The sequence below is a fragment of the Mustela nivalis genome, assembly GCF_964662115.1.
Source record: "Mustela nivalis genome assembly, chromosome: 9".
Classification (NCBI taxonomy): Eukaryota; Metazoa; Chordata; class Mammalia; order Carnivora; family Mustelidae; genus Mustela; species Mustela nivalis.
In genome coordinates, this window is record NC_139028.1 from 66,004,619 (window position 1) to 66,548,250 (window position 543,632).

Sequence of the window (543,632 nt, forward strand, 5' to 3'; positions counted from 1 at the left end):
TCAAGCACGGAGCCCAATATGGAGTTGGATCTCACAGCCCTGAGATCACGTCCTAAGCTGAAACCAAGAGTTGAATGCTTCCCTGACTGAGCCACCCAGGTGCCCCAAGAGAGCTGATCTTAAGTGTTCTTATCACACTACAAAAATTATGGACTATGGAATGTGATGATATATTAATTAGCAAGATTATATAATCATTTCACAATTCATATATCAGAATATTATATTGTACACCTTTAATATATACAAGCTTTATTTATCAAGTATACCTCAATAAATATGAAAATACTGGAAGGTAGGAGAACAGTTAGAAGAGACACAGTAGTTCAAGTGAGAGATAATATTAATTAGACTTAAAGTAGTACCAATAGAAATAGAGGCATGTAGCTTTATGGTTTTCCTGAGGTTTTGTGTACATAGACACCCAAAATACAAACCACCCATAACACTCACGTACATATTCTATTTTATTTTGTTTTGCATAAGTACCCTTGGATCTTCCACATGTAACACCCAAGGTTCATGTATATCCCTCATTGCAGAATGAGGCACTGGTTGTGGAAGGCATAACCTGTTAAGAGTTAAATGTCAGTTGTGCTAGATTAAGCCCAACTTCAAATGGGAATTGACTTCACATAAACCTTGTAGTAGAGGTTTTTTGTTTTTTTAAGGTTTTATTTATTTATATGAGAGGGAGAATGAGAGGGCATAAGCAGGGGAACTGTAGAGGGAGAGGGAGAAGCAGCCTACCTGCCAACCAGGGAGCCCAATGTAGGGGTCAATCCCAGGGCCCTGGGATCACGACCCCAGCCAAAACAGATGCCAAACCATCAAGTTACCCAGGCACCCCTGTAGGAGATGTTTTATCTAGTGGCCCTTTGCCACTCCTTTTCTTGATCCTGCACTGTGCAGGAACATGACATCCTCAATATTCCCTCTAGATGTCTAAAACCCTACTTAGCAGCATTTTATCCAGACTTGCTTTCCTCACAAATACCTCCAAGACAAACTTACAAACACTGTATTGACATATATTACTGAAAAGGTAATTTAAAAAAAATTTATTTTAATTCCAGTATAGTTAACATACAGTGTAATATTCGTTTCAGGTCTACAATATATTGATTCACCAATTCTATACATTATTCCATGCATGTCGTAATAAGTGTACTTTGTAGTCTCCATCACCTCCTTAACCCATCACCCCACCTATCTCCCCTCTGTTAACCATGCATTTCTTCTCTATTAAGAGTCTGTTTCTTGCTTTGTCTCCCTTCTTTTTTTCCTTTGTATTGTTTCTTAAATTCTGCATATGAGTGAAATCATATGGAATTTGTCTTTCTTTGTCTTATTTCACTCAGCTTTTATTTCCCTTAGCTTATTTCACTTAGCATTATACTCTTTAGCTCCATTCATGTTGTTGTAAATGGCAAGATTTCATTCTTTTTTAATGACTGAATAATGTTCCATTATATATATATATATATATATATATATATATATACATATAAGATGTGAAAGATAGATATATCTTTGATGTGAAAGATAGATATATATATCTTTCACATATTTTTTTATCCATTCATCTATTGATGGACACTTGGGTTATTTCTATACATTGTATCAGTGTTTTGATTTTGAGGGTAAATACCCTGTGGTGCAATTACTGGATTATAGAATAGTTTTATTTTTAACTTTTTGAGAAACCTCCATACTGTTTTCCACAGTGGCTGCACCAGTTTGCATTCCCACCAACAGTGTAAGAGTGTTCCTATTTCTTCACATCCTTGCCAACACTTGCTGTTTCTTGTATTTTTTATTTTAACCATTCTGACAAGTGTGAGATGATATCTCATTGTAGTTTTGATTTGAATTTCCCTGATGATGAGTGATGTTGAGCATCTTTCGTGTGTCTGCTGGTCATCCGTATGTTTTCATGCCTTCTGCCTATTTTTAATTGCATGATTTGGTTTTGGGTGTTGATTTTTATAAGTTCTTTATATAATTTGGATACTGACCCCTTATCAGCTATGTCATTTGCAAATATCTTTTCCCATTCAGTAGGTTGCCTTTTAATTTTATTGATTGTTTCCTTCACTATGCAGAAATTTTTTTAAATTTGTTTTCTTTTAAGGTAGTCCGAATAGTTTATTTTTGTTTTTATTTCCCTTGGCTCAGGTGACATATTTAGAAAAATGTTGCTGTGGCTGGTGTCAGAGAAATTACTGTCTAGGCTCTCTTCTAGGATTTTTATGGTTTTAGGTCTCACATTTATGTCTTGAAAAAAATATATATATATATTTTCACTTGGGCAAAGTGGTAGCAAAATTGTAGTGGACAGATAAGAGGGTATAAGAAAGTATCTCTTTTTGATTCACAGGTGTATGATTTTTCTGGTATGGTCAGTGCCTCAACCTTTTTCTACTTATCACCTCTCCTTCCTTCACTCCCCTGTTCTCTGCTTTTCCCTGACATGCTACGGAACAATGACAATAAAAACAACTTCAAATATTTCTTTAGATACATTATTCTCTCTCTCACTTCTGCCTCAGTTTTGTACATTCTATTCCTTCAAATAAGACCATAATTTTCCTGTTTGATTGCCAAGCTCCAGTATGTTTCTTACACTGAGCCAACTCAAGGAAATCTTTCCTGACATTGTTTCTCCCAATTGAAAGAAGATATTTCTCTTTTTGCTCCTATATCCACTTCTTTTTATTTTGAGCAACCCGATTAACATATAACTATATAATAAAGCATCCCCAAATTTAGTGTCTTGAAAAACAAACAAGCAAACAAACATTTATTGAGCTTGCAAATCTGCAGCTCGGGCTAAATTCAGAGTAGGGTTGATCATTTTATCTGGTACCACCTGGAAAGGTGGGGAAAATGGGGTTTGCAATAATATGAAGATTTATTTACTCACTAGTAGATGGTAATGATCCAACTAAGGCTGAGACCTTAGTTTGGTCTGTTGGCTGGGACATCTACATGTGGCTTCTCCCTGTGGTCTCAGCTTCTTCTTGGTATGGTATTCGCAGGCTTTGTTCAAAAAACAAGCATTGAGTGAGATAGAGATTAGATGGAAATAGAAATGAAGATAGAAAAGGAGGGAGAGAGAAAGTGTAGGGGAGGCATATACCCATCTAAAACATATCACCTTTTGTGACCTAGCCTCAGTAGTCCTACAAGATCAGTTCCTAAACATTCAATTCATTGAGGCAATTACCAAGTCCTACACAGTTACAAGGAGAGAAGAAATGGACTCCATCTCTTGATGGGGGAGCAACAAGTTTCTGGAGGAAAATGTAGGATTAGAATTACCTCATTGGCCATTTTTGGAAAAATACAATCTGCCATGTCATACTGCATTTTGCTTCCCGCCAATCAGGGCAAAGATAATTCTGCAAGAGCTGTGACTTCTGATCATTCCTTCATGTATTTGTTAAGTAAATAAATAATTGGATATTATAAAAGATGAAGGAGTAAGGCTACACTTAAGGAATTAGTGCTTCTAAGACTAGACCCAACTAATAACAAAAGGCATGGGTTATGCGATCTCGGATCTGTTTGGTCTTCACACTGTAGACAATAGGGTTCATCAGGGGAGGGAACAGGAGGTACACAAAGCCCATGATCACCTGGACCAGATGAGGTGCCTGCTTCCCAAAGCGGTGGATGACAGACAAGCCAATCATGGGAGTGTAGAAGAGGAGTACAGCACATATGTGGGAAACACAGGTGTTAAGAGCTTTGAATCTCTCAGCTTTGGATGCAATAGACAGCACAGTACGCAGGATCAGGGCATAGGAGAAGAGAATGAGCAGTGAGTCTATACCTACTGTCGAAACAATGACAAACATGCCATAGATGTTATTGGCTTTGATGTCTGCACAGGCCAATTTCATCACTTCCTGGTGGAGGCAATAGGAATGTGAGAGAACCGGGGACCCACAATAAGGGAATCTTTTGAGCATAAAAGGCAATGGGAAAATGAGGGCTACACTGCGGCCCAGGGAAACCAGGCCAATCCTGCCAATGACCGTGTTGGTGAGAATGGAAGCATAGTGCAAGGGGAGACAAATGGCCACAAAGCGGTCAAAGGCCATGGAGAGTAGCACAGAAGACTCCAGGAAGGACAAGCAGTGAATGAAAAAGAGCTGAGCAAAACAGGCATCATGACCAATATCTCGTGCCCCAATCCAAAAGATGCCTAGTACTGTAGGGAGGGTGCAAAGAGACAGACCCAGGTCAGTGAGAGCCAGCATGGACAAGAAAAGGTACATAGGTTCATGGAGTGAGGGCTCTGTTTTAATGATAAAAAGGATTGTACAGTTCCCCAGGATGGAAACCAGGTATATAAGGCACAGTGGGATGGAGATCCAGATGTGCATGTGCTCCAACCCAGGAATGCCACTCAGCAGAAAGGTGGAGGAAATGTTGCGGTTGCTTTCCAGGGATCCCACAGTCATTGTGTGTGGAGGGAAGAGGAAAATTGGATTCCCTCCAAATTCTTGAAATGAATTCAGAAAAAGCTAGGGATTGTTCCTGGAAGAAATTTGAAAACAAACCAAACAAAACATTAGAATCAACTAGGACTAGAACTATACAGCTCTTCCAGAGCTCATTTCTTTCTGGCCCCTTATTCCCTTTAAACATTGTTTTAGAATTTTTTTTCTTTTTTTCTCCTTCAAGCTAAGATATCTGACACTCTTCATTATTCTTGTTGGTTATACCTAACTTTGCCTATCCCTTTTGAGAAGATCTTTAAACACTTCTCACCTTCCTCTTTTCCATTAGAACTCTCAATAATGTTCCAAAATTTCTTTCAACTTCTCTTCACTTCCCTTCTCTTTACTTCCTTTGCTATTCTTTTATCTCTTTGCTTCCTTATTCCCTCCCTCCCCCTCTATGCCTTCTCTTCTCTTCCTTTCTTTCCTTCCTCCTTTCTATCCTTCTTCCTCTTCTCTCTTTCTTTCTTTTCTACTTCTGCTTGACTTCATCAGATACATACAATTGCTAAGTGTAAACACAGATGAGTCCTTCACTCATCTTCTCATCTCATCTCATATGGAATCCTAGCTTGATCTAGACGGCTCAAATGCGCTACTCAGCTCACATAATTGCAGTTAGGACTGGAGAGTGAATGAATGGCTGTCTGTAAAGGGATTCTTGACTGCTGAAGTACCATATCAAAGCTCTGATTCTCCTATCAGTCAGTAACCTACATTCCCTAGAGATCTAGAATTCAACTGCTATGAACCTAGGTGGGGGAAAACCATCAACCATGACTACACCCCCAATTGCAAGACAGAGTCCATGAGAGTCCACAGAATAGAGGGCAGTAATGCTGGTAAGACATACTCTCTAGGTTAGGAAATGAAGTTTCATGAGAGTATAGTTACTGGGAAGAGGTCTTATGCCAGTTTAAGCCTCCTGAGTTTCAGAGCAGTCATCTGCCCACTTCCAATTCCTAACACCACTAGAATGTGAGATTAAAAAGGGCAGGGCTTTGTTTTGTTTATTTTTGTAAAGACAGTGCTTAGGCACTCGGGATTTTTTTAAATGCATGAATGAAAGTTAAATTATTTAGTTAGCTGTTACTAACTTGGTGTTTATTTTATTGCTTTAAAAAATCCTGTGAATAAAGTTCTATTAATAATACCATATTATAGAAGAAGAAACAGAACTAGAGAAAATTAATATTTCTAAGATCAAAGATATAATAAATGGCCCAAATGAGATTTGAACTGATTTTTCTCTAGATTCCTGGATCTCAACAACCATTACACTTTCTTCCTGCGTTAGAGGACAATTCACTGTCAACTAGAAGCAGCGAGCATAAGGTCAGGGGCTTAATAGACCTCCAAAAATGTTCTGGCTATTTAGCTAAGTTAATAATAAACTTACTAGAGACATACATGCAAATATATATGTAGAAATTTTCCTTCTCACTCCAAATAAGAGTTAAATTAGTTGCCAGAGTCATTAACTCACTGTCCACCTGAAGGTCAGATTGGCTCTTGTGTGTTGTTCCTCAGCTTCTGCTTCTGCCATGGTCAGTGATCACACCACCTCGTTCATCAAAATGAATTCAGAAGAGCTGTGATAAACTTACCTGTCATATTACAGGCAAGCTACATGGTGGTTAACAATATAAGTCATAAAACTTAAGGCAGGAAATCTTTTGACATGAAAATGAAACAGGTAATAAAGAAAGAATATACATTGTTTAATAATATAAAAGTTTATTTATAATACTTGATGCGCATCTACTCTTTGCCAGACGCTGTGTTAGAAGCATTGCAAAAGAAATAACATTGCAAGAAAAACCTTGCAAGTTAATATTATTACCTTGATTTGCAAATGAGGAGAGGCTTATAGAATTTGATGATGTATATTAAGTCATACCATCAATCACTGACAGAGCTGGAATTCAACCTTAAATCTCTGGAGTTCCAAGGAGCATTCTGGGCAGCTTTTAAGCTGAGACAGCCTAAAATGGGTGAAGATTGAATGACAAATAATAGAAATAGTCTTTGTGCCCCACCTTCTTTTAGCTCAAGATGGACTCTTTTTGGAATCAGAGTTTGTGAGTCACATTTTATTTATTTTTTTTTAATTTTTTTTTTAAAGATTTATTTATTTGACAGAGAGAAATCACAAGTAGACAGAGAGGCAGCCAGAGAGAGAGAGAGAGAGGGAAGCAGGCTCCCTGCTGAGCAGAGAGCCGGACACGGGACTCGATCCCAGGACCCCGAGATCATGACCTGAGCCGAAGGCAGCGGCTTAATCCACTGAGCCACCCAGGCGCCCGTGAGTCACATTTTAAAAGACATAGGACAGAATAGGGATCAGAGAGAGAGTATTGAAGGAAGTTGAAGGAAGAGACCTGGACATAAAAGAAAATCAGGAGTAGTGAAGCAGGAGGTATCTGCCTGGGAAAGATCACCTTTAGCTTGTTGTCTGGGGAGATCTTAGTGAGGTAACTGTTCTAAGGGCTTCTTACTTAAAGGTCTTCAGAGTTTCAATTATCAGATTTGGTGAGGATTTCATTGTTCCTGACCAGTTGAAAAAGCAGCTGTCTGGAGTAGAAGGGAGTTGGAAATTTAGCAAATGGCCGGCTCTCAGTTCTTCTTGGAGAATACTTCCTAGGGGTTTTGGGCAAGTTCAATGGCTGCTTCCAATTCTATCACTCGGACTCCATAGTCACCCAAGAAAGTGTCCTTTCATGTCACAGACAAGCTTTTCTTTCAGATGATCACACTGCTTCTGGGCAGGAAACAAAGGAAGTGAATGAGTGCGAGAAAGCTATTGTATCTTTGCTAAGTTAGTGCTAAAACCAGACCAGGGTTTGGTGAGCGAGATCTGAATTCAGTAGTCACCACCTTCCACAGGCACCCTCTATAGCCTTTCTTGTGCCTCAAAGGTCCTTCTCTCCCTTCCTTCTCCAGAGCTCAGGCTGAGCTTTCTGGGACCTCCTCTTGGCTCTACAAATTTGTCTACATACCAAAGCTAGGTCTAGAGCCTCTGGGTCTTGCAACGGGGGAGAAGAAATGCTATTACTAGAGGCTCTTGGGCATATGGAGAGACTGGAGGGTGGGCTTTGAATTCTCTGATTTTTATGAAATTGTCTGAGGTCCCCACTAAGATTCTTTCAGGAATCTTTAATGAATTCCCTATTAGGACTGGCTCCCTGGACCTCATTATCTTATACTCTGGGAATAAGGGAAAGAGATGAGAAGAGTCCTAGGAGATATCTACATGAAAAGCCCAGAAGATGTCACACAGTGTAGCTACTTTTTAGAGATCTCATGAGATTTTGAACAACTCCGTAACTTTGGGGAAGCAGAATGGGTGTTAGTGTTAGTGTTTTATATATGATATATCATAACTCTATAGTTAATGCACATCAGCTGTGACAATGTGTATTGCGGATATCCATAACCTTATGTAACCTTAAAAGGGCCTTTTTAATTCAGTGCTTCCTCCATCACTAAAGGAGAAGAAAAGAGTCAGACCAAGTTCCTAGATATATTGTTACAGCTTTGAGTTTTGGTGCCCAAATAACCCTATGTGTGTGTGTGCGTGTGTATGAATATAAATATATATTCCTGACTCTTGCCTACATTGAGAGACTCCATTTTCTCTTCCTGTCTCTGATCTACACAGACACAGAACTCAGCTCTAAGGTTTCTAGACATACAGGAGCTAATTGGAGAAACAAATTCATTCTTCTAGCCTTCTAGGCAACATGATCCCCTGCAAAGGATAGCTAAACCAGGGAGTTTTATATGTCAATACAGGGATATGAGGAATTAATCATCCATTTTTTAGACTCTGAAAGCTGACAGGCAAGACATTTTATAGGGAGGTGTGGAGGCTGTTTCAGTGTTTTCATTACTCACCTAATTAGTGTCCAGCTACTTGAATCTAATTTGGGAATATAAAGTATAAATATTAAGAAATGTCCAGATCCCCTCACTAACCATAAGAGGTTATTCCAATTAATTGGCTTGATTGGTCCCCTTAGAATGTTCTGGGATTTCTCTTGTGGCCACATTCCATTAATTTTTGGTCAGGCAAATTGTAGACACACTTGAGTGTTGTGAAGCAATATTTCTCAAATCAGAGTCCCCAGATAACCAGGATCAGAATCACCTGTAATGCCTGTTAAAATGCAGATATCTGGGCCTTATCCCTATAATGCAGAATCAAAAACTAACATTAGTGACAACCACAAAAGTCCAAGATTTTTCACATATCCTTGTCCTTATGATTTGTTTTCAACTCTGATTCCAGAGTTTTTTATTACCTCTATAATTAAAAATACATCTTCACCTTTTACCTGGAATTCATTTCAAAACACAGTTACCTCTTGTTAGTTTGCTAGGACCACCATAACATAACAAAATACCACAGACTAGTTGGCTTAACAACAGAAATTTATTTTCTCATGGTTCTTGAGGCCAATAAAGTCCAGTATCAAGGTGTTGAGGGTTTGGTTTCTTCCAAGACCCCTCTCCCTGGAGTGCAAATGGCCATCTTCTCTCTGTGTTCTCACATGGCCTTTCTTCTGTGTATGAATATCTTTCATGTCTCTTGCTCTTCTTATAAAGGACATGAGTCATACTGGCTTAGGACCAACTCTGAAAGCCTGAGTTTGACTTAATGGCTTCCCAAAGACCTTACCTCCAAATAGAGTTACATTCTGAGGTATTGAGGGCTGGGATTTCAACATATGAATGGGGGGCACAATTCATCCCATAATATGTATATGTATACATAACATGTATCTTATCATCCAGTCTTTTTCTTCACCCATTTAACAAATATTTGATAACAGAAATAAATCCCCTCTCCATAAAAACACAGAAGCAGTATTTATTTGAGTACAAGTACTGAAAAAAAAAAGTTGTGTTCAATATGTTTTGGAAGAAAATAGGTTTGAGTCTCAGATGTTATGGGAGGGGGAGACTGATTTAGTCCTTGAACAGCTTTGATTAGAAGAAGCATAGAATTTGATCGTATTACAGGGAAGATATCCTGCCTTCTTTAAATCTTAGCTACTCAGCATCTTTGAGGGAAAAATGGGATATGATATGGGAAGAGACTCCCCCCTCAAAAGGGTCCATATATCCAAGCCCGAAAGAACAGGGAAAAGAAACAAGATAGAGGCAGAATATAAGGGAATACCTTGTACATAAAGATGCTGCCTGGAGGAGATACCAGCTGCGAGACACTAAAGGGACCTAAAGAGAATATTATTGGATGGAACTAAGACAAACTGATGCAAAAATTCATCTTGTTTTTTGTTTGTTTGTTTTTAATTTCAGCATGGTTTTTAAATTCTTGTTATTACAACTTTTCCATGTATTTAGTTGGCAGATGTTTATGAAGAAGACAGATGATTTAGAAAAAAAAATAAGCAGGATGCCTGGGTGGCTTAGTGGAGTAAAGCCCCTACCTTCAGCTCAGGTCATGATCCCAGGGTCCTGGGATCAAGCCCCGCTTCGGGCTCTCTGCTCAGTGGGGAGCCTGCTTCCCTCTCTCTCTCTGCCTGCCTCTCTGCCTACTTGTGATCTCTGTCTGTCAAATAAACAAATAAAATCTTAAAAAAAGAAAGAAAGAAAGAAAATAAGCAATATTTCTCCTCCTGTGCATCCTAGTTGTAGGAGTAAAGTTGTTTCCCATCTGTATTTACAGAATGCCTACTATGTATAGTTCCCAGGAACATGCCATGCTATTTCACATCCTTTTTTCCCCTTTGTCTCTACTGAGGCAAATAGATGTCCATTCATCTGAAATGTTAGCATATGTGGGAAAACTAGAGTCCGTAAACTTTCAACAACATAATGCCAAAAGTTTAGGTTTTGAGATCTGACAGACCTGAATGTGGTTTTTGAGTTTTCCATTTATTATATATGTTATTGGCTATAGTAACTGACCTCATTGAACCTCCAATCTAAAGGTATTATATGAGAATTAAAAGGAAATTGTCTATCTTAAATGTTAAGATAGCACTGAATAAAAATAGTTTGAAAAATTAGAATTTTAACAAAATGTTACTGTTGTAGTAAGTAGGTAAATGCCATGACCATTTAAAATGTGTCTTATAGGCATGCTTTTCCACTAACATTCTTTAAGTTTTTATAAGGCATACCTTTTTAACTCCTACTGAGGTCTTTTCTACCCTACTTAAGTGTCTGGGAGGACATTCTTCAGAAATAAACATGCCAATTCTTCAAAACACATACCCTATCTGGATCATAGGTTATAGTTCTACATAGCAGAAAATTCATAATTTTGATGTCTCAATAAGTAAATAATCAGGATATAGCAGTCACTTAGCTGCTACCTGGAAAAATACCTTCCTGTAGTAGTTTTTTTAACTGAAAAATCTTATTTTAAAATTTTGACTCTGTCATCTTAATTTTCAAAGGACAGTCAAATTGGGTATTGCATGCAAGCACTTCGAGACATTCTATAGTATATAATAGATGCTCAATAATTGTTAGATACTATTACTACAATTGTAATTATTATTTTTTATTGTTATTTCCCAGCTAATCAGTAAGAAAGATGGAGGTGGAGGAGGAAATACAGGCTATTCTACTTATTTTGAAGGTTAAAATGTATACATATTAAAGAATGTTCCCAAATCCTCTGAAAAAATTTTGAATGCACATCCAGGCATCAACATAAGGTGTTATTATTATTACTTTTTTTAAATCAACTTTGGTTTTAATTGATCTCTTCCTGCCTTCTGAAACTTAGTTTTGTAAGAATTCTTCAATAGATATGAGTCTAAGGGTGGTACAAAGACTCTGGAAGATTCTAGAAGAAATCTTCAACTTCAGTTGGCTGAGGCATAGAGGAGATGAATCAGAGATCAGATAGTTTGAGTTTCACACAGAAATGCGATTCATCTGGCAAGTCACAGTTCCTAGATGCTAACTGGTTCCTTTAAGATACTAGGATCAAAATGGGGAGTAGAGCTGATAAAACAAAGAACTTACTTTGAGTGGTGTGTTAGTTAGGGTCCAACCAGAAGAAAGAAACCACACAGGAATTTAACAGAAAAGTTTAATTTATTTATTAACAAGAGATTACAGTAACAGGGAATCAACTAAGAGTGGGAAGAAAGAATCATGAAGGGTACTCTAGGGCTGAAGGAGAGTCTCCAAGGAAGAAACAAGTTTTCAGGGGAAGAACCAGCCCCATGGCTAGCATTTGGTTGTTGATGGAGAGAATGTGAGTGAAGTTCATTGAATGACAGAGAGTTCCCTAGGTTTCTGAGCCAAAGCTGGTTCACAATTAGGCTAAAGCTGGTCGGTGGAGAACCACTTGTTGGAAGACTGATGAAATTTTCCAGGAAGACTGATGAAATTTTCCAGGGAGTTACTGTTGACTTTCTGAAAAGCAGCTGAGGAACAAGCTGGAATCATCAGGAAGTTTCTAGAAGCTGCTTGAGGAGGTAATCTGCTATTTATTCACTGGAAACTAAAAATATCAATAGACTTGAGGCCCTGAACTCCCTCCCTTCATCTTAACCCATCTTATTGACAACCCCTAAAAGCTTTTACAAATTCAAACTTCTTAGCAATGCGGATGCGGATTTGCTTGGTCTTGATACTATGAACAATGGGGTTCATGAGAGGTGGTACCAGTAGATACACATAAGACATGAGGAGGTGCACAATATGGGGCAGATGTTCACCAAAGCGGTGCACAAGAGACAAACCAATCATGGGAATGTAAAAGAGCCTCACAGCACAGATGTGGGAGACACAAGTGTTGAGGGCTCGAAGTCACTCCTGGCAGGAGGCAATGCTTAGCACAGTGCGGAGGATGAGGGCATAGGAGAGGAAGATGAACAGTGAATCCACGCCAACACTGCAGGCCACAGCAAAGATACAATATATGTGATTGACAATGATGCTAGAGCAGGCCAATGATGCTAGAGCAGACAATAGGCATGGGCCAGCACATGGGAGCGGCAGTACTGGAAGCGTTTAAGGAGGAATGGCAGGGGCAGGATGAGCAGGGCACTTCTAAGCTTTGAGCTCAGCCCCATCTTGACAATACATGTGGGTTTCAAGGCTGTGGAGTAGCGTAGTGGGTTGCAGATGGCCACATAGCGGTCAATGGACATGGACAGTAGAACTGAAGACTCTACCAGAGACAAGGTATGGATGAAGAAGAGCTGAGTGAAGCAGGCGGGGATGCCAATCTCTCTGGCATCAAACCAGAAGATGCCCAACACGGTGGGCAGTGTAGATAGACAAAGGCCCAAGTCTGTCAGGGCCAGCATGGTCAAGAAATAGCACATAGGTTCATGGAGGGTGACATCAGTACGGATGACGTGGAGGATGGTAAGGTTTCCTACAATAACTGTCAAGTAGATAAAGCAGAAGGGAATAGAGATCCAGCCATGGAGATCTTCCAGTCCTTGAAAGCCCGTGAGGAAGAAAGTGGCTTTTTGGAGGCTGCTATTATAAGAGATTGTCATGGCTTTAAAATCTTGGATTCACCAACCTCCAGTCAAGAATGGGCTTTCTGGAGAGTAATAGAACTGAATTCTCACTCACCAAAGTGTCCTGGGACCAGTGAGAGAGAAAGCGTCTGCAGATGAAATGAGAAAGAACTGGGGGACTTGATCTATTAGCATTTTCTGGAGGGTCTCGGATGGGGACTTCTGTAGTGTATGGATGCCCTAGGATTTAGCCTTATGGTGGTTTGTCTGCCCATGTTGGACTCTCAGGGGTTTCATGAGGTCACCTCAGATGGCACCTTTTTCATATGCTCCTCCCTGAGAAAAATCCAGTTTAATCAACTAAAGAATTCAGAATCTGTATCATATATACGGGGAATTAGTACTATACATGATTTTGCATAATTGTGTACTAGGATCAAGTGCCTATCATATGTCTTTAAATGTATTTTTAATTTGGCTGGGGATTGTGCTTTATTCCACAATGTTTAGTCTGCAGGGGAATGCAGAGGAAGCACTAAGTAAATGGTCACTTAACTCTTTGAGCTTATAACTTGTGGCCACAGTGATGCCTTTCCTGAATCTGCATAAAATCCTTCAGTGACTAAGGATGAAAAATGTGTTGCACAAATCTGAAGTCTGTACTGAGAAATGTCTGAGAAGAAACAGATCTTAAGGAAACAAATAATTCTAGGAAAGGGTACACTGGAGCTTTGTTTTGGGAGATATCACAAGAGTTGTGAGTTTCCAACATCAGGGCTGTTAAGCTGGTGTTAGATGTAGAAATGAGGGTGCAGAAGAGGTATGCATCAGATCTGAAACAGAAATAATAAAAAGAAACCTAAAATGGTCAGGAAAGCCTCTAATTTTAGCTTTTAACGAGGAAACTAAATCTTAAGGCTCTCAGAGTAAGCTGTGCATTTGGGAGTTGGATCAATATGGCACACAGGTATAGGTCTGTCTTTATAATACCTGAATTGGGCTCTATTTAAATTCTGCCTTCAGAACTTTTATTCAATTACATTTATTGCAAGCCATACTATAATGGGGTGTATGCATATTAATACAGTGTGACTAGTATAATGTTTATCATATGCATAAAAAAGCTTAAAACAGCTTAAAGAGACAAAGAATGGACAATCAGGGAAACAAAATGAAAATAATAGTGTATTTTATCACCAAAGTCATGTCACCACTGTGCCTATTAAAAAAAGATAGAGAAGGATGAAAATTTCTAAAAAAGCATTGCACTTAGAATGGTGAGGTTATCATTAATTGTTAGAGACTATGTTGATAGATTGGAGAAAGATTATAAGGGCTGAAATTATCAATGAGTGGGGAGGAGTAAGTAAAAACTGTATATTGTTAGTAGTTTTCTTCTAAGAGAAAATCTTAGAGGATAAGTGAAGATACCAGGAAATTTTAAGGAGGAGAAATGGGGAGTTCAGGGTACTCTTTCAAAAGACTTCTTTTGTAAAGGGACATGGAAGAGTGAGGAAAAAGAAGAAATGTCTGTAGCCAGCTTTTGCCATTCATGTATTAATCAAAATAAGTAAGAATAAAATAATAATGCAATAATTAATAGAATAATAAAACCCCTCTTATGTTGTGATTCCAGAGTTAGAAAAGGGAAAGAGAATGAAGGAGAGAGGTGGAGGCGGGAGGGAGAGGAGCTGTGAAGGAAAAGGGACGATCACAGCATTTGCAGAACAGGCTTGGACAGCACAGGCAACAATGCAGTCTTGATCTGAAATCAAGACAGGAAATGGCCAACAGAACTTTTAAAAATGAATGATAAGAAAGAAGGAGAAAAGGGGAGATGCAAACAAGAGTTTAAAGTTATGTGTAGCTTTTCAGCCACCAGACTCACAGTGAAGCTTGTTTCCATCCATCTTACAGGGAGCCATTTCAAAGTTTGTGAAAGAGAAGCAACATTTAGAGGTGATCTGTTTCACTCCTCTACCTCCAGATGGGGAAGGATCATTCTGCTGCTTAGTGAGAAGTTGCATCCATCATCTCTCTCACTCTGCTATTACCTTGCCTTCCAAATATATTATGTGCATATTATTTTTGGGGGGGAGGGTATGAGGCAAGTTTGCAAGATTTGGGAGGGGGGAAAAGAAAGATCAAAATAAGCCATACCTACCACCAAAGAGATGGAATTGTTATAAGACTGACTAGAGACTTGCAACCCTAATACAGATTTGGGATCTAATAAAGCGTACTGAATAAATACATAAGTGAATGGTTAGAAAAAAGAGATGAGATGCAGTAGGGATTAAACCATAATTTTTAGTGCAGTGACTACATTTTCTTCTCCAAGGCACTCACCTCCAGATTAACAGATCAGAGAAGTATTGGCTTGTTACTCCAGGAGACTCTATCATACATCCTTGAGCATCCCTTCAACTCCAGTTTATTGGGGTTACAGGAATGTCATTCTAATGTCTATGGCAGGAAAGAGGAGATATGGGTTGAGCAGCGATTTCAAGGACAGTCTGACTTCCTCCTCAAATAACTTCACACAAAGGTATTCAAGATTATCAGCATCTGTGTCGGTGACCATCTTCAGATTCTTCCTGCAATATACACAGGCACTACCAACAACTGAAGAGAACAATCAGAACACAGGATGAGTGCTCACACAGCTACAAGAATATTCTCTGCTTAAAATACAGGGTCTTTTTGAAGAGCTCAAGCAGCTTCTCCCTTGTGGACCTCTGCTGAGGCTGAGAATTCCCTGATGAATTCTCAGGATGCTTAGCTGAGGATGGAGGCTGTGGGAGACTAAGAAACTTCAACCCTGCATGTGGGCAAGGGATAACTTCAAGGCGTTAGGATGCTTCTAGTTCTAGATTTCATTTTCTGAAACCAGGTAAGAAAGACCTAGCTAAACTTGGTGTGCAGTATTGCAAGAGCAAGAGTGTTTTAATTCAGATTCAGATAAAAGATAAAGCTGGTTCCAACCAAATCTCTGCTACTTACTACACTTTCTAACCATGTGACCATGCAACCTAGGAAAAATTAACCTCCCAGAAAAATGATTTCCTTATATTTTAAGATGGGAATCTCTTCCCTCTTCTTTTTATTCAGGTCCATCAGGCATGTTTTAGAGCCATCTGCTAATGTAATTTGGTTTGAGTTTGGGGAGAAGAAAGGCCCACCATGGCCTTTAGTCATGAACTATTAGTTTCTTAATTACTATTGGCCATTCCCTGTATTTCTGCTCCATACATGTGTGGCTTGGGTCCTAATTCAGAAACTTGTACTACAAATGCCAGTTTAATACTTTAAAATAGTTCATCAACCCATTTTTAACTACCAACATGTATATCAAGAGTTCTTACAAAATTGATTTTAACCCCTGGGCAGAATAGCTAAACTTAATTGATTCTCAGTAAACACAATTATTAAAATAATTAGTAGAGTGAGTGAGATTCTAATTTGCCAACAGTAGGCCTAATTTACACTTATTGTTTTTGTTTCCCAACTGCAACGGTCCTACAGAACAATGTATTACTTAAAATATAACCCATGGGAAATTTTACTAGTTACCAAGCACGTTTAGATACAGCCTTAAGAAAAACACATACTGGCAACAGGCCTCTGCGGGAGAGGACGGTATATATGGCCTTGAAGCTGAGCAGCGGGGGATGCCAGGCCCACTCAGGGCAGATCGCTGCCTAGTCACCTGCTTCATTTTGCTGTTATCTCCCCACCCCCCTACCCGAGAGTGCTTGTGGCTAGTTAGAGAAGTCCTTTGAATGTGCTTGTTCAACTATAAACTTTATACTGCTTGTTCAGACATATTTTGCCTTCCTTCTTGTTTATCTACAAGGCATATGACTAATGTTTGCCTTCTTCGACTCTTCTGTTGATCACCGTTTCTATCTAATAAAAGTCTCTTCTACTGTCGTCCCCTGCTTTCTTTCTCTTGTAGCTTTCACTTGTTTGTGCTTCATTCTTCTCCCATGCACTGAAGGAAGCAGCACCCAACCAGTTTGGAATCTGCCCAATATTTTTCATTTTATCACAAAGCGTTATATGTAATTCAATTTTTTTTTCCTCTGCAGGTACAGAATCTAATTCCATTTACACAAAATAACTTATTATTTCCCGCCATTAGTTCTTTTCACCGTAACTGTATTCATTGTTTTTTGCACCATACTCAGTGCTCCATGCAATCCATGCTCTCCCTAATACCCAACACCTGGTTCCCCAAACCTCCCACCCCAGCCCCTTCAATACCCTCAGATTGTTTTTCAGAGTCCATAGTCTCTCATGGTTCACCTCCCCTTCCAATTTCCCTCAACTCCCATCTCCTCTCCATCTCCCCTTGTCCTCCATGCTATTTATTATGCTCCACAAATAAGTGAAACCATATGATAATTGAATCTCTCAGCTTGGCTTATTTCACTCAGCATAATCTCTTCCAGTCCCATCCACGTTGCTACAAAAGTTGGGTATTCGTCCTTTCTGATGGAGGCATAGTATTCCATAGTGTATATGGACCACATTTTCCTTATCCATCTGTCCATTGAAGGGCATCTTGGTTCTTTCCACAGTTTGGTGACCGCGGCCATTGCTGCTATAAACATTGGGGTGCAGATGGCCCTTCTTTTCACTACATCTGTGTCTTTGGGGTAAATACCCAGTAGTGAAATTGCAGGGTCACAAGGAAGTTCTATTTTTAATTTTTTGAGGAATCTCCACACTGTTTTCCAAAGTGGCTGTACCAACTTGCATTCCCACCAACAGTGGAAGAGGGTTCCCCTTTCTCCACATCTTCTCCAACACATGTTGTTTCCTCTCTTGCTAACTTTGGCTATTCTAACTGGTGTAAGGTGATATCTCAATGTGGTTTTAATTTGAATCTCCCTGATGGCTAGTGATGATGAACACTTTTTCATGTGTCTGATAGCCATTTGTATGTCTTCATTGGAGAAGTGTCTGTTCATATCTTCTGCCCATTTTTTTTTATGGTTAACAGTATTTTTTTAATTTATTTTTTATTTTCAGCATAACAGTATTCATTATTTTTGCACCACACCCAGTGCTCCATGCAATCCGTGCCCTCGATAATACCCATCACCTGCTACCCTGACCTCCCACACCCCGCCCCTTCAAAACCCTCAGACTGTTTTTCAGAGTCCATAGTCTCTCATGGTTCACTGCCCCTTCCAATTTCCCCTAGCTCCCTTCTCCTCTCAATCTCCCCATGTCCTCCATGCTATTTGTTATGCTCCACAAATAAGTGAAACCATATGATAATTGACTCTCTCTGCTTGACTTATTTCACTCAGTATAATCTCTTCCAGTACCATCCATGTTGCTACAAAAGTTGGGTATTCATCCTTTCTGATGGAGGCATAATACTCCATAGTGTATATGGACCACATCTTTCTTATCCATTCATCCATTGAAGGGCATCTTGGTTCTTACCACAGTTTGGTGACCGTGGCCATTGCTGCTATAAACATTTCCTGCCCATTTTTTAATATGATTGTCTCTTTTGTGTGTGTTGAGTTTGAGGAGTTCTTTATAGATCCTGGATATCAACCTTTGTCTGTACTGTCATTTGCAAATATCTTCTCCCATTCCATGGGTTGTCTCTTTGTTTTGTTGACTATTTCCTTTGCTGTGCAGAAGCTTTTGATCTTGATGAAGTCCCAAAAGTTTATTTTTGCTTTTGTTTCCTTTGCCTTTGGAGACATATCTTGAAAGAAGTTGCTGTGGCTGATATCGAAGAGGTTACTGCCTGTGTTCTCCTCTAGGATTCTGATGGATTCCTGTCTCACGTTGAGGTCTTTTATCCATTTTGAGTTTATCTTTGTGTTCAGTGTAAGATTTCATGCTCTTGGATTGGAAGAATAAACATTGTTAAAATGTTTATACTGCCTAGAGCAATCTATACTTTTAATGCCATTCTGATCAAAATTTCACGGGTATTTTTCAAAGAGCTGGAGCAAATAATCCAAAAATTTGTATGGAATAAAAGAGACCCCGAATCGCTAAGTAAAGGTTGAAAAACAAAAATAAAACTGGGGGCATCACGTTACCTGATTACAAGCTTTACTACAAAGCTGTGATCACCAAGACAGCATGGTACTGGCATAAAAACAGACACATAGACCAGTGGAACAGAGTAGAGAGCCCAGATATGGACCCTCAACTCTATGGTCAAATAATTTTCGACAAAACAGGAAAAAAATATACAATGGAAAAAAGACAGTCTCTTCAATAAATGGTGCTGGGAAAACTGGACAGCTATATGTAGAAGAATGAAACTCGACTATTCTCTTGCACCATACACAAAGATAAACTCCCCCATTAGTTCTAAATTGATGTCTGTCTTCTCCTACTCTGGAATATAAGGGTAGGGACTCATGTGTACACTGTTCATGGCTGCATTTCCAGAGCCTAGCATTTTTACTAGTGAAGCATAGTTGCAACTTCATAATTATTTATTTAATTGAATGTAATTCCCCAAAGTTGAAGACAGTAATGCTTTCTTCATTAGCTGTGTCTTTTTAGACTAAACTTCATATATTTTGTGAAACAATATATATCTGAATTTTGATCTTTTGTTTTCCTTTAGATTCCTCGTTTGGTGTTCCTTACTAAGAAATATTTGTGCTTGTTAACATATGGAAACACAATTCCTTGGCTGTTTGTCCAAAGGAGTATCTGTCTTTTCCAAAGTCATTAACTTTATTGAGTTTTGCCCCCCATTTTCTTAATGATCAGTCATTATTGACTGTCCATGGAATCATCCACACAATCTCCCTCATTTTTTAAATTCAAAAACATTCATTAATTTATTAACTCATGCTATAATTTTTGTATAGTTTTTTGAGTATTATTTTTTTAAATATGTTCAGTTAGCCACTGCATAGTATATAATTAGTTTTTGGTGTAGTGTTCAATGATTCATTAGTTAAGTACAATCTCCCTCATTTTTAATTACCTGTCAGAGTTGACTCTCAGAGTTTTCCAAGAATGTTGAGAATATGAGAGAAACTTGGCTTTTACTAAAGTATAATCTCATTGTGTTTCAGTATCATACTAGCTGCATTTTTCTGGATTTTCCTCTTCTTCTCAACCTCCAAATGGGTGAACACCCACAGTATTATCCAAGGATTGTTTTCCTTTGGGACACTTATCTTATTAAGAATGAGTGTTTAGGACACAAGAGAAAGACCACAGTTGCAAATAAATAAATGATATTCACCATTTTAGGAGTTTGCCCACCTTTTGAAACTCCTTATCTGAGCCATAGAACTTACTTGCTTTTCTGACTCTTAGATTTGACCAAAATTATGATGATAGACTTACAGACTGACCATTTGTATTCTGGCCTTGGTTTCATCATTGTCTTGAAGACTATTTTTATAGAACTAGGTATTATTGAGATTTAATTTAAATGTATTTGGCAAGCATCCATAAATGTAATTATTTTATCACATATTTATTATTTAAATCTTTTATGTAGTAATATAACACCCTGCTACATGGTTTAGGTAGTTTTTTCTCATTTGTGTTGTTATGCTATAATTTTATCCATTTTACAGATAAAAACCAAATCTTAGAGAGGTAAAATAATCTGTCCAGAGTCCTGTATCTATCTGCCACTGGGACATAAAGAAAAAGAATCATGCGATATTTGAGCTATAGACCCTTCTCACACATCTCATTCAGACTGGGTATTTCTGAAATTTGCCAGGACACACTCCCATCAGCATGTAAATTCTATCTGTCTTTGGTAATTTTGAAAGAGTCTCAATTTCCATGAGCAAATCTTTTGATTTGCCCTTTTTTAAAGTATGTATGTATGTATGTATGTACTTATTCAAGGGAGAAAGAAAAAGCAGGGGTAGGAGCAGAGTGGGAGGGAGAGTTATTCCAAGCTCTCGACTGTGTGTGGATCTCACAACTCTGAGATCATGACCTAAGATGAAACCAAGAGTCAGAGACTTAACTGACTGAGCTACCCTAGCGCTCCCTGTTTTGCTTTTGTTTTAACATCTAGCCCTGCTTTTCAGGATCCAAAGAGATAGAGAGTAGAATGAAATGATGTCAAATATTCTGAAAGAGTAGATTTATATCTTACCTCCTTCTGACCTTTTTTAAAAACAATGTAACACTCCACCCCAAAGTCAATGGGAAGGAAGAGATCAGAATCAGGAAAGAATTTATAGACTCCTTTTTGTGCTTTGTAGACAATATCTTATGAAGCCAAGAGAGTCCTTGGGGATGGCTATAAGCAAGATCTGTTTGGAGAATAACACCACACACCTCATGGAAAATCTTCTAAGGGGTTGGTTGACTCAGGGGACATGGATCTAGGCCTGAGCTCATAATGCAGACACAGATAGAGAAAATAGAATATGATAAGAGCTTGGAGGTCATAATGAGATTCAATAGCTATTTACCAACATTTTTCTTGGCTCATTTGCCAGCACATGGCACAGGACTGGGGTTCTGCTCTTGTTGGGACTCAGGGTTTTATGTGTTCACTCTTTATATGTGATTATAAAACATAAAAGCCAGAATGTACATTGAAGGTATAGAAAAAATAAATGGCCCAAGTGATCACTTATGGAAATCAATCAAGATCTCTAAAACAAAGGAGCCTTGTGGGTAGATGTGAGGGCTGGGGTGGAGTGGAGAGCCTGGCATTTATCTAGTTCAGTGGATGTCAATACATTTATCTTCGAAGTGGATTGTCCCTTTGAAGTGGTTGCCTTAGCAACCAAACTTAAGGGAGTCACATTTCAAAAAAGAAAACCAACAGTGTTTATACTAGAAATAAATTCACGAGGTTGATTATAATTAATGAATTACAATGTGTTATAGAATATTTTCTCATTCCATTAATCATCTTTGCATAATCATGTAGTAAAGTGCAACAAAGTAGGTATTTAACAAATGGTTTTTGAATTAAATAATGGCACATAATTAAGTGTGTGTCTTCACTAAGCACTCTAATATGCAGTTATAATGAGAATCTTGGACTGTTTCTTTGATCAACAACTTATCAAACAGCTTGAAATGGCAAAAGCAAAATCTAGAACATCTTCAACTGAAACTGAAGAATCTCAGGGGGAAAAAAAGTGGTTGATGAATGGTCATGCAGAAATAGAAACAGAATGCCTGTGAGATGTTAGGGTCTGTGATAAAAGGAACGAGGCTGATACAAAGCGAAGGTCAAGCAAAACTTTATTTCGCGCCAAGCATCAAGAATCAAACTGACCGGTCAGGGCTATCTCTTACGAAAAGGCGATGACGATGATCCCGACAAGGTCGCTCCGGAGGAGGCTGCTCTAGATGAGGCTGCTCCGCAGATGAGGCCCCTCCATGATCAGAGCTGCTCCCAAGAAGAGGCCATTCTGGACAAGACCGCTTCCCGGACAAGGCCGCTCCCGACGAAGAAGAGGCAATGATGACAGCGACGATGACAAAGAGGACAACCCGGATGACACAGACTCTGCTCCCCACGATGCCACTCTGACAAGGCTGCCACCCAGAGGAGGCCACCACTGCGGACAAGGTCGCTCATGGCTCAGGGTGGCGAGGCATTTTGCAGCGAGGCATTTTGCAGCGAGGTTGCTGGAGGCTAGAGGCCATTGGCATCTCAGGGCCACTGGCGTCTTGGACCGCTGGCATCCAGGGGCTGCAGGTATCAGGACCGCTGACCACTGGACTGCTGGTGTTTTGGGACCACTGGCATCCAAGGGCTGCAGGCATTGGGACCGCTGACCACTCGACCGCTGGTGTCTCGGACCGCTGGTGGCGAGGGTCCGCTGGTGGCTCAACTGCTGGAGGCTGCAGCTCAGGGCTGCTGAAGGCAGGCGGCTGGAGGCTGCAGGCAGTGGCTGGAGCCGCCAGAGGCGGGAAGGCAGGCCACTCAAAACTGCAGGGTACTGGAGGCAGCAGGCGGCTTGGGGCCGCTGGATGCGGGACCTCCGAAGGAGGGACCGCAGGCAGCTCAGGGCCGCTGGAGGCGGGGCCACAGGCGGCTGGAGGCGGCTGGGGGCTACCGGGGGCGGGACCGCAGGTGGCTGGAAGCTGCAGGTGGCTGGAGGCTGCAGGTGGCGACTCGGGGCCACCAGAGGCTGCAGGGGGCTGGAGACTGCCAGCAGAGGGACCTCCAGCAATGGTTATAGCTCTTACAAGAGCTGTTACAGCTCTTCCGCTCCTCAGATTCTTCCTTCTGCTCCCACCACAGCTCTCCTGCTTGCTTGACAGCCTAGCACACCAACCTTTATGGGGTTGGTTGAGCCCCACCCCTACACAGTTGGCCAATCAGATCTTAATTCATCCTAGTGGATATACTCGCGCCCCACCGATTGAATGTCTACACCCAGTCTGCCCTGACCCTACATCCAGAGTCCACAAGCAAGTTCCTCTGGGAGGGGCAGACCCTTACATGAGAGAGGGGAAAAGATAGACAAAGAGAACACTGCACAGCAATTATTTTCTAAACATGTATAAGAAATGGAGGCATTTATGCCGAGTGTTTTTACCATTGATGAATCTAAGATTTGTAGAACCTGCCTGATTTTGAAAATATTCTTAGATAAAATGACCAGGAACAACTTTTATATAGAAATAACACTATATTTTATGTATTCTAAGATGCACATTCTTCACATTTTAAGAACTCCGAAATTGGAATGCTGTTTACAATCAGTGTGTCTTTGATTTTATGCAACTGGGCACTCACTTTTGCACATCAGAACTGAGGTCTAGAAAGTGTAGATTCCCAACTTACTTGAGGTTTTAATTTACAAGGTTATCTATGAGGAAAATATGCTAAAGGGCCCTAATAACACTAAGATGTTTAAGCTACACAAGCAAATACTCACCTATTTTGAAAATTACACTAGGGGTGCCTGCATGGCTCAGTGGGTTAAGCCTCTGCCTTCAGCTCAGGTCATAATCTCAGGGTCCAGGGATCGAGCCCCTCATCGGGCTCTCTGCTCAGCAGGGTGCCTGCTTCCCTCCTCCCCCAACCACCTGCTTCTCTACCTACTTGTGATTTCTCTCTCTTTCTCTGTGTCAAATACATTTAAAAAATAGTAAAAGAATAAGAGAAAATTACACTAATTTGCTCACATAACTCCAGTATCACAAAGAAATATTCTTTTTGCCTGATTCTCAGACCTAATACATCTAGGAAATAATGGCTCTTTTTTGTCCTTTTAATTTTATATGTGTATCATCCCTTGCAATGTTTTCGCCAAATCTCTCCTAATTGGCTAATATCCAATAGAAAAACAAAACCACAAAATATCATAATTTTAAAAATCTTTAAACTATTATCCCCTGGTCAAGTTTATATGCATTCCATATGTCTTTGCTGTTTCTTCTTATAAAGGAAGAGTGTTTTAGCATCTTGAAAGTGGATTCTTTTGCTTTTCCAGAAGTTTTCTCCATCTTCCATTGAGTGCCTTTCTGAGGGACTGCCCTGACAGCAGATTATGCTGAAGTTCTGTGTAGTCTAGCTCAAGGCAATCTGTGTAACCATGAGGTTAACCATTTCTTGTTTGACAGTTACATTTAGAACACCACTCCTAATCTCTGACACTGATATCTGGACTGGATAGTTATTTTGGGGAGGATTATAGAGTGTGCTGTACTGTGCATTGTAGAGTGCATCCTGTAAAATGGGTTGGCATCCTCCCTAATCTTTGCCCAGTAAATGATAACAGACCTCCCAGGTTGCAAAAACCAAAAATGTTTCTGGATATTGCTAAATGTCTTCTGGTGGCCAAATTTTTCCCAGTTGAGAACCATTGTTTTAGGAGGCCCAGAGTTAGGCTTTCATTCTTCCAGGAACATGTGGGAATAATCAGGGTGACCATAAAGTCCTCCCATTCTTACTGACATTTTTGTAGCTTCATCTTGCTTTTGTCTTATTTTATCAAGAAGGTCAGAAACAACCTGAAATATAAATTGTACTGAGTGTGACATGCCTGTACAATAAACCATGAGAATTAAATCCATTTTATTATCCCTCCTCCTATTAACATACATTCAAAGCATTCACTTTGTACTGCCTATCTTCACACTGGGAAAATATGAGCTTCCATTTCTAACAATTAATAAAGAATGTCAACATGTGCTGGTGAGTTATATCCCTCAGTGCCCATGGTTACATCTGTGATGTTATTCAGGCACAGAGGCACTTAGCTCCCTGATCTGAGATAGAATTGTGGAAACAGATGCAATGCTGAATGTGAAAGCTAAAATGTAGCCAAATAGTACTATCCTGGGGTATAAAAGATAAGATGACTACCAGTTTTGATTTCCTGTATGTGTGGGAATTGAGTAAAGTAATCTCTGAGAGCCTCAATCTCTTCAATGTAAAAAATAGGAAGAATTATTTATTTAATTAGTTATTGTGAGAATCAAAATAGAAAGTGTGCCTGAAATTGCCTAGAAGTATATTTTGTATATATTAGCATTTCAAATGCAATGCTTATATCTGAAAGTTTTTTATTAATTGTGAGATGCTATCCCCTTACAGGCTGGTTATTATTCTTAAGCATTTGTTATTGATGGAAGTTGTTGCTTTATTTACCTGAGGATGTAAGTGTAGGAGATTACAACTGGTGTGGTTGGTAGAGAAAACTTTGGTCGATGAGTGGGGATAAGAAAATGTAAGAAATATTTTCTGTGATTCACAAGGTTTTTAAGTCACATTAGGAGGAGAATGTGGACTATAAGTCACCCATCAATCCCAAAACAAAAAATTCCTCCTTAATCCCATATTTTTCCTACTTTCAAAATCTGTGAGCATCTGTGCTATGCCTACTTTTGAAATAAACTAGTTAATAAAGTTATATCCCATATGAATGGAGTATTTCTGAACTCTTCAACAAACAACTCCCTTTATTAAACCTGGCCTCATTTCCACATCCATTTGTTAACAGTTATTTGTTGGAGGCATTATTCTGTGCCGGAATTATCCTACATATTAAGCACAGAGACATAAAGAAAACAGATATGTCTTTTGCCCCACTAATAGCACACTCTATTTAGAAAGTAGAAATAAAAAACCTATAAGATACATCTATAATTGCAAATCATAGTAATAAGTAAAATGAAGAATAAAGAATAAATAAGCAATAAAAGGTTCTTTAAAAGGAGGGTCATACTTTGAACTGTGAGAGCCGAGGTAATCTACTATAAAATTATGATGAAATTTTAAAAATGAATAATAAAGAGTTAAAAGAAATTGAGGACAAGATCATCTAAGAATAAGGGTCAGATGTGAAAACCTAAAAGAAACAGAAATATTTGTAAATTCACCAAATTTTCAGAATGCCACTGTAGCTGTAGTTTATCTGATAATATTGGAGAGAGAGAGAGAGAGGGCCAAGGACATGTGTAGATTTTTAGTATGTACTTAGAGTTTTAATTCAAATTCCAAAGAAGTTAGAGTACATAATTAAAAGACATAGTGTTTCATTCAAATTTTCTTTTAAAAAGAGAACTTTCATCTTACATAGAAAACCATTTAGAAAGCAGCAAAAGTAACCATTTAGAGACCATGGAGGTTATTGCAATGATTTGCTACAGACATGCTGGTGACACATTAGGGGACTTAAAAAGGAGATAGTGAGGAGATGAATTATGATATAATTTGGGTCTAGAATCAAAAGAATTTAGTATAGATAGATTGAATAGAATTAAAAATACATATCTGGTAGAAAGATGAGGTACCATATCCCATCTTGATTGGAATTTATAGAGAGATGACATTTGATATTTTCATTTTTTTTAACTGGGATAGAGAGCTCAGAAAACATACTTCCCATTTTTTTTTTGTTTTGTTTTATGTCCTTGTTTAGTATCCAGTTTGAATTAGATAAATCTGATCATAATAACAAGAAAAATACGTTGACAATTATTTGTGGCAAATACTAGGTTTCCTCAACTCACCCTTAAACTCCAAGACATTCCCAAGATATGTTTTCTATAATATATGACTATTATATCTGCTTCTGTCATAATTTTGCTAGAACTATTTACTCTAATTTGCCTGGTTTTCACATAGTACACAATAAGATTCATCACTGGAGGAACAAGTAAAAAAAACATAAGCATTGAAGAGAGGTGAGTTGGCAGGGGATAGAACTAAAGGTAGTTTGTGAAATCATACTTCTGTGCAAGTTCCAAGAGGTAGGACAAAATTGAGTTGTGAGATTCCTTTGCCTTCACAGTGTCATTCTAGAAATCATATATTCTACCCCACATCTTATCTAGGATGAAAAAGAAAGGATTAATTTTAAAAATTGCACACTAATTGATTACATTTTACTCATATTTCACAGAAAAAATGAAATTAGATTAATATCTGAATCCAAAATATATTTCTAGTTTCTCTCTAGGAAAAACATGGTTGAAAGGAATTTTCTTCATCTATTATATAGATAGATATTAGTCTAAATTGACATCCACTTCTTACTATGTTAGTCCTATAAATATTGTATTCTACTGAAAAAGAACTAAAAAGAGGCTAAATTTCAACAACTGCATTATTTGGTCCTTGAACTTGAAATATTTTAAAGATTATTCAAATCATAGTATCAACAATGGGACAAGATCAAATGCTCCAGAATATAATTTGGCAGCACTAAATTTAGACAGGAAAAAAAACCTCAAATGGGCCCACATTTCCCCTGCTAGGTCAAAATTCTTGGTAAACAGAGGCAAGAGTACCTACTTTTTAGCAAAGACACGGAGCACTCGCTCTCGAATCTGTTTGGTCCTTACACCATAAATGATGGGGTTGAGTGAAGGTGGGATAACCAAATAGAGGTTGGCAACAAGAATGTGAATGTAGCGTGGTATGTTGTGTCCAAATCGGTGAGTGAGGAAGGAGAACACTGAAGGGATATAGAAAACACAGATGACACCAACGTGAGAGCCACACGTGCTGAGCGCTTTTAGCCGAGCATCCTGTGATGGGAGGCGGAAGACAGCTCGCAGAATGTAGATGTAAGAGATGCCAATAAGGACCACGTTCAGCAGAAAGAGAGAGACCATGAAAAGCCCATAGATGGCATTGATACGGATGTTTCCACAGGACAGTTTTGCAACGCCCATGTGTTCACAGTAGGAATGAGGTATTACACGAGCTTGACAGAAGGGCAGGCGGTAGATGAGATAGATTATGGGAAGTGTAAACAGAACTGGACGAAACACAATGAACACACTGATACCCACCAACACCTGGGATGTCAAGATGGTCGTATAGTGAAGTGGAGCACAGATGGCCACATAGCGGTCAAAGGCCATGGCCAGCAAGACCTCAGCCTCCATTCCAGTGAGGGCATGGATCAAAAACATCTGGGCCACACAAGTCCCAAAGTTAATCTCATGAGCATCAAACCAGAAGATACCCAACATGCGGGGCACAGAGGTTGTGGAAAGGGCCAAATCGATAGTTGAAAGAAGGGCCAGGAAGTAGAACATGGGCTCCCTCTGAAGGCTCTGCTCCATCTTGATGACCAGCAGAATTGTGGCATTGCCCAGTAAGGCCACAAGGTAAACTGAGCAGAAAGGCAGGGAGATCCAGGCATGGGCCCCTTCCAGACCCGGGATTCCAATGAGGAAGAATGTGGTTGGGTGAAAAATACTCCTGTTCTGGTATGTCATGCTGTCACTGGCCAAAGGAGGTGAAACTCTCCTCTTCTAGGGGAAAAATGAGAGAGATCAAGTCAAGGTCTGAAGGGGATGTCATGTCACTTGCTGGCTCAGTGTTTCAGGATAGAGTTGATGTCAAGCTTAATACATAGTAAGAGTGCCAATGAAGGACATATAAGAGATACCTCACAGCCATTTGATAAGGCAGGTTGAGGTCATATTCAGAGTTTCCACCCTGCCTCAGGATTGAGTTGTAATCCCAAATATGGAGGCTTGCAGCAAGCTCAGTGAAGATTTCTAATAATTAGAGCTTATCATTCACTTTGAAGGAGAATGGATGTGATTCCACTCTGGGAAATATCACTCTGATGAGTGACATTGGCAACACCAAGACTACAGATGAGGTCAAGTTAATATACTACAGAGGCAGTCAAAAATGTCTTTAAGCAAAAAAAAAAGACAGAGTTAAGAAAGAAAGAAAAAGAAAGAAAGAAAGAAAGAAAGAAAGAGATAGATAATACCTTTAAAAATTCATAATGAAAATAAATTCTAGATCCAGGAGTCTAACTACTTACACAATTAAAATCTGAATCCTTGGGTGCCTGGGTGGCTCAGTGGGTTAAAGCCTCTGCCTTCGGCTCAGGTCATGATCCCAGGGTCCTGGGATGGAGCCCCGCATCAGGCTCTCTGCTCAGCAGGGAGCCTGCTTCCTCCTCTCTCTCTCTGCCTGCCTCTCTGCCTACTTGTAATCTCTGCCTGTCAAATAAATAAATAAATAAATAAATATTTTAAAAAAAATCTGAATTCTTCTGAATGATCTGTAAAAACTCTGACCCTGGCCTAGCAGCCTCTTATATACACCAGATCAGGTAATAAGGGCGACCCCTTGGGATGCCTGGCCAGGTATAGAAACGGGAACTCTTATGATTCACAGGTAGCACCAATTATCAGGTGGGAAAGGGGAAAGGAGGGTTGTCTAATGCCATATCACACCTGTTCACCCTCACAGCATATCCAGTACTCTCAGAGCACCTGTTATCTTATCGGTGTTCATTTTACCACTGCTAGGGAGCCAACACTCAGATACTTCCTTTACCAGTCCAAGACCCTGGGAAGAGAGGTGAGTTGGGTAAAAAGCCTCAAATGATTTTGGTACTAGAAAAGATATTTTTTGCACCTTTCTGGGACAATCATGTTTTAATAGAGAAGAATCTAGTTCTGCAACGATCTGAAGGGTATGGAGAAAGACACTTAAGTAATGCCTTCAAAATACTATAGAATGCATCAAACCACTCAGAATGAGGTAAAGGAACTTGCTCTGGAATGTATGGTTCAGCAGTTGTAATAAAAAATAAATCAGAGATAGGAGCACCTGGGTGGCTCTGTTAAGCATCCGACTCTTGATTTCAGCTCAGTTCATGACTTCAGCATCAAGAGAATTAGTCTTGCAGCGGGCTCCATGCTCAGCATGGAGTCTGCTTGAGGTCTCTCTCTCCTTCTGCCTCTGCCCCTCTCCTGTTCACACATGCCCTCTCACGCTCAATAAATAAAGAAAATTTTTTAAAAGCAGAGATATTTATTTTTGTCTTTGTCATACTTTCACTTTATTGTTTTTATCTTTTTCAATATAGAAAACATATCAAAGTTAAAAAAAATAAACTATCACTTGTAAGTTCAGTCCAATGAAGAAAGAACAGTTCTTCAAAGTGCACAAACTCTTCTTTCTCTGTAAAAACATAAACACCTGGTCAAGAAAGAAACTATTGCCTAGAAGGGTGATGCCCAAGGTTAAGCCGGAGAGTCCCTGTTGTTTAATACAGAACAACACTAGGAGCCCACTCACAACAGCAGCTCTCCACTGGCCTCATCCCTTCCTACTGACATGGAAATTAATTTCATCTAATGCAACTGACAGGATGATATTAAGGGCATTGCATCTTCCAGAGACTTTTAAACATAATATAAACCCATTTAAAGATAATCTCATCCCCATGAGATTATCCCCATGTTAAAGATACAATTTTGTTTTTTTTCCTGCCAGGTGCAGTTGGCCACTTGGTCCGGCTCTCAGGCTGCTCTGCCCATGGATGGATCTCTGCATTTCCGGCCACACCTGTTCACCAGACACCAGCCGCTGATTCACATTTTCCTTCCACAGGAATCGAGACTTTCACACAGCATCGAGCAGGGCGGCCCTTATACCTCTCTCTGAGGACTTCATGTGGAGTGCCTTTATGTTAGGCGCCTAGCACCTAAGGGATATTCCTAAGAAAACATCCCATTTAATCCCAGCTTTATGTGAAGCTCTGGGATTGAGTCCTTGGAGACTGCGCACAGACCTCCAGATTCTATTCCCCAGACCAAAAGTCCCAAGGAACATAAAAGCAAACTGAAGGATATGGAAGCAAAAGTTGAAAAGTAGGGATAAAGCACATGGTTTTTGTCATCTATACTTGACACATGTGAAAACAGACTGTCTCTCCATGTGAATGTGGCTCTGTGGTCCAATTCGAGGGCTTACTGACCTACATAGAGAAGAAACTGGCTTATTTATTTGTCCATTTTTTTATTTATTTATTTAATAGAACTAGGTAATCTAAATTCAAATATTTGAACTAGTATAGAAGCCTTTTTTTTTTCATTTTACTATTTCTTTTTACTAAGTTTTTTCCAACCTCCTCTCATAAAGCTGTTTTGAGTTTCCCCAAGTAGCACCCAGGGCAGAGATCCATGATCTTTTTTCCACATTGTTTTCTGTACATGAATTCCCTATCATAACCATGATTTAAAATTATTGATTAGTGCCAAAATTTCAATACTGGTATCAGAGTGCTGATTCAAGTTCTGGCTCTGCCACATTAGCTGCTTGACTTTGGATGACTTATGTATTATTTCTGTGCCTGTTTCCTTTTCTATAAAAGGGGGATCAAAATAATGTCTTTCTCACTGGGTACATTTGATACAAATTAGATCTCTCTTTGTGGAGGCCAAGAAAATTAAGGCCATTCCACCTCAAGTTTAGCTGATGTGGGAAACAGAGGCAGAAGAAAATCATTAAAATTCCTTACCTACTGAAAAGCACTTGAAACAGACAGAGTGGCTCTCCCTCTGGGGACTCAACTGCCCTCACCTTGAGGTTTTGCCAAGGACAATCCTAGCCTGACTGACCACTTCTCCAACAGATCCAACCATGATCCTGTAAGTCTACTTTAACAATTCCTTTAGGAAACTTTATCTCTAAACCTCCAAGATAGTGTCGAGAATCATTCCCAAGCATATGGTCCACTGATAAACATCTAAAGAGTCTCACGAGAAGATTTTTATTACTGGTAATAAATAACCTTTCTCCCAAGAATAGTTAGCCCCTCAAGGTCTTGGAGACCTTGCTTCCAAAATTCCTTAGAGACTTACACCATCCTAATCCCCTTTGTCCTCACCCACCCCCGAGTCCACCCCTCCCCTGCCTTTAAAAACTCTGACTATAATCTGGTTCGGGGTCCAAGTCCCTACTTTGCTGTGTCAGGTATACTTGGGCCCAAGCTTAAGCTTGTCAAATAAACCATCGTGTGATTGCATCGGTGCTTGGCTCCTTGGTGGTCTCTCAGGCATGAAAACTCAGGCATAACATCTGAAGCATTTAGGTCAGTGTCATATACAAAGTACATGGTCAGTCATAATTTGTTTCTTCTTCATCTTCTAAATTTCAGCTCACAAGAACAGATGCATAGATATTGTTCATGCAGAGAAAGTTTAGGAATCACCAATCACTGCCAACTCTGTAGCCATTTTTCTTCTGAAATCTCTAATAACATTAAATATTTTCTTTTCAGGGGCACCTGGGTGGCTCAGTCAGTTATGCACTGCCTAAGACTGAGGTCCTGATCCTAGGGTCCTGAGATCAAGCAATCAGTTTCCCTGCTGAGCCTGCTTCTCCTTCCCTCTCTGCCCCTCCCCACAACGGGCTCAGGCTTTCTTTCTCTTTCTCAAATAAATAAATAAAATCTTAAAAAAAAAATTTTTTTTCAGGGTGCTTGGGTGGCTCAGTGGGTTAAAGCCCCTGCCTTTAGCTCAGGTCATGATCTCAGGGTCCTGGGTTGGAGCCCCACATTGGGCTCTCTGCTCAGAGAGAGCCTGCTTCCCCCCTCTCTCTGCCTGCCTCTCTGCCTGCTTGCGACATCTGTCTGTGAAATAAATAAATAAAATCTATAAAAAAATTTTCTTTTCAAATATTAGAATCAATCTTGCAGGGGCACCTGGATGGCTCAGTGGGTTAAGCCACTGCCTTTGACTCAGGTCTTGATCTCAGGATCCTTGGATAGAGCTCCGCATTGGGCTCTCTGCTCAGCGGGGAGTCTGCTTTCCCCTCTCTCTCTGCCTGCCTCTCTGCCTACTTGTGATCTCTCTCTCTGTGTCAAATAAATTAATAAATAAAATCTTTAAAAAAAATCTTGCAAAAATCAAGTGGATTTTATTAGAATGTGATCTTTTTGGGTTGAAGAAATTATATCCCTTTATCACGCAGCTGAAGTTTCTGGGAACCTTCCTAAAATGGCATTTAGGCTTATGAAATAAAACACTGACTACAACGTATGAGAAGGAATATCTTTCTCTCATTTGACCATTACCAATCTTCTCCATCATTCTCTACAAACATTCAAGCTACTTCCTGCAAACTTATAGTTTTTTTCATCTGTACATATACAGTGAAATATTCTCTTGGATCCAATTAGGTCTTTGTACAAAATCGAAATCAATTTTAAGACATTTGCTTAATGGTACATTTCTTCCTTCTTGAGTATGAGGTAGGACACATCGAATCTTGAAAGATGCTGAGAGATATCTTGGATCCATGAAGGCAGCTAATTTTGGGAGCAAAGTGAGACACAGAATCTCAACAGCAAATATTAAAACAAACTTAGTTCCCACTGATGCAGTTTATTTATTCAAATAACTGTTATATTAAACAAGACCAACATCTGTTTGTTGTAAAAACCAATAAATTCTTTTTAATGACTAAGACAGTTTGGATTATCTTTTCAGAAACTTAAAATGTGAAATATCTCAACAAATACATATTTAATTCTCCTCCTCCTCCTCTTCTGCCACTGCCTTTTTCTTCTTCCTTTTTTCTTCCCTGAAAGACCTCCTTCTGAGTGGCCTCAGCTCTGTAGCTCTAGTCTGAACTGTTTGCTTTTCATGTGCCTAGCTGGGAATTCCCTATTCTACTCTACTGTTTGGAATCCCCTTTTTTCTTAACTCATGTCTTCCCATTTCACAGACAGCTCCTTACTTTTTGTGGAATACATCCTTATATTAAGTTCCAAAAACAGAATGAATGAGAGGTAGAATTTCAACATCTCTGTATGCGTGAAATATTATTTTGCCCTCAACTCTGATTGATATTTTGGGTTTACTCATTACTGGTTAAACTGTGTCCCCTTCTGCCATAAATTTATATGTTGACATACTAATACCCAGTACCTTAGAATATGACCTTATTCAGGAATAGGGTCATTACACATGTAATAATTTAAGTCAAAATTAGATCATACTAGAGTAGGGTGGACCCCTGATTTAACCTGACTGGTATTCTTATTAAAACAAAAAAGCTCTGTAAGAAAACACAAGTACATCAGGAAGGCGCCATGTAATCTAGGCCTGAGGCCTGGAATAGACACTTTTTCTGAGTTCTGAGGAAGAAACAGCACTGCAGATCCCTCCCTCTCAGACTTACAGCCTCAGGAATTGGGAAACAAGAAATGTCTGTTGTTTAAGCCACCCAGCCTGTGGCACTTTGTTGCCACAACCCTAGTGAACTAATACAGTTATATTGGTTGAAGATGATTTTATAAGCATGATTACATTTATCATCTATCCTCCATGTGGAATTCAAGGGTTCTGATACCACTGTAATTCGTTTTCTTGCAGGTAAGCTCTTTTGATTTTTCTTTCCTATTTGAAATATATAGTATCATCTTCTTAAATTTCTGAAAATTCATCCTTATTTACTAAGTGAATTGGACCTTTCTAAGGTACGGATCTATGACAGTAAAAGTTGGAAATTAGTTTTAATTTAGTATGTCCCTTTTTTTTTTCCCTTTCTCTTTATAACTCTTCTTTGTTGACAAATGGTTTTCTGGATTGATTGTATATGTCTATGTATATTTTTCATTATTTCATATTTTAGTCATGATTTCCCTCCTTCCTAATATTATGAGATATTTTGTTAAACATTTTTTCCTATGCTTGTACTGATTTTTATAAAAATATGTGTGGCTATTTAAGAAGCACTCCAAGATTTAAAAACTTTTTGTCCTATCTGAGCCCTGAGTTCTGAATCAAATGGAGGGATTTTTTTTTTTAATGTCAAACAAATGAATACAAAGAGCTTCAACTTTATCATTGGCAAGCTGTCAGTTGAGAATCTTGTTTAAATGTGTTCTACAGTGAAATTCCTGACACAGATCCATTGAATTAGGTGGGCCTACTGGTCCCATCATGGTCTGAGAACAGGCCTTTATAGGACTAGAACATGCCATCTATTCTTATAAAATATATTAGGAGGCATAATGTATGCTTCTTCCAGGTTGTTGGTTTCCAAAAGAAAAGACACAAAATAAATTGTGCTCACTGTTTTGTACTTCTCTAAATATATATTTTACCTTTATTCCTGTGTGTCATAAAGTTAAAAGGAAATGGCTTTAACCCCTTCAAGACTTTTCTTTCAGGCTTTGTTAGGAAAGACCAAATATAGCTTTTGGTCCACAGGAACTGGTATGGTAATTGGGTGAGATAATGGGGTCATTACTAAAGGTAACACCCTTCCATGTACATAGCCAAATATTCTGTTCATTACAAGGTTTCTCCACACTGCCTGTAAGCATAGGAACTCCTCTCAGTCATATATGAGACCTGAGATATGACTGGTCTCAGGTCTTATCTCTGCTCCCTCTGCTCCTTTCTGGTGGTTCTTTCCTTGCCATGGTAGTTTCTTCACAGACATACACTGACCAGTGCACAACTGAAGGCTTCTGAGGAATGTCCTGAGGTCATGTGTTTGTCTACACACAGCTCTCTCTCCTCTCTGGTATTCTACATTGTCATTCAGGGAGACCATCAGACTCAGTTTGGGTTCTCTGCCCCTATCTGTGACTTGATAAATTTCCAGTAAGTAAGTAAGATCAGGTCAGTGTTTGGGCTCATGTTATTTTCCCCTTCTTTTAGAGATCATTTCCTTTGTTTCCTTTTTATCCAGTTTTGAGAACTATTATTTTATAAACTTTCTGGCTGTTACTTAGTTGTTGAAGGTGAGGGAATAAATCTGATCCCTGCTACTCCATCATAACAATAAACAGAAATGAAATGTCTGTCTTGTATTTAATGTTTGATTGCTTAATTGTTTTTGCCCAAGTTATAACCTGATTGTGTGGGTAAACGTTCTCCGAAACCATCTACATTCCAGATTTAGTGATATCCTCTTGATCTCAGTGTGGTGAGTGCACTCCTGCTTAATTTTCCCACTGAGTATATGTTAACTTTGGGTGAGCAATCATGACCTAGGTGCTTATCTCAACACCAGCAGGTGATTATGATTTCTAATAGCTGTACAAGGGCTAAATGAAGAGGATACACAGGTAAGTATAAAAGGATAAGGTTAAGAAGTCAGTTATAGGGATGATATTTGACAGAGAGAAGACTGGGTTTGGTAGGGTCTTCAAAATTTCAGGACCACTACAGGACAAGCCTTCTTTCTTTCTTTCTTTCTTCCTTTCTTTCTTTTCTTTTCTTTCTTTCTTTCTTTCTTTCTTTCTTTCTTTCTTTCTTTCTCTCTCTCTCTCTTTCTTTTTTAAAAGATTTTATTTATTTATTTGACAGACAGAGATTACAAGTAGGCAGAGAGGCAAGCAGAGAGAGAGAGAGAGAAGGAAGCAGGCTCCCTGCTAAGCAGAAAGCCTGATATGGGGGTTGAGCCCAGGAGCCTGGGATCATGATCCTAGCCAAAGACAGAGGCTTTAACCTACTGAGCCACCCAGATTCCCCCAAGACAAGACTACTTTCTTGAAATAAATTTTTCCACAACAGTTGGGCACTGGGGTCTTGTGTGTGGATCACAGACTACCAAAGATAACCTTATCTGGGTCTTTGAATTATTAAGAGATCTAAGTTGTATTATTATTTTTGAAAACAATACAGTATGTCATTAAAAAGATTATTTTGTTATATTAAAATTCTCATAATGTATGAGGACACAAAGATGTTCACATAATGCAGAGACATCATCAGAACAATGACAAAATTTCAAATTTACAAACAAGAAACTTAGAACTGAAAGAGATTCAAGGAATTCTCCAAAAAATCACCTATCTAGAAAGCTGCACCTTTAAGAATCTGATGGAGAAAATTTTCCTCCAGACCAATGCCATATGCTTTCTAAAGACTCGGACTTTGCCTAAATATGTGGAAAATTCCAAGACGAATCTGCTTGGTCCTGACACCAAGCAGATGTCAGATGTCAGATATAGATGTTGGGATTGAGTACTGGTGGAAGAAGCAGGTAAACGTCTGACATGAGAATGTGGACTATGGGAGGCAGGTGTTTCCCAAAGTGATAGTCCATGCACACCCCTATTAGAGGTACAAAGAAGATAAGCACCACACATACATGGGAAAAATAAGTGTTGAGTGCCTTTAGTCGCTCTTCACGAGATGCAATGCCTAGTACAGCATGGAGAATTAGGACATAGGAGAGGAGGATGAGGACTGAGTCTGTTCCCAGTGTGATAATGACCACACACAACCCATAGATGTTGTTGACACTGGCATCAGAGCAGGATAATTTCAGAATATCCTGATGCAGGCAAAAGGGGTGGCTGAGGACATTAGTGTGGCAATAATGATAACACCTTAGTAATATGGGGGTGGGCATCACGACTCCTGCACTTCGTAGCAAGCAACCCAAACCAGTCTTACCAATCATATCATTGGTGAGGATGCTTGAGTAGTGCAGTGGATGACATATAGCCATGAATCGGTAAAAGGCCATGGCCAGCAGCACTGAAGATTCCAGGAATGTGAAGGTGTGGATGAAGAAGAGCTGAGTAAAACAGGCTCCTACTTTGATTTTCTGGGCTTCCCACCATAACATGGCCAATATCGTGGGGAGTGTAGACATGGACATGCCCAGGTCAGTTATTGCCAGGATGGACAGCAGATAATACATGGGCTGGTGGAGTGAAGACTCATTCCAGATAACAGAGAGGATGGTGATGTTGCCTAGAAAGGCCTCCAGGTATGCAAGACAAAATGGAATTGAGAGCCAAGCATGAACAGACTTCAGCCCATGGAAGCCCTCTAAGAGAAAGGTGGGTTCCATAGTACCACTGTTATTCCAGACCACCATGGTGGTGCTTCAGAAGCGCTTTGGGTGTGACAGATGCTGAGAAAGTCACAGACTATTCAGACTGGTTAGCAAATTCTACTATATTCATGTAAAATCAATTGTTAGTGTTCTTCAAATGACTTACACAAATAAAAGTAGGAAGAAAGACATCTGAGGCAGCTGAATCATCAGGTCAGGAACAGCTTGTAAAATACTCAGTATGGTCGCAACTGTATACAGGGACCTGTGATCTTTGCTAGGATGCTCTCAGGTATACGTCACAGCCTTGAAAAATTAAATTACATGCAAAATAGAGAAACGTAAACCTTTAGATAAGTTGTGTACATTAACACAACAAAATTTAAGTGAAAATAATAAAGCTGCATTGATCTCCTTCAAATTAGCCTGTAGATCAATTCTCATTCTTATTTACCTTTTTGAGAGTACACTTATAGCCGTAATCTCATCGTTTTAACACATTTTTCTGTTTTTCTAAAAATTAACATGCATGTTCTGTGAAAATGCAAAATGATGAGAAAGGAAAGGTCCTGATGTATAATTTTAATATGTTTTTTAATTTATTTTTATTTTCAGCATAACAGTATTCATTATAATACCCACCACCTGGTACTGACCTCCCACCCCCCACCCCTTCAAAACGCTCAGATTGTTTTTCAGAGTCCATAGTCTCTCATGGTTCACCTACCCTTCCAATTTCCCTCAAATCCCTTCTCCTCTCTAACTCCCCATGGCCTCCTTGGTATTTGTTATGCCCCACAAATAAGTGAAACCATATGATAATTGACTCTCTCTGCTTGACTGATTTCACTCAGCACAATCTCTTCCAGTCCCGTCCTTGTTGTTACAAAAGTTGGGTATTCGTCCTTTCTGATGGAGGCATAGTACTCCATAGTGTATATGGACCACATCTTCCTTATCCATTCATCTGTTGAAGGGCATCTTGGTTCTTTCCACAGTTTGGCAACCGTGGCCATTGCTGCTATAAACATTGGGGTACAGATGGCCCTTCTTTTCACTCCATCTGTATCTTTGGATGAATACCCAATAGTGCAATTGCAGGGTCATAGGGAAGTTCTATTTTTAATTTCTTGAGGAATCTCCACATTGTTCTTCAAAGAGGCTGCACCAACTTGCATTCCCACCAACAGTGGAAGAGGGTTCCCCTTTCTCCACATCCTCTCCAACACATGTTGCTTCCTGTGCTAATTTTGGCCATTCTAACTCGTACAAGGTGGTATCTCAATGTGGTTTTAATTTGAATCTCCCTGATGGCTAGTGATGATGAACATTTTTTTTTAAAATATTTTATTTATTTGTCAGAGAGAGGGTGAGGGAAAGCAAGTAAGCACAGGCAGACAGAATGGCAGGCAGAGGCAGAGGGAGAAGCAGGCTCCCTGCCGAGCAAGGAGCCCGATGTGGGACTCGATCCCAGGACGCTGGGATCATGACCTGAGCCGAAGGCAGCTGCTTAACCAACTGAGCCACCCAGGCGTCCCAATGATGAACATTTTTTCATGTGTCTGATAGCCATTTGTATGTCTTCATTGGAGAAGTCTCTGTTCATATCTTCTGCCCATTTTTTGATATGTTTGTATGTACTGTCATTTGCAAATATCTTCTCCCATCCCGTGGGTTGCCTCTTTGTTTTCTTGACTGTTTCCTTTGCTGTGCAGAAGCTTTTGATTTTGATGAAGTCCCAAAAGTTTATTTTCGCTTTTGTTTCCTTTGCCTTTGGAGACATATCTTGAAAGAAGTTGCTGTGGCTGATATCGAAGAGGTTATTGCCTATGTTCTCCTCTAGGATTCTGATGGATTCCTGTCTCACGTTGAGGTCTTTTATCCATGTTGAGTTTATCTTTGTGTACTGTGTAAGAGAATGGTCATGTTTCATTCTTCTACATATAGCTGCCCAGTTTTCCCAGCACCATTTATTGAAGAGACTGTCTTTTTTCCACTGTATATTTTTTCCTGTTTTGTCGAAAATTATTTGACCATAGAGTTGAAGGTCCATATCTGGGCTCTCTACTCTGGTTTCCACTGGTCTATGCCAGCACCATGCTGTCTTGGTGATCACAGCTTTGTAGTAAAGCTTGAAATCAGGTAACGTGATTTTTGTTCTATTTTTGTTTTTCAACATTTTTCAACATTTCCTTAGCGATTCAGGGTCTCTTCTGATTCCATACAAATTTTTGGATTATTTGCTCCAGCTCTTTGAAGAATACCAGTGGAATTTTGAGTGGAATGGAATTAAAAGTATAGATTGCTCTAGGAAGTATAGATATTTTAACAATGTTTATTCTTCCGATCCAAGAGCATGGAATGGTCTTCCATCTTTTTGTGTCTTCTTCAATGTCTTTCATGAGTGTTCTGTAGTTCCTCAAGTACAGTTCCTTTACATCTTTGGTTAGGTTTATTCCCAGGTATCTTATGGTTCTTGGTGCTATAGTAAATGGAATCAATTCTCCAATTTCCCTTTCTGTATTTTCATTATTAGTGTATAAGAAAGCAACTGATTTCTGTACATTGACTTTGTATCCTGCCACATTGCTGAATTGTTGTATGAGTTCTAGTAGTTTATGGGTGTAGTCTTTTGGGTTTTCCATATAAAGAATCATGTCATCTGCAAAGAGGGAGAGTTGGACTTCTTCATTGCCAATTTGGATACCTTTTATTTCTCTTTGTTGTCTGATTGCTGTTGCTAGGACTTCTAATACCATGTTGAACAAGAGTGGTGAGAGTGGGCATCCTTGTCGTGTTCCTGATCTCAGCAGGAAGGCTGCAAGCTTTTTCCCATTGAGGATGATACTTGCTGTGGGTCTTTCACAGATAGATTTGATGAAGTTCAGGAATGTTCCCTCTATCCCTATACTTTGAAGCGCTTTAATCAGGAACAGATGCTGGATTTTGTAAATGCTTTTTCTGCATCGATTGAGAGGACCATGTGGTTCTTCTCTCTTTTCATATTAATCTCTTCTCATATTAATCAGGGTGAGAGAAAAAAAAAAGTGAACAAACATAAAAGCCACCAGAGAACAAAAGCCTGAAAAAAAAAAAACAAAAAACAGTTTCCTCAGAGCCCACCTCCTTGAGGGGGCGGGGGGAATTATCTCAGGGAGCATCATTGACTGAAAACCCACGTGGCAGGTCCCTCCCCCAGAAAACCAACCAAGGAAGGGAAAAAAAAAAAAGACTACAAGAGAACAACCACCACTACTTCATAGGACAACTTTTACTTTTAACTCGTTCCCACTATTCTGGTTCATTTTTTTTTTAATATAGATAATTTTTTAACCTATTTACCAACACAGTGAGATGTCCGGTACAGCAAGTTCCATAATAACCTTCTAACCTGAACTTTTTGATACATACACCTGTGTTTTTCTTTTGGATTTCTATTTTTTGAATTTTTTAAAAAAATTTAGTTTAGTTTAGTCTAGTTTATTCCTTTTTATTTTTATTTTCTAATAGTCATATAGAGTTAAACTTTCCCCAATCAATGCTACCCCTATAGGTAAACCAATTTTTAATCCCCCTTTATCTTAGGAAAGTTGTCATTTAACAAAGGTATCAAGATACATCCAGGAAGAATGAAAACAACCTTCCTCGCCCACACTGAGAATTTATAACCACTCTCCCATCTTTTTCTCCCACCATTGTTTCTGTGTTTTTGTGTTTGTCCTGATAGTATATAAATCTTACACTTGGGGTTCTTTTTGATGAGGTTCTTCCTTTATTTGCATATATATATATACATATATATATATATGTATATATATATATGTATTTTTTTTCTCTTGTCATATACTTTTATTAGTCTTTGTGTTTCTCTGGTTTTGTTTGTAGACTTCATAAATCTTACCTTGGGGCCCGTTTGGGCTGAACCTTCTCTTTCATCTTTCCTTTCTTTCCTGTTTCTCTCTCTTTCTCTTTTTTTTCTCCTCTTTTTTTTTTCTTTTCTTTTGTCTCTTGTATGTGTGGGGAATCCTGATTACTCAGAAGTGTTCCAGGGGGCACCTTGACTGCACCATGGTCGATACATCCAGCTACATCTGTTCAGTCATCTCTCACCAAAATGACTAGGAGGAGCAATGCCCAACAGAAGAAAAATCCAGAGGATGGACCTTCTGCAACAGAGCTAAAGGCCATCAACAAAGACAATATGCCAGAAAGAGAATTCAGGCTAACAATTATCCAGGGAATAGCTAGGTTGGTGAAAGCCATGGATGACCAAACGGAATTGATTAGGGCCGAGCAGAAAGCGACCAGAGATGATGTTCACAATGTTAGGGTGGAGTTAAAAGCTACCAGGGCTGAGGTTCATAATGCTCTCAATGAGTTCCAATCTAATCTAAATTCTCTCAAAGCTAGGGTAACTGAGGCAGCAGATAGAATTAGTGATCTGGAGGACAAACAGGTAGAGAGAAAGGATCAGGAGGAAGCCTGGAACAAACAGCTTAGAAACCATGAAAACTGGGTTTCATGAAACCCATGTTTCATGTTTCATGAAAACCGAATCAGGGAAATAAATGATGCCATGAAACATTCTAACGTCAGAATTATTGGAATCCCTGAAGGGGAGGAGAAAGAAAGAAGTCTAGAATATATAGTGGAACAAGTTCTTCATGAAAATTTTCCTAATCTCGCAAATGGAACCAGCGTTCATGTACTAGAGGCCGAAAGGTCTCCACCCAAGATTATACATTCCAAAAAAAATCAAGGCACCTGATAGTCAAATTGAGGAATTATAATTGTAGGTATAATCTCTTGAAAGCCTCTAGGACAAATAGGCTCCTTACTTACAGAGGAAATCCCATCAGAATAATGTAAGACCTGTCCACAGAGACCTGGCAAGCCAGAAAGGGCTGGCAAGATATATTCAGGGCATTAAATGAGAAGAGCATGCAGCCAAGAATACTTTATCCAGCAAGACTGACATTCAAAATGGATGGAGAGATAAAGAGTTTCCAAGACTGGCAAGGCTTAAAAGACTATGCAACCACCAAGCCGACACTACAGGAAATATTAAGGGTGTTTCTATAAAAGAGGAAAAATCCTAAGAATAGCATTGAACAGAAATATAGAGACAATCTACAGAAAGAAAGACTTCAAAGGTAACACGATGTCAATAAAAATGTATCTATCAAAAATCACTCTCAATGTTAATGGCCTAAATGCGCCCATAAAACGGCACAGGGTTGTAGATTGGATAAAACGACAGGACCCATCCATATGTTGTCTACAAGAGACCCATTTGAACCTAAAGATACACCCAAACTGAAAGTGAAGGGATGGAGAAACATCTTTCATGCCAATGGGCCTCAAAAGAAGGCTGGGGTAGCGATTCTCCTATCAGATAAATTAGATTTTAAACTAAAGACTGTAGTCAGAGATACTGAAGGGCACTACATCATTCTTAAAGGGGCTATCCACCAAGATGATCTAACAATTGTAAATATCTATGCCCCCAATATGGGAGCAGCCAATTACATAAGAAAACTGTTAATCAAGATAAAGAGTCATATTGATATGAATACATTAATAGTAGGAGATCTTAACATGCCTCTCTCAGAAATAGACAGACCATTGAGGCAGAAAATCAATAAAGGAACAAGAGCATTGAATGACACATTGGACCAGATGGACCTCATAGATATATACAGATCATTCCACCCTAAAACAACAGAATACTCATTCTTCTCAAGTGCACATGGAACCTTCTCAAGAATAGACCACATACTGGGTCATAAATCAGGACTCAACAGATACCAAAATACTGAGATTATTCCCTGCATATTCTCAGATCACAATGCTTTGAAAGTGGAGCTCAATCACAAGGAAAAGTTCCGACGGAACTCAAACACGTGGAAGCTAAAGACCACCTTGCTTAAGAATGCTTGGATCGACCAGGAGATCAAAGAAGAACTGAAACAATTCATGGAAACCAATGACAATGAAGACACTTCATTCCAAAACCTATGGAATACAGCAAAGGCGGTGCTAAGGGGGAAATACATAGCCATCCAAGCCTCTCTCAAAGAAATTGAAAAATCCAGAACACAGCAGCTGTCTCTATACCTTAAAGAACTGGAGAATCAACAACAAATCAAACCAACTCCACACATAAGAAGGGAAATAATCAAGATTAGAGCTGAGATCAATGAAGTAGAAACTAGAGATACAGTAGAAAGTATCAATGAAACTAGAAGCTGGCTTTTTGAAAGAATCAATAAGATAGATAAACCATTGGCCACACTAATCCAAAAGAAAAGAGAGAAAGCCCAAATTCATAAAATTATGAGTGAAAAGGGAGAGATCACTACTAACACCAAGGAAGTAGAAACAATCTTCAGAAGTTATTATCAACAGTTATATGCCAATAAGCTTAGCAACCTAGATGAAATGGATGCATTCCTGGAAAACTATAAACTCCCACAATGGAACCAGGAAGAAATAGACAACCTGAATAGACCAATATCTAGTAACGAGATTGAAGCAGTGATCAAAAACTTCCCAAAAAACAAGAGCTCAGGACCTGACGGATTCCCTGGGGAATTCTACCAAACTTTCAAAGAAGAAATAACACCTATTTTCCTGAAGCTGTTTCAAAAAATTGAAGCAGAAGGAAAACTTCCAGACCCTTCCTATGAAGCCAGCATTACCCTGATCCCCAAACCAGGCAAAGACCCTACCAAAAAGGAGAATTTCAGACCAGTATCACTGATGAGTATGGATGCTAAGATTCTCAACAAGATCCTAGCCAACAGGATCCAACAGCACATTAAAAAGATTATCCATCATGACCAGGTGGGATTCATCTCTGGGCTACAAGGATGGTTCAACATTTGCAAATCAATCAATGTGATAGAACAAATTAATTTTAATATTTTTGATGCCTTTTAGTTTTTCAAAATTCTGCAAAACATGGAATCTCCAATTACAGCAGAAGTTGTGACTGAATGATTTGTTAAATTTAAGAGGAAAGCTCATTCGGGGAACTGATCATAAATGAAACTCTGAAGTCTCTTTAAATATATGTTTGCATATTAAAACTTAACAGTAAAGGAAAAAATGTTAGTGGCCTATTTATCTACTAATAAGAATAATGACATATAACATTTTTATTTATTTACCATTCTTTACTTCCTAATGTTTTCCTGTTTAAAAAAAGTTGTTCATATATATGAACACATGTCTCAATTAAATAAAATGATTTAATTGATTATTTCTTTCATCTACATATCAAATGATTTCCATTTCTAATTCTTTTACTTATTTTTCTAAGAATCTGCATATGTGGTTCCAAAACACACAACAATAGACCTTTTTATGCACTTGTCTTTTATTTAATATTAATAATTGTAGAATTAAATTTTAAGTCAGAACGTTTGTCTCTCAATTTATTTATCTTTCTTAATACTTGGTAATGATAATTTGTTACACTTTTCTGTTTATTATCAAACTTACTTAGACCAGTCCCCAAATGAATTTTTTTAATTACTCTCAGATAAATTTGAATTGGTGTATACAAAATATAAATTATTTGACATTCCAAGACTTTACCTAGTTGAAATAGATAGAGAGGATATGCTGCTTTATGTTCTTTATTTTGACTTCTATATTATTTACCAATGTATATTTATTTGTCTATGTAGTTGTTGACCTCACTGTATAAATTATATATTTTTTTATTTCATATAATTTGATATCTCTATACTATTTACTAATGTTCTAGGCCCCTATTTTTGTACCTAACATTATATGAATATCTTCATGTAAATCAATATTTTATCATATCTTAAGGTTTTCTTCAGCATGGATTTTAAGAAAGGGGTTCACTGAATCAAATAATATAACATTTAATATATATTAAAATATATTGCCCAATACAAATTTAAAAATAATATTTAAAGTTATAAATCTTTTCCTAAATAATATGGCACTGGTCCCTCTGTTAAGTATATATACCTTATCTTATTTAGTTATTGTAGTAACCATATAAAAATAGTAACTAAAATGCTGGGGTATCTAGTTATTTGTCTAAGGTTATGCAACCATTAAGTAGAATAGCCAGAAATTCATGAGTCTCTCTACCATCAGCTCATGTCTAAATGATATAAAAAATTCTCTATGGCTATTAATAAATGTTATTTCTAAGCCCCTTTTCCCTCAAAAAAAAAAAAAAAAAACTATTCTCTTTCATTCTTTCATTTCCTGGTAGGTCATTCTTTCACATAAATGATTATTTATTTTCATTTTTCTATGAATTGTCTTCTTAGGCTTTTTAATATGTCAATTATATTTGTTTACTGAATTATGCAAAATTAATGATTAATCAAGAACAATTAACCCATTTTTTAAATAGTTTCTTATAATTTTCTTATTCCGTGGTCATTGTGCTGTAGTATTCAATTTTAGGCAGTAAATTAAACCAAACTTTTCTTTTGCTTAACTGTTCCTTGAAAACATGGGAAAGCATTCTGTTTTACAGCATTTGGTAAGTATTGAATAGTATCTTCTTTGATTTTTTTTTTTTTTTTGGTTTGGTCTATAAAGTTTTTCCTTTTATCTGTCAAGATGCTGTATGTGTATGTGTGTGCAAGGAAGATAATTGTATAAAGAACAATATCATTAGATGTTTATAATTACTAAATTCTAACCTTCCTTATCATTTCTCAAATTATCTCTTCTTCAAAAATCTGCAGAAAATACCAAGATCTTACCCTTCTCCTCAACAATGCCTATATCTACAAACTCTTAAAAATCCCTGGTATTTGTCCAGACCAGGGTGAGAACTTCCCAGCAAAGATTTTGAGTTTTCTTTTAAGTTTCAGCTGTTTGCACTTTTGTGTGTGGATTTCTTTCCTGGAAGAGGAAACTGAATTTTTAATGCAGGGTTTGGAGCACGAGGGTTCAAGTTTTATATCCTTCTGATATAAAGTGTGCCTTGTCCCACATAACAATTGAAAGGCTCAGAAGTAACAGGGAACCAGAGCCTCCAGGAAAAATGTCTAGTTCCCAAGTCCAACAATTCCTGATCCATATGTTCTCATCCTGTTCCTTAAGGGACTGATATGTTGACTCTTCTGGATATTCTACTCACTAGTCTAATCTGAAATCTCTTCCTAAGACCCATATCAAGAGAGAGCTGCTCATTAACCTCCCATGGTCTATCCTAACCAAACACAAACACCCACGACCCTCACCCAAAGAATTTTCTGCCATAATTGCCAAACGGCAATTCTTTACGTCTTATGGTCTGATGATATCAACTTTCAACATTGTTTTCTCCTTCTTCACCAGTAAAACCTTGTCCTGTCTACCTTGCCGTACTGCTTAATCTATGCACCTCTCTCATGCATCCCAGAAAATCTAAGTTTTCTCTGTGTCTACAGAGAAAGAACAGTTATTTCTACTCACTACAAGGAGTTTCTTTATGACTTTTTGAACTCATGTTTCACTCACTCCTGGTGGAGATGGAGAATGAAAGATGCACTTAAGTTCCATTAAGTAGTCTGTTTTCTCCCATGCTGGATTCTAGGAATACCTACCACTAGGAATACCTACTACCTGCCTCAGGTAGGAATACCTACCAGAAGTCCCTACCTCTAGCACCATCCCTTCTCAGTACTCGTGGGCCATGTCCTTCAGTCCCCATCATGTTCTCTTTTTCAAGCTCTCTGTCCTTGTCTCTCTGTCTCTATTTCTGTGATTCTTCTAACTGACCATTTGAGTCTCTGTCCCTCTACATCTCCTTGTCTCTGTAGTGTGTCTCTCAATTGATTTCTGATTCCATCTCTCACTGATACTCACTTACTCAATCCTGGGTTTTCTGTGCAATGTAATAAGCAATGATATATCACCCATGACCTGAAAAAGAACCTTATGAGTTCAGGCAGGGGGAGAAATGAGCATTTGCCATGTAGCCTGCCATAAAAAGGTTATTGTTTTCCTGCCTTGGTGCCTAGCCTTCCCAGTGCCCCCTGTTACAGACCTTAAAGGACTGGACTTTATTAAGATGGGTGTGACAATTAGACCATGTTGTCACATTATGACTACTGTGGGCTATTCTTCCACTATGTGATACATCCATAGATAGAGAGTTACCTCGTGGCACAGAAATGATTATATTAATATTACATATTAAATCATTTTTCACTTTCTTCAGGCTCAAAGGTTTTTTTCTTCTGATTTTAGAAGTAATGAAACCATTTCCGGGCCCCTAAAAGTACTGTGCTAATGATGCCTAGTGAATAATTCACTGCAGTGATTCCCTCCCCCACTCTTAGCCTTCTGGAAGGGCATAGGATGAACACTCAGGGTTGGCATCTCTGAGTCTGGCAGGTGGTTAGCAATCAGGAGAAATCATTTAAATGAACTTAATAAATATGTCCTTCCTGTGGATGGAGAAACCTCTCAAATTGTCCACTCCACACTTTCAAATTCCTCAAGAAACTGTGAATTTGTTCCAGACTTTTTAGGCATCCAAAATAACTGAAACTGGTGTTAATTGTGTACTTTGTAAATACTCAGGGGCTGGGTAAAATTTCCTGCTCATACCTAGCCCAGAAAAATATGCTATATCATATGCCTCTGAATGCCCAGCCAACTCCACAATAAAATAAAGGCATAAGTATGTAATTTTATATAAATTGTAAAAATGAATCATGAGTTTCTATCAAGTACTATCATAAGAACTGTGGTGTAGGCCTAGTTATGATAGGATAAGTACTGCCCTTAAAGTACTAGAGTTCAAACATAGATACAGATATAGCCCAACTATAATATAAGGTGCACTTCCCCCCCCACACACACACACCCAGGAGCTGAAATTCAGTATCAGATGGTAAGAAATTTAATGGAGACAGGGAGTAGCTCATAAATAAGCTCTAAAAAATTATTTTAATGGAATAGAATGAATAAATGCAAATAAACTGGGTATGCAGAAATGACCAAATTTTATGTCATGGGAGTCATAGATTCTGTCCTGACTGAGAACACCTCAATCCTCAATCAGTCAGAAAGACAAGACACCAACTTCTCTGGGCAAGTGCCACCTAATACCTTATGGCCTTTGTTCTTGGGCCTCTCCATCCTGACACTGGATGCCTTATTTTGGGAGAATATTTAACAGGCTATCCAGGTCAGTTTTATTTTATTGTCTCCTTGTGACAGGAAAATGAGAGATAATTTTCATCCTTCAACTGAGAACAGGAGTTTTAGGAAGGTCAGATACCCAAAGCCCCATCCTTCCCAGAACCTCAAATGAGGCTCTGCCCCAGGTTGCTGGTAGTTCATGTCTGCCCTTATTCTCTCTTATTACTTATCCCTTCCTTGTCTTTCACTCAGGACTATTTCCATCAGATTTTCCAGACCAAGAAAGAGTCACCACTCTTCACCCAGACGGAAAAGATACAGTGCCTGCCACCATTTCATCTGAATGAGACAGACCTACAGAATGAGCAGATGTTGACTGTGCCACACGAGTGCCACTGTGGAGTAACTGATAGGGCTAATGACTCTGCTTTCTCAGGAAGTTCTAAAGAGAAGAAGAGAAGACACACACTCTGACCTACATATGTTTGTTGTTAAGGCCGGTAGTGATAGGTGCCTCCAGGAGGCACTTCTACTGATTTGTACTTAGTTAAATCTTTTTTTTTTTTTTTAATGTGTTGTGGTGTTGTTGTTGGTGGTGGGGTGTCTATAGCAGAGGATTTTGATGTATTTTTGCTCCCTGGATAGACTACTCTCTCTGTGGGGGCATCCAAAGCATATTAGAGACATCTGAAGCCAAGCAATACTAACCTATATAGAAAGCTGCACATTTTTCAACTGAGTCCACATTGTTTATATTCCATAATTATTTTGTAGGGCTATGGTTTCCAGACTTTAGTTTACATAAGAAGGTGGGGAATTTGATAAAATTCTCAGAAATCTAACAAATGTCTAAATTCTTAGGAATTTATATTTTGCAGGTTTAATTCTTTGGAAACTTAATTTACAGATGAGCAAAATGAGGCCTCCGAATATTAAGTGATTTGCCTCAAAGTAGACTTGCTCTTTTTTACACATAAGATAATTCCCATACCTCTGAGCTATTCCACCTAAATATTTCTTCTTTCAGGATTATCAATTATCCAAGAGATATAAGCCAATCCACGGTGAAAGATATTAAGCAAGATGTATTTTCCATCTGGAGCAATGCGATCCCCTTTCTTTTCCAAGTGAAAAATCAAGATGCAGACATCAAGGTTTCTTTCTGGGACTTAGGTAAGAAACTGACATGGGAGGGAGGGCAAGTTGTCCCATGTAAAGGGCAAATGGTTTCAATCCATAAACAAAAACCCAGTCCACCAGTCCAGCTTTTGAAAAACAAAATCAGACAAAGCTAGTGGAAATTGATAAATCTATAACACAGAGAAGACATCTTCAGTCTAATGTAGCAGGAGATTAGGGGAGAAGATGCACTGTGTAGTGAACAGAGTGCAGGATGGTGACTATATATTTGCCTGTCAAAAGGAAGTTGTGTAGCCCTTAAATCTGTTGAGATGCTATTCAAAATTAATCTAACCTGTCACGGCTGGTGTGACAAATCGACCAGGAAAACGTGAGGGTAAGAGGATGGTGAAAAGAAATTAAGAGACAAAGAGATGGGGACAGGAGGGACACTGAGGAGTATGTCCAACAGTGCTGATTTTATTACACATCTTACAATCATTTATAAGGCACAATAGAAGGAGTATCAGTACCTAGTCAGATGACCACAAGTTTCTATAACAAGTTTACATTAACTACAAGCAAACCTCGTGATGCCAGGTAGTCTCAACTAAAGCCATTAGCAAGACAATCAACCAGGGAGTGGGTTATGGGAGGTACAGGAACAACAAGGACCAACTAAAAACTCATGACCCTGACCACATTGTTCCCTTCTGTAGGGAGAGTGTGTGGGAAGTCACCTAGGCGAGCGCACGACACATAGCACAGACCCTTTTCTCAATGTTACTCAACTTTCCCATCCTTAACCTTGTCAAGGTGTCCAGACTTTGAAGGAGACACCAGTCAGGGCCTGGTTTGATCCCCGACTCCAACCGTGCCGTGGCCTCCAACACTAACCCATTTATAAAACACTGCAGTGTTGGAGCACCTGGGTGGCTCAGTGGGTTAAAGCCTCTGCCTTCGGCTCAGGTCATGATCCCGGGGACCTGGAATAAAGCCCCACATCAGACTCTCTGCTCACCAGGGTGTCTGCTTCCCTTCCTCTCTCTCTGCCTGCCTCTTTGCCTGCTTGTTACCTCTTTCTGTCAAATAAATAAATAAAATCTTTAAAAAAAACCCCAATAAACAAAAAACAACACTGCAGTGTCTAAGTTTCCTTCCCCATTTTCCTTCCGTTTTGGGAAGTTTTTGTGTCTAACGTATAATCTTCACTCAATCTCTGCCATCTTTTCTTCTTTTACCACAGAAGATAAGACATGGCTAGATTTTTGGTGCCACCCCATTCTTCTGCATAGATGGTGCCTTAACCCTCTCACACCTCTCGTGTTATCCAGTTGCATGGTACTCCAAGGCACTGAGGCTGAAGAGGCTCATTCCTGCCCTTTCCCTGATCCTCCATTGTGACAATAACTTCTGTCATTGTCCACAGCCCATGGAGATTGCTGGCCCTTTGATGGACCAGCTGGTGTTTTAGGTCATGCTTTTTTACCAAATTCTGGAGCTTCAGGAGTTATCCACTTTGACAGAAGAGAACATTGGTCAACTTCAGACAGAAGTAAAGACCTACCTGGTAGGAATGCTAGAACTCTCTGGCAGCACAGGTGTTGGTAATGATGATCTTCAACTGGGCTTAGAATGCAGTGAAGAGAGTAAAGTGAAGGACTTAGTGTCAGGGTGAGGTGGGAAGGTTTGGTTGAGGAACTGGGTCTCCTACTTGAGTGGGGGAAGTTGGGATCATTTCTGAACAAAGATGCTCCTATCATGAACACATTGTCACATTTTCTTTTCTCTGTTATGACTTTGTTTCCATTTATTGTTGCCTCAATTTTCTCCATGCTTCTCGTTCACTTCCAGTTTATCTGTCCATCTATTCTGCCATTCTGTTTCCCACTAGATTCCGTCTCTCTCTGCTTGCCTTTATCTTGCTCTCTAATATTTGTTATTTCTTCCTTTTCTGTTCTTTTTTCCTCCCTTCTTTTTCTGCCTTCTTTATGCATAGTTAATATGTACACATTTGTCGGTACCTTTTCAGGATTTAGTTTGTTCCTTGTTGCTATTCATGAGCTTGGCCATTCTCAGGGCCTGCTGCACTTCAAGTCTGAACTCCATAATGTATCCCAGATATGTGAATCGGGACTCTACAACCTTCCATCTTGATGGTGATGATATCAAAATAATCCAGCAACCCTATGGTCTGTGCCTGCTGGAAGGGAGGATATCTGGACAGGAAATTCCACTTGGAGTTTACTGTCTTCTTCTGTCCTCATAAGGAGAAAGATGGTCATCTGAAATACCCCAGTGTTAACACAGAAGAATCATTCAACCTGGGTTTTAGTAGCTTCACTGGGAGATCAAAGAATTCAAGGCCTTAACATAGCATTGGGGACTGCTTGAACTAATCCCTAACAAATGGATTCCATTTAAGACAGCTGAGTCAAAGCTCAAAATACTTCTGGGTCCCCATAAAGATCGTTTTCAAGGGTAAAAATTTGTTCTTACAATTTTGTATATCTCAGCATTTCATATATTCTGTCACTGTGATCAAGGCAAGAGAGAAGAGTATATTAGAATGGAAAACTAACAGATATGGCCATAGAAGTCTCAAATTAGCTGAAAAGGTAAGAAAAAAAATAAGAATAGGAATAAGTCTTTCATATGTAATTACATGGGTAGCATTTGAGGAATGTTCTTTATGCTGTATTGAAGATTACAGCTATAGAGACCAAGTGTTAGGATGGTGGCCTATCCACTTATTAGCTCTGAAAGTTTCAGTAAATATATTTAACCTCCTTATAACTCAATTTTTAAAATTTCTTCAAATGTCTTTAATTTCTCTAAATTTATTTAAATAGACTTTAAATTTCTTGTTCTAAGAATGAAACTGACATGAGAGAGACTAAAGGAGAAAGAAAACAGATTAATTACATGCACATGGAAATGCAATGATAAAGTTGAGACTCAAAGAAATGACCAAAGTAGGTAGCTTTCATGCTTTCTAGACAAAGTATCTACACTTTACATCCCCAATTCTCTTAATATTTACTTTTGAGAACCAAAACTCAGACAATTGACTTTTTGAAAGATCCCTGAAATTAACTGTGGTATGATTGGCAAGTGTAAAAGAGACAATGCATATAAAACCAACATCAGTAATGAAAAAAGGCAATATTTTGACACTCCTGAAGACATTGAAAAATCATAACGATGTGTAATGAGTAATTTCTAGTTAATAAATATCAAAATACATACCTAAAATATACATTTTTAAACATAGCTTATAAAAACAGGCAAAGGGATAACTAGAAAATCCAAGTAGCCCTAGAAATGCTTAAAAATATAATCTATAATTATATTTCTTCACAAATATTTTCAAAAATGAAAAGAAGAAAATCTGAACAGTCTTTTAATTATTATCTATCAAACCTATACATAAAAACTACCCCAGGATAGCCATTTAATAAAGACATCATGCCAACCATATGCAAAATATTCCAGTAGGAAAAAAATTTTCTAAGGTTATTTTCATGAAAACACGAAAGGTTATTTTCTGTAAAACATGACAAAAACATTATAAATAAGGAAAATTTCAGGGTACTCTCACTGATGAACATAGATGTGAAGATCCTGAACAAAATATTAACAAATTAAACCTGCTAATAAATAAGGGAAGGTCAAGTAACATGTCTAAGTTGGGTTTGTTCCAGAAATTTAAGGGTGATATTTGAAAATCAATCAATATAATTAATCACCTTAATAGGATAATGAAGGAAAATCATATGAATCATAAAAATCACAAGTCTCAATGGACATAAAATAACTATGAAATTCAACATCTATTCTGGGTAAAATATTTAATCAAATAAACAAGAGAAAGTAACATGTTCTCTGATAAAAGTGTTACCAAAAAAAAATCCTAGCAAACATACATTAATAAGGAAATGGTGAGCACGTTACCTTTGAGAGCAACAGAGGGAAAATAACATAACTTTCATCACTTCTGCTCAACACTTTACCAGGGATCTTAACCAGTGCACTGAATCAATTGTAGTGTAAACCCTGACAGTTGGTTTCTCTTTTTTGTGATACAAGTACCTGACTTAAGCTTTGATTAAGCCTCCACTTTAAGAGGCATTCATTTCAAAGATCACTATTTCAGGTAAATACTTTGCCAGCCACACCACTAGATAGAGAACAAGGTCAACTAAACCAATGCCATCCCTCCCCACTCCCTCTGAGGCTCCTTAGTTGACTGACCATTTGTGCCACGTGCTTTTTGTCTTCTCTCTCTTTAAATTCCAGCTCTTAAGTTTTAAATTCACCAATAAATTATCATGTGATTTCACTCATATGTGAAATTAAAGAAACAAAACAGATGAACATAGGGGAAGGGAGGGAAAAAATAAGATGAAATCAGAGAGTGAGACAAACTATAAGAGATGCTTAACTCTATGAAATAAACTGAGGGTTGCTGGAGGGGAGGTGGGTGGGGGATGGGGTAACTGGGTGATGGGCATTAAGGAAGGCACTCGATATAATGAGCACCAGGTGTTATATGCAACTGATGAATCACTAAATTCTACCCCTGAAAATAATACTACACAATATGTTAATTAATTGAAATTAAATTTTAAGAAATCACCAATAAAGAGTGAGCCCAAGAAACTCTAGTCCAATAGGAGAAGTACTCCGGGCCCCTGTGCAGAAGTGGGCTCTCTCTCCTCCCCCAACCTCTACCCCACACCTTGCTATGTTGCCCCAGGTGTGCCATGTAATTTCCTGGTCCTATACCTTTTATTTTTTCCCTCAAAGATAGGTAATAGTTCTTGCCGAAGGCATCTTGCAGTCATTGTATATATATATATATATACATATATATATATATACACACACACACATATAGAGAGAGAGAGACACACACACACACGTATATATGTCAGAACCAAAGATTTAGAAAAAGATAATTTATAAGTGCTATTCATATTAGCATAAATTAGTATCAAATAGCTAGGAATAAATATAATGTAAGATATATAATAGTTCTTATTTGTGAAGCATAAAACAATACTGAGAAAAAATAAAGACCTCAATTAATTGAGGTCTGTGTTCTCAGATTGGAAGACCTGGTAACCTAAAACTTTCAATTCTCCCAAAATAGAGCTATGGATTTGATATATTCACAATGAACGTCCCTATACAGATCTTAGTGGATGGAAATTGATAAGCTGTCTATAAAATTCATAAGGAAGTGCAAAGAGGTGGATTGTCAGGTATAAGCTTAAAAAAAAGAATGTATTAAGAAGTCATGTTCAGTACTAAGCACAGTGGAAGTAGTGATGAACTAGATAATCGTTTTGCCTCTACAGAAGTTAGTGTGGTGACTTGAATCCTGTTGTTGCTTAATAAATGATTATTAAGTATGAACATCCTGTTCAGTGAGAACTTGTAAGCACCTTGCAACAGAAGGGCTCTCTGCACTTAATTACCACAGTTCTATATGAATGTCCCTAATGAAGCTGAAGTTTCAATATCCCTCTGGGATGGAGTAGTTATTCTTCGATTCTCAAATGCTCATTCAAGGAGAGAAAACTGTTACATTTGAAAGTAAGGACCGGGAGTGGTGGAGAGAGAAGGAGGGAGCCATTTATACAATTTCCAGTATCATAATCATATGCTCTTGCAACAGCTGTGCTTAAAGGTTGTTTATATTAATTTCATCTCTGAGGAGCCATCAGACTCTGAAACCAGCCTTACTTTTCTATCCTGGGAGAAACCAGGAGTATTTATAGAGAAGTAAAAGTATTCAAGCCTCACTGTTCATGGAATCAAAGGTTTTCAGGACCTGAGGTTCATGGATAATCATAATAGTAGCATCTGTAACCAGTACAGAAGTGACTTACAGATAGAGAAGGGAGTTCTTCTCAAGTGAGGGCTAAACTGAAACAGAACTAAAAGCAAAGAAACGAGAAGACAGGGGCAATAAAAGGACTGGAAAAAGATAGTTACACTTGTTTTTTCCTAAATTTGTGAAAGGACACAGATTTAGGTGAAATAAAATACAAGAAAATGGCAGCAGGGGGCAGATTAAGAAGGATAAAGATGTTTAGAAACTAACATGGCAGAGAGAGAGAAAGCCCCAGAGATAGAAACAGAAAGAGAATATGATTTTACCTCCAATGGAGGAAAGTTTAGACAGAGAAAGACACAAGGAAACTGGATCCTTTGGGAAAATGGCTCCTGGTTATGTGATTAAGCATTCATACTGATGTGATAATCTTATAAAGTCAGGTAAGTATAGTTTTTAAATTAAAAATAAACATCAGGTAGATTTTGGCACAATTTGTGTTATTATACAAAGACCAAAGAGAGTAAAATCATTCAGACAATGCACAATTTATGCAGGAGGGGAAAGTGAGTGTCATTTTCTTTAGAACAGGTTTAAAAACAATATGAAGTGTATGACATATTATAATGTCTTTTTCCAACAATTTTAATATAGGCTAGTCAGTGGGAAGAAGGGATTTTTTGAGAACCACAGCAAGATCCCAGAGAGGCTGTGGTAAAATGGTGTCCTCACCCTCAGCGGCTCTCCCTTAATTGGAATAGGTGAGTGTGCGATGTGAGTCTTTTCATGCTCTGCCCTTGAAATGCCTTGAAATGAGTCTCAGCCTCTTTTGACTATTTCTTTCTTACTTTACCATTACTAAGTTGTGTTAAAATAAGTCAAGAACCACAAAGAATCATTGTGAATGACATAGACACAGAGTCATAAAAAAAATAAACAGAGAAAGGACAATCATAAAGGGACTGAGAAAGAATGAAAGATATGACAGCTACTTGGTGAGAGAGAAAGACAAGAAAGAGCACAAATGTCTGAGCTTTAAATCTATGCACAGGTCTGCAACTGAAGTTTTCTAAACCTTGCAATCTGAATTTAGAGGGCTCAGACCAGGGAGAAAACCATTTCTAAACACCAGTGATCCACTTTATTTTTTGCAACTTCTCTGAGAATTAAAGAAAATGTGATTTATATCAAAGTTGAAAGAGAAAGCATAGAATGATTTCCTGGCATGGAGTAAACTACTTACCTTTTGTGGCCACAATACATTCTCTTTGTGTGGGTGTGTGGGTGTGTAGGTGTGTGTGTGTGTGTGTGTGTGCACACACATGCCCATGTATGCTGTATACTTCAATGTTAAAGTCTAGAGTGTTTTCATGGGTTGAGCTTTAGAACAGAAATTAGAAGAAATATTTCTGAGTGAGGAGGAAGAAAAAAGAAAGGCAGCTGGGGACTTTAGTAGATTTTGAAGACCAGAGAGAAAAATGTTACTTGGAGGTAAAGAAAAATAAATGCATGGAACTGATATTCTGCCTGGTAGATGCAGAATTGCTTAGCTGACTGCTTTCTCCAAGACAAGGGCCCCAGTGAATGTTCAGTTTGGGACCCTTAGGACTGGAGAAAAGGACCAGGGAGGTGTCTCACTCCTAGTGATGGGATGCCTGGGCTTGGGGGAAAAAGGAGAAAATGGCAAGTCTGTCTTACTACATGGAAAAGATGGCTTGGTATTTCCTTCTGTTCTTCAGATTGTAGATTCTAAGGTGAAGAGTTTTTGGAATTACAGATTATTCAGCCTGGAGAACTTTCAGTGTTAACACTATAAAAAAAATGCAGATAAGAATCCACCAAGGGGGTAATTAAAAAAAAAAAGTTTTATAAAATAAAATAGAGACAATAAAATGTCAGTACTGGACAAATGAAACCAATGAACAATCTGGGCTACATTTGGAAAGATCTTCACTTCAGGCCAGAGCTGAAATCTTTTAAGAGTTCAGACACTAAGTGTCTACAAGGTAGGATAAGGGAGATGCTGAGATGTTGCAGAAGAGATGTCTGACCTTAAGGGTTGGAGGAAGTAAGGGCACCTGGGTGGCTCAGTTGGTGAAGCTTGCTCTCTCTCTTTCTTTCTATAATGAGAGAGAGAAAATAAAAAAGAGAAAAGATGGGGTAAGTGAAGAATTTTCTCAAGGACAGTCAACGGCATTAGACAGGGCTAAAATAAGGAAGCAGAGAACTGAAGGGACAGAGAATTCCACAGGGCTTAGCTGCTGTGACCAGTGTTATCAGCCTGGGGAATAGCAAGACCAGCATCAGCAGAGGTGATCACAGTGAAGACTGATGGGAGGAAGTAAGGCCAGACATTAGAATTCTATTTTGAAAAAGGAAAAAAAAAATTGATTGTTTCTAAGAAGTATTGATGGTGGATGCTAAAGGTGACATCTCTGGGATTGCTCTGGGTTCATGGAGGTACATGAACTGGGTCATAAAATTGGAAAAAACATTTAATATTTAAGTTGAACGTTTACAAAATATGATTATAGGCATCATTTTGAAAGAAAAATGCAGGAGAAGATCAATAGAAATGAAGCAGATATTATCCACTATTACTAACAGATGTTTAATTTAAATATATTGTTTTAATTTTATTTTGTGGGAAGTGATATAGGAAGAGTTTTAATAGTTACATTGTAATCTTATGATATATTGATCATAATAAATACTTTTCCTGCAACTGAGAGGAGTTTAGATGAAGGAAGAATTGCTATATTAAACAGCAAAAAATATGCAAGTGTGCTAGGATTATGAACTTTACTCTTTTTCATGTCTCCATTTTATATAATGTGACATTTATTTTTTATTATTAAAATATTAAATATTCTCAATCTTTAAAATATTATAAAGTATTAAATAAAACTAAATATGAAGGGAAATTATTTTACTCCTTGGGAACAGTTCAGTTGTTATGAATTAAGAGACTGTGTAGAAGCAACAAAAGATAACTCAAGAACATCATTGACAGGAAACTTAATGCAAATTCATAAACATTTACTCTGTCTTTTCTATAGTTTTATTATTATAATGTTTGATAAAAATGTCTTTATATACTCTTCTACTGCTTTACTTTTTAGTGTCCTCAGTGCAAATTCATCAGATTTATTGTCAGAGATGACCAGATTGTATGGTACACACTTTTTGCTCTGGAATTTGGTGCTCTACTGGGAACTGATTCTCATGTAAGAACCTTTAGAAGTACATCCTTCCTATCTCTGTGAGGTTAGAGGAAAGATACACTGTATCCTGATTGCACTGCTCATGTTCACACGGGATAATTTTGAAGGAAAAAAGAGAAAACATTCTTTACTGTTTGCCAAAGGTCACCATGGTGGTCTGGAGTAACAATAACACTATAGAGCCCATATTTATTCTGAGGGGATTTCCTGGATTGGAGTATGTCCATTCTTGGTTCTCAATCCCATTCTGTTTTGTGTACTTGGTAGCATTCATTGGTAATGTCACCATCCTCTCTGTCATTTGGATAGAGTCCTCACTCCACCAACCCATGTATTACTTCCTTTCCATCTTAGCACTGACTGACCTAGGTATGTCCATGTCCACACTTCCCACCATGTTTGCTGTGTTATGGCTGGATGCTCGGGAGATCCAGGCAAGTGCTTGCTATGCTCAGCTCTTCTTCATCCACACATTCACATTCCTGGAGTCCTCAGTGCTATTGGCCATGGCCTTCGACCGTTTTGTTGCTATCTGTCGTCCACTGCACTACACCACAATCCTTAACAACAGTGTAATAGGCAAGATTGGTTTGGCCTGCTTGCTAAGAAGCATGGGTGTTGTACTTCCTACACCTTTGCTCCTGAGACGTTATCACTACTGCCATGTCAATGTCCTTTCACATGCCTTTTGTTTGCACCAAGATGTTCTGAAATTATCCTGTTCAGATGCCAGAATCAGCAGTGTCTATGGACTATGCGTAGTTATCACCACACTGGGCGTGGATTCAGTCTTCATACTTCTTTCTTATGTTCTGATTCTGAATGCTGTTTTGGGCATCGCATCTCATGAAGAGCGGCATAAGGCCCTCAACACATGTGTGTCCCATATCTGCGTGGTGCTCATTTTCTTTGTGCCAGTTATTGGGGTGTCAATGGTCCATCGCTTTGGGAAACATCTGTCTTCCATAGTTCACCTTATCATGGCTGATATTTACCTGCTTTTCCCCCCAGTACTTAACCCTATTGTCTACAGTGTCAGGACAAAGCAGATTCGTCTAAGAATTCTTCGCAAGTTTGGACTAGGGAGGAGGTTTTAAATAACCTATATTCTCAAGATTTCCCACTGAAAAAATCTTGGGGCAGCTGTCTGAGTAGATGAGAAGTAAAATACTTGGGTCTTGGTCAACAGGTTAAATATATAATTCTTTCACTCCCTTGATATGTGATCTCAGTTAATCATCAACCCTTATGAGATTCAGATTTTTCATAACCAAATTGTGCTAAGTATGTTCTTTTCTATGCCCCAAATAATTGAGACTTACAAGGGACAATGTGTGTAAAAAAGATTACTTTTGAAAACTACAAAATTGTTGATATCATTAAATTATTACTATGAATGACAATAATAGAATTTTATTCATAAAATGTAGCTGTTTATATAATTTCTCATGTTTATGATGCAGAAATAAATCTCTCTCATTTGCCCATATTGTGTCTCTCAATGTCATATTTTTTAATGAAAAGATTTCTGACTTCTTGGGGCAAGTTTGGAAATTGAGTTTTTTGACAAGACTTTGAATTTCTACTGTGGCTGTTGGCTCTAAACTAAGTTTTCACCTCATCATCACACAGTGATAGGTCTTTTCTCCCCTGGCCACTGCAGGTCTATCAGCTTCTTCAGTTTATCAGCAAATACTGAAGAAGACACATGGGAGTTGCTCCAGAAAGCCTGAGAGGCATATGTGTAGATTCTTTGTTCAACAGCACAGAATTTCATGTCTTCCTCAGTGAGTAGGTTTGGAGTTGTGCAGAATAGCCATCATTATCTTTTAATAAAAATGTTCTCCTCTTGTTCTACATTTCTATGTAGATCTTTAGTATTATTGTCTTTCTCAGTTTCTTTGTTGTCAATAACCTGTGACTTCTCTTTTTTCACTAATATGCTTTACACATATGCTTTCATTAGTGATATTTTACTATTTATCATGACTGCTACACTAACACATCACTCTCGGGCTGGCCTCCCCCAACCATCATAAGTGTACTCATAAGTGTAAATGATATTGCCTATTTGTTCATCCAAGTAAAACATACTGAGAAAAATGAAATATATTTTGCAGCACTCGCTGCTTGCAATACTGTGGATATGTAAAATATAGAATGCATGGTCTTAATGTTAAAGAATTAATGTTTAATAGCAGAGACACATTTATAAAAGGATTATTAAAGTTAACAGATGCTATCATTGAAATAAGTAAATAGTACAATATTGTTATTAAAGATTGAAGCAATTGACACTTTGGCTGCTGGAAGGGCCGTCAGTAAAGAGCCTTTGCCTTTCAGCCTCTTCAAGAATTTCCTCAGTTGCAGATATGAGCCTCACCCAAGGTCAGGACCTATCCAACTACTGAGATATAAGGTATAAATCCCTGACCTTTTTGGCCAGTGCAAAACAATTCACTTGGACAATTTTACCCCTAGAACCTTCTGTGGTATGGACAATAGATAGCATCAGATATGACTCACAGCTCAATTTCTCCTTCTGACAATTCTACTTCTATCCCTCTTCATCTTAGGGTGTTTATCCCAAGGACTCTCTATCTGAAACATATTGCAGACTAAATTTTATTTCAAAGTTTGCTTTCTTAGAAACCCTGGGGTGAGAGGTTCCCAGAAAAACTGTGATAAATATGAAAGATGAAATTTAATTCTCACAAAGACATCCTTGTGCAGGAAGGTGGAACAAAGTAAGAGCAAAGAGCCATGATTTTTTATTCTAAGCCTTAAGAAAAGGCTAAATTCAGTGTATGAGCCTGGGAGAAGGTACATAATTCTTATTCCTCTACTCCTAAGCATTGTGTGTAAGTATAGACAGAAAAGGGTTGTGGAGGCTCTCATTTGGCTAGGTTGAGAAAAGGAAATTTCAACTGTTCTTGCATGCTTTCTACCTTATCCATTAGAGTTGTTAGCATGTTAATTAATAATAAGGTTTTTAAATTCCTGGTCTGATAATTCAACTATCCTTGTCATACTTAGTTCTGATGCTTGCTCTGTTTCTTCAAATTATATTTTCAGCCTTTTAGGAAGCTTCTTCCCTCCCCTAATAGCTGTACATGATGTACCAAGTAAAAAGAACTACTTTAAATAGGGTTTTATTAATATACATGAAGATATGTGGGGGTAGGCAGAAGTATCCTATAGTCTTATGATTAAGTTTCAGTCTTTCAGTGAGACTATCTATATGCCTGAAATTTGAACTTCACAGCTGTTTCTTAGTTTGTTTTATTTTGTTTTGTTTTAATTCTCCTGCCTTAGATGAAATAGAATAGCTAGCATGGACTGGAGTTGGGTATTTCCATCTCCCACATGGACAAGCTAGAGAGGGCTGGAGTTGGGTATTTTGCTTTCCTAAGGTCAGTTAGATGCTAATACTCTAGCAGGTTAGGCCCTGATTAACTAATTTCTCCTAAGGCCTTATGAAAATGAACAGAGAGCAATGGCATATTTCAAAATGGTCCCTTTCCCTTCTCCATGCTTGGAGCATGAGAAAAATTTTCTCCAGTGTTTCTGGAGGCAAATATCACGTTATTTTACTCTCCACCCTCTGCCATTATTGGGTCCCCCTGCGGATTTTAACTGTCAGACTTATCCACGCTGAGGTTCCAGTAACCTATTAATTTGGTTCAGATTTTCCTACACTAGTGGTGTCTCCTGAAGCCATCTTTCTTGTGAGCCTCTACTCTGTAAGCTGTGACTCCCTATATTCCCTGACTCTCCATTCTTGGTGGTGCTGTTTTGCCCTGTGTCCTTTCTCTCATGGATCCAAGAAGAGATGGTTGATTTTCAGTCTGTTCAGTTTTTTCCTCATTGTTAGGACATGAGGAACCAGAAGAAACTGGACATCAAGTTTATTTTTGTTTTTAAAATCAGATCAAGACTTTTTTTAGTTTAATATGTTTTAATAAGGATTATCAGTATTAGTCAAATATTTTTTCTTTATCAATCTACATTACCAAGTGATTTATCCCTTTTAGTCAGTATATTTTATATCTATTTTACTCACTATATTTTCTATATATGCCTTATTCACTATATTACATATAGTTAATTATACTGTGTGATTTTTGCATGTAAAACAACTTTGATGCTTGACTTAAACAAGCAAAAAGGAGAAAATCATTTGTTACTCCAGACTGATGAAGAAAAAATATTTGACTAAATTTAATACTGATTATGTATTATCATAAAAATCCAACAGGATCAGAGAGTGTGTGTGTGTGTGTGTGTGTGTGTGTCTGTGCATGCGCACACATGTGCATGTAGTCATTGAATTACAGTTATTAATATTTGGTTTCGAATTTCATAATCAATTTTACAGAGTATTTTGCTCTTTGATATTTGTTTTCTGTGATGACATTTTCTGGTAATGGCATACAGTTATACTTGCCTCATAAAAATCATGAAGAAGTGATCCCTCTTTTTATATTCTCTAGAAATACATATGTAGGATTTCTATTCTTCTTCTTCTTTCTGTTTTAAGTTACTCATTAAAAATGCTATCCGGGAGGGACCCGGGTGGCTCAGTGGGTTAAGCCTCTGCCTTCAGCTCAGGTCATGATCTTGGGGTCCTGGGATTGAGCCCCACATCAGGCTCTCTGCTCGGCAGGGAGCCTGCTTCCCCCTCTCTCTCTGCCTGCCTCTCTGCCTACTTGTGATCTCCACCTCAAATAAATAAATAAAATCTTCAAACAAAAAGGCTATCTGGGCCTGGGATTTTCTTTCTATAAAAATTTCAAATAAGGTTTCAAGAAAGACATAAATTCCTGATAATCTGCAGAACACTAGTTTCAGATGGAAATTTCTGGGCCATTATTCCTCAGATATTGGTTCTGTGTTGTTCTCTTCTCTCGTGTATCTTTAGAGCCTTTGAATGTCTCACATGTTAATTATTCTTTGGTCTATTTGTCTGTTTTTTATTTTCATCTTTTTTTTTTTTTCCTTTTGGTGCCACATTAGAAGAAGGTTATTTCAGAGAAGGCTTGATCAAGGCACCAAATAAAGTGCAATGAGGAAAGAAGCTATGATTTATATTTCTAGTGTACTGAAGCCTGTGCCACAACTGACCTTCTGATGATACTTTAGAAGGAGGATCATCTGCTTCCAGACCACAATTGATCTTGGGTAACTGAAACCACATAAAGTGACACCACTTTAAAGTAAGGAGGAACTATTGTAATTTTCCCAACATTCAACTGCTAGTAAATAACTGCTGCCTTTGTCTTTTATTCAGAGCACAGACTTTTTCTAGTACACTATTCTGACTAAATTTACTGTTTTACTCCATCAGAGGATCCCAAGGACACTGCTCAGTTGCTAGCAAATCTGGAGTCCCAGTTTGGGAATTTGGCATAATCATCTCCTTTGTCTGAGCAGGAATAAAATCTCCAGTGGCATTTATCCTCTCTGAAGTTTACATTAAGAAAAAAAAAAGAATGTTCCTGAGGGGATAGCTAGTCAAGAGGGGCAATGCAGTTTAACGTAGTTAAAGCCAAGAAGTGTAATATGGCTAAAGCACCTAGCTGGGTAGAGTCAGAGATGCTGAAAGCAAACATGTTATCTTGGCTCTGGAGGTGCTGAAGGAGAAACGGATGCCTCATTCAGGACCTCTATACTTTCCTTGGAGATCTACCTGCCATTGTGCTTTTTAGTCTTCTTTTATGTCCATATTCAGTGGATTTCTCTACCTGCAACAATTCCCTTGGCCTGGCAGAATGGAGTCCAGCAAATCTGTAGCAGGGTGGATGGCTGTCCACACTTGAGGACTCAGGTATGCCTAAAGGAAGGGTTCAAAAGTGAGCAAAATGGGCAAGAAATTATAAGTACTTAATACTTTGAAGAATCCAAGAAGTAGAAGGATAAGTCAAGAGGTAAGACCAGTCTTTGCTCATGCAAATTCACAGCTTTAGGATAAGTCAGAGGTATTGAGTATCATTTCCCCCAAAGTGAGCCAGAGTATCATCTTCAAAGGCTGATCAAAAGAGCCCTAGGATGGGATACCATTGTAAACTCATCTCCAGATATAGGTAGTACACATGATAGGAACGACGTACTGAAATCTCTGTTCTTTGAAACATTGGTATCTGATATTAACTAAAAATTATACCATTAAAAATGATGATGATAGTGTTCATGGTGACTTGAGTACCTCCTCTATCTCATTCTCCCCTGTATCATACACTCTTGGCAGTATTATGGGCCAAAAAGAAATTTGACAAAATAGTTCTCAAGAGAAGCCCTGAAGTGTAGTGTCTTTATAAGTGATAACTTAGATACTCCAGGTCACACCTGCCTTTGGATTCCTGTTACACTTAAATTTGGTACACTTAAAATTGTGGGTACTTTGGTATCTCCATTAACATTTTGCTTCACTTAAGCCCAAATGTCTCAGACTCTGTGCAAGAACTTTAGCTACATTTTCTTACATAATCTCTTAAGTAAGGTAATATGGTTCCCAGATTTTATGCTCAAAGAAGTTTACTAATCTGTCCAAAGTGATAGAGATAGTGAATGACAGTTGTCATTAGACGTCCTCTGACTCTAGAAGAGTAACACTGAAAGCACCTGTCTACATCCAATAGACCCATTTTTAGAAGATGGATTATGAATATCCTACGTCAGAGGAGTCTTTAAATTGAAGTAATAGGAGAAAGTGATCTCAGAGGGAAGACTTGGCATATGTGGTCAGGATGAAGTCTCAAGATTTTGAAAGATTTGAGGCAAGGTGTCAAGGAAGAAGAAAATAAGTGTGCTCAACTGTCAACATGATGACAGTTATTGTTCAAGTGATGTTGAAGCAGACCAGAAGTTTGTGACTATAAAAAGCTAGGATAATTAGAGAGGTGTATAAAGACCAGCATTGCCCAATATGTTATGAATAGTATAGTGTATACATCACAGGATGAGGATATGTAAAGCAGTTCTTCTCTTCATTGTTCTCTCTCCAAAAATGCAAGGAAGATGGTAGCAAAGTGGAAAATCTCCTGCGGTCATTGTAGGGGGTGAGGGAATTACTTATTTTTATTATGTCTGTCAGAGAAAACTATGGAATGTAATTGTATTGGTGGAGCAAGATACATTGGGGGTCACATGAATTTTGGAGAAACTGTGACATCAAATATGCTAAGTAGAAAAAGAATTTATGTTTAGTGTCCAAAGTAATGGGAATTGGGTGGCCATAATGTCTAAGTAATTAGTCTTTAGGGATCTTTTCTATAATGCCTCATCTTCCCCAGTCCCTGGTCACTTCTGCCTCTTATGTTCCCTACAGTGCATTCCATCTATTGGGACCTGAGCCCTGAGCACTAAAACTCTAACACTCTTAATATAAAATGTCAGGTGTTCTTTTTGTTATTGTTGTTTTCATTTTTTTAAGAATGCATTTCTGTGTATCCTTGCCCTATTAGGCATCATTCCAAATTTCCTTGAGTAGGAGTAATTTCCCTTTCCACAACTCCCTATGGAACCCAATATACCATTGCTCCCTTGACATGCATGCCTCAAATTTATCCTAATAAAATTAAATTAATCTTACCTGCTAGTTTCACAAGTTCTTCATGAGGTCCTCTTGAATTTTTGCTTGTTTGTTTCAATAGATGACACCACAGTCTACCAAATAATTGAAATTGCCTTGTTTTTTTTTTCTTTTTCACATTCCTACCATATGACCATCAACCAGTATCTTTTCTCCCTATGCAACATTTATATCTATTTATCCTTTATCATCCCACATTTTACTTTCATCCACTTTTAAATATTACTATGATAACCTTCTAAAGGATTTCCCTGCCTTCTATTGCCAAACTTTAGTCTATTCTTATCAATGATTCTAGTTTGATGGCAATATAATATAAATGTGGTCATACTGTTTACTTTTTATTAAAATGACTATATTGTGTCTTCTAAGATTAAGTCTAAGTTCTTTATATTTATACACAAATTCCTTCAAAATTCTGGTCCATTTCTATTCAATCTTCACTCTGATAACTATCTGAAAATCACCCTATCCTACTGTTTTGCTCAGTGGCATTCATTTACATGTATAATGCTAACATCTTTCTGCATTTACCTGGTTTTCAATCAGCATAGAATAGCCAACAAAGCTTTTTGTTCCCTCTATTTTAAATTTGTCATTGAAGGCCTAATTCAAGACTGGGTTCAGATCTTGAATCAGGTCATAAATAAATAAATCTGCCTTCATTAAATCTTCCCTGACATCTCTGGGTCAAGTTAACTTCCTCTTTCTATGTTTTGTAGGCGTTTGTATTAAACTACTACGTTGATTTTAGATCTCTCCATTTACTAGGCTATAAGTATTTGAATTCTGTTTTTATATATTTCTCTACATTTCAGCATTTTTAGCAGTTTTCCTTTTATAAAATATATTCTCAATAAATGTACAGTGATGAAATAGATTAATTGGGAAGATAATAAATGTGGGTGGTAATTATATATAATGAACAAAGGAATGACTAGAAAGACTATGCAGAGCAGCATGCATCAGAGCATTGGTTCTTCTTGCAATATTGACTGTGCATGAATTGTTGCAGGTTCTTGTCTTCCCACTTAGATTGAGGGCGCCTCCATCACCATGATGTCTGTCTTCAATAGCTCTGTCTTGTACCCTCGCTTCCTCCTGACAGGCTTCTCAGGCCTTGAAAGCAGATATAGCTTGATTTCCATCCCCATCTTTTTGGTTTATGCCACCTCAATATCGGGAAACATTACCATTCTGTTTATCATCAGAACTGAGCCTTCCCTCCACCAACCAATGTACTACTTTCTATCAATGCTGGCTCTTACTGACCTGGGCCTATCCACAACTACCTTACCTACAATGTTCAGCATCTTCTGGTTCCATGCCCGGGAGATCTCCTTTAATGCTTGCCTGATCCAGATGTACTTCATTCATGTTTTCTCAATTATTGAGTCAGCTGTGCTGTTGGCCATGGCCTTTGACCGCTTGGTAGCAATCCGAGAGCCCCTGCGCTATGTGGCCATTCTAACCAATGGTGTAATCATTGGAATTGGGTTGGCAATTGCTGGAAGGGCCTTGGCTCTGGTCTTTCCAGCTTCCTTCCTCCTAAAGAGGCTTCAATATCATCCTGTCAATATTCTATCCTACCCATTCTGCCTACACCAGGACCTCATAAAAACAACTGTATCCAGCCGTCAAGTGAGTAGCATCTATGGCCTCATGGTGGTCATTTGCTCCATGGGACTTGATTCACTGCTTCTTCTCCTCTCCTATATCCTCATCCTTGGCACAGTATTGAGTATAGCCTCCAAGACAGAGAGGATGAAAGCCCTCAACACCTGCATCTCCCACATCTGTGCCGTACTCACTTTCTATATACCAATGATTGGGCTCTCTATGATCCGTCGCTATGGGCAGAATGCTTCCCCAATTGTCCATGTGCTCATGGCCAATGTTTACTTGCTGGTCCCACCCCTAATGAACCCCATTGTCTACAGTGTCAAGACCAAGCAAATTCGTGATAGAATCCTCCGGAAATTCAAGAAATAGAAAGTTTAAGTGAGAGAGAACCTAAAAGACATATTTCTTCCCCTTCTCCTTTATATTTATGAGAGTATTTCATATTAATGTTGAATTTTGAATTAAATTTTGCTAATAATATTTTAATTTCAAGTTGATAGATATAAACCTCAATAGCAGTAAAATCTGTATTTTCAGTATAGAGAATAAAGACATGGTTTTGTTTTGTCTTTATGTTGACAACTAGGGAATATGGTCACTAAACCTAAGTTAGGTCCTTCTTACCAAAATTATGATTTTTCTTTTAATAATTAGCAGTAAATGTTTGGGAAACTAAGAGTCATGAAGTCAACAGTCTAATGAAGTTGTTCATTAACTTTCAGAGGTTCCTCAATTTCTGAAGAATAGATTTTAAGATGGCTTTTGATCTATCAGTTACTGAAAGAGTGCTGTTAGAGCTTCCAAATATGAGTGGATTTTTCTATTTTTCTTCATCATTCTATCAGTTTTTACCTCAGGTATTTTGATTCTCTTTTGTTGGGTGCATAGATATTAAGATTTGTTATGTCTCTTGGAAATCACTTTATTAAATATAATGCCCTTTATCCTTGATAGCTTTTCTCACTTTAAAGATTGTCTTTTCTGAAATTAATATAGCTTCTCTAGTGTTTTTTGTTTGTTTTTACTAATGTTAGCATGTTATATCTATCTCCATCCCTTTACTTCAATATATATTTTAGGTGACTAGGTTGCTAAATACTGTATTTTTTTTAAATGTTAACAGCTTTCTGAGATATAATTCACCTACATATAATCCATTCAATTAAAGTATGTAATTTGGGGTGCCTGGGTGTTGCAGTGTTAGGTGTCTGACTCTTGGTTTCTTCTCAGGTCATGGTCTCAGGGTTGTGAAGATTGAGCCTGACCTTGGGTTCTGGGCTCAGCAAGAAGTCTGCTTGAGATTTTTTATTCCTCTGCTCTTCCTCCCAACTCATGGGCATGTGTGTGCTTTCTCTCCCTGTCTCAAATAAATAAATAAATACATACATAAAGTCTTATTAAAAAATAAAGTATAAGATTCAGTGTTTTAAGATACATTTATACGGAAACTTTCCAAGATGGCAGAGAAGTAGGAGACTTTAGTTTTGTCTGGTCTCAGGAATTCAGCTAGATAGCTATCAAAACATTCTGAACACCTGTGAACTCAACCAGACACCTAAGAAAAGAATTCCTGCAAGTCTGCAAATAGAAAAGTGATGATTACTTTCTGGAAGAATGACAAGATGGAAAAACTCACCTCAAAAAAGAGAACAAGGGGCAGTAATGACTGCCAGGGACCAAATCAGTACAGATATAAGTAAGATATCAGAACTGGAATTTAGAATGATTATAAAGCCATTAGCTGAGCTTGAAAAAGCATAGAAGACACTAGAGAATCCCTTTCCAGAGAAATAGAAGAACTGAAATCTAAGCAACTTGAAACCAAAAGGCTATTCATGAGATGCAATTAAAAATGGAGGCTTTAACTCTGGAAAACAGCATGGAGGTTCCTCAAAAAGTTGACAGTAGAGCTACCCTATGACCCATCAATCATATTACTGGGTATTTACCCTAAAGATACGAATGTACTGATCCGAAGGGGAATGTGCACTGGAATGTTTATAGCAGTAATGTCCACAATAGCCAAACTATGGAAAGAACCTAGATGTCCATCAATGGATGAATGGATAAAGAAGATGTGGTATATATACAATGGAATACTATGCAGCCATAAAAAGAAATGAAATCTTGCCGTTTGCAATGAGGTGGATGGAACTAGAGGGTATTATGCTGAGTGAAATAAGTCAATCAGAGAAAGACAATTATCATATGATCTCTCTCATATGAGGATTTTGAGATGCAGGACAGGGGGTTGTCAGGGGTAAGAAAGGAAAACTGAAAAAAGATGGGATCAGGAGGGATACACACCATAAGACTCTTTTTTTTAAAAAATGTTTTTAATTTTTATTTCAGCATAACAGTATTCATTATTTTTGCACCACACCTAGTGCTCCATGCAATCCGTGCCCTCTATAATACCCACCACCTAGTACCCCAACCTCCCACCCCCCACCACTTCAAACCCCCCAGATTGTTTTTCAGAGTCCATAGTCTCTCATGGTTTACCCCCCCTTCCAATTTCCTCCAATGCCCTTCTCCTCTCTAACTCCCCATGTCCTCCATGCTATTTGTTATGCTCCACAAATAAGTGAAACCATATGATAATTAACTCTCTCTGCTTGACTGATTTCACTCAGCATAATCTCTTCCAGTCCCATCCATGTTGCTACAAAAGTTGGGTATTCATCCTTTCTGATGGAGGCTTAATACTCCATAGTGTATAAGGACCACATCTTTCTTATCCATTTGTCTGTTAAAAGACATCTTGGTTCTTTCCACAGTTTGGTGACCGTGGCAATTGCTGCTATAAACATTGGGTACAGATGGGCCTTCTTTTCACTACATCTGTATCTTTGGGGTAAATACCCAGGAGTGTAACTGCAGGGTCATAGGGAAGCTCTAGTTTTAATTTCTTGAGGAATCTCCACACTGTTTTCAAAAGTGGCTGGACCAACTTGCATTCCCACCAACAGTGGAAGAGGGTTCCCCTTTCTCCACATCCCCTCCAACATATGTTGTTTCCTGTCTTGTTAATATTGACCATTCTAACTGGTGTAAGGTGATATCTCAATGTGGTTTTAATTTGAATCTCCCTGATGGCTAGTGATGATGAACATTTTTTCATGTGTCTGATAGCCATTTGTATGTCTTCATTGGAGAATTGTCTGTCCATATCTTCTGCCCATTTTTTAAAAAAGATTTTATTTACTTGACAGATAGAGATCACAACTAGGCAGAGAGGCAGGCGGAGAGAGAGGAGGAAGCAGGTTTCTTGCAGAGCAGAGAGCCTGATGCGGAGCTCAATCCCAGGACCCTGAGATCATGACCTGAGCTAAAGGCAGAGGTCTTAACCCATTGAGCCACCCAGGGGCCCCCTTCTGCCCATTCTTTGATATGATTGTCTGTTTTGTGTGTGTTGAGTTTGAGGAGTTCTTTATAGATCCTGGATATCAACCTTTTGTCTGTACTGTCATTTGCAAATATCTTCTGCCATTTCGTGGGTTGCCTCTTTGTTTTTTTGACTGTTTCCTTTGTTGTGCAGAAGCTTTTGATTTTGATGAAGTCCCAAAGTTAATTTTCGTTTTTCTTTCCTTTGCCTTTGGAGACATATCTTGAAAGAAGTTGCTGTGGCTGATATCGAAGAGATTACTGCCTATGTTCTCCTCTAGGATTCTGATGGATTCCTGTCTCACGTTGAGGTCTTTTCTCCATTTTGAGTTTATCTTTGTGTACGGTGTAAGAGAATGGTCAAGTTTCATTCTTTTACATATAGCTGCCCAGTTTTCCCAGCACCATTTATTGAAAAGACTGTCTTTTTTCCACTGTATATTTTTTTCCTCTTTTGTCGAAGATTATTTGCCCAAAGAGTTGAGGGTCCATATCTGGGCTCTCCTGTTCAACATCGTATTAGAAGTCCTAGCAACAGCAATCAGACAACAAAGAGAAATAAAAGGTATCCAACTTGGCAATGAAGAAGTTGAAAGACCCCTCTCCCCTTGCTGAAGGCTTGATTAAGTAACCTATTGTCCCCATAGCTGGATGGCCACCCATACCAGGATGTCTATGGTCAACTGGCCTCTCAAAAGGGAAGACAAATGAGGAGCAGAGTGACCTGGGACTTTTCAGAGTGCTGAGCCAAGGCCCACCAGAATAAACCGTTGTGTCCTTGCCTTAAACCCAGTGCCTGACAATTCTTGATTTATCAATCAGATTCCTATAACCATGCATCTGCTTCTGTAGGCTCGCTTCCCGCCACCCCAACCCTGCCCTATATAATCTGCTCCCCAACTTAGCCCGGTGCGCTCAGCCCACAAAGGCTGATGCATCCGCAGGCGCCTGTGTAACCAATAAACCTCTTGAAATTTGCATCCAGTGGAGGCATGCTGTTTGATTCTTGGGTGTGGCTCCAGGGTCTTTCAAAGTCAAACTCTGTCTCTTCACAGATGACATGATTCTTTATAAGGAAAACCCAAAAGACTCCACCCCCAAACTACTAGAACTCATACAGCAATTCAGTCATGGGGTAGGATACAAAGTCAATGTACAGAAGTCAGTGGCTTTCTTATACTCTAACAATGAAAATACAGAAAGGGAAGTTAGAGAATCAATTCCATTTACTATAGCACCAAGAACCATAAGATACCTGGGAATAAACCTAATCAAAGAGGTAAAGGATCTGTACTCAAGGAACTACAGAAGACTCATGAAAGAAATTGAAGAAGATACAAAAAGATGGAAGACCATTCCATGCTCTTGGATCGGAAGAATAAACATTGTTAAAATGTCTATACTGCCTAGAGCAATCTATGCTTTTAATGTCATTCTGATCAAAATTCCACCTGTATTGTTCAAAGAGCTGGAGCAAATAATCCAAAAATTTGTATGGAATCAGAAGAGACCCTGAATTGCTAAGGAAATGTTAAAAAACAAAAATGAAACTGGTGGCATCACATTACCTGATTTCAAGCTTTATTACAAAGCTGTGATCACCAAGACAGCATGGTACTGGCATAAAAACAGACACATAGACCAGTGGAACAGAGTAGAGAGCCCAGATATGGACCTTCAACTCTATGGGCAAATAATCTTCGACAAAACAGGAAAAAATATACAGTGGAAAAGAGACAGTCTCTTCAATAAATGGTGCTGGGAAAGCTGGACAGCTATATGTAGAAGAATGAAATGCAACCATTCTCTTACACCGTGGAGAAACATAAACCATAAGACTCTTAATCTCAGAAAACAAACTGAGGTTTGCTGGGGGCTGGGAGGGAGGGATAGGGTAGCTGGGATATGGACACTGAGGAGGGTATGTGCTATGGTGAGTGCTGTAAAATGTGTAAGTCTGATGATTCACAGACATGTACCCCTGAGGCAAATAATACATTATATGTTAATAAAAAAATGGAGGCTCTAACTTCTAGGATAAATGAGAAAGAAGAGAGAATTAGTGATAGAGAAGACCAAATGATGAAGAATAAAGAAGCTGAGAAAAAGAGAGATAAACAACTATAGGATCACTAGGGGAGAATTTGAGAGATAAGTGATACCATAAAGTAAAAAATACTATTAGAATAATTGGGATCCCAAAGAAGAAAGAAAGAGAGGGACAGGAAAGTATCCTGGAACAAATTATAGCAGAGAACTTCCCAAATCTGGGGGAAGTAACAGGGATCCATGTCCAGGTAGTACAGAGAACCCCCCTGAAAATCAATAAAAATAAGCCAATACCCTGACATATAATAGTGAAACTGGACTATCTCAAAGACACACAGAAAATCCTGAAAGCAGCTCAGGACAAGAGGTCTATGGGTAGAAACACTAGATGGGCAGCAGACCTATCCACAGAGACCTGGCAGGCCAGAAGAGACTGGCATGATTTATTCAGGATGCTAAATGAGAAAAATATGCAGCCATGCATACTCTGTCCAGCTGGGGTGTCATTTAAAATAGATGGAGTGACAAAAATGTTTCCAGAACAAATAAAAACTAAAATAATTTGTGATCACCAAATCAGACCTACAAGACATATGAAAAGGGATTCTCTAAGCAAAGAGAGAGTCCAAAAGTAACATAGACCAGAAAGTAACAGAGACAATATACAGGAATAATCACTTTACAGGTAATACAATGACACTAAATTAAGTGGGATAAATGCACCAATCAAAAGACAAAGGGTATCAGATTGAATAAAAAAAGCAAGACACATCAATATGCTGTCTGCAAGAGACTTATTTAAATCCAAAGACACCTCCAGATTGAAAGTGAGGGGGGTGGAAAGCCATTTATCATGCTAAAGGCCATCAAAAGAAAGCTGGAGTGGCAATTCTTATATCAGGCAAATTTTATTTTAAGCCAAAAACTGTAATAATATATGAGGCAGGACACCCACTATATCATAATTAAAGAGTCTATCCAACAAGAAGATCGAACATTGTAAATATGTATGCCATTAACATGGGGCCAGTCAATTGTATAAGCTAATTAATAACAAAATTAAAGAGACATATTGAAACTAATATGTAATAATGAGGGAATTTAACACCCTACTCACTGCAATAGACAGATAATCTAAGCAGAAGATCAACAAAGAAACAAGATAGACTTCACAGATATATTCAGAATATTACACCCTAATGCAACAGAATGCACATTCTGAGTTCTCCAGTTCACATGGAACATTCTCCAGAATAGACCACATAATGGTCACAAATCAAGTCTCAACTGGTACCAAAAGATTGGGGTCACACCCTGCATATTTTCAGACCACAATGCTTTGAAACTGGAAGTCACAAGAGGGAATTTGGTAAGAACTCAAATACATAGAGGCTAAAGAGCATCCTACTAATGAATGAAAGGTTCAACCAGGAAATAAAGAAGAATTAAATAAAATTAATGGAAACAAATGAAAATGAAAACATAACTGTTCAAAATCTTTGCGATGAAACAAAGGCAGTCCTAAGAGAGAAGTATATAGCAATACAAGCCCTTCTCAAGAAACAAGAAAGTTCTCAAACACACAATCTAACCTTACACCTAAAAGATCTGGAGAATGAACACCAAATAAAGCCTAAACCTGGCAGAGAAGAGAAGCAATAAAAATTGGAGCAGACTTCTTGCTAGACATATCTCCAAAGGCAAGGGAAAGAAAGGCAAAAATGAACTATTGGGACTTCATTAAGATAAAAGCTTTTCCACAGCAAAGGAAGCAGTCAACAAAATCAAAAAACAACCTACAAAATGAAAGATGATATTTGCAAATGGTATAATGAGATAAAGGGCTAGTGTCCAAAATCTATAGAGAGCTTATCAAACCAAACACCCAAGGAACAAATAATCGAATCAAGAAATGGGCAGAGGGCCCCTGGGTGGCTCAGTGGGTTAAGCCACTGCCTTCGGCTCAGGTCATGATCTCAGGGTCCTGGGATCGAGGCCCACATCGGGCTCTCTGCTCAGCAGGGACCCTGCTTCCCTCTCTCTCTCTCTGCCTGCTTCTGTCTTCTTGTGATCTCTCTCTGTCAAATAAATAAATAAAATCTTTAAAAATAAAATGTCTGTTTAAAAAAAAAGAAATGGACAGAAGTGTCTGTTCATCTCTTCTGCCCATTTTTTGATTGGATTATTTGTTTTTTCGGTGTCGTGTTTGAGAAGTTCTTTATAGATCTTGGATATCATCCCTTTATCTGTAGTGTCATTTGCAAATATCTTCTCCCATTCCATGGGTTGAGTTCATATGATCTCACTGGTATGGAATATAAAAAACAAAACAGAGGATCATAAGGGAAAAGAAGAAAAATAAAACAAGATGAAACCTGAGGAGACTCTTAATCATAGGAGACAAACTGAGTTACTGGAGGGGAGGGATGGTGGGGGGATGGTATAACTGGCTGAAGGACATTAAGGAGGTCATGTGATATAATGAGCACTTGGTATTATATAAAATTACTGAATCACAGACCTGTACCTCTGAAACAAATAATACGTTATATGTTATTAAACAAATATGAAGCAAAGAATCATTGGTGAAAGAAAGAAAGGAGGAAAGAGAGGGGAAAGAAGGAAGGAAGGAAAGAAGGAAGGGAGGGAGGAAGGAAAGAAAGAAAGGAGAAAGGAAGAAAGAAAAAAAGAAAGAAAGAAAGAAGAAAATATCCTGATTCTGAATACTGTTGCCCAAGCTTCGGATGACTTGGATAAATTGGCTGATGTCTAGGCAGGAATAGCTATGAGGAGGGCTTACCTCACACTCTTTCTCTTCAAGATCCCTCTATTCTAGATTCCTTTTCATGGGCCCTATGTACAAGGCCAGGTCACAGAAGATCAGGATGATTTTATGTATGGCATTGGCAAGTCATTCTGGCTCTTTTTTTCATTACCATGTTGTTTACCTTGCTGTTATCAGGTCAATTTCTCTAAAATTTACCTCTCCCTCTCAACTCCATACTAAACACAATTCAACATTAAATACTATCAGGAAAAAAATGAAGCCCAGCTAATAGCTATCATTTCATGGAGTAGAGTACTTGTTAGAACTTTGATGGGAGAGATAATATAATAAAACAAAGACCAGTTATTTTGGACACAAATCCTTTCTGCTTCCTGGCTCTTATTAATAGTAAAATAAGAGAGGGGTTAATTTATGTTATAAAGGGATCTAAGGAAATAAATGTGAGATACTGAAAATTGGTTAAGTGAATGAACTATGAGACAAACATGTGGGTTCAAATCCTGTCTTCCCTACTTAATGGACATATCAATTTGGGAAAGAAATTGTGTCTCCATTTCCTCCTCTACAACAAGCAGGGTAATATCTAGTGGAAAATATTGTTGTGAAGATTTAAAAAGCTAATACCTGGGGCGCCTGGGTGGCTCAGTGGGTTAAGCCGCTGCCTTCGGCTCAGGTCATGATCTCAGAGTCCTGGGATCGAGTCCCGCATCGGGCTCTCTGCTCAGCGGAGAGCCTGCTTCCCTCTCTCTCTCTCTGCCTGCCTCTCCATCTACTTGTGATTTCTCTCTGTCTCTCTGTCAAATAAATAAATAAAAATCTTTAAAAAAAAAAAAAAAGCTAATACCTGTATAACACTTAAAATATTTCCTGATGTATAGTAAAAAATTTATTATGATTTGTTGATAATAATCTAAACCACTTAACTAACAGTATTCCCAGGCAAGGGTATTTTGTGGAAGTTCATACTGATAGGTGTTGCCATGGAGATGTCTCCTAGATTCATTTTTGGAGCTACAGGGGAGTTGATAAATGTGACATCATTTCCCTTCCTATATTTATTGCCAAAAAAGAATAAAACATATGAGTACAAAAAATGGCTTTTAGAATATCAGCATTATTACTGAATAAAATCTGTGTAGTATTTCTTGGTTTAGTTGTGCATCCAAATTGGAAAATTGGGCTTTCTAACAATCTTTGCCCTCTCAAGACCCCCAGATTTAACTTACCTCAGAAGCTAAGGATTTTTGTTGGAGGGGCAGAGCCTTGTGAGGAAACTTATGGAACTCCTGAATTTTGGAGATAAAAGTAATTTTGGAGGATCTAACATTTTTAAGTATCTATGCCCCCAACACGGAAGCAGCCAACTACATAAGCCAACTGTTAACCAAAATAAAGAGACATCTTGATAATAATATGTTAATAATAGGAGACCTCAACACTTCACTCTCAGGGATAGACAGATCATCTAAGCAGAAACGAGGGTATGCAATGTCAACACTATCATGTGACAATAAAGTATGTGTTTCTACGTTCTCTGTTCAGTGTATTCACCTTTTTTGTTAATTCTTTTATCAGAATTCTCTTATCATAATTCCAACAATATATTAAATATTAATATAATATTATAATGTAATAATATTAGAATATTCATATTATAATTAATATATAAAATTACAATTAATGCATAATTAATTTAATTTAATAAGGTATAATTAATTTATTACAATGTAATTTAATATTTAAAATATATTAAATATAACAATATACTAAAATTGCTGATATTTCATAGGCTATCCTGTTTCTCTCTCCTAGGTCTATAGTAATTTCTAGCCAATTGACTTTCCATATGCTTTTTTAAAAGTTTTTAACACTGTAGATTATAGAAAATGTATATATAGTACAGAAAGCTTTCATATAAATGTATACATAATTTCCCCTATCAGTAATACTTTTTACTAGTATGGTCATTTATTATAATTAATAAAACAATATTAACTAAAGTTCATATTTTATTAAAGTTCATGTTATTCAGAATCCTTTAGTTGAATCTAATGTTCTTCTTTAGTGGAAATCCCATCCAGGATACCACATTACACTGACTAGTTTTATCTAGTTTTGTCTCTTAGTTCTCTTGACTATGACAATTACTGAGGTTTTTCTTAGTTTTGATGACTTCACAGTGTTTAGAAATACTAGTCAGGTTTTAGGGGTACCTGGGTGGCTTAGCTGGTTGAGCATCTGACTCTTGTTTCCAGTTCAGATTTATGATCTCATGGGTGCTGGAATTGAGCCCCACAGTGTGCTCTCATTTTGGTGGGGAAACCTGCTTGAAGAGTGTATCCCTCTTCCCTTTCTCCTCCCTGTCTCTGTGCACACACCCTTTCTCTCAAATAAATCTTTTTGTTGTTGTTGTTGTTGTTAAAGTAATACTTGTCAGGTTTCTGTAAAATATCCCTCAATTGAAATTAGTCTGATTATTTCCCCCATGACTAGACCAGAGTTATGTGATTGGGGAAGATCAATGAGGTAAAATTCTATTTATTTCAAAATATATCAAAAGTACATACTATCTACATGGTTTATCACTGTTGATTTTGAGCTTTATCATCTGCTGCTATCATGTCAGGGTCTCTTTCTCCTCCATTTCCAAGTTTCCTCTTTGCAAATAATTTGCAGTATATAGCCCACAAATTAAACAGTGAGTAGTTATGCTCCTCCTCCTTGGAACAAACCTCGTTGGTTTGTTTTTTGGTTTTTCTTTTCTTTGGTATTTGTTTTTGCATGAGAGATAATCTATTCTCCCATTTGTTTATGATTCAATTTTACCCAGATGGACTCAAATATTTATTTCATACTTTAAGTTGTAAGCCAATACTCCTTTATTTTGTCATATTGACCAGTTTTGGCTATTGGGAGTTCTTTCAGTTATCTCTTGTGTCCTTTTACTTACCCCCATAATTGTGTGTCATTTTTTTTGGTGGGAAAGGTCACATCCTTACTTTCTGGGACCCCAAGTTGCTACAGGTGTATCCCATATATCAGGTGCCTCAATCTTAAATGTGATATTTCTCTGAAAATTACTGATACCTTTAATTGGATAGTGGTATTATAAACAAATTTTAGGGTGCTGGATGTACTTTGCTACTAGGGTGTGATTCATTTAAGACCCTCTCAGCTGGAAAAGCAAGGAAATGCCAACCTCTGTATGTATACATATCTATAAATATCTATCATCTATTTATTTATCATCTGTCTATCATTTATCATCTATATAAACATAGTGAAGTCTCTAATCTGTTACCACATGAATTGAGGGAGTTCTTCTTGAATCCTTGTTTGCTGTGTGTTTTTATAAATATGTGTTGTCATTTTTTTGTGTGTTGTCACTTTTTTTAAGAAAGTATATTTTTTTAACCATTGATATGATCAATATGACTTTTCTTCTTTAGGCTGATGTTCTAGGTTACATTGTTTGTTTTTGAACATTGAATCAATCTTGTATATTAAGAATAAACATGATTGCTCCATGTATACTTATTTATTCTTGTAAATTGCTAGCTTAATTTAATAATATTTCATTGAGGATTTTTGCAATTATTCATGAGATAATTTTGATACATAGTCTCTAAATATAGATAGATAGATAGCTAGATAAGGTCTCTATGTATATTTTTTGGGCATCTTTAAATGACTTTGGTATTAAGGTATGTCCAGCTTCATAATCTAAGTATTTTTTAGCTTCTATAGTCTCAAATGTTTTAAAACAATTGATGTAATTTTTTTTCTTTAGTGTTTGATAGAATTCATCAGTGAAACCCTCAGAACCTGATTGTTTTGGAAGGTTATTATTTAGTTGTGCAACTTATTTAATAAATATGGAGATATTTAGGTATTTGGAACTGCAAATTGTCTTTTGTTGGCCTTATATCATTTGTATATATCCAGCTGGCCATTGAGTAATATGAGTTTGAACTATGTGGATCCACTTAAATACAGTACAACTCTATACATGTGTTTTCTCTTCCTTAAGATTTTCTTAACAGCATTCTATTTTCTCTACCTTACTTTATTATAAGAATACATAATAAAACATATAACTTACAAAAATAAGTGTTAATCGACTGTTTATATTAGAGCTCAAGTCAACAGTAGACTATTAGTGTTAAGTTTTGGGGGTGTCGGAAGTTATAAGTGGATTTTTGACTGCATGGGGGTGGGGGAACAGTGCTCCATTTTCTGTGTTGTTTGGGATCAAGACCCACCAACATAGGGTTTGGGGTGCTGACCCTATAAGTAGGACTTAAAGATAATTTCAATGCTGTTGTTGCAAAACCCTGCATGGATTTTTAATTGTATGGAATTTATGGAATGGAACCTTGGGAGATGGTTGGAGACAATGAACATTAGGACTATAAAAGACATGGTTAGAACATGAATATATAGTTGCTATTAACATTTTAATAGAAAAAATCATTACTTACAGATTGGCATATCTGAATCTTATCATTCAGATAACTGGAAATATGTACGAACTTTCCCTCAAAAGGTAGGACACTGAATTTAGTTTCTTTGAGGAATCCTGTTGGTAACCCTGTGTGGCTTTCAAGATAGGGGACCTCATAATGGATAGAGATTTAAAATCGATTTATAAAAATAATTTATAAATGGAAAGATATCAATCTTTATTTTATGTATTTTATTCTTAAATATTACTAAATTTGAGTTGTACTTAAAATGAAACATGACATCAAAATTAAGGAAAACACTGGGAAGAACACTGTTGCTGTTCTTTTGAAAAACGAGGCCACCGATAACTTAGAATATACATCTTTTTTTCTCTAAGAGAAAAGAGCTTTTAATGGGCTCAAGATGCTCCCAGGAAGTAAGTTCTTCAGACAATTGTATTTAGATATACCTGTGTCACCTTCCATTAATTCCTTTCAGAAAGCCTTCATCAATATCTCTAGTCCATGCTCCTTGCTGAAAGATAACCTTCCATACTTCCAAACGCTTCAGGTACATATTCTGGCTCAGTCATGTTGCAGAGTTGTACAGTCATTTTTGTACCATCAGATAGCAAACATGACATCAGGAAACTCATTCTTAGCCTCCTGAACTGTTGCTTTTATGTTCTGTCTCATGATTTTTTATGTACACATCAGTTTCTGCTCACAACAAATTCAGGAAGAATAATAGATCTTTGATGCCCAGGAATCATGGAGGAGATATGTCCCTATTGGATTACAGAAAATACTTGTAAGGATATCTAACAAATTATTGTAAAAGTAGGAGATTTTGAACATTTATTTTCTACCTGAACTTGTCTGAGTTTCATCTACTTTTGCAAAGCCTGAAGTCACAAAGGATGCATGCACGTTGCAGTCCATGAAGAAGGAGGGCTTTGGAGAGCCAGAAAAGTGCTTTAGACAGAAGTTTGTCTAAATACATTTAACACGTGCACACACACACACAAACACAACATATACAAGGAAACAATCTAATGAAACATAACTGAAAATCACTGTTAGAATTCTATACATTCAAGCTTCTCTTAGAAACAAGGATTTTCATTCCTTAACACAAGTATTGTTTTCAGGTACATTCATTTCATGCTTCTTCAGAAAGGTTGGTAGTGGCACAGTGAGGGCACATAGTATTATGAAAAATAAGGGAAAAAATGCTAAAATGAAAGGTAAAAGCTGGAGTCATTTTTTTAAACTACACTAAATATCCCAGGATTGTCCCCAGTGAAATAAGATACATTTAAGTTTTTAACAGAAATCTATGAGGATCTTACTTGTTTTACAGTCAGATTTATTTATTTTTTTCAGGAAAGTATGGCGCTAGGCCTTAAACTAACTGTGCCAGCTGGAATACTATCCTATTTTAAACACAGAGAGATGGAGGTTCACTAAATCTCCATACTTTAAAGGTAAAAGGCTCTCAGTTGGTTGTCAAACCCTATATTCAAAGGAATAAGTACTCAACACCAACCAGGAGAGAAAACATTGAGATCTAAGAACAGAAAGCATTCTCCGAAGTTTGTTCCTTTAGGAGCTAGAGGATCTCTTGACAGGAGGAGCATTTAAAAAGATAATTAACCTAGAATTGGGTCAAAATAAACTTCTTTCAGTTCTGTGCATGTCCTCAAGAACTAAGGAAACAAGGGATTCTATTTTGAGGTGAAAACACGGATCACACACTCACGAATCTGCTTTGTCCTCACACCATAGATGATAGGATTGAGGGCAGGTGGAACAACCACATAGAGATTGGCAACCAGGATGTGGACATAACGGGGAACTTTTTTGCCAAATCGGTGGGTGAGGAAGGAGAAGAGAGAAGGAGTATAGAAAACACACATGACCCCAACATGTGACCCACACGTACTCAGAGCTTTGTGACGAGCTTCTTGAGATGGGAGGCGGAAAACTGCACGAAGGATGTAGGCATAAGAGACTCCAACCAATGCCACATGCAAAATAAGAAAAGAAGCCACAAAAAGCCCATAAATGGCATTAACTCGAATGCTGGCACAGGCCAACTTGGCAATGCCCATGTGTTCACAGTAGGAGTGAGCAATAATTCGAGTCTCACAAAAGGGCAGTCGATGGGTTAGGTAGAGAATGGGCAATGTAAGCAGGACAGGGTGCATTATAATACCCACACCAATGCCTCCTAGCACTCGGGGCGTCAGGGTGGTTTTGTAGTGGAGTGGCACACAGATAGCCACATAGCGGTCAAAAGCCATAGCAAGCAGAACAGTGGACTCCATTCCTGTAAGAGTGTGTATCAGAAACATCTGAGCCACACAGGCTCCAAAACCAATTTCATGTGCATCAAACCAGAAGATACCCAGCATTCTGGGCACTGAGGTTGTGGAGAGGGCCAGATCTATGGCTGATAAGATGGCTAGGAAGAAGAACATAGGATCCCGCAGAGTATGCTCAGACCAGATGATCAGCAAAATCGTAGCATTGCCCAACAGAGCCATTAAGTAAATGGAGCAAAAAGGCAGGGAGATCCAGCCATGGGAACTCTCAAGTCCTGGGATGCCTGTAAGAAAGAAGGTGTCTGGGTGGAAAGTGGAAGTGTTTGTGTGGAACATCTTGCCACGGATGAGATGAGAAGTAGTTGACTATTCTAGAAGGAAAAACAAGAGCATATCTCAAAACTTTCCAGTAGGCTTAATTTTTATCTGTAGTTTTCTTATTATAAAAGCTAATGCTGGGGGGCCTGAGTGGTTCAGTCAGTTAAATGTCCAACTCCTGATTTTGGCTCAGGTCATGATCTCGCGGTCATGACATTGAGCCCACATAGTGCTCAAGGCTGGGTATGGAGCCTGCTTAAGTCTCTCTCTCCTTCTCCCTCTGCCCTTCCTCTTCCCTCAATCTCTCTCTCTCTAAAACAAAACAAAACAGAACAGAAAACTAATGCTATAGCTTGAGTTCAAAGTAATATGCAGGAACTGACTTAGCACTCTTCAAATGGAAGGAACATATCCTTATGAAAGGTCTCCCTCCCTCTCACATTTTGGACAATAATATCTTATATTCCTTTGCTGAAACCCCAAATAAAAATTGGATCGAATTTTAAAAACATAAATAGAGTTTATTTATACTGAAATATCAATCTTCTTTGAAGACAAAGTTCACTTTACCTAAACAGATCAACACAAAATCACTAAGCAACAGTACAGACAACTGCACACAGAATATGACAATATAAAAGGAATATAAGTGTACCTAGAGCTATAGAATGATAGCAAATACAAGATTTCATTAACCACTTGTTCAGTGTTCAGTATACATTGATACATATTTAGAAAACCAGATCCAAAATGAAGAACTGTGCTTCCTTACTGCATCCCTCCATACTTACTCATAGGTCTCCCACAGACGTGCTGTGCTGAATCTCAGATATAATAAGATATATTAAGATATAATATAGTAAGAGTTGCACAAAAATGGGTGGACACACTGTATACTGTACTGTGCCTCAGATTTTAAAAGAGACACGCAAAGATAGTAAAATACTGCAGCTGGAAATGACCTCCAGGAGGAAAATGCATCTCTTTGTTATAGCATTGTGATGGGAATTAACTTAATAAGGAACTCCAAGGTTTCTGTTGGTTGCCAAATCAAGAATGTCCCCGGATAGCCAACCATTCTACCCATCCTTGTGTGTGTTTGGGGGAAGGGTTTGGGGAAAGAATACTGAAAAGGTGTTTTGAAAGGAGAAACTTTGAGGGGTAAAGATGTGTTTCCAATGACAGTGATGGTGGTCAACATCAGGGTTAAGATATCCATGTTCCTTACTTACCACACTGTAGTTAATATCTGTCTTTTCCTTTGTTCCTTATTTCGTCTTTCCACCCTGCCTCCCTCCTTCCTTTCTCTCTCTCTCTCTATCTCTTTCTTTCTTTCTTCCTATAGAAAAAAAAAAAAAAACCCAGCAGCTATAAGCTAGTACTATAGAAAAAAAAATAAACAATGAGTATAGGAAGAGAAGGGAGGAAAAGTGAAAAGAAAGAAGAAAGGACAAACAGAAGGAAACATAGAGGAATTTAAAGGGAGATAGGAAGGAACATATCTCAACTCTAATTGCCTCCTGAGAAAAGTGAAAGAAAAGTGCAAATTTGGATAAATATTTTATTAATAACATTAAAAAACCAGAGATTCCCCAGCTGGTTAAGTCCTGCAAGACTGTACATAATATTCATCTGCAGACTGCTTCTTTCTCTGTTTTCCTCTTTGTAATCAAGTTTATGGAATACTGAATAGTTTAAAAATGTGTGATGTGAACCACACAAGGATAAAAGGTAAAATTCAATTATGAGGGCTTAACTTCTTATGATTTATCAATGTCAGTGAAATGCTAATGACAGATTCTTTTATTAAAACATTTTTTGTATTCCTCAGTAACATTTCTGTAGATCAGAAATGTATGCAATAGTCTTAGCAAGCTATAAAAACAATGCTTTCCTTATTTCATCATACTCATACCCAGTAGATTCTCAGTAAAAAAGAAAATTACTGTAGCTCATAGTATAGAGTTCATTATTGATTATTGATTATTCATTATTGAGGGAAATTAGTGTGTTTCTCAACTCAGATAACTATAACCTACTATGAGGCCTCAGTAGCTAAGTAGAGAGGCAGTGATATGAAGAGCCTAGTAGAAATAGTCAGAAGACATAGACAGCAATGAAATTCTGTAGTTGTCTGGCTTATATCATTACCAGTCAATGAACTCACTAGATCAAACTCTGAATAAGGCTGTATGGTGATGGATATTAACCAGACTTATGGTGGTGATCATTTACCAATTATACATGATGTTGTACAACTGAAATGAATATAATGTTCTATGTCAATTATTTCTAAGATTTAAAAAAAATTGAGAGAAGAAAAAAGTCTGAAAACCACCCTCCTTCTCTTTCACACATTAAAAAAACCAAACCAAACCAAACAAAAAGCTGATTCTACTTTTCCAATATCTTTAAAATCTGTACATTTATCTCCATCCTAATGGGATCATTTGGGAGGTTTATATAACACAGTACTTTACAGTGCTTAAGAGCAAGAGTTCTACAGTCTGACCAACTGTGTTGAAACCCAGATTCATGACTTAATTCACTCTGTAATCCAAAGAAAGTAAATAACAAGCACCTTTTATCATGTATTTTTATCACAAAATAGAGATAATAAAGATAAAAACCTTAAGTATGTTATTAGTTTTAAAGTGATAACTTTTTTTAAAGATTTTATTTATTTATTTGACAGAGAGAGAAAGAGGGAGATCACAAGTAGGCAGAGAGGCAGGCAGAGAGGGGGGGAAGATGCCTCCCTGGTGAGCAGAGAGCCTGATGGGGGGCTCAATCTCAGGATCTCAGGGTCCTGAGATCTCAAGACCGCAGGACCTCTCAATCCCAGGATCTCAGGGTCCTGAGCTGAGGGGAGAGGCTCAACCCGCTAAGCCACCCAGGTGCCCCTAACTGATAATTTTTTAAAGCACTTTGAAGCATGTTCCAAAGAGACTGGTTGTCCATCATTCCCTAGATATCTTCAAGCAGACTGATTTTTAAAATGCACATTGACTGGATTCAGGCTAAAATCCAAATGCTTTCACTAGGATTGGATGGTTTTTCCTATCATGATCCTACTCCTTCTCTAAGCACCAGTCTTAGTCTTTGCCTCACACTTTTCCCGTGTCTCCTCTCTTCCTCCCCTATCCGCAGTCTTTCCTTTCACCCTTCACTGTAAAGTAAGGATGCACCGTGAGCTGGGAGATGGGGAAGACTCACCAGACTGAGCACCAGCATGGAATCCTGTCTCTGTTTTATCTCACCTGCTCAGTCTTTATGAGGGTGCTGCTCTTTGCCTGGGAGGAGATTGCAACAGGAAATTCCCTGGAGCCAGTTTGGTAAAAAACACAAAGTCTCTGAGGATTCTAGTGTCGAATTCTGATTCAAAAAGAGAGAACCATTAGGGGTCCCTGGCTTGGAAAGAAATGAAGGCAGAGGAGTGAGACTTAGGTCAGTGAGATGACAGGAGGACCCAGTACTCCACCCAGTACAAAAACACAGATTTAACAAGCACTGATGGATGGAAAGGCCTTTATGAGAGTTCCAGAATTTAGATGAGAGATTACAGGACTCTAGTGGTACATAAAACAAAAGACAAATTGGAAAGGATAAGAAGAAAAGTTTCATTTATCCACATCCCCTCTACCCTAGCCTGGTACTTTTCTGCCCCAGGAGAGCTTCCCTCAGCCCCTGAGTTCTCTCATGGGGGAAAGAAAGGGCAAGCCTACCCCCAGATCTGTGTGTGTGTGTGTGTGTGTGTGTGTGTGTGTGTGCGCGCGTGTGTGTGTGCATGTGTGTGTGCGTGCGTGCGTGTGTATACACATGTATGTATTCAAACAAGCATTGTCAGTTCTCACTATCCTCCAGTAGCTGTGTTCTATAAAGTCACCTTGAACACTGAATTAGGAAATTTGGTGCCTTTGCTTTTAGGGGAAATGCACAACATTTTTGTCAATCAATGAATACATACATTTTTTAATGTGTGTTTTTCTGTGAGAGACACTTTCTGTACTACATAGTTCTTACAGGTTGGTCATGGCTCTTATGATTAATCATGCAGCCTTTAAATGATTGAAAGCCAGGAGCTTTGGAGGCCACTTGTGTTTCATTCACCAACATCTGTGTACAACAGAGAGTCTCACTGGTGTTGAAAACCCGATTTCTACATAATCCTTTTCCTGTACACTTAATAGGCACTTTAAATCTCTTCTGCAGCCTCCTAATTAGCAAAATCTGCCTTGACTCTAAGTTTATTATTGTATATCCCTCATTGCTTTTTGAAATGTACTAGCAAACCCAGTGCTATCCAACAAGAGCTTGATTTTATTTTTTTCTCTGACCCCAAGTGATGTAACTGGAACCATCTTTGACCTCACCACAATGCTGTCTATTGCACTTTTTTTTTAAATTAGTTGTCATCTCTTGACTCCACAAATTTATCCTCTTTTTCATCTTTTCCATGTTTATATCACATGCTACAAATGTTACTTTAGTACTCTCCAGAGTTTCATCTTCCTTTGTCTGGGTGTATCTTATTTTTGATTCATTAACTTTGAATCATAATCAACACTGCTATAACTCACACTTGAATGAAGTTTATCCAAAATGGTTATTTTTTCCATAAAGTACAGTACAACCATCTTGCACTTAGGAACACTAGAAAAGTATTATTTAGCTGCAATACTTTCCATGAATAAATAATAAGATAGTTATTTACTGTGTTGCACTTCAACACTATCTTGGAGGGCTATGTTAAACAGTGGAATCAACAAAGAGCAGAAAAATAAGAAAAACCTGGCCTTAAATCAAATGTAAAAACACTCATTTATAGCTGAAATGGGAAGTAAGAATCTCACCTTGTTCAGCCTCAGCTGCGAATGTGATCATCTGGCAACTCAAATTTTTCACATCTCTTTGCACATTGGCAAATGAGAGCTGAAGTGCCATAAGAATTTATTTGGGGTTACAAATAAATTTTAAGGAGTAGGCAAACTAGTAAATATGGAATTCACATATGATAGAGCCCCACTGTGTATATATAATTTATAAGATTCATACTCAAAACATAAATAAAGCATATAAATAAATGTAAAAATAATATGATAGAATTCCAACTTCTACAATTTAATTATTGGTGAGATTGACAGAAAATTATTTAAAAACTATTCAAAGCTCTCAAAGGAGGCTGGAATGCATGTAAGAGCATGATAAATCTAGATGGCTGAAAGGATTGCATGTTTAAAGCTGTCACATTTTCCACAGCAATGTTTAGATGCAACTCAACTTTCATCAAAATCCCCTTTTGATTAATTTCATATAATTAAATTTTCAGTGAAATTTATTCTGATGAATTATGAAAAAATACGGTACATGTCACAACATGAAATTTAGACTATGAGATAAAATGTTAAAGTCTGGGTCCCTGGGTGACTTAGTGGGTTAAATCATCTGCCTTTGGCTCAGGTCATGATCTCAGGGTCTTGGGATTGAGCCCCACATCAGGATCTCTGCTCAGGGTGGAGCCTGCTTCCTCCTCTCTCTCTGGCTGCCTCTCTGCCTACTTGGGATCTCTGTCTGTCAAATAAATAAATAAATCTTTAAAAAAAAAAGTTAAAGTATAATATAACTTGAATATTCTAAATTATATGAATATGAAAATCATAAAATAAAATCAACCAAATATCAAAGTGACATTATGGTTGTTTGTTTTTTATTTTTTATTTTAATTTAATTTAATTTAATTTTTTTTTAAGATTTTATTTATCTATTTGACAGACAGAGATCACAAGTAGGCAGAGAGGCAGGCAGAGAGAAAGGGGTAAGCAGGCTCCTCTCCTGAGCAGAGAGCCCGATGTGGGGCTTGATCCCAGGACCTGATATCTTGACCTGAGCTGAAGACAGAGGCTTTAACCCACTGAGCTTCCCAGGTGCCCCTGTTTTTTTATATTTTCCTTTATTACAAATAAAGGAGAGGGGTGCCTGGGTGGTTCAGTCAGTTAAGTATCTTCCTTCAGCTCAGGTCATGATCCCAGAATCCTTGGATCAAGCCCCACATCAGGATCTCTCTTGAGTGGGGAACCTGGTTCTCCCTCTCCTTCTGCCTGCCGCTCCCCTGCTTGTGTTCTCTCTCTATCCCTCTCTCTGTGAAAGAATAAATAAAATCCTTTAAAAAAGTAAAAATCAAGATAAAAAGGCATTGTTTAAAGTGAAGGAACTAGACACTTTTCTATCCTAACTTCATACATACACTTGATGTAATTAAGAACAATCCATTCCCAGACTCCAGCAACCCCGCCAAGAGGAAGGCTCCAGAGACAGTTCAGAAAAAAACTCTCTTGCCTTCCCCTCACCCTTCTGGGATTCTCCTGTTACTAAAAGGTTAGCTCTAAAGACTTAGAACTTGAGTTCTGAACTCAAATTTAACCCCCAGTGGTTTCTTGACAGGAGGGGAGACTGTCCCCACTCTATGCCCATGAGAGCCTTAGAAATCAGCAGACATGTCTATAACTGAGCACATCTAGAAACCTTAAAGGTGTTGAGAGAAGGAAAATCTTCCACAGACCATCCTCATCATCCTCCTCACAGAACACCTGGTAATGTCTGCAGTGTAAATACTATATGTACCTAATATATTATAATTCATGTTGATCTATTGGATCAGGGTTTTCTTTTTTTATTTTATTCCTCCCCCAAAGAAGGTGTGAGGTTTTTTTTCCCTTCCAATCCCTCCTGTTTTCCATGCTGTGTAGTCAGACAAGGAATCAAATGTTGAGAGAATTTGATTTTGCTGGAAGCCAATCCCTGGGTATGTCTTAACGATTTTATATTAGAATCAGGAGAACTATTAATGCACTGTAGTGTTTGGAGATAGTGTGGACTATAATAAATTTATAGTGATTCCACTGGTTGTCTTAAATTTATGCTGAAATTATTTACCAGAAAAATAAGAACACTCCCTTGTCTTCTTTCCTATTTTTATTCATTCATTGGAACAAATGGATATATGACAATACATGGCTTCTGCCAAGTAAGAATTTGCAATATAATAAAGGAGAAAAACATGCAGATATATGAAATACAATATGAGAAGATATAGAAGATAGGTAAGTACACATGTCAGTGGAACACTTGAGAATGGATATCCATGATGGTCCAAAGTTCCTAGAAAAATTTTCTCACAGAGGCTGATATGTGAGCAGGATCTTCAAGGTTAACTAGGTTACCTAGGGTTTGCATGTGTGAAGAAATGCCATGACAAACAAAGAGACAGGTCTTTTTGTTTTGAATCGAGTAGGTGACCAGTTCTCTATATGCAGAGAGATATAGAGAATATATTTGAAGAGGTTAGAAAATTTGCTAATATTTTATAAGACATGGAAGGCCACATTTTCTTTGTAATTTCTTGGTTTGTATTATTTTCTGGCAAATAACATTTGTAACTGCATTATTTATTTACTTGCCTTAAACTAAACATGTAATACATTAATATATAAAATATATTGGCACTGTTTAAAAATGCCAAGCTATAAAGATACAGCTAAATTATACTCTCTATGCCTCTTTCCATCTGCTCCACATTATAGATCTCTCCTCCATTGTCTATGTATCCTTTTTACATAGTTCTTATGTTTATAAAATTTGCATTATAAATGTACACATATGCACATACAGTATGCTCTTAATTTTTTCATAATTTGTCAATGTTAATGGAAAAATCAAACTTTTGCTCCTTTTTTATTTGAATGTCAGTTTACATAAATATACTTTGCTTATTCTAAGCACCTCTATAATATAAAGATTACACAGATTTGTAAGGTCATTATTACTTTACTAATGGACATTTTGAATGATTCACTATTAATTCTATCACAGGCACTTTTACAATGAGAATTACTGTATATACTTCCATATGTATTTCTGAACATTATTCCCTAAATGGCAAGTAGTGAAATTGCTCTGCCCAGAACTTTGTTTTTAATAAGAATAATACTATGCAATTTTCCTCTAAGAGTAATTCTCTCTAATCAATTGGGCATAAGAATCACACGTTAACCCAAACCTCATTAATACTTATCATCATCAATGTTGAAATTCTGTTGGTTAAAAATATAATACTGTATGAATTGTATCATATTCAAGTAATTTTTAATTTCCTGATTTCCACTAAGAATAAGCCTATGTGATTGAACATTTGCATTTACTTCAGGGTGAATGTTTGCTCTACATAATCTGTCCATATATTTTCTTTTTTTATTTTTAAATATTTATTTGTTTGTTTTAAGAAAGAAAGTGAGACAGGAGGTGAAGGAACAAACGGAGAGGGAGAGAATCTCCAGCACACTGCCCACTGAGCATGGAGCCTGACCTGGGGCTTCATCTCAGGGCCCTGAGGTCATGACCTGAGCCAAAATCAAGAGTTAAATGTTCAACTAACTGAGCCACCCAGGCACACCAGTCCACATGTTTTCTGTCAGTAAAATATATTTAAATTGTGTAATGGCATAGAGCAAGTAGCAGAAATGAAGGAAAACTGCATGAGAAAGATGAGAATGTTGATGAAATTACAAATATAGGTAAAAGGACATGAAATTTCATTTCAGGTTAAAGGAAGGAGAGTATGTGAAAATGTACTAGCTCAATGTGTTACATGTACGTAAACATAAAGGTAAGAGGGTAAGGCTGACAAACCTGTCTGGTGGCAAATGTTAATTTTGTCTCTGAGGTTGAGAGGTTAATTTTCCCTCTGAGAGGTCATCTGTTGAAAGTGCAGGAGGGTTAATTAAGAAGAGAAAGGCTTGGATTTGGACCAGTTCCTTTATGGAATATAATAGTTGGGGACTTCTGAACAGTATTCATAATCAAATTAATGGTGATGGTTTTCTTTATTGTTAGGTACAGAACAAGTCCTCCTCTTCTTCTTATATGCACCATTTCAAATAGACTGTCACGTGCTTAGGGCAGTTTTTATCACCACAGTTAAGAATAAGGGCTTTAGGGGCACCCAGTAGGCTCAGTTGGTTAAGAGTCTGCCTTTGACTCAGGTCATGATCCCAGGATCCTGGGATCGAGTCCCACATTAGGGTCCCTACCTAGCAGGAAGCCTGCTTCTCCCTCTGCTTGTGATCTCTCCTCTGCTTGTGATCTCTCTCTCTCTCTCTCTCAGATAAACAAATAAAATCTTAAACAAACAAACAAAAAAAGAATGTGGTCTTTAGAATCAGTGTGTATAGCTAGAAACAGGTCTATTATTTACTAGCTATGTAAAATTCTAGAAGTTACTTAAATTATTCTCATTTTAAAATGGAGATAAATTTTATTTTTTTAAATTATTGACATATTATATATTATTTGTTTCAGGGGTATAGGTCTGTGATTCATCAGTTTTCACTACAACATGTACCTTCCCCAAAGTCCATCACCCAGGCACCCCATCCTTCCCACTCCCCCTCCACTCTAACAAACACAATAATATTTATTATTATAAATATGTATTTTAAATAATATGTGGAATGTTTTCAGGAAAAGAACTGACTCACATCAAGCATTTAAAAATGTTTAACTGTTACACTATTATATAACTCCCCAATGGATTGGTTGCCCTGGATTTATCTTCTATCCCAACTCATAGCATGCCTCAGACGGAAATGTCATTACATAAATGTCCCATAGTTCCTTGACCCACCTATCCTGCTGTATTTGCATTCAAAAGAGAATATCCACCTCTAGGGATCTGGAAGGCCAAATAACCCCAGCAAGCAGAAACTGTGGGTATGAAACGTGTCATCACTCTCACTACAGATTGATGCTCAGTGTGCTATACATATTCCAATCCCAATTTCAGTGGACACTGGCTTAAGGATTATTTTTCCAAATCACAATGCCCTTTAATCTTCAACTGTCTATAATAGTGGTAAAAAAGGACTGTCTGTGGAACAGTGTCAATTGTGCTTCTAAGAAGAAGAGAGGAAAAAGATCTGTTTATTACGGGATGGGCTTTCGGAAAGTTCTACTAGTCTTAAGAAATGGAAGAAGTATCATCAGCAAATCACAACATGGGGTTGGGAAGGGGTCAGCCAATGCAAGAGAAGTGTGCAGAACAAAGGAAAGGTCATGAGGGGAAGTTTGGATGAATTTGCCTGGAGAGGGAGCCAGTGGAGAGCCAGTCAGAGTAATTTGACTAACTAGATGCGTGTAAGGAAGTGAAGGAAATTCATGTTAGTGGATATAATCACATTTGTTGTAATTCTTGCCTGTGCAGTCAAAAGTAGACACAAAGGTGTCACCATCGGAGAGTCACAAACAATGCAATGAGCTGTTCACTTCCTGACACAGTGTTATCAACCCCACTCTTGTCATCATGTTGATTGAGTTCCAGGTTGGTGTGAATAACCTCCTTCTGGTCATTCCAAAGCAAGCAACACATCTCCGAAATTTGGCATTCCATTCTCAATGCTACACCCTATAAACTGGCATCTTTGCATGTCCCAGACTAGGATGACTTAAATATTTTTCTAAAGGTACATTTTCTATTCAAAGCTTCCTGTCATTCCTTCTTTCTGTGTAATCTATGTCTTACTACTGTTTCTATGTCCACCAAACCCATGACTCTTACACATTTTTTATATGATTCTACATATATGTTTACAAATTCATGTATCTTAATGAAAGAAGTTAGTTGAAGGAGATATTCATTACATACAGTGAAGTTTCGATGATTAAGCATACAGCTATTCCACTGTGCATCTACACTTGTGTTTATCTTATTTTTTAGGTTTTATTTAAATTCTAATTAGTTAAAATACAATGTACTATAAGTGTTGTATATAAATACTGAATCACTAAATTATACACCTGAGAGTCTTACACATATTTTAGATTTCAGTTGGCATTACTTTCTTCTCAGTGGATAGAAGACTTTGGATTTTCATACATTTAGCTCTGATTTTTGGTACCTGCATATTTTCCCTCATTTGGCATCTACAGATCAGCCATATTACAAATTACAATAATGAAATAAGATCTCACCGTCAGATATAATGGTGAAATAATTTATAAATATTCATAGATATTGTAATGACTCCCTGACATACAATTCCCTGCATTTTGGCTGACTTAACTCATCAAAGGTTTGAAAATTTGTAAGCTATTACTTTTACTTGGTGTAGAGAAAAATTCATGAAGAGAAAGCTAAAATTCTGACACCTGTTATGTCAGCATACAATAAGACCAATGTCCATCCATCAGCCTTCATTCTCATTGGCATTCCTGGGCTGGAGGCTGCCCACATCTGGATCTCCATCCCCTTTTGTGTGGTCTACATTTTTTCCCTCCTGGGAAACTGTTCTCTTCTGTTTATCATCAAAACAGACACCAGCCTCCATGAGCCAATGTACCTCTTCCTCTGCATGTTGGCTCTGGCTGATCTTATTGTGTGCACCACAGCTGTACTTAAACTGCTTAGTCTTTTCTGGTTCCATGATGGAGAGATTCGTTTTGAAGTCTGCCCCACTCAAGTTTTCTGATTCACTGTTGTTCCACCATGGAATCTGGCTTCTTCCTGGCCATAGCTTTTGACCATTATGTAGCCATTTGTAACCCATTAAGACATTCAGCTATTCTGACACATGCTGTGATTGGGGCAATGGGCCTAGTATAGTACTCCGGGGCATAGCACTTCTTAGTCCTCACCCCTTTCTGTTACGTTGGCTTCCCTACTGCAGAACCCACACACCTACTGTTCCCACACCTACTGTGAGTTCATGGCCCTCATCAAGATTGCCTGTGCTGAGACAAGAATCCATAAAGCCACAGCCTCATTGTTGCCTTCCTTACTGGTGGGGTAGACTTCATACTAATCATTTGTTCTTATGTTCTCATACTTCACACTGTCTTCCACCTCCCATCCAAGGAGGCCCAATTCAAGACCTTGGGCACCTGTGGTTCCCATATCTGTGTCATCTTAGTGTCTTATACTCCAGCCTTCTTCTCTTTTCTCACCCACAGGTTTGGGCACCATGTGGCTCCCCATTTCCATTTCTAGCTTCTGGCCAACATCTATCTTCTGGTCCCACCCATGATGAATCCTATTATCTATGGGGTAAGGACCAAGAAGATAAGGGACAGATTCCTTAAGTTTTTCAGTTTTTCAAAGCCTTCAGTTATGTTTTCTGGGTTGATGAGTAATATATGAACAAATATCATCTATCTTTGAATGACTTCTTCATGAGGCTCCTCTTTTAATAATCAGAGGGCATGAGTTTTTCTGTGGGAAGTAACTCATTCATAAACATATATTTTATGTTGTAGCAATAATTATGTGTTATTGAGTATGAATCTACTACAATATTAGAATGTTATTTCCTAAAATACAAAAAACAAGCAAACAAAATTTAGAATTATCTGTGGTGAAAAATAAGAGATATTTAAAATTAACATGATATATAATCACATATTTTTCCTTTACTGGTAATTGGTAAACAGTTACTGTTAACTGGTAAACCTGATTTACCAGTTAAGACTTTCTACCAGATTTACATATTTTATCTCTCTCTCTTTTGTATTTTTGCCCCAGTCATCTCTTCTTGACTAAATGTCCCTCTTTCTCAAGAACATACCTCACCACTTAATGAGAGTTTTTTGATGCTAACGTCTGTGTTCTGTGTTTAATGATTTCTTTGTCTTCATGATGATACCTTTTAGCTACACAGTTCTACTCTCCAGTTATAACATTTCCTTAGTTTTTTAGACATTATTCTACAGTCTTCTAGAAACTATCATTACTTTGAAGAAAACTGTTGTTGACCAAATTGTCAATAATTTGTAGGTAATTATCTTTTCTGTCTGACTGTCGTTAGATCCTATTGAGTTCTTGGGTGTTCTATAGTTTCACAAAGGTAAATTTCACAGATATTATTCAAGTGAGAAAAATTACATATACTGTGATTCTGTTTAAATGAAACTCTAAGGAAGGATAAGTAGTGTGGAGGTAGTGTTCAGGCATCCATGTTTTAAGGGCCTGTAGGTGATTCTTAAATGCAGCTAAAACTGAGCTGTGGCTATGTACATTGGGGAACAGAGACATTAGTTGACCACAGAGGTAGTATTTCAGTCAAGCACTTCATCTTTCAAGCTAAATTGTGAAAAGAATCAACATTTGCTAAGCATTTACTAGATTCTAATATCTTTATTATTTTAATACATAAACTTCACAATATATTGTAGAATAAATTATCATAAATCCTCCCATGATAAGTGACTCAACAAACTCATATTCAATGGCTAGTTTAGAGGTGCTAGGATTAGAAGTCTGTCTAGCACTAATGCCATAATTTTCTTATACTCTCACAATGGTTCCATATACACCCAAATCACTCAATGGGACTCCTAGGAACACAGCTTCTCACAGGTGAGCTGTCATAATTGTTGCTACTGGTCATTGTTCTTCATAACCACACTCAGTTTAGATCCATTTAGCTAGTGTTTACTTGTGGAACAGAATTCACTGGGGATATAGGAATGACTGAGGCAAAGTTTGTAAACAGTTTGAGAGTCTCAGAGGTGCACAGAATCAATGTATCCATTCTTTCCATCTGATTCCTAAAAAGATCGAGATTGAAGAAAGACATGGAAGATGTGAGTTGAAAATATCCTCTTTCTTACTAACGAAGTCTATTCTAGAGGACCAAGTGTGGTATAAGAGTCAGTGAACACTTTAACTAAACCCCAGAGTTAGGCATATAGTCCTAATCAAATCATGAAGACTTACTACATGGAGGAGCACCAGAGAACACAGGACTGCCTTAGAAAGTCTCACTACCAAGAAGTGTGTATGTTGGGGTGGGAGAGACACAGGGAGAAGGGTCTTAATTACACTCACTCAGTGCATTCCTACTGAATTTTCCAATGGGAAGCTTCTCCCTAGTACATAGTGAATAAGGATAGAAAAAGGATGGAGTTTATAATACATGAACATAAAGAATTGGCTAGAAATACTTTGTTGCTATAGTCTGATATAGTTTATTCAGATGTAATAAACATTTACTTTAAGTATAGTAATGTGTAACACTTTTAAAATGTGTGCATTCTCATAGTCAGCCTGAGTTCTTTATATCAACCCATTAAATTCTCATGCAAACTAAAAATGATGTTTAGGATTAATATCTACATTTTACAAATAGAGAAATCAGTGGACTTTCTCATAGTCATAGAGATGGTTAAAAATGGAGATAGAGGGGCACCTGGGTGGCTCAGTGGGTTAAAGCCTCTGCTTTCGGCTCAGGTCATGATCTCAGGGTCCTGGGATTGAGCCCCGCATCGGACTCTTTGCTCAGCAGTGAGCCTGCTTCCCCCTCTCCCTCTCTCTGCCTGCCTCTGCCAGCTTGTGATCTATGTCTGTCGAATAAATAAATAAAATCTTTAAAAAAATGGAGATAGAGTTTGAACATAGGAAGTTTGACACCAGGTTTATATTCTCAACCACTACTCTATACTTAGTTACATATTAACATTTTCACCCTGATATATCAATTTGACAAGAGCTAAGATAAAATTAGAAAGGAGATATAGAATCAGTCTAGGCTAGGGATTATAGAAAGTCAAGAATAGTTTCAGAGGATAGGACATCAGGAACATCAGGTAGGCAATGAAGCAAATTTCCTGTGGATTAGGCCAGCTTAAGTAGGTAGTATGTGGAGTGTGGGGTATATGTGGAGTATGTGTGTGTGTGTGTGTGTGTGTGTGTGTGTTTGTGTGTGTTGGACATTAGAGTGGTATCCATTTTTGCGTGGTATCCAATTCTGCATTCATTTCATTTTCTAAGGTTTATCCCATTTTCTCCATCTAACAATTGCCCAATTTGATTATTAACCAAGTTTCAACTTTCTAGAATGATAGTTTTCAAAATTTAGGCTTGAACCATCTTAAAAGTACATATTCCTTAGGCCTTTTTTAAAACTATTAGACTCAAAATGACTGTGGTGTATCCCATAAAAAAAAATCTCATTTACTTTTCATCAATCATTCTATATATTTATAATTCAGTGATCCAATGTCCATGCCACAGTTGTAGCATGCTGAGAATAAACACAGAGATACCCTACTCAGAGAATATGGCATGAGTTAAAATTCCTACAGAGTTTTATAGTTCTTACTTCAAATACAAAAGGTTGGAAAGAATGTCACTTAAAACATTATGACAAAAACTAAGTGGTGAATAATAATAATAATAAAACTCACTATTTTCTTGGACCTGTCAGAAAGTTAAAGTCACAATGAGAATAACTAATCCAAAATTTAAGGAAAGATAGGTAACTCTGAAAAGAGATGGAACATGATCCTGTGCATACTAGGGGCATGTGTCAGATACTGTACAAGCCACAATAAAGAATTTGTTAAAATTTAAACCAAATTATTCACAGCTGAGTATAAACCTATATGAAATACAGAATATCTGGGAGTAATATATATATATATATGACACAAAGGGGAATTCACACTTACTCATGTTTTTCTCCCTAGTCTAGACCAGGTACTCATAAGAAAGTCTGAGTGTAGGACTAGACTTTCATCATGAACCAGGACTGGTGGAGGGGAATAGCTGTCACTATAAGATGGGAAAGACTCCTCATTCAGGTTCTTTCCCCTAAGGAACAAAAGCCATCACTTGGAGGAAGAGCACAAGTGGAGACCCACTGCTGCTGAGCCAAAGGAGCAAAAACAAACTCTATAACCCAGGGTGGGACAAGTTCCTTAGACATGTCCTACGGTGCTAGGCAAGGGGCAGAATCACTGAGGACATTTCATTTTCAAGACTTGGGAACATACTACCTGCCCAAGACAGGCTAAATCAGCACAAATGGTATTTAATGTCCTCTGGCTCTTACCACCAGATTAGCAGGGTTTGAGGAACAAGTAAAAGTGCTCTACACGTGAGGGAGTGTGCAGAACATGGAGGCTGGCCTTATTGCAGCACAGGAACAAAGAGAAGATCTAACATGGACAGTGGGGTAGACATCAAAAAAACCTAACTTATCAGCCACACCCTGAATACAAGGTAAAGTTAGAGGAATGTGATACATTCACTGAGGACATTCAAAGCAAAAGCATGAAGAATTGGATGACCTGAATAGTCCTTTACCTATGAAATAAGTTGAATCTGTACTTAGCAACCTTCTAACACAGACTTCAGGCCCAGGTGACTACATTGGTGGATTTAGCTATTTAAAGGCTAAGAACCAATTTTCCAAAAACTAGCCAAAACACATATAAACAGATTGAACTCTAACCAAATCATTTAAGATATAATTGAGACCACATCATTAAAATCCACTTCATAAGTAGAATAAATATATAGATAGTGATTGAGTTCAGGGTCACAACAAGGTTCCAGGAACAGTCACTGGTACTTATAAATTATACAGCATAACTGACAGCTTCAAATTCAGGATGTGATGTCAATTAATATAAACTCCCTTGAAGAATTTATGACAGCAACTCTTCTATTATAATAAATATAAGTAGGATTTTTTTTTCTAAATTTCATGCTATGGAACATTAGTGTCATATTTTGGTCAAAGGAGCAATCCGAAGCCAGTATTATCTTAAAGTTTCAAATGAATATTTGTTAGTTGAAAGATCTGAGAAATTCTGCAGTGGAAGTATAGCTAAAAATTTAATTTTATTGGTCAAAATTTACAAATATATTTCTCCTGACATCTTTCTACAGGTAATGTCAATAATACCACCTAGAACTAGAGAACACTGAATAATGTCATATGGCACAAGAGTACACAGATACACACTTGGCTAATACTGGACATGGAACATTGCTAAAATTTCCTGCTTTCCATGAGAGAGAAACTCCTCTGTGAAATGTCACAAGACACAGAAACAGAACTGTTTGAAAAATAATAGTTTGTTTGAAAAAACAGATCTATAAATTAGGCTCTATAAATACTCATCCATCTAAAAGGAACACAACACAGGTTTAAAAAAAAACAGACTATGAATTTTAAAAGATTACCAAGTTTTTACAATTCTGTTCATGATAGAAAATCTCTACTTTTCTCACATGATTATCATAGTCACAGGATCAATTTCATGTCTAAGAACATTAATATGGTAGAGTCAGAAAAGCATTCTTTATGAGAGGGAAGCCAGACATGTGGGAAATGTTTTATCATCTATTATTTTGGGAACCAGCATAATAAGGGCAATGTACTATCTTTGTTTAAATTAGGATATAAGGCAATTTATGGGCTTTATAATTATAATTTAATAATTATTAAAAATTATAATTTATAATTATTCGTGTGGTGTCTTCTTTTTGGAGGGTTGGTTTTGCTTCAAAATGATGTTAACTGAAGAATGTGATGTGTTCAGTCCTAATGAAAGTAGAACAAAGTGTTTGTTCTCTTCCACATGGGGAAACTGAATTATTTTTATACAATTGAAAATCACAAGAAACTTTTATTCATGCATTTGACATGGGTCTTGCCTTCCATTTTCTGGGTTTGGGAAGGAGGCTCACAGGTCTTCCCTGAGAGAGATCTGCATAACTATCAAATGTCCTTTTTCCATTCTGAACAAAGACAATCAGTGCTGCTCCTTTCCTTAATTTGATTCTTTACAAGAGTTATGTTGTTTTCTTGGAAAAGAGTTTCAGCACCTGTTCTCTAATCTGCTTAGTTCTGACCCCATAGATTACAGGGTTCAGAGCAGGTGGAATGACTACATAGAAATTAGCCAAAAGGATGTGGATATAGCGTGGAATATTCCGGCCAAACCTGTGAGTCATAAATGAAAAAAATGCAGGAGTGTAGAAAGCCAACATGACACACACGTGAGAGCCACAGGTGCTCAGTGCTTTGAGCCGGGCATCATGGGAAGGCAGTCGAAAGACAGCACGAAGGATCTGGACATAGGAAATGACAATAGCTATGATGTCCAACACCAGGATAGAGATGGCACATAAACCATAGATGATGTTGACCCTGATGCTGGCACAGGACAGGCGGGCAATGCCCATGTGCTCACAGTAAGTGTGAGGAATAATTTGGTGTCCACAAAATGGTAACCGTAGGATGAGTAGAACAAAGGGTATAGCGAAAGACAAAGGTCTCAGTAGGATTATCATTGCAATGATGACTACCACCTTGTTTGTCAACACCAGTGTATACTGAAGAGGGTTACAGATGGCCACATAGCGATCATAGGCCATGGCCACGAGCACTGCTGACTCCATGCCAGTGCAGAGGTGGATAAAGAACATCTGAATGAGACATCCCTCAAAGGAGATTTCTCTCAGGTTGAACCAGAATATGCCAAGCATCTTGGGGATGGTGGATGTGGACAGGCCCAGGTCGATAGATGACAGAATGGCCAGGAAGTAGAACATGGGCTGGTGGAGGCTGCTCTCAGTCTCAATCACAGAAATGATGCTGATATTCCCAAGAACAGCTGTCAGGTACACAGCAAAGAAAGGGAAACCAATCCACATATGTATATGTTCCAGACCAGGGATCCCCAGAAGGAAAAAAGAGTAAGGATGAAATAGGGTGGTATTAAGTGAGACCATCTTCCTGGGATATTTTTATAGTAAAAGATATTATAGATCAAATACCTCCCATTCACCGAATAAGCCTCCTCCTTGCTTAGCACACAGAGAAAATGAAAGACTCAGTGAAACCTTTATTGTACCTACCCATAATTGAGACCTGAAAGTGTACAAAATTGAATGGTAAAATGAAGTCACATGATTTCAGTATACATTATCATATCTATTACATTAAATTAAATAGTGTTATTCAACCAAAATTTTCTGAGTACCTAATATAGATGTGCCAAGTTCTGTGCTAAGGCTGATAGCAAAAGATGAGTTAGAGATGGTTCCTTTTATGATGGAACTTAAAGCTTTAGTGGTTGAAACAGTTATGCAAATGAACCATTTTAATTAAGAAAATAAGTGCCAAGATAAAGTTTTTCGCTTGCTTCTTAAATGCACAAAATATTTCCTGAATGTTATTTAGTATTTTATAGAAATATTATTGGATTTATAACTATAAACATTATGTACAAGGTAGAAACATAAACATAAATGCAATAACAACCATTATGATTCTGCATGTATCACATTTCTGAGCTGATATATATAATGTGTCTTCAAGGAAACATCAAGTGCACCAAACCAGAAATTTCTAAGACAGTTTTGGATCTAGGTAGGCTTCTCACTGTTGAAGTCCCCAAGAAAGTTTTTCATGCTGTAGTCATCTTCTTATCTCTACTTTCTTCCTGGTACCAATATCAGAGATTAAATCTGCCTTGAGGTTTTATCAAGAAGCCATACCAAACTTTATTTCAAAATAATCCTTTTAATCTGGGTCTGCTTAGAAAAATATTCACATATTCCTCTTCATTTCTGTTCTGATGGTAGGTAAATAGAGCCTTGCCCTTTAAGTGTCTTCCTGCTGATGTCTGTCCAGAAAGAAACACAGATCTACACATGGGCACAGAAACATTAACGTACAGTTTTATAAAATGTCACAAAATTCACAAATATAGTACATTAATTTATGCACACCACTCCTGGAAACTAAATTCTTCATTTATCTGACTAAATAATTCATTACAATATATATGCTTTAATAACTCTAAGCACATTCTGATTAAAACCTCTTGCTTTCTCTTTCTTATACATCCATATGGATAGATGATAGATAAATAAATGATGGATGATAGATAGACAGATAGACAGGCAGATAGATAGAGACATGTCTGCACACAGAGAGAGAAGGTCTGGAACTCAGTAGATGTAAGAATTACAATTTTAAGAAGTTACCACTAGCAGGAAAGTAGATCTAATCCATACCACTAGAAGGCTATCTCCTTACTGACATGACAATTTTGGAAGAATCTGGAGGGCTGAGGTAAATGTATTATTGTTATAGATCACCTTTGATGTACTCTACTCCCTATAGATAGGATTAGACCTTTCCCTTGTTCCTCTGCTCAGTATTCTGTGAGACTGCTAAGCCCCGTGCAAATGAAAAACAAGCTACAAATGACATTAGCCAGAGTAACTGTATTAGAAAGTGTGTCTGGGGATGAAAGCGTGTGTGTGTGTGTGTGTGCGCGCGCGCGCACGTGTGTGTGTTTGTGAGTTGGAAGGGTGCATTGCAACTTGGGTCTTGGGCAAATTGCTTAAGAAATGATAGAAAGAAGAGTTTGATCACAGTTACAGGGAGGAAGCAGTTAAGATAATCAGTAAGCAAATTATTACACCAAGAAAAGAGAAGAGGTATTTCAAGAAAGCAATATGAACTATATAGAAAACCATCCCCAATTTGAACAGAGATGACTATATGCAGGAAAAGGCATTTAAACACAGGGGATTGGGGAAGGGGATGAAGTAGAATCCTATAATCAGATTTATTTTTCTGTGATTGTGGTTCAGCTAAGTTAGAGTTTAGTAGATAAGATATGGCATAATGTTTAGAAGCAGACACTAGGAATTGAACCCAGAGTATTCCTGCCATATGAATTTGGTTAAATTATTTCCTCCCTTTGATTCTATGATTCCTCACCTATGCATGAAGTGAGGCTAAAATGCCTATGTAAGCTGAATTCTTGCAAGGTTTGCATGAGTCAAGATGCGATATCAAAAAAGTATAGTTACAATTACTGGTAAACACCTATAGATTAGAACACAATAAAGTAGACAGCTATAGTGGAAGTTGTTTGACTTACCTCAGGCCTTCAGATAATCCGTACATCAGGAGTCAGCAGACTAATACCTATCCTCACTTTACCTCCCTATAAATATTTTGGTAGGGGTCCTAACATTTACAATAGAGTTTATCTGATTAAACCCATCCTTAAACATTTTCAGACATTAGCATTACACACTAGAAGACCAAACCATTCCAAAATGATTAGCACTACCTTTAGTTGGAAAAAAGTAGCAAGTGGTTCAGTGTGTTTCACTAGGTTGTAATTGGTGAGAGACAATTTCTGAATAGGTTAAGGTAAGTTCAATTATTATTCTCCCTCTATGGCAAAAATGAACTCAGGATGGGGACATTTATCCAACCTTTAAATTAGATTAGAAGGGATTGAAGGAGAGATTACAGTGAGCAAGAATCAGAACACAGGAAAAAAAGAACCTTGATAGATCAGTGATTAGATAGGCTCCAGGTCAGTGAAGAGCTTTCTGCACAGAAAGAACGGCAGACGGAAGACGTATCAAAAGGTGTCAGAGCTGCATGCAGAGATAGTATAAGGGTGTATTAGAAATAAAAGCAGCAGTTGCTCATTTGCACATAGAAATTATGCCAACACATTTCTACAATCAGTTCGCTTATCCCCTGCCTTCAGTCAGCAAGTTTTTCTACTCCCCCCATCCTATCATCTACCTCTCTTTCTTGTGCTCAGCTGGCTACAGATAAGGATGCATACCTCCAAAGCAAGGACTCCTGGAGAAGTTAGCAAATCTCCCCTAGCAACCTTCTGAACTCCTTTTGCTTTGCTGGAAGGATTTTTAATACTGTGGCCAAGCTCTAAAGGGGAACTTTGTCTGTGTTGGGATTCCCTAGGGAGAGTGGGGGCAAGAAAGCTCTGAGATCTGGTTTAACTCCTTTTCTAGTGGAATAGAATATACCAGACTCCAATAGGCAATGTCCGGATTCTGGACCTTGGCTCCCAAATCTAATATTAGCATATTTCCAGTGGGATTATTATTATTACTTAATATTATTATTATTTTGGTGTTGTAAATTTTTTAAAACATTTTTTCCAATAGGGTTCCTGGAATCAGTTTTAGGCTATTACTTTTGAACCTCTTGAAGGGAGGTTCAAAACATATATCCAGGCTCCAAATATATATAAGCTAAGGATTATATTAAGTCTGGGTAGATCATCTTAGTATCATGCAACTACCACATTAAGTCAATATTTATTATAATTGAAGTGCTGGTAAGTAGAGAAGTACACTAAAATTATATCATAATGACTCTGTATTTAGTATAATTGAAGTATCCTGAAATGAGGAAATGCATACAGTTTTGAATCACACAGAAACATATCATGTTATCCCAGTGGAGGTTTCCCATCAGTAATGGAAAGCAGAAATAAAAATCTGGAAGACAGAGGCTAGTAATTTTATCACTCTCATCCTGATTACTTATCTACAGTCATGTAGGAATTGCCTTTTCCTCTCTATCTCAATCTTGAAAACTGTAAAATGAGAACATTTGTCAAACTAGTTTTAGTCCTAACATCACATATCATCCCATTTTACTAACAAAGAGACAGAAATAGAGAAGAAAGAGAAGATCACATGGGGAGGTAGAGCTGAGCGTTCAAACTTCCATTCCAGAGGGCTTTCCATGAGTAACAAGAATTGATCTGGGACACTCCCATGAATCCATCAGTTTCATTATTCATTCACTGATGAATTCAAACTATGCACTGACCATCTACTACATGTCAGGCACCATTTAAGCACTGCCAATATAGTAATAAACAGGACAGACAGTAAAAGAAGACAAGAAACAGAATAAAGAATTACATAAATGAGATAGACTACTTGCAAGAGACACATTTTGGACCCAAAGACACCGCCAGAGATAAAGTGAGACAGTATAAAAATATTTATCATGCTAATAGACATCAACAAAAGCTTGGGTAACAATTCTCTTTCAGCCAAATTAGATTTTAAACCAAAGACTATAATAAGAGATAAGGAAGGACACTATATTGGAATTAAAGGATTGATTTAACAAGAAAAATCTAACAATTATAAATATTTATGCACTTAACATGGGAGCAGCTAATTACATAAGCCAAATAATAACAAAATTAAAGAAACATATTGGTAATAATACAATAATAGTAATGGACTGTAACATCCCACTCACTGCAATGGACAGATCATCTAAACAGAAGATCAATAAGGAAACAAGAGCTTTGCATGACACACTGGACCAGATGGACTTCAGAAATATATTCAGAACATTCCATCCTAAGTCAAGAGAATACACATCCTTCTTCTTCTTCTTTTTTTTTTAAAGATTTTATTTATTTATTTGACAGACAGAGATCACAAGTAGGCAGAGAGGCAGGCAGAGAGAGAGGAGGAAGCAGGCTCCCTACTGAGCAGAGAGCCTGACGTGGGACTCAATCGCAGGACCCTGGGATCATGACCTGAGCTGAAGGCAGAGGCTTTAACCCACTGAGCCACCCAGGCGCCCAAGAGAATACACATTCTTCTTAAGAGCATATGGATTATTCTCCAGAATAGATCATATCCAAATCAGGCCTCAACCAGTACCAAAAGATTGGGATCATACCCTGCACATTTTTGGACCACAATACTTTGAAACTGGAAGTCAATCACAAGAGGGAATTTGGAAAGAACTCAGATACATACGTTCTAAAGAGCATCCTACTAAAGAATGAATGGGTCAACCAAGAAATTAAAGAATTTTAAAAATTCATGGGAAAAATGAAAATGAAAACACAACTGTTCAAAATCTTTGGAATGCAGTAAAGATGGTTGTTAGAAGGGAGAAAATTGTAATATAAGCCTTTCTCAAGAAAGAAGAAATGTCTCTTCTTTACACAACCTCACCTTACACCTAAAGGAGCTGGAGAAAGAACAACAAATAAAGTCTAAACCCAGCAGGAGAAGAGAAATAATGAAGATTAAAGCAGAAATCAATGAAATAGAAACCAGAAGAACAGCAGAATAGATCAATGAAACTAAGGGCTTGTTCTCTGAAAGAATTAATAAGATTAATAAGCTGCTGGCCAGACTTACCAAAAAGAAAAGAGAAAGGACCCAAATAAATAAAATCATGAATGAATGAGGAGAAATCACAGCCTCCCCCAAAGAAGTATAAACAATTATAAAGAACATATTATTGGCAACTATGTGCCAATAAATTAGGCAATGGATGCATTCCTAGAGATATATAAACTACCAAAACAGGAGGAAATAGAAAACCTGAAGAGACCCATAAGTAAGGGAATTGAAGCAGTGATCAAAAATCTCCTAACAAACAAGAGCCCAGGACCAGATGGCTTGCCAGGGAAATTCTACCAAATATTAAAAGGAATTAATACCATATGATAATTGACTCTCTCTGCTTGACTTATTTCACTTAGCATAATATCTTCCAGTCCCGCCCATGTTGCTACAAAAGTTGGGTATTCATCCTTTCTGATGGAGGCATAATACTCTATAGTGTACATGGACCACATCTTCCTTATCCATTTGTCCATTGAAAGGCATCTTGGTTCTTTCCACAGTTTGGCGACCCTGGCTGTTGCTGCTATAAACATTGGGTACAGATGGGCCTTCTTTTCACTACATCTGTATCTTTGGGGTAAATAACCAGGAGTGCAATGGCAGGATCATAGGAAGTTCTATTTTTAATTTCTTGAGGAATCTCCACACTGTTCTCCAAAGAGGCTGCACCAACTTGCATTCCCACCAAAAGTGTAAGAGGGTTGCCCTTCCTCCACATCCCCTCCAACATATGTTGTTTCCTGTCTTGCTAAATTTGGCCATTCTAACTGGTGTAAGGTGATATCTCAATGTGGTTTTAATTTGAATCTCCCTGATGGCTAGTGATGATGAACATTTTTTCATGTGTCTGATAGCCATTTGTATGTCTTCATTGGAGAAGTGTCTGTTCATATCTTCTGCCCATTTTTTGGTATGATTGTCTGTTTTGTGTGTGTTGAGTTTGAGGAGTTCTTTATAGATCCTGGATATCAACCTTTTGTCTGTATTGTCATTTGCAAATACCTTATCCCATACCTTTGTTTGTTTGACTGTTTCCTTTGCTGTGCAGAAGCTTTTGATTTTGATGAAGTCCCAAAAGTTTATTTTTGCTTTTGTTTCTTTTGCCTTTGGAGACATATCTTGAAAGAAGTTGCTGTGGCTGATATCAAAGAGATTATTGCCTATGTTCTCCTCTAGGATTCTGATGGATTCCTGTCTCACGTTGAGGTCTTTTCTCCATTTTGAGTTTATCTTTGTGTATGGTGTAAGAGAATGGTCGAGTTTCATTCTTCTACATATAGCTGTCCAGTTTTCCCAGCACCATTTATTGAAGAGACTGTCTTTTTTCCACTGTATATTTTTTTCCTGTTTTGTCGAAGATTATTTGACCATAGAGTTGAGGGTCCATATCTGGGCTCTCTACTCTGTTCCACTGGTCTATGTGTCTGTTTTTATGCCAGTACCATGCTGTCTTGGTGATCACAGCTTTGTAGTAAAACTTGAAATCAGTTATCATATGGTTTCACTTATTTGTGGAGCATAGCAATAGCATAGAGGACATGGGGAGATAGAGAGGAGAAGGGAATTTGGGGAAATTGGAAAGAGAGGTGAACCATGAGAGATTATAGACTCTGAAAAACAATCTGAGGGTTTTGAAGGGGCGGGGGTGTTGGATGTTGTGGTACCAGGTTGTGGGTATTATAGAGGGCACGGATTGCTTAGAGCACTGGGTGTGGTGCAAAAATAATGAATACTGTTATGCTGAAAATAAATAAATAAATTAAAAAAAAGAATTAATACCTATTCTTCTGACGCTGTATCAAAGAATAGAAATGGAAGGAAAATTTCCAAATTCTTTCTATGAGGCCAGAATTATGATGGTCTCAAAATCAAAGTCCTTATAACAAAGAAGAATTAGAGACCAATATCCCTGATAAAGCTGGATGCAAAAATTGTCATCAAAATAGTAGCCAGTAAGATCCAACAGTACATTAAAATTATTATTCACCACAATCAAGTGGGATTTATTCCTGGGCTGCATGGGTGATTCCACTGTGTCACAGCCAGCACGACAAATCAACCAGGAAAAGTGAGGGTTAAGAGGATGGTGAAAAGAAATTAAGAGACAAAGAGATGGGGGCAGGAGGGACACTGAGGAGGATGTCCAACAGTGCCTATTTTATTCCACATCTTACAGTCATTTATAAGGCAGACCACAATAGGAGGAGTAATACATCAGTACCTAGTCAGATGACCACAAGTTTCTATAACAAGTTTACATTAACTACAAGCAAACCTCGTGATGCCAGGTAGTCTCGGCTAAAGCCCTTAGCGAGACAATCAACCAGCGAGTGGGATATGGGAGGTACAGGAACAACAAGGACCAACTAAGAACTCATGACCCTGACCACATTATTCCCTTCTATAGGGAGAGCATGTGGGAAGTCATGTAGGTGAGCACACGACACATAGCACAGACCCTTTCTCAGTGTTACTCAACTTTCCTGTCCTTGACCCCTTATCAAGGTGTCTGGACTTTGAAGGAGGCACAAGTCAGGGGCTGGTTTGATCCTGACTCCAACCATGCCATAGCCTCCAACACCACTGCAAATCAATCAATGCGATACACTACATAAATGAAACAAAGGACAAGAACCATATGATCCTCTCAATAAATGCATAAAAAGCACTTGACAAATACAAAATCCTTTCTTGATTAAAACTCTTAAAAGTGTAGGGATAGAGGAAATATACCTCTATGTCATAGAAGCCATCTTTGAAAAGCCCACAACAAATATCATTGTCAATGGGAAAAAAACTGAGAGTTTTACAGTAATACAACAAGATTGTCCACTCTCACCACTTTTGTTTACCATAGTAGTAGAAGTCCTAGTGTCAGCAATGAGACAACAATAAGAACTAAAATGCATCTGCATTGGAAAAGAAGTCAAACTCTCACTCTTTGCAGGTGACATGATACTCTATGTGGAAAACCCAAAAAAGTCCACCCCCAAATTGCCAGAAGTAACTCAGAAATTCAGCAAATTGGCATGGTATAAAATCAATGCAGAGAAATCAGTTGTATTTTTAAAAATATATATATTTTTTATTTATTTGAGAGAGAGAGCGCACAAACAGGGGAAATGGCAGAAGGAGAAGGAAAAGCAGGCTCCCCACCTTTCACTCTAAGCAGGGAGATAGATGTGGGGTTCAATCCCAGCACCCTGGGATCATGACCTGAGATGAGGCCATATGCTTAAGTACTGAGCTACCAGGCACCCCTCAGTTACAGTTCTATACCTTAACAATTAGAAGAAAGAAAAATTGAAGAGTCAATCCAATTTACCAAAAAACCATAAGATACATAGGAATAAGCCTAATCAAAGAGGCAGAGAAAACTCTAGAACACCCATGAAAGAAATTAAGGAAGATAGAAAAAAATGGAAAAACATTCCATGTGGATGGATTGGAAGAACAAATATTGTTAAAATATCTATGTTTCCCAGTGCAATCTACACATTCAATAAAATCCCTATGAAAATACAATCAACTTTTTTTTTTTTTTTTTACAGAGCTGGAATAAATAATCCTAAAATTTGTATGGAACAAGAAAAGACCTGAAATAGCCAAAAAAATGTTGAAAAAGAATTCCAAAGCTGGGGCCATCATAATGCCTGGCTTCAAACTCTATTACAAAGCTATAATCATTAAGACAGTGTGGTACTGGCACAAAAACAGACACATAAATCAATGGAACAGAATAAGGCCAAAAATGGACTCTCAAGTCTATGTTCAACTAATCTTTGACAAAGGAAGAAGGAGCATCAAATGGAAAAAAGAGTCTTTTCAACAAATGGTGTTGGGAAAATTGGACAACCTCATGTAGAAGAATGAAACTGAAGAATGAAACCATTTTCTTACACCATACACAAAATAAAAATAAAATAAAAATAAATTACAAATGGGTGAAAAACCCTAAGTGTGAGACAGAAATCCTTCAAAATCCTAAAAAAGAACACAGGAAGCAACATTTTTGACTTTGGCTGTATCAACTTCTGGCTAGATACATCTCTAATGGCAAGGGGAAAAAAAGGCAAAATGAACTATTGGGATTTCATCAAGATAAAAAGCTTTTGGGATGCTTGGGTGGCTCAGTTGGCTAAGCATCTGCCTTTGATTCAGATCATGATCCCAAGGTCCTGGGATGGGGTCCTGCATTGGGCTCCTTGCTCAGCAGGGAGCCTGCTTCTCCCTCTGCCTCTTGCTCCCCCTGCTTGTGTGCTCTCTGACAAATAAATAAATAAAATCTTAAAAAAAAAAAGATAAAAAGCTTTTGCATGCAAAGAAGATAGTTGACAATATTGATAGGCAACCAACAGAATGGGAGAAGATGGTTGCAAATGTCTTATAAGATAAAAGGCTAGCATATAAAATCTATAAAGAACTTATCAAACTCAACACCCACAGAAGAAATAATCCAATCAAGAAATGGGTAGAAGACACGAACAGACATTTCTCCAAAGGAAACATACAAATGGTCAACAGACACATGAAAAAATGCTCAACATTACTTGGCATCAGGAAAATACAAATCAAAACCACAACGAGATACCACCTCATACTAGTTGGAATAGCTAAAATTAAGAACTCAGGAAATGACAGATGTTGGCGAGGATGTGGAGAAAGGGAAACCCTCTTACAATGTTGGTAAGAATGCAAACTGGTGTAACCACTCTGGAAAAGAGAATGGAGTCTCCTCAAAAAACTGAAAATAGAGTTATCCTTCAATCCCCCGATTGCACTATGGATATTTACCCCAAAGATACAAATGTATTCATCTGAAGGGACACCTGCACCCCAATTTTTATAGTAACAATGTTTGCAATAGCCAAAGTTTGCAAAGATCCCAGATATCCATTGACAGGTAAATGGATTAAGAAAATGTGGTGTATATATACAGGCATAAATATATATATATATATATATATATATATATATATATATGAATCTCTCTCTCTCTCTCTCTCTCTCACACACACACACACACACACACACACACACACACACAGGATACTATGCAGCCATCAAGAATGAAACCTTGCCGGGGTGCCTGGGTGGCTCAGTGGGTTAAGCCGCTGCCTTCGGTTCAGGTCATGATCTCAGGGTCCTGGGATCAGGCCCCACATTGGGCTTTCTGCTCAGCCGGTAGCCTGCTTCCCTTCCTCTCTCTCTGCCCACCTCTCTGCCTACTTGTGATCTCTCACTGTCAAATAAATAAATAAAATATTAAAAAAAAAAAGAATGAAACCTTGCCATTTGCAATGACACGGATGGATGGAACTAGAGGGTATTATGCTAAGTGAAATAAGTTAATCAGAGAAAGGCAATGATATGATCTCACTCATGTGGAATTTAAGAAACAAAATGGAGGATCATAAGGGAAGGGAGGAAAAAATAAAACAAAATGAAATCAGAGAGGGAGACAAACCAGAAGAGACTCTAAATCATAGGAAAGAAACAGGGTTGCTGGAGCGGAAGGAGGTGGGGGTGGGGTAACAGGGTGATGGGCATTAAGGAGGGAATGTGATGTAATCAGCACTAGGAGTTACATATAACTGATGAATCACAGAACTCTCCCTGTGAAGTTAATAATACACTATATGTTAATTAATTTTATTTAAATAAAAACAGATATATATTTACAGATATGTGCAACCATCAAAGCAGTCAATTTTTATCACTTCAAAAATAATTTCATTCTCTCTGGCTATCATTTTCATCCCATATCCTCCACTTAAGCATTGAGAAATCCCTGATCTACTTTCTGGTTCAGTAGATTTCCCTATTCTGCACTTTTTTAATAAATGTAATAATACAATATTTGTTATTTTGTGGCTGATTTCTTTCACTTAGCATACTTATGTAGCATATACCAGTACTTTAGTCCTTTTTATGGCTGAATGACACTTTGTTTTGTGGTGTTATATAAATGGGTTCAGGAGAGCCCCTAATGTATTGACCTGTATATTGTTTATTTCTTCACTGCAGGTAGGACTTTGAGCTCAAGCCCACTAGTGCCAGATTGTATTACTACACATTCAGATACTTCAAGTAAATCCCAAACAAATATAATTATAACCATGTACAGACTCCCCAATGTGCATATTTCACAAAACTGTATTCAACTTCTGCTAGCTATAGATAAGACGAACTCTAGTGCTATAAAAAAGACTCCAAACCACTGGTGCCCTTCAGGGCTTTCTGACTCAGACACTATCTTCCAGGTTGCTGAAAGACATTGTCAGGAAACATGCCCTTTCTCCAATCACACTATATCTCTGGAGGTCCTTTGCCCGTTTCCCCTTGGGGTGGTGGCACTGACCACTTCCCCTGGCAGGTTTCCTGCTGTGTGGGACCTCCCCTGCTTCCCCTACTTCACTGTGCTACTGCCATCTCATGGCCAAGCCTTTTCCTTAGTCACGCCCCAGATCCTCAAACTCCCTAGAACGCATATCATACAATTTGTTTCTCATTCAGAGGATTGATGAACATCTGGTTTGTTGCCACCTCCCATCTATTATGAACAATGCCAGTATACATATTCTTTTTGTGTCATCAGAGAACACCGTTTATGTTATTTCTACTATTTTAAATATATATATTTATATATGATATAAATCTATATCTGTATTTATGATCTAGCATATAGTCTATCTTGGAAAATGTTGCATGAGCACTTGAGAAAATGTGTATCCTATTACTGAGTAGAGTGGTTTATAGTACTACTTAAGTTTTCCATCTCCTTATTGATCTGTTCAATTGTTCTATCCACTATTGATAGTGAGAAAGTGGGATATTAAAATCTTTAGCTTTTATTTTTGAACTGTTTATTCATCTTTTCATTTCTGTAGTTTTTGCTTCATATATTTTGTTGCTCTGTAATTATGTGAGCTTATGCCTATCATTGGTATACTTTCCTGATAGATTGAGACCTCTTACCATTAAAAAATTGGCATCTTTGTGTATAAGTATCCTTTTTGTTTTTTGTTTCAAAGTCTATTTGTTTCTAAGGTAGCATAGCCAGATTTTTTATAGTTGCTTTTTGTGTGATATTTTGTTTTCCATTATTTTATGTTTGTATATGTTGCCTACAGAAAGCACATAGTTGTGTCATGTTTTATTATTTAGTCTGAAAACTTTGCTTTTTTGATTGGATTGCTCTGTCCATTACCTTCAATAATAATATTGATAATGGTAAGTTGGACTTACATCTGCCATTTAATTTTTTGTTTTTTCACAACTCATTTTTAAAAAATTTCTCCATTCCTTCTCTGGTACTTTCTTTTGCTTTAAATTAATATTGCCCTATGTAGCATTCTAATTTCTTTAATCACTTTTTCACTAGATATTTTTGAAGGTTTTCCTAAGTGATTATAATAGGGTTTATCACAATCATATTACCAAAATAAGCTTCTGATGTAGCTCAATTTCAGTGATATATGGGAACATTCAGATTGTTACTCCTATATAACTTAATTCCATTTTCCCTTTATTTGTGGTATTATTACATGTATAATACATCTATTGATGTCACAATCCTAAAATAAATTGTTTTAATTATTAGTTTACCATCTGTAGACATTTCTGAGAATACAGCATTGTATCTGCCTACCTCCTCTGGGCTGTACTGTCAAATATGTTATAGATACATTATATTTCTATATGTTATAGGCCCAGCATGATATTGCATACATATCACTTATTTAAAACTGCTTTTTAAGGCAGTTAAGAGGAAAAAATAGATAAAATATACATTTAAGCTGTATCTTATAATTATAAAATTACCTTTACTGGTGTTTGCTCTGTTTGTGTGTGTGTGTGTGTGTGTATTCAAAGTAAAGTCTTAGAGCATTTACTTTTAGGCTGCATTTGACTATAATCTGAAAGCATCGTCTAAGAAGAAGAAATTGTTGTTAGACTTAATGAAATTAAAATACTCTGTGCATCAAACATAGTGCTTGAAAATAGACAAGCCAGGGACACCTGGGTGGTGCAGTTGTTTCAGTGATGGACTCTTGATTTCAGCTCAGGGCATGATCTCAGGGTCGTGGGATCAAACCCTGGATCAAACCCTGAGTGGGATCAAACTCCATGTTCAGCGTGGAATTTGCTTGGGATTCTCCTATTTTCCCTCTCCCCTTCCCTCTTGTGCTCTCTCTCTTTCTCAAATAAATAAATAAATAAATAAGTCTTGACAAAAGTAGATAAGCCAAATGCTGGAAGAAAATAAGTGTAAAACACATGACAAGTGTTATGTGTAGAATGTATTGTGTGTTGTGTAGAATGAACTTCTCCTACAACTTAATAATTAAAAGACAAACCTCCTAGTATAAAATGGAGAGAACTGAAGAATCATTTCACCAAAGAAGATATATGAACAGCCGATGAGCATATAAAAATGTGTTCTGGAATTAGAGGAATGCAAATTAAAATCACAAAAAAATCCATATGGCTACTCAGGCAGGCTAGAATTAAAGAGGCTGATGCAATAAACAAGGGTGTGGATGAGATTTTATGAAGTTTCCTATGTAGCTGAGTGCATAAAATAGTACAACACTTAGAAAACAGATCTGGCAATATGCGTTCTCTGTAAATAGACCCTGAGATGGTGTTTGGGGCATAATGTATTTATGAAAGCTTTAATGCTAGTGAAAGGAAAGGAAAGGCAGTAGCGTTCAACAGAGAGAAATAGAATTGTAATATAGCCCTGAAAAAACTGTGTCCAACGCTGAAGAGATCTTGCTGTCAGTATTTTCTATTAATAGTGATCTTTGGATGGACCTCAATGAACTGGCTTTTTTTATGTGTTTAAGTACAGCCTTAGCTTTTCTTGAGGATTAAGGTTAATTATATGTGTTGATATGGTATGCCTTCTTCTTGCCTCTTGGTTCTTGTGCCCAAAAGCCCTAAGTCCCCAGATGATAGCCAGAATTTATAATTAAGTGTAAATCTTGCTGGAAAAAGTACATTCCCTTTATATCACCAGGACCTATAAGCACACAGTCATTGTTAGGTCAGAAAGCACAATATCTCCCATGACCCATGTAGTCTTCCCACTGTGGTCCTAGCACATATGAAGGTCATTGATTTGGTGTGTACACTGATGTTAACAGGATGCCATTCCATAGACTACTCCTTGAGCTGATACTGCAGATGTGCCTTTTGCAAGCTGTGTGAATGCTCTGTTAGGCCTATAACTTGTAGTATTAGGATATATAACTAACAGATTGAATAGTCATGAGCCCACTCTCTCATGTCTTTGGTTATAACCGCTGTCCCCTGGTCTGACATAGTGTTTAGTCAAATCCTGAGCAGTGGATGAAACACTCCATAAGCTTTCAGAGAATGGTGCTGCTGAGGATCTGAGGACAGAAAGACAATCCCACACCCAGAATGCATGTCTAATTCTGTGAAATCAAGCTGCCCTCTGTGGCAGGATTGAAAGAACAAATGTAGTCAACATGTCATGAAGTGGGTAGTTGGTAACCATGAGAAATGGTTACAATTCAAATTCTCAAAATTAGTCTCTGTTGCTAGAAGGTCTAACATTTAGCGATGGCAACAGCTAGATCAGACTTAATCATGTGGGGTTCCATAGTGTTCGACCCTCGGGCAGCTGTATAGCACTCTATGGCCTCCTTGCTCATGCACCATTGTGTAAACATTGTGGTGACTGATAGCTGATTAGGCTCTTTGGTCAGTCTGGCTGCATCTTCCATGGTGCCCATCTCTGGTGGGCAGTAATGTGTGGTACAAAGATATTCGCAACATATGCTTATGTCATTCTGCCACCCAGACCTCCTGGACTCTGGTTTTTCAGTCTTTTCCTGTCAGTCTCCTGACCAGCCCTAATTCACCACTGCCAATGATTCTGTATATGTGCCAGCCTCAGGATACTTCCTCTTTCACCCAAAGTGATCACAAGGTACACCACTTAAGTCTCCATGTAGGGGATCAACACTTAAAATAAAAGGAAAATTTGTTTGTGGAATATATATTATGCAACCGAAGGGAATAATGTGGATGCATATGTAATCATGTACTTTTTATATATGATTTATTGAAGGAGGCAGCTGAATAACAGTGCTGTAGAATTATTTCAATTCTAAAAAAGTAATTGAAACAAAATGTGTGCATGTAGTGTATATGTGTGTGTGTATATTGAGAGAGAGATCTATGGAATCAATCATTTCAAATGGTCAATGGAGATTATCCTTGGTTATGATTGTGGGGCAGAGAGAGAGCTCAACATTCACTTTTGTATTAAACATGCCAGTATTATTTATTTTCAATATTGGGCAGTATTTTAAAAGTAAATATTATTCCCTTATCTCTTAAAAGTAATAATTTGCTCCTGTAAGAATTAAAAAACCCCTGGGTGGCTCAGTTAGTTGATTGTCTGTCTTCAGCTCAGGTCATGATCCTGGAGTCTCAGGGTCTACCCCACTTGGGACTCCCTGCTCATTGGAGAGAATGCTTCTCCTTCTCCCTCTGCCATTTCCCACCACTTGTGCTCTCTCTTAAAAAAATAAAATAAAATAAAATAAAATAAAATAAAATAAAATAAAAAACAAAAATGAAAAAACCAATAAACCAACTATAGTATCACTCACATAATGACAGAATAATGTAATGTGACAACTGCTGGGAAAAAGCCAAGAACAGAATGCTCTGAAACTGCAGGCAAGGGAGCAATTAATGCAGCATAATGGGACCCGGACACTCTCATACTTTCTTTTTTTTCCCTAAAAAAATGGCTAAATCATTTGCATTATGGCAATTCACCTGACTCTTCTTGCATCCAGTTAAGGATTCATTAAAGTATACAGCTGGGCTTTTTATTCCCTCTGGAGGTAGCATTATCATCCCAAAAGGCCAGTAACAAAGCATTATGAAGGAAGGACTAGTATCAGAAGTCATGATAATTCTGTGTACCCGAGACTGGGATTGGAGTGGCTTCATTCTTGGTTCATATATCTGAACCTGAAGTGTAGACTTAATGGCCCACTCCTCGGTAAGTACCTGAAGACCCTAATGTTCCAGTTAGATGTTATTGATCAAGAACATTCAGATGGATAAATTGTGTCCTTAATGAACTGTTAGTATTTTACATTTAATACTGGCTTAAATCTCAGGATATACTTAAGACCTTGGCAATACCACTGTCTTGATTAGAGTTTTTCAGAGAAACAGAAGCAATAGGATATGTCTTGGATGCTGAGGATTATATGTGGAGGTTGAGAAGTTCCATAATCTGCCACTTAGAAGCTGGAAGTTCTAGCAAGGTAGTGGTATAATTCAGTCTGATGTCCTAGCTCAAGCAATCAGGCAGGAAGGACTGAATTCTTCTTCCCTCCCCCTATTTGCTCTATTCAGGCTCTAAACTGATTAGATCATGCCATCCCATAGAGGGAAAGGCAAACTGCTTGATCTGAGTTTACAGATTTTACTAAATCACATATGGCTAGGTTTTGCACAAATTCCGCTTAATCACTTGATTTTAGAGTCCTCCAAGTTGAAGATAGGATTTTTCATTCATTCATTGGATGTCATGGGAAATGATATATGATTACATGGGACACAATAAGCTAGAGGAAGGAGGAAAAACAGTAATATTATTAGCTAGAGCACACTATGCTCTGAGTTACCATTTCTTTCATTACTGAGTTAGCCCTTGACCTAAAGTTTGGGTTAATTTGTATTCACAAGGTAGGCAGGGTTAAAACAAACAAACAAACCGCAACAAAGCCACAACTGGCATTCCAACCAGAAAGAAACAACTGTTGCTCAAGTTTTGTATTGTTGAAAATGCCAAGTTCTGCCCTAAGTTCATCTTTGTAAAATAAAAATGTTATACTGTTATATAAAAATATATATCCTTTAAAGAAATGCCTATATCACTGCATTCTTTCTCATCAGCTCCCCTTCTGCAGCACTAGCAGGGAGGACAAAAGCAATATCCTATGTTGTGTTTGGGGCTAAACAGCCCACAGGCATCAGTAGAGGACAGGGGTGGGGCTGTAGGGCAGTCCAAAAGGGTGGGAGTTTTATTGTAATTCAAAGTACATCATCAAGAAAGTCAACAGATACCTCCTTAATATGGGAGAAGGCAGGGCCTTGAACTTCAGGGAAGGGATTTGACTTGGGGAAGTGGAGGTTATTCTGATTTTCTTAAGAGAAAGAGAATGACTGACGTTACAGAAAGGCAAATCTGGCAGCTGGCACAAAAGGCATTTTGTAACACCCATGCACACACAGGGCCTCTGCGATACTGGTGGCGAGTACCTTTCAATCCGGAATGTACTGGCCAATGGATTGCTTATAAGGCTTTTATTTTCTTTTTGTGTGCTAATTGCATTTAGAACTTACTCTGTATTCTCCACTATTTAGCATAAAATTCTATATGCATTTACTTCCAAACTATATTTTTCTGCGGATGTATTTACCACTAAATCACTAATAGGTGACATAGAGACAGAAGTTAAATTAAGCAAGGAATTTAATCTACAAAGATGGAATTAACCCCCCCCCCCCCACAAAAAAAAAAAAAACAATCAAAAAACCTCAAAAGCTCAACAGAAATGATCACAGATATAGCTGTTTAGAAATGCAGCAGGCATGGGCAAGCAGCTTATGGACTGTGAAGGAGAGATAAGAAAAGGGTACAGGAAATAGGTGTGGGGACACACACACACACACACACACACACACACACACACACACACAATATTATGTGCAAAAGAAGTGGAATGCATGGATGCCTGGGCAGCTCTATTGTTGAGCATCTGACTCTTGGTTTGGTTCAGCTCAGATCATGATTACAGGGTCCTGGAACTGAACCCTATGTGGGGCTCTGTGCTGTTTAAGATTCTTCCTCCCCTCCCCTCTGCTCCTACCCCCACTCACAGTCTGTCTCTCAAGTAAAGAAATAAATAAGATCTTGAAAAAAAAAGAGGAATGGATAAAAGATAAAAGCAAGAATGAAGGAACAAAGGTATAGAAATGAGACAACATTACAAACTAGTTGATACTGATTATATACAAAAGAAATCTACAAGACTTTGGCAACATATGTGAGGACAAGAGAGGAAGAGAAAAGAACAAGACAGCATAATAAACAATTGACCTATGTATCACTTTATGGGAGAGCATCAGTTCTCTAGTGATCAGGAATTGGTATAAAAGTAAATCTTATGTGTTAAATTTATGTTTATTTACAATGTACCTTTTAACACTTTGGAGTATTTACAGCTTCTTTAAATAATGTCAACAAGTTATCTTCAATAATACTGCTTTCATGCCAGCACAAAGTGGTAGCCAGGCACCAGTTATATTAAAATGTATCTCTTTTACTTAAATGTTTTCTTTTAGTCCTCATGTTTTTCCATTTGTAACTAACATTGACTTTCCAAGATTCCCACAGAAATACAGGCTGGATGGCAAGCCAAGGTCGGAGTATGGGGTGGGTGTCGGCATGAGGCAGGCACCCATGAATAGCAGTTATCCTTACATATTCCACTTCAGTCCTTCATTCCTTTAGCCTCTAGTTTAAAATGATGCTGTGTATTTATCCAACAAATATTTATTGATAATCAAATGGGTGAAAGCTTCAAGGAACATCAAGATAAACATGAAATATACCCTGACCACAAACAGATCAGTGAAGTCGGAGGAACAGATGTGAAATAAATGTCAAATAAATACTCCTAAACTCGTAAAAGTTCATAAAGAAAAGCATATTCTATTTTGTTTTTTTTTTTTATTAAATTAAATTGTTTTCAGTGTTCCAAAATTCATTGTTTATGCACCATACACAGTGCTCCATGCAATATGTGCCCTCCGTAATACCCACCACCAGGCTCACTCAACACCCCCTCCCCTCTCCCCTCCCAAACCTTCAGTTTGTTTCACAGTATTTTGGAAGTAAGGTGAAGAAATGTTCCAGGAAAATATTCTAAAGGACATGATATCTAATTAAGGATTTGGACAAAGGCAGGAAAGGAAAAGAAGAGTGTCTTTTTATGATACATAAAAGCAAAATACTTGAAATAGAAGTATTCTGGAAATTAAAAGAAGTTGACTGGGACATGAAGAGGAGAGTTAGCCATAGAAAGTCAGGAGACTGGTAATTAATAGCCTCCTCTAGCCTGTGATCACTATTAAAAATGTTTTGTCCAGCATTTTCTCTTTTTTGTTCACTACATAGAGAAAAATAAATTACTTTCTTAGCAACATTTCTCTTAATCTAAAATTCTTACACCCTTATCATATCATAGGGTGAATTTTACAATCAGTGTGGATTTTAAACTTCCAGTTTGTGGTCTCATTATGGAAAGCATTATGTTCAGCTCCTAGATGATAAAAATAACCAACAAATCTAAAATATTAACTGTGGTTCTACCGTAACTTTCCAATCCCTTTTTCAAAGTTGGCATACCATTTTACAATTCCATCAGCAATGTACAAAGGTAAAACTTCTCCAAACCCTTGCCAAAACATATTATTATTATTATTGTTAAATTTTAGCCAGCCTAAAGGTGTGGGATGCTATCTTGTTGTGGTTTTGTTGTGCATTTTCCCAATGACGAATGATGTGGAAGATCACTTACATCTGCATTTTTGATTTATAAGGATTCTTTCTAAATTCTAGATACACATTCTTTCTAAACTCTAGATATAGGATTTGCTAATATATTCTCTTATTCTGTGGGTTGTCTGTTGAGTTTCTCAATGGTGTACTTTGAATCACAAACTTAAGAAAAACTATGATCAAGTCCAATTCATGTATTTTTTTGTTTATACTTTTTGTGCCATACAAAAACGTTTCCTAACTGAAATTCACAAATATTTACTCATTTGTTTTCTTCAAAAGGGTTTACTATTATAGCTCTTGTATTTAAGTCTCATATTTTGAAATAATTTGTATATAGTGTGAGGTAGTGTCTAAATTCATTCTTTTGCTTGTGAATATGCAATTGCCTACCACTATTTTAAAAACAATACAGCTTCTTAAAAGTTAAATATCAAATAACTGCACACGCATCTATCTATAGTGTGATGTTCTTGATCTGAACCTATGTTAATGCATATCATTTCCAAATTCATTGAGAGTCATTATCCTAACAAAATATGCTGTAGGAAATAGAGTCTGACAAATTTTGTTTCCTTCTTATGTGCTGAGTCTAGGGGAAACATTTTGAATATTTATATCCATCTACTGATGAATATATGAGGGATAGGTATATATTCATGTTCCTGTATCTTACTTACATGTTACTTACATTACTTACACATTATGATATTATTCCTGTCCATACTTTACAAAATGTTTTATTTTCATCCTAAGAATTATTGAAGAATAGGTGGAATTACAAGATTTCCATTGACCCAAGTGGTTATGCAAATATGCATTTAAGCAAACGACTTTTTGCCATAGCAAGAAGACTCTTCTGAGACCCACAACCTCATCTCACTTTCCTGCAATGTCAGTCTTTAACACCTCTGAAGGGGAAATCTCTACCTTCTTCCTCACTGGGATCCCAGGGGTGGAGCATGCTCACATTTGGGTCTCCGTCCCCATTTGCTTCATGTATCTCCTTGCCATCCTGGGGAACTGCACCATCCTCTTTTTCATAAAAACAGAGACCTCTCTGCACGAGCCTATGTATTATTTCCTCTCCGTGCTGGCCTTTTCTGACCTGGGGTTGTCCATCTCCTCCCTTCCAACCATGTTGAGAATCTTCTTGTTCAATGCCACTGGAATTTCTCCTGATGACTGCTTTGCCCAGGAGTTCTTCATTCATGGATTCTCAGCTATGGAGTCATCAGTACTTTTTGTCATGTCCATCGATCGCTTGATAGCCATCTACAGTTCTCTCAGATACACCTCCATCCTGACCAGTGCCAGAGTCTTTAAAATTGTTCTTGAATTTGCCATAAAAAGTCTCTTACTGGTTTTCCCCTTCCCTTTTATTCTAAAGAGGCTGAAATTCTGTAGGAAAAACCTTCTATCCCACTCCTATTGCCTCCACCAGGATGTCATGAAGCTCGCCTGTTCGGACAACAGGGTAAATGTCATCTATGGACTGCTTGTAGCTCTAACAGCTATGTTAGACTTGGTATGCATTTCTGTGTCTTACCTGTTCATCTTGAAAATTGTTCTGGGCATCGCCTCACACAAGGGCTGCGTCAAGGTCCTCAACACTTGCATTTCCCATATTTCTGCTGTGCTGATCTTCTATGTGCCAATCATCACCTTGGCTATTATTCACCGCTTTGCCAAAAATATTTCTCCAGTTGTTAGGGTCATCATAGCTGACACTTTCCTTCTGGTTCCCCCTCTAATGAATCCTATTGTGTACTCTCTGAAGAGTCAGCAGATTAGAAATCTGATTCTCATGAAATTATGTGAGAGACAAGGTAGATGAGAAACTTGAGCTGCAATGAATGCTCAGCTCACTTGGCAATGTTTGAGCAAATGTAGGGGTACAGTAATGACAGTGAAGTAATAGAGATTGACAAAAATACATATTTCATATACTCAGCAGGCTCATCAAGTTTCAAAGTATTGATTTCATTTAGCAGCAACAATATCCAACATGTCTTGGGTTGTAAAATGTTGACCACTACATTTTCTGCCTCCTTTATTCCTTTACCTCTCTTCACAGCTAGCTATATGACTATGTCAACAATAGCTACAGAAGTACCTTCTTAATTTGAGTATATAAATTTTTCAATTTAGTATTCTAAAAAAAAAAAAAAAAGGAAATTAGTATGTCCATTTGGGAAAAAAGCAAACATAACTCTAACTCGGGCATGATCAGCTCTAACTGAAATGAATTGAAAGATTAATCACACACAACACACACACACACACACACACACACACACACAGCATCAGCATCCCCTAAACATCCCCTAGTTTGTGTGCATTTGTATGTGCATTGTGTGTTTTTGTGTATGTATGTATGTTTGTGTGTTGGGGACTGATATATGTATGTTTATGTGTATGTTTCTACAGAAATTCAAATAAATCATAAAAATGCTCCTGTCTCAAGTACTGTGAAACATGTACTAAATGTAAATACAGTAGCAGATGAGCAATATGTCATTAATTTATATTTTAAGTTCTCTGCAATATATTTAATAAATCTCCCCCTTTAGTATACATATTGGGTGAGCTGCTCCTTGAAAGTTTGTATAGTATTCTTTTTTTCCCCAGTTACATACCTAAGCAGTAGTATTATTTCTTAATTGTCTAGATCCTCCATCCCTGCGTATGTGATTGAAGTAGAATGTTTAACTTTCCATCTTTGTGTTCAGTGTCTAGCAAAGTACCTGGAACATATGAATTGTTTATCATATGTTTGTTGAAAGCATAGCAATCCTAGCACATTGTGAAGACACAAATATAATGCATGATAAGAACACCAAAGAACCCATTAAAGTATGTCTGCAAATCTCCATTAATATGAAGTTCACTTCTACAAACTAATTACTTGGATAGAAATTAAACTAAAAGTGGGGCACCTGGGTGGCTCAGTGGGTTAAGCCTCTGCCTTCAGCTCAGGTCATGATCTCAGGGTCCTGGGAGCGAGTCCTGCATTGGGCTCTCTGCTCAGTGGGGAGCCTGCTTCCTCCTCTCTCTGCCTGCCTCTCTGACTACTTGTGATCTCTCTCTGTCAAATGAGTAAATAAAAAGTCTTAAAGAAAAAAGAAAAAATTAAACTAAAAGCAAGCACAAATAAAGCATAAATATAGTCAGCAATCCCAAAATAAGTGGAGTAATCTCATGTATGTAGATAAGATCTAGGTGGGCCCTCACTAAAAATTAACTGAATTTAGTCTCACTTCTGATAAGCACGACTATTTAATCCACACTAAACCCTGGAAATTAGAACCCTGTGTTAGTAAGATTAGCAAGTGTTAGTAAGATTAAACACTCCATGCTAGAGATGGTGCTACATTACAGTATCCTAAGCAACACAACATTCTTAGGTGAGACATTGCAATGACTCACAGATAGGAAATAAAAGTCACAGGAACCTGGGGAGCTTCATCATTCTTAAATTCTGGAAGTCACTTTTAGCATCACCAACTCTTGTTCTCTTCACCTTTCTACTTTGCTTCAATCACTATTCCGAGTGAAACCCCCTACATGTTGAATAAATGGTCAGAGGTTGGAGTGATAGGTAGTGGGGACACTTCTTACATCTCTATTAACAAAAGAGAGTGGACTTTCAACATGAACTTCGCTTAGAGACTTAAGGAAAAGGCTAAAAAATACGAATTACTTGACATTCTTAAACCAGAACTGGTCATAATACCTTTGGATATGAACTCATTGTGATTGGCAAAACTGGGTCATGGCACTACTAGATTACAGTGACTGGAATACACAAAGGAAGATATTTCTTTTCCTAGGGAGGTTGGAGAAATGTTATTTGGAAAAAATAGAACAAAACAAGTTAAATAAAGGAAAACAAAATAAAACCAGTAGCTGTCTACTAGACCTGCCAAAGAGCACAATAACATTATTGAGGAAAAATATAAAAAACATGATTCAATAAAAAAATTATTAAAGGATATATAAGAAATGAACTCAAATAGAGGCCTTTAAGAGTTTGATTGGGAATTCTTAGAAAATACATCCATTATACTTTTATACAAGAATTAGGAATTAGTGTACTTAGAGAATGCAATTCATCATGGAAATGGTAAGTCATCTTTGGAATGCTACCTTTAAGAAGACAGACAAGTATGCTGATATATATCATCTTAACTGACAGCACCTATGTAAGAGCCAACAAAAGTCTTCCTTTCAATCTTTACAAGGCATTAGAATCACTTGGGAGTTTTTTAAAGTCTGGATATTATGTAATATCACAGACCAATTAAATCAGAATACAAAATTGTATTTAACCTATTATCTTATTGATGGATATTGGAGTTGTTTCCAAATTTTAACTGTTATAAATAAAATTCCTATAGATAATCTTAGAGATGTGTTTTCTTGTTGCAGCTGTAGTATTTATTTTATGGTATTGCATTATGATATTAATTTTTATTTTCCTAAGTGCAAATTAAAATGTGAGAATTCAAGTACACTTTTTTTTTTTTTTTACATTACTTACTAATTTCTAGGAGTCCTTTATACATACTTTGTCAGGTATGTGTGATCTTTATTTATTGTCAGATAGGTGTAATCTTTATTTATTCCTCATGAGTGGTCTGTCTTTTGGTCTTCTTAAAAGTGTTGTTCAGTGCCAGAAGTTCTGAACTTCTAAGTGATTATTATTACTTCCGGGCTAATCTTTTTAGAACCTCAATTATTCCAAAGTCATGAATTTTTTTAATAATTTTTCTTCTACATTTTTCCTTTTATGTTTAATGCTTAGGTCTATGACCTAGCTGAAATTAATTTATGATAAATCTCACTATTCATTCATTTATTTTTGTATATGAATTGCTTCATTTATTGAAAAGATTTTTCCCTTTTGAATTTTTTCACTGTCATTCTGTTCCTTCTTGTGTGTTGGTTTGCAACCTCAGGAATTTCTCAGGTAAAATCTGAAAAGGACCCCCATACAGGGAGGGCAAGCAGAGACCAAAGAAAGAGGCAGAGCCCTCCACATTTGTAGGTGGCAGGTTTAGTAAGCATGGAAACATGTATGAGATTTGTCTTGGGAAGTCGTAAAATGAGTAAATGTCCACACCTGCCTCCAGAATCTTAAAAAGTTTATATAGAGGCTTTAGTGGGGGTCAGTCATGTACACCATCCAGATGGTCTCAATAACACTGTGCTTTCTCGAGGCTATGTCCTTGAACATTTCAGGGCTCCCACTGTGGGAATGGTGCACAGAATGTACATTCTGAAGATTGGGAGGGGGGTGAGGACCTCCAATTATCCAGGCCCAGCTAATGGATCAGTTGACAGTCAGAGCCTCCTGATGAATTCCTCCAACATTGTGTCAATACCACACCCCTATATAAATGCAGCTTTAGAGTTAGTGAGATCCAACAACGTTTTTCTAATCTTGCATAGTGTAGATCTTTTGCATTTCCACACAAAGTTTACAATCGCCTTGTCAGTTTCTATAATAAAAGCTATTAGGGCTTGATTAGGATTTTGCTGAGCCAACGTTACTTTGTGAAGAATTGTTAGCGACACCGTTTTCTAACTAATGAGTCTGATCTCTCTACTTACAAAGATCTTCTTGAAATTTTGTGCAAGGTTTTGAATTTATCGGTGTAGCTATCTTAAAATAGTTATTGTATTGGGGTGGCTGAGTGGCTCAGTGGGTTAAAGCCTCTGCCTTTGGCTCAGGTCATGATCCCAGGATACTGGGATCCAGCCCTACCTCCGGCTCTCTGCTTGGCAGGGAGCCTGCTTCCTCCTCTCTCTCTGCCTGCTTGTGATCTCTGTCTGTCAAATAAATAAATAAATAAATAAATAAATAAATAAAGTTATTGTATTTATTTTTACATATTTGATTTTACTGATTAAACACCCTGACTGACATAAATGGTATTTTGTATTAATACAAATTATTTTTTCAAGTGTGTAGGATCTCAGTTTTGTATATTGTTGGCTGGCTTTTTAAAACCAACTTATTCTTGGGCACCTGAGTGGTTCAGTCAGTTAATTGCACAAGTGACACCTTTGGCTCAGATCATGACCCAGGGTCCTGGGATTGAGAATCCCATATCAGGCTCCCTACTCAGCCTGGTAACTGCTTCTTCCTCTGCCCCTCCCCACCACTTGTGTTCTCTCTCAAAAATAAATAACATCTTTAAAAAAAAAGTGGTATCTTCAAAAAGATAAAACTAACTTACTCTTGTTCATTGATGAGTGAATAAGGAAGCTGTGTATATTCATACAATCAAATATTACTCAGCCATAAAAATGAATGAAATCTTGTCATTTGCAATGACATGAGTGGATCTAGAGAGTATGATGCTAAGCAAAATAAGTCAAAGGAAGACAAATACCATTTTGTTTCACTTATATGTGGAAATTAAGAAATAAAACAAATAAGTGGGGGAAAAAAAGGACAAAGGTGGGAAAGAAGAGATTAAAGGGCTCAGATTTTTGGTTTGTGAAAATTGAGCATCAAAGTGTATTTTTATGATGAGTCCCTAAGAAGAGGCAGATTTAGGAAAGGAGAAAATGATGTCTAATTTGGATATATTGGTTTACAGGGATATTTAATTAGTGATCCAGGACTATCTGGAAGGATGAATCCAACTTGAGTGAAGTCTAGGCTAAAATACACATCATAGGGTGTTTGTCTTGCATCACTTTTTTAAAGACACAAACTCAACTCCCAGCATCTCTGCTTTGACTCTGATGGGCAGAGGAATATCTGAGCCAAATATCAAACAGAAGTCTCAGAGATTTTGCTCAGCATTTACCACTACCATGTCTCTTCCATACCTGGTTACTAAGGTCCTCTTTCTAATGAAAACAGTTCCTAATTCATGGTCTAGGTGCTTATTACATGTCCTTGGTATTAACTTTCTCTGGATTTCCTGCATCTGCATGTGTTTATATGCTTATTTTCAGAACAGATGCAGCCTGGTTGCAATCGCCAGAGAGTTCAATGCCCCTAGAGCTGGTGACTGGGGAAATAAGAAAGGGGAAGCCCTCTTATATGAGGAGGAGACTTTCTGGCAGTCAAATTCAATGACTTCTGCGATTTTATACTGAAAGCCTTCAGTTACTCTCAAAGATGCTCTCCAAAATATCCACTCTCTGGTGAGTACCCAGATATCCTTCTTTTTAGTTTTAACTTATATTTTAATTTTTTAAAATTCGTATTTTATTTTTAATTTTTTGGTAATCAACAGCACAGAACTTCGTATAGAGCAGGGAGAAGCCTCCAAAAGTCATACCTCTAGCAAGAATTTTCCTTTCAGAGACTAGTTAAAAAGACTGTTTACTTTTTGGAGGATCAGCCTTCAATAGTATTTAAATCCTCCTAAATTGCAATATTGACCGCACCAGGTTATTATTCTTCTGGCAACTCTACACAAGTGTTCCACAAATTCCAGGCTGAAAGAAATGAGGTATAATCTGTCAGTAATCTCTACAAGGACTTCCCTGACAAATATATACATGATTTGAAATAGTAATGATTTTTAAAGAAGGTTTAAATAACCAATTTTCAGATGGCAAGAAACAGAATTAAGGAGAGTTTAATTTTGAGAAGGCTATATACATTTGTGGGAAGGGTTAGGAAGAAAAGGAGTATGAAATCCCTTTGCCTTTAATAAGTGTCACTTTGGGAATCATATATTCTACCCAATAGTAGATCTAGGACATGAAAACAAAACAATAGACAACTCAAGGGAACTGGTTGTGATGAGTGTCAGGTGTTGTATGTAAGCAATGAATCACTCAATTTTGCTATCGAACCTCATATTACACTATATGTTAACTAACTAGAATTTAAACAAAAACTTGTCAAGTTTTTGTTTAAAGAACTAAAAAAGGGATGGGATTGACGACTGGTTAGTAAAACACTACAAAAAAAATGAATTCAGACCTGTATCTGAATGCAAAATAAAGGGGTGCCTGGGTGGTTCAGTGGGTTAAAGCCTCTACCTTCGGTTCAGGTCATGATCCCAGGGTCCTGGGATCAAGACACGCATTGGGCTCTTTGCTCAGCGGGGAGCCTGCTTCCTCCTCTCTCTCTCTGCCTGCCTCTCTGCCTACTTGTGATCTCTGTCAAATAAATAAATAAAATCTTGAATGCAAAATAAAGATCAAGTTTCTTTATAAGGAAAATATGGCCAGCAGTAATTTTTCTAAGCTAGGATATCTGAAAAGTCTAGTTCAAAGTGGCATGTATTTTTCACTGTATGGCAGCCACATAAATGCTTTGTTCTGTCAAAAGAGCTGAAAGAAGCTCTTCAAAAACTGCTTTTTTTCTGTGATATTTTCAGATCCTCATATTTTACTAACTCAGCATCTATCTCTCTCATTGTAGAGCCCTCTAAATGTATCATGTCCATTATCAACATAGCATACGTTGAAATCACCACCTTCTTCCTTGTTGGGATGCCAGGGCAGGAATATGCACACATCTGGATCTTTATCCCCATCTGAAGCATGTATCTTTTTGCTATTTTGGGAAACTGCGCCATCCTTCTTGTTATCATGACAAAGCCCTCCTTGCATGAGCCCATGTACTACTTCCTTTCCATGTTGGCCTTGTCTGACCTGGGCTTGTCCTTCTCTTCTCTACCCACCATGGGAAGGATCTTCTTATTCGATGCTCCTGAAATTTCTTTCAATGCCTGCATTGCTCAGGAATTCTTCACCCATGGATTCATAGTAGTTGAGTCCTCAGTGCTCCTGATCATGTCGTTTAACCACTTTCTAGCCACCCACAGCACTCTGATATACAGTTCCATCCTGACTCCTGTCAGAGTTGCAAAAATAGGAATGGCATTAGTTTTCAGGCATTTCCTCGTGGTTCTTCCCTTACCCTTCTCTCTGAGAAGTTTGTAGAAAAAGCCAATTATCCCATTCCTACTGTCTCCACCAGGATGTCATGTAGTTGGCCTTCTCTGACAACCAAATTGATGTCTTCTATTTTTTTTTTTTTTTTTTTTTTTTTTTGGTGTACTCTGCCTTATGGTAGACTTTATGCTCATTACTGTGTCTGACATTCTGATCCTCAAGACTGTGCTGGTAATTGCATCCCAAAAGGAGCAACTCAAGGCCCTCAATACTTGTGTTTCACACACCTGTACAGTGCCCATCGTCAGCTTGGCCATTATCCATTGCTTTGTCAGACATGTCTCACCTCTCTTCAATGTAATTAAGTCATTACAAGAAACGAGTTTCTTTTTTATTTAATTATTTTTTAAATTTTTTATTTTTTATAAACATATATTTTTATCCCCAGGGGTACAGGTCTGTGAATCGCCAGGTTTACACACTTCACAGCACTCACCAAAGTACATACCCTCCCCAATGTCCATAACCCCACCCCCCTTCTCCCAACCCCCCCACCCCCAGCAACCCTCAGTTTGTTTTGTAAGATTAAGAGTCACTTATGGTTTGTCTCCCTCCCAATCCCATCTTGTTTCATTTATCTTCCCCTACCCACTTAAGCCCCCATGTTGCATCACAACTTCCTCATATCAGGAAGATCATATGATAGTTGTCTTTCTCCGCTTGACATATTTCGCTAAGCATGATATGCTCTAGTTCCATCCATGTTGTCGCAAATGGCAAGATTTCATTTCTTTTGATGGCTGCATAGTATTCCATTGGGTATATATACCACCTCTTCTTTATCCATTCACCTGTTGAGGGACATCTAGGTTCTTTCCATAGTTTGGCTATTGTGGACATTGCTGCTATAAACATTCAGTGCATGTGCCCCTTCGGATCACTACGTTTGTATCTTTAGGGTAAATACCCAGTAGTGCAATTGCTGGGTCATAGGGCAGTTCATTTTCAACATTTTGAGGAACCTTCATGCTGTTTTCCAGAGTGGTTGCACCAGCTTGCATTCCCACCAACAGTGTAGGAGGGTTCCCATTCTCTGCATACTCGCCAGCATCTGTCATTTCCTGACTTGTTGATTTTAGCCATTCTGACTGATGTGAGATGATATCCCATTGTGGTTTTGATTTGTATTTCCCTGATGCCAAGTGATATGGAGCACTTTTTCATGTGTCTGTTGGCCATCTGGATGTCTTCTTTGCAGAAATGTCTGTTCATGTCCTCTGCCCATTTCTTGATTGGATTATTTGTTCTTTGGCTGTTGAGTTTGCTGAGATCTTTATAGATTTTGGACACTAGTCCTTTATCTGATATGTCGTTTGCAAATATCTTCTCCCATTCTGTCAGTTGTCTTTTGGTTTTGTTCACTGTTTCCTTTGCTGTGCAAAAGCTTTTGATCTTGATGAAATACCAATAGTTCATTTTGCGCTTGCTTCACTTGCCTTTGGTGATCTCCTAGGAAGAAGTTGCTGTGGCTGAGGTCAAAGAGGTTGCTGCCTGTGTTCTCCTCAAGGATTTTGATGGATTCCTTTCGCACATTGAGGTCCTTCATCCATTTTGAGTCTATTTTTGTGAGTGGTGTAAGGAAATGGTCCAATTTCATTTTTCTGCATGTGGCTGTCCAATTTTCCCAGCACCATTTATTGAAGAGGCTGTCTTTTTTCCATTGGACATTCTTCCCTGCTTTGTCGAAGATTAGTTGACCATAGAGTTGAGGGTCTATTTCTGGGCTCTCTATTCTGTCCCATTGATCTATGTGTCTGTTTTTGTGCCAGTACCATGCTGTCTTGATGATGACAGCTTTGTAATAGAGCTTGAAGTCCAGAATTGTGATGCCACCAACTTTGGCTTTCTTTTTCAATATCCGTTTGGCTATTCGAGGTCTTTTCTGGTTCCATATAAATTTTAGAATTATTTGTTCCATTTCTTTGAAAAAAATTGATGGCATTTTGATAGGGATTGCATTAAATGTGTTGATTGCTCTACGTAGCATAGACTTTTTCACAATATTTATTCTTCCAATCCAGGAGCATGGCACATATTTCCATTGCTTTATGTCTTCCTCAATTTCTTTCATCAGTACTACATACTTTTCTGAGTATAGATTCTTAGCCTCTTTGGTTAGGTTTATTTCTAGGTATCTTATGGTTTGGGGTGCAATTGTAAATGGGATTGACTCCTTAATTTCTCTTTCTTCTGTGTTGTTTTTGGTGTAGAGAAATGCAACTGATTTCTGTGCATTGATTTTATATCCTGACACTTTACTGAATTCCTGTACAAGTTCTAGCAGTTTTGGAGTGGAGTCTTTTGGGTTTTCCACATATAGTATCATATAGTATCATGTCATCTTCGAAGAGTGATAATTTGACTTCTTCTTTGCCAATTTGGATGCCTTTAATTTCCTTTTGTTGTCTGATTGCTGAGGCTAGGACCTCTAGTACTATGTTGAATAGCAGTGGTGATAAATGACATCCCTGCCATGTTCCTGAACTTAGCAGAAAAGCTTTCAGTTTTTCTCCATTGAGAATGATATTTGCGGTGGGTTTTTCATAGACGGCTTTGATAATATTGAGGTATGTGCCCTCTATCCCTACACTTTGAAGAGTTTTGATCAGGAAGGGATGCTGTACTTTGTCAAATGCTTTTTCAGCATCTATTGAGAGTATCATATGGTTCTTGTTCTTTCTTTTATTGATGTGTTGTATCACATTGACTGATTTGTGGATGTTGAACCAACCTTGCAGCCCTGGAATAAATCCCACTTGGTCGTGGTGAATAATCCTTTTAATGTACTGTTGAATGCTATTGGCTAGTATTTTGGTGAGAATTTTCGCATCTGTATTCATCAAGGATATTGGTATATACCTCTCTTTTTGGATGGGATCCTTGTCTGGTTTTGGGATCAAGGTGATGCTGGCCTCATAACATGAGTTTGGACATTTTCCTTCCATTTCTGTTTTTTGGAACAGTTTCAGGAGAATAGGAATTAGTTCTTTAAATGTTTGGTGCAATACCCCCGGGAAGCTGTCTGGCCCTGGGCTTTTGTTTGTTTGAAGATTTTTCATGACTGTTTCAATCTCCTTACTGGTTATGGGTCTGTTCAGGCTTTCTATTTCTTCCTGGTTCAGTTGTGGTAGTTTATATGTTTCTAGGAATGCATCCATTTCTTCCAGATTGTCAAATTTGTTGGCGTAGAGTTGCTCATAGTATGTTCTTATAATAGTTTGTATTTCTTTGGTGTTAGTTGTGATCTCTCCTCTTTCATTCATGATTTTATTTATTTGGGTCCTTTCTCTTTTCTTTTTGATAAGTCAGGCCAGGGGTTTATCAATTTTATTAATTCTTTCAAAGAACCAGCTCCTAGTTTTGTTGATTTGTTCTATTGTTTTTTTTTTTTCTTTTTTTGGTCTCTATTTCATTGATTTCTGCTCTGATCTTTATGATTTCTCTTCTCCTGCTTGGCTTAGGGTTTCTTTCTTGTTTTTTCTCCAGCTCCTTTAGGTGTAGGGTTAGGTTGTGCAGCTGAGACCTTTCTTTTTTCTTGAGAAAGGCTTGTACCGCTATATATTTTCCTCTCAGGACTGCCTTTGTTGTGTCCCACAGATTTTGAACCATTGTATTTTCATTATCATTTGTTTCCATGATTTTTTTCAATTCTTCTTTAATTTCCCTGTTGACCCATTCATTCTTTAGAAGGATGCTGTTTATTCTCCATGTATTTGGGTTCTTTCCAAACTTCCTCTTGTGGTTGAGTTCTAGCTTCAGAGCATTGTGGTCTGAAAATATGCAGGGAATGATCCCAATCTTTTGATACCTGTTGAGTCCTGATTTACTACCGAGGATGTGATCTATTCTGAAGAATGTTCCATGTGCACTAGAGAAGAATGTGTATTCTGTTGCTTTGGGATGAAATGTTCTGAATATATCTGTGATGCCCATCTGGTCCAGTGTGTCTTTTAAGGCCTTTATTTCCTTGTTGATCTTTTTCTTGTATGATCTGTCCATTTCAGTGAGGGGAGTGTGAAACTCCCCTACTATTATTGTATTATTGTTGATTTGCTTCTTTGATTTTGTTATTAATTGGTTTATATAGTTGGCTGCTCCCACGTTGGGGGCATAGATATTTAAAATTGTTAGATCTTCTTGTTGGACAAACCCTTTGCGTTTGATATAGTGTCCTTCCTCATCTCTTATTATAGTCTTTGGCTTAAAATCTAATTGATCTGATATAAGGATTGCCACTCCTGCTTCCTTCTAATGTCCATTAGAATGGTAAATTCTTTTCCACCCCCTCACTTTAAATCTGGTGGTGTCTTTGGGCATAAAATGAGTTTCTTGTAGGCAACATATAGATGGGTTTTGTTTTTTTATCCATTCTGATACCCTGTGTCTTTTTTTTTTTTAAAGATTTTATTTGTTTATTTGACAGAGAGAGATCACAAGTAGGCAGAGAGGCAGGCAGAGAGAGAGGAAGGGAATCAGGCTCCCCACTGAGAAGAGAGCCCGATGCGGGACTCGATCCCAGGACCCTGAGATCATGACCTGCTCTGAAGGCAGCGGCTTAACCCACTGAGCCACCCAGGTGCCCACCCTATGTTTTTTGATTGGGGCATTTAGCCCATTAACATTCAGGGTAACTATTGAGAGATATGAATTTAGTGCCATTGTATTGCCTGTAAGGTGACTGTTACTGTATATTGTCTCTGTTCCTTTCTGATCTACCACTTGTAGGCTCTCTCTTTGCTTAGAGGACCCCTTTCAATATTTCCTGTAGAGCTGGTTTGGTGTTTGAAAATTCTTTCAGTTTTTGTTTTTTCTGGAAGCTTTTAACCTCTCCTTCTATTTTCAATGATAGCCTAGCTGGATATAGTATTCTTGGCTTCATGTTTTTCTCGTTTAGTGCTCTGAAAATATCATGCCAGCTCTCTCTGGCCTGCCAGGTCTCTGTGGATAAGTCAGCTGCCAATCTAATATTTTTACCATTGTATGTTACAGACTTCTTTTCCCGGGCTGCTTTCAGGATTTTCTCTTTGTCACTAAGACTTGTAAATTTTACTATTAGGTGACGGGGTGTGGGCCTATTCTAATTGATTTTGAGGGGCGTTCTCTGAACCTCCTGAATTTTGATGCTTGTTCCCTTTGCCATATTGGGGAAATTCTCCCCAATATTCTCTCCAGTATACCTTCTGTCCCCTCTCTCTTTCTTCTTCAAGAAATGAGTTTCTTGATAATCATCTCTAAAATAATGATAAAGCAGATATTCAAGGACAGTAGATATTACATTTTTGTATAAAAATTGATAAATAGAATTTTTTCTGAGGAAAGTACCTCGACTCACAGTAGTCACGAGAAACAATATATACAATGTATCAAGCAAATATCAAACATACACCAAGAACATCAAGTAAAGAGATTCAGTGAGTCCTGAATAGGACCTAGACATCTGCATTTTTATAAAACACCACAGTGAACTCTATCTGTATCTCCATTTAAAACCCTTTGATCTTGAAGATGCTCAATGACAATTAACATTTCAGAATGTTCTCAACTTGTAGAAGAAAAACCCTGTATCTTTCTGGAAGTAAATCTAGTGGAGGAGGCTGACACAGAAAGGCTTAGTTACATAATCTGAAACTGCTCTATTATTCACTTGGCACTCTGGAATCATGGGTGGGGTGACCATAATCATACCAGATGGAGCAGAGGAGGCTTCAGAGTGTTCTCCACAAATGACTAATTCTGACACTCTCATGGTCTCTGGTCCCTTCTAAAGGTTCACCTGTGGGGAATTTTCTTTTTCTTCTGAGTACATCCTGTTAAGCTGGACTCTCAAGAGGTTTCTGGGCCCCTGGGGAAACATCGAGGATGGCTAGATTGTGTGAGTCAGCATATATCAGTGTGTTTATACATCAGCACAACTCTAGTAACTGTGTGCCACCTCTAGTTCCTCTTTATTGTGATGTGTGGTACAATGATGTGCCTACCCACTTGCTGGTAAGTTTCCTGATAGTCACAGGTGTCAGTCCCTTTTGATTAACTCAAGCAAGCCAGGTCTGTATTATGAGTCAGTGTGCTTCCCCAGTATCGCCCTTGCCCCACAAGGACGACTAGAACCCTGGTTCGGATGCATCTTCTCTCTCTTTATTTCTGCAAATCTACACACTTATATACGCTTACATGACCAATCAGTGAGCAGGGTACAGGAGGGAGTGAATCAGGCTGTGCACCTAAACGAACAACTTTGCTAGCAACCAGTGCTGTTTACTTCCTCTTTGGGCGTTTCGCTTAGTCTCACGAGGCAATCCTAACCTGGCAACTAGCCAGGCGCCATCTTTTAATGGCGGAGGCTGCCCTGGCCAGGGGCCTGCCTCCGACATCTCCCCCTTTTTTCTTTTATGGCAGGGATGGTGCCTGTCTTAGGTTGTCAGTGGCGGGGAATATCCTTACCCGTCATCAGATGGCAGATATCAATGATCTGCGTCCTGTCTTAGGTTGGTATATTTCCCCCACCAATCTTACCCGTCGTTGACTACCGATCCAGGATACTTAGCCACACTTGGGGGGATGTTCCAGCCTTGATAGCTAACAAGGCCTGCACCATGGCTTGTTGTTGCCTATGTTGCTGTAGCCTCCAAATATGTAGTTTCCTTACTAGCAGAATCAAGCCCACTACGAGGATTGTCATCAGACCAATTACGCTAGCCCATTGTTTCGTAAAGGTTAACACATCTTGCAATGTTTTGATTATCTCTGGGAGGGTTGCAAGCTCACCTCTGGTGTTATTTATCCTTGTTATGCCTAGTAGCAGGTGCTGAGTATAGCTTTGGAATTCTGCAGACTAATTCCCCCGCAAGTATTGGGAGAGCTGTCGGGAGACATTCTGTAAGTCACTCATATTAGTATAGGCTATGGGAGTTACACAAATTGTCGGGAAGGGTACTATACATCCCAGTCCCAATAGGACCCCCCATATGTCCACTTGTTCTTGAACCAAATCTACTCTCTGGTTGACTAGCAGGATTCCTGCTTGCAGATGTGCATTGATATGAGTCTATGTTTGAAGGGCAGCCACCGTTCCTTCTGCAAGGGTGTTCACAGCTTCCGCAGTGGGTATAGTTGCAGCAAGCAAGACTGCTGCTGCCGTGGCAGCTGCTGTAGACATAGCCAATGCTGTCACAATGGCAGCTGTGATACCAAAATCTTTCTTCTTTCTGGATAGCACCACCGGTAACTTGTCCTCTGGAATGGAAACTGGGATAGGAACATGGGTAGGGATACGCATAATCACAGCCAGCTTGAAGGCCGTGACATTCAAGATAGCAAATTCTTAGTGCAATTCAACATATTATTCAAAGAGTTAAAGCATCCTGTTTCTTCAAATCCTCCCCTAAGTGGTCCCATTGAGGTATGTTTAGCAAGCCTTCATCTAGGAACCATGGAGCCGCCTTTTCTACTGTATTCAAAAAGGGCTGAGCAGTTTTTGCCTTTAGTGGAGTTCCATTGGCTTTCAGCAGGTCTTCTAAAGACCCTTCCAACCGCACTTTAGATACTTCAGATCCCATTATGAACACACAGACAACAGATACGGACGTTAAAGACTCACCGGTAAATTTCGGCTCTAAGGCCGCCCCGCTTCTTATTGCAGACTTGAAAATCCCGGCTCTAAGGCCGCCCCACTTCTTATTGCGGACTCGCTAAATCCCGGCTCTAAGGCCGCCCTGCTTCTTATTGCGGACTTGTACAAGTTAATCCTGGCTCTAAGGCCGCCCCACTTCTTATTGCGGACTTGTACAAGTTTCCCACCACCTTTGTCGTGGTTTTACCCCGCTTAGCTGCGGACTTCTCCCTTGCAAGGTTTTTCTATTTTTACTCCCCACTTTAACACGGAATTCCCACTTTTGAACGTGGCCTTTACTCCCTGCTTTACCGCGGAATTCCCACTTTTGAACGTGGCTAATGTCCCCGCTTACCTGCGGACCTTTACTCCCCGCTTTCCTGCGGATTACCTTGCAAGATTCCTTTATTTAGTTCCCGGGTGCCGGCGCCATTTTTTGCCCTCGCCCCACAAGGATGACTAACTAAAACTCTGGTTCGGATGCATCTTCTCTCTCTTTATTTCCGCAAGTCTACGCACTTATATACGCTTACATGACCAATCAGCGAGCAGGGTACAGGAGGGAGCGAATCAGGCTGTGCACCTAAACGAACAACTTCACTAGCAACCAGTGCTGTTTACTTCCTCTTTGGGTGTTCCGCTTAGTCTCACGAGGCAATCCTAACCTGGCAACTAGCCAGGTGCCATCTTTTAATGGCGGAGGCCGCCCTGGCCAGGGGCCTGCCTCTGACACCCCAGTGCTTAGCATGAATGCCAGAAGTCCAATTTTCTAACAAGTGCAATACATGTGAATGCATAGGTGGAAATTCACGATTCTGCCAACCATGAGAATCAACTTGTTGATAGGTGCAGGTCACAGCAAGAAACTCCAAGAAAAGAACATTGACCTAGATATTGAGTGATGTGGTTTGCTGTTGTCATAGTTGTCCCCTTATGTGATAATATAAGTTGCTTCTGGGTGTGGGTATACATGTCTACTGAGCTTGAGGTAGGCATCAGAGAAAAAATGGTGGCCTCCATCAGTCTTTCTCCATAGCCTATACTAACCCTGCATGCTTCTGGTTAGATTGAAATCCTTGCTTTACATTTCCCTCCTGATAAACAAGAAAGCAACCTTATGATTCTAACAAAAATGGTATCTATGAGCTCATAGTTTTAAAATCATCTTTTAAGGGTTTTTTTTTTTTTGCATAAATTTTATTTAATTTGAAGACACAGCCCTGCAAGATGAGGTTATAAATTTTTCATTCATTCAGTGTTTGTCAGTACATATTGAATATCGCTGACATGGGATCTATGCAGCCAGAGAGAGGAGGCCAAACAGTACTGTCATCACTGGGACCCCACTGTGACCTGAGTTACTGTTAATCCCTGACCGAAAATTTGAGGATTAATTTGGGTACACTAGATAGGAAGGATTAAAAGAAAACAAAACAACAAAACATCATTTCCAAGCTGTAGGAATTATAGGTATTGCTCAAATTTTACAACATTAAAATTATCATATTCTATCTTAAGCTCACCTAACACAAAGAAAAGAATCTACACTATCATTTGGAAATATGTATCCTTTAAACAAGTGACTGCTGCCCGTTGATCAAGCAATCTTGCATTTCAAATCATCTTATAAAGAAAGAGTATGCAGCATGAAGCTCTAAAAACATGAAATATTTAGAGGCTAATAAACTCAGCTGGTAGAACAAGGACTTAAGTGGAGGAGTGAGGTGGGAAAGAGGCTGGAAATGTGTGTAGCCAAACTAGGGAGAGGGCAAGGTCAGACAAGGAATTGGACATTGGAGTGCACTTCTGAGTTTTCTTAGGGGAAGATGGACTGATCAAATTAATGATAGAGGAAGGCAACTCTGAAACCTGGCACAAAGGCAATTGTAACAATTGTGTACCTATACTGCCCCCCCCCACTTTTGACAGTTTTTATTTTAAATCTAGTTAGTGAGCATACAGTGTAATATTAGTTTCAGGTGTACAATTTAGTGATCTGGCAATTCTATATACCCCCGGAGCTCATCACAGCAAGTACCCCCCTTAGCTCACATAATCTGTTTCAACCACCACCCCCACTCACCTCCCCTCTGGTGACCATAAATTTGTTCTCTAGTGTTAAGAGTCTGTTTTCTGGTTTGCCTCTCTCTTTCTTTTTTCCCCCTAAGCTTCTTTGTTTTCTTAAATTTCACATGTGAGTGAAATCATTAGGTATTTGCCTTTCTCTGACTAACTTATTTAACTTAGCATAATATTCTCTAGCTCCATATACATTGCTGCAATTTTCAAGATTTCATTCTCTCTTATAGCTGATATATATATATGAGAAAAGCTATATATATATATATATATATATATATATGGGAAAAAAGATGTGAGATATATATATATATATATATAATATATATATTCTCATATATATATATATGAGAAAAAAGATGTGAGATATATAAATCCCACTTCTCACTTTTTTCATTCATCAGTTTGACATTAGTGGTGAGTGTCTTCCAAGTTTCATGTAATAACTATTTAATCAACTTCTTATAGGTTTTTAAACATTTTCCTTATTATTAGCTGCATCCAGAAATTATCCTGCATCCTCTGCTAAGTGTCCTGTTATTCCCTGTTTTATTTCAAAGATTTCTTGCTGTGGATTCAGTTATCATTAAACTACTGTAGGCAATCGAAAGGGACAAACCAAACTGAGCAATAACTTCAGCCCAGGAGAAGCAATTCAGGAGCTCCAGAAATGTGATCACAGAAGTAGCAGCTCAGAAACATACCATGATTACATTGCAGTTTATCAGTCTACAACTAAGAGAAAAATATACAAGAGAGGGAATGATACATACAGAAAGTTAGGGCAAGGAAGAGAAACATGGAGAAAGGAATTGTGAGAGTATATGTTTAGGAAAGAATGGCAACAATAGAAAACCTCGGCACCTATTATATACAGAAAGCATCTATCTGTAAGCCTCTTGCAATAGGGATGAGGGAAAGTGAAGGCAAGAAAAAAGAACAAAGTAGTGTAAGGTGACATTGCTAGATGCCTCTTGGTAGAAGAATATAAATTCTCTAATGACTGTGTATTGTTGTGAATGCAAAACAGTTTAATTTTATATTTATCCTTTAACAATTTGGAATATAGATGGTTTGTTTATTGAGTGAATACTTTTCTTCAATATAATTGCCTTTTTGTTGTCAGAAGAAAACAATAGTCAAACACTAGTTATGGTAACAAATACATCTCTAAATATGTTCCTCATGCTTTCTAGTTGTAAACTAACATTGACTGCCTTGAGATTGATTATTTCTTCAAGAATACAAGCCTAAGGGCATCTGGGTGGCACAGTGGGTTAAAGCCTCTTCCTTCGGCTTAGGTCATGATCCCAGGGTCCTGGGATTGAGCCCCACATCAGGCTCTCTGCTCAGCAGGGAACCTGCTTTTCTCCACCCCCTCTCTGCCTACTTGTGATCTCTCTCTCACTGTCAAATAAATAAATAAAATATTAAAAAAAAAAGAAGAATACAAGCCTAGTAGCAAGCCAATGTTTGGAGCACAGAATTTGTGTCCGTGATTATTCTTACTTGTTTTGTTCCTGTCCTACATTTCTTTAGCCTCTTTGTGACAAAGATAGATTGTCCAACAAATATTGAACAAGAACTAAATGTATTACAGGATCGAGTGACCAGGAGATAAATATAAAATATCTTCTGCTCTCAAAGAATGCAGTGAGGTTGGGGAAAGAGATGCCAAACAAATGAACCATAATTAGTAGGATAACCTTGCAAGATTCCTGAAGAGGTTATAGACCAAACCATCCGTCATTTTGCAGTGGAAGGCAGGGGAGACTTCTAGAGCTTTTTTTTTAATGCTGACTCTCTTAGGATATAAGCAAAGACAGACATTTAAAAAAATATATACTATAGAGCACTGGTAGCATTTGCAAAGGCAAGAGATATAAAACAACATTATATTCTGAAAATTAAAAATACAATGGCCAGAACATAAAGAGTTTGGCTAGCCATGAAGAGAGAGAAGGTTGGCAATTAACTTCCCTCTCTGGTCAGGAATACATTAAGAACACATTAAGATTACTATCATAGGTGATTAACCCCCTATTTTCTCTCTTGTTTGTTCAGAACATGAAAAAAAAAATGGACATTACTTTCCTAAAAGAATTCAGTGATTTGTTTTGTAGAAAGCAAACTTCCTCTTAATCTAATACTATTATGCCCTTACCATATCAAAAAAAGGTATCAGAAAAGGTATTCCACAATTCTATGACATTAAAATTCCCAATTGTGGCCTCATTTTTTTTTATTTCTCAAATTCCACATATGAGTGGAATCATATGGTATCTGTGTTTCTCTGACTTATTTCACTTAGCATAATACTCTTTACTTCTACCCATGTCACTGAGAATGGCAAGACTTCATTCTTTTTTATATCTGATATATATATATATATATATATATATATATATATATGATATGCATATATATCTCAGATATATATCTGAGATATATATGTGATATATATGTATGTATATGCATATATATTTGATATATATATATATATATATATATATATACTTCTTTACCCATTCACCTATTGATGGAAAGTTGGGCAGTTTCCATAATTTGGCTATTGTAAATTATGCTACTATAAACACTGGGGTGCATATACCCCTTGGAATTACTACTTTTGTATCATTTGAATAAATGCCTAGTAGTACAATTGCTGGATTATAGGGTAGTTCCATTTTTAAATTTTGAGGAACCTCCATATTGTTTTCCCAAGTGGCTGCACCAGTTTGCAGTTCCATCAACATGAAGATTCTCCTTTCTATGCATCCTTACCAACATCTGTTGTTTCCTGTATTGTCGATTTTAGCCATCCTGACTGGTGTGAGGTAACATCTCATTGTGGTTTTGATTTGTATTTCCCTGATGATGGGTGATGTTGAGCAAGAAAACTCAGAGGTAGCATCTTTCGTGAGTACAGAAACCCTCAAGGGAGGTAGAGAAATATATAGAAGCAGAACAACAATGAGAAAGACACTAAAACAGAAGAAAGAAAAAGTCATGATTAAGGGACAAAGCAATGAGAGAACATCATGGGAAAACAATGGATATACCCAAAACACTGAAATCTGGGAGAAAGAGGAAAAGACTTCAAAGAGATGGAAGCAGACAGAAGTAAAAGGAAATGGGTAAAAAAGTGAAAATATAGTGAAGGCCCGGCAGGAGAGAAAAAAGGACAAAGACTGTGAAATATGTGTCAGGGAATCAGAGGAGTAAATACATAGACATATACAAAGGAGTTTTATTCATAGGAGATATGGGTACAGAAAAAGAGGATGAAAATAAGCAGAAAGGGAGATAGAAAAGGTCAGAAAGACCTCTCCCTAGGAGAGAACTCGCTTTTGTAAAATCTTATACTTAACAGAACACTGACCTTAACTCTTCCTTTATTCTTGTCTGCTAGCAAGGCATACCTGACTCCCCTTGTCTATCCAGACTGGAGAGACAGCATACCATAGTGATGAAGAGCACAGAGTCTGGAGCCCTATTAGCAAGTCCTGAAATGCTACTTCACTATATCCTTTCTATGACTTCGGGCAAAATGATTTATTGCTGCATGCCTCAATTTCCTTATATGTTACATGAGAATAATAATTTCCTCGTATGGTTGACAAATAAATATTTGTAAGGTGACAAAGCAGTACCTAGAATACAACAAGTTCTTTGTAAGCTTCAGAAGACCAAAAAAAAAAAAAAAAAAAAAAAAAAAAGGAAGGAAGGGGTGTTTTTGATCATGAGGAGGGAATCTGGAGCACATTTTACTTTGCAACAATATTAAAAACATTAGCTCAGCTCTGCTTACTCCTCCAACGTCTTGAGAATCACCAGACTGGAAATACAGATGGAGAGACGAATTTAAAGGGGATCCTTCAATATTCTTACTAAAAAATATGGTAATGTTCTGTTTCAGGTCATGGCTGATAGATCATTGCTTACTACATTGCACAGAAACCCCAGGATTGAGAAAGTGAGTATCAGTGAGAGATGGAACCAGAAATCAGTTGAGAGACACACTACAGAGACAAGGAGATATAAAGAGACTCAGTCACTTAGAAGAGTCACAGAAACAGAGTCAGAGAGTCAAGGACAGGGAGCTTGAGAAAGAGAACATGATGGGGACTGATGGACATGGCCCAAGAGTAGTGAGAAAGCATGCTTCTAGAAGTAGGGACTTCTGGTAGGTATTCCTACCTGAGGTAGGTAGTAGCTATTCCTAGAACATTGGTAGGTATTCCTAGAATCTACATGGGAGAAGACAGACTAACTAATTAATGGAACTTATGTCCATCTTTCATTCTCCATCTCCACCAGGAGTGAGTGAAACATGAGTTCAAAAAGTAGCCCAAAATGTCATAAAGAGACTCCTCATAGTGAGTAGAAATAACTGTTCTTTCTCTGTAGACACAGGTTAAACTCATAACCTGGGATGTATGAGAGAGGTGCATAGATTAAGTAGTAGGGCAAGGTAGACAGGACAAGATTTTACTGGTGAAGAAGGAGAAAAGAATGTTGAAAGTTGATATCATCAGACCCTAAGAAGTAAAGAATTGTTTGGCAATTATGACAGAAAACTCTCTGGATGAGGGGGGGGGGGTGATTGTATTTGGTTAGGATAGACCATGGGAAGTTAATGAGAAGCAGTCTTTGTGATACAAGGTCCCAGGAGGAGATTTCAGGTTAGACTTGTGAGAACATCCAGAGGAGTCAACAACATGTCAGTCCCCTAGGGGGCAGGATGAGAACCTATGGATCAGGAACTGCTGGGCTTGGGAACTTGAGAAATGTATTTATACTTTTTCCTGGAGGCCCTGGTTCCATGTTCCTTCTGAACCTTTCAGCTGTTATGTGGAACAAGGCACACCTTAGAAAATAAGGAAGTTAAATTTGAACCCTCAGGTTCCAAACTCTGCATTAAATATTCAGTTTTCTCTACTAGGAAAGAAATCCACATAAATCAGTGCAGGCAGCTGAAACTTAAAAGAAAGCTCAAACTCTCTGCAGGAAGTTCTCACCCTGGTCTGGACAAATACCAGGGACAGATTTTTAAGAGTTTGGAGATTTAGGCATTGTTGAGAAGGGGAAGGGTAAGATCCTGGTATTTTCTGCAGGTTTTTGAAGAAGAGATAATTTGAGAAATGATAACGAAGGATAGAATTTAGTAATCATGAACATCTAATAATACTGTTCTTTATACTATATTCTTCCTTGCACACATACACACACATACAGCATCTTGACAGATGAAAAGAAAAAGTTTATAGATCACCCCCCCAAAAAAAATCAAAGAAGATGCTACTGAATACTTGTTAATTGCTAGAAAACAGAATGCTTTTCCATGTTTGCAAGAACAGATAAGCAAAAGAAAAGAGTAGTTTAATTTACTGCCTAAAATTGATTTCTGAAGAATAATGGCCAGAGTAAGAAAATTATAAAAAACTTAAAATGGGTTAACTGTTTTGATTAAACCATTAATTTTGTGTTATTTAGTTAACAAATATAATTGATGTATAAAAAGTTTAAGAAGACAATTCACAGAAGAATGAAAATAAATAGTCATTTATGTGAAAGAATGATCTAACTGGTAAACAAATGAGAATAGCTTTTTTTTTTTTTTTTGAGGGAAAAGGGGCTTAGAAATAATATTTATTAATAGCCAGAGAGAATTTCTTACATCATTTGGACATGAACTGATGGTAGAAATACTCATGAATTTCTGGCTATTCTGCTTACTGGTTGTATAACCTTGGACAAATTATGAGACACCCCTGTTGTTTTAGCTACTCTGTTTTTATATGTTCGCTACAATAAGTAAATAAGATGAGATATGTATATATACTTAACAGAAGGACCAGTGTCATATTATTGAAGAAATGAATATTTAACTTTAAGTATTATTGTTAAATTTGTGTTGGGCAATGTATATCAGTATATATTATATCTCAGTATATATTGTTTTATTTTTTGATTCAGTATACCCCTTTTGAAAATCCATGCTGAGGAAAACCTTAAGATATAAAAAATTGATTTACATGGAGGCACCTGGGTGGCTCAGTGGGTTAAGTCTCTGCCTTTGACTCAGTTCATGATATCAGGTTCCTGGGATGGAGCCCTGCACTAGGCTCTCTGCTTAGCAGGGAACCATCTTCCCCCACTGCCTGCCTGCCTGCTCTTTGCCTACTTGTGATCTCTGTCAAATAAGTAAATAAAATCTTTTGAAAAAATGATTTACATGAAGATATTCATATAATGGTAGCTGTGAAAACAGTGGCCTCGAAAATTAGTAAAAATATAGAGATACCACATTATATATAATGAAAAAAAGAATATAATAATATTTATACAGTGAGATCAACAACTACATAGACAAATAAACATACATTGGTGAATAATACAGAAGTCAAAATAATGAACATAAAGCAGCATTTCCTTTCTGATTATCTATTTCAACTGGGTAAAGTCTTGTAATATCAAGTAATTTATATTTTGTATATACCAATTCAAATTTATCTGAGAGTAATAAAAAAATCCATTTGGGGATTGGTATATATTTGTCTAAGTCAGTTGGATAATAAACAGAAAAGGGTAACAAAATATCATTACCAAATATTAAGAAAGTTAAAGTTGAGAGACAAAAGTTCTGACTTAAAACTTAATCATACAATTATTAATATTAAATAAAAGACAAGTGCATAAGAAGGTCTATTGTTGTGTGATTTGGAACCACGTATGCAGGACTACTCAGATTCCTGGAAAAATAAATAAAAGAATTAGAAATTAGAATTCATTTGATATGTAAATAAAAGAACTAATCAATTAAATCATTTTATTTAACTGAGACATGTGTTCATATGCATGAACAACTATTTTTAAACTGAAAAACAGAATGAAGTGAAGAATGGTAAATAAATAAAATGTTATATATCGTTAACAATGAGATTAAGGATTAAGGCTACCCCTGAAGAATGAAAATAAGATTAAGAATTGATCCACAGGCTAATTTGAAGGAGATCAATGAGTGTCCTTATTTTCACTTAAATTTTGTTGTATTAATGCAAATAATTTAGCTAGAGGATTTATTTCTCTATTTTGCATGTACATTAAATTTTTCAAGGCTGTGATGTACACCTGAAGCATCCTACAAAGATCACAGGTTCCTGTATACAGTTGCGACCAGACTGCATATTTTATAAGCTGTTCCTGACCTGATGATTCAGCTACCTGGGATGTCTTTCTTCCTACTTGTATTTTTGTAAATCATTTGAACACTAATGGTTGATTTTACATGAATATGGTAGAATTTGCTCACCATTCTGAATAGCCTATAACTTTCTCAGCATCTCTCACACCCAAAGGGCTTCTGAAGTGCCACCATGGTGGTCTGGAATAACAGTGGTACTATGGAACCCACCTTTCTCTTAGAGGGTTTCCATGGACTGAAGTCTGTTCATGCTTGGTTCCCAATTCCATTTTGTCTTGCATACCTGGGGGCCTTCCTAGGCAACATCACTATCCTCTCTGTTATCTGGAATGAGTCTTCACTCCACCAGCCCATTTTTATCTGCTGTCCATCCTGGCAATATCTGACCAGAGCATGTCCATGTCTACACTCCCCACGATATTGACCATGTGGGAATGGTGGGAAGCCCAGGAAATCAAAGTAGGAGCCTAATTCACTCAGCTCTTCTTCATCCACACCTTCACATTCCTGGAATCTTCAGTGCTGCTGGCCATGGCCTTTGACCAATTCATGGCTATATGTCATCCACTGCACTACTCAGGCATCCTCACCAATGATGTGATTGGTAAGACTGGTTGGACCACTTGTTACAAAGTTCAGGAGTCATGATGCCCACTCTCATATTATTAAGGCGTTATCATTATTGCCACACTAATGTCCTCAGCCACCCCTTTCTCCTGCATCAGGATATTCTGAAATTATCCTGCTTGATGCCAGTGTTAACAACATCTATGGGTTGTATGTGGTCATTATCACACTGGACACCCACTCAGTCCTCATCCTCCTCTCCTATGTCCTAATTCTCCATGCTGTGCTGAGCATTGCATCTCGTGAAGAGCGACTAAAGGCACTCAACACTTGTTTTTCCCATGTATGTGTGGTGCTTATCTTCTTTGTACCTGTAATAGGGGTATGCATGGTCCATCACGTTAGGAAACATCTGCCTCCCATAGTCCACACTCTCGTGGTGGTCATTTACCTGCTTCTTCCACCAGTACTTAATCCCATCATCTATAGTGTCAGGGCCAAGTAGGTTCATCTTCAAATTTTCTACATGTTTAGGCAAAGCCTGAGTCTTTAGAAATCCCATGGCATTGGTCTGGAGGAAAATTTTCTCCATCAGATTCTTAATGGTGCAACTTTCTAGATAGGTGGTTTTAGAGAATTCTCTAAATCTCTTTCATTTCTAAGTTTCTTGTTTGTAAATTTGAAATTTTATCTTTGCTCTGATGATGGCTCTGCATTATGTGAACATCATGTGAATAATTCGTTATGAGGATTTTAATATAACAAAGTAATCTTTTTAATGACATATTGTATTGTTTTGAAAAACAATAATACAATTGAAATCTCTTAATAATTCAAAGACCCAAATAAGGTTATCTTTAGCAGTCTGTGATCCACACACAAGAGCCCAGTGCCAGAATGTTGTGGAAAAATTTTTTCAAGAAAGTAGGCTTGTCCTGTAGTGGTCCTGAAATTTTGACGACCTTGCCAAACCCTGTCTTCTCTCTGTCAAATATCATCCCTATAACTGACTTCTTAAACTTATCCTTACTTATCTGCACGTAAACTTATTATACTTATCTGCACGTCCTCTTCATTCACTCCTTTGTACATCTATTAGAAATCATAATCACTTGTCGGTGTTGAGACAAACACCGAGGTCATGATTGCTCAACCACAGTCAACATATAGTAAGTGGGACAACAGAACCAGGAGTGTATTCATCACATTGAGATCAAGAAGATGATTCCAAATCTGGAATGTAGATGGTTGTGGAGAACGTTCACCCATACAATCAGGTTATGACTTGGCCAAAAACAATTAAGCAATCAAACATTAAATACAAGACAATTGATTTCTGTTTATTGCCATGATGGAGTAACAAGGATCAGATTTATTCCTTCACCTTCTACAACTGAATAACAGTCAGAAAGTTTATAAAATAATAGTTCTCAAAACTGGATAAAAAGGAAACAAAGGAAGTGATTTCTAAGAGAAGGAAAAAATAACATGAGCCCAAAGACTGACCTGACCTTACTTATTTACTGGCAATTTATCAAGTCACAGAGAGGGGCAGAGAACCCAAACAGAGTGTGATGTTCTCCCTGAATGACAAGGTCGAACACCAGGCAAGGAGAGGAGTGCAGAGACAGACAAATGACCTCAGGACATTCCTCAGAAGCCTTCAGTTGTGTACTGGACATACACTGACCATGTCAAGGAAAGAACCACCAGAAAGGAGCAGAGGGAGCAGAGATAAGACCTGAGACCAGTCATATCTGAGGTCTTATGTTAATGAGAGGAGTTCCTATGCTTACAGACAGTGTGGAGAATGTTAGGGTCCATGATCAAAGGAACGAGACCAACACAAAGTGAAAGTCAAGCAAAGCTTTATTTTGTGCCAAGCATCGAAAATCAAACTGACTGGTCGGGGCCGTCTCTTACAAAGAGGTGACCACGACCAGGACACTGACCCCGACAACGCCGCTCCTGACTCCACTTTCCCACGGTGCTGCTCCTGATGACTACCTTTCCTGACGACTCCCCTACCCAGTGACGACCCTTCCTGACGACCATGATAACCATGGCGCTCCCCACGACCACGACGCTCCCGACGACTACACTTTCGAGCCTCACAGACTAACTTTTATAGAGGTAGGGTTGAGCCCAGCCCACACACAGGTGTCCAATGAGATTGCAATACACAGGGAAAACTGCACAGTCATGCTAGGTCGGCAATATGGGTGACCAATTGAATTTCAATTTACTATAGTAAATATATGTGTGCCCCACTGATTGGATATCTCCATCTGTCCTGGCCCGCCCCTATATCCGGGGTTTGCAAGTAAGTTCCTCTGGGAGGGGCAGGGTCAATCCAAGTTTACAAAGAAATGGCTCCCTCTGGCTAACCAGGCCCTTACATTCCCTCCTTTTCTTTGGAAATTAGTCAAATCCTTGACTTTTCAGCCAGTTTTATGTTCTCTTGTTGTAATGGGTTATATTGAGCATGTAAGAATAACATTTTATAGCTCTAATTTTCTCTTGTACAAATGACATTAGGGCGTTTATAATGCAGGGACCAAAAAGTAACAGTAGTGCACAGTTGGCTGATGAGTTAGCCATTCACCGCTTTCTATAACCTTTTCCATTTTTCCTAATTCCATTCATCTAATTTCCCACCTATATTTTCTGATTTATGAGGTGACTCAGAAGCTCCCACACAAACAGATAACAATAGGAACAACAATGACTCTTTTGAGTCTTAGCTTTAGTCCTCGGTCAGCGGGGTCCATTGGCTGCGGCTTCCATCTCTGGGGGGGTCCTTGTCCTCAGCTCGTTTGACATGACCTATGTGAATCCAGGCCCTGATGTCTTCTACTTTTATTGTAATGGGGGTGGTCAGGATGACAGTAAATGGTCCCTTCCAGCGAGGCTCCAAGTTTCCCACTTGATGGCAATGTATCCAAACCAAGTCCCCAGGTTGGTAAGGATGTGGTTCCATCTTTGTCTCCGTCTCCGTCTCATGTTTGGTGGAAAAAGTCTCTATGCAGCCTGAAAAAGTATCTACAAAAACTAACATATACTTGTGCCCATATTTTCTGGGTTTCATTTCTGTAAAATCTATTTCCCAATAAATTCCTTGTTTCTTACCTCTTTCTTTTTTCCCTCTTCCCATTCGAGTTCTTCCCACATTAACTGCCTGGCATTGAGCACATATATCAACTGCATCCTGAACCATACGCCCTAATTTAGAAACCTGGAACTGCTTGCTTATAAGCTCCTTGAGTTTGTGTGTCCCCAAATGAGTAGCCTGATGTATCTGGTCTACTAACTTTTTACCTAGTCTTCGAGAAAAAATTATTTTTCCTGCTTTAGTCTTAGCCCAGTCCCCTTCATAGTCTAACTTAGCCCATTTTTATAAACACTTTAAATCTTCCTCTGAATAGTCCGGTTTTTCTGGGAGTGTAGCCAGGAGTGTAACCAGCTCTGCTTTTTGCGCCAAGGTTCTCTGTGGCAGGTCTGCCATCCAGAGTTCCTGCTCAGGGGAAACCACCACAGCCCACACATACCTCTTTCCATTGACCATGTAGCTACTCCCGTCTGTGAACTGAGTCATCTCTGCAACCAGAAGGGGAATGTCTCTGAGATCTGGCCTTACTCCTGTTGCTTGGGTTAGGACCTCCCCGCAGTCATGTAGGTGGTCAGCTAGCTCCTCTGGCAGCAATGTGGCTGGATTTAGCACCGCTGGGGCTGAAGGTCACTCTTGGTTCATTGAGGAGGAGGGCCTGATACCCCGTCACTCGAGTGTTCATCATCCATCAGTCTGGTGGAGTCTGGAGAAGGCCCTCAATAGCGTGCATGGTGTTCAAGATGAGATTTTGACTCAAAGTCAATTTACTTGCATCCTTGACCAGGAGGGCCGTGGCAGCAATTATGCTGAGGCAAGCAGGGAACCGAGGTGCTATTGGATCTAATTTTTTGCTAAGATAGGCTACTGGCCTTTGCCAAGGCCCCAGAGTCTGAGTCAAAACTCCTTTGGCCACCCTTGCTTTTTTATCCACATAGAAGTGGAAGGGCTTCTGGGATCACCAATGCTGGGGCACTCAGGAAGGCTGTTTATAATTCCCGAAATGCTCCTTTGGCATCAGCTGTCCATTCTATCATAGTAAACCCCCCTTTTGCCAGTTTGTAGAGAGGTCGGGCAATCTCCACACAACTGTTTCCTGGACTCAGACCATGAATGCACTCCCTCATGGAGATCAAAGCCTAGATAAGTGGTTTGGCTCTGACAGAGTTGTGTTTCTTTGCTGACACCCGATACCCTTTTTCCTGCAGAGTCTGTAAGAGCTCTCGTCCCCCACAAACATGACTCATAGTCCTCAGTGGCTATTAGCAAGTCATCAACATACTGTCTGTGACAGTATGTACTGTCATACTGTACAGGTTCTGTACTCATGCAAATTCTTGTGGAGGGCTTGGAGGTTCTGTACTCATGCAAATTCTTGTGTAGGGCCTCGTCGAAGATAGTGGGTGAATTCTTGAACCTTTGGGGAAGTCTTGTCCAGGTGAGCTGGCCTTGGAATACTTCCTGTGGGTTGGACCACTCAAAAGCAAAGAGGGGCTGAGACCCTCCTGCTAAAGATATGCAGAAAAATGCATCTTTATGTGCCATTTGCCCCTTGTACCCAGAGTTCCTCTCTAGATAGTTTTCCCATAGGTTTAAATAATGATGAAAATTGGGCTCCTGTGTCCACCAAAATATCAATTGATTTCCCCTCCACTTCAATTTTTACCCGAGGTTTGGGGAGGAGCTCTGAACCATGGCCCCTTTAGTTTCTGGTGGCCAGCATTGCCGTCTTCCTTTTGGGGCACTCCCTGGCCCAATATCCTTTTTCCTTACAGTAAGCAAACTGATCTGGATCTAAGTCTTCCCACCTGCCTTCTCTGTGCTTAGGCTTTTCCTTCCATTTACCATCCCCTACCTGTCTCCTGTAATGCCAAAACCTTCCTCCTATGCATTCCTGTTGTTAAACAACTTTTCTGCTATTCCCACTAACTCAGTCAGATTCTTCCCTTCAAATCCTTCAATTTTCTGGAGTTTACTTCTTATATCTGGGGCTGACTAACTGGCAAAAGCAATATTCATTGCCCTCTGATTTTCAGGTGCCTCAGGGTCGATCAGGCTATACACTTTAAAGGCTCCAATAAGCCTTTCTAGGAAAGGTTACTGAGGAGACTCATTCTTACCTTGAGTCACTGTACTAATTCTGGTTTAGTCCGAGTGCACTTTTACTTCTGGAAATTTTTACCCATTTCAGTTCTAGGATTTTAACATATCAAAGACCTGTATTTGTTCTGAAAGTCACCCATATGAATTTCCTTTAAGATGGAATTCATCTTACAAGAGAATTAAAACAATTACAAATGACAAAAACTCATAATAGACATGGTTAAATATCAAGTGATGGGCCTTATCAAAACACCAAAACCTTAGGAAATGTATAGAACTTCTGGAGTAGTTACAGCATTTACCCAAATGTGACCCAAGGTTTATCACTGATTTAGCAGTACTTCTGAGTAACTTAGCATATCAAGGAAAATCCTAATGAGTCAAAGAGATCTCATTTACAATTCTGTGCAGGCAAAGAGAAAACCATTTACATTTTAACCAATTGTGAACTGTTACAACAGAATTCAGTTAAGCACAAAACATCTTTACCAGCAGATTTCAAAAGCACAAACCTAATTCCAGCAACCAGTGCTCAAGCATTTTATCCCATTTGTCATCCAAGCAAAACTTCAAAGTTTCAGGTTACCAAAGACTCTGAAAGCTACTTTAACAATTACCCATTAAAACCCTGAGACATACAATTAACCATCAGCCCAGCCATCCCTCCACCAACAAACCTCATGTTCCACCTGGGCCCATTCCACTTCAGACACCATGCTTTCCTGCCAGCAGGGGGGAGGGGCTAGGCAATCCATGTCGGGCCAGAGAAGGCAAAGAATTCCCCCAAACAAAGGGAGTTTTGGCAGCTGCTTGGGAATATTCCTTAAAGTCTCTGTCTTGAGTTAGACTAACCCCAGTCGGTTCCAGTTATAGCCCTTAACACATGAAATGAGTGAAGGGGAAGCCACACATCTATTATGAGGAACAAAGAGATAAAAGCCAGAGTAGAGTCCCCTCACTCTCTGCCTGACCCATTACTTTAAACACAACAAAAAACACAGCAGACAACAAAAGGACAAGACAAAGACAACTGCAGGCCCACAGTCCTGCCACTGGTGGGGATTTTCTAGGGGGACTCAAATCCCCTGACTGCCTAGGGGGACTCGAACCCCCGGTGACCACTTAGGGGGACTCAAACCCTCTGACTGCCTAGGGGGACTTGTATAGCCCCCTGACTGCCCAGGGGGACTTGAACCCCCTATCAATCTATCAGCAGAGGGATGGGGCATCCTCGCATCCACTCCGGCCCTGGGGAGCATGGCTGTGTCCAGCTTCTCCCTGGTGGGCCATACCCTAGAACTCCACAAACAGACACACAGACAAGATCCCAATATTTTACCTCTGGAGGCCTTTCCCAGAAATTCCGATGCTATCTCAGTTCTCCTCGTTTGGCCCTGGATGAGCCCCCAGTGTTAGGGTCCATCATCAAAGGAGCAAGACCAACACAAAGTGAAAGTCAAGCAAAGCTTTATTTCATGCCAAGCATCAAAAATCAAACCGACCGGGCGGGGCCCTCTCTTACAAAGAGGCAACGATGACCAGGACACTGACCCTGACGACACCGGTCCCAACTCCACCGCTCCCAACTCCACTTTCCCATGGTGCTGCTCCTGACGACTACCCTACCCAATGACTCTGCTACTGACGACAACCCTTCCCGACGACCATGACACTCCTGACGACCACGACGCTCCCAAAGACTACGCTTCCCAGCCCCACAGACTAACTTTTATAGAAGTGGGGTTAAGCCCAGCCCACACACAGGTGGTCATTGAGATTGCAATACACAGGGAAAACTGCACAGTCATGCTAGGTCGGCAATATGGGTGACCAATTGAATTTCAATTTACCATAGTAAATATATGTGCGCCCCACTGATTGGATATCTCCATCTGGCCTGGCCCACCCCTATATCCGGGGTTTGCAAGTAAGTTCCTCTGGGAGGGGCAGGGTCAATCCAAGTTTACAAAGAAATGGCTCCCTCTGGCTAACCAGGCCCTTACAGAGAAACCTTGTAATAAACAGAATATTTGGCTGTGTACTTGAAAGAGTGTTAGTTACCCTCAGTAATTTCCCCATTATTTCACCCAGTTATCATACCAGTTACCAAAGACCAAAAGCCATATTTGGTCTTTCCTAACAAAGCCTGAAGAAAAGTCTTGTAGGGGTTAAAGCCTTTTCCATGTAACTTTATGAAACACAGGAATAGAGATAAAATATGTATTTAGATAATTACAAAACAATGAGTGCAATTTATTTTGTTTCTTTTCTTTTGGAAACCAACATCCTGTAAGGAGCATACATTATGTCTCCTGCTATATTTTATAGGGTAGACTGCATGTTCTAGTCCCATAAAGACCTGTTCTCAGACCACAATGGGGCCAGTAGGCCTACCTAATTCAATGGATCTGTGTCAGGAATCGTCAAGAATTTCACTGTAGAACACATCTAAACAAGATTGTCAACTGACAGCTTGTCAATGATAAAGTTTAACCTCTTTGTCTTCATTTGTTTGACATTTAAAAAAAAAATCCTTCCATTTGATTCAGAATCAGAGCTCAGATAGGATGAAGGGTTTTTAAATCCTGGGGTGCTTCTTAAATGGCCACACATATTTTTATAAAAATCAGTAGAAGTATAGGAAAAAAAAAAACTTAACAAAATATCTCATAATATTAAGAAAGAAGGAAACCATGACTAAAATATATATAAAGAAAATACATAGAAGATCAATGTAGAAAATCATTTGTCCACAGAGTTATATAGAGAAAGAAAAAAAAAAAAGGATATTTTAAGTTAAAAATAATTTCCAACTTTTTAAAAATTTTTATTTTTAAAAATATATCTTATTTATTTATTTGAAAGAGAGAGACACAGCAAGAGAAGGAACACTGTAGTGTGGGTGGGAGAGGGAGAAGAAGGCTGCCTGCAGAGCAGGAAGCCTGGTGTGGGGCTAGATCCCAGAATCCTGGGATCATGATCTAAGCCGATGGCCGATGCTTAAGGACTGAGCCACTTAGGCACCCCTAATTTCCAACTTTTATTGTCACAGATCCATACATTAAAAAGGTCCAATTCACTTTATAAATGAGGATGAATTTTTAGAAACTTAAGAAAATGATAGGGAGTCAAGATGGCGGAGAAGTAGCAGGCTGAGACGTTCAGCTAGCAGGAGATCAGCTAGATAGCTTATCTAAAGATTGCAAACACCTACAAATCCAATGGCATATCGAAGAGAAGAAGAATAGCAATTCTAGAAACAGAAAATCAACCACTTTCTGAAAGGTAGGACTGGCAAAGAAATGAATCCAAAGCGACAGGAAGATAGACCGCTGTGGGAAGGGTCAGCTCCCAGCAAGTGGCAGAACAACAGAGCACAAAATCAGGACTTTTAAAAGTCTGTTCCATTGAGGGACATTGCTCCAGAGGCTAAACCGGGGTAAAGCCCACTCAGGGTCAGTGTGGCCTCAGGTCCTGCAGGATCACAGAAGGATAGGGGGTGTCTGAGTGTCGCAGTGGTTACAGGTATTAGAACAGGGAAGCCGGCTACAGAGACAGAGCTGAGAGTGAGCTCACAGCTCGGGGTTACCTTGAACCAGTCGCAGGCTCGGTGAGCTCGGAGCGCAGCCGGAGGTCAGGCAGATGGGAGTTATTGGGCGCGGTTCTCTGAGGGCACACTGAAGAGAGGGGCCCCAGGCTCTTGGCTCCTATGGGCCAGAGACCAGGAGGCCACCATTTTCATTCCCGTCCTCTGGAACTCTAGGGAAAGTGCTCAGGGAACAAAAACTTCTGAAAGCAAACCCGAGCAGATTACTCAGCCCAGCCCCTGGTAAGGGCGGTGCAATTTGGCCTGGGGCAAAGACACCTGAGAATCACTACAACAGGCCCCTCCCCCAGAAGATCAACAAGAAATCCAGCCAAGACCAAGTTCACCTACTAAGAGTATAGTTTCAATATCAAGCAGAGTAGCAGAATTCCAGAGGAAGAGAAAGCAAAGCACGGAACTCATGGCTTTCGCCCCATGATTCTTTAGTCTTGCAGTTAATTTTTTTTGTCTTCTTCAATTTTTTTTTCCTCTTCTTCTGCTAATTTTTTTTAACTTTTACCCTTTTCTTTTTAAACTTTTTTTTTAAGATTTTATTTACTTATTTGACAGACAAGTACACAGAGAGGCAGGCAGAGACAGAGAGAGAAGGAAGCAGGCTCCCTGCTGAGCAGAGACCCAATGTGCAGCTCGATCCTGGGACCCTGGGATCATGACCTGAGCTGAAGGCAGAGGCTTTAACCCACTGAACCACCCAGGCGCCCCATTTTTTAACGTTTTTTAACTAGTTTATCTAATATATATATATATATATATATATATATATATATAATACGTTTTCTTTATTTAATTGTTTCTTTACTTTCTTTCTTTTTTTTCTTTCTGAACCTCTTTTTATCCCCTTTCTCTCCCCTCACAATTTGAGATCTCTTCTTATTTGGTTAAAGCATATTTCCCTGGGGTTGTTGCCACTCTTTTAGTATTTTACTTGCTCCTTCATGTACTCTTATCTGGAAAAAATGACAAGGCAGAAAAAATTCATCACAAAAAAAAGAACAAGAGGCAGTACTGAAGGGTAAGGACCTAATCCATACAGAAATTGATAATATGTCAGATCTAGAGTTCAGAATGACGATTCTCAAGGTTCTAGCCGGGCTCGAAAAGGCATGGAAGATATTAGAGAAAACCTCATGGGAGATATAAAAGCCCTTTCTGGAGAAATAAAAGAACTTAAATCTAACCAAGTTGAAATAAAAAAAGCTATTAATGAGGTGCAATAAAAATGGAGGCTCTCACGGCTAGGATAAATGAGGCAGAAGAAAGAATTACCCATATAGAAGACCAAATGACAGAGAATAAAGAAGCTGAGCAAAAGAGGGACAAACAGCTACTAGACCACAAGGGGAGAATTTGAGAGATAAATGAAACCATAAGACTAAACAACATTAGAATAATTGGGATTCCAGAAGAAGAAGAAAGAGAGAGGGGAGCAGAGGGTATACTGGAGAGAATTATAGGAGAGAATTTCCCCAATATGACAAAGCGAACAAGCATCAAAATCCAGGAGATGCAGAGAACCCCCCTCAAAATCAATAAGAATAGGTCCACACCCCGTCACCTAATAGTAAAATTTACAAGTCTTAGTGACAAAGAGAAAATCCTGAAAGCAGCCCGGGAAAAGAAGACTGTAACATACAATGGTAAAAATATTATATTGGCAGCAGACTTATCCACAAAGACCAGGCAGGCCAGAAAGAGCTGGCATGATATATTCAGAGCACTAAACAATAAAAACATGCAGCCAAGAATACTATATCCAGCTAGGCTATCATTGAAAATAGAAGGAGAGATTAAAAGCTTCCAGGACAAACAACAACTGAAAGAATTTGCAAACACCAAACCAGCTCTACAGGAAATATTGAAAGGGGTCCTTTAAGCAAAGAGAGGGTCTAAAAGTGGTAGATCAGAGGAACAGAGACAATATACAGTAACAGTCACCTTACAGGCAATACAATAGCACTAAATTCATATCTCTCAATAGTTACCTTGAATGTTAATGGGCTAAATGCCCCAAACAAAAGACACAGGGTATCAGAATGGATAAAAAAAAACAAAACACATCTATATGTTGCCTACAAGAAACTCATTTTAAACCCGAAGACACCTCCAGATTTAAAGTGAGGGGGTGGAAAAGAATTTACCATGCTAATGGACATCAGAAGAAAGCAGGAGTGGCAATCCTTTTATCAGGTCAATTAGATTTAAAGCCAAAGACTATAATAAGAGATGAGGAAGGACACTATATCATACTCAAAGGGTCTATCCAACAAGAAGATCTAACAATTTTGAATATCAATGTCCCCAATGTGGGAGCAGCCAACTATATAAACCAATTAATAACAAAATCAAAGAAACACATTAACAATGATACAATAATAGTAGGGGAGTTTCACACTCTCCTCACTAAAATGGACAGATCATCCAAGCAAAAGATCAGCAAGGAAATAAAGGCCTTAAACGACACACTGGACCAGATTGACATCACAGATATATTCAGAACATTTCATCCCAAAGCAACAGAATACACATTCTTCTCTAGTGCACATGGAACATTCTCCAGAATAGATCATATTCTCGGTCCTAAATCAGGACTCAACAGGTATCAAAAGATTGGGATCATTCCCTGCATATTTTCAGACCACAATGATCTAAAGCTAGAACTCAACCACAAAAGGAAGTTTGGAAAGAACCCAAATACATGGAGACTAAACAGCATCCTTCTAAAGAATGAATGGGTCAACAGGGAAATTAAAGAAGAATTGAAAAAAATCATGGAAACAAATGATAATGAAAATACAATGGTTCAAAATCTGTGGGACACAACAAAGGCAGTCCTGAGAGGAAAATATATAGCGGTACAAGCCTTTCTCAAGAAAAAAGAAAGGTCTCAGCTGCACAACCTAACCCTACACCTAAAGGAGCTGGAGAAAAAACAAGAAAGAAACCCTAAGCCCAGCAGGAGAAGAGAAATCATAAAGATCAGAGCAGAAATCAATGAAATAGAGACCAAAAAGACAATAGAACAAATCAAAGAAATTAGGAGCTGGTTCTTTGAAAGAATTAATAAAATTGATAAACCCCTGGCCAGACTTATCAAAAAGAAAAGAGAAAGGACCCAAATAAATAAAATCATGAATGAAAGAGGAGAGATCACAACTAACACCAAAGAAATACAAACTATTATAAGAACATACTATGTGCAACTCTACGCCAACAAATTTGACAATCTGGAAGAAATGGATGCATTCCTAGAAACATATAAACTACCACAACTGAACCAGGAAGAAATAGAAAGCCTGAACAGACCCATAACCAGTAAGGAGATTGAAACAGTCCTTAAAAATCTCCAAACAAACAAAAGCCCAGGGCCAGACAGCTTCCCGGGGGAATTGTAACAAACATTTAAAGAAGAACTAATTCTTATTCCCCTGAAACTGTTCCAAAAAATAGAAATGGAAGGAAAACTTCCACACTCATGTTATGAGGCCAGCATCACCTTCATTCCAAAACCAGACAAGAATCCCATTAAAAAAGAGAGCTATAGACCAATATCCTTGATGAACACAAATGCGAAAATTCTCACCAAAACACTAGCCAATAGGCTTAAATAGTACATTAAAAGGATTATTCACCACGACCAAGTGGGATTTATTCCAGGGCTTCAAAGTTGGTTCAACATCCACAAATCAATCATTGTGATACAACATATTATTAAAAGAAAGAACAAGAACCATATGATACTCTCAATAGATGCTGAAAAAGCATTTGACAAAGTACCACACCCCTTCCTGATCAAAACTCTTCAAAGTGTAGCGATAGAGGGCACATACCTCAATATTATCAAAGCCATTATGAAAAACCCACTGCAAATATCATTCTCAATGGAGAAAAACTGAAAGCTTTTCCGCTAAGGTCAGGAACATGGCAGGGATGTCCATTATCACCACTGCTATTCAACATAGTACTAGAACTCCTAGCCTCAGCAATCAAAAAACAAAAGGAAATTAAAGGCATCCTAATCGGCAAAGAAGAAGTCAAATTATCACTCTTCGCAGATGATATGATACTACATGTGGAAAACCCCAAAGACTCCACTACAAAACTGCTAGAACTTGTACAGGAATTCAGTAAAGTGTCAGGATATAAAATAAATGCAAAGAAACCATTTGCATTTCTCTACACCAACAACAAGGCAGAAGAAAGAGAAATTAAGGGGTCAATCCCATTTACAATTCTACCCAAAACCACAAGATACCTAGGAATAAACCTAACCCAAGAGGCAAAGAATCTATACTCAGAAAACTATTAAAGTACTCATGAAAGAAATTGAGGAAAACACAAATAAATGGAAAAATGCTCCATGCTCCTGGATTGGAAGAATAATTATTGTGATAATGTCTATGCTATCTAAAGGAATCTACACATTTAATGCAATTCCTATCAAAGTATCATCCATCTTTTTTAAAGAAATGGAACAAAGAATCCTAAAATTTATATGGAACCAGAAAAGACCTCGAATAGCCAAAGGAATATGGAAAAAGAAAGCCAAAGTTGGTGCCATCACAATTCCAGACTTCAAGCTCTATTACAAAGCTGTCATCATCAAGACAGCATGGTATTGGCACAAAAACAGACACATAGGTCAATGGAACAGAATAGAAAGCCTAGAAATAGACCCTCAACTCTATGGTCAACTCATCTTCGACAAAGCAGGGAAGAATGTCCAATGGAAAAAAGACAGCCTCTTCAATAAATGGTGTTGGGAAAATTGGACAGCCACATGCAGAAAAATGAAGTTGGACCATTTCCTTACACCACACAGAAAAATAGAATTAAAATGGATGAAGGACCTCAATGTGAGAAAGGAATCCATCAAAATCCTTGAGGAGAACACAGGCAGCAACCTCTTTGACCTCAGCCACAGCAACTTCTTCCTAGGAACATCACCAAAGGCAAGTGAAGCAAGCGCAAAAATGAACTATTGGTATTTCATCAAGATCAAAATCTTTTGCACAGCAAAGGAAACAGTGAACAAAATCAAAAGACAACTGACAGAATGGGAGAAGATATTTGCAAACGACATATCAGATAAAGGACTAGTGTCCAGAATCTATAAAGAACTTAGCAAACTCAACACCCAAAGAACAAATAATCCAATCAAGAAATGGGCAGAGGACATGAACAGACATTTCTGCAAAGAAGACATCCAGATGGCCAACAGACACATGAAAAAGTGCTCCACATCACTCAGCATCAGGGAAATACAAATCAAAACCACAATGAGATATCTCCTCACTCCAGTCAGAATGGCTAAAATTAACAAATCAGGAAATGACAGATGCTGGTGAGGATGCAGAGAAAGGGGAACCCTCCTACACTGTTGGTGGGAATGCAAGCTTGTGCAACCACTCTGGAAAACAACATGGAGTTTCCTTAAAGTGTTGAAAATAAAACTGCCTTATGACCTAGCAATTGCACTATTGGGTATTTATCCTAAAGATATAAAAGTAGTGATCCGAAGGGGCATGTGCACCTAAATGTTTATAGCAGTAATGTCCACAATAGCCAAACTGTGGAAAGAACCTAGATGTCCATCAACCGATGAATGGAAAAAGAAGATATGGTATATATACACATAATGGAATACTATGCAGCCATCAAAAGAAATGAAATCTTGCCATTTGTGACAACGTGGATGGAACTAGAGGGTATCATGCTTAGTGAAATAAGTCAAGCGGAGAAAGACAACTATCATATGATCTCCGTGATATGAGGAAGTTGTGATGCAACATGGGGGCTTAAGTGGGTAGGGGAAGATAAATGAAACAAGATGGGATTGGGAGGGAGACAAACCATAAGTGACCCTTAATCTCACAAAACAAACTGAGGGTTGCTGGGGGGGGAGGGGGGCTTGGAGCAGGGGGTGGGATTATGGACATTGGGGAGGGTATGTGCTTTGGTGAGTGCTGATTCACAGACCTGTACCCCTGGGGATAAAAATATATGTTTATAAAAAATAAAAAAATTAAAAAAAAAGATGATACTAAATATTTCAAAGAGCAAAGAAAAGTCAAAAGAGGTTACCTGTAAGAAATAAGAATTACAGTGGTATCAGAATCCTTGATTTCCATATGAGGATAGAGGATAAATGCAATCATGCATATAATGTCATCTTCAACTAATATAACTGTATTATTTCACTAGGGTTGTGGCAAGAAAATGCCACAGGCTGGGTGGCTTAAGAACAGACATGTCTTGTCTCCCAGTCCCAGAGTCTGGAAGTCCGAGAGGAAGGGGTCTGCAGTGCTGCTTCCTCCTCATAACTGCGAGAAAGTGTCTTTCCAGACTTCAGGCCTAGATTACTTGGTACCTTCCTGATGTACAGGTGTTTTCTCACAGAACGTTTTTGTCTTTTTTTTTTTTTAAAGACTTTTATTTATTTACTTAACAGAGAGATACAAGAGAAGAAACAGAAGCAGGGGGAGTGAGAGAGGGAGATGTAAGCTTCCCGCTGAGCAGGGAGTCTGATATGAGGCTCTATCCCAGAACCCTGGGATCATGACCTGAGCTGAAGACAGACACTTAAGGACTGAGCCACCCAGGTGCCCAAGCTTTTTTGTCTTAATAAGAGTATCAGTCAGATTGAATTAGGGGCCTGCCCTACTCTAGTATGACCTAATTTTGGCTTAAATTATTGGATAATGACCCTATTCCCAAATAAGGTCACATTCTAAGGTACTGGGTATTAGCACTTCAACACATAAATTTATGGCAGGGAGGGACACAGTTTAACCAGTAATGACTAAACCAACAATATCAATCATAGTTGAGAGCAAAGAAATATTTCAGGCATATAGAGATGTTAAAATTCTACCTCCTCTTCATTATGACTTTGAAATTTAATATAAAAATGTGTTCCAGAAAAAGGGGATATGAAAATGAAAAAAAAAGGGGGATTCCAAACAGGAGAATAGGATAAGCATTTATATGGAAGCTCTGGGCACATGAAAAAGAACCAATTCAGACTGGAGCAACGGAATTGAGGCCACTGTGAAGGAGGTCTTTCGAGAAAAAAAAAAAAATTCTGTATCTGTTGAGATAGTTTACATTTTAAGTTTCTGAAAAGATAATCCCAACTGTCTTTGTCATTAAAAAGAATTTATTGTTTTTTACAACAGTAAAGATTCTGGTCTGATTTTATATAACAGTTATTTGAAGAAATAAACTGTGTCAGTGGGGACCAAGTTTGTTTTAAAATTTGCTGTTGAGAATCTGTGTCTCATCTTGATCCTAAAATTAGCTGCCTTTATGGATCCTCGATATCTCTCAGCATCTCTCAAGATTCGATGTGTCCTTCCTCACATTCAAAGAAGGAAGAAATGTACCATAAAGCAAATGTCTTAAAATTGATTTTGATTATGTGTAAAGACCTTATTGGATCCAAAAGAATATTTCATTGTATATGTACAGGCAAACAAAAGCTATAAATTTTCAGGAAATAGCTTGAATGTTTGTAGAGAATGATGGAGAAGATTGGCATGGTCAAATGAAAGAAAGATATTACTTCTCATGCTTTGTAGTCAGTGTTTTATTTCATAAGCCTAAGTGCTATTTTAGGAAGTTCCCAGAAACTTCAGTTGAGTGATAAAGGAATATGATTTTTTTAATCCAAAAAGATCTAATTCTAATAAAATCTACATGATATATGCAAGATTGATTCTAACATTTGAAAAGAAAAATTTTTTAAAGATTTTATTTATTTATTTGAGAAAGAGAAAAAAAGCCTGAGCCAGTTGGGGGGAGGGGCAGAGAGGGAGGGAGAAGAAGACTTCAGGCTCAGCAGGCACTAATCTAAATGCCTCAGAGAGATTAAATTTGTATTAAATGTACCCAGTGAGAAAGACATTATTTTGATCCCCATTTTATAGTTAAGGAACTGAGGCACAGAAATGATACATAAGTCATCTAAAGTCACGCAGCTAATGTGGCAGAGCCAGAGCTTGAACCAGCACTCTGGTCCCAGGATTGAAATTTTGACACTAATCAATAGGACTTCTGAAATTTGTGCAGGTGAAATCGTGGTTGTGATAGGGAATTCATGCCTAGAAAATAGTGTGGAAAAATGATCATGGATCTCTGTCCTTAATGCTACTTGGGGAAACTCAAAGCAGCTTTATGAGAGGAGGTTGGAAAAAACTTAGTGAAAAGAAATAGTAAAATGAAAAAAAAAAAAAAAGACTTCTATACTAGTTCCAATATTTGAATTTAAATTACCTAGTTCTAAAAAAAAAAACCTAGTTCTATTAAAAAATAAACTAAAAAATGGACAAATAAATAAATAAGCCATTTTCTTCTCTATGTAGGTCAGTAAGCCCTTGAATTGGACCACAGAGACACATTCACACAGAGAGACAGTCTGTTTTCACATGTGTCAAGTATAGATGACAAAAACCATGTGCTTTATCCCTACTTTTCAACTTTTGCTTCCATATTCTTCAGTTTGCTTTTATGTTCCTTGAGACTTTTGGTCTGGGGAATAGAATCTGGAGGTCTGTGCGCAGTCTCCAAGGACTCAATCCCAGAGCGTCACATAAAGCTGGGATTAAAATGGGATGTTTTCTTAGAAATATCCCTTAGGTGCTAGGAGCCTAACTTAAAGACACTCCACATGAAGTCCTCAGAGAGAGATATAAGGGCCTCCCTGCTCGATGCTGTGGGGAAGTCTCGATTCCTGGAAGGAAAATGTGAATCAGCGGCTGGTGTCTGGTGAACAGGTGTGGTGGGAAATGCAGAGATCTGTGGGCAGAGCAGCCTGAGAGCTGGACCAAGCAGCCAACTGAATCAGGCAGGAAAAAAACCAAAATTGTATCTTTAAATGGGGATGAGATTATCTTTAAATGGGGATTATATTATGTTTAAAAGTCTCTGGAAGATGCAATGCCCTTAATATCATCCTGTCAGTTGCATTGAGTGAAATCAATTTCCATGTCAGTAGGAAGGAATGAGGCTAGTGGAGAGCTGCTGTCGTGAGTGGGCTCCTCGTGTTGTTCCATATTAAACAACAGGGACTCTCCAACTTGGCTTTGGCCATCACCCTTCTAGGCACTGGTTTTTTACTTGGCCAGGGTGTTGAAGTTTTTACAGACAAAGACAAGTCTGTGCACTTTGAAGCACTGTTCTTTCTTCATTGGACTGAACTCAGAAATAATTGTTTGTTTGTTTGTTTGTTTGTTTTTACCTTGATATGTTTTCTACATTGAATAAATATAAAAATGATAAAGTGAAGCTATTACAAGGACAAAAATGAATATCTGTTTTTTAAAAAAAATATTTATTTATTAAGAGTGAGAGAGCATGTGTCTGCGGGGGAGGGGCACTGGCAGAGGGAGAGAGAGAACTTCAAGCAGACTCCATGCTGAGCTTGGAGCCCAATGAGGGATTCAATCTCTTGATGCTGAGGTCATGGCCTGAGCTGAAATCAAGAGTCGGACACTTAACCGAACCACGCAGGTGCTTCTATCTCAGCTTTATTTTTTATTACAACTGCTGAACCATACATTCCAGGATAAGTTCCTTTACCACATTCTGAGCAGTTTGATGCATTCTGTAGTATTTTGAAGGCATTACTTAAGTGTCTTTCTCTGTACTGTGGGCAGAACAGCCTGAGATCTGTACCAAGTGGCCAACTGCACCAGGCAGGAAAAAACCAAAATTGTATCTTTAAATGGGGATGAGATTATCTTTAAATGGGGATGAAACTATCTTTAAATGGGGATTATATTATGTTTAAAAGTCTCTGGAAGATACAATGCCCTTAATATCATCTTGTCAGTTGTATTAGATGAAATCAATTTCCATGTCAGTAGGAAGGAATAAGGCCAGTGGAGAGCTGCTGTTGTGAGTGGGCTCCTAGTTTTGCTCCATATTAAACAACAGGGACTCTCCAGCTTGACCTTGGGCATCACCCTTCTAGGCAATAGTTTCTTACTTGACCAGGTGTTTATGTTTTTACAGAGAAAGAAGAGTTTGTGCACTTTGAAGCACTGTTCTTTCTTCATTGGACTGAACTCACAAGTGAAGGTTTATTTTTTTTTACCTTGATATGTTTTCTATATTGAAAAAATAAAAACAATAAAGTAAATGTATAACAAAGACAAAAATGAATATCTCTGATTTTTAATAATTTTATTTATTTATTGAGTGTGAGAGGGCATGTGTGAACAGGAGAGGGGCAGAAGCAGAAGGAGAGAGAGAGAGACCTCAAGCAGACTCCATGCTGAACGTGGAGCCCGCTGCACGACTCTTTCTCTTGATGCTGAGGTCATGACATGAGCTGAAATCAGCTTCACCAAGCCACCCAGGTGCTCCTATCTCTGCTTTATTTTTTATTACAACTGCTGAACCATACATTCCAGGGCAAGTTCCTTTACCTCACTCTGAGCAATTTGATGCATTCTGTAATATTTTGAAGGCATTACTTAAGTGTCTTTCTCCATACCCTTTAGATCATTGCAGAACTATATTCTTCTCTATTAAGACATGATTGTCCCAGAAAACTGCAGAAAATATCTTTTTTAGTACAAAAATCATTTGAGGCTTTTTACCCAACTCACCTCTCTTCCCGGGGTCTTGGACTGGTAAGGGAAGTGTTGGCTCCGAGTGTTGGCTCCGTAGCAGTGGTAAAATGAACACCGATAAGATAACAGGTGCTCTGAGAGTACTGGTTATGTTGTGAGAGTGAACAGGTGTGATATGGCATTAGAAAACCCTCCTTTTCCTTTTCCCACCTGATACTTGATGCTGCCTGTAAATCATAATAGTTCCTTTTTCTACTCCAGGCCAGGCATCCCAAGGGGTCGCCCTTATTTTCTGATTTGGTTTGTATGAGAGGTTGCTGGGCCAAGGTCAGAGTTTTTACAGATCAGTCAGAAGAATTCAGATTTTAATTGTGTGAATACCTAGACTCCTGGATCTAGAGTTTGTTTTCTTTACGAATTTTTAAAGGTATTTTCTTTCTTTCTTTCTTTCTTTCTTTCTTTCTTTCTTTCTTTCTTTCTTTCTTTCTTTCTTTCTCTCTCTCTCTCTCTCTCTCTCTCTTTCTTTCTCTCTCTCTCTCTTTCTTTCTTTCTTTCATGTCTGTGTCTTTTTCTGCTTAAAGGCATTTTTGACTGCCTCTGTAGTATAATAACTTGACCTCATCTGTAGTCTTGGTGTTGCCAATGTCACCCATCAGAGTGATATTTCCCAGAGTGGAATCACATCCTATCTCCTTCAAAGTGAATGATAAGCTCTAATTATTAGAAATCTTCACTGTGCTTGCTGCAAGCCTCCATATTTGGGATTAGAACTCAATCCGCAGGCAGGGTGGAAACGCTGAATATGACCTCAACCTGCCTTATCAAATGGCTGTAAGGTATCTCATATATGTCCTTCATTGGCACACTTACTGTGCATTAAGCTTGACATCAACTCTATCCTGAAACACTGAGCCAGCAAGTGACATGACATCCCCTTCAGACTTTGATCTCTCTTCTGATCTCTTCAACTTAATCTCTCTCATTTTTACCCTAGATGAGGAGAGTTTCACCTCCTTTGACCAGTGACAGCATGACATACCAGAACAGGAGTATTTTTCACCCAACCACATTCTTCCTCATTGGAATCCCAGGTCTGGAAGGGGCCCATGCCTGGATCTCCCTGCCTTTCTGCTCAGTTTACCTTGTGGCTTTACTGGGCAATGCCACAATTTTGCTGGTCATCAAGACAGAGCAGAGCCTTCAGAGGGAGCCCATGTTCTACTTCCTGGCCCTCCTTTCAACTATCGATTTGGCCCTTTCCACAACCTCTGTGCCCCGCATGCTGGGTATCTTCTGGTTTGATGCTCATGAGATTAACTTTGGGGCTTGTGTGGCCCAGATGTTTTTGATCCATACTTTTACTGGCATAGAAGCTGAGATTTTGCTGGCCATGGCCTTTGACCGCTATGTGGCCATCTGTGCTCCACTCCACTATACGACCATCTTGACATCCCGGGTGCTTGTGGGCATCAGCATGTGTATTGTGGTTCGTCCAGTTGTGCTTACTCTTCCCATGGTGTATCTCATTTACCGCCTGCCCTACTGTCAAGCTCGTGTAATAGCTCATTCCTACTGTGAGCACATGGGCATCGCAAAACTGTCCTGTGGAAACATCCGTATCAATGCCATCTATGGGCTCTTCGTGGTTTCCTTCTTTGTCTTGAACCTGGTCCTTATTTGCATCTCCTATGTCTACATTCTGCGAGCTGTCTTCCGCCTCCCATCACAGGATGCTCGGCTAAAAGCGCTCAGCACGTGTGGCTCTCACGTTGGGGTCATCTGTGTTTTCTATATCCCCTCAGTGTTCTCCTTCCTCACTCACCGATTTGGACACAACATACCACGCTACATTCACATTCTTGTTGCCAACCTCTATTTGGTTATCCCACCTTCACTCAACCCCATCATTTATGGTGTAAGGACCAAACAGATTCGAGAGCGAGTACTCCATGTCTTTATCAAAAAATAAGACTCATGACATGTTCTTTCACTAAGGATTTTGATGCATCTAGAAAAACATGTGTGTTCTTGCTTTAACAAACATCTCCTAGTTCTAATATGTTGCTTCCAGGTTGAGATACACTTTGATTTATTCCTAGCTACTGACTAATGGGTTCTAAGACTTGTGGAAATGTCACTGGAGCTCAAGTTCAATGGCTAATGGAGTGTCTTGGATGGAGCTGTGTGGCCTCTGTCCACATGTCTTCATGCCAAGTCCTTCATAGGAGAAAGATTCTCTTTTTCTGGGTAAAGAACATATTATACTGTTATTTATTTATTTATTTGCATTCTGTAATTAGAGAAATGTGGCACTGGAAATTTGACCCTGTATCCTACTTCATGTGTTGTTTGGTTTGTCCATTCATTCATTCATTCACTTTATTATTCCTTTCATTTACATTCATTTTGTGTTTGTTGTATGTCTTGGATAATTCTAATTGCTAGGGATATATCCATGAACCAAACTAACACAAAATGTCTGGCTTGTGGAGTTTGAATTGTGTTATGTTCTTTAAAAAGAGCAAACTTCATAGGTTCAAAAAAAAATTTTCCAATCTGTGGCTTGAAGTGGAATGATCTGCCAAACATGTAAGATTCAGAAGAATGATAGCCAAAATAAACATGCAATTTTGAAAGTATTTCTTTTTTGTTAGTTTTTAGGTTTATTTAGTTATTTGAGAGAGAGAGAGTGGGGAGGAAGGGCAGAGGGAGAGAGAGAGAATCACAGATTTCCCACACTGTGCACAGAGCCCGATACAGGACTCAACCTCAGGAGCCCAAGATCATGACCTCTGATGAAATCAAGCATTGACATTTAACCAACTGAGCCAACTAAGTGCCCCTCGAAACTATTTCTTACATATCAACAGTACCACATCACTGACTGTCTCCCTCTAGTTAGGCCCATAAATACAAGTGTAGTTTTATAATTCAATCATGTATTGTATTTTCTCTATTTATGTGATGCATGCTGGCCTTTGCCTATCATTTTATTCACTTTTTTCCTCTCAATCTGCATTTGACCATGAAATACTCCCTTCCAAAATGCAAGGGCTCTCACTCTAGGTCCATGATCTATCTCTCATTCCCCCACTGACTTTGATGTATAAGTTTTCAAACCAATCTATGAATAGTCACCTTTCTTTGATCCTACTGATGGCTTTCAGTTAATTCAATAGTAATATTTCCCAAAGACCAAGCAATGACCTGTTGCATCATCAAACTTGGCATATTGCTTTACATTAATTTTTTTTCTTTTTCAGATTATTTATGAAAAAAAACTAAAGTAAATGTATAATGCAGACCTTTGTTCCTACAACCTATGAATTAACGACCTTCAAACATTGAACTCATCTCAAATGTGTTGCTCAATAAAAATATACACAGAATAAAGGTGGAAATTACTTTCAACACTGCTCCAATACAAATTTTGTCCTATTTTTCCAGAGGCAAAATGTATCATTTGTTTATCTGACACACAGTACAGAAATTTTAAATTTTATAACCATTGCAGTTTTTTTTTTTTAGAGATTTTTATTTATTTATTTGACAGACAGAGAGATCACAAGTAGGCAGAGAGGCAGGCAGAGAAAGAGAGAGACTGCAGGAAGCAGGCTGCCTGCTGAACAGAGAGCCTGATATGGGGCTTGATCCCAGGACCCTGAGATCAGGACCTGAGCCAAAGGCAGAAGTTTAACCCAGTCACCCCAGTCACAATGTTTTAATTAGGTCATTTGTTATTTATTTATATGGCTTAAAATATTTCATGTTTTATTTTTTAACATTTGGTTTTATTTATGCAGTCATCTCTTAATTAATAGATATTCACATTATTATTATTTTTTAATTAGAAAGTATCCTGCATTTCCTTGCATTTATTTCTTGGTGAATTTTAAGAAGTTTATGCATGTTTTTATAATTTGCAGTAAAATTATTGAGTAGCAGAATTGCCAATAAGAATATATTTCTGATTTCTTCATCATTGTTTTTGATCACTTCTTAAAAATTTCACATGTATTGCATGGAGCACTGGGTGAGGTGCATAAACAAGAAATTTTGAAACACACAAAAAAATAAAATTTTTTAAAAAATTCATATTTTTCAATACTTTCCTTTTTTCTAACTTTCTTGCTTCCTTAATTTAACTTTGTTCCCTAGTATTAGTCAAATATTAGTTTTCTAATTATAGTAATTTGTAGCTACCCTACTCTGAACAAAACAAAAATTCTAGCCCTCTTGCTTTGTCCTGTTCTTGTACATCTGTATCTCTCATTTTGGAATTACCTGGAACTGTGATTCTAGGCTTAAAAAACCTTCTTAAATGGCCATTTTATTTGATCATATATATTTTTAATTATTCCTTTCTGCAATAAATCTTTACGAATATTTTCTTCCTCTGGGATTCACAGTGTTTGTGAAGAATATCTATTTTTTCCCATTTCCACAACCCCACCTCGTTGGTGTTATTTAATTGCATTTTCATGGCTAAATATGCTTTCATCTGCTCTCATATTTGAAAAATAAATTAAAAATTAACAGAATTTTGGAACCAAGTTCTATTCCACAACCTTTCTGAATCCATTGTTCAAGTTTTTGTTTTCTTGCCACTAAAGTTGTCAGTGGAAAATAAGCCGGTTATTTTTCTACTCTTTTGAAAGATTTTTTCTTTTTCTTTTTTTTTTTTTTTTTTTGGGTATCATCTTTACTTCAGTGTTCTGAAATTTTATTATGAGACTAGATTTAAAATTTTTTTTTAAAAAGGCATGTTCAGTATTCAATCAGCCCTTCTTTTCTTACATGATATATACCAGATATCTATTACTTCCAGATATTTCTCTATTACTTTTCAAACTTTATTTCTTTAACTAGTTCCTTCCCCACTTACCACCATATTCTTTTGTAAATATGTAAAAATAAGGTTGGGACACCTTATCTTTATTCCATGTATTTTAACTTTTCTTTCCTTCCATTATTTATTTCTTTTACTATAATCCTAAAAATATATCTGTCTATTCTTAAAACCCCCAATTTTTTTTAAAGATTTTATTTATTTATTGGACAGACAAGAGATCACAAGTAGGCAGAGAGGCAGGCAGAGAGACAGAGAAGCAGGCTCCCTGCCGAGCAGAGAGCCCGATGTGGGGCTCTATCCCAGGACCCTGGGATCATGACCTGAGCCGAAGGCAGAGGCTTTAACCCACTGAGCCACCCAGGTGCCCCAAACCCCCAATTTTTATTTTCAGCAGTTTCCACCCTATTCTTTAGTCCCCTAATGTAATTATTTCAACATTTAAATTTTCTATGTTTGATCCTTTTCTTAAAATTCAAATTCAATTATCCAACGCATAGCACATCATTAGTTTCAGGCGTAGTGTTCAACCATTCATCAGATGCATATAACACCCAAGCTCATCACATCCTGGCCCTCCTTAGTGCCCATCTCCCAGTTACCTCATCCCCCCATCCACCTCCCCTTCAGCAACCTTTAATTTGTTTCCCATAGTTCAGAGTCTCTCGTGGCTTGTCTCCCTCTCTGAAGACTTCCCATTCAGTTTTCTCTCCCTACCCTTACAGTCCTGTACACTGTTTGTTATACTCCACATATGAGATCCTTTTAATAAAAAAAATCCCTTTCTTCGTGATGGCAATTCTCTCTCTCCTGTCTTTAAGGCTGCTAACTACATGTATTTTAAAACTCTGAAGGGTTTACTTTTAGTTCGATTTTATACAGTTTCTTATTATATTGTTAGTTCTTTTTTTATTTTGTTAATAATCTTTGGACATTTGGTGACTATTTACTGTGAGTTTTTCTTTGCCATTGTGATTTCTTGGTAGGCTCTTCAAACACCCCTGCTAAGCAATGTTTTCAGGTCGGGTTTCTTAGAAAGCACATTCTGAGATGGAGATTTGCCTGGAGGCAGAATAATGTCCCTTTAAAGAGGTCCTCATCTTAATCTTCAGAATTTGTGAATATGTTCAGTTTCATGGCAAAGAAGAACTAAATTTGCACAGAGGATTAAGGTTGATCACGATAGGGAGAGTGTCTTGGACTATTGAAGCAGAGCCAATATAGTCATGAGTCCTTGGAAGTGGAAGATAATAGAAACAGAAAACAGAGCCAGAGAAAGATGTGATGACTCAATTGTGTAATTATTTACACATTCATTTTTTTACAAGTTTTTATGTAAATTCCAGTGGACACACAGTGTGATATCAGCTTTAGGAGTGGGAATCAGTGATTCAACACTTCCATACATCACCCGTGTTCATCACAAGTGCCCTCCCTAACCCCAATCACCCATTTAATTCATCCCTCCCCAACTCTGCTCCAGCAGCCCTCAGTTTGTTTTCTATAGTTAATAGTCTGCTTTATGGTTCACCTATTTCTTTTTTTCCCCTGCTATGTTCATCTGTTATGTTGTTTAAATTCCACAAATGAGTGAAATCATATGATGTTTTTCTTTTTCAGACTGACATATTTTGCTTAGCATTCTACACTCTAGCTTCATCCAGGTCATTGTGAATGGCAAAAAAAATCTCATTCTTTTTGATGGCTGAGTAATATTCCATTGCATACATATACCACTATTCCTTTATCCATTTATCAGCTGATGGGCATTTGGGTTCTTTCCATGACTTGGCTATGGTTGATAAAATTGCTATGAACATTGGGGTGCCTTTACATGTTTGAAGCAAAGTCAGAGCGATATCATATGTGTAGGACTTAAAACTTCATTCCTGGCTCTGAAAATGGAGAAGAGAGCCATGAGTTAAGGAATGTAGGTATCCTATAGAAGCTGGAAAAAGGTAAAACAAACAAACAAACAAACAAACAAATAAAAAATGTTCTCCTCTAGTGTCTCCAGAAACAGATGCAGACCTTCTGAAAACTCGATTTTAGCTCAGTGAGATATGCATCAGCTTTCTAACAAACTGAACTGCAAGATAATAAATTTACATTGATTTAAGGCACTATATTCCTGGTAATTTATCACAGTGGCATTAGAAAACTAATAATGGGAGGAGTCAAGATGGCGGAGAAGTAGCAAGCTGAGACTGCTTCAGCTAGCCGGAGATCAGCTAGATAGCTTATCTAAAGACTGCAAACACCTGAAAATCCATCGGCAGACCGAAGAGAAGAACAGCAATTCTGGAAACAGAAAAACAACCACTTTCTGAAAGGTAGGACCGGCGGAGAAGTGAATCCAAAGCGACGGGAAGATAGACCCCGGGGGGAGGGGCCGGCTCCCGGCAAGCGGCGGAGCAACCGCGCACAAAATCAGGACTTTTAAAAGTCTGTTCCGCTGAGGGACATCAGTCCAGAGGCTAAACCGGGGCGAAGCCCACGCGGGGTCAGCGTGGCCTCAGGTCCCGCAGGGTCACAGAAGGATCGGGGGTGTCTGAGTGTCGCAGAGCTTGCAGGTATTGGAACGGGAAAGCCGGCTACAGAAACAGAGCCGACAGTAAGCTCACAGCTCGGTGTTACCTTGAACTGATCGCAGGCTCGGTGAGCTCGGAGCGCGGCCAGAGGTCAGGCAGACGGGAGTAACTGGGCGCTGTTCTCTGAGGGCACACTGAGGAGTGGGGCCCTGGGCTCTCGGCTCCTCCGGGCCGGAGACCAGGAGGCCGCCATTTGTGTTCCCGTCCTCCGGAACTCTACGGAAAGCGCTCAGGGAACAAAAGCTCCTGAAAGCAAACCCGAGCGGATTACTCACCCCGGCTCCGGGTAAGGGCGGTGTAATTCCGCCTGGGGCAAACACACTTGAGAATCACTACAACAGGCCCCTCCCCCAGAAGATCAACAAGAAATCCAGCCGAGACCAAGTTCACCTACCAAGGAGTGCGGTTTCAATACCAAGGAGAGCAGCAGAATTCCAGAGGAGGAGAAAGCCAAGCACGGAACTCATGGCTTTTTTCCTGTGATTTTTTTTTTTAGTCTTGCAGTTAATTTAATTTTTTCTTTTTCATTTTTTTTTTTTCTTTTTTTCTTTTTCTTCTCGCCTTCGGGTAAAATTTTTTTTTTTAACTGTTACCTTTTTCTTTTTTAACGATTTTTTACTAGTTTATCTAATATATATATTTTTTCTTTTTTACATTTTTCTCAGGTGTTTTCTTTTTTAAAAAAATTTTTTTTTTCTTTTCTTTTTTTTTCTTTCTTCCTTTTTGAACCACTTTTTATCCCCTTTCTCCCCACTCACGATTTTGGATCTCTTCTAATTTAGTTAAAGCATATTTTCCTGGGGTTGTTGCCACCCTTTTAGTATTTTACTTGCCCCTTCATTTACTCTTATCTGGCCAAAATGACAAGACGTAAAAATTCAACGCAAAAAAAAGAACAAGAGGCAGTACCAAAGGCTAGGGACCTAATCAATACAGACATCGGTAATATGTCAGATCTAGAGTTCAGAATGACAATTCTCAAGGTTCTAGCCGGGCTCGAAAAAGGCATGGAAGATATTAGAGAAACCCTCTCGAGAGATATAAAAGCCCTTTCTGGAGAAATAAAAGAACTAAAATCTAACCAAGTTGAAATCAAAAAAGCTATTAATGAGGTGCAATCAAAAATGGAGGCTCTCACTGCTAGGATAAATGAGGCAGAAGAAAGAATTAGTGATATAGAAGACCAAATAACAGAGAATAAAGAAGCTGAGCAAAAGAGGGACAAACAGCTACTGGACCACGAGGGGAGAATTCGAGAATTAAGTGACACCATAAGACGAAACAACATTAGAATAATTGGGATTCCAGAAGAAGAAGAAAGAGAGAGGGGAGCAGAAGGTATACTGGAGAGAATTATTGGGGAGAATTTCCCCAATATGGCAAAGGGAACGAGCATCAAAATTCAGGAGGTTCAGAGAACGCCCCTCAAAATCAATAAGAATAGGCCCACACCCCGTCACCTAATAGTAAAATTTACAAGTCTCAGTGACAAAGAGAAAATCCTGAAAGCAGCCCGGGAAAAGAAGTCTGTAACATACAATGGTAAAAATATTAGATTGGCAGCTGACTTATCCACAGAGACCTGGCAGGCCAGAAAGAGCTGGCATGATATTTTTAGAGCACTAAACGAGAAAAACATGCAGCCCAGAATACTATATCCAGCTAGGCTATCATTGAAAATAGAAGGAGAGATTAAAAGCTTCCAGGACAAACAACAACTGAAAGAATTTGCAAATACCAAACCAGCTCTACAGGAAATCTTGAAAGGGGTCCTCTAAGCAAAGAGAGAGCCTACAAGTGGTAGATCAGAAAGGAACAGAGACCATATACAGTAACCGTCACCTTACAGGCAATACAATGGCACTAAATTCATATCTCTCAATAGTTACCCTGAATGTGAATGGGCTAAATGCCCCTGTCAAAAGACACAGGGTATCAGAATGGATAAAAAAACAAAACCCATCTATATGTTGCCTCCAAGAAACTCATTTGAAGCCCGAAGACACCTCCAGATTTAAAGTGAGGGGGTGGAAAAGAATTTACCATGCTAATGGACATCAGAAGAAAGCAGGAGTGGCAATCCTTATATCAGATCAATTAGATTTTAAGCCAAAGACTATAATAAGAGATGAGGAAGGACACTATATCATACTCAAAGGGTCTGTCCAACAAGAAGATTTAACAATTTTAAATATCTATGCCCCCAACGTGGGAGCAGCCAACTATATAAACCAATTAATAACAAAATCAAAGAAACACATCAACAACAATACAATAATAGTAGGGGACTTTAACACTCCCCTCACTGAAATGGACAGGTCATCCAAGCAAAAGATCAGCAAGGAAATAAAGGCCTTAAACGACACACTGGACCAGATGGACATCACAGATATATTCAGAATATTTCATCCCAAAGCAACAGAATACACATTCTTCTCTAGTGCACATGGAACATTCTCCAGAATAGATCACATCCTTGGTCCTAAATCAGGACTCAACCGGTATCAAAAGATTGGGATCATTCCCTGCATATTTTCAGACCACAATGCTCTAAAGCTAGAACTCAACCACAAAAGGAAGTTTGGAAAGAACCCAAATACATGGAGACTAAACAGTATCCTTCTAAAGAATGAATGGGTCAACCGGGAAATTAAAGAAGAATTGAAAAAAATCATGGAAACAAATGATAATGAAAATACAACAGTTCAAAATCTGTGGGACACAATAAAGGCAGTCCTGAGAGGAAAATATATAGCGGTACAAGCCTTTCTCAAGAAACAAGAAAGGTCTCAGGTACACAACCTAACCCTACACCTAAAGGAGCTGGAGAAAGAACAAGAAAGAAACCCTAAGCCCAGCAGGAGAAGAGAAATCATAAAGATCAGAGCAGAAATCAATGAAATAGAAACCAAAAAAACAATAGAAAAAATCAACGAAAGTAGGAGCTGGTTCTTTGAAAGAATTAATAAAATTGATAAACCCCTGGCCCGACTTATCAAAAAGAAAAGAGAAAGGACCCAAATAAATAAAATCATGAATGAAAGAGGAGAGATCACAACTAACACCAAAGAAATACAAACTATTATAAGAACATACTATGAGCAACTCTACGGCAATAAATTTGACAATCTGGAAGAAATGGATGCATTCCTAGAAACATATAAACTACCACAACTGAACCAGGAAGAAATAGAAAGCCTGAACAGACCCATAACCAGTAAGGAGATTGAAACAGTCATTAAAAATCTCCAAACAAACAAAAGCCCAGGGCCAGATGGCTTCCCGGGGGAATTCTACCAAACATTTAAAGAAGAACTAATTCCTATTCTCCTGAAACTGTTCCAAAAAATAGAAACGGAAGGAAAACTTCCAAACTCATTTTATGAGGCCAGCATCACCTTGATCCCAAAACCAGACAAGGATCCCATCAAAAAAGAGAGCTATAGACCGATATCCTTGATGAACACAGATGCGAAAATACTCAACAAAATATTAGCCAATAGGATTCAACAGTACATTAAAAAGATTATTCACCACGACCAAGTGGGATTTATTCCAGGGCTGCAAGGTTGGTTCAACATCCGCAAATCAGTCAATGTGATACAACACATCAATAAAAGAAAGAACAAGAACCATATGATACTTTCAATAGATGCTGAAAAAGCATTTGACAAAGTACAGCATCCCTTCCTGATCAAAACTCTTCAAAGTGTAGGGATAGAGGGCACATACCTCAATATCATCAAAACCATCTATGAAAAACCCACCGCAAATATCATTCTCAATGGAGAAAAACTGAAAGCTTTTCCACTAAGGTCAGGAACACGGCAGGGATGTCCATTATCACCACTGCTATTCAACATAGTACTAGAGGTCCTAGCCTCAGCAATCAGACAACAAAAGGAAATTAAAGGTATCCAAATTGGCAAAGAAGAAGTCAAATTATCACTCTTCGCAGATGATATGATACTATATGTGGAAAACCCAAAAGACTCCACTCCAAAACTGCTAGAACTTATACAGGAATTCAGTAAAGTGTCAGGATATAAAATCAATGCACAGAAATCAGTTGCATTTCTCTACACCAACAGCAAGACAGAAGAAAGAGATATTAAGGAGTCAATCCCATTTACAATTGCATCCAAAACCATAAGATACCTAGGAATAAACCTAACCAAAGAGACACAGAATCTATACTCAGAAAACTATAAAGTACTCATGAAAGAAATTGAGGAAGACACAAAGAAATGGAAAAATGTTCCATGCTCCTGGATTGGAAGAATAAATATTGTGAAAATGTCTATGCTACCTAAAGCAATCTACACATTTAATGCAATTCCTATCAAAGTACCATCCATCTTTTTCAAAGAAATGGAACAAATAATGCTAAAATTTATATGGAACCAGAATAGCCAAAGGGATATTGAAAAAGAAAGCCAACGTTGGTGGCATCACAATTCCGGACTTCAAGCTCTATTACAAAGCTGTCATCATCAAGACAGCATGGTACTGGCACAAAAACAGACACATAGATCAATGGAACAGAATAGAGAGCCCAGTAATAGACCCTCAAATCTATGGTCAACTCATCTTCGACAAAGCAGGAAAGAATGTCCAATGGAAAAAAGACAGCCTCTTCAATAAATGGTGCTGGGAAAATTGGACAGCCACATGCAGAAAAATGAAATTGGACCATTTCCTTACACCACACACAAAAATAGACTCAAAATGGATGAAGGACCTCAATGTGCGAAAGGAATCCATCAAAATCCTTGAGGAGAACACAGGCAGCAACCTCTTCGACCTCTGCCGCAGCAGCATCTTCCTAGGAACAACGCAAAAGGCAAGGGAAGCAAGGGAAAAAATGAACTATTGGGATTTCATCAAGATCAAAAGCTTTTGCACAGCAAAGGAAACAGTTAACAAAATCAAAAGACAACTGACAGAATGGGAGAAGATATTTGCAAACGACATATCAGATAAAGGACTAGTGTCCAGAATCTATAAAGAACTTAGCAAACTCAACACCCAAAGAACAAATAATCCAATCAAGAAATGGGCAGAGGACATGAACAGACATTTCTGCAAAGAAGACATCCAGATGGCCAACAGACACATGAAAAAGTGCTCCATATCACTTGGCATCAGGGAAATACAAATCAAAACCACAATGAGATATCACCTCACACCAGTCAGAATGGCTAAAATCAACAAGTCAGGAAATGACAGATGCTGGCGAGGATGTGGAGAAAGGGGAACCCTCCTACACTGTTGGTGGGAATGCAAGCTGGTGCAGCCACTCTGGAAAACAGCATGGAGGTTCCTCAGAATGTTGAAAATAGAACTGCCCTATGACCCAGCAATTGCACTATTGGGTATTTACCCTAAAGATACAAATGTAGTGATCCAAAGGGGCACATGCACCCGAATGTTTATAGCAGCAATGTCCACAATAGCCAAACTATGGAAAGAACCTAGATGTCCATCCACAGATGAATGGATCAAGAAGATGTGGTATATATACACAATGGAATACTATGCAGCCATCAAAAGAAATGAAATCTTGCCATTTGCGACAACATGGATGGAACTAGAGCGTATCATGCTTAGCGAAATAAGTCAAGCAGAGAAAGACAACTATCATATGATCTCCCTGATATGAGGAAGTGGTGATGCAAGATGGAGGCTTAAGTGGGTAGGAGAAGTATAAATGAAACAAGATGGGATTGGGAGGGAGACAAACCATAAGTGACTCTTAATCTCACAAAACAAACTGAGGGTTGCTGGGGGGAGGGGGTTTGGGAGAAGGGGGTGGGATTATGGACATTGGGGAGGGTATGTGCTTTGGTGAGTGCTGTGAAGTGTGTAAACCTGGTGATTCACAGACCTGTACCCCTGGGGATAAAAATATATGTTTATAAAAAAAAAAAAAAAAAAAAAAAAAAAAAAAAGAAAGGACCAATACCCAACTTTTGTAGCAACATGGACCGGACTGGAAGAGATTATTATGCTGAGTCAAATAAGTCAAGCAGAGAGTCAATTATCATATGGTTTCACTTATTTGTGGAGCATAACAAATAGCATGGAGGACATGGGGAGTTAGAGAGGAGAAGGGAGTTGGGGGAAATTGGAAGGGGAGGTGAACCATGAGAGACTATGGACTCTGAAAAACAATCTGAGGGTTTTGAAGGGGTGGGGGGTGGGAGGTTGGGGTACTAGGTGGTGGGTATTATAAAGGGCACGAATTGCATGGAGCACTGGGTGTGGTGAAAAATAATGAATACTGTTATGCTGAAAATAAAAAATAAATTAAAAAAAAAAAAAAAAAAAGAAAACTAATAATGACTTTGCTCCCAAGATCAGCACTGGGGAGAGGTGAATGAAGAAAGAGGGAGAAAATGATTTGTAATGAAATATGAACAAAAGTGTCAGCCAGAAGTTTACACAGGAGTGCTGGAGCTGGAGTGTCCCTTCATTGTTGTCCTCATTGTGGTGAATCCAGTAAGCTCTATGCTCCTTCATCAACCAGGCATTATGGGGGTTCTCTGGGAGGGGGATTTGACCTCAGCTGAGGAAGGTCCATTAGACAATAGAAACAAAGAGGGCCATATTCTCAGTAGTTAGATGATTGAGAAATTCAGATCTGAAAGATATGTAGATGACACATTGTAGCATACAGGGTAGGAGTTTTGTGTGGCAGAGACACTACTAAGAAACTCCACCTAATTCTTTAGGAATTTGCCTTTTGGTGCTTTTTGCCTCTGGCTTTTCTGAAAACCTCAAGACAGAAACCTTCACATCCCTTCCCTGTCTTTGAAATCTAACTACCCTATCTTGTATTTGCAAGTATATGCTAGACTGCTCACTCTTGTCCTTTAATGACTGATTCTATTAATTTTGAAGATATATATCTTTAATTAATTATAGTAACATTAATTTAATTAATGTTAATATACATATATATCACTTCGTTTTAACTTATGTATCACTTAGTTTTAACATCAGTTTTAATATATCTGAAGTTTTCTGGGGGAATAAGAATAGTTACATAGACTGCCATCTTGACAGCAGAAACTAACATTTTTTAAAAGCTTGGGAAACCAACTTTTTTTAAGATATTGCATTTGATAATAGGTCTGATCTGAGTGGAGTAATTTTTTCAGTTAATATTCATTTATGATAGTTTTTGTTGTCAGATTGTTGTATGGTCTCATTACTTAAACACTTCAAACTCCATAAATTAGAATGAGAAGCAATAATATTGTCTGTATTCCAATAACCCCCCACACACATTATGACATTGTTTTGCTGTTTCAAAATATGTTGTTTTGTATTTTTGACTTGTTCATTGAAATTATATCATATTATTTTATATAGTTCATGTATAGCTATAAATGAAAGTGTATACATTATGTGTAGATGCCTAATATACTTTGATCTTAGTGAAAGTGTAATATCTTTGAGTGAATAAAATCTTCTGTGCATTTAAGTGCTTATTTTTTTGCAATAATTCAGAGTAGTATAATAACAATTTTTGTGCACAAAGCTCATTTGATATTTGAAGTAGATAACATGATTATTCAACATTTCCAATGATCCTCCTTTCTTCATTAAAAAGGTTTGGACATTTAAAAGCTTTGGACATTTAAAAGCTTTGGACATTTTCCATCAGCTGGTAGTAATCCTTTAGCATTTCTTATTGTGCCAATTGGCTGGCAAAGGAGTCCGTTAGTTTTTATTTATCTCAAAATGTCTTTATAGGTAACTGAAGATGAAAAATAGAATTTGAGTAGACATTTGTAGTTGAATTTAGTGATCAAATATTTCCTATAATGAAAATCTTAGGCCCACGTATGTTCCCTGGTGAACTCTATCCTTTGTGTAAAGAGTTATTAATATCTCATAACAGTACAAACTCTTTCAAATCGTATGAGTGGGAAATCCAGTATCTGAACTGAATCAGACCAAGTCTAGGATAGGATATATTCACCACTTCTCTCTGTGGCTTCTGTGACATAGATATGATAAACTATCCAGGAGGAAGATTGAGAAGATCAATCATGGACAAAGGATAATGGGACTAAAAGCTCACAGATGTCATTCCATAGTCAAACATTAAATCAACCTAGGTCACGTGGTCAGGACAGTGCAGGGAGATAGCGAGTATTCATGTTGAAAATGGGATCTCCTATACCAGGCTATTATTTTTGAAATTAGAACATGGATTAAGTACACTTTGATCTAAGAAACAACAACCCATAGAATTACGCTGCAAAATATTACTTAGAGGGAGAGAGGATGTATCTATCTTTATATCATATAGTAATGATAATATTTGTGTGATTTTGCCCCACATTTGTAGTTTTCTCTCTATAAATTCCTATTCATGCCACTTTTTCGTAGGCTTCTATTTATCTAAATCATAGTCTAGGAGTTTTGCCCACCATCTCAGAGGATTCAATCCCAGGGCACAATTTATACTAGAAAACTGAGTTCTACTTTTATAAGCAGCTAAAGCCTCAGTATAAAATGACTCTCCTTGGACTGTATTTTTTTTAAGCACACAGAGCTGTGCTACTTGAGATTTTCCTTGTTGTCTCTATTCCTGGGGAGGAATGGATCATCAAAATAAAAAATGAAATTTATTTTGATTTCAGTATGTACTGCAGTCAAATGAAAGAGAGATAGTCACAGGTAGCTGAGAAGAGCTACTGGCTTGTTGTGATATGATATTCTATGCATCATGTGGTCCAATTTTTGAATCTAATTGGGGAAGAAACTTTATATATATTTTTTTTTCTGAAAACTTTTTTTCATAGTAGTTTTTGTTTTGTTTTGTTTTGTTTTTTTACTGTTTTAAGTTTAACCTTGTAACTTTTATTTTTTTGTAACTTTTCAAATTTTGAATGGAGATTGGGTGTTTTTGAAAATATCTAGAAGATCGAAGGCATTATGATTATATAATATATAATAAAGTATCATTTCTGCTTCTCCTATGGGTTATAAGGAATGAATGAGATGGACTTCCAAAACACAGTGGAAACCTGAGGTGAGCAGTGCCATGTTATTGAGAGTTTATTTTCAGAGAGAAACCGAAGGCAGACATCTGGGTCTTAGAAGGCCTGTTCCTGGGTAGCATCACACTACTGGACAGCGCCTGTTACATGGAGTTTCAGTTCTTGGGGAAAAAAACAAAACAAAACAAAAAAACATAAATAAGGGAGGCATTGCAAAATACAGCTCTTCTCTCCCCTCCACAAACACACACAGTCTAATCTTAGAATGCATATAACATTATTTTTACCTTGTTATGTTTCCCAGAGAAATATGAAGCTGTATAACACATAAAAACTGGAGCCTGTGCTACTATTTCTGACCTCAAACCACTCTGTCTCGAGGTGGAGACCTAGAGAATGTCCATTTATTTCATTATTTGAGCTAATCAGTGACTAGGTGCTTCATCATTTTGAAGGCATTGCAAAAGCCACCTTCTCTGTGCCCTTTAAACAACTACAGAGAGCAGTTCTGTACAGATCGTTTTCTAGACAGTTTTGTGCTGCTCAAAATGCCTTCTTCAGGTCCCTGCACCTTGAAGTCTTCTAGGCGGTCTTTTACCCACATTCCTAGTTCATTAGGCAGAAGGAGTGAACGCAGTACATGCTCATTCTGTAACAGTTGCAAACTTGGCAGGTTTTCCCAGACTAACTGATATGGCATGGAGAATAAATAAAGAAGCTTTCAAATACTGCTAGAAATCACCATTCCCTTAACACTCTGTAATACAATAACTATGCAATGGGTTGGTCTTGGGAACATAGAGACATGAACAAAAACAGACATAGTTTATCACTATCTCTCTTTCTGGGATGTTTCAAGTATAGAGGTGTATGACCTAGTATGTGCTTTTGATGGTGGCAATGTACTTCTAATATTCTGCTTATCTTTGATAGAATGTTTGGCCAGATTGTGGCATTTTGTCTATGTCAATAAGTGATGAATGAATCATTAGATAATTTCTGCATTTCCTAATTAAGGAAGTGTCTTGTACATCTGTGCCTGTCATGTTGCTTCTAGCTGATCTGTCGCCTCTTGGATTATGTCTGCATTTCCATGTGGACATCCTTCATTTTTTGCATATCTCTTTTCAGACAGGAGCTTTACAAAAGGTACAGAGCATACAAGATTATTCCATATTTGATAGCTCGTTTTGTGCCTTAAAATTTTGCCATTGGCTTGCTGATAAGCCTTGTAGGTTAAAAGAAAGAGGATTGAATTCTTTGAGAGTGGCTCATTCAAAATGAGTATTCCTTGGCTTATAAAAACAAAATACATTAACAAAACCTTTCAAATAGCAACCTTTTTCATTTTCACTATATATCGGATCATTAAGCTAGTCATTTTCATGACCACCTTCAAACTTTTCCCCCTCTTTCTAGGAATGACATCTCCTTCTCTGTCATTTGGAAGGATGTTTTATCCCAACAGGAGCACTTTTCATCCAACCACATTCTTCCTCACTGGAATCCCGGGTCTGGAAGGGGCTCATGCTTGGATCTCCCTGCCTTTCTGCTCAGTTTACCTTTTGGCTTTACTGGGCAATGCCACAATTCTGCTGGTCATCAAGATGGAGCAGAGCCTTCAGAGGGAGCCCATGTTTTACTTCCTGGCCCTCCTTTCAACTATCGATTTGGTCCTTTCTACAACCTCTGTGCCCCGCATTCTGGGTATCTTCAGGTTTGATGCTCATGAGATTAGCTTTGGGGCTTGTGTGACCCAGATGTTTTTGATCCATGCCTTCACTGGCATGGAGGCTGAGGTCCTGGTGGCCATGGCCTTTGACCGCTATGTGGCCATCTGTGCTCCACTCCACTATAGAACCATCTTAACAACCCGGGTGTTAGTGGGTATCAGTGTATGCATTGTGTTTCGTCCAATTCTATTTACACTTCCCATGGTGTATCTCATTTACCGCCTGCCATTTTGTCAGACTCATGTAATAGCTCATTCCTACTGTGAGCACATGGGCATCGCAAAACTGTCCTGTGGAAATATTCGTATAAATATAATTTATGGGCTCTTTGTGGTCTCTCTCTTTCTACTGAACCTGGTCCTTATCTGCATCTCCTATGTCTACATTCTGCGAGCTGTCTTCCGCCTCCCATCACAGGATGCTCGGCTAAAAGCGCTCAGCACATGTGGCTCTCACGTTGGGGTCATCTGTGTTTTCTATATCCCCTCAGTGTTCTCCTTCCTCACTCACCGATTTGGACACAACATACCACGCTACATTCACATTCTTGTTGTCAACCTCTATTTGGTTATCCCACCTTCACTCAACCCCATCATTTATGGTGTAAGGACCAAACAGATTCGAGAGCGAGTGCTCTGTTTCTTTACTAAAAATTAGGTACTCTTACATTTTTTTTCCAAGAGTTTCAATACAGCAATGAAAATGTGGTTCTTTTCAGAGATTTTTCTCCGCCTTAATTTATTGCTGCCATATTATATTTCAGAGCATTTGATCTTGGCCATTGTTGATTCTATGATTTGAATAATCTTCAAAATATTTCAAGTTCAAGGACTAATTCCTTGGAAGGAAGAACTGTTTGTATTACTTCACTCTGTGAGAGTGAACAGTCCAAGAATTGACCCTTCCCATCATTAATTTGCACTGCTTTTTTTTCTCCCCCCATTTTTAAATCTTACTTTTGTCTCCATTCAACAGAATAAGACAAGGAAACATACAACAAATACCTTTATTATCACAACATGGAATTAAAAATTATTATTACTGTGGCTTATTAATCTTGAACGTTAATCAAATATATGAGACATTTAATTTGAAATGACTTGTGATTCTTATCCCACCCAGTTCCAGTTTTGTCTTATCCTCAGAGATGGGAATTACCACTGCATCCTTTTCATCTTTCTTAGAATCTAAATTGATATTTTTAAATTCAATAATTTCTATGGGGTTTGGGATTAAATTTTTTCATTTCATGTAGATGGTATTGCAGTGTGAACCATTTCACAGAGAGTTGTTTCACTATTAAATTTAGAGATCAATGTTGATACATAGGGGATATAATTTTCCTTTTTAAATATACTAGAGTCTTTAATATGTGTTTTTATCTTTTCATATTTGAATATATATATTTTAGGTATTTTTAATTCAGAATCAATATCATGACATCTTTAAGAATCATTTTTGTTTATATTTGAAAAAATTTAAGGTTCTATACTTAGAAGAATTAGGATCATCAGATAGTAGGTTTCTGATTGAATAGGTCATGCTCTTCTTTATTTTTATGGTGTTTATTTACTGATTTCCTTGCCTCCTCTTCAAGTTTCTGCCTAGCTTCTTAAAAGTCTCATAGCATGATTTTTTTATTACACTTGACAGAGTAAGACTTTCTTATAAGCCCCTTATCTTTAGTACCTTATTTTCATATCGTAGATTAAATTTTTAAATGAAATAAATACTAATTATATTACCTGTAACACATGAATTTATCACTTTAAAACTTAGGACTTCTGCATAGATTTAATATATATATCAATATCCCAACACCTGTTGTGAATGGGGTGTGTGTATGTTAAGTTTTACTTTTAATTCCAATCTAACTACAATTTATTTTGAGGCAAGATTTAAGAAAATGAAATGACTTTCTGTTTCTATTTCTAACCTGTTTATTAACATAAATGACTTAATAACTCATTACTTCAAAACTGATTTTTACTTATTTTTTCTTCATATTAAATTTCAATTTGTAAAAGGGTCTGCTCTTCATTTGTATAGTTGGTTTATCTGTTCTTGAACCGGTATCACAAGGTTTTTCATCACTACAAAATTTTAATATATTTTAATAACTTTTAAAGATGATTATCCTCCTACACTTTTCCCACTCTCCCTTTGTTCTTTAAACTAATTTGTAGAAAAATAAAATAACAGGCTGAGATTTTTTTTTAAAGATTTTATTTATTTATTTGACAGACAGAGATCAGAAGTAGGCAGAGAGAGAGAGAGGAGGAAGCAGGCTCTCCGCGGAGTGGACAGCCTGATGCGGGGCTCGATCCCAGGACCCTGGGATCATGACCTGAGGCGAAGGCAGAGGCTTTAACCCCCTGAGCCACCCAGGCGCCCCCAGGCTGAGATTTTTTGTACATAAAAATACCCTGATGGAATTTTGAGTTCATTTACTATTTGGTTCATTTACTATCAATTAATTAAACAATGTGTCTTTAATTCCTTAAAGTATTAACTGTGAATTAATTGTGCTCCTCACTTGGTCAAGCATAGATGATAAAGTGTGCCTTGGTGAGTGACTGCACTGTGACCTAGCTAGCACTCTGTTTCCTGCAATTCTCTTCTTTATAAGTTTCCAGTTTAGAGTTGGTCACATCAGAAATGCATATCCTCTGGGAGCCAATGGGAAACAGCAACCACTGTTTACTGTAGTTCAATATTTGCCGTCAGAGACAGAGAGACACAGTGATACTAGAGAATTATCATTTCTCCTCATGTCCTTCAGCAACACCAGCTTGCCACAGCTACTGACCTGTTTATTAACAGTGATAACAAATGCACCACCAGATATTTTACTGCAAACACAGAAGCAGTAACCAGGAATAACAAACCATCTTCTTAAATTTCTACACTCACTTCCTTTATGATCCCATCTCAGAAGCTGAGAGTACCTGGTTTTCCTCCAACACCAACTCATTCATGCAGGTCTGATCTGGCTAGAAATTTGTTTTTGGGTCTTTCTTTTTCCCTACATCGTCCCACAATTGTATCTAATTTCTTATAATAAATTCTCTATTCCTTAATACTCATAGTAGTTCTGAACCCTAATTGACGAAAGTATAGATACCAGAAGAGCTTCCCGGGTAACAAATTCTTAAGAAAGAAAATTGGCATTAGCTCCTCACCTAATTAGCCTTAGGAAAATAGGGCCTATGCTGCTGTTGGCAAAGGAGACATTGGTGGTATGTAGAATATGATGACAAACATATATTTTTACGTCCTATAAGCAAGTGCTTAAAGAAGGCAAGGATTTGAGTGTCCAAGTATTTCTGCCAAATATTTTAGTAAGAATGAGAAAAATATAGATTTGCTCTTTCTGGGATAAACAAGCTGGAAAAGGAGGATAAAGGAAATAATGAGTCAATGACCTCAGGTCTTGAAATATCTAGCCTAAGGCCCAGACAAGGATACAAAGTATGTTAGACTATATTAAACAAACAAACAAACAAAACGAAACAAAACAAAACAAAAAAACCCTCCTAATGTTCTGCTAGGTCATTTTTTTTAGAAAGAAATAGAACTCTAAAATTAGAATGGCATTATGTGAGTAGACTTCAGTGAAGCAAATCCTAAGTTCTGCCAACCCCACTTCTGGTTGAAGTAGCAGCTCTTCTTCTCTTGTATGAGGTACATAGTCTCCCCCTATTCAGAGAAAATATAATATCTTCCTCTGAGGTAAGTGGCTTAAAGTGGACTGATGATCTATGCCCTAAAAATTCCCACCACTCTTATGGTTTCTGAGAATAGTGGTGTCTAATAGGAATAAAATGTGGGTCACTTATATTATTAAAATTTTCTCTTGACAATGTTATGAAAACTAAAAATAAGTAATAGAATACTTAATCTAAGTTAATATTATCTAAGTGTATTTAAATATAAAATCAATCATATATCACAATTAAATGTTTGATATCATTTAAATGATAAAAGTAGGTCTTCTTAATCCAGTATTTAACACAAAACACAGCTTATTTTGTACACTAAATTTTCAATAGCTAAAATAAAATGAAAAACAAAACATTATGTTGAACTGAAAAAATATTTTATATGGCTTCAGACTTTAAACTTTAATTAAAATGAATAAAGATTAAAAATTCATTCCTTCAGTTGAATTTGCCACATTTCAGATGTTCAATAATCAGATATGGCTAATGTCTGGCATGTGGGTAAGTACAATTCTAGATCTATGATTGGACACAAATGCTAGAAGGATCCAGAGATAAAATATATTAACCAAAGAACTGTAAAGTTTTGTCAGTTTATACAGATAAAACCTGAGGAACATGTGGGATACAAAATTACTGGATCTGAGTAAAAGAAATATGGCATAACATGAAGCTGAATTGTATCTAATATGAGGACCTTAAGAGAGATTCTGGACCCACTGTATTTGAGAATGTTTAGATAGTTGACTGATACCTGTACTCAAAGATGGTCTTCAGTAAATGAACTGAAATGGCAGAATCTTCCTGAGGAAAACCAGAAAGGAAAGTTTCCAAAGACTCAGGGAACATCGAATGTTAGAGTGGATTTAGCATACCTAATCCACTAGCCCTTAACCCTGTCCTAGAGTCCTCAAAAAACATTGTCCACATCATGAGTGTGAGGAATATATTTCTAAGGAGAACCTAGGAAACCAGGAGAAGTTCAGTTTGGGCTACTTTCAACAGGTCAGGAATGATGTCAGGAATTTTTGCTGTTAGGCTGTGTTTCCTGAATTCAATCTTGAGACCACTCTGAAACCTGGAACCCATTGAACTGGAGGCTGTCTTCCACTGAAGAAGGATCCTACAGAACAGCCAAATATACACTGGTCTTCTTGAAAGGGACATGCGATCATTGATCTTCAAGACAATGCATTGAAAAAGAAAAGCAAAGCTGGAGGCATCATAATTCTGAACTTCAAGCTCTATTACAAAGCTGTAGTCACCAAGACAGTATGGTACTGGCACAGAAACAGACACATAGATCAATGGAACAGAGTCGAGAACCCAGAAATGGACCCATAACTGTATGGTCAACTAATCTTCAACAAAGCAGGAAAAAATATCCAGTGGAAAAAAAGACAGTCTCTTCAAAAATGGTTTTGGGAAAATTGGATAATGACATGATAACAATGGCACTTTCTGGTCCCTACACATTATTGAATTCAAAATAGATGAAAGAACTAAAAGTGAGATAGGAAACCATTAAATCTTAGAGGAGAACACAGGCAGCAATGTCTTTGACCTCAGCTGTAGCAGTTTCTTACTAGTCAAGTCTCTGTAGGGGCAGGAAACCAAAGCAAAAATGAGCTATTGGGATTTCATCAAGGTAAAAATCTTTTGCACAACTAAAGAAACATTGAACAAATTTAAAGGCAACTTTGGAATGGGAGAAGATATTTGCAAATAACATGAATAAAAAAGGCTTTGTATCCAAAATGTATAAAGAACCTGTCAAACTCAAAACCCTAAACACAAATAATACAGTTAAGAAATGGGCAGAAGACATGAACAGATATTTTTTCAAAGAAGACATTCAGAGGACTAACAGACACATGAAAAGACGCTCACCATCGCTTATCATCAGAGAAATACAAATCAAAACTATGATGAGATACCACCTCACAATGACCAGAATGGCTAAAATGGGCAATCTAGGAAGTAACAGATGTTAGTGAGGATGCAGAAAAAGGAGAACTACCCTACATCGCAGCAATTACATTACTTGGTATTTACACAAAGGATACAAAAATACTGATTCTGAAGGAGTACATGCCTCCTGATGTTTATAGAAGCACTATCAACAATAGCCAAATTAAGGAAAGAGTACAAATGTCCCTTGACTGATGAATGAAGAAGAGGTGATACACACACACACACACACACACACACACACAGGAATATTATTTAGCCATCAAAAATTTTGAAATCTTGAAATGAAATCTTGTCATTTGTAGATGGAGCTAGAGTGTATTATGCTAAGCTAAATAAGCCAGTCAGAAAAAGACCAATATCACATGTTCCACTTATATGTGGAATTTAAGAAACAAAACAGAGGAACATATGGGAAGGGGAAAAAAATGAGAGGGAAACAAACCATAAGAGACTCTCAATGATTGGGGAGCAAACTGAGGGTTAAAAATATGGATGACAACTTTCTAATTATGAAAATAAATAAAAATATTTACATCAGAAGTTTGAAATAGTTACCAGCCTATAATATAAAATTATGTCACACCAGATGCATTAAAATTTCAATTGATCAAAGACAAAGGGAAAATAACAGGAGATATAAATATGAAAATTCATCAGCGAAAAAAGGAAAGACAACCTGGTCAGATACAATATTCTTAAAGACAACATAAATGGCATTCAAGAATTAAATACTTTTTAACTTTACTATTTTTTTTCCATTTTTACTATTCTGAAAAGAAAAAAACAGACTTGATCTCTTTAATAGAATAGCTTGGTACAGAGATGATAGAGAAAAGTATGAAGTTTCTTCAAAAAAAGAAAAAATAACACTACTATATGATCATGCAGCTCCACTTCTTGGTAAATACCTTAAGGAGTAACATCAGTAGCTCAAAGAAATATGTGCACTCCTGAGTTCACTAGATTATTGGTCATGGTAACCAGATAAGGAGTATCCATTGACAAATGTATCCATTGACAAATGAATAGATAAAGAAACCGTTGTACATGTAAACAATGGAATACTACTTAGTCTTAAAAAGAAAGAAAACTTTCCAAGAGGGTTTATGCTAAGTGAAATAAGCCAGACACAAGAACAAATACTACATGGTCTAATTTTTATATAGAATCTAAAAAAGTCAATCTCATAGAACCAGACAGTAGAAGGGTGGCTAGGGAGGAGAAATATTCATAACGGGTACAATCTTTCAATTATAAGATGAATAGATGCTGGGAATCTAATGTCCAACATGGCAACTGTAGTTAAGAATACTGTATTGTATTCTTAAAATTTGCTAGAGTAAATCTTAAGTTTTCTCACTACAGAAACAAAAGATAACTATGTGAGGTGTTGGATGAGCTAACAAAATTTATTGTGCAATCATTTCATAACATATATATATAAAATAATAACCTGTACACGTTTAAAAATCACATTGTACAAGCTAAATATAGATCGCTTTTATCAGTCATATTTCTTTTCTTTTTTTTTAAAGATTTCATTTATTAATTTGACAGAGAGAAATCACAAGTAGATGGCAGAGAGGCAGCCAGAGAGAGAGAGGGAAGCAGGCTCCCTGCTGAGCAGAGAGCCCGATGTGGAGCTCGATCCCAGGACCCTGGGATCATGACCTGAGCCGAAGGCAGCGGCTTAACCCACTGAGCCACCCAGGCGCCCCCTATCAGTCATATTTCTATAAATCTGGGATATCCCTGTTGATTTATAATACCATATCCTCTAAATAACCTTAAAATGAAGATGAAACAAATGCTTTTTTTTAAGCAAAGAAAGCTCACTACCAAAAAAAGTGTATCAGGTAATATTTAAGTTTATTTCTTCAGACATGAGTAAAATCATTACAGATGAAATTTTAAAGATGCAAAATGAATGGATAACAACAGACATAGTAAGTATTTGAAAACATTTAAATGAATGTTGACTTTCCAAAACAATAACCTTATGCGTGTAAGTTTCAAAGTTTATGAGAAGTAAATTAAGCCAACAGTAGTATATAAGTCAGAACGTAGAAAAATGAACTATTTTTTTTAATCCTTTATGAATAGAAAACACTAAGGCTGCTAGTTTATACTAAAATTTGATGAGTTTCAGGGGCATCTGTAGGACAATGGGAAAAGTAAATGTAAAATTATGTATAAAATCAAAGCAAAGCAAGTGAGACTTACCAATCATGATTAAAAAAATTCTACCTCCATCAGAAAGGATGAATACCCAACTTTTGTATCAACATGGATGGGACTGGAAGAGATTATGCTGAGTGAAATAAGTCAAGCAGAGAGAGTCAATTATCATATGATTTCACTTATTTGTGGAGCATAACAAATAGCATGGAGGACATCGGGAGCTAGAGAGGAGAAGGGAGTTGGGTAAATTGGAAGGGGAGGTGAATCATGAGAGACTATGGACTCTGAAAAACAATCTGAGGGTTTTGGAATGGCAGGGGGTGGGAGGTTGGGTGAGCCTGGTGGTGGGTATTAAGGAGGGCACATATTGCATGGAACACTGGGTATGGTACATAATGAATTCTGGTACACTGAAAATAAATTAAAAAAATAAATAAAAATTTAAAAAAATTCTAAAGAAGAAAATCTTTGCTGTGAAATATCTGTATCTCAGGTTGAAGTAAAAGATAGTAAATATGAGATTTAATTAAGAAAAAGAATAATTTTGTTAAATGTGCATGACATTTGTAGTGTATTTAAAATATGAGAGTTGTCAGACTGGTATAAATATAAATTCTTTTATTGAAGAGTGTCTTTTTTCCATTGGATGTTCTTTCCTGCTTTGTTGAAGATTAGTTGACCATAGAATAGAGGGTCCATTGCTGAGATTTCTACTCTGTTCCGGTGATCTGTGTTTCTGTTTTTCTTCCAAAACCATGTTGTCTTGATGATCGCAGCTTTGAAGTCAGGCATTGTGATGCCACTGGCTTTGGTTTTCTTTTTCAACATTCACCCAGTGATTCATGATCTTTTATGTTCCATACTAATTTTAGGATCATTTGTTGCAGCTCTGTGAAAAACATCAATGGTATTTTGAAAGGGTTTGCACTGAAAGTGTAGGTTGTTCTGGGCAGCAAAGACATTTTGATAACGCTTATTCTTTCAGTCCATGGACATGGGATGTTTTTCCATCTCTTTGTGTCTTCTTCCATTTCTATCATAAGTGTTCTGTAATTTCTAGAGTATGGATCCTGCACATCTTTGGTTAGGTTTATTCCTAGGTATCTTATGGGTTTTGGTGCTACTGTAAATGAAATTGATTCTTAATTTCTTTCTTCAGTTACATTGTGAGTGATTTCTGTGCCTTTCACCACTACTTCCTTACCTGCCACCACTAACAGGAAGGGTGTTAACAGCACCTTTAAGGGCTAATATGGGGGTCATCTTTAGGAAGAAGCAATCTGCCTCAAAAAAGTAAGACTAGGGGCACCTAGGTGTCTCTGTTGGTTAAGCATCTGCCTTCATTTGATTAATCCTGAGATCGAGCGAGCCCTGCATTGGGTTTCTTAATCAGCAGGGAGCCTGCTTCTCCCTCTGCCGGTTGTGCCCCCATCTTGAGCTTTCTTGCTTTCTGTCATATAAACAAATAAAATCTTTTTAAAAAGGGCAAAAAAAATAGTCTTTGATACTTGTAAATGGAGACAAGTTTACTTATCAAAATATGAAAAGGCTGGAAAAAAAAGGATAGAAGTTTATAAGTTGAGTTTGCTGAATAATTTTAAACTATATAAATTCCATATAGTCAGGGAAAGTGGAATCATCATCATGTTATCCCCAGCAGCTTGCAGTTATGAAATACACACTCAGAAAGTGATTATATTCAGAGAAAAAAGAAGCTGCATGAAATATCAACTAATTTAGTGGCAATGGATGCATTTAAAACTGTTGGTATGTAAATATCAATCAGAAATTTAGATGAAGAGAGCAAAATGACATGACCTATTACATAGAAATTTTAAGGGGCAAAGAGGATGCGACAATGCATGTGGTAAATGGTCTGAAAAGCACATGGAAATTAAACACATTTGAATACTTACAGAATAGAACCAATATAGATACATATTTTAACATACTTTCTTGGAGAAGGCATCTTTCTGATTTAATTTCATGAAATTTCAGATTGAACTGAACACATATTAGGTGTCATTCTGTTTCCTTTCCTTGTTTCTGTAATAATATTTTCTTCACACGGTCATAGATCTGCTTGGTCCTGACTCCGTATATGATAGGGTTGAGCATTGGTGGCACAACAACATAAAGATTGGCCAAGAGTATGTGGATATAGCGGGGGACATTTCGGCCAAAGCGATGTGTCATGAAGGAAAAGAGGGCCGGTGTATAGAAGGCAAGGATGACACAAACATGAGAACCACACGTGCTGAGGGACTTGAGTCGGGCTTCACGCGAAGGAAGATGGAAAACAGCACGGAGTATCTGAACATACGACAGGGCAATGGCTATGATGTCAAAGACTAGGTTACAAATTGCACATAAGCCATAGATGATGTTGATCTTGATGCTGGCACAAGAGAGGCGAGCAAGACCCATGTGTTCACAGTAGGTATGGGGAATGACATGATTCCCACAGAAGGGCAACCGTAAGATAAGAAATACAAATGGGATCACAAAAATAAATGCTCTCATTAACACACCCACACCAATCACAGAAACAACCTGGTTGGTGAGAGTGGTGCTATATCGGAGTGGATTGCAGATGGCCACATAGCGGTCATAAGCCATTGCCAACAGAACCGCTGACTCCATAAGTGTGAAGCTGTGAATGAAAAACATCTGCACAAGGCAGGCTTCAAAGATGATCTCTCTGAGGTTGAACCAGAAGATCCCGAGCATCTTGGGGATGGTAGCTGTGGACAGACCCAAATCAATAGCAGCCAGCATGGCCAGGAAGTAGAACATAGGCTGGTGTAGGCTGCTCTCAGCCTGGATCACAAACAGAATCGTGAAGTTCCCGATGAGTGCAATCACATACACAGCACAAAAGGGAAAGCCAATCCAGATGTGCAGTGTTTCCATTCCTGGGATCCCCAGCAACAAGAAGGAGAAGAGGTGGAATTGGGTGTCATTGGGAAGGAGCATTCTATTTTGTAAGGCATAAGTCTTCAGAAATGTATGTTGACCTAAAGTACAGGTTACCAGAGAGTCTCTGTCCTATAGGAGACCTAAAGATAATAGAGGACACTTAATTAGCTACCTTTTCTCATTATCAAAATCATCACCAACAGAACCTCCCCCTTCAGTTCTGACCAACTTAGGATTCTCCTAGCTTCTAAATATAACAATGGAAATTAATTCCAGTTGATTGACAACACTCTGGGATTAGCACACGGGACGAATAATAACATAAAATAAAATAAAAGCAGCAGTTGCTCACGTTAACATAGAGATTATGCCGCACATTTTTACAGTCACTTTATCCCTGGCCTTCAGTCAGCAAGTTTTCCCACTCCCTCCTATTCTATTATCTACCACTCTTTTTCTTGTGCTCAGTTGGCCACAGATAAGACCCATACTTCCAAAGCATTGCTTACCAACAAGGACTCCTGGAGTAGTTAGAAAATCTCCCCTAGCAACCTTCTGATCTCCTTTTGCTTTGGTGGGAAGATTTTTTTATACTGTGGCCAAGCCTCTAGAGTGGGAATTTGGTCTGTGTTGGGATTCCCTAGGGAGAGTGGGGGTAAGAAAGCTCTGAGATCTGGATTAACTCCTTTTCTAGTGGAATAGAATATACCAGACTCCAATAGACCATGTTCTGATTCTGGACCTTGGCTTCCAAATCTACAATTAGCATATTTCCAGGAAGATGATGATGATGATTACATATTATTATTGTTTTGGTCTTGTAAATTTTTTAAAACATTTTTTTCCAATAGGGTCCCTGGAATCAATTTTAGGCTATTACTTTTGAATCTCTGCAAGGGAGGAGTGGCTTGTCCAAAGCTCCAAATATATATAAGCTAAAGGTTATATTAAGTCTGGGTATATCTTCTTAGTATCATGCAACTACCACCTTGAGTCAATATTTATTAAAAGTGAAGTGCTAGTCTCCCTCCCAATCCCATCTTGTTTCATTTATTCTTCTTCTACCCACTTAAGTCTCCATGTTGCATCACCACTTCCTCGGAGGGTATGTGCTTTGGTGAGTGCTGTGAAGTGTGTAAACCTGGTGATTCACAGACCTGTACCCCTGGGGATAAAAATATATGTTTATAAAAAAATAAAAAGTTAATATAAAAAAAAAAAAAGTGAAGTGCTAAAAAGTAAAGAAGTACACTAACATAGCATCATAATGACTCAATATTTAGCATAATTGCACTATCCTGAAGTGAGGAAATGCATACAGTTTTGAATCATACAGAAACCTATCATGTCATCCCAGTGGAGGTTTCCCATCAGTAGTGGAAAGCAGGAATAAAAATGCAGAAGGCAGAGGCTAATCATTTTAATCACTCTTTTTCCTGACTAGTTATTTAAAGCCATGTATGAATTACCTTATCCTTTTAATCTCCGTTTTGAAACCTGAAAAAGGGGGACATTTGTCAAACCAGTTTCAGTGTCCTATAGTCCTAATATCATCATATGAGGATATCAACTCTTTTTACCGATGAAGAGACAGAAATAGAAAAGGAAGAGTAGTTCATATGGAGAGGTAGAGTTGAGTGTTTAAGCTTCCATTCTAGAGGGTTTTCCATGAGTAACAGGAGCTGACCTTGGACATTCAGATGGATACATCAATTTTATCATTCACTCACTGATGAATTGAAACAACTATGCACCAACCATCTACTATGTGTCAGGTGCCATTTTAGGCACTGCCTGTAGAGTAGTAAACAGCATGGACAGTGAAGGACAAGAAACAGAATAAAAAAATACATAGATGACAAAAATGAACTGTGTTGAAATATAAGGCTGGGAAGTTGGAGAGGATGCTGATGGTGAGAGTTAGTCACTCTAAGTAACATTGTCAGGAATGTGACTTTAAGGTAAGGGTAAGGGAAGGTGGAGCAAGTCATGTGGAATCTGGAATGGGGTTATGGCTGCGGGAAAGCTTTCCAGGCAGAGGGAACAGCAAATGCAAAGACACTGAAGCTGAAGCATGTTGGATGTCATCAAGGAAAATGCAACTTTCACAGAATCCGAGTCTCAGATGTGGACAACATCAAGCCCCCTCAGACTTCCACACTCTTACAAGTCAGAAGGTCATCATTCAACAGAATAAATACCAAAGAAGATTCTCTCATACTGTGGCTGATAGTTAGGATAGTTCATGGCTACTCTTTCAGTCAAGAAGCTAAATTTAAATCAACTCAATTACTTGTTTGTTTTGTTTGTTTTATATAGCAAAACATGGCAACAGAAAAATAGAAAAAAAAATAACATGTTACCAGAGTATCAATAGTGAACTTTTCTTTTAATTGTCTGATAATACATAAATATATTTGCATGCCTTCTCATTTTTTATTTCTTCTACCAAATTACAGTAATCACTATGGGATATTTAAAGATCTCAAATACACAAAGAAACAGATATTACCAACCTTGGTAATAGGCAGAAAATGGCCCATCTCCCCAAAAGGTATTCACATTTGGGTCCTAGGAGACTGTGGGTAGGTTACCTTGAAGAATAAAGGTAAATTTAGATTGCTATTAATCAGGCCTTAAATTTGAGACTTTATTCTAAGTTATCTCAATAGGGTCAAGGTAATCACAAAAGTCCTCAAAGGTGGAAATGAGAGGGAGCAGAAATCTAACATCTAAAGGTAAGATGTGAGAAACCCTTGGTGTGCCTGGGTGGCTTAGTTGGTTAAGCATCTGTCATCGCCTCACTTCATGATCTCAGAGTTCTGGGATCGCAGTCTGCCTCTCTCCTTCCTTCTGCCCCTCCCCTGCTGCCTGTGTTTTATCTTTCTTGTGATCTCTCAAATAAATGAAATTAAACAAAAATAAAGATGAGAGAAACTCTTGACTAGCTCTTATAGATGATGTGTCTTCCTCCAAATTCATATTCTGAAATCTAATCCCCAATGTGATGGTATTTGTAGGCATGACCTCTCAGAGGGGATAAGGTCATGAAGATGGAGCTTAATTATGGAATGGAGGGGAGTTAATATCCTTTGGAAGATACCCCAAAGGGCTCTCTCCTCCCTTCTCTCATGTGAGGACATAGCAACCATCTGGGAACCAGGAAGCTTCTACCACAGACTGAATCTGCCTGCACCTTGATCTTGGACTTTAAGTTTCTGTTGTATATAGGCCACCGAATCTATAGTATTCTGTTACAACAACCCAAATGGGCTGACATCAGCAATTGCCAGTCTTGAAGACTGAAGGAGGCACGTGGTCAAGGAATGTGGGCATCCTCTGGAAGCTGGAAAAGTCAAGACAAAGTATTTACCTCTAAAGCTTCCAGAAAAGAAAGCTATCCTGCTGACTTCCTGATTTTAGTGATATGTTTTTAATTTCTAACCTACAGAAATTTATAACTTTAAGGTAATAAGTCTGTGTTGTTTTAAGCCACTAAACTTGTGATAATTTATTATGGCAGCAGGAGGAAACAAATCCAACCAACTTCAGATCTGAAAGGAGAATGTGGATGACACACTATAGCATCCAGAGTAGGAGTTTTGTTTGGCAGAGACACTGCTATGAAACTCCACCTAATTCTTTAGGAATTTGCCTTTTGGTGCTTTTTGCCTCTGGCTTTTCTGAAAACCTCAAGACAGAAACCTTCACATCCCTTCCCTGTCTTTGAAATCTAACTACCCCTTGTGTTTGCAAGTATATGCAAGACTGCTCACTTTTGCCCTTTAATGGCTCTTTCAACTGATTTTGAAGATTGATCGATCGACCTATCTATCACTTAGTTTTAACTTAGTTGTTACTTAGTTTTAACATCAATTTTAATATATCTGAAGCTTTCTGGGGAATGACAGTAGTTATATAGACTACCATCTTGACAGCAGAAACTGTAACATTTTTTAAAATCTGGGGAAACCAATTTTTTTAAAGATATCCTTTTTGACAATAGGTCTGATCTGAGTGGAGTAATTTTTTCAGTTAATATTCATTTATGATAGCTTTCATTGTTAAATTGTGTATGGTCATTACTTAAAAATTTTAAACTCCATAAATTAGAATGAGAGACAATAATATTGTCTGTATTGCGGTGACACGCAAACATTTTGACATTGTTTTGCTGTTTCAATATATGTTGTTTTGTATTTTTGACTTGCTCATTGAAATTATATCATATATTATTTTATATAGTTCATGTACACTTATAAATGAAAGTGTATACATTACGTGTAGATTCCTTATGTAGTTTAATTTTAATGGAAGTATAATATCTTTGAGTGAATACAGTCTTCTGTCCATTTAAGTACTTTTTTTTTTGCAATAATTCAAAAATTTGGGGGCACAAGGCTCAGTTGATAGTAGTTAACATGATTATTCAGCATTTCCAATGATTCTCATTTCTTCATTTACGGCCATTTAAAAAGCTTTGTGTGTGTTGAGTTTGAGGAGTTCATTATAGATCCTGGATATCAACATTTTGTCTGTACTGTCATTTGCAAATATCTTCTCCCATTCCATGGGTTGCCTCTTTGTTTTTGATTTTGATGAAGTCCCAAAAGTTCATCTTCACTTTTGTTTCCTTTGCCTTTGGAGACATATCTTGAAAGAAGTTGCTGTGGCTGATATCAAAGAGATTACTGCCTATGTTCTCCTCTAGGATTCTGATGGATTCCTGTCTCACATTGAGGTCTTTTATCCATTTTGAAGTTATCTTTGTGTACGGTGTAAGAGAATGGTCGTGTTTCATTCTTCTACATATAGCTGTCCAGTTTTCCCAGCACCATTTATTGAAGAGACTGTCTTTTTTCCACTGTATATTTTTTCCTGTTTTGTCGAAGATTATTTGACCATAGCGTTGAGGGTCCATATCTGGGCTCTCTACTCTGTTCCACTGGTCTATGTGTCTGTTTTTATGCCAGTACCATGCTGTCTTGGTGATCACAGCTTTGTAGTAAAGCTTGAAATCAGGTAACGTGATGCCCCCAGTTCTATTTTTGTTTTTCAACATTTCCTTAGCGATTCAGGGTCTCTTCTGATTCCATACAAATTTTTGGATTATTTGCTCCAGCTCGTTGAAGAATACCGGTGGAATTTTGATCGGAATAGCATTAAAAGTATAGATTGCTCTAGGTAGTATAGACATTTTAACAATGTTTATTCTTCCAATCCAAGAGCATGGAATGGTCTTCCATATTTTTGTGTCTTCTTCAATTTCTTTCATGAGTGTTCTGTAGTTCCTTGAGTACAGATCCTTTACCTCTTTAGTTAGGTTTATTCCCAGGTATCTTATGGTTCTTGGTGCTATAATAAATGAACTCCTCAAACTCAACACACACAAAACAGACAATCATATCAAAAAATGGGCAGAAGATATGGACAGACACTTCTCCAATAAAGACATACAAATTGCTAGCAGACACATGAAAAAGTGTTCATCATCACTAGCCCTCAGGGAGATTCAAATTAAAACTACATTGAGATATCACCTTACACCAGTTAGAATGGCCAAAATTAGCAAGACAGGAAACAACATGTGTTGGAGAGGATGTGGAGAAAGGAGAACCCTCTTACACTGTTGGTGGGAATGCAAGTTGGTGCAGCCTCTTTGGAGAACAGTGTGGAGATTCCTCAAGAAATTAAAAATAGAACTTCCCTATGACCCTGCCATTGCACTCCTGAGTATTTACCCCTAAGATACAGATTAGTGAAAAGAAGGGCCATCTGTAGCCCAATGTTTATAGCAGCAGTGGCCACGGTGGCCAAACTGTGGAAAGAACCAAGATGCCCTTCAACGGATGAATGGATAAGGAACATATGGTACGTATATACTATGGAGTATTATGCCTCCATCAGAAAGGACAAATACCCAACTTTTGTAGCAACATGGACGGACCTGGAAAAGATTATGCTGAGTGAAATAAGTCAAGCAGAGAGAGTCAATTGTCATATGGTTTCACTTATTTGTGGAGCATAACAAAATGCATGGAGGACATGGGGAGTTAGAGAGGAGAAGGGGGTTGGGGATAATTGGAAGGGGAGGTGAACCATGAGAGACTATGGACTATGAAAAACAATCTGAGGGGTTTGAAGTGGCAGGGGGGTGGGAGGTCGGGGTACCAGGTGGTGGGTATTAGAGAGGGCACGGATTGCATGGAGCACTGGGTGTGGTGAAAAAATAATGATACTGTTATGCTGAAAATAAATTTAAAAAAATAAATAAATAAAAAGCTTTGGACATTTTCTATCATTTCTTATTGTATAAGCGTTTCTTATTGTGTCAGTTGGCTGGCAAAGAGGTCTGTTAGTTTTTGTTTATCTCAAAATGACTTTATAAGTAACTGAAGATGAAAAATAAAATTTGAGTATACATTTGTAGTTGAATTAGTAATCAAATACTTCTTATAATGAAATCCTAGGCTCATGTATGTTCCCTGGTGAACTCTATTCTATGTGTAAAGAGTAATTTATATCTCATAACAGTACAAACTATTCCAAATCATATGAGTGGGAAATCCAGTATCTGAACTGGATCAGACCAACTCTAGGATAGGATATATTCACCACTTCTCTCTGTGGCTTCTGTGACATAGATATTATAAACTGTCAAGGAGGAAGATTGAGAAGATCAATTATGGACAAAGGACAGTAGGACCAAAAACTCACAGATGGCAATCCCCATAGTCAAGCATTCAATGAACCTAGAGCACATGGTCAGGTCCATGCAGGGAGATAGTGAGAAAATGGGTCTCCCAGGGCACTGGGGTAGCTCAGTGGGTTAAGTCTCTGTCTTCGGCTCAGGTCATGATCTCAGTGTCTTGGGATCAAGCCCTGTATTGGGCTCTCTGCTCAGCAGGGACCCTGCTTCCCCCCCCCCCCCCGCCTACCTCTCTGCCTATTTGTGATCTCTCTGTCTGTAAAATAAATAAATAAAATCTTAAAAAGGAAAGAAAATGGGTCTTCTAGGCCAGGTTATTATTATCATCATTATTATTAAAGATGTTATTTATTTATTTGACAGAGAGAGATCAGAAGTAGGCAGAGAGGCAGGCAGAGGGGCAGGCAGAGAGAGAGAGGGAAGCAGGCTCCCTGCCAAGAAGATGTGGGACTCGATCCCAGGACCCTGAGATCAGGACCTGAGCTGAAGGCAGAGGCTTAACCCACTGAGCCACCCAGGCGCCCCAGGTTATTATTTTTTAATGTAGAATATGGATTAAGCATCTTTTTTTTAAATATAAGAAACAACAATCCATAGAATTAGGCTGCAAAATATTACTTAAGGGAGATAGGAGGTATCTATCTTTATATTATACAGTAATGATAATATTTGAGTGTTTTTGCCCCACATTACTCTTTCTCTCTATATATTCCTATTCATGTCACTTTTTCTTAGGCTTCTCTTTCTCTAAGTCATAGTCAAGACTTTTGCTGGTAATCTCAGAGGATTTGGTCCCAGGGCACAATTTATTCTAGAAAACTGAGCTCTAATTTTATAAGCAATTAAAACCTCAGTATAAAATGATTCTCCTTGAGCTGTTTTATAAAAGGAAAAAAAAAAGCACATAGAGCTGTGCTACTTGAGATATTCCTTGTGTCTTTCTTCCTGTGGATGAATTCATCATCAAAGATGGATCTTATAATAGAAAACTGAGTTCTAATTTTATAAGCAACTAAGACCTCAGTATAAAATGATTCTCCTTGAAATTTTTTTGTTGTTGTTAATGTTGTTTTGTTTTGTTTTTAAGAAAAGCACACAAAGCTATGCTACTTGAGATTTTCCTTGTGTCTCTCTTCCTGTGGAGGAATGCATCATCAAAGATGAATGTGGTTTTGATTTCAGTATGTACTGTAGTCAAATGAAAGGGAGATGGTTAAAGGTGGCTGAGAAGAGCTACTGGCTTGTTATGATATGATATGATATGCATCATGTAGTTTCTGAATCTAATGGGGGAAGAAACTTGCAACATATTTTTTTTTCCTGAAAATTTTTTTTTCATTGTAGTTCTTTTTTTGTATTTTGTATTTTTTTTTTTTTTACTGTTTTCAGTTTAACCTTGCAACTTTTAAATGGAGATTGGGTATCCTTAAAACCAGGTGGTGGGTATTATAGAGGGCACAGATTGCATGGAGCACTGGGTGTGGTGCAAAAATAATGAATACTGTTATGCTGAAAATAAAAAATAAATAAATAAAAATCTAGGAGATTCAAGGCATTTAAAAATGCATCTGAAGAATGATTATATAGTTGGTAAATAAAGCATCATTTCTGTTTCTGCTGTGGTTATAGGGAATGAATGAGATGGACCTCCGAAGCACAGTGAAAACCTGAGGTGAGCAGTGCCATGTTATTGAGAGTTTATTTTCAGAGAGAAACCCAAGGCAGGTGTTTGGGGGTTAGAAGGCTTATTTCTGGCTAGCATCCCACTACTGGACAGTGGCTGTTACCTGGAGTTTCAGTTCTTAAAAAAGCACAAATAAGGGAGGCATTGCAAAATACAGCTCTTCTATCTCCCCTCCACAAACACACACACATCTAATCTTAGAATGTATATAACATTTTTTTTTTACCTTGTTACTCTTCCCAGAGAAATATGAAGCTGTATAACACATTAAAAACTGGAGCCTGTGCTACTATTTCTGATCTCGAACCACTCTGTCTGAAGGTGGAGACCTAGAGAATGTCCATTTATTTCATTATTTGAGCTAATCAGTGACTAGGTGCTTCATCATTTTGAAGGCATTGAAAAAGCCACCTTCTCTGTGCCCTTTAAACATCTACAGAGAGAAGTTCTGTACAGACTGTTTTCCAGACAGTTTTGTGCTGCTCAAAATGCCTTCTTCAGGTCCCTGCACCCTGAAGCCTTCTAGGTAGTCTTTTTCCCACATTCCTAGTTCATCAGGCAGAAGTGAATGCAGTACATGCTCATTCTGTAGCAGTTGTAAACTTGGCAGGTTTTCCCAGACGAACTGATATGGCATGGAGAATAAATGAAGAAGCTTTCAAATACTGCTAGAAATCACCATTCCCTTAACACTCTGTAATACAATAACTATGCAATGGGTTGGTCTTTGGGACATAGAGACATGAACAAAAATAGACATATGGTTTATCATTATCTTTCTTTCTGGGATGTTTCAAGTATAGAGGTGTATGACCTAGTATGTGCTTTTGATGGTGGCAATGTACTTCTAATATTCTGCTTATCTTTGATAGAATGTTTGGCCAGATTGTGGCATTTTGTCTATGTCAATAAGTGATGAATGAATCATTAGATAATTTCTGCATTTCCTAATTAAGGAAGTGTCTTGTACATCTGTGCCTGAAATGTTGCTTCTAGCTGATCTGTCGCCTCTTGGATTATATCTGCATTTCCATGTGTGATACTTGATTTTTTGCATATCTTTTCAGATAGGAGCTTTACAAAAGGTATAGAGCACACGAAATTATTCCATATTTGATAGAACTTTTTGTGTCTTATAATTTTGCCATTGGCTTGCTGATAAGCCTTGTAGGTTAAAAGAAAGAGGATTGAATTATTTGAGAGTGGCCTATTTAAATGAGTATGGCTTGGCTTATAATAACAAAATATATTAACAAGCCCTTTCAAATAGCAACCCTTTTCATTTTCACTATATATTGAAGGACAAAGCTAGTCATTTTCATGATCACCTTCAAACTTTTTTCCCCTCTTTGTAGGAATGACATCTCCTTCTCTGTCATTTGGAAGGATGTTTTATCCCAACAAGAGTATTTTTCACCCAAACACATTCTTCCTTGTTGGAATCCCCGGTCTGGAAGGGGCTCATGCCTGGATCTCCCTGCCTTTCTGCTCAGTTTATCTTTTGGCTTTACTGGGCAATGCCACAATTCTGCTGGTCATCAAGATGGAGCAGAGCCTGCGGAAGGAGCCCATGTTTTACTTCCTGGCCCTCCTTTCAACTATCGACTTGGCCCTTTCCACAACCTCTGTGCCCCGCATGCTGGGTATCTTCTGGCTTGATGCTCATGAGATTAGCTTTGGGGCTTGCGTGACCCAGATGTTTTTGATCCATGCCTTCACTGGCATGGAAGCCGAGGTCCTGGTGGCCATGGCCTTTGACCGCTATGTGGCCATCTGTGCTCCACTCCACTATACGACCATTTTGACGTCCCGGGTACTGGTGGGCATCAGCGTGTGCATCGTGTTTCGTCCAGTTTTGTTTACACTTCCCATAGTCTATCTCATCTACCGTCTGCCCTTCTGTCAGGCTCGTGTAATAGCTCATTCCTACTGTGAGCACATGGGCATCGCAAAACTGTCCTGTGGAAACATCCGTATCAATGCCATCTATGGGCTATTCGTGGTCTCTCTCTTTCTACTGAATCTGGTCCTTATCTGCATCTCCTATGTCTACATTCTGCGAGCTGTCTTCCGCCTCCCATCACAGGATGCTCGGCTAAAAGCGCTCAGCACGTGTGGCTCTCATGTTGGGGTCATCTGTGTTTTCTATATCCCCTCAGTGTTCTCCTTCCTCACTCACCGATTTGGACACAACATACCACGCTACATTCACATTCTTGTTGCCAACCTCTATTTGGTTATCCCACCTTCACTCAACCCCATCATTTATGGTGTAAGGACCAAACAGATTCGAGAGCGAGTGCTCCGTGTCTTTGCTAAAAAGTAGGTACTCTTGCCTCTGTTTACCAAGAATTTTGACTTAGCAGGGAAAATGTGGGTTCCTTTGTGAGATTTTTTTCTCTGTCTAAATTTAGTGCTGCCATATTATATTCCAGAGCATTTGATCTTGGCCCATTGTTGATTCTGTGATTTGAATAAAATTTAAAATATTTCAAGTTCAAGGACCTATTCCTTGGAAGGAAGAAGTGTTTGTATTATTTCACTCAGTGTGAGAGTGATTAGTCCAAACAATGACCCTTGTCATCATTACATTTGCAGTGCTTTTTTTCTCCCCCCATTTTTACGTCCTACTTTTCCCTCCCTTCAACAAAAATAAGACAGAAACATCCAACAAATGTCTACACAGCATGGAATTAAAAACCATTATTACTGAGACTTATTTATCTTGATTGTTATTCTTCATCAAATACATGAGACATTTAATTTGAAATGACCTGTGAATCTTACCCCATCCAGTTCCAGTTTTGTCTTATCCTCAGAGACGGGAATGACCACTACATGTTTTTCATCTCTCTTAGAGTCCAAAGTGATCTTTTCAAACTCAATAATTTCTAAGGGGTTTGGAGTATAAATTTTTTTATTTCATGTAAATGGTACTGCATTGTGTATCATTTCACAGACAATTGTTCCACTTACTATTAAATTTAGAGATATGTGTATACTAATACTTACGGGATATGGTATTCCTTTTTAAATGTATGAGAATCTTTCCTTTGCATTTGATCTTTTCATAACTTGAAGATACATAATATTTTAGTTATTTTAAATTCAGAATCAATTTTGTGACATTTCTATGAATCAATTTTGTACATATTTGAAAAATTTCTAAAGGTTATATGCTCAGAAAAAGTAGAATCATCAGATAGTACGTTACTGATTGAATAGGTCATGTCTTTATTTTTATGGTATTTACTGATTTCCTTGCCTCCTCTTCAAGTTTCTGCCTAGCTTCTTAAAAGTCTCAGAGCATGAGTTTTTGTTTACACTTGACACATTAACACTTTCCTATAAGCCCTTTATATTTAATACCTTATTTTCATATGGAAGATTAAATTTTAAATGAAATCAATACCGATTATATTACCTATGACACATGACTTTATCACTTCCCAACTTAAGGTTACAGCCTAGCTTTATTATATATCAACATCCCAACATCTATATTGTTACTAGGGTGTGTGTTTGTTAAGTTTTACTTTTAATTCCAGTCTAACTACAATTTATTATAAGGTGAGAGATAAGAAAATGAAATATCTTTATATTTCTATTTCTAACTTATTTAATAACATAAATGACTTAATAACTCATTACTTCAGAACTGATTTTCATATATTCTTTCTTCATATTAAATTTCAATTTGTACAAGAGTCTCGTTTTACATTTTCATTTTTACAGTTGGTTTGTCTGTTCTTGAACCAGTATCATAGGTTTTTCATCACTACAAAATTATAATATGTTTTAATAACTTTTAGACCTGATTATCATTCTGTACATTTTTTTACTCTCCCTTTGTTCTTTAAACTAATTTGTAGAAAAATAAAATAACAGGTTGTCATTTTGTTTTACTTAAAAAATAAAATACCCTGATGGAATTTTGAGTTCATTTATTATTTGGTTCATTTACTATCAATTAATTAAACAATGTGTCTTTAATTCCTTAAAGTATTAACTGAGAATTAATTGTGTTTCTCATTTGGACAAGCACAGATGATAAAATGTGTCTTGAGATACTGAACTGTGACCTTGCTAGCACTCTGTTTCCCACAATTCTCTTCCTTATAAGTTTCTAGTTTAGAGTTGGTCACATCAGAAATGCATATGCTCTGGGAGCAAATGTGAAACAGCAACCACTGTTTTCTGTGGTTCGATATTGTTTGCAGGCAGAGACAGAAACACAGTGATACTAGAGAATTCTCATTTCTCCCCATGTGCTTCAGTAACACACAGCTCCCCACAGCTACTGATCTGTTTATTAACAGTGATCACAAATGCACCACCAGATATTTTACTGCAAACCACAGAACAGTAGCCAGGAATAACAAACCATCTTCTTAAATTTCTACACTCACTTCCTTTATGATCCCGTCTCAGAAGCTGAGAGTACCTGGTTTTCCTCCAACACCAACTCATTTATGCAGGTCTGATCTGGCTAGAAATTTGTTTTTGGGTCTTTCTTTTTCCCTACGACCTCCCACAATTGTAAACCTATAATAAATTCTTTATTCCTTAATACTCATAGTAGTTCTGAACCCTAATTGATGAAAATATAGATTCCAGAAGAGCTTCCCGGGTAACAAATTCTTAAGAAAGAAAATTGGCATTAGCTCCTCACCTAATTAGCCTTAGGAAAATAGGGCATATGCTGCTGTTGGCAAAGGAGACATTGGTGGTATGTAGAATATGGTAACAAATATATTTTTACTTTCTATAAGCAAGTGCTTAAAGAAAGCAAGGATTTGAGTGTCCAAGTATTTCTGCCAAATATTTTAGTAAGAATGAGAAAAGTATAAATTTGCTCTTTCTGGGATAAACAAGCTGGAAAAGGAGGATAAAGGAAATAATGAGTCAATGACCTCAGGGCTTTAAATATCTAGCCTAAGGCCCAGACAAGGATACAAAGTATGTTAGACTATATTAAACAAACAAACCAACCGACAAACTAAAAGAAACAAAACAAAACAAAAACCCTCTTAATGTTCTGCTAGGTCATTTTTTTTTAGAAAGAAATAGAACTCTAAAATTGGAATGGAATTATATGAGTAGACTTCAGTGAAGCAAATCCTAAATTCTGCCAACCCCACTTTACTATTTAAAGCAGCTTTTCTTCTCTTGTATGAGGTACATAGTCTCCTCCTATTCAGAGAAAATATAATATCTTCCCCTGAGGTAAGTGGTTTAAAATGGACTGGTGATCTATGCCCTAAAAATTCCCACCACTCTTATGGTTTCTGAGAATAGTGGTGTCTAATAGGAATAAAATGTGGGTCACTTATATTATTAAAATTTTCTCTTGACCATGTTATGAAAGCTAAAAATAAGTAAAATTAATTCAATAGAATACTTAATCTAAGTTAATATTATCCAAGTGTATTTAAACATAAAATCAATCATATACCTAACAAATGTTTGATATCATTTAAATGATGAAAGTAGGTCTTCTTAATTCGGTATTTAACACAAAACACAGCTTATTTTGTACACTAAATTTTCAATAGTAAAATAAAATGGAAAACAAAACTTTATGTTGAACTGAAAAATATTTTATATGGCTTCAGACTTAAACTTTAATTAAAATGAATAAAGATTAAAAATTGGGATTGGGAGGGAGACAAACCATAAGTGACTCTTAATCTCACAAAACAAACTGAGGGTTGCTGGGGGGAGGGGGTTTGGGAGAAGGGGGTGGGATTATGGACATTGGGGAGGGTATGTGCTTTGGTGAGTGCTGTGAAGTGTGTGAACCTGGTGATTCACAGACCTGTACCCCTGGGGATAAAAATATATGTTTATAAAAAATAAAAAATTTAAAAAAATTTATTCCTTCAGTTGAATTTGCCACATTTCAGACGTTCAATAATCAGATATGACTAGTGTCTAGATGTGGGGAAGTACGATTCTAGATCTATGATTGGACACAAATGCTAGAAGGATCCAGAGATAAAATATATTAACCAAAGAACTCTAAGTTTTTGTCAGTTTATACAGATAAAACCTGAGGAACATGTGGGATATAAAATTCTGAGTACTGGATCTGAGTAAAAGAAATATGACATAACATGAGGCTGAATTATATCTAATATGAGGACCTTAAAGAGAGATTCTGGACCCACTGTATTTGAGAATGTTTAGATAGTTGACTGATACCTGTACTCAAAGATGGTGTTCAGTAAATGAACTGAAATGGCAGAATCTTTCTCAGGAAAACCAGAAAAGAAAGTTTCCAAAGACTCGGGAACAGAGAATATTAGAGTGGATTTATCATGCCTAATCAACCAGCTCTTAAAACTGCCCTAGAATCCCTAAAAAACATTGTCCACATCATGAGTGTGAGAAATATATTCCTGAGGAGAACCTAGGAAACCAGGAGAAGTTCAGTTTGGGCTACTTTCAGCAGGTCAGGAATGATATCAGGAATTTTTGCTATCAGGCTGTGTTTCCTAAATTCAGTCTTGAGACCACTCTGAAACCTCGAATCCATTGAACTGGAGGCTGTCTTCCACTGAAGAAGGATCCTACGGAACAGCCAAATATACACTGGTCTTCTTGAAAGGGACATGCGATCTTGATCTTCAAGACAATGCATTGAAAAAGAAAAGCAAAGCTGGAGGCATCATAATTCTGAACTTCAAGCTCTATTACAAAGCTGTAGTCACCAAGACAGTATGGTACTGGCACAGAAACAGACACATAGATCAATGGAACAGAGTAGAGAACCCAGAAATGGACTCATAACTGTATGGTCAACTAATCTTCAACAAAGCAGGAAAAAATATCCAGTGGAAAAAAAGACAGTCTCTTCAAAAAGAATTTTTAGAAAATTGGATAATGACATGATAAGAATGGCACTTTCTTGCTCCATACACACAAATCAATTCAAAATAGATGAAAGAACTAAAAGTGAGACAGGAAACCATTAAATCTTAGAGGAGAACACAGGCAGCAATATCTTTGACCTCAGCTGCAGCAGCTTCTTACTAGTCAAGTCTCTGGAGGCAAAGGAAACCAAAGCAAAAATGAGCTATTGGGATTTCATCAAGGTAAAAATCTTTTGCACAACTAAAGAAACATTGAACAAATTTAAAGGCAACTTTGGAATGGGAGAAGATATTTCCAAAAACATGAATAAAAAAGGGTTAGTATTCCAAATCTATAAAGAACCTATCAAACTCAACACCCAAACACAAATAATCTTGTTAAGAAATGGGAAGAAGTCATGAACACACATTTTTTTCAAAGAAGACATTCAGATGACTAACAGATACATGAAAAGATGCTCAACACTTATCATCAGAGAAATACAAATCAAAACCATGATGAGATACCACCTCACAATGACCAGAATGGCTAAAATTAACAACCCAGGAAATAACAGATGTTGGTGAGGATGCAGAAAACGGAGAACAACCCTACAACTCAGCAATTACATTACTTGGTATTTACACAAAGGATACAAAAATTCTGATTCTGAAGGAGTGCATGCCTCTCAATGTTTATAGAAGCATTATCAATAATAGCCAAATTATGGAAAGAGTACAAGTGTCCCTTGATTGATGAATTAATAAAGAAGAGGTGGTACACATACACACACACACACACACACACACACACACACACACACACTGGAATATTATTTATCCATCAAAGATCTTGAAATCTTGAAATCTTGAAATGAAATCTTGAAATCTTGAAATGAAATCTTGTCATTTGCAGATGGAACTGGACTGTATTATGCTAAGCTAAATAAGTCAGTCAGAGAAAGACCAAAACCATATGTTCTACTCATATGTGGTGTGGAATTTAAGAAACAAAACAGAGGAAAACATGGTGGGGGGAAAGCGAGGGAAACAAACCATAAGAGACTCCTAATGATACGGAAAAAATTGAGGGTTAAATACATGGATGACAGCTTTCTAATTACAAAAATAAGTATAAATACTTACATCAGAAGTTTGAAGTAGTTATCAGCCTATAATATAATATTACATCACACCAGCTGCATTTAAATTTCAGTTGATCAAAGATAAAGGGAAAATAAAAGGAGATATAAATAAGAAAATTCGTAAACAAAGAAAGGAAAGAAAACCTGGTCAGATACAAAGTTCTTAAAGACAACACAAGTGTCAGTTAAGAATTAAATACTATTTTTAATATTCTGAAAAAATAGACTTAATATGTTTACTAGAATAGCTTTGGTACAGACATTATAGAGAAAAGTATGAATTTTCTTCAAAAAAAGAAAAAAATAGAACTACTATATGATCCTGCAACTCCACTTCCTGGTAAATACCTTAAGGAATAAGATCAGTGGCTCAAAAATATGTGTACTCCTGAGTTCCTTGTATCTTTAGTCATGGTAGCCAGATAAGGAGACAGCCTAAGTATCCAATGACAAATGAATAAAGAAACCATTGTACATGTAAACAATATAATACTATGTAATACTACCTGGTCTTAAAAAAAAAGAAAACTTTCCAAGATGGTTTATGCTAAGTGAAATAAGCCAGACACAAAGACAAATACTACATGGTCTAATTTTTATATAGAATCTAAAAAAGTCAATCTCATAGAACCAGACAGTAGAAGGGTGACTAGGGAGGAGAAATATTCATAACGGGTGCAATCTTTCAATTATAAGATGAATAGGTGCTGAGGATCTAATGTCCAACATGGCAACTATAGTTAACAATACTGTATTGTATTCTTAAAATTTGCTAGAGTAAATCTTAAGGTTTCTCACTACAAAAAACAAAAGGTAACTATGTGAGGTGATAGATGAGCTAATGAAATTGATTATGTAATCATTTCATAACATATACATAAAATCATAATGTGTACACCTTTAAAATTCACATTGGACAAGCTAAATAATGACTACTTTTATCAGTCATATTTCTGTAAATCTGGGGGAACCCCTGTTAAATTATAATACCATATCCTCTAAGTAGCCTTAAAATGAAGATGTAACAAAGGGTTCCTTTTTCTTTTTCTTTTTTTTTTTTTTTTTTTTTTAAGATTTTATTTATTTATTTGACAGAGAGAGATCACAAGTAGGCAGAGAGGCAGGCAGAGAGAAGAAAGGAAGCAGGCTCCCTGCTGGGCAGAGAGCCTGACGCGGGGCTCCATCCCAGGACCCTGGTATCATGACCCCAGCCGAAGGCAGAGGCTTTAACCCACTGAGCCACCCAGGCTCCCTGCAAAGTGTTATTTTTTAAGCAAAGAAAACTCACTACCAGAAAAAGTGCATCAAGTAATATTTACGTTTATTTCTTCAGACATGAGTAAAATCATTACAGATGAAATTTTAAAGATGCAAAGGAATGAATAACAACAGACATAGTAAGTATTTGGAAACATTTAAATGAATGTTGACTTTCCAAAACAATAACCCTATGTGTGTAAGTTTCAAAGTTTATGAGAAGTAAATTAAATCAAGAGTAATATATAAGTCAGAAAGTAGAAAAAGGGACTAATTTTTTTTATCCTTTATGAATAGAAAAGAGTAAGACAGCTAGTTTATACTAAAATTTGATAAGTTGCAGGGGCATCTGTAGGACAATGGGAAAAGTAACTGTAAAATTATGTATAAAATCAAAGCAAAGCAAATAAGACTTACTAATCATGATTAAAAAATTCTAAAGAAGAAAATCTTTGTTGTGAAATATCTATATCTCAGGTTGAAGTAAAAGATGGTAAATATGAGATTTAATTAAGAAAAAGAGTAATTATGTTAAATGTGCATGACATTTGTAGTGTATTTAAAATATGAGAGTTGTCAGACTGTTTTAAATATATATTCTTTTATTGAAGAGTGTATTTTTTCCATTGGATGTTCTTTCCTACTTTGTTGAAGATTAGTTGACCACAGAGTTGAGAGTCCATTGCTGGGATTTCTATTCTGTTCCATTGATTTGTGTGTCTGTTTTTGTGCCAAACCATGCTGTCTTGATGATCATAGCTTTGAAGTCAGGCATTGTGATGCCACCGGCTTTGGTTTTCTTTTTCAACATTCACCCAGTGATTCAGCACTTTTTCTGGTTTCCATACAGATTTTAGGACTATTTGTTGTAGCTCTGTGAAAAACATCAATGGTATTTTGATAGGGATCGTATTGAAAGAGTAGGTTGCTCTGGGCAGCAAAGACATTTGATAACGTTTATTCTTTCAGTCCACGGACATAGGATGTTTTTCCATCTCTTTGTGTCTTCCTCCATTTCTATCATAAGTGTTCTGTAATTTCTAGAGTATTGACCATTCACTCCTTTGGTTAGGTTTATTCCTAGGTATCTTATGGTTTTGATGCTACTGAAAATGGAATTGGTTCCTTAATTTCTTTCTTCAGTTACATTGTTAGTCTATAAGAAATAAACTGATTTCTGTAACTTCTACAATCTTCCTTACCTGCCACCACTAACAGGAAGGGTGTCAACAGCACCTTTAAAGGCTAATATGGGGGTCATCTTTAGGAAGAAGCAATCTGCCTCAAAAAAGCAAGACTAGGGGCACCTAGGTCTCTCTGTTGGTTAAGCCTCTGCCTTCATTTGCTCAATCCTGAGATTGAGCAAGCCCTCCATTGGGTTCCTTACTCAGTAGGGAGCCTGCTTCTCCCTCTGCCTGTTGCTCCCTCTCCTTGAGCTTTCTTGCTTTCTGTCATATAAACAAATAAAATCTTTGAAAAAAAGGCAAAAAAAAATAATCTTTGATACTTGTAAATGGAGACAAGTTTACTTATCAAAATATGAAAAGGCTGAAAAAAAAGGATGTTTATAAGTTTATAAGTTGAGGTTGCTAATTTTAAACTCTGTAAATTCTACAAAGTTAGGGAAAGTGGAATCATCATCTTTTTTCCCCAGAAGCTAGCAGTTATGAAATACACACTTAGGTGATTGTATTCAGAGAAAAAAGAAGCTGCATGAAATATCAACTAATTTAGTGTCAATGGATGCATTTAAAACTGTTGGTACGTAAATATGAATCAGATATTTAGATGAATAGAGCAAAATGACATGACCTATTACATCAAAATTTAAGAGGCAAAGAGGATGTGACATTGCATGTGGGAAATAGTCTGAAAAGCACATGGAAATTAAATACATTTGAATACTTACAGAATAGAACCAATATAGATACATATTTTAACATACTTTCTTGGAGAAGGCATCTTTCTGATTTGAGTTTCATAAAATTTCAGATTGAACTGAACACATATTAGGTGCCATTCTTTTTCCTTTCCTTGTTTCTGTAATAATATTTTCTGCACATGGTCATAGATATGCTTGGCCCTGACTCCATATATGGCAGGGTTGAGCATTGGTGGTTCGACAACATAACGATTGGCCAAGAGTATGTGGACATAACAGGGGACATTTCAGCAAAGTGATGTGTCATGAAGGAAAAGAGGTCCGGTGTATAGTAGGCAAGGATGACACAAACATGAGAACCACACGTGCTGAGGGACTTGGGTCGGGCTTCACGTGAAGGGAGACGGAAAACAGCACGGAGTATCTGAACATACGACAGGGCAATGGCTATGATGTCAAAGACTAGGTTACAAATTGCACATAAGCCATAGATGATGTTGATCTTGATGCTGGCACAAGAGAGGCGAGCAAGACCCATGTGTTCACAGTAGGTATGGGGAATGACATGATTCCCACAGAAGGGCAACCGTAAGATAAGAAATACAAATGGGATCACAAAAATAAATGCTCTCACTAACACACCCACACCAATCACAGAAACAACCTGGTTGGTGAGGGTGGTGCTATATCGCAGTGGATTGCAGATGGCCACATAGCAGTCATAAGCCTTTGTCAACAGGACTGCTGACTCCATAAGTGTGAAGCTGTGAATGAAAAACATCTGCACAAGGCAGGCTTCAAAGATGATCTCTCTGAGGTTGAACCAGAAGATCCCGAGCATCTTGGGGATGGTAGCTGTGGACAGACCCAAATCAATAGCAGCCAGCATGGCCAGGAAGTAGAACATAGGCTGGTGTAGGCTGCTCTCAGCCTGGATCACAAACAGAATCGTGAAGTTCACGATGAGTGCAATCACATACACAGCACAAAAGGGAAAGCCAATCCAGATGTGCAGTGTTTCCATTCCTGGGATCCCCAGCAACAAGAAGGAGGAGAGGTGGAATTGGGTGTCATTGGGAAGGAGCATTCTATTCTGTAAGGCATAAGTCTTCAGAAATGTATGTTGACCTAAAGTACAGGTTACCAGAGAGTCTCTGTCCTATAGGAGACCTAAAGATAATAGAGGACACTTAATTAGCTACTTTTTCTCATTATCACAATTATCACCAACTGAACCTCCCCGTTCAGTTCTGACCAACTTAGGATTCTCCTAGCTTCTAAATATAATGATGAAAATTAATTCCAGCAGATTGACAACTCTCTGGGATTAGTACATGGGATGAAAAATAACTATACAATAAACACACATTCATCAAAATTTATGCCACAATATTTTTTCCCCTATTTAATATGGCATTTTTTAAATTGTTTTATTAATTTTTTATTTTTTATAGACATATATTTTTAGTCCCCAGGGGTACAGGTCTGTGAATCACCAGGTTTACACACTTCACAGCACTCACGAAAGCACATATCCTCCCCAATGTCCATAATCCCAACCCCTTCTCCCAAACCCCCTCCCCCCAGCAACCCTCAGTTTGTTTTGTGAGATTAAGAGTCACTTATGGTTTGTCTCCCTCCCATTCCCAACGTGTTTCATTTATTCTTCTCCTACCCACTAAGCCCCCATGTTGCATCACCACTTCCTCATATCAGGAGATCATATGATAGTTGTCTTTCTCTGCTTGACTTATTTCGCTAAGCATGATACGCTCTAGTTCCATCCATGTTGTCGCAAATGGCGAGATTTCATTTCTTTTGATGGCTGCATAGTATTCCATTGTGTATTTATACCACATCTTCTTGATCCATTCATCTGTTGATGGACATCTAGGTTCTTTCCATAATTTGGCTATTGTGGACATTGCTGCTATAAACATTCGGGTGCATGTGCCCCTTTGGATCACTATGTTTGTATCTTTAGGGTAAATACCCAATAGTGCAATTGCTGGGTCATAGGGCAGTTCTATTTTCAACATTTTGAGGAACCTCTATGCTGTTTTCCAGAGTGGCTGCACCAGCTTGCATTCCCACCAACAGTGTAGGAGTGTTCCCCTTTCTCCGCATCCTCGCCAGCATCGGTCATTTCCTGACTTGTTGATTTTAGCCATTCTGACTGGTGTGAGGTGATATCTCATTGTGGTTTTGATTTGTATTTCCCTGTTGCCAAGTGATATGGAGCACTTTTTCATGTGTCTGTTTGCCATCTGGATGTCTTCTTTGCAGAAATGTCTGTTCACGTCCTCTGCCCATTTCTTGATTGGATTATTTGTTCTTTGGGTGTTGAGTTTGCTAAGTTCTTTATAGATTCTGGACACTAGTTTTTTATCTGATATGTCGTTTGCAAATATCTTCTCCCATTCTGTCAGTTGTCTTTTGATTGTGTTAACTGTTTCCTTTGCTGTGCAAAAGCTTTTGATCTTGATGAAATCCCAAAGGTTCATTTTTGCCCTTCCTTCCCTTGCCTTTGGCGTTGTTCCTAGGAAGATGTTGCTGCGGCTGAGGTCGAAGAGGTTGCTGCCTGTGTTCACCTCAAGGATTTTGATGGATTCCTTTCACACACTGAGGTCCTTCATCCATTTTGAGTCTATTTTTTTGTGTGGTGTAAGCAAATGGTCCAATTTCATTTTTCTGCATGTGGCTGTCCAGTTTTCACAGCACAATTTATTGAAGAGGCTGTCTTTTTTCCATTGGACATTCTTTCCTGCTTTGTCGAAGATTAGTTGACCATAGATTTGAGGGTCTATTTCTGGGCTCTCTATTCTGTTCCATTGATCTATGTGTCTGTTTTTGTGCCAGTACCATGCTGTCTTGATGATGACAGCTTTATAATAGAGCTTGAAGTCCGGAATTGTGATGCCACCAACTTTGGCTTTCTTTTTCAATATCCCTTTGGCTATTCGAGGTCTTTTCTGGTTCCATATAAATTTTAGCATTATTTGTTCCATTTCTTTGAAAAAGATGGATGGTACTTTGATAGGAATTGCATTAAATGTGTAGATTGCTTTAAGTAGCATAGACATTTTCACAATATTTATTCTTCCAATCCAGGAGCATGGAACATTTTTCCATTTCTTTGTGTCTTCCTCAATTTCTTTCATGAGTACTTTATAGTTTTCTGAGTATAGAGTCTGTGCCTTTTTGGTTAGGTTTATTCCTAGGTATCTTATGGTTTGGGGTGCAATTGTAAATGGGATTGACTCCTTAATTTCTCTTTTTTCTGTATTGTTGTTGGTGTAGAGAAATGCAACTGATTTCTGTGTATTGATTTTATATCCTGACACTTTTCTGAATTCCTGTACAAGTTCTAGCAGTTTTGGAGTCTTTTGGGTTTTCCACATATAGTATCATATCATCTGGGAAGAGTGATAATTTGACTTCTTCTTTGCCGATTTGTATGCCTTTAATTTCCTTTTGTTGTCTGATTGCTGAGGCCTGGACCTCTAGTAGTATGTTGGACATCCCTGCCCTGTTCCTGACCTTAGCGGAAAAGCTTTCAGTTTTTCTCCATTGAGAATGATATTTGCGGTGGGTTTTTCATAGATGGCTTTGATGATATTGAGGTATGTGCCCTCCATCCCTACACTTTTAAGAGTTTTGATCAGGAAGGGATGTTGTACTTTGTCAAATGCTTTTTCAGCATCTATTGAGAGTATCATATGGTTCTTGTTCTTTCTTTTATTAATGTGTTGTATCACATTGACTGATTTGCGGATGTTGAACCAACCTTGCAGCCCTGGAATAAATCCCACTTGGTCGTGGTGAATAATCCTTTTAATGTACTATTTAAGCCTATTGGCTAGTGTTTTGGTGAGAATTTTCGCATCTGTGTTCATCAAGGATATTGGTCTATAGCTCTCTTTTTTGATGAGATCCTTGTCTGGTTTTGGAATCAAGGCGATGCTGGCCTCATAAAATGAGTTTGGTAGTTTCCTTCCGTTTCTATTATTTGGAACAGTTTCAGGAGAACAGGAATTAGTTCTTCTTTAAATGTTTGGTACAATTCCCCCGGGAATCCATCTGGCCCTGGGTTTTGTTTGTTTGGAGATTTTTCATGACTGTTTCAATCTCCTTACTGGTTATGGGTCTGTTCAGGCTTTCTATTTCTTCCTGGTTCAGTTGTGGTAGTTTATATGTTTCTAGGAATGCATCCATTTCTTCCAGATTGTCAAATTTATTGGCGTAGAGTTGCTCATAGTATGTTCTTATAATAGTTTGTATCTTTGGTGTTTGTTGTGATCTCACCTCTTTCATTCATGATTTTATTTATTTGGGTCCTTTCTCTTTTCTTTTTGATAAGTCGGGCCAGGGGTTTATCACTTTTATTAATTCTTTCAGAGAACCAGCTCCTAGTTTCGTTGATTTTTTCTATTGTTTTTTTGGTCTCTATTTCATTGATGTCTGCTCTGATCTTTATGATTTCTCTTCTCCTGCTGGGCTTAGGGTTTCTTTCTTGTCCTTTCTCCAGCTCCTTTAGGTGTAGGGTTATGTTGTGTACCTGAGACCTTTCTTGTTTTTTGAGAAAGGCTTGTACCGCTATATATTTTCCTCTCAGGACTGCCTTTGTTGTGTCCCACAGATTTTGAACTGTTGTATTTTCATTATTATTTGTTTCCATAATTTTTTTCAAATCTTCTTTAATTTCCCGGTTGTCCCATTCATTCTTTAGAAGGATGCTGTTTAGTCTCCATGTATTTTGGTTCTTTTCAAACTTCCTTTTGTGGTTGAGTTCTAGCTTTAGAGCATTGTGGTCTGAAAATATGCATGGAATGATCCCAATCTTTTGATACCAGTTGAGTCCTGATTTAGGACCAAGGATGTGATCTATTCTGGAAAATGTTCCATGTGCACTAGAAAAGAATGTGTATTCTGTTGCTTTGGGATAAAATGTTCTGAATATATCTGTGATGTCCATCTGGTCCAGTGTTCATTTAAGGCCTTTATTTCCTTGCTGATCTTTTGCTTGGATGATCTGTCCATTTCAGTGAGGGGATTGTTAAAGTCCCCTACTATTATTGTATTATTGTTGATGTGTTTCTTTGATTTTGTTATTAATTGGTTTATATAGTTGGCTACTCCCACGTTGGGGGTATAGATATTTAAAATTGTTAAATATTCTTGTTGGACAGACCCTTTGAGTATGATATAGTGCCTTCCTCATCTCTTAGTAGTCTTTGGCCTAAAATCTAATTGATCCGATATAAGGATTGCCACTCCTGCTTTCTTCTGATGTCCATTAGCATGGTAAATTCTCTTCCACCCCCTCACTTTAAATCTGGACGTGTCTTCGGGCTTCAAATGAGTTTTTTGTAGGCAACATATAGATGGGTTTTGTATTTTTATCCATTCTGATACCCTGTGTGTCTTTTGACAGGGGCATTTAGCCCATTAACATTCAGGGTAACTATTGAGAGATATGAATTTAGGGCCATTGTATTGCCTGTAAGGTGACTGTTACTGTATATGGTCTCTGTTCCTTTCTGATCTACCACTTGTAGGCTCTCTCTTTGCTTAGAGGACCCCTTTCAAGATTTCCTGTAGAGCTGGTTTGGTGTTTGCAAATTATTTCATTTTTTGTTTGTCCTGGAAGCTTTTAATCTCTCCTTCTATTTTCAATGATAGCCTAGCTGGATATAGTATTCTTGGCTGCATGTTTTTATTGCTTAGTGCTCTGAAAATATCATGCCATCTCTTTCTGGCCTGCCTGGTCTTTGTGGATAAGTCAGCTGCCAATCTTATATTTTTACTATTGTATGTTACAGACTTCTTTTCCCGGGCTGCTTTCAGGATTTTCTCTTTGTCACTGAGACTTGTAAATTTTACTATTAGGTGATGGGGTGTGGGCCTATTCTTATTGATTTTGAGGGGTGTTCTCTGATGCTCGTTCCCTTTGCCATAATGGGGAAATTCTCCCCAATAATTCTCTCCAGTATACCTTCTGCTCTCCTCTCTCTTCTTCTTCTGGAATCCCAATTATTCTAATGTTGTTTCATCTTATGGTTTCACTTATCTCTTGAATTCTTCCCTCGTGGTCCAGTATCTGTTTGTCCCTCTTTTGCTCAGCTTCTTTATTCTCTGTCATTTGATCTTCTACATCACTAATTCTGTCTTCTGCCTCATTTATCCTAGCAGTGAGAGCCTCCATTTTTTATTGCACCTCATTAATAGCTCTTTTGATTTCAACTTGGTTAGATTTTAGTTCTTTTATTTCTCCAGAAAGGGCTTTTATATCTCTCGAGAGGGTTTCTCTAATATCTTCCATGCCTTTTTCGAGCCCAGCTAGAACCTTGAGAATTGTCATTCTTAATTCTAGATCTGACATATTACCAATGTCTGTATGGATTAGGTCCCTAGCCTTCGGTACTGCCTCTTGTTCTTTTTTTTTTTGTGTTGAATTTTTCCGTCTTGTCATTTTGTCCAGATAAGAGTATATGAAGGAGCAAGTAAAATACTAAAAGGGTGGCAACAACCCCAGGAAAATATGCTTTAACCAAATTAGAAGAGATCCCAAATCGTGAGGGGGGAGAAAGGGGATAAAAAGAGGTTCAAAAAGGAAGAAAGAAAAAAAGATAAAAGAAAAAAAGTAAGATAAGAAAAGAATTAAAACAAAGAAAACAAATAAAGAAAAATATGAAAAAGAAAAAAAATATATATTAAACTAGTTGAAAAAACATTAAAAAAGAAAAAGGTAAAACTTAAAAAAATAATTTACCAGAGGGCGAGAAAAAAAACAAAAAATGAAAAAAAAATTAAATTATCTGCAAGACTAAAAAAAATCACAGGGAAAAAGCCATGAGTTCCGTGCTTTGCTTTCTCCTCCTCTGGTATTCTGCTGCTCTCCTTGGTATTGAAACTGCACTCCTTGGTAGGTGAACTTGGTCTCGGCTGCATTTCTTGTTGATCATCTGGGGGAGGGGCCTGTTTTAGTGATTCTCAAGTGTCTTTGCCCCAGGCGGAATTGCGGGGACCTTACCAGGGGCAGGGTGAGTAATCTGCTGGGGTTTGCTTCTAGGAGCTTTTGTTCCCTGAGCGCTTTCCGTAGAGTTCTGGAGGACGGGAATACAAATGGCGGCCTCCTGGTCTCCGGCCTGGAGGAGCCGAGAGCCCAGGGCCCCACTCCTCAGTGCGCCCTCAGAGAACAGCACCCAGTTACTCCCGTCTGCCTGACCTCTGGCCACGCTCCGAGCTCACCGAGCCTGCGACCGCTTCAAGGTAACACCGAGCTGTGAGCTTACTGTCGGCTCTGTCTCTGTAGCCGGCTTTCCCGTTCCAATACCCGCAAGCTCTGGGACACTCAGACACCCCCGATCCTTCTGTGACCCTGCGGGACCTGAGGCCACACTGACCCCGCGTGGGGTTTTCCCCGGTTTAGCCTCTGGAGTGATGTCCCTCAGCAGAACAGACTTTTAAAAGTCCTGATTTTGTGCTCCGTTGCTCCGCCGCTTGCCAGGAGCCGGCCCTTCCCCCCAGGGTCTATCTTCCCATCGCTTTGGATTCACTTCTCTGCCGGTCCTACCTTTCAGAAAGTGGTTGTTTTTCTGTTTCCAGAATTGCTGTTCTTTTTCTCTTCGATCTGCCGATGGATTTTCAGGTGTTTGCAATCTTTAGATAAGCTATCTAGCTGATCTCCGGCTAGCTGAAGTAGTCTCAGCCTGCTACTTCTCCGCCGTCTTGACTCCTCCCTCTAATTTAGCATTTATTGTTCACAATTTGCTTCATGTATATTAATCATACCTGCCCAGGTGGACTATAAGCTGTTTAATTACTGTAGACTTATTCATTATTCCTTCAAGGTCTTGAGCATTAATGTGTTCTATAGACACTCGGATGAGTGAATGAATGCTTATGCCACAATATTAAAAATTATTTTAAATTGTTAAATTAGTCCATCTGTTTTTATTTAGTAATTTTTAAAAAAGATTTTATTTATTTATTTGACAGAGATCACAAGTAGGCAGAGAAGCAGGCAGAGAGAGAGAGAGAGAGTGAGGAGGAAGCAGGCTCCCTGCTGAGCAGAGAGCCTGATGCGGGGCTCGATCCTAGGACCCTGGGTTCATGACCTGAGCTGAAGGCAGAGGCTTTAACCCACTGAGCCTCCCAAGCGCCCCTGTATTTAGTAATTATTATTACAAAATATGATTGGGAATAATAGTGAAAACCACAACATCAAATACCAATTATTGAGGGGCTGCATATTATTTATAAGACTTTTTGTCAGACTCTGGACAAAAACCATCTCCAATATTTAAATAATAATAAAAAAAAACCCTTCAGGAAGAACAGTAATTTTGCTTATTTTACATATAACTTATCTCATGATCAAGAGCTTAAGTAGCTCACCAGAAGTTTAGCTATCTTTTTTTTTTTAAAAGATTTTATTTGACAAAGATTTCTCTTTGACAAAGAGAGAGAGAGAACACAAGCAGGAGGAATGGAAGGCAGAGGGAGAGGGAGTAGGAGGATCCCTGCTTTTTAAGTAGGAGCTCCATGCAGTTCTCAATACCAGGATGCTTGGATCATGACCTGAGCTGAAAGCAGATGCTTAATTCATTGAGCCACCCAGGTTTACCTTTATATAGTTTACCTTTAATAGTTACCTTTATAATGAAGAATCCTGAATCAAAGTCTCAAAGCCTCCAAATTGTATCAAATTCAGATTCTTAAACCAAATTCTTATTGCAATTGCTTTTAACTTTTCTTTTGCCAAAACATTACCAAAAAAAAAAAAAAAAATTCTAAAATTGAATCCTCAACCCTGCCTCTACCAAACTCCAGCTTTAACTTAATCTCACTTTCGCTATTGTCTAATCTCAGTAAATGTCATTATCATGTAACCAGGGGGCCCATTCAGAAAGAGGAGCATCAGCCTTTTCTCTTCTCTACCTTTTAAAAACATACTTTTGATTCTATTTCTAAAAATATCATGAAAATGAGTACAATTATCTCCATCCTCATTGGGATAGTTCCAATGATAATTTCCTGAGCTAATTAAGGCACTTTGCTTTCTAGTGCTCAAGAGCATGAGCTCTGCATTCAGACTAATTGTGCTAAAACCCAGCTGCATGATTTGTTCACTCTAGAGTTGAAGGAAAGTAAGTATTATATGTTAGCTGTGTGAGCTTATAGAACTGTCACATCGCTATACCTCAGTTCCCTTGTCTAGAATACAGAAACAATAAATGCAATAAACCTTTAAAAATGAAATCCTTAATTATTTATGTACTTATTTATATGTTTTTTAAGTAGGCTCCACACTGGGCATGAAGCCCAAAGTGGGGCCCGAACTCACAACCCTAAGATGAAGACTTGAGCTGAGATCAAGAGTTGGATGCTTAACTCCTGGGTATTTACCCCAAAGATACAGATGTAGTGAAAAGAAGGGCCATCTGTACCCCAATGTTTATAGCAACAATGGCCACGGCTGCCAAACTGTGGAAAGAACCAAGATGCCCTTCAACAGACAAATGGATATAGAAGATGTGGTCCATATACACTATGGAGTATTATGCCTCCATCAGAAAGGACAAATACCCAACTTTTGTAGCAACATGGATGGTACTGGAAGAGATTATGCTGAGTGAAATAAGTCAAGCAGAGAGAGTCAATTATCATATGGTTTCACTTATTTGTGGAGCATAACAAATACCATGGAGGACATGGGGAGATAGGAGAAGGGAGCTAGGGGAAATTGGAAGGGGAGGTGAACCATGAGAGACTATGGACTCTGAAAAACAATCTGAGGGTTTTGAAGGGGTGTGAGGTGTGAAGTTGGGTTACCAGGTGGTGGGTATTATAGAGGGCACAGATTGCATGGAGCACTGGGTGTGGTGCAAAAATAATGAATACTGTTATGCTGAAAAAAAAAAAAAAAGAGTTGGATGCTTAACTGACTGTGCCATCCAGGTGCCCCAAACCCTTAATTTTAGGATAAGATAATTCTTTTAAAACACCTTGAACCATGTTCCAATGATACCAGTTGTCTCTCAATCTATAGATATAGAGCAGACTGTTCTTTCTAAAATCCACTTTGAATAGATTCATCCTAAAGACTATGTTGTTTTACAGAAATTATTTGGCCCTTTCTGACCTTGATCCTACTATTCTCTAAGTTCCAACCTTAGTCTTCTTCCTGCCACACTTCTCCCATGTCTCTTCTTTTCCTATCCCTCCTTCTTCTTTCAGCCATCACTGTGAAGTAAGGATGACCTGTGAGCTGGGAGACCCACCAGCCAGCACCAGGATGGAATCCTGTCTCTGTTCTGTCTCAACCTGCTCAGTCTTTATTGAGAGTGCTGCTCTTTGCCTGGTTGGAGCTCAACATAAAATCCCTTAGAGCCAGTTTTGTAAAAACAAACAAACAAACAAACAAATTAAAAACCAAAACAAACAAAAAGAACAAGGTCTCTGAGGAGTCTAGTTTCTAATCTGGTCCCAAGTCATGACTACAAGTCCATGACTTGTAAGGAAATGAAGGCAGGGGAAAGTAAGGTTTCTTGGTCACTTTGCTGGTTTCCATTAACCTTTTAGTTCCTTGCTGTGTTAGGAATCCACGTGATGACTGACACAGCTCATTCTTTCACCATTCCAGATCATCACTTTGGGGGGACAGTATAATTTGGTGTTCAAGAGCCAGGCTCTCAAGTCAGATCATTGCTGTTCTACTCGTAGTTTTATCAATTTTCTTAGATAAGTGACATGGGTCAGATAATTTAACCTCAGAATCTTGTTTCCCATTTATTTTTCAGTTTCTCCCACTGTTTATTGCACCAACCTACTTCTCTACACATAGATAATCTCAAATGTAATCATGTACTCTCTGAGTTCTTTTTATTGATAACATTGCGATTAAATTTTGAGTTACATCCAAAAGGCAAAATTAATATAAAATTTTGTAATGTAACCCTTGTAAGCCTGTAATTCAGTAACCTTAAGCAGATGCTAACATTGTGTCTTAGGTGTTTCACGTCAATGTACTTACTCTATGAAAAATAAAAAGTTGACTGGTGCAAGTATGGTCTCTACAAGTCCTTTTGATTGCTTTCTTTCCCAGTAATGAACCAATATATCTCAAAAGATAGGCCTGTAGAGGCTTAGTTAATGCCATTAATCTCTTCATGGGTGTGTGACCACTGCAGTACTCAGGACCCTGTCTTCAAAAAGGGACCCTACAGTTGGGGTTTAATCTCTGTTGTACTTGGAGTTTAATGTTGTCTTGAATTTTTAAACAATTTTATCTTTGCATTTATGCCCTGTAATTAAAATCTTTTATGAAAATGGGGCAGGTGTTGAAGCTTGGAGTCTGACTCGTACATTCTCATCTGCGGTACCCTCTGCATATATTTCCAGGATGATTGCTGGGTTACTGGCTACCCTACCCTTGCTCAGAGATTGCTTCTGCCTTTTGCCATCAGCATGCTCCTGACCCTGATCCTAGCCACACCTGTAACCAGTAATCCAATTCTCAGGATAGGAATCCTATGCTCCTGTGTATGTTTGAGCTTACCTATAGGATATTCCCATGCTCCAAAGAGAGCAAGATAAAAGAGAAAATGGAAAACACCATTATTGGTTAAAAGAAAGACCATGGAAGAAAAAGAAAAGCCATGTTCTTCCCTGTATTTGTAATAAAGGGTCAAGCACCTTCACTTGCACTGGGTTTTTCAAGTTAGGCAGCTTTCGCTAGTTAATGCACTGGCTCAGACACACCTGCACCTTCAGGGTGCTGTTATGGACGGAATGCTTTTGCCCTCCCCCTGCCCCTCCAAATTCATACAAGTTGAAGCTGTAACCTCCAGTGTCATAGTACTTGAAGATGGGTCTTTGGAGGCAATTAGGGTTAGATTAAGTTCTGAGGGTGGGGCCTTCATAATGGGAATAATGCCTTTATAAAAAGAAGAGAGACCAAGGGCACCTGGGTGGCTCAGTTGACTAAGTGACTGCCTTCGGCTCAGGTCATGATTCTGGAGTTGCAGGATCGAGTCCCGAATCGGGCTACCTGCTTGGCAGGGAGTCTGCTTCTCCCTCTGACCCTCCCCCTTCTTATGCTCTTTCTCTTTCATTCTCTCTCAAATAAATAAATAAAATATTAAAAAAAGAAGAAGAAGAAGAAGAAGAGAGGCCAAAAGAGATATCTGCAAGCTAGGAAGAGAGCTCTCACCAGGAACCAAATGGGCTGACACCTTGATCTTGCACTTCCCAGGTTTAGAAATGTCACTGAGAAAATGAAAGAATGGCTATGGTTAGAATCCAACCCCTGCTTCTAAACCACTTCCACTGAAATATTTTAACTCTGTGTTCATAAACTGGCCACACTTCTGCACTGTGGGGACCTTCATCACATGCTAGAAATGGAGTGGTGGATACACTTCATCAGTTCCTCCACGTTTTACCTGAACATGTGGTATCTTTTCACTCTTCATGGGCATTTTTCCAAAATAATAGGTTTAGAAGAAAACTGAGGGGGCAGATTTCAAAAGGAAAAGCTTTTGCTGGGCACAGAGAGAAGTGAATGAGGAGAGCTGGGAGACTCTCAGTGGCCAGATTGCTACCTTAGGCAGCTCTTGGAGCACAGTTATTAGGGGAGAAAAGGGAGCTAATCAGATCATCAGGTACATTTTGGCAATTTGACACAGAGGGACATTATTCTAACTTTATGGCAGCTAACCAATTGCACTGGCAGACTGAGACATTCCTGCCAAGAGAACTTGAGCACCAGATAAAGTGGAAGTTAATAGCAGACGTGTCCATGGTCAGACACTGAGCCCAGGATCCTACAACAAAGTGAGACAAAAATGAAAATTCTGACAGTGAGAGTTGAAATTCTAGAACTTAGATATAGGAATGTGTACATGTTTCTGGAGCAATAGCCTCTTGACTTGAGGCTTTTAGTGCCCATAGTTATCTGCCAGAAGTAAATATGAAATCTCTAGACTGAAATAACTTTAATGTAGCATTATCCTGGGCTTCAGATTATTTCTACATTATTTTTACACAAAATGTTTGGCATTAACATATCAAAGTTCAGAAAGAAGCAAAAGGATGTGACATAAAACAAAAACATTAGTAATAAAACAAGAAGAAATATTGGAGAGTCAATAATACAGTTTCCAGACAGATTTTATGAAACAACCTTGGTAATAGGCACAGAAATGGCCCATCTCCCCCAAAGGTATTCGCATCCTCATTTTAGGAAACTGTGGATAGGTTACCTTGCAGAATAAATGTAAATTTAGATTGCTATTAATCAGACCTTAAATCTGAGACTTTATTCTAGGTTATCTAGATAGGGTCAAGGTAGTCACAATGGTCCTTAAAGGTGGAAATTAGAGGCAGCAGAAATCTAACATCTAAAGGTAAGATGCGAGAAACCCTTGGGGCGCCTGGGTGGCTCAGTTGGTTAAGCATCTGTCTTTGCCACAGTTCATGATCTCAGGGTTCTGGGATCAAGCAACACATCAGGCTCCCTGCTCAGTGGGGAGTCTGCTTCTCTCCTTCCCTCTGCCCCTCCCCTGCGACTTGTGTTCTATCTTTCTTGTGATCTCTCAAATAAATGATATTAAACAAAAAAATAAAGAGATGAGAAACCCTTGACTAGCAGATATAGACAATGTGTCTCCCTCCAAATTCATATTCTAAAATCTAATCCCCAGTGTGATGGTATTTGGAGGCAGGACCTCTCGGGGGATAAGGTCATGAAGATGGAGCTTAATTATGGAACGGAGGAGAATTAATATCCTTTTGGAAGATATCCCAAAGGGCTCCCTCCTCCCTTCTGTCATGTGAGGACATAGCAACCATCTGGGAACCAGGAAGCTTCTCACCACAGACTGAATCTGCCTGCACCTTGATCTTGGACTTCAAGTTTCTGCTGTATATAAGGCCACCCAATCTATGGTATTCTGTTACAACAACCCAAATGGGCTGACATCAGCCTTTGCCAGCCTTGAAGACTGAAGGAGGCACATGGTCAAGGAATGTGGGCATCCTCTGGAAGCTGGAAAAGTCAAGACAAAGGATTCACCTCTAAAGCTTCCAGAAAAGAAAGCTACCCTGCTGACATCCTGATTTTAGCTGACATCCTGATTTTAGTGATATGTTTTGAATTTTTAACCTACAAAATTGTAAAGTAATAAATCTGTGTTGTTTTAAGCCACTAAACTTGTGACAATTTATTATGGCAGCAGGAGGAAACAAATCCAACCTCCAGAGGATTAAAATCCATATATATATGAGGAGTGGAGATGCAACGGGGGTGGGGGTTAAGGGGGTAGGAGAAGAATGAATGAAACAAGGTGGGATTGGGAGGGAGACAAACCATAAGTGACTCTTAATCTCACATAACAAACTGAGGGTTTCTGGGGGGAGGGGGTTTGGGAGAGGGGGGTAGGGTTATGGACATTGGGGAGGGTATGTGCTATGGTGAGTGCTGTGAAGTGTGTAAACCTGGCGATTCACAGACCCGTACTCCTGGGGATGAAAATACATTATATGTTTATAAAAAATTTTAAAAAATCCTATATAGGCTATTTGGAGAAAAAAAAAAGGCTTTTTAATATAGTAGATCTAACCAATATGCATGAACCTGCACATAAGATTACTGAATATCACTTATGACACACACACCCACACACATATAAAAACTGAACATAAGAGGTCATAAACCAATGATGAAATTATCACTAATAAATGTAAGAAAATGAAAAAAATGTCTATTTTGGAAGATTAATGTAGAATTGCCAAAAACATACATAATGAATTTTAGAAGCAGGGAAATAACAAATGAAGAGGTGAAATATTTGAAAAAATGATGATAATTTCAAAATTTAAGAAACATAAAACTTCATATTTATGGGACATCTGGTATGTTGAATAGATTTTTAAAATTATAATCTTACAGAAATAATTAATCACTATCAAATTACTATCAAAGTCAAGGTACACATTCCAAAAATTTGAAAGAGTAAAAATATATCACTTACATAGTGATAATAATCATATTGGAATTAGCATGGCCACAAAGGCACTGGATCCAGGGGAACACTAAAGCAATATTTGCAAATTTGTGCAGGTAACTCTCACTCCCTACAAACTGCTAGATTTTCTTAATGTATACAAATAGTGAGTTGACATTAAAAGATCCCTACCTCCATTTTTTTGTGTGCCTGTTTTGCTATTCTTTTTTTCATCTAATCTGACTGATGACTGATTGAAGGAATAAAACACTCATTTTCTGTTTTCTTTGTGTATTTGAGATCTTTAAATATCCTGTAGTGATTACTGTAATTTAGTAGAAGAAATGATGAGAAGGCATGCAAATATATTTATGTATTATCAGTCAATTAAAAGAAAAGTTCACTATTGATACTCTGGTAACATGTTATTTTTTTTCTATTTTTCTGTTGCCATGTTTTGCTATATAAAACCAAACAAAGCAAACAAATAATTGGGTTTATTTTAATTTGGCTTCTTGACTGAAAGAGTAGCCATGAACTATCCTAACTATTAGCCACTGTATGAGAGAATCTTCTTTGGTATTTATTCTGTTGAATGATGACCTTCTGACTTGTAAGAGTGTGGAAGTCTGAGGAGGCTTGATGTTGTCCACATCTGAGACTTGGATTCTGTGAAAGTTGCATTTTCCTTGATGACATCCAACATGCTTCAGCTTCAGTGTCTTTGCATTTGCTGTTCCCTCTGCCTGGAAAGCTTTCCCGCGCCATCACTCCATTCCAGATTCCACATGACTTGCTCCACCTCCCCTTACCCTTACCTTAAAGTCACATTCCTGACAATGTTACTTAGAGTGACTAACTCTCACCATCAGCATCCTCTCCAACTTCAGAGCCTTATATTTCAACACAGTTCATTTTTGTCATCTATGTAATTTTTTATTCTGTTTCTTGTCTTTCACTGTCCGTGCTGTTTACTACTCTACAGGCAGTGCCTAAAATGGTGCCTGACACATAGTAGATGGTTGGTGCATAGTTTTTTCAATTCATCAGTGAGTGAATGACAAAACTGACGTATCCATCTGAATGTCCAAGGTCAGCTCCTGTTACTCATGGAAAACCTCCTAGAATGGAAGCTTAAACACTCAACTCTACCTCTCCATATGAACTACTCTTCCTTTTCTGTTTCTGTCTCTTCATTGGTAAAAAGGTTTGATATCCTCATATGATGTTAGGACTGTAGGAAACTGAAACTGGTTTGACAAATGTCCCCCTTTTTCAGGTTTCAAAATGGAGATTGAAAGGATAAGGCAATTCATACATGACTTTAAATAACTAGTCAGGAAAAAGAGTGATTAAAATGATTAGTCTCTGCATTCTGCATTTTTTATTCCTGCTTTCCACTACTGATAGGAAACCTCCACTGGGATGACATGATAGGTTTCTGTATGATTCATAACTGTATGCGTTTCCTCACTTCAGGATAGTGCAATTATGCTAAATATTGAGTCATTATGATGCAATGTTAGTGTACTTCTTTACTTTTTAGCACTTCACTTTTAATAAATATTGACTCAAGGTGGTAGTTGCATGATACTAAGAAGATATACCCAGACTTAATATAACCTTTAGCTTATATATATTTGGAGCTTTGGACAAGCCACTCCTCCCTTGCAGAGATTCAAAAGTAATAGCCTAAAACTGATTCTAGGAACCGTATTGGAAAAAATGTTTATGAAAATATACAAGACCAAAACAATAATAATATTTAATAATAATAATAATAATACCACTGAAAATATGCTAATTGTAGATTTGGGAGCCAAGGTCCAGAATCAGGACATGGTCTATTGGAGACTGGTATATTCTATTCCACTAGAAAAGGAGTTAATCCAGAGCTCAGAACTTTCTTGCCCCTTCTCCTCCTAGGGAATCCCAATGCAGACAAAGTTCCTCTCTAGAGGCTTGGCCACAGTATAAAAAATCCTCCCACCAAAGCAAAAGGAGTTCAGAAGGTTGCTAGGGGAGACTGGCTAACTTCTCCAGGAGTCCTTGCTGGTAAGCAATGCTTTGGAGCTATGGTTCCTTATCTGTAACCAGCTGAGCACAAGAAAAAGTGGTAGATAATAGGATGGGGGGAGTAGAAAAACTTGCTGACTGAAGGCAGAGGATAAGGGAACTGACTGTAGGAATGTGTTGGCATAATCTCTATGTGCACGTGAGCAACTGCTTCTTTTGTTTCTAATACTCCCTTATACTGTCTCTGCATGCAGCTCCAACATCTTTTGACACCTCTGCCATTTCTTTTGTGCAGAGAGCTCTTCCTTGACCTGGAGCCTATCTAATTACTGATCTATCAAGGCTCTTTCTTTCCCTGTGTTCTGATTCTTGCTTGCTGTTACCTCTCCTTCAGTCCCTTCTAATCTAATTTAAAGGTTGGGTAAATGTCCCCAACCTGAGTGCGTTTTTGACATAGAGGGAGAATAATAATTGAACTTACCTTAACCTATTCAGAAATTATCTCTTACCAATTACAACATAGTAAAACACATTAAACCACTTGCTACTTTCTTCCAACTAAAGGTAGTGCTAATCATTTTGGAATGGTTTGGTCTTCTAGTGTGTAATGCTAATGTCCTAAAATGTTGAATTATAGGTTTAATTAGATACACTCTATTATAAATGTTAGGACCCCTACCAAAATATATATAAGAAGGTAAAGGGAGGATCAGTATTTAGTCTGCTGTCCCCTGATGTACAGATTATTTGAAGGTCTGAGATAAGGCAAACCACTTCCACTATAGCTCTCTATTTTATTGTATTCTTATCAATAGGCTTTTGCCAGTATTTGTAACTCTACATTTTTGATGACCTATCTTGACTCACACAAACCTTGCAAGAATTCAGCTTACATAGGCATTTTAGCCTCATTTCATGCATAGGTGAGGAATTATAGACTCAAAGAGGGGAAATAATTTAACCAAATTCACACGGCAGGAAGACTCTGACTTTAATTCCTAATGTCTGCTACTATACATTATGCCATTTCTCATCTACTAAACTCTAAATTAGCTGAATCACAATCACAGAAAAATGAAATCTGATTATAAGATTCTACTTAATCCCCAAATACCCAAATACCCTGGGTTTAAATGCTTTTCCTTGCATATGTCTTCCCAGTTCAAATTAGGGATAGTTTCCTATATAGTTCATATTGCTTTCTTGAAATACCTCTTCTATTTTTTTGGAATTAGTTAATTTGCTTGACTAATTATCTTAACTGTTTCCTCCCTGTACCTGTGATCAAACTCTTCTCTCTAGGATTTCTTAAGCAATTTGCCCAAGACCCAAGTTGCAATGGACCCTTCCAACTCACAGACACACACACACACACTCACACACACACACACACACACACACACACACACACACTTCCATCCCCAGACACAATGTCTAATATAGTTACTCTGGCTAATGTCGTTTGTAGCTTGTTTCTCATTGCATGGGACTTAGCAGTCTCACAGAATGCTGAGCAGAGGAACAAGGGAAAGGCCTAATCCTATCTATAGGGAGTGGGGCACATCAAAAGTGATCTATAACAATAATACATTTACCTCAGCCCTCCAGGTTCTTCCAAAATTGTCATGTCAGTAAGGAGATAGTCTTCTAGTGGTATGGATTAGATCTACTTTCCTGCTAGTGGTAACTTCTTAAAATTGTAATTCTTACTTCTTCTGAGTTCCAGAACTTCTCTCTCTGTGTGCAGACATTTGTCTGTCCATCTATCTGCCTATCTGTCTATCTACCTATCATTATTTATCTTTCATCTATCTATATGGAAGTATATGAAAGGGAATGCAAGAGGTTTTAATCACAATGTACTTAGAGTTTTTAAGGCATATATATTGTAATAAATTATATAGTCAGATAAATGATGGATTGTTTCCAGGAGTGGTTTATATAAATTAATTCACTATATTTATGAATTTTGTGAAATTTTATAAAACTGTACATTAATGTTTCTGTGCCCATGTGTAGATCTGTGTTCCTTTCTGGACAGACATCAGCAGGAAGGCACTTAAAGAGCAAATCTCTATTTACCTACCATCAGAACAGAAATGAAGAGGAATATATGAATTTTTTTCTGAGCAGACCCAGATTAAGAGGATTATCTTGAAATGAAGTTTTGTATGGCTTCTTGATAAAACCTCAAGGCAGATTTATTCTCTATTACTGGTATCAGCAAGAAAGGAGAGATCAGAAGATGATTATGGCATGAAAAATTTTTTTGGGAACTTGAACAGTGAGAAGCCTACATAGATCCAAAATTGTCTTGAAATTTCTGGTTTGGTATACTTGCAGTTTCCTTAAAGACATATTATATATTTTTAGCTCAGAAGTGTGATCCACGCAGAATCATAATGGCTGTCATTGTGTTTATGATTAGGTTCCTATCTTGTACATAATATATATAGTCATAAATCAAATAATATTTCTATAAAATACTAAATAATTTTCAGGAAATATTTTGTGCACATAAGAAGGAAGGGCAAAATTTTATCTTGGCACTTATTTTCTTAATTTAAATTAAATTTAACTGTTTCAACCACTAAAACTGTTTCAACCACTAAAACTTTAAGTTCCATCATGAAAGGAATCTTCTCTAACTCATCTTTTAACAATTTATTTTTTTTAAGATTTTTTTATTTATTGACTTGACAGAAAGAGATCACAAGTAGGCAGAGAGGCAGGCAGAGAGAGAGAGGAGGAAGCAGGCTCCCCGCCGAGCAGAAAGCCCGATGTGGGACTCGATCCCAGGACCCTGAGATTATGACCTGAGCCGAAGGCAGTGGCTTAACCCACTGAGCCACCCAGGCGCCCTCTAACTCATCTTTGGCACAGAACTTGGTGTATCTATGTTAGGTACTCAGTAAATTTTGATGAATAACAATATTCAATTTAATTGAATGTATATTATGATGTATACTGAAATCATATGACTTCATTTTACTATTCAATTTTGTACACTTTCAGGTCTCAATTATGGGTAGGTACAATAAATGTTTCACTAATTCCTTCATTTTCTCTGTGTGCTAAGCAAGGAGGAGGCTTATTCGGTGAATGGGAGGTATTTGATCTATAATATCTTTCACTATAAAAATACCCCAGGAAAATGGTCTCACTTAATACTACCGTATTTCGTCCCTACTCTTTCTTCCTTCTGGGGATCCCTGGTCTGGAACATATACATATATGGATTGGTTTCCCTTTCTTTGCTGTGTACCTGACAGCTGTTCTTGGGAATATCAGCATCATTTCTGTGATTGAGACTGAGAGCAGCCTCCACCAGCCCATGTTCTACTTCCTAGCCATTCTGTCATCTATCGACCTGGGCCTGTCCACATCCACCATCCCCAAGATGCTTGGCATTTTCTGGTTCAACCTGAGAGAAATATCCTTTGAGGGATGTCTCATCCAAATGTTCTTTATCCACCTCTGCACTGGCATGGAGTCGGCAGTGCTCGTGGCCATGGCCTATGATCGCTATGTGGCCATCTGTAACCCTCTTCGGTATACACTGGTGTTGACAAACAAGGTGGTAGTCATCATTGCAGTGATAATCTTACTGAGAACTTTGTCTTTTGCCATACCCTTCGTTCTACTCATCCTACGGTTACCATTTTGTGGACACCAAATTATTCCTCACACTTACTGTGAGCACATGGGCATTGCCCGCCTGTCCTGTGCCAGCATCAGGGTCAACATCATCTATGGTTTATGTGCCATCTCTATCCTGGTGTTGGACATCATAGCTATTGTCATTTCCTATGTCCAGATCCTTCGTGCTGTCTTTCGACTGCCTTCCCATCATGCCCGGCTCAAAGCACTGAGCACCTGTGGCTCTCACGTGTGTGTCATGTTGGCTTTCTACACTCCTGCATTTTTTTCATTTATGACTCACAGGTTTGGCCGGAATATTCCACGCTATATCCACATCCTTTTGGCTAATTTCTACGTAGTCATTCCACCTGCTCTGAACCCTGTAATCTATGGGGTCAGAACTAAGCAGATTAGAGAACAGGTGCTGAAACTCTTTTCCAAGAAAACAACATAACTCTTGTAAAGAATCAAATTAAGGAAAGGAGCAGCACTGATTGTCTTTGTTCAGAATGGGAAAAGAACTTTTGGAAGTTACACAGACCCCTCTCAGGGAAGACCTGTGAGCCTCCTTCCCAAACCCAGAAAATGGAAGGCGAGAACCATGTCAAATGCATGAATAAAAGTGTCTTATAATTTTTCATTATATGGAGATAATTCAGATTTCGCATGTGGAAGAGAACAAACACTTTGTTCTGCTTTCGTTAGAACTGAACACATCACATTCTGCAGTCAGCATCATTTTGAAGCAAAACCAACACTCCAAAAAGAAAACCCCACACGAATAATTATAATAAAACCCATAAATGCCCTTATATCCTAATTTAAACAAAGATAGTACATTGCTCTTAATATGTTGGTTCCCAAAATACTAGATGATGAAACACTTCCCATATTCTTGACCTCCCTCTCAGAAAGAATGCTATTCTTGACTCTACCATGTTAATGTTGTTAGACATGAAATTGATCCTGTGACTATGATAATCATGTGAGAAAAGTAGAGATTTTCTACCATGAACCGAATTGTAAAAAATTGTAATCTTTTAAAATTCATAGTCTTTTTTGTTTTAAGGCAGCATTGTGTTGCTTTTTGATGGATGAATATTTATAGAGTCTAGTTTATTGATCTGTCTTTTCAAATAAACAATTATGTTTCTGGGTTTTGCGACACTTCACAAAGGAGTTTCTCTCTCATGGAAAGCAGGAAATTTTAGTGATGTTCCAAGTCTATTGTTAGCCAAGTGTGCACATGTACACTCTTGTGCCATATGACATCACTCAGTTTTTTCTAATTCTAAGTGGTATTATTGACTTCATTTGTAGAAAGAAGTCAAGAAATATATGTTTATAAATTTTGACCAATAAACTAAATTTTTAGCTATCCTTTTACTGCAGGATTTCTCTGATCTTTCAACTAACAGATATTCATTTGAAAGTTAAGATGATATTGGCTTCGGATTGCTCCTTTGACCAAAATACAGCACTAATATTCCATAGCATGAACTTTAGAAAAAAATCCTACTTATATTTATTATAATAGAAGAGATGCTGTCATATATTCTTAGAAGAAGTTTGTATTAATTAACATCACATCCTTAATTTGAAGCCATCAGTTTTGCTGTATAATTTATAAGCACAAGTGGCTGTTCCTGGAACCCTGTTGCGACCCTGAACTCATCCCCTATCTATTTATTCTACTTATGAAGTGAATTTTAATGATGTGTCCTCAATTGTATCTTCAATGATTTGGTTAGAGTTCAGTCTGTTTATATGTGTTTAGGCTAGTTTTTGGAAAATTGTTACTTAGTCTTTAAACAGCTAAATTCACCAATGTAGTCACCTGGGCCTGAAGTCTGTGTTAGAAGGTTGCTAAGTACAGATTCAACTTATTTCTAGGTAAAGGACTATTCAGGTCATCCAATTCTTCATGCTTTTGTTTTGAATGTCTTCAGTGAATGTATCACATTCCTCTAACTATACCCTGTGTTCAGGATGTGGCTGATGAGTTAGGTTTTCTTGATGTCCACCCCCACTGTCAATGTTAGATCTTCTCTTTGTTTCTGTGCTGCAATAAGGCCACCCTCCATGTTCTGCACACTCCCTCACATGTAGAGCACTTTTACTTGTTCCTCAAACCCTGATAATCTGGTGGTAAGAGCCAGAGGACATTAAATACCATCTGGGCTGATTTAGCCTGTCTTGGGCAGGTAGTATGTTCCCGAGTCTTGAAAATGAAATGTCCTCAGTGATTCTGCCCCTTGCCTAGCACCGTAGGACATGTCTAAGGAACTTGTCTCACCCTGGGTTCTAGAGTTTGTTTTTGCTCCTTTGGCTCAGCAGCAGTGGGTCTCCTCTTGTGCTCTTTCTCCAAGTGAAGGCTTTTATTCCTTAGGGAAGAGAACATTGTTGAAGGGTCCTTCCCATCTTACAGTGATTTCTATTCCCCTCCACCAGGCCTGGTCCATGATGAAGGTCTAGTCCTGCACTCAGACTTTCTTATGAGTACCAGTCTAGGTATAGGGATGAAAACCTAGTAAGTACGAATTCCTCTTTGTGTCATATATACATCAGTCCCAGATATTCTGTATTTTCATATAGATTTATACTCAGATGTGAATAATTTGGTTTAAATTTTAACAAATTCTTCCTTATTCATTCATCCATTGAAGGACATCTTGGTTCTTTCCACAGTTTGGCCACCGTGGCCATTGCTGCTATAAACATTGGGGTATAGATGGCCCTTCTTTTCACTACATATGTATCTTTGGGGTAAATACCCAGGAGTGCAATTGCAGGGTCATAGGGAAGCTCTATTTAATTTCTTGAGGAATCTCCACACTGTTCTCCAAATTGGCTGCACCAACTTGCACTCCCACCAACAGTGTAAGAGGGTTCCCCTTTCTCCACATCCTCTCCAACACATGTTGTTTCCTGTCTTATTAATTTTGGCCATTCTAACTGGTGTAAGGTGGTATCTCCGTGTGGTTCTAATTTGCATCTCCTTGATGGCTAGTGATGATAAACATTTTTTTCATGTGTCTGATAGCCATTTGTATGTATGGAAGATGTGGTCCATATACACTGTGGAGTATTATGCCTCCCCCAGAAAGGATGAATACCCAACTTTTTTTTATCAACCTGGATGGGACTGGAAGAGATTATGCTGAGTGAAATAAATCAAGCAAGAGAGTCAATTATCATATGGTTTCATTTATTTGTGGAGCATAAGAAGTAACATGGAGGACATGGGGAGATGGAGAGGAGAAAGGAGTTGAGGGAAATTGGAGGGGGAGATAAACCATGAGAGACTATGGTCTCTGAAAAACAATCTGAGGGTTTGAAGGGGTGGGAGGTGGGAGGTTGGGGGAACCAGGTGGTGGGTATTAAGGAGGGCACATATTGCATGGAGTACTGGGTGTGGTGCATAAACAATGAATTCTGTTACACTGAAAAAAAATATTTTTTTAAAAAATTAACAAATTCTTTATCTTGGCTTATACAGTATCTGATACATGCCCCTAGTAAGCACAGGATCATGTTCCATCTCTTTTTGGAGTTACCTATCTTTTTTAAAATTTTGGATTATTCACACTGTGATTTGAACTTTCTGACAGGTCCAAGAAAATTGTGAGGTTTTTCTTATTATTCTCCACATATTTTTTTTTGTCATAACATTTTAAGTGACATTCTTTCCAACCTTTTGTATTTGAAGTAAGAACTATAAAACTGTGTTGGAATTTTAACTCATGCCACATTCTCTGAGTAGGATATCTGTGTGTTTATTCCTAACATCCTACAATTGTGGCAGACATTGGATCACTGAATTAAAAATATACAGAACGAATGATGAAAAGTAAATGAGATTTTTTTATGGGATACACCACAGACATTTTGAGTCTAATAGTTTTAGAAAGGGCCTAAGCAATATGTATTTTTAAGATGGTTCAAGCCTAAATTTTGAAAACTATCATTCTAGAAAGTTGAAACTTTCAAATAAAGTTAATAAATCAAATTGGGTGATTGTTCAAATAAAGTTAATAATCAAATTGGGTGATTGTTAGATGGAGAAAATGGGATAAACCTTAGAAAGTGAAATGAATGCAGAATTGGCTAATGTAAAACTGGATACCACTCTAATGTCCAACACACACACACACACACACACACACACACACACACACACCCCACATACTCCGCACACAACACACACTCCACACACTGCCTACTTAAGGTGACCCAATCCACAGGAAGTTTGCTTAGTTGCTTACCTGATGTTCTTGATGTCCTATCTTCTGGAACTCTTCTTGACTTTCTTATAATCCCTAACCTAGGCTGATTATATATCTCCTTTATAATTCTATTTTAGCAGTTGTCACATCGATATATCAGCGTGTAAATATTAATATGTAACTAAGTATAGAGTAGTTGTTGAGAATATAAACCTGGTGTCAAACTTCCTAGGTTCAAATTCTGTCTCCATTTTTAACCATCTCTATGACTATGAGAAAGTCAACTGATTTCTCTGTTTCCTTATTTGTAAAATGTAGATATTAATCCTAAAAATCATTTTTATTTTGCATGAGAATCAACCCATTAATGGGTTGCTGTATATAAGAACTCAGGGCCAACTATGAGAATGCACACATTATAAAAGTGTTACACATTATTATACTGAAAGTAAATGTTTATTATATCTGAATAAACTATATCAGACTATAGGAACAAAATATTTCTAGCCAATTCTTTATGTTCATGTATTATAAAGCCCATCTTTTTTTTAACCCTTATTCACTGTGTGCTAGGAAAAAGCTGTGCATTTGAAAATTCAGTAGGAATGCATTGAGTGAGTGTAATTAAGACCCTTTTCCCTGTGTCTCCCCCACCCCAACATACACACTTCTTGGTAGTGAGACTTTCTAAGGCAGTTCTGTGTTCTCTGGTGCTCCTCCATGTAGTAAGTCTTCATGATCTTATTAGAACTATATGCCTAACTCTGGGGTTTAGGGCGCTGACTCTTGTACCACACTTGGTCCTCTAGAATAGACTTCGTTACTAAGAAAGAGGATATTTTCAACTCACATCTTCCATGTCTTTCTTCAATCTCGATCTTTTTAGGAATCAGATGGAAAGAATGGATACATTGATTCTGTGCACCTCTGAGACTCTGAAACTGTTTACAAATTTTGCCTTAGTCATTCCTATATCCCCAGTGAATTCGGTTCCACATGTAAACACTAGCTAAATGGATCTAAACTGAGTGTGGTTATGAAGAATGCAATGACCAGTAGCAACAATTATGGCAACTCACCTGTGAGAAGCTGTGTTCCTAGGAGTCCCATTGAGTGATTTGGGTGTATATGAAACCATTGTGAGAGTATAAGAAAATTATGGCATCAGTGCTAGACAGACTTCTAATCCTAGCACCTCTAAACTGGCCATTGAATATGAGTTTGTTGAGTTACTTATTGTGGGAGTATTTATGATAATATATTCTAAAATATATTGTGACGGTTATGTATTAAAATCCACAATAAAGAGATTAGAATCTAGAAAATGCTTAATAAATGTTGATTCTCTTCACAATTTAGCTTGAAAGATGAAGTACTTGACTAAAATACTACCCCTGTGGTCAACTAATGTCTCTGTTCCCCAACTTACACAACCACAGCTCAGTTTTAGCTGCACTTAAGAATCACCTACAGGACCTTAAAACATGGATGCCTGAACATTACCTCCACACTACTTTTCCTTACCTAGAGTTTCATTTAAACTGAATCACGGCATATGTAATCTTTTCTCACTTGCATAATACCTTTGAAATTTACCCATGTGAAACTACAGAACACCCAAGAAATCAACAGGATCTAATGACAGTCAGACAGAAAAGATAATTACCTACAAATTAATGACAATTTGGTCAACAACAGTTTTCTTCAAAGTAATGATCGATTCTAGAAGACTGTAGGATAATGTCTTCAAAAGACTAAGGAAATGTTATAACTGGAGAACGGAACTGTGTAGCTGAAAGGTATTATCATGAAGACATAAAGAAATCATTAAACACAGAACACAGAAGTTAGCATCAAAAACCTCTCATTAAGAAAGTGGTGAAGGGGGTGCGTGGGTGCTCAGTTGGTTAAGCAACTGCCTTCAGCTCAGGTCATGATCCTGGAGTCCCAGGATTGAGTCCCGCATTGGTCCCCCAGCTCCACAGGGAGTCTGCTTCTCCCTCTGACCTTCTTACTCAAGCTCTCTCTCACTGTCTCTCTCTCGAATAAATAAATAAAATATTAAAAAAAAAAGAAAGTGGTGAGGTATGTACTTGAGAAAGAAGGACATTTAGTCAAGAAGTATGACTGGGACAAAAAAAAAAAAGAAAATTTGTAAATCTGGTAGTAAGTCTTAACTGGCAAAACCAAAGATAGAGGATTATATATCATGTTAATTTTAAAATCTCTTGTTTTTAGCCACAGATGATTCTAAATTTTGTTTGCTTGTTTTTTGTATTTTAGGAAATAACATTCTAGTATTGTAGTAAAGAGTCATACTCAATAATACATAATTATTGTTACAACATAAAATATATTTTTATGGGTGAGTTACTTCCTACAGAAAAACCCATGCCCTCTGACCATTAAAAGAGGAGCTTCATGAAGAAGTTATTTATTCTAAGATAGATGATATTTGTTCACATATTATTCATCAACCCAAAAGACATAACTCAAGGCTTTGAAAAACTGAAAAATTTAAGGAATCTGTCCCTTATCTTCTTGGTCCTTACCCCATAGATAATAGGGTTCACCATGGGTGGGACCAGAAGGTAGATGTTGGCCACAAATATATGGACATGGGGAGCCACATTGTGCCCAAACCTGTGGGTGAGAAAAGAGAAGAAGGCTGGAGTATAAGACACTAAGATGACACAGATATGGGAACCACAGGTGCCCAAGGTCTTGAGTCGGGCCTCCTTGGATGGGAGGTGGAAGACAGTGTGAAGTATGAGAACATAAGAACAAATGATTAATATGAAGTCTAGCCCACCAGTAAGGAAGGCAACAATGAGGCTGTAGGCTTTACGGATTCTTGTCTCGGCACAGGCAATCTTGATGAGGGCCATGAACTCACAGTAGGTATGGGAAATGATATTTGTTCTGCAGTAGGGAAGCCAACGTAACAGAAAGGGGTGAGGACTGAGAAGTACTATGCCCCGGAGTACTATACCTAGGCCCATCCCCCCAATCACAGCATGTGTCAGAATAGCGGAATGTCTTAATGGGTTACAAATGGCTACATAACGGTCAAAAGCCATGGCCAGGAAGAAGCCAGATTCCATGGTGGAACAAGAGTGAATCAGGAAAACTTGAGTGAGGCAGGCTTCAAAACGAATCTCTCCATCATGGAACCAGAAAAGACTAAGAAGTTTTGGTACAGCTGTGGTACACACAATAAGATCAGCCAGAGCCAACATGCAGAGGAAGAGGTACATTGGCTCATGGAGGCTAGTGTCTGTCTTGATGATAAACAGAAGAGAACAGTTTCCCAGGAGGGCCAAAATGTAGACCAAACAAAAGGGGATGGAGATCCAGATGTGGGCAGCCTCCAGCCCAGGAATGCCAATGAGAATGAAGGCTGATGGATGGACATTGGTCTTATTGTATGCTGACATAACAGGTGTCAGAATTTTAGTTTTCTCTTCATGAAATTTTCTCTACACCAAGTAAAAGTAATACCTTACAAATTTTCAAACCTTTGATGAGTTAAGTCAGCCAAAATGCAGGAAATTGTAGGTCAGGGAGTCATTACAATATCTATGAACATTTATAAATTATTTCACCATCATATCAGACTGTCAGATCTTATTTCACTGTTGTAATTTGTAATATGGCTGATCTGTAGATGCCAAATGAGGGAAAATATGCAGGTACCAAAAATCAGAGCTAAATGTATGAAAATCCAAAGTCTTCTATCCACTGAGAAGTAATGCCAACTGAAATCTAAAAAATGTGTAAGACTCTCAGGTATAATTCAGTGATTCAGTATTTACATACAACACCTATATTACATTGTATGTTAACTAACTGGAATTTAAATAAAACCTAATAAATAGGATAAACACAAGTGTAGATGCACAGTGGAATAGCTGTATGCGTAATTGTTGAAACTTCACTGTATGTAATGAATATCTCCTTCAACTAACTTCTTTCATTAAGATACATGTATTTGTAAACATATATGTAGCATCATTTGGGAAAATGTGTAAGAGTCATGGGCTTGGGGGACATAGAAACAGTTGTAAGACAAAGATTACACAGAAAGAAGGAATGACAGGAAGCTTTGAATAGAAAATGTACCTTTAGAAAAATATTTTAGTCATCCTAGTCTGGGACATGCAAAGATGCCAGGTTATAGGGTGTGGCATTGACAATGGAATGCCAAATTTCGGAGGATGTGTTGCTTGCTTTCAAATGACCAGAAGGAGGTTATTCACACTAACCTGGAACTCAATCAACATGATGACAAGAGTGGCGTTGATAACACTGTGTCAGGAAGTGAACAGCTCATTGCATTGTTTGTGACTCTCCGATGGTGACACCTTTGTGTTTACTTTTGACTTCACAGGCAAGAATTACAACAAATGTGATTATATCCACTAACATGAATTTCCTTCAATTCCTTACACGCATCTAGTTAGTCAAATTACTCTATGACTGGTTCTCCACTGTCTCCCTCTCCAGGCAAATTCATCTAAACTTCCCCTCATGACCTTTCCTTTGCTCTGCACACTTCTCTTGCATTGGCTGACCCCTTCCCCACCCCATGTTGTGATTTGCAGATGACACTTCTTCAATTTCTTAAGCCTAGTAGAACTTTTTGAAAGCCATACTCATCCCATAATAAACAGATCTTTTTCCTCTCTTCTTCTTAGAAGCACAATTGACACTGTTCCACAGACAGTCCTTTTTTACCACTATTATAGACAGCTGAAGATTAAAGGGTGTTGTGATCAAGAAAAATAATCCTTAAGCCAATGTCCACTGAAACTGGGATTGGAATATGTATAGCACACTGGGCATCGATATGGAGTGACAGTGATGACACATGTTTTGCTCTTACTCTGTTGAAGTTTCATACCCAGAGTTTCTGCTTGCTGGGGTTATTTGGCCTTCCAGATCCCTAGAGGTGGATATTCTCTTTGGAATGCAAATACATCAGGTTAGGTGGGTCAAGGAACCATGGGACATTTATGTAATGACATTTCTGACTGAGGCATGCTATAAGTTGGGACAGAAGATAAATCCAGGACAACCAATACATTGGGGAGTTATATAATAATGTAATAGTTAAACATTTTTAAATGATTGATGTGAGTCAGTTCTTTTCCTGAAAACATTCCAAGTATTAACTCATAAATATTATTGTGTTTGTTAGAGTGGAGGGGGAGTGGGAAGGATGGGGTGCTTGGGTGATGGACATTGGGGAGGGTACATTTTGTAGTGAGTGCTATGTATTGCATAAGACTGATGAATCACAGACCTGTACCCCTGAAACAAATAATATGTTATATGTCAATAATTAAAAAAAATAAATTTAATCTCCATTTTAAAATGAGAATAATTTAAGTAACTTCTATAATTTTAAATAGCTGGTAAATGATAAACCCTTTTCTAGCCAACACACTGATTCTAAAGACCTTATTCTTTTTTTTTGTTTGTTTGTTTGTTTAAGATTTTATTTGTTTATCTGAGAGAGAGAGAGATAACAAGCAGAGAAGGGGCAGAGGAAGAAGCAGGCTTCCTGCTAGGTAGGGACCCTGATGTGGGACTCGATCCCAGGATCCTGGGATCATGACCTGAGTCAAAGGCAGACTCTTAACCAACTGAGCCTCCTGGGTGCCCCTAAAGCCCTTATTCTTAACTGTGGTGATAAAAACTGCCCTAAGCACGTGACAGTCTATTTGAAATTGTGCATATAAGAAGAAGAGGAGGACTTGTTCTGTACCTAACAATAAAGAAAACCATCACCATTAATTTGATTATGAATACTGTTCAGAAGTCCCCAACTATTATATTCCATAAAGGAACTGGTCCAAATCCAAGCCTTTCTCTTCTTAATTAACTCTCCTGCACTTTCAACAGATGACCTCTCAGAGGGAAAATTAACCTCTCAACCTCAGAGACAAAATTAACATTTGCCACCAGACAAGTTTGTCAGCCTTACCCTCTTACCTTTATGTTTACGTACATGTAACACATTGAGCTAGTACATTTTCACATACTCTCCTTCCTTTAACCTGAAACGAAATTTCGTGTCCTTTTACCTATATTTGTAATTTCATCAACATTTTCATCTTTCTCATGCAGTTTTCCTTCATTTCTTCTACTTGCTCTGTGCCATTACACAATTTAAATATATTTTACTGACAGAAAACATGTGGACTGGTGTGCCTGGGTGGCTCAGTTAGTTGAACATTTAACTCTTGATTTCGGCTCAAGTCATGACCTCAGGGTCCTGAGATGAAGCCCCAGGTCAGGCTCCATGCTCAGTGGAGAGTGTGCTGGAGATTCTCTCCCTCTCCGTTTGTTCCTTCACCTCCTGTCTCACTTTCTTTCTTTAAACAAACAAATAAATATTTAAAAATAAAAAAAGAAAATATATGGACAGATTATGTAGAGCAAACATTCACACTGAAGTAAATGCAAATGTTCAATCACATAGGCTTATTCTTAGTGGACATCAGGAAATTAAAAATTAAATGAATATGATACAATTCATACAGTATTATATTTTTAACCAACAGAATTTCAAGATTGATGATGATAAGCATTAATGAGGTTTAGGTTAATGTGTGATTCTTATGCCCAATTGATTAGAAAGAATTACTCTTAGAAGAAAATTGCATAGTATTATTCTTATTAAAAAAAAGTTCTGGGCAGAGCAATTTCACTACTTGCCATTTAGGGAATAATGTTCAGAAATACATATGGAAGTATATACAGTAATTCTCATTGTAAAAGTGCCTGTGATAGAATTAATAGTGAATCATTCAAAATGTCCATCAGTAAAGTAATACTGAGCTTAAAAATCTGTTATCTTTATATTATAGAAATGCTTAGGATAAGTAAAGTATATTTATATAAACTGACATTCAAATAAAAAAAGAAGCAAAAGTTTGATTTTTCCATTAACATTGACAAATTATGCAAAAATTAAGAGCATACTGTATTTGCATACATGCACATTTATAATGCAAATTTTATAAATATAAGAACTACGTAAAAAGGATACGTAGCCAATGGAGGAGAGAACTAAAATGTGGAGTGGATAGAAAGAGGTATAGACAGTAAAATTGAGCTGCATCTTGATAGCTTGACATTTTTAAACAGTGTCAATATATTTTATATATTCATGTATTACATGTATAGTTTAAGGCAAGTAAATAAATAATGCAGTTACAAATGTTATTTGCCAGAAAATAATACAAACCAAGAAATTACAAAGAAAATGTGGCCTTCCATGTCTTATAAAATATTAGCAAATTTCTAACCTCTTTAAATATGTTGTCTATATCTCTCTGCGTATAGAGAACTGGTCATCTGCTCGATTCATGGAGGTAGTGACCTGTGTCTTTGTTTGTCATGGCATTTCTTCACACATGGAAACCCTAGGTAACCTAGTTAGCATTGAAGATCCTGCTCACATATCAGCCTCTGTGAGAAAATTTTTCTAGGAACTGTGGACCATCATGGATATCCATCCTCAAGTGTTCCACTGACATGTGTACTTACCTATCTTCTATATCTTCTCATATTGTATTTTATATATCTGAATGTTTTTCTCCTTTATTATATTGTTTGTTCTTACTTGGCAGAAGCCATGTATTGCCGTATATCCGTTTGTTCCAATGAATGAATAAAAAGAGGAAAGAAGACATGGGAGTGTTCTTATTTTTCTGGTAAATAATTTCAGCATAAATTTAAGACAACCAGTGGAATCACTATAAATTTATTATAGTCTACACTATCTCCAAACACTACAGTGCATTAATAGTTCTCCTGATTCTAATATAAAATCTTTAAGACATACCCAGTGATTAGCTTCCAGCAAAATCAAATTCTCTCAACATTTGATTCCTTGTCTGACTACACAGCATGGAAAAAAGGAGGGATTGGAAGGAAAAAAAAAACCTCACATCAGCTTTTGGGGAGGAATAAAATAGAAAAAAATATCCTGTAATGTTTTTGGGCTAAATTCTGTACCCCTATTCATCCCTTTGCAAAAATACAATAGATCAACATGAACTGGCATATATTAGGTACATATAGTATATGCAGACATTACCAAGTGTTCTGTGAGGATGAGGATGAGCACCTTTGTTTGAGGAATACTTTCCTTCTCTCAAGACTTTTAAGGCTTCTAGATGAGCTGAGTTATAGATTTGTCTACCGATTTCTAAGGCTCTCATGGGCATAGAGACCACCCCCAGTGGTTTCTTGACAGGTGGGGAGGGGACGGTCTCCCCACCTGTCAAGAAACCACTGGGGGTTAAATTTGAGTTTATAACTCAGGTTCTAAGTCTTTAGAGCTAACCTTTTAGTAACAGGAGAATCCCAGAAGGGTGAGGGGAAGGCAGGAGAGTTTTTTCTGAACTGTCTCTGGAGCCTTCCTCTTGGCAGGATTGCTTGAGTCTCAGAATTGATTGTTCTTAAATATATCAGGTGCATGTATGAAGTAAGGGTAGATAAGTGTCTAGTTCCTTCACTTTAAACAATGACTTTTTATCTTTATTTTTATTTTTTTTAAGATTTTATTTATTTATTTGACAGAGAGAAGGAGAGAGAGCGCGCAAGCAGGGGAGCGACAGGCAGAGGGAGAGAGAGAACCTGGTTCTCCACTCAACAGAGAGCCTGATGCGGGGCTTGATCCCAGGATTCTGGGATCATGACAGGAGCTGAAAGAAGATACTTAACTGACTGAACCACCCAGGCACCCCTCTCCCTTATTTGTAATATAGGAAAATATAAATTAAAAAAACAAACTACCATAACGTCACTTTGATATTTGGTTTATTTTATTCCATGATTTTCATATTCATATAGTTTAGAATATTCAAATCATATTAGACTTTAACATTTTTAAATTTTATTTATTATTATTATTTTTTAATATTTTATTTATTTGGCAGAGATAGAGAGAGATCACAGGTAGGCAGAGAGAGAGGAGGAAGCAGGCTCCGTGCTGAGCTGAGAGCCCAGTGTGGGGCTCAATCCCAGGACCCTGAGATCACGACCTGAGCCGAAGGCAGCGACTTAACCAACTGAGTCACCCAGGCACGCCTAATATTTTTTTAAAAGATTTATTTATTTATTTGATAGACAGAGATCCCAAGTAGGCAGAGAGGCAGGCAGAGAGAGAGGAGGAAGCAGGCTCCCCCCTGAGCAGAGAGCCTGATGTGGGGCTCGATCCCAGGACGCTGAGATCATGACCTGAGCTGAAGGCAGAGGCTTTAACCCACTGAGCCACCCAGGCACCCCAGACTTTAACATTTTATCTCATAGTCTAAATTTCATGTTGGACATGTACCGTATTTTTTTCATAATTCATCAGAATAAATTTCACAGAAAATTTAATTATATGAAATTAATCAAAATTGGATTTTGATGAAAGTTGAGTTGCATCTAAACATTACTGGGAAAATGTGACAGCTTTAAACATGCAATCCTTTCAGCCATCTAGATTTATTGTGCTCTTACATGCATTCCAGCCTCCTTTGAGAGCTTCAAACAGTTTTTATGTCATTTTCTGTCAATCTCACCAATAATTAAATTGTAGAAGTTGGAATTATATTATTTTTACATTTATTTATATGCTTTGTGTATGATTTGAGTATGAATCTTATAAACTATATATACATAGTGGGGCTCTATCATATGTGAATTCCATATTTACTAGTTTGCCTACTCCTTAAGATTTATTTGTAATCCTAAATAAATTCTCATGGCACTTTAGCACTCACTTGCCAGAGTGCAAAGAGATGTGAAAAATTTGAATTGCCAGACAATTGCATTCTCAGCTGAGGCTGAACAAAATGAGATTCTGACTTCCCATTTCAGCTATAAACAAGCATTTTTACATTCAATTTAAGGCCAGGTTTTTCTTATTTTTTCCTGCTTTTTGTTGATTCCACTGTTTAACATGGCCCTCCAAGATAGTGTTGAAGTGCAACCCAGTAAATACCTATCTTGTTATTTATTCATGGAGTGTATTGCAGTTAAATAATACTTTTCTAGTGTTCCTAAGTGCAAGAAGGTTGTGCTTTACTTTATGGAAAAAATAAAATATGTTGGATAAACTTCATTCAGGTGTGAGTTATAACAGTGTTGCTTGTGATTCAAAGTTAATGAATCAAAAATAAGATACACCCAGACAAAAGAAGAGGAAGTTCATCTCTATATGAAGCCACTCTGGAGATTACTAAAGTAACATTTGAGGCATGTGATATAAATATGAAAAAGATGAAGAAGAGGATAAATTTGTGGAGTCATGAGACGACAACTAATAAAAAAAAGGACAATAGACAACACTGTGGTGAGGTCAAAGATGGTTACAGTTACATCACCTGGGATCAGAGAAAAAAAAAATCAAGCTCTTGTTGGATAGCACTGGGTTTGCTAGTACATTTCGAAAAAGCAAGGAGGGATATACAATATTAAACTTAGAGTCAAGGCAGATTCTGCTAATAAGGAGGCTGCAGAAGAGATTTTAAAGTGCCTATTAAGTGTACAGGAAAAGGATTATGTAGAAATCAGGTTTTCAACACTAATGAGACTCTCTTGTACACAGATGTTGGTGAATGAAACACAAGTGGCCTCCAAAGCTCCTGGCTTTCAATCATTTAAAGGCTGCACGATTAATCATAAGAGCCATGACCAACCTATAAGAACTATGTATTATAGGAAGTGTCTCTCACAGAAAAACACACATTAAAAAATTTATGTATTCATTGATTGACAAAAATGTTGTGCATTTCCCCTAAGAGCAAAGGCACCAAATTTCCTAATTCAGCATTCAAGGTGACTTTATAGAACACAGCTACTGAAGGTAGTGAGAAATTCAGGGACAGAGGGAAGCTCTTCTGCCGCAGAACTCTGCCAGGCTCGGGTAGAGGGGATGTGGGTAAAATCAAACTTTTCTTCGAATCCTTTTCAATTTGTCTTTTCTTATATGTACCACCAGGGTTCTGTAATCTCTCATCCAAATTCTGGAACTCTCATAAAGGCCTTTCCATCCATCAGTGCTTGTTAAATTTGTGTTTTTGTACTGGGAGGTGTACTGGGTCCTCCTGTCATCTCGCTGACCTAAGTCTCACTCCTCTGCCTTCATTTCTTTCCAAGCCAGGGACCCCTAATGGTTCTCTCTTTTTGAATCAGAATTCGACACTAGAATCCTCAGAGACTTTGTGTTTTTTACCAAACTGGCTCCAGGGAATTTCCTGTTGCAATCTCCTCCCAGGCAAAGAGCAGCACCCTCATAAAGACTGAGCAGGTGAGATAAAACAGAGACAGGATTCCATGCTGGTGCTCAGTCTGGTGAGTCTTCCCCATCTCCCAGCTCACGGTGCATCCTTACTTTACAGTGAAGGGTGAAAGGAAAGACTGCGGATAGGGGAGGAAGAGAGGAGACACAGGAAAAGTGTGGGGCAAAGACTAAGACTGGTGCTTAGAGAAGGAGTAGGATCATGATAGGAAAAACCATCCAATCCTAGTGAAAGCATTTGGATTTTAGCCTGAATCCAGTCAATGTACATTTTAAAAATTAGTCTGCTTGAAGATATCTGATGAATGATGGACATCCAGTCTCTTTGGAACATGCTTCAAATTGCTTTAAATCATTACCAGCTTAAATCTAACAACATACTTAAGATTTTTATCATATTACCTCTATTTTATGATGAAAATATGTTATGATGAAAAGTACCTGTTACTTACTTTCCTTTGATTATAGAGTGAGTAAGTTATGAAGCTGGGTTTCAACAAAGTTAGTCAGACTGTAGAGAGCTCTTGCTTTAAAGCAATGTAAAGTACTGTGTTGTAATCAACCTCCCAAATGATCCCATTAGGATGGAGATAAATGTAAAGATTTTAAAGATATTGAAAAAGTATAATTAGCTTTTTTGTTTGTTTGTTTTGTTTTTTATGTGTGAAAGAGGAGGAGGGTGGTTTTCAGACTCTTTTTTAATTTTTTAAAAAATTTTAGAAATAATTGACATAGAACATTATATTAGTTTCAGTTACACAACATCATGTATAATTGGTAAATGATTACCACAGTATGTCTGGTTAATATCCATCACCATACAGCATTAATCAGATTTTTGATCTAGTGAGTTCACCGAGTGGTAATGATATAAGCCAGACAACTACAGAATTTCATTGCTGTCTATGTCTTCTGACTATTTCTACTAGGCTAATTATATCACAGCCCTTCTACTAAGCTATTGAGGCCTCATGGTAGAATGCAATTATCTGAGTTGAGAAAAACACTAATTTGTTTGTCTCACTATTTTATTTATTTATTTATTTATTTATTTATTTGACAGAGATCACAAGTAGGCAGAGAGGCAGACAGAGAGAGAGGGGGAAACAAGCTCCCTGCTGAGCAAAGAGCCCGATGTGGGGCTCCATCCCAGAACACTGGGATCATGACCTGGGCCCAAGGCAGAGGCTTTAACCCCCTGAGCCACCCAGGTGCCCCATCCCACTACTTTATTCTTAAACAAAGAACATAATACCATCTGTCTCTCTATCAGTTTGAGTATGAACTCTATACTATGAGCTAAAGTAATTTTCTTTACGGAGAATCTATTATGTATGATGAAAAAAGGAAAGCATTGTTTTTATCACTTTCCACAATTACTGTGTACATTCCTAATCTTCAGAGATGTTATTGAGGAGTACAAAAAATTTTTTAACAAAATAATCTGCCATTGACACTTCACCAATATTGATAAATCACAGAAAATTAAGCCACCATAATTGAATTCTACTTTTTATCCGTGGGCAGGTCACATCACACCTTTTCAGACTATTCAATATTCCACTACCAGGCCAGAACATTATAGAAGAAAGACTTTATTTTTATGGACATTTTGCAGTGTCTCCTACCAAAAATATCTATTGTTTTCAACTTCCTTTCTTTTCTAATGTCTGCCATTTCTTCCTAGGACTTCCAGCTTTTCCCATCCATATTTTATTACTCCTTCTAGTACTTGTTTATCATGGACATGACCCTGTTCTTCCTGGCTTCTTTCCCATATTACAGTGTCTGGGAAAGAGCCTAGTTGTCTTACTGAAAGTGTTATCATCATTAGTAGTGATCCTCTGGAATCCTCCAATGAAACAAAATGAAGAAAAGATGCTTTCACTACGAAATAATTACATGTAATGAATGAGCAAGTGATTTGAAAATACTCTAACAAATGAAGTAAATAAGGTACATAAAAATATATTACAGTTTGGGTAACTTTGAAAATGATAGGTTCAGCTCACTCAGAATATGCCACCTAGTCTTTTCTTCAATATATTTATCAGGTATCTTCAAGTCTTAAAATTATGACTCCCTCAGATTCGTAATGAAAACACTGATATCTTTTATTCTGATGGATGTGAGTTTAAAAGAAATTATGTTTGTGTGATTGTGTGTGGACAAAGGGAAGCTGGGTGTGTCTGTCACGACTGAGGCATGAATTAGCTTTGCCTTACTATCCACTCTTTCCATTTCAACTTTATGATTTCTTCTCTACTTTCTTTCTGTCCTTCTGTAACTATAAGCACTTGAAGCATTTGGTGAGTGTGTTAAACTATTTTCAGTTCAGACCCGTATGTGAAAACATGGTAACTGTTTCTCTCCATGTGTTTATAAAAATCTGAGCTGAAACTTGCACAGGTCTAACAACATGGAAAGAGTCAGGACCTTAATGAATGACAGTCATTGCTTTTTTGATCAAATTTCTTCTTCTGTGATAAGAATAATGAATGACTGCTAACTAATGGATTGATTTTAATCCCGTAGACTTATTTTTAATAGTGTAGACTAATTTTAATGAGTTTGTGTTCACTAACACTTGCTACCTATATTGTGTTTTAACACATATATGTTACCATCTAACCTAATAAAACCAATAGAAATAACTTTTAGAGGGGCTGTCATATCCCTTCTATGCCAGAATGGAAAATAAATTGTGTGGGTGATGATAGAAGTTAATTAATGAAGTAAGTATTAAGGCAAAACCTTAGCATGATTCTAGTGGTAATACACTTGCAAATTAAAAGAGAGGGGTTGACAAAGATGAATATATTAAGTAAAATATTTATTGCAATCTACTATTTACTTCTTCCAAAAGCTTCTTTCTGAGAATTCACTTCATATTTTTCTATGTGGATTTCTATTTGTACATTTCTAGCTGTATGGGTTAACTGAGGAAGAAAATGTACACAATTGTATATTTTTGTTTTTCTTAGGTTTAAAACATTGCAGAGTTTTATCGGGGTCCCACAGATTAGTGAACACACATCTATAAGAACATGGACTTACGCATTACCTAGCAGGATGTCCCTTCCCAATGACACCCAGTTTCATCCTTCCTCCTTCTTATTGCTGGGGATCCCAGGACTTGAAAGAGTTCACATGTGGATTGGTTTTCCCTTTTGTGTTGTGTATGTGATTGCACTCTTAGGAAACCTCACAATTCTGTTTGTGATCCAGGCTGAAAACAGCCTACACCAACCTATGTTTTACTTCCTGTCTATGTTGGCTACTATTGATTTGGGGCTGTCCACAGCTACCATCCCCAAGATGCTTGGAATCTTCTGGTTTAGTCTTAGGGAGATACTCTTTGATGCTTGTCTCACTCAGATGTTTTTTATCCACAACTTCACTGGTATGGAGTCAGCAGTCCTGTTGGCAATGGCTTATGACCGCTATGTGGCCATCTGCAACCCACTCAGATATAGCACCATCCTCACCAACAAGGCTGTTTCTCTGATTGGTGTGGGTGTGTTAGTGAGATCATTCATTTCTGTGATGCCATTTGTATTTCTTATTTTGCGATTGCCCTTCTGTGGGAATTATGCCATTCCCCATACCTACTGTGAACACATGGGTCTTGCTCGCCTCTCTTGTGCCAGCATCAAGATCAACATCATCTATGGGTTGGGTGCTATTTCAATCCTAGTCTTTGACATCATCGCCATTGCCCTATCATATGTTCAGATACTCCGTGCTGTTTTCCGTCTTCCTTCACGTGAAGCCCGACTCAAGTCCCTCAGCACATGTGGTTCTCATGTTTGTGTCATCCTTGCCTTCTATACACCGGCCCTCTTTTCCTTCATGACACATCGCTTTGGCCGAAATGTCCCCCGCTATATCCACATACTCCTGGCCAATCTCTACGTCATAGTGCCACCAATGCTCAACCCTGTCATATACGGAGTCAGGACCAAGCAGATCTATGACCGTGTGAAGAAAATATTCTCTCAAACATAAAGAATTAAAAAGGAATAGCACCTAATGTATGTGAGATGGAACTTCTGAGCGGAGAAACACCTTGTTATATTAAGTAAATGTGCTTGGCAATAATGTTCATGGGAGGGAGGGTCTATAAATAGTTTGATGAATTCAGAAAGTGAAAGCTTAAGCTTGGCTATCCAATTCGTATGGTAGGTGATGGCCCATTCATCTTTATATGGGATTTTGAATCTCTGGGGTCAGTAGAGGTAAAGTAGAATTTACAGGGTGTGCTGCCTTTTTTGTGTGCTAATGACCCTACCTCACTCACAGGCTTTTTGGATAATTCTTCTTCTCCTCCTCCTCCTCTTCCCCCTCCCCCTCCTCCTCCTCCTTCTTCATCTCTAGGCATCCTTGTCTCTTTCTTTCTTCTTATTTTGCATCCCCTTCTTATCTCTCTTTCATTTTATTTTTCCCTTTCTTCAGAAATTAGTCATTTTCATTCTATTATAAGAACTATATTTTGATATCCTGTGATTTCACCATAAATAGTGTAAACATCCAACATTTTGTAGATTAAGTCCTTATTTTGTACAGAGAGATGGAGAAAGGACATAAATGGGGCTACAAAATACTTCACCTTAAATTTTTATGTAAAGTTTGTTACAAATATATTTCAGTTTTCATCGACCCAACTCTGATGTACACATAAAGGAAGAAGCTGCCTGCAGCTGGAGACTCTTCTTACTGTCACCTTGGTTCTATTGGTTTCCTAACTTACTTTTAGACTCATTTTGTAGATGTTTCCCTTGTCCTGTCTTTGCATATATGATTTTCACAGTAAACAGAACTTTAGTATATTCCTGGTTCTAACATTAATACATATATTTCAATGATTCTCAATTCCTTTACTATCTAAATACAGTCATAGTTTTATTTCAAAGGACTAAGCATGTAGACTTAAATTATATGATGTTTAAGTCATCAGCATAGTGCCCTGCATGTTGGTTACAGTAAACACAAAATAATTGTTAGTTGGTTAGCATTACCATCATTATTTGTATTACTGTTCTTCATTTATTATTCTCACCCTTGATAACAGTGCTTCTATTAAAGCTGTTTATGGGTTTTATTTTAATAGCACCCTTGCAGAAAATACGCTGAAGCTGAAGTGACATAAAGTACAATAAATATCAAATATAATATATACATTATATATGTACATTATACACACACACACTCAAAAGTACCCCTGGGGATAAAAATATATGTTTATAAAAAATAAAAATTTAAAGAAAAAAAAGATACTAATGCACAGCTAATTAGCTGACGTTTTATAAAAACTTGGTTTTCTTAAAATTATTTAGGGGAAATTTTAAAAATGCTCATTTCCCCTAAGTCCATAACAAATGACATTTACATTTTTCATGTATATATTTAGCAAATACCTCTCAGTCTTTAAAGCAGAAATCTTTAATTTGGAAATAATTATTCACATCTTTTATTCTTCTCTTCCTCTGTGTATAACACAAGGGCACTAATTTCCACAATCTTGTGTCATATCAGCTCATATTTATTAATCTAACTTATGTTCCTTTTCCTATCTGTATCCTGATCTCTTGCACCAACCACATGATAACTCTTCTCTCTGAAGTACCTCTATTGCCAGCCAGCTCCAGTCTTCCATACTAGCAAATTTTATTTTATAAATATCTTTCAGATATTTTATTTTCTGTTTCCAATAGTACCATCTTTATTTAGCATTTCTGGTGACCAGCATGTGATCTTAGGAATTTTGCTATATTCCCCATGCCAGACATCCTCCTAACTTTAGGTTCCTTCTCACAAGCAACATCCTTGGTTTTTGTTTTGTAGAGCTATGGCTATTGCTTGATAAACTCCTCTCTGATGCAAATATACCTACTTCCTATCACTAAGTGCCTTTCTCTTCCTCATTCACTGAACAGTAATGGCACATCAATTTTCTGGTATTTGAACTTGAATTTTTAAAATCTACTATTCAAATAAAACCTTATTTCAAGGAAAGGTAAACATTGGTTCACACAGGAGTGAATTTTTATATGTCTGCAAATTTTAAGGAAACTTCTCTCACACTGTTGAAGTAATACTTACTTTTCTTGGTTTACTTAGTTTTCTTGGCACGTATGATTTGTTCTCTTACAACTTGATATTATATGACTTGTAGTGAGTGCATTTCATTATCTCTCCTCCTGGGCCATAAAGAAATTGATCTTACCTTATGTATCCACTCAGTTATTCACAGGGTGAATCACTCATCTACTCAATAAATGAATGCTGAATGAATCAATCTAATAAATAATAAAATAACTTATGTGCTTGCTATAAATCATAATATAAGAAAGCTGCCATTAGATGAATGTGGTGGTGTAAGCTACCATTGTTATTTAAAAAGAAAATGATATAACTGATATAATCAGTGGGAATATCATCTCCCAGTCAGTGGTTTTCCTAGTGCGTTACCATCCTAATAGAAACTATGGTAAGTAGTGTTCTTATATTGTTCTATGATTAAGTAATGTAATTTCACTTCTATTTTTTATTCATGATGTTGAAGAATAAATTTTGACTTGTTATTTCATAATATTAGAGTAAAATCTTTCCTTTCTTTGACGTCCATGTATTTCATCTTTTCAAGTACATTTTATGTTATTTTATTTTTATGTTAAATTAATTTTTATTGACTTTTACTATCCAGCAAGGCTGTCATTCAAAATAAAAAGAGAGATATAGAACTTCCAGGACATACAGAAACTGAAAGAATATGTGACCACCAAGCCAGCCCTGAAAGAAATATTAAGGGGGATCCTTTAAGTGAAGAGAGACCCCCAAGAGTAACATAGACTAAAATGAAACAGAGACAATCTACAGAAACAGGGACTTTACAGCTAATGCAATGGTACTAGATTAATATCTTTCGACAGTTACTCTGAATTTAAGTGGGCTCAGTGCTCCAAACAAAAGACACAGGGTATCACATTGGATAGAAAAGCAAGGCCCATCCATATGCTGTCAAAAAACTCATTTTAGACCTCAAGCCACTTCCAGACTGAAAGTGAGTGGATGGAGAACAATTTACCATGCTAATGGACTTCAAAAGAAAGCTGGGATAGCAATCCTCATATGAGATAAAATAACTTCAATCCAAAGACTAATAAGAGATGAAGCAGGACATTATATCATACTTAAGGGGTATATTCAGCAAGAATATCAAACAATTACAAATATTTGTGTCCCAACATGGGAAGTCAATTATACAAACCAATTAATAACCATAGTAAAGACACACATTGATAATAATACATGAATAGCTTCATGAATACATGAATGACTTCAACATTGCAATGGACAAATTAAACTGAAGATCAACCAAGAAATGAGGGCTTTTGAATGACACACTGGACCAGATGGACTTCAAAGATCTATACAGAACATTCCATTCTAAAACAGAAGAATACTCATTCTTTTTGAGTGCACACGGAACTTTCTCTAGAATAGACCACATACTGGGTCAAAAATCAGGTTTCAAGTGATACAAAAGATTGAGATTATTCTTTCCATATTTTCTTTTTTTAAATTTTTTATTTTTTATAAACATATATTTTTATCCCCAGGGGTACAGGTCTGTGAATCACCAGGTTTACACACTTCACAGCACTCACCAAAGCACATACCCTCCCCAATGTCCATAATCCCACCCCCTTCTCCCAAAACCCCTCCCCCCAGCAACCCTCAGTTTGTTTTGTGAGATTAAGAGTCACTTATGGTTTGTCTCCCTCCCAATCCCACCTTGTTTCATTTATTCTTCTCCTACCAACTTAAGCCCCCATGTTGCATCACCACTTCCTCATATCAGGGAGATCATATGATAGTTGTCTTTCTCTGCTTGACTTATTTCCCTAAGCATGATACGCTCTAGTTCCATCCATGTTGTCGCAAATGGCAAGATTTCATTTCTTTGGATGGCTGCATAGTATTCCATTGTGTATATATACCACATCTGCTTGATCCATTCATCTGTTGATGGACATCTAGGTTTTTTCCATAGTTTGGCTATTGTGGACATTGCTGCTATAAACATTCAGGTGCACGTGCCCCTTTGGATCACTACGTTTGTATCTTTAGGGTAAATACCCAATAGTGCAATTGCTGGGTCATAGGGCAGTTCTAATTTCAACATTTTGAGGAACCTCCATGCTGTTTTCCAGAGTGGCTGCACCAGCTTGCATTCCCACCAACAGTGTAGGAGGGTTCCCCTTTCTCCGCATCCTCGCCAGCATCTGTCATTTCCTGACTTGTTGATTTTAGCCATTCTGACTGGTGTGAGGTGATATCTCATTGTGGTTTTGATTTGTATTTCCCTGATGCCGAGTGATATGGAGCACTTTTTCATGTGTCTGTTGGCCATCTGGATGTCTTCTTTGCAGAAATGTCTGTTCATGTCCTCTGCCCATTTCTTGATTGCATTATTTGTTCTTTGGGTGTTGAGTTTGCTAAGTTCTTTATAGATTCTGGACTAGTCCTTTATCTGATATGTCGTTTGCAAATATCTTCTCCCATTCTGTCAGTTCTTTCCATATTTTCAGACCACAATGCTTTGAAACTAGAACTCAACCAAAAGGAAAAATTTGGAAGGAATGCAAATACTTGGAGGTTAAAAAGCAACCTGCTAAAGAATGAATGTGTTTTTGATTACTGCTTACATTTCCCTGCTGGTTATTTGTCTATTTAGATTTTCTATTTCTTCTTGTTTCAGTTTTGGTAGTTAATAAGTTTTCAGGAATGCAATAATTTCTTCCAGATTATCTAATTTATTAGCATATAGATGATCCTAATATCGTCTTAAAATTGTCTTGATGTTGATCATGATCTTTCCCCTTCCATTCATGATTTTATTAATTTGGGTCCTTTCTTTAGTGTTGGTCATGACCTCTACCCTTTCATTCATGATTTTATTAATTTGGGTCTTTTCTCTTTTCCTTTAGATAAGTCTGGCCAGAAGGTTATTGATCTTATTAAGTCTTCCAAAGAATCTCTTCTAAATTCATTCATCTATTCTACTTCTTCTGGTTTGTATTTCACTGATTTCTGCTCTAATCTTCATTATCTCTGTTCTCCTGCTTGGTTTAAGCTTTTTTTTTTTTTTAACTGTTTTTTTTTTCTCCATCTCTGTTAGGTGTAGGGTTACCTTGTGTATTTGGAAAATTTTTAAAATTTTTTGAGAGAGGCTTGCATTATTATGTACTTCCTTCTTAGGACAGCCTTTGCTGTATCCCAGAGGTTTTGAACTGATTTGTTTTCGTTATCATTAGTTTCCATGAATTTTTTATTTATTTATTTATTTATTTTTTGATTTTTTATTTTTTTTAATTTTTTTTATAAACATATATTTTTATCCCCAGGGGTACAGGTCTGTGAATCACCAGGTTTACACACTTCACAGCACTCACCAAAGCACATACCCTCCCCAATGTCCATAATCCCACCCCCTTCTCCCAAACACCCTCCCCCAGCAACCCTCAGTTTGTTTTGTGAGATTAAGAGTCACTTATGGTTTGTCTCCCTCCCAATTCCATCTTGTTTCATTTATTCTTCTCCTACCCACTTAAGCCTCCATGTTGCATCACCACTTCCTCATATCAGGGAGATCATATGATAGTTGTCTTTCTCTGCTTGACTTATTTCCCTAAGCATGATACGCTCTAGTTCCATCCATGTTGTCGCAAATGGCAAGATTTCATTTCTTTGGATGGCTGCATAGTATTCCATTGTGTATATATACCACATCTGCTTGATCCATTCATCTGTTGATGGACATCTAGGTTCTTTCCATAGTTTGGCTATTGTGGACATTGCTGCTATAAACATTCGGGTGCATGTGCCCCTTTGGATCACTACATTTGTATCTTTAGGGTAAATACCCAATAGTGCAATTGCTGGGTCATAGGGCAGTTCTAATTTCAACATTTTGAGGAACCTCCATGCTGTTTTCCAGAGTGGCTGCACCAGCTTGCATTCCCACCAACAGTGTAGGAGGGTTCCCCTTTCTCCGCATCCTCGCCAGCATCTGTCATTTCCTGACTTGTTGATTTTAGCCATTCTGACTGGTGTGAGGTGATATCTCATTGTGGTTTTGATTTGTATTTCCCTGATGCCGAGTGATATGGAGCACTTTTTCATGTGTCTGTTGGCCATCTGGATGTCTTCTTTGCAGAAATGTCTGTTCATGTCCTCTGCCCATTTCTTGATTGGATTATTTGTTTTTTGGGTGTTGAGTTTGCTAAGTTCTTTATAGATTCTGGACACTAGTCATAATAATAAAGTTTCCATGAATTTTTAAAATTCTTTTTAGGAATAAACTTAACCAAAAGGTAAAGGGTCTATATGCGAGAAACTACAGAACACGTATGAAAGATGTTGAGGAAGACACAAAGTGATGGAAAGAATAAGCATGGATTGGAAGAATAAGCATTGTTAAAATGTCTATGCTGGCCAAGTGATCTACACATTCAGTGCAATCCCCATCAAAATATCACTGGCTTTTTTACAGAACTGAACAAACAATCCTAAAATTTGTATGGAATCAAAAAGTATTCCAAATCACCAAGGGAATGTTGAAAAAGAAAACCAAAGCTGGGGGTATGATGCCTGACTTCAAGATATATTGCAAGACTGTGATTATCAAGACAGCATGGTACTGGCACAAAAACAGACAGATCAATGGAACAGAATAGAGAACCCAGATATGGAACCTCAACTCTGTGGTCAGCAAATCTTCGACAAAGCAGTAAAGAATATCCAATAGAAAAAAGACAGTCTCTTCAATAAATGATGCTGGGAAAATTGGACAGCCCCATGCAGAAGAATGAAACCACCATTCTCTTACACCATACACAAAGATCAACTCAAAATAGATGAAAGACCTGAATGTGAGACAGGAATCCATCAAAATCCTAGATGAGAACACAGGCAGTAACCTCTTTGATCTTGGCCACAGTAACTTCTTACAAGACACGTCTCTAAAGGCAAGAGAAGCAAAAGCAGAAATGAACTTTTGGGACTTCATTAGGATAAAAAGCTTTTGCGCAGCAAAGCAAAAGGGTTGCAGAAAGGGAGGTGGTGAGGGAATTGGTAACAGGTGATGGACATTAATGAGGGTATGTGATGTGAGGAGCACTGAGTGTTACACAGAACTAATGATTTATTGAACACTACATCAAAAACTAATGATGTACTATATGTTATTTAATTAAATTTAAATAAAGAACAAAGCCAGTAAGACTAGCAGTACATAGAAAAGAAAGAAGAAATTTTGTCTTATTTGTTAGCTATGACATATTAATAAATTATTGAGATTCCTAAGAATCTCAATGGGGAGGGGAGATACATGTATTGGTCATTAATGTTCTAAATCTGCACTGTTATAATATCTAATAAAATCAAGATGCAAAATTTACACAGTAAGAGATTCTGTTCACTTCATATTTCATATGAATATATTTGGTAGCATTCGTTTTGCCCCTCTGATTCTTACTGACAAGATGTAGGTGGGGAAGGTGGGTGTATGTCTGCAATCTATCAGTCTCTTTATCTCAGATGCAGAGAAAGGGATCTTTCTCAGGAGACTCTTGGGTATTAGTTCTGGTTCATGCAGGGATTTGAGTTGGCTTTGTTTTCAGAGAGTCCCCCAAGGACCCTAAATATGGGTAGTATAAAACCTTATTCCCTCTAGTAGATATACTGGAGCTCTCTAGCCCTATTCCTGCTGGAGGTGAGTTTCCTATTAAATGTGTGATGGAGATGAATAGTGACCAGAGACTCTTGTCTAAAAGTTAAGGAACAGACTACAGCTACATTTATTAACCTAATATATTTTATCTCACTACTGTATAAAGATCTTCTGACTGAAAGAAGTCTTACTATATTACACTGAGATAATTTAAATTTTTAAATTTATAAAGTTCCTATAGAAGGAACTTAAAGTTGTGGTACAAATGATCTCAATTCTCAGTGATAATTGTGTATCAGGGCATGGTCTTCCCAAATACTGATTTAAAAATAGGCTCTTCAAGGGCCCAGAGTAAGTGCAGATTTATAAAATTGATTACAAAGAGGAAAGCAGAGACATAAGCAGCCTGAAGATGAACGTTATGTACAGGCTTGCAGGACTTACCTTGTTGGGGAATCTCTGTTTTTTAAATGTTATTAATAAAATATTTCTCCAAATTTGGATGTTTCTCTGTCACTTTTCTCAGGAGTAAATGAGAGCTGAGATGACCTTCTTTCGTACATTCGTTCCTATCTTCTTTCCCTTATGATTCCTTATGTTTTTCTTTCTTGTCTTCCTTTTTTTCACTTTTCCTCCCCTCTTTTCCTATACGTTCCTTTTTTTTCCTATAGTGATAAGGAGAAAGAAAGAAAGATAGAAAGAAGGAGGAAGGATGAATGGGAAGATGGAGAAAAGGAGAAACAGAGAGAGATCACAACTACAGTGTGGTAAATCAGGAGTGTGTATTTCTTAAGCCTGATGTTGACCACCATGATTATAATTGGAAACAAATATTTACTTCTCTCAAAGCTTCTTCTTTCAATATAGATTTTCACTATTCTTCCCCCAAATCTCCCTCCTCCCCCCACACACTACAAAGATGGGTAGAATTGCTAGATATATGGAAAGAATTTGGCAACCAACAGAAATCTTTAGATTCTTTATTAATTCCAATCAGAATGTTATAACAAATAGATGTGTTTCTCTCCTGGAGGTAATTTCTAGCTGCAGAATTTTACTATCTTTGTGTGTCTTTTTTTCATATCTGATGCACAGTACAGTGTATGGTGTGTTTATCCATCTTTGTGCAACCCTTATTATATCTGAGATTCAGCACAGCACATCTGTGGGGGAATCTGAGTAAATATGGAGAGATGCAGTCATCAAAATGACCAGATCATTTTGGATCTGGTTTTCTAAATATGTATCAATGTATACTGAATACTGAACAAAACAGTTAATGAAATCTTGTTGTATTTACTATCATTCTATAGTTCTAGGTACACTTATATTCCCTTTATATTGTCATATTTTGTGTGCAGTTGTCTGTACTGTTGCTTGGTGATTTTGTGTTGATGTGTTTAGGTAAAGTGAACTTTGTCTCCAAAGAAGATTGATATTTCAGTATAAATATAAGCCATTTTTGTTTTTAAAATTCCCTCCAGTTTTCATTGGGGCTTCAGTAAGGAATATATGATATTATTGTCCAAAACTTGAAAGGGAGGGAGACTTTTTATGAAGTTAATGTTCCTTCCATTTGAAGAGTGCTAAGTGTGCTCCCGCATATTACTTTATAACTCATTTTAGCATTAGTTTTTCTTTTCTTTTTTTTTCCTTTTCCTTATCCATCTATCTATCTTTCTTTCTTTCTTTCTTTCTTTCTTTCTTTCTTTCTTTCTTTCTTTCTTTTTCTTTCATAATATAGAGAGAAAGAAGAGAAAGGCAGAGAGAGAAGGAGAGAGATGCTTAAGCAGGTTCCATGCCCAATCAGAGCCCAATGTGGGCTCAGTCTCACAACTGTGAGATCATGACCTAAACTAAAATCAAGAGTTGGACAGTTAAATGTTTGAGCCACCCAGGCCCCCCAGCATTAGCTTTTTTTTTTTTTTTTAATTTATTTTTTATTTTCAGCATAACAGTATTCATTATTTTTCACCACACCCAGTGGCTCCATGCAATTCGTGCCCTTTATAATACCTACCACCTAGTACCCCAACCTCCCACCCCCCACCCCTTCAAAACCCTCAGATTGTTTTTCAGAGTCCATAGTCTCTCATGGTTCACCTCCCCTTCCAATTTCCCCCAACTCACTTCTCCTCTCTAACTCCCCATGTCCTCCATGCTATTTGTTATGCTCCACAAATAAGTGAAACCATATGATAATTGACTCTCTCTGCTTGACTTATTTCACTCAGCATAATAATCTTATAATAAGAAAACTACAGATAAAAATTAAGCCTACTGGAAAGTTTTGAGATATGCTCTTGTTTTTCCTTCTAGAATAGTCAACTACTTATCATCTCATCCGTGGCAAGATGTTCCACACAAACACTTCCACTTTGCACCCAGACACCTTCTTTCTTACAGGCATCCCAGGACTTGAGAGTTCCCATGGCTGGATCTCCCTGCCTTTTTGCTCCATTTACTTAATGGCTCTGTTGGGCAATGCTACGATTTTGCTGATCATCTGGTCTGAGCATACTCTGCGGGATCCTATGTTCTTCTTCCTAGCCATCTTATCAGCCATAGATCTGGCCCTCTCCACAACCTCAGTGCCCAGAATGCTGGGTATCTTCTGGTTTGATGCACATGAAATTGGTTTTGGAGCCTGTGTGGCTCAGATGTTTCTGATACACACCTTTACAGGAATGGAGTCCGCTGTTCTGCTGGCTAAGGCTTTTGACCGCTATGTGGCTATCTGCGTGCCACTCCATTACACAGCCACCCTGACACCCCGAGTGCTAGCAGGCATTGGTGTGGGTATTATAATGCGCCCTGTCTTGCTTATGTTGCCCATTCTCTACCTAATCCATCGTCTGCCCTTCTGTGAGACTCGAATTATTGCTCACTCCTACTGTGAACACATGGGCATCGCCAAGTTGGCCTGTGCCAGCATTCAAGTTAATGCCATTTATGGGCTTTTTGTGGCTTCTTTTCTTATTTTAGATGTGGCATTAATTGGAATCTCTTATGCCTACATCCTTCGTGCAGTTTTCCGCCTCCCATCTCGAGATGCTCGTCACAAAGCTCTGAGTACGTGTGGGTCACATGTTGGGGTCATGTGTGTTTTCTATACTCCTTCTCTCTTTTCCTTCCTCACCCACCGATTTGGCAAAAAAATTCCCCGTTATGTCCACATCCTGGTTGCCAATCTCTATGTGGTTGTTCCACCTGCCCTCAATCCTATCATCTATGGTGTGAGGACAAAGCAGATTCGTGAGTGTGTGATCCGTGTTTTCACCTCAACATAAAATCCCTTGTTTCCTTAGCTCTTGAAGGTGTGGTCAGAACTGAAAGAAGTTGATTTTGACCCAACTCTAGGTTAATTATCTTTTTAAATGCTCCTCATACCAAGAGATCCTGTAACTCCTAAAGGAACAAACTTTAGAGAAAGCTTTCTGTTCTCTCTCTCTCTTTTTTTAAGATTTTATTTATTTATTTGACAGATAGAGACCAGAAGTGGGCAGAGAGGCAGGGGGGCGGTGGGGGGAAGCAGGCTCCTGCGAGCAGAGAGCCCGATGCGGGGCTTGATCCCCAGGACCCTGAGATCATGACCTGAGCTGAAGGCAGAGGCTTTAACCCACTGAGCCACCCAGGTGCCCCGAGAATGCTTTCTGTTCTTAAATCTCAATGTTTCTTCTCCCTGTTGGTGTGGAGTGCTTGTTTTTCTGAATATTGGGTTCCCTTACAGTAGGGGGAAAATCCCAAGAGTGCCTTTTCCTTTTAAGTATAGAGATTTAGTGAACCTCCATTTCTCTATGTTTGAAAATAGGATAGTATTCCAGCTGGCACACTTAGTTTATGTCAATTGCCTTGTTTTCTCTGAATCAAAGAACTAATTTTGAATGTAAAATAAAAAAGATGTTCATAGATTTCTGTGGAAAACTTAGATATATCTGATTTCACTGGGGACAATCCTGGGGTATTTAGTGCAGTTTTTGTTTTTTTAAATGTCTCCAGTTTTTGCCTTTCATTTTAGCATCTTTTTACTTATTCTTCATAAAACCATGTAGGCACTATATGCTCTCACTGTGCCACCACCACCCTTTCTGGAGAAGCAGGAGGCGAACGTACCTGAAAACAAGTACATGAAAACTTGTGTTAAAGAATGAAAATCTTGTTTTTAAGAAAAGCTTGAATGTATGGAATTCTAATAGTGAATATGAGTTATATTTAGTCATTTTTTTTTTCCTTACAAGGGGGTGTGGTGTTGTGTGTGTGTGTGTGTTTGTTAAGTGTATTTAGACAAACTTCTATCTATAGTACTATTTCTACCTCTCCAAAGCACTCTTTCCTTGTGAACTACAACATACATACATCCTTTTTGATTCCATGCTTTGCAAAAGTAGATGAATCTCAGACAAGTTCAGGTTGAAAATAAATTTTCAAAGTTCCCCTACTTTCACAAGAATTTGTTGGATATTCTTACAAGTACTTTTGTGTAATCTTTTAGGAACGTATCTCTTCCATGACTTCTGGGGATCAAGGATCTCTTTATTAATCTTCCTGAATTTGTTGTGAGCAGAAACAGATGTGTACATAAAAAATCATGAGACAGAACATAAAAGCACCTGCTCAGGAGGCTAGGAACAAGTTTTCCTATGGCATGTTTGCCATCTGATGGTACAAAAATGACTGTACAACTCTGCAACATGACTGATCCAGAACATGTACCTTCAGGGTTTAGAAGTATGGAAGGTTATCTGTCAGCAAGAAGCATGGACTAGAGACATCGGTAAACACTTTCTGAAAGGAATTCAAGGATATCTATATATAATTATCTGAAGAATTTACTTCCTGGAGCATCTTGAGCAAATTAAGTGCTCTTTTCTCTTAGAGACAGAAAGATGTACATTCTAAGCTCTTGATGGCCTCTTTTTTGCAAAAGTATAGCAACAGTGTTCTTCCCAGTGTTTTCCTTAATTGGATGCTGTGTTTCATTTTAAGCACAACTCAAATTTAGTAATATTTAAGAATAAAATACATAAAATAAAGATTGATATCTTTCCATTTATAAATTATTATTATAAGTTGGCTTTAAATCTCCATCCATTATGAGGCCCCTTATCTTGAAAGTCACACAAGATTACCAACAGGATTCCTCAAAGAAACTAAATTCAGTGTCCTACCTTTTGAGGGAAAGTTTGTACATATTTCCAGTTATCTCAATGATAAGATTCAGATATGCCAATCTGTAAGTAATAATGTTTTCTACTAAAATAGCTACTATATATTCATGTCCTAACCACGTTTTTTATAGTCTTAATGTTCATTGCCTCCAACCATCTCCCAAGGTTCCTTTCCATACATTCCATATGATTAAAAAGCCAAGCAGAGTTTAGCAACAACAGCAATGAAATTATCTTTTAGATCTATATATAGGGTCAGCACTCCCAAATACTATGTTGGTGGGTCTTGATCCCAAACAACACAGAAAATGGAGCACTGTTCCCCCACCCTCATGCAGCCAAAATTTCACTTATAACTTTTGACACCCCCAAAACGTAACTACTAATAGCCTGCTGTTGACTTGAAGCTTTACTGATAATATAAACAGTCAATTAACACCTATTATTGTAAGTTATATATTTTATATACATATTCTTATAATAAATAAGGTAGTGGAAATAGAATGTTGTTAAGAAAATATAAAGGGAGAGAGAACACATGTATAGTGTTGTACCGTATTTAAGTGGATCCACATAGTTCAAACTCATATTGCTCAATGGCCAGCTAGATATATGCAAATGATATAAGGCCAACGGGAGAAAATTTGCAGTTCCAAATACCTAAATATCTCCATATTTATTAAATAAGTTGCATAACTAATTAATAACCTTCCAAAACAATCAGGTTCTGAAAGTTTCAGAATGAAACCTGATTGATGAATTCTACCAATCACAAAAGAAAGAAATTACATCAATTCTTTAAAACCACTTACAGACTATAGAAGCTAAAAAATACTTATATTACGAAGCTGGACATACCCTAATAACAAATCATTTAAATATGTCCAAAAACATACATAGAGATTCTATCTAGCTACCTAGCTATCTATATAGACCATGTCTCAAAATTATCTCTCATGAATAGATGTAAAAATCCCCAATAAAATATTATTAAATTAAAACTAACAATTTATCAGAATAAGTAAGTATGCATTGACAAATGATGTTTATTCTTGATATACAAGATTGATTCAATGTTCAAAAACAAACAATGTAACCTAGAACATCAGCCTAACGAAAAAAAATTATATTGACCATATCAATGGTTAAAAATATATATTTTCTGGGGCTCCTGGGTGGCTCAGTGGGTTAAGCCTCTGTCTTCAGCTCGGGTCATGATCTCAGGGTCCTGGGATCGAGCCCCGCATCAGGCTCTCTGCTTGGCGGGGAGCTTGTTTCACCCTCTCTCTCTGCCTGCTGCTCTGCCTGCTTGTGATCTCTCTCTCTCTGTCAAATAAATAAAATCTTAAAGAAAAAAAATATATATTTTCTTAAAACAACAACAACAACACATACTTAAAATAACACACAGCAAACAAAGAATAGAGGAGATCTCCCTCAGTTTGACTAAAAAATCAAAACCTTCAATTAAAACATATGTAACTTTAAAAAGTAATAATAAACCAATTAAAACTTGTGCAAAAGATTTGTCCAGTCATACCACATAGAAAATATACAGATTGAAAAAAGCACATGAAAAGATGTTCAGTATATTTTTCCACTAAGGAATTACTAATTAAAAGATGCAAAAAGTTTCCACCTCGCACCTCTAAAAATGGCTAAAACTAAAAATAAATCAGTAAGGAAATTTCATAGGTAGGTGAGCATGCAAAGGAAGTAATAGAACTTTTCATTCATTTTTAGTGGAGATGCAAAATGGCACAATCATTTAAAAAAAAGTTTAGAGGTTTTTTTACAGAGGTAAATATAGTCTTACCATATGATCCAACAATTACGTTCTAAAGAATTTGTCCAATGGTTTTGAAAACTATGTCCACATATAAATCTACATGTGGATACTCAGAACAACTTTATTCATAAAGAACTGGAGGCAGCAAAAATGCCCTTCAATAGGAGAATGAATATCCAAACTATGGTATATCCAGTGTACATAACACATGGATATATTCAGCATTAATAAGAAATAAGATGCTAAATCATTAAGTGACACAGATGAATCTTAAGTGACACAGATGAATCTTAAATGCATTTTCTGAAGTAATGGAAACCAATCTGAAAGGATTTCACCTTGGGTGACTCTAGTGAAAATATATTCTGGAAAAAGCAAAACAAGAAATCACAAAAAATATCCATAGTTGCCAGGAGGAGGAGGACTGGGGTGATATTGAATATGTGATGCACATGGAAGGTTTTAGGTTGGTGAAACTATTCTATATGATACTGTAAAGGCGGATGTATGATATACATTTGGAAAAACCCTTAGAATTTTGAAACACAAAAGATGATCTTAATGTCTGCAAGTTAAAAAAAAAAATCATGGAGGAGTTCAGGGGATTCCATGATGAAATGCATAGTATGAGAAATATTGTATATTCAAAATGTAGGGAAGAAAAAAACCTCACTAGGGTGGATGAAAAAAAAAATTTTAACCCAAGTAGTTCTGGAAAAGAATGGAGTCTGTGACACCAAAGGCAAAAAGAGCTATAATAAAGCACTGTTCTCTCTTGGGCAATTTTTCCCTCATAGAGTTATAGGTTAACAATTCCAAAGCACCTACATATGCATAGTGTTATTGAGCAATTATGTAAATATACGACATATAGTGAGGACTAGGTTTCTTATTTTTTTGGAGTGTGAGTTCACAGAGAACCATGAGAGGATATTAGAACAATTCATGTGGTAACAGATTAGAGTTAGAGACATTACCATGTTTAGTTTTAGGTAGATGGAAGATGACAGAAAGATGATAGATAAATAGATGATAAATATTTATAAATATGAGTATATACACAGGTTAGCATATACTCCTATATTTCCTTGATATACCAGGTGAGATGGTTTAAACCAATGACACCCCCGTAGCAAAGTACGTCCAACACCCAAACCTTTGTTTCTAATACCATTATCCAATAAAAGGTATCAGTAATCCTTGGAGAAATATCACATTCTAAGATTTGGGCAGGTGATATATGAGATATGCCTGTAAATCTCATGGTCCCAGAAAGTAAAGAAGTGACCCTGCCCCCCCCAAAAAGAACACACAGTTATGAGGGTGAGACAAAGGGACACAGGAGCCAACTGTAAGAGCTCCCAATAGTCAAAGCTGGGCAATGTGAAACAAAAGTAATATTGGATTACAGCCTAAAGTATAAAATAAATATTTGAGTCCGTATGGATAAAAATAAATGATTGAATACATAAACAAATGGGGGAATAGATTCTCTCCAGGCAAAAGCAAACAAACAAATGAAAAAACCCTCCAAACAATATATGAGGATGTTTCATGTCCAAGGATGAGGAACGTAACTACTCACTGTTTAATTTGTGGGCTACACATTGTAAATTACTTGCAAAGAGAAAACTTGGAAATGGAGGAGAAAGAGAACCCTAACAAACATGACCTCAGCAGGTGATGAAGCTCAATAACAACAGTGATAAACCGTGTTGATAGTGTGAATCCTTGATCTGTTTTGACATAATTAGTATTTTACCTCCTTGGTCTTCTTCCCCAGTCATAATTCTGGTCTAGTCATGGAGGAAATAATCAGACTAACCTCAATTAAGGGATATTTTACAAAAACTCGACCAGTACTTCTTTAAAAAAATATATATATATTTGAGAGAAATAGAGGGTGTGCATGGGGCAAAGGTTGGGGGAGGAGAAGGAAGGTCAGAGGATTAGCATATTTAAGCAAGTTCCAGGCAAGGCAGGGAGCCCAAAGCGGGGCTGGTTTCGAGGATCCATGATATCATGATCTGAACCAAAATCAAAAGTTGAATGCTCAATCCACTGAGCCACCCAGGTGCCCCTAAAATCTGACCAGCACTTTTAAACACTGTGAAGTCATCAAAACTAAGAAAAACCTGAGTAACTGTAATAGTCAAGAGAACCTAAGAGCCCTAAGTAGATATAACTTGTATGTGTAATTTGGTATTCTGGGTGGGATCCCACTAGAGAAGAACATTAGGTACAAATAAGGGAATCTGAATAACATGAATTTTAATATAACATAAACTTTAGTTAATACTGTTTTATTAATTATAACAAATGACCATGATAATGTAAAATGTTACTGATGGGGGAAATACGTATACATTTATATCAAAGCTCTCGGTACTCCATTTGCATTTTTCTATAGTCTACAGTGTTATAAATAATCTTTTAAAAAATGCATATAGAAAATCAATTAGGCAGAAATTACCTTACAGGCCTAGGAGAGAGAAACAGGATATGTTCTACAAAATATCAAAATTTTAATACACTGTTGAAATTATGAAAGAATATAACTGACAAAGGAATAAACAAAAATGGTAAATGCACTGTATAGAGAATCTAGAAACACACAGACTTAGTTGTCACGTGACAGTTGACATTGCAGATCCCAGTATCACTCTCCAAAATCCAGGAGTTCCATAAGTTTCTTGACAAGGCTCTGCCCTTCAAACAAAAACCTGACTTTTGAGGTAAGTTAAACTGGGGGGGTTTAAGAGGGCAAAGATTGTTAAAAAGCCCAATTTACCAGTTTAGATGCACAGCTTAACCAAGAAATACACAGCTTTTACTCAGTAATAATGCTGAGTTCTTCTTTTACCTGTATGTTTTGTTCTTTATAGACAATAAATCTAGGAAGGAAAATGATGTCCCATTTATCAACTCCCTTAAGACTCCAAAAGTGAATCTAGGAGACTTCTTCATGGCAACTCCTGTCAGTATCAATTTTCAGAAAATATCCTCGCCTGGAAGTACTAAGTGCTAGTTAAGTGGTTTAGTTTACTATCAATAAACCATTACAAATTTCTTACTATATATCAGGAAATGTTTTAAGTGTTATACAAATATTACCATTTTTAATCTCCTCAGCAATGCTTTGCACTAGGTATTATCCTATTCATTTATAAGAGGAGAAAATGGAGATAAAGAGTTTAAATTTCTTTCTCAAACTCTTATGTGCATTAAGTAGGAAAGGTGGGATTCAAACTCACATAGTCTGTCTCAAAGTCCATCTATTTAACTAATTTTCGGTATCTCACACTTCTTTCCCTAGACCTCTTTTCACCAGTAAATTAAACCCTGTCTCATTTTACTATCAACACAAACCAGGAGGTGGGAGTACCTGGGTGGCTCAGTCAGTTAGGCAGCTACCTTCGGCTCAGGTCATGATCCCTAGGTTCTGGGATTGAGCCCCGCATGGGGCTCCCTGCTCAGTGGAGAGAGAGCTTCTCCCTCTCCCTCTGCTGGCCACTCTGCCTACTTGTCCTCTCTCTCTCTCTCTCTCTCTCTCTGTCAAGTAAATAAATAATATCTTAAAAAAGAAGAAGAAGAAGAAGAAGAAGAAGAAGAAGAAGAAGAAGAAGAAGGAGAAGAAGGAGAAGAAGGAGAAGAAGGAGAAGAAGGAGAAGAAGGAGAAGAAGGAGAAGAAGGAGAAGAAGGAGAAGAAGGAGAAGAAGGAGGAGAAGGAGGAGAAGGAGGAGAAGAAGGAGAAGAAGGAGAAGAAGGAGAAGAAGAACCAGGAAGCAGAGAGGATTTGTGTTCAAAATAACTAGTCTTTTTTTTTTTTTTTTAAATTATATTACCTCTTGTAAGGTTTTACAGGCGAGATAGGTGCAAGGCAAAGTTTATTAAAGGCACCCTTAGGCAAGGTTCGTGACTCAGGAGAGGAGAGTCGGGGAAGTCACTCCCAGGAGGGGGTCAAGTGGGTCTTTTATTTGGGTTAAGACAGCGTATAGTTCATAGCCATATAAGATAAAGTATTTGGTGACTGGAGAGTAGGGGGTGTCCTGATGTTCCTGTTTCCTGCGTAGATATAGGGTTACTAATGGTGACATGTCCTCCGGCGGGAGAGTCATGGGTAAAGAAGAGGGTGGCCTGGGCGTTAATGGTCCGTTGGCCGTTTTTATTGTTCCTCCTGCATTCCTGGAGCTGCGGACCCAATATCTCTCACATCCTAGTTCTAATGAATACTCTATGAAGTGATAGATACTAGGTGGGCTTCAATTTTTTTCCTGATAGTACTGAAGATTGAATTGTGTTTATCATGGGGATGGGAGGGAGAGGTAGGTAAATTTTGGAGAAATTGACCAGATACCTAGCAAGATAAATAAAATGGTAATGGAAACAAAAACAAAAACAAAAACAAACAAAAAAATAGAATGACTTGCCAATCCCTTACATAAAATCACCCCAGATTTTCTGTGACCTGGCCTTTTATGTGGGGCTCATGAGAGGGAATGTAGAACTAGAGGGATCTTGAAGAGAAAGAATGGGTGGTAAGCCCTCATAGCTGTTCCTGCCTAGAGATAAGTCAGTTTATCACAAGTCATTTTAAACTTGGGAAAGCGCATTCAGAATCTGGACTTTTTCTTTTCTTCTTTCTTCTTCTTCTTCTTCTTCTTCTTCTTCTTCTTCTTCTTCTTCTTCTTCTTCTTCTTCTTCTTCTTCTTCTTCTTCTTCTTCTTCTCCCTCTCCCTCCCCCCCCTTCCTCCTCCTCCTCCTCTTCCTCCTCCTCCTCCTCCTTCTTCTTCTTCTTCTTCTTCTTGTTCTTCTTCTTCTTCTTGTTCTAATTCTCCTTTTTTTTTTTTTTTTTTAATCACCAATGATGTTATGCTTCATATTTATGGAGCATGTAGCTCAGTGCCTCCAGACAATTCTGTTTTCTCCAGAGAGCACCAGTGTTTGGAGACACTCCATTTTAAGGTCAGTGGTTACAGTGTAAGTCTTCTATTTCAGTCAGAGCAGATGAAAATGAAAACATTCTGGGGCAGATGGGTGAACTAGCTTATCAAGAAAGCCAGAAGCTATGCTGGTAAATCTGGCCTTGGGTTCAAGAAGGATCCACTAAGACAGTAACTCTTTTTTATTTTCAAACTAAGAAACAAAGAGACAGAAACCATTTCATTGTGGTCATTTCACTGAGATGTAGGTTGAAGAGATAAAATAGACAAGAGGAATGGAGGAAAAAGGAAAGCTGATTGAATATGGAAGGAGCCCAGAGTGTAACAAGATAATTTACACAGACTCAGGTGTATACTATGACAAAGGGTTTATAAATCTCATTCTTAATCTTATTCTTATCTGGATAAGTGGAGTATGCATGTGTGTGTGTGTGCTTATGCAAACACCTTTTTAACTTGCTTTCTGTGTCTTTCTTTTTTTTTTTTTTTTTTTTTTTTTTTTTTTTATTTAATTTATTTTTTATTTTCAGCATAACAGTATTCATTATTTTTCACCACACCCAGTGCTCCATGCAATTCGTGCCCTTTATAATACCCACCACCTAGTACCCCAACCTCCCAACCCCCACCCCTTCAAAACCCTCAGATTGTTTTTCAGAGTCCATAGTCTCTCATGGTTCACCTCCCCTTCCAATTTCCCCCAACTCCCTTCTCCTCTCTAACTCCCCATGTCCTCCATGCTATTTGTTATGCTCCACAAATAAGTGAAACCATATGATAATTGACTCTCTCTGCTTGACTTATTTCACTCAGCATAATAATCTCTTCCAGTCCCGTCCATGTTGCTACAAAAGTTGGGTATTGGTCCTTTCTTCTTTTTTTTTTTTAATAAACATATATTTTTATCCCCAGGGGTACAGGTCTGTGAATCACCAGGTTTACACACTTCACAGCACTCACCAAAGCACATACCCTGTGTCTTTCTTGAAGTCTTTGTCATTCAACTCACTTTTTTCTTTGCTTCCTGTGATTGTACCTTAACCTTCAGTCTTGTCTGTCTTTCTCTCTCATAGCAGTCACCATTCTATATCGATTATGCAGAACTTTAACTAACTTTGTGTACCCCTCTGTCCTCCATTCAGCTCTCAAGAGAAATATTTCACAATTCACGCCTTCATATAACTGACAGATAAAAATACCAGATCAAGAATCCTTATATTTCCAAAGCTATTACCAAAATAGTGTGTTTTTTTAAGCATTGACTCATCATTTACAAAACAAATTCCAAAGTTTTCCAAACATTTCTAGATCCATATGAGGATGATTAAGCAATATAGTCTGTCTAAATTTCATTTCTATAAATGGCTTTAAATGTTTCCCTAATTGAAAGGTAACACAAATATGACAATAGATGCCAAGAACAAAAATTCAAATAATTTTGCAATTATATGATTAAAATTTCTTAATTTATGCTGGTCTCCTAATATGTTATCATATTTATTTATAATTCATGAATTAAGCTTGCAAGATATGTATGATTTCATTATTATATGAATATGTTTTATAAAGAAATAAGTTTATGGAATATTGCTAAGCAGCTTGAAAGAAACAGAACTAGTATCTAAACAAAATTTTTTTATCTTCAAATCCTGAATTCTTTCCATTATCACATATCATGGAGTCAGTTTTGCCTATTTGGGCCCACTTGCAGTTACATACGCTCTCTCTGTATTTCTGCCTCCAATTATCATCCTGAGTATGTAACCCCACTACCAATCACTCTCTCTTCTATACAAATTTGTTATATTTTCTCCTTGTCACCAAGACAGTCATAATCTAGCCAACTGAAAAACATCTGACCATGTAACTTACTATTCTTCCTATAAATAGGGCCAGCAAAATAAAATATTCTTTTCTATTGCAGCTGGTAGTTTTGCACAATAATTGTGAAATTCATGGAAGTCTTCTGAATAAGAGTTGATGAATAGGTAGGATTCTAAGAAATTGTGAACTTTCAGAGCCTCAAAAAGACAGAAAATGTCCTGTCCATGTCAATTCTATTTACGTTTTTCCTCTCCTTTCCCCTCTAGTAGGGGAACGTTAACACAGGAAAGTCCTGAGGAAAGCTTTGCTAGCTGACTATTATTACTATAATAATAATAATAATAATAGTTATTATTATTATTGCCACAACTAGTCATTCTACCTAGGTATATTTCTTTGGGAGCTCCTAATATGTGCTTTTAAAAAAAGTGCTTGGACATTACCACCTCAGTAAAGCAGAAGTTCTCTCACAAGTATCTCCAGTCAAGGAAGGGACAGAGCACTACAAAACCTGAGAGTATCGTAGTACAGAATGGAATCAGTGCCTATGTTTGGTTTTGAGGATTTAAAGAAAAGTCTATACAAAGTCAAGGTTATCAGATATTGTTATACACTGTTTTAAAAATTCACTGTTATGTATTTTTTTAAAAAAATATTTATTAGAAAGATAATAAACAAGAGAGAAAACAGAAGCAGAGGGAAGGGGAGAGGGAGAACAAGAAGACTCCCTGCTGAGCATGGAGCCCCAGAGGGGACTGGATCCCAGGACCCCAGGATCATGACTGAGCCAAAGGCAGAAGCTTAACTGATAGAGCCACACAGATGCCCCCAACATTATATATAAACACATTCTAATTCATATTATAATTGATTATCCATCTTACTTATTTTTCAGCAGTTCCCAAAAATCAAATAAATTAAATTAGATTAACTTGAGGAGCTTTATCAAAGCCATAAAGAGCTATCCCATCCATATCTAATGATTCAGAATTTTCAGGATCAGAACTTAGAATTTGTATTTGTATCCAGTACTCCACAGTCTATTATGAAAAGCCAGGATTAGAAATCACTGCTGTGTAAACCCTCTTTCAGTGTGTACTTGATGGAACCCGTGGAGAGTTTTGGTTACTTCTTGCCTGCAGTAACTTGTGATAGCTTTGGAGAGCAGGTCAATTGTCTAAAAAAAGCTGCCTGGCAAGATGAAGCCAAATATAAAGTGTTCTTTAATCCGGGAAGTCACGTCTTTCAAATTCTCAGGACACTGAAAAGTAAATACTCACTAGAAAATATGAGAAAAATGATAATGTTATATATTAATGGAATGTAACAGATATTTTTGAAAGGTGGTTAGACTGTACACAGAGAAAGGAGGTAGAGTGTGAGCATAAAAATGGAAGAAACAAGGATGAAAAAAAATAGTGAATGCGTCACCATATTGTCACATGGTCCAGAAAATCCAGTTACTGTGCCCATCTCAGCTATATGATTTTAATATCTAGACCTTCCCTCTCCTGTGTGAAAAATTTTATCAGACTGACTCTTTCCAACTTAAATTTATATACATTATTCTGATGGCATTTTCATTATTATTTTTTAAATATCTCTTTGACTAAATTTGTGAATACTTAGGAAGCAGCATGATGTATCATTCTAATATTTTTTTGGTGGGTTACTAAGGGGGTAAGTGATTCATCTGAGCCTTTCTCTCTTCATTTTAACTCTGTCAGTAATTACAATATTTCTGGATTTTTTTTTGTTTTTAGTGATTTTATTTATTTATTTGACAGACAGAGATCACAAGTAGGCAGAGAGGCAGGCAGAGAGAGAGGAAAGGAAACAAGATCCATGCTGAACAGAGAGCCTGATGTGGAACTCAATCCCAGGACCCTGGGATCATGACCTGAGCTGAAGGCAGAGGCTTTAATCCACTGAGCCACCCAGGTGTCCCAATCTTTCTGGATTCTTAAATAATGGATACAAACTGGCACATAGCTGTGTTTTAATACATGCTGGTGAAGATCTAGAAAATGAATATATTATAAAAATTCATTAGATACTGTGTTGAAAACAAGGACTAGAGTGTCCTTTTACTCCTTCTCTTTCCTAGAAAATTATCTATTTGATATATATTCATCTAGAACAGAGGCAAAACAATTGATACTCAGGTCAAGACAGCACAGAAAATTTTTTAAAATTTGACATACCATAGGTTCACTTCTGTAACTTAAGAGCCTGAAATATTATCATTCATTGGTTTTATAGGTATTCTATTTAGAGATTTTGCTGGTCAAACACATTTGTGAAATCACCAGTTAAATAAAGTTGCTTTAGGAGAGAATCTCATAGTTCTGATGTACATTGTAAATACCTAAGAGGAAAAATAAAAACCTACAGAAATTTCCAATTTGATGTGGCTATTAGAAAAAATATTTTGTAGCAAAGCAGGAACATGAGACACATTGACTTCACATAAATACATGGTGTTCTATGGGATTTATTTTGCAACATTCTTTAGGGCTCTTTTAACATAGAGCAAAGAGAGGTGATAGCAACAGCAATACCTGAAAATGTAAACCAGAAAGAAAGAATGGTGATCCAAATAAATGTTAGGAAAGTAAACAGATTGATTTGATGTTTATTAAAAAAGTAATTTCATACACTCAAAAATTGTTGGAATGATACAAGTCTGTTAAATCACTAAGACTGGTGGGATATTGGGAAGAAAAATGACCAATAATAGTGTATTTCCTGTAGGATATAAATAGCATAAGTTCAAATTATTCAAGAATTTTTGGAAATAGGGACACAATTTGGTACTATTTATGAAAGAAACTCCATTTATAAGTAGAAGTCAGTTTACATTCTTTATAGCCCATTGAGAAGTGAATGAAATAGGAGTAAATAGAAATAACATATACTATTTCAAAATTCTTGCTATTTTTTTTATTTTTTATTTTTTATTTTTTTTTGAAGGTTTCCTTCTGCTTCAATTTTTTTTTTATTTTTATTTTTTTAACTTTTTATTTTTTATAAACATATATTTTTATCCCCAGGGGTACAGGTCTGTGAATCACCAGGTTTACACACTTCACAGCACTCACCAAAGCACATACCCTCCCCAATGTCCATAATCCCACCCCCTTCTCCCAAACCCCCTCCCCCCAGCAACCCTCAGTTTGTTTTGTGAGATTAAGAGTCACTTATGGTTTGTCTCCCTCCCAATCCCATCTTGTTTCATTGATTCTTCTCCTACCCACTTAAGCCTCCATGTTGCATCACCACTTCCTCATATCAGGGAGATCATATGATAGTTGTCTTTCTCTGCTTGACTTATTTCGCTAAGCATGATTCGCTCTAGTTCCATCCATGTTCTATTTTTTTTAAATTAGATTAAACATGGGTCAAAAATTGGGGGGGGGACACTGAACAGGTGGAGAATGTGCAAACACAAGAGAGATAGAGATGGGAAAAAACAAAGAGGGTTAAGAGTGGTATATGCAGACTTGAAAGATGAGATCAAAGCAGAGGTGTTTCTATTAGCAGCAGGCTGGAGTATAACACTTGTACAACTGGGGAAGGGAAGAGTAAGGGGATGCAAATATCACTTGCATGGTCATCTTAATTTTCTAGAGAGACAAGAGAAAGTGCTGCAAGTTAAAGAATAAATGTATCAGTACCTTGCGGTGTGAGAATAGTGCATGTATGGTATATTCTCTGAGGCAACTAAAAAAGGAACCATCTAAAGGACACGGGAAAAATTTTCATGTCCTGGATGGCCTGTCTGCAGATACTGCAACTGGCATAATTCTGTAGCTTTTCTCCATTAACTCTCAGCAACCAGAGCTCTTGGATGGGAAGTGGTTGCAGAGGTCACGGCTGAATCTGGGGAAGATGGATTGACAGCTGAATGAAGAGATAGCAGAGTCAAGGAAAGAAACATGCAGAGAGATGGGAAGGATCTGGTTTGGAGAGTTGAAGAAGTGAAGCTGTCAGGAAATAAATAACTGTGAAGAAAAAGACTGAACTAGGGGCTACAGAACTTGATGTGACATTGGAACAGAGGTGACAAGAAAAATCCTTAAGAGGGTAGGAAAAATGTGAGGTGTGGTCAAACTGTGACTTGGAGTTCAATAACTGAAAGGTAGGGCATTTATATATGCAAACAGATTGAGGATATAACTGTGGGGAAAATAGCAGAAGATGAGTGGCCATGAACAGCCACTTAGGTCAACCAAAAATTCAAAGTCAGACCTTTTTATCATATGATGTGAAATAGAAGCAATGCTAATGATTCATAGATATTAGATTTGCTTTATTTTAATGCAACCTGGCACTATTTTGTTACTAGTGTTTTGGATCTTTCTACACAAATATTAAAAATATCTCCCACCATAGCTTTACAAGGAAAAGTTCACATTACATAAAATATTCAAATTTAAGTTCTTTACATATAACTCAAGTCAACCTTTGATTACTAGTGCTGCTTTGAACGAAATTGCTCTTGCAGTGTCATTCTTATCTCTTCTGCTGTTTTAAACAATTAACTGTAAAATCTAATGGTGAAGCCATCTCAACTGCATCAATTATAACCACCATGAGTCTTGATTTCCTGCATTTCATACAATCTTCCCTAACTGCAATGATGTTTCTGATTGAGGTCCGGGAGTTCACCTACTGGTTTTTTCCATTAGGTTTCATACATTTAAAAGGGTTTAATGCAAATTTTACCTCCAGAGGCTATAGCAATTGACTATGAGATAGAAAGAAAAACATACTTGTCATAATCCCAGAGAAACCATACATTGTATTATTATTTTAATTCCTAAGCTAGAACATCCTTGAAGATGGTTAACTATGTACGATCTGACCACCAAATACCTAGCCATTTGTATGATATTCTATTGGTCCTTGATGAAAGTTTAATTATGTTATTAAAATGGATGGAAACAAATGTAATGAATCAGATCAGTTGAGATCAAACGATAACAATATGTACTTCAGTTTTCAAAAAAAAAAATCCACAGTTATGTAATGATGGGTGGGGTGTTTAGAAAAGTTCAAACATATTTTTGTATCATTCTGTAGGAAATCAGTAACATTGGACAAGAAGAGATGGCATCTCTCAGTGAATGAGACATCTGGTCTATGTTACATGCAGCAGTACAAGTGCAACGGAAACATGGTCCCATCTAATGACACATAATTCCATCCCAAATTCTTTCTCCTGCTGGGAATTTCAGGGCTAGAAGAAATGCATGTGTGGATTGCTTTTCCATTTTGCGTTGTGTATTTGACAGCATTATTGGGAAACATTACAATTCTTTCTGTGATTCAGACTGATCGTAGTCTCCATCATCCTATGTTCTACTTCCTGGCCATTCTGTCATCTATTGACATGGTCCTGTCCACATCCACCATCCCCAAGATGCTTGTAATCTTCTGATTCAACCTGAGAGAAATCACTTTTGAGGGCTGTCTCATTCGAATGTTCTTCATCCACTTATGTACTGACATGGAGTCAGCTGTGCTCGTGGCCATGGCCTATGATCGCTATGTAGCCATCTGTATCCCTCTTCGGTACACACTGATGCTGACAAACAAAGTGGTATCTGTTATAGCATTGATCATCCTCCTGAGACCCTTAGCCATTGCAATCCCCTTCATTCTGTTCATTTTAAGGTTACTTTTCTGTGGGCATCAAATCATCTCCCACACATACTGTGAGCACATGGGCATTGCCCACCTGTCTTGCACCAGCATAAAGGTGAACATCATATATGGCTTATGTGCCATCTCTATTTTGGTGTTTGACATCATAGCCATTATCATCTCCTATGTCTATATCTTCCATGCTGTCTTCTGCCTCCCTTCCAGGGATGCCCGAATGAAGGCACTCAGCACTTGTGGCTCCCATGTGTGTGTAATGTTGGCCTTTTACACTCCAGCATTTTTTTCCTTCATGACCCACTGGTTTGGCCAAAATGTTCTTCAATACATCCACATTCTTCTTGCCAACTTTTATGTTGTCATCCCACTTTCTCTCAACCCTGTAATTTATGGGGTCAGAACTAAGCAGATAAAAGAAAGGGTAACTAGAACTTTCAGGTATAAATTATGAAATTTGGTCTTCAGATATTAAGGAAGTTTGAGTATGAGAAAATGAAGCTTATTCTCTACTCTAAAAATTGTCACATTACAATGTCTAGGTGGTATCCTATGTGCAGATTTATGAAGTTTTTCATTCATCTTAGAAAATGTCAGCCAAAAGTAACAATAATAAATATTTAATATAAGCATAGTCCCAACCACATATGGCAAATGACAGCAACTATGTGATAAATAAAATAGCATTTACATGAAAAAATTCCATGAAGTTGACAAAAATTGATTAGCATAATAATAATAATAATAATACCAAAAATTAGACATATATTATGAGCTAGGCACTGTTTTCATGACAAGTATGTAATTTCATGACAATACAAGTAAGTATTATTCTTTATATAATACTTTATATAATACTTGACAATACAAGTATGTGTTATTCTTTAAATTCTTACAACTACAATAAGTAGTTTCTAGTTTTTTCCCTTTCTAAAGCTGAGGGAACTGAAGCAATAATAATATTGCATATTAACATTAACATTATATTAGAGAAAGTAGCATTTTCAAAGTTGAACAGAAACACTCTCATTTCTCAGATGAGTAACCTAAACACACAACGTGAGTATATTAAAGAAAAACTATGAACAAAAGTACATAAATTTTACATGTAAATGGGTACAAGGTACTATTAGTAGGAAAAACTGACTCCTTATATAGGACACTGATGGGAAGAGGCACTCCACAATTCCTTGTGATGTAAGAATCGTATAAATGCTATGAAACAAGAGGCATTATGGCTACCAATGGTGACATCTAATATTTCTTGACCCCTTATAATGTTCTAGAAACTACATTTGGCTCTTTAGATAATCCACATTTTATAATGAGTAGGTGGAGATTCAGAAGTTAGGTAATTTACACATAGTCATTTAACTATTATGAAACAGGATTTTAAATGAGTTTAGTTCCAGGGAAGTTTCCTTAACCTCTCTGGCATAATTTAATATAGAAACAGACTGTGAAACAGGTAATCAAAGTTTAAGAAAACACATGATTTTTAGGTGGCAACATGTTATATTACAGCTTAAAATGGAATTATATAATGCTTTGAGCATTACTATTAATTCAGAAATGTGGATAAAAGATGATAGTATATATATATCTTATAATATGTATATATATTCTTCAAATATGAAGAGACTATGATTAAAGTATTAGAGAAAATTAATAGATAGAAAAGATGGACGGGGAAATAAGCTACATTAAAAAAAATTAGCACGCCCAAGAGACAAATATGAAATGAAATCCCAGTTCCCTGGAAGCAGGTTTGAACCAAGATGCTTCATAAAACTTGGCTCAATCTCCCAGACATCTGGTCCCTGCAGGGACTGACCAAGGATGGCCTTCTCAGGGGAGCTACATCCTCTGCATAAATTCATCCTTTTGAGGGGTCCTGGGCAGAAAGGCCAGCCTGACATTGCAGGAGGAAGCAGAACATTGCCTTGGGAAGGTAGTCCAGGTTGCATTTTTATATGGTGGGAGGTCTTCCGTGAAAAGGCTGACACAGGCAGGGCAGCTCAGCATAGTGGACACTGAAGAGCATTTTGGAAAATTACATCAGGTAATACACTTAAAGAAATATCAAGGATGTAAGTGCCCTTTTTCTCAGCTACCCCTCAGAGAAGGAGCACCCAGGCACAGTAAGGTATGCTTTCATAGCAGATGTTAGCCTGAGTGAGTGACCAGAATCCAGAACTACAGAAATCAAAGTGGTGTCAGTAGAGTGACCTCTTTGAAATGGTTGCTCTATTTTGGTAGCTGTAAAGCCTTGGGGACGATGATCATCAGTGAGCTTGTTGCAAATAATCATAAAGAATATACCATGGTGAGCATTTGACTTAAAAGCTGATGAGTGTGAATAAAAAGGAAAATATCAGGAATAAAAGCTAGGTGCTATTCGTAACAAAAATTATTAGAGAATACTAAAACTTAACATAGGTTCTTAATTTTATTTTATGCTTCTTGAGTAGGATTGTAAAACATTTTAGATTTTAGGATTTTTATCTCTATATTGATTGAGATAATCTTGTGTTTAAAATAAGCTCCCAAAGTGATACTGTATTTTATAAAAAAATATTAAAGATGACACTTATTTTGACTAGATTTATATATTACACCATTTCATTATGGAGCATTTCAAACATCTACAAACTAAGCAGAGATGTGTAATGCTCTCAGGATCCAATGTCAACAACTGTAAATATTCTGTTCTCTCCAGACCTGGATTTGATTTTTTTAAGTAAAATTTGAATTCTGCTTAAATGTAAAATCTTACCTGTACAGTCTTGGAAAATGCATATACTTTTCCTACACCCCTATAAAATATAGATATCCTATACCCCAATACAAATATAAAATTTTTCTGTTACCTCAAAAAATTCTTTTGTGTCCCTTCCCAGTCTGTCCATAACCCCTTTCAATTCCTGGACAACCACTGAATAGATATTTTCAGTACCCATTTTTTTGTTCCTGTTAAAGCTTTTAATATTAAGTAATCTCTCACCACTCTAAGATCCAGAGTCACGTGCTCTGCTGACTGAGCCAGCCAGGTGTCCCTGGTAACCGTTTTCTCTAGATCTTCATATAAGTGAAATCATATACTTAGTACTCTCCAGTAACTAGTGGCAGTTGACAGTTCAGTATAATGACATAGATTCATCTACGTTGTCACACATAGAAGTAGTCAATCCATTTTTATTGCTGAGTAGAATTTCGCTGGGTAAATATTTCGAAACTGATTTGTCTGTTTACTCTTGATCACAGTATTTATGTTGTTTCCATTTGGAGCAGTTGTGAATAAAGCTGCTACCAACATTCTTGTACAAGTCTTTGTGTGGACAGATATACTTTCACTTGTTTTGAGTAAACTGCTAGGAATTCAGTTGTTGGAGGTAATTAGGAGAATTTGTTCCACATCCTTGTTGAAATTTGGTATCATCATGCCTTTTTTTTGGGGGGGGCATTCTAATAGATGTGTAATAATATGTCATTTTTAATTTTAATGTACATTTCCTGATGTCTAAAGATTTTGAGAAGTTTAATGTCATTTGTATATTTTCCTCTGCTAAGCAACAGTGTAGGCTCTTCTTTTTTTCTTTTTCCATTGCTTGTTTTCTTATTTGCTATTTTAAGCACTGTCATATGCTTTTAACACAAATTCTTTAGCAGAAATTGTAAAAGAAATTGTAAGGGATTGTGAATATTTTCTCTCAGTCTTTGCCCTCTAAATTCACGTTCTTAAGAATAAATTATAAAATTTAATAGCACGTAAGAGGCTATTTTTTTAATTGTTATTGCTTTTTGTGTTCTAAAAAAACCATTACTTTCCACTGGGTTGCAAAGATACTTCCCTTTCTTTTACTTCATACATGTTAGAAATTGAGTTGCTTTTTAAAAAATATCTAGGTATAATTTAGAAATGTAATTAATATTTGATTTTGTTGTGAAGTTCGAAGCAAGGTTCTTTTTTTTTAATATATGTATATTTAGTTGCACCAGTATCATTGGTAGAAACAACTCTCCTATCTTCACTGAATTACTTTATTTGTCACTTTATAAAATTTAACTGAGGACATAAAATAAGTCTATTCTGTTCTTTCTCTGCTTATCTATTTGTCCATCATTTTTTCATCTATCACATGGCCTTGATTACTATACATTTTAAAGTCTGAAGTCCTTTATTATAAGTTCCTCTGTTCTGTTACTCTTCTTCCAAACAATTTAGGGTATTCCTATAATTATTTTAGAATAAGCTTTAATTTCTTGGTATTGATTGAAACCGTTTTAAACCTATTGATCTTTTTAGGAAGAACTGACATCATAACATATTTCAGTCTTCCAAACCATGAACATGTTATACTTTAAAACTTTTTTATGTCCTTTTAATTTCTGTCATGTTTTATGATTTTAAGTGCTTATTGCTAAGTACGCCATGCTTTTGATGTCATTTTAAGTGGTAGTGAGAATTTTCACAAAATTTTAACTGAAAATTTTAGTTTCTAATTGTTGTTAACAGTATATGGAAAAGTATTGATTCTTTTACCTGCTTAATTGATAAGCTAAATAATTTGTTTTATATTCTTTAATTTTTATGTAAGTTGTCTTGTCACTTATGAATAGGAAAGTTTATTTCTTTCATTCCAATCTTAATGTCTTCTTATTTATTTATTTTTGATACATTGACATTTTTGGGACCTCTAGTAAAATATTAAATGTAATTGATACTGGTTGCTATGCTTGCCTTATTCCCAACCCTAGAAACAAACCATTCTGTGTTTTACCATTCAGTATATTAACTGTGCATTTTTCCATAGATTCCTTTCATTAAATTGGACAAGTTTTATGTTTTGCCTAGTTTGCTAAAAGTTTCTTTAATAACACATATGGATGCTGAACTTAATAACTTTTTAAACCTGTATTAAAACTATTTTTTGCATTATTTATGTGGTGAATTTTTTGACAATAAAGTAGAAAAATACTAATAATAAATTTATCAATCACAGTGATAAAAGCACATTTTATTAAAAGATAGCTATAAACACACTCTTATTAAAGCAAGTAAGGGGAAAAATAATAATTATCAAAGAGGGGACTATGACAGTCAAATAAGCCTTATAAGTAGATATCTTCTTGATCACCATATCCAAAGTTTCTCACCATTCCAATTCTACATTTTTTTTTTTTTTTTTACATTTTGGTAAAGTTTTCTCTTACATATCCACTCAACTAAGTAACTAATGCAATTTAAAGATATAATACAAATTTTGGTTACTGGAAGGGTTTTCAGTTGATACTAATAAATATGGATGAGAATTTCACCAAAGAATGAGCTAAAAATGATCATGGATCACTACCACAGCAGGAAAGACTATTTCTAACTTCTGCAATCTTCTTGGAATATTAAATGGAATAGTCAATAATTTGAATTTAATAGTCAGTTGTCCTCAAATTCCTATTATGTTCTTAAGTGTCTAGTTGGTATGCTATTTTACACACCCAACCACCATATATCACTTTATGTCTCCCCAGAAATACTGAAGAAGATCATAGAGTATTTTCCAAGAGTTCTCTTCAGGATGTCTTCTGTCAATGACAGTGACTCTTATCCCTCTGCCTTCCTTCTGTTGGGTATCCCTGGATTAGAAGCTTTCCATATCTGGATTGCTTTCCCTTTCTTTGTTGTTTATCTGATAGCACTCTTGGGGAATGTCACAATCCTGTTTGTGATCAAGACTGAGCAGAGTCTTCATCAACCCATGTTCTATTTTCTGGCTCTCCTGTCCTTTATTGATCTAGGCCTTTCCACTTCTACCATTCCCAAGATGCTAGCTATCTTCTGGTTCAACTCTAGGGAGATAAGATTTGAAGGCTGTCTCATCCAAATGTTCTTTATCCACACCTACACTGGCATGGAATCTGTTGTACTGCTGGCCATGGCAATTGACCGCTTTGTCGCCATCTGTTATCCTCTGAGATATACCACTATTCTCACCAATAGAGTGGTAGCCATCATGGCATCCATTGTAGTGGGGAGGCCAGTTCTCCTTGTCATCCCCTTCTGCCCACTTCTCAAACGATTGCCCTTTTGTGGACACTACATTATTCCTCACACCTACTGTGAACACATGGGAATAGCCCGTCTTGCCTGTGCTAACATAAGGGTCAATATCATCTATGGCTTATTTACCATTGCTGCTCTGATTTTTGACTTGATTCTTATTGCCCTCTCCTATGTTCAGATCCTACGAGCTGTTTTCCGCCTTCCTTCAAGAGATGCCAGACTCAAAGCACTTAGCACATGTGGTTCACATGTCTGTGTCATCTTAGCCTTTTACACACCAGCATTTTTCTCTTTTATGACTCACCGATTTGGTAGAAATATTCCTCGCTACATTCACATCCTCCTGGCCAATCTGTATGTGGTTGTTCCTCCTTGTTTAAATCCAGTCATTTATGGGGTTAGGACAAAGCAAATTCGGGATCGAGTTGTGAAAATATTTGTAAAGAAAGAGTAACCTAAATGTATTTAAAAATTAATAAATTCTTTTAGGCTAACCTTCAACCTGTACATCTCTCAGTGTGCCCCAAACTGAGATTAGTAAAAGCCAGGTAGGTGTTATTTCAGCCTCTTTTAGAATCTCCTAAACTCACGCTCCATCATGCCTTTATGTAATCTCCACTTTTTCAATAGATCATATATTGCTTTTTCTCATTGAAGGTGAGAGAAGATTGTGGGACCTAGTCAAAGACATAATGAAATTCTTGAGTATGTACAGACGTGCCAGCAGTAAAATTTATGTACAGATTTGATTAAAAAAATTCCAGTGGCATAAAATTCTTCAGGGTTTGGAAATATTCATGGATTAATATTTTGGAATGTGTTCTTCAACTACCTTTTTGTCTGCCAATATTACTTTCATCTAGGTGATATTTCTTAATTTCACTCAGAGAGTTACTGCAATCTGCATGCTATTTATCACTCAGTTCAGTCTCTGAAAGAGTCAAACTCATTCTCTGTTGCCAGTCCTACAATGATACTAAAATCAGAGGAAAGCATTCATGAAATAAAATTTGTTATCAAATTCCTTCATAAACTCAGTTACAAAAGTATTAACAAGAATTATGCAAAATTGAGTTTAATAATATATGACATGATACTATATCACAATCAAGTAGCACTTACCTTACAAATGTAGGGGAAATTTTCATTTAAAAAAATCTATTACTGTTTTTCACCATATTTTCAAACAAAAATAATTGCATATAATGTTAATAGATGCAGAAAAAACATTTGACAAAATCCATCATGAATTTCTGATAAAAATTTCAGAAAACTAGGAAAAGAAGGGAACTCACCAGTAGGGTAAAGAAAACCTATGAAAAGTGGTAGGTTACATCACAATGAAGAAAGACTATTTCTTCTCTATCATCCAAAAAAAAAAAAAAAGCAAGATTATTCTTACAGTGTCTGCTTGCTTTGTACTGGGGCTTGTAGCCAATGCATTAAGGTAAGTAAGAGGAAATAAAAATCACTGATATTAAAAAGAAATTTACTTTTTATAAAATGGTTTTTCTATGTAGAAAAATCTTACATAACCTACTAAAAGCTACTAGAACTAATATGTGAGTTTAGCAAGTTTAGAAGATGCATGGTTTCTACACAAACACTTAAATTTCTTAGTCTAATAGCATTCTGTTAGAAAATTAGGTAAAAATATCATTTGCAAAAGCCTAGAAATAGAATATTTAGGGACACATTTGATTAAAAAAAAAAGTAAGACTTGTAGAGAGAAAAACTAAAAATCATTGCTGAGAACATATATAAAAGGAGAGATAGACGATTGTCATGTATCCAAGTCTCAATATCATGAATATTTCTATTCTCTCCACGTTGATATATAGATTTACTCATGTTCCAATCTAATTTTCCACAGGTTTTTTTCTTGTAGAAATTGAAAAGCATATTCTAAAATCTCTTTGGAAATGGAAAGTAACTAAAATAACCAAACAACTTTGAAAAAATATGTTAACGAAGTTGGGGTACTTAATTAGTAAGACAGTATGCATAAAGTAGTGACATAAAGATATATAAGATAATCAAAAAACTAGTCTAGGGAGCCCAAATATAGACCCATACATATAATCTTAATTGATTTTCAACAAAATGCCAAGGTAATTCAACATAGAATGGAAAGATGTGGAACAACTGGTTAGTTATATGCAAAAATATGCACCTCAATCTATACATCCTTTACAAAAATAAAGTAAAAGTGGATCATAAATGTAAATGTAAAACCTAAAATAAAAAATAAAAAAACTCTAGGGAAACATTACATTGAAAATCAATAATCACATATATTTTCAAATTATTGAACTGAATTTCATAAAATTTAAGAAACTATGCTCTTCCAAAGTACAATTAACAGAATAAAACATAAGTTGCAGAGTTCAAGAAAATCTAGCAAATTAAATATGTGATAGTGGACTTGCATTTAGTATACATAAGGCAGTTTTAAATGTAGATAAAGAGCAAACTAGCTATTCAATAGATGTGGACAAAATATTAAAATGAACTTTTCACCAAAAGGTATATACAGATTGAAAAACATTCTCTGTGCCATTAATAATTAGGAAATGTAATTAAAATCTCAGTGACATACAACACACTATTATGATATCCAAAAATCTTAAAAACCTGACTACAATACTTATTGAGTATATTTTGGGGGACCTATTTCTGGGCTCTCTATTTTGTCTCATCGATCTATTTGTTTATTCTTGTGTCAATACCACACTGTCATAATTACTGTATATTTATGTTAAGTCTTGAGGTCAAGTCGTATATCTTCTCCAACTTTGTTCTTTTCCTTCAATATTGCATTGGCTATTCTGGGCATCCTTTCCCTCATTATATAAACTGTAAAATCAGTTTTTCAATATTCATAAGTAACTTTCTGGAATTTTGGTTTGGATTGTAATAAATCTATGCATCAAGTTGGAAAGATCTAACCTCTTGACAATATTGTCATCCTACCCATGAACATGTATTACTCCTCTGTTTATTTATTTGATCTTTTTATTTGCAGAATTTTATAGTTTTTTTCACATAGATTATACATGTGTTTTAAGAGTTGTACCTAAGCATTTTTTAATTGCTAATTTAAGTTGTATGGTGTTTTAAATTTCAAATTCCACTTTTTCATTGTTAAATAGAAAAGTAATTGGCATTTTTTAGAGTTTTAATTTTAATTCCAGTATAGTTAACATATAATATTATATTAGGTGTAAAATTTAGTGATTCAACAATTCTATACATTACTCAGTGCTCACTTCTCACGGTAAATGCATTCCTTAATTCCCTTCACCTATTTCACCCATCTCCCACCATCCAACTTCCCCTCTGGTAACCATATGTTTGTTCTCTACTGTTATGAGTCTGTTTCTTGGTTTGTCTCTTTCTCCCCTGCCCCAGCTCCCACCTTTGTTTGCTTGTTTCATTTACTTAATTCCACATATGGGTGAAATTTGTCTTTATCTGACTTTTTTTGCTTGTTTCTTTTCTTAAATCCATACATGACTGGTATTTGTCTTTCTCTGACTGACTTATTTTGCTTAACATTATATCCTCTATCTCCATCCATGTGTAGCAAATGGCAAGATTTCATTCTTTTTTATGGCCGAATAATATATGATTATGTATATACCACATCTTCTTTATCCATTCATCTATAGATAGATGGTTTGGCTGCTTCCATAGTTTGGCTATTGTAAATAATACTGCAAAGAACATAAAGAAGGATATATTCTTTCAAATTACTGTTTTTGTATTCTTTGTGTAAATACCCATTAATTTAATTACTGGGTATTTTTAGTACTATTTTTAACTTTTTGAGGAAGCTCCATACTGTTTTCCACAGTGGCTGCAACAGTTTGCATTTTCACCAGTAGTGTACCAGACATTCTTGCCAACAACTGTTGTTTCTCACGTTGTTGATTGTAGCTGTTCTGAGATGTGTGAGGTGATATTTCATTGTGGTTTTGATTTGCATTTCCCTGATAAGTCATGATGAGCATCTTTTCACATGTCTCTTGACCATCTGGATGTCTTCTTTGGAAAAATGTCTATTCATATCTTCTGCCCATTTTTTAAATTGTATTATTTGTTTTTTTGAGTATTGAGTTGTATAAGTTCTTTATATACTTTTGATATGAATCCTTTGTAAGATATGTCATTTGCAAATATTTTTCCCATTCAGTAGGTTGTCTTTCAGTTTTGTTGATTGTTTCCTTCACTGTGCAGAGCTTCTGATATTGATTTAGTCCCAATGGTTTATTTTTGCTTTTACTTCCTTGGCTCAGGAGACATATCTAGAAGAGAGTTGCTACAGCTGATGTCTGAGAAATACCACCTGTGTTCTTTTCTAGGATTTTTAGAGTTTCAGGTCTCACATTTATGTTTTTAACCCATTTTGAGTTAATTTTTGTGTATGGCTTAGAAAGTGGCCCAATTTCATTCCTTTGTATGTACCTTTCCAGTTTTCCCAACACCATTTATTGAAGAGACTGTCTTTCTCCCATGATATGTTCTTTCCTCTCATGTTGAAATTAATTGACCATATAATCATTGGTTTGTTCCTGGGTTTTCTATCCATTGATCTTTGTGTCAATTTTTGTGCTAGTGCCATACTGTTTTGATTATGACAGCTTTGTAGTATAATTTGAAACCTAGAATTGTGCTACCTCCAGTTGTGTTTTTCTTTTTCAAGATTTTCTTGACTATTCAGAGTCTTGTGGTTCCATACAAATTTTAGACTTATTCATTCTAGTTCTGTGAAAAATGCTGGTGTTTTGTTAAGGATTGCATTAAATCTGTAGATTTCTTAGGGTAGTATGGACATTTTAATAATATTTGTTCTTTAATCCATTGGTGTATAATGTTCTATTTGTGTCATCTTCAATTTCTTTCATCAATGTTTTATAGTTTTCAGAATATAGGACTTTCACCTCCTTGATTAAGTTTATTCCTAGGTATTTCATTATTTTTGGTGTAATTGTAAATGGGATTGCTTTCTTAATTTCTCTATTTGCTCATTCTTAGTGTGTAGAAATGCAACAGATTTCTGTAACCTGCAACTTTACTAAATTCATTTATCAGTTCTAGCAGTTTTTTTGGTAGAGTCTTTAGGGTTTTCTATATAAAGTATCATGTCATCTGCAAATAGTGGAAGTTTTAGTTCTTCCTTACCAGTTTGGATGCCTTTTACTCCTTTATGTTACTTTATGTTATCTGAGTGTTATGACTAGAACTTCCAGTACTGTGTTGAATGAAAGTGGTGATAATGGGCATCATTTTCTAGTCCTTGATCTTAGGTGGAAATCTCTCAGTATTTCATCACTGAGTATGATATGAGCTGTAGATTTTTAATATAAAATTATGAATGAAAAGGGAGAGATCACAACTAACACCAAACAATCATCAGAAGTTATTATCAACAGTTATATGCCAATAAACTTAGCAACCTAGACAAAATGGATGCATTCCTGGAAAAATATAAACTACCAAAATTGAACCAGCAAGAAATTGACAACCTGAATAGACCGATATCTAATAACGAGATTGAAGCAGTGATCAAAAACCTCCCAAAAAACAAGAGCACAGGACCTGACGGATTCCCTGGGGAATTCTAACAAACCTTCAAAGAAGAAATAACACCTATTCTCCTGAAGCTGTTTCAAAAAATTGAAGCAGAAGAAAAACTTCCAGACACTTTCTATGAAGCCAACATTATCCTGATCCCCAAACCATGCAAAGACCCTACCAAAAAGGAGAATTTTAGACCAATATCACTGATGAATATGGATGCTAAGATTCCCAACAAGATCCTAGCCAACAGGATCCAACAGCACATTAAAATGATTATCCACCATGACCAGGTGGGATTCATCCCTGGGCTACAAGGATGGTTCAACATTCACAAATCAATCAATGTGATACAACAAATTAATATGAGAAGAGAGAAGAACCACATGGTCCTCTCAATTGATGCAGAAAAAGCATTTGACAAAACCCAGTATCCGTTCCTGATTAAAACGCTTCAAAGTATAGGGATAGAGGGAACATTCCTGAACCTCATCAAATCTATCTATGAAAGACCCACAGTAAATATCATCCTCAATGGGAAAAAGCTTGCAGCCTTCCTGTTGAGATCAGGAACAAGACAAGGATGCCCACTTTCACCACTCTTGTTCAACATAGTATTAGAAGTCCTAGCAACAGCAATCAGACAACAAAGATAAATAAAAGGTATCCAAATTGGTAATGAAGAAGTCAAACTCTCTCTCTTCGCAGATGACATGATTCTTTATATGGAAAACCCAAAAGACTCCACCCACAAACTACTAGAACTCATACAGCAATTCAGCAATGTGGCAGGATACAAAGTCAAAGTGCAGAAATCAGTTGCTTTCTTATACACTAACAATGAAAATACAGAAAGGGAAATTAGAGAATTGATTCCATTTACTATAGCACCAAGAACCATAAGATACCTGGGAATAAACCTAAACAAAGAGGTAAAGGATCTGTACTCGAGGAACTACAGAATACTCATGAAAGAAATTGAAGAAGACACAAAAAGATGGAAGACCATTCCATGCTCTTGGATCAGAAGAATAAACATTGTTAAAATGTCTATACTGCCTAGAGCAATCTATACTTTTAATGCCATTCCGATCAAAATTCCACCGGTATTCTTCAATATAAGGCCTTTATTATGTTGAGGTAAGTTCCTTCTAAACTTATGTTGTTGAGGGTTTTTATCATGAATGGATGCTTAATTCATTTAAATGCTTTTCTGGCATCTACTGAAATGATATTATGGTTTTTGTCCTTTCTCTTATTGATGTAACATATCACATTGATTGATTTGTGATTATTGGACCATTGGTCCTGGAGATAAATCCCACTGGATCATGGTGAATACCTTCTTTTAATGTTGTTACTTTTAGTTTGCTAATATTTTTTGAGGATTTTTGTGTCTATGTTCATGAGAGATATTGGTCTAAGTTCTCTTTTTCATGAGGCCTTTATCTGATTTTAATATCATGGTGCTACCAGCCTCATAGTTTGCATTTGGAAGTTTTTCTTCTTGTTTGTTTGTTTGTTTGTTTTTGAATAGTTGAGAGGAATAGGTATTAACTTTTCTTTAAGTGTTTGGTAGAATTTGCCTGTGAAGCCATCTGGTCTGGACTTTTGTTTGTTGAGTGTGTTTTTTATTAGTTTCAATCTTTGCTGGTAATCTGTTCAAATTTTCTTTCTTCCTGCTTCAGTTTTTGTAGGTTCAATGTTTCTAGGAATTTATCCTTTTCTTCTTAGTTGCCTAATTTGTTGGCATATAGATTCCCAAAATATTCTCTTACAATCATTTGTATTTCTATAACATTGGTTTGTATTCTCCTCTTTAATTTGTGGTTTTGTTTATTTAATTTATTTCATTTTCCAATGAATCTGGCTAAATTTTTATCAATTTTGTTGATATTTTCAAAGAAATATCTCCTTTTTTGTTTCTATGTAATTTATTTTTGCTTTAATCTTTATTTCCTTCCTTTTGCTGACTTTGGGGTTTTTTTGTTTTTTCCCCTTCTTTTTCTTACTCCTTCAGGTGTAAGGTTAGGTTGTTTATTTGAGATTTTTCTTGCCTATAAACTTGCTCTAAACTTCCTTCTTAAAATTGCTTTTGCTGTATCCCAAAGATTTTGGACTGCTGTGTTTTCATTTTTATTTGTTTCTATGTACTTTTTTTTTTTTTGAAAAAGAAGAGATTTTATTTTTAAATTTTTATTTTTTAATAAACATATAATGTATTTTTATCCCCAGGGGTACAGGTCTGTGAATCGCCAGGTTTACACACTTCACAGCACTCACCATAGCACATACCCTCCCCAATGTCCATAATCCCACCCCCTTCTCCCAAGCCCCCTCCCCCCAGCAACCCTCAGTTTTTTTTGTGAGATTAAGAGTCAATTATGGTTTGTCTCCCTCCCAATCCCATCTTGTTTCATTTATTCTCTTCTTACACCCTTAACCCCCCATGTTGCATCACCACTTCCTCATATCAGGGAGATCATATGATAGTTGTCTTTCTCTGATTGACTTATTTCGCTAAGCATGATATCCTCTAGTTCCATCCATGTCATCCCAAATGGCAAGATTTCATTTCTTTTGATGGCTGCATAGTATTCCATCGTGTATATATACTACATCTTCTTTATCCATTCATCTGTTGATGGACATCTAGGTTTTTTCCATAGTTTGGCTATTGTACACATTGCTGCTCTAAACATTCGGGTGCATGTGCCCCTTCGGATCACTACGTTTGTATCTTTAGGGTAAATTCCCAGTAGTGCAATTGCTGGGTCATAGGGTAGTTCTATTTTCAACATTTTGAGAAACCTCCATGCTGTTTTCCAGAGTGGTTGCACCAGCTTGCATTCCCACCAACAGTGTAGGAGGGTTCCCTTTTCTCCGCATCCTCGCCAGCATCTGTCATTTCCTGACTTGTTAATTTTAGCCATTCTGACTGGTGTGATGTGATATTTCATTGTGGTTTTGATTTGTATTTCCCTGATGGCGAGTGATATGGAGCACTTTTTCATGTGTCTGTTGGCCATCTGGATGTCTTCTTTGTAGAAATGTCTGTCCATGTCTTCTGCCCATTTCTTGATTGGATTATTTGTTCTTTGGGTGTTGAGTTTGATAAGTTCTTTATAGATTTTTCTAACTTCTTTAGGTGCAAGGTTAGGTTGTTTATTCAAAATTTTTCTTGAGGTGGGCCTATATTGTTATATACTTCCTTCTTAGGATCACTTTTGCTGCATCCCAAAGGTTTTGGACAATTGTGTTTTAATTTTCATTTGTTTCCATGTTTCTATGTACTTTTTAATTTCATCTTTGATTTCTTCACTCACCCATTCATTGTTAGTAGCATGTTGTTTAACCTCTGATGTATTTGTGGTTTTTCCAGATTTTTTTCTGGAGGTTGATTTCTAGTTTCATAGCACTGTGCTCAGAAAAGATGCATGTCAGGGCTCCTGGGTGGCTCAATTGGTTAAGCATCTGCCTGCAGCTCAGGTCATGATTGCAGGGTCCTGGGATTGAGCCCTGTGTGGACTCCCTGTTCAGCAGCGGACCTGCTTCTCTCTGTCCTTCTCCCTGCTGCTCCCCTTGCTTGTGCTCTTCTCTCTCTTTCTCTGTCTGATAAATAACTAAATAAAATCTTTAAAGACACATGGTATGACATCAATATTTTTGAATTTGTTGAGGCTTGTGTTGTGGCCTAATATATGATCTATTCTCAAGAATGTTCCATGTTCACTTGAGAAGAATGTGTATTTTGTTGGTTTAGGGTAGAATATTTTGAACATATCTGCTAAATAGTCTGGTCCTTTGAGACATTCAAAGCCACTGTTTCCTTGCTGGTTTTTTGTTTAGATGATCTGTTCATCGATGTATATAGCATGTTAAAATGCCCTACTATTATTATATTACTACCAATTATTTCCTTTATGTTTATTTTTAACATTAAGTATTAAGAATTAAGTAGTAAGCTTTAAGTATTTGGGTGCTCCCATGTTGGGTGCCTAAATATTTATAATTGTTAGACCTTCTTGTTGGGCTGTCCCCTGAGTGGTTGCATATATCCTTCTTTGTCTATTGTTATAGTCTTTAAGTCTCTATTTTGTCTGAGGTAAGATTCTGCTGTCCTGGCCTTTTATATTTTTTAATTTTAATTTTTTTGCATATGTATTTGGGTGATAAATCCTTTACATCCTTTCACTTTCAATGTGTATGTGTCTTCAGGTCTGAAATGAGGCCCTTGTAGGTAGTATATAAAAATGGGTCCTGGATTTTTTTATCCATTCTATCACCCTGTGTCTTTTAATTGGAATGCTTAGTCCATTTACATTCAAAGTAATTATTGATAGGAGTGTATATATTGGCATTTTGTTTTATGGTTGTTTTTGTAGTTCTTCTCTCTTCCCTTACTGCCTTCTTTCGTGATAAGTTGGCTTTCTGTAGTGATATACTTGGATTCCCTTATCTTTATTTTTTGCATATCTATGTTAGTTTTTGATTTGTTATAATTCTGTTTTATATATGGTCTTCTGTATATAGCAATCTAGATTAAGTTGATGGTAGCTTTAGTTTGAATGCTTTCTTACTCCTCTCTTCCCCATGTTTTCGTAATATACTGTCAGACTACATCCTTTTATTTTATGCGTCCTTTGACTGATTTTAACAGATATACTTATTTTTCTGCTTTGTGCTTCCTATTTTCCTTACTTTTGCTTATAGTCTTTCCACTCAGAGTACCCTTTAACCTATCTTGTAAGGGTGATATAGGAGTCATGAATTCCTTTAAATTTGTTTGTCTGTTTCTCTCTCTGTTTCTCTCTCCTATTTAAAAAAAATTTTTTTTTAATTTATTTATTTGACAGGGAGAGAGACACAAGCAGGGGGAGTCGGAGAGGGAGAAGCAGGCTTCCCACTGAGCAGAGAGCCTGATGTGGGGCTTGATCTCAGGACCCTGGAATCATGACCTGAACCAAAGGTAGACATTTAAGGACTGAGCCACCCAGGTGTCCCGCCTTCTATTTTTTTTTTTAAAGATTTTATTTATTTACTTGACAGAGAGAGATCACAAGTAGGCAGAGAGGCAGGCAGAGAGAAAGAGGAGAAAGCAGGCTCCTGCCAAGCAGAGAGCCTGATGCGGGACTCGAACCCAGGACCCTGAGATCATGACCTGAGCCGAAGGCAGCGGCTTAACCCACTGAGCCACCCAGGTGCCCCCCGCCTTCTATTTTTTTTTTTTTTATTGGCAGCAACATTTATCACATTTTCCTGGCAAAATAAAGAAATACAAATGTTCATCAAAAATAATGTTGAGTACTGTGTGGTGAATAACATAAATAATAAAAATTTTTTTAAAAAAACATTAATGTTCAAAATTGAAATTTAAAATATCTAGCTATTAATGCTATAGAACAAGAAAGGCAAAAATCATACAGGTGTGTTAGTGTTAAGCCTGATTATTTTTTATTATGCACATAACATAAAACTTGCAATCTTAATAATTTTTAGGTGTACAGTACAATGGTATTAAGTATATTCATATATTCTTCACACCACCCATTTCTAGAATTTCTATTGTCTTGCAAGACCGAAACTCTATACACATTAAACAGTAACTCCCTACTTACACCAACCTGGATGACCACGATTCTACTTCCTGTCTTTTTTAATTCTACTGCACTAGGTCCCTCATATTAGTGGAATCATACAATATTTGTCTTTTAATGACTAGCTAATTTCAGTTTGCCTGATGTTCTCAAGGTTCATCCACATTGTAGCATATATCAGAGTCTCCTTCCTAAGGCTAAATAATATTCCACATATAAGTCTAAATAATACACAACATTTTATTTATCTGTTTATCCAGAATGGACACTTATGTTGCTTCTACCTTTTGGCTATTGTGACTGATGTTGCTATGAACGTGAATGTACCAATATCTCTTTAAATCCTGCTTTTCAATTCCTTTAGAAATAATCCTAGAAGGGGAATTTCTGAACTCTATATGGTCATTGACTGAAGTCTACTAAATGAAAATATTGATTTAAAACATATTTATCAAACATAAATCTGAAACTGTTACCAAATGCATGGTGGGTAAGTAGAGATAATGCTGTCCTATCACTAAAATTCCAACCAGAGACAGAGAGCAGTGAACAGTACAGACTATAGGATAAGTACTTTAGGAAAGATGCCTATATCCCTCTGTAAATTCATTTGGTCTGAACTAATTCAGTACAATGACAAAATATTATATACAAAATGGTATAAGAATAAGAATTCAGTGTACCTAATCCTCTTGACTATATCAAAGAATATAAAAATTATACAAGGAAAAATATAGCCATCTTCATAAAAATGTATTATTGATGATGTAGTCGATTCCAGGTTGTGCTGCAAAGAGTTCCCCATCTGCTAGGGGTGGGGCTGCTGTCAGCCCTTTTTATGAATTGTTTTTGCTGAAGAGACCCACCTCATCTGAGGGCATACCTCCTTCCTGGGGCAGCCAACACCCTAACCTTTGATCAACGTGGGGATATAATGGCCAGTCTCTTACACCAACTCCAAACAACTAGGAGGAACCATCCCAGCTCCAGATCCTGGTGTGCGGTTAGCTGAGGCCTCATTGTCCAATTCTGTTCCTTCCCTTTCCTTTTCCTGGTTTTCCTTCCATTCTTCCAAAGGCATTAATCTTTTTTTTTTTTTTAATATATTTTTATCCCCAGGGGTACAGGTCTGTGAATCACCAGGTTTACACACTTCACAGCACTCACCAAAGCACATACCCTCCCCAATGTCCATAATCCCACCCCCTTCTCCCAAACCCCCTCCCCCCAGCAACCCTCAGTTTTTTTGTGAGATTAAGAGTCACTTATGGTTTGTCTCCCACCCAATCCCATCTTGTTTCATTTATTCTTCTCCTACCCACTTAAGCCTCCATGTTGCATCACCACTTCCTCATATCAGGGAGATCATATGATAGTTGTCTTTCTCTGCTTGACTTATTTCGCTAAGCATGATACGCTCTAGTTCCATCCATGTTGTCGCAAATGGCAAGATTTCATTTCTTTTGATGGCTGCATAGTATTCCATTCTGTATATATACCACATCTTCTTGATCCATTCATCTGTGGATGGACATCTAGGTTCTTTCCATAGTTTGGCTATTGTGGACATTGCTGCTATAAACATTCGGGTGCATGTGCCCCTTTGGATCACTACATTTGTATCTTTAGGGTAAATACCCAATAGTGCAATTGCTGGGTCATAGGGCAGTTCTATTTTCAACATTCTGAGGAACCTCCATGCTGTTTTCCAGAGTGGCTGCACCAGCTTGCATTCCCACCAACAGTGTAGGAGGGTTCCCCTTTCTCCACATCCTCGCCAGCATCTGTCATTTCCTGACTTGTTGATTTTAGCCATTCTGACTGGTGTGAGGTGATATCTCATTGTGGTTTTGATTTGTATTTCCCTGATGCCGAGTGATATGGAGCACTTTTTCATGTGTCTGTTCGCCATCTGGATGTCTTCTTTGCAGAAATGTCTGTTCATGTCCTCTGCCCATTTCTTGATTGGATTATTTGTTCTTTGGGTGTTGAGTTTGCTAAGTTCTTTATAGATTCTGGACACTAGTCCTTTATCTGATATGTCGTTTGCAAATATCTTCTCCCATTCTGTCAGTTGTCTTTTGATTTTGTTAACTGTTTCCTTTGCTGTGAAAAAGCTTTTGATCTTGATGAAATCCCAATAGTTCATTTTTTCCCTTGCTTCCCTTGCCTTTTGCGTTGTTCCTAGGAAGATGTTGCTGCGGCAGAGGTCGAAGAGGTTGCTGCCTGTGTTCTCCTCAAGTATTTTGATGGATTCCTTTCGCACATTGAGGTCCTTCATCCATTTGGAGTCTATTTTTGTGTGTGGTGTAAGGAAATGGTCCAATTTCATTTTTCTGCATGTGGCTGTCCAATTTTCCCAGCACCATTTATTGAAGAGGCTGTCTTTTTTCCATTGGACATTCGTTCCTGCTTTGTCGAAGATGAGTTGACCATAGATTTGAGGGTCTATTTCTGGGCTCTCTATTCTGTTCCATTGATCTATGTGTCTGTTTTTGTGCCAGTACCATGCTGTCTTGATGATGACAGCTTTGTAATAGAGCTTGAAGTCCGGAATTGTGATGCCACCAACGTTGGCTTTCTTTTTCAATATCCCTTTGGCTATTCGAGGTCTTTTCTGGTTCCATATAAATTTTAGCATTATTTGTTCCATTTCTTTGAAAAAGATGGATGGTACTTTGATAGGAATTGCATTAAATGTGTAGATTGCTTTAGGTAGCATAGACATTTTCACAATATTTATTCTTCCAATCCAGGAGCATGGAACATTTTTCCATTTCTTTGTGTATTCCTCAATTTCTTTCATGAGTACTTTATAGTTTTCTGAGTATAGATTCTGTGTCTCTTTGGTTAGGTTTATTCCTAGGTATCTTATGGTTCTGGATGCAATTGTAAATGGGATTGACTCCTTAATATCTCTTTCTTCTGTCTTGCTGTTGGTGTAGAGAAATGCAACTGATTTCTGTGCATTGATTTTATATCCTGACACTTTACTGAATTTCTGTATAAGTTCTAGCAGTTTTGGAGTGGAGTCTTTTGGGTTTTCCACATATAGTATCATATCATCTGCGAAGAGTGATAATTTGACTTCTTCTTTGCCGATTTGGATGCCTTTAATTTCCTTTTGTTGTCTGATTGCTGAGGCTAGGACCTCTAGTACTATGTTGAATAGCAGTGGTGATAATGGACATCCCTGCCGTGTTCCTGACCTTGGCGGAAAAGCTTTCAGTTTTTCTACCATTGAGAATGATATTTGCGGTGGGTTTTTCATAGATGGCTTTGATGATATTGAGGTATGTGCCCTCTATCCCTACACTTTGAAGAGTTTTGATCAGGAAGGGATGCTGTACTTTGTCAAATGCTTTTTCAGCATCTATTGAGAGTATCATATGGTTCTTGTTCTTTTTTTTATTGATGTGTTGTATCACATTGACTGATTTGCGGATGTTGAACCAACCTTGCAGCCCTGGAATAAATCCCACTTGGTCGTGGTGAATAATCTTTTTAATGTACTGTTGAATTATATTGGCTAGTATTTTGTTGAGTATTTTCGCATCTGTGTTCATCAAGGATATCGGTCTATAGCTCTCTTTTTTGGTGGGATCCTTGTCTGGTTTTGGGATCAAGGTGATGCTGGCCTCATAAAATGAGTTTGGAAGTTTTCCTTCCATTTCTATTTTTTGGAACAGTTTCAGGAGAATAGGAATTAGTTCTTCTTTAAATGTTTGGTAGAATTCCCCCGGGAAGCCGTCTGGCCCTGGGCTTTTGTTTGTTTGGAGATTTTTAATGACTGTTTCAATCTCCTTACTGGTTATGGGTCTGTTCAGGCTTTCTATTTCTTCCTGGTTCAGTTGTGGTAGTTTATATGTTTCTAGGAATGCATCCATTTCTTCCAGATTGTCAAATTTATTGCCGTAGAGTTGCTCATAGTATGTTCTTATAATAGTTTGTATTTCTTTGGTGTTCGTTGTGATCTCTCCTCTTTCATTCATGATTTTATTTATTTGGGTCCTTTCTCTTTTCTTTTTGATAAGTCGGGCCAGGAGTTTATCAATTTTATTAATTCTTTCAAGGAACCAGCTCCTAGTTTCGTTGATTTGTTCTATTGTTTTTTTGGTTTCTATTTCATTGATTTCTGCTCTGATCTTTATGATTTCTCTTCTCCTGCTGGGCTTAGGGTTTCTTTCTTGTTCTTTCTCCAGCTCCTTTAGGTGTAGGGTTAGGTTGTGTACCTGAGACCTTTCTTTTTTCTTGAGAAAGGCTTGTACCGCTATATATTTTCCTCTCAGGACTGCCTTTATTGTGTCCCACAGATTTTGAACCGTTGTATTTTCATTATCATTTGTTTCCATGATTTTTTTCAATTCTTCTTTAATTTCCCGGTTGACCCATTCATTCTTTAGAAGGATACTGTTTAGTCTCCATGTATTTGGGTTCTTTCCAAACTTCCTTTTGTGGTTCAGTTCTAGCTTTAGAGCATTGTGGTCTGAAAATATGCAGGGAATGATCCCAATCTTTTGATACCGGTTGAGTCCTGATTTAGGACCGAGGATGTGATCTATTCTGGAGAATGTTCCATGTGCACTAGAGAAGAATGTGTATTCTGTTGCTTTGGGATGAAATGTTCTGAATATATCTGTGATGTCCATCTGGTCCAGTGTGTCGTTTAAGGCCTTTATTTCCTTGTTTATCTTTTGCTTGGATGACCTGTCCATTTCAGTGAGGGGAGTGTTAAAGTCCCCTACTATTATTGTATTGTTCTTGATGTGTTTCTTTGATTTTGTTATTAATTGGTTTATATAGTTGGCTGCTCCCACGTTGGGGGCATAGATATTTAAAATTGTTAAATCTTCTTGTTGGACAGACCCTTTGAGTATGATATAGTGTTCTTCCTCATCTCTTATTATAGTCTTTGGCTTAAAATCTAATTGATCTGATATAAGGATTGCCACTCCTGCTTTCTTCTGATGTCCATTAGCATGGTAAATTCTTTTCCACCCCCTCACTTTAAATCTGGAGGTGTCTTCGGGCTTCAAATGAGTTTCTTGGAGGCAACATATAGATGGGTTTTGTTTTTTTATCCATTCTGATACCCTGTGTCTTTTGACAGGGGCATTTAGCCCATTCACATTCAGGGTAACTATTGAGAGATATGAATTTAGTGCCATTGTATTGCCTGTAAGGTGACTGTTATTGTATATGGTCTCTGTTCCTTTCTGATCTACCACTTGTAGGCTCTCTCTTTGCTTAGAGGACCCCTTTCAATATTTCCTGTAGAGCTGGTTTGGTATTTGCAAATTCTTTCAGTTGTTGTTTGTCCTGGAAGCTTTTAATCTCTCCTTCTATTTTCAATGATAGTCTAGCTGGATATAGTATTCTGGGCTGCATGTTTTTCTCGTTTAGTGCTCTAAAAATATCATGCCAGCTCTTTCTGGCCTGCCAGGTCTCTGTGGATAAGTCAGCTGCCAATCTAATATTTTTACCATTGTATGTTACAGACTTCTTTTCCCGGGCTGCTTTCAGGATTTTCTCTTTGTCACTGAGACTTGTAAATTTTACTATTAGGTGACGGGGTGTGGGCCTATTCTTATTGATTTTGAGGGGCGTTCTCTGAACCTCCTGAATTTTGATGCTCGTTCCCTTTGCCATATTGGGGAAATTCTCCCCAATAATTCTCTCCAGTATACCTTCTGCTCCCCTCTCTCTTTCTTCTTCTTCTGGAATCCCAATTATTCTAATGTTGTTTCATCTTATGGTGTCACTTAATTCTCGAATTCTCCCCTCGTGGTCCAGTAGCTGTTTGTCCCTCTTTTGCTCAGCCTCTTTATTCTCTGTCATTTGGTCTTCTATATCACTAATTCTTTCTTCTGCCTCATTTATCCTAGCAGTGTGAGCCTCCATTTTTGATTGCACCTCATTAATAGCTTTTTTGATTTCAACTTGGTTAGATTTTAGTTCTTTTATTTCTCCAGAAAGGGCTTTTATATCCCTCGAGAGGGTTTCTCTAATATCTTCCATGCCTTTTTCGAGCCCGGCTAGAACCTTGAGAATTGTCATTCTGAACTCTAGATCTGACATATTACCGATGTCTGTATTGATTAGGTCCCTAGCCTTCGGTACTGCCTCTTGTTCTTTTTTTTGCGTTGAATTTTTACGTCTTGTCATTTTGGCCAGATAAGAGTAAATGAAGGGGCAAGTAAAATACTAAAAGGGTGGCAACAACCCCTGGAAAATATGCTTTAACTAAATTAGAAGAGATCCAAAATCGTGAGTGGGGAGAAAGGGGATAAAAAGAGGTTCAAAAAGAAAGAAAGAAAAAAAAAGCAAAGAAAAAAAAATTTTTTTAAAAAAGAAAACACCTTTCAGAAAGTGGTTGTTTTTCTGTTTCCAGAATTGCTGTTCTTCTTCTCTTCGGTCTGCCGATGGATTTTCAGGTGTTTGCAATCTTTAGATAAGCTATCTAGCTGATCTCCGGCTAGCTGAAGCAGTCTCAGCTTGCTACTTCTCCGCCATCTTGACTCCTCCCCCGCCTTCTATTTTTAATGATAACTTTGCTGGATAGAATATTCTTGGCTATAGATTTTTTTCTTTTTAGGACTTTGAATATTTTAGGCCACTTTCTCTGGCCTGCAAAGTTTCTGCTGAAAAATCAGCTGAGAGCCTTAAGGGGTTTCCCTTCTATATAATTGCTTTCTTTTATCTTCTGTTTTTAAAATTGACTCTTTGTCACTACTTTTTGCCATCTTAATTTTGTGTGTCTTGGTGTGGACCTCCTTGGATTGATTTCATTTGGTGATTTCTGTGCATCCTGGATCTGGATTTCTGTTTCCTTTTGCAGATTCAGGTTGTTTTTAGCTATTACTTCTTCAAATAAAATCCAGTCTCTTTTCTTTCTCTTTTCCTAGGATTCTTATAATACAAATGTTATTATGCTTTATACTGTCACTGATTTCCCTGTCTGTTCTCATTTTGCATAATTTTTTCCCTGGTCAGCTTGATTACATTCAGTTTCTCTGTCCTCCAGGTCACTGATTTGTTCTGCTTTATCTAGTCTATTATTTATTCCATCTGTGTATTTTTAATTTCATTTATTGCATTGTTCATCTTCAATTGGTTCTTTTTTATCTCACTGTTAAGGATATTAATGATGTCTTCTACTCTTTTCTCAAGTCCAATATCTTTATAATCATGACTTTAAATTCTTTACCAGGCATACTACTTATCTCCATTCCACTTAAGTGTCTCTCTGTGATTTTGTTCTATTCTTTCATTTGATATGTATTTCCATGTCTCTTCATTTTGTTTAACTCTGTGTTTCTGTGTGTTAGGAAAGACAGCTGCATCTCTTGCACTTGAAAGTAATGGCCTTATGAAAAAGAGGTCCTGTAGTGCCCCATCATGCAGTGTCTCTGTTCATTGGAACCTGGCACTTTGTAGGTGTCTTTTATGTGTGATGTGTGTATCCTACTGTTGTGACTGAACCACTTTTTCCTCTTCCTGTTGTGGACAGTCTTTGGTCTCTGTGGTATTAGTGGGCCAGTATGGGTATGCCTTGGTCTTGGGTTGACTCAAACTAAGCATTTTGCAGAGATACAGTAGCAGTAAATGTAGGGGGCTTTCTCTGTGCTACCCCCAAAGATGTTTTGTTTGTTTGTTTGTTTGTTTGTTTTGTTTTGTCTTGTTTGTTTGGTGCAGCCTGCAATCAGATCAGTCATCTGCTTTCAACCCACAGCTGGATCTCTTTCTAACTAATGTGTACAGTTGTCTTACCCTCTTTCCAGGGCAGGACTCACTTTTGACTGATGTGGACCACTGTAGTGCCTGCTTGCACAGTGCCTGACCTGTGGCAACCCACTGTATGGGCTCTAACCAAGCACATATTGGTAAAGGCAGATCTGTTCAAGTATATGCAGTGGGGCACCAGCTTCACCCAGATTGAGGCAGGATGTAGAGAGAGGGTGCAAGCACAGCATAGGGTGGGAGGACATGGCAAGTAACCTAACTTCTAGAAGTTAGGTAAGGAGTCCACAGGTGGTTATGTGTTTACCCTCAGGGACGGAAATGGCATCCATCAGTTCTTCTGTTCCTGGAGGAGTTCCCCAGTGATTCTGTTCCTCCAGGATACATTCTGAGACTAAGAAAAAACTCCCTCCTGCATGTTCCAGACATCTTTCAAACTATTGCTTCTATGCTGTATTTCCTTGGGTTGTTTGTTGTGGTGTCTCTTTATGGAAAAGGACTCAGTGTGCTCTCACCCTCCAGGCTTTCCCAGAACCTAGTACACTGAATTTTTAAGAATTCTGGGTTTTAAGTCCTCCTGGTTGTAAAAACTTGGTGTTATAGTGCTGTTATGGTGATTCATCTTCCCATGTGGGCTCCCTGGTGTGAAGGTCTGCTGCTTTCTCCTCTCTAGACCTGCAGCATCTCTCCCTCTTGTGGATAGTACCACAAGTCTTGTTAGTTTGTGACTACATTTCTAACATATCCACTCTCTTAAATGTGGTATCTTCCCTACATTTAGTTGTGGAGTTTCTTCTGCCAGTCTTCAGGTCATTTTCTGACTTATTTATACTGATGTGAGTGTTATCAAGTTGTATCTATGGGATGAAGTGAGTCTAGGGTCATCCTACTCTACAATCTTCTCCAGAAGTCTGGAAAGTAATTGATGTTTGTGTATTAACCTTGTATGCTGCAACCTTCCTGTAATTTCCTATTACTGCTAAGTAATTTTACCTTTGATAATGGTAGGCATATGTTCACAGAAAGTTTTATACACAAATATTCAAAGCTACTTTATTCACAATATCCAAAATCTGGAACCAATTCAAATATTTATCAATAATGACTTAATGGGCAAACTCAGGCTTTTCCACATAATATAATACTATTCAGCATTATAAAGGTATGATACCTACCACATGTGGGTAAATCTTAAAATAACATGCCTAATGAAGAAAAAAATTACCAGAATAAAAGAGTCACGGTGTACAATTAGATCTACATAGATTCAAAATAAAACAAAAACAAAAAACAAAAACCCTAACCTAATGTATAGACATGAACTGTCATTTTTTTGGAAAATGGGATGGATTTCAGCAAAAGACAATAAGTATGTGTTTCATAGCACATGCAGAAATTTTTAGGTAATAAAAGATACATTTATTATCTTGCAGTTCTTTCACAGTTGAATACATATGACAAAATATCTTAAATTGTATATTTTAAATGAATTCACTTTACTGTATGCCAGACATCAATAAAGTTGTAAAAACATTTTTAAAAATATTCCCAGTGACTGCCATTATTACTCATAATATAAGCCAAAGACATTAGCATTAGCTGGCTGTTCTACATGTGGGGTGAAATATCCTTGAACTTTTTCCACTAGTATTCTCATCTTTGTATTTTCCTTATCACTCTCAAAGTATATTGGTTTCCTCCTTTCTTTCAGATTTCAAGGACAGTGCAAAATTCAGTGCTTTTTTTCTTCCTACTTCTTCTGCTTAAAATTTTTCTATCAGTCTGCCTTATTAAATCAGCTGTCTCCAAATACTTTCTGACATATCATCTACTAAATGATATTTTCCTGACAATCCTAAATAGAAATATATCTCCCATCACATATACAATATTCCCTCATTTCCATTTCTTTATTTTTTCCACAGCATTTACTTCTGTTTTACTATATGCTTAAAACTTTATATTAAGAAGATATTTCAGCCTTGCCAAAATAAGTCTACTATAGCCAGCTTCCCTAACAGATTACAGCTAAAATCTGAACAAAATACAAAATAGTTACCACAGAATTCTATGAAGTCAGCAAATAAATCAAGTTAAAATAGGGAGTCAAATTTTGAAGAAGTGACTTAAATCATGTAGCTTCTCAAGAAAATTTTACCATTTGTTTCCTTCTACTGATTAGGGAGCAAGCATCCCACAGAGCTACAGCAGGTAGTACAGGGAACAAAAATGTAAGCTATACCTCATTGTTTGCTGGTCAGAGGATCGGAAGAACGTTGTCTGTGAGCTGGAGATAAAGAGGAGGATCCTCTTATTTCTTCTTTGTTTTTCTTCTAGACCCAACTGAAAGTTATATCCCTGTCATAGAATAATAAAAGCAGCTAAAACTCCAAGAGAAGGTTTACTTTTCTGGCCAGGAAAGAAAGAAAGAAATAAAGAAAAGGAAAGGAAAGGAAGAGAAATCAAGAAAGAAAGAAAAAAGAGAAGGGAGGGAGAGAGGGAAGATAGGAAAGAAAGAAAGGAGAGGAAAGAGATGAAAAAAATAGATATTGGAGAATGTATCTGACATTCCTATCATAATCGTCTCTATCTCCTTCCGTCCCTTCGTTCGTTCCTTCCTTCCTCTCCAACCCTCCCTCTTTCCTTCCTTCCTTCCTTCTTCTTTCCCCAAAGGGTAGTATCCATTTTGATGACATGGTGATACATGTAGCTAGAATTCTATCAGAAATGCTGTCTTTTTGATCATGGAGATATGAGAGTTGACCTCTGATAATTGCAGAATATGAAAAGAATCCTGGAGAGAAGAGAATTGGATAAGTGGCTTCTTTAATTCTGTATACGAACTAACACAAACCATGAGCTTACTCCTGAGTTGCACATGCATAGAACAGACCCAACAAAACACAACAAAGGCTCTGAGAACTGAACTACAATATAAAACATCTCCAAATCTCAGGATGGATAGACAAAAAGCATCCATTGGATAGACAAAAAACATCCATTAGAACCACCACAGGAGGCAAGGTTGACTTGCAATCTGAACATAACCAAATTGATTTCCTGGTAAAACAAAACAAAGGAAAACAATATCAATGCTTTACAAAGAATTTTTAGATGATCCATTTGCAAAATGTCCAGGATAAAATTTTAAAAATATTAAACATATGAGAAAACAAAACATGTAACTGTCATGAGAAAGGATGATCCACTCAATTTCAATCCAGCTCAATTTCAGATGCTGAAATTGTTATACAAAGAATCTAAAGCAGTTATTTTAAGTATTCTTCATGACTTAAAAGTAAGCACTGTTGAAGTATTTTAGAGGTCTTCAGCAGAGAGAACAGAAAGTATTAAAAAAAAACAACATCAGGGGCGCCTGGGTGGCTCAGTGGGTTAAGCCTCTGCCTTCGGCTCAGGTCATGATCCCGGAGTCCTGGGATCGAGTCCCGCATAGGGCTATCTGCTCAGTAACGAGCCTGCTTCCCCCCCACTCTCTCTCTCTCTGTCAGCCTCTCTGCCTACTTGTGATCTCTGTCAAATAAATGGATAAAATATTAAAAAAAAAAAAAAGAACAACATCATAATTTTACAAGTCTTAACATCTGAAATTCATTAGATGAACACAATACCAGAATGAATATGAGAAAGGAAAGTGTAAACTTGAAAACAATTAAGGAAAAAATGATTCAATTTGAAAAATAGAGAAAAACATTGAAATCATGAACAGAGCCTCAGGCATGTGGAACACATATAAAAATCTCTAATATTCATGTCACTGGGATCCCAGAAGGAGAAGAAAAAAATATTGGTTAGAGAAATATATTTAATGAAACAATGGGAAATCATTTTCCAACTTGGTAAAAGACACAAATTTAGATTTTTAAGACTCCATGATCCTTACAACTAAACTCAAAGAAAAGCATATATATTGAAAGAAACATGTTGAATTGATAAAAAACCAAAGATAAAAAAAAATCTACTGTAAAAAGTTAGAAAAATATATGATATTATACATAGATGAACAACAATTTGAATGACTAATTCCTCATAAAGAAGCTTAAAGTCCAGAAAACAGTGGTGTAATATTTTTAAGTGCTGAAATTTATTTTTAAAATAACATTTAACCCAGAATGCTATATACAGAGAAAATATATTTCAGGAATGCAGATGAAATAAAGGCTTTGCTAGATGAGAAAACTCTGAAAGAATCCATCACCAGCAAACTTTCTCAAAATGAAATCCTAAAACAAGTTCTGGTTAAAGAGAATTTACACAAACGAGAAAGTTAGGAGATCAGTAGTAAAGGAAGAGCAACAGAATTTATAATTATTTGGTTAAATGTGAGACTCACTTGCTCTCGTTGTTTAAAAGAACTTTTAATTAACTTTTGTGGGGTTTTCATGCATGCAGATATACATATGACCACAGACTGCAGCATGTAGGAACATACAGGATCCTATAATGGAAAGGTTCATTTAAATTTCACTTAAAGTGCTAAAATATTAACTGTAAGTCAATTGTGAGTGTTTAGGTATGTATATTGCAATCTGTACATCCACAGTTTGCAGTCCCATTTGCTCCCGATAAGACATTTGACAGTTTCTAGAGATACCACTTTTTGTTCCTGGTATCTAGCAGCCATAGACCAGAGAAGCTGCTAAACATCCTGCAGTACACAGAACAACCTCCATATCAAAGTATTACTTGGCTACAGATAGTTAATAGTCCCCAAACTGGAAAGCCATGCTTTGGAGCAATTTTGAAGAAAAATAAATAAATAAATAAATAAATAAATAAATAAATCCCTGTAACAGATATAGCCAAAAGCCAATAGATAAGTTAAAACTAATTACCAAAACTATTCAAGTCCCAAAGTGGGCAGTGGGGGAGGGCATGAAGAAAAGCAACAAACAAGAAATTCAAATCAAAACCGTAAACATAAATTCAACCATATCACTAATTACATTAAATAAAAATGGTCTAAACACACCTATTTAAGATAGAGATAGTGAAATCAAATAAAAGGACAAGATCCAACTAAATTTGTGTACAAAAACTTACTTTTTTTAAAGATTTTATTTATATGAGAGAGAGAGGGAGAAGAGAGAGGTGGATTCTCCACCAAGCAAGGAGTCTGATGTGGAACTCAATTCCAGGGCCCTAGGATCATGACCCGAGCTGAAGGCAGATACTTAGCTGACTGAATCACCCAGGTGCCCCAAAAACTTACTTTAAATATAAATACATATATAAGCTAAAAAGATGGAAAATATATGCCATAAAGACAGTATTTAAAAGAGGTTGAAGTGACTGTATCAATATAAGACAAACTAGAACTCAGAATAAAAATAGCATCAAGGATAAAAATGGATTTATATAAAGATAAAAGAATGAATTCACCAAAAAGATGTAACCATAATAAATGTATATGCACTTTAGTGCAGAGCTTCAGATTACATGAAGAAAAACTAGTGGAATGAAAGAACACAGTCAAATGCACTATTATATTTAGAGAATTTAAGATATATAAATACAAATAGAAAATCAGCAAACAAAAGGTGTGGGATACTACTAAAAATAGATTAGACTAAAATTTATAGTATTAAATGTTACTAGAAAATTTTCTTTGATAGTAGGTATACATTAATTACTATCATTTACCATCTTTCTTTATTGGTTATAAACTCCACTAAGGGAAGTAATTCTCCTTCTTTTGTTTACTGTCATGTCTTCTATGACCATATAAGTACGAAGCACATTACAGATGCTTATTAGATACTGAGTAGATAGATGAATGCAAAATCAGTCATCATTTTATTTTACTTGCTCATTTCATGAAGAAGAGTTCTGATTTTTTGAAATTTTTACAAATGTGAAAGATACACAATGTCTGCACTAGCAGTGGGAATGACTCACTTTACAATCTGTATTCATTCTCAAGGGAGTTCCTAAAATGCACCCTTCTTGTAAGTTGCAAGGTAAAAGCCCTATGGCTTACCCAACATTTTTCTCTTCTGCCCACTTCTCACCAACATTCCCTTATGGTTACAGTGAGAGTACAAATCAACCCAATTCAGATTGCCATTTGGATTATCTGGTCTAAAATTCCTTTATGGAAAACAAATGGTCAGATAGATGTTCTTATTTGGTTAATTTTATAAGATAAACTAGTAAGCATGTTTCGTAAAGACAGTGAGCAAACCTATAACACACAGAAGAATTACTTCACACACTGAAATAATCTTACTTAAACTATCTTAGAAACAGTGCTAAACACTTTGTAACCGTTGATATATGACACAGGTATTATTATATCTGTTTTACAGATGCTTATTAGATAAATTAAATATAATTTCCACTTCCAGAAATAGTAAGAGGAAGAATTAAGATTCTAATGCTTGGTCTCACTAAAGCTAGAGTCCAAGAAATTTATACCAAAGAATTATAAGAGGATGGGAATAAGTAGAAAATAAGACCCAGAATTCTCAGCTGATTTTAGTCATAAATAATTGTAGAACACATTCTTGGATCTGCCTGGTCCTTACTCCATAGATGATAGGGTTCAGCATAGGCGGTACCAACAAGTACATGTTGGCCAGCAAGATGTGGGTGTGGCGTGGCATATGTTTGCTAAAACGGTGGGTGAGGAAGGAGAAAAGAGCAGGGATGTAAAAGGTGAGGATGACACACACATGGGACCCACAAGTGCTGAGGGTCTTCAACCTGGCATCATTAGAAGGGAGATTAAATACAGTTTGAAGAATCTGTACATAGGACAGAAAGATACATGTCACATCAGTCCCAACAATTAAGATAATGACTGCCAAACTATAAAGACTATTGATGGAAATGTCAGCACAAGCCAATTTCACCACAGCCATGTGCTCACAGTATGTGTGGGGGACTACATTGGACTGGCAATATGGCCATCTCCTCACCAGGAAGGGATGTGGTGTCATTAGTACTAACCCACGCAGAAGTGCCACCAGGCCAACCTGAGCCACCACAGAATTTGTAAGAATGGATGAGTGTCTCAGTGGATTGCAGATTGCCACATACCGGTCAAGTGCCATGGCCACAAGAAGCCCTGACTCCACCCCAGAGAAAGCATGGATGAAAAACATCTGAGTGAGACAGGCATGGAAGCTGATTTCATGATAATTGAACCAGAATATACCCAACATCTTGGGAAGAGTGGAGGTTGACAAGATGAGGTCTGTGATGGCCAACATAGAAAGAAAATAGAACATGGGCTCATGGAGAACAGTCTCAGTTTTGATGATGAAAAGGATGAGTATGTTTCCCATGAGGGCAACAATATACATTGAGCAGAAAGGGATGGATATCCAAATATGCAAGTCTTCTAGACCAGGGATTCCCATCAGGAAGAAGGTACTAGGATTGGTGAATGCAGTGGAGTTAAAGTCATGCATGGTGATTCTGGTTATATGAAGATATATTCTTGCTTTCTTTCCCTTTTTGTCCCAGGAACAGTCAGAAACACATATACTCTGATAAATATACAGCAGAATTACTTACTGTAAAAATACAATTAAGCAAATTTATTAACATTGTAAGTCCTTGATGAGCTTCTCTGAAATTGCAAGTATTGTATTATTCACTGCCAGCTATTAATCTCATTAAGAACTAGCTGGAGTACAGGATGTCTCCTTAGGCACAGAAGCTCCACAGTATTCTGCCTGACACTATTCTCTTTCTGTCTGTTATAGCCAGGTTGAGAAAAAGTTTCAGTAAGTAACTCAGGTTCCTTTCTCTAACAAGGCAACGGCGGGGGGAGTGGGTAGGGGGACTTATAACATTACCTTCACTGAAAAATACCCTTCCAAAATAATCCTGAAGACTTTTTGCATGTAGTTAATTCTAAATAAAGATTTTTGAAAGCAGGACATGAAGGAATAATAAACTTTCCATACTTACAATGCTTTGAATGACAATAAGCTTTTCATTTGTACAATGCTTTTTGAAATTTGCTGCCCTAGTGAATTTTTGGCCATAAAAGAACCAGCATCTGATTACTTAAATGTATAATAGTTTTAAAACAGAAACAACTCATTGACACACCCCAAAAATTATGCTCCCTGGATTTTTTAGGATTCCTGGAAAAACGTGACTTGTTCATGTTTTCATGGTAATTCATATCTATATCTATATCTTTATCTATATCTATATCTATCTATATATGTATCTATATTTTTATCTATCATCTATCCCCAAAAGGACAACTGTTAGATTTGTTTAACAAAATTCCCAGGGAGGAGAAGTTACTTGCTAAAAAACATAGCCTCTTTTTATTATTATTGAAGTGTAATGGACATACAATGTTATATCAGTTTGAGGTGGACAACTTAACATTTCCACAATTCTATACATTACTCATTAAATCATTAAATCTTTCTTTTTTATAAAATTTATACTGCAGTACTAACTAGGGTACATTAAAATACACTTTGGGAAAGAAGGACTGCTGAGCTCTAAATCAATCAAACAACATCAACATTTGAAAGTAGTAACACTTACTACCTTTTGGTATCATTATATGTACCACACAAAATGCAAATGTCATTTCTAGTGCCCAGTTGCTGATTTGCATAAAATCTGGTGAGGTTGCCATTATTCTCGATTTATAAAAGAAGAAACATACTTTATATAAGCTAAATATTCCTCCAAAGTCACACAATCAGCATGTTGTAGGGGAAAACACACCTTAGTTTCACTCCAAAATTTCACCTTTGTTCTACTACAATATGCGATAAAATTAAAAAGAAAGCTCCTGTTAAATGTTTTCACAAATTTTATCATAAGTGATTCTCACAGTGTACTCAGAAGCAATAAGGACATACATTCTGATTTCTTTTGCTTTATAACTGTGGTTTCATGGACTGACTAATATGGCACATGCAAAATCCATAAAATAATCCTAACTTACTATTCCAACACCTCTGTTAGTATATGTGCTGCTGAAGCGAGCACTCCAACACCTCTGTTAATGCCAGATGTTCACTGTGAAACTAATTCACCGTGAAACTAATGGTTAGTATGCTATTTCTTATTAAATTATTCCTAAGCCCAGAGAATATACCTGCACACACTTCCTTTTCCAAAGATGTTACCAGCTGACCTGTGGGCCAAAATCTCTAACTTTATAAATGGCTAATTCTTCATGGCGGGCTTACACTGATTTATCTCTCAACAATGAGGTGATCCAAATAATTATTTAACTTATCTTCAGAGGGATCACCTTGTCTTCATGCTCTCAGTTTATTTTCAGCACAGCTGAGTCTCAAGAGTCCAAAGTAATTTTGAATATTTTTTTCCTGAGGTCTAGAAAGCTCTTCCTCAAACTAATATACTATAGTCCCCCATCACTGCCTCTCACTTTTATTAAGCTTGAGCAAACATAGATGAGTTGTCTATTCCTCCAGATTGATTGTGTTGTTGAATCAAAACCAGGAACTCAGAGATTTGAAGTATTCCCACATGAATGGCTAATTTCAGATTAATCCCAGGGTCTCGAACCCTGCAACAGATGTTTCTCTCCCTTCTGAGGAGTATAAATATTACCAGGGAGAGTACAAAATTACACTAATAATTACTGTCACATAATATCCATTTATAATGAAATTTGATTTGAGTGAGGCTTTGAAATGGATAAAATGAATGAAAAAAATTTAGAATTTAGCAATAAGTTCTAAAAATTAGCAAAATGTCAATGGAAAGTTACAACTAGTACTATATCCTGGAGATCTAATGTACTGCATAATGATTATAGACAAAAATGTTGCATTATAAACTTCAAAGTACCTAAGAGATTACATTTTAAGCGTTCCTACCACCAAAAAAGAAATGGTAATGAGATAAAAAATAAAAGATAAGAATATAGAAATGGAAAAGAAGATAAAAATATAAAAAATAAGAAATAAAAAAGATATGATTAAAGGTGTTACCTAATGCTACAGTGGTAATCATACTGCAATATGTAAATGTGCCAAATTAACAACTGTACACCTTAAACTTATACAGTGTTATATGTTAACTGTATCTCAATATAAATACATTTAAAAAGTCAGGTTTCAGAACTCATAGAGATCTTAAAACAGATAGAGTAGGAGCATCTGGGGTGGCTCAGTCAGTTAAGCATCTGCCTCCAGCTCAGGTCATGATCCCATGATCCCATGATCATGACCTGAGCTGGGTGCTGGGACAGATCGGGGGCAGTCCCTGCTCTGTGGGGAGCCTATTTCTCCCTCTCCCTCTGCCTCTCCCCCGCAGCCCGCTCCTTCTCATTCTCTGTCTCTCTCACTCTCAAATAAGTAAAATCGTTTTTATGTTAGTTATTTTTTATTGTGTTATGCTAGTCACCATACAGTACATCATCTTTAAAAAAAAGAGTAAAAAGATAGATTACCCAAATAAGCATATAAATTATTCTTGACAGAAGACTTCTCAATGTTAATGATAAAAAATATTGTCAATTAAATTTATCCCAGAAATGCAAGTTTGGTTTAATATCTGATAATCAAGGAATATAACAGAAAAGGGGAAAAACATAATTATATCAATATGTACAGAAGAAACATTTGTTAATATTAAATAGCCATTCATAACTAAAAATCAACAGAAATTAAGTTTACAATGAGATGTATATATATTCAAAATATAACTAATTAACGTACAGTAAGCATTACACTAAAGGCAAAAGATTCGATTGCTCCCTTGAGGTGTCTGGAGGGCATTCAACACAAGATAATAGAACAATTGAAAGTTAGGATAATTTAGATAGTGCGGTATCAGTTCAAGGAGAGAAAAATAGATCAGTGAAACAGAATAAAGATAAAGTCACATATGGTGTCCTAGAAGATAGAAGAAAAGAACAGAATAGACAATATCTGTTATGAACATTGAGGCACAAATCCTCAATAACATTCCAGCAAACCAACTTCAGCAGCATATTAAAAAGAGTACACAGTATAACCAAATGGGATTCAACCTTTGTGTTAGGAAAAACTCAGTCCTCCCTCTTGTATTTCTCCTTTACTCTTATACTACCACCTCACTTATAACACTTCTGACACCACATGTTGGGGTGGTTTCTCCCACCTGACAATTCTGCAACACCGTCTGGGTGTCCTATGTTTAACTCAATGCTGACACTATTAACCTAGAGATGGCATCAGGTCCCACAAGCTAAGGGCTCAGTCTCACAAGATTGCTCCCATTCCACTTCAGAGGCCAATCACAAATCCAGACTGTCATCTGTGCTTCTGACGGATGGGTTCTAAGTCAGAGCTTGCTATATTGTCCTCCTCAATTTTGATTAATTTGCTAGAGTGGGTCACAGAACTCACAGTGGGTCACAGAGAAATACTTACTTATGTTTACTAGTTTATTAAAGGATATGATAAAGGATACAGATGAACAGCTAGATGAAGAGATGCATAGGACAAGGTCAGGGAAGGAGCTTTTGTCCCTGTGTAGTTGGAGTGCATCAACCTCCTGATAGGTGGATGATGTGTTTACCAACCTGGAAACTCTCCAGACCCAATACGGTTGGGATTTTTTATGTAGACTTCCTCACTTAGGCATGATCAATGACTAACTCCATTTCCAGCCCCTCTCCTCTATCTGGAAAAATGGCTGGGGTTTAGGGATGAAACTTCCAAGCTTCTAATTATGGTTTGGTCTTTCTGGTGACCAGTGCCTATCTAGGAGCAAAAGATATTCCTAATGTTCAAATCACTTCGAAATTTACAAGAGTTTTAGGACCCCTCTGTCAGAAACTGGAGGCAGGTATACATATCATTATTAGGTGAAACCCTAAAGTATATGTTTCTTATTTGTTCACAACCATAGAATTGTGCTAACATGATTCAATGAAGAAAGGACAGTCTTTTCAACAAACGGTTCTGGGAACATTGGATATCTACATGGAAAAGAATGAAGTTTAATTCGTACCTAAGACCACAAATGAAAATTAACTCAAATACATAAAAGACCTAAAACTATAAAACTTTTAAGAGAAATGTACACTTAAATGAACTGTACACTTAAAAATGGTTATGGTGAATTTTATGTTATCTGTGTTGTACCTTAAACAAACAAAAAAAAGGGGGGGGACAAGAAATCCGCATATGATCTATAACAATGTGTGGATAGAATGGGGTTTCCAACAAAGAAAAGGTAGCCAAATTAGGAAAATATGTATGCCCATCCTATATTACACCCTCCTCCCCAAACAATCAGCTTCATAATGTTTGTACAATTAGTGAATTAGAAAATACTGCTTTTAGAAGAAAACATAGAACTATCTCATTATCTTGAAATAAACTATGATTTCTTAAATAAGAGCACTGCTTCCAACAAGAACAATAAAATATAAAGAGCCATGTGAAAATTTCAATATATATAACAATTTTGTATATGACAAATGTGGTTTTTCCAAATCTGTAGGGCAAATTTATTTCATGTAACTAATGGTGCCAGCACAACACATTATATATATGCAAAAATACCCCAAAGTCCATATGAAAAAGAAGGTTCTGCTAAATTATTCTGAAAACAACAAATGGGGGCACCTGGGTGGCTCAGTGGGTTAAAGCCTCTGCCTTCGGCTCAGGTCATGATCCCAGGGTCCTGGGATAGAGCCCTGCATCAGGCTCTCTGCTCAGTGGGGAGCCTGCTTCCTCCTCTCTCTCTGCCTGCCTCTCAGCCTACTTGTAATCTCTGCCTGTCAAATAAATAAATAAAATCTTTAAAACAAAACAAAACAAAACAAAAAACAAATGGTTTGGTACACACAATATCCTAGACTGTATTATAGAATTTAATTTCATATATCATAATCTATGTTCTCTACTATATATGCATCTATATAAATAGATAGATACCTATCTTCTTATCTTGCTGGCTAGTTATAAAAAAATTAAGGCAGGAATTATCAAATGAAAATACAGAAGCACCTAACAACTAAGAAATTATTTTTAACAATTATAGTAAAAGAAAACACAATCATGATTTCTTAAAAATGAGATCTGTAGAACATATATCTTGCATAGGAAATGATAAACTCCTCAATGTGAACCATGGAAGAGAAGTCAATTCAAGCAAACAGAAAAGTTAATGAAATGATATCTACAAGTAATCCAAAAGAGAGCAATTGTGTATGGACTATACATTTTTTAAAAATGGCTCATCTCATTAAAGATTGTTCAGTAAGCATATAACTTTGAACTAAAGTGTAATATAGTACAAGTAATATAAGTAATAAAAGTAATAACGGTGATTCAGAATTTGCTTATAAATAGAAGAAGGGCACCTGGCTGGCTCAGGTGGTAATGCATGTGACTCTGGATCTCAGCTCAGAGATAGTCATGAGTCCAAGCCCCATGTTGGACATGGAACCTACTTAAAATACATAAATAAACAAATAATAAATAAAAAACAACAAACAGGGGCGCCTGGGTGGCTCAGTGGGTTAAGCCGCTGCCTTCGGCTCAGGTCATGATCTCAGGGTCCTGGGATCGAGTCCCGCATCGGGCTCTCTGTTCGGCAGGGAGCCTGCTTCCCTCTCTCTCTCTCTCTCTGCCTGCCTCTCCGTCTACTTGTGATCTCTCTCTATCAAATAAAAAAATTAAAAAAATCTTAAAAAAAAAAAACACAACAAACAAACTCATAGAACTGCCCACTAAAAAGAATTAAATTTACACTGCATAAATTGTATCCCAATAAACCTGACTTTAAAAGAAGGAATAGGAGAGCCAGGCTGACTCAGTCAGTAGAGCAAGTGACTCTAGATCTTGGGGTTGTGGGTTTGCATCCCAGGTTGGGTGTAAATATTATTTAAGAATAACATCTTTAAAAACAAACAAACAAACAAGAAAAGAAAATATTTACAATAGTAGTTGATATAGCAATTCTTAATGACATAAACATAAATATAAGTTGCATAAACTTAAGTATAAATGTATATATATGACTATAAATAAACTTAAACCTAAACTTAAATATAAATTGAATTCCTGCCAAAAATAAATTCTAGATGCACACATTCTAACTATTCACAAAAATTAGCTCTAAATGGATCACAGACTTAAAAGTAAAATGCAAAACTAAAACCTCCTAAAAGATATCATAGAACTTGTAGATGACCATGGGTTAGGCAATCAGTTTTTATAACACCAAAAGACACCACACATGAAACAATAATTGATTAATTATACTCCAATTAAAATTTAAAACTTTTGTTCTATGAAGGACACTGTCAAGAGAGTAAGATGACTAGTTGCAAAGTGGGAGAAAATATTTGCAAAGACATATCTGATAAAAGATTGTTACATGAAATATATAAGGAATTCTTGAAACTCAACAAGAAGAAAATGATTGACCCAACTTCAATAGACATCTCACTACAGAAGATATACAGATGGTAAGGAGCATATGTAAAGATGCTCAACATTATCTGTTAATAGAGAATTGTAAATTAAAGCAACAATGAAATAGTGTAACACATCTATTATAATGAGGAAGATTCAAGCCACTGATAATACCAAATGCTGATGACGATGTGGAAGAATAGGAACTCTTTTTCAATGTTTGTGGAAATGCAAAATTGTACACTTACTTGGAAGACAGTTTGGCAGTTTCTTACAAAACTAAACATATTCTTACCATATGAGTCAGCAATTGCTATCTTTAGTATTTACTTAAAGAGTTGAAAACTTATGCCCACACAAAATCTGCACATGAATATTTATAACAATATAAACAATAAGAATGTTTATTCTTACTTGCCAAAACTTGGGAGCAGCCAAGTTCTTTAGCAGGTGAATGGATAAATAATCTGTGGTACAAAATAATAATTATAATAATCCGTGGTACATTCAGATAGTAGAACATTATTCAGCACTAAAAATAAATAGCATGTAGGGGCGCCTGGGTGACTCAGTGGGTTGGGCCCCTGCCTTTGGCTCAGGTCATGATTTCAGGGTCCTGGGATAGAGTCCTGCATCAGGTTCTCTGCTCAGCAGAGAACCATTAACTTAACCATTCTCTTCCCTTCCATTAACCGTTCTCTTCCCTTCCTCTTTCTCTGCCTGCCTCTCTGCCTAGTTGTGATCTCTCTGTCAAGTAAACAAATAAAATCTTCAAAAGAAAAAAATAGCATGTCAAGCCATGAAATAATGTAGAGGAAACTTAAATGCATATTATTAAATGAAAGAAACCGAGGCTACATACTGTGTGATTGCAATTGCATGACATATTGGAAAATGTAAAACTAGGGAGACAGTAAAAAGACCAAGTGGTTTCAGTTTCAGGGCCTGGGGGACAGAAGGATGAATAGGTAGAGGACGGAAGATGTTTACTACCACGAAATTATTCTGTATGATATTAAAACAATGGATACATGTTACATGTCATGATACATTTGTCAACACACACAGAATGTACAACACCAAGGGTTAATCCTAATGAAAGCTGTGGACTTTGAGTACTAGTGATGTGCCTCTGTAAGGTAACTGACTCTCACAAATGCATCACCTTCATGAGGAACGTTGATAGTAGAGTATGCTATGTGTTTGTGAGGGCAGAGAGATAATGGGAATTCTGTACCTTCCTCTCAGTTTTGCTTTGGACCGAAAAAGTAAATTTTACATAACTAGATAGATAATAAATAACTTTTTTTTAAGAAATTGACTGCCTAGCAACAGAGAGTGAATGTAATAAGGTCCAATATACCTATACTAATGAATATTTCATGGAAATCAAAAAGGAATTAGACATTATTCCTAACAATCATTCATAGTCATAAAGTAAAATCTGAGTAAGTATAGAATATCACTTAAAATAAATATTCCATTTTCAATAGTTTTTTTTTTTTTTTTTTTTTTTTTACTGTTGGTTGGAATGCAAGCTGGTGCAGCCACTCTGGAAAACAGCATGGAGGTTCCTCAAAATGTTGAAAATAGAACTGCCCTATGACCCAGCAATTGCACTATTGGGTATTTACCCTAAAGATACAAACGTAGTGATCCAAAAGGGGCACGTGCACCCGAATGTTTATAGCAGCAATGTCCACAATAGCCAAACTATGGAAAGAACCTAGATGTCCATCAACAGATGAATGGATCAAGAAGATGTGGTATATATACACAATGGAATACTATGCAGCTATCAAAAGAAATGAAATCTTGCCATTTTCAATAGTTTTTAAAACTACCTATATTCTCTTGATTCTAATATTTCTTTTTTTGCCTAATATTTTTTTCAACTACAAACAGAAATGGTGAAAGTTATAAAAGGATTGACAATTTGGTCACACTAGTTAACTTGAGAGAGACTTTTAAGAATATATAAGGAATGACAGAAAAAAATAAAAGGTAATTTCTAGAGTAAGAAAACTAAGTATACTGTCCACATCATAGAAAATTACAAAATTTATGTACACTCCAAACCACAGAGTTTCATGAAAGGAAGACTAACAAAATGTCCATTTTGTTTGTTGTCAGTATGCTAAATTTAGACTTTATTTTTTTAAAGATCTATGTTTTTAAAGATTTATGTTTTTTAAGGGGAGAGAGATAGAAGAGAGAGTCTTAACTCCATGCTGAGCATGGAGCCTGACATGGGACTGATCTCACAACCCTGTATGCAGATTTTTTGCTTCCATTCCTTTCCCTTTGTTTTATACTTTTTCCCAAACTAAAAAAAAATTAATGTATATATTATTTTTGAAGCAAAGCATATCCTAAATTAGCTGTGGCCAAAGCTGACTTATATAGAAGAGCTCTACTTATATGTAGAGCCGACCTCTACACTGGTTACAAAAAGTTAAAGAATATATGATAAACTAAAACAAAACAAAACAATATATGATAATTTAAGCAACAATTATATGCTCAGTTTCTTTAAAATGGAAGAAAATTTAAAAATTTCGGAGATACACTTTGCCTTTTCAGTTCTTCTACTTTTAAGTCCTAGATTATTAACTGTTAACAAGCAAGAGAAAACATGCTGACTCCCTACAAACCTATACTGTCATCAATGTATTAGCCACTCTGGGTTGAGTGCGCCTGTGCTAAGGAAAGATGGAATGAGAAAACATTTGTCATTGAAGAAACATAATAAGTAACTTATGCCTCTTGAATTTAATTCTAAGTGTTGGGCAGTTTGTGCTGGGAACACAAACTAGGAAATAGCCCTATACTAATAAAATAGTAATGTCTTTCACAAAATAGTATATAAGTGTTGGTACCTACTGTATTCCATATATTAATTACAATTTTTTTTACAATTTTTTTTTTAGTAAGTATGACACATTCACCTGGGAAATTTCTGTCTTCTAAGGTAGTAGTGATTTAATTGAATGTAACAAGGTCATAATTCCATGGTATCCACCTGTCTTGCTGGCTAATTAAAACAAAAAGAAAAACTGAAAACAACAAAACAAAATTACAACAACAACAAACTTTACAAACAAAGCATATCAAATGTATGTGTTTATGTGGACTTTAAGAAATCTCTCCCCGATATTTTTTGTTTTGACACCATAGATGACAGGGTTCATCATCAGAGGGATAAGAAGGTAAATGTAGGCTATAAAGATGTGGATGTGAGGAGCTATGTTCTCACCAAATCTATGAGTGATGAAGGAGAAAAACGCGGGCATGTAAAACACTAGGATGACCCAAGCATGAGAGCTGCATGTGCTTAAGGTCAAGTCTAGCCTCCTTTGATGGAAGTTAAAACACAGCATGAAGAATGAGAATATAAGAGCACATTATCAATATGAAGTCCAGCCCACCTGAAAGGGAGGTGAGTTAAGCCTTAGAGTCTGTGGATCCTGGTATTGGCACAGGCCAGTTCGATCAGGGCCATAAATTCTCAGTAGGTATTGGTGATGACATTGGTTTTGCAGTAGGGAAGCCTCATCAGTAAGAAAGGATGAGGACTCAGCAGGATAATTCCACGTAGGACAATGGCCAAACTCAAAGCCATGATTACTCCATGTGTAAGGATGGTGGAGTGCCTTAGAGGGTTGCAGATGGCCACATAACGTTCAAAGGCCATGGCCAATAAAAAACCTGACTCCATGGCAGACAGAGAGTGGATGAATATCTGGGAGAGGCAAGCTTTAAAGCTGATTTCTCTGTCATTGAACCAGAAAAGGCTGAGAATCTTGGGAATGGCAGTGGTGCTAAGCATCAAGTCATTCAGAGAGAGCATGCAGAGGAAGAGACACATGGGCTTATGAAGACTGGGGTCCATCTTGATGATGAACACAATTCCCCATCAGAGCCAGTAGGTAGACCAGGCAAAAGGGGATGGAGATCCAGACATGAGCCACCTCTAGTCCTGGAATTCCAAGGAGAAGGAAAGTAGCTGGATGGAAACTGGTTCTATTCTGAACTAACATTTTCAGTCACTGAACTTGCTGTAATTTAAGTGTTGTCAATGTTATTTTCAATAGGTTGAGCATAAAAAAATACTCTTTGTTTATACCTGAAATATGTGATACATATCTTATGACAATCTATAGCAGGAAACTTTGTTCCAGATTCAGGTATCAGGGTGAGGACATGGAATTAGCCAATAATATTTGTTTTTATCTCAAAATTCAAAAGGTGCTTGAAAGAGTAGGATTTCAGAAGAAAGAACAGAAACCTAGGGAAAGAAAGAATAGAACTTACAGTTGTGACATTTTACTCCATATCTCATTTATTCTCCAATGCATAAACACCACCTAGTAATTGCTGGAAACATGCCAAGTACTTATTTTCACTAAACAAATAAAAAAGTACAAAAGAAGCTTATTTTCAAGTGAAAAGTAGAAAGTTATTGCTCTGATTATGTCTCCAAAACATCTTTTGCTCTATTAAGCTTGTTTTTTCTCTTCATTTGAATTTTGTTTTTTCATAAAACTCATTATAAAAGTATATTGCTATTTTAGATTAAAAACTTACTGAACCTTGTACAAATCAATTTCTGTGAATGTGATCAGATTGATATGCAAAGACAAATATGAAAGTTTGGACCATTTAAACCTTGATTTTCATTTTAAAAACTAAACCTTGATTTTTAGCTTTACTGATCTTTGTTACTCTCACTTTATGAAGTTCAAACAAAGCATCCAGCTACATCTCTCAGACACATTTCTATAACAGCAACAAAATAAGCACTATTTCAGAATTTAGCCTACTTCATTTATCATCATTTTTGCTCTTAAGTATCTTAAATTTCCAAAATATTTTGTTCAGCTGTATGCACCAGTAAGTCCATAAAATGTTCTTGTCAATGGTTTCCATTTTAAATTCCCTAAGTGCCACCTTTCTTTTACTCACCTTACTATATTGAAGACCCTCTAGATACAATTACAGTTTAGCTTCTGAGGTAAAGACTGGCACAGCAGGAGACCTTCCTGACCCTGCTTTTCTCCTATAGTTGGAGTCCATTCATTGGTCACTAAATTTGCTATACATGCTGTTAAATATTTTTAATTCTTCCTCTGCTTTTCTCTGGAGTAGAAATGCCTGTATCATGTAGTCCAGTTTCTTTATTTGACTGGTTTTTACCTGGGTTGTACTCAGCTTTCAGATGGTGGCAAGACAAATCAGCTGCCTCCTACATCTTGCTCTGGTGCCTTTGGGTTTTTCAGGAGGGTTATGCAAAATTAATGCCCCATGGAGTTGGCTGTCAATGATCATGAATGAGAATATCTCTTTTTGTTCTTTTAAAGGAGTCTCACTGACCAGAGAGATGACAGCCTTTGAGAATTTTGCAGTCACTAGAGGACTAGCCTTGGGAACCAATAATGAAAGAGTCGTGGTTATTAGGGTCATAATGGTGATTATTTAATTGTACTTTTGTGGGACTAAACATTACAGATTACAGAGGGAAAGCATCAGTCTTCGCAGCATGAAGTTGATTAAACTTTATATAGCCCCACATTTTTGAACAGTAAAGTTCTTTTTTTAAATTTTTTTTATTTTACTTATTTGTCAGACAGAGAGAACACAAGCAGGGGGAGCAGCAGGCAGAGGGAGAAACAGACTCCCTGCCAAGCAAGGAGCCCGATGAGGGACTGGATTCCAGGATGCTGGGATCATGACCTGAGCCAAAGGCTATCAACTAATGGAGCCAGCCAAGCTATTTACTATTTAACAAATAAAAAGTCATTTTATATTTATTATTATTGTTGTTATTGTAATGTTGATTTTCAAACTAGGCCTGGAATTTCCATTTCCAAATGAACATGAAGAGCTAAGTAAAAATGTCAAGCAGTGTAATTAAATTCCCTGTTACTCTTTTTAATTAATGGCCTTGGAAAGAATCTGTGAAATTAGTACTGGCAATCATTAATGACTAATGAAGGAACTATTATACCAGACATGAGTCAAAACAGACCATATAATGAGTCACTTTGTCCCCTTTTCTGTCACTTCTCTTATCATTAGTCTTTTCTGACCAGTCTATGATTACAAACTTCCCTGGACCATCAACTATACCATTGATATTTGCATATGATGTGTATGTTGTTTATGATATCTTTATAAAGCTCATAGGATTTATGATTTGTCCAAATCAAACAAAGAGCAACTGAGAATTTCTCAGAGAACACATTTAGAATTGGGGGATTTTATATGTCAACTTGAATGGAAGGGGAAAAAATTATAATGCTATATAATGAATTTTATCCCAGGACCTGAGTTTCCTTTCTCAAAGACTAAAGTCCCTGTTTTTTTTTTTTTTTTTTTTCCTCAGGGTAATGTAGGAAATACACACACACACACACACACACACACACACACACACACACTTATACACACACACACAAATATGTGTGTATATATGTGTGTGTATAGATATATATGTCCAAATATATCCAAATGTGAAGATAATCTTTGAAAAGCAAAACACTCTGCCATATTTTTTATGAAGTTTAATAGATAGATCTGTTTATGAAGAAAAATTAGAGATCCCTTTTTTTGGTCAGATATGCAACTTATCTAGAATTATTGTGATTCTCTGTAGGAGTTATTCTCTCTCATAACCCTCCCAGAACACACTCCTCTTTATCAAGAAAATCCCCATACCCACTTTAACTGAAGCAAGTATTAACTTCCCAGGAAACTATCTCTGAATAACTCTGGTGATAAAGCCTAGTTTATTTGCTTCTCATTTGCACTCACAGAACCACATTCAAGTAGTTCTAATTTTTATGCTATTTTACATATATGTACTATATATATATATATATATATATATATATACACATATATATGTTTTTTAATATTTATTTATTTATTTGAGAGATAGGACCAGTGAGAGAGAACATGAGCAGGGGGAGGGGCAGAGGGAGAAGCAAGCTCCTCACTGAGCAGGGAGCCTGATGGGGTCTCGTCCCAGGATCCCAGGATCATGACTGAGTTGAAAGCATTTAAGTGACTGAGCCACCCAGGTGCCCCCTATACAATGTATATTTAAATTTATCTTCCAAATAAATTGCTGAATTCCTGAGAGCAACATCTAAATTTTATCACTGTTTTATGCCTGATATCTGGCAATTAGTCTTCCACGTAGTAGGCTATTTCATATGGAAAAATTAATTGCATTAAAAATAGAATTATACATTTACTTATTAAATGATATCTGTTACAGAAAATATAGTAGGGAATAAAGTTTAGAATAGTATCAACCCCTATTTCATTATTTAAATAAATAACAATATTAACCTGTTCCTAGCTAATTTAAAAAGTCTCCCAGATTTCCCTAGATATCACTTAAACACTCAAAAACAAGGGTGTAATGTTATATCAATTATTTATATCCAATATAGATATATTAACATCAGTTACTTATTACACTTGCCTTATTATTTGGATGTTGGAGTATATATGCAAAATAATAAACAGAATAGATATGAATAATTTATTTCCCTTCATTTTATTTTATTATTATGTTCAATTAGCCAACATAGAGTACATCATTAGTTTTTGATGTAGTGGTCCCAAATATTCTACTCTCTTTGTCATCAGTAACATACACCCTTTCATAAATACACAGTTAAAAAATCACGGCACATTTGTAGTCATTTCATTAGCAAATTAAAATGGAATAATCAGAGCCAATTGAAATGATTAATTACGTACTGAGATTATCTCAATAAGTTTTGGTGTCAGTAAGAGAAAGATGAATCAGAAAACAAATAGGATGAATGGACAAATGATAGGGGGATGAACAGAAGGATAGATATGAGATAAATGAAACATAACATGTTAAGTGGAGAATCAAGGAACTGAGTAAACATGACAAGTATTTGTGTGATTTTTTTCAACTTTTCTGTTTGTTTAAAAATATTTATAATAAAAATTTGGGGGAAAAAAGGGAGATGCAGCTCTGGTCATAATTGCTACTTAGTAGTGGGGAAGGAGAATGAGAATTTGCTTCCGGTATGTGGGCCTTTCCATGTCTCTTAGATTGGAATATAGTTCTCACAGACTTTTCTATTTCCTTAGGACATATTTTCACTTAATAATATGAGGAAAATAACATGATAAAATGCAACTCATTTAAAGAATACAAGGAAAAGGTAACACTTTAAAGAGTAAACCTACAGTTCACTCTGTATCCTTTAGGATAGGCTTGTCCTCAACTGATGTTTCTGATGACAATCTGTGTAGATACATTGTGTGTGTATGTATATGTATGTGTCTCTGTATGTTTACTCAACCAATGAATAGTATGGAAAAATGTCTCACAATTTGTATAATGAAGACTCAGATATAAGAGTTTAGATAGCTTAGGTTTTCTAAATTTGAATTTAAAGGATTATATGGGGACATTTGTTTCTGGACAAATTGGGGTAAAGGGACCTGCACGAAAGAACTAAAATACCATAAAATAAATGAAGTCAAGGCACTCAAGATACTGGACATCAGATAATGAGGGGCAATGGAACCTGAGGGGTGGGAACCAACTGAGGTTATCCCCAAGCTTACTGCCTAGGGAAAGCTATCAAAACACATTAGGGAAAGGTAGAACCCAGGCAGAGTTCAACATGATTCCTAAATTCAGGATCTGGAGCTGAGATTCTTGGGAGAATAAAACAATTAGAAACAATCAACCAATATACCAAAGAGAAGAAATCTGCAAAGAAAGGGAACTATTTTGATCTTCAGAAGGACCGTATTAAGAACTTACTTTAATGCTGATTAGTTCATGCACAAACTAATTAGTTCTAGCTAATCTACCCAAAACATGTGTGAACCAGTCTACTGAAATTGGAGGAAGAACCACACACAAAAAAATGGGGCAATACTTGAAGCTAACCCTTTTTGAGCAACCACACAAGAATTTCTCATAATTTATTGTGATAGCTTTATCTATAGAGTAATCTTTATGTCACAATATCACAATAGTGATAGAAAGATAGAGGGAGACCATGCACTGAGGCAAAATGAGTACCAGATGCTCTGCTTTTGCATAGGATAGTATAAAAACAAAATCTGGCAAAATCAACCAATTTGCAATCTAATCAAGTCTCAGAATAAAGCTTGAAAACAGAGAAATTAAAATAAAAAATTAGCATCCAGCAAGGTAAAATACATAATGTTTGGCATTTGTTCCGATTTACCAGTCATGAAACAAAGTAGAAAAAGGTTCATAAGTGAGGAGAACAATGAATCAACTGAAACTGACCCAGACAAATGACACAGGTACGAGAATTAACAGATATAAGCATTTAAAATCTTTACAAATTCATTCCATATCTTTGAAAATCAGCATCCTAGTATCCAAAGGAGGGATAAAATTGGGATGGCAGTCCAAAATTCACCATCAACATAAACTGTCACTATTTGACACAACTAGAAGCTCACTAAAATGCCCCATTCGAAAGGTTTTTTTTTTTTAATTTTTTTTAATTTGACATGACTCAGAAATCACCCTGAATAAAAGACATTTTTAGTGGCAATTGTTTACCATTGGAGTATCTTAAGGCAAATTTACTGATTGGGCTAACAAAAGACTGACCATAAAAACTTAAACAAACAAATAAGCAAAAAACATAGAATAAGATGCCAATCAGAGAGTTTGAAAAGTTCCAACATAGTCCTAAGAATCTAGAAAACCATATACCTGTGTGCATAGTACATGCACAAGATTAAAAAGAAATACACTCAAAATAAAAATTTGCTTTCTAATCAAGGGCTTTATATCAGCTATTATGAATAAGTTCTATGAACTAAAAGAAACCAAGTCTAAAGCAGAAAAAAAAAAGTTTGAGAATTATGTGTCACCAAATAAAAAATATAAATAAAGAGATAGGAATTTTAAAAAAGAACCAAATATAATGGAAAAATATAATAAATGAAATGTAAAATTCACTCCTGGTGCTCAAAAGCATATATGAACTTGTAGAAAAAAATGAATAAGCAAACGTGAAGAAAGGCCAATTGAGACTACCCAACTAAAGAAGCAAGAAAAAAAAAAGAATTGCAGAAAAACAAAGTCTCAAAAACTTTCAGGATACTAACAAAAAATAGCAGCATACTTATAAAAGAAAACTGAAAATGACAAGAGAGACAGAAATAACATTTGAAGAAATATTGGCTGAAATTTTTCAAAAATTGCTTAAAAAAAAAAAAAAACTTTAATCCTCATATACAGGAAGCTCAGCAAATTTCAAGTAGGTTGAAATCAAGATATTCTTAACCAGTGTCAAACTTTTGAAAGAAGAAAACAAAGGGATAATCTTCCAAGCAATAAGATATGATTTTAAATACATTTGATTGTTAAGAATTTAAAGAATCTCTCCCTGATTCTCTTGGTTTTCACACCATAAATAATAGGGTTCATCATGGGTGGAATAAGAAGATATATATTGGCTATAAAAATATGGATATGTGGAGCAATGTGGTGGCCAAACCTATGAGTGAGAAAAGAGAAAAAGGCTGGTGTATAAAACACTAAGATGACCCATACATGGGAGACACATGTGCTTAAGGTCTTGAGGCGGGCAGCTTTGGATGGGAGATTAAAGACAGTGAGAAGAATAAGGACATAAGAACAGATGATCAATATGAAATCCAGTCCCCCTGTCAGGAATGCCACAATTAGGCTGTAGGCTCTACGAATCTTGGTCTCGGTGCAAACCAGCTTTATCAGGGCCATAAACTCACAGTAGGTATGGGGGATGACATTAGTTCGGCAGTAGGAAAGCCACCTCAGTAGAAATGGGTGTGGACTGAGGAGTATAGTTCCTCTGAAGACAATGCCCAAACCCAAGCCTACAATCACTGCAGGTGTTAGGATAGTGGAATGTCTTAATGGATGGCAGATGGCTATGTAGCGGTCAAAAGCCATGGCCAAAATAAACCCAGATTCCATAGTAGACAGAGAATGAATAAGATACATTTGAGTGAGGCAGGCTTCAAAGTAGATTTCTCTGTAATTGAACCAGAAGAGGCTGAGAATCTTGGGAAGCGTAGAAGAAGTAAGCATCAAATCAGCCACGGACAGCATACATAGAAAGAGGTACATAGGTTCATGCAGTTTGTGGTCTGTCTTGACAATGAATAGAAGGGCAACATTTCCCATTAGTGACACTATGTAGACGAGACAAAAAGGGATAGAAATCCATACGTGGACAGTCTCCAATCCTGGGATGCCAAGTAGTAGGAAGGTGGAAGGGTGAAGATTGGTCCTGTTATAATTTAACATTATGCAAACAGTAGATATTCCATGGCCCTGTTCAAATTTTAAAAAATCACAAAAATTATAAATATATGAATACCAGGTTTTTTTTTTCATTATTCTAGGCCAGAATGGATGCTGGCTATTGAATTAATCCTTCTGTAATATAATCTTGAAAGGCATCAAATACATGGGACTATGTTTTGGAGGGTAAGAAAAATCATTAGAAAATCACCTATCTAGCTAGCTAGCTAGCTATTATCTACCTATCTATCTATTCTATCTCCTTGACTTTTTTTTTTTTTTTCAGAAAGTGTTGCTCAGATAGCCAGATGCATTTCAGAAGTATTCCAGAAGTAGTAGTTGATACATTGCTAAGAATGAAGATATAATTTTCTACTGTTTGAGAAAAGCAAAAAAGTGTAAGTACCACCATCATGAATGAGATCAGTGATTTGCGATATTTTAACTCTCTTATTCCCCTTCCAATGATAGAACTTACAGATATAAGGAAAAGGTGACTTGGGAAATACTAAAGAACAATTGGGGAAGCGATCTAAAAAAGCAAAATGAAGAGGTATGAACAAAACTGGTCCTATTTTTAAAGATGATTCATTGAGCTAATAAATGAAGGACACTTATCTTCATAAAATGAGTTCAACTGAATGATAAGAAAATATTTAGCAAAGGACTATAGAGAAAATGACTAAGTCTGAAAAGTACAAGTGTTCAGATTACCAGATATTTGTATGTTTTTTGTAAAAGATCAATCAAATTTTCCAGAAAGTGAGTGAGTAATACATTCATCAATAACACAATATACTTCACACTGACTTTTGTTTCCAAAGCAAATTCCCCTCCCACCCGCCCCGTATGCCCTATATTGTGCCTTTTATTCCTGAGACTTAATTCATTCCATATGGAAGGCCTCTTATCTCTCACTCCCCTTTACCCATTTTTTTCTATCTCCCACCCCCTTCTTTCTAGCAACCCTCAGTTTGTTGTCTGCGTTTACAGGTCTGATTTCTGAAGCTAACTTTTAAATGCAACTCTTGGCTCCCACATATCAGCTTGTCAGATAGAGTGCCTTAAAATCTGTGAGCAATTATTTTGGAAAGGTATCCTAGCAATAAAAAATTGATAAATCATTATTTTGGTTCAAATATTGGTATATGGTGATCTTATGTAACTTGAGGTATCCTTTCACTCAGACTGAAATTCAGTGTGATTTTTTTTAAAGGTTTTGACAAATGTGGCTCAGTACTAAATCCTGAGTGAATTAATAGTTATGAAAGAGGTTTCAGATCATCTTAAATATTGAGTTCATCTTCTACCTTATTTTTTGTTAAGAAATTTAAGCATCTTTCAGAGAACCATAGGTGCTGTCTCCATTACTTAAGACTAGATCTAGAGCCCCCATCATAGGCTCCATAATTCCCTTCTCATGCAAGCGCTGAATTTTCCCATCCCAACTCAACTACAATTTCTCACCCTATATCCTGGTTATCTTACCTTTACTAAGAGATGGTCTCATTGCTCACCCTGAGGGTCAACTTAATACTGGCTATAACTGCAAGAGCCATTATACCTCTTTTCTTGGGGGACTAGAGGCCTTCCAGGAATATCCTGCGTATCGCCACTCATGAGAATGCTATCTGATTGTAAACAATTTCACTAGTCTCTCCCAGTCTCTCCAGGCACAATTTAGTCTCTTGAAGGGAATCAATCTAGTAGTGTCTTCACCACCTAAGCTCTTAGCTTAGAAACAAAAAGGAGATGGCCTCTGGACTCCCAAGTCTCTTGAGATGCTTGGTTTATTATACCCCCTGGGCCTAAGCACATTCAGAGGTTGTAAATTAATGTCTTCTTACATTGTATGTGATGAGAGCTAGAAGGAGTGGAGAAGGAGTGGGGGATACCAGAAAGGTGCATGTTTATGAATTAATTAGGGTGTCAAAATTAACATTCCCATATATCTCCAGATATTCTAAAGTTACTTACCTGAATCTTAATTAGTTCTGAAAAACAACTGAAGCTCTAGGATATTTTCTAGTCATGTTCCTATTCTTGAATCACCCATGAACTTTACTTGTTTGATCAAGTACAGAATATTCATTATCCCCCTCTACAAAAGAATCATTAATTACATTTTGGTTAGTGCATTGTGCAAATAATGGGTATATTTTTCCTTATAGATATGCCCTTCCTCATCCTCCTATTCTATTTCTGTATTTCAGGAGTGATGAACATTATAGACTATATTTTCCAGGATCACAGATGATCTGTATTTATGCTGGGTTTGTTCAGTGGGGGCACTGGTGGGAAAATATTAGGGAAAAATAAGGAAAAACATGGTTTATTTCTCCCTATTTCTTACTCTTTTTAACTGCCATTTGCTCCAGGACTCCAGATCCTGCCAGAGGGGACTTCCATGGTTTAAGCTTCCACTGAGAGACTCAATTTTTGAGATATGATTGAAATCCTGATTCTTCTCTCTGCTTCACATACCTAAAGTTGGTATGGCTTCCCATAGTTCTTTAAAAAAAAAATTTGTATAAGAAATACAAATTATATCTCATAGCTCAATCAAATCTCAAAGATAAGAAACATGCAAAAATCAAAAATTGCATTTTTATACACCAATAATGAACAATATAAAAAGGAAATTATCTAAATAATTCCATTTATAATAATATCAAGAAGAATAAAATAGGAATGATTTAAGCAAAGAGACAAATACTTGCACAGTAAAAAATATAAAACATTGTTGAAATATATTAACGAAGACACAAATAAATGGAAAATTATCCCATACCCGTGGATTGGGAGACATAATATTGTTAATATGTTAATACTACCCAAAGTGATCTATAAATTCAATGCAATCCCTATCAAAGTCAAGCTGACATTTTTTGAACAGAAAAATCCAATGTAAAATTCATACAAAATTTCAAGGAACACAAAATAGCCAAAAAAATTTTTTTTTGAAAAATGAAAACAAAGTTCAGGTCTCATACTTCCTGATTTCAGAACTTACTCCAAAGTGACAGTCATTAAACCAATATGTTACTGGCCTAAAGTTAGACATATGATCTATGGAATAAAAAGGAGAGTTCCCAATTAAACTCTCACACATATGGTCAGGTAATTTCTACAAGATCATTCAATGGGGAAAGAATAATTTTTTTTCAACAAATGGTGATGAAAAAACTACAGATCCACATAAAATAGAATGAAGTTGGACTCACAGCATATAAAATATTAGTAAAAAATAGATCATACACCTAAACAGGAGAGCTAAAGCTATCAAATTCTTTATTTTTTTTAAGATTTTATTTATTTATTTGACAGATAGAGATCCAAGCAGGCAGAGAGGCAGACAGAGAGAGAGGAGGAAGCAGGCTTCCTGCTGAGCAGAGAGCCCGATGTGGGGCTCAATCCCAGGACCCTGGGGTCATGACCCGAGCTGAAGGCAGAGGCTTTAACCCACTGAGCCACCGGGGCACCCCAAGCTATCAAATTCTTAAGGAAAAAAAATAAAAGAAAAACTTCATGACATTGTATTTGACAATATCTTGGATAGGACACCAAAGCATAAGCAACAGAAGTAAAAAACAAAACAAAAAAAAAGCTGGATTTCATTGAAATTAAAACTTCTGTGCTTAAATATGGAGAACAAACTGGTGGTTGCCAAAGGAGAGGTGGATGGGGGGATGGGTGATATAGGTGATGCAGATTAAGGAGTATACCTGCTGTGATGAGTTCCAGGTGATATAGGTCAGGGTTGAATCACTATATTGTACACCTGAAACTGATATTACACTGTATGTTGATTATTCTTTAATTAAAAATGACAAAAAATAGTTTAGTGCATCAAAGGACACTATCAACAGAGTAAAAAGGAGGCAACCCACAGAATGGGAGAGGATACTTGAAAATCATACATCTGATAAGAAATTAATAGCCAGGATACATAAAGAACTTTTAAAACTCAACAGCAATGACAATAACAACAAATGACTGGATCAGAAAATGAGCAAATGACCTGAATAAACATTTTTGCAAAGAATGTGTACAAATGGCAAATAAACACATGAAAAGATTTTCAACATAAATAATTTTTAGGGAAATGAAAATCAAAAACCACAATGAAACATTACTTCACATTTATTAGGATAGCTATTACTTTAAAAAATAAAATAAAAAAAGAAACAGCAGTTGGTGTGGATATGAAAACATTGGAACACTTGTGCATTACTAGTGGAAATGTAAAATGATACAGATGCTGTAGAAAAAGGCATGATCATTCCTTACAAATGAAAACAAAGAATTACCATATGATACAGCAATTTGACTTCTAGATATATATCCCAAATAAATTAAAATAGGGACTCAAACAGATATTTATACAACTATATTCATAGCAACAATATTCATAATAACCAAAAGGTAGAAGCAAAATATCCATCCACAGATAAATGGATAAATAAAATGTAAGATAGGTAGATGATAGATGATAGATAGATGGATGATAGATAGGAATCTACATCTAATCTATATATGTTTTCTCTGTGTAACTATAGCCCACTATAATATACAGGAATATTATTCAACATTAAAAAGGAAGGAAATTCTGATGCATTCTACAACATGAATGAGCCTTGAAGATCTTATGCTGAATGAAATAAGCCATCACAAAAGGGCAAATACTGTTATGATTCCACTTGGATGAAGTACCTAGAGTAACCAAATTCACAGAGAAAGCAAGAATACTAGTAGTTGTCAGGGGATGTAGGGAATATGGGAGTTAATGTTAAGGCATAGAATTCCAGATGGGGAAGATTAAAAAAATCTCTGAAGAAGGTTGGTGGTGATGATTGCACAACAATGTGAATGCATGAATCACTGGACTGGACAATTAAAAGTGGTTAAAATAATAATTATTAGCTATGGTATTTTACCATAATAATAAAAAAGGCACAAGTAAACACCCTTTAGTTACATTCCACCTTAATGCTTAAAAACATGAATGGTAATATTAGATAGATAGACACATAGATGATAGATTGATCTTCATGGCTTTTTCTTTATTACCAACATACAAATATATAGTAACAAAAAGAAACAGCAGGGGAAGCTTCTTTCAGTTGTACCCTAAACTGTTCCATAAGCAAGAGTAGGAAAGTATCCATCATTTAGTTCTCTAGAGAAATCTTATTTTGTTTATGATGTATGTCTTTTTCTCTTCTTTTTCTCTTTCTATTGTTCACTCTCTATTTGTAATTATCCTCCAAAAGACATACAGATAAAAGGAGATTAACAATTTGTCCTTCAATATTTAATAAATGACTAAGCTGAAATAACTTGTTAGATTAGAATTTTTGGAATTCAAAGACATGTAGTAAGCAAGAGAACTTTCAGGCAGTAGATGCAATTCAACTTGCAGGAGTAAGAGCAGCAAGTTATCTTACTCATATCATCACTTTTATTTTATTCATTTTGTCAGTCCAACTAAAATCAAGCAACTTTGACCATTAATGTCTTAAGAACGCGCTCCCGTATTTTCTTGGTCCTTACTCCATACACAATGGGGTTGAGGAAAGGGGGCACCAAAAGGTACATATTTGCAATGAAAATATGGATATGTGCAGGCACATTCTTCCCAAAACGGTGAGTGAAAATGGAAAAACCAGCTGTGGAATAGAACACAAGAATAACACAGACATGTGATCCACATGTTCCCAAAGCTTTAAAGCCAGCTTCTCGGGATGGCAGGCGGAATACAGAGCGGAGGATGAAGGCATAGGATACAGCAATGAGAATGGCATCACACGAGCCAATGATAGAAGCCATACTGAGGCTATAACTCTTGGTGGCCCTTATGTCCATACACGCCAGCTTCACCACAGCCATGAACTCACAGTAGGTATGGGCAATGATTCGTGTTCTGCAATAGGGCAGCTGTTTGAGCAGGATGGGATGTGGAGAAAAGAAAGCTATTCCCCGAATCACCACAATCATACCCATTATGGTGATGCGAGCATGAGTGAGAATGGTGGTATGACGCAGTGGATGACAAATGGCCACGTAACGGTCAAAGGCCATGGCCAGGAAAAAGCCTGATTCCATAGCAGTAAAACTGTGAATGAAGAACATTTGGGTCAGGCAGGCATCAAAGGCAATGTCATGGGCTCCAAGCCAGAAGAGACAGAGCATTCGGGGCAGGGTGGATGTGGAGAGGACCAGGTCGGTGATGGAGAGCATGCAGAGAAAGAGGAACATAGGCTCATGGAGGCTTCGCTCTGCCCTCACCACGGCCAGGATGGTCACATTCCCCACCACAGCCACCACGTACATGGAGCAGAAGGGAATTCCAATCCAGACATGCAGGTGCTCTAGTCCTGGGATGCCCATCAACAGGAAGGTGACAGGAGAGGGACGAGAAGTGTTGAGAGGAGGCATGTTGCTTTTCCCTTTGCTTTTTGTCACTACTTCTGAAGAGGAAGCAACACAACCAGATGCTAAAACCATGGAGGTTCAGTTCAAGAAGACCCTTAATGATTTGTTGCTAAAAACAATTCAAGTCATAATCATGTGTATTTAAATTCAGTAGGATAATAATGCTAAAATTGGTAATAACATACCAAATGACAGAAGTATAGAAAGGTAATACTTACTATATTAGGGACCTATATGTCACCTTGTCCATTCATTTGCAATGAAAGATTCCATCTTTAGTCACACCTGTACTTAGTTCAACAAATATTTACTGAGAGGTTACTTAGTTTCTTCCTTAAGCTCTCATTCAGTATTTTCCTCAGGTCAGTGAATTTTCCATAACTGGAAGAGATCTAGCAGAGACCTTGTGAAAATATCTAGGAGTTATTGAAAGGACCCTTATAATCCACTCTGCCATTCATGTGAGGAATAGAAATAAATGGTCTTTGTCTCTATCTGGACACGATATTGAAGACTTTGGCACAATTTTTGAAGTAGAATCAATCAACTCAATTTCTATCTTTAGCCTTTCATTTGTCACTCTGCATATGTTACTAATCTGTCAAATTTATCAATGATGTTGCTTTTTCCTTTTTGCCTATTTCTTTCTATCATGTACTACTTAAGTAGGCACATATTATGTTTTGTTGAACCAGCTGATATCTGTTTGTAAAGATAAGGTATTTCTTAACATTAACCCCTCACTACCTTTTTATCCTCTTTTTTTTTTTTCAGATTTAGATTATTTCACTGCACAGCTGTATACTAATTGTGCTCCTTCATTTATTGATCCAGAAACCCGAATTTCAAAACATGCACAACAGTTTATTTATTGGACTGGTATATTTACCTAATGATGCTTTAGGTACCATTACTGACTGCAGTGGGTTTCTCTATACTTCTTCCTATAGTTCCAACATATAGTCAAACCTCCGTGGCAAAGAAGCCCTGGGATAAAGGGGTTGAGCATGAGGCAGGAGCTGGGAGAGTTGAAGAAAAGAACTAACTTTTAAGTCACTACAAATACTCTAATTGTAGAGTAACCCTTGTTTACTGGTTTTCTGCTTTTCTTATCGCCTATTAAGGCAATACTTAGTATTGTATGTAGTTATGTTGTCATCAGTTTTTTAGGAAAATTTGCTTTCCTTATATCTCAAACAAATTTTCATAAATGCAATATGAACTAATAAGTTACACAGAGTTATTACTATATAGGCTTTCCTGAATCATGCCCAAACTCTTATATTCCATATATATATATATGTGTATATATATATTTTTTCTAGGCTTTTACATTAACTAGAACTTAGCTTTATTATAGTGAAAAACACTTGAAGAGCACAACTATGGCTTTCCCTCCTGCCCATGATTTAGCTTTTAACAAGTAATTACACTATAAAATTAAACAGGTAATATATAAGGCAAAAAATTTTTTTTTTTCCCAAAGGAGAAGGAAGGATGAGTTATACAGAAATGACAGCAAGTGATCAAATTAAGTTTAGTGAGTTAAGAAAAGTCTTCTACTTAGGCTAGAATGTGAAGATTGTATGAGTTTTTCCCCTGGGTTCTGAATATAGATATTTAGGTATAGATATAAATAATGCATATCTACCTACCTGCACCCATATGCACACACACATAAACAAAGGAAAAAAAAGGAGCATAAGCGAAGTTACACCTGAAGGACAATCATGATGTAACAAAATAAATCTAGTGTAGCTGGGACTCGAAGGTTACAAAGAGATTAAAGTGAAATAAAATTCTGTGAATAAACAAAAGTCCCCAACATTCATGGGTAAAGCACATAACCAATAGGAAATGTTATAATCTAGTATATGTGCTACCGAAGCAAGCACAATGTTATAATCTAGACTAATGGAGTGGTTATCACTTGTTTAAGTGCTAAGTACATGTTGGGGTTACAGATACAATACAAAGCATTGCAAAAACAGAACTGGAAAGTACACACACTCACAGATACACACATGCTGGTTTATATATTTTTTTCTTGTACAAACACACATAATACAACCTCTATGGTATCATCTCCCTGAAAATGCCAACCTGTCATTGAATATGGAGATCATGAAGTAGCCTTATTTTGTTCCTCCAATAGATTCATATAATATGAAATATGGTCAAAATAAGAGATAATCCTCACTTAATGATATCTTTAAAAAGATCTTTGCTTCCTAGAATTTTTTTCTTCATTTTATCTGTAAAGAATGAAAAATGTGCATTCTCTCAATTTCAAAAAATTACATATTCCCTCTTGACTCCAGGACATTCAGAAAGTAAAAAGAGTTTAAGAAAATCCCATGTCCTTGAAAGTTTTCCTTATCATTCAGATTATATCTTTCTCTCCATCCATTTCTTGTTTCATAACCTTAATTAGTTCATGAAGAAACTGATTCAGAACAAAGAAGCAACCTAAACATGCAGTTTCTATATATAGCAGTTTCAACATGGTAATCTCAGAGGATAAGCAGGGATAACATCTGACACAACCAGGTCCTTATGGAATCAGTAGGAGAGGGGCAGTATTAGTGCTTTGGTAAAAGGTTTGATTATCTTCCTAATTTCAGGGATAGTTACAGATGAAGCCATCTCTTAGTATTTTGTTATAATTTATCAATCACATAATAGGACCTGAAGGGAACTGAAAAAATACAGAACACATTCTTTATTCCTTGTATACATCAACTTCATCCCAATGTCAACCTGAGACATAAACTTTGCAGGCCAGAAGAGGGGGATGGTATGTTTAAATTATTTAAAAAAATAACCAAGAACTCCTTATCTAGCAAAACTGCCTTTCAAAAATAAAGGACAAATTAGGACATTTCCAGGTACACAAAACCTGAGAGAGTTCATTATCTCTAGACCTTCTCTGCAACGAATGCTAAAGGGAGTCTTTTATGTTGAAATTCAAGGAAGTTAGAGAGTAACTCAAACCTATACAAAAATATAAAGCTCTTCAGTAAAGATAAAGCACACATATATATAAAAACCCGTATGATCACAATTTTGGTTCATAACTCTACTTTTTATTCTGCTACATAATAGGAAGGACAGAAGCACAAACAGAATTATAAATCTAAGTTAATGGGTATAGGACATATAAGGATTGTTGCGGCTGGCATGACAAATCAACCAGGAATGTGAGGGTAAGAGGATGGTGAAAAGAAATTAAGAGACAAAGAGATGGGGGCAGGAGGAACACCAAGGAGGATGTCCAATAGTGCCAATTTTATTCAAGGCTGTGAGGCATTATACAGCTAACAGAAACAACTATAAAAAAGTATCTACTTTTAACTGATTATGAAATAGACTGCAACATGCACAGAAAACCCTTCAAGCTTTCCCATTATCTATTTCCCAAGTACCAATAGCAGACCCTCTAGCACCAAATGTACTGACTTCAAGGCCACTCAAGACATAGTTTATGTAAGCACAGCACAATCTTACAATGGTGTAGCTTATGGCCTGTGCAAGGACAGCAAGGACCAGCCAAGAATTCATGACACTGACCAAATCATCTCTATCTGACAGGCAAACGTGTGGGAAGTCATGTAGGTGAGCGCACAACACATAGCACAGACCCTTTCTCAGTGCTACTGGACTTCATCGACCTAAACCTTTTGTTCAGCTATTCAGCCTTTAAAGCAGGCACAAGTCAGGGCCTGATTTGGTCCTCCTCTCAAGCCTTATCTTGGCCTCCCACAAAGGATGTACTTTGTAACATTAATAACATAGAGTGTGGATGGTGAAGCTCTAAAGGGAGGAGTAGAACTTTTGTATGCAATTGCAGTCTAGTTGTTATCAGTTTCAAATACATTGTTATAACTTTAGGATGATATATATATTCCCTCTGGCAATCACAAAGAAAATATTTGTCAAATATTCACAAAAAAATGTTAAGGAATCAAGAAGTGTCATTGCAAAAATTAAAAAAATACAAAGGCAGTAAGAGAGGAAAGAAGGAACAATAAAATTATAAGACATACAGAAAACAGTAAGACGATAATGGTAAATCTTTCCTTATGAACAATTATTTTAAATGTAAATGTTTAAAAGTCCCCAGTCAAAACAAAGAGTGGCAGGATGGATTAAAACAACAGAATCCAGGAGCACCTAGGTGGCTTAGTGGGTTAGGCCTCTGCCTTTGGCTCAGGTCACAGTCTCAGGGTCCTGGGATTGAGCCCCAAATTGAGCCCCACATCAGGCTCTCTGCTCAGCAGGGAGCCTGCTTCCCCCTCCCTCTCTGCCTACCTCTGTCTACTTGTGATCTCTCTCTCTCTGTCAAATATATAAATAAAATCTTAAAACAACAGCAACAACAACAACAACAAAAACCAAAATTCAGACTTCATTTTTCCAGTCTAGCATGTGAGACACTGGAAGTTTACACTGCACCCTAACAACAAGTAAAATATGGAACCAACTGAAAAGTCAGCAACTCTTCTTGGGCCCATAAGAGAAGCAAGATCATAGGGCAAACTGCTGCTTCTGAAGCTGAAGAAACCAGTAAGTGAAGACAGAAGAATACAATTTATTGGAGCAGAAATCTCCATGGGAAGCAGTGCCAGGATAAGAAAATACAAACCACAATTGACAAGGTGCTAGAGGCTTAGTGTGGGCAAACCTGAGAGATGAACTCCAGGGGAACCCATTCATTGATTGGTCCCCACTCTTTCATAAGTTTTCCTACAGGAACTCATAAGGTCCTCACAGTGTTATAAAAGACAATCCTCTCATTCGGCAGGGGCAGGGGAAAGTGAACCATTTTGAAATACATCAGAGCATTCTGTTCTTCTTAATAAGGTCTGCATTTAGAAAAAAACTAGTTAGCCAAACCCTAATCTGGTAAGGTTTTATCAGAGTCTAACTGGTCTGGAGGAAAGGAAATACTCAATTCTGGCTGGCTCTAGCCTTCCAGGTGGGAAAAGGGAAAAAGCCAACTTCAATCCACCCTAGACATCTGGTTCCTCCTAAGAGGAATGAAGGGTAAATTGGGTATAACACAGGAAATTTATAGCTCAGATGTAAAAGTTTACTAAAAGACTGAGACCTAATCATGGAACAATGAGCAATCCCCCTCTCCCTACATCTTACTGCCTCATTAGTAAAGGCCTATTTGTGGCAGTTTTCAAAGCCAGGACATTGTGTCAGGAAGAAATTACAAAACATACTAAAAGGCAAAAAACACAATTTGAAGAGAAAGAGCCAAAGCTGGAACCAAACTTAGATATGGCAAGGATGTTGGAATTCCTAGACTATGACTTTTAAAAACTATTATTAATATACTAAGAACTCTATTGGATAAAACACACATCATGCAAGAACACATGGGCCATGTAAGCAAACAGATGGAAATCCTAAGAAAGAACCAAAAAGAAATGCTAAGGTTCAAAAAAGTAACAGAAATGAAGAAAGACTTTGAGAGGATTATTAACTAGTATATTGGACATACTAAAGAAAGATCTCTGATCATGAGAATACCTCAATAGAGACTTTCCAAAATGAGAGGCAAAGAGAAATAAGACTAAAAAAAAAAAAAAAAAAAAAGAAGAAGAAAAGAAAAACAAACAAACAAATCAAGCAAGCAAGCAATGTCTAAGGACTGTAGGACAACTAATAACAACACACTATGGAACATATGAGTAATGGGAATATCAGAAGAAGAAAAAGGAGAGATGGGAACAAAAGAAATATTTGAAGTGATACTGATGGAGAATTTTCTCAGATTAATGTGAGACACCAAAGTATGTATCAAGGAATTTCAGAGACTACCACGTAGTATAAATGCCAACAGAACAATAGATCTAGGCAGATCACCTCCAAACAGCAAAATGTCAATGATGGGGAAAAAAAAAAAAACAGAGTTTAAAAAACAACAACACGTTGGTTATCAAGAAACAAAGATAAAAATTACATTTAATTTGTCCTCAGAAACCATGCAAGCAAGAAAAGTGGAGTGAAATTAAAGTGTTAGGAGAGGGGAAAAAAAAGGAGAATTCTGTACCCTGAAAAATAATTCTTCAAAAATGAAGGAGAATGGGGCGCCTGGGTGGCTCAGTGGGTTAAGCCACTGCCTTCGGCTCAGGTCATGATCTCAGGGTCCTGGGATCAAGTACCACATCAGGCTCTCTGCTCAGCAGGAAGCCTGCTTCCTCCTCTCTCTCTCTCTCTCTGCCTATTTGTGATCTCTGTCTGTCAAATAAATAAATAAAATCTTTAAAAAAAAATGAAGGAGAAATAAAAAATTTCTCAGACAAACAAAAATTGAGATAATTTGGTATAAGTACACCAGCTTGAAAGAAAAGTTAAGTAAATTCTTAGAGAGAAGGAAAATAATATAGGTAAAACATCCAAATCTGCTTAAGGAAAGGAAGAGCATTAAGGATGAAATAAGTGAAAGTAAAATAAAATCTTTCAGTTTTCTTATTTGTAATTTATCTAAAGTGTTGATTGTTCAAAATAATTATATGAATATTGTATATAAACATACATTTACACACAGCTGCTATAATTATTTTGAATAAATGTTTACCTGTTAGATAAATGTATGTACATGTACATGTATAAGGAAAATGAATGCCAGCAATGATACAAAGGACAGGAGGGAGGTATTAGGGTTAATTTGTTATTAAAAGTTACTCTCATGGTGGTATAGTGTTATTTGAAAGTAGACTTGGATTAGTTGTAAATGTATACTGCAAACTCTAGGGCAGTGACTAAAAAAAGTAAAAAAATAAAATAAAATAAAAAGAAGAACAACTGATATGCCAAGAAAGAGAGAAAATAGAATTATATAAAATTCTTAATTAAAACCACAATAATATTCTTTAACATGTATGTAGCTAAAAACAGAATATCAAAATACATGATGCAAAAACTGATAGAATTCCAAGAAGAAATAGATAAATCTTCTACTATATTTGGAGAATTCAACATACCTTTATCAGAAAATGACAGTTGCTGCAGGCAGAAAAATCAGTAAGGATACAGTTGAACTAAATGATATCATTGATCAACCAGGTATCATCAACCTCTATAGACTGCGCTATCCAAAAACAGAAGAATACAAATCATTCTCAAGCTTGCAAAGTTTGCATGGAACACTCACCAGGATAGAGCCTGTTTTGAGCCATAAAATCACCTCAGCAAATTTTTTAAATTTATTTTTTATTTATTTTTAGCATAACAGTATTCATTATTTTTGCACCACACCCAGTGCTCCATGCAATCCATGCCCTCTATAATACCCACCACCTGGTACCACAACCTCCCACCCCCGCCCCTTCAAAACCCTCAGATTGTTTTTCAGAGTCCATAATCTCTCATGGTTCACCTCCCCTTCCAATTTCCCCCAACTCCCTTCTCCTCTCTATCTCCCTATGTCCTCCATGCTATTTGTTATGCTCCACAAATAAGTGAAACCATATGATAATTGACTCTCTCTGCTTGACTTATTTCATGCAGCATAATCTCTTCCAGTCCCGGCCATGTTGCTACAAAAGTTGGGTATTCGTCCTTTCTGATGGAGGCATAATACTCCATAGTGTATATGGACCACATCTTCCTTATCCATTCATCTGTTGAAGGGCATCTTGGTTCTTTTCAACAGTTTGGCTACCGTGGCCATTGCTGCTATAAACATTGGGGCACAGATGGTCCTTCTTTTCACTACATCTGTATCTTTGGGGTAAATACCCAGTAGTGCAATGGCAGGGTCATAGGGAAGTTCTATTTTTAATTTCTTGAGGAATCTCCACACTGTTCTCCAAAGAGGCTGCACCAACTTGCATTCCCACCAACAGTGGAAGAGGGTTCCCCTTTCTCCACATCCCCTCCAACACATGTTGTTACCTGTCTTGCTAATTTTGGCCATTCTAACTAGTGTAAGGTGATATCTCAATGTGGTTTTGATTTGAATCTCCCTGATGGCTAGTGATGATGAATATTTTTTCAGGTGTCTGATGCCATTTGTATGTCTTCATTGGAGAAGTGTCTGTTCATATCTTCTGCCCATTTTTTGATATAATTGTCTGTTTTGTGTGGTTGAGTTTGAGGAGTTCTTTATAGATCCTGGATATCAACCTTTTGTCTGTACTGTCATTTGCAAATATCTTCTCCCATTCTGTGGGTTGCCTCTTTGTTTTTTTGACTGTTTCCTTTGCTGTGCAGAAGCTTTTGATTTTGATGAAGTCCCAAAAGTTCATTTTTGCTTTTGTTTCCTTTGCCTTTGGAGACATATCTTGAAAGAAGTTGCTGTGGCTGATATCGAAGAGATTACTGCCTATGTTCTCCTCTAGGATCCGTCTTAACAAATTTGAAAGAATAGAAATTACATAATGTATGGTTTCTTAGACCACAATGAAATTACACTGGAAACAACAAAAGAAATACCCAAATACTTGGGGATTCAACAATATACTCCTAAATAATGAGTGAAAGAAGAAATCTCAAAGAGATAATAAAAGATATTTTGAGCTAAAGAAAATTAAAACAAAATATGTTGTGAATGCAGCTAAAGCAGTGCCTAGAGAAAAATTTACAGCATTAAATGTATATATTAGAAAATAAGAAAGATATAATTTTTTTTAAAGATTTTATTTATTTATTTGACAGAGACACAGTGAGAGAGGGAACAGAAACAGAGGAGTGGGAGAGGGAGAAGCAGGCTTCCTGTTGAGCAGTGAGCCTGATGTGGGGCTCGATCCTGGACCCTAAGATCATGACCTGAACCAAAGGTAGATGCTTAACAACTGAGCCACCCAGGTGCCCTGAAAGATATAAAATTTAAAAATCACAATTTCCACCCTGGAAGCTAGAAAAGGAAGAACAAATTAAATAAAAAATAAGCAGGAGAAAAGAAAGAAAAAAAACAAGATTTAGAGTATAACTCAGTAAAATTCAACACAGTGAATCAATAGAGAAAATCAATGAAACCAAAACCTGGTTATAACAATATGCCTCTAGACAGGCTAACAAAGTAAGAGCGAACTAGGACACACATTACGAATTGAAAGAGGGGATGTCACTATAGATTCATGAACATTAAAAAAAAAGTAATATGAGGGACAGGTCTATGCCCATAAATTCCATAACCTGGATGAAATGAAACAATTCCTTGAGAGACACAATATGCCAAGACTCACATAAGAATTAGGTGATCTGAATAAGCTGGTATCTGATAAAGAAACTGTTTAAATGATTGACAGTCTTCCAAAACAGAAAACACTCAGCCCAGACTAATTTACTGATGAATGTTACCAGACATAGAAGAATGTATATCTAGTATAAATATCTATATCTATACTAGATATAGACGTATATCTACTCTTTGCAATTCTTTTCAGAAGATAGAAATAGAATACTTTTTAATTTGTTCTATGAGGGCAGGGTTTCCTTAATGTCAAAACCAAAAACAAAAAGAACAACAAAAGAAGACTACAGACCAATATCTGTCAGGAACACTGATGCAAAAATTCTCAAGAAAGTATTAGCAAATCTAATCCAACAATGTATAAAAAGAATTATAACCATGACTAAGCACAATTTGTTCCAGTTATATAAAACTTGCTCACCCTTTAAAGCCAATGACTGTAATCCATTACACCATCAGAGAACTTGAACTATACTATAGAACAATTGGACATAATATATTCAGAACACCCCATACAACAATTGCAGAAAATACATGTGTCTTAACTGCACATGGAACATTCTCCAAAGTAGACAAGATGCTAAGATGTAACAAACATAAAAAGATTGAAATCAGAGAAAATATTTTTTAATCCATAATAGAATACTATGCAGCCATCATAATAGAATGAAACTAGAAATCAATAGAGGAAAAACTGGAAAATCCACAAATTTGTAGAAATTAAACAAAACTATTAATGGGTCAAGAAAGAAATCACAAGAACAATTGGAAAACATTGCAAAAATAAAATGAAAAAACTACATTCCAAACGGCACTTGGGAGAGAGAAATGTATAGCCACAAACCCTTATATTAAAAAAGAAAAACCTAAATTTACAATTTATACAAATAACAACATGCTCAGTGGTAAAAAATGAAAGTTTTTCCTCTAAGATCAGGACCTAGATGCTCAGTTTCACTATTTCTATTCAACACAATTTTGGAAGTTTTGGCCAGATCAGTTAGAAATGAGAAAGAAGGGATGCCTGGGTTTGCTCAGTTGGTTAAGCATCTGATTTTTTTTTTTAATGTATATTTTATTTATTTATCTGACAGACAGAGATCACAAGTAGGCAGAGAGGCAGGCAGAGAGAGAGAGGGGGATGCAGGCTCCTTGCTGAGCAGAGAGCCTGATGTGGGGCTCGATCCCAGAACCCTGGGATCATGACCTGAGCCGAAGGCAGAGGCTTTAACCCACTGAGCCACCCAGGCGCCCCCAAGCATCTGATTTTTTATCTCAGCTCAGGTCTTGATCCTAGGGCCCTGAGTTCAAGACCTGCAAAGAGCCTACTTAAAAAAAAAAAAAAAAAGAAAAGAAATAAAAGGCATCCAAATTGGAAAGGAAAATGTAAAAGTATCTTTGTTCTCAGATGACATGATCTAATATGTAGAAACCTTGAACATTCCACCGAAATATGAAGTTTAGAAATAATAAGCAAATTCAATAAGAATTCAGGTTACAAAATTCAGTTGCATTTTTAGCCACTAACAATGAACATTCTAAAAAGGAAATTAAAAAAATAATCCAATTAATTGAAAATAAAATACCCAAATAGTATGGTAAAGCAGATGGCAATTTGAGAGTTTGGAAATAGGATAAAAAAAAAAAGTGTTTAAGAATAAGCTTAACCAAGGAGGTGAAAGATTTGTACACTGAAATCTGTAAAACTTTGCTGGAAGAATTAAAAAAGAAACCAATTAAATAGGAAGACATCCCAGGTCATGGAATAGAAGACTTGATATTGTTAAGGTGTCTGTACTAGCCCTCTCTGAGGAAGATCTACAAATGGCCAATTAACATGCAAGAAGATGCTCAACATCTCTAATCAAAACCACAATGCCTGGGTTCGCTCAGTTGGTTAAGCATCTGATTTTTTATCTCAGCTCAGGTCTTGATCCTAGGGCCCTGAGTTCAAGACCTGAGTTCACACATATTACAATGGTTATTAATCAAAAGAAGAAGGGAAAGAAAGGGAAAGAGAAGGGGAGAGCAGAGGGGAGAGGAGAGAAATATAGTCCAATGATTATGGAAAAAGAATGAAGGAATATCATTCACAGAAACATGATGTTTATATGTTAGACAGCAAAGAGATGCATGAAATTTAGTAAGTGTGGTAAAGTAGGTGGTAATATAATTTATATAGGATGCCTTGTAAATATTATGGACCAAAACTATTTTAAACCATCTAAGTAAGACCCTTGCATGTGTAGATAGAATCAACAATAAATAAGGCAGGATAAGCTCTTAAGAACCATGATGGCAATTTAATAACTTGGGAAATCAGGAACTTTCTTTTTCTACACACAGATAAGCATGTGTGAAGAAGAAGCCTATGCATCAGAAATATGTTGTCCTGATTTTAGAGAAGAGTGATATCTGAAAAGACCACATATAAATTTACAATCATTTGAATATACTCAGTATTTATTGTGTGTATATTCTGTGCATGTATATGGGTATATATTTTTATGCTAAGGTCTGCCTCTGCCTTTTTGTATGTTTGTCTTTCATCTGCTTCTTTTCCATTCCCTCCTTCTTGGAGAACAAATAATGTCAGCCCCTTTCCAAGGAGAATTTGAGATCATGGTCCTAAAACCCAAGGCTATAGGGAGCTAAAGGCTTGGGTTTATTTTCAGAGCTGTCCCTCAGGAGACAAAAGGCCAGAAGTTTCAAAATCTTTTCTCTAAGGTGGGCATAATAGAGACTCCAGTTCACATTCTAGATGGAGATAGGTTATATGTTGACCAAGGAATCTTTTTTATTTTTAATTTATTTTTTATTTATTTTTGGCATAAAAGTATTCATTATTTTTTCACCACACCCAGTGCTCCATGTAATCCGTGCCCTCTATAATACCCACCACCTGGTACCCCAACCTCCCATCCCCCTGCCAATTCAAACCCCTCAGATTGTTTTTTAGAGTCCATAGTCTCTCATGGTTCACCTCCCCTTCCAATTTCCCCTAACTCCCTTCTCCTCTCCATCTCCCCTTTTCCTCCATACTATTTGTTATGCTCCACAAATAAATGAAACCATATGATAATTGACTCTCTCTGCTTGACTTATTTCACTCAGCATAATCTCTTCCAGTCCTGGCCATGTTGCTACAAAAGTTGGGTATTCGTCCTTTCTGATGGAGGCATAATACTCCATAGTGTATATGGACCACATCTTCCTTATTCATTCGTTCGTTGAAGGGCATCTTGGTTCTTTTCAACAGTTTGGCGATCGTGGCCATTGCTGCTATAAACATTGGGTTACAGTTGACCAAGGAATCTAAGTGAGCCTTAACCCAAATCTCTTTGCTCAGAGGTAAGGCTGGGGTGTGTTTGTCGGAGGGGCGGAGGTTGGCTTCACTTAATTTTTGTAAGGGATATCGTGCATCCACCAGGACTCTGCTCTGTAGGCTACTGACTAGGAGTGAGGTCTTTGATGACAACTTCTACTCAGTAATAGGAAACAGAGAGATTTTTCTAGTATTTAGTAATTTCTATTCTCTCTGACAAATGCAGGATAGTAATGATAATGGCTTTTCATGGCAGTAGAAAAATCCAAATTAAGATAGGACCATAGGTGTGATTCACAGACCTGTACCCCTGGGGATAAAAGTATATGTTTATAAAAAATTAAAAAAAAAATAAATAAATAAAAAATAAAAAAAGGCTGTGAAGATGCTGTCCATTGTAGGTGATGACAGTCAAGAGTTGTTTCTTGACATGGTGAGGAGTGAAATGGCCTCCAATTAACCAAATATTGGCCAGGAATTTTGCTGAGGTGATGAGGCCTTGTACTATGTATGGGGCATCTCTTTCTGGTGAGCTCCTTTGTGAATGTTTGTATGTCCTGAACGAGTATGCCAAATGAAGCTCCTCAGAGGAAGATTCACCAATATAATGTCATATCTACATTCCTGGAGAAAGTTATATGTGGTGAAAAGATGGTGTTGGATGGACTTTTGAGATACTCCATGGGTAGCTGGGTTAAGGTATATTGTGTTCCTTTAAGGTAAAGGAAAATTGGTGATGAGAGGCTATGTAAAAAAATGTACTAGTCAAATCTGTGACTGCAAAGTATTTACTAGTTGCTGATTGGATGGAGCTAATAATTTCTGTAATACTGAGTTTTAGATACCTTAATGGATGGGACCATGGCATTTAATAATTCATTGTAAGCACCATTCATTCTTTCCAGGTGTAATAACGAGCTAAACTGGGCCTAAATAGACTTCATATTATAGGTTTCAATCCTTGAAAATGTTGTTTTAATTTATTCTGGGCTGTGTTAACAATTATAATAGGTTGGCACAAAAAAAAAAAAAAAAAAGAAAAAAAGAAAAAAAGATAGGACCATAGGTGAAAGTAGGCTTGAAAAGCAAACAATAAAGGAGGCAGCAAGGAACTAAGAGTCTAAGAGGAACTCCTGCATCTTACTACATTCAGAGCACCTTGATTAGCCAGCTGGTCAGTATGCCTAAAGATCTTCAAGAGGATACATTTATCACAATTTTCTTTTTTTTTTAAATTTTTTATAAACATATATTTTTATCCCCAGGGGTACAGGTCTGTGAATCACCAGGTTTACACACTTCATAGCACTCACCAAAGCACATACACTCCCCAATGTCCATAACCCCACCCCCCTTCTCTCAACCCCCCTCCCCCCAGCAACCCTCAGTTTGTTTTGTGAGATGAAGAGTCACTTATGGTTTGTCTTCCTCCCAATCCCATCTTGTTTCATTTATTCTTCTCCTACTGCCTTAACCCCCCATGTTGCATCACCACTTCCTCATATTAGGGAGACCATATCACTCGGCATCAGGGAAATACAAATCAAAACCACAATGAGATATCACCTCAAACCAGTCAGAATGGCTAAAATTAACAAGTCGGGAAATGATACTTGCTGGCGAGGATGCGGAGAAAGGGGAACCTTTCTACACTGTTGGTGGGAATGCAAGGTGGTGCAACCACTCTGGAAAACACCATGGAGGTTCCTCAAAATGTTGAAAATAGAGCTACCCTATGACCCAACAATTGCACTACTGGGTATTTACCCTAAAGATACAAACATAGTGATCAGAAGGGCACGTGCACCCCAATATTTATAGCAGCAATGTCCACAATAGCCAAACTATGGAAAGAACCTAGATGTCCATCAACAGATGAATGGATAAAGAAGATGTGGTATATATACACAATGGAATACTATGCAGCCATCAAAAGAAATGAAATCTTGCCATTTGTGACAATGCGGATGGAACTAGAGGGTATCATGCTTAGCGAAATAAGTCAAGTGGAGAAAGACAACTATCTGTGTTTTTCTATGTCATTGTGGCCTGTATATGTAGCTACACATTTTTGTCTTTGCTTTATTACGTTTGTCCTCAACATCCTCAATTTAGGAAGTTATTACATTATGTGTTAATCCAGATACCACTCTTCACTCATGAAAAAAGTACCAGATTGTAGAATATTTTGGATCAGAACTGCATAAGATGTTATATTATCTGTAAGCATTGACTCTGCTAGTAGTCATCATAAATGATGTGTCCTTTGAATTCAACTGTGTCCAGTAATGGGAATCTTCCTTTTGGTAAATCTAGTATAAGGAACCAGTTAGGAAACAATATCACTGCCTTCTCCTGCACTGCAATAAAACAAGAACTAATTTGAAATAATTTGAAACTATTTTTGTGCTTTATTTTTCTTCTAGGAATGGACACACATATCTTCTTCTCCTATTCTAGCCAAACCCAGAATGCCCCATCAAAATATAACCATATTTCATCCATCCACCTTTTTTCTTTTAGGCATCCCAGGGCTTGAGACTGCCCATGCCTGGATTTCATTGCCATTCTGTTGTATTTACTTTATGGCTCTTATTGGCAATGTCACAATCTCGACAGTCATATGGACAGAAAGAGCCCTCTGGAATACAATGTTCTTCTTTCTTGCCATTCTATCATCCATAGACCTGGCCCTCTCTATAACCTCAGTACCATGAATGTTGGGTATCTTTTGGTTTAATGCTCATGAAATCGGCTTTGGAACTTGTGTAGCCAGATGTTTCTCATACACATCTTCACAGGAATGGAATCTGTTGTTCTGCTGACTGTGGCCTTTGACTGCTATGTAGCCATCTGTGACCCCCTCCACTATGCAACCATCCTGACAGTCCGAGTGTTGTCAGGAATTAGAGTAGGGCTTGCACTGAGTGCAGTCGTGCTCACACTGCCCATGATCTACCTAATCCACCGTCTACCCTTTTGCAATGCCCACTTTATTGCCCACACCTACTGTGAACACATGGGCATTGCCAAGTTGGCTTGTGCCAACATTGAAATCAATGCTATCTATGGTCTCTTTGTTGCTTCCTTCCTTGTTCTTGTCCTGGTATTCGTTGGAATCTCTGATGGCTACATCCTCCATGCTGTATTCTGCCTCAAATCGCAAGAGCCCCACCACAAGAGGCTGAGCACATGCAACTCTCATGCCGCAGTCATGTTTGTTTTCTAAACACCCTCTCTTTTCTCCTTTCTCACTCACCGATTTGGCCAAAAAATGCCCTCTTATGTCCATATTCTTGTTGCCAACACCTATGTGGTCCTTCCATCAGCCCTCAACCCTATCATCTATGGGGTAAGGACCAAGCAAATCAGAGAGTGTGTGAGCCAAGTATTTATTGGGAAATAAGGGACACTATACTTGATCTTTGGGGATGAAGAGCTGCTTGTAGTCACAACATTAACGCCACCTCCATATTAATACTTGAGAAGCAGTTGCCAGCATATTTGTCCATGTAAGAAAACAGTAATTGAAGCCGCAAACTGATATGCCATAACAAATAATCCAAGCCTTGGGAAATAATTCCTGATTTAAGTCTGTTTTTAAGATCTCATTATTTTTGCTGAAGGGCTGTAGCCTCTGACTATGGTAGTTCATTATTCTTGAAGAAAAGAGAAATCAGAAGACTTGCAGGTGGGCCCCTATAATTTAATGTTTCCAAGTTTCTCTGATTAAACTTGGTGTTCAAATAATGTAACAGAATTCTGTGTGAAATGTCTACTAGTAAGTCTAAGCTTATTCTAATTATTTGTGGTAAATGTTCAGATAAATCTTAGAGTATGTAACAGTACTATAATATTCTTTCCAAGAATATTATGTCCAAATCATTTTATAAGTTTATATTCAAATTCCCTAATTTTCCTTATTTTGCCTCATGAATATAATCTTAGGGAAATATATCAAAAAGTTTTTAAAAATAATTAACACTTCCCTCCACTCCCCCCAAAACATGACATAAATAAAGAGGCTTGAGAGTAGAATTTTTATTCTTAACAAAGGAAAACTGATGCTATAAATTCAAATCCAGAATCATCCTATCTGTTGCAGTTATTGTAGCTTTTGGCAGTCATCTGTACAGCCTCTATGTGAGTCTTCACTCTCAGAGTTTACCAACACCACTCCACTGTGAACACAATGTGTTTCTAATAGAAATGAATGTCATATCACAGTAGATAAAAAACCTGGAAAACATTTTTTTAGAGTCATCTTTGATTAGTGCTTTGCTGGAACATTTGAGAGAATTTTTAGGGTAAGACTACTCTTTCTTTCCCAATGAAGGTTGGTAAGCAGAAATCAGTTTACTTTTCTTCTTTGCTCCTATGTTAATAATGTAAGTAGATATACAGGATATCTTGAACTGATTGTCATGAGGCTGTCTCAATGTTCTTCTTAGTCTCCTAATGTACAGAACAATATATTTTCAGGCTCCAAGTGGATAGAAACCATAGAAACAATGTAATTTACATCACTGCAGGGTTCAAGTAGTTTATCCATTAATTAAAATTCAAAAATAGGGATCAGATATCTAAATAATATGATGATACACATAAGTGTCAGGAATCTTTAATTGCCCATTTTCTTAGATTTTAAAGTTTCATTGTTCCCAGTTCCTCTCAAATACTTTGACAAAGGTTTTAATATTTTTTAATGTGATTATGAGAGTACCTAATGGATATTCACTTCTTTGTTATGTGAATTTCACATTAAGTAAAATGAATTTGTAATAATTTAAGAAAAATGAGTGTATAATAATATATGAAAATAAGGTACCTATAATATGAAGTGATTCTTTACATTATTAAGTAATATATTTCAATTTTTCAATTTAACATTTCAATATCGTATAAACACTGAAAATATTTTCATGGATTAGAAGCATTTACACTTCCTTTCTGGTAGTTTTGCAAATTTCACCTCTACCTAAATGCAAAGATTAAAAAAAAAAAAAAAAAAGAAACACTTCCAGAAAAACTGAAGCTCTTACTCTAAAGATATGTATTGGCCTGACTGTGGAATATGTTACTTATTTCCAGCTCCTAATTTATTTTTGTGTGCATTCAAGACAGACAAAAATAAGTCAGTAAAAAAGTACTGAAAATACAATACAATACTGTCTTATATGTAATAAACTCAGCTCTACAGATTCTATAAAACCTTACAAAAACTCATTTAGGAAGAGGGATGAAAGACCCTAGCATCTTTAGGAGTGGTAGTTTTGAAGAAAACACTGATATAAGGCAATCTTAAACTTTTGATAACACATAAAACAATATAAGAGTAAAATATACAGACAGTGTAAGTAAAATTAATTCTTCAAGAATGTTGTCAGGTATCACAGACATTATATTAATCTAACTACATTATTTAAAACCGTGGCTGTGGAGTCAGAGAGAACTAGATTTCTCCTCCTTGACCAACTGTAGTACATTCATAACTGAAATGGTGCCATGATGTGCCTTTTCATTTTCTCACAACTACATGAAAGAGTTGTTAAAAACGCAAGGTTCTTGACAGGTGACTACCTGGGGAAGTTGCATCATGTTAAATGAGGTTATAAATGTCCCAGCTAGTGGAAAAGAATCAAAGTTTTGAAGAGAATACCTGAACTCAGCAGCATTAGGGGCTCACAATGACAGATAGTCAGAGTCTCACAGTGCTGAGAAGTGAACCTGTCCATTTCTTTTTAGGAAAAAACAAACAAACAAACAAACCCCCCAAAACAACACTCCATCAGCAATGTCCAGATACATGGTGACTATTACCTTGTTATTGGTGAGAAGAATGGACCTAATTCATGAGTACATTAACACTGAAAAATACAAGGGTAATACTAAATTTTAAAATATGTTATATGTCCATATATAACCTAATAATGGTGTACTTGTTTTCTTTTAAGTGTTAAATACATTTATAATAATCTAAGTGTATGTGAGAGGACATTTATTCTATAGCTTTTTATATTTCTTTGGACAAATAACATTACCTCTGCAAGTCATATAAATTTCATAGTCCTACTTTACTCAATCCCTGTGTTTTGTTTGATTGCTAGTAACTGTAATAATACCTAAAACATAATAAGCAAGCATTCAATATTTATGAATAAAGATTATTTCCTATATGGACTGAGTCTCTATTTTTCCCCATAAAATAATATTCTTTGGAATTTATAAATATAGATAAATACGTTTGCTAGTAAATATAATCATAAAAAGTGTACTTGACATACAAAATTGTAAGAAAAATGAACTATTTCATAAAATGTATCTCTCTATGCATCATGATTTTGATAATCTGGTAAAGATGTAAATATTTTGTAGGTCCCATTATTAAGCCTCATATATAGTGAAGGGTTTTCTGCTTTTCCCATACATTTCAGCTTGATTCATTAATGCCTCTTTAACTTTAATTCCTACACACTTCCTGGGTGAATTAGATCTTTACTCCAAATCTTGCATACATACAGTAGATACTACAACTACTATTAATAATTATTATTATTGTTCTTACTAGTAGGATACAGTTTCTAAAAAGTTCTTTAAAGGTAAATGCTTACTTAATTTCTCTGAATAGTTTCTTATATAAATTTAAACACAAATAAGTAAATAATAGAAAATCAAGTGCCTCAGCCTAAGATACACAGAGGACTTAGTTTGGGAAAACAAAAGAATTCACACATTTATTGAAAGTTCAGAATTATTAAAAACATGGAAAATAAAACTAAATCAAGTGCTTCTTAAGCAGCCTCCAAAACCACTGGTCTAAGGTCCCTCTTGTTCCAACTGATCTGAGATGATAAACCCTTGATGGACTCTGAATAATTTAATTCAAGTACAACCACATAGTGCTGCACCTTATGCCATGCTCCAAATCCCCTTCCTAGAGTCAGAGCAATCAACACTATGAATCAGAAAATGTAATGGAGTGATCCTTTTACAAATGACAGGTAGGTGTCAGTGGGTGAAGAATGTCCCCTTTCCTCTCTTGCAAGCATCAATTATGAGATAAAAGTTTACAGAATGGGCCCATGAGATAGATCATGTAGACACAGTTAGCAAAAGCCAGCTGCATAACACATCATAATCAAGGACCTCCTACTTTTCTTGTCCATTATTCAAATGTTTTGATATCAGAGTCTCCAGCAAGGTAATAGCATATTAGACCTTTGTCCTGGACTCTGATTTTTTAGCTTAGTTCTATGGTAAGGAGTAAGTTGAAAACCCAGTAACTGTTCCAGACAGTGAAGATATTAAGTCATGGGAAACAACACATTCCAGAAGATTTTTTTTAAGATTTTATTTATTTATTCGAGGGAGAGAGAGAGAACAAGCAGGGGAGAAGCAGGCAGAGGGAGAAGTAAAAGCAGGCTTCTCAGTGAGCAAGACCCCCTGATGTGGGGTTCGATCTCAGGATCCTGGCTTCATGACCTGAGATAAAGGCAGACCCTTAACCAACTGAGCCACCCACGTGCCCCACATTCCAGAAGAATTTAAATATTAGCACTAGCATTAAGGCTTGATGATAAATCATAAAATTTTAATGAATAGTCACCAAGAAGAGGAATAGGGAATAACTTTGTCATCTAATTATTTTCTTTTTCCCAACTGCCCTAGTAAAAGTCCATAGATCCTTTTGGATCCTTTGGATGACTAATACCTTTAAATCTAATCATATTATAAAACCAGTTCCAAAAACCTTGAAACTAATCTAGAAAAGTCATCCTTAAGATTCTTTTCCTTTGGGCACCTGGGTGGCTCAGTGGGTTAAGCCTCTGCCTTTGGCTCAAGTCATGGTCTTAGGGTCCTGCGATCGAGCCCCACATCAGGGTCTCTGCTGAGCAGGGAGCCTGCTTCCCCCCTCTACCTCTGCTGCCTCTCTGTCTACTTGTGATCTCTGTCTGTCAAATAAATAAATAAATACATCTTAAAAAAAAAAAAAAAAAGATTCTTTTCCTTGAGACCCTACTCTCAGTATCAAAATCTATATCAGAATTCTCCACAGAAACAGAACCCTTAGAATATACATATGAATATAAAAGGACTATCTATCTATCTATTATCTATCTGTCATCTTCCAGAGAGAAAACTCATGTGATTGTGCAGACTGGGAAGACTGGAATCTGTGGGACGCCTGGGTGGCTCAGTTGGTTGGACTATTGCCTTCGGCTCGGGTCATGATCCCGGAGTCCCGGGATCGAGTCCCGTATCGGGCTCCCAGCTCCGTGGGGAGTCTGCTTCTCCCTCTGACCTTCTCCTCGCTCATGCTCTCTCTCACTGTCTCTCTCTTAAATAAATAAATAAAATCTTTAAAAAAAAAAAAAAAGACTGGAATCTGTAAGGCAGGCTAGCAGGCTGGAGACCGAGGGAGGAGTTGAGGTTGCAGTCTCAAATTCAAAGGCAGTCTGGGTGCAGAACCCCTTCTTCACTGGGGAGCCTCAGTTATTTTCTCTTAGGGCCTTCCATTGATTGGATGAGGCTTATCCATGGGAGGGAGGGCAATCTGCTTTACTCAATCTACTCAATTTACTCAAATCTACTGATTTGTGAACCACATCTACAAAGTGCCTTTACAGCAACCCTCTGGACTGGGGATCAAAGATCTGGGTACATAGCCTAGCCAAGCTGATACATGAGTATTAACCATCACAAAGAGGAAACAAGACAAACAGGGCTCCTATCTTCACTCTCACCCCTGAACTGTCCAGCCTGAGGCCAGGCAACTGTGACTGAAAGATTTGAAAACACCCCACAGTGGCACAGATAAGCTGAGAGACCTGGCTGGGAGGCAGAAGGGTAAGGAAGGTAAACAAAGACATCAGAGAAAACAAAAAGCTGACATCAAACACCAAATGGAGATTCAAACCCACGAAAGTGTCAGTGATGAGTGATGAGCTATGGAGTGATGAACTGATCTGGCTCTGTGGGAGGCCTGGAGTGGCCTCATCAGATAAGGGAGAGGGATCTCAGAAGGTGTCCACTTGTAACTGCTCATGAAGATGAAGTGTGTGGCACCCAGGACCTACAAGGACCTGGTGATGGCCTGCCTGTGCAGTATTGAGACAGCCTCCTCATATCATGAGCCCGGTCTGGCTGACTCTGGCCTTGGGCTGACAATAGGCCCTTTGGGTGGGACCATGCCCAGGCACTTCTCACAGGTTTGGCCTTAGGGCCAGGTCAGCAGCACTTGCTAGTGTTTTGGTCTCTCTGAGGTTCTGGCCAATTGGAGTCCACGCTTTAGAAGTTACAGCAACCTAGTTACCTTGCTCACACAAAGAGAGAGGCCTCTGTTCTGACTTGGGAAAGGAGGGGCAAGGCATCTGGAATTCATTCCCACTCCTCTTCTGCTCTGCAAATGATCAGACACTCAGGGAAGAACATAGGGTACCATGTGCAGTCCTGCCTGTCTTCTAGAGGAGCCAGGACACTGTGTAACATGACTGAGGACAAGGTCACAGCTGACTAATGGGAAGCAAAAAGATCAGCTGTCTGGGGGTCTTTCTTTTCTGTTAAAGCACACCACTGAAGGCAGGGCCTGGGTACCAGCAGTGAAAGGGTGAGTGTGGCACACAGGCTCTGAGGTGCCTGCCGGAATCCTCCTCCTCTTTGTCACCTTGGGGCAGAGGCTTTGGACTTGATGCAGAGCAGTAGCTCATGGTGGTCCTCAAAGACCCTCCCTTTCCTCTTTCATACTCATCTGCTATGTCATCTGTAATTTACTTTTCTCTGGCCCACCCGTTTCTAATCATCTCCACCCCCGATTTTTCTCCTCCAAAGTAGTTTCTTAAAAGGTCAAGTGCTAAAAAAAAAAAAAAAAAAAAGTCAAGTGCTTCCTGCTTCCTCAAAGAACACCTTATGTCTTCTGAGATAAATCATTTCTCAGGTATTAGCCATAGGAGACCCTCTATGAGATGTTGCTGACAGGTTTCAACCATGGACACAACTCCACTGCAGCCCAGGCTTTTGGGAGGTAGGGTCTGGGATAATTTATGGCCCCTCCCCCAAGGCTGTCCTGAGGCCATTTTGGTTTCCTAAGGAGGCTACTCCCTGGATAGTAAGTTGATCCTGGAGGCACAGGGCTGTGTACATACAGATAACTGGGGCTCCTGGGTAACTCAGTCAATTGAGCATCAGACTCTTGGCTTTGGCTCATTGGGTGAGATCTGGGTTGTGACATCAAGCCCCAGGTCAAACTTGTGATGGATTCTGCACTCAGCAAAGAGTATGCTTGAGATTCTCTCTCTCTCTCTCTCTCTGATCACACACTCTCTCTCTTTTTCTCTCAAAATTAAATAAATCTTAAAAAAAATGAAAGAAAATAGTCTGGAGGTTGCAATAAATTAAAAATAGAACTACCTTTTGAATGACAGGGGTTGTGTTATTGTACTAGAAGGAGTAGACGATTGATGAGACTTGATTCCATGGAAACTGAGCTAGACTAACTAAATAGATAAAACGACCCATAGACAGATTGCTATGGAAACTGAGAGGAAAAAGGAAAAGAATGAAGATGACAACTGACTCTGTCTGAAAGTGTTTTCTTCTCAAATAGATTTTTGCATAAATACTTGGGCTGGATGAATGATTCTGAAGCTGGACAATTGCTCACAGCTTAACAACACTGAAAGTAACAGAGGAAAAAATATCTACGTGGGAATCATGCTCACATTTTGGTCATTATGATTTACAGTTCTGTTATCTGGGACTCCGCTAAAGGAAAGCAGTTTGCCAGCCTCGTATTACAACCAGTGAATTACTGGCTTTCTATGGTAAATGAGTGAACTACTGAAAATCTTGAAGTTAGAAGGACAGACTACATTTAAAATATCTCCAGACTGGAGGTGCCTGGGCTGGCTCAGTTGTTAAGCATCTGCCTTCGACTCAGGTTGTGGTTCTGGGGTACTGGGATTGGGCTCTGCCGAAGACTCTTTGCTTGGTGGTGAACCTGCTTCTCCCTCTTCCTCTGCTCCTCCCCATGCTTGTACTCTCTCTTTCTCTCCTTCTCTCTTGAACAAATGAAATCTTAGCATGTGTGAGTGTGTGTGTGTCTATGTATATGTGTGTGTATAATATAAAATATAATTTTATATTTAATTATAAATATTTTATATTTAATTATAAATATTTATAAATTATATATAATTTTATATAAAATAAATATTTCATGTGTGTGTGTGTGTGTGTGTGTGTATTCCCAGAATGCTGGAAGGAAAAACATATTATGGCTAATATTCTATGCAATTTATTATCTGGAAATTTTGAGTAGCTCTCTAATGCCACTGGATAAGCATCATCATTGTAATTAATCTCAACTGCTATCAAGAGATAGAGGTGATAATAGTAACTTATCTAATATGTCAGTTAATGGAGGAAACTTGAAAAATTTTGTTCCTGAAAAAATATATTCAATTTTCATTCAAATCTGAAAGTTACTATAAAATTTTGGGGAACAGGTGACTGACATTCATTAAAGTAGTAGCAGTAACGGTGGTGGCATAACTGTATTTGTAAGCACAATGAAATTGTATTATAGAATCCCTCATGAACTCAGAGCCAATTTGATCTAAATGTGATCCAAGACCAGATATTATCCAGTTCTCATTCTTGGGAGACTCCTTTCTCTAGAAACCAGAGCACCTCCTGGCTAACTGGGATGGCCAACTGGGATGAGAATAATCATACTCTAGGGAGATCAGAAGGATAATGATGCTCCGTGATCAACCCAGGCATTCAAGAATATCCTGCTACTCTTCCATTCATATGTACCGGAAATTTTGATGGAAACAGACTGATGCAACCATCCCATTTACATGCTAGCCAACCTTTGGCTCATTCCAGGTAAGGTTTTGTCCCTACAAATTGGGAACTGGTAGCTGATAAGGGGTTGTAATGGCAGTTTCTTTTAGTAAACATTGACAGTAAAGGGGTTTTAAATCTTGTTTTTTTTTTTTTACCCCCCTCTGTCGACATTGTCTCTGTGTTTAAAATATTTTATTAGAAAAAGATGAGGGGCTGCATTAATGTAATTTAGAGTTGAAAGATTTTCATAGGTACTCAAGTCACAGTTTGTATTTCTGAATCCCAAGAAACCAAAGGTCATTCCCAAGCTTTCTGGGTTCTGATTAACTAGCTCCTTATTAATTCTAGTGTTTCCTGGTTTATTGAAAATGAAAAAGGATTATTTTGAAGTAACCTGCAATAGAGTAGGTATTTGAAAAATGTAGAAAGTAGAGGAAAGATAGGAGAAACATATGCATTAAAAATATTTAGTATCTGATTCCAGCAACTGTTTTCCCTAAGGCAAAGGATAAAGGACACCACAATCTCCTTTTTACCTTCTTTCTTCCTGGAGATCAAATATTATCACCTTTTCTTCTTCTTCCTCTAAGTAGTTAGGAATGTGACAACTCCTTATATGATGTAAGTTACATTACTTTCTAACAGCTAAGAGTGATTAAGCTTAGGCCCTTTTGTCTTTCATAGAAATTGGATTTAATGAAATCTAGATGTATTCATTTTTCCTGCTTTTGTTCTATGTACTCAAACAAATTATATGAGTTTTTTTAATTGCAGAAAAAGTCTGTAAACTAGTTAGGATATCATTTTATTTTTTCACTTGTGACCATTTGATGACTACTTGAAGGAATAGCCAATATTATATAACAGATGGTGGAGGAAAGCTCTTAGGCTCTAGAAATTCCTCTTTCAATGGAGTTTTCATTTCTTTCTTTTTTTTTTTTTAAGATTTTATTTATTTATTTTTCAGACAGAGAGAGAGTGAGCACACACATGGGTAATAGCAGGCAGAGGGAGAAGCAGGCTAGCTGGCTTAGCAGGGAGCCCAATGCAGGACTCTATTCTAGGACCCTGGGATCATGACCTGAGCTGAAGACGGATGATTAACTGACAGAGCCACCCAGGCATCCCTTAGTTTTCATTTTTTTTTTTTAACTTTTTATTTTTTATAAACATATATTTTTATCCCCAGGGGTACAGGTCTGTGAATCACCAGGTTTACACACTTCACAGCACTCACCAAAGCACATACCCTCCCCAATGTCCATAATCCCACCCCCTTCTCCCAAACCCCCTCCCCCCAGCAACCCTCAGTTTGTTTTGTGAGATTAAGAGTCACTTATGGTTTGTCTCCCTCCCAATCCCATCTTGTTTCATTTATTCTTCTCCTACCCACTTAAGCCTCCATGTTGCATCACCACTTCCTCATATTTAGTTTTCATTTTTATCATGAAAAAATTTTCACTTCTCTGTGTTTTGTTTTATTTCTCTTTAATATCCTATAGCCTGTTTCTGTCTTGACAAAAACACCAGGCTTTTTATAACCTACCATATTTTGTGTATTTGAATGTTCCAGACACTCATCTCTTCTGTATATTAACTCATTTAACGTTGAGCCAAATGAGGACAGTATCCTTAATTTCTAGATGAGTAAACTGTGAGTAGTAGGTATGGCTCTTTCAGCAAGAGTCCATAAATGATGAGGGATCCAAAATTAGTATACAGGTCATCTTTGATCTCCAGCCCTTGGTTGGAACTAGTTGCTGAATACTGGGTGAAAGGAAAAATAACACATTATTTTACTCTACATTCACTCCAGCACTTCTCACACTAGATGTACCTGTTTGTGGTGGTCGTGGTAGGGGGCTCCACATAAACAATTCTCCAATTTTTCTGCAGACACCAACTGTGTGTCCTATATATTTAATTCAATTCTGACACTATCTACCTGAAATTAGCTTTGGATTTCTCAGGTAAAGGGCTCAGTCCTGTAAGACCATCCCTGTCTGAGAGGCTAACCTTAGGTTATCCAAAAGTAATGGATTCCTTAACTACCCAGAACTTATGTCGAGTTTGGCTACAAAATCAGGGGTTCCCACAGCCTCCTTCCAGAGTTCAATAATTTGTTAGAATGAATGGCTACAGAACTCAGGAAAACAGTTTACTTACTTCCAGCCAGATGTAAGAGTTGCATAGTGTACAATATGGGAAGGGGTATGGAGCTTGCCTAACTTCTGCAGGTGTACCACGCTCTCATCAACTCTACCTGTTCAGTAAACCAGAAGGTCCCAGACCCTGTATTTTAGTGATTTTCCTGGAGGCTTCAAAACGTAAGTGAGGTTGATTAAATCATTGGTCATAGGTGATGAAGTCAACCTCCAGCCCTTTCCTTTCTGCAGAAGTTGGGGATAGGATTGAAAGTCCCAACACAGGAGTCACAAGTTTCATTCCCTTGACAACCAGCCCCATTCTGTAGTTAATCTAGGGGCTTTCCAAAAATCTCCTCATGAACATAAACTCTGCTGTGGTTAAAAGGTGTTGGGAATAACAAAAGATACTCCTTTTACCTTTACTGCCCTGGAGCTATTTCAAGGAACCGAGGACAAAGGACAAACTATTACAAGAAAAGATGTTCCCATTGCTCTTATCACTTAGAAAATGCCAAGAGTTTTAGTAGCCTAGTGCCAGGAAAGGGGTTGAAGACCAACTGTGTATTTCTAATTATAAATCACTACATCACACTAGGCAAGTAATATGATAAATAATAAGTAATATGATAAAGTTATTATCATCAAATAGGTGGAGTTAAGTATAATATTTATATTTGCCTTTTATCAACTACTGAATGATTTTTTAAAAGTTTTATTTAAACTTTAACAGCTAACATACAGGGTAATGCTAGTTTCAGGTCTACAATATAGTTATTGAACATTTCCATATATCATCTCGTGCTCATCATAGGTGCACTCTTTAATCCCCATCACCTATTTAACCCATTTCCCCATTCATCTCCCCTCTGGTAACCATCAGTTTGTTCTCTGTAGTTAAGAGAACTTGGTTTGTCTCTCTCTTTTTTCCCCTATGATCATTCATTTTATTTCTTAAGTTCCACATGAGTGAAATCATGGTATTTTTTTCCAATTTATTTTGCTCCACTTAATACCCTCTAGTTCCATCCACGTCATTGCAAATGGCAAAATTTCATTCCTTTGAATGGCTGATATTCCATTGTATATTATACCACCTGTTCTTTATCTATTCTGAATGATTTTTAAGAAAATATTGATACATCTAATTTATAATATCTCTTTCTCTCTCAGTTTCTGTCATTTCTGGCAACTTGTACACATAAGCATTAGCAATAGTGTTCACACATTTCACTATTTCTACCACCACACACCCCTAGATACCACAAAGAAATATCAAAGCAATTATTTTCACAATAGTGTTTATGACTTTAATCCATATTTATGACTACTGTGACTATAGTCCACTCATTAGTATTGTTGCAGAATCACTGGCAAAGAAATAGAAATGTCCTTCTATCATTTTTTTCTTTCAAATGAGAAGTATTGCACCAAAAAACTCCTTTTTAAACCCCTACACGAGTATTCCATGTGACCATGAAATAGCTACTTATCCAATATTTTTTCAAGAAATTGGCATTTGAAACTGAGACTAAAGGGAGAAAAAAAGATTTTGTCAAATTGATTTGAATTCCCCAAGAAGAATTTCCCAAGAAAAACTGTAGAACTAGGGAGGTATTAAGAGCTGGGCGTTTTACTCAAAGGAGCTTTGGGACAGTTAATCACTCACAGTATAGTGTAAAGTTATTAAAAAGCAAAAGTAGGGAGTTTACCATGCAAAACAGGATATGCAAGCTTATCCAGAAATCAAGGAGTTAGTGATCTGCTGATCTTTAAACACTGGGAAAAAAAACATAATTCTGGTAACCTAGCTTCAGAGTAGGACCAAACTAGCCAGATTATGCTTTTTGTTATACACTATCCTACATTCTTCTTGAATTTGGTAACTCGACATTCTTTTTTCTCCTTCTTTCTCTTTTTCTTCTTTGTCTTAAGCCCCCCTAAAAATAGTCTATTTCATATTCCTTATTACACATATTATCCTAAATAAGTGAGCATGAATTATTTAGAGAATTAATTTCAGCTGGCTGTATTATGAAAGATGACCACCATCTTCAAATTTCCTCATAGGGCCACACTTAGTGCACTGAAAAACAGTAGATTGTTCAATATTTTGAGCAGGAATGAGTTAATATAAGGAAGACAAACCATTCTAACAAATCTCTTTGAGAACAAATGCCAGCACCTCTGAGATAAATAACTCCCTCCCCAGCACCAGGAGTAATGTGGTTAATATTGAAAACTCCCATAGTGTTATAAACTAATGCACACACGGAAACAAGATTTCTTCTAGGACATTAGGACCAGGAGAATTTCAAACTGCAATGAAGTTGGGTTGTCATCTAGGTAAAGAAGAAGCATCTAATGGTGGTTTTTCAAGCAACCTAGGCTAGAACTCAAGAAAAATGACAAAAATCAGTGTTCTCAGTTCCATGGTTTCCATTTCCACAAAGGCTAAGGCAGGGTTCTCAAAATCTTCTCATTTTTTACCTCTGGTTAAGATCTACAGGATTGTTTACTTCTGCCATTACAACATGTATTACAGAATTTCACCAGAATACTCTGGCCAAACTGCCATCCAAAGAACTGAACTTACTTGTTCAATGTTCAATATGGTTGTATGATAATAGCTGAATCATAGTGAGGGATAAAGCCTTTTCACTTCTCATCCAAATTTTCTTCTGCAGGTGTCAGAATCCACAGCAAGAAGACAGAATACCAGTCTCTATGGCATCCATCAATACTTCATATATGAACCCCAGAACTGTAATCTTGATTGGAATTCCTGGACTTGAACATGTGCAGTTTTGGATTGGGTTTCCTTTCTTTGCCTCATGGCTCTTTTGGGAAATATCACTTTACTAATCATCATTCCTACAGAACGCAGCCTGCATCAGCCTGGCAGTGCTGGCAGCCACCGACATAGGACTCTGTGCAGCCATTGCTCCCAAGATGTTGGCCATCTTCTGGTTCAGATCTTGCTCCATGGCCTTTGACACCTGCCTAACTCAGCTGTTCTTCATTCATGCCGTGCAGTGCATGGAGTCTGGCATTCTGTTGGCTATGGCTTTTGACCGCTACATTGCTATCTGTGATCCACTAAGACACACATCCATCCTTACCCCTTCCATCTTGGTTCACATGATAGTAATAGTGGCAATCTGAGATACAGTACTGGTTGGTCTGTAACCCATCCTAATCAAAAGATTGCATGTTTTTCATTCCACTGTAATTGCCCACTCTTACTGTGAGCACATGGCTGTGGACAAGTTAGCTGCAGAAGACATCCAAGTCAATAAAACATGTGGTCTTTTTGTGGGTTTTACCATATGGGGCTTTGACATGATTTTTATCCTCATTTCCTATATCCTTATTTTCCAGGCTGTTTTTCATTTACAACAAAAGGAGGCACGGCTCAAAGCATTTAATACATGTACAGCTCATATTTTTGTTTTTCTTGAATTTTATATTCTTGCCTTCTTCTCCTTCTTCAGCCATCGTTTTGGACATGAAGCTCCCCCTACCCACATTCTTCTGTCTACCACTTATGTCCTTTTGCCACCTGCACTCAACCCTGTTGTCTATGATGTAAAAAACAAGGTAATCCGTAAGCATGTTGCACAGATTTTTCTTCTGAACCATATATCCCACCAGTGATCTATCCAATGCTTTGGTCATGTAGAGAACACTTTCATTTCTTAGAGATGAAGAGACTTTGGACTCTGTGTGTTCATTTTTGGGAACTCACATGCTCTATCATAAAGCTTCTATTTTTACAGTCAGGTTGACATAAAAGGTATCGAGATTAACAATGATACTTGTTTTCTATCTGCAATGCATCTGACTTTGAAGCTTTATCATTTCCTTCATTTTACTTTCTTTGTGTTTAACTTGCATTTCTTTTTACTTCTTCCTAGGGAAGATTTGATTGTTTTTCAAACTTTCCCTTTCGGAATGTATGCATTTTCAAGTATGGATTTATTTTTAACTGTTGCTTTTTTGTATACCACACATTTTGGTATTTTATGTTTTCATTTATTCAATAAAAACAAGACTAATAGTCATTGTGTTTCCGTATTACTTGTAAAATACTGAGATAAAATCATACATATCTGGTTGATTTTTGAAGATGTCTGAGCAATGTAATAGGATTTAGAAATTCTCCCTGAAATGGAAAGCTGGAACAACTAAATAATTGTATGAGAAAATGGATTTTGACTTTGATGACTACCTCATATTCCATAGCAAAATTAATTTAAGGTGAATCATATACCTAAGCATTAAAGAAAAAAATGATAAATCTCAAGTCTGTAAACCAGACCTCATTAGAGAAGGAACAGCCTTGGATCACTGAAAAGTGACCGTGACACTGCTCCAGTGGAACTTGCCAGAAATCCACCTTCTAGGATACCCAAAAGAGCTGTTAGTGGGTTTCTAAGAAACCACTGGCCACTGGGTGCTGCCTGCTTTATTTACTGTAGTATTTGGGCCTTGGAAAAGTTGCAAGAGCTGGAGGATCCCACTGTAGACTAGAGATGGCCAACAAACTGCACTGAGCCTGTGGACTGACCAAATACGAACCAGGGGGAGCAAAACCTTCTCCTTTTGCAATGGCTTACCAGTGCCCTCCCATTGACAAAGTTCAGCATTGCTCCAGCTCAGAAAGAAAAAGTACTCAGAGGGCCAATGTACATTTTCACCAAGAAGGCAAAAAGTGAACTTGGAGCTGAGAGGCAATCAGTCTTTAACCAGCACAACCTGCATGGCAAACAATAAAGTTGTTGGGACATGTACTAGGAACACAATATGGAAGCAGGGGCAGTCTGCCATTTCTCTTCAGTGAGTGTTAGTGCTTGCAGCCTCCTTCACCTATAGAGCTGACAATTAAATATTCTCTTCTACATCCGCTAAAGAAAAGAATGATACAAAAGGACAGGATGAACAAATGGAAATTCATCTTATTCTGATACTGTTGTCAGCAATAGGGTAAGAAAGCTCAGACCAAGTGTAAATACTCAGCTCTCTTGAAATCAAAGCTGAAGGTATTTTAAGAGCTGAGGTACAAGGGGCTATAGGCCAGCTATGTTTCCTAATCGGCTTTCCACTATGAAAATGAATCACGTGGGCTGATGTGAGTTATACTTCAATTTTGCTCATGACTGGATTTTTTTTTAATGAAAATTGCATATAGAACTTTAAAAAAATTCTTTATCTGCATGTATCAGTATAATTTTTTTTCCTCGTTCAATATCTTAGTGTATGGGGTTCCTATTAAAATATCTTGCCTGGGCAAGCCCACATTGGGCTCTCTGCTCGCCAGGGAGCCTGTTTCCTCCTCTCTCTCTCTCTGCCTGCCTCTCTTCCTACTTGTGATCTCTGTCTGTCAAATAAATAATTAAAAATTTGAAAAAAAAATCTTGCCACCTTATTTACTAACTACCTGCTACAAACCATTCATTTGCAGTCACAATGTAGTAGATTGCATTATCAGTTCCTAATAATTACTAAACTCTCCTAATAATGTCATCCATACCAGTCTTCACCCTACGTGAGCATTATTGTTCCATATTAGCCACATCAGTATCCATCAAATGACTTCCATTTGTCAAGGAGATGTAAATGGAGAGACTTAATCACTTGTGAACTAATGCTTTAAAACTCATCATTCACTTTCATAGTGTCTCTTTCTCCACTGACACAACGGAAGTGGTTCACAAAGGGGCTCCATCTTCAGCCTAAGCCCCAGATCAACACTGCATAATGGACGTATCAGTGAGAACTATGCCTTTATTATTACGAGTTCTTGAGATTTAGGAAATTTATATTATCAGAACATTATTTAGTCTGTTTTGATTGATACAGATTATAAATGGCTCCCTGTCTCAGCATTTTCCATTTAGGCAATTACTAAAGGAATAGCCAGGCATCTTACTTAACTACAGTTCAGGACCTTAGCACTCCTTTACCAGAAAACCAACCTAGATTTCCAGATTTCTCTCCCTCTCTCTCTCTCTCTCTCTCTGTTTCCTTACCCTTTTTTTTTTCTTTAGTTTTAGTGACAGCCTAGTCTTAAAATTGCTACAGGACACATATTCTCTGCACCACTCTTATCTCTAAGAAATTATGTTTTGTAAGTGAATCCCTCTTTGCTTATTCCTTTCTAGTTACCCAAGCCCTCTTACAGCAGCTCAAACACGCATAACATGTTCTATTTCTATGTCTTTGCATTTTCTATATTTCTTGATTGCAACTCCACCCTCCCCCAATATCCATGAGGCTCATGTTTACCCTACACTGCAACAGACTATCGCAACCCACCTGCTCTCTAATCCCTGCGTACATACATTTAGAAAGAGAGTGACTGACAGGAATTGTTCTAGACTTCTAACCCTCCTCCCTAGGGGAACCTAACATACATTTTTAAAATAAATCCACAAACAAAGGAATGGTGAGAGAATTGAAAAGTGAAGCATTTGACAATGTTGGGATAAAATCAACCCACTAAATAATTTCAAAGTTAGGTATTGGTCATGTAAAAAATTATAAATAAGTTAATTCCACAGAAACAAGGAAGTACTTGCTTAGGTTGTTAATTGTAAACATGAGTGCCCTCAACAAAGTGAGGTATAATATTTAATAGAGAGAAAGGAAACAATATAATGGTTTGATGAAAACAAGAGCAACTGGGCAATGAAAGCTTTCCTTTGGGGAAAAAGACTGAGAGATAGTTCTCTGGAGTTCTTTCAGTTTTCAAAAGCTTATTTTTTTTTAATAAGACTTGAACATGCTTGCTTGTTTAAAGAAGGATCAAATAGAAAGGCAATACTGGAAAATATGGAAGAAAAGGCAGCTGATGGGGAACCTCTGACTTTGAAGTCATTCTCTAAAGAGAAAATGAAAAAAAAATTAAAGAAGAAAAAGATGTTGTGGGAACAAAATAAAGATCATATTTGCAGAAGAGATTTTAAAAGATGAGTAGAAAGGAAAACAAATGCAATACACTTTAAAGCCAAATTTGTGGAGAAACTGATTGACCACAGGTCTGGTAGGGGAAAAAAAAGAAAAACCAAGGAAGCAAAAGATAAGGAAATATTTCATCCATCCCTTTTACTTACAGTGAATATTGAACATGTAGAATTAATATCTTTTTTCTGATCGTAGAATCAACAACTGAGACAACCTGGTGGTTGGAGTTAGGGAGTTGGCTCATTCCTAGTCGAACACCTAAAATAATTTCTTTTTTACACTTTTCCAGCTTTCTTGAGGTATAATTTGAAAATAAAGTTGTAAGTACAATATGATGAACACCATGATGATTTGATATATGTATATGTTGTGAAGGGATTTTGCCTATCAAATTAATGCACACCTATTAACTCATATTTTTACCTTGTTTTTGTTATTGAGAAGATTGAAATTCTACTCTCAGCAGATTTCATTTACATGATACAGTGTTACATCAACTTATGTGTAATAAACACATTATTAAACATGCAGACACATGGAAGGAAGACAATTCTTATCTTGACAAGTAAAGACACTTCACATAGGAATTTTATTTACTGCTTTTAAGAAAAAGAGTGAAGATGTCTCCCTGACAGCAACAGCACACTCCATTGCAGCCAAAAAGAAACGATCACAACCTCGGACTCTTGTTCTCCTCCATGAACTTTTGTTCAAAACCACTGTCCCCAATTTTCTCCTAAAAATTAGTAATAGCTGACCTTTCCTTTGCCTCTTAGAACTTTTCAATGGTCTGCCATAGTTTGCTTGTCCTGACTTACAACTTCTCTGGTATTCCTGAATCAACTCATTTTGCTAGTAAAATAACTGGCTATTTTATGTCTAAGTTGACAGAGTAAAGAAGAGGAAACTAAGTTTTCAAACATGATTTTGCATGGTATGAGTTTCAGCTGTAGTAAAATTGTATTTATAAAGATAAGCATCTTCTGTTCCCTTAAGCCACAAGTCTAGCCACAGGCCAGAAAGTAAACTAAATTGCTCTCTTCCCTCTTCAGTTTCCAAATTTTAAATTCCTTAGATTTTTTAAAAATATTTTATTTATTTGAGAGAGAATATGCTTGGGGCAGTGGGGAGGAATAGAGGGACAAGCAGACTTCCCACTAAGTGCAGAGCCACACATGGTGCTGGATCCTAGGACCTTAAGATCATGACCTCTGTTAAAGGCAGACACCCAACCAACTGAGCCAGCCAGGTGCACCCCATTTCTTAGATTTTTTTTTACCCCTCACATTCCTAATGATCTCAGATTGACCATGATCTGAACAAGACCCATAACTTGAGATTTCCTGGTTATCGTTCCTTGAAAGTAACACTGCTTTCTGGCTTTGTGTTCAGGCAAGAGATACCTTTCTGCTCCAAAACAGAGCTGAGTTTCAGACATGTCATTAACTCTTTAGGGACAGGTCTGAAAATTGCTCGGGGATCACCTCAGATCCAAAGGCCAAAAAAAGACAGATGATAAAAGACGCTTAGCAAATCCAAATCCTGGCAGACAAAAAAACCTGTTCCATCCAACAATTTTATATTCTAGCCGGCTGTCTGTTTCTCTGGGTGAGTTACTCCACCATGAATCGGAACCTGGGTATAGCTCAGTGTTTCTAACCATAGCAAATGTTAAAAGGTAATGGAAAGGACAGTGAATTAGATGATCTCAGTCTTATGTCTCTCAGTAACATACTTTCCTTTGGCATGCCATGTTATTTTCTCTGACCCAAGTGTATTTATCAATAATATGAGGCATGGACTAGATTCATGTCATTTAGAGATGGAAGTAATGCAAAGGTGACCTAGTAGCGTGTTCTTAATCACATGTGATTTTTTTGAACTGACATCCCAGTTTATTAGTGGCAGGGCAAGAAAAATAAGGTTTTCAGGCTCCTCCTCTAATTTGACTACAAAGTAGTTTTAACATTGCTTGGTTTATCAAAAATAAGAAGGCAGTCTCTGTTTTGGAAAGGAGTGTCTGTCTGTCTGTATGTTTGTGTGTGTTTGCTGTTTGAGCAGGAGAGCTTGTAAGAAATGGAGAGGAGATCGAAGATGGGAGCATATTATTTACTGCCTGTATCTGTTTTGCTATCTGCGTTTGTTACCCTGTAACTTCAGCTCATATCTCATCCCCTGAAATATGGTCTTCTCTTTATCTGCAGTATCAAAATCTTGTATTTTTGTCTCTTCTTCCTTATACTTTATCTTGCCTCGTTTTAAAGTGTCTTCCAATCCCTCTGTCCTTTTTTACTCAGGAACCAGGAATGAACATACAAAATATTACATATATATATAAAATATTATATATAAAGCATTATGTATAATGTGTATTATAGCATATAAATTTCATTTTTATTATTTATTTTTATTATATTTATGTTCTTTATATATTTTGTATCTATGTTCTACTTAAATATTCAATACATTTGAACATTATATGTTTATATAAAATGCATAGCATAGGGCGCCTGGGTGGCTCAGTGGGATAAACTGCTGCCTTTGGCTCAGGTCATGATCCCGGGATCCTGGGATCCAGTCCTGCATCGGGATTTCTGCTCAGCAGGGAGCCTGCTTCCCTTTCTCTCTCTCTCTCTCTGCCTGCCTCTCTGTCTATGTGTGATCTCTGTCTATCAAATAAACAAATAAAATCTTTAAAAAAATGCATAGTACCCCTGGGGATAAAAATATATGTTTATAAAAAAAAAAAAAAAAAAAAAAAAGAAAGGACCAATACCCAACTTTTGTAGCAACATGGACGGGACTGGAAGAGATTATTATGCTGAGTGAAATAAGTCAAGCAGAGAGAGTCAATTATCATATGGTTTCACTTATTTGTGGAGCATAACAAATAGCATGGAGGACATGGGGAGTTAGAGAGGAGAAGGGAGTTGGGGGAAATTGGAAGGGGAGGTGAACCATGAGAGACTATGGACTCTGAAAAACAATCTGAGGGTTTTGAAGGGGTGGGGGGTGGGAGGTTGGGGTACTAGGTGGTGGGTATTATAAAGGGCACGAATTGCATGGAGCACTGGGTGTGGTGAAAAATAATGAATACTGTTATGCTGAAAATAAAAAATAAATTTATAAAAAAAAAATGCATAGTATATACAATTATTTAATAAATATATTTGTAAATTACAAATTTATTAACATGAATAGAAAACTTAATAAGATATTTTATTGATTTAATTTATTAATTATATAATTGTATATAAATTATATGTAATTATACATAAATTTTATAGAAATATAAAATTTATTAATACAAATTTGTTTTATATAATATACATTTATATTATCTATATATACATACAATTTTATATTAAATTTGCATTGTTTATATATGCATATAATTTATGTAATACATTTGTATTATTCACATGTACATACAATTTACATATTACATTTATATTTAATGTATTTGTATTATATATATGCATAGTATTGTATTATCTATATTAATATTTAGTATATATTTATATACAATATATTAGTATTTACATATTTGTATTTATAATGTATGTATTATATACTTATATATATCTTTGTATTATATTGTATATATAATATATAGTATAATTATATGTGTCTATACTATATTTACATATATATTTGTATCTATAATTACATCTTTATTTATTTATAAATATACATTATAAATATATAAACAATACAAATATATATTCGTTTTATAATACAACGTACACAAATATATATTACATGTATATGTATTATAATAGAATATGAATACACATTACTATAAATATATAAATACTTACAAAACTAATATATATTTACATATAATATATATGCTATACTATATGGAATTTTATCCTTACATTATCAGGCATTTCTAAACATATCTAGGATGTATTGCCTTCTCTAGTTCCTTTAGATTTTGCCTTTGTCTACTCATGTCACCTTGACAAGGTATATTCATGTTTATCCCAATGAATTCTAGGGAATCCACAACTTGCTCACCTAAACTCATTTATTTGGGCATCATGGGGAATTGCTTTTCACAAAAATTCCAATTTTAATATATGTCTCTTTATTGCCTTGGTCATAGTCAATGGATATATATATATAGCTACAGAAGGTTATACAACAATCTCCTACTCTCAATGAACTAGTAAAGTATTTTAGATTTTACTGCATTAGGGACTTCCTAGTTATACCCACACATCTATCCTACTGACTGGGAACCACTATTTTTCCTATAATTTTACAACAGTAATCCTTCTAGTTTCTCTTCAAGGAAAAATACATAAAATCCCATTCAGTATTCCCTATTAAATAATTTGACTGTGACAAAATCATAAGGAAAACAGAATGAAACTTTGGGATGACTTTAAGTTTGTAGAATGATTAATGAAAAAGTAAAAATGAGTACATAAAGTTCTCTTAAGGTTTACTGAACAAATTTCTAAAGAAAGAGAACAGGCAAATTTTTAAAATTTCAGAGGTGTGGTGTGAGTGTGAAATGGGATCATTTGTGTGAATTGTAATCAAAAATAGCAAATTATTTTCTTGGTCAACTAACACCAGTAAAATGAATGAAAGTACCAGGTTTAGGTTGAGCTCCATTATGGACAATAGAGTAGCTCAAAACTAATCCTGACTTTTTGCATCTGAAATATATTAATATCAAAATATTTAAGCTACACTCATTTTCTAATAGATCTGTTTTTATATGTTACCATCTTATCCTAATTTGTTGTCTTTATTCCATTAACTTCCTATTTATTTATCTTCCCGACTTTCTGTCTCCTCTAAGATCCAAGAGGACTTACATCATCATCTACCCTATTCTGCTTACACATCCACTCTGAAAGCTAACCGTCCAGAATTATCCCAACGAGTCAAATATGTTCTGCTTCTACTGATAAAACACAGCTCCTTCACATCACTTCCAAGAACTGGATAATGGGTCTGCACACAGTCAACTCAAATAAAATTTGCTGAAAGAACAAAATCTCCTCACTCCCTGATCTGAGAGACAATTTCTAAGATTTGTAGGGAGATATTTTACTCCCTAAACCAGAGAAAATGAGAAGACTGGGAAAGGCTGCTGCTTTCCAGAGATTCTAAACTTTGAACACAATGGACAGGGCTATGGGATTGAGAATATATTCCACAACTTCAAGTGCTACAAAGGCATTTCACTTAATCTGAAGTGTGTCTGGAGTTTGGAGAGGGATATAGACAAAAAAGTTAATGTTTTCATCTGTAGCAGCTTCTGAGGACATTTCAGAACCTAACAACATCAATGCTATTAGAATCATAAATTTCATTTCTACAACTTCCTCATGCACAAATACCCACATTGGCTTTGGGAAAAGATGTTGAGTAATCCTATATGACACAGCCTTAACTTGATTCCCAAAGATTCAAAGTCATAAAGCCACATTTCTATCCATGTTTTTCATGTTATAGAAGAAATTATAAGATTTCCCTTGTTCTGTTTTATTCATGATTTTTCTCTGAATAAGTCTCAGAATCAATGGTTAGAAAAGGATTTATCGACCTGATGAGATCTACAAACATGTCATATCTGAACCCACAAACAGTGATCCTCATTGGGATCCCTGGACTAGAACATGTGCAGTTTTGGATCGGATTTCCCTTCCTTGGAGTGTGCCTGCTGGCTCTGCTGGGGAACATCTTCTTATTAATCATCATCCCTTCAGACCACCGTCTTCACCAACCCATGTACATCTTCCTGGCAGTTTTAGCAGCCACTGACCTAGGTCTCTGTGTAGCCATTGCTCCTAAGATGTTGGCCATCTTCTGGTTTGGCTCCTATTCCATGGCTTTCAATGCTTGCCTCACTCAGCTCTTCTTCATCCATGCCTTGCAGGGCATGGAATCTGGTATCCTATTGGCCATGGCCTTTGACCGCTACATTGCCATCTGTAATCCTTTGAGGCACACATCCATCCTTACACCTCTCTTTCTATTTAGAACGGTATTGATGGTGGCCATCCGGGCAACGGTGCTTGTTGGAATTTTACCCATTCTACTTAAACGCTTGCAACTTTTCCAGTCTGTGGTTATTGTTCATTCCTATTGTGAACATATGGCGGTCGTCAAGCTGGCTGCAGAAGATGTTCATCTTAATAGATCATATGGGCTCTTTGTGGCCTTTGCAATTCTAGGTTTTGATATGATCTTTGTCTTTGTCTCCTACATTCTGATTTTTCAGGCTGTTTTTCGTCTTCCCCAGAAGGAGGCAAGACTCAAAGCATTCAATACATGTACTGCCCATATTGCTGTATTCCTGGAGTTTTATATCCTTGCCTTTTTTTCCTTCTTCAGCCACCGTTTTGGACATGTATCACCCTATGTTCATATCCTCTTGTCTACCATCTATCTGCTTGTGCCTCCTGCCCTTAACCCCATTATCTATGGTGTGAAGACCAAAGAGATCCACATGCGTGTTGCTCAGATTTGTATTCTGAAGCCTGGCACTGAACAGTGATCCAAAAATATTATGACACAGGAAAAAGATATATGCAAATATATGCAAAGTCTTTGTACTATGTCTATGTTAGTGAACATTTATCTGATAAAGATCTTTTTTAAAGGATTTATATTCCTCAAACAAAATAATTCTGAATGTGAGATAAACTTGAGTGAAAAAATAATTATGTATTTATAAGTTCCTATCATCTTTCCACCTCTCTCTCCCTTTCTTCTTTTCTCTTCTCTTATTGCCTTCCTTCCATCATTCTTCCTTGTTTTTTCATCTTCCCTTTTTCACACATCTATTGTATCTTTCTGCAATACCAAGAGGCAGTTTAACATTTGATGTGTAACAGTGACAAAGACATATTCCATGATTTCAAAAGCTCACAGCATAATGATGATATAAAAAACTGAGCAAATATAATTTAATATTATTTAAGCCATGGTAAGAGAATAGAAGAGATTTATTTTCACATGTGAGAAGCAACTAATTTAGATTTTAGAAGAAATCAGAAAAGACCTTATACAAGAAGTCATGGCAAATGTGAAGTTTGAATAATGCATTTTACTTCAGATGGTGAAATGTTATTAACCAAGATTTCAAGTTTTTAAAAGCACTAACTATCATTATAATTTATGTAGATGTGAAGAAGTATATGCAGGTTTGTGTAACTCTAACCTGCTTGAGCGTATGATTTGGGAAAAAGCCAGACTCATCTATGTTTTCATCTGTGATCAAAACACATAAATAATTCTGAAGTAGGGAATAATGTATTAATATAACAGTATTTGATACACGGTTTTATTTAATTTCACAAATATAGTCTTTTTGTTGGGTAAATGAAAAAGTCAACTTTTCAGAATTACCACTAACTAGCTGGCACTGATGGTGATAGCCTTAGAAAGTGTTCATTTTCTGTATTGTGTGGCAACTCATTATGAACTTACTTCCCCCCCCCCCCCCCAAAATGCCATTGGAGAGATTCTGGGAAGTTTTGAGACACAATCCACCAATCTGAGCAAGCTTTTTGATTAGGAACATAACAGCTTCTTTTCTCCCATCTTTCTTATCCTTACTGCTCAGAAGGTCTTACAAGCTAGTGAAGAAAATCCAAAGACTTTAAGTCTAGCCATATCTCCTTTAGTTCCCTTTTCATATCAGACCTACTTGTCCAGTGTCTCTGTGGCTTGAGAGCACATATCCCACCATCACGATCACCACATGGACACCAATAATTTTAACTCAGCTCGTTTCTCTGTTTACCACAGTGGTTTATCTCCCTCCTCTTGATGGTCAAGCTAATGACTTACATAGTTACTTACAGTAGGAAGAGAAGATTAAAGTTTATCTTCTGATGGTCTCAATCTATAAACAGGTGAATATGATATAGGAATGTCTATCAAGTGTTTCCCCAGAGGCATACTGAAGCAATAATTTTAGGGTATGTGGTATATTTGGGAATTGATTCCAGAATAAATTTTGTAAGGGACTGAGTAAGTAAGACAGTGAAGTGAAGAAAGTCAATAATGTGTGTATGAGTGAGCAGATTACTGCTATAAATTACCAGAGCTTTTTCCTGTTGGATGTGTTGGAAAAAGGTAAAGATCACACTTGATACTGTCCCACTGAAGGTCTCAAAACAGCATATTTATCTAGCAATCTCAATCTCTTATTAGATGGTAATTCTCCATCTCTTATTAGAAGGTGATCACCTTCCCAACACTTCTCGCAGGTACCAGTCACAATCAGAGCATGCTCCCCAGGTCAGAGGAAGGGCTCAAACAAAGAGTCATAGGTATCCATTGGAATTAACAGACTATCTACAGGCAATTTATGGAGCAGGATGAGGGTATATGGGCAGTCTTGTTAAGTGTAGCTAAAAAAAAAAAAAAAAATGTTTTATTGGTTAAGCATGCAAAAAAAAAAAAAAAAACCCACAGAAGACATATTCTAAGTTCCTTCATGATTTCACAGAGGTAGACAGAATATGTGACACTGCTGGATGCTTCATAGACTGTACTCCAGACAGATGAATTACCATGAAATAGACTTGTAGAAGAATTATCACATTGGTGTAAGGCACCAGGCAGTCTGACATTTATGGCAAGAGTTCTAAATTGGAGTATCAGCTATTTAGAAGAGCAACTGGAAACACTGGCTTTCCAGTACATGGAGAATTTCTCCACTATCTGATCTAATGGGATATTGAATTTGGTTAATACGGCCTTTTCTACCGGGAGGGACAGGGCGTCTTTAGTTTCCCAGGAAGACAACATGGTGCTCATTGGATTATTTATTTATTTATTTATTTAGGATAATCTTGCCTGTCCTCACCAGATATACTGAGGCATATTGGATTAAATTATTCTCCTAAAGTAATTTTTATAATATGATTCTACATATATTGTGGGACTATATGGAGCCTTTTAAAAGAAAGAAAAAAAGAAAAATCATTTTAAAAGGATTTTTCTTTTAAAAGTCTTTTAAAAGAAAAAGCCTTTTAAACGAAAGATAGGCAAAAAAAAGTGATATTTCCAAATAAGATAAAGTAAATGTCTTCAGATAAAAGTATGGAATATAGTAATGAAGGAAACTTTAAATCCCTATGCCACTATCTGATCGAGATCCAAAACAGGTACAAGAGCTATTCATCTATTTATCCATTTATTAATTCATTCATTTTGTTTTAACTCAGTATATATATCTTGCACATAGTATGAAAGGCAGTCCCTGTTTTCAAGAAATTCTGTCAAAGAAAACAGTATTACACAAAGATTAAAAGCATAGATATTGTGAACAGACTGATCTAGGCTTGACGTTTAATTCAACTGTCTATTAGTTATGCGTTATAAAAAAAAACAACTAAAATATTTAAACTGAGTGTGGTTTTCCTCATCTTTATAATTGGGATAATGTCAATTGCCTAAAAGAACTATTGCATGAACATTACAATTTAAAATGTGTTTTAAGCATAGCATACAATGATAGGGTGCTTAAAAGATAGTCATTATCATTATTAAAATTGTTAACAATAATAATGAGGGCAGACATTAAAAATCCAGTATAAAATACAATGGAGTAATTGCTTAGATAGTTACCTGAAATAAGAGAAATAAGAGGGAGTAGGGAAACACTGGATGTGTATTTTTTGTTGCTTCTATTGCAAAATGTTAATATTTTAAAGAAAATCTTACTACATTAAGATTTATATTCTCTTCAGTCCTCTTGACATACAGCTTCTTGTTCTGAATTAAAATAAGAATGTCAATTTTTTAAGAATACCTATTTTTAAAAGAAATGCAAATTTATTTATTTATTTATCTATTTATTGTTTGCTTATTTTCTAAGGGAGCAATTAACAAAACTAAAAGGTAACCCATGAAGTGGGAGAAGATATTTGCAAACAATGTGTCTGATAAAGGGTAGTGTCCAAATGTTTATAAAGAACTCACCAAACTCAACATCTAAAAAATAAATATTCCAGTTAAGAAATGGGCAAAAGACTGAATAGATAGTTTTCCAAAGAAGACATTCAGGTGGCTAACAGACACGTGAAAAGATGTTTAACATCACTCATCATCAGCAAAATACAAATAAAAATCATGATGAGATGCAACTTACACAGATCAGAATGGCTAAAATTAGCAACACAAGAAACAGCACATGTTGGCGAGGGTGCAGAGAAAGGGGACCCTCTTGCACTGTTGGTGGGAATACAGACTGCACTAACCGCTCTGGAGAATAGATTGGAGGTCCTGCAAAAAAGTAAAAAATAGAATCAATCTACAATCCAGCATTTTACTACTAAGTATTTACCCAAAGGATATAAAAATACAGAGTCAAAGGGGTACATGAACCCTAATGTTTATAGCAGCATTATCAACAATAGCCAAACCATAGAGAGAGCTCAGATGTCTATTGACTGATTAATGGATAAAGAACAGGTGGTATATATACATACACACACACACACACACACACACAATGGGATATTATTCAGCTATCAAAAAGAATGAAATCTTGCCATTTGCGATGACATGGATGGAGTTAGAATGTATTATGCTAAGTGAAATAAGTCATTCAGGAAAAAAAAAACAGCTTATGATTTCATATGTGGAATTTAAGAAAGAAAACAGATGAACATATGGGAAGGGGGAAAGAAAAAAAGGAGAGAAGGAAACAAGCTATAAGTGACTCTTATTGATAAAGAATAAGTTGATAGATGGAGGTGGGGGGATGGGCTAGAAGGGTGATGGGTATTATAGAGGGCACTTGTGGTGAGCAGTGGACATTGTATATAAATGATGAATTACTGAATTCTAATCCAGAAACCAACGTTGCACTGTTTAGCAAAATTTTAAATAAAAGAAAATAGAATAAAAAAGAAATTAAACAATTAAAAATAGAAAAAAAGGTAACAAATTTTATAAATCATAAAATATTTGATACATGGACACTTTATTACTTCTTTTTTTTTACATTTTATTTATTTATTTGAGAGAAAAAGAATGAGAGAGCATAAGTCAGAGGCAGAAGGGGAGGGATAAGGGGACTACCCACAGGGAGCCCAATGCAGAGCTCAATCCCAGGACCCTGGGATCATGATCTGAGCTGAAGGCAAAGCTTAACTGACTGAGCCACCCAAGCTCCTTTATTACATATAATTGAAAATAATTTTAGGGAAAACCTGAAGTTAATTTGTATAAAAATTTCAACTGGTGTCCATGCCTTTATGTTCACATACCAATGTGAGATCAATTAGAGAGAAAATTCCTTTGTGTATTCTACTCAAGCACCTCCTTCAAAACCAGAGCAGAATTAATTTAATTCTACATTGTATTTATTTATTTTCTAGTTTGTGGAGGTATAACTGACATATAACATTATTTAAGATGTACAATATATTGATTTGATACACTTATATATTTCAAAATAATACCACCCTCGTGTTAGCTAACAGAAACATCATGACATATAATTACCATTTCTTTTTTATTGTGAGGACATTTAAAATGTTCTCTTTTAATACCTTTCAAGTATGTAATACAGTATTGCTAACCATAACCACTATAATATGCATTAGACCCCCTGAACTTATTCATCTTATAACCAGAAGTTTATACTATTTGATCAACATCTACCCTTTTCCTCTATCCTCTGTCCTCTAGTCCCTGATAACCACCATTCTACTTCTGTTTCTAGGAGTTTGACTCTTTTAGATTTCACATATAAGTGATATGTATTTGTCTTTGTGTGATTTATATCACTTAACTTAATACCCTCAATTTGCCAGGCATGGCCAGCAACCCCTGTACCAATGGATAAGATGTTACTCTAAACTTTGCTGTGAAAGACGGGAAAACACAATGCAGTCAATACTCAGAAAATAAGACCCTTTGCTCTTCTTTGCTCTTGCTTTTATTGGTCCTTCAGGATAATCACAAATCCTTATCACTGTTTTTCCAGCATGTGACCTGTGATAAGGGGTCTTACTGAAACTAGGAGGACCTGTTGATGGGACAGAAACAAAAGCTAATCAGAGTGTTCTACCAGTGCTGAACACAGTGTGAGGGACAATGCATACAACTCTTAGATGACAGGGCGGCTATTTTGGCTAAGAAAACTTTGGGGACGGCAGCTCCCCTCAGCATTCCAATGGCAGAGCGGTCACACAGGCCTTGGCATTCCAAAAACCTACTCCCTTCTTGAAAATCCTCCATCACCCTCAACAGCCTCCTTGTTACATTTTAGCAAGCCAGGTATTATGACTGATTTCATGCTCTGCATTAACCCCAACACTAATGTCCATCCATGTTGTGGCAAACAACAGGATGTCTTTCTCATAGGTGGATAATCTTCCATTGTGCGTGTGTGTGTGTGTATCCACTCACCCACTAACAGACACTTAGACTATTTCTATATCATGGCTATTGTGAATAAGCTGTAATAAACATGAGAATAGAGATATGTCTTTGAAATCCTATTGTCATTTCCTCTGACTATATACCCTGAAGTATGATTACTGATTATATGGTAGTTCTATTTTTAATTTCTTGAGGAACTTCCATACTGTTTTCTATAGGGCTATACCAATTTACATTTCCGCCAACAGTCCATCTTTTCATTTTTATTTTTTAATTTTTTTACATTTATTTATTTATTTTAGGCGGGGGGATGGCGGAAGGGCAAGGGCAGAGGGAGAGGGAGAGAGATAATCTCAAGCAGACTCCCTGCTGAGTGTGAAACCCAACTCAGGTCTCAATCCCAGGACCCTGACATGACCGAAGTTGAAATCAAGAGTCAGATACTTCACTGACTGTGCCACCCAAGCGTTCTTGCCCCATAATAACAAAAAATGACATCAAATTATACATCAAATTATTTTGGAGAAAAAATGCTTTTTGCCTCTAGTTTTATTTTACATGCTGACTGTACTTGGTATGAGAGAAACCACAGCTAAATGATAATGCATGTAAGAAAGTCAGCTGGTATAGCCCACAGATCAAAAGTACTGCATATCTGAGATGCATTCAGAGCTCCTTTTATTTTCTTTTAAAGATTTTATTTATTTATTTGACAGAGAGGCAGAGAGATACAAGTAGGCAGAGAGGCAGGCAGAGGGGCGGGGAAGCATGCTCCCTGCTGAACAGAGAGACCAATATGGGGGCTCAGGCTCAGGACCCTGAGATCATAACCTGAGCTGAAGGCAGAGGCTTAACCCACGGAGCCACCCAGGTGCCCCAGCATTCAGAGCTTATTAGATGTAACCTCGAACATGTTGTTTTAAACTTTATGCTTTAATTTCCTCATCTGATGAAAAAATAATAATACAAATCTTGTGATTGTGATAGAACAGTTATATGGAATCATTTAGTTTTGTATCTAAATGATACTAAGAAGTACAAATGTTATTTCTTCTCTATAAGGTGGAAAACTTTGTCAGTCATCTGTAAACTAAACAAACTATACAAACCAGAATTAAAAGCAACCTATGTTATTAAACAACTTAGAATTCTTATCATTCTTTTTTAAAAAATATTTTATATATTTGACAGAGAGAGAGAGATCACAAGTAGGCAGAGAGGCAGACAGAGAGAGAGGGGGATGCAGGCTCCCTGCCGAGCAGAGAGTCTGATGTGAGGCTCAATCCAAGGACCTTGAGATCATGACCTGACCCAAAGGCAGAGGCTTAACCCACTGAGCCACCTAGGTGCCCCAGAATTCTTACCATTCTGAAAGCATAATTTCAAGGCTCTGGCAACTGTCTTTAATTATAAGGAGAATATGTTAGACAAAAATCTATTTCTTCTGTGGCCAACAGAGTTTATATATTTCAAGAGTGGGTGATAAAAAGAAGGTAAATTTTAGTTCATTATTGCTATAAACTCTATGGAAACACATCACCATAGTGTGAATTATGTAAATTATGCCACATAGTGCCATTGTATGTGTGTGGGGGGGCTTCTATTAATGGAGATTTTCCAATAGCAAGTGAATAATCCTCTATAAGGATGGGCATTCTTCATGTGGCAGATGGAATTAGAAGAAAATCACAGCAGCTCTTAGTACCACTGGTTGGGTTGAGTCCGAGCTAAGAGGATTTATAATTATTTTCACTCAGTAGAAGTACGAACTGATGGATGGATTGTTGGCATATTTAATTAATGAGGACATCTGAGCGCTTCTTTCTTCTATATGACCTTACATCCCATATCTGTACCCAATCCAACTTTTTCCTCCCCTGGAATTGAGCCTAAGGTTGAGAGTCTTTTTTTTTTTTTTAATTTTTTATTTTTTATAAACATATATTTTTATCCCCAGGGGTACAGGTCTGTGAATCACCAGGTTTACACACTTCACAGCACTCACCAAAGCACATACCCTCCCCAATGTCCATAATCCCACCCCCTTTTCCCAAACCCCCTCCCCCCAGCAACCCTCAGTTTGTTTTGTGAGATTAAGAGTCAATTATGGTTTGTCTCCCTCCCAATCCCATCTTGTTTCATTTATTCTTCTCCTACCCACTTAAGCCTCCATGTTGCATCACCACTTCCTCATATCAGGGAGATCATATGATAGTTGTCTTTCTCTGCTTGACTTATTTCGCTAAGCATGATATGCTCTAGTTCCATCCATGTTGTTGCAAATGGCAAGATTTCATTTCTTTTGATGGCTGCATAGTATTCCATTGTGTATATATACCACATCTTCTTGATCCATTCATCTGTTGATGGACATCTAGGTTCTTTCCATAGTTTGGCTATTGTGGACATTGCTGCTATAAACATTCGGGTGCATGTGCCCCTTTGGATCACTACGTTTGTATCTTTAGGGTAAATACCCAATAGTGCAATTGCTGGGTCATAGGGCAGTTCTATTTTCAACATTTTGAGGAACCTCCATGCTGTTTTCCAGAGTGGCTGCACCAGCTTGCATTCCCACCAACAGTGTAGGAGGGTTCCCCTTTCTCCGCATCCTCGTCAGCATCTGTCATTTCCTGACTTGTTGATTTTAGCCATTCTGACTGGTGTGAGGTGATATCTCATTGTGGTTTTGATTTGTATTTCCCTGATGCCGAGTGATATGGAGCACTTTTTCATGTGTCTGTTGGCCATCTGGATGTCTTCTTTGCAGAAATGTCTGTTCATGTCCTCTGCCCATTTCTTGATTGGATTATTTGTTCTTTGGGTGTGAGTTTGCTAAGTTCTTTATAGATTCTGGACACTAGTCCTTTATCTGGTTGAGAGTCTTTTTACAGTGGGGCAGGGACCAGAAGAGAAGCTAACCTCTTGAGTTACAGGAGGAAGACTGCTGTGGTGCAGAATAGGGCATGCTGTCTCAACTAGAAACAGATGTATGCTGTCGTGTCTGGGCTTTCATGAATCCCAATAAATTTCTGTATACATAACCCAAAGTGTTTTGGCTACCTTGGAATCTCTAGATTCACAAAATTGAGAGTAGACTAATTAGATGTGCATGAGCTAATGAGGGAAGCACTGGCAAATAATCATGAGTGAGAATGATATAAATGTTTGGAGACATAATATAGAACTTTGGAGAGGAGGTAGAAACTAAAGAATCATTTATGATGAAAATGAAAGAAAGCTGAGTGTAGCAAATTCTATTTTTCAAGAATGGCTAATAACCATGTCTTCTGTAACAGACACATTTCTGTTATATGATCTTGCTTCTCCTCATTTAAGAACGGACTCTTGCCTATATCTTTGAATATGCTTGAGACCCTTCAACTGCCATGAATACAACAGAAGTCAATCTGTGCCAGGTCTTGGCAGAGTCCTTAACTGTTATCACAGCTTTTCCTATTTGCATGCCATGTAAGAACCCGTGGGTTCTAATCTGATGGAACAGGAGTCAGTGCAGAGGTAGACTGAGCTGTCTAACCTATGAGTAAAGGGGAAGGCTTCAGTGTCCAGTCATGGATTCCTATCTGCAGCTGCTTGAAGGACTCCAAGTAAGAACTACACAACTGAGTCCAAACCATCAATAGAACCTTGAGAAAAAAAAATCATAATATATCATTTAAGTGTTGGGGTGTTTTATTACACAACATTAATTAAAATTTAAGAAAAAAATAAATTTAAGTGTTGGATTCTGCTGTAACAAAAACCTAAAACATGCAGCACTGGCGTTGAGTGCATGGACAGAAGCTTGAAGGGTAGTGGTAAGACTGTTAATGAAGACTTTAACTAGAATAACAAAATTGTTGCTGTGTGTTAGAGAAGAAAGCAATCTGTGCTTTGTGATGGTGGAAACAAACCTGTCACCTTCATTAAGGTAGAAAGCAAACAATATACCTAATGAACTGATGTATTTGATGAAGGAAACTTCTGGGTAATGTTGAAAGTGCCACTTATAATACAATATGTATAGATAAAATAATTTAAAGAAATAAGTGTTTAACAGTCAAATAGTACTCATAAAAACCATAAAACTTCAGGTATTTCTGAGTTGGAATGCATAATTGTTTTTCATTCACTTTTTATCTAGACATTATATACTCTTAAAGTAAAAAGTGTGCATTTTAAAAATATTTTATTGGTCATAGGAACTGTTTGGTTAGACTGAAAAGGATAAAGATAGCTCATAATGGGTTTCATAATGACAACTACATTCTGATGGAGAGGACATGCCCCAGTTACATTCCCACATGGAATCCTTCTCTTGTTTTGGTTATTCCTGTTCCCATGAACCCTCAAATCTGGCAGACATTATCTCTGCCTCTAGCCTAAGAAGATTTCCAGCTCCATATCACAGGTATCCTATCCACCTCAGATATCAGCCTCAATTTCTATGACAGTGGAAGATCCACAGCACCCGCTCCCGCATTTGCTTAGTCCGAGCCCCATAAATCAGGGGGTTGACCATGGGAGGCACAAGAAAGTAGAGATTGTCAATAATAATCTGTAGATAGGAAGCCATATGGTAGCCTAAAATCTGGGCCAGGACAGAGAAGACAACAGGAGAATAAAAGAGAGCTATAATACAAAGATGGGAGCCACAAGTACTGAGAGCTTTGCCCCGTGCCTCCCAAGAGGGGATCTGAAAGACAGCATGAAGGATCAGCCCATATGACAGAATGATAAAAAATAGATCAAATCCCACAGATGCTACAATAACCATGAGGCCATAGACAATGTGGTTGGACACGTCTCCACAGGCTATCTGCACCACAGCCATGTAGGCACAGTAGGAGTAAGCTATGATGTGAGTTTGGAAGCCTTCCAGTCTTTTTGCCAGGATGGGTGCTGGAGTCAACACTGCCACTGCCCTTGACAGGACAGCCAGTGCCATCTTTCCAAGCATGCTGTTAGCAAGGATGGTTGTATATCTCAGAGGGAACCAGATAGCCACAAATCTGTCAAAAGCCATGGCTAAGAGGATCCCAGACTCCATGACGTAAAAGGAAGGGATAAAAAACATCTGTGTGAGGCAGGCCTTGAAGCTGATCTCTTTGGCATTCATCCAGAAGATACCCAGCATGCGAGGCACAGTGACACTGACAAGGGACAGGTCAACAATAGACAGCATGGCCAGTAGGAGAAACATGGGCTCCTGAAGACTCTTCTCCACTCGGATGATGCATAAGATGGTGGCATTCCCAATAACTGTAATGACAAATACCAAGAAAAAAGGCACAGAGAACCAGCCATGGGAAGATTCTAGGCCAGGAATTCCAGCCAGGACAAATATCAGGGGTTGAGGAATGGAGTTGTTGCAAGAGGTCATCCCTAACCTGAGCTCCTCAAAGTCTGATTCCTAGGGAGAAAGAAACAAAAGACACTTTGAAACCACTGCATCATTTGACCTAAAATGCTGTGTATTCTAGTTTACAATGATAATCATAATTATATTATATAAACTAATGATCAAATGAATGCTTCAGCTACCTAAAGTATGGAGGGAGATAATTCTAGACTACTGTCTCTGCAGAAGCAGTCTCAGGGATAAATGCTCAATAAAGAGATATAAACTCCATACTTTAGATTTTCATGTGGCTCTGATCCTACTTAATAACCAATGTGTGCAATCCTATAGGACTTTTTCCCAGATATACCGTCTGATGGGAGACCCAACATTTCCGACATTATAGGCAGGAGGTAGGGTAAGGACAAGCTATGAAGCATGGTTTTAATATAAAATTGAGGCAGTTGAATTCATCATCCCAGAGTCTTCAGTTCTTAAGTCTGACTTTGGTACTTTGAAATTCTTCTCTGGACTCTTTGTTTTGATTTTGACAGAGAATCTAAGAATTCTGCCAATTTTATACCTGAAAAGCATGATGTTATTTTGGAGCAATAACTAATATTTTGGATGACAAAGGTGGTGTCCAAAAGGCCTCAATTCATAATAATTTAGTATTAAAGTCCCAGATTATTCAATAAGGCATGGTTAGGGAGTGGGCCAAAGTAAAGGCAAATGAATAACCTTTTATGTATATGTGTATTTATGTGGGGAATATGGTTAAGGTTAGTGGTAATACATATTTCTATAGAAATTAAGACTATTATATTTGTTAAATATTTTAACCTACAACTATTTTGAATCAAAATGCATATTTACAAATTTATAAGTTATTTGATTAAATTCAAAAAGAGTGTATTTAATGAATACATTAGAAGTAGAAATCAGGGGCGCCTGGGTGGCTCAGTGGGTTGCGCCGCTGCCTTCGGCTCAGGTCATGATCTCAGGGTGCTGGGATCGAGTCCCACATCGGGCTCTCTGCTCAGCGGGGAGCCCACTTCCCTCTGTCTCTCTCTGCCTGCCTCTCCATCTACTTGTGATTTCTCTCTGTCAAATAAATAAATAAATAAAATCTTTTAAAAAAAAAAAGAATTAGAAATCAAACAAGTGTATAATAAATACAAAAATAACAAAGGAGTAAGACTTTTTCTTATACTATGAATGAAATTAAATTCCACTATTAAGGTTTAGACTCCATATTTTATTAGAAACACTCTAACTACATATTTATAAAAGATAATCACAGAAGAAAAATTTCTATATAAGCTGAAAATAAAGAGATAGAAAATATAACACAAAGTTGCTCTAAAAGTAAAAGTATAGTAATCATACTGTGACCTTTTTGTTTTGATTGTCAATGAACTCAGGTTATTTGTATGTGGTTTTTTTTTTTGCTAATTTATTTATTCTAAATATTTAAAATCCCCAAATAGAGTGGCATATCTGTGTCATCTATGCATCATAAAATGAGTTATTCAGATCTAAGAATTTCTTTTTTTTTTTTTTTTTTTTTTTTTTTTTTTTTTTTTTTTTTTTTTTTAAAGATTTTATTTATTTATTTGACAGAGAGAAATCACAAGTAGATGGAGAGGCAGGCAGAGAGAGAGAGAGGGAAGCAGGCTCCCCGCTGAGCAGAGAGCCCGATGCGGGACTCGATCCCAGGACTCTGAGATCATGACCTGAGCCGAAGGCAGCGGCTTAACCCACTGAGCCACCCAGGCGCCCCAGATCTAAGAATTTCATATACCAACTGCATTTGGCAAAAAGCGTACCACAGCCAAATGATAGATAGGCAGACTGCCTGGAAAGTAACTTGGAACAGTAAAAATAGCCAAGTTTTTGAGATAATATATGTCTGGAATACACTCTCAGTCCTGTCACTTAAGTGATTTGTCCAAGTTGTTTAAGTCTTTAAGTCTCATTTCCTCATCTCAAAAGTGGGATGAGGTTTACCTTTCAAAGCTTGCAGTGAGGATGAAATCCATCATTAAAGTCCAACATTGTATAAAATATGCATCATGCTTTGGTGTTCTATAAATGCAAATTTTCTTCCTTTTCTATGAAGTAAAAATTTTGAGATATTCAAAAAAAAAAAATCCTTTTTGTTTGATTCTTGGAAAGAACTCTAACTAGAATAATAAAGTTGAATTGAGATCGCAAAAAAGAATATTTAATGGTCCTAACATTTTTATCCTCAAATATTTTTAGATTCATTATTTGTTAGAGAACAAAAAATAATATGTAGTGTCACCAGAAATAGTGACCCATGGCTGGTTCCCTGGCCAAAAAAAGGATGCTAAAAAATTTTAATAGGTATATTTTAGTTCAATAAGGGAAATGAACCTATCACAAATACACACAGAAAAGACAGCCCTGTGAAACCAGAAGCTCACTACCAGTGGGAGTTTCCATGTAGAAACTGAATGATGATCTATCTATAAGTAATAATGTAGATGAAAATTTCTCCATGTGACGGGGACATCAGGACATTAGTGTGTTAAGCAACATGGTAAAGTTTTGTCTGAGTGATCAGGAACAGTTGCCAGCCAGGAACAAACATATCAACACTAATTATAAGTAGAGACACCATCAATCTGGACATAAAATTTAGAAATGAGCCTATTATTTTTTAGAGAATGTAACTGGGAATTCTAAAGACTGTGGACCCCAATCTTGGCCTTACAAGAATTGGTGATAGTAGTATGTGGTTTAAAAGAAATAATAAAAAATTTGAGAATCTCTTTTTCCTTACATGACTTTGCATCCCAGGATTTTGTACTCTTTCCTCATCCCTTTCTCCCTTTTCCTAGAGTAATACCTGTAGATAGTTGTGAGTCTGGTCACAGTAGGACTGGGACCAGCAAAGCATCCATCTGCTTCAAGTATGAAGAAAACCTGTTGATGGCCAGAATAAGATGGAGTGTCTAAGCTGGAGGCAGATTTATGCTGGTTTGTTCTGGTTCTTCTGGGTCCTCAGTGGCCTCTCTGTTGGGAAAAATGCCATACCTAGCTTGGACATTCTGGGAAATGCATCTTAGAGCCAATTACTAAGGATACCACGGGAGGATAAGAGCAGATAATTAAGGAGCACTGTAAATATAACTGTTGGTCTATGTTAGGAACTTGAGGGAGAAAGAGTAAGGATTATGGGAGAATCACTTAGGATGGAAATTAAAGAAATCCTACAGTAACAGAGGGCAGAGCTGCTTACTGCTATAATCACATACAAATCGCTTTAGTTTGCTTCAAAACCAGTAGTTTAAACCATTTTCATTTCCAGTGACTTTGGGGACCCCATAACTAAAACTTAAACTAAAATTAAGAATCTTGATTTCCGGGTGGGATTATGGACATTGGGGAGGGTATGTGCTTTGGTGAGTGCTGTGAAGTGTGTAAACCTGGTGATTCACAGACCTGTACCCCTGTGGATAAAAATATATGTTTATAAAAAATAAAAAATTTAAAAAAAAGAATCTTGATTTCCTAGAAGCAAGTAAAATCCACAAGAAGCTGAAAAAAGGGAGAGATTAAGGGCATATTATCTTGATGACTGCTGAGAAAGGTGTCATTACTGAATCATTATATTGCACACCTGAAAGTAATATAACACTGTACATTATACTTCAAAAAATGTATGCATTAAGAAATTTTAATTGACTAAATTGAGGCCATAGTTTGGTAAATAAGATATATAAAAAGGAACATAAGGGTAAGATTAAAGTAGAAACAAGAGAGGAACTCTAGAAAAAAAAATATTACAAAATGCTAGGTTTGTAGACACTGAGTTTCAGAAAGACTTGGCAAAAGTCACAAACTCAATTTGAGAGTAAATAGCAAAGAAGGGATAAACAGTTAACTATTTTTCAGGTAACCAAGGTAAACATCCTAATAACACTGCCTGGGCCTTGTTTATTTACTATTATTTCCCAGTGCCTGGCAAGTGGTAGGTCTGCAAATATTTTCATATGAATAAATGCATACACTCTGTCCCTACCTCCACAGGTCTTCATCAAGCATCTGCTCTAGACTCTAGGCCAGTAATAACACTGCAAGTGAAAGCAACAGTCGCACAACCTGTGAACTGGTCAAAGTCTTCATTAAGCCATGTTCCTCAACCTAAAGTATATTCAGAGTACTCAATTCAATTTAATTCTTCCTATCATGATTGCTACCAACTTGGATCAAATGACCATCATCCCACTGACCTAGAAAACTTTTATAAACCACTAAAAGGTCTTTTTTGCATTCATTTATTACATTCTTTGTCTCAGCCCATTTTCCTCACTGTAGCCACAATGCTCTCTTTACTTAAAAAAAAAAAAGTATTTATTTATTTATTTGAGAGAAAGAGAGAACGTGAGTGGAGGAGGCAGAGGGAGAGAGAGAAGCACACTCCCCGCTGAGCCGGGAGCCCCCTGCAGGACTTGATCCCACCACCCCAGAATCATGACCTGAGCCGAAGGCAACTGTTTAACTGACTGAGGCACCAGGGCACTCCCCAATGATCTTTTTAAAACACAAACCTGATACATCTCTCCTATGCATAAAACATTCATAGTCTTCTCATTTTTAGACTAAAATTGAGAATCCTCAGTATGGCTTATCACCCTTGCTGGCTGGCTACTGTCTCAGCCTCACACATCTGCTCTTCACCTCACTCTCCATCCTCCGACCTGTGAAATGGACTTTCTCTGGTTCTTCAAGTGTATGACACCACTTCCTATCTTAAGGTCCACACATGTTCATGCATCCTGTTCTCTCTCCTTGTAACATCACCAGTCCCATTTCATGACCTCTTTTCCTTTTCGCAGGTACTTGACGTCCATTTGGCATTCCAGTAGTGTCATTTTTAAGGAAACCTTCCTTGATTGCTCTAGACTATATCAAAACCCATGTTATACGTGCTTATATAAATCTTTGTTTCTACTTGACAGGACTTAATATCCAGTGGAATTATGCATGTGAGCATCACTTGATCATTTCACCTCCACCAGATTGGAAAGTCCCTGACACATGGACTTTGTTTTGCCTACCTCTCCTCAGAATCCAGCTCAATGTAGCCCATTTTAGCCACTCCATCAATAGATTTTTGCTGCATGAATACATAAATAAGTTGCATATCTTCTTTCTCTTGATTAGAATTTACTGTAGAATCTTTGAAGATTTAGTTTTGTGTTTGTTATTGTTGGACATTTCCTATTTGTCATCCTGTACATTTCGTATGTAACTAACTCCTTAGTTCTTATTTCCAGTCATAACATGTAAACAGCTCTGATTCTGGTTAAGGAATACATTATAATTAAACTCCATGATTTATGATGCTCCAAATTAAAAAAAAAAATACAGCAATAAGGTTCAGACTTACCAATTTGTCTTCAGGAAACATTCAATGTAATGGCAACAGTCTCAAAGTTTACATTTCCCTAGGCATTCTCTTCTCTTTAGATCTGTCCCTACTGTCATTCTCATTTTTCTGCATTATCTTAGAAAGAGAAAGACATAGAGAGAGCGGGTTACGGGGGAGGGAGGGAGAGAAAGAAGCAGACTTTCTGCTGAACGCAGAGCCCAATGCAGGACTTGATCTCGCACCCTGAGATCGTGACCTGAACTGAAATCAAGAGCTAGACCCTTAACTGTCTGAACCACCCAAGTGCCCTAGAGATCTATTATCTGAATGAAGGTGAAGTCTTCATGAACAGGACAATGAGTTCAAGGGATATTTAATAATGAGAAGAGAAACAGCAGAAAAGGATTTTGTTAAGCTTTGCTTTGCTATCCTGGTGCTTATAGGGTCCTGACATACAAATTTTGTGTATTCTTTAACTTTTAGGAGGATGACTGATCTCAATGTAGAGATGTGCTAGGCATAGTAATTAAAAACTAATGCCTTAAAAATATCAGTGGCAACCGTTGAAATAGCCCAACTGGGAAATGATAAAACCCTCAACAATGATATTTTAGTAGAGTCTATGGAAGCGAAACAGAGAGAAGCAGCCCTGATATTTACCTCTAAAAAGCTCCTATATTAAATAGAAGGAAATTAAAGAGAAAAGAAAGTACAAATAATACTTCATAAGTAATAAATCATAAATAGAGAGCATCAATTCAATGAAATTTGGCATGTATTTATTACATAACTCTGGGATAATTTCCATTTTGTACAAGCCAAGAAGTGAAGAGTCATATTTTTTGAAGAGAAAATACTCAGATTTTTTTCAGTAAAATATTTACATCTTTTTTTAATGATTTTGTCTTTAGTTATCACCAGTAGCATAATCACAATTTTTTAAAATTTGGTTATTTTACCAATGGACTTCTTCCTTTAGCAAGCACATGTAATATATGAAGACTGGCAAAGCTGAATCTAGCTCAGTGGCTTGTGCCTAAGCTCTGGGTAAATTCCCAAGTATGAAGCATCAAGCATAAAGTTGTTTCTGTTTTCAGGACACTCTGTGATGAAGGCAGAGATTATTTTTAAAGAGACCCAAAATTAGTTCAAGTAACAAAACAATAGCAGACACAAGTCATTCTTGGTGGAGACACAGTATTCTATGAGCAATACAATGTCTAAACTTCTGTGGGCTTCATTATTACAATATTGAATTTTTCCACATTTCTGTTTGACAACTGTCCCGTGTGTCCATTCTTGTGAATAAAACACAATTATTTATTATATTAAAAGGACATCAATCCTATTACATTGCCTCTTCTGTAGAATATTGACAGCACTCATTAATGTTCCAATTGCAGATGCTTCCTGTGGAATTTTCTGAGGTTCCCGTGGGTTTCTTCACATTTTCAATCACTCCCTATTTTAAAATAAACTACTAGTCTCAGTTACAACACAGAAGATCAGTAGCAGCAAGAAGCTGCTACTTTCCAAAGCAACAAGTTTTGAATAAGCTCCCTAATATCCAGGTGTGCACAAAATATCTCATGTCGTCTAGTTTCATTACAGTGAGGGAATTTCAATTATGTGTGGTCAGTCTTTCCCACTAAAATGTTTCAGAGAGGTAATTTTTCATGCCTGTTAAAAAAATGGAATCGATTATTTCCATAACCGATTATTTCCATCATTATTATGATTTTGCAAACAAGTTCAGGATAGTCAAGTAACTTTTACCTTTAGAGAACTAAGAACATGGTCTCGAATTTTTTTGGTCCTAATACCATAAACAATGGGGTTAAGGAAAGGTGGTACCAGAAGGTACATATTGGCAATAAATATATGAATTTGGGGAGCCACATTGTGGCCAAAGCGGTGAGTGAGGAAGGTAAAGACAGCTGTGGAGTAGAAAACAAGGATGACACAGACATGGGAGCCACAGGTACCTAGAGCTTTAAAACTTGCTTCCCGTGATGGAAGGCGAAAGACCGCACGGAGGATTAGGACATAAGAGACAGCAATGAAAAAGCCATCACAGGAACCAATGACAGAGGCCACACTGAGGCTGTAACGTTTGGTAACTCCTGTGTCCACACACGCCAGCTTCACCACAGCCATGAACTCACAGTAGGTGTGGGCAATGATTCGAGTCCTGCAGTACGGCAGCTGCCTGAGCAGGATGGGATGTGGAGAAAAGAAGACCACTCCCCGGAGCACCACAGAAGCTCCCATTTTGGCAATGCGAGAATGGGTGAGAATCGTGGTATGGCGCAGTGGGTCACAAATGGCCACGTAACGGTCAAAGGCCATGGCCAGGAAAAAGCCTGATTCCATAGCAGTAAAACTGTGAATGAAGAACATTTGGGTCAGGCAGGCATCAAAGGCAATGTCATGGGCTTCCAGCCAGAAGAGACAGAGCATTCGGGGCAGGGTGGATGTGGAGAGGACCAGGTCAGTGATGGAGAGCATGCAGAGAAAGAGGAACATAGGCTCATGGAGGCTTCGCTCTGCCCTCACCACAGCCAGGATGGTCACATTCCCCACCACAGCCACCACATACATGGAGCAGAAGGGAATCCCAATCCAGACATGCAGGTGCTCTAGTCCTGGGATGCCCATCAGCAGGAAGGTGTCTGGAGATGTTTGCGATTTATTGGCTGGTCCCATAGTGCTGCTGCTCTCTGTCTTTTCTGGAAGGAAACCTCCTTTTTAGGGCAAAAGTTTTCTGGCAAGATCATCACAAGCAAATCTGGCAACAAATGAGAAAACAAATCTAAAATACCCTAAAACAGCACATTAGAAAACATCAAGGTTGTAAATTAGAGTGAAAACACTTAGTGACACTAGGCAAAGCTACACAACCAAACACAAAGCACTTATTCTCAGTCAAGTCATGAATTTTACAAATTTGTTCCAACTAGAAAAGAAAAAAAAAAAAAAAAACAGAAAAAAAACCAGCTTGGTAACATCCGTGTACAAGAAAATTCAATACCACTTTCTAAATTCACCATCTGACCCACTCTTATTTTTCTTCTTTTTAAAATTTAATTTTATTTTGTCAGGGTTCCAAGATTCATTGTTTATGCTCCATGCCCAGTGCTCCATGCAATACATGCCCTCCTTAATAACCACCATCAGGCTCACCTAAACCCCATTCCCTCCCCTCCAAAACCCTCGTTTGTTTCTCAGAGTCCACAGTCTCTTATGGTTTCTCTGCCCCTCCAATTTCCCTACTTAATACCCATCACTGGGATAACCCATTCCTCCACCCCCCTTCCCTCTACAACCCTCAATTTGTTTCCCAGATTCCATAGTCTCTCAGGTTCATCTCCTCCTCTGATCTTCCCCCTCATTTTCCCCTTCCTTCTCCTAATGTCCTCCATACTATTCCTTATGCTCCACAAATAAATGAAACCATATGATAATTGAATTTCTCTACTTGACTTATTTCACTTAGCATAATTTCCTCCAGTTCTGTCCATGTTGATGCAAAAGTTGGGTATTCATCCTTTGTGATGGCTGTGTAATATTCCATTATATGTATGGACCACATCTTCTTTATCCATTCATCTGTTGAAGGACATCTTGGCTCTTTCCACAGTTTGGCTATTAGGACATTGCTGCTGTGAACATTGGGGAACATGTGCCCCTTATTTTCACTACATCTGTATCTTTGGGATAAATACCCAGTAATGCAATTGCTGGGTCATATTATAGCTCTACTTTTAACTTTTTGAGGAACTTCCACACTGTTTTCCAAAGTGGCTGTACCACCTCAAATCACCACCAACAGTGTAAAAGAGGGTTCCTCTTTCTCCCAACACTGTTTAAACTAACAAATTCATTGAGAGAAGACCTACCTACCAGTATTCACATATGCCTAAAAAAGGCAAACAAGCAGATTTTTACATGTGACATTTTCTCTTGTGTTGTCATAAATTATGGTATCCTATATGCAGAGATGCAAGTACAAAGGGACCCTTCAAATTTTTAAATACAACATTAAGCTTCATTCGAGCACACTGCATTAATGCACACATAAGTGTATTCAAATATGCATGGATATATTTAAGTAAGCTTATATTTTAAAGCACAAATGAAACACTTTTATACCTATTAAAATACACTCTCCATTTTTTTCTTAGAATTATTAGGCTGGAAACCAAAATCTGAATGAGAGATGGTACACAGAGATGTCAACTCTCTTATTTATATTTTTAAAGGATTTTATTTGTTTGAGAGAGAGAGATAATAGCAAGGGAGCAGCGGAGGGAGAGGGAGAAGTAGACTCCCTGCTGAGCATGAATCCTGACATGGGGCTTGATCCCAGGACCCTGGGACCACGATCTGAGCTGAAGGCAGATGCTTAACTGACTGAGCCATTAAGGCATCCCTCAACTCTCTTCTTTTAGAAAACCCATTAGGAGGAATGTTTACACCCCACAAAGTTCTACTATGGAAGTCTTTCTGTACTTTGTACTCTCTTATCTGTGCAGATTAATTAGTATGAAGATTAACTACATCAAATATTACAACAGTTAAAGTTACTAAGGAGTGTAGAGGTTGGAAGTATTTTGAAAATAAAGGATGTATAGAGAAAAGACTGGCTATAGCTTGTTTTTTGATCCCTTTTAATAAACAGACACTTTTTTTTTTTTTAACCTCACTGCAAAATATTCTTCCTCCCACAAGAATTGCCCTAACTAATGCTGAATGGGAGGAAACTGGGTGTTCTTTGCTCACAGCTGTCTCTGACCTCAAAGCCTGTTCTGGTCAAGCAGCTTTAATGCTATTTTAATCCTAATTTGGAGTATCTATGACCTTATGCTCCCTCTACTTCAGAACTAATCAAGAGTAACTATATATCTGTTGTGAAATAAAAGGTTGATTCCAGTATATTACATGTCTGTGATCTTTATTCTTAACTATACTAAGTGTATTTGAAGAGGCAAACATTACTTTTTTGAGGATCTGATAATTCTATAAATGCAAATGTATGAATGTAGCCCTTTCCTCTCTTTCTCTGTCCTGTGTCTCTATCTTAACTCACCCAGATTAAAAGCTGAGAGTCATCCAAAGTCAGCTTCTATAGGGAGGAGATGCTAAGATGTGTGCTCAGTGAACGGGAGCTGGAATTACATCAAACTGTAAATCCCACTGGATTTATGGGTGTCAGTAACAGAGAAACCAGTGGTCCTCTGAGATACTGGGCCTCTTCCCAAACTACAAGACCTAAATTACTCTTAGGTTTAGCAATTATTATTTACTATCCCTTAAGATAATAAATAAGGACATTATTATTTCCCAAAGGTCTCTTGAGTGCTAGTTAGCCCACTTCCAGTTTCCATATGTTGACAACCTCCAGTCAGAACATACTTTAAGCCTTCCCTTTTATTCCCTATAAAACTTTCCCACTGTCTGGTGGTCTTTGAATCTCAGAAAAAGGGAAACCATGATAGTCAATACTATTGCTAAAGCAAGTTCCAAATAAAATATATCTGCTTGTTCCCACTTGTTTATTTCCACAACTGTATGAATGTTTTAATATTTTTGAAGTAATTATTATTTACATGTAAGTTTTAAAAATTTTGGTTGCTTGAAATTTCTTCCATTATCAAACGGCCATTGTTATCTCAACCCAACACTATTTTGTTTATTACTAATGAAAATATGCAACCATTGATTTTTGGATATAGAAAGATTCATACAGTAATTTAATGTCTTGTGTACAGTGAAACACTACATTATATGGTTCTGGAATAACTGTGAAGTGTACCTATCAGGTTGTTAGTGAGCTATGTTGACTGGTATCAATTGGTGTAGCAAATAGTAATGAGAATGCCAACTCTAAGGCAAACAATACTTCACTCAGAAAATATGACTGCAATTTTAAAAGTTCCAACATTTTAATTCTGAAAGATTGGTGTGAATAAGAATTAAAAGCTCCTGTTTAGCACAAGAATGCTATAATATTAATAATTTTTTACTAATTTTCACTGAAAATATGGAAATGCACTTATAGTGAGTATCAAGGATGTTTTTCATGAGAACAAAATGTAGGTTCCAAAAAGACAAATACTGAATATCTAACTTATATGTGGAATCTAAAAAAAAAAAAAAAAAAAGTTTCATAGAAACAAAACAGAATAAATAGAACGCCAGGTTGCAGAAATAACAGGCAAGGGGAAACAGGTTCAGATTTTCAGGTAATAAAAATAGGTTCTGGGAATCTAATGTACAGCTTGGTGAATATAGTTAATAATACGGTTAATAATATAGTTAATGATATGGTACTGTGGACTGAAAGTTACTGAAAGTAGATCTTAAGACCCACTCAAGAATACTTACACACACACATGCTAATTACGTGAGGTGCTGGATGTGTTAGTTATCTTGATTTTGCTGATCATTGCACATTTTATGTGTATGTAAACCAAAGCATCATTACAAACTTTAAATATATACAATTTTACTTGTCAATGGCTTCTCAGTAAAGTTAAAAAAATAAAATGGAAGCAGATAATGGTGGTTATCAAGACTGAGGGAAAAGAAACATGGAGAGATGTTGGATAAGGGTACAAAATTTCAGTTATGCAAAATGTATACATCCTGACATCTAATATATAGCATGATGACTATGGATAACAATACTGTCCTGTACACTTGAAATCTGCTGAAAGGATAGATACTAAGTATTTTTACTACATACAAAAGAAAGGTAAATATGTAAAGTAATGAGTATGTTCATTAGCTTGATTGTAGCAATTATTTCACAATATACATGTACATCAAATCACCAAGATGTACATTTTGAAGATATAAAATAAAAAGTGTGTATCATTTAAAACATGGCCATGAATAATAAAAATATATATTATGAAACATTAAAAGTGAAAATTTTTAAATGTCAGATTTCACATATGGGGCCTATTGACATTTGTGACCAAAGACATGTTTTGGAACTTATGCTTCCAAAATAATTTTGGATAAATCTGAGCAAATGCCAATCAAGATCTGTACTGTTATGATCTGAAAAATAACATATTCTTGTCTTTAAAAATTTTGTATAGAATTAGTTTTCCCCATGCATATACTTCAACAGCTCTGTATATTCTTTGTACTACTTTTGTACAGAATATGATTATTTTTAACCTGATTTATAACCATAGTCCTTTATATTGAAAGTAATTGTTTGGATGCTTGGACTTGTTTTTGCTATTTTTATGTTATATTTTAAATTGACAGTGAAATTTTCTGTTCTTTTTTTGCATTTTCTAGATTTATTATTTTCATTATTCCATGTTACCCTCTATTAATTTAGTCACTTATATTTTCTAATATTTATTAGTAGTCTCCATGGAAATTAAAGCATACAGATGGCCAGTCTTAAATTTCAGTTAACTTCAGAAGCAGGTAGCGGTGCCTGGATGGCTCAGTGCCTTATGCTTCTGACTCTTGATTTCGGCTCAGGTAATCATCTCAGGGTTGTGAGATAGAGCCCCACATAAGGCTCTGTGCTGGGGGTGAAGCCTGCCTGAGATTCTTTCTCTGCCCCTTCTCCCTAAAAAAAGACTTTAGAAGTAATTAACAAAAATCGAATTTATTTCTCCTAGTCTCATATTATTAAAGTTGGAATATCCTTGAGGGCTTCAGACTAGTTTGCATACTACAGTTGGGACAAAGATTCTTCAAATAAGACAAAGGTAATTTAGAGTCTTTTCTCGGAGGTTAGATTGACTCTGAGATTCAAAGATTTTTATTTATTTATTTGTTGGAGGAGACACAGAGAGTGTTAAAGCAGGGGGAGCAGCCAGCCGAGAGGGAAGCAGGCTCCTCAATGAGCAAGGAGCCAGATCAGGACCAGAGCAGAAGGCAGATGTCTAACCAATTGAGCCACCCAGGTGTCGCAAGAGAAATATCTTCCAAGTTTTCAAATAAAGACTCAGAAAATAACCATTGTGGGTTTTGTTTTTGTTTTTGACCAGAATAGTATTTTGACTTTCTTTCTTTTTTTTAATTGCTTAATTTTTGATATAAAATATTTCATTTACTTGTGGAACATAAGGAATAACACCGAGGACATTGCGTGAAAGAGAGAAGTAGTTGGGGGAAATCAGAGGGGGAGACATGTATGAGAGTCTGTGGACTCTGAGAAACAAACAGGGTTTTGGAAGGGAGGGGGTAGGGGGTTGGGAGGGCCTGGTGGTGGGTATTAAGGAAGGCATGTATTGCATGCAGCATTGGGTGTGGTGCATAAACAATGAATCTTGGAACACTGAAAAAAAATAAAAATAAATAAAAATAAAATAAAATAAAATATTTTAATCGTATAAGCAAAAATATAGTCATTATCATTGTGAAAATATTAAAATGATCTATATCATGTAAAGCCAATATAATACCATATGAACCATTTCCCTTTAAATTTAAGACTCGGGGTGCCTGGGTGGCTCAGTGGGTTAAGAATCTGTTTTAGGCTTAAGTCACAATACCAGGGCCCTGGAATTAAGCCCCATATCAGGCTCTCTGCTTAGAATGGAGTCTGTTTCTCCCTCTCCCTCTGCCTGCTGCTCCCCCTGCTTGTGTACTCTCTATCAAATAAAGGAATAAAATATTTTAAAATAAATAAATAAAGTTAAGACTCTACTTTTAAATGGTTACTTTGAAAAGAGTATTCCAATAGAATAGAGAATCTGTCAGTAGATTTTCAGCAGATCACCATAATTTTCTTTCTCTGTTTCTTTCCCTTCATTTTTATAATTTTTCTCCAAACTAAGACTATTCAAAGTTACCTTATTCCTGAGGCAAAATATTTCCTAATGTCTGTGGCACAAACTGACATACCAAAGTGGTATGTGGAGCACTGGGTGTCATATGCTAACAATGAATCCCGGAACACAGCATCAAAACTAGCGATGTACTATGTGGTGACTAACATAACAGAATAATAAAGGGGGGGGAGCTGTATGTTAATTACACAAAAAGTTCCCAAAAATTAATAAAACTGAAGGCTGTGCCATAAGTAAACCCTCAATTGTGAACCCGGTTTCTTTATCATGGAAAGGTACCACAGAATATTCTTTCTCCTTCCTCTATGTAGTCACGGCATTCTGTTCACAAATTCCCCTTTTCCCGTGATCCTTCCTTCTGTTGATTACAGTTCCTTGTTAATTTTGATCCAAAACCACATTAATTATTAGAAATGTTTCCTAAATAAGAACCTTAACCACCGTGTGATCTGGAAAGCAATTGATGGACACATATTATAAATGTAAAACTTAGGACTCTAAGATTAAAAGTACCTTCTAAGTTTACTTGGAATGTGATTATGTGATCTGTGAAATTATGATCATATTTAAGGGAAGTGGATGTAGGACTTTTGGTATAGAGGGTCCAATCAACTTGTTGCCATTTTATGAAGCCCAGTCTAAGCATCTCCTTTAAGTTATGTTGTTGACACATTTTTTTAGGGCAGCCTCAAGGGCAGTTCCTGAGACTACATCCTTACAGGATCTTCCACCTACTAAAATAATCTTTCCAACCTTTCTACTGGAAGCACTGAATTACCACTACACCCAAGTAAAGCAAATGTGTCTGGGACTTGTACTCCTGCCCATGCACCTGGTTGTTTCCTCTTCCTGGAAAACACTCAGGTCTCAGAGAGCTAAAAAAAAAAAAAGAAAGAAAGAAAGAAAGAAAGAAAGAAAGAAAGAAAGAAAGAAAGAAAGAAAGGAAGAAAGAAAGAAAGAAAGAAATAGCTAGCTAGCTGCCGGGGTGCCTGGGTGGTTCAGTGGGTTAAAGCCTCTGCCTTCGGCTCAGGTCCTGGGATGGAGCCCCGCATCGGGCTCTCTGCTCAGCAGGGATCCTGCTTCCTCCTCTCTCTCTCTCTGCCTGCCTCTCTGCCTACTTGTAATCTCTGTCAAATAAAATAAATAAAATCTTTTTAAAAAAATAGCTAGCTGTCTGCCCACTTGTTTTCCTGTGGACACAAGGGCTAAAAGGTGGCAGCAAAATAGATAATATCTCATGAGAATATATGGCAACTAACACAGAACTTCTGGTGCCAGTTCCCCTCCAGGGGTTTCTGATCCTCTTAGTTTGGTGTCCAGGTCACTGAATATATCTGACACAATGAAGATCTGGGTTTGGGAATCATGTGGGAAGAATCTGAGCATCAGATTCATGCAAATAATAGTTTCAGGTATGTGCATAAACAAGGACATACAGAAGTTATGGGTATGATCATGGACAATAATCATTGGATAAATCTATTCAGAATCCCTACTGGAAGACTTTCTAACCCATGTACCTACTAAATGCAATAGTCTAAAACCGTTAAAATTGTAACCCAAATCATTGCTGTCCTACTGACAGAAGTAAGACAAATACTCCTATTGTATAAAAAGTATCTCAATGTGGTTCTGATTTGAATCTCCCTGATGGCTAAATCAAAACCACATTGAGATAACACCTTACACCAGTTAGAATGGCCAAAACTAAAAAGACAGTAAACAACACGTGTTGGAGAGGATGTCGAGAAAGGGGAACCCTCTTACACTGTCAGTGGGAATGCAAGTTGGTGCAGCCACTTTGGGAAACAATGGGGAGATTTCTTCAGAAATTAAAAAATAGAGCTACCCTGGTGATTCACAGACCTGTACCCCTGGGGATAAAAATATATGTTTATAAAAAATAAAAAAAATTATATAAAAAAATATATGATTAAAAAAATAGAGCTACCCGATGACCCTGCAATTGCACTACTGGGTATTTACCCCAAAGATACAGATGTATTGAAAAGAGGAGCCCTCTGTATCCCAATGTTCATAGCAACATTGGCCACATTCACCAAATTGTGGAAAGAACCAAGATGCCCTTCAATGGACAAATGGGTAAAGAAGATATGGTCCATGAATACAATGGAATATTATTCCTCCATCAGAAAGGATGACTACCCAACTTTTTGTATCAGCATGGATGGGACTGGAGAGATTATGCTGAGTGAAATAAATCAAGCAGAGAGAGTAAATTATCATATGGTTTCACTTACTTGTGGAGCATAGGGGACATTAGGAGAAGGAAAGGAAAAGTGAATTGGGGTAAATCAGAGGGGTAGAAAAACCATTAGAGACTGTGGACTCTGAGAAACAAACTGAGGGTTTTGGATGGGAGAGGGGTGGGGTTTAGGTGAGCCTGATGGTGAGTGTTAAGGAGGGCACATATCACATGGAGCACTGGGTGTGGTGCATAAACAATCTCAGAACACTGAAAAAATAAAATTAAACTTAAAAAAAAGTATACATTTCCCCAATAGTACACTTTTTCAAAGTAGAAAAGTGGGAGCATTTCTTGGGGGTGGTGGAAATGTCTTATACTATGATTGTGAAGTAGGTTACCTTGGTCATATGTTTGTTCAAGCTTACCTAACTGTCCATTTAAGATCTGTAATTTCACTGTATTTTATTGCACCTCAAAAATACATTCATACATTACACATACAATAGTATAAAACGTGTTAAAAATTTAACAATCATTGGTGACTTGATGACAAAGAGAACACACAATATCTGAGAAAAAAAGAAACGATTGTAAAAGGGCACACTTGGTAATTAACCTGGGACAACAGCTGCAAACGAAGAATACTTCAGACAAATGTAGGTGATGGGCATGGAACAAAAATTTCAGCATTTTTCAGATTGTCTGTTTTCTTCATTAGGCAACTGCTGCTTGAGTGAATTTACTCTTAATAGACTAGATGATCATCACCACTTACATGATCAAAATACGTGAATATTTACCTTAACCAAGACCTTCTCCCTGAGGTTAAATACAATTTAATATTCTATATGACTCTTAAGTCATATCCAAACTAAATTTATTAGTGTAACCCTCAAATTGCTTCAGATCTTAACCCTTTATTTCAAGGGAATCACAACAAATGTATATAGTTTTCCAAAACAGAAAAATTTGTGTTCTACTTATAGTTACATTATGTACTGAGTATTGGTGAATGCAGAGATTATCAGTCTTTGGGTTTAGCTGTGGATTTAAGTTTCTTGGATAAATAAGGAAGGAGTGAGGAAAAGTTTCACAGCAATCACACATCCTTTTTCAGATGGCTTCCAGGAAAAGAAATGTCCCATAGTTCTTAGATAATATTTATAAAAGATGAGAAACACATAGCAGGGAAACTAGCGAAAGCTGAGGAAAATGAAAAAAAAAAAAAAAAAGAAGCTAGTCATAGGTATTGAGGCAATAAAAGGGGGAAATATTTTACTTTGTTAATAAGAGATTTCATATTTTTTGTTTTAAGATTAGGTTTGAGGTCAACTAGTCAATGAGGAAGATCCAATGCACATGGTAGCCTGGTAGTCTGCTAATTTTAACTACTAACTATTAAATTTGAAGGACATGAACTATTCTTTAGGAGTCAGTAGAATTGAGGCTATTGCTTTATTTTATGGAGTACCCCTTGTTTCAATCAAAATTGCTCTAGAAACCATACAAGCTCTAATACCAATGTTGGCACCTTCACACAAACCTGTGTTAAAAGATTTAATTTTAATTTTTATATTTTTGTTTTCCTTGACTGGGTGATCATTTCTTCTTAATTACATTTAAAATCTTCCTGTATTTTTAGTCTACTCATGTACCTTGAAACTTCCATTGATACTACTAGACTAGAGATGCAACATTTCTTACCTGTTTTTAAAAATCACAACCATATATATATATATATATATATATATATATATGTCAATATTCTTTCAAAGTAACTACTCTATAAAATTCAGCATATAGATCTCAGAGAACACTTCCTTCCCTTCCCTGTTTCTCCATAGGTTTTTTTTTCCTCCTTCAACATACTGTTTATTCCCTATTATAACTCTTCCTGAAAGATACATATTCAAAATGAGATGAACAAATTCATCACCAATATTTACTAAATGAAAAAGTTAAAATAATTTGTCGAGTTAGTATTCTCAGAAATTCTAGACATCTGGTAAAGAACAGCCTTTAGGTGGTAAATCTAATTCAGCTTGTAGGAGTAAGAACAGATAATTATTTTCTCTACATCATATCTTGTATTTCTGTATAGCTTGAGACATTTCTTTTATTGATCTAACTAAAATCAGGTGACTTTGATCCTTAGTGCTCTAAGAACATGCTCCCGTATTTTCTTGGTTCTTACTCCATACACAATGGGGTTGAGGAAAGGAGGCACCAAAAGGTACATATTTGCAATAAAAATATGGATATGTGCAGGCACATTCTTCCCAAAACGGTGAGTGAAAATGGAAAAACCAGCTGTGGAATAGAACACAAGAATAACACAGACATGTGATCCACATGTGCCCAAAGCCTTAAAGCCAGCTTCTCGGGATGGCAGGCGGAATACAGAGTGGAGGATGAAGGCATAGGATACAACAGTAAGAATGGCATCACACGAGCCAATGATAGAAGCCACACTGAGGCTATAGCGTGTGGTGGTTCCTGTGTCCACACACGCCAGCTTCACCACAGCCATGAACTCACAGTAGGTATGGGCAATGATTCGTGTTCTGCAGTAGGGCAGCTGTTTGAGCAGGATGGGATGTGGAGAAAAGAAAGCTATTCCCCGAATCACCACAATCATACCCATTATGGTGATGCGAGCATGAGTGAGAATCGTGGTATGACGCAGTGGGTCACAAATGGCCACGTAACGGTCAAAGGCCATGGCCAGGAAAAAGCCCGATTCCATGGTAGTAAAGCTATGGATGAAGAACATTTGGGTCAGGCAGGCATCAAAGGCAATGTCATGGGCTCCAAGCCAGAAGAGACAGAGCATTCGGGGCAGGGTGGATGTGGAGAGGACCAGGTCGGTGATGGAGAGCATGCAGAGAAAGAGGAACATAGGCTCATGGAGGCTTCGCTCTGCCCTCACCACGGCCAGGATGGTCACATTCCCCACCACAGCCACCACATACATGGAGCAGAAGGGAATCCCAATCCAGACATGCAGGTGCTCTAGTCCCGGAATGCCCATCAACAGGAAGGTGACAGGAGAGGGAAAAGAAGTGTTGAGAGGAGGCATGTTGCTTTTCCCTTTGCTTTTTGTCACTACTTCTGAAGAGGAAGCAGCACAACCAGATGCTGAAAATATGATGGAGATTCAGTTCTAGAAGTCCCTTATGTTAAAAACAATTCAAATAATAAAGTGTATTTAAATTCACTAGGACCAGAGTAATCAAATTTGTAACATTATATAAAATACTGCATTTGAAAATACAAAAAGATAACTCATGTATCATTTCATATTATCACAGGGGCATAGAAGTCCCCTTAACCATTCATTTCCATAAAAAGATTCCCTGTATATTCAATTGTACTTAATTCAACAACAGTTCAGTAGTTATGAATTAACTGAGTATAGGAATTAACTGAGTATGGGAAGTATTGGACATTAAGTTTAATGTTATTTACATCTTACTGTGTGACGAAACCATGCTCCAGGCACTGGTAGCAAAGAAATGCACAGATCAGATCCTTTTGTGGAGGTTACACTCCATGGGGAAAACATCAGAATACAATAACTGAAGAATGGTATATGTGGGTAAGAGAATGCCATATTGAGGTTGATGTCTGAATGGTTGGGCTCAAGCCTTCAGATCCTGAGTATTATTACACACTCTGGGAATGAAGACAGCAAGAAAAACTGCTGTGAAACAGGAACAAACAGAAACAGACAAAAATGCCCATGTTTGGGGAACTAAGTCAAAGGAGAAAGTGGTGGGGGGGCACAAATTCTCTACATGAGTAGCTTCCTCATGTCTTCCCTTTTCCTCTGCCTGTTTAAAAAACAAAACAAAACACAACAAAACACAAACATTAAATGCATAAACAAGTGTCTTGAGAACATTCTAAAATTCCCTGCCTCATTTTCTTCTTTCAGAGCTTTCTGCAAAAGATCTAAGTTTGCCTCAATTATATGCTTTGGATAACCTGACTTGGTATATTTTCATCTATCACTCACTATCATTCTCTTTATCATTTATTACATAGTATTGTGTTTATTTTTCCTTTCTCCTCCTTTCTACTGTTAATACCTGTCTGAAAATTATATCTCTCACATTTTCATTATTTTATAAGTGTCAAATCCAGTGTCAAATATGTCAGGGCAGTTAATATTTAACTACTGATAAGTTGAAGAGTCCAAGAAAGAGTATTCTTCAGCTTCTCCAAGGTGAATAATGTAGTATATTACTCCTCAGAATGCAGAAGTACTTTCCAAAGCCATTTTGGGTTTTAACTTCTATGGGTTCCTTCGGAGGATTCCAGAATTTGAAATTTTACTCTTTAATTTCTCAGTCAGTATTTCTCTCTGGTGAATATAAATGGCAAGTGGAAACCTTGTGAAACTTAAAGTTATTGAAGGGATTCTTGTTTTATGCAGATGATTGCACAACCTACACTCTATATGATGTAGAGAGTAGAAATAAATGATCTCTTATCTCCTGATTTAAGAGAAAGACAGTTATAATTGAGGCAATCAAGCTTTCAGAGTTAGTTATTAAATTTAGACAACAAAAAAATTGTAGGATTGCATGTGATAGGAGTGCAACATCACTTGGAATATTTCTAGATGGTAACATGATGTGTACATTGTTGGGCTTGCTTCTTAAATGAGAATAATGTATTCCATGTCTTCCAGATCTCATCTGCCACACTCCATACGTGACTAACATGGAATGTAGTATATGATGATGTCACTTTTTCATATTTTTTTCTATCATGTACCCTTTAAATAGAGACATCATCTGTTCTCCTGAGAAATATATCGATAAGGATCACACACACACACACACAAACAACGTATTTCTTAAACTTAATGTCACTTACTACCTTCCCATACTCAGTGCTTCAAACTTTATCTGTTCACTGTAGAGATGGACCCTTCTTGTGTTCCCTCATTTATTTATCCAGAAAACTGCATTCTGATACATGCAGAGAAGTCATTTACTGGATTGGTAAATTGGTCTAATGATGTCCAAAATATCAATTAAGCATAATAAAGCATAGTCCTTTATACTTCTCACAGTTCGAGGGGAGAAATGAGCCTCTTAAGACAGAGAAGCCATGGGGATATCCCCAGATAAAGGGATGAGTGTGGAGGAGGCGTTGGGAGAGTTAGAGAGGAGAATGGCTCTTAGATTGCTACAAATTATTTGTTTGTAAAGAAACTCTCCTTTACTAGTTTTCTGTCCTCCCCCATCTCCCACTGAGGCACAGACACTGAGTAGTACTGCTGTCAGCTCTTGAAGAATCATCTGCTTCTCATATGCCTCAAACAAGTCCTCATAAGTACAATATGCACTCATAAAAAAACATGCATGGTTCCCTTCATATGCTTACCAGAACCATGAAAACACATCCACATTCTCCAGATATCACTAACTGAAGGATTGTTTTCTGGGTTTGTACATTTACTAATCTTGGGCTTTCCTCTAGCGAAAAACACTTGAACAGTGGTGATACAGATTTTTTTTAAGATATGGATTTTTGATGATTTATGTGATAAATAGACAATGAGGAAGTGATTTATTAGGCAGTGGATTATCATGAGTATGTATGAATTCTATAGAAATGATAACAATAGATTAAGTTTTGTCACTCAGGGTAAGTTTCATTTAGAGTGGAATCTAAACAACATATAACATCTGGTCTTGGAAATGTATACATATATACGAGGTAGATAAATAGAGATGAATATATGTAGATATGTATATATCCAAGGAAAAAAGCACAAAGTTCCATTAAGAATGGCAATCATGACATATTGAATTTAAATCTTCTATATTCTGGGCTCAAAGAGTTATAAAATAGCTAAGATTCTATGGATTAAAAAATATATACATACATATGTATACACATTGTATAACTTACAGGGAATTTTATAACCCCGGGTTTAGACCACTGGCTTTGACCTATTAGGTGTTCAATAATACATGTAGGATACCTGAAAACAGTATATAATATTGGAAAAGAAAAAAACTGCACAGAAGGATACATACATTGGTTTCAAAAAATACTTTTTTTTCCCCCAGAAGCACATATGATATGATCACTATGATAACATCCTCTTGAAAATACCAACCTGTAAATGAGTCCAGATACCACAAGGTAGCCTTATTTTTGCTACCCATATTGTATTCCTTCAAGTTCATGGAATATAAAAAGAATTTCAAAAGGAAGGATAATCCTCACTTCTATGATATCCTTAAAAAATATCTTTGCCTCCTAAAATCTGGCCCTTTCATCATTTCTTCCATTGAGAATAAAAAAAAAAAATGTTTATTTCCTCTGCTTAAAGATTTATTACTCCTCCATTGAATCTATGATTCAGAAAATAAAAGGGTGGTATTTGGAAGAGATCTCATGTCCTAAAAAATTTTACAGAAATCACCTGGCCTAGCCCCTTTTCTCCACCCTTCTCTACTTTGATAACGATACTGATTAGCTCATACAGGATACTGAATCAGAGCCAATAAGCAACCCAAAGAGGCAGCTTCTATATGTAGCAGCTTCACCATGATATTCTCAGAGGATAAGCAAGAATAACATTTGTCACAAATGGGTCCCTATAGAATCATTGCCAGAAGGGAGAATGGTTTGTATCCTTGGTAGTGATCGATAGTCTACATGATCCGTCCTAGTAATTCGCCTGTGCATATCTTCAGCTTTTAGCTCCAAATGTAGCCATCCCTCAGCAACATGATATCATTTAGTTTGCCAACCACTTAACAGGACCTGAAATCCTGAAGGGGACTGAAAAGGCTAACAAAATATTCTTTATTCCTTTGATTAACTCAATTTAATTCCAATCGGAAACAAGTGACAGTCGTCATTTAGTTTCCTTTGGATGTATGACAAAGGTGGGACTGCTGGATCATATTGTCGTTTGGTTTTGTGTTTTTCATTTTTGAGGGCTCCATACTGGTTTCCATCATGGTTATACTAACTCACCCTCCCACCAACAGCATATAAGAAGTTTCTCTATTCTCCACAGCCTCCCCAACACTTACTTGTCTTTTTTGATACCAGTCATTCTAAGGGTGTGCGGTGATATTTCACTGAGTGTGTGTGTGTGTGTGTGTGTGTGTGTGTGTGTTTTAAGATTTTATTTATTTACTTGAGAGAGAGAGAACAAGTGGAGCAGGAAGGGGCCTGAGGCAGAGGGAGAAGCAGGCTCCCCGCAGAGCAGAGAGCCCAATGCAGGCCTCAATCCCAGGGCCCTGAGACCTTTATCTGAGTTTAAGGGACTGAGCCACCCAGACGCCTCCTCACTGTGGTTTTGATTTACATTTTCCTGAGGATGTGTGGAGTTGAGCACCTTTCATATACATGTCAAACCTCTGCCTGCCTCCTTTTGAGAAATGTCTCTTCAGTCCTTTGTCCATCTTGTGACGGGGATATTTGGATTTTTTGTTTTGTTCTGTTTTGTTTTTGCTTTTGGTATTGACTAGTATGAATTCCTCAGATATTTTGGATGTTAACCTCTAATGAACTATCTGGCTTGCAAAAACTTTCTCTCCTTTTCCATGGATTGCTTTTTCACTTTCCTGAGTGTTTCTATTTTTGTTTTGTTTTGTTTTGTTTGTCATGAAGAAGCTTTTAAGTTTGATACAAAACTGGGTGTTTTGTTTTTATTTGTTTGTTTGTTTGTTTTTGTCATACAGAAGCTTTTTAATTTGGTGCAAAATGCAGTCTACTTTTTTTTGGTCACCTTTGCTATGTATGATGTCATACCTAAAAAAATCATTGTGGAGGCCAATGGCAAGAAGCTTTTTCCCTATGTTTAACTAAAGAACTTTCAAGTTTTCGGATCTTGCTTTTGAGTCTTTAATCCATTTATCTTCATCTTTGTGAAAGGTGTGACATAAGGATTAAATTTCATTTTTCTGTATGTGAATACCCAGCTTTTCCAACACCTTTTATTGGAGAGACTATTGTTTTCCCTTTGTTTTGCACCCTTGTAGAAGACTAGTTGATTAGAGATGCATGGACTTATTTCTGGGTTGTGGATTCATGGATCTATTTTTCTGCTTCCATGCTAGTACCATACTGTTTTGATTATTACAGCTTTGAAATATATTTTAAAAACCAGAAAGTGTCATGCCTTCTGCTTTGTTCTTGATCAAGACTGCTTTCACTTTTAGGAAACTTTTATGATTCCATATGAGTTTAAGTGGTTTTTTTTTTTTTCTGTTTCTGTAATAATGCCACTGAGATTTTGATAAGGATCACATTCAATCTGTAAATCACTTTGGATAGTACAGAAGTTTTAACAATATTAATTCCTCCATTCACTAAATATGACTTTCTTCCAATTTTCTGTGTCATTTTTAATTTCCTTTATCAATGTTTTATAATTTTCAGTGTATAAGTCTTTTGTCTCTTTGGTCAAGTTTATTCCTGAATATTTTATTCTTTCTGTTGTTATTTTGAATGGGATTGTTTCCTTAGTTTCTTTTTCAGATAAATCATTATTTGTATACCAAAACACAAATACCTTGTGTATATTGATTTTGTGTGGTGCAACTATACTAAATTTATTTATTAGTTCTAACAGTTACCATTAATAAATTGGAAAACTTCAAAATATTCACTAGTAACAAGAGTAGTGATGCGTTCTGGGGTTTATTCTTGTCATGTTCATCTTCCATTGACTCTCTATGAGAGGTCACTAAACTCATTTGTTTGCATTATACTAGAAAGCTCCAACCCACACTGCCCCATATTATTGTTGCTAATTTCCCTTAATGCTAACTTTTTTACATCCTCTAAAAACAGAGATGAATGATTAATATTACACTATATACTGAAGTTGAAGTATTCAGATATATATGTACATACATATGTTTATGTATATGCATACATGCATGCATATATACACTAGTATTTAATTCAATATATATGCTTCCTGATCTGAAAACAAAGGTTTTGTAACTAATTTTGGAATAAGTCATTTTCCAACTATGTAGAGAAAAGAGATATACTTATAGGAGCCTTAAGTGTCTGGTCCACAACTAAGAGCCCAGTATCTCAGGTAGGATGCTTCAGTAAAAGATCTTGTCTGAACTATGGTTTAACAACAGAGAGTCTTATAACAACATGCAACACTTACATATACCCACAGAGCATGGTTGAGTTTGGTGGCTCCTTTCTCATGACAGTTCCCTGCACCAGGTAAAGAAGATCTCTGTTAAACTACCACCAGTGCAGGTACATAAAATAGTTATGGACTAACAATGTATACATTCATCTAGTGACTCAGAATTTTGAAGAGCATTGCATGCACTATGTAGGAGAGATAAGCAGCAAGAAGGCAAATTACCCACAGAGACATGAAGAAATGAAAGGAGGATTCTACTGTAGCCTATCAAACCAATCAATCTAATCAATCCAATTTTCTGATCCAAGAAAATGTTACATTATTTTTTGCTTAAATGATGTCAAACACTTTTAAATTTTTAATTTAATTTTATTTTTTCAGTGTGCCAAGATTCATTGCTTATGCACCATACCCAATGCTCCGTGCAATACTTGCCTTCCTTAATACCTACCACCAGGCTCACTCTTCCTCCACCCCCTCCCCTCTAAAACCCTCAGTTTGTTTCTCAGAGTCCACAGTCTGTCATGGTTCATCTCCCCCTCCAATTTCTCCCAAATCACTCCTCCTCTCCTTCTTCCAGTGTCCTCCGTATTATTCCTTATGCTCCACAAGTAAACACTTTTAACTCTTAACTCTCAATTCTTTTCTAAAATATTTCCTCTGCAAATCAAAACATATTTTTTTTAATTTTTTATTTTTTATAAACATATATTTTTATCCCCAGGGGTACAGGTCTGTGAATCACCAGGTTTACACACTTCACAGCACTCACCAAGCACATATCCTCCCCAATGTCCATAATCCCACCCCCTTCTCCCAAATCCCCTCCCCCCAGCAACCCTCAGTTTGTTTCAAATCAAAACATATTTAAAAATTCTACTGTTCAAAATATGACATGGATTACTGTAGAAGATACGTTTAGGCAAGCAGACTTGTGTATAGATATGTATATATTCACATATGAATGTATTTGTGTGTACATATATTTTACGTATGTATACTTGTGAATAACACATATAAACTTGCCTCTTTATTTTCCACAATATCATGTACTGGATTGTAATAATATCTAAATGTGTGCAGATACGCACAACCTTTGTTTCAAGACTCTTTCTTTGCCAAATCCATCTCTCTGCTTGACACTCTTCTTATCTTTTTCACTCCATTAGTTTTAATTCAAAATATAACACTCAAATGTAATCTAAGAACAGGTAAAAGTAATTTGTAATAAAAAACAAGAAATAGTTGCTTGGAGTTGAGAGGGACTTACTTGGACAATGATTGTAATGTGGCATGAAGGAACTCTCTGAGGTACTGAAAATTTTGTCTTTTTTTTTTTTTTCTTTCTTAAAATTTAAATTGAATTAGCCAACATATAATATATCATTAGTTTTTGGTAGTATTCAATGATTCATTAGTTGCATACAACACCCAGTGCTCTGTATTTTTCTTTGGATGATGGTTACACAGGAGCATACACATGTTAAATCTCACTAAAATGAATAAAATAAACTTATTATCTCTTGAATGGCATTTGGGTTTTCAGGGCTAGTCTGTAAATTATTATACAAGTCTTGTAGACTTTTCTGTGTGTATAGATATGTATATATTCACATATGAATGTATTTGTATGTACATATATTTTACATATGTATACTTGTGAATAACACATATAAACTTGCCTCTTTATTTTTTAGTATATACTAAGTAGTATATACTACTTCTTTTTAGTATATACTAAGTAGTAGAACTGTTGTATTATGAAGGGAGATATATATTTCTTTGCAAGAAAAATTCAAATAGAAAGAAAAGAAGATGGGGCACGTGGGTGGCTCAGTCATTAAGCATCTGCCTTAGGCTTGGTCATGATCCCAGGGTCCTGGGATCGAGCCCCACATCCACTCCCTGCTCAGCAGGAAGCTTGCTTCTCCCTCTCCCATTCCCCCTGCTTGTGTTCCTTCTCTCCATGTCTCTCTCTGTGTCAAATAAATAAATAAAATCTTTAAAAAAAGAAAGAAAGAAAGAAAGAAGATTAAACCATATTAATATAGGACCTGACCAGAAAAAAAAATGGACATTAACTATGTTTCAATAATTAAGCTATAAAATATAATGAGAAAAATCTCTAAAATATTTCTTGGCTAAAAATGATTGTACTCTTTTAATGAAAACTTCACATTAATGTAAGTGTATTAAAGAAAGGAGAGAGGGGGAAAATACTCCAAAGAGAACAGACAACTGACAGAGATCTTTGAGAAAACTGTGTGAAGTAAGCATAAAAAGAGAGGGAGAGAAAAAAAGAAAAAGAGAAAGAAAAAAAAAGGAACAAGAATTGAAAGATGAGAGATATGACAGAGAATAAAATATGGGAAATAAAGTGTAGAGAAAAGAAGGTAAGATAAGGTGGTGAGCAGAAAAGAAAGATGTCAGTCCTTAGCATAAATTCCTGAGGAAGCTGAGAATAAGAAAGAACATAAAAAATCAAAGAAAGATGACCCCCCCAAAAATGGCACATATAAGCATTTTCTTCTCTTCACAGACCAAACTGATTTTGTAGGTGAACTGAAGCTAGACTAATAATTCTGAGATTGGATGAATACTGACAACTTAAAGCCAAAAATTAAGTACACAAGTGAATAAAGATGATGGTATCACATGAAGATACAGAGTATCAGACTATTGAACCTCAGTTAGAAAAAAAAAAAAAAATCTAAATGGAAATCCCTGCCTTTTGGCTGCTATCATCCAAAAGCCAGTAACCTACAGGCTTGCTAGAGAAAGACAGTTTGCCACCATCATATTGCCGTCAGTTAACTAATGATTTTCTATGTCAAATGACTAAACTAAAACTCTGGGTCAAAAAGCAGCCAACCTGTAAAATATGTTCCACATTCTGAGGGGAATGACCTATTACTAACAATAACCTACAAAACTTGCCATCTGGGGGTTTAAATACATCACAGTGACACAGTAAAAATGTTGTTACTGGAGTTATTGCCATTACCTTTCAAAAAAGAGAAGAGAGAATTTTTAAATATCTCAAAGACCATGGGAAGCTTGAAGAATGTGTTCCTTGAGAAAAAAAAAATACTTAAAGTTCAGTTGAAGTTGAAAATTATTGTAAAATACTAGGCAAGCGTAACATTCTTTGCAGGAGGATCAGGAAGAAAAGGAGGAGGTGAAGGAGAAATAGGAGTAATAGTGTAGTAGTAGTGGGAAAAGGAGAAGCAGGTGGATCCAGATTACTATAGTATTTATGAGTGCAATAAAAATTACTATACTACTTCATCTCCATTAACAGAGGATGAACAACATAATTATACTTTACTTCTATGTCTTGAGAAATCTCCATTTCTCACATTCTGGTGTCCTCACTACTCATGAGCTTTTGCTCAAATTTCTCTAAACCTAACCCAAGATCAGAGAGCTCTCATTCCAGGCAGACCCTTTCCTTCTAGAATCGAGGGAACTTTCTAACCTGATGGTACAAGGCCAGGCCAACTTACTCCTGGGAAGGAAACGTGGGGGTCAGAAGGATAATGACACACTGGAGAATCATAAAGGTAATGACGCTCTGGGATCCGCCTAGGCACTCAGGAAGGCGGAGAAAGCTTTCCTTTAATATCAACCTCTGCTGGAAATCTTGGTGGAAACAAAGATACTACTAGATGATTCACATGCCAAATCAGCCCTCAGCTCTATCCAGGTAAAGTTCTGCCCCTACAGTTTTGGAACTAGGAGTTAGTAAGGAGCTGTAATGGGTGCTTATTTTAGGAGAGAATGGAGAGACTAACGTTTTCCAATCCTGTTTTGTTCATTAATTTTATTATCCATTGCCATGTTATTTCCATTCTGTGTGTTTAGAATTTTTCATCCACCAAAGGATAAAGAGGGGGGTAGATCAGTGTAAATCTAATATAATTTAGACTTGAAAGAATTTTGCAGATAATTTGGTCCCATCTTCTATGTATGGCCCTCTAACAATTTATGATACATGCAAAATGTTTTTCATGATTCTGGATTCTAGTCACCTGGATGCCTATTAATTCTAATGTTCACTGAAAATTTAAAAAAAAAAAAAAGATGAGATAACTCACCACTTATATCTGTAGAGATGTGGAGTGTTTGAGTGATACAGAAAGGAAGAAAAATAGAGGAAAATTGTAGGTCATGAAAAGCTTCAGTATCTCATCCGTTTACATGCCATCTTGGTCCTTTTTTGTGATTGAACAAAAGATACCTCAACCTCCTTTCTGACCTCTTGCCTCTGTTGGAGATTATGTATTAAAACCTTTCTTTCTCTTCTGCACAGTAACTAAAAACGAGCCAGTTTCTTTTATGATAGCAATTAGGCCATTTTGAAAGCTAAATCATCAAATTCATGGCCTTGTTGTTTCTCATAGTAATTATATTTAAGTAACTCAGATGAAGGGGGCTCATCTCATTTTATTCCTAATAACTTGCAAAGTCTGCCAAGGAGTAATTGTTACAAAGATTTTGTAAAAATCAAGTGGCATTTTTTAACTGCATGGAAATCTACAAACTAGTTGGGACATCACCTTATTTTGGCTGTGGTCAATCTTATATACAGGAAGATGGAAGGAAGCTCTTTAGCTCTGAAATTTTCATCTTTTTGAGGAAATTTTTTCATTTCTATCATCAAAAGTTTTCACTTTTGTTTGTTTTTTCTTGTCTCCTTGATGTTGTGCAGCCTGTTTCTTTCTTAATAAAATACCTTTTCAAAAACTGCTACAGATAAAATGTGAATTGTACCAACCACTGATGTGTTCTATATATGATCTCATTTAGCACTGGGGTAAGTAAGGGTTTGTTGTTAATTTACAGATGGGTAAACTGGGGTGGTGTGTAAAGTAATTTGACAGGATCCCACAAAATATAAATATGTGTGCGTGGTGGGGGACTCATCTATCAGTTTCATATCCTTGATTTTAACCACTTGTTGATTCCTAGATAACTGTTCTCTGAAAAAGGCAATATCATCAAGTTAATGCAGCTAAGTACAATATTTCTGCCTTTACAATATCAGCCAGTTATTGAACGATTATTTAGGAGATACCAATTTATTAAGATTTTGAGATTTCTTTCTCTCTTAGCTTCTATCAACTGGAAACTCACATTCATAACTATTAGTAACATTCTCCACATATTCCATCATTTCTACCACCACATACATCCAAATGTAACATGGAGAAAACCAAAGGAAACCATTTTACACAATATGGCTTTAATCCATATCTTATGACTACTTTGCCTATTGTCTGCTCATTAGTATTCTTGCAGGAAGACAAGCAAAGAGAACTCAATGTCCCTCCACCAATTACTTTTCATTCATGTAATAATTATTGTACCAAAAATTCCTTTGATATGTCCACACATGTACTTTATGTGACTATGACACAGCTATTTATATGACTATTTCCAAGAGATTGCCCAAGAAAGAAATAGACTTCCATTACTATACCTAAAAGTTTCCATTTTTCAGGTTCTATGGATATCATCAGATTAGAGGAAAACTTGTTGTGGGAATTATTTCAATCAATGTGTTGACATGGAAAGACTGGTATAAAGTGTGAACCAGTTTAGCTATCAGAGAATGATTAATGCAACAGACACTTGGGAAATAAAAAATGGATTTCTTAAAAGTGAAATTTGAATTCCCTTAAAGAGAAATCAGATCAGGGCACCTGGGTGGCTCAGTGGGTTAAAGCCTCTGCCTTCCGCTCAGGTCATGATCCTAGGATCCTGGGATCCAGCCGGGCATCAAGCTCTCTGCTCGGCAGGGAGCCTGCTTCCTCCTCTTTCTCTGCCTGCCTCTCTGCCTACTTGTGATCTCTGTCTGTCAAATAAATAAATAAAATCTTTAAAAAAAAAAGAGAGAAGTCAGATCAATTCTGTAAAAAGTATAAAAACAGGGAGTTGTAAGATTAGCTCATGATATTCAGAGGTGCCTCAGGATTCAAATCATAGCAATTATCATAGTGTAATTATAGAATCTTAATACAGAGTCATAGTATAGTGTAAAGTTATTAATAAGAATGTAAGACTCCCACTGTGAAACCAGAGGGTTTCCACACAGATTACTGAATGATCCATTGACATTTAGCTTGTGGAAAGAAAACATCATATTCATCCAGGAGTATGGTATCTCTAAACCGATTCTGCTTCTGCCTGCATCCTGTCTTATTTTTAGCTGTTACTCATCTTAAAATGTTTCTCTATTCTTTTTCTAATTTCCTAAGCCCCTCTGTAAAAAACATCCTCCATATTCTACCCTTCCTATTCTACTCAACAAATCCACTTTGAAATTAAGTGAACTTAATTCATTCAGACAACTAAACATCCCTGGCTGCCTGTGACAACAGACCACCCTCTTCAAATCTCCTTAAAGGGCCACACTTAATGTCCCGTCAGTGATTTATTCAATGTCTTTATGATGAAAACTGAGTAAATATACAGCTAGACTCTCTCCCACCAATTCTCATTTGAGAGCCAATGTCACAGATTCAGGGATCTATAACCTGCTCTCCGGGACCAGGAATAATATTGGTTGAGGATAAGGCTCTCATTAGCTATGTACTCACCCACATAGAAGAGAAATGGGATTCTTTTAGGTCCACAAGATGCCGAGAGGGGATCTGCATTTGCCACAAAATTGGACTGATATCTACAAGGAAATAAAGAAGGAAAGCCTACAGAAGGTGTTTCAAATACCTGAGTGTAGAGGTCATGGGAAATGCAAAAGATCAATGATCTCAGACTTGTGATTTCCATTTCCACAAAAAATGTCAGAAATCCTAACACTCTCCCTTGTTCACATATGAGTCTAGTAGAGGTTTTGTTTTATTTTGTTTTGTTTTATATTTTTATTTATTTATTTGACAGAGAGAGTGAGAGGACACAAGCAGGGCGGACAGTGGGGAGAGAGAGGGAGAAGTGGACTCCCGGATGAGCAGGGAGCCCAGTGCGGGGCTCAAATCCAGGACCCTGGGATCATGATCTGAGCTGAAAGGAAGACACCTAACCATCTGAGCCACCCAGGTGCCCCTCTAGTGGAGGTTTGTAGGATTGCTTGCTATTGCGATGTTGGCATGTAGCATTAAACCTCTGAATAATCTGGCCAAACTGTCATCCAAAGTACTGAACTTATTTCTTAAAGCTCTATATGTCTGAGTAATAGTAGGGTCTGTGTATTTTCACTTCCCACTCCCATTCTCTTTCTACAGGAATGAGAATTAATGGTGAAAAGAGAGATCACTAACTTCCATGGCATCCATTAACATGTCATATATTGACCCCACAACAGTAATGCTAATTGGGATCCCTGGACTAGAGCACGTGCAATTTTGGATTGGGTTTTCTTTCTTTGTAATATGCGTGGTGGCTCTTCTGGGAAATATCATTTTACTGATCATCATCCCAGCAGAACGTAGTCTGCATCAACCCATGTACATCTTCCTGGCAGTGTTGGCAGCCACTGATATAGGACTCTGTGTAGCTATTGCTCCCAAGATGTTGGCTATCTTCTGGTTTGGGTCTTGCTCCATGACTTTTGATGCTTGCTTAGCCCAGCTTTTCTTCATCCATGCCTTGCAGGGCATGGAATCTGGCATCCTTTTGGCGATGGCCTTTGACCGCTATGTTGCCATCTGTGATCCACTGAGACACACATCCGTCCTCACACCTTTCATTCTGGTTACTATGGTGCTGGTTGTGGCAATTCGGGCAATGGTGCTTGTTGGCATTTTACCAGTTTTAATCAAAAGACTACATCTTTTCCATTCCATTGTAATTGCCCACTCTTACTGTGAGCACATGGCTGTGGTCAAGTTAGCTGCAGAAGATGTCAGAGTCAATAAGACGTGTGGTCTCCTTGTAGGTTTTACCATATTAGGATTTGACATGATTTTTATCCTCATTTCCTATATCCTTATTTTCTAGGCTGTTTTTCGCCTACACCAAAAGGAGGCACGGCTCAAAGCATTTAATACATGTACAGCTCACATTTTTGTTTTCCTTGAATTTTATATTCTTGCCTTCTTCTCCTTCTTTAGCCACCGTTTTGGACATGTTGCTCCTCCTACCCACATTCTTCTGTCTACCATCTATCTCCTTGTACCACCCGCACTCAATCCTATTGTTTACGGTGTAAAAAACAAGGTAATCCGTAAACGTGTGGCACAGATTTTTTTTCTGAATCATCAATCCCAGCAGTAAACTATTAAATGGTTATGTTGTTGGAGAGAATATTTTCACTTCCTAGGGGTAGAGACAAGTTGAACTCTGTCTCTACCCCCAGGTAGAGAACTGTGCCTGCATCGTCTTTGCCAGTTAAGCAGCTGTGTTCATGATTAGGGGCTTTACTTCAAGATGCCCAAACTTAAAGACATTTATTAAAAGGCATTTATTTCACGAACTATAGCTAGGATGAAATAAAATCTGTTCAGGTTAAGACTGCTATTAACTCTATTCATGCATTTAAATTATAATTTTATCTTTATCAATGTCTTCCTTTTTGTTTAATTTACAATTCTTTTAATTTTTTATAAGAAAGTTCACTGATTTTCAAACTTTTGTCCTTTGGAATATTTACATTATAAGCTTGGGATTTCTTTTCAACCACTGCTTTTGTTGCATCCCATCGTTATTGACATTTTATCTTAACACACAGTCAATTCCAATAAAAGTAAGAAACTGTCATGCATAGTTTCCTAACTTAAACTTTAAATAAACCAACTCAAGACCTCTCATTTTGAGGAGTTCCATATGTCTGCATTCCCAATGTGATATGGGATATCACCTGCTATATGATAGCAGAGAATATTAGCTAAGCTCTAGGATAGAATATTCTAGTATAACAGTCAAAACTAAAAGGTTTTTGTCCAGCTCTACAGTGGTGATGCTGATATAAACACTGTTTCCCATAGAACATCACCAGGTCAAACTGGCACCGCCACTTCTGCATCTGCCCTTGAAGTCTGGCAGTTCTACAAAAACTCCATCCCTCAGGGAGAGATGCAGACGTTTCTAGGTATTTCTCCATGAGTTGGAGTTCTAGTGGAGTAAAAGCCAACCCACAGATCTGCTGTTGAGGCATTTGGGGTCACTGCAGCACTGATGCACAGTTTCATATCCTATAGCTCTAACATTGTGGTCTGGTATGTAGCTTTAGCATTTGTCCTATCTCATGGCAGGAACCCTCACACATATCCCTTATTGATAAATGCCAAAGCCTGTTGCCTTTTGGTATATGGGCTTGCAGGTATACCTTCCTAATGCCAGCCAAGAGGAATGAGTTAGTTTAGCCAGTAACCATCATCCATACCAATGGCATTATCATTCACATTATCTCAGATATGTCTAGGACCATTTTATAGTCCATAAGTGGAGAAGGTAAGTCTTTCTCCCAGCACAAATTTACCTTCACTCCAACTTTCATAATCTTTTCTCTGGATTTGGGTCCTTTGAGTGGTAATTCAGTCATGGTGAAGGAAACTTTGCCTGAGTCATCTTTTTCAGTTAAGCCACTGAGTCAGTTGTTTGCTTGCATGTCTAACATTATTTTATAGCATGGTGCACAATATCGTTCTGTGCCAGTAAGGCACAATTCCTGAGTTACAAACAGTAAAGCTGTCATTCCTGCTACAACCAGAAGTCTGTTACTTCACTCACATAATCAAGTTATCTCTTTTCCTTGTATGGTCACAATAAAACCTAGAACATGAGACGAATGCTTTATCCTTCTAGACATCTATCTTTTGTTCCCTCAGACCACCTCATCCATTTTTATACCACATTTTCAAAATGTGAAAATCTTTACTGAATTTATGCATTAAATAATTTATTTTATGCAATTTCTAAAATGCCCTCTCTCCATTAGGTGGACCTTATATGAAGCAAAGAGCCCCTATGCTTCATATCATCCTTGTTTGTTACTGCATCTTCAGCACTTACTGGGCCATAGTAGAATTCTAACATACATTCATTGTGTGAATCTTTTTTAATTATGCAGCTGGCTGACCTATTATGTGTTTAGTGCACTAGCGTCCTGACTACCAGAATGCGTTGTAATTGATCTAGAAATAATTGAAGATACTTCTTCAATATTAACTAGTATTCACACACACAGATCCAGAAAACAAAACAACAACAACAAAACACACACACACACACACACACACACAAAAACATTACCTATGATAGTGGGATCGTGAGACAAAGTCATCACTTTTATCTTAAGTATATCTGTGTACATTCAGTATAAATCTGAATATGAAAATGATTCTGAGAATATTATTCTGGCTTTTTAAAAGAAAACTTTATTTATTTGACAAAGAGAGCGCATGCGAGAGAGAGTACAAACAGGAGAAGCAGTAGAGGGAGAGGGAGAAGCAGGATCCCCGCAGAGCAGGGGAGTCCCGATGTTGAACTTGATCCCAGGATGCTGGGTTCATGACCTGAGCTGAAGGCAGCTGCTTAACCAACTGAGCCATCATGGTGCCCCAGTCTGGATTTCTAAATGGACTCTTTTCTTCTTTCTTGAATCTTCTTCTTTTCTATGTTCACTGGCAAATTTTCATCATTTTTCAGCAGAACTAATAAAAATATACCCCTAAACAGTGAAGTTATTTCCTATTTCCCTGATTTCAATTTAAACACAGTTGCTGAACCATTTTTACTTCCAGGCTCTGACTTTTCAAGATCCTGATAAATTAATTCCAGTGGAGCCTAATTACATGTAGGAAAAATCTTTAAAGTGTCAAGATTATTTCCTGAAATAACTCCTGTCAATGTCTCCATATCATCATTGAAGAAACTGAGGCAGAAAGCTACCATATCTTCATAAGTTACAACATAGTTTGTAAGTGGTTGTTTGGAGATTCAAACCTGAGCAGTTGTCTCAAACATGACCTTTTATTGTCTCTCTTAGAATTGTATATATGCAAATATATATATCTTATCTAAGGCAATGTGTAATAGAGGATAATAAAAGAAATTTAGACTACCAGAAATATGAACACACAATTAGCACTTTATTTTGAAGGGAGAAAGTGTGAAATCATATGGCAGTCAGCAAAAAAGTGGTCATGTTATACCTGGCACCTGATAACCCACTTTTCCAGAAAGAAGAAATAAAAATTTCAAGGTAAAAACTGACATGATCCAATTCTAGCTGCAGCAGAAATTGTTAACATATACTAATATGGACTAATGAAAAAACTGTTTTAACAATAGATCTTAAAGAAGCCTAAATCTTTGTATCACATACAATACTGACTATCCTACACAACATTCCATATAAATATGAGTCATTGAACTTCAAAACAGGAAAAAAAAAGGCATATCACAGTCAAGAGTAAATTATAAAGAAATTATAAAGAAAGATTATTAAGAAAGAAAAATTATGAAGAAAGATAAATTATAAGAAAATACCAGAACAAAATATTCTCCTGTTTGTAATATAGATTGGGGGTAGATGGTATTAGAATATTCAAGACCTTCAAAGAATAGACAGACAACTACAGATATTTTCAAAGAATCAACGGAGTCAACCTGAACCACAATGAGGAAACAGATAAAAGAAAAATGGTAGGACAATTTCTGATATCATCAGGTCTTCTAGAAGAGTGTTTGTGGGAAGCAATTTCATTTAAAATCTTTAAAAGAATTATAGGTATACAGAATAAAATAAGACTACATGAAAAAAAAATTCCAAGAAGCACTCTCTACACAGCATATCCTGACAATTTCTTCATCCATCCATTTAGAAATTTTGCCAAAACCAGGCAAAATTCCAATTTACAGATTTAAACTGCCTTCAGTCTTATCATTCAGGACATATAAACATTCCTGTTAGTGAAGACCTACAAATGTACAACAACACAGGAAAAGTCAGAGATATGAGTCAGTAAAATATCTCTCATAAAGCTGATAAGACTGAACAATAGGATAGTCCTGTGGAGCAAACATGGCAGATAAAAACACATAGTAGTGTAGATATTGGATCATCAGGTAAATATGTTAAGAATAAATAACCTAAATCTGCCATTTCCCAAGAAATTCTCTGAAGAACAAAATCCAGTCAATGATAATTAATACTTTAAATATCAAAAGTAGAAGATATAGGGATTGGGCTTTTAGAAGGAGAGTTAATTTTTTTTTTCCTCTTTAAGTCAACAACTTAGTGAAAGAATATTTGAAAAGCTTCTTGTTTCAGAATTTGTGAAATGTAAAAGCTTGAATCGATCTCTAATCCTTTTGGTTCTAATGCCATAGATCATTGGGTTCACCGTGGGTGGAACAAGGAGGTAGATGTTAGCCACAAAGATGTGAATATGAGGAGCCACATGTTGACCAAACCTGTGAGTAAGGAAAGTGAAAAAAAACAGGAGTGTAGGCCGTTAAAATCACACACACATGGGATCCACAAGTGCCCAAGGTCTTGAGTCAAGCAGCCTTGGATGGAAGATGGAAAACCGTGTAAAGGATAATAACATAGGAACATAGGATCAGTAGGAAATCTAAACCTCCAGTGAGGAAGGCAGCAGTCAGACTGTAGATTTTGCAGATCCTGGTTTCCGCACAAGCAAGACTGATAAGAGCCATAAATTCACAGGAAATATGAGGGATGATATTAGTTCTATAGTAAGGAAGCCACCGAAGCATGAAGGGTTGAGGGCTGAAGAGCAAAACCTCACAGAAGACAATAGCCAGCCCCAAGTTCTTGATGACTCTATGTGTCAGGATAGTAGAATGCCTCAGAGGATCGCAGATTGCCACATACCTGTCAAAGGCCATGGCCAAGATAAAACCTGATGCCATGCTGCATAGTGAATGAATGAGAAACACTTATACAAGGCAGGCCAGGCTTCAAAATATATCTCCCTGCTGTGGAACCAAAAATGCTGAGGATTTTGGGCACAACAGTAGTGGAGATGACCAAGTCAGCCACAGAGAGCATACAGAGGAAGAATAACATGGGCTTGTGCAGGTTGGAATCTGCTCTGATAATAAATAGAATAGCAAAATTACCCATGAGAGCTCCCAAGTAGACAAGGCAGAAGGGCACTGACAGCCAAGTGTGGATGGCCTCCATCTCTGGAGTGCCAAGGAGAAGAAAAGTACTGGGATGGAAATTCATATCATTTGACATGATGGAAACTCCTGGCTGAATTCTGTTGTAGGGTGGTGTAGACTCTTTCATGTTCATTTGTCCATTCATTTACTGATGTTTTCATTTGTTTATTTATATAAAATATCTGGCAATGTTTTATACCCTAAGGAGACAATGATAAATAGGATGCAATCTATTCTAACTTTAGAATTTAACATTCTAATAGTGGAAAAACTGATGCAAACCAATGATTACATTCCCTAGTGATTACTGCAATAAAAGTTATGTGAATAAACCAGGAAATTTATTTCACTTGTATGAGTCAGAGGATTCATGGTTATGAGGCTTAATCTTGGTTCTGAAGCATTCTGGACCTTTGAAATAAGGGTAAAATTATACCTCAAATCAAGTTCACAATCAGAAGACATCAGTGCCTCTACTGAGAGATCAAAGAATGTCTTTGGTTTGTATGTGGGTGAAGATGAAGTAGTTGTTTGAGACATAAGCTTTTATCTCTGCCTCCTTGTGCTATCAACTTCACTGGTGAAACCACCATGATACACTGTTAATTGGCAAAAGAAAATTTCTATGTATTATACATAATATGGTTGCCTAAATAATATTCTTTGTATATACCACAGCAGAGAGAAAAGTCCAAAATATTACAAATCAAACTGTTAGCAGAATTTGGGAATTGTACACCCAAGGAGACAGCAGCAAAGTATTGTTTTTTATAACAATACTTATTTAAAGAAAAAAAAAGTTGTATAACAGACAAGCATTATTTTTCCTTTTTGAAGAAAAAAAGGTAATGCATTAGTGATTTCTCACTAGTTCTAACAAGTTTCATTTTCATTTTCGTTTGCTTCAAATAACTTTCTAATGTTTCTTTTGATTTCCTTAATCTATTTAGAAGTATGGCATTGTTTTCCATATATCCTGGGAGGGGCTCTCTAGGGAAATTGCTATTACATGGGGATTATCATAGCAGAACTCTAACTGTAATTGCCTCACTTCATTTAGAATTCACTTGTCCAGAACTGTTCCTTAAACAGATTTATATGGCAATGAAACTGTAGAATGAAAAGAACAGGAGATTCTTTCCTAAATTTTACTAGATTATCCACTATGCTACATCTAATTAGCATGTATTAATAAATAATATTAATTTCATATAATCTAGGTTCTTCTTCTAAGGAATGAGAGGTAAAAGAGTGACGGCAAAACGTTCTAAGCCAGGGCACATCTGCATGTTTCTCTTCAAATTAAGCAAAAATTAGGAGCCACCCTCTTATGACAGGAAACAATTTTTAAAGCAGGCAATAATCCTCATGCCTCAGTTAATGTCTCAATCCTCCTTCAAGCACCTCCTCTTTCCTCCAACCTCCCATTCAACAGGGTCAGAATTCAGAGTTTTGCAGGCTGTGGGGTCTAGCAGAGAGCTGAGGTGTGCATGCTCACAGGTCCTGCTGTTAACTCTGAGGACAGTTTACAGACCAGATACACAAGGACAATGATTGTGGCACATGGTAACCTTAGAGAGACAGAAATCACAGCAACTGAAACCTGCTGAAGATACAGGAAAGAGAGAGCTTATAAAAGTGAGAACTGCAGGTTCGATTACTGTTCCAAAGATGACCCAAAGGGTGATTGAGCAGAAAACTCCAACTCTATTGAGAAATATATAGAAGATGCAGAACTTCTCAGAGCCATGGTCTCAACACCCACTTCAGGTGTAGTCAGAGAAAAAGGATTAAAAAGAATTAAAAGGATTACTACTTCTGCAGCCTGGAGGATGGCGTGGGAGAAGAGATAAACATCATTCAATTTTGGAGTTGGGAAGCAGTGAGCATAGGCTGATCTTTCTCATTTAAAATGAATAAGAAAAAAAGACAAAAAAGGAAATCCATAAACAATGAATTTTGGAACACTGAAAAAAAATTTAATTAAAAAAAAAAGGAAATCCCAAATTACTTGTTAATGGAATTGGGAATTGGCCTAATAAATAGTTTATTTCAATGTTTTTTTGCATAGTCACTTTATTTCAGCAAATAAAACAGTTTAGAAATGAGATAGTAGTATGTAAAGGACAAGTAAAGCACACCCATCATTGTGCAATTAAATTTGCTTTTCAGATTGGCTTTTCAATGAAAGAGAAAATCAAGTTCAAAACAACACGTCCTTGTAAAATTGTAAAGTATGAGAACATTGTCATCTGCATGGCATAATGCTAATTGTGCGTTTGCAGTAAATTCATAGAGTTTGTTGGCTTTATTATATGAATGTTAAAAGAAAAATAAATAAACATTGAATTAAAAATTTTAAAATAACACCAACAATAACCTCTAGAAAAATAGGAGCAAGGCAATAATGAAAATAAAAAGAAAGGGTGATCTGGCAGAACAGTAAAATATTACAAGTATATGATTTAAAAGAGAGGAAAATCTGATAAGAGTCTTCCAAATTTAAGAAAAGCTACAGAGAAAAATTAAGCAAATTTAGAAACACTGAACAGCAATTGAAATATTGAGTGTGAAATTCCACATACATTTCACTCTAGGGAATTATGTGGCCCATGCAGAAGACCCATTACCAAAAGAATATTGTTCTGTACCAATTTTATTTCCATAGGCATCAACCATTGTAATCACCGTTTTTTGATGTTTACTTTCTTCTGGAGATTTAGTGACTGGGTCCTGAATGAACAATTCAGAGCCCTTTGAGTATTCTGCCGTAAGGAGTAAGAACATGAAGGAGGGGGGCAGCCTGGATCCTGTTTGGGACATTGTCATATTGTCTATTTCTCCGGAAGCCAAGTGGCACAATATCTGCTTGGAATTATTTTCTCTGGGTCCCCTTGAAGCTACAGGAACTGGTTTTTCTTCAGTAAGTCTCAAAGCTCCTGCTTCTCTCTTCGGCAAACAGGACAAATGCAGTTAGCCTTCCTGGACATGCAGAATTGGAAAAAGAGGATAAACTTACAACCCCTCTCTTTCCAAGTGCTTCCTTCTGTATCACAGCCTAGAACTCTTCACTCTCAGATCCTTGATTAGAAAACCTGGGTTGTCCTTGCATCTGGTGTACACCCACTTCTTCTTAGGATTTGACTAAATAGGAGGTCAAAGAGCTGCTACTTTTCGGTCCCTTGTTCTCACTGCCATTAGTTATCCTTGGAAAACCTCAGCTGGGTTGCCTGCCATTCCTGGAGAAAAGATCAGATGGGAATAGTGTAAAGCTACTGGAGGAAAATTGTGGTACAAGAAACATCATAGTCAAATCAAAATTGATAGGACTGATAGAATGAAAGAGAAAAGCATAATAAAAATGATTTTATGGCCTCTTGTTAATTTGATAAGGAAGTTCCTTCATAGAAGATACTAATCATCGTCCCATGATTTCCTCACTCTTACTGCCTGAGGGCTCATTTGAATCTTCCAATGCTATTCGACTTTCATACCCCTTTCACCTTTATGAAGTCCTCTGGGCCTCATTCTCCATGGTATTAATGATGGAGATTTGAGGTTTTGTGTTATTTTGATATTACCTGTCCTGAATCATCCAAAGTTCCTGGCCTGTCTTTTTATAGTCTTCAGCCTTTTCAGCTCACCTCAACTATATAATACATCTGGAACCACCACCTCATAGGAGCCCGGAAAGTGGCCCAGGGGTGCATGCATTCTCTGTGGATCCCAACTTATGCTGGAACAGAATCTTGAACAGAGATAGCATCAAGTCCTCAGAGGTAATTTCTCAACATTTTTATTAAAGATTTGAGAAAAGGGAATAAAAAGAATAATTTCTTTAATGGAATTTGTCTCACTCTGAAACTATCTTCAGTAAAGGCATACTGGTTGGTCAGATATAGTTTACAGATGTGCTTCTTGCACTAAATTTTTCAAATTTATAATCACATTGGCTTTACATAATGATTTTTGCCTTGATTACACATACATAATTCCTAATAGCCTATGAGAAAAAAATATGCAGTAAAGACATTACTTTTAATGTTATGGTATTCATAATTATAATTTTAATGGTCACAAAATACATATTTAATTTCATGTTCCATTATTCACTTAACCATTTTCTAGTTCCTGGATATGTGTCTTGTTTTTATTGTTATACTGATTAGGGGAAAAAATGTGAAGATCAGTTCCTTACTGAGGTGTGATAGGAATATAAAAGAAATAAAAAAGAAAGCTAAAATTACACACAACTACTGCTCTGAACACTACCCTGCAAAGAGGGTTTAAGTCCTATTGTTGAATCTCTCTCTATATATATATTTTTAAATTAAGCTCCACACCCAGCATAAACAACAATGCAGTACTCAAAATCACAACTCTGAGATCAACCTGAATCGAGATCAAGAATCTGATGCTCCACCAACTGAGCCACCCAGGTGCCCCACGACAGTACTATTTTTGATAGATAAACCACACATGACATTTATTGAAAAAAATCACGAAATATATACAAGAATTCTGGAAGATGTAGTTCAAGGAAGATAATATATATAATTGTTTTGTTATCAATGTTGTGTTCATGTTTTTGGAGGAGGTTCATTACGAGGATTTGGCCAGTGATCAACTCATCAGTTAGGTCCAGGCAATTGGGGTCCTCACTCACTTCACTGTTTTGGAATATACATTCTATTAACCATCCCTGCACTAGGACTTGTTCCAAGGATTCAGTCTTGGGAGAGCAGTGTGTTTCTGAGACCACCTGGATACTGCATATGACCAAAACCCATGAAGGCCTCTACATAAACTTGTAAGATTCCTGTGGACAAGTGAAGAGAGCTACTCATCTTGCAACCACCCAATAAAAGCCTCATGAGTACGCTCCCTTGCTTATTAAATCAGTCACCTATTTGTCTAGTGTAGCCTATCTCTTTCTATAGTTATACATTGCCATTTATGGTTAGTCCGGTTTGTGAACTAACAATTGATGAGCCAGCCAGGAGATAGAGGAAATGTGTTCTGGAGAAGAGGTGTTGGCAGGAGAATATGGAGTTGGCCATAAAACTTTGTGTGGAGAGGCATGGCCAATATACCACATACTTGTGTACAACACAGTAATATGGGACCCCAGAAAACAACAGCTGGTCTAATACCTTTGTTTGAGAAACTACATGTATTGCACTGTGGCAAAGAAGGGAAGCACACGGTGGCCACTGTGGGGAGGCATCCCCTGTGGGCAAACTGGCAGCCACCAATGCCCAGTGAGAGGCTAAAACTTGAGCTAGAAAGTTGGAGAAATATCTTAGTTTAGAGAAGGACATACAGGTGTACACTACTCTGCAAGTTTTGGGGCTACAGACAAAGGTGGGAGAACAGAGTAATAAGTTGAAGAACTTAGCATGTCATTTGGCAAAGAGAAGAAGGTTCAGGCTGCCATGGATTAAAGTTTGAGGTCTTGTATCACAGTCCAATTTGGACAAATAAATGTGGCATCGGGGGAAAGTGAACAGAATAAAGGGGAGGATGTCATGAGAGTGAAAAAGACAATGTGCCCACTCCATCCAACCCCTAATACAAGAAAATTTCTAATAGTAATTACCCTAGACTTCCAACAAATCAGTTGGACTTAAAAAGACTAACCCCACAGCTTGAAGAATGGGAAGCAGGAAGATGGATGATCACGAATAAGCCCTTGTGTGGTTGGGATATAAGGAAAGACATTTGGGTTCACCTGCAAGAATCAGCAGCAGTCCTTCCTGTGTTCCATTTCCCAGCTCATAAGGTGCTGACATTCCCTGGCCATCAGGAAACTGCTACACTAGCTTGGGTACACACTCTAGCAACTGACCCTGCAGTAGATTCAGCATATGATTACAAAGAAAAACTAGGCACTGTATGTAGTGTCAGGTGGGAAGGCATTTTGCCAAGGATGACAGATTGCCCTGGGAATAGTGACTTGATTAATGCAGGAGCAGTATAGTCTCTGTTTTCTGAGCAACACCCAAGGCAACTGCCAAAGGAGTCTGGCCATCCACCAGAGCTCCCAACTGGTGAGGAATTAAGAAATTGATGATATTGGCCCCATTCCTCTGAGTTGATGTTCTAAATATGCCTTGGTTTCTGTAAACACATTGTCTGGTCTACCCCAAGCTTTCCCTGTCATGCTACAAATAGGGCTATCACCCTCAGGGAGTTTAAAAGCTGAGTGTTATTTCTAGACACCCTCACCAAATACATAATAATAAAGGGTCACATTTCAAAGGTCTTCATATGCAAGTCCAAGTGAAAGAACATGACATTGAATGGAGGTTCCATCTTCCCCTATAATCCACAAGCAACAGGACTGATAGGAAGAATGCAATATTAAAGCAGCTTATTAAATGATTAACAAGTAAAACCACCTTTGCTGGGTGGGCTAAAGTACTGTCCCAGGTTTTCATACATTTGAATAATCAAATAATCAACCAGTAGGGCCTATTGCCCCCTATGTGAGACTGGAGACGTCTGCCAGGACATTCAACATCATAAAGCTGTGCACATTGCAGGAGATAGCAACCATTCCACTACTCAGTGTGGATCAACGTGCTATGTTGCCAAGAGCATCAAGGTCAACACGCCTGGAAAAGGTGTTACCTACTAGAATTTGCCATGGGGACTCCCACCAGGGTAGGTGAGTTACTTCACAGCTTTGTGTGAGGGGGAACTACTCAGTCTCTACTTGGATCCTATTGTCCTGCTATGGGCCAGAACTATGGAAGCATCCTCTACCAGCAATGGAACACCCACCTCTGAGAGAAAGGAGAAGATAATGGAGGTCTTGGTCTGGCATATCATACCCCAAATCGTTCTCCCAGCAGGCAGTACTGCCTCCCCTAGCCCACATGCATGGTATGCATACCTGGCTAGGTTCCTAAAGGGGCTGACCTCCCTCTCTCAAGGCCAGGTGTGCATATTGTGTTTTTCAGTGGTACAATCATTTGGCCACTTTGTTCCCTCCTCTGACCTGGAGGACACTATATAGCACATATAGAAGCCTCCACTAAATTCACTTGACAAAATTAAATGATAGTCAGCAAAGCCTGTCTTTACTGAACACTAAAATTTTCTAATGGGAACAACTGTCCTCTGAAGTAACATGGACTTGGATATTATCACTGCTCCCCTGTGAAATTACCCAAAGAGAATGTTTCATGTTCATATCTCATGAGTCTGCTAGTAAATCATCTTTATTAAATTACTTGAGGACACTGAGTTATCTGTCTCCCAGCCTAGGGAACTTAATACATCAGTGGTTTGGATCCTGAGGCCCTTGGAAAAAAAATATGTTACTTATTTTGAAAATTGTTATCTTAATCTGCGTTTTCTCTTGCATGAGTCTCTACTGTTGCTGGGACATGTGCTTCCAAAGCAGGCAGATAGCAGATGAACCCTCCCCCAACCCATACTACTGAAACTCCTGCTCACTGCTCAGGGCACATTGCAGAAGAGGGGGCAGGGGAGAGCCCGTCATGAGGGATGGAGTGTTAAAGAGGTCATCAAGAGGTGGTGACTCCCAGCTAACCCCACAGCTGGACCTCGGCAATGACAGGCTCCTTACTGCAACTCCCCACCATGGCATGGACTTTCCATTTACCATTTCTACACAAAGAGCTATTCCAAGGACAAAACCTTGAGAGACTAAGATGTTAAGACAATCTGCATGATCTACATGATTGAATCCCCTTAAGGCTTCTTTATGATCTGTTAATATTCTGAAGGACAGATGTGGAGATCTACTATATTCAGCATAAAAAAGCTTTATTTAAAATAAAGGGACTAGACACTACCTTTTTCTCTCTAATGCATACATATGATATTGAAAAAAATCAGAACTTCTGAGACTCAATCCTGCTGAGGGACAGGCTCCAGAGATAGTTGAGGAGGATTCACCTCTTTTGCCCCCGTCAACCCAATCCTGGATTCTCTCATTACTATGATGTTAAGAGTAAAGACTTAGAATCCAATTCCCAGTAGTGTCTTACCATGATACCACCGGGAGGCCATCTGCCTCCATGCCCTTGGGAGCCTTCAACGTTCGAAAACTTGCCTGTAGCTGAGCTTATTGGAAAAGCTATAAGACTGTGAGAGAACTGAAGGCCTCCTCAGGTGAGGTGGGTGCTCATCCTCATTCCCACAGAACCTGTGGTCAGGTAAGGCAATGCACAGCAGAACTCCTTTGTGTCCCACTTCAATGTTACTCATTACTCTTAAAGCTTATTTTTATATGTGTCCTGTTTGTTCACTGCTTTAACTTAATGCCTATTCCATTAGGCACAGGAATCTGGGGTTGATCCTTGTTAGATTTCTGAAGGCTCTCTTCCTTACCTTTTTCCAGTTCTACATGGGACACTAATGGGAGGCACACTTACATGCTAGACAGACAGACTGACTTCAGGGGAGTCTGTGTTCACTGTACCTGGGTAATGTCAACTTTAAAAATAAAATGGCCAGTTGTTTTAGCAGCAAAATGAGTTTATTTAGAATAGCAGAGAACTTACTAATTGGGACGAGCAAATGATGTCAAACCATAGGCAAGTCTGAGAAGACCAAGTGAAAGTAAGCTTTTATGGAGCAGAAAGAGATTTCGAGGTTGTGGCAGATTCCCACTGGCTGCAGGCAGTGGTTAATGTGTTGCTGCTAAAACAGGGAGGGATCGTCTTTCTTTTTCTTAAAAGCAGGAGAAGGAAGAAATCAGAGAGGGGGACAAACCGGGAGAGATTCTTGACTCATGGAAACAAAGTGAGGGCTCTGGAAATGAGGATGGGTGGGGGATGGGGTGACTGGGTGATGGGTATTAAGGAGGGCACTTACTGGAAGGAACACTGGGTGTTATACACAACTAATTGATCATTGAACACTACATCTGAAACTAATGATGTACTATATGTTGGCTAATTGAATTTAAATTAAAAAAAAGAGTAGCAGATAAAATTCCTATGAGAAAAGTGTCCTCCCCTGTCAAAACAATTTCCTCTCCTTGCTGATTATGCAAACACAGCATGTGGCAGGTACAGAAGAGCACCTCTCAGAGCCTCCCAACTCCACTGTAAATGTGGGTTCCTTTTCCTCATTGTCATAGTCCCAACAATTATCTAACGATGCTGTGTTTCATTCTAGACTTAATCATCCAGATGTCAAGGAACCACATGACTCATTTTTTTTTTGAATACACACATATTTTTATTATTAAACTGAAGAAGTACACATGCAAGACTTGCAAGTTTGAACTCTGGAAAAATAATGGCAGCACGTTAACCTCGTGCGAAACATAAGATGACATCCTTAACCAATTTCATCTCTCCGATTTTAGTTAGTTTATTCACTGAAAACTTGTAAGACTACAACAATCTGTACTGGCAAGAGTTTGGGGAACATGTGTGGGAAGGAATTTAGTTATACCCACAGTGTCTCTGATAGTTAAGGGCAACCATCAGCCCTCTGCCACTTTGGGATAGCACCAGGGTCCATGTGATCCATGTTCCTCTGAAAAACTCCAGGACTGTAAGGTAGAAAAGTCATGTTTTGCTTTGTTTTGTTTTTTAAGATTTTTTTAAAAAAGATTTTATTTACTTATTTGACAGACAGAGATCCCAAGTAGGCAGAGAAGCAGGCAGGGGTGGGGGGGGAAGCAGGCTCCCTGCTAAGCAGAGAGTTAATGGAGATTGCCTCTCACATCTCGAAGCCAGGATCTCATGTGAAGATGATTATTTCACTTTTTCAATCAAATGTGATGTAAGATATCTTTTAAACATAGTTTCATTTGGCTGAGTTCATTAAGGTGATCATTCATTATATTTATTTGGAATTTGTTTCAAGACAGTATCCCCTCCTTTTGTCTTCTGTGTATGTGTATGATAACGTATAATCCTGCACTGCCTTTAACTTTGATGTCCTGAGTACCACATTTACTATTTTACTATGTTTCATTTTCATAATGTGTGTACTGATGTTCATTCTGATTACTTATTTATTTAAGAATGGACCACTCTGAAAGGTACCACTTTTAGGCACTCATCTTCTTAGACATTTTTCTGCTCAAACAAGTTCATGTCCAATCAATCACTGCAGCATTTACTATCCATTTCCTATGTTTCCTCTCTCTTTTCTTGAGGATCAATAGTCAACACCCTTCATCTGCAGGAACACCTGTATTCCCGCCTTCTGTTATCACATAGGCACAGAGAGGAGGACGCTGAAAATTATTCTTGCAGAGGCTTTCTTTTTCTGATTGAATATCATCAATGCTGTCATGTTGAGTATCATCATCCTCAACACTTTCACCATTGTAATTAACAATATCAATTCCTATTTATAATTAAAGTGAAAGTATCTTCAGCCCATCTCCACAGCATTTAAATATCTGAAGTATTGCAGTCTTTCTTAGTTAATATAATGTGAACAGTTCAGACTCAACCTTACTCAACATTAATATATGTTTCTCTGTGGCTTTTTCCCTTTCCTTTCTTTTTGTTTTTCTTTTTCTGTTACTCTGACATTTGTGTGCCCGTGCAGTCAGGTAAACAACAGTCTCCTCTACCATAAACACAGATACAGTGAAAAAACAGGTTAGCATGTGAAAAAATCAAAGAAAAGATCTTGCCCATGCATTCTATAATTAGTAACCCAGTGTAATTAAAAACTAGCCCATATAATTCATTTGCTACTACCCACAGAATCAAATGTTAATTGCATAGCATTTCTCCTAAGTGATCTGCATTAAGATCCTACTTAGGATGGAAAAATACTGCAGATAATAGGGCAAAAGAAAGATTGATTTATGCCTTATAAAGTGGTGGAAGAAAATAGCTACATAAGATTTATGGACTTTGGGAAACACCCATGGTTCTCACAGGAGATAGACATGAATTCTATACGGAAACTTCAGAAGAATTCAGATACTGGCTGGTAAACAGACACACACACACACACACACACACACACACATATACGTGCAGAATTCATTAACTGTCTGCTCCTAGACATAATTTTAGGTATATTTCTTTTTATGCTTATGGTCCTAAGTACTGACTTACTGTCTATGGTGGAAAACCAGGTATCTTTCTTTTATGGTGGAAAATCAGGTATCTTTCTTGTTCCTAACAGAAATTCCAGGAAAGGAGAGGTCTTAAAAGGTCATCCTTGTCCACAGATTTCATTTCCTCTACATATCTGTTTGTATAATGAGACTGAGGCCGGTGGAACACTCCTTCCTTTTGATCTTGGTTCACTGTACTCATTCTAAAGATGCAAATTTGCTGGGACTCACTAGGTTTACAAAATGAGCAATGGAGATGCTAGATGCAAGCAAGCAATGATCAGTAAGTAAGTCTCTAGGGAATGCCATGCCCTGAAGAACTCATGGGATCTTATTTATGAAATGTATGGTGCTCACCTCCTAATTGTTTCTGTAGCTAGCAACACAGACTCAGGTGACCTATTTGTTTTCTTTGATATAGCATAGGAACATGTGGCACTCTTCTCAGAAATATTCTTAATAACCAATATTTCTAAGAAGATCCTTCATACCAGACTAAGTTATATATTCTTAATATGTATCATCTCATCTACTTCTCACAGAACTAGTATGTTATAGACATTATTACAGTTACTATCCATAATGTGAAGGTACAAACCTTAGGCTCAAAGAGGTAAAATTATTTGCCCAAGGCCATACAACCACTGAAGCCAAGCAAAACCCTGTGTTTTCCTTTGTACTGAGATGGTCCATTTAGGAAATCAGTCATAGTATGGAAAAATTAATAGATTGTGTATTTTCTTGCCTCCACTGAATTCAGCTGTCTTGCAGTTTAATAGCTATTTCTTAAGAAAGTCACTTTCCTTCTAAAAGCTTGATACTTCATCAGAAAAGTAAGAGTGAATAAGAATTTTTTTCATAGGGGTCTCATATATTTTATGGAGATGATCTTTAAACTTGTTACAGTCCCAGACCTATGGTATTAGTCCTTTTCAGCAGAATTTAGATATTGTTATCCATATACAGCTTCCCAAACAGGGGAATAACCTTACTGAGAATTATAAAATTTTCTCATGCAATTAACTGACCACAGAGCAACTAGATTCATCTTTTAATAACATGAACATACCATTCACCCTCTCAAACACACACACACACACACACACACACACACACACTCATTCAAAATTAGCACTTACATTAATTTATTTAGGAATAATATGTATTTTTTTTAAGATTACTTACTTCTGTCTTGTTTCATAATGCTTCTCATATCAAGGCTTTATCTATATCCAAAACTTATTCTGCAAATTGTTATAAATTCCAGAACTTTTCATACTCTCCTTTGCTTCATGGTTTTTCTATTTTTATGGAATTTTCCTATCCCATCACAGAACCCAACGTGGGCACTATTTTCCCACCTTTAGGACCACTTAAATATGACCTCTTATATTCCCTCCCAGGGAGCTTACCCAACACAAGATACATGTAGCTGCATAGCATTGTAATCTGGTCCACTTTATATTTTGATTGCACAAGGCAATATCTAGAATGGGCATTTTTGTAGGTACATAATAATTTTTTAAATACTTATTTGTTAAAAAAAATTATAAATTAACCAAATAGATCCTCTTGGCAAGAGTCTTTAGAAGATCATTTACTTAACTTCACATCACTTAAATATTTAAAAAAAAAAAAAAAACTTAGTTCAGAGATCAGAAGCAACTTAGTCACTATCAAATAGTTAGTGTCAGATGAGGAACAGAAGAATACGGACTTCTTGGACTCCAGTCTTGTTCTTTGGTCCACACTTTCAAAATGAAGTTGAGAGAGAATAAAGGTACAGGAATAATGGAGTCAACATCATCTCCTAACAGGGCCCTGAGCTTATGTACTGATAGAGATTCTAATGTAATCGGGGATCTGAGATTGTTCTCTTTGCAAAGATAGGAACTCTGTATGGATGACACCCACACTTCCCTACTTTCAGCACTTGATTCCCTTAGTGGACTGAAGAGGGAACACAAGCATAAGAAAACTGGAGAGTTTTTCCAATTTGCTCCTATTTGTTTAAACTTTAATCCTGAAACAAGTTTCAGGTTGCTCTCTGCTAGAAACCATACCACACTTTATATTAGAAATGTTAGAAAAAATTAGAGACTATGTTTTTACACAATATTTCATGTCTTATTATTTGGGGAAAATACATACTGATACAAGTTTCTTTTTATGAGCTCTTGTCTGAAAGTTTACTAGTGCCTGCATGTTTCTCTTTGATTACAGCTTTGAATAGGTGGTGAACGGAATTTATATAGTCAATGGCATATCCACAGAATGTCAGCTTTGTGACATAAGGCTCATGTTGATGGTGTGCTAATCCTGACTGGTTTACTCCGGACACAAAGACTATCGATTACTCCAAACGACACGTCATGGTCTTTTTCAATGGTAGTACCTACAGACCCTTTCTGCTGAGTGGTTTCCCTGGTCTGGAAGACTCACACCCAGTGATTTCCATCTTGTTTTGTGCCCTCTACCTGATTGCCCTAATGGGGAACATCACCATCTTGGTGATTATTCGGGTAGAACAGTCACTTCATGCACCCATGTACCTTTTTCTCTCCATGTTGGCTGCTACAGACCTGGGACTCTGTGCTGCCACCCTGCCCACACTACTCAAGCTTTTCTGGCTTAATGTTCGTGAAATAGACTTTGATGCCTGCCTCATCCAGATGTTCTTCATTCATGTGTTTTCCCTAATGGAGTCAGGCATCCTCCTCACCATGGCTTTTGACCGCTATGTGGCCATCTCCAACCCACTGAGGTACACTACTATTTTGACTGATTCCACCATCGCCAAGATAGGTGTAGGGCTTCTGCTACGGGCTGTGGTTGTCATCTTTCCAGGACCCTTTCTCATTAAGCGACTCAGGTTTTGTAAGGCTAATGTGCTCTCCCACTCCTACTGCCTGCATCCGGATATCATTAAGCTCTCCTGTTCTGACCACCGAATAAATAGCATCTATGGCCTCATCATCATTCTCATCACCTTTGGAGTAGACTCTGTACTCATTCTCCTCTCTTATGTGAAGATTCTGATCACTGTGCTAAGCATTGCCTCCCAGGAAGAACAATTCAAGGCCCTTAACACTTGTGTCTCCCACATTTGTGCTGTGCTGCTGGTCTATGTCCCTATGATGGGGGTATCCATTATCCATCGCTTTGGGAAACATGTTCCACCCCTGGTGCACATTATTATGGGTTATGTATACCTGCTGATTCCTCCTGTTCTCAACCCTGTTGTATACTGTGTTAAAACCCAGGAGATACGCACCCGTATTCTGGGTAATCTCTTAAGATTATAGCAGAGAGTGCTTTAGGGTCACATATATTTCTAGAATAATCCTTATGAAATCAGCTTCTAACTTGAGCAGAGGAAACATATATCTTGGATAAATATTCTTATGTTCACAATCTCCATGGACATATTTATCTTTCAGTCTTCTGGAAGTTTTTTAAGGTACTAACAGTATCTTTTGGCTTTTCATTTCCCTCAAGTAACTCAGTGCAGATAGATGAAAAATAATCATATAAATAAAAGGTGAGTTCTCAGTCATCTATGTTGTCAGAGATCCCCAATATCCATGGAAACCAGCAGATTAGTTGGAAGATGTAGAGTGCAAATCATAAGGCATCCAGTAGAGGCCATGTTTTCATCTGACCCCATGCATTCTGCAATGTAACTTCTGATGATATCTTCCATGAATGTCTCTTCCATGACTTTTTCCAAGATACCTTTGAAATTATATAACTTTCTCAGCTTTCACTTGTGAAAGTTTTATATTTAGATATTACTTTACAATGTATTATCCTACTTTACCATGCACTGACTCAACCACTTTGACATCTAATGATAGGCACACATATAAAGCCTAGAAATCTAGGCCAGAAGTTAAAGAACAGACTGAAAATCTGAAATGAATTTTTGTCATTGCATGCTAGGTACTACCTCTTATCTCATATTTTTATTTGCTAATTAGCATTCTCCTGATTCATGAAATTATGTAACTAAACTTAAGTAAAAATAGGCTATTGACTCAGTATCAATTGGGGAGTGTGCTGCTGAGAAGTTTTTCACAGGGAAGATACATTTATTTGAACAGGACTCACTTTAAATAGTTTTTACCTTCAAAGAGTAAAAACCTTAAACCTTGCCGTTAAAATAACGGCAAGAACGAGAAATAACTCCCTCAGGTGAGTTGCATTTGCAGCATATTCTGGCAAGAATAAGAAGGAGATCCTCATGAGCCAGTACTATAACTTCCCACAGGCTACAGGGGCTTATATATTTCTCATCTCATGAGAAATGCTGATACCTTAATGAGAAATTGCTGATTTCTATAACTTTCCTGTATTTACTGAGGAAAAAAACCAACAAATAGATTTGTACAACATTATACTTACAAAGATTTCTGGATAAGACAGGAAATTCATGGTAATTTTAAATGGTTGTAAAGTAAAGTAAGGTCTTGTAAATTTAACTCATTGTCTCACGTGTGCCTGTAAACAATCTAATGCTAACCCCATACATTGTGTTTAGACACTCTGGAAAGCCAATGGAGATTTTCTGCCATGGTTATTTTTATTTGTCATTTGTCATTTTCATCTTTTTTATCATTCCAGAACTTTTTATTTTTTGAACTCAATGTCCTTATCTTACCCTGGAAACGTTTTTCTTTTTCTTTCTTATTTTTTTTTTTTTTTTACTGTAGAATATGTATCTCTTTCATTAACATGTATCTTTCACTGAATAACCATACCAATAAGAATCCCAGCATTAATGTGATTTACAAAATATATATTAAAAGAATCAAGAAATAAATATATAGTCCCAAATTATTTGTGACATAATCTACAAATTAGACAAAAAAATCAATGTCATATCTAAACAAGGAATAAATTACATAATCTTAAGGACCATAGGGAAAAGCAGTTGCATTGTTGATTTACCTCTTGGAACTACAGGATATTTGTGATTAGACATGACTCTGTGAGATCAACAGCAAAGGTGAGGCTGAGACCTATATTTGGCACATAGGAACATTCTAAATGAATATCATATTGTTGAACCCTGCCTGGAATGTTTCTTGGTGGAAAATGCAGCATAGTTTTATATTATCCAGTGTTTTCTGACTGATACTTAATAATTTCCCAAATTTGGTGGATGAGATATTCATGGGTTTCAATAGAAGGATTTCATGATAATTTCAGATTGATGAATTAAAATAGGTAACTTACTAGGGTTCCTGAGTGTCTCAGTGAGTTAAGGATGGGACTCTTGCTTATGGCTTAAGTCATAATCTCAGGATTATAAGATCCAGTCTTGCCTCCACTCCATGCTTAGCATGGAGTCTGCTTGAAATTCTCTCCCTTCCCTCTGTCCCATACCCCCTCATACACATATTCTCTCACTCTCAAATAAATATATAAAAAAGAATAAATAAAGTCTTTAAAACATAAAATTAATAAAATGGGTGATTTATTAAAACATTTTGAATTAAGAGGGTATGTGACTTCATATTCAAGGAGTACTTAAAGGTACAAATATAATTAACCTGAAAATAAAAATATATATGAAGATAAACTGCACTGTTTTATATCTATAACCACTGAAAAGCATCATAATTATTTGTCTTCATGAAAGGAATAATCTCATCTTACTTGTATTCTCTAACTACTGCAATAAATTGTCACTTGTCTGACTCATCAACATTTAATAAGTCAATTGTTGTTTTTCCCTCAAGTAAACTTATAAAGTAGACTCCTCTTAATTAATAATGTGTATATTTCTTTGGTCTGTTCATGTATAATTGACACTAAAAATCATGGCTAGTAATGACAGTTTTATATACTCTGTTTCTAATTAAGGTGGTTTATCCATACACATGAACAATTATCACTTGACCATTGGAAGCTGTGTCTTGGGATTGGAATCATATATAGTAACAGAAATGATCAAAGGAAAGAACATTATTGGAGTTTCCCGTGAACTTTAATTGAAACATGAAAAAATGCTTAACATCATTAGCCATCAGGGAAATGCAAAACAAAACCACATTGAAATACCACTTTACACCAGGTAGAATGGCAAAAATTGACAAGACAAGAAACAATAAATTTTGGAGAGGATGTGGAGAAAGGGGAACACTCTCACACTGTTGGTGGGAATGCAAGTTGGTATAGCCACATTGGAAAATGGTGTGGAGATTCCTTTAAAAAAAAAAAAAAAGAATAGAGCTACTCTGTGACCAAGCAATTATCCAAATGACCAATTATCCAAATATCCAGCAATTGCCCTACTGTATATTTACCCCAAAGATACAGATGTAATGAAAAAAGGGCCACATGCACCCCAATGTTCATAGCAGCAATGTCCACAATAGTCAAAGCACAGAAGAAGCTGAGATGCCCTTCAACAGATAAATGGATAAAGAAGATGTGGTCCATATATACAATGGAATATTATTCAAACATTAAAAAGGATAAATACCCAACTTTTGTACAGCATGGATGGAACTGGAGGGTATTATGCTAAGTGAAACAAGTCAAGCAGAGAAAGACAATTATCATATGGTTTCACTTATTTGTGGAACATAAGGAATAGCATGGAGGACATTGGGAGAAAGAAGGAATAAATGAAGGGGGATGAAATCAGAGGGGGAGAAGAACCATGAGAGACTATGGACCATGGGAAACAAACTGAGGGTTTCAGAGGGGAGAAGGTGGGAGAATGGGTTAGTCAAGTGGTGGGCATTAAGGAGGACATGTATTGCTTGGAGCACTTGGTGTTATATGTAAACAAGGAATCATGAAACCCTACATCAAAAACGATGTACTGTATGGTGACTAACATAACATAATAATAATTAAAAAAAGAAACTTAGGTAAACCAATAGCATCTCCTTCTCTTATTCTTCTCTATAAATTGCAAAAAGAAATTGGGAATCTGTGCTAAATCATTGTGGGAATAACAAATCGATTGCAGTGCCTGCTCAGGCGGGTCACTTGATAAGGGAAATAGATCTATGGAAATAAAAGTCTTAAGGATTCCAAATAAAGCCAAAGATATTTATTACACCATGGAAGACTAAGGAAAGCCAGCACTAGGACTACCTGTTTGAGTTTTTTTTTTTTTAATTTCTTTTCAGTGTTCCAAAATTCATCATTTATGCATCACACCCAGTGCTCCACGCAATACGTGTCCTTAGTAATACCCACCACCAGGCTCACCCTACCTTCCACCCCGCTCTCCACCAAAGCCCTCAGTTTGTTTCTCAGAGTCCACAGTCTCTCATGGTTCATCTCCCTCTCCAATTTCTCTCAACTCCCTTCTCCTTGAGTTTTATCTTTCAAAAACTAGTTATAAAAATTTCATTACCTGTCTTTGTTGCTGTACTCACTAGCCCTGGCCCTTTCTCTTGCTAAGGAAACTAAATATAATATGATGACTAGCACAATATAAAAATTAATAAAAAAGAAACAAAATAACCTCATAAAGGGCAGAATATGTGTATAAACTTTTAAAAGATGATGCTGATGCCCTATGAAGAATGATAACTTCTGCTTCAAGTCCTAATATGCTCTTATGTCAAGATAAGATTTTCCCATTGTTAAGAAAGAAAGAAAAAGTAGATATACAAAGACACTGATAAAACAAGAAAGGTAATATTAAATTCTCTGACAACACCAGAGTATCAGGAAACAAAGATACATGGGTTTAATATATTTCATGAAAATTAATAGATAAATGCTCATCTTGCAAGTGGTTGGGATTAAAAATTGAAGGGAATAGATGGAAATGATTTCTAACACACTCTGCTCCAAAATATTCATATTTAAAGGGAATTTGTAAAGAACACATTAAGTCAAGCTGTATGGTCTAGTAGACATGCACTGCCTCCTTTAGGACCTTCTCGTGATGCTCTGTTGCCTTTATTTCTGCTATTTACTCTTTTATTGGCAACTATGATGCTAACATACCTAGAATACAAAAATCAGTATGTGTTTAAGTCATTTTGTTGATGTTATTATTCTTTTGGGACATGTCTACATCACAGTAGAACTGACTTTTGTAGGGAAAAGTATTTGGAGGACTCCTTGGCGGATCTGTTTGGTTTTCACACTATAGATGATTGGATTGAGCACAGGTGGGACCAATAAGTAGACGTGAGCCATGAAGATATGGATGAGTGGGGAAGAGTGTTTGGCAAAACGATGGACGATAGAGAGCCCAATCATAGGCACATATAAGATGAGTACAGCACAGATGTGGGATGCACATGTGTTAAGAGCCTTAAGCCTCCCCTCACGTGATGCAATTCTTAATATTGACTGAAGAATGTACATATAAGACACAAAAATACCCAGAGAGTCCATGCCCCACAGCACAGTGATCAAAACCAATCCATATATAACATTAAACTTGGTGTCAGCACAGGCAAGGCGAATCATGTCCTGGTGTAGACAGTAGGAATGAGAAAGAGTGTGGGAGTGGCAGAAAGGAAAGAAGGCCAGCCGGGCCAGAAGTGGAATCATGGCAAAGGCACTCCTAAGCAGAGCTGCAATTCCAATTTTAGCAATAAGTCTTGGTGTGAGAATGGTAGCATATCGTAGAGGGTGGCAGATAGCCACATAGCGGTCAAAGGCCATGGCCAAGAGCACAGATGATTCTGTGAAGGAGAAAGTGTGAATAAGAAACATTTGGACCACACAGATATTGAACTGGATTTCCCTGGAAATGGACCACAACACCCTGAAGAGTGATATCATTGTGGGCATGGACATGCCCATGTCAGTGAGGGAGAGCATGGCCAGGAAGTAGTACATGGGCTCGTGGAGCCTGGGGTCCGTCCGAACAATATGCAGGATGGTGCAGTTGCCCATTATTCCAACAAGGTAGAGGACACAGAATGGGATGGATATCCAGTGGTGAAATTCCTCATAGCCGGGGATACCTGTGAGATAGAATGTGGAGGACAGGGTATTACTGGAGTTTATGTTTGCCATGGAGCTCGCTGTTAAATCACCACCCAGTTTCAGGATCCCACTCCAGTGGGGCGGGCAATGATGAGATCAGCATCTGAGCCTGGAAAGCAAAACAAAACAAGTGAAACTTCAGCACTTTCTGTAAATACTCTTCCATTCATCTCCACATTTTTGCTCTGTCTTTTTTCATTGCATTGCTGGGAATGGCAAGTTAAGTAAAACATTTACTTTATTACCACAAGGACTTTTCTTCCTGCCTCTCAAATGAAGACCCATTGATATCCTGTCTACATACAGACGATCTTCTTCTAAGGACACTCCTAAGGCACCAAACACGCATTAAATGTTTCTAGCTAACATCTTTCATTTATAATTTTCTTCCAGAATTTTCTTGGCAAGGGGTATGGATCTTAACATTTGTCTTTTTTTTTTTTTTAATGACTCCTTCAGTGATTTACATATGATGCCTTATTCTGCCTAAACAACACAGCTTTTTCAATAAGTACTAGAACACCATGTGAGGTATCTTTATAGGATTCAAGCAAGTATGGGTCAGCAGTACTTATTAACATAAGCAGAGATCTTACTAACATATATCTTTCATTGTGTAATTAAAGCTACAGGCCTGGTGCTGGACTAGCATTGCTAGGAGCTAAATATAAGGTGAAATAGAGTTATTTAAAACAATTTTTTTCATTTATTTATTTTCAGCATAACAGTATCATTATTTTTTCACCACACCCAGTGTTCCATGCAATCTGTGCCCTCTATAATACCCACCACCTGGTACCCCGACCTCCCATTTTGAATTTAAAAATTATAATAATGAAATATGAAATTTTATATGTAATGTTCTTATTGTAAGAAAATATACGATTTAAACAAAACATAACTGTGTCTGACTCTGGCTTTAAAAATTCAAAACCTTCTTTCTCTTAAGTTTCAGATCTGATCAGTCATTTAGAGACTGATACCTTTCACACACACACACACACACACACACACACACACAAAATAGGTACTATAAGGAAAGATAGAGTAGAAACCCATGCTTCAAAGCAAAAACAAGGGAAAATAGGATAACAAAAATTATAATGTTCAAAAAAACCATCTAAACTTGATATTAAATCTTTCCTACTCAGAACAAAAGAGAAAATATATTTTCTCCCAAAATTCCAGTATTTCTTCTGTGGTCCAGAAAAACATCTCTGAAGTAAGGAAGGAAAACACGTCTCAAAATCTCACTTGCCCATCACTTGCCAAGAATTCCTGCTCACCAAAATGCTGTTTTGAGAATTTACAATCCAGGAGACAGGGTATTTCCCATTTCAAATGGATAAATTGGCCTTTTTCTGTTTTGTAAAGTCTACTTTGTTCCTTGGGAACTTAAAATCTCTTTCAATCTTCTCTAGCTCCACACAGATAAAACCTGAATTCAGCATTTTTACTGGAATGATTACTAATTATAATTTTCTAGGAAATGGAAGAACCATTATCAAGAAATCAAATAAGTAAATGCCAGAGATAAATTCAGTCTCTGACTAATCACATTACATTCGAACCTGTCATATATTGTAAGACCTGTTGCCTATGGTCCTCCTATATATTTCAATCGGTGTGGCTAATGACCACCCCCAATTCTTGCTTCTCTTACCCTGGGATTGTCTCCCTTACCTTCCTTTCTGTCATTCTATACTTCCACTGGTTACCTTCAATGCTCAGATTTTCCAATATTACTCCTTTTTAATGTTGATTATTTTCCAAATCTCATCCTTAATCCAAATGTAGAAATATGCCTTCTTTTTAACTCGCTGCTTAGTTAGTTCAGACCATTTCTCCAATTTTATTGTGGCTCTCTCCCTTTGCCATGAAGAGGTGAACTTGAAGTTTAATTTAAAACTGGAAGATACCTGAGCTGGAGGCCAGTCTGAAGCAGCTTTATCATCTCTATGACTTTCTATTGAGTTTTTAGGAAACAACTGTCCACCATTCACCTCATTCAGACTCTCCCTCTTCTTCCACAAACCTATCCACGTCGGGAATATTCTGGTTCCAAGGCTTCCTCACTTTTTAAGTGGGACAAATTGCTGATTTTCCCCTGTAGCAAAGTAGCCTCATCTGTGAACTGTAGATAAAAACAATTTGACAGAATTGTGCTTCAGAATAAAGGAAATCCTGTGGGTGAAATACTTAGCCTAGAGCCTTACATATAATGAACATAAAATAATGGTGATAATGATGAAGACAACAATAACAACAACAATATTTCTTTGAAGTGTAATGGAAGGAAGTAAGAGATGAAGAGACTCTGGAGTATCCTTCCAGAGAGGAAACCCCTGAGTGGGCATCTCACAAAAGTGACCTAGGTCAGCTGAGTGAAGTGAAAGATAGAAGATTCATCTCTGTGCCATCTCGTGAAAAATTCAGTATTGCCATAGGTATAAACTGCTTCATGTTCTTTTACTCTACCCCCAAATTCTTCTGGTAATTTTGATAGCTTTACTTATATACTTTTCATTCTATTCATTGCTAATTTGAGGGAAAAAAAAGATACATTTCAGGATAAAATGGGAAGTCTCTTGAAGAAAAGCAATGAGATTTGGGACTACCATGAGCTTGGAATCTGAGCAGCCATTTTAGTATTCTGAAGTAGCCACAACAACAAATATGCACCATATTCCATATATTCACTAGGATCTGCCTTGCCTATTATCCCACAACCACTTGTATTTTGACATGGCTTCATTTTGACTGCCCAACTCCTATTACTTCTGATCCTGTAATGTAAACTTCATTCACATGGCCTTGTGATGTCTTCTACCATTCCTCTGAGGAGGAGGATGGTGTTTGAGGACTTAGTTTATAAACTCAAAGACTGAAAGGAGTTATAATTTGGGGTTTACCTTTGTGAGTCACAATTAATGTCATATCAAAAGCACTGATATTTGGGATTCTTGGAGTCTTTGAAGGTGATCTGATACAATCTCAATCACTGTGGAATCTCCATTCTCTCATGTCAGAAAAAAAAATTGTCACCCCCATGTAAGCATCACATCCTGCCCAGGGACATAGACACCACCTACCATAAAGATCTAGGGGATCTCAAGCAATTCCAATCTGAAAAGTCTGACTGAGGCTGGCCTGAATGCTATAAGAATGAGAATGAACAATGAATTTATTTTGGTGAAAATTATGTCCTGTGATGAACTGAGAACCTCTTCCTTCCAGAACAGTCTCCTGGTTCTCCTCCTCACACTCTGGGTGTCCACTCTCCTCTCTTTTGTCTCTCAGGTCCCCCTCTGTGTTTCCCTCTTACCTCCTGCTTTTATTGTCGCTAGTCCTCACATACCTGGCAGAATAGTACCTCTTGTCATTAGAGACCATTCTAATTCTCAGAGCAAGAAGGATCAGATAAGTCTTCCTCCAGTCCTTTGAGACAGGAAACCCCAGGATAAATGCAGCACAGTGTATGTAACCCTGTCAGTGCTGCCAGTTCAGTGTGGTTTCTCCCCAGCACTTAGGCTGTAGCAGGGGATGACAGTTTGGGAATACGGGGGCAAGAATCCTATTGAGATTCTTTAAGGCTTTCTGCTTCAATGTCTGGAACAAATGAGGTAGTGCAACACGAGATGAAATATTAGTTTGTATCCAGAATAGGATGGGTCAGTAAAGTTGTTTGGTTACAATATAGCCAATGAGAGGACCTTGTTAAATACTGGAACAGGGTATGGACCTAGAGTGTGTGCCATAAGAGCTAGAAGTGACATTAGTTCAGTACTATTATTATACACTGCATAAAAATGAGATTTTGTTATGTGATCTGCTTCCCTCAAAATCACACAACAGTGGGTATATGGAAATGTGTGTTCCTTTCACTCAATTTTTCTGTGAACCTAAAACCACTATAAAAAATAAAATCTTTATTTAAAACCACATATAATACAATAAAACCAATACTATCACTTAGATCTGATTGCCTGGTGGTATTTTCTTCACTGTGCCATTGAATTCTTCCTAATGACACATTAAAATGTTTAATATGTCAAAGGAGAAGCTTTTACTTAACTTTTAAAACTCTCTGTCAACAATACTGACTCCTGAATCTCTATTTGGGATTGAGAAACAACAGGGTGGCATGTGCATTACTGAATAATCAGAAATCTATAATTAGGTGGATATTGCAATTGTAATGTCAGCCCTGTTTGGTACAGAAACTACTTCTAAAAATGTGGTCTTCTATGAATTTCTCCAACTCTGGCGTTGATTTTGGCAATATTGGTGTAATTATAATGGCTAGCATCTCCCAGCAAATAAAAATCTATGACCATATTGATTCCCAGGGGTTTCTACCAGACATTTAAAGAAGAGTTAATACCTATTATCCTCATAGTGTTTCAAAATATAGAAATGGGGGCGCCTGGGTGGCTCAGTGGTTAAACCGCTGCCTTCAGCTCAGGTCATGATCTCAGGGTCCTGGGATCGAGTCCCGCATCGGGCTCTCTGCTCGGCAGGGAGCCTGCTTCCTTCTCTCTCTCTGCCTGCCTCTCCATCTACTTGTGATTTCTCTCTGTCAAATACTTGTGATTTCTCTCTGTCAAATAAATAAATAAATAAAATCTTTAAAAAAAAAAATATAGAAATGGAAGGAAAACTTCCAAGTTCATTCTTGAATGCCAGCATTACCTTGATTCCAAAATCAAGGTCCAATAAAAAGGAGACTTACAGGCCAAAATCACAGATGAACATAGATGCAAAAATTATAAAAAATCAAAAATAAAAACAAAAAAACCTAGAAAATCAAATTCAAGAGTTCTTGAGAAAGTACTTGAGAATTTAAGAATCATTCACCATAATCTAGTAGGATTTATCACTCGCTAAAGGGGTACTTCAACATTAACAAATAAAACATCATGATACACTACATTAATAAGAAAAAAGAGCCATAGGATCCTGTCAATAGATGAGGAAGGAGCATTCAACAAAATACAGCATCCTTTCTTGATATGTAGAAGAATGAAATTCAACCATTCTCTTACACCATACACAAGGATAAACTCAAAATGGATAAAAGACCTCAATGTGAGACAGGAATCCATCAGAATCCTAGAGGAGAACATAGGCAGCAACTTCTTTGATATCAGCCACAGCAACTTCTTTCAAGATATGTCTCCAAAGGCAAAAGAAACAAAAGTGAAGATGAACTTTTGGGACTTCATCAAGATCAAAAGCTTCTGCACAGCAAAGGAAACAGTCAACAAAACAAAGAGGCAACCCAGGGAATGGGAGAAGATATTTGCAAATGACAGTACAAACAAAAGGTTGATATCCAGGATCTATAAAGAACTCCTCAAACTCAACACACAAAACAGACAATCATATAAAAAAATGGGCAGAAGATATGAACAGACACTTCTCCAATGAAGACATACAAATAGCTATCAGACACATAAAAAAAATGTTCATCATCACTAGCCATCAGGGAGATTCAAATTAAAACCACACTGAGATACCACCTTACACCAGTTAGAATGGCCAAAATTAGCAAGACAGGAAACAACATGTGTTAGAGAGGATGTGGAGAAAGGGGAACCCTCTTACACTGTTGGTGGGAATGCAAGTTGGTGCAGCCACTTTGGAGAACAGTGTGGAGATTCCTCAAGAAATTAAAACTAGAGCTTCCCTATGACCCTGTAATTGCAGTCCTGGGTATTTACCCCAAAGATACAGATGTAGTGAAAAGAAGGGCCATCTGTACCCAATGTTTATAGCAGCAATAGCCATGGTCGCCAAACTGTGGAAAGAACCAAGAAGCCCTTCAACAGACAAATGGATAAGGAAGATGTGATCCATATACACTATGGAGGATTATGCCTCCATCAGAAAGGATGAATACCCAACTTTTGTAGCAACATGGACGGGACTGAAAGAGATCATGCTGAGTGAAATAAGTCAAGCAGAGAGAGGCAATTATCATATGGTTTCACTTATTTGTGGAGCATAACAAATAGCATGGAGGACAAGGGGAGATGGAGAGGAGAAGGGAGTTGGGTGAAATTGGAAGGGGAGGTGAACAATGGGAGACTATGGACTCTGAAAAATTATCTGAAGGTTTTGAAGGGGTTGGAGGTCGGAGGTTGGGGGAACCAGGTGGTGGATATTAGAGAGGGCACGGATTGCATGGAGCACTGGGTGTGGTGCAAAAACAATGAATACTGTTACACTGAAAAGAAATAATTAAAAAAAAAAAATCAACAAAGTCGGGATGGATGGAACATACCTGAACATCATGTCATGTTTGAAGAACCCACAGCTAATATTATCCTCACTGAGGAAAAACTGAGAGCCTTTCCCCTATTGTCAGGAACAAGACAAGGATTTCCACTCTCACAATTACCATTTAACATAGTATTGGAAATCCTAGGCTCAGAAATCAGAAAACAAAAGGAAATAAAATGCATCTAAAGTGGGAAAGAAGCTTCAATCTTTCACTATTTGCAGACAACATGCTATTCTATGTAGAAAACCTGAAAGCTCCACCACAAAAATTCTAGAACTTCTCCCAGAATTTAGCAACGTTGGAGGATATAAAATCAACGTGCAGAAATACCTATACAACAATTACTAAGCAGCAGGAAAAGAAATCGATTCCATTTGCAATGCACCAAAAACAGTAAGATACCTACAAATAAACCTTACCTAAAGTGGCAAAAAATCTGCACACTGAAGACCATAGAACACTTATGAAAGTAAATGAAGAGGCACAAATAAGTAGAAAAACATTCCATGCTCATAGATTGGTAGAAAAAAATATTGCCAAAATGTCTATGCTGCCCAAAGTAATCTACACATTTAGTGTAGTCTTTATCAAAATCACACCAGCATTTTTCACAGAGCTGGAATAAACAATCCTAAAATTTGTGTGGAATGCCAAAAGACCCCAAATACCCAAAGCATTTCTGAAAGAAGAAAACAAAAATAGAGGCATCATGATTCCAGATTTCAAGCTATGTCACAAAGCTGTAATCATCAAGACAGTACAGTAATGGCACAAAAACAGACACTTAGATCAATGGAACATAATTGAGAACCCAGAATGGTCCCACAACTCTAGAGTCAACTAATATTTGACAAAGCAAGAAAGGATGTCCAATGGAAAAAAGACAGTCTTTTCATCAAATGGAGTTGGGAAACTAGGCAGCAACTGCAGAGGAATGAAACTGGACCACTTTCTTACACCATATACAAAAATAAATTCAAAATGTATGAAAGGCATGAATTGATAGTTTTCCAAAGAAGACATCCAGGTGGCTAACCAACACGTGAAAAAATGCTTGACATCACTCATCGTCAGGTAAATACAAATTAAAAGCACTATGAGGTACCACCTTACATCTTTCAGAATAGCTAAAATTAAAAAATACAATAAACAACAAGTATTGGTGAGGATACAGAGAAAAGGGAACGCTTTTGCACTGCTGGTAGGAATGCAAACCAGTGCAGCCATTCTGGAGAAGAGTTTGGAGGTTCTTCAAAAAGTTAAAAATAGCACAATCCTACTATCCAGGAATTGCTCTAGTAAGCATTTACCCAAAGGATACAATAAAGTGCTATATATACGCTGATGTTTGCAGCAGCATTATCAACAACAGCCAGCTATGGAGAAAGCCCAAATGCCCATCAACTGATGAATGGATAATGAAGATGTGGTATATGTGCATGTGTGTGTGTGTGTGTGTGTGTGTGTGTGTGTATGATATATAATATATATATTGGAATATTATTCAGTCATCAAAAAGAATGAAATCTTGCCATTTGCAACAACATGGATGGAGGTAGTGTATTATGCTAAGTGAAATAAGTCAGTCAAAGAAAGACAAATACCATATGATCTCACTCGTGTGGAATTTAGGAAAGAAAACAGATAACATATGGGAAGGGGAGAAAGAAAAAAAAGGAGAGAAGGAAACAAGACATAATAGACTCCTAATGATAGTGAACAAACAGGGTTGATAGATGGAGGTGGGTAGGAGGATGGGCTAATTAGGTGATGGGTATTAAGGAGGGCATTTGTTGTGAGGAGCACTGAGTATTATATGTAAGTGATGAATCCCCAAATTCTACTCCTGAAACCAGTATTGCACTATATGTTAACTAAGTGAAATTTAAGAGAAAGAAAGAAAAAAAAAAGAGAAAGAAAGAACAAACAAAATAAAGAAAAAAGAAAGAAAGAAAATTGAAAACAAACAAACAAACAAAAACATCTGACAACTTTATCATGTGTTCACTGAACTCGGGTGTTTTCTATTGCACATATGTCACAGTGACTCAGTAATCTTCAGTCACTGCTGCATTTACTACTTTCAATTGAGAACTGGCTTTTTCAGAAATTGATGCCCTCAGTATAAGTAATAGTCTTCCTACAAAAAAAGTACTCAATTACTAAAGAAATTTATCATGCACTGATAGACTATGAAAATGTGAGATTATTTATACTGTAACAATAGGAAAACGCTCACAGTTCCATCTCCAAACATATTGAGGAATTGCCAGACAAATGATCTAAACTTACTGCCTTTACTGGCACTGGATGCTTCATAATTCTCCTTACACTTTAGTTTCTTTAACTTAAATCAGTTTGGTATCATGTAAGTTTGATATAATCAAGGATTCCCAAATTAAAGTGTTTTCAATAGTCATTGCATCCATACTCTTTTTCTGTATGGTCTATATATATTCCTCAGATACACAGTGGAAAAAATAAGAAAATAATTTTGTTTTCCACTGCCAACATTTTTTGACAACCTTAAGTCATAAGTTCAATTTTGAATGATTCACTATGATGAGGAAAATGTGATGGGCAAATATTCACATTTAGAGCTATGTGTAGAGTACTATCTAGGTTCACAAGCCTGAGAGTGGATATAAAAATGAAAGGCAAAATGGTTTCTGTGACAAGGGCATGCTCATTCTATTTCCCAAATCTACTCTGCTTTCTGTCCTGACCATAATGAATTGCATGAATAGCTCCTTTCAATCTCTGGCTTCTGGTTTGACTTAGTCAGTGATGGAATCTGAAAACAGGAACACACAGTTGGGGTGTTAACTCTTCTGGAAGCCCACCAACCCCTCACAATGGTTGCCTCTTTCTACAGAAAGAGGGAGTGGATGTCAAGTGTCCTTCTCCACACGATGCCTTTTCTAAATTTGGGTAAATTCTTTTTCCTTTGCCTCAATGGGACTAGTGATGGTAACAAACTTCTCATCCAGAATACTATAAACACAAATATGGATATAGATATAGTTATAAATATAAACCTTCCTCATTTTCCTAAATCTTGCCAACATATTTTCAATGAATCCTGACCCTTTTATCAAATTCTTGAAATTATCTAGTTTGAGTGTGGCGTCTGTTTCCTAACAAATTCTTAATTAATCTGAAAGAGAAATATCTATTTCACATGCGTGTATACATCCCTATCCCTTACCATCTCTGTGTGGATCACCAGGACTATCACTATCTGGATTTTATTAAGTGTTGAATTTTTAACATGTCATTTTTCTTCATTGTTTTCTTACAAGAAATCTGATGTCCATTTTTTGATTAATCAGGCGTAATTCTTCCTCAGAGAAGTGTAAGAAAGAAAACTTCAGATTAATCACTGCATATTTAGTTTTCCTAAATACATCAGTTACAAAAGTGGGCACTGAGAGAAGATAAGACACACAGCAGACAGCAGATGCAAGAAAATACCAGCATTCAGAGTTTCATTATCTTTATGGTACTAGAGTGAAAAATAATTAGTTTAGATTCTCTTTGAATGCTCTTTCATTACTTCAGATGCATTTCCATTGTCCCATTAGAGTGTACACTTTAAGCTTCAATTTGGAAATTTGTTTTCTCTTCTTTCCTAGGGAATTAGATGAGACAGCAAGAGTCTTGGGAAGTTTTTGGCATCTCTCTTTCTCTATTTTGCTTAAAGTTCTGAAGACATTTTTCCTCATATGAGTGTACACTGACCAGGGGGGTTGATATATTTATACTCAGCATGAATATACAGCCCTGTGAGTGTGAAGTGTTGATTGGTCTTGTGAAATCTAACCCAATGCATTCATTGCCCAAGTTTTTTTTCCGACATTCATTCCAACAGAAGTAAAGCAAACAAAAAAATTATTTATTCTATATCTAAACTGAAACATCCATTTTATTATGATTTGGCTCAAAATCTGAAGAATGAGGTCTACTTTGTTTCATTTGAAAGAAAATGTTCCTAGTTACCAGTGCCCAGTTTACTACATATTACCTCTGTTACCTTTGCAATATTAAATTCTGTAAGTCTTAGTTTTAACATGGGAGATTGGGCTTCTCTCCAAACCTGAACAAAAAGTATCTCCACAAATGTTTTGGTTGAAATGAATTTCCTCTTACTAAACCTCTTTGTATCAGGATTTTGAGATGCTTTAAAGCTGGGAAGTAATGAAAGACACAATTACAATATTTTTCTTATAGAGATACGTAGAATTTATTAACTATCATGCACTTACTATATACCAAATATGTTCAAAAAATTCTAAGCTGGTTTTCTTCAGAATGAAGGTTATGGATACAATGGGCAGAATAATAGAGGATCTTATCCCTTCTAATTGTGAGCAAGTCCAACCCTTTTGGGCGCTAATATCCTTAGGAAGCCTTGGCGAATCTGCTTTGTCTTGATGCTATAAATGACTGGGTTAAGTACTGGTGGAACTAACAGGTAAATATTGGCCATGGTTATGTGGACAATGGGAGAGGAGTGTTTTGCAAAGCGATGCACTAAGGATAGCCCTATCATGGGCACATACAGAATGAGCACAGCACAAATGTGGGAAGCACACGTATTGAGGGCTTTGAGCTTCCCTCTCTGGGATGCAATGCCTAGCACAGAATGGAGGATGAAAGCATAAGATAACAAGATCCCTAGAGAATCTACACCCCAATAAAATGCAACAACAAACAAGCCATATAAAATGTTGAAAGAGATGTCAGCACAGGCCAACTGGATGACTTCTTGATGTAAGCAGAAAGAGTGGGAGAGAACATGGGAGTGACAGAAGGGAAATGTGGGAATACGAACAAGAATAACAGGGAGGACAGTGGAGCATCTGATTATAATGAAGACCCCTATATAGATAATGCGTTGTGGAGTGAGTTTGCTGCAGTACCTCAAAGGATCACAAATGGCAACATACCGGTCAAAAGCCATGGCTAGAAGCACAGCTGACTCCATCAGAGAAAATGTATGAATAAAATACATCTGTGCCACACAAGCATTCACCTCAATCTCCCTAGCATCAAACCATAAGATTTTTAATACTGTGGGCAAGGTGGAGAATGACATGCCCATGTCAGTGAGGGACAGCATGGCCAGGAAATAGTACATGGGCTCGTGGAGACTCTTATCTGTGTGGATGATGTGAAGGATTGTACAGTTGCCCACTATCCCAATCAGGTAGCACACACAAAAAGGGATGGAAATAAAGTGATTAACATTCTCATAGCCAGGAATCCCAGTGAGGTAGAATGAAACAAACTGTTTAGTACTGGAGTTAGAACCGGTTAAAAGGGTGTCCCAAGTAGCCATTTTCCTACCATAAGAATGTGGTCTCCTAGAAGGAAGAGAAACACACAACATTAAGAAGATAGCAAGTTATGTTTCTACATTAGTTTTTTTTTTCCTCTTATTCTTTGTAGAGGCAGTATCTGTACAGTTTGTAAAATGATTTTTAAAATTATCCAAAGACACCATCATCTTTTAATATATTACTTTTTAATTCTTTACGTGTATTATGGTTATGTAGTTTTCTGTCAACCTTTTATTCCATTGATTCTGGATTTTGAGTCATTCGGATACTCTTCCCTTCCCTAAATTTGTAATATATTCTTCTATCTCCTACTAATATTTTTATAAGTTGGTTTGTTTCTATCTACTTTTAGAGTCACCATTTACTTGTCATTCATTTTGTGTATGATGTTAAGCAAGGATATTTGCCAAGACCTCTCCATGTTAAGCATTCATTTTCCTCTGACAAGGAAACTGGATGGAAATAATTTAGAAGGAATGTCAGAAAAAGCATAGGCAATAAATGTATAGAGTTAGCTATCTCTAATAGAAAAGAGTCCATAAGATACATCAAATCATATCATGAGATATAAATGGATACTTCAAAAACATTGTATATGCAGCAATGCGATTACCAATTAGAGAGTGAAATAAATGAGTCCTCAAACTGGTTTAAATGGGAACCAGAACCCCATCCAAGAGTAAATAGAACTTATCCTCACTTACTCAATCACAGGTATTTGGAGCTTGGTTTCCATTTCATATTGTCTACCAAGGTTCATCTACGTGTACTTAAACTGCAGCCAGGCCAGGATTTTACTTAATTGAATTATTAACATTTTTTCCATTGATGCAATTGAATTGTGAACTACATCATCCTTGTTGATCCTGGAGCCACCTTTTTGGTGTCATTGGAACTTGCAGCTCCTTTTCTAATGCTCCTGTCTACACATGGCCTTGGGCCATCTCTGACAGAAGCAGGAAAAATACCACCAATCTCAGCCTAACTGTCCCTATGGCCTTGGAATGAAGTTAGGACCCCTGACATCCTTAGACTGTGATTCAATCTGGTGACAACCTCCTGATTTTCTTGTTTTAGCTTCTTTGTTCATTTAGTTTGAATGTATTTCAGTAACAAAGTTAACAAACCCTATCTCACAATAGAATATAGATGATTACATTAAATAATTTATGAATGTTCTTACCCCAGTTCTCTTTCAATTTGAATTTTTACACTTTTTAAAATATTTTACTTATTTGACAGAGAGATAAATCACAAGTAGGCAGAGAGACAGGCAGAGAGAGAGGGGGGAAGCAGGCTCCCTGTTGAGCAGAGAGCCTGATGTGGGGTTCAGTCCCAGGACCCTGAGATCATGACCTGAGCTGAAGGCAGAGACTTGATCCACTGAGGTACTCAGGTGCCCCATATTTTTACATATTAATGATCATATTTGTACTGTAAAATATCTCCAATAATGTCAAAATAGAGGCTTGTTATAGATATGTAGACCGAAGCTTAGAGACTGAAGTGGTTTGCCTGAAGCCACACAGGTACAATAATAGCTTTCATAAATATTGGTTTCAGGGTTTTGTTCATGTAGATGGTGATTTCCCTGGATAGTGACTCCTTCACCTCCCTCCCTCACCTGTCTGCTTCCTATAGCCATGTGACTAGCTTGGTCAACATTTGAGTTCCAGCCTACCACCACATGCAATCACGAATGCCAAAGCAGTGTTAAACAAATTCAGTTTCTTCAGACACTTCACTAGCTTAATATTTTATCAATCTATATATTTTTTTGCCACACTTTCCTTCTGACACAACAACCACACATGATACATGTGTCACTAAAGCCCTGGTCACTTAACCATCTATATCTTATTTCTCATAATGAATGCAATGATTCATTCAAAGTTATGAATAGTGGTAACTACATAAAGAAAAAACAGATATCATTGTCCAGTTCCTTGAGTTTATTCATAAGTTATAATCATATCCCAATGTCCAAGAGTACTTGTAGACTCCTTAAAATTATGTTATATTTAACTAATGAATCATTGAACACTACATCAAAAACTAATCATGTGGGTGCCTGCGTGGTTCAGTGTAAGGTTAAGCCGCTGCCTTTAGCTCAGGTCATGATCTCAGGGTCCTGGGATTGAGTCTCGCATCGGGCTCTCTGCTCAGCGGGAAGCCTGCTTCCTCCTCTCTCTCTATCTGCCTCTGCCTACTTGTGATCTCTCTCTCTGTCAAATAAATAAATAAAATCTTTAAAAAACATAATCACATACCTTACAGTAGCTAACTGACATAATAAAAATTATTTATAGATATATATTATATTTGAACTACTAACTATTTATATCAGATCAACAGAGGCCATGTTACATATGAGTAGCCTGAAGCCCAGAAATGTTACTGAGCAAACATAAGAATCATTAGAATTACGGCCACCTGGGTAACTCAGTCAGATAAGCACCTGACTGTTGATTTTGGTTCATGTCATGATCTCAGGATTGTGAGATGGAGCCCCACATCAGGCTCCATGCAAGGTACAGAGCCTGCTTAAGATTCTCTCTCTCAGGGCACCTGGGTGGCTCAGGGTCCTGGGATCAAGCCCCTTTTCAGCTCTCTGCTCGACAGGGAGCCTGCTTCCCCCTCTCTCTCTGCCTGCCTCTCTGCCTACTTGTGATCTCTGTCTGTCAAATAAATAAATAAAATCTTAAAAAAAAACCTCTCTCTCTCCTCCCTTTGCCATGCCCCCTTCTCTCACTCTCTTTCTCTCAAAATAAATAAAAAGAATCACTCCCTCTGACCTTCTCCTTGCTCATGGTCTCTCACTGCCTCTCTCTCAAATAAATAAATAAAATCTTAAAAAAAAAAGAATCTCCAACAATAGTGGGGAAATAAGAAATGGTCTACTAGATATCTCTGTGTGTCTAAAAGGCACATCAAAGATCACATGGCCAAGAAAGAATTCTTGATAGTTGCCTTAATATTTCTATTTTAGTAAATGTAATTCATGCTGTGTAATTGATAATATGTAAAAACTAAGTATTGTCCTTGATTATTCAAACCTTTTTTTACTCCTATCCACCCATCAATATGTCCTCTTGTTTCTATATCCAAAGTATTTAACTAACTATTCTCTTTAGTTCTGTCATGATGTCTCTTCTAAACTACTTTGTTAGCCATTTAACTCACCTAATTCTTCCCTTTTTTGTTTCATTCCTTCAAATCAATTTTTCTTACAGCAGTCAATTCTGAAAGACATAGACAAGGTAAATCACTCCTGTGTTTTGGTTTTTTTTTTAAGATTTTATTTATTTATTTGACAGAGAGAGCACAAGAATAGGGACCAGTAGGCAGAGGGAAAGGGAGAAGCAGGCTCCCCACCAACCAGGGAGCCTGAAGTGGGCCTTGATCCCAAGACCCCAGGATCATGACCTGAGCAGAAGACAGATGCTTAACTGATTGAGCCACCCAGGCATCCTTCATTCCTGTTTATAAAATTATTAACTGCTGCCTACTGATCTCAGGATGAAAGGAAAGTCATTGTCATTACTAATAAGATCCTTCTTTCCAGTGTATGGGGAAAGGGAGATGGATTGATACATATGATTTTGTCCCTACTCCCCTTTCTCTTTACCTTTGTGCTCAAATCCTCCAGAGTGCCTCTCAGATAGCTTTACTATTTCTGACCTCAATACATATTATTGTTACCCTCATTCATCAAAGCACAGATATTCTTTCTTTTTCCCTATAAAATAATCTACATATCCTTCTCATAATTCTATTCAATTATTACCTGTTCACTTACCTAAAACACTCAACATATCTAATCTCACATAACTGTGCCACATTATGCATTATTTTCCTTCAAACCCCTTTTTCACCTCACTTCAATCCTTATTTTCAACTACCCACAATTTCTTTTCTTTACCCCAAATTTTCTGCCCTCCTTTCCATTGAAAAATTGATCATTGTTTTTCCTCCAAGATTAGCCCTCCTTCCCTAAAACAAACTTACCTGAATCTATAGCCACTTCTGTTTCCCCATCACTTAATGAACATTCACTGCTTTGCTTTCTTGCTCAGAGTTTACAAATGTAGACAGTGTTTCCTAAAGGACATAGGAGGTTACCAGTTTATCTATCTGAGGCGAAAGAAGATTTTACGTTCTCCTGGTTATACAGGATTCCTGGAAGCCTGAGGGAACTATAGCTACTAATACTACTTAAGGAGTAGGAACCCATGGGCCTGAGGGATGAATGTGGCTCAGGATGAGATAGTGGGGATTTCCACTGGAAGAGAGAATGCCCAAGGGAGACTTAGGTGGACAAATTCAAAGAAGCTCTGTATCTCTGATGGCTAGCTTAGCTTAAATGCATAGTAGGAGTGGACACGTTTCAACTGATTAAAGTCTTAAATAAAATAAAGGGTCTATGGATCTTAAGATCATACAATTGCCCATATTAAAAGCACCAGCATCTCTATTCTGTTATACTTTGGGACTAGACTGCAGCCTCTTTGAAGATGAATTCACGCATGGATGCCCCTGCTTAATTCAGTCCATCAGAGGAAGGTTGATGAAGGAATGGGTGGGAGAGTAGATGTAGGAGTCACAAATTCTGAACAAACTTTAGAAATCTATGGTATTTGATCCGGTCATGATCCCAGGATCCTGGGATTGAGCCCCACATCAGGCTCTCTGCTCAGCACGGAGGCTGCTTCCTCCTCTCTTTCTGCCTGCCTCTCTGCCTACTTGTGATTTCTATCTGTCAAATAAATAAATAATTTTTTAAAAGAAATCTATGGTATTTGAGTAATGTTTCATGCTGCTCAAAACAGTATTAAATGCATTATGTTATTTTACATTTACAAAACCCTGTGGAGTGCTTATCTTTTAAGCTGACTCCCCCAAAACTTAACTACTAATAGTTTAGTGACTACTGACTACTGTAACTATATGAATCCAAAGTTTACAATGTAAGTGTAAAGATTACAAATTTGTAATTATACTTGGGTTCAAATTCCAGTATAATGAATTCATACTAGAGTAGTTTTAGGTAAATGAATTGAACATTATTAGCTTGTTTGCTTAACTGTGTCATGCTATGATTATATCCCATGAAATTTCTTAAGTATTAATTGTAATATGGAAAATGGTATGGAGGTTTCTTTAAAAATTAAAAATAGAATTATGATATGATTCAGTAATTCCACTACTGGATATTTACACAAAGAATACAGAAACATTAATTCAAAACAATACATGTACCCTTATATTTATCATAGGATGTACAATAGCTCAATTATGGAAGGAGCCCAGGTGTCCATTGATAGATTAATGGATAAAGAAGATGTGGTATATATATAAAGACAGATGATAGATAGATAAATTCCTATCTATATATCCTTATATAGATATATAGATAGATAAATTCCTATCTATCATCCCTAGAAATATTATTCAGCCATAAAAAAGAATGATACCTTGGCATTTGCAACAACATGGGTGGATCTAGAGAGTATAATGCTAAGTGAAATGACACATTTAGAGAAAGAAAAGTCCATATGATTTCACTCACATGTGGAATTTAAGAAACAAAACAAATGAACAACAAAAAAGAAGAGATGGAGAAGCAAACCAAGAAACAGTTTCTTTAAACTAGAGTGAACAAACTAATTGTTATCAGAGGGGAGGTGTGTGGGGGCATGGGTGAAACACTTAAAGGGAATTAAGAATAAACTTATGAAGATAAGCACTGAGTAATGTATAGGATTGTTGAATCACTATATTGTACACCTGAAACTAATAGAACACTGTGTATTAACTATACTGGAATTAAATTTAAAATAAAATGAAATAAATAAAAAAGAAGTAAATGGGATAACGCCTGTAATGCAACTCACATAGCCCTCATATATGCTCAGTACGCATTTGTTTCTTTCTTTCTTTCTTTTAATTAATTTCTTGTAAAGAGATAGAGAGAGGATGTAGGATTTAGCCCGAAAACATTACAGGTCATTTATTTTATTCTTCCCGGAAAGAAGATGTGAGTTTCTGTCCTCTATTCTCTTTTCTTTCCATTCTGTAGTTAAGTAAGGAGCAAAATGTTGACATAATTCAATTTTGTTGGAGACTGATTCTTGGTTGTGTCTGAAAGATTTAATATTATAATCAGGAAACTGTTAGTACACTATAGCATTTAGAGGTCAGTGTGGGCTCTAATAAATTTATGACAATTCACTGGTTGTCTCAGATTTACATTGAAATTATTTACCAAACACATAATAACACTCTTTTACTTTATTTTTGCTTCTCTTGTTCTTCATTCATTGGAATGGCAGCCAACTATATGAAAAGACAAGATCTCTTCCAAGGAAAAATGTGCAATATAATAAAGGAGAAAGTCATGCAAAAATATAAAATAAATATGACAAGAGATAAAAGACAGGTAAGTGCACATGCCATATGGATGAGAGGATAAGTGTCAATCAGGGTTCAAATTCCTAGAAAATTACTCTTATAAGAGCTGATATGTGAAAAGAGCCATCACTTCTAACCAAGTTACCGAGGGAGGTTTTTGTATGAAGAAATGCCATGAAGAAAAAGACACGGAGTTGCCACCTTCATGAATTAAGTAGATGACAAGCTCTCTATGCAGTGAGATATAGAAAAGTATTTTAAGAGGAGCGAAAGATTTCTGAATGTTTTACAAGACATGGAAAGCCACATCTTCTTTGTAATTTATTTGTATGTATTTTTTCTGATGAATACAATTGTAACTGCAACACAGGTAAGGCGGGAAAGCACTGAGTACATGGGCACTGTTAAAAATGTCAGACCCCAGAAAGTCAACTAAATGATACCTTTTCTGTACTTTTTGCCATCCATCCTACATTTTAGACTCCTAGTTTGGATGTGTGGATTTTTAGGTTTTTTCCTATGTTTATGTAATTCCCATTACAATTGTGTATATATTACACAGTTGACCTTGGAACAACACAGGTTTGAACAGCCTAGGTCCACTTATACATGTATTGTTTTTATAAATATAGTACAGTATATGTATTTTCTCTTCCTTATGATTTTCTTATCATTTTATTTATATAGTTTACTTTATTCTAGGAATACAGTATATAATAAATATAACTTACAAAATATGTTCATCAATGAATTGTTTATATTATCAGTAGGGCTAACGGAAGGCTATATTAGTAGTTAAGTTTTGAAGAGTCAGAAATTATAGGCAAATTTTTGACAGCATGAGGTTTAACTGTGGTAAGAGCCCAGACATCCATTGACAGATGAATGGCTAAAGAAGACATGGTATGTATATGTATGTATGTGTGTGAATATAATATAATATAATATAATATAATATAATATAATATACACATATATATGCATATATATGTATATATCTACATATACACACAATATGTCTCTCATATGTGTGTGTGTTTATATATTTGTGAGCTCTTGGGGTGCCTGGGTGGCTCAGTGGGTTGAGCCTTTGCCTTTGGCCCAGGTCGTGATCTCAGGGTACTGGGATCGAGCCCTGCATCAGGCTCTCTGCTCAACGGAGAGCCTGCCTCCCCCTCTCTCTCTTCCTGCATCTCTGCCTACTTGTAATCTCTCTCTCTGTCAAATAAATAAATAAAATCTTACAAAAAAAGTGAGCTCTTACCATTTACATCAATGTGGATGGAATTATGCTGAGCCAAAGAAGTCAGTCAGATCAACACAGTCATCATATGGTTTTACTAATATGTGGACTATAAGAAACAGCACAAGTGATCACAAAGGAAGGGAGGGAAAACTGAGTGGAAAGTCATCAGAGAGGGAGGCAAACCATGTTTTAAACCAGGCTGATAACTATAGGAAAAAACAGGGTTGCTGAAGGGGAGTTCAGTAGGGGTTTGGGTAAGTGGATAATGGGCATTAGGGAGGGCACGTGATGTGATGAGCACTGAGTGTTATATGCAACTGATGAGCTATTGAACTCTACATCTGAAGCTGATGATGTGCCATATGTTGGGTCATTTAATTTAAATAAAAAAAGAAAAAATAAATTGTGCAATGGGATAGAGATAGAAAGAGTGAAAGTGAAAGTGCATGAGAAATGTGAATTTTTTTTTTTTTGGATTTCACCAGTTTTCTTTTTTTTTTTTAATTTTTTAGTTTTTATAAACATATACTTTTATCCCCAGGGGTACAGGTCTGTGAATCACCAGGTTTACACACTTCACAGCACTCACCAAAGCACATACCCTCCCCAATGTCCATAACCCCCTCCCCCCACCAACCCTCAGTTTGTTTTGTGAGATTAAGAGTCCCTTATGGTTTGTCTCCCTCCCAATCCCATCTTGTTTCATTGATTCTTCTCCTACCCACTTAAGCCCCATGTTGCATCACCACTTCCTCATATCAGGGAGATCATACACTGTTGGTGGGAATGCAAGCTGGTGCAACCACTCTGGAAAACAGCATGGAGGTTCCTCAAAATGTTGAAAAAAGTATAAGAAATGTGAATTTTTTTTAAAAAAGATTTTATTTACTTAGAGAGAGAGTGAGCGAGAGGGAGAGAGAGAATGTGACAAGCCAAGGGAGAGGCAGAGAAGCAAACTCCCCACTGAGCAGGGACCCAGATGCAGGACTCTATGCTACGAGTTGGGGATCATGACCTGAGCTGAAGGTAGATGCTTAACAGTCTGAGCCACCCAAGTGCCCAGAAACGTGAAACTCTTGATGAAGCCACAAACACAGATAAAAAGATATAAAAGTTTATTTTAGGACCAAAAAAAAAAAAAAAAAGGAAAGTATGTAAAAATGAGTTTTCTTGACGAGTATACAGAAACTGAATGGTAGGACAGGGTAAGATTGAGAGAGCTTTTGTCTGGTGATGATTTTTTACTCTGAGGTAAAAGCTCATATATGGTGGGTAAGTGCACTGCAAAATCATTAATTTGGAAGAGAAAGGCTCAGATGTGGACCAGCCCCTTTGAGGAATTTTTTTAAAAGGGATATTTTCAACCAACACCCATAATCAAATTAATGATGGTATTTTCCAATATTATGTACAGAATAGTCACCATCCAGTGTCTCACATGCAAAAATACAAATAAACTATTGTGTCATTAGGACAATTTATAAAAACATTTTAGAATGAGGGCTCTGGAGTCAGTGTGTGGAGACAAACCAGGTCTATCACTTGTCATCTGTCTAATGCTATACAAATCACTTAAACTTATATTGATTCGAGTTAAAATTTATATGGTTTAATACATGGAATGTTCTCAGAAAAACAACTGATTCTGAGTAAACATTTAGGAATGGCAAATTATTATATAACTTCCCAATAATCTGGTTTCCCTGTAGCCCTCTTGTGTCCCCGTTTATATCATGATTCAAAAATGTTATTCTCTAGACATTCCCTACTCCTTGACCCACACATCCAGCTGTTTTCATGTTCAAAAGAAAATATTCATCCCTAAGGATCTTGAAGGCCATATAATCACAGTAAGCAGAAATTTTGAGTATGAAACTTCAACAACAGGACAAGTAAATCACTGTAACTCAGTATTGATGCCCTCTCTGCCATACATATTCCAATCCCTGCTTCAATGGACACTGGTTTAAGGGTTATTTTTCCTCATCACAAGACTCCATAATTTTCAGGTGTCTATAATACAGGTGAGGCAGGCAGAATAGGGAAGTGCTGGATATTTTCAAGAGTAACAAAAAAACAGGGAACTGAGTCTGACACCTGACAGTTTGTGGTGATTAAGCAAACTTATGGTCGCTCTGTGGTTTCCCATAACCACAAGCATCCTGCTACTGTTGCTTAACTGCAGCATACATACACACAAAAAGCCAGCTAGCTCTCAAATGACAGAATGGCCCCTCCACTTGGGATGTGAGAAGATTCCTAGTAGGTTTTGTCTATATGTCTATATATGGAGTACCTGCAAGAGAAAGATTAGACTGTCTACACATAATTCCTAACATATATCATGAATAATATTAGGCGCAATTCCTAGAAATCCACTCCTATACCCAGAACCTCACATGAATATTTTGTTCCCAAATTATAAACACCCATAAACATCAGAGCTCAACGTCCAAATGGCACAACTCGAATTTTCTGAGTTTGCCCTCACTTCCTCATCTGGAGTGTGCACTTTCGTTTTTTGCAATAAAGCTTCTTCTGCTACACTTTATTCTGACTTGTTTTTTAATTCTTTTTCCAGCACAGTCAAGAACCCGGCATTGGCTGGCAGTTGAGGTCTCAGGTGTTGAGAATTCCCCTGCCTCTGGTATCAGTGGGTAGTGTAAAAGAGTGTCCAAGGAATAATGTCAGTTGTGCTCCTAAAAAGAAGAAAGTGTGTGTGTGGGGGTGGGTGGAGGCTGTTTATTATGGGACCAGTATGACTTTCAAAATATTGTACTATGGTGTTAAGAAATGAAACAAGTATAGTCAGCCAATCACAGTATGGGGTGGGAGAGGGGTCGGCCAATACAGAAGTGTGCAGAGCAAAGGAAAGGTCCTCAGGGGAAGTTTGGATGAATTTGTCTAGAGAGGGGACTGAATGGAGAGAAAGTCATAAAGTTGTCATAAAGCTATGGCACTAACTGGAAACATGTAAGGAAGAGAAGGAACCTCAGAGTGTGGATTATAACCACATTGCTGCATTCTTGCCTGCTGAGGTCAGAAGTAAATACAAATTGTGTCACAAGTGGAGAGTCAGGAGCAATGCAAGGAGCTGTTCCATTTCTGACACACTCAACAAGCTCACCTTGACATCATGCTGAATGAAATTCATGTTGGTGCAAATGAACTTCCCTTGGCTCATTCCCCAGCAAGCAGCATATCTTCACAAATTCTGGTATTTCAATCTCAAAGCCCTGCCCTATAATTTGGCAGTCCCTAAACTGTTTAGACTAATATCTTTAAAAAATCTGGGGGGAATTATTTTCTGTGAAAACAGTCTATCATACCATGTCTCACGCTATTGTCTCACAACTAGACTATTTCTTACTAAGTACTCCAAACCTAAGACTCATACACATTCTTCAGCTTACAAGTGGTATAACTATCTTCCCAATGGAAGATTTTTGGATTTTCCTACATTTAACTCTGGATATCGATACTTAGTACTTTCCTTCATTTATATGACACTGGTAATGTAGCAAATTACATATACATACATGTACATTAATGAAAATACATCTGTGGAAATATATTAGTAAAAGTTAGTAAAGCTCTCAGTTTCATGAGTAAGGAGATATTTACAGATATCATCTCAGTGCCTAGTAATAAGGAAACAAAATACTCCTGCAGTTGTCTGTCACTAAAGACAATTTCTACACATTTATTTGGATAGTGTCCTTGCTGAGGTAGACTAACTCAGAAATAATATATGCTCATATGATAAAATGTGATATGATACAAATAATTTCTACTTAAACATTTATAGACATTGTAATTTCACCATAGGCTAAAATTCCTTGCATCTTGGCTTACTTAAATCAGCAGAGGTTTCAAAATGTATGTTATTATTGATTTGCTTTATAAGAAAATCTGTGAAGAGTGATTTAAATTCATATTAGAGAAATTAAAGTACAAGGAGAATGAGAGGCATCCAATGCCAGGTAAGTCAGTAAGTTTAGATCATTTGTCTGACAATTTCCTAAGAAGACATTCAAAGATGGAACTGTGATGGTTTTTTGACTATTAAGCTATAAATAATCTCTCACTTTCCTAGACTATCAGTGAATGGCAAATTTCTTTAGTACTTGAGTACATTTTCTGTAGGACAATTATTATACTGAGGTGCTCAACTCCTGAAAAAGCTGGTTCTCAGTTGAAAGTATTAAATACAGCAGTGCATAGAGATTAGCAATTTGGAATGTACGTTTAATAGACAACATGTGAGGAGAGTGGACACATGATAAAGTTATAAGGCATTATAATTAGACCAATATTGCCAAGATCAAAATTGGGGTTGGAAAAATTAACAGAGGACCACATTTTTAAAAGTTGTTCTTGGACCAAACAGATCTGAATTTACAACTGAAACTCCCATCCCAACGAGAGAGTTCTGATTATTCATTAGTGCACATACTACCCTCTTGCACCACTCAACCACAAAGAAACATTAAGGAGTCAGTATTTTTGAAAAACATAGAGTTATAATAGTTGAGAAAAAGCCTCCATTTTTTTTTAATATTTTATTTTTTATAAACATATATTTTTATCCCCAGGGGTACAGGTCTGTGAATCACCAGGTTTACACACTTCACAGCACTCACCAAAGCACATACCCTCCTCAATCTCCATAATCCCACCCTCATCCCCCAAACCCCCTCCCCCCAGCAACCCTCAGTTTGTTTTGTGAGATTAAGAGTCACTTATGGTTTGTCTCCCTCCCAATCCCATCCTGTTTCATTGATTCTTCTCCTACCCACTTAAGCCCCCATGTTACATCACCACTTCCTCATATCAGGGAGATCATATGATAGTTGTCTTTCTCTGCTTGACTTATTTCGCTAAGCATGATACGCTCTAGTTCCATCCATGTTGTCGCAAATGGCAAGATTTCATTTCTTTTGATGGCTGCATAGTATTCCATTGTGTATATATACCACATCTTCTTGATCCATTCATCTGTTGATGAACATCTAGGTTCTTTCCATAGTTTGGCTATTGTGGACATTGCTACTATAAACATTCGGGTGCATGTGCCCCTTTGGATCACTACGTTTGTATCTTTAAGGTAAATACCCAATACTGCAATTGCTGGGTCATAGGGCAGTTCTATTTTCAACATTTTGAGGAACCTCCATGCTGTTTTCCAGAGTGGCTGCACCAGCTTGCATTCCCACCAACAGTGTAGGAGGGTTCCCCTTTCTCCGCATCTTCGCCAGCATCTGTCATTTCCTGACTTGTTGATTTTAGCCATTCTGACTGGAGGGAGGTGATATCTCATTGTGGTTTTGATTTGTATTTCCCTGATGCCGAGTGATATGGAGCACTTTTTCATGTGTCTGTTGGCCATCTGGATGTCTTCTTTGCAGAAATGTCTGTTCATGTCCTCTGCCCATTTCTTGATTGGATTATTTGTTCTTTGGGTGTGGAGTTTGCTAAGTTCCTTATAGATTCTGGACACTAGTCCTTTATCTGATATGTCGTTTGCAAATATCTTCTCCCATTCTGTCAGTTGTCTTTCGATTTTGTTAACTGTTTCCTTTGCTGTGCAAAAGCTTTTGTTCTTGATGAAATCCCAATAGTTCATTTTTGCCCTTGCTACCCTTGCCTTTGACGTTGTTCCTAGGAAGATGTTGCTGCAGCTGAGGTCGAGGAGGTTCCTGCCTGTGTTCTCCTCAAGGATTTTGATGGATTCCTTTCACACATTGAGGTCCTTCATCCATTTTGAGTCTATTTTCGTGTGTGGTGTAAGGAAATGGTCCAATTTCATTTTTCTGCATGTGGCTGTCCAATTTTCCCAGCACCATTTATTGAAGAGGCTGTCTTTTTTCCATTGGACATTCTTTCCTGCTTTGTCGAAGATTAGTTGACTGTAGAGTTGAGGGTCTATTTCTGGGCTCTCTATTCTGTTCCATTGATATATGTGTCTGTTTTTGTGCCAGTACCATGCTGTCTTGATGATGACAGCTTTGTAATAGAGCTTGAAGTCCGGAATTGTGATGCCACCAACGTTGCCTTTCTTTTTCAATATCCCTTTAGCTATTCGAGGTCTTTTCTGGTTCCATATAAATTTTAGAAATATTTGTTCCATTTCTTTGAAAAAGATGGATGGTACTTTGATAGGAATTGCATTAAATGTGTAGATTGCTTTAGGTAGCATAGACATTTTCACAATATTTATTCTTCCAATCCAGGAGCATGGAACATTTTTCCATTTCTTTGTGTCTTCCTCAATTTCTTTCATGATTACTTTATAGTTTTCTGAGTACAGATACTTAGCCTCTTTGGTTAGGTTTATTCCTAGGTATCTTATGGTTTTGGGTGCAATTGTAAATGGGATTGAATCCTTAAATTCTCTTTCTTCCTTCTTGCTGTTGGTGTAGAGAAATGCAACTGATTTCTGTGCATTGATTTTATATCCTGACACTTTACTGAATTCCTGTATAAGTTCTAGCAGTTTTGGAGTGGAGTCTTTTGGGTTTTCCACATATAGTATCATGTCATCTGTGAAGAGTGATAATTTGACTTCTTCTTTGCCGATTTGGATGCCTTTAATTTCCTTTTGTTGTCTGATTGCTGAGGCTAGGACCTCTAGTACTATGTTGAATAGCAGTGGTGATAATGGACATCCCTGCCGTGTTCCTGACCTTAGCGGAAAAGCTTTCAGTTTTTCTCCATTGAGAATGATATTTGCAGTGGGTTTTTCATAGATGGGTTTGATGATATTGAGGTATGTGCCCTCTATCCCTACACTTTGAAGAGTTTTGACCAGGAAGGGATGCTGTACTTTGTCAAATGCTTTTTCAGCATCTATTGAGAGTATCGTATGGTTCTTGTTCTTTCTTTTATTAATGTGTTGTATCACATTGACTGATTTGCGGATGTTGAACCAACCTTGCAGCCCTGGAATAAATCCCACTTGGTCGTGGTGTATAATCCTTTTAATGTACTGTTGAATCCTATTAGCTAGTATTTTGTTGAGTATTTTCACATCTGTGTTCATCAAGGATATTGGTCTATAGCTCTCTTTTTTGATGGGATCCTTGTCTAGTTTTGGGATCTAGGTGATGCTGGCCTCATAAAATGAGTTTGGAAGTTTTCCTTCCATTTCTATTTTTTGGAACATTTTCAGGAGAATAAGAATTAGTTCTTCTTTAAATGTTTGGTAGAATTCCCCCGGGAAGCCGTCTGGCCCTGGGCTTTTGTTTGTTTGGAGATTTTTCATGACTGTTTCAATCTCCTTACTGGTTATGGGTCTGTTCAGGCTTTCTATTTCTTCCTGGTTCAATTGTGGTAGTTTATATGTTTCTAGGAATGCATTCATTTCTTCCATATTGTCAAATTTATTGGCGTAGAGTTGCTCATAGTATGTTCTTATAATAGTTTGTATTTCTTTGGTGTTAGTTGTGATCTCTCCTCTTTCATTCATGATTTTATTTATTTGGGTCCTTTCTCTTTTCTTTTTGATAAGTCAGGCCAGGGTTTATCAATTTTATTAATTCTTTCAAAGAACCAGCTCCTAGTTTCGTTGATTTGTTCTATTGTTTTTTGTTTCTATTTCATTGATTTCTGCTCTGATCTTTATGATTTCTCTTCTCCTGGTGGGCTTAGGGTTTCTTTCTTGTTCTTTTTCCAGCTCCTTTATGTGTAGGGTTACATTATGTACCTGAGACCTTTCTTGTTTCTTGAGAAAGGCTTGTACCGCTATATATTTTCCTCTCAGGACTGCCTTTGTTGTGTCCCACAGATTTTGAACCGTTGTATTTTTATTATCATTTGTTCCCATGATTTTTTTCAATTCTTCTTTAATTTCCCGGTTGACCCATTCATTCTTTAGAAGGATGCTGTTTAGTCTCCATGTATTTGGGTTCTTTTCAAACTTCCTTTTGTGGTTGAGTTCTAGCTTTAGAGCATTGTGGTCTGAAAATATGCATGGAATGATCCCAATCTTTTGATACCGTTTGAGTTCTGATTTAAGACCGAGGATGTGAGCTATTCTGGAGAATGTTCCATGTGCACTAGAGAAGAATGTGTATTCTGTTGCTTTAGGATGAAATGTTCTGAATATATCTGTGATGTCCATCTGGTCCAGTGTGTCGTTTAAGGCCTTTATTTCCTTGCTGATCTTTTGCTTGGATGATCTGTCTATTTCAGTGAGGGGAGTGTTAAAGTCCCCTACTATTATTGTATTATTGTTGATGTGTTTCTTTGATTTTGTTATTAATTGGTTTGTATAGTTGGCTGCTCCCATGTTGGGGGCATAGATATTTAAAATTTTTAAATCTTCCTGTTGGACAGACCCTTTGAGTATGATATAGTGTCCTTCCTCATCTCTTATTATAGTCTTTGGCTTAAAATCTAATTGATCTGATATAAGGATTGCCACTCCTGCTTTCTTCTGATGTCCATTAGCATGGTAAATTCTTTTCCACCCCCTCACTTTAAATCTGGAGGTGTCTTCGGGCTTAAAATGAGTTTCTTGGAGGCGACATATAGATGGGTTTTGTTTATTTATCCATTTTGATACCCTGTGTCTTTTGACAGGGGCATTTAGCCCATTAACATTCAGGGTAACTATTGAGAGATATGAATTTAGTGCCATTGTATTGCCTGTAAGGTGACTGTTACTGTATATGGTCTCTTTTCCTTTCTGATCTACCACTTGTAGGCTCTCTCTTTGCTTAGAGGACCCCTTTCAATATTTCCTGTAGGGCTGGTTTGGTGTTTGCAAATTCTTTCAGTTTTTGTTTGTCCTAGAAGCTTTTAATCTCTCCTTCTATTTTCAATGATAGCCTAGCTGGATATAGTATTCTTGGCTGCATGTTAGCCTAGCTGGATATAGTATTCTTGGCTGCATGTTTTTCTCGTTTAGTGCTCTGAAAATATCATGCCAGCTCTTTCTGTCCTGCCAGGTCTCTGTGGATAAGTCAGCTGCCAATCTAATATTTTTACCATTGTATGTTACAGACTTCTTTTCCCGGGCTGCTTTCAAGATTTTCTCTTTGTCACTGAGACTTGTAAATTTTACTATTAGGTGACGGGGTGTGGGCCTATTCTTATTGATTTTGAGGGGCGTTCTCTGAACCTCCTGAATTTTGATGCTCGTTCCCTTTGCCATATTGGGGAAATTCTCCCCAATAATTCTCTCCATTATACCTTCTGCAACCCCTCTCTCTTTCTTCTTCTTCTGGAATCCCAATTATTCTAATGTTGTTTTGTTTTATGGTGTCACTTATCTCTCGAATGCTCCCATTGTGGTCCAGTAGCTGTTTGTCCCTCTTTTGCTCAGCTTCTTTATTCTCTGTCATTTGGTCTTCTATATCACTAATTCTTTCTTCTGCCTCATTTATCCTAGCAGTGAGAGCCTCCATTTTTGATTGCACCTCATTAATAGCTTTTTTGATTTCAACTTGGTTAGATTTTAGTTCTTTTATTTCTCCAGAAAGGGCTTTTATATCTCTCGAGAGGGTTTCTCTAATATCTTCCATGCCTTTTTCAAGCCCGGCTAGAACCTTGAGAATTGTCATTCTGAACTCTATATCTGACATATTACCAATGTCTGTATTGATTAGGTCCCTAGCCTTTGGTACTGCCTCTTGTTCATTTTTTTGTGTTGAATTTTTCCGTCTTGTCATTTTGTCCAGATAAGAGTATATGAAGGAGAAAGTAAAATACTAAAAGGGAGGCAATAACCCCAGGAAAATATGCTTTAACCAAATTAGAAGAGATCCCAAATTGTGAGGGGGGAGCAAGGGGATAAAATGAGGTTCAAAACGGAAGAAAGAAAAAAAAAAGAAAAAAGAAAAAAAAAAGAAAAGAATTTAAAAAACAAGAAAAATATAAAAAAAGAAAAAATATATATATTGGATAACTAGTTAAAAAAAGTTAAAAAAGAAAAAGGTAAAAGTTAAAAAAAAAATTTCCAGAAGGCGAGAAAAAAAAACAAAAAATGAAAAGAAAACAATTAAATTAACTGCAAGACTAAAAAAAATCACAGGGGAAAAGCCATGAGTTCCCTGCTTTGCTTAATCCACCTCTGGAATTCTGCTGCTCTCCTTGGTATTGAAACCGCACTCCTTGGTAGGTGAACTTGGTCTTGGCTGGATTTCTTGTTGATCTTCTGGGGGAGGCGCCTGTTGTAGTGATTCTCAAGTGTCTTTGCCCCAGGCAGAATTGTACCGCCCTTACCAGGGGCCGGGGTGAGTAATCCGCTCGGGTTTGCTTTTAGAAGCTTTTGTTCCTTGAGCGCTTTCCGTAGATCCGGAGGATGGGAATACAAATGGCGGCCTCCTGGTCTCCAGCCCGGAGGAGAACAGCGCCCAGTTACTTCTGTCTGCCTGACCTCTGGCCGCGCTCCGAGCTCACCGAGCCTGCGACCGGTTCAAGGTAACACCGAGCTGCGAGGTTACTGTCGGCTCTGTCTCTGTAGCCGGCTTTCCTGTTCCAATACCCGCAAGCTCTGCGACACTCAGACACCCCCAATCCTTCTGTGACCCTGCGGGACCTGAGGCCACGCTAACCCCGCGTGGGCTTCGCCCCGCTTTAGCCTCTGGAGCGATGTCCCTCAGCGGAACAGACTTTTAAAAGTCCTGATTTTGTGCTCCGTTGCTCCGCCGCTTGCCGGGAGCCGGCCCCTCCCCCTGGGGTCTATCTTCCCGTCGCTTTGGATTCACTTCTCCGCTGGTCCTATCTTTCAGAAAGTGGTTGTTTTTCTGTTTCCAGAATTGCTGTTCTTCTTATCTTCTATCTGGCGATGGATTTTCAGGTGTTTGCAATCTTTAGATAAACTAATCTAGCTGATCTTCGGCTAGCTGAAGTAGTCTCAGCCTGCTACTTCTCCGCCATCTTGACTCCTCCCCAAAAGCCTCCATTTTTAATCATAAAAAACATCCTAATCTTCTGCATCAAGAACTCTATGGCACAGGACCACACAAGCCAATCAGCTGAGTGATAACATTGGTTTTATTGTTTTATATCTGGTTTTAAATATAGATTTTATTTTATAGTGGTTTTAGGTTCACAGCAAAATTGAGTAAAAGGAACACACATTTCCATATACCCATTGTTGTATGATTTTGAGGGAAGCAGATCACATAACAGAATCTCATTTTTATGCAGTGTATAATAATAGTACTGAACTAATGTCACTTCCAGCTCTTATGGCACAAACTTAGGTCTATCCCCAGTTTAAGTACGTAACAAGGCCCTCTCATTGGCTATATTGAAACCAAACATCTTTACTGACCCATCATATTCTGGATACAAACTAATTATTCATCTCGTGTTGCACTACCTCGTTTGTTCCAGACATTGAGGCAGAAAGCATTAGAGAATCTCAATAGAATTCTTGCCCCTGTATTCCCAAACTGCCATCCCCTGCTGCAGCCTGAGTGCTGGGGAGAAACCACACTGAACTGGCAGCACTGACAGGGTTACACACACTGTGCTGCATTTATCCTGGGGTTTCCTGTCTCAAAGGATTGGAGGAAGACTTATCTGATCCTTCTTGCTCTGATAATTAGAATGGTCTCTAATGATAAGAGGTACTATTCTGCCAGGTATGTGAGGACTAGTGACAATGAAAGCAGGAGGTAAGAGGGAAACACAGAGGGGGACCTGAGAGACAAAAGAGAGGAGAGTGGACACCCAGAGTGTGAGGAGGAGAACCAAGAGACTGTTCTGGAAGGAAGAGGTTCTCAGTTCATCACAGGACATAATTTTCACCAAAATACCTTCATTGTTCATTCTCATTCTTATAGTATTCAGGCCAGCCTCAGTCAGACTTTTCAGATTGGAATTGCTTGAGATCCCCTAGATCTTTATGGTAGGTGGTGTCTATGTCCCTGGGCAGGATGTGATGTTTACATGGGGGTGACAATTTATTTTTCTGACATGAGAGAATGGAGATTCCACAGTGATTGAGATTGTATCAGATCACCTTCAAAGACTCCAAGAATCCCAAATATCAGTGCTTTTGATATGACATTAATTGTGACTCACAAATGTAAACCCCAAATTATAACTCCTTTCAGCCTTTGAGTTTATAAACTAAGTCCTCAAACACCATCCTCCTCTTCTGAGGAATGGTAGAAGACATCACAAGGCCATGTGAATGAAGTTTACATTACAGGATCAGAAGTAGTAGGAGTTGGGTAGTCAAAATGAAGCCATGTCAAAATACAAGGAGTTGTGGGATAATAGGCAAGGCAGATCGTAGTGAATACATGGAATATGGTGCATATTTGTTGTTGTGGCTACTTCAGAATACTAACATGGCTGCTCAGATTCCAAGCTCATGGTAGTCCCAAATCTCATTGCTTTTCTTCAAGAGACTTCCCATTTTATCCTGAAATGTATCTTTTTTTTTCTCAAATTGGCAATGAATAGAATGAAAAGTATATAAGTAAAGCTATCAAAATTACCAGAAGAATTTGGGGGTAGAGTAAAAGAGCATGAAGCAGTTTGTACCTATGGCAATACTGAATTTTTCACTAGATGGCACAGAGATGAATCTGATATCTTTCACTTCACTCAGCTGACCTAGGTCACTTTTGTGAGATGCCCACTCAGGGGTTTCCTCTCTGGAAGGATACTCCAGAGTCTCCTCATATCTTACTTCCTTCCATTACACTTCAAAGAAATATTGTTGTTGTCATTGTTGTCTTCATCATTATTACCATTATTTTATGTTCAAAATATTATGTCATTATGTTTTTTATATGTAAGGCTCTAGGCTATGTATTTCACCCACAGGATCTCCTTTATTCTGAAGCACAATTCTGTCAAATTGTTTTTATCTACAATTCACAGATGAGGCTACTTTGCTACAGGGGAAAATCAGCAATTTGTCCCACTTAAAAAGTGAGGAAGCCTTGGAACCAGAATATTCCTGTTGTGGATAGGTTTGTGGAAGCAGAGAGAGAGTCTGAATAAAGGGAATGGTGGACAGTTGTTTCCTAAAACCTCAATAGAAAGTCATGGAGATGATAAAGCTGCTTCAGACTGGCCTCCAGCTCAGGTATCTTCCAGTTTTAAATTAAACTTCAAGTTCACCTTTTCGTGGCAGAAGGAGAGAACCCCTATAAAATTGGAGAAATGGTCTGGCTGACCAAGGAGTGAGGTAAAAAGAAGCCATATTTCTATGTTTGGATTAGGGATGAGATATTGGAAAATAATCAACATAAAAAAGAAATAATACTGGAAAATCTGGGCATTGAAGGTAATGAGTTCAAGTGTAGAAAGGAAGAAAGTAAGGTAAAGGAGACAAGCCCAGGGCAAGAGAAGAAGGACTTGTGGTGGTAATAAGCCAGGCAGATTCAAGAAAATAGGACCATAGGCACCAGGTATACAATATGTGAGCAGTATTCAATTGTAATGTGAGTAGTCAGAGAGATTGAATCTATCTCTGACATTTGCTTATTTGCTTTCTAGATTACGGGTCTTCCATTTCCTAGAAAATTGTGATTATTAACTATTCCAGTCAAAATTGCTGAATTCAGTTTTTATCTTTGTGGAGCTAGAGAAGATTGAAAGAGATTTGACGTTCCTAAAGGATGAAAGTAGAGTTTACATGATAGGAAGAGACAAGCATATTTTTTTTTTTACAACGGCAAGTAATCTGTCTTCTGGATTATAAATTCTCAATAGAGTATTTTGTTAAGCAGGAATTCTTGGCAAGTGATGGGAAAGTGAGATGTTGAGAGGTGGCTGATCTTTCTTGCTTCAGAGATGTTTTTCTTGACCACAGAAGAAGTATAGGCATCTATTGTGGGGGAAATAAATGTTCTCATTTGTTCTGAGTAGGAAATATTTCATTTCAAGATCAGGTGTTTTTCTGAACATTATCATTTCTTTTCCTAATCTTATTTTCTCTTGTTTTTGCTTTGAATCATGACTTACTACTCTGTCTTTCCTTATAGCACCTATTTTTCTTTTTATTTTTTTCTTGTAGAAGGTGCCAGTTCTCTAAATGACTGATAAGATCTGAAATTCCATATTTAATTATTATATTTTTTAAATTCAAAATTATTTTAATTAAGTCTATTTTAACCCATACTTAGCTTCTGGCAATGTTAGTCTAAGACCAGGCCTATTCCTTCAATTTATAACTGGGGATATGTTAGTAAACCTGCTTATGTTCACAAGGACTGCTGACCCATACTTGCCCAAATCTTGTAAAGGTACCTGCATGGTGTTCTAGTATTCCTGAAAATCTATGTTCTTAGGCAGAATAAGACATTATATGTAAATCACTGAAGAAGTTATTAAAAAAAGAGTAATGTTAAAATAAATAGCCCTCACCAAGGTAATTCTGGAAGAAAACTATAAAATGAAAGTTGTAATTTAGAACTCTTTTCTATACACTGCTCCTCATAGTGTATTTAGAAGAAGATTGTCCATATTTAGACAGGATGTCAATGGATCTGCATCTGAGAGGCAGGAAGAAAAGTCCTTGTGTTTGTAAAGTAGATATTTTACGTAACTTGCCATGCTCAGCAATGCAATGAAGAAAGAGCAAGAAATGTGGGGATGAATGGAAGAGTGTTTACAGAAAGCACTGAAGTTTCACTGTTTTGTTTTGCTTTCCAGGCTCAGATGCTGATCTCATCATTGCCCGCCCCACTGGAGTGGGATCCTGAAACTGGGTGGTGATTTAACAGCGAGCTCCATGGCAAACATAAACTCCAGTAATACCCTGTCCTCCACATTCTATCTCACAGGTATCCCCGGCTATGAGGAATTTCACCACTGGATATCCATCCCATTCTGTGTCCTCTACCTTGTTGGAATAATGGGCAACTGCACCATCCTGCATATTGTTCGGACGGACCCCAGGCTCCACGAGCCCATGTACTACTTCCTGGCCATGCTCTCCCTCACTGACATGGGCATGTCCATGCCCACAATGATATCACTCTTCAGGGTGTTGTGGTCCATTTCCAGGGAAATCCAGTTCAATATCTGTGTGGTCCAAATGTTTCTTATTCACACTTTCTCCTTCACAGAATCATCTGTGCTCTTGGCCATGGCCTTTGACCGCTATGTGGCTATCTGCCACCCTCTACGATATGCTACCATTCTCACACCAAGACTTATTGCTAAAATTGGAATTGCAGCTCTGCTTAGGAGTGCCTTTGCCATGATTCCACTTCTGGCCCGGCTGGCCTTCTTTCCTTTCTGCCACTCCCACACCCTTTCTCATTCCTATTGTCTACACCAGGACATGATTCGCCTTGCCTGTGCTGACACCATGTTTAATATTATATATGGGTTGCTTCTGGTCATTGTGCTGTGGGGCATGGACTCTCTGGGTATTTTTGTGTCTTATATGTGCATCCTTCAGTCAATATTAAGAATTGCATCACGTGAGGGGAGGCTTAAGGCTCTCAACACATGTGCATCCCACATCTGTGTTGTACTCATCCTTTACGTGCCTATGATTGGGCTCTCTATCGTCCATCGTTTTGCCAAACACTCTTCCCCACTCATCCATATCTTCATGGCTCACGTCTACTTATTGGTCCCACCTGTGCTCAATCCAATCATCTATAGTGTGAAGACGAAACAGATCCGCCAAGGAATCCTCCATCTGCTTTTCCCCACAAAAGTCAGTTCTACTGTGATGTAGGCATGTCCTCAAGGCAATGAAGGTTTCAATCTAAATGATTTAAATACATACTTATTTATGTGCTCTAGATATGTTGTCATCATAATTGCCAACAAAAGAGTAAAGAACAGAAATAGAGTCAACAGAGTATGTTGAGAAGTGGTTATAGTAGAGTTGGTGTCCATTGGGACTATACAGCTTAACAGGTACTTCATAAATTCCCTTTAAATATAAATGTATTGGAGTGGAGTGCCATAGAAATCATTTCCATCTATTCCCTTCCATTTCTAATTCTAATCTTTTCCAGGGTGATTTATCTGTTAATTCTTCATTAAATATATTAAATCCATGTATCTTTGCTTCCTGATACTCTGCATTTGTCAGGGAATTTACTATTCCCTTTCTTGTAATATCAGTGTCTCTGGATATCTACTTTTCCTTCTTTCTTAACAATGAGAAAAATCTTATCTTGACCTAAAGGCATTTTAGAGCTCAAAACAGAAGTTAGAAATCCTAGCAATGTATCCACATCATATTTCAAAAGTTTATATTTATGTTATACCCTACTAAGGATATTTAGTTTCCCCTGGAATAGAAAAGTACAATATGCATATTTTTCTCTTGCTCAATTTTTAGAAATAATTTTAATTTTATAAAAATTGAGATCCTGTCATTACTTAAATACTTCAGATATTATGATGTGAAGTCTATGATTATAATCCATTGGGTTAAATGCATCTTAATAATTAAGGCCATACTATTTATTTAAATGTAAAAAATATTATCTTTGGTATCCTTGGCTATGAGGAATTTCACTCATGTAGCAATATAATTCATTGGGGTGTAGCTACTTATAAATTTGTGGTAGCTGGAAACAGCTAAAGATGAAGGTCTCACAATTTTATCTAGAACTGTTTTCAACACACAAAACTATCTCTCCTTGTGATTCTGAAATTATCTGGCACCTGGCTGTGCATAGGGTTGTATAAAAATACTTGCAAATGAGTGCTGTGAAGTGTGTAAACCTGGTGATTCACAGACCTGTACCCCTGGGGATAAAAATATATGTTTATAAAAATACTTGCAAATGCAACTAAATTTTCTTAGCTGGTACAGTTAAAATTGTGCAAAGCAAAAAATAAACAAAGGGGACAAATAAAACTTTAAAAACGTGTTATGGTTCCCAGTATTTATGTAATAATTAGTAATATATTTTACATATCTTGTTCTACCTAGTATAGCAACTGTGCTTCAAAGAGCTTGCTGCCTGTAGGCATGAATATTATGCTTAGCATAAAAGTGACATTAAATAATTATTGAATATATAAATGATGAAAGGAATGAATCAATTATTGAAAAAGAATGACTAGTTTGGATATAAAAAAGTCTTGAAGGAAAAGATTTGACATGTCATGAACCTACATGTCACATAATAAAAGAGAATTTACTAACTTAAAATCAGGATTTCAAATTTCAGGCATATGGAGTATATCTACAACTTATATCTGCTATCTGGTTTTAATTCAACTATGATGTTTCCACCATATTATCCTATTTCTTGATTCTAATTCTAATTACCCTTCTCCTTTTAGCACATTCACTTCAAGTAAGGGACATCAACTAAAAATAAGAAAGATGTATAAACATCATAATTAGATAATATTTGGTATAATAAATAATTAAATAAAATTGATAGGAAAAGTAAAAATGTTGAGAATGATCATGGTATACATTGTATAAGTAGTATTTAACTATTGATAATCATTTTTATTTTTATTTTTTTAAATATTTTATTTATTTATTTGACAGACATTGATCACAAGTAGGCAGAGAGGCAGACAGAGAGAGGGGGAAGCAAAGTCCCTGATGAACAGAGAGCCTGATGCCATGTGGGGCTCCATCCCAGGACCCTGAGATCATGACCTGAGCTGAAGGCAGAGGCTTTAATCCACTGAGCCACCCAGCCTTCCCTAATAATCATTTTTAAAATAAGAACTTCAAATATAAAATATGTATTTTTTAATATTTTATTTATTTATTTGACAGAGAGAGAGAGAGAGCAAGCACAAGCAGGGGGAGCAGCAGAGGGAGAAACAGACTTCCCACTGAAGGGAACCCAATGCCGGACTGGATCCCAGGACCTCAGGATTATGACCTGAGCTGAAGGCAGAAACTGAGCTAACTGAGCCATCCAAGAACCCTACAAAATATATTTTCAACCTGTGATGTTGAAGATACCTTTCCTAGCATCTATGCTTCAAAAAAAACCCCCAATGTTGTATTAGGCTTTGTTGTTGTTGTTCACAGAAATATGTTTAAGCTACTTACTGCACCTTAGATTTTGCATTTTCATACAAATAAAGCTATTTTAAAGGAATACCTGCATAGGTAATGCAATATTTGGACACACAAATTATTATTTCCTATGTTACATTAAATTTATTACTATAATTGCATTATAATCATAACATATTTTATCAAAAACATTTAGAAAACCACATATTTTTAAATTAAGATCATTTTTCCCAAAGAATATCATTGCTGAGGAGATGAGTGATTGAATATCTGAATGGATGAATGAATGGATGAATGAATGACAAGTTAGTACTATGAGTTGAGAACAGAAAGATCTTGTTCTGGAACCTTACTGAAGGCAAGCGTTCAGTCTTCTGGCAAGCAGTTGGTGCTCGAAAAACAGGAGGTCTCTTGTTCTTGCCTAGAACTATAATAATATGACTGAAACATCTTTCTCATTTGTATATGGATTTATAAATCAGGAGGCACTCTTACTCATATTACCTTGCTTGACAAAGTCATGAGTGTCTTTTGAAAACATTCTCTGCCATCTTGCAAAATGTGTAAGTGATCCAGAAACCCAAATCATAATTCATTTTTGTATACGAATCCCCAATCACTGGGCAAAATGCAATGCAATTGTTTTCATAATGTCAAACGTTATCTTTTAGGTTATACCTTAATCCTCTTGATACTGCAGAAGACTTCTTGTTGCAAAACACAATGGCAAGAAAAAATAATAGCAGAGATCACTATCCCCTTTGTCATTAAAGTGTCCAGTATTGTCTTCTACACAAAGCATTACCACGAAATACTTCATTATCCCACTTAGTAATTCAGTTATCCAATCCGGTATCTCAAATAATAAAAACATAATTCAGTCAAAAATGTACAGTGTGGAAATGATCTGACTACACTTAGAGTCTGGAAATAGCCACATGCATTAATAAGGAGAATGATAACAATATAAATATTTTGAAGGCACTCCATCAACTACTTCAACTACTAGACCATGTATATGTTTATATTATGTTCATGATACTCATTTTTATTGTCTGATGCCAGGGAAAATTTTAACTCTTTTATTAATCAACGGGTGGACATTTTATATGGGATAAAAGGTATTACATTCCAGGAATTTTGCCAGATAGATTTATAGATGATAACGTTTGTCCCAGGTAATATAGAATGCAATTAGCAAGAAGGTTTGGGGTGTGAAAAGCTACACTAGGAAAATTACATGTGCTTTTTTATTTAAAGAGCTAAATGAATCCAGTGAACATAATCCTGCTGGTTTGCTGTGATTTTTTTTTTTTTTTTGAGAATTTCGTTGACAAAATTTCATCCCCATTAACCAGAATGTTAAGTGATGTGACAGATTAATGCAGTTTTAGCAACCTGACCCAAGATGGGGCAATTAGCCTGACTTTCTCCTTCCTGAGTCATCAGTACTCAAATTCTTTGCATGTCATGCCACTCCTCAGATCCTGCTTTTTTGTTTACTTAACCCAATCAAAATAACTTTCTATTGTGTGTAAAAATATCTTTATTGCAACAAAGTATTGAAGGAGATATGAAACAAACAAGCTAAGTGAAAGAGTAAAGGAAGGAAGTATTTAAAGAATATGCCCTATACAATACATAAGGACATATTAGGGCATTTGTTACTTAGAATTATTAGCATTCAGTATTTTTTTAAAGATTATTTATTTATTTATTTGTCAGAGAGAGAGAGAACACGAGCAAGCAGAGTAGCAGGCGGAGGCAGAGAGAGAAGCAGGCTCCCCACTGAGCAAGGAGCCCAATGCAGGACTCAATCCCAGGACCCTGGGATAATGACCTGAGCTGAAGGCAGCAGCTTAACTGACTGAGCCACCCGGCATCAATGACAATCAATGCTAAGATTGCCCATAGCAAACTGACATTAAGAGAGGCATTTTGTAGTACACAATGGATATTTCACTCACCTATGCTATTATAGTGACTCCACTGATTATTACCTTAATATTTTGAGATACCCTTTCATGGTACTGGAGCAGTTGCCTGACACCTTCCTTTTTACCCTTTGCTGGGAAGGCAGCATTGAGAAATGTGAGTATTTTAAGTTCTATTCAGAGTTTAGGTGTTCTGGGGATAGATCTGCCTGGGTTGATTCACACTTGACATTTAAGTCTGATCCCCTACCCTGAACTCATCTATTCTTTGTTGCTTCATAACCCTTGGGTCATTTTGGTTGGTTACAGAGCCCTAGGACACGCATCCTTATCTCCTTTGTCTTTACCCCATAAACAATGGGGTTCATGGTAGGTGGCACCAGTAAGTAGAGGTTTGCCAGGAGGATAAGGACGTGTCTGGGTACATGATTTCCAAAGCGATGCGTAAAGAAGGAAAAGAAGGCCAGAGTATAAAATATCAAGATGACACATATATGAGCTCCACATGTTCCAAAGGCCTTAGTCCGGGCTTCCTTGGAAGGCAGCTGGAAGACTGTTCTCAGGATTAGCCAGTAGGACAGGGAGATGAGCACAAAGTCCAGCCCTGTGGTGAGGAGAGCAGCGGTGAGTCCATAAATGCTATTAAGGGCATAGCTATTACAGGCTAACTTGGCAATGCCCATGTTCTCACAGTAGGTATGGTGGATGACATTGCTCCGACAGAAATGCAGCCGGAAAATGAGGAGGACACCAGGAGTGACCACAACCACACTCCGAGCCAGCAGAGCCAGGCCCACTTTGCTGATGAGAGAGCCTGTAAGTAGGGTTGCATAATGGAGTGGTGCACAGATAGCCACGTAGCGATCAAAAGCCATTGCTAAGAGAACAGCAGACTCAGAGAGGAACAGGGCATGAACAAAAAACATCTGTGTGAGACATGCAGGATAAGTTGATGGGGAAGGGCCCTGCCAGAAGATAATAAGCATTTTGGGCACTGTGACAGTACAAAGGAGAACATCATTGAGTGCCAGCATGGCCAGGAAAAGATACATGGGTTCATGGAGGTTCCTGTCCCAAGCCACCACTGCCATAACCAGGCCATTTCCTATCACAGCCAAAAGGTACATGAAGCTGAAGGGGATGGAGATCCAGATTTGGAAGTCTTCTAATCCTGGGACTCCAGTCAACAGAAAGGCACTGAGGTGAGTGGATGTAGAATTACATGGTCTTACGGACAGGTGTCCCAAGTCTGTTACATGATGGAGAGAAAATAGGTAGAGTGCACACTAGTAGAAAACAAATATTTATTCTTTTATCCTAGTGACAACCTAACCATTAATTTTGACATGGTGAACTGGAAGGAAAATAAAATGGTCTGAGAAAAGCTATTAATTATCTGAATAAGGATGCCTGAATGGCTCAATTGGTAGAGCATGTGACTCAATCTCCAGGTTTTGAGTTCAAGCCTGAATTTTGGGCTTAGAGCTTACAAAACAAAACAAAACAAAATAAAACAAAACTCAAAGAACAGCAACCAACAAAGCACACACACACAAAACCCCCACCAAAACAAACAAACAAATAAATAAATAATTTTAAAAATCCTGAATGATTATAAGCAAAAATCACCTCTCTTATGGATTATCTAGTTCTTTCTGAAAAAAAATTAGAATAATAAGGGTTGAAATCTTTGTGTAAACCTAATTGTTATAACCACATCATGTATGTATATGTCTTTTGAACTTTTAACCATGTTATGTGTATAATTTTTGTCTGCCTAATAATAAAAAAATAATTAATTAAATACAGAAAAGTCGTTTTCTCTTTCCTTTTTCTCTGTAACATTACATAGAAGTCTGGAGATGGTTAATATTCCATTCTTTGACAAAAATCTTAAGGGGAGGTCATGGGTTGGATGACAGACTGATACATAATGGGCCAGTATAAAGCTTCCAAGTCTTGTTTCCCATCCTGATCATCTGAGAGATGTTTCCTTACCCTACACTTTTGCTACAGTAAAGAAAAAGTTTTACTCATCTGCCTCTCATTTGAACTCTTGAAGACAATGAACATTTAAACATGAAGTTTAAACTGATATGCCAAAGTTGTAGCATCATTCAGATCCTAACAAGCACTCTCAAGGATCATGAAGTAGAATCAAGGAAGACACTAAAAATCCAGAGTACAGAGTGTTCTCTTTCAGAACAAGACAGTCACTGAAGATGTCAAAGTCCATTATCATTCAACAGCTATCATTGAAAGACCCTTCTACAGAGCAGAGTTATTTCGATTTTCATACTCACCAACCAAAGAATAAGATAACATTTTAGCAACTTTTTAAAGTAACAGTAGTTCTTACTTTTAATCTATCAAAAAACTATAATATAAAAATAGCTTTCTCTAAAAAGTCCCTCCAATATAAAATTATTCTTTTCCCAAGTCAATAAAATATTAATTCAATTAGTCAAGTTTGTAATTAAGGGCAATATTTTTGGCAAAGGCACAAAGTATGTTTAGAAACGCTTTTGACTGCAATTCTTGAGAAGTTTCAAAGTGATAGACAAGTCTAGAACCTACAAAGGGTACACTTTTCATATGGCCCTGTCACACCATCCCTTAGATCGAAAGCTACACTGTATTACATTATGTCTATTATCCCTGTAATTGTTAATTGAAACCTTTTTCAGATTATCTCTACCATTCACAATAAAAAGGGTATATTTTCATATGAATTAACACATATTTATTCTATTCTCCCTCACACTGTCTTCTCTCTCTATCTCTCTCTCCCATATGAAATTGAAATAAGAAAGAAAAGACAAAATTTTTCATCAAAGGGAAAACACATGGAAGGGATGAAATTGTTTTTTTTTTTTTTTTTAATGTATTTGACAGAGAGAGAGATCACAAGTAGGCAGAGTGGCAGGTAGAGGGGGAGGGCGAAGCAGGCTCCCTGCTGAGCAGAGAGCCTGATGCAGGGGTTTATCCCAGGACACTGAGATCATGACCTGAGCCGAAGGCAGAGGCTTTAAGCCACTGACCCACCCAGGCGTCCTGGGATGAAATTATTTTTAATGCAACTCTGAGAGCTTTTTTTTGAATAGTTATCCTGTTAAAAATATGGAGGCAACACAATTTTATTAGCCTGGTAAGTTTGTGGCTTTGCTGCTGCTGCTGCTGCTGCTTCTGCTGCTTTATCTTTTTTTTATTGTGTTATGTTAGTCACCATACAGTACATCATTAATTTTTGAGGTAGTGTTCCAAAGATTCATTTTTTGCATATAACACCCAGTGCTCCATGCAATCTGTCTCTCCTTAATACCCATCACCAGGCTTTGCTTCTTTTATCTGGTATCTCTCAACAGTGCCTGATTTTGCTGTGTAACAACCACACAGGCTATCACCATATTTGGATAGAAGTCATATCACATATCAGCACAGGGATGGGCAGTGTAGCAGTAATGGTAAAAATAATAATTGGAAATACATATTAATGGTTGCAGTGTGCTAAAGCATTTTCCTAAAACCTATGCTAATCAGTTTACATGGATTATCCAATTTAATGGTAACAACTACTATAAGAAATAACTATTGTTAGTGTCCTAATTTTACACAGAAGACAACTCAGGTACCTGAGGACCTTCCTAAGATCGTATTACTAAGGGGTGTGTAAAGTCTGTTTTCAAATCAGGGATCCTAACTGCAGCACCCACAATTTTAACCATGAAACTATTCTAACTTACCTTTCAGATGCATGGTTTTTCAAGATCAAGGTAGATCTTGAATTTCCTCTTAGCACACAGTGATATTCTTAGGTGTTAGGTAAAAATGTCATGTCTGTTTATAGGGATTTAGAGAATGTGTGTGTGTGTGTGTGTGTGTGTGTGTGTGTGTGTGTGCAAATAAATATCTATACTTGTATTGTACATAGATCTTTACAACAGCAACTCAAGGACTAACCTCTGGGACAAGAAGTCTTTTGGGTATTTCACATGCTAAGTGATTGCTTTGGCATTTGAGACCCACATTTATATGGATTAGCAGACTGAACCTATCTTTAATACTTAAGAAATTATATTTCCCAATTTTGAACAGCATTGGATAATTTTCCATGTCCAGCCAAGTCTCTGAGCAACATCTCTACACTTTTTTGCTAGTTCACTATGTAGCCCTTAAACAGAACTAAAAAAATAAGGTTTCCTGAGTTAATCTACTGGAACATGGATGTCTTCTAAGACAAAGCCTAACTATTGAGACTATATCAATACATGTCTATGCATGACAAAGTGTCCTTTAGTGAGATATTTTGAGGTTTTTCAAAGGAAAAAGCATGGCAATATATTTGAATAACTCCCATTTCTCAAATAAAAGTTTATAAGTTAACACATATTGCTTGATAGAGCAGTTTGAGGTCTACAAAAAAATAATCAGAAAGTACACAGCCCACATATGATCCCTTCTCCTCACCCGCCCAGTTTCCCCTATTAACACCTCACATTGCTGTGATATATGCGTCACAGTTCATAAGCCAGCATTGCCACATTTTTATTAGCTAAAGTCAGTAGTTTACATAAGACCTCTCCCTTTAGGTTGTACATTGTATGGATTTTGACAAGTATATAATGACATGTATGCACCTTTATAGTATCATACACAACAGTTTCACTGTCCTACAAATCCGTTGTGTTCCACCTCACTCTAAGCCCTCTGACAACCACTGATATTCTGTCTCCATAGTTTTATTTTTTTACACAGTGTCCTGCAGTTGGAAACATGTTGTAATTGTGCCCTTTTGAATCAGCTTTTCTTTTCTTTTATCTTCTTTTATTTTTTTTCTTTTCATCATCATTAGTGTACTCTTTAATCCCCATAAAGTATTTCACCTTTCCTCCTACCCACTTACCCACTGGTTCTCTATAAAGAGTCTGTTTGGTTTGTCTTTCTCTTTTTTTTTTGTTTCCTCTTTGCTCATCTGTTTTCTTTCTTAAATTCTACATATGAGTGAGCTTATAGAGTGTTTGTGTTTCTCTGAGTTATTTCACTTAATATTATACTCTCTAGTTCCATCCATGTCATGGCAAATGGTAAGATTTCATTCTTTTTTATGGCTGAATGAGATATCTCATTAGTCATGTGATATATCTAAATATCTACATCTATTATCTAGATAAAGATATAATCATAAAATATTATGCATTCACCTATTGATGGACACTTGAGCAGCTTCCATAGATCAGATATTGTGAATCATGCTGCGATATGTATAAGGGTACATGCATCTCTGAATTAACATTTCTGTATCTGGGGGATAAATACCCACTAGCACAATTCCTAGATCTTAGGTAGTTCTATTTTTAATTTTTTGAGGTACTTACACACTGTTTTCCACTGTGGATTTACTAGTTTGCATTCCCTCCAAAGTGCAAGAGGTTTCCTCTTCCTCCACATCTTTGCCAACACTTGCTTCTTATGGTTTTGATTTTAACCATTCTGAGCTTTGAGGTGATATCTCACTGTAGTTGTGATGTGCATTTCCCTGATGATGAGTAGCATTGAGCATCTTATTTTCATGTGTATATTGGCCATCTGGCTGCCTTCCTTACAGAAATGTCTGTTCATGTGTTTTGCCCATTTTTAAATAGATTATTTTTGGGTGGTGTTGAGTTGTATCAGTTCTTTATATATTTTGGATAATAACCTTTTATCTGATATCTCATTTGCAAATATGTTCTTCCATTCAGTAGGTTTCCTTTAAGTTTTGTTGATGTTTCCTTCACTGTACAGAAACTTTTTATTTTGATGTAGTCTGAATAGTTTATTTTTACTTTTATTTCCCTTGCATCAGGGGACCTATCTAGAAAAATGTTGCTGTGGGTGATGTCAGGGAAATTAATGCCTGGACTCTCTTTAAAGATTTCTGTACATTGATTTTGTATTCTGTGACTTTATCAAGTTCATTTATCAGTCCTAATGGCAGAATCCTTAGGGTTTTGGTGGAGTCCTTCAGTTTTTCTCTATATAGTATCATGTCATCTACAAATAGAGTTTTACCTCTTCCTTATCAATTTGGATGCCTTTTGTTTCTTTATGTTGTGTAATTGCTGTGGCTAGGACTTCCAGTACTATGTTGAATAAAAGTGGTGAAAGTGGACAACCTTATCGTGTTTCTGACAATAAGGGGAAAACTTTCTGTTTTTCATCATTGAGTATGAGGTTAGCTGTGGTTTTTCATATAAAGCCTTCATTATGTTGAGGTAAGTTCTTTCTACACCAACTTTTCAGTGCTAGAGGGTTTTTATCATGAATGGATATGGTTTCATCATGGATGGAATGGCTGTACTTTGTCATTTGGTTTTTCTGCATCTAATGAAATGATTATATGGTTTTTATACTTTGTCTTATTAATATGACATATCCCTTTGATTGTTTTCAGAATATTGACCACCCGGCATACCAGGAATAAATTTCACTTGTTTGTGGTGTATGATTTTTTAAAATATATTTTTGAGGGGTACCTGGGTGGCTCAGTGGGTTAAGCCTCTACCTTCAGCTCAGGTCATGATCTCAGTGTCCTGGGATCAAGCCCTGCATCATGCTCTCTGCTCAGCGGGGAGCCTGCTTCCCCCTCTCTCTTTGCCTGCTGCTCTTGCCTACTTCTGATCTCTCTCTCTGTCAAATAAATAGGATCTTAAAAAAAAAAGAAGAAAATCCAAAACAAATTTTAAAAACATTATATATATATATATATATAATATAATTATATATATATATATATATATTTTGTTGTTGTTGTTGTTGTTGTTGTTGTCTGCCAATACTTTGTTGAGGATTTTTGCATCTCTCCTCAGGAGAGATATTGCCTGCAGTTCTCTTTTTTGTGGTGTCTTTATCTGGTTTTGGTATCAGGGTGATATTGGCCTCATAGAATAAATTTGGAAGTGTTCCTTTATCTTCTAGTTTTTGGAATAATTTGAGAAGAATAGATATTAACTCTTCTTAACAGTTTGGTAGAATTCACCTGGGACACACTCTAGTTCTGGACTTTTCTTGGTGGGAGGTTTTCTGTTTTTTGGTTTTTTGTTTTACTTTATTTTGTTTTTTACTGATTCAATTTCATTGCACTTAATTTGGTCTGTCCAAATTTTATATTTCTTACTGCTTTAATTTTGGTCATTTGTATATTTCTAGGAATTTACCCATTGATCCTATGTTATTCAATTTGTTGACATATACATTTTCATATTTTGTTGCAATTGTTTATATTTCTGAAGTGTTTATTGTTATTTCTTCTCTTTCATTAGTGATTTTTTATTTTTTTAATTTGGGTCTTTTCTGTCTCCTTTCTTTCTTTTCATGAATCTGGCTAGAGAGTTATGAATATTGTTTATCTTTACAAAGAACCAGCTCCTAGTTTCATTTATCTGGATTTTTTTAAAGTTCCATAGTTTTTTAAGGTTTTATTTATTTATTTGTTTAAGAGGGAAGGAGATAGAAAAAAAGAGAGAGAGAAAGAGCAGGGGGCGGGGAGGAGAGGGAGAGGGACAAGCAGACTCTGTGATGAGCACAGAGCCCCATGTAGGGCTTAATATCTCCACCCCTAGATAATGACAGAGCTGAAACCAAGAGTTTGACAGTCAACCAACTGAGGCACCCAAGCACAACTGAACCACCCAGGTGCTCCTCTTTTTAATTTAATTTAATTTTTTTAGTTTCTATATCATTTATTTCTGTTCTAATCTTTATTTATTTTCTTTTTCTGGGTCTTGGTTGTGTTTGTTCTTCTAGCTCCTTTAGGTTGGAAGACAGGTTACTTGAGATTTTTCTTGCTTCTTGAGGTAAGCCTGTATTGCTATAAACTTCCCTCTTAGAATCACTTTTGCTACATTCCAAACATTTTGGAACTTTGTGTTTTCATTTTCATTTGTTTCCATGTATTTCTTTTCTTCTTTTATTTTTTGGTTGATCTATTCATTGTTTAGTAGCATGTTATTTAATTTCCATGTATTTGTGGCCTTTCCAGATTTTTTTTCTTGTGGTTGACTTCTACTTTCATAGGGTTGTGATCAGAAAAGATTAATTGTACTATTTCAATTTTGTGAAAGTGTTTGAGACGTGCTTTTTGGCTTAATCTGTGATCTATCCTGGAGAATGTTTTATGTGCACTTGAAAAGAAGGCATATTCTTCTGTTTTAGAGTGGAATGTTCTCAAATGTATATTAAATCCATCTGGTCGTTGGACACTTGGATGGCTCAGTGGGTTAAGCCTCTGCCTTTGGCTCAGGTCATGATCTCAGAGTCCTGGGATGGAGCCCCGCCACGAGCTTTCTGCTCAGCAGGGAGACTGCTTCCCCACACTTCTCTCTGCTGACCTCTCTGCCTACTTGTGATCTCTGTCTGTCAAATAAATAAATAAAGAAAATATTTTTTAAAAAATCCATCTGGTCCAGTTTCTCAGTCAAGACCACCATTTCCCTTATTTTCTCTTTGGATGATCTGTCCATCAGTGTAAGTGGGGTATTAAAGTCCCTTACTATTATTGTATTATTATCAGTTACATTATTGACGTTTTTTAGTAATTGTTTTATATATTTGAGTGCTCCCATATTGGGTGTATTAGTATTTACAACTATTATATTCTCTTGTTAGATTGTTCCCTTTATTGTTCCATAGTGTCCCTCTTTGTCTCTTCTTACAGTCTTTGTTTTAAAGTCTATTTTGTCCAATATAAGTACAGCTACCCTAGTTTTCTTTTGACATCCATTTTGCATAATAAATATTTCTCCATCCCCTAACTTTCAATCTGTAGGTGTCTTTCAGTCTGATATGTGTCTCTTTTAGGCAGCATATAGGTGGGTCTTGTTTTTTAATCCACTCTGTAATCCCATGTCTTTCTATTGAAGCATTTATTTCATTTTCATTCAAAGTAATTACTGATTGGTATGTATTTATTGACATTTTGCTACTTGTTTTGTGGTTGTTTCTATAGATTTTCTGTGATCTTTTTCTCTTGCTCTCTTTCATGGTTGGCTTGTTTTCTTTAGTAATACACTTAGATTATTTTCTCTTTATTCTTTGCATATCTACTACTGGTTTTTGATTTGTCGTTACCATCTTCTGCATAGTGCAGTCTGTATTAAGTTGATGGTTGTTTAAGTTTGAACCTATCCTTCTCTCTCTACCATGTTTTAGGTATATGATATGATATTTTACATTCTTTTGTCTTATGGATCCCTTGATTTATTTGTATAAAAATATTTTTATTGATTTTGTGGTTTTTTGTTTTTGTTTGTTTTTGGCTTTTTATACTTTCACTTATGGTCTTTCCTTTTTGCTCAAGTGTCCCCCTTAATATTTCTTGTAGGGATTGTGTAGCAGTCATGAAAATAATGAACTTTTTCTTAAAGAAAAACTTCAAGAGTTTTTCTGAGAAACTCTTTATCTCCCCTTCTAGTCTGAATAATAGCCTTGCTGAAAGGAGTACTCTTGGGTGTAGATTTTTCCCTTTCAGCACTTTGAATATATTTGAATATATTGAATATATTTGAATATGCCACTTCCTTCTGGCCTGCAAAGTTTTTGCTGAAAAATCTGCTCATAGCCTTATGGGGTCTCCTCTTATAGGTAACTGTGTTCTTTTCTCTTGCTGGCATTTTTTTTTTAATGATTTTATTTATCTATTTGAGAAAGGAAGAGTGAGAGAGCACAAGTAGGGAGAGCAGCAAAGGGAGAGGAAGAAGTAGAAACACGCTCCCCGCCTAGCAGGAAACCTGATTTGGGGCTCAATCCCAGGACCCTGGAATCATGACCTAAGCCGAAGGCAGATGATTAACTGACTGAGCCACTCAGGTGCCCCTCTCTTGCTGCTTTAAAGTTCTTCCTTTATCATGGCTTTCTGCCATATTATTTACTCTTTGTATTGATATGGACCTCTTTCTTTTGAATTTCTGGGGGGATCTCGGTGCCTTCTGGATCTAGATATCTTTTTCCTTTCAAAAATTTCGGAAGTTTCAGCTATTATTTCTTCAAATAAAATTTCAGCCCCCCCCCTTTACTCTCTTCTTTTTCTGGGATCCCTATAATGTGGATGTCATTATGGTTGATGGAGTCCCTGAGCTCCCTAAAACTATTTTCAATTTGCATAATTTTCTTTCCTCTCCTTTGCTCAGCTTGACTACTTTCCATTACTTTGTTTTCTAGGTCACTAATTCATTCCTCTGCTTTACTAGCCTGCTATTTTTTCCATCAAGTGTATTTTTAATTTCATTTATTGTGTTCTTCAACTCTGATTGGTTATTTTTTTTTATCTTCGTGTTAAGGTCTCACTGATGTTCTCTACTCTTCTCAAATCCAGTGAGTATCTTTATGAGCATTACATTAAATTCTATATCAGGCAAATTACTTGTATCTGCTGTGCTTAGTTGTCTGCTGTGGTTTTTTCCCTATTCTTTCATTTGGGACATAATTCTCCATCTCCTCCTTTTGTCTCACTCTAAGTTTGCTTTTCTGTGTTAAAAAGTCATCTACTTCCATTGCTCTTTAACAATGATAGCTTTATGAAGGAGAGGTCCCATAGTATCCTGCAGTGCAGTGTCTCCTGTTCCTTAGGATCTGGCACTTCAGAGAGTGTCTCCTATGTTGTATGTACTCTGCTGTTGAGTCTTGACCTCTTTTTCTTTAATTCTAGTTATCTGCAGTGGCTCTCTTTTTCTATTGTGGCTAGTGCTTTGTCACCAGCTTGGATAGGTGTGTTTTAACAAGGTGTGCAGCAGTCTGCTTGCAAAATGAGACCTGCCCCTGCCACCAAGAGAACTGAGGTCATGCAAAACATGTGGGTTGGGAGATAGGGTATTGTCTTTTATTTGAGTTGGTCTTCTGGAAGAGGAGAACAACAGTGTAGGGACTAAAGTGAGCATGCCTGGGAAGGGCAGATGTGTCAAAGAACAGGAGAAGCAGAGCTTGATAAAAAGCAAGTTAGGTAGCAAGTGTTAGCATTGTCTTGGTCCTCAGGTGACCCTGGTTTATGCTGGGGAACAGAGGAGGGAAATGGTGCCTGCCAGCATCTTTGTTCCTGCAGGGGCTTCCAGATGACCTAACTCTCTGAGGTGTGCTCTGAGACTGAAAAACAAAAAACAAAAAACAAACAAACAAACAAAAAACAACACTCTTCTTCCCACCGACTCCTAGCGTTTCTCAAATTGCTGCTTCTGTGTTGTCTGCATGCACTATTTGCATGGCTGTCTCTCTCTCTCTTTTTTTTTTTTTTTTTTTCATTTTTTTCCCATTTTTTTAAAATTAATTTATTTATTTTCAGAAAAACAGTATTCATTATTTTTTCACCACACCCAGTGCTCCATGCAATCCGTGCCCTCTATAATAACCAGCACCTGGTACCCCAACCTCCCACCCCCCTGCCACTTCAAACCCCTCAGATTGTTTTTCAGAGTCCATAGTCTCTCATGATTCACCTCCCCTTCTAATTTACCCCAACTCCCTTCTCCTCTCTAACACCCCTTGTCCTCCATGATATTTATTATGCTCCACAAATAAGTGAAACCATGTGATCGTTGACTCTCTCTGCTTGACTTGTTTCACTCAGCATAATCTCTTCCAGTCCAGTCCCTGTTGCTACAAAAGTTGGATATTTGTCCTTTCTGATGGAGGCATAATACTCCGTGTATATGGACCACATCTTCCTTATCCATGTATGGCTGTCTCTTTAAGAACAGGGACTCCAATTCTAATACCCTCCAGGCTCTCCCACAACCCAGCATGCTGATTTTTTTTTTTTTTTATTCTGGGTTTTAAGTGTCACTGGTTATTAAGAACTCACAAAATTTGTCCCCTCTTGCTTTCAAAGACAAAGGTTGTGGGGATCCATCCTCCCTTTTGAGGGCTCCCTGGTGTGAAAGTCTATTTTCTATCCTGTTTCATGCTACCGGCTCCATCCCCACCATAGATGATGAAGGTCAATTTCACTTCCAAACTAGATCTTTGCCCTTCTATTTTTTGATGGGGGCTTTTCTCTACCTTTATTTTGGAATTTGTTCTGCCAGTCTTTGGATCACTTTCTCTGTTATTTACATGGATATAGCTGTTATCTAGTGGTATCCCTGGGATGAGGAGAACCTAGGGTCCTTCTACTCCACAATCTTTCTAGCTAACTTCCTCTGTCTCCTTTTACTTAGCAGAAGCATTTAAGTTTCTTTAAATCAAGAGGTAGCTTTATAAAAAGGGATTCAAGTGAGTAGTTTGAACATAACATGGACCTAATCTCTCTCTGTCTTCTCCAGTTCTCAGTTTTGCTTCTTTACCATTAGTTCCATTATTAGTAGGTATCCTTTTCAAAAGACCAAGGAGAAAATTCTTAAGAATGTTTATGTCAGCATAACTTAGCATCAAGGAAATACAAACCAAAACCACAATAAGATACCACCTCTCACCAGTCAGAATGGTTAAAATTAACAAGTCAGGAAACAATAAATATTGGTGAGAATGCAAAGAAGAGAACTCTTTTACACTGTTGGTGGGAATGCAAGCTGGTATAGCCACTTTGGAAAACAGTATGGAGGTTCCTCAAGATGTTAAAAATGGAGCTACCCTATGACCCAGTGATTGCTTTATATCCTTGTACTTTCAACTCTAGCCATTTAAATGGATATTCAAGATATCTATGAAATATAGGTAGATCACTTTATGGTACCTGTTTCAAACTTGTATTGCCTCTTTGTGCCACAATGTTCAGGAGGTGGGGTGGTGTATCTATTTTGGATGTCCATGCCTTTTAACTCTGCATCTGTAGAACTGAGCCTAGTACCTGCCAAATAGTTGTTGAAAGAATGTATGAATGATATCTAGGATTCATAAAGTAGAAATGAAAATATTGCTTCTTATGACTTTCATTCTGCTATTTGGTAGTTTTTCAAGACATCTTGCCTGGACTGAACTGCTGCTTGAATGTAGATAAAGAATGTAGATAAAGGAAACATGGAGAAATAGAAAGCAGAATTGCTATGATTTAGACAAGGAAAACCCAGCAGAGATAGAGATAGGAATAGGCACATTAAAAGATTGACTGGAATGGTTATTTATTGATTTGGCATTGTCAGAATGATTTACTATGACTTAATAACAAGTATGTGACTTTGCAGTACTAAATATATTGATGATATCAAATATTTAGCAAGGATATCTTCTGTGATATGTTATAGGAATATATGACTTTAAGTTTATACTATCCTTGAAGACTTGTGGAACCTCACGCTGTTTCATTTTTACTTTTTCTTTTTCATACTTACCATTGTGTTTCTTCGTTTCTTGGATGTTATCACAGCTCTCATGCAACTAGTTTTAGCTCCCCAATCTCCCTGTAATATACTAAGCTAAGAAATGGCGGTTCTGTTCCCCAAATAAATCTAATACCATTACATATATACAGATCACATCAAGCTGATATGCATTAAAAAGCACTAATCTTTAATAACAACGTGGAGTCAAGAAATTTTCTAAATTTAGACTTGTAAATTAGACTTGTAAGTAAACCTGTAAATTATTCCTCAAGTTATTATATTTTAAGCTTTAGAGTATGTTTTTGAGGTTAATAAATCAATAATTTAGAAATAATGGATTTTAATCTCAATAACCTTGAGTTTATTGACTGAGGCTAATACTATTCTTTTTTTTTTCCCAAGAGGAAAGATACTTTGTCATTTTCCTGTCCTTATACCAAAATTTTATCCTACACCAGTCATTTCCAGGGACCTTCCTCAGTCTTAGTATGGCTTATTTGAAGGGCAGAGAATTAACCCACTCTTGGATTCAAGTACATCTATACCAAAATGTATTTAAGAAGAGGAAATTTCCCAGTGGGTTTCCAGCCTCCCCTTATTGTACATTTTATTGTTGGTCTCTCTTATAGTAGTACATTTGGAGAAGTATCTAGGAAACTATACTTGTCAGTGGCTCCTAAATGGTTCATTAGAGTGCAGCTCTTTTGTCTTTCTAGATATCCACGGTACTGATATTCAGGACTTCCCCCAGGAAGTCTGCTGGTAGTATCCTCAACCACAGAGCTGTTTCTCCTTTCCTTTCCCAGTCCCATGGTACTGAGTCACTCTCAGAATGTCAAAGCTGGGACTATGTCTCTCCACTGCAGGAGTTCAGTGGCACAGGGTTCACGGCAACCTGGCCAATGCCCTAAAAGCTCTTTCCTTCCGAAACAGGGAAGGTTCCTTCCAAGGGGCTAGGGGAAGTCATGCAGACAAGTTCTGCAATGGGCCCCAGAAAGACTCTTTCATGACTGAGAAATGTTTGGCCCTATCCCAGTGCAAGTTCTTCAGATTCTGAATGCTCCATCCTAGGTTGAGGCAAGCCTAAAATGCATGGGGGGAAAGAGGATCTTTAAAGAATTATCTCATTCTGATCTCTAGAACTGACCACTTAGAACTCAAACAAGGCAAAATCTTATGCTCTGTATGTTAGAACGAATATTTGAGACTGGGAGGCTTTCCACGCAGTGTATCAGGAAAAAGGGAAGCACAATCACTGGAATCAGCAACATAAACATTAGGCGCTATAAGACTATAGGTGTTTCTGTGTTTCTGAAATTTAATATCTAAAGCAGAAGTTACAAAAATATGAAAAAGGAGGATTTGTGTACCATGCTAAGAAATTTCAACCCTCTTATCAGTGGCATGTGGTAGCATTTCTCCTTCTGTGTCTGACACATTTCACTAACATAATGTTGTCCACATTTATCCATATTCTCACAAAGGACAGAATTATCTTCTTTTTAAAGGTAGAATAAAGGGCACCTGGGTGGCTCAGTCACTTGAATATATAGCACCTGATCTCATCTCAGATCTTGATTTTAGGGTTCTGAGTTGAAGCCATACGTTGGGCTCTTCGCTGGGTGTAGAGCCTACTTAAAAAAAAAAAAAATTAAACGTGGTATAATATTCCATTATAGGTGTCTGGTGTAATTTGTTTATCCATGTCTGTGAATGAACACTTAGGCTGAACACAGGTTAGTCTGTCTTGGCTATTGTGAATAGTACTGCAGTGAACATGAGAGTGCAAGTATCTCTGTTTTCATTTCCTTTGAATAAGTACCTAGAAATGGGATTGCTGGATCATACAGTCATTCTTTTTTTAACTTTTTTTTTTTAAAAAAGATTTTGTTTAACTGAGGGAGAGAGACAGAGAGAATGAGCTGGAGAGAGAAGGAGCAGGGGGAAGAGGGAGAAAGAAGCATTCTCTCCACTGAGTGAGGAGCCTGATGCTTGGCTCAATCGTGGGACTCCTGGACCATGACCTGAGTTGAAGGCAGATGCTTAACTGACTTAGCTACCCAAGCATCTGAGAAGGATTATATACATTTTTATTCTACACATCCTTTAATGAATCTGTGTTAAATTTCTAATGGGGAAAAATAGAGGAGGAGGAAGGCTCAATATCATAGATTCAGTTGCCTTTCGCCTCACCCCTAGGAAGGAGAAAAAGTCCAGAATCACTCCATTATATTTTGCTATAAGGACTGTTACTTGAAGAATCTAAACAATAAATATGCTACCAGAATTTTAGGTAGAGGTGTGTCTAAATGGAAATAAAATATTGATGAACTGAAGGTCATAATCTTCATATGGCTTTCAGAATATTTCAATAACATGCCAAGACAGGTGTTCTCATGCCCATAATGGCTATGATTATCCTACAGCAGAATTTCAGGAATGTCAAATTTTTTTGACAAAAACTAGTTCTATCTTGCTTCTTGCATTAAAAAGCCTCTTAAGTTATTTAATACTTAAATTTTCTTTAAACAGCAAAATGTTTTAGATATTATTCAGATTATAAACTGTTTCACACATAAGAAATACAATTACTCTTTTGACATTAAAACATTCCAGTGAGTAAATCCAAAGCTTCTACTTCAATTTCAGGGAAAACCACTGCTTCATCCTGCTTCGGATCTGCTGGGTCTTTACACTGTAGATGATTGGATTCATCAGGGGTGGAAAGAGAATATAGATATTGCCCATAAGCACATGAACGAAAGGTGAGAGATGCTTTCCAAAGCGGTGCACCATGGTGAGGCCAATGATGGGGATGTAAAAAACCAAGACAGCACAGATGTGGGATACACAGGTCTGCAAGGACTTGAGCCTCTCCTCCCGGGATGCAATTGCCAGCACTGTATGCAAGATGAAAACATAGGAGATGAGAATGAGCACAGCATCCAACAACAAGTTACAAATGACCAGAGCCAGGGCATAGAAGCTATTGAAGCGGATGTCAGAGCAGGCAAGTCGGAGTAGGTCCTGGTGCAGGCAGAAAGAGTGGGAGAGGATGTGGGGGCGGCAGTAATGGAAGAACTTCAGGCGAATGATGACAGGAAGAATGGACAATGCACTTCTCATCAAAATCGCCACCATGACATGAATGACTCTGTTGTTGGTCAGGATGGATGTGTAGCGTAGAGGATTGCAGATTGCAATGAAGCGATCAAAGGCCATGGCCAGAAGGACTCCAGACTCTGTGCCAGAGAGACCATGGACAAAGTAAGTCTGTGAAATGCAGGCATCCAGACCAATCTCCTGGCTGAGCCCCCACAGGACCCCCAGCACCGTGTGCACTGTGGAAAGCCCTATGCACAGGTCAGTGAGGGCCAGCATGGCCAGGAAGTAGAACATAGGCTCATGCAAGCTCTGCTCTGTCCGGATCACATGCAGCACCAGGCAGTTTCCCAGGAAAACAACAGCATAGATGGAGGAGAAGGGAATTGAAAACCAGGGATAGTACTGGTCTAGGCCAGGGAACCCTGTGAGAATGAATACCGAGGAATTGATAATGGAAGCAGAAGAAGCAGACATGATTATGTGAAAGTAATTTTCCAGAGAAGATCGATATTTACTGACCAGTTTTGCCCAGTGACCTGCTGTGTTGAGAGCTGTGGAGTATGACACAGCTACTCACACTGTAGCACAGGTAAGGCACATTGTAGAATCCCATGAAAACTCCACTCTACAGGAGAAGCCACAGCCCAAGATGATTTCCTAAGAAAGCTCTTTGACAGTAGGTCTCAGGCCGTAGAAGCAAGTCAATGCCCTGACCATTTTGGGCAAATTAGATCATTAACGTCATTCTCTTTTAATCCCTCTGAGTCACTTGTAGAACACACAGCAGGTGACAGTGGCTAAAGTTCTTGAGAGCACAAGGCTGTTTCTTCTCTGCTGCTCCTGAGGAAGCCCCCCGCATACTGTCTTCTTGCCAGTGCTTGTGGCACAGGAGTCAGAACGTCAGATTTATGAGGAAGGAATGAAGAGGATTGTGTGGCCCAGGTGGACCCCGGGCTCCTGGGAGGCCACCATTCCCATCTGGAGGCTGACGCAAGTGAGAGATTCTACCCACTTACAGCAGGCTAGTAGTTTGAGTCCCAGGGAATGAGAGGAATGGGGAAATGACAGCCGTTTTGGGGGTCCACAGATCTTTTAAGGGAGGGATGCCCACTGCATTGACTGAAATCTCAATGCCTACTCAGAAGGAGAAGACAATAAACATCCAAGGGGACAAGATATATTAGTATTCCAAATAAGTTTTATTTACCATATCTGTCTGAATCAACATATCTTATATATTTTAATACCATATTTCATTTTTATTTTTCACTTAATTCTTCAGTAAACATTTCTCCTTTCCTGAACCCATGAGAAAGGGTGGCCTAGATTCCTCCCCATAACACAGGACAATTGTTTTGAGGAAAAAGGCTGCCACAATCTTATCCCAGTTAAGGGAAGTGAATTCCCCTTCTTTCCAGCTCCCTCAGACTTCCTGTCTCATCTAAGAGGGAAAGGATCACAATTCACTAGACGGGGAATGCTATAGTGAATGAAGAAAGATATGAATGTGGTGGTGACAGAGAGGGAGGAAGACCATTGTAGAAATCCCTGTGAAGGTCACAGCTCTGAGAAACAATCCCAGTAATATCAGGTGCACAAAGATTTCATTAGAAGATTATTGTATGCTTTCCTCCTCCACCTATGTCATGAGCACACTATGAAGGCAGAACAGCAGTTGTGTCCTTCCACAATGTCAGCTTTATTCAATCATAAAGCAAAGTTAAATCACAATGATAAAGCAAGTTCAGGATTCCAAACTCAATGACAGTTCACCATGTGATTAAACTTGGCTTCTTACACAGCATACAAAGCAGGACAGAAGACAAGCCACACAACAAACAAGATAACACAAGGGTGCAGGAAATTAAGGAACCAAATGTGAAGTTAGTCGGTGGGGGTGGGGGGTGGCACACAGTTGGGGTAAGGCCTTTGTTTGGTCCTGGTCAACTATTGGCTGTCAGTGCTTCTGATGTTCAAACAGGGAAGGATCTCGGTTCTGTTCAGAGATGGATTTGGAAGAGCCTCTGGCAGCAGCAATTACCTTTTTCAAGGGATCAGAGGTAGAGGGGTCAGGCTGGAAGAGTGTGAGAATTTGCTGCCAAAATCCTTTTTTTTTTTTTTTAAGTTAATTAGTGTGTTTATTTATTTTTGTGAGAGAGAGACAGAGAAAGAAGAGAGCAAGTGTACAAACTTGGTGAGGGGCAGAGGAAGAAGCAGGCTCCCTGCTGACCAGCAGGGTCTGCTTTGGGACTCTATCCCAGGACACTGAGACCATGACCTGAGCTGAAGGCAGATGCTTAACTGACTAAGCCACCCAGAAGCCCCAAATCCTTTTCTTTTTAAAGGGATTTCATCAGTTCTGGGTCTTTGCAGGCCTCCTCTGGTTTTGCTTGTTATCAATTCTGGGGTGGCAGCTGACATTGGTCCTGGGGACATCTCCTAGCTGAAGGACCTTAACTGCTTGCCTTTTTGCTTGACACTGTCCCCTACTTGACATGAGAGACTCCATTTTGCTTTCCACAACCCACCATTCCTTACCAGAAACCTAACAAGGGCCCGGTAAAATATCAATTGATCACAGCTAAAAAAAAGTCTGTATAAATACAGATTTACATGCAAACAATGAATCATGGAACACTATATCAAAAATTAATGATGTATGGATATTGGGGAGTGTATGTGCTATGGTGAGTGCTGTGAAGTGTGTATACCTAGTGATTCACAGACCTGTACCCCTGGGGCTAATAATACATTATATGTTTATAAAAAATTTAAAAAGGTATTTAAAAAAATGTAATGATGTACTACTGTATAGTGACTAACATAACATGATAAAAATATATAGAGATTTTCTCTAAGGAAGAACACACTGGAAAAACTAAAGTCAAAAGGGAAATAAAGAATGATAAAGAACAAATAAAAGCAACAGCTTCTCGTACCTATAGCTACAATAAACAGCTCAACCTCCAGCTACCACAAAACTTTAGTTTGTGAAAAACTCATTATCTGCAAAGCACAATAACGTGAAGCACAATAGAGGGAGGTATGCCTGTATATTGGTCTGTAATATCCTTTTCTTGTAATATCTTTGACTTTGGTAGCAGGGTAATGCTGGATTTATAGAATGAATAAGGAAGTGTCCCCTCCTCTTCAGTTTTTGGGAAGAGTTTGAAAAGGATTGAACAATTTAATTTTTTTAAAGAATTTTATTTATTTATTTGACAGAGATCACAAGTAGGCAGAGAGGCAGGCAGAGAGAGAGGAAGGGAAGCAGGCTCCCTACTGAGCAGAGATTCCCAAGATCCTGGGATCATGACCTGAGCTGAAGGCAGAGGCTTCTAACCCACTGAGGCGCCCCTGGGCAATTTAATTTTTAAGAGTATCAGATTCAGATTCAAATTAACTGTCACAAATCCCAGTTGTGCCACTTTCTAACTATAAGATCAATTACTAAATATCTCTAAGCTTTGATTTCTCACCTAAAAATAAAAATTATCAGATGCCTATCATTTGAAAAGTACAAGAGATATTTATAAATTATTTAGGGTTTTTTTTTTTTTTGCAATTTCTTTAATTGCTCTAAAATTGGTGATTGACTCTCAGAGTTTTGTCATATGATTCATGTGATATGCAATTCAGAAATATACCAGTTATCATTTAATTTACCTCCATAACAAATCATGTGTTCACAATTTTTAAATTCCAGTCATAGGGAACAGAGCCGTGGCCATATCCTCAGTAGGTCTTCTCTAGCTGTCCTCTTCCATCCGAATAACCAAAATGAAAAAAAAAAAAAAAGTTTCTGTTGAATGCTTTCTCTATTTAAACACAATTTGAATATTAGCCAACCAAATATGCTTAACTGAGTTTTAAAATCATTCCTGTTTGAAATAATTTTTTAAAAGCATTTCCAACAAACAGGTATGTCTTCAATCATTTTATATACCTTCTTTTCCCAGAGTCTAGTTATTTCATTCAGTCTTCTAATATTTTATGACTAAGAATGCCTAGTGGATCTTAAAATATGAAATTTCAGATTTGTCTTGTGCCTATGTGAAGATGGAGAAAAGGAGAAGAAAAAAAGTGTTGCAAAGCAAATGGTATACTTACTGGGAAAATAGCCAGTTTGTCTCAGGCTAGAGAGCAATAAATACTACCCTCTTGCCTAGTATTCCTGTGTAGCTCTTTCTGCTCTCATTCTCTATCTGCTTTCTTGCAACGAGTGTCTTTGTTGTGCCCAAATTTCGAGACCCCCCAAAGACGACCACCAGAGACCAGAGTCAAAGCCAAACAGCAAGGGTCATTTATTACAAGTTCGAACCCGGCCCTCCGCGCACTCGTTGCTGGTGACGCTAAGAGGTCCCGAGCTCAGGATCACAACATCTTTTATACACTATTTTTGGGGAGGCAGGGACTTAGCATACATCATAGTATCTTGTAACAAATCGCCACATACCGCGGGAAAATCAAAAAGGAACTCTATAATATGACTGGCGCGCTACAGAGCAGGAAAGGGCTGGGAACAGATTATTGGTTAGGTCACAGGGCTGTCCTTCTTCAAACTGCTGAGTTGGCGCTGCTAGGGTATGTGTCACCTCAGGATTGACCGGGGTCTTCCTGTCAAGCCGCAGGGCGCCAGATGGTTGTTATCTCTCGGCCCAGAGCTGGATGGGGGGTCCGGGAGCAGTCATTCTGTCATGTCCAGTTCTGGGTGGGGGTTTCTCTGGCACCAGATGGCTGTTATCTCTCGGCCCAGAGCCGGGTGGGGGGTCCGGGAGCGGCCATTCTGTCAGGTTCAATTCTGGGCGGAGGATGTGTGGTTACAGAGTGTCTATAGAAAGTCTGCTGGTATTTTTCCATCTCCTCATGGGTTAGCAAGCGAAGGTACAGAAGCAGAAATAGCAGTAATGGTTATAATTTAGGCATCTCATCTTATGGCACAGCTTCCAGAAGGACAACTGAGAAAATCGCAGCTTTTAAATTACTTGCTGGCTTGGGCAGCTCTTGTCAATGTATCTTAGATTCTCTTTGCTACTTCTGTGATATATTAAAAAATAAAGAATTTTTGCTAATTCTTAACCCACTGATCCACCTAGGCACCTCTGATTTTTTGCTAATTCTTAATCCACCTGGAGGGAATTATCTGAAAACGTTTTTGCAATGTATGTCTGAGGGAAATCTAATATTTGCACCGTACATATCTACTGTTCTTGCTATATAGATATAGATCTCTAGATCCAAATCATTTTGTTCCTCACATGAATCTCATTTCTCTGCCTCCCAGTTTAAGTTTCAATAATGACTAAGCACCTCAAATCACACAGTCCACGCACTTTACTATTCGGTGATTTATAGTTATATTTAGAGATTTGAACAATGAAAATTTTTCCTTTGGTCTCCCCATTGTCCATCTATTTGGCTGTAGAAATTTAGTTTCTGAGAATCTTTTTTTCCACATGGCTAAAAAGGACACTTAGCAATTGGACCAGTAACAAGGCCCTAAAGGCAGGGAGGGACAATTCTATACACAGGATTCTGCAATTCAGGGTAGAGTGCTAATAGGAGCATTTACCCTGATTCCAGGACTACTACTACTTTGGCATTTGAAATAGTTGAAAAGATCTTATCTTATTTAAACTGTCTGTTATGGGCCTTCTGAAGGAACAATCTCACTACTCCCTTATCCTTCTCTGAGTCCATTTAAAATTAATACTTTCTCATTCTCTCTTAATCTTGATTTCCCTGTGGTTTTATTCTCTGACCACTGCTCATTCTTTCTTACTTTTAAATCCTTGGGGGGAAAATATCAATCAATCCTTGGGCAATAAAATCCATGTCATTGTTTTAACAGTCACTTATATACTGATTATTTAACATATCTGTGTTTGAAGCCCTGATCTCTTTCCTCAGTTTCAGAACTATATACTTATTTGTGTACATAATTATTTAATTACCTTAGAAAACTCACACAAAGATATACAGAATTGAATTCTTCATCTTCTTATCCATCTTTACTTATAGTGCCAGTAAAATGTGCCATCATATACTCAGTCATTAAAATCAGAAAATAAAATAAAAAAGCCTAAATTGAGATAGATTGTGGAAACAGGCATATTCAGCAACTAAATGTAGTGATTAGTGATTCTACATTGATTTAGCTCTATTAATTATGGTTATTAAAGACAGACAAACAAGCAGATATCCTTAAGTAACAGAAACTTTTTGTTTATAGTATATATGTAGAATGGATGTTTTCCTAGAACATGTCACCAGAAGAAATACTTTTCTGTTTTGTGTTTCTCACCCAGATTTTGTTTCATCATTATGAATTCCAATTATAGTATATATAGTAATGTGTCTATTGGTATTTCAAGTGATAACTAAATGATATGAGACTATTTAGTCCTTGGTCTGCTCATCTTTCTTTTACTTACATTAGATTTTTCAAAATAATAATTTTTTTCCTGCATTTTGAGTTGTAATAACACATCCACTTGCTACTTCCTGACTGAATCTCTAAATTTCCCTCCTAATCTGATATAAGTGAGGATGCTACAAGGGAAGATTTTATGAAGTATATACAAATAGCTGTGCCATTCATTGCAAGGGCTATATAAATAAAATTCACCTGTTTTATTTTCAAAGCATCTTTCATTTATAGTTGTGCTCAAGACTGATGAGATTTTTTGAAAAATAACATTACAGCTAAGAGAATACTGCTTGAAATTTTTTTTTATTCTTGTTATAAAAAAAAATATGTGTTGGTATTGAGGCGGATAGAGACTCCAGGCTGGAGCCCCTTTCTGTCCCTGGTTCCCCTTTGCTCTTGCTAAGGCCAAGAAAAGGACCAATAGCCATCCGGTTTGACTCCTGCAGAGACAGAAGAAAAAGACCAGAAGCCTGGTCCTGTTTGAATAAGAAAAGAAACAGCCCCCAGGGTGATTTAGCACCCTCCTGAGATGCCTCTACATAGATTATACTTCCACCTGGAGGGGCCATTTGGGTTTGAGAGACTGGGAAGGTGCCCTGGCCTTGAAAGACCCTGAAAACAGCCCGCTACCATCCCCCATTGACTGTAACCATAAAAACTCTCTCCTAACCCTGTCGGGTGCTCAGTCTTTGGGAACGATCCCACTGAGCCCACTGGCATTGATAAAGCTGTGTTCTCCCATCTCTCCGTGTGCCCTTTGGATTTCCTCCGTCACCTCAGATTTTTCACAGCAGTATCTCTGGCCAGAGACATTGCAGTTTAAGAGCTACGTAAGCTTACCATTTTTGAAATTTATTTTGAAAATATGAAAAAGCCAGCAAAATCCTGGAATACTCTAAAAGGGAAATTAAGAAGTCCTCATAGTCTTGGTTCTCACATATCTGGAATTACATTCACTGCTTATGAACATTTCATCTTTGCAAGTGATGCAGACTGGCTGGGTTCCAGGATCCAGAAAAGGGGTCCCATGGGATCAGCCAAAAGGGGTCCTTCACTTCATGGGGTAGAAATCAAACAGCCCAGAGGAAGTGAGAGCAGAGTTTACTGAAGATACCTAGAGAGTGCAGATACAGACAGAGCTTCTGAAAGACACTTTTATTCTTTCATTCTGCAAAGACTAACAAAATACTTAATGTATGGAAAGGGCAACATTTAGGAAAGGGGATGCAGTGACTTACAGGAGAAAAGGAATGTCTTTCCTCATGAGGATTATTTTTAGTGGGGATTTTCCAAAATGCTTCTAATATCACTGAATTCCAAATATAGCCACCACTTACTTGCCAAAAATTCTTTCTCCTAAACTCCGAGGCAAAGCACTATGTGCACTGTTTATATTTGTAAGATCTGTAAGTTATTCTTTCGAATTCCTTTCCCATTTCGATGGCAGTCCCCTTCATCAGTCTTAAATATTATGAACCTTTCCTCTAAAATGGAGGCTATATCTTAGTTCTATTTCTATTTATAGGGTCAATAGTAGTATTGACAGACTAACAGAGTGTTCAGTGAAACTTTGCGTAATGAGAAATAAATGAGTACATGGTTATTTCTTCCCATGAGTGAGAACTTCTTATGAAGATGATGCTGTCTTCTTGATACATTTTTCTCACTATAGGAATTTATGTGAAATGGCCTATTAAACATCTATGACCAAAGTCTCTCATGCCCTCTCTCTCTCTACCAAAGACCTACTGAACCTGAATGTCTCTGATGCCAGCCCCATGTGACGCAAAGAAGCGTAGCATCCTCAGCCGGATCTGCTTGGTCTTGATGGTGTAAACCAGTGGATTAAGCACTGGAGGTATGAGAAAGTGCAGATAGGGGAGCACACAGGGCTGGAAGGGGAAGCTTGCCTCCCAAATCTGTGGATCATGGGACAGGCCAATCATAGGTGTGTAGAAGAGCAGCACAACACAGATGTGGGAGACACATGTGTTGAGGGCTTTGAGGCGCTCAGCTTTGGAGGCAATGGACAGCACTGTTTGGAGGATCAGCTCTCCGTAGGAGAGAACAATGAGCACCGAGTCCACCCCCAGTGTGGAGAGCACTACAAAGAGACCATAGGCGCTGTTGATGTGGGTGTCTGCACAGGCCAGCTTCATGACATCTGGGTGCAGGCAGTAGGAGTGGGAAAGCAGGTGATTCTGGCAGTAAGGCAATTTCTTCAGCATGATGGGGGCTGGGATGTGGAGCCCGAGGCTGCACACCACACTGGCCAGGCCCAAGCTGGCTATACGGGGGCTCGTGAGGATGGTGCCATCGTGTAGGGGGTTGTTGATGGCCACAAAACGGTCCAAGGCCATGGTCAGCAGCACGGAGGACTCCATGATGGAGAAGGTGTGGATGAAGAAGAGCTGGGCCAGGCATATATCCACTGACACCCGCCTGAGGCCCAGCATGTAGATGGGGGGCATGGTGGGCAGCGTGAAGGCAGACAGGCCCAGGTCGGTCACTGCCAGCATCGACAGCAGGTAGTACATGGGCTGGTGAAGGGAGGGCTCTGACTTCACCAGCCATAGGATCAAGCTGTTCCCTGCCAGAGAGGCCCCATACATGGCACACAGAGGGATGGAGAGCCATTTGTGCATCACCTCAAGGCCTTGGAATCTGACATGGTGGGCAGATCTCCCAGCAGAAATGCAGCCACAGACCCTGGAATCAAAGGAGTTGCTGGGTCAGAATCTGTTCTACAAACCAAGACCTTTCACTGATCCCCCAAAGTGTTTCCCTGACAACCATGGCCTTGTGGGTTGTGGAGGCATTTCCCCCAGGGTCTTTGAGAATAAGCCTTGAAACAAAGGTTAGTTTCACCCGAATGTTTATAGCAGCAATGTCCACAATAGCCAAACTATGGAAAGAACCTAGATGTCCATCAACAGATGAATGGATCAAGAAGATGTGGTTAGTTTAAATTACTAAAGAAATGTTGCATTCATGGGGAGCCTGGCTTGCCAGCCTCACAACAAAATTTATCACAAAATCAGAAGTTGAATGGTGGATCAGGAAAGGGACCAAGATAGTGTTGGTCCTAACTCTTCCCTCTACCTCCTGAGACATGAACTCTAGGTCCCTGATCTGGGAGCAGAGTGCAGGATCCTCATTTCCTGTCATATTCCCCTTCACACTGCTTTTCAGTAGGTACTTCGGTGTGAATATCCAAATTTTGCAGACTGACATCTTTTAATAATTAAAACAATATAAAATAATTCCTTCTTACATGTCAGCCCACCTGTGTGAGCACACAGATACAATCTTATCTTCCATATGGCTTAAAATGTTAACCTTGTTAACCTGTGGCAAACATTTTAAATACTTTTCCAAATACAATTCATTCTCCAGTTGAGCTGTAAGTGTGGAACATAAAATAGAATGATTCAACTCGTAGAAGATTAAACAGTTACTGTGTACCTTATCTGTCATTATTCAGCATTATATTGATGAATATACAAAATCAGAAAAAGTTCTGAAGGAATCAAAACTTAGATCTACTTATAAAGTGATTTCTGGAAAAAAAAAAAAATATAACGATCTGGGACTACATCATGGGGCTTGTATTCTCTCCCTTGAACTTTGGCTCCTGTTTTACTTCCTGCCGTTTCAGCTTTCTCCCCAGAGTTAACCCATTAAACGTTCCATTTCTTGAGAACCCAGTCAAAGCACTGTCTGAAAACTTTCTGCCTTCCCACCTAATCATAAATAAAGGAGGGAGATTTCTGGAGTTTCCCTGGAGTATAAAACTGAAGAACAATAACCAACAAGAACAGCTTAATTTTTAGGGAACTTTCTTAACTGTCTCTTTAGAGTTTTGTTTTGTTTTGTTTTGTTCTTTTCCAATGATACTGATTTTCTCTTCATTTTATCACCTTTTCTATCCTATGTCTTGGAAAATAATCCAGTATTCCTCTTGCTTTGAAAAGTAGCTCCACAGAAAGATGACTTCTGTCGCTTTTTCTTCTGCAGGTAAAAATATACAAGTATAATTTCTTCATTTCATATTTCATTTAAAGTATTTTTCAACATATTTCAAAACACTTTCAGATGTTTGATTTTAAAGCATCTGGAGCCTTGGACGTTAGCAGATCATTTTTTTTCCAGATTAAGATACTTAATCCTTAAGAATTCAACTATATAACTTTACTAAAATCACATCGATTATAAAGGGCGATCTAGGACCGGAAATAATATCTGACTAAGTAGCTTTTACTCTGGGTATTGTCACTTGATGGTAAACACAAAGGTCAGCTATTAATAAACAAATCAATAAATTCACAATCTTTATCCTCACAGCTAAGTAAATAAAAGTTTAAGTATAAAAATTTCTGTTATGATGGCCATTTCTGGTTTTCCTCTTGTAATCTACTTTGTTTCCTCCAGATTAAATGTCCTAATTTCCACTCAGTAATTAAACCGTCTAAGTCACTGTTTTAGACACAAGATATAAATATGATCCCAATAATAAGGAAAGCATGAATCAATACTTCAAATACATGAATAAATTAAAACAATATGGGAAGAGAAGGGTACATGATTTTCAATTCAGAGTTTAGGTGACAGCTCTCTGAGGAGAAGAGAATTGGAGACGGGCAAAACAAAAAGAAGGAGATTTGTGCATGTCTTGGTGAGTGAGTTCTGATTAGTAGGGAAAGTATGGAGGTACATCATGAAAAACCTAAAGTTGTTAGCATACAGGATAGCTAAGAGATATGTATCCATTCAAGCTGGTGCTGTGATAAATAAAAGAGACAACCTTCCAGAACCAACACAATTACTTCAGAGAACTATGTTTCACTTAACCAGGGTGGGGAGATACTGTCTTCTGTGCTGAGTATGTATTCAGTGGCTCTGACAGTGTGGCCTGGCTGGTGGCATCATCGGCACACGACAGATTGTAATAAATACAGATTATTAGGTTTCAGCCCCAACATACTGAATCAGGATTTCTTGAGTTGAAGCCAAGTGTCCAGTGTTTTACTAAACCCTGTGGGTGACTGACGCAGACCAAGGCCTGAGAATTACAGAGGTCCATCTTTAGGTATAGTATTATTTTGTAAGCAAATGAGTGCAGTGCTATGGGAAAAGCAAGAAGTAAGAGAGAAGCAGAGGTTATGAGTTAATAGGAAAGGGACACCCTTAGACAAAGAAAGAAACCTTGCTCCTGAGGGCTCAACTCTGAGAAGGGGCCTGCAAGGATGCTGGGTCACAGACACAGATTCTTTGATATGATCTTACCATAAAGACCAAAAAAGCATATGGCAATTATAAAATAAAGATACTAATTTTTGCCTTATAATTTATTTGAAAAGTACTAAATTATTAATAAGAAAATCTATAGTCTGTTAACTGCTGCTGCTATAGGAAGCTGGACGAGCTGTTTTACTGACCCCTCTATATACAGATTTATGAATTTCTAGTCAGGTACTGGGAGATGGTGCAAACTTGAAGTAAGATGGAGAAATGTTTGAGGATACTGACTGGGAAGAATTGTGTATTCAAATGGAGAGTTTGAATGCCATCTATGACTTCTTTACCTGACATTCATGCTGGATTGTTTCTTAAAATTAGAGAAAAATGTGTAACATTTCTTTAGTACACTGGAAGTCCCATCCTTTCTCCCTTAGATTCCAAACGTGGAAATATAAACATAATGAATGGGCATAGTCTGAGCATATTCGGAATTTCTGACATTTTTCACTTAGAATTTGAGAAAATGGTCTTATGAGAAAAGGCACTCGGGTGCTCAGATATGTAGAGCATATTGTTTTTGTGTATTGCATGAAGCTGACTATGCAGAAGAGGAAGAGTTTCGTGAGTTTGTGTGTGTGCGTGTGATGGTTTTTCTCAATTTTTAAGAAAGCCCTGTGGAGTAAAGGGATTTTGTGATAAGGAACACAAAGATATAGGTGAAAAGGCAGGGTACCTCTTTCTGGTCCTGGCTTTGGCACAAAACTCTGGAAAACAAGACAAACAACCAAACATATAACTTGGGCCAGCTTGGGCATAAGCAACAGCTATTTATCCAAAAGGGTTAAGAATGCACTGTGATCTTTTGTTGCAGGAACTCTTCCTTTTGGCTTGCCAACAGATTTTTAGTCAGATGTAGTAAACCTGTGTCCTCATGGAGTAAAGTGAGAAACCATGTTGGGTTTCCTAGCACCAATGTCTGTTTTCTTCTGCAGTCACACCGGGATTCAGATTAACAGCATTAAGAGCCAATGTTCTGCCATGATGGTAATAAGAAATAATAAGAACATAGATTTCATGTTCACAAAAGAGTCTCCTCTCACAATATAGAGCTGGCACACTTACATGGATGTACAACATTGGTTTCACTTTTCCCATTGTCTAAAGAACGGCAGTGGGTGAGTTGTACTACATCTCATACAAATCTCATAGGTTTCTCCCGTGAGAAGCTAAGACAGTGGGTGGAAGAGTTCCCAATATTCTGTAAAGTAGTTAGAAAAGAATCATTGTTAATATTTGTCTGTTCTTTAATTTTTCCTAAATTCATTTACTGTGCTTAAAATGCAAGGAGCCTTTTCATAGATGATTCTTCAAAGATTTAGAAGCAATTGCAATTAACCTTGATCACTCTGGATTTATCAGTTCCCATCATCATTCTGTTAACCTTCCATCATTCAAATAGGAATGGACTGCCTTTTCAAACTGTCTTCCCAAACCAGCAACTTTCCATTCCATTCTGCTCCTCAAACTTTTCCTCATCTCAGCAAGTTTCCCTTCAGGGGCATAGAATCCATCTGCCTAAAGATTTAGGTACACATTTATCAGGATACATTTAAGGCATGGAGGATTGAGGCTGGTGAGTTACTAGCCCATCTACCAATTTCCCATTTATTTGGTTTTATCTATTATGAAAGTACATTTGAGGAATTCTTCAGTAAATGTAGTTCCCAGATGGCACCTGAAGATAAAGAGCAATTTTTCTTCCTCTAAATCCTCAATATAGTTCTTTTTCAGGGCCTTACATCATATTAACGCTATTTTTCTATGAACACTAACAAGGAATCTTGGCAAATGGCTTCACCCCTTTCCTCTCCAAACCCCATGTTATTGACTCACCCACAAGGAGTGAAGAGCTGAAGACATTTCTCACCCTCCTCCAGGGTATATTCCTGGATAGCATCCCCTGATTAATATAATAGGCAGCATGGGCTTTGGGGCAGCAAATAGCTTTAACCATGTCACTGCCAAAGAAGTTTTCAAATGGGCTATAAGAAACTCCATCCTGATTGGAATACAAGTCTGTCTCAGTTACAGATTCTTCCAATAATATTATAAAGCAATTAGCTTTTGAGAGTACAAGCTTCAACATCAAAAAGACCTGAATCAAACCTCTCAGTTTCCTCACTTGTGAAACTGGAATAGTGAAAGAAACTAATGTACAATATTACTGTGAGGATTAAATCAGGTACTCCATTAAAAACATAATTATGTTTGTCAATACTTGAATAATTACCTACTATTTTATTATTATTTTATAATAACATTGTGAGAGTTTAATATAATATATGCAAATCACTTACTATCATTCTTAAAAAAAGCACACATTAAGCACTTAATAAGTTAGATAATCATGATGATGATGATGATGATACACTTACAAATGCAACAAAGAAACTTTTTACTGTTGCAACAGAAATAATAAAAATTCAATAATATGAAGGACTTTATGACTTAGAGGAAAATAAAAATAAAAAATAAATGGACATAAATAGAACAGAAATCAAAATTTAGCCACAACAACTGGGTTGTCTGCCACAAATAATTCATACTTCCCCACCCAAAAGACTGTTTTGTAAAATTCTTTGTTTCACCATATAAGTGCAAAACAAAAAAGCTCAGCTCTTGTGAGCATACACATTTGTCAAAACTTTGAGTATGAATGCAAGAAAATAGTGAGACCCCAAAAGCTTTCAACCTGAATGTTACATGTACTAAAGAAGAAATGGATGTTTGACATATTCCAACAGAAAAACAACTCTAACTCTGGGCAAGATATATATAAAATATATCAGATATTGAAAAACAGACAGTACAGAGGTGTGATTCCTTGTGATAAAGAAAATAAGGTGTAAACTCCATAACCATCTAGGCTTTCTGCCAGACTGCACTTTACAAACTAAGAAAAGGTGCATAAACAATGAATCTTGGAACACTGAAAAAATAAAATAAAAATTAAAAAAAAAAGACAAACACACACACACACACACACATACACACAAACACAAACTAAGACAAGGAAGTTGAAGGCAAATTGAAAGCAGCTCTCTCCTTAAGGGAGGGAAAGAAGACAGAAGTGATTTTAGAGGTCATGAGGGATCAAAATTTGGGGCACCTACTAGACATGAAGAAGTCCTAGAAATCTGCTTAGGTGTCCACTTGAAGTTTTCACCAAGTACTAAACTTCAGATTCAGAGGACAAGATTCTGAAAAGCTTGGCAAAGAACATCTCTGAGGCAATGCGTGGGCTATAAGTTGCCTATAGATTCTGGAGTTCATTCAGTACTGGGACGCATTGGAGTTCCAACAAGGGAGAGAGGACAGGGCTCTTGAACACCTTGGACATTGACCTGAAACCCTAGAAGGGCCACGCCATAAGAAGAGGGAGTATGTGGTGTGGTTTCTGATTTCATGAAACTGATTCAATATCATGTGCTGCTTTGGCATCTGAAACTGGATGCATCAGAAAGCCTACCCATGAGCTTCCCTACTCTTCCAGATACACCCTGCATCCAGTGGACAAGGGACCCCTCCCAGCAATCAAACCAGCTGCACTCCAACTAATGGCTTTCACTTTCCTATAAGCCGATGAAATTATTCAAACAAGCCACTCAAATCCTCCTGTAGGAATGAGGGGGTGACCCCACCAGCCGTTACTACAGAACCTGTCTCCCATGGCCCCTTGTTTGTTCACTCTGTCCCCAAGTGCCACCCCTGTGTGCCCCGTGCCTGGTGTGCAGTTTCCTCTTTCCCTAGTCTCTGAGTATCTATGACCAATAAACTGCTATCAGTTTTATCTTTCCAGTGTCAAGTGCCATGCTTTCACCCATTTCTATAACCGTGCAGTAGAAATCTTTCTCACCAACAGGGTGAATGGAAGGCAGGAATATTGTAACCTGAAAAAGAGGGCTAATAATCATCAACCTTAATAAGGCCAAAAACCAAGATGTAAAAACATGAACATGATCCTCCAATAACTTAACTGACTGCCATGTCAAATCAGATTCTCTTTATATAAGATAATATGACCCAGATTCCCAATAGCATAGCATTTGCAGTGCCCATGGCCACTTAAAAAAAAAAAAAAAAAAAGACAAATAAAATGCAGAAGATAATCAGAATAAAGTAAAAGAGAAAGAAAAAGAGATTCAGGATGAATAGAGATTCTGGAATTAGAGGAAAAGAGCTTTAAAACACTTAGGACAAATACATTTGCACATGTAAAGAGAAACATGAACATTAGCAGTCATATATATGTACATATGTGTATATACATATGTGTGTGTGTGTATGCATAATCCAGCCCCATGGGGGTACATTCTAGCTTTCTTTCATTAGCTTATTTAAACATGACTATATTCTTCAACAAAACTCAGAATTGTAAACCACAAAGTGTGAACTTCGCTGCATGTAAATTTAAAAAAGAAAAAAAAATGTTGGGAGATCCCATGATAGATGGCTGACTATGAAAAAATATTGTACCTGTATTACAAATATGTGACACAATATCACTGAAGGGCATAAAGGGAAATGGAGCTGATCTCAATAACTTCAGAAAATGGTATTTTAGTTTTGTTTTATTTTTCTTTGTTTTCTTTTTCTTTGTAATTTTCTTTTATTTTTTTTTCAATGTTCCAAGATTCATTGTTTATGCACCACACCCAGTGCTCCATGCAATATGTGCCTTCCTTAGTACCCACCACCAGGTTCACAGAAAATGGTATTTTGACTGGACTTTGTCAGTTTAATGATACGGAACTGCACACATACATTGCACTCAAGGTGGTAAATTTGTCTCCAGCAGGAGTATGGATTAATAATTTTGAAACTACATTTATGTGTACAAGAGATATAATGATGAGACAATAAATTCAACTTCATTCACAGGGCTGGTGAAGATTGGAGGCTGTGTCCACCCTTCTTGAATCATGGAATATTAAAAAACATACTGAACTGCCTAATAGTCACATTGGGACACATTTTATTATGATAATTAAGGTCTTTATTTCTTTAATTGCATTTAAAGTTTTGAAGTATTTCATTTGGTTTAGATTTTCTAGTGTAACCCACATCTACAGTTATTATGCAAATCACAAGAAAAACATTTTGATTTTACATATTTGCCAAATTTTCAGAAGGTATACCAAGTGAAGTCCTCCTGAGTTTAATTTATAAATAGAATTCTAGGTTTTTAGTTGGAGATATCTTAGATTTCTTTGAATTCCACTCTACTAATCTGCTTGCTCTTACATGTTAATGATATTCTCTCAAGATACTGTCAGTTCCCTCTGTAATAATCTGAGTCTTTTACAGTCTGATATTGATTTTTGCAGAATAAGCAACATGTTTTTTTTTTTCATTAAACAGGTGTTGTTTTAAAAGGTATATGTTAAAACACATTTCAATATATTTCAATTGATGTTTTTGAATAATTAATTGATTGATACATCAGATGGGAGCTATATGCTCTGCCCCGTCTCCGAGATGTCTTCAGTTGGAAGATGGACTATAGCAACCAATATTTCATCTCTGTGACTCAGAGTTTTCTTGGATGGAACGTCTTCAGAATACGTACCTGAATCTTTGGTTTTAATACTGTAGACAATTGGGTTGAGCACTGGAGGAAAAAGAAAGTGCAGATAGGATAGAAGCATGTACACCTGAGCTGGTAGCTTTCTTTTCCCAAAACAGTGGATTATTGACAGGCTGACCAGTGGAGTATAAAACAGTAATACAGCACAGATGTGGGAAATGCAGGTGTTAAAGGCTTTGAGTCGCTCAGTGTTGGAAGCAATGCTCAATATTGTCCTCAAGATTAGCACATAGGAGAGCAGAATGAGTACAGCATCCAACCCCAGTGTGGGGAGCATGACAAAGAGCCCAAAGCCACTGTTTAGAAGAGGGCTAGAACTGGCTAGCCTTAAGACATCAGGATGAACACAGTATGAATGAGACAGAACATTCACGGGCTGAAATTGCAGTCTGCCAAGGAGCACAGGCAGGGGCAGATGGAGAGCAGCACTACGGGTCACAATGACCAGCCCAATGGCCCCAATGCGTGTGGTTGTGAGGATGGTGGCATAGTGTAAGGGTTCTCAAATAGCCACACAGCAGTCAAAGGCCATGGCCAAGAGCACAGCTGATTCAATAACTGAGAATGTGTGGATGAAGAGAGTTGCAGAATGCAGGTTGCAGCTCCTACCTTTCTCTGGCCTAGGAGAAAGACAATTGCCATTGAAGGCAGCGTAAAAGCTGAGAGGCCCAGGTCAGCCATTGAAAGCACGGATAGGAAGAGGTACATAGGTATGTGGAGGCTGGGAACAGACTTGACAATGTACATTATGGTGATGTTGCCCAACAAAGAGAGAATATAGGCAGAGCAGACAAGGATAGCTGCCCAGCAATGAGCGGCCTACAATCCTGGGAGATCCATCAGTATGAAGATGAAGCTGCTGGCATTACTGTTGTTAAGAACTACCATAAATTTGGGAAGAGCTTGCCCTGGAAAAATTATAAAGAAGGCAAAAAAATTATTCTTTCATAGCATTTTCCTAGCATCTCATCCCACAGCACCCAAGGCCCATGCTTGCTGAGTAATATCACTCTCCTTTCTCTTTTCCAGCACTGAATCTCATTCCTTTAGAGGTTCCACTAGAGTACAAATGCTGTCTGTCTTCTCTGAGGCTTGTCTTAGTTTTCAGGGGGCTGTTTGTGCCTTTCGCAGAGAAAACTCCTTCCTCATTTGAAGATGTTTCAAGGCTTGAAAAATGGAAAGGGAAACAGTGGTGAGAGCACAGGATACAGATGCATAAATTAGATTAGTTTTAATACCAGAAAATGGGTTCTAAAGAAAAAAAGATAATTATATTTAATGGTTCCTTGGAAGTTAGAAAATCAAGTACAAGAATGTTAATACTGGCTCTGAACTCTGATGCCACCAAATATATCTTTTTCTCTGAAAGAGATTTAAAAGTAGTACCTGTGACAAGAAGACACCAGGAGGGACTGGGCTTGATGTGTTTGTCTCATGGATTAAATCCCTTCTCAATCTCTGTTATCACTCTCTGAAAAAGTGCTGGAGAGCTAGGACAGATGTGTGAGAGGAAGAAGATGGAGAGTAAATATTTGTAGTTGGAAATACATATATTCTCAATGGCATTACACATTTACTGAGCTCCCGCTGTGCACTCAGTTTAAGTAATATGAAACAGACAATATGTAATTTACGTCTTTGGAGATCTAGTAATCCACTGACCAACACAAAACACATCCATGAGGGCACTCATGGATGACCATGGGACAGATAAAAGATCCCAACGGGGATCGACATTCTTCTCTCCACAACTCACGTTTTTTTTTTTTTTTTTTTTTTTTAATTAAAGATTTTACTTATTTATCCCGGGGAGAGAAAGAGAGAGAGTGAGCAGGTGGAAGAGCAGAAGGAGAGGGACAAGCAGACTCTGAACTGAGCATAAAGCCTGACATGGGGCTTGATGTCAGGACCCTGAGATCGTGATCCCAGCTGAAACCAAGAGTTTTAACTAATTGAGTCCCCACAACTCACTTTTCTAAAGAATGATCTTGGTTTTGTCTCTATCTCTGTTTTCATCTTGTTTCATTTTTTCCCTCTCATCCCCTATGATCTGCTGTTTTGTTTCTCAAATTCCTCATATCAGAACATGGGGGCTTAAGTGGGTAGAAGAAGAATCAATGAAACAAGATGGAATTGGGAGGGAGACAAACCATAAGTAACTCTTAATCTCACAAAACAAACTGAGGGTTGCTGGGGGGAGGGGGATTGGGAGAAGGGAGTGGGATTATGGACATTGGGGAGGGTGTGTGCGATGGTGAGTGCTGTGAAATGTGTAAACCTGGTGATTCACAGACCTGTACCCCTGGGGATAAAAATATATGTTTATAAAAAAATAAAAAATTTAAATAAATAAATAAATAGATAGATAAATAAAATGCTAAAAAATAATTCCTCATATCAGTAAGAGACTCTTAATCTCAGGAAACAAACTGGGAGTTGCTGGAGGGGAGGGGATGGGAGAGATAGGGTGGCTGGGTTATGGACATTGGGGAGGGTATGTGCCATGGTGAGTGCTGTGAATTGTGTAAGACTGATGAATCACAGACCTGTACCCCTGAAACAAATAATACATTATATATTAATTTTTTTTAAAAAATGATCTTGGGTAACTTCAAAGTCAATTATTAAAGAAAGGAATACAGTGTGAAATCTGAGTACATAGAGTTCGAAAGAAACTTGAGCACATACATGAAGTTCACATTGAATGACGATTTTCTTAACTAACATCTTAGGAAAATTCTCTTAACGATGGAGGTTTTAACATGTTCTCCTTTTTTGTACACTAATTATAATACTGTCCTCTAACGTCATCAAGAATACCTACACTCCCTTTTCAACAGACTAACCATCTGTCTAAGAAAAACCTAGAGAAGAAATTCTGTGAAGAGTGAAAACCATGTCAGAATCAAAGCAAAATGGTAATTGAACAGTAAATCAATATTGACAATTAGTATAGGATGGGTTGTGGAGGAAGAAAAAGTGATAACCACCTACAAGAAAGGCAAAAGGCAGAGGCGTCCTATCAGGTTTGAGAAAAGGCAATAGGCAGGGGAGGACTGGAATTTTCTGTTTATACCTGTGGAGAGGTGATGGTGGGTGAGTACCAGTCATCATCTTTGTTGCTTTAATAAAAACTCTCTCTGAACTTTGATTATAGAGGGCGAGGTGCGCAATGCAGACACTTTGTATCATCCATCAATTTACCTCAACAAGTTTTACCTATAGGCTGTTAACCACAGCATATTTTCAAAAGAAAGGAAAAGCACCACCCCCTAATAATACACTAAAATTCTCATAAATGCAGAGACATAATCATCATTAGTCAAAATAAAACATCTGAGATTCAGCATTAATATTCCTGGGAAAATATTTAACATACCATTATGAATAGAATAGAAAATCCATTCCTGAAATAGGACAAGAGTGGGAAAGAAGAAAATTTTGTGTTCGGGAGACATGTGATGATATGCGATAAGCTGGTGGTCAATTCACAGATGGGAAAAGTCTCTGGGGATGTTGGACGTCTTTGCCTTGACTCTAACTTCTAAGGAAGTCAGAAACGAAAGGTTGCTACGATCAGACTTTCAAGTATAGGGATGGATTCCACCTATGTGTCTGATTCTGTCTATAGTTAGGTATTGAGCTGAGTAGGAACCTCAGGAAGGCAAACTTCCATCCTCCAAAGACAGCAGATGCTCACCAAACATAGGGCTTGGTGGGAAGAATCATGGACGCTAGGGATTTGGGGAATTGCCTGAGACAGGCAAGCAGAAAATGAAGATAGTAGCAGATACTGCATTTTGTCAACAGCATGAAATACATTTTTTCAATATAATTCAAAGTCTGTTATGTGTCAGGCATATTACTGGAATTTGCGGAGAGATAATGGACTTAATAAAGCCAAATTCTGATAGAGAATAATTATCCAAAGAGCATAATTTCATTGGAGATAACTGTGGCAATAAGTATGAGAAGAGAGAGAAGGATTCTAACAGACCAGTCATGGTGCTTAGAGTTTAGTCCACCAGAGGTGAGAAGCATGCATTTCTCCGCCCGCTTTTCCTCATGCCGTCCTCTGCTGAGTGTAAGCGGATGGGCAAAATATCCCTCCCACAAGAACATCTGGCAGGATGTTTATGGTCACAGAGTGAGTAGTAAAAATGGTATTCTCTTTATTTGAGCTTTTCCAGAAAACAGAAGCAAAAAGAAACAAACTTTTAAGATTTTTCAAGGTCATCCTGTCCAATTCCCACTAAACTGAGTCTGCAGTACCCCTAAAATGAATGTGAAACTCTCTGACTCAGAAAGTAAGCTATCCTACTGTGATATTTAAGAAATTAAGGAAAGGTATGCTTCCGCACTGCTTTTTGTGCAAGCTGGAGAAGTATTCTAAGCCCTTACTTGATTCATAGTCCAGATTTTACCTGCGTTCAAGCATTCCAGCCTGCGTTCTTATCTGATAAAATGAGCCAGTGGGTATTTCCTTTATTCCCGTAGTCCTAAAGAATTTTTTTATGTTTAATATCTAGTAAGCAGTTGCTATATAATGTGGGCATTCATCTACCCATGGAGAAGGGGTGCACATTACAAACTGTCTGGATTTGATCATAAAAAATGCTAAAATGACAGGCATTAACAAGGAGTGGAAGGGAGGACACCTCGAGGTAAAGGCTAGGGCCAATGTTCTTCTTCTCTCTCTCTCTTTTTCTTATTTAAGTTCAATTAGCCAACATATAATACATCCCTAATTTCTGCTGTAATGTTCAGTGATTCATTAGTTGCAGATAACGCAATTCTCTCTAGTTTCTTCCTTTGTTGTCTCATCACTATAAACTGAGTGCAGATGACATTTTGTTGAGCAATGCCTAATATTTGTAGAAGATAGTGGAAATTTGTATTCCAGAGACCTTTTGGAAAATATACAATTTTCAACTTAATTAATTAATTAATTAATTAATTTTTTACTTGATGGAGAAAGAGACAGCCAGAGAGGGAACACAAGCAGGGAAGACTGGGAGAGAGATGCCAAGTAGGGAGCCCGATATGGGGCTAGATCCCAGGACCCTGAGATCATGACCTGAGCTGAAGGCAAACACTTAACAATTCAGCCACCCAGGCGCCCCCCCCCCAAAATATACAATTTGTGAAGAAACACTACCATGCTCTTTGATGCAATGCCAGGGGCTCTTTGGCTATGTAGATCTTTAAACTTGTAAATACTGCTTCAAAGTACAATAGCCACAAAAATGGAGTCCTGGAGCTGTTTGCACTGTCCTGAGAAACAGAACATGAACTAAGTCACGTCAGTTCTTCAGAAAGTCAAAGCAAGAAACAGACTGTAACTAGAGAGAATAAACTGATGGTCACCAGAGGGAAGGTGGGTGGGGATGAGTGGAACAGGTGATGGGGATTAAGGAGGGCATTTGTTGTGAGGAGCACTGGATGTTGTATAGAAGTGTTGTATCATCATATTGCCCACCTGAAAGTAATACTGCACTGTATGCTAACTAACTGGAATTTTAATAAAAACTTTTTTTAAAAAGTGTGAATGCAGAACCATTCTGCTTTTCTAAAATCCTATAGCCTAGGTTCAATCTTATCAGTCCTTTAAACTATCTCATTTAAGATAAGAACTCCACATAACTCTTCATTTTGGGAAAGTCATTAGTAAATATTTGGGGTTGCCTCTATTACAATGTGGTCTGGGAATTATAAATCATATCTCGGATTTTTCGTTTCCCTCCTTCCCTTCTTTCCTCCCTCCTTTCTTTCCTCCTTTGTTATCTTCTTCTCTCTTGTTTTTCATACATCAATTTATGGATTACCCAATACATGTCTTCATAAATGATGTTTGACCTGATAGTTGATCTTAAACTCTAAGGGAAATAATTGGGTGATTGTTGGGTAAGGAAAAGGGGGCCAGGGATCTTTTTCTGAAAACTATAAAATATGTCATATAAGAGGAATAGAGGTTCTATGAAGCTCCAGGAAGTATCCTTCCCATCTCAGAGATCCTCATACTTAGTTTGTAACTGTATCTAAGATAGTCCATGATTTCTCTAGTCCATGGATTTCTTCCATCCAAAATATGCATACAACAAGAGTTGAGGTGACCTCATTTGAGGTGCTTCTGTCACTCCCCAGACCCAAGGGCAGGGACACGAGCTCTGTGAACTGTTATGCAGCTGGGACCTCATGAGGCTCCCTGCCTTGAGCATGGTGCCTAGTGAGCAGGTTTATAAAACAGGTTCTGGAGACTCACTATGAATCCCGGTGAGAATCACACCCAATCTTTGTGGTATAGGGTCAAGAGAAGCATCAAATGTGCATGTGCCAAACAAAGAAGAGTCTATTGCTAATCTTTGTGAGTGTTTGCCATGTCTCCAGATGATATACTATATTAACTTAGAACACATAGCCGGTTCTGCTTCAAGCTTCCTTTCTTCAGTTACCAGTCTAAGACTTTTTAGTCCCTTAGAGATAAAAGTCATCACATAGACCCCAATATTTTGGTCCCAGAAATATCTTGTATCATATTCAGATCTCTAGGATATAGAATCCTTTTCCTCCCTAACCCCCACTCCCAGTTCAGTAGGTTTTTTGTTTTTTGGTTTTTTTCTTTAAATTATTCATATCTTGGGTGGTGAGAGTAGAATATCTACAGCACTATTTTCATGAATGATAATATTAACAGATTTCTTCCAAGACAAATTCATTTTGCTTTGATAGATCTTTGTTACAATAGCATACAACTAACTTTTCTTTCATGCTGTCACTTTTCATCCTCCCTACCTCCTCAAAGTGAAATTTTCAAATTTACTGAGGAATGGGTGAAGGAGAGTAAAAAGGATTTACCAGAACATATGAAAAGGTCCTGGATTTTGTTTTGAGGATAGAAAGAGAGTGCTATAAGATGCAAACTATGGTCAGAGTCGGCATGGATCTGGCCAGGAAAGGCCTGGGAAATTGAAGTAGGGACCAAATTAGGTATGACATAGAGGAAACATATAGGGGTGCCAAAACCACTTAGTGATTCACTGAGTCATTTATAAAAGTCAACACAAGTTTATACTCATGGCTAAAATTTAGTATAGCAAAGGGCGCTATGCAGGAACAGCACAAAGGTATACTGAGTAAAGGCAATAGAGGCTTCAAAGTGTTTCCTCTCTTTTTTCCAAGGGTTGCTGTAGCCACAAACTTCAGGAACACATGAGAGATATCTCTTTCCAGGGAAGCCTGTTTGAGTTATGGAGTCCAGAGTTCTTAAAGCAGGCTAGTTACATGGGTACACATCTGTCACATGACTGGTGTATGTAGATTCTAAATCAGGCAACAGGTACACATAACAAATTCTATGTTTATCTAACATATGTTACCAACCTGGTTCATATTGAACTACTGCTTGGACATATATAATGATATTTTTACTGAGAAACCATATGAACACTCTAGAGGATTATTCTTAGAATTTGGTCAAGGGCCATCTGTCAACATGGCTACAGAAACAAGCAAAACTAGTGAAACAGATCAGTTGTATTACCTCTTTCCTTGTAGGGATTTGTGCATTTTCAAGAGTATGCCATGGCCTTGAACCCAATGAACATGTGTTGGAAATGTTTTCATTCACCATGTTTGAAATATGAGTATCTTTTAATGTGACCTAAACATAATTCTAATCCTTGATGGCATAACACAAAGATGACTAGAAATATTAATTCAAAACTAGATGGACTGTATTATGGATATTTAATAAGAAGAGTATTTAAGGAAGAAAATATAACTGGAAAAATTGTAGTAATTTGTTAGAGATACAGCAGGTGGTTAAAAAGGAGCTCATTTATTTCAGGAAATTGAGCATATAATCAGAAACAAACATTTTGCACTAGAAAACTATCAAAGAATAATAGTGGTAGTTGTGAGCAACGACTAAACTGCAAGTGAAGAGAAGTAATGGAAAAGCTTAATTAAACAAGTGTTACAACATAATCTTCTTTAGATTTTGAAAGCTATTTTTCAGTTCTGTTTGGAGTCATTTGAGAATGAGGGCAGGGAAACCAACCAACTGAATGGTTAAATGGTCTACTTAATTATTAAGGTCTAAATTGAGGCAGGAGGAGTGGAAATGTAAAAGTAGTAAAAAATATCAAGTAAATAGAATCTACAATATTGACAAGGGATTATAAATTACAAGTGAGGGAAATTGAGGACCACATGTGGCATTTGGTTTCTATTTCTGGCTGAAGTGAGGGAGTGAATGGAGATGCCATGTCCATAAATGGAGAACACAAATGGGGAAGCAGGAAGAAGTTTGCAGTTGAGGGTGGAGAAGGATCAGTAAGTTCTATTTTGGCTTTGTTGAGTTTATGATTTCCGTATAGCATAGAAATGGGATTCTCCAGGAGTGATGTGCAAACCTATCTGGAATTCAGGAGAGAGGATAAGTTTGAGATTGATATGGCAACATTCATAGCCAGGGAGTTGGCAAAAGAAGTGAAGCCAGAAAATGCAATGAGTCAAATTATTCAAAGAGATCAGAGAATAATCAGAATCGAGAAGCATTAGAGGAGCCAAAAAGTACAGATATTGAAAAATAAGTGAGTGGTCAACAATGCCAAATATTGATGAAATGTCCAGTGATGAGGAGATGGAAGTTGGAATAGGTTATTTGATTTGGTTTTTTGATTCATTGGTGATCTTTTGGCCTAGCTATTTCAATGGAATAGTAGGGGCAAATTTTGATTATAATGGAGTTAAAGAGGAAACTATTTTTACTTCAGTTAAGTTATAGGCAAAATATGTTGTTTGGTGTTGCATACTTAAGTAGTCACAATATAAAAAAATCAATGAAATAGATAGTATAAAAGTCAGCATACTGGCTTTTAATGTGGTTACAACGATGAAATTATGTTCAGGAAAGGCTGCAGAGAAAATCTGGGTCTTGATAATTTATTATTTCTTTCCTTAGGTGATATTTACATGGATGTTCATTTTATAAAAATTTTTGTTAAATTACACATTTATTTACATGAAGCTTTATATTCCACCATAATACATGTATTTTTAAATTGACAAGAGGGAGAAAATTAAGACAATTAATGCATATTTTTTAAGTAATTTATGAGCCAAAGGGGGAAAATAGATCAAGTACATAGGGATGGCCATGTTAGTTAAGAATTAATTTATGAAGAGAGCTTTTTAAATAATTTTTTAAACTGTTGCAAAGCAGCTAGGGGAAAAGGAGTTATTAGATAAAAATTATTTCGAAGGATTCTAATTAAGGTAACATAGTAAATTCATGCTTGGTAAGGTGTATTAATTTCCTATTGCTACTATAACAAATTATCACAAACCCAATGGTATAAAACAATACAGTATTGTTGTTTTAGAGTTCTGGAGGTTAAACCTATAAAATGATTTTGCAGGGATAAAATCAATGTATCTGCAGGTCAAATTCTTTCTGGAGACGATGAAGAACAATCCATTGCTTGCCTTTTCTAGTTTGTAGTTGCTAGTTGCTAGGAGGTATCTGCATTTTTTTAAAGATTTTATTTATTTATTTGACAGACAGAGACCACAAGTAGGCAGAGAGGCAGGCAGAGAGAGAGGGGGAAGCAGGCTTCCTGCTGAGCAGAAAGCCTGATGAGGGGCTCCATCCCAAGACCCTGGGATCATGACCCGAGCCGAAGGCAGAGGCTTTAAACCACCAAGCCACCCAGGTGCCCCAGGTATCTGCATTCTTTGGCCCATGGACTCAGTCTACTATCTTCTTTTTTTTTTTTTTTTTTAAGATTTTATTTATTTATTTGACAGAGTTCACAAGTAGGCGGAGAAGCAGGAAGAGAGAGAAGAGGAAGCAGGCTCCCTGCTGAGCAGTCAGCCCTATGTGGGGCTTGATCCCAGGACCCTGGGATCATGACCTGATCTGAAGGGAGAGGCATCAACCCACTGAGCCACCCAGACACCCCTCAGTCCTCTATCTATAAAACCACCAATATTCCATCTTCTCTCTTTTCTGACCTCCTGCCTCCCTCTTATAGGAACTATGTGACAACATCTAGCCCACTCAGAAAATTCAGAATAATCTTCCCATTTTAAAGATCCTTAACTTAAACATATCTGTAACATTCCTTTTGTCATGTAAAGTAACATATTCATTCACAAGTTAAGATGTCAAGATATTTGGTGGGCCAACATTCAGCCTACCACAGAAGGAAAAAAGGTCTAAAAGTAAGGTTAAAAATGTGGTTGAGAGACACCTGGGTGGCCCAGTATGGGCTTAAGATTCCAGGTTACAGGAATAGTTACTATTATTAGTTTTGTAAATGTTCTCTTTATTATATATTATCTGTGTATCTATTTATCTATTTTACTATGTATTTTTCTTATTTAATTTTTTTTTTTTAATTCTGACTCAGAGACACCCAGGTAGCTCCGTCAGCGAATGTGTCATGACTGTAGGGTTCTGGGATTGAGCATCAGGCTCCCTGCTCCCTGCCTCTTCCTCTGCCTGCTGCTCCCCCTGCTAGTGCTCTGTTTCTCAAATAATAGAGACTTTAAAAAAAAATTCTGACCAAATTGAGGCAAAATATTATAATTCAGTAGAAATAATACAACAAACATCTCTGTATAACAAACAAACAAAATCTGTATAACAAACAGACAAACAAAATCTCTGTTTGTTATACAGACATGTTTCTTGTATTATTCTTTGTATCTTTTTATGCTTGAAATATTGCACAATAATAATAATAGTAATAATGTAAACAAGATGGGAAAAAGAGACTGGGGTAGAGGGCAAAACTGAGCATCTCAGATAATATTAAAAGAAATGCATTTCAGAGATGAGATAGTTTGACCCTCTTTGAAAAAACATTGCATTCTTTCTCTAATACTGGAAGGAAAAATTTGATGGCATATGTAGACATAGATTCTTTTACGTATGTGAAAGTGAAGAAAGGGTATGGTGTGAAGTGTGAGTGACTGGGAGAAAGCTGCAAACATTTAAAACTATAACTGTGGATCATGAAAAACACCACCAATTGTTAAAAAAATATATATTCAGACACTGAAAAACCAAATGAATTGAAGATCATTAATTTGTAGTCCTTTCAATATGAAGAATCTCATGTTATTCTTAGGGAGAACTCAAAAGCACAGGTGTAAGTTAGAGTAGAAAATACAAGTTGATTCCAAAGTTAAGTTTACAATTACAATGTATAAAAACCAAGGAAGAATCAATACTGATGGAGCTCTTCCTGGAGTATTGGAATATGGGTGATCCATAGTGAATATGAAAGATGATGATAAATCGATGGTTGTCGTGGAAGGAGAGAAGGTGAGGGTTTGAGGGATTTGGGACTAAGAACCTCAAGGCCAAAGTCTGGACGCCGAGAAGCCAAGGAGTGAACATGCTTGAAATACAGAATGCAATACTACAGGTTGGCATACTAGAATTAAACATTATATTTTTCCCAAATGATGATTTTTAGACTCTGACAAGAGAAATGTTGGCAAATCCAATTTGGGTAGAGATTGCTCCTATTGGAAATTTCATTGTTTTTAGTTGTTTTTTTTTTGTTGTTGTCAATAACAATATTAGATTTCCACTTCTTTGTTTTTATTACTCCTTACTTCGAAAATAATATTATCAAGAAAACAAAGCACTATGAAAGCAAGAACTTTGTTTAATTCAGTAATATATCTCAGTTCCTCAAAGAGTCAAGGACAGAATTGGTATTCACTAAAAAGTTCTCATTACATCAAAGGTGATATATATACAGATGATAACAAAAAGTACTTTATTCACTCTGTCCATGATGAGCTATCAGACTACAAACTTCTCTAAAACATGTGAACCATTGAGACCAAAAAGTAATGACAAAAGTCCATTATTTCAGACTGTCAATTTCCTAAATAATTTTTATTGTTCAATGCACATTTGTTCAAACCAGAGAATAGAAATCGTTTTACAGGATACCCAGCCCAATATTCCATGTCATTCAAAAGAGTCAATCAAACAGAATCTTTGTGGGCATTTGGAATATGAGCAAGGTTTTTGTTTCATGAAACGTTCTTTCTCTGTAAGGCTAGAGCTCATTCATGTTATAAACATGACTTAGGATTCTGGTCCCTTTTGATGAAGGGTTTCAGAATTTTATCTCATATCTCTTTGGTTTTCACCATATACACAATGGGGTTCATCACAGGAGGAATGAGGAAATGCATGTTAGCCATGGTCATGTAGATATGTGAGGGAAGTTTTAGGCCAAAGCAATGCAGTACAGACAGGCAGATCATGGATGTGAAAAAGAAGCACGGCACAGATGTGGGAAATGCAGGTCTTCAGAGCCTTGACGTGGCCACCGTAGGATGCAAAGCTCAGTACGGTTTTTAGTATCGGAACATATGAAAGAAAATGAGAAGAAAATCAAGTCCCACAGGGGATAATACCACATCCAAAGGATCCTATTGATCCTGGTGCTGGAACAAGAGAGCTTTATAATGTTAGGATGCAGGCAGTGGGAATGAGATAGTACATTGGAATGACAGAAGTGCAGCCTTCTCAAGAGGATAGGCAGAGGTACCTGTACAGTCAAGGTTCACAGTACAATGGCCAAACTTATTACACTGTCTGTGAGAATGAAAGAATAATGCAATGGGTGAGAAATGGTCACATAGTGGTCAAAGGCCATTGCCAGTATGATAGCCAACTCAAAATCCTGGAAAGTGTGAATAAAAAACATTTGGGTGAAGCAAGCAGAGAGGCTGAGCTCTCAAGCATCCAGCGAGAAGATCCTCAGCATTTTGGCGAAAGTGAAGAGGGACAGACCCAGATCAGAGGCAGCTAGTATGGCTAGGAGGAGGAACATAGGCACATGGAGGGTCTGTTCCCTGTGGATAACTGCCATGGTGGTCACATTACCCACCAAGGTAATGAAGAATATGGTACAGAAGGGTATGGACATCCAGATGTGCACAGTCTCCAGATTAGGTATGCCTGTCACCAGGTAGGTAGAGAATATGGCTTTGGTGCTGTTGGTGGGCAGCATGCTGCCAGTGCTGCATGCCTTTCCTAGAATGACATTTATTGTCTCGTTCCAGATGTTACAATTTGACTTGAGCATTTGACAACTCATAACACCTTTTATTTTAAAATGACCAGCCTTGATTTGTATCTAGTATGAGTTTAAATGCTGTTTCCCAATACAGAGCATTTGAGCCTCTAGATTAAAAAATAAGACCTTTTTTTTTTATCAAATTCTTCAGATATTATGGCTTTTTAGAGGAAAAATGAGGGAAAAATGTACACTTTATATTTAGTTTAAATCCTTTAGTTTACATGATGATTTTTTTTAAATAAGAAATCCAAAATACATAATGCACTTCAAATAAATTTCTTTTAAAATTCCAAAATCCATATATATTCCTATCTGTTATTATAATTACAGTGGTATATCATGCAAAGGTATATCTTAGTGCCTTGGTCTTCCTTGATCCATATTAGACTAGTGTTACTTAAACTGTAGTTCATGAACACATTTCTCTCCATGAACACATTTCTCTCCATGAACACATTTTTATATCCTATTTTTTCTGCAATGTAATGAGTGTAGAAATTTAAAATAAGCATTAGAAACTTTTGCATTAATTGACATTATATATCTCTACTTTTTTAGTTTAATAATAGTAATTGTTATTAGTATATACTAATAAGGCTATTACTGGATTTTGCATGTATTTCCATTTCATTTTTCTTAAACATAATAATAATTATATTTATGAAAATGTTTTGTGATTGATTGAATAATTTTAAGTGTACCTTCCCTCCACAGGTTATGAAGCACTGTTCCATGTTAATTCATTGTTGAATGTAACTGTCAATTTTTTTCAATTGAACTTGAAGAAAAACAAAAATAATTTAGTTCTATATATTTAAAAATACTAAAATCTTAGATTGTTTAATATTTGTTGAATCATGTTCACGGCTTATCTTTTTTATTAAAGGGTTAAATATTTTGAATTTTACTTAAGATCTAGGGATATTTTACATAGTTTTTTACATATTTGTGTAAGCAAATTGTTCATTTTTAATAACAATAAAACAAAATTTATAAAATGCATATTTTGTTGATGTAGTTCCATAAAGTTATGGTTATTCACCCAAATAGTCAATAAATATTATTTTTCTTGATATGCTTGGCTCTAAGGTTTAAGATTATATCCAAGATCTAAGAAAGTATAATTAGCTCTTCTTTGAAGGAATGATAAGCTTGTTTAATATTCAACTGTAATGTACAATATGTCAGAGTTGAGACCATTTTCATGGTCTATGTTTCGAAAATTTATTTATCTAGATAAAACCAGTTGTGGATACACTGGATCTCCTTCTCGTAGATAGCAAAGTACACATTTCTTTTCTGAGTCTATCCCTCATCAGATTCTGTTTTTATGAAACTAAATAGACATTGCATATATGTACTTATACCCTTCATACAGCAGTCATCTTACAAACAATAAGCTTTACAAATACTTGCATGTACTCCTTGTTTCAACCTTTTATCTACCCTCACTCACTAATGCCATTATTGGTATTGTTTGGGGGACTTTGTAGAGATGTGCACTGCCAAATCTTCATTACCTGTCTGGCGTTTATGGGTCCTAGCTGTGGTGGCCCGAGAATTTCCCAGCTGTTCCTATTTGAATTCCCCCTTAAATCTAATCTTCAATCAGATTAAGATTCTCAGAGAAAATAATAATTTTTCAAGTGTTTCTATAAAGTCTGACTATCTAAAATGATATTGTAAATTAGAAGCTTGAAGATCCTGCCTACTTTGTACCTGTGCCCTTATGACAGGCTAGTCAATTTTTCAAAATCTCAATCTAAGTCAATTTGGATGAGACTTCTATAAATACTAACAGGGGATTAACCACATTTCTTTGCATTATCTTAAAATGTTAAGAAAATTGGGATTAGCTTCAGAAGTGCTATTACCATTTTTTTACCATTTTTAAAATTTTGTTGTCAAGGATAGAGAAAGTGGGGTTAACATGGCTAGGAAACTCACTCTTTTTTGGATAAGGCTCATTTTGCTTGGTCCAATCATTGTATTTTTCTAAATTAAGGGCTGGTGCCATGTTTATTCTCAATGCTTTTTCTTCTGCATGGTGTTTTGTTTTGTTTTGAAGATTTTTCAGAATCTATACTTATTGGTCATCTCTGAACCTCATGGTCAGTGGAAACTCAGGCATGGATAGTTCTACACTCCTTTAGGTCAGGAATACACTGAACCCACTGACTTGTCTGGTTCAATACCAGTGTCCAACTGTATAGGTTCTTGAAGGAAACAAATTAGGGATATTTTCACGGAAAGAAACACCTCTCCATTCCTATAATTCCTTGGATTATAGGCCAGACTTTCTCTATGCACTAGTTCATCCAAAATCTCTTTGTTTTTAGTCCTTTTCCAAACTCAGGTAACTTCTCATCTGAAAGGCAGAGAGTTTCTCTGCATGGGCAGCTTTCTCTTCCATGTCCAAAGTCAAGAGTCCTTGTTACCTGGTTTGAGCTCCTTTATTTTTCATGCAACTATCTCCTGAGGATATAATCTCCCATTTTCTTTGTGATTTAAAGTCCCTCTTTTATTACTTACTAAGAATGCTTCACAGATAGCCCAAGTATTGGATACTTTTTGACATCAGATGAATTGAAGATCACTCATTAAGTCTTCGTGTCATTTCCCTCTGAAGTTAATTTTTTATATGTAATATCCAAATTTGAAGATTGTTCATATCTTCTACAATATATTTGGAGATTTCTTGAAAGTTAATTTCATCACAGGCATCTGTTTGAACTCTTCTGTTGTCCAATGTATGCTGTATGTTTCAGATGTGAAACCATATTAAATGTATGTAGAAATTACCTTGGAATTCTGAAATGATAAATTAGATAACCTTTGCCATCATCCCACACTATACCCCTACCCCATGCACCTTACATAAACACATATACATAAGTGTATGTCAAGGGCCTTTTTTGTCATGTAGTTTCAAATTAAAATACAGCATTTCAACCTAGTAGAATCCACAGATTCAATGGCATTCACAGGAGTGGTCAAATATCCACAAATTCAGCTAGTAAATATTGTGGGAATAGCAGTAGACCCTCCTTATGATGAGTCATGTCTATGAATTTAAAGAAAACACTTTTTTTTATGTGTCTTTTATTGTTTATTTTTTTCCACATGAAGTCACATATTCTCACTTCAATTTGCAAATCATGCTATCTTTGAAGAAGCTCAAATTCAAATAAACTAATTTATTGGCCTCCATGTCAGATAATTAACATGTAGGCAATCTAGGATTCAAAGGTCATTCATGGTCCCAAGCATACTTTCCCTTTATCAAAATATACCTCAAAATAACATCAAAGTTATAATTTCTATAAGCCTAACTTTTATTGGAAAAATATCTCCTCTCTGATGCAAAGTATCTATTTTCCCTTATATGGAAGAGAAGCAATCAAAATGGAAATTACTTTAGTGTGAATATTGGTTGATCAGCTGTCTCCACTGATTCTTCTCATTCTGAATCTTTACATATCCATAATAAGACTGTGAATTGAAACCACTAATGTATGTAGAATAAAGTACCACCAAGAAAGATATATTATCTAAAGAAGCTTGCCATTTTCCTGAGTCTTTTTCTTATTGTTTTTTTGCTTTTTTTTTTTTTACGATTTTATTTATTTATTTGACAGACAGAGATCCCAAGTAGGCAGAGAGGCAGGCAGAGAAGGGGTGGGGGGGAAGCAGGCTCCCTGCTGAGCAGAGAGCCCCATGTGGGCCTCAATCCCAGGACCCTGGGATCATGACCTGAGCAGAAGGCAGAGGCTTTAACCTGCTGAGCCACTCAGGCGCCCTGTTTTTTGCTTTTTTAAAGATGACAATATGGAGGGACGCCTGGGTGGCTCAGTGGGTTAAAGCCTCTGTTTTTGGCTCATGTCATGATCCCAGGGTCCGGGGGTTGAGCCCTGCATGGGGCTATCTGCTCAGCAGGGAGTCTGCTTCACTTCCTCCCTCTGCCTCTCTGCCTGCTTGTAATCTCTGTCTGTCAAATAAATAAAATCTTTAAAAAAAAAAAGATAGCAATATGGAAATATAGATTATAATTAATAATCCTTTAACCTATTAATTTTTTGTGTGACTTAGGTGAAAATAAAATAAACAATTTCCTTTCTTCTCAAAGGTGTGAAGACTCATGACATCTGAGAAAAGTGAAACGAAGGAATGGGGGCCAGAGGAAGATGTTCTTTGTATAAGTAATTCCTAAAATGTGAGGACAGACTCTTAGATGAGGTGTTCAAATTTATAAAGTTCAGTCACTTTCCGGAAAAGGAGTATTTCTTATTTTTTATCCTTCTGTTGATTTATCAGGTATATTATCTAAAGAAGCTTATCAAGAGAGGACATTAAATTCATGTTACATCTCTATTAATAAATCTAGCAATGTATTATTTATTAAAAATATTTATTGAACAACGTTGTGTATTTTTTACTATTATTATTTTTAGAGAGGAGAATCTAAAGAGAGAGAGAATCTTAAGCAGGCTCCATACCCAGCACAGAGACTGCCACAGGGCTCGATCTCATGACTCTGAACCATGACCTGAGCCAAAATCAAGAGTCAGACACTTAAACAATTGAGCCACCCATGTGCCCTAACTTTGTGTATTAATATATTAATGACTATATCTGTATTCTTGAGATATAGCTGCGAATAGTTACTATATGAAATGGCATTATGGAATTTATCAATCAATTTCACCTCTCAGGAAGCTTTGGGAAGAACTAAAATACATAGAATCTCAGAGAACTAGATAACATACACTATCTAAACCCAGCTTTACTAAATGTAAAATTTCCTAATGTTCCCATCAGTGAAATGGCAAACAGAGCTAGAACACTTGGATCCATGTAGATAAAACACATAACTTCATCCTTGGTTTTATTATGTTCCTGAAAATAAATTTATTCAAACAATCTATATGTTCCTCTGGACAAGTGGAAATTATTTGAGAGAAATAGATTACGCACATAGAAAAGCAGCTTGAGTCACTTATCAAATGACAGTTTATTTGTCAAAACTGCTTTCACTTCCCATACCACATTATCTCCCCCCTAATTTATTAGCTATAAAATTCATACATTGCCTTTCAATTCCTACCTTCCAAAAAATATCTCAGATCTGGTCCAGATCCCAAAACCCTATAAAGATCCCAACCTGACCACCTTCTTCTAAACTACTACTGGGGGGTGCCTGGGTCGCTCAGTTGTTAGGCATCTGCCCTTGGCTCAGATCATAATCCCAGAGTCCTGGGATCACACACAGAGTTGGACTTTCTGGTCAGTGTAGAGCCTGCTTCTCCTTCTCTCTCTGCCTGCCACTTCCCCTGCTTGTGCTCTCTCTTTCTCTAAAATAAATAAATAAAATCTTTTAAAAAAATACTATTAGGATTATGTCAAAGTAAGATTCTCTTTAGTTTAATTAATAAATTATGAATCTAATTTATACTTGCCATTCCAGCATGGTTCAAGACCCAGAACTCATGATTCTCCTGCTTGGAGATCTCCAAGATACAACATGAGGTTGATCTCCTGTTAGGCCTGGTCTCCAATTTCTTTACATTGAGTTTCAAATTACAATATGCAATCCTTTCATATTTGCTATGATTAGAAAACCTTACATTGGTACAAGTTTGCCTTATGAATAGAAAATTTTGTCTTTCACATCTTTTGACAAATCTTTACACTTCTGTGCATTTTTGAAAGGAAGTTAAACAGGAATTAAATATGCAAAGTAGATAAACTTTGGTCCAGCAATTTCACTTTAGCTTGTCTCCCATAGAAATACACATATGAGAGCACAAAATGATAAGAACTAAGATTGCATAATTTTCCATATTTGTGAAACATAATTGGAAAAATCAGGAAGGTAGTTATTGCATTATATTATATTCTTATTATGCAATATTAACTGTCTTTTAAAAGTCAGAGAGACATTTTTTGGTACTGTCATGGAAATATGCCTTTGATAAATCCTTGGGAGAAAAACACAAGGTATAGAAGGATACAGTCTGATGTCATGTGCTAAATTATTTTAATATATTTTATTTTCTTTACAGAAAGATAAATTTAGATATAGTTTTGTTTTGTTACCTCTGGGAAAATACTTACTGTCTTTGCAAAAATTAAATGAAACAATTATGCATGTTTTCAGCTTTGACAGCATGCAGGTACTTATTTGTACTAAATATTTTTAAGTAGTTACTATTTGCTAAGAAGCTTAACATTTCTTAAACAGTTGATGTTATTTAAACATAGTTCTGATTTACATGTATTCACTCCAGCCTGCTTTTCATCTGATACAGAAATTGCTCAGACCACTATGTTCAAAACAAAACAAAAGAGGAAGCTTTTGGTTTCTCCAATACAAAAAGATGCTCTATCATGCTCCCTTCTTTCTCAGATTCTTTGGGATGAAAATAAATTTACACTTCTTGGCTGTGAGTTGGGAACCCACAGGGATTTTTAAATCCCAGCAGAACTTTTTGGGCACCTGGGAGACCCTCTCTTGTTGGTTTGTAAATCACCATTAAACCACCAAGCCTTTGAAGTAAAACTGTTTCCGCACGCTGAGCTGTGGAGTTCTGCCTCTCCTCTTGGGAGGGAGGATCCTGCCAACAGACAC

At 37.3% G+C, this 543,632-nt stretch overlaps 30 protein-coding genes and 15 pseudogenes across 45 annotated transcripts; 21 read left to right on the top strand and 24 right to left on the bottom strand.

Annotated features, from left to right (window-relative positions):
• Positions 1-3,530: 3,530 nt before the first annotated feature.
• OR51G2 (olfactory receptor family 51 subfamily G member 2) lies at positions 3,531-4,472 on the bottom strand (the record flags this gene model as incomplete). Its single annotated transcript, XM_082682247.1, has 1 exon — positions 3,531-4,472. One exon carries the CDS (start codon positions 4,470-4,472, stop codon positions 3,531-3,533), a length of 942 nt encoding a protein of 313 aa, XP_082538373.1.
• A 7,587-nt stretch (positions 4,473-12,059) lies between these two features.
• Positions 12,060-13,012, bottom strand: LOC309840294 (olfactory receptor 51G1-like; annotated as a pseudogene). The gene has a single exon. The product of its transcript is annotated as an olfactory receptor 51G1-like (transcript).
• Positions 13,013-27,724: 14,712 nt separating this feature from the next.
• On the bottom strand, positions 27,725-28,663 carry LOC309840185 (olfactory receptor 52J3-like; the record flags this gene model as incomplete). Its single annotated transcript, XM_082682259.1, has 1 exon — positions 27,725-28,663. The coding sequence occupies one exon, from the start codon at positions 28,661-28,663 to the stop codon at positions 27,725-27,727; it is 939 nt and encodes a 312-aa protein (XP_082538385.1).
• Positions 28,664-37,163: 8,500 nt separating this feature from the next.
• Positions 37,164-38,051, bottom strand: LOC309840295 (olfactory receptor 51L1-like; the record flags this gene model as incomplete). The annotated part of the gene is made up of 1 exon (XM_082682371.1): positions 37,164-38,051. The coding sequence occupies one exon, from the start codon at positions 38,049-38,051 to the stop codon at positions 37,164-37,166; it is 888 nt and encodes a 295-aa protein (XP_082538497.1).
• Positions 38,052-47,955: 9,904 nt separating this feature from the next.
• Positions 47,956-52,599, top strand: LOC309840296 (matrix metalloproteinase-26-like; annotated as a pseudogene). Its single transcript has 6 exons — positions 47,956-48,066; positions 49,398-49,534; positions 50,173-50,318; positions 51,694-51,819; positions 52,297-52,456; positions 52,535-52,599. The product of its transcript is annotated as a matrix metalloproteinase-26-like (transcript).
• A 6,880-nt stretch (positions 52,600-59,479) lies between these two features.
• LOC309840145 (olfactory receptor 51L1) lies at positions 59,480-60,427 on the top strand (the record flags this gene model as incomplete). Its single annotated transcript, XM_082682211.1, has 1 exon — positions 59,480-60,427. One exon carries the CDS (start codon positions 59,480-59,482, stop codon positions 60,425-60,427), a length of 948 nt encoding a protein of 315 aa, XP_082538337.1.
• A 7,553-nt stretch (positions 60,428-67,980) lies between these two features.
• On the top strand, positions 67,981-68,913 carry LOC309840211 (olfactory receptor 51G2-like; the record flags this gene model as incomplete). Its single annotated transcript, XM_082682284.1, has 1 exon — positions 67,981-68,913. The coding sequence occupies one exon, from the start codon at positions 67,981-67,983 to the stop codon at positions 68,911-68,913; it is 933 nt and encodes a 310-aa protein (XP_082538410.1).
• A 14,027-nt stretch (positions 68,914-82,940) lies between these two features.
• LOC309840204 (olfactory receptor 52J3-like) lies at positions 82,941-83,876 on the bottom strand (the record flags this gene model as incomplete). The annotated part of the gene is made up of 1 exon (XM_082682278.1): positions 82,941-83,876. One exon carries the CDS (start codon positions 83,874-83,876, stop codon positions 82,941-82,943), a length of 936 nt encoding a protein of 311 aa, XP_082538404.1.
• An 11,186-nt stretch (positions 83,877-95,062) lies between these two features.
• LOC309840298 (olfactory receptor 52D1-like) lies at positions 95,063-96,045 on the top strand (annotated as a pseudogene). Its single transcript has one exon. The product of its transcript is annotated as an olfactory receptor 52D1-like (transcript).
• A 5,442-nt stretch (positions 96,046-101,487) lies between these two features.
• LOC309840170 (olfactory receptor 52E1-like) lies at positions 101,488-102,429 on the bottom strand (the record flags this gene model as incomplete). Its single annotated transcript, XM_082682243.1, has 1 exon — positions 101,488-102,429. The coding sequence occupies one exon, from the start codon at positions 102,427-102,429 to the stop codon at positions 101,488-101,490; it is 942 nt and encodes a 313-aa protein (XP_082538369.1).
• Positions 102,430-123,179: 20,750 nt separating this feature from the next.
• LOC309840299 (olfactory receptor 51A7-like) lies at positions 123,180-124,124 on the top strand (the record flags this gene model as incomplete). Its single annotated transcript, XM_082682375.1, has 1 exon — positions 123,180-124,124. One exon carries the CDS (start codon positions 123,180-123,182, stop codon positions 124,122-124,124), a length of 945 nt encoding a protein of 314 aa, XP_082538501.1.
• Positions 124,125-130,705: 6,581 nt separating this feature from the next.
• Positions 130,706-394,054, top strand: LOC309840223 (olfactory receptor 51A4-like; annotated as a pseudogene). The gene is made up of 2 exons: positions 130,706-131,326; positions 393,803-394,054. The product of its transcript is annotated as an olfactory receptor 51A4-like (transcript).
• On the top strand, positions 148,292-149,191 carry LOC309841247 (olfactory receptor 51L1-like; annotated as a pseudogene). Its single transcript has one exon. The product of its transcript is annotated as an olfactory receptor 51L1-like (transcript).
• On the top strand, positions 169,107-170,045 carry LOC309840186 (olfactory receptor 52J3; the record flags this gene model as incomplete). Its single annotated transcript, XM_082682260.1, has 1 exon — positions 169,107-170,045. One exon carries the CDS (start codon positions 169,107-169,109, stop codon positions 170,043-170,045), a length of 939 nt encoding a protein of 312 aa, XP_082538386.1.
• Positions 185,985-186,923, top strand: LOC309840194 (olfactory receptor 52J3-like; the record flags this gene model as incomplete). Its single annotated transcript, XM_082682267.1, has 1 exon — positions 185,985-186,923. One exon carries the CDS (start codon positions 185,985-185,987, stop codon positions 186,921-186,923), a length of 939 nt encoding a protein of 312 aa, XP_082538393.1.
• Positions 196,166-197,119, bottom strand: LOC309840120 (olfactory receptor 52E2; the record flags this gene model as incomplete). The annotated part of the gene is made up of 1 exon (XM_082682187.1): positions 196,166-197,119. The coding sequence occupies one exon, from the start codon at positions 197,117-197,119 to the stop codon at positions 196,166-196,168; it is 954 nt and encodes a 317-aa protein (XP_082538313.1).
• LOC309840196 (olfactory receptor 52J3-like) lies at positions 206,843-207,781 on the top strand (the record flags this gene model as incomplete). The annotated part of the gene is made up of 1 exon (XM_082682269.1): positions 206,843-207,781. One exon carries the CDS (start codon positions 206,843-206,845, stop codon positions 207,779-207,781), a length of 939 nt encoding a protein of 312 aa, XP_082538395.1.
• Positions 211,868-217,680, bottom strand: LOC309841248 (olfactory receptor 52E2-like; the record flags this gene model as incomplete). Its single annotated transcript, XM_082684164.1, is given in 3 exon segments — positions 211,868-212,027; positions 216,657-216,879; positions 216,882-217,680. Coding segments are annotated over 3 exon segments (1,182 nt in total).
• On the top strand, positions 236,775-237,716 carry LOC309840178 (olfactory receptor 52E1-like; the record flags this gene model as incomplete). Its single annotated transcript, XM_082682252.1, has 1 exon — positions 236,775-237,716. The coding sequence occupies one exon, from the start codon at positions 236,775-236,777 to the stop codon at positions 237,714-237,716; it is 942 nt and encodes a 313-aa protein (XP_082538378.1).
• LOC309840090 (olfactory receptor 52D1-like) lies at positions 243,981-244,957 on the bottom strand (annotated as a pseudogene). Its single transcript has one exon. The product of its transcript is annotated as an olfactory receptor 52D1-like (transcript).
• On the top strand, positions 255,866-256,801 carry LOC309840201 (olfactory receptor 52E2-like; the record flags this gene model as incomplete). Its single annotated transcript, XM_082682275.1, has 1 exon — positions 255,866-256,801. One exon carries the CDS (start codon positions 255,866-255,868, stop codon positions 256,799-256,801), a length of 936 nt encoding a protein of 311 aa, XP_082538401.1.
• On the top strand, positions 266,885-267,820 carry LOC309841249 (olfactory receptor 52J3-like; the record flags this gene model as incomplete). The annotated part of the gene is made up of 1 exon (XM_082684165.1): positions 266,885-267,820. One exon carries the CDS (start codon positions 266,885-266,887, stop codon positions 267,818-267,820), a length of 936 nt encoding a protein of 311 aa, XP_082540291.1.
• LOC309840187 (olfactory receptor 52E1-like) lies at positions 283,434-284,372 on the top strand (annotated as a pseudogene). The gene has a single exon. The product of its transcript is annotated as an olfactory receptor 52E1-like (transcript).
• LOC309840181 (olfactory receptor 52E4-like) lies at positions 289,495-290,433 on the top strand (the record flags this gene model as incomplete). The annotated part of the gene is made up of 1 exon (XM_082682255.1): positions 289,495-290,433. One exon carries the CDS (start codon positions 289,495-289,497, stop codon positions 290,431-290,433), a length of 939 nt encoding a protein of 312 aa, XP_082538381.1.
• Positions 315,382-316,329, bottom strand: LOC309840149 (olfactory receptor 52E2-like; the record flags this gene model as incomplete). The annotated part of the gene is made up of 1 exon (XM_082682223.1): positions 315,382-316,329. The coding sequence occupies one exon, from the start codon at positions 316,327-316,329 to the stop codon at positions 315,382-315,384; it is 948 nt and encodes a 315-aa protein (XP_082538349.1).
• On the bottom strand, positions 326,397-327,326 carry LOC309841250 (olfactory receptor 52D1-like; annotated as a pseudogene). Its single transcript has one exon. The product of its transcript is annotated as an olfactory receptor 52D1-like (transcript).
• On the bottom strand, positions 333,686-334,630 carry LOC309841251 (olfactory receptor 52K2-like; the record flags this gene model as incomplete). Its single annotated transcript, XM_082684166.1, has 1 exon — positions 333,686-334,630. One exon carries the CDS (start codon positions 334,628-334,630, stop codon positions 333,686-333,688), a length of 945 nt encoding a protein of 314 aa, XP_082540292.1.
• LOC309840167 (olfactory receptor 52D1-like) lies at positions 340,121-341,065 on the bottom strand (the record flags this gene model as incomplete). The annotated part of the gene is made up of 1 exon (XM_082682240.1): positions 340,121-341,065. The coding sequence occupies one exon, from the start codon at positions 341,063-341,065 to the stop codon at positions 340,121-340,123; it is 945 nt and encodes a 314-aa protein (XP_082538366.1).
• Positions 356,070-357,004, top strand: LOC309840207 (olfactory receptor 52J3-like; annotated as a pseudogene). Its single transcript has one exon. The product of its transcript is annotated as an olfactory receptor 52J3-like (transcript).
• LOC309840212 (olfactory receptor 52A1-like) lies at positions 370,320-371,249 on the top strand (annotated as a pseudogene). The gene has a single exon. The product of its transcript is annotated as an olfactory receptor 52A1-like (transcript).
• On the top strand, positions 380,131-381,081 carry LOC309840138 (olfactory receptor 52A1-like; the record flags this gene model as incomplete). The annotated part of the gene is made up of 1 exon (XM_082682204.1): positions 380,131-381,081. One exon carries the CDS (start codon positions 380,131-380,133, stop codon positions 381,079-381,081), a length of 951 nt encoding a protein of 316 aa, XP_082538330.1.
• Positions 391,372-392,316, bottom strand: LOC309840169 (olfactory receptor 52K1-like; the record flags this gene model as incomplete). The annotated part of the gene is made up of 1 exon (XM_082682242.1): positions 391,372-392,316. The coding sequence occupies one exon, from the start codon at positions 392,314-392,316 to the stop codon at positions 391,372-391,374; it is 945 nt and encodes a 314-aa protein (XP_082538368.1).
• Positions 394,055-399,439: 5,385 nt separating the features above from the next.
• LOC309840163 (olfactory receptor 52D1-like) lies at positions 399,440-400,384 on the bottom strand (the record flags this gene model as incomplete). The annotated part of the gene is made up of 1 exon (XM_082682236.1): positions 399,440-400,384. One exon carries the CDS (start codon positions 400,382-400,384, stop codon positions 399,440-399,442), a length of 945 nt encoding a protein of 314 aa, XP_082538362.1.
• Positions 400,385-410,849: 10,465 nt separating this feature from the next.
• LOC309840164 (olfactory receptor 52D1-like) lies at positions 410,850-411,794 on the bottom strand (the record flags this gene model as incomplete). The annotated part of the gene is made up of 1 exon (XM_082682237.1): positions 410,850-411,794. The coding sequence occupies one exon, from the start codon at positions 411,792-411,794 to the stop codon at positions 410,850-410,852; it is 945 nt and encodes a 314-aa protein (XP_082538363.1).
• A 13,362-nt stretch (positions 411,795-425,156) lies between these two features.
• On the top strand, positions 425,157-426,107 carry LOC309840137 (olfactory receptor 52A1-like; annotated as a pseudogene). The gene has a single exon. The product of its transcript is annotated as an olfactory receptor 52A1-like (transcript).
• Positions 426,108-430,063: 3,956 nt separating this feature from the next.
• LOC309840300 (olfactory receptor 52D1-like) lies at positions 430,064-431,100 on the bottom strand (annotated as a pseudogene). The gene has a single exon. The product of its transcript is annotated as an olfactory receptor 52D1-like (transcript).
• A 13,313-nt stretch (positions 431,101-444,413) lies between these two features.
• LOC309840208 (olfactory receptor 51G2-like) lies at positions 444,414-445,346 on the top strand (the record flags this gene model as incomplete). The annotated part of the gene is made up of 1 exon (XM_082682281.1): positions 444,414-445,346. One exon carries the CDS (start codon positions 444,414-444,416, stop codon positions 445,344-445,346), a length of 933 nt encoding a protein of 310 aa, XP_082538407.1.
• Positions 445,347-450,087: 4,741 nt separating this feature from the next.
• On the bottom strand, positions 450,088-451,047 carry LOC309840109 (olfactory receptor 51L1-like; the record flags this gene model as incomplete). Its single annotated transcript, XM_082682177.1, has 1 exon — positions 450,088-451,047. One exon carries the CDS (start codon positions 451,045-451,047, stop codon positions 450,088-450,090), a length of 960 nt encoding a protein of 319 aa, XP_082538303.1.
• Positions 451,048-461,663: 10,616 nt separating this feature from the next.
• LOC309840301 (olfactory receptor 51G1-like) lies at positions 461,664-462,644 on the bottom strand (the record flags this gene model as incomplete). Its single annotated transcript, XM_082682376.1, has 1 exon — positions 461,664-462,644. The coding sequence occupies one exon, from the start codon at positions 462,642-462,644 to the stop codon at positions 461,664-461,666; it is 981 nt and encodes a 326-aa protein (XP_082538502.1).
• Positions 462,645-485,009: 22,365 nt separating this feature from the next.
• On the top strand, positions 485,010-485,969 carry LOC309840106 (olfactory receptor 51L1-like; the record flags this gene model as incomplete). Its single annotated transcript, XM_082682174.1, has 1 exon — positions 485,010-485,969. The coding sequence occupies one exon, from the start codon at positions 485,010-485,012 to the stop codon at positions 485,967-485,969; it is 960 nt and encodes a 319-aa protein (XP_082538300.1).
• Positions 485,970-490,467: 4,498 nt separating this feature from the next.
• On the bottom strand, positions 490,468-493,933 carry LOC309840302 (olfactory receptor 52Z1P-like; the record flags this gene model as incomplete). Its single annotated transcript, XM_082682377.1, has 2 exons — positions 490,468-491,426; positions 493,921-493,933. The coding sequence occupies 2 exons, from the start codon at positions 493,931-493,933 to the stop codon at positions 490,468-490,470; spliced, it is 972 nt and encodes a 323-aa protein (XP_082538503.1).
• Positions 493,934-506,097: 12,164 nt separating this feature from the next.
• On the bottom strand, positions 506,098-507,042 carry LOC309840303 (olfactory receptor 51V1-like; the record flags this gene model as incomplete). The annotated part of the gene is made up of 1 exon (XM_082682378.1): positions 506,098-507,042. The coding sequence occupies one exon, from the start codon at positions 507,040-507,042 to the stop codon at positions 506,098-506,100; it is 945 nt and encodes a 314-aa protein (XP_082538504.1).
• A 7,701-nt stretch (positions 507,043-514,743) lies between these two features.
• LOC309840304 (olfactory receptor 51G2-like) lies at positions 514,744-518,594 on the bottom strand (annotated as a pseudogene). The gene is made up of 2 exons: positions 518,584-518,594; positions 514,744-515,707 (listed from the first exon to the last, which is right to left on the bottom strand). The product of its transcript is annotated as an olfactory receptor 51G2-like (transcript).
• A 5,235-nt stretch (positions 518,595-523,829) lies between these two features.
• LOC309840152 (olfactory receptor 51G2-like) lies at positions 523,830-524,774 on the bottom strand (annotated as a pseudogene). Its single transcript has one exon. The product of its transcript is annotated as an olfactory receptor 51G2-like (transcript).
• Positions 524,775-535,988: 11,214 nt separating this feature from the next.
• LOC309840305 (olfactory receptor 51G2-like) lies at positions 535,989-536,935 on the bottom strand (annotated as a pseudogene). Its single transcript has one exon. The product of its transcript is annotated as an olfactory receptor 51G2-like (transcript).
• Positions 536,936-543,632: the final 6,697 nt, after the last annotated feature.